The 576,716-nt window shown below is 39.8% G+C and overlaps 7 protein-coding genes and 1 long non-coding RNA gene across 24 annotated transcripts; 5 read left to right on the plus strand and 3 right to left on the minus strand.

The window, feature by feature from the left end:
• Positions 1-1,481: 1,481 nt before the first annotated feature.
• Positions 1,482-27,251, minus strand: ACAD9 (acyl-CoA dehydrogenase family member 9). Of its 5 annotated transcripts, XM_087744106.1 has the most exons (18): positions 27,079-27,251; positions 25,178-25,271; positions 22,680-22,781; positions 19,765-19,871; positions 18,244-18,344; positions 16,372-16,450; positions 15,179-15,353; positions 14,487-14,560; positions 12,925-13,000; positions 12,178-12,248; positions 11,690-11,809; positions 10,697-10,825; positions 7,956-8,035; positions 7,280-7,406; positions 5,357-5,434; positions 3,461-3,589; positions 2,305-2,377; positions 1,482-1,819 (listed from the first exon to the last, which is right to left on the minus strand). In XM_087744106.1, exons 1-18 carry the CDS (start codon positions 27,220-27,222, stop codon positions 1,719-1,721), a joined length of 1,860 nt encoding a protein of 619 aa, XP_087600232.1. In that variant the 5' UTR covers positions 27,223-27,251; the 3' UTR covers positions 1,482-1,718. The 5 variants fall into 5 exon arrangements, 4 of the variants coding, with proteins under 4 accessions (XP_087600232.1, XP_087600233.1, XP_087600234.1 ...); XM_087744107.1 differs by lacking the exon at positions 10,697-10,825; XM_087744108.1 differs by lacking the exon at positions 3,461-3,589.
• Positions 27,252-27,385: 134 nt separating this feature from the next.
• On the plus strand, positions 27,386-34,264 carry LOC148050188 (uncharacterized). 2 transcript variants are annotated; one of them, XR_015701292.1, is made up of 3 exons: positions 27,386-27,576; positions 28,555-28,676; positions 33,035-34,264. It is a non-coding gene; the product is annotated as an uncharacterized LOC148050188 (long non-coding RNA). The 2 variants fall into 2 exon arrangements; XR_015701293.1 differs by lacking the exon at positions 33,035-34,264 and adding an exon at positions 30,656-31,292.
• Positions 34,265-36,708: 2,444 nt separating this feature from the next.
• On the minus strand, positions 36,709-392,030 carry IQSEC1 (IQ motif and Sec7 domain ArfGEF 1). 11 transcript variants are annotated; one of them, XM_087743580.1, is made up of 18 exons: positions 391,449-392,030; positions 316,178-316,207; positions 232,796-232,885; positions 223,935-224,021; positions 198,622-198,666; positions 91,885-92,167; positions 87,016-88,280; positions 68,875-69,036; positions 64,477-64,599; positions 63,510-63,676; positions 60,799-60,938; positions 59,132-59,161; positions 56,668-56,793; positions 54,834-54,933; positions 51,211-51,372; positions 50,347-50,523; positions 42,794-42,843; positions 36,709-41,459 (listed from the first exon to the last, which is right to left on the minus strand). In XM_087743580.1, the coding sequence occupies exons 1-18, from the start codon at positions 391,712-391,714 to the stop codon at positions 40,854-40,856; spliced, it is 3,909 nt and encodes a 1,302-aa protein (XP_087599706.1). In that variant the 5' UTR covers positions 391,715-392,030; the 3' UTR covers positions 36,709-40,853. The 11 variants fall into 11 exon arrangements, with proteins under 11 accessions (XP_087599706.1, XP_009463168.1, XP_087599707.1 ...); XM_009464893.2 differs by lacking the exon at positions 232,796-232,885; XM_087743581.1 differs by lacking the exon at positions 223,935-224,021.
• LOC148050189 (uncharacterized) lies at positions 391,540-433,374 on the plus strand. The gene is made up of 8 exons (XM_087744289.1): positions 391,540-391,672; positions 425,850-425,921; positions 426,084-426,161; positions 426,253-426,351; positions 427,190-427,297; positions 428,202-428,376; positions 428,897-429,180; positions 433,271-433,374. The coding sequence occupies exons 2-8, from the start codon at positions 425,918-425,920 to the stop codon at positions 433,372-433,374; spliced, it is 852 nt and encodes a 283-aa protein (XP_087600415.1). The 5' UTR covers positions 391,540-391,672; positions 425,850-425,917.
• A 5,484-nt stretch (positions 433,375-438,858) lies between these two features.
• Positions 438,859-451,608, plus strand: LOC148050190 (uncharacterized). Its single transcript, XM_087744290.1, has 9 exons — positions 438,859-438,937; positions 443,306-443,377; positions 443,989-444,060; positions 444,224-444,301; positions 444,393-444,491; positions 445,329-445,436; positions 446,342-446,516; positions 447,039-447,322; positions 451,505-451,608. Exons 1-9 carry the CDS (start codon positions 438,859-438,861, stop codon positions 451,606-451,608), a joined length of 1,071 nt encoding a protein of 356 aa, XP_087600416.1.
• A 391-nt stretch (positions 451,609-451,999) lies between these two features.
• On the plus strand, positions 452,000-456,851 carry LOC148050191 (uncharacterized). Its single transcript, XM_087744291.1, has 8 exons — positions 452,000-452,096; positions 452,481-452,552; positions 453,164-453,235; positions 453,399-453,476; positions 453,568-453,666; positions 455,518-455,692; positions 456,215-456,303; positions 456,484-456,851. Exons 1-8 carry the CDS (start codon positions 452,000-452,002, stop codon positions 456,849-456,851), a joined length of 1,050 nt encoding a protein of 349 aa, XP_087600417.1.
• A 5,544-nt stretch (positions 456,852-462,395) lies between these two features.
• LOC148050192 (uncharacterized) lies at positions 462,396-465,899 on the plus strand. The gene is made up of 7 exons (XM_087744292.1): positions 462,396-462,412; positions 462,576-462,653; positions 462,745-462,843; positions 463,682-463,789; positions 464,188-464,250; positions 464,695-464,869; positions 465,392-465,899. The coding sequence occupies exons 1-7, from the start codon at positions 462,409-462,411 to the stop codon at positions 465,897-465,899; spliced, it is 1,035 nt and encodes a 344-aa protein (XP_087600418.1). The 5' UTR covers positions 462,396-462,408.
• Positions 465,900-500,701: 34,802 nt separating this feature from the next.
• Positions 500,702-572,141, minus strand: NUP210 (nucleoporin 210). Of its 2 annotated transcripts, XM_087744662.1 has the most exons (40): positions 571,942-572,141; positions 561,788-561,924; positions 560,851-560,982; positions 557,461-557,557; positions 555,440-555,590; positions 553,489-553,621; positions 552,481-552,639; positions 551,934-552,002; positions 551,517-551,623; positions 550,311-550,451; positions 548,826-548,963; positions 544,988-545,143; positions 541,638-541,836; positions 540,193-540,338; positions 537,833-538,054; positions 536,358-536,531; positions 534,908-535,100; positions 534,519-534,625; positions 532,065-532,169; positions 531,828-531,929; positions 528,809-528,937; positions 527,977-528,104; positions 526,930-527,065; positions 526,542-526,604; positions 525,747-525,926; positions 524,220-524,300; positions 523,121-523,252; positions 522,759-522,917; positions 521,770-521,861; positions 520,128-520,302; positions 514,412-514,587; positions 512,818-513,035; positions 512,145-512,281; positions 511,234-511,357; positions 509,982-510,128; positions 507,805-508,055; positions 506,997-507,216; positions 506,274-506,369; positions 506,047-506,130; positions 500,702-502,695 (listed from the first exon to the last, which is right to left on the minus strand). In XM_087744662.1, the coding sequence occupies exons 1-40, from the start codon at positions 572,100-572,102 to the stop codon at positions 502,595-502,597; spliced, it is 5,658 nt and encodes a 1,885-aa protein (XP_087600788.1). In that variant the 5' UTR covers positions 572,103-572,141; the 3' UTR covers positions 500,702-502,594. The 2 variants fall into 2 exon arrangements, with proteins under 2 accessions (XP_087600788.1, XP_087600789.1); XM_087744663.1 differs by lacking the exon at positions 506,274-506,369.
• Positions 572,142-576,716: the final 4,575 nt, after the last annotated feature.

The following is a 576,716-nucleotide window of genomic DNA, read 5'->3' on the forward strand; positions in this document are numbered from 1 at the left end:
AGACACTGACACTTGGCCATAGGCCTGGACTTATATTGGAACGTAGGCTGCAGCATTTCTAATCTAAGTTACACAAATAATAAGTTCTTGAAGAGCAATTTTTACCTTTCCAGTTTAACTGCTAGAAATTTGAAAAGTTTCATGTTATTTGAACTTTCTAAGTTAAACTATATCAGAGAGCAAGTCTTGCATTAACAGGAAACTTGTAGTTACTATCTCAATTACATATGGAGCAATGTAAAGTGGTTTAATTGGCATTTTGTTCTTTATTGTGGGAGATGAGTTCTGGCGTTTATTTTGCTGTCATGCCATCACAGAGTCTAAGGTACTGCTTTGCTTCATTTAATTATTCAGTTCTTGCAGAAATGTAATCTTTCCAAAACTCACACTAGATATAAATCATGCTTAACAAGGTCAGAGTCTAGCCTTTTGAGTGTCAACTTCTGAAATGATGATTCATCAGCTCCTGTGTTGAACCTGATGTTTCACCACGTTAAACACTAAATTTGTCATTTCATAGCTGGCCTCTATCTTCCAAAGGCAAGGTAGAGCTGCATCTGAGAAAACAGGGTGATAGCTAACAAAATTACTGTGTTAGCTGATTCAGAACTACTAAGCTGTTAGCAAATTTTGCCAGAGCCCACACCGATCTTTAAATGGCACGGCACCTGATGATCAAAACTCCTTGTTCAAATCACACTTCTAACTGAGAAATTGCAACACTTATTTACTAGGAATTTGTAGATAAAGAGATACAGCTTGATCTAGGAGTCCTTCATTCCAGGTGACTCTGCTGTAAACATTCGTTCATTCACAAGAGAGAACAATCTGCAAGAGCAGGAGGACGCACCACCATCCTCACACAACAGGAAGACCCTCTCCAGAATGATACACTTGAGCAAAGTTATTCTGGCTACAGGTAACCTGGTAAACAGAAAGCACTCAGTGAACAACAGATAATTGGTAATGTATACCTGTGACCCAAAATAATTGCCTTCCTAATGAAATCATCAAGTCTGAATAATGCTCATGAAAAATCCTCTGTTAAAAAAACCTCACAAGGCAGAAATGACACATTATATTTAATAAACCCCCCCTATTTATTGTTTTTTAAAAAACAAAACAAAGCAAAGGGGCCAGCGTAAGGCTTAAGACCAAGGCCAAGAATAGCACAGAGAAGTTCTGTTTAAATACAAGGAAAAACTTTAAAATGGGAGCTCAGAGACAGTGAAACCCCCATCCTCAAAGATACTCAAAACTCGCCTGGACAAGTCAATGATGACTGCGGCTGGCGCTGCTGCCCGCAGTGCATCAGACAAGATGACCTCCGGAGGTCCCTTCCAAACGAAATTGTTCGGATTCTGCAAGTCTTTCAGTGCTTCTTGAAAGGTATGTAAGTAAGTAAGTAAGTAGCTGATTTAAGCTTAAAGATACTTACCAAAACACCCAATCCCTTCCCTGGGAAAACACATCTCACCGTCTGAACCTCAACTGTCTTTATTTAGCTCCAAGGGAAACAGACATATATACATCTAATAAGGTAACTTGAGATTTAAATACAATTTCTTTATTTATCCTTTTTATATTGTGTTTAGAAGTTTTTACAGCTAATTACATTTGGTAAACATGAAATAGTTATTTTTAAGGTGTCAAATATTTGAACTGCAGAGAATTAGTCACTGTTTCACATTCATCACTATTTGCTGTCAGGGAAGTAATTAGAATGTCCTGTCCAGTGGATGAGAACAGATATAGGCTCTCTTTTCCAGGACCTGCTTAGCAGCTTTTTTAATACAGTCATCCAGGTTTTCATCTGCATCTGTGGAGAAACAGAAGGAAAGTTAACTGAAGTACTGTAAAGAGCTTTTCTAAATTTCTTTCAAAAAGGATTTTAGAATACAAATGCAAGTATCTAAACTTCAGTGCCTGGAAATAATTTAACATATCTTCTAAAAAAGACTGATTATTGCAGACTGAGTTTCACAGACCAAATGCCTAATTGGTCAGTACTTAACCAAATAGATCAAATACCTAATTGTTATCTAGTATTTTCTTTACAGGAGTATTTGCTGCTGACAGATTTCAAGTTCCTCCCCACAGGTGGGGGAAAAAAAGAATCACTGCAGTTTGTTTTATCTATTAAATGAAGAGACTCTTCATATTCAACTGGTACCAGTTCTGTTCCTCATCCTAATTAAAGGCAGAGCAAAACTATTCTGTTGGTCACATCAAAAACATCTACTTTTGTTTGGAGTCTGTGAAAGCCATAAGAGTATAAAAGTCCTTTTACTTTATAGAACTTACACTTTTGTAATTGAGCCATGGCATAATTATTCTTGAAATATGCTTCTGTGCAGAAGATATTTGTAAGAAGCACCTGAGAAAATAGTAAAATTCAGTTAAAAGCTAGTAAATGAACTTCATAAACAAAACAATGTAGCAAAAATACAGTAATTTAAATTTCTGAAAGTCTAGTTTTGTCTCTTGATAATGGAGCCCTTCAAGCTAGTCATGTATGTTGCAAGTTTAGTTGTTTTTTTCCCCACAGCTACCGACTGTCAGAGTTGGGATGACCCCTTCACTCAAAACTGACTAGAAGACATTTTTGGTACTAAATCCAGAAGGGGCTTACATACACAAAATCTGAAGTCTCAAGGCCAGTGAAGACAAAGGTTAATTAGTTTGGCTTTGTCTAACACTTAATTGTAGCAAATTTACTTGTCCTGTAGCATAGCCATTACCATGAAACTTTAAATGAGCTACTATACAATCACCTGTGTGTCAAATTCTCACTTTAGTGTCAATACATTTATTAACAAAATATTGTTGTTACTATATGTCACTATTTATTAATTAGTATATGGAAAGAGTTTGGGAAGCACTGCATGGTATTAGCAGGTGTAAGAGAACATGAAAACTTGTAATCCATTCATAAATGTGTACGTATGTGTAAATATTTTGATAGCATGCAACTCGTATGTTCAGAGCACCTGAGAGGCAATTGGTGTGGTTACTGCACTCTTGCACCAATCAGTTTAGAAACATTCTGGTGCACTGTCGGTTTTACAAGAGAGTTTGCTGTGATAGATACAAATTCTTAACAAACGTAGAGTGTACTTTTAAGTGTAATGAAAGCTATTTGTCATTGAGGTTTTGCAAAATCTGAGACATTAGCATGCAATGCCTGCTGGTTTAGAGCACTCATTTAGCACAGCATCACGCTCGTGCACATTTCAGCGTTGAGGGGAAAAGTCGGCTCGTCAAGGGAAAAGCATCTGGTTTGAGCCTTGTAAAACATAGACAGGCTGTAACATTTCAAGGAGAAGTCTGAGGCTAGATAGTGCCTCTTCATTACAAAACACTTAGTGAAGCAGAATGGTAATAAATACTGATTGTTAAACTACACAATCCAAGGAGTGCAGACATTAAATGGGTATGACTGATCTTAACGCGCACTTACTTCATGGTCATGGTTTCTTAGACCGATGCTGATAGACCGACTAGCTCTGGAAATAGCTGCTGTCATTGCATATAAATTAATAACTATATCTGCCACTCTCTTCAGAACCAACTGCTCATCCACTATTGTCTAAAAGAGTAAAAATGTTTATTAGCTTGTAGTTCATCAATTTAAAACTTTTACCAAACATTTTTTTTCATACTTTGTATTTAGGTTCATACTTACTTAGCATAGACAGGTAAGTTATTACATAGAATTTCTAACCTAAGTCAGAAAGTTTTGGATTAACTGTGCTCTGCCTTTTAACAGTTTTGGATTAACTATGTTCCACCTTAGAATCATGGCATCATTAAGGTTGGAAAAGACCCTTGAGAACATTGAGTCCAACTGTTAACCTATCACTGCCAAGTCCACCACTAAACCACGTCCTCAAGCACCACATCTACTCATCTTTGAAATACCTCCAGGGATGGAGACTCAACCACTTCCCTGGGCAGCCTGTTCCAATGCCTGACTACCCTTTCGGTGAAGAAATTTTTCTTAATATCCAACCTAAACTTCCCCTGGCACAGCTTGAGGCTGTTTCCTCTCGTCCTATCACTTGTTACTAGGGAGAAGAGAGCAACCCCCACCTCGCTACAACCTCCTTTCAGGTAGTTGTAGAGAGCAATAAGGTCTCCCCTCAGCCTCCTCTTCTCCAGGCTAAACAACCCCAGCTCCCTCAGCCCCTCCTCACAGGACTTGTGCTCTAGACCCTTCACCAACTTCATTGCCCTCCTCTGGACACACTCCAGCACCTTCATGTCCTTCTTGTAGTGAGGCGCCCAAAACTGAACACAGTACTCAAGGTGCGGCCCCACCAGTTCCTGATACAAGCCAGGATGCCATTGGCCCTCTTGGCCACCTGAGCACACTGCTGGCTCATGTTCAGGCGGCTGTCAACCAACACCCCCAGGTCCTTTTCCGCCAGGCAGCTCTCCAGCCACTCTTCCCCAAGCCTGTAGCGTTGCATGGGGTTGTTGTGACCCAAGTGCAGGACCCGGCACTGAGCCCTGTTGAACCTCATCCAATTGGCCTCAGCCCATCGATCCAGCCTGTCCCAGTCCCTCTGTAGGGCCTTCCTGCCCTCCAGCAGATCGACACTTCCACCCAACTTGGTGTCATCTGCAAACTTACTGAGCGTGCACTCAATCCCCTCATCCAGATCATCAATGAAGATATTGAACAGGACCAGCCCCAACACTGAGCCCTGGGGAACACCACCTTGTAACAGTCTTTCTGGCTGCAGCCAACAGTAAAATTGCTGTGTCTTGAAATCACGTTCGTAAATGCCAAAATCACTGAAATTAAGCCTGTTCAAAAGATGTATTAGTTAAGGTGGAATGTGGCAGGGCCTAGTCCAATAAGCATTCTCAGAACACACTGAATTAATTCTCACAGAATTGAAAATCCAGGGTATTCTAAGTTCAGTCTCTCCTATTTTAACTACACCATTTCGCATGACGTAATTATAGGTTTGTTTGCTGTACAATATGGATGAATAGCATAAATTTAGAAACTGCTGGTATAGCTCTTCATTTGGGAACAGGGAAATGGGTTCCAGTGACTGCTCACAGCGAAGTACTTAAAATAGTCACTGGAGCAGGCAGGATTTGTGCTTACAGAGATAGAAAAAAACAACTAATTAACCAAGATTGCTGCTTTTTTCTTTTTTTAAACAAAAGTTGTCCATTACATAGAATTTCAGTGTATTTTCTCATATTCAATGGAAAGGTGTTGTGTAAAGGAAGTCCTAGCTCTTGCCATGCACACAGTCCACTCTAGATTCTAGAGAGGCCAATTTGATTGAGGATAAACTATTCAATAACAAAGACAACAGGAAGAAAAAATAGTTACCTTGCCAAACCTACTTAGCAGGCCTCTCACTGTAGTTCCAAAATAATAGATGTTTTCTTCAAGTTTCTGTCCACTTTCCTATAAAATGAAACAGAAAATACAACAATTTGAGTAGTCTTCTAAGGGAAAAAAACAAGCACACCCCTGCCCCCTTAAAACAGGACACTTAGCTAAACAAGCATATTATAGGGAAGCACCTATGGGGAAGTATGAGCTACTCCTGTGCTGCCCAGCCAATAAACCACAATCTTGGGCGTGAGAAAGTCGTTGCTCTGCCCGCACAGTCCTGGGCCTCTGTGGTCTGGCTGCAGGAGGCTAGAATGTCTGATGGGTTTAGTAGACAAGACACAAATTAGAATTCTCAACTACAGCACAAAACTAGTTTTCCTTTTTTAATTAGCCAAGACTGAAGTTTAGCAGAACACAGTTAAAGAGGTCTAGAATCAATTCTGAGTGATCAAAATGAAGAAACAACGTACACTAAGTCAAACAACCAACAGGCAATTCTCTGAAGAAAATGACGATGTAAGCCCCAAGATGCATGCCCCACCACAAGAACGAAGTTTCCCTCTCTAAAAAAAAATATGTAAGTTCAATTGCTGCTAAAGGCAGTGTTTATCATCAACTTCTAGCCATTGACCAGAATTCCCTTTTAAGATGATCTTTCACCATTCTACATCTTTTTCTTCCCAGCGAACAAGGAGAAAAAGTTTCCCTATTTACCTAAAAGGAATAGGATTACAAAATGTTGATTCTTTTCCAAGGGGAAAATCACTGTTCAGATGTAGCCCTGGTATCCTGAAGCCCAGCTAATACTAGATTTTCTCTTGGCAAGCACTGGTTTTCTAACATTCATCCAGCTTGCTGCTGAAAGCCAGACAGGCACTGTTCTTTATAAAATATGCATTAAAATTTTCTAAATGTTGTTTTTGGAAACTTTTCAGTATAGTCTTTATGCGTATGCAAATAATAGTTTGCAAAATTCTTATGCAATGTTTAGTTCTGTACAGCAAACCTAATTCTTATTCTAAGTACTGCAAGTTATGAAAACTCTGAAAATCAAGATTATCTTCTGGTACTACTGTCTGAATTCACTGTTAGTCTCAAATTCTGGTATTAAGTAGGAAGAAAATTTCCAGTGTCATATTTGGCTTTTATTAATTCATAAACACAACTAATTAATGATGCTGATTCTAGTAATATGAATGCAAGTAAATGGGTCTGAAGCTATTTAGAAGAAATTTGAATCTAGCGTGTCAGCTAGGTCAGAATTGCTGTAGTTAAAACAATCCACCCACGTACCCTGGTGGCACTGCAGAATACAGCGCATTTACCCGAAGGAGGTGCCATATTCTTAAGCTTCCCTCTGTGAACAGAACAGTATTAGCAAATCCTCCTACCTGTGTGCCTGAAATATCTGACCTGGAGGACACGTATACCGACAGAACAGTAAAAATCATACCTTTTTTCTATTAACAGAACATTCATCTTTGGTCATAAAAATTAATCACTAAGTGACTAAGCAGGTATGTATATATAGTTCACAGAAATTCTTACCTAAAACTGTGTTACTATTAAACAGGAAAAAACACTGTGTTTTGTAACTGAGCTTATTATGAAGGGCAGCAACAGGCCATTACAAAGACTTTAATACTGTGAAGGCTCAATTTATATAAATTACTTAAATGGATATAAACCCGGATTTAGTATAAATACAGACTTAGAGCAGTCTTCATTTCACCTTGATATGTATCAATATATCATCTATAACTCCTTACCCCTGAAATGGTACAAACATCTGCTTAAATTTGTAAATCTCACTGCTCCTAAGCACATGCTTTGTTTTGCATAAACAGGATATCAAGTTGTGACAAGCAGTGAAGGGAATCAAATATGAAAGACCAGTGTTCCCTTCCCCCTCACCTGTAGGCTGGGATGCACCACTCCACGATCACCAACTAGCCCATAATCCACTCTTCTGCCCATCGTGTCCCGTAACTTGCTTAGAAACTCCCCCAGTGCCAGCCCCACGTTTCCTTTCTTGATTTCTCTAAAATGTTGGGTAAACAACAGCTGTTAACGGCCATTTCCTGGTTTGCAAAGGAAGTTTCAGGAGGTTCAGATGACCAGTTGAAATTGTAAATGCTTTACCAAAACACCTGCAGTTTGTCTATGAATCATCAAGTTTTTTGATCCATTTTACTATGAAGTCTGGAGAACGATTAAAAGTATATAACATGGTTCATATTCAGTTCCTCTCAAAAATACAATAAATTCCAGAGACCAGTATATGCACTCAGTATGTACAATACAGCTGTCTTACCAGTAAAACTTTGTTATAAAATCTTAAAGTTATAACATTTTAATTACTGGTCTTTTAAAAGAATTTTACACAAGCTGGAATTATAAGATAAGATAAAATTCTTAAATACATAAAATGTCCGATTAAAAAAAAAAGACCCCTAATAACATTGAAATGCCTTTTAGACAAGATAATACATTCAGAAATACTGCGTTTTTTTCCCTACAGTTTCCCCTCTTAACAGTTATCAGATTCTGTGTAGTTTATTAAAAACTATTAGCAATAAATAAGACGTACTTAATTTTGTCAGTTAAGATTTTGCCTGCGTGCTGCATACCCGTCAAAGCAATATACAGTCGCAGAATTTCATTTGTTCCCTGGAAAAAACATAATATAAAGTCACTATCAAGTACAAAGTATTTTTAGCATTTCAAAAAACTAGATATGCTGTGCTAATATTTTCTATATTTTTTTTTTCTAAAACTGCTTTTCATGTCTAAATAACTTATTTGCTGTGCTTTTCCTTGAAATGTTCTAAAATCCATTTGGACTTGTAAGACAAAATTCTTTTGAGAACTCTATGTAAGACAAAAGATGATCATCACTGGTACAGAAAACAGACATGCCAGAAACTGCACTCCCAGGTGAGTTTGCCTGAAGCAGTAACAGAAGCTGGGGAGGTACAGCACATGTGGCTGCAGAGGGTCAGGGATACTGGAAACAAGCAACAAAGACTAAACACTCTACTAATTAATTTTTTTAAAGTATATGTATAATTTTGAAGACAGGTTCTTTAGTTAACTATAAAGTTTACAATATTAATGAATGTTTTCCAAGCAGGTCTGGTTTGCCAGTCTTCCCTTTCTATTGTTCTAGTATTAAAAGATTACTTTTCATCCATCCATAAATGTTTGCTATCTTTTGCTTTATCTCAATTATAAATTCTGATTTCATTTAGCTGTGAAGAAGTTCAGCCGCTTGTTATTAAACATACATATGTATCACAATGAAAAAGAAACCAGACTAAATGCATTCTGAGTAGAAAATAAGTTCCACATTGTTCCAGTAAAGGAACATTTAAATAGCTGTAAAACTGCTTAATATGCCTGTTTGGAAAGCAAATACAGACCAAGAAATTAAGATGATACTGTACAATTTGATGTCTGGGAATCCATTATACGATTGATTGTTTTAATGTAGATGACTGAAGAATAAAGATCAAAACATAGAAGCCTGGTCACAAATGAAAAGCACCCCGAGTATTAGACCAGTGTCAAAACTGTAATGACCCAGTGACAGGCCGAGTGACAAAGAGGCTACAGTTCAAAGAAGAAGTATTCATCCGTTATTAAGACTAAACAGAAGTTTTGGCGGGGCACATATAGAGCACAGCCTACCTACTGTTGCTGTTGGAGAACAGAAACAGATCCTGGAAAACAAGGAGTAATCTTTAGAATTCTGTCCCTGGCTGCAGCAAACTGCATATATCAGATCTGCTTGCAGGTCCCTTACGAACAGGCTAAGATAAACAGCAATGTAAGCACAAGTGCCTTGTTTTAGCAGAAGAGTAACTTTCTGTAACTGTTGGGATCAGTGAGAAAAATGAGCTGAATTACAGGAATTCCAGTGGTGCAGTGGTTTGGTTTTTTTAAAGACTTCCTATTAGCTGTCCAATGCGAAAGGTCGTCTTCTGCTTCAACCTGTCTAGAAAGTGCTCCTTACATCTGGTTTTGATTTTACTATTCAGAAGGTCTGCCCGATTCATAAACATCAAACCACACAGGATGTAGGAGGATGAACTTACAGGTTGGCTGGTTTTGTTCTTTAATCAATATTGGAATTGACTCTTCCTACTTACATGAGATACAAACACACACGTATTTGCAAAAGCAGCTAAGTGATTGCTATGCACCGATCTGCAGTTTGAAAATTCTTGCTTGCATTAATTAGCAGTTGAGATCTTTGCTGTCCTGACACCAGGAGGTAAATGATCATTTCTAAATGGTCCATCAAGAAAAATCAAGTCTGGAAGTCTGACTCAGATGCACAGATGAATGGTCACTGATGATCCAGCTCGGAAACAGAATAAATTTCACAGCCAACATTTTTTTTTAAAATAAATGCACATCAATAAGTTAATTAAGCTTCTAAATTAATCTTTTGTGAGTTTCCCTACTTCACTTGTGAGAAGCACACAAGAGGAAAGGTTACTCAAGTCTAGGCACCAACAGAGCAGCTTGGCCACAAAAAAACCCCAGAAAATCCTATTAGAGAAATCTGTTCAAAATTTAGTTTTGCCCATACCTCTTACCAAATCTTATCACTTATACTAGTACAGATACATGAGAATAAAAGGAGCAAAAAGGTTTCAAAATATGCTTGATACAAAGCAAGATGGCCAACTTAATTCTCATAAGGCTCCTGCTTCAGCAGACATAGTACTCTGATTTCATCCTGAGTCAGCATATGCAATTACAACTATCTACTGAACATAAACTGATGAGTTACTTTTGTCAACTAAAATAGTTTTAGGCTTTTATGCTAATTTAGAATCCTTTAGTCTGTTCAAAACAACAACAAACCCAAGCCATGAACCGAGGCTGTTTTTTCTCATGACAGTGTATTTAAAACAGCTGTGTATTTTGTTAAAAACATCCAGAAAGTTTCTAAATATTTAAGAAGAAACCGTATATACAGTACCAGTATATATGTGTGTGTATATATATATATATAACAGTATATGTATTACCATGCATATGTATTACCAGTTTGTTCTTTCCATAGGCAAAGCTGGTGCTAGTTCCTACTGTAACTCACACTTTGTGGTTAGTCTATAAAAGCCATCATATCTTATTTTATTACTATCCATATCTCCAAAGAAAACAAGATTAGTTCTTCAGTCTTACGCGGACTATTACGGGCTTTGCAACTAAATGAATGAAGCCCTGTTCAACTGAATACTTGGGTTTCAGCTCAGGTTTACAGAACGTGAGAGTGTGAATTTCAGTTTACAGTAAAAACAGTATATTCATACTTGCCTCAAAAATCAGAAGTATCCTACTATCTCTGAGATAGCGTTCATAGGGGTAGTCTTTCATATAGCCAAGGCCTCCAAGAACTTGCAGTGCTTCGCTTACGCAAGCCCATGCACCTTCCGAACTGAACACCTGCCATTGAACACTATTTTAATCACCATGCTACACAGTAAATACAGAATACATTGCTCTGTTACTGTATCTATGTGACATTGCTATAGTATTTTGTACTGCTGTTACAATAACCCTGTTTAAAGCTTGCCTGAAATAGTACCCTTACAGCTCAGGGTGTACACTTCGGTCAAACTTAAATGGTTTCCTTGCAATCCACAAAAATGTCTCTATAAGGAAATATTCCTGGGAGAGTCAGAGCCACAAACTGAAAGAACAGCTGCAGCTGGTTGGTTGGAGCCCTTCACATCTGCCCAGATTCACCAGAACACGAGTTCTTTTGAACTGACCACACCATAAGGGACCACCAATGGGGGCTGAAAATCTGTGAGTTCTCCTCAAGGGTGCCTGTCAGCCTGCAGCACCCAGCCCTATGCTGCAGACATGCCTTACGTAGTGATACTCCACTATAGAGGGCCTGACTCTTTCCCAATATATGTTTTGCAACCAATTCTGAGTTAAAGCCAGGACAGAAGTGCCATAGCCAGGGCTGCAGCTGGGATTATAACTGAGTGTCTTTATTTACTCCTGCTACTGTGTGAGGCCACATAAAAACAGAATTCAAGAGGACCATGATATTCCAAACCTGCTGTATGCAGTTTTTATTTCATATGGTGACACAAACCTGAAGCTGAGGTAATCAATAGCACATGGGAAATAAAACAGTAATGTCTATTTTTTTCATCTAGCTAAGGTTTTTGTATCATATGTCTAAATGTAATACCTGAGCCTCTCAGCAATCTGCAATGTAGACTGAAAAACAGGAGAGGTGTTAGTCTTTATTAGCTTAAAGCTGTAGGCAAGTCTTTCAATAAAATGAATTACCTTGACCATGGCTGCCTCCACAGAGCAGTCTGGAAACCCTGGCCTGTCCATCATTCCTGCAGTGAGGTAAGCCATACTCTCCATTACATATGCTTTCACAGCCATAAAACAAAACTTCTCCTGTCAAAAAGTAATATGAGGAATCACACAGTAATTCAGATGCAAAATCCCACAGTCAAGCCTGAAACTTAAGACCACAACTGCATTTTCATGTGTTTAACATATTATCAAATACTAATTAATAAAAAGTACTACTGCAAAACAATAATGAAAAATCTAAAAAAAAAAAAAAAAATCTTTATTCATTACATTTATCATTCTAGACATTTAAAAGATCAGTGTACAGAAATCTACACTAAGTTTACATAAATTTAATACCTCTAGGAATTTCTTCAAACCAGTACAGTCACAAGAACATCAGCATAATCTATGTCTTTGCACTTAGTCAATACAAAGCACAGAGATTTAGGTTTTTCCTTTTTTATTACCTGAATTAATCCAAATTCGCTCAGTTTCTTATTGAATTGTTTCCTGGTACAAGCATACTCTGCTGCCATTTCTTGAAAAAAAAAAAAAAAAAAAAAAAATTCATCTCAAAACAGCAGAACTATAACTGTGACGGACTATTCCTCCTGATGGCATCTTTCTGTTGACTGATTCTGACACTGCAAAACTCCTCCCTGCTTCAGAAGCAGTACCTTGTGAAAAACACCATCAAAATGACGGTGTTGATCAAGTCTGGGAACAAGAATCTGAGGTGTGAACCTGTACTCTTAGAGAAGGTACGTTTTAGTGCTAATAATTACTTTAGAGGGATTTGTTACTATTTTGGGTAACTATTGGTAGAAACCAATTTTATTACTTCTGTGTGTAAGCCTTGAGCCAGTTATTCAAGTTGGAAGTTTTAAGGGAGATTATACCTTCTAAAAGCAACAGTATATAGGTTATTCTCTCAGTAAGAATATTTTACCTCAGAAAAATTCAATAGAGGCAGTAACTTTCCACTATATGAACTGAAAAAACTTCAGTGTTTTACAGGCTTTTAATAAAAATTTTAAATAAAAATTATTTTAGTGTTTTGAAGAAGTCAAAGTATGTTATGACTGACAATGTAGTGATGTTGTTACGATCAAGATTCATGTTACTATTTTGAATTAACTTCGTTATATATCTTATGCAGATCAAGGGGTTTTTTTGCATGGCATGCAGCAATCCAGAACACCTAATTCACCCACCTATCAGTTTTTTAATCATTCCAGCAGATGCACTGCCCATGCTAAATCTTCCACTGTTTAGAATATTCATGGCAACCTGTCAAGAAAAGGAATGATTTTTAGGTACAAATGTTGCCACAAAACTCCTCCTTAGGCCACGATGGTTACTGCTACCTTGCTTCATGTTTTAGTGCTTTCCTGGATTTCATGTGTCACTGGAAAACACCTCCTATCTTGTGACACCTGCCCTAATACTGGTCAGTACACCGTTCAGCATTCCAGCAATAATTCTTCAAAACTAGGCTTTTAAGGTGACCTACTACATTGAATTTCATATTTGATACAGTTTTCAGATACTGGTGATCCAGTGACCTGGAAGTAATCCTCTATTCAAACTACATTAAGGTAAAATGTAGATTAAAATGTATTTATCTGCAACTAGACAAACAACATTCACACTAGACAGCACTGCTGAAGTGTATCAAACAGACGAAGACAAAAAACAGAATATTGCTTAATGTGTGTACTGTGTACACAACAGCCAAATATAAATATCTTCTCTGCAGCTGACCTGTGATGGACACTTCCCTGCTTCAGATACCTTTCAGCAACATGCAAGAAAAGGGAATAAGAATGAAAGGATGAAGAAATAAAAATAAAATACAGATCAATAATGTACAAAAATAGATTTTGAAATCTAGTATTATTGTTTCTTAACAAGAGAAACATGGGTAACTCAGTTCAAAGACTGTTAAGAAATTTAGCAAGAAGTCATTGTTCGTACCTTTTAATTTGTGATAATTATCTGAAGAAGAAATCATAAAAATCATCTTTTGATATCTTTACTACATTAAAGAAAATTGTTTCATTCAGCATTTAGGTCTGGACTTGCCTGCTACAGAAGGAGTAAGAAAACTGACCAGGATCATTAAGAACAGTTTTGCAAATCCACATGTCAGACTCAGAGAAAGGTTACAACAGCAAAGTGACCAGTGTTATCTTTATTGGTGTCACACTTCTCTGATGCCATGAGGAGAAGTCAATGCCAGAGGCAGCCTTTCGATGTACTCGCCCCATTATTTTCTTGTGCTATAATCTAAACCTGGAAAACCATCTGACAACCACGGGACCTTGGATAGGATCTGGACTTTCCTTGAACCATTTCTTGTTACACTCATTTCTTTCTCTCCCTTTCTACATAGTCTGCAATTCTGGCTGTAGAAAACAGCAGAAGACATTTCCTTGATTCAGTTCAGAAGTTCTGTTGAAAAAGTTGCTCCCTTTTCTGAAGAGAACAGCATACCATGAAAAAGAATAAAAAGCCAAACAAATAGTGGAACCAGCTCTATAACTGTATTGAGAAGAAACACATACAAATCTGCCATTATGGCATGCTTGTGCACTGTGCCAGTGAAACCGACTAATACAAAGCACATACGGTAAATGGAGAAGTCCGTCCTGCAGTATTCTTCAGTTTGGCAATGTTCGTATTACCAATAAGGAAACTTTAGTACAGAAAAAAAAACCCACAAAAATCTCCTTCAGGCTTTTAAAAATCATCAGTAGTTATTTTTACTGCTTACCTTAAATCCCCCTCCTACTTCTCCAATTACATTCTCTATAGGTACTTTTGTGTTTTCAAAATGTACTTCGCAAGCTGAAACACAGAGTTAATAGCTGTTGAATTATTATGTAGAAATATTTAAAAGACAGGAACATAATTGACTCTTTTTGTAACAAGAAGTAAAGCTTTCCTAAAGCACTGTTTATGACAGAATTATATATGCTTTGCCAAAGAAATTAGAATTTGGGAAAAGACTGTAGTTGACATCAATTACTGATATAAAATATTCAAAATGTAATTACTATACATTGTATGGAGAACTACAGTTTTGTCTCTATTTTAAGGAACTGATATAGCAGTCAAGTCCAAATGATAGATGGTGAAAAACTATAATCATCAGTAAGCTTAAGAAAAGCCTATGAAAACTTATTTCTAGATTAAAGCTAATTGGTTACTGAATCTTCCGAGTAATTTCTTTCACTGCATAATTAGGGAAGCTTCACATGTGCAGAAATGAATTATACAATGTGGATTTCTTATTTCAGACCCTGCATTAGGAAGGACTCATAGGAAAAGCTAGGTAAAGAAACATGAAATTTAAACTGTTATATGGAACAGATATTGATTTGCCTCTGAATTCAGATGATCTAAACAAATTAGAACATTAAAATAATAAAACTGTTTCTGTTAATGATTTTAAGTGATTCTTACTATTGGATCCTCGAATGCCTAACTTATCTTCAGGTTTCCCATGGGTGACTCCACCAAAATCCCGCTCTACGATGAAGGCAGTAATTTTGTCTTTTAGTTGTCCATCTTTATCAATAACCTCTGTCCTAGCAAATACTGTGAAAATATCAGCAAGGCCACCGTTTGATATCCAAACCTGTTTTGAGAGAAGAAAGATGTAGAAGAAATATATTTGTTCTGATTTTGTGAGCACTGTTGTAAGTGTTTCATAACAGACCAGCAAACAGAACAGAGTGGTGAAAAATTACTTCTTCTTCCCTTAAAATTTTAATGAGTGTTCTGCTACTAGTTTTGCTTCTTGTGAACATATTTCCAAGGAAAGTTGACCACAGAATGGTAATTTTAGAGCAACTATAAAAATAGGTTGTAATATAGATTTGAATTAAATTAAAATCCATGGTGCGTTTTCACAAAAGCTTGTATATTGTGCTACTTACAGCACATGAAGGATACAAGGGCAACATAGACTGTAGACCCACTTTGCCTGAAATAACTTCAACTCTGATGAGGAATTCCTTGAATCAGGCCACATACTTACAGCCTCTTCCACAGGCTGGGTCCCTTCACATCACAGACAAATATATTGACAACTACGGATCAAGTCTGCAATGGATCAAATATTGTTGAATCCAGTACATCTCTACATTCTTCAAGATTGTATTCTGCCATTGTTTCTTTTAGCAGAAATGTTCCAAGCAGCCCTATTTCCAATTCACTGTCAAGTTTTCTTGCAAAAGTACCTACAAAATCTGGAATGAAGAATGAAGAGAGGGGAAAACATGGTTTCAGGTTTCTTTTTGCCTATGCTGTCACAGAGGGGGCCTAACTAACCCTCCCTGAAGCTGAACACCATGAGCTGGCAATACAGAGAAAGAACTGAAGAGTGGCTTTTGCTGTCTTTCTTACCAAGACTTTAGTGAAGGTTATGCCCTGAACAGTGTGCTTTTCTATGCTCTTTGGCCCCGAAACAACATGGGATGTCTTTTTGACATGGTCATTCTTCACGAGCTTGGAAACCTCAAAATTCTGATGCAGCTGCCAAGCCAGCCACTTACTTAGCAAAACTGACTGACCGCAATGCTCCAAAAGACAAATATGCTTTTCTATAAACTTGTAACAAAAACCTGTCATATGTCCAGTCTGTGAGTGGATACCTTGGAGCCATTTAATATGAAATATTTCCCATCTTCGCTGAGGGTTGCTCTTGTCTGGATGGATGCAGCATCACTTCCACTAAAAGCCAAAGAAGTTATTAATGTTTAAAGAAATAAACATGCTTTAAAAAACAAAACTACGTCTTTTTTCCTCTTGCCATCCTTTAAAAAGGAATGTTTACAGTTGTATTAAATAGTAGTACATAAATTTTAATTCTTAACTAACAAGGGAACTTAACTAGATTCAACAGCTCTAAAGAAATCTACTTAAGTTACCTGAGGGGACATTTCTGCTGATTAACATGTGTGTTATCAATCTTATGATCTGACCAGAATGTTCAGAATGCCACATAAGCAACTTTTTTAAGCTACACGTTGAGCTATGTGAACATACACAATCAAGTTTAAAATGTCTAAGCTGTTCCTCAAAAATTCATACCCTGGTTTTATATCCCAAGTGAAAAAAGGCTCAACAGAAATGAAAAATAAATATGTGACAGTCTCTTTCAATGAGCACTTGGGCACATCAAGCACTTTCTATAGGAGCAGAATCAGCAGGTGAATTACAACAAAGCCATCAAAAGCTTACGTTCTGTGATTAAAAGTTCAGGAATCACCACTTTCTTACATTATGTAAAAAGAAGCACATAATCACCCCCTTGAAAGAAGCTTCCTCTTCTGCAAATTAAAATGCCACAAGGGCTCACTTTAGGCTTTCTGCTGAAGACAGTTGTTAAGTTCTTGGAACAGCCAGATGTCTGCTGATATTTTAACAGGGTTAGATTTCTAAAATTCCATTCTAAAAATGATTGCTTCTGTGCACTAGAACCAAGGTCTCTAAAAAGACTAACGTTAAAGTTACTAAGACTACCTATCTTTTAAAATAATACTGGGCTAAATAAAGATGTTAGAAGAATTTCAGAACACGGTTAGCCCTTGTTTTTATCCTGTGTGTTACTTCCAAGTCCCTTCCATGGATCACTTTGTTAAAATATCTGTGGTAGTTTAAGTTTTACCTGCAAGTGGGATAACTTTTAGAGGGTCAAAAACTGGCTTAGGACTCTTGAATAAAAACCATCACTGATGGTTGGGAGGTATCTACATCACAGCAACATGACAATTAGCAAGTAGATCAAATGCTCATTGCAAGTCATTCTAAAAGACACGAATTCAGAAAAGACAGTTTCAAACTATAGTTTTGTATGGACAAGCAAGATTCAACTTCAAACATTCAACTGGTCTCAGGCTTTCAATCAGTTTCCTTAACAATATTGTAGTAAACCATCTGCCTATATGTTTTTAAGAAAACTGTACCTCTTCTGCATTAACAGAATTTGCAACATTAGCAATAGCCAATGAATAAACATAATAAATATAACTTTATCTTTGAAATGAAGTTGCTGCTGCAAAGATGCCTTTTCTAAACTCTAAGGAAAGACCAAAATGTCTTCCTATTATTTTTGGTAGCTCCTTCAATACAGGCTTTTATAATTTTGCAAAAGAACTGAAAGTATCCTAGAACAGTCACAGCACACTATTTCTAACATAGCACAAAGTATCCTTTCAATTAATATTCAGTAATGCCAGAAATTAAGTGGATGAATTCCTGGGATGGGAACAACAATGGTTAGTGATTTCATGGAAACGGCCATAAGCAGCACATTGGGGAAAGATGAATTACATTATTTGAAGTGTACCTTTTTAAAAAAAAAAATTAAAAAAAATTGACCTATACATTGAAGCCACAGGCACCAAATAATAAAGATTTAATATATTAACCAAACAACCACTGTAATGAAGATGAAAACAATAAAAAAAATCATTTAGCTGTTTTGGTGCTTTCTAAAGCTTTTATGATTACAAAACCAGTACCTTCCAGGTTCAGTGAGACAAAAAGCTGCAATGTGCTCCCCAGATGCCAGTCTAGGCAGGTACTTTGCTTTCTGTTCGTCACTGCCAGCAATGAGGATTCCCTAAATAAAGAATTAACAGAAAACTTTTCAGCATCAACCTGTGTAAAAAGAATGAAGCTGACAAGCTTTGCCAAGTTCAGGAAGCTTAATTTGCAAGCTTTATGGCATAACAAGACACAGTTTAATAAACAATAGATATTATTATTTATCAGACATTAAAACATGTCAGTTATCGTCACACAGTTGTTCAAATGACAATAGGAAATGCCTTATTGTTAAGACTGCCTTCTTGGGTAGGTTTCACTGTGTTTATGCTTAAGTGAAGACTTAATTGTTGCTCTGAAAGGCACAGAGATAGTCCTTCAGTTATAATTTGTCATACCTTCATTACTATCACTATAATTTTATTTTAATAACCCAAAAAGCAGCAATTTTCAAAGCTCCTCCTCAGAGAACAGAAAACATGATTTACTTAGCTTCCTAATTATTTTATTACACAGGCATTCAACAAGTTTTTGTGAGAGTGCACTTAATTATTTCTGTTGTATTTCTTTTTTTACAACAGGTTTCTTACGAAGTACAAACAAAATACAAAAATATATGATAAAGCTAAATAATCAATAGTTAAATAGCTAAAATAGTTACTCAACAAAATTAGGATTAACCCCAACTGACCCAAACTGGCTACAGCAGGAGAGCGACAGTAGTTGTCTTACACTCCCCTTCTTATCAGACTGCTTTACAGATCAGCTCAGCTCACTATCCCTGTTCTACAGATGGCAAAATTTTAAGTAAGGTGAGGAATAAATACATATTTTTAATTAGCACTATCTGCTCAATTCCATGAAGAATTTTTTCTTATTATACTGACCTTACTCCTGTTTCAAGCTTCAAACTACTACCATCCATCCACCATAAAATGCACTGAAAGGTAGATATCTAAGGCTATATTATACAGAAAACAAGTTTAAAATTCACATGCTTGCTATAGCACACTCATCTTGGATAAGTTTTCTTCTCTAAGCTCTCCCAATATGCACCCCATTCAGCCAGAAAAAGTTGCATCTGTCTGAATTCTCTGCATGGCTGTCCCACCTCCCCCGAATTTTAGCCCCCCTGATATTTTATTTATTTCAATATTTAGTCTAGCTACTTTTATCAAGTTTGCTCATTTTAAAAAACTTGTGATTGTTTCAGGCATTTTTTCTAAAAATTATTATCTCAATGTTTCCTGAACTAGTAATTTTCTTTTCTTGTGTACTTCATATTCAGTCTATATGTTGCATGAAAGTCTCACACTGAGTCACTGGCAGAGGGTGCTGGGAACACGAACAACCAGCCCAACGTCAAAATGTTCCACCCGATTGATGCTTCACCAGTAATTCTTATTTGTTACACCCACACTCCACATTTAAACAAACCACCTCACCTTTTCTATGCAAATTATGTAGAAATACTTGACATAAAAGAAAAGCATTACCTTAAGCCCAATAGCTTGATGAGCTGCCAGAGTAACTGCGATAGATCCATCTAAAGAAGTGATTTCTCCCAAACGCGCATACATGGTATTTGATAGACCAAGACCACCTGGAACAAATACTACATTTTATTCCAAGTAGGAACCTTACAATTTAACTTGCCCCTTCCCCCCAAAAAATCCTCTTCAAGTACAGAAACGTCAATAATATAACACTGTTAACTGGGGAGCATCTTAGTATAGACTGGATATAATATGTCCACAAGTAAGTATCACATTGCTGCAGTTGTGCCAGAAGAATGCATTTTGAAAACAGTAACTTTTTTCATAAGCATGAGTTGTGCTGAATTTAGTTCTATTTGGAAAACAGATGTGTTTGTGTTCAAGCATGCATGCACCACACATAGCAAATACAGCATAATCCATCAAATGGTAGAGAACAGGCTTGTTTAAAACACTCTGTATGTGGAAATGGTATAAGATTCTGTGTAAAGAGTGCTCTAGTCTGAATGAATTTCTGTGCTTATACGATAAAATGAATTTTTTTGGTGACATTTCTATGCTACCTTACAAAGCCAGCCAATTAACCCATACACAGCTTTACAGCTGACCAGCTGCAGACCAAGCTGCAGAGGGGGTGGTGCTGGACAAGTCTCAGGACCGGGCTGGACTGGTACCGACACACCAAGACAGCCAGGCTGTCCCCAGCTTCACCGCGAACCGGGCACAAAATGACCTCAACCACAAAACTGACGCAAAATAGTTCCCAAGCAGACTTCCAAACTGGTACTAAAGAAGGATAAAATATAACACTTCAAAAATGTCTTTAATAAAAAAAACACCACCATTAATATATCAAGAACCAAACTTGACACCAGCACATCCTTTTTGGAGGAATTTTGTGATCTGCTGCTGCAAATACAGCAACTATTTGTAAGGAGCTTGAAAAGAACAGAAGTAGGATAAATCAAAGCTGCACCTGTATGAGTCTAACGTTCAAGAAATTTATGTCATCAGGACTAGAAGTCCCGCTCCCCATAATTTAAGAGTATTTTATATATTACTGCTGAATAAACAACTTTCTCTAATCAAGATAATCTTTTGTTCAGGTTAATAATTTTCTACTTGGGACAGTGGTGTAAGCCAGGATAATGAACGCCTTATTTCAGCAGACGTCTCCATACTCCTACTATTTTATGTATACCAAAAAAATGCAAGAACAAGTCTCCCCGATACCATTAATTCACAGTCCTGTTGTCTTGTAAACACGTACACTGGATTCACTTGTATGATTTTCTACAAGTATGCTGAATGGATTGCAATCTTTTATAAACTGGAAGCTGAGAGAGTATTATTTCACTAACTTCAAAGCAATAGAAGATCAAAACAACAACATTTTATTAAATTCAAGTATGACTTCTAAGTCAAATACATTGCCTTTTAGACTCTTTAAAAAACTTAACAAAGTGGGAAACTTATTTCTAGTTAATCAACAGTAAGCTACACTTCCAGTGTCATGATGCTTCCTAATGCTCTGCTTTGACTTCTGTCCTTTGTCCTCTGCTTCCAACACTGCCTTTCAGTGGACACTAACCTCCTGTCTTCTTCCAATATATTTCTTAACTCCTAAATACCTCTCTCCCTGTATGGGTTAAGGTGCTCTGTCCAGATCCTTCTCCTCCCCAGACACTATCCTAAAGAGAAAAACCTGAAAGAGCTTGCAAACCTCTCTTCTATCTTACTCTCACATCACCCTGCCTAGTTCTGAATATCCATGAGAAACATTTAATACCATTGCTAATGCATGTCAAAAGCATTAATTAACTATTAATTAATCAACAAAGATCACATCACGTTACAGTACATGCAATTTGTCCAATATACTTTAATGAATTTGTATAGAAACACTTTATTTAAAGAACTGAAATCAGTGCAGCACAGCACCACTAGTTATGTTGCCTAATACAATAAACAAAAAGGTGTAACAAAAAATAGGGTATTATTTTAACACCAAGTAAATACTGAGGTACATCTCCAGCTTTATATAGTATTATTGTAAGCACTGAAAAAAAGACATTGTTTCACACTATTCTCTTCAAAAATTAGGTATCTTCCCCCCCGAAGCTATCTTCTGCAGATGGTCAAACATAGTTTTGTCTTCCTCTGAGTTGTTCTCTCTGAAGTCTCCTTCATTTATAATAGAAAATAGATGATGCAATGATCTCATTTCTTTATAAATTTCATGTAAAATATTAGTTTCAATCCCAATTTTTATTTTATGCATAAGAATAAGATTAACATTTTCTTGAAAATTCCTTTGCAAGTTTAAGGGTTAATCCACTGAGGAACTAATGTTTCTGATCTCAATTGGCACTGCAACATCCTTTAAGACATAAACTTTTTGTTCAGTGTTGCACAGGAAAGTTTTTATACAAAAGCCATACTTTTAATAAATAGACATTACGCTTTTACACTTCTGTAAGGTCAAACGCATTCCTATCTGCCAGTGACAGGTGACAGCTTTGACAGATCAGTTCCATGAGACGCTGTAGTTTGGACCCAGTATAATTTTAGGAACCATCAGCAAGAACTGCAAGTCTCACAGAATGTCAAGCTACTCTACTGCATCCAAAAAAAGAACAAAAAGGAAAACGCTATGCCAAGAGGAATTTACACCATTTAAAATTAGTTATCTAACTTAGGCGCCCAAGGTAAGAGTATGCAGAGCTCCCTACATAGCTAACAGACATTCTTGGTGCCCGCACTTCTTTATTAACTAGGGACGAAGCTTCTGCTCCTAATTTAGACATCCAAGTCAAAGGACTACACATAGGATAGTACAGACACATTTTGCAGGACCTAAAAATGCATTACTTAATATAGACCACTGGGTTATCCTGTTGTGATCATTTACTCACCATATTCCTCTGGAATCTGCATGCCAAAGAGACCCAAGTCCTTCAGTCCTTTTAAAGTTTCAGGTGGGATTTTTGCATCTTGATCTATCTTCTTAGAGTCCACTACAAATACAGGAGATTTTATAATTTAAAACTGTGTTCCTTAGTGCAGAAAAAAAAAATCTCTGAGACTGCAGCGTTCTGAAATCAGAGCCAAGGTCACTGCGTGCTATGAGTTAGCAGCAGTATGATCTCTAACCTAACTATCAGTCTGAGAGCCCAGACCTGAAGAACTGAAATAACTTACAGAAAAAGGGGCTGCTGGAGCATCACATCCATCCCTAGTCTTCTGAAGCATCTTTTGAAAAGACAGAGTGCTTATTGTACCAGATACAGACATAGTTATCCCTAACTTCACAAGAATTACTCTTTCTAGCTTCAGTCTAATCTTACTGTCCTCTGTTTGCCTTCCTCCTCTTGTGGCTGGAAAAGTCTCAAACCCTAAACTGGCTTCTGTAGGATTAATAATGCACTGGGTTGGTTGGGGGCTCTTTGCTACAGCCTGCCACCCCAACCAGTTCTCCTCCTTGCAAAGTGAAATATGATTATTTTCTAGCATTTTGATGATGATCACGCAGGTTAAGTCCTAAACTTTGCAGTGGGAAGTCCTAATTCCGTCTCTGGAGAACAATATTCCACTTAAGTAGCCCACCTTATTAGACCATCAAAGTCAAAACACAGAACCAACTGGAAGGTCCCAAGAATACTAATTACAGCTGTAAACTCACAAAATATACAGGGAAAGGGCTTGGGAAAAATATGGTTTTTATTTCATTTTCTCAAACATTTGTATGTGTACAGATTGTGCTTGTGCATGTTAGCCGATTCCATGACTGGAATAAGCTAAGTACTTCCAGGATTTTCTACCCGAATTATGTCTACATCATGATTTAAAAAAAAAAAAAAAAAAAAAGTACATAAATGAGTTAATTATAAAAATCTTGTTCTTATGAGTTATTCTTGGGGGATTACAAGAGCTGTTCTGTACTGTGACAGTGAAAACAAAAAAGAATTGTATTAAGCAGCTCAGGAAGGCTGTAAGCTATAGCAAAAGGAACACAAGCTATCTTTCCAAAAAGTACACAAAAAGAAATAACTCTGCAAAAGCAACAGCACTTTCCTAAAGAAACTTAAATGGCGCTGTAACTTCTGTGTGAAGTATAACAGTGGGAGGCAACTAAACATTCTGATACTCTTCTAAGGGAAGTTATTCAGAAAGAAAACTAATTTTAAATCAGACTTTTTGTTCCCCACACTAATTTTTTAGCTACATAGTATGAGATACGTATCTGTGGTATGCCACCAACTGTTCTGGGGAGAGAAAGGTGTTTTTTTACCTTTTCCTCCATTATGCCCGTACAGCGCTATCTGTGGTGTCTGGACACTGTCACACTTCATATTGACTCTGCTGAGATGAATTTCCTTACCCCATGCCAATCATATCAAGTTTCTAACTGTTTAAGACTGCTCTCCTAACCTATTTTTACCACACCCATAGATCACCATGAATAACTAAACAGAAATAGCTGTGAATTCAAACAAAGACGAGCAATTTCCACCTTCAGTTAAGACTCTATAATTTGACATTTTTATTCCTCCCATAAATATCAAGTTTTTTACTCAATAAATTATGTTCCCCAACAGAGCAAAGAATTTAAAAATGTAATCTGCATAAATTCTTAATTTAATGTCAGTGAGCAACGTTACAATTTTATCGTTAAAATTACCTGGATCTCATAAATTGTTATCTGTGATAATCACAGGCTTCTTCAAACTCCTGCAGTGTTTGGCAATCTAGACCCAGTATCTTTGTCAGCGGGACGTATCCGAGACGATACTGTTTAACTGTCTCAGAAACTGCTGTCTGTAAAAACCAATTTTCTACAATTGTTCTAGAATTGGCTTATCTATTGCACCAGTAATAGAAGAAACACCCTGCAACCCTATCTGGAATGCATATGGCTAACATGACTCTTCCAAAATAGAATCACTAATACTGAAAAAACGTAAATACTTTTGATTTTTCATAGCTTCTCAAAGAGTCCTCATTTATGAATATCTCTGCTGAATTTTGCTAAACCCAGTTTCAGTACAGTTGGACAGTTAAAATGTTTCAGAAAAAAATCACAATATGTGATATGAAGTGGTAAATAGCACTATCCAACCTAGCTAAACCAATTTCAAATCCTACCTCTATCCCAGAATTCTTTTACTTCCTCTTTTTTTTTCTATTTATCTTTTTATGTTTTGAAGATTTATTTCCTCTCATCAGCATCCAATACTCCATATAAAAAAACCACAAATGAACATGCCTATAGAATCAGCAGCACTATATTACTGGCAATAAATGCATAAGGTAACTTAAGTATTTGATGTATAATAATCTTATTAAACTGCTATAGTTAAATCACTTTGTATTCACTGAATCATTTACACGAATAAGAAACTAATAACTATACCTTCTTCACTGAAGAATTTTTCTACAGGTCCTACAAACTGGTTGATCTCCTCTAGTTCTTCATTACTAATTTCTGGATAAGGGAAAACTTCTTCCTAAAATAAGAGGCAATTTTTTTTTTTTTTAAAGCATGAATCATGCAATTGAAATAAAAATTCAAGAACATATGCCTTTCAAATACTAGACTCTAAAAAACTGGGAATATCAAGAAATGCAGAAAACGTACAGAAACAGCCTTATTTGATGAAATCCACAGGACTCAACTTTGCTACATACCAAAACCAAATCAGAAGGTTATTACCTGAAAAACATAAACATTAAGGAGAAATAAAGAGATTTAAAGAACTATGACAATGCAAAAATCCTTCATCAATGATGAATTTTGTCAATGTAATCCCACTTTGGGATTAAAAAAAATTAGTTAATTTTCATTTGTATCAGAATCAATAAAGTGTTGTTATGTTTTCAAACTTCAGTCCACAAACGCTGTCCCTTGGAAACACACAGCACATTCCACCTGTTCAATGTCATGAGTACAAAGGTTAGTGAGTTCCATACTGCTCTTTATCGTCACCCTGGTATTTTGGTCATAAACTGGAAGCAGTATGACCTGACAGGCTTGAATAAATTAAAAAAATCCAAGCAACTACCACAAGAAGTGAAAGACCACATGAGAAGCATGCTTCTAATTTTTATCGTCTGTCCCCTATTAAATAGAAGAGCCTACCTCTGCCCAAACAAACCTGTTCACTATAGTCTGAAGAATCACATCAGCTCCAAAAATTCAGGATCAAGTAACTGCTATAGTTTTTCAGAAAACTCTTGTATTGAAATTTGAGAGGGAAAAAAAAGGCATACATGAGTAGGGGTTTAACGTGATGGAGTCTGACTGCTAACTGTCATAACACTTTACTTGACAAGGTCTGTTTTGGGAGACTTTATTGTTCAACTCATTTCAGTGGATTTGAGTTATTCCTTCTTTCCATTTATTTAACTCTGTAATCTCTGATAAATGCATACTCCAAACCTTGGAATAACAAGTACCATTTTAATGCAGTGTTATAACTCAAATTTGTAACTTCTTTGTCCAGCAGCATCTCAAGACCCAACAAGAACATCAATCTTTCCTATAAAATATTGTAAGCTAAAGTTCGAATAAAGTCTTGTTCCCTGAAGTAAACAGAGCATAAACTGACATAAATTTTGTGGAATGCAGTTCGTCAATGCCCAGAGCCCAATATAAACAGACACCTGTGTTTCTGTGGGGAACTTGCTAGACTTGCAAGAACAGGCGACTGTGGTTTAAAGTAGTCCTTCAGATGCCGGCTGTTCTTGACCATTCAGAATTACATCACGGATTGTGTGTGCACAGGTGTAAACTGGGCCACCCAACTAAGCGAGCTTCAGCTGAGAGGCCAGCTGAAACACCGGAGAGCCAGCAGCCCTGGACTGCAATAGGGAACGGCGGCTGTGACTGGGGTTGCGTTCAGCGGACTGCGCCGCGACGCCCCGTTTTCTCCCCGCGCCACAGCCAGTAACGGGCAGCCGGTGAGGCCCAAGCAGGGCTCGGGGAGGCAGCGGGGCCAGCTCTCCCCTCCCAGCGCTCCCGCGGGCAGCGGCGGGCGCACTCCCTCCCCTGCGCTGCCCCGCGGCCGGGCAGGCCGCTGTCGAGCGGCAACTGGCGCCTGAAAATCCCCAGCACCGGGGCTCCTCCGGGACGGCACGGTGGGAGGAGCGGCCCCGCCGCAGTCCAGTGCCACCGGCAGCGCCCGCCGACCCCGCTCCGGTGCCCCCACAGCAGCGGCCCGCGCCCGCCCCTGAGGCGCCGCCGGCCGGAGGAGCGGGAGACGGTACCCCCCGCCCCGGCGGGCCCCGGCTGGAGCGGCGAGGCGGGACCCTCACCTTCCGCAGCGTCCCCAGGAAGAGCTCCTTGGCGAAGGCGGGGCGCGGCGCGGCGGTGCGCAGGCGGCGGACGGCGGGGAGGGCGCCGGGCGCCGGGCGAGCGGCGCGCAGGGCGCGCAGCAAGAGGCCGCTCATGGCCGCCATCCCGCCGCGCGCCACGCTGACGGCAGCGCGAGCGCCGGGGCACGTGACCGTGTCACACCCACCCGCCTCTTCCCGCCATCCCCCGCGGGGCCGTGCCTCCCTCCCTTCCGCCTTGGCAGCGCCTCGGCGGGAAGGGAGGAGCAGACAGCTGGCCCCGGTCGCATTCTGCGGCAGGCACGAAGGAGGCGGCCGGAGCGGGCCGTTAGTGTGTGTAACGCCATGACGTAGCCTCAGTTACACGTTAAAGGAGTCCATTTTGCTTCAGTAATGCAAACGCCCGTCCTTTAGTCCCTCCGCAGGGGCCGGTCAGGGCCACACAGACACCGTTGTGTCCACTAACAGCCTTGGCCTTCGGTAAGAATTACCACAGAAACGGGGCTGCTGCGGACTAAAGTCACTCAGGGCTTTCTTGTTGCAACCCCACGTCCCCAACAGCCCCTGATCCATGGAGGGCCCTGAGGCGCTCGTTAGCCTGACAGGGGGCACCGCAGAGCCCCGTCCCGCAGCACACCACAGGGCTGTCGCACCACCCTCGCTGCCAGAGGCCCTCTCCATCCTCCACCAACTTTGGGCCTAGCCCTCACCTACAGAAAATGAGCCAGGTAACTGGACAGCCTGACAAAACCCCTGTTTTTTGGAGCACGCAGGATGTTTTTGAATTGTCTTCCTGAACCAACTCAAAAGCATCAGTGCAGGCCTGGGAGGGGAACAGGACCACCTGCCAGAGACATGGGGGATCTCTTCACCCCCCTTTTAGATCTGGTTGATGTGAACTGCACACCGAGTTGATGGAAATCACCACAACCTCTCCATCAAAACCTAACTTGTCCTAATCTGTGTGTCTCTGGAATTGGGAGGAGGATTATGTCAGAAGCTGACAGCCCTCACCTGAACTGCCCTTTGCTTGTGTAGCCATTTCTATAGATAACTAAGTGCCAAAGACAAAACACCACTGCTGTGACCTGAGGTAAATACTGTGCTGCACTGAGGATGTATATTCCTCCTTTGCTTTCATCTGCCATGCCTCTGACAGCAGTTTTTGTTTTATTAAAAAAACAAGTGGCAAAACACCATGCCAGGTTACTGAGTTGGTTACCTAAATAGTGAAATCTGGTTAGGAAATACACAGTGCTCCATTTCTGTACAAGACGTCACTAGTCAAGTTTGTTGCATCACCCCCCAGTACCTACTGTTCTCATCTGCAGGTGGGTAAGAGTGCTCACTGACACATAAGTACTTTATGAATACAAAACTTCATTTACACAAGGGTAGAATTAATTTGTTTGAAATATTTAAGTCCTTCTAAGGCTGTCTTTACTCTCTCATTTTAAGGAATTGCTGTCCTGCTGCCCTCCATTCTTCGGCTGACCTCATTTTGCTTTGTTCTGTGAAGAGACTTTTGGAATGCTAGGGATTTAACAAAATGGCATTTAACAAAAGAACAAGTACTAAAGGTAAACACAGGCCTAATGAACTGATTTACTTTGCTTACTTATCTGCTTACTTTACTTATGAATTGCAAAATGTAAATCCTTTAATCCTGTAGTCCAAATAAATTGTATTGCAATTTGGGAATAGGAAAGAACTCTGAGGGTGAGGGGAAGGGAAAAGGTAAGAAAACTTATCTGATCTCCAGCTCAAGCAGCTTTGTTCACTGTTTTTTTTCTTTTGTGTGTGTATGTATATATGTATTCACATTGTGGGAATCCTTACATCCTAAGCATTCACAAGCAGGCGTCTGTCGGAGGCCTGTGCGCCCTGACCAGGCTGACTGAAGCCAAAGGGATCACGTAAATACGTAACGCTGTATGCCTGGGAGAAGGGGAGAAGTATTTCACTCGTTGGTTGGTGAGCTAGCCAGCCAGTGTTTAGTCCAAACACGTGCAGAACTCTGAGGACACAAACCCATCTCAACCAGAAAGGTTTTCCTTTTCATGGACGCCTTGATCCCATGAATTATAACTATTAGTTGGGGATAAGATGCAACTGCTGAGTGCTCATTTTTTGACAGTCTCTTGAAGGGCGAGTTTTTGATGAGCTGTACCAGCTACTTGTCTTTGTATGAAACATGGATTTGTGAGAGAAAAGCCAGCCCCTTTTGCTAGCCCTTTGATAAAGGCAATGGATAGGAAAGGCTACCTGCAGGACCCTGCTCTTCCGTAAGTTTACAATACTGTCACAGTTTTGTGGTTACAGGAATACAGGACTACCAAAACTGATCCTGAGCTTCTAATCTCCACATGTTCAGTTCTGGTTAAAGTTGTCCAACTTCTTTTAGTTTTGAAAGGTGGAAAAGCAAGAGGTGATGTCTAGTCCTATCAGGAAAAAAAAGGGGGGGGGGGTGGGGAACACTGAGATGGCTCCAGCACTTTGCAATCTTTGGGGTGGAGTGATAACATGTTACTGCCTCTATAGGGTGCTTATATCTATAGCTGGTTGATGGTATGGATAGCAAGAGTAAAAAGCCTGCTCTGCTGCTCAGCCTCATGACACGTGAGTTAATTGAGCAGACGGCCTTCCCATATGATGCCACTGAGAGGGAACCTGTCTGGCAGTGCAGTGAAATGGTGGAGCGTAGAAGAGAGGGTGATGCCACACCAGTGCCACATCCCAGTTCTGGACAGAGGTGGTGGCAGCTAACACACCCTCCAGGGGGTCAGGAGAAGAGGTGTGGGTGCAGTGACATCCTCCCCAGACTAAATATGCTAAGGACACAAGTGCTAAAGCCGAGGCCAACCTCTACTGAGACAAGTCAGACTGGTTCTGGTCAGTACAGAATGGGGGTGATCTGGCAACTTTAAAGAAAGGATAAACAAACAGCACAGGAAAAGACTGCTTAAAGAAAATAATCCAAACAGTGAAAACAAGGCTAGGCAGTTGGGAAACAGCAGGAAAAAGATGCCTCATCAGGAAGTTCAAAAGAAATGAAACAGCAGCCAGCACGCTCCACCCTTTGCATTCATTCACTAAGCATGAGAATGTTATTGTGAGCAAATCCTAAAGAAATACCTGATTTTTTTCCAATTGCAGAACAAATCACAGTGGATGATAGCATATCCACAGCATGAAACTACAAGCAGACTATCACTTGCACATAGAGAATCCTCTGCTTCTGCACAAATGGTATCACACCATTTATTTTGTCCCATACATGCATGTTGTATGTAACTACAGTTGAAAGCACACTCCTGGCAGCTGCAGTTCTCTGCAACTCTCCCTAACACTTAATTCCACCATTCTGACCTATAAACACCTTCAGACTGCATTGCACAGAACTGTACAACATGCTACTTAAAAAAAAAAAAAAAAAATCTTTTTTGCCTTCTGCTTCAGCAACATGCCCAAACTTTTTTTCTTTCCCCGCTTTTATTTACAACTCATCTCTGCTATCTCTGCCACTCAGCTATTCATCCACATGTTCATATCATTTCAGCTTCCTTTGAAATTTTTAGACCACCCTTCACTACCTTCCTGGACCAGCTAATCCCTCAGCTGTTAGAGAGCTCTTCATAACTCATATTTTGTCATCAACCGCGACTGCCACAGTGATGTCCATTTCAGTCTACTCCACATGGAATCGCTTTCTTGAGAAGGAATTAGTACAAAAGAGATAGAGATCAATAAATGAGTATCATGAAGTTACCCTACAGTTTTCCATTCCTTTTTACTCTACCGTATTTTTTCAGTAGTTGCTAAAAAACTGGTATTCAATAATATAAACATCTGATAATATTTAGCTTCTTGAGACATGGATATTTTACTTACTGAAAAAGTGCCACTGTAGGTCTAAATTACTTTATAAAAATATAACTCTTTGCAGCACTTCCAGGAAAATGCATACAATTCCTTTAGTAGCCTTTCCTCCCTTTATGCAGTTGTTGTTTTCTCTGTTTCAATCAGACAGATGGCAGGAAAGTTTTGCACTTGAAATTCCTAATTGCCTTCCCTGTGGGCATGTGATGATGTGCTTATTGCATCATCTCTCCTGTCTCCGAATAATTAAAAAAAAGTTGGCCTACAAATTAAATCTTGGGAAAGGTGAGAGCAGGAACTGGTATTTCCACTTTTGCTCCCGGTTACATGCTGTGCAAGTAATGTAATGTGTTTGAAACACAGATGTTAACAAGGTCACTGTACAAATACATTTGTCCAAGCTAGCATGCATCCAGAATTATTGTACTGTACCTATCATAAGAAGTACCTGAAAAAGAAACAGATACATACTGTTAGTGAAAGGGATTCCTCACAACTTAAGGTGGCACTTGTAGGCAAATCGTCAATTAGCTCTGTCATGTTAGATTAAAAGGAAGCACTAAATTATCTTATGTTTTTAAGTATTTTATTTTCTGAAGTATTTTATTTCAAATAATAAACAGTTATAAATTTTTCTTTACAGCCAATTAAGCTTTAATTTTTCAAGAGAGAGAAAATAGGCCAAACACTGTATTGAAATCAAGTATAATTCTTGCTCTGTGAAGGAGATAACCTGAACTCTCAATCTAGGAAACAAGCTGTTACTGTGGGATTCTGTATGAGCACATCTGTGGATAAACAGCAGCAAGCCAGCCTGGATAGTGTAGGGTTTATATCACACAAAAATGACAGAGATAAGTGAGAGAACAAGGGTGGCTATAAAAAGACCTTGCAGTAACTGCATAAAGCACATCTTGGCAGTATTAATGAATACAGAAAGGAGATGGGTCAAGAGCCTCTTTGCCAAAATAAACTTTATACTCTGATGTTGGAAAGCAGGAAGGAGCTCCATGATCTCAGGAACATTTTATTAATTTTTTTTTAGTCCAATAATTTGCTTCATCCCAGATGAGGCATCTGTTTCTCCCCTCTCATATATGGAAAGAGAAACATGACCCAAAATACAAGTGCTTTTTCAGCCGCTTTCTTCAAGTTATTTCAAATCCACACAGTCAGAAGAATTGTTCAGGCTGCCTCCCCTGTGATTCACTGCTAATATACAGGCACCTTTTTTGCATGAAGCTATGCTGGCAGTTTGCAAGTACATTAGCAGGGTCATTAAATATTCCAGTAGTCCAGAAATCTGAATACTGTGGTAGCAGAAAAAAATTAGAAAGAGTAGAAACAAAGTTTCTTCCACCTTTAGGTATAAAATGTACATGCAAACTATTCTGAAAATTTACAAATTGCTACAGCAGAAGAGTTAGCACATGACCAAATAAATTTTTAAAAATTGCTAAAATGCTGTGAAAATCGGGGCTATAAACACCTAGGATGCTTAAAGTCCTACTTAGAATACTCAGTACACATTTGTCACTGGGCTAGAAAATATTACTTCTTGTCACTGCTTTTCAAAACTCAAGTTTTCAAGCACAACAGAAATATCTCAAACTATGGCCATTGTAGTGTTTTTGTTGGTTTTTTTTTTTTTTTTTTTTTTTTTTAATTTAATTACAGCAAAGGCATTCTTGGAGCCTGGGGTAAGGGCTGAGGCAGAAGCAGAGACACAGGATTACCAGGACGATGGAAAAGACAGTATATAGGATGAATCATTAAATAAAAATGTTCTTCTCTGTTGTTGGAGATGGATATAAAGGAATATTAGCCAGTAAAATGAAAATAATAATCAATCAAGAGCATATGGTGAGCTTATGGAGGAGGAAAATGCTCACAGGGGTTATACCCCACCGCATGAGATCAGTCCCGCCAAGATCATGCATTCAGCATGAGACATGCTCCTTTGCTTCTTTCCTCCCTCACCCCCAGTGCAGCATTTGCTTTCCTACACTCACAAATGGCACCATGCTCTCTCTCTCCTGCTCCCTGGCCTGGCCCACAGCTCGGCTACACCTGGTGCATGGGGACCTCATGAGGGAGAAGGACCACTGGTTTGTACAGCTTCAGGAAATGATGTGTTCCTGTCCAAGAATCATGCACAAAGGAAAGGCTGCACATACTCAGTCTGCTGGATCCAAATGTGATGAAACTCCATGTCTGAAAGTCAGATTGTTTTCTCATTAAGAAAAAAAATCATAATGGTAATGATTAAATTAACTAATTTCCAGCTTTGGTTCATTGTGATACCATTGCTGAATAACAGCCTCCTAGCCCAGAACACCTGCATAGTCCTTGCTTTTTCCATTTCCCTAGACAAAAAAATAAAGCCCATTTCTTTGTTCAACAGCTGTTAATATATTATTTTGTAGCAGAAATGAGAAGTTGTAGAGAGAAAGCGTTTTTCACTATGCATGCATAACATTCCATTTGCGTTAGAATGATTTTACCCTATTCAACTTATTAAAGACAGATGATTTTTTTTCTTTCCTCATTATATATACCTGTTTAAATCCCTATGTCTAAATATGAAGAAATAAATGAAAGCTGAAGTTGTGTATGTCATTTTATAATGGAGCTGATAAATTGTATCCTTGTGTGATTTGAGCTGGCTGTGTCTTGTGAACCATGATGCTAATTTCACATCTCAGTTATTGCAAAAATGCTAAATAAAGGAGATTTTTTTCAAAACATTTTATCCCTAAAAATATGCATTTATATGTATGGTAAAAATAATAAATCTAACCAGTTGAAAGAAGGGATGGTTTCAAGTCAGCATCACCCCCACAACTTTCATTCAAGTCTTATTTAGCTTAGGAAGTACTTCAAGCAGAGATCTTAATTTAAGCATTTCCTAACATTCATCTTCAGCCTCATCCTGCAGTTGATTTAGTTTTGCCAAGTAATACATGATTTGGCTTTAATTCTTGAAATAATAGGAAACAAAAAGAAAGCCTACTAATAATAAACGTAAAATGAAGAAGCATTTCTCCGTCATTTGTGTATTTTAGATACTTCTATCAAGTTAGCTGTGCTATATATATCAACAAAATATAGCAGCAAAAATCACTAAGAGGCTAGTAAGTAGGCTAAAAATCCAGTATGCTTCCTTTTGAAAAAGGTGTATATAATGCAGCTATAATATCAGTAAAGATTTATTATGGCACGTTACTGTAAGTACACTGTTCATCTTATGCAAATACATTTGTCAGTAAATATGCATGCTGAAATATGATTTATCACACAATCCTAACAGCAGCATAATTCTGCTATCTTGTGACAGTTTAAATGACTGCAGAAAAAAAACCCTAGAAGTTGGCTTAATGTTTCAAGGTCAATCTAAAAAGCTGAGGGATAAACAACAGTGTATGGATGATGTTCTGGACTCTATGTGACCAGGGCCTGTGATACTGTGCAAGAAATTTAAAAATAATTCGGACTCCCAAATCTCACCTGTGCATATGTTGTAGCTGATGAATAAAACATCACACAACTATTATATATACTCCAAATAAATATATGGTAATGCTACTACACCAGTTTTTATGAAACTCCTGAATGAAAATCAAAAGGCCAACTGGAAAAAAAAGTGAAATATTTTAAGTCAACAAAAACCTGAAGAGAGATACAGATAAAACATATTTCAGAAGTTAAACATATTAAGTTCTTTAGTTAATTTTCCTGTCATTTCAATATTGCACTTCTTTATTTCAACCAAAAATACAGAAAATACCTGGAAAGTAACCCCCTCTTAAAAACACGTTATCTAGAAGAGCTTGAAGTAACTTGTTATTGCATGAGAATTTATTCATGCAGTTATTGTGTGTACTGATACATGCACACAAACACCTAAAATGCATAAACGTAGGACAGAGTTTAAGAAAAGTTTTCAAACATTAGACTTCTAACTTGCAAAATATGTGATTTTCGGTTACAATTTATGACAGAAAACTTTAACGTTTTTCTTAATATTAGGGTAAGGTTGCCTATCCTCAGCAAGAAGGCAATATAACTTCTTAAATGAAGGCATTTTTCACTAGATATGTACATACAAGCTTTATCAGAGACTTAAGGAATGCAACTCCATTAAGATGAGCATCTCAAACAAACAAGGATATTAAAATTAAAAAAAAACATCAACAACTGTGAGCTTTTAGACTATCACATGCTTAACCTACATAGAATTTTTTTAATTAAGTTACTTGGCATTGGTGCAACTGGTGCAAGTCAAAGCACAATTGCTGCTGAGGTTCCTTTGGCTATTTACTTTTCTTCAGCAGTGACAGGTCATAAATGTTTTCAACCTAGTCTTAGTTTAGGTAGGAAGCAGCAGCAGCATTTAGACATACTATTTAGGTCCTACTTTTATGGATCAGAAGGAAGAACAGATTTATAACAACATTTACAGGCTCTTAAGAGTTAAATTAGAGAAGACAGACTCTTTGCCTTCTTAAAATGTAGATGTATCAAAATTCTTAAAATCATAGCTTCTAAAACAGGAATAGAAGTACCAGTAAAGAGCATCACTGCAAATTCTTCTGTTTCCACTAACAGAATGTTTCTATGAGGCATTGGTTGTCTTCTAAAGGGTCGCATAGCTCAGAGGGATGGCACACTGGAAGTATCTAGTGATAAATGGGTACTTACCTATCAAAAAATATCATTGATCAAGATGTACATCCTGAAATTACAGCCATTCAGAAATAGGTCATAGTCAACTATTCCCACAAAATAATTCAAGAATCTCCTAAAATTAATAGAAAAAAAAACAAACACAGTATTTAGTTTAAATTGATAGCTAAGTATTAAACAGGCTTTACAGACACACTATAATCCCCTTGAAATCTAGGAAATGCACAAAAATAAGAACACAATTGCATAAGCTACAGGTTATTATCTAAAGTAATTGCAGGAGTGTAACATCAAATATCGTGAAGGCCATGTCTGGCAAATATGCCTGTGTAGTGATCCTTCTGTGGTATAAATTAAGACACAGAACAAATAAATACAAGTACAAGTAGTAACGGGGTAATACTTACTCAGTTACATCACTTACTGAAGTATGATGATGGTTTCCTGCCAATGGGTGCATGGAAGCAATGAATACTCTCAAAGCTTGATCCAAAGTGTGTAGGTTACACTTAGGAAATGAAGGACTGCACCACTGGGAAGGACAAACTTAGAACACTCATGAGTCAAGGGCAGACAGTCATCTGAACATGAGCTCCTAAGGCAATGTGACAGCCAGAAGATCCATGGCATCAGTTGAACATGCTGGACAGCTCATGTTTAAGAAGATTCAAAATCTGGTTACTGCTTTTCAACATTAGAATGTTTTGACAAATAGTACACCAAAAAGCCTCTTCAGTGTTACCTCTCATTGTTTGCAGATCTAGGTGTTGTATTTATTGCTCTTTATCATACTTTGTAACTAAATATATTTACAGCAGCACCAAACAAATCAAAACCTATTGAGAAGGGATCACAGTCTCCACAGTACTGACCACCATTTCCACTGACTTATCTTTAATTTAAGATGAAGGCTGAAATCTTGGCCCTTTTGAAGTAAGCAGCAGAAATCCCCTTGACTCAGCAGGGCCAGGATACCATTGGAAGGAACTTCCTTCATTTCAAGTCTGAAGAGTTGAAGGTCTTGGATTACACAAAATGAGAAACAAAGAGTTTTAAATGATTTATTTGATTTCTCCACATGATCACAGTTATAGTTTTACATCAATAGGGTCTGTTACTACTTACAAACAGAATGCATATTAAAATGAAAGCACTCCTTTCTTCCCCGTAGTTACAAAAGGGGTCTCAAGCCTCCCCAGAACAGAAGCTTCTTGTAAGCATGTTTTTTGAAGTCTTTAACAGTCTGCATTCAAGACCTAATTCTAACAATTTAATACAACTCAAAAGCTGATTTAAGTTCCTAGCAGGAGATAGGCAACCTCAAAGTGACTGCAGACTTATAGTAATACTAATTTACACACTATGTACAATTTAGAGAATTATCTATTCCCCCTACTGGTCCCATTTTCACCACCCCTTTTTCTCTTTTCCAAATTTAGTCTCGTTATTGGTTCCGCTTGTCTTTTATATATATACACAATAATCCATTTTGCAGGCAAGAAGTGCGATGGTATTTTACAACGGAACAGCAAAATGCATGCTTAACTGCAGAAAACACACAGCTTCATATGGAACAGCAAGTCAACATCTAGAGATTCATTGTTTAAATATCTGCTGACTGTCTTTCAGCTCATTTTATCAAGAAACAAGAGGCTTCTGCTGCATGCAGTACATGATGGGAAAATCATTCTACACTGTATGTTAGACTTTTTTTTTTTTTAGCAATACAAGATGCACATTATATTAGGATGAACTTTGTTTTTTGTTTTTACATTGTTTTACATTTCATTCTTAACTTAAAAAAATAAAAACCCCAAATATATATATTTGATTGTTGTCCCAGAAAAGATTTTTGTTGCCACACCTTCATTCTTTACGTTTCCCTTTCATTTTTTCAAATCAGCATTACTACGTTGCCACATCATTTATGGGAAAAGAGAAACATGGTCACTCTATGCAGTTCTGTACCAGTTTTTAATTGGCAATGGCATTTGAGAAAAAACCCTCTCAATTCTACTCCTGCCTGCAGGCTGAAAAAAGTAATTTTCTTAACCACACGCAGTGTTGAAGTACTATCATTTTCCTATTCTAGGCATGATCTACACTGCTCTAAGCAATTGTTAATCAAGGACGGAGTCAGAGAGGTTACACTACAACCCTAAACAAGCAGCAAAGTTCTTAAGACTTATGCTGACACCAAGACACATTTGTTTGTTTAAAGTACATACAAACACACAGTCTAAAAAAAAAAAAAAAAAAAAAAAAAACGAAAAAAACGAAAAAAAAATAATCAAGTCCACTGTTTCTCCTCATTGACTTGAAATAAGAGTTTACAAATACTGTGCTCTTATATGACCAGTTTTGTTTTTTAAACTAGCCTCAAAATGATCTGTGATTTTACACATGCAACTTAATGCACCTAGAGGGTAGGCACAAACTCTTCCCCCAGGTGTACATGAAATCATGTGTAAATGGTTTTTTGCATGCACATTTGCGACATCTCCTGAATATTTAATTGATCGCACATGGAAAATCAGTGGCCAAGCATTAAAATGTGGCTTACTGTGTAAGTTTAGAATATTTATATGTAACTCTAATTTAAATGAATGAAAGGGGTTTTTAAACATAAAGCAAATGCAGATCTGGGAGATTTAACATCTTCATTGTTAATTAACACAGCTAGAGTCAGATTTTCCTCTCCACTGCTACTACATATTCTGCATTTATTCCATACACAGGCAATTTTACTTACATTATAACTCTGCATCTGAAACAAGTACAGACTCTGTCACTTGGTGAAGAGGAGCATTCTTATCTCTATTTTAATTAAAAGATGCAGTTTCTGAAAGATGTTTGTACCTGAATGGTTCTTTATCTTTTCTGGAACAACCTATAAATTACAGTTAGACTCTACTATTGGTACAGATGTATGAAGAAAAGTCTACATATTGAAATATGTTGTCACTTTACTTCAACTAATATCAACAGTAACACTGATATATTTTGCAAATATACAATAAGTAGAGTGTAGCCTCACACTAATAACATTAGATGACATGCAGACAGTTCTACTTTCCCTTATCAGAACAGTATATATTTTTTTTAAACTGCAAGGAACAGAGCCTCAGGGGACCCGTATGAGCCCTCTTAAGGTAAGCCGCAGAATTTAGAATAGTATGAGTGATACTTAAAAATAATAATGTAATTACTTGTTTTCTTTTCATGAAGATAATTTAGAGGAGAAGGAGCAGAAGAGGAAAACATATTGCACATGTGTGAAACAAACGTGGACAGCTTTAAACAAAAGGCTAAACTCTAGATTGCTGTATTTGCTCTCTGTGGAGGTTAACAAAGTGCTCAGTTTGCAGTTTTGCTGGTATTGTGATATCAATGGTATGAATGGGAAAAAATTACTCAACCTCTTCCCCCTCCCCCCCAAATATCAGAGAAGCCGTGAGCAAGCCAATATGAAAAGTCACTCTCTTGTTCTCATGTCCTCATTATTCCTGACAATTTTATTACTGTTAAACAGAAAATCGACTCGTCATTATTATTACTTTTACCCATCTCACACTGGAACTTTTTGCTCATCCTCTTCAAGGTTTGCTTTTAGGCTGGTACAGTTTTGCAGTTGTGATTCCTTTGTCTCTACTGTTTAGGTGTAAAGTCCTTGCAGTGGCTCAAAATGCTGAAACTACAAAGTAGGCGCCATGTATAACTTTGTACAGGATTTTGGGATAAAAATTGTATATAAATTTGCAAATGGTTTGATTACAACACATAAGCAACAACAGCACAGCCTGTTTTTACGTGATGTCTTGCAACTAACTGGACTATGAAAGTGAGGGTTTGAGCATAAACTCAGCCTGCTGAGTGCTGGGTACTTTCAAACTAACACATGTGATGAGTAAAAATGGTGAAGCCACTTTGTTGCTAGCACATGGCTACATGGAATTACATTTTTTTTAATATATATATATATATAAAAACCTTATACTAAATTCTAAAACAAACCTTCAAGTTTTAGAGCACTTCCACCTGGAAACACTCTGACTAGAATTCAGCTTCATTGGGGGTAAAAATGAGAAATTATGGTAAACAGGAAACAAAGTAGCTGAGAAAGATGGAAGTTTGCCATTTTCATGTTTGAGATGAATGTTTTTGCAGTGTAATACATGCACCTGTCGTAACTCTGTGTGTATGTTTGTTAAACCATATGCATACAAAAGAAATGTGGATCATGTAAATTCACAGTTATCACAGCCTTTAAAGTGTCTAAGAATTTGTGTGACCAATGCTTGAAGATGACCACTGGTAAATGGTCATCCTACATTGCTATGGTATAATTACTGCATCTTAACGAGTTTGCTTACCTGAAATAGCAGAGCAGTTATAATACTGATTACGTATGATATTATTGTGTTAATAAAATAAGGATTTATACAAAGCAGTATTTGACTACAACATTTAAATGCTATGTTACTTGGCACATTTAGTAATGATTGCTTAGAAATCTTAGGAAGTCCAGAGGACTTTTAATGAAAATACTGAAATGTCTGAAATTTGTTTCTAACGTTTAATGTTTTTGGTCTACTCTTTCATATGCTATTCATCTACTATACTGTCCTATCAAGTAAGTGGAATTCCTTGTAAAGTCTATATTGCTAGTTTTGTGGACTGAAAAAATTTCTTTCCAAGCACAAATGTTAACTATACAGTATATATATATTTATATGTATATATTTATATTATATAAAGTTTACTTACGTACTTTCATCAACCATATCAGGTCTACTTATTTTTTTTGCCCATTGACAATAAAAGAGCAAGAATGCAACACTTGGTTCTGTATCACTTTTTTCCTTTTTTCATAGACTAAGTTTTTATTATGCATGTAAAATTGTCAAGGGATTTGGTGTAAAAGGTAGCTTTACTCATATTCAGCAAGCAGCATGTTTTCAAGGCGGTTTGGAAATAAGAACTAACCGGATGGTAAGTGTCTATCAAGTAGATAAGTAAAACCAGTATCGATTGCGCTAACTTGAATTATTTTATTTAGTAACAGCAAGCCTTTAAGCTCACACAACTCAATTAAGTTGTCTGGGTAAAAACTGACAATATTATTTGTTGCTTCCTGTAAGTGCCTTTGTAACTTTGTTTAAAACTATAGTTATTAGGAGGGTCAATATGTTCTAGACTATTGTGCTGATGCCACTGTGTTTGGGCTTAGTGGTGGCTGAAGTGGAGGGAGGCGGTGGTGGTCCATGGTGATGCTGAGAGTGCTGGGGATGAGAAGGGTGCCCTGGGTGTGGAGGGGGCAGTGGCGGATGAGGAGAGTGGCTATGCTGCGTGTGGGGGTGCTGCATGTAAGGAGTATGCTGGGAATGTGCCGCATGCTGGGAGTGGGGCACATGTTGGTGATACTGGTGCGGGTGCTGGATATGCTGGGGAGGGTGATAGTGGTGGTGGTGGTGGTAGGGTGGTGGGTTCTGCTGCATATGACAGTACTGCGAATGGTGAGAGTGCACTTGTGCCTGTGTCTGCCCCTCAGCTGGCCCTGCATGATGTACGGCAGAAGGATGCTGTGAGTGTTGCTGATGTGGGATTACTGGAGGGTGCAGAGGTTGCTGTGATGAGCCAGATGGTGGATGGCCTTGGGAAGGTGGCTTTCCCCTTTTACTACCAAATAAGGAACCTAGGAGTGAGGAGGAGTTAGGCATAGTCTGGTGAGGGCGAGATGGACACTCTCGGGTTGATGTAGCTCTTCGGCGCATGTGAGGACTGCTAATGATGGACCCCTAAAAAGAAATTAATAGAAATAAAAATTAAAAAAATCTTAAAATGTTTAAAAGAAAAAGTTCACACTGACCCACAAACTCCTCCTTCAGTGTTCACATGAGTGGACTATGTTAAGAGTTCTAGGAAAACTTTTATTTCCACCTTCTCTAAGTCGCCAATGAGGCATTCATGCCCTTCTTGGGATATTTTAAGCATTAAATGTTTTTCTCTCAGTACTTTAGTATCAAAAGCTATGACTTTAAATAAGGAAAATGTCACGGAAGAGTAACATGACATAAGACCTAGGAGTGTGTTTTTAAAGGAAAAATACATTTTAAAATACTGTAAAAATACCATATTTGCTTTTTTACAACAAAAAATAAAACTACATTAAATTCAACCTAAATAGTTAAACACACAAGCAGCAAATATTACAGTTACAATTCAGATTTCAAAACAATCTTTTAAATTTTTTTCTTATAGTAGTTTTCCACTACTATATGCCACAGTGCTGCTTCTCAAGCCTACCACTGAATTATGTGTTTAATGGAACCATACCATTTTTGCCACTAAGGTTTCTATGTGATCGTGTTCTTCTGACCTGTGGTCCAACATTCTCTATTATTTAGCCTGGAAGGTGTATTTCATTTCTGGAAGTTTGGGGTTTGTATTTTTAAAAAAAAGTTATGGGACACAGTACTTAGGCAAAGTATGCTAGATTTAAACTGCAATCTACCTAAAGCAAACGCAAAAAAAAAAAAAGAAAAAAGAGAGAAATAAAAGAAAAAATCTGCAAGCTGAATTCAGAGACATGAACAGTATATATATAAATGGTTTGAAGATGAATGAAATCTCATGAAATCCACATTGAATTCACCTATCTTAATAATTTTTCCTCCCATGCCCTATCTGTGCAATTCCATGGTGTCATGACTGCATACATTTAGCAATTTAACTCGAAAATAAGCAATGGGAATGGTTGAGCATGAAAGTCAATAGTTGTAGCTAAATATCAAACAGCAGGAACAGTGTACTTTGTAACACAGAGCAAGTGGGCTTTTAAGCTGGGACCAGACTGAAATGGTGGCAAAAGGACACATCATATTCATTTAACCATGCTTGCAGGAACAAAGGGAACAAGGTTAGCTCAAACCAAAAATGGCATTGGTCTAAAACAAGCTGTCAGTGCTTTTTAAGCTGGAAGAATACGGAGTGAGTAGCCTAGGCATGCATTTTATTTGAGGCAGGCAGGTTATATGTTAGAAGAAAAAAGAGCAAAAAAATATGTATATAAAAGAAAGGTTTGAAATGCACATCATCACATCCAGCTAGACATCAGTAACTTCCTACTTACTTCCATATTGCTGTCTAGCGATCCTGCACTGCTGCGTCGCCCACGCTTGCCTGCCCAGGACATGCAACACCATAGATTAGAGACTGAGACAAGACCCGGGTGAAAAACAGCTGCTTTCCCTGCATCACTAGAGGAGTCTCTAAATGCAACTAGAGGGGCTGCAGGGGGGTTAACATTGCACTGGACTGGTACAGCAGCTACTAAGGCAGCAACTTAGATTTTTAAGGCCATTAGTTATATTAAGTTTCTGTACCTGACTAATTTTTAAGAGGTATTGTTGTTGTGAATCAACTATCATTAGCGGGGTGTGATTTTTTTTGATTTGTACAACTCTTAAAATACATCTATTTTAGCATCTATATTTAGTAGTACGGTTATGATGTTGACCAGCAAAAATTTTAAATTGTTTGATTTCCTGGAATCTAATTGTCTATGCAGTTTCTTTCTTTAAAGACTGGTAGCATTGGTATATACTTGTGGGGTGGTATTAATTTAAATACAGAATTTAATATTGGCATATTCTGAACTTCAGTGTGGGGGATTGGTGAGGGGCATCAGTTTCATCATTTCATTTTCAGTTTTGAACCTCAGTGGATTTCATATAATCTTCTTTCATGAGGTTTTAAAAAAACTAAACTTAATTTTTGATCAATAAATCTGGAATCTGTCTTGACATTATGGCTAGATTTTGTTTGTTTAGCTGTGCAGTGCTTTATCTTTAAGTATGATGGATTTGTTCTCCAACATTCAAATTGCCAAAGACATTTGCCTAAAACTACACATGAAACACCAGACTGTTTGCCTGAAGAGCCAGAATACCTCAGTGGCTATATACAGGACACAGGATACCAGACTTTCTCTCTCATTTCGCAGGAGAGAAAATAGCATATGGCTGCAGTAGAAATAGATATTTTTTAAAAGATAGCTTGTTGAGAATTGCTTTGCAAAGTTTCAAACTACTTTACTGGCAGGGTGTATAAACAAAGCTAACCTTTGAAGAGTGGTCAGGTTCTCAAAGCTTCTCTAAAATCTGCATGTTTTTAGAACCTTAAGTTTTCTCCCAATGCTTTCTCCTTGCTTTCCTGCAAGGCCAAATATCAAAGACAATCTCCACCCTGCACTGGTACATTGCTGCCTTCAGAATCTTCTGCTCTAGCAGGTGGTTTTGGGGAGGAATGTGAAGATTTCAGCATCACTGAACCTATCAGCCACACCCCCTCATCTTTAGAAGCCCAAAAGCCACATGGTATCGGAGCTAAAGAGAAGAACTTCAGGACTTGTTTGTAAGTGGGACACAACAGTGATTCCTGGGAGGTTCACCCTTATGTCTTGACACACCCTTTCATAGACCAATTTAGACTACCCATAAGTCTTACAAGATCAGTACGATCTAAAAATACCACCTATTGGATCCATAAGCATACCTTTGACCTGGTTGGCTGTGGGATGCTGCCCTGCAACACAAGTTTCTCTTAAGAGCTACAGTTCTCTTTAGACTACTGTAACATTTCCCCCTCTCTTACCACCACCGAGAGTTACTCCCCAGTACAAACCGCTCTACATTGACATTGACACCAAGGGGAAGGTGTTTGTGGTCGTTTTGTTTGACTTGTTAAATTTGTTGGAATTTTGAACAGTTTCCCTAGACAGGCTCTTTGTCAAAAGCTTTGTGCTTCATCTCTTCCTGCAGTTTTAGCCTCATCAAAACTGTAACTGTACTATCTTATGATTCTCCCAAGAAAAACTGGGTTTGATAACCCGTTATTTTTACTCCTAGTCAGGCTTTGATATTGTTCTGCTCTGCTGACGGGATTAGTACTGTTTAACACTCAAATCACTCTTGCTTGCTGAAGCAAAACCACTGAGAAAGATAGCCATCTCTTAACTTAGCAGTCAATGTTGCAAATAAGACTGACAGCTGCCACAAGTCATTAAATGTGGCCAAAAGTGAAGGCAAACAGGAAAAGCTAATGCCTTTTGCATATAGCAGGAATCAAAGTCTCTAATAAAATAACCATAAACACGGTATATACAAAGTATATACGGACAGAAAGAGACAGATGGATTTTTGCTTAGAATAACTTCAGGGCAAAGTAGTACTAGCAAAGCGAAGAACAGAAAAATCCTACTTAAAATGCCTGTAATTTCCCTCAGATAGGCACTATCACTATAAAGAGCACTTTGTTTATTTTCTTAAAAACAAATCGAACCCAGTTCTGTATTGACCTACAGTGTGATATGAAAGCTATTAAGTAAATCCTCTAGAGCATTCCCCCTGACAATGTATGTTTATACAAGACTGTTCTCTGGTCTTTGAGATGGCATCCCATCTCAAAAATGCTTCCCTAGAGCTGCAGCATTCAAATGCATTTCAAGAAAATGGTGACTCTTGACTAGAATTGTATGTAAGCATAACTCTGTACTTGCATAATAATTAACAGCTGTGGTATAAAGCAAGGTGGTATTTACTAAATCTGAAGACCAGTTTTGCTTAATATACTACTGCTCTACTTGACATTTTTAAGGATGTTATTTAGAGTGGTTTTAATTTATTTTTATAAAATTAAATTTCAGTTAATTTAATCTTTCCTGATTCATTCAAACGATTAATTGATTTTAGATATGAATATTCTTTCTAAGAAATATCTTTAACTTACATAAGTATAATATGCCCTATATATGTACATGCACTAGATGGGACTAAGAATATTGCAAATTTATAGTAGAAATATTAAGTGATTGAAATATTTTTACAAACATAAACATTCCAAAAGAAAATTCAGAGTTTCGTTAATAAAAATCCATTCTACCTTGCAGAAATTGATTTCACAGATGTACAGATCATTACAGTAAATGTAAATATTTCTCACTGGTACCCTGTATTTCTTGAAACTCTGTTCTATGCCAGTGAGATACATTGATACCTAAATAATGCATTATGATCTGGCTTTGTATGTCTTGGGAAAAAAAGTTTGGAAAAAAGTTCTAAATTAAGGTTTTGGTAAAGCAAACTAATGTATCAGCTCTTATAACAATGACTTGTTATACTTGCCTCCAAAGGCTGTGAAATTGATATTCCCAGCAGCAGCAGACTCCGTAATCATCTAGCTACTCAGCTTATAGGTACTACCCAAGCTGACTTGCTCAAAATTATCTAAAAAATATGCCTAATCATTAATTTAGAGAGACTAATTTCCAGGGTGAAAAGACGCTTTGTAACCTTCATATTTTCATCTTGTTTTCTGGGTGAAACAGTTATAGTCTTAAGATCACACACCGATTGTGACAATAGTTTCTTGGCATCTTTAAACAGATTATTCTCAAAATACTGATTAAGCCCCAGGAGATGAGAAAACAGCATAACCACATCTCGCCTTGCTGAACTCCTCTTTCACTGGAAAAGCAAACAGTGTCTCTTCCATAAGTCAGAAAAGTTGTTGACACAAAGGTGTTTATATATAGTGTGAGGTGTCTTTGTAAAATATACTTGTAAAATGGTTTGATATTAACATATGCATATCACAAAAGGCTTGATTCATACAAATCTGTTTTATTTAAAAAACCCAGTAAATTCTATCATGCCCATTACTGTTGCTAGTGCATTGAAGAATAGGAAATATAACAAGTGACAAGGGAAGAGACAGGAAACATCTCTCCCTACTTGGAAAGCTCTTCTAATAAGGGAAAAAAAGACTGCTAGTATCCTCCATCTTATATAGTGCAGCAAAATCCACAGGAGAGGAAGGAGAAAATAACCTAGTAACGCTGCCTGCATCAGATGAGGGAGGAGCCAAGGGACTGCACCATCCCATCACAGATTGATTCAACAGATTAAGGGATTCTGCAATTGCATGAAGTCAGAGTCTTTTTAAGGGGATTACAATGCTGAAAAGTTCCACGGTCTTTTCCATTACATTTTGGGATACAAGAAATTCTAAAAAATACATGATGAAATTGTTAAAAAAAAAAAAAAAAGCAGCTTTTTTTGGAAGGTAGGAAGAAACATTTAAAAAGTTAAAGGTTGACGATGAAGATTATATGCAATATACAAATAGAATTATTTTAATTCTGGAACTACTTTATGCTTTTGGATTTGTTGGTTTTGTTTGGGTTGTTTTTGTTGTTGTTTTTTTGTTTTTTTTAAAGTAGTCTCTACTGGTCCGTGATTGTTTTGAGATAGCTCAGGAGATCATGAGACAAGCACAACTTACATTAATAGTAACCATTATACCATCCTGCGCTTCTGTGCAGATTCCAATATTACATGGGTATGCCAGTTGTGTATTACTGGGGCAAACCATAAAATTACAATTTTTAAACCAGTGCAGCGTGTAAGTATTATTTCCATCTTACAGGTTAGGGATGGGGGGAATAAATCTTGATTTCCACAGGTGCTCACCACTGTAAAATCAATGTGAAAGCACTGGGTCCTCCAGCAACTCAAAGTCACTGGAATTCAGGCTGACTAGCCTAAAATCAGACAAGAAACCTGTGAGAGAGACAGAATCAGAAATGCAACCAGTCTAATCCTCCATGCTCTGCTTTAGTGATCAAATAATTCTTCCCACGTTCTTCACATGATGGGACTTCACATCTTTCACACCTTTCTGTAAACCTACTTATCATATAATTGTATACGGATTAAGTGGTAAAATGTCCAAAATTCTATCGGAACCCATAAAATTCAGCTTTAACTGCATTAAAATTTGTCTATCTTCTAATTTTTTTAAAATTCAGTTATTCCCTGACTATTGCTCAAGAATGTGTAATAAAAATTATATATTTTTCTTTTGAGAAAAATAAAGCACTAAATACATTTGACATATTCACACCTTGGAACATTCTGCTTTTTATTCCATGGAAAGAACTGTCAATCCACAACGAACAGTACTATCTTTAAAATCAAAGGACCCTCATTCACACCCTTTTTGCAATTATGATTTAAGCTATCATGGCAAATGCATGGAAAAACAAACATCAGGAAATGATTCCTGACATTGTTTCCTGACAGAGAAATCTTGCTTTACCTTACAGTTTACAGCTTAGGAGTCAGAGTCATTCAGGGTATCAACACTCATTACATCTAAGCAGCTTATGAATCATCACTCTTTTCCAAGAGAGAAATTTAAAGTCACTTTCCACAGCCACCATTTACTACTGTGATACCTGGTAGAGAGTAATGGACTGTTTTCTTAAATGGTTTTGTCATATACCCATGCAACCAAAATGCTGTTCAATCAGATTTCCGCTTCATTGAATAAATGTTTAAAATTTTTCGATTTGTTCTAGCAATATTCACTGGACAATTATCTGCCTTACTGCATAAATATGCAACCAGGCAATTTTCTCACATTTATTAGATTTATTTCTGTTTAAACGTAGAAAGGAACTCTCTAAAAATCCACTTTAATCATGCCTTTTCCTACAGAAAGGACACACATCCACACACAGTCCCACTACTCTTGTTCCTCCTCCTTTCTGATCCTGTGTTTCATCCACAAACAGAAGAATTGAGGCTACCTAACTCAGTACTCTTTTACAGAGGCAATTTAGTATGGTATAATCACTGAGATGCAGTATCTTGCTAACTGAAAGAGATTTCTTTGTTTTTCTATGGATCATCTGTCCCATATTAAAACAAAATCAGCCTCACATGCAAGCTATTAACTGAGAAAAGGCAGAAAAGACATGTATAATCTCATTAAAATTACACCAAATAACAAAGCAAATAACAGATATGTAATTTCTCAAGTCAGTTGCACTGCACAAGACCAAACAGAAACTCTCCATAATTCTCAACTTGTTAAAATTAAGTTTAGTTGGGTTTAACAAACTCATTGATAAACCCTGCAGTCTGTGAGTGATTTCTACTTTTTATTATGGAAAAAAGTTATTTTCAGTAATAAGCATGCCAATTGTAGGCATGCCCTGTTGAAACATGAAATGTTTTCATGATTACAAATACTTGTTTATTGCATAAAACCCATAACATGAATTTAAATACATGACAATTTTTGAAAGACAGGGATGAAAAATTCCTATGGGATGAAAAAAATTAATCAGAAATCACATTTATGGGTCCAGATACCCACTGAACTCACATATTCAACAATATGGTAGTTCTCATTCTAATGAAATAAAAACAAAACAAAAACAGATGATGGAAGTATCCTCAAATCTGAGATATAATAGTGGTGAAGACTAGTAGCTTGATCTAAAATCCAGTGAAGCCAATCAAGCACCAATATTTAACTTCAGCCTGATTTTGGATCAAGGTCCTAGGTCTTTTTAATGAAGCAAATGGACATATGAGTATGAAAGCCTAAACAGAGAATAAAATAATTGAAAGAGCTCACTCTCTACATATTTGTATGCGCATATATATACCCACAAAACACAGGCTATAATTTAGGTTTACAACAATTTTATTTATTGCAGCATAGCTAAAATCTCTTCTTTAGTTAAAAAAAGGAAAAAGATAAGTAGCGTCTGATACCAAAGTTATACATAGTATTGAAATTATGACTATACTGTAAATCACCACTGCAATTAAAAGAACAAACCAGAGTATGTAACACAGACTATGAATTAAAGAAAAAAAAAAATTTAAAAAATGCATATATAGTAGCTACTATCCCCAGAAGCACTTTCTGAATAGCGGGCATGGTGTTCAGATCTTACTTCTTGTAAATGACAGGAATCATGTTTAACACTGAAAGACAGGGTTACTGCTAACAGTAGCCTGTATTACACGGGTATGCCGGTTGTGTATTACTGAGGCAAACCATAAAATAAAAACATACCAAACTTACCCTGGCTTTTCTTTGGCTAAAAAATCACACCACCACTCCTTTCCAGTCTTTAGCTATATTAATCAGTTAATAAATCTTAAGACACATTGGTGGTTTTGTGGGATATCAGTATTCTTGTCCACTAGGGCTTCCTTTATTATACTGGCAACAGTATTTCACAACAACCTCTTTTACAAGAATTGGGAACTATATCTTGAGTTACAAAACCATAAAAGAGCATCAGGGACACACGGTATCTGAATTACATAGCTCTAGGCAGAATTTAGTAGGGCTTCACTCAATTTCATTCATCAATGTGGTAACACAGGTACACTTGAGCACAAAATACATAGAAAGCAGTCATTACACAGAGACCAGTTTCTTTTCTTTTTCTTTCTAAGCCTATTGTATGAAGGGGAAGAAGCAAAGGGGAAGAAAAAAAAGAAAGGAAAACTAAATGGGTTACTCCTAGCACAAGTCAACCACTTTTTTATAAAACACTTACAATTTTTCCTCTGTCTTCACTCTCCTTTAAAAGTATATATAGCAATCTACAACGGTTTAAATGCTTTCAAACAGTGGTTGCTTAATAGAACAAGGGTAAAAAACAAACAGATATTAAACATGAACTATGAAAGCGGAGCCATTTAAAATGTTTGCAGTTTCAGTATTACTAGTTCCACCGTGAGCTGGCCTTTACGTGCATCATTCACACATCTTTGCATGCACTATTCAGAGCAAGGAAATAAAGGCAGTGCTTACCTGCTTCAGACAGGTCTCTAAGGGAGCTGCTCAGTGCACTTCTTTTCAGCCCCTCCCCAGTAGCATAGCTGTCATCCAGGCAAGCTCTGTTCAGCGTCCCATTGCCAGAATCTTTTTTCAGACTGGAGCATTGAGACATGCTTGGACGCACCACACCCTTCTGTTTTTCTAGCTCAGCTGAAACAAGGAAAATAATTTTGCAATTCATATCTATTGACTATAATGGAGGACATGGTAACATCACAATTTCTGTATGTGATCACGCATTACTGTGAATAATAGATAAGAGTTCATTTTGGCACTGTTAAATGCCAGAGAGAAACTTCAACCCTGTACTAACAGCTTTATATTACAACATACAGGATGAAAGACTATTCCTCTTTTGGAAAAATGGAAGATAAAATTCCATGTTTAGACACTCATGTAACTTCCAGCAAAATATATCAATTTGTACTATGGCTACCTAATTGAGAGAATACAGGAATATCAACATGGAAATGAAGAAAAATTCAGTGAAGCTAATCTGAAGGGTCATCACTGGGAATTTCAGTGATGTAAACTATCCTTAAAATTCTTACTGTAATTTATACTACAAATTACAAATCCATCTCTCCTCTGTCCATTGCTATTTGCAGTTTGTCCAGGCTAAATTTCCACTGCAGCTACACTGCAGTATATAATAGTCAATGAACTCAGCTGGGGCTTAAGATATCATTGGGTTTTTCGTCTTTCTAGAATAAATCCATGGAAAAAAACCACATTATTTTGCACTTTTAAAGAGTTCTAATGGTTTATACACACATTCAAGATTTTCTTATTTTGATTAGCTTGAAAATGCTCTATTATATGTACCTTTGTACTTACACTCTATTCTGTGCTTTTCCATTTCTTGAACCTCTGCAATTGACTCCCTCAAATCATCTGTAAACTTCTTCCTGTCCTGAGGATTTGGTGCATTGAAATTTATTAGTACTTTGATATCTGCTCCTGGAACAGCTGATGTGAGCCGAATACCATTGGGATAATCTAGAAGAAAGAGTCAAGAAAAACTAAGCTCTGATTATTCCAATTACTTTTCTTTTTATTAAAAAAAAACAAACACACCCCCCAACCGAAGTCTTTTTACTAGTATTACCGTATACAGAACAAAGTCAGAGAAGTAAAAGTCTAAAGGCACAGAATTAGAATGAAAATCCCTAAGATACATTGGAACTACTTAACTGTTAAGATACTGAATAAATATTGACAGAGTGTCTTTGTGCAGCTGTTACCCTTAAGGTACAATGTACACTACAAAAGAAAAATCTCAGAAAAAAACCAAAAAATTTAAGGCGATAATTTTTGTTTCATGGAGCAGATCCCATTACCTACCTTACTCAATTGTGACCGAAGTTTTTCTGAGTAAGGAATACTTGAATACATCTCAAGTACTAGAAACTGTCTTATACTTTTATCTTAACATTTGCAGGAAGACAAACACACTAGCCTGTACAGCTTTTAGTATTTCCTATTAAGTTGCATTCCCTGAACATCCTACTTTCATTTTTTTCCTAAAAAAAAGTTAAAATTGTTTGTGAAATTACATACTGAGGAAGTAAAATGGGTAGGGTGTTCCCCCCCCCCCCCCCCCCCTTTTGGCCCATATTATGAACATCTTCACAATTAAAGGCAGATTTTTCAGCAAACTGTCTTTGCCTCTTTTCTAGCTGCATATCCAAGAATGCAAATTTTAACAGCTGGTCAAAAATATCTCCTGGTTGAGATATGAAAGGTTCATTTACAGAAAGACAGTTTATAATGAAGATACGCTCTGCTGTAGAAAACAGAATCAGCCTTTGCTTGAAGCACAAACCTGTAGAAACAGGGTGTCAGAAAAACTCAAAATGTGCATTCTAATTCACAATGTTTTCTTTTATTCAACTGCGTGACCTTATTGGTTTGCTAAAGCTCTCCAATATTTACTTAAGTATTCAACCTGAAGTTTAAGTGCTCCCATGTACTAAAAATTCATTCCCTCAAGAACCAGCAGATGATGTAAGGTAGTCTTCCTCAAAGTCATTAGGTTTCAACAATATACAGACTTAAAATATTGAGAAACAAGTGCAAATGATAAGCTCTTATAAAAGGATACCTTGACTTCCAAATCAGATTTGCAACGAAAAGTGAAGGAAGTCCATTTACCATTCTCAGGTGAAAAAAGGTACCAACTACCGCAAGCTTCAAAGGGTACACAGGGGAAGGAGGGAGCAAGAATTTGGGGCTTCTGCCAGGGCCCGATATCAACATCTTGCACAGAAGCAAAGTATGATCAGCAAGCTGATCTGCTTCTCCTGACCACATGACAATTACATCTACCTTCAATCAAATAAGACAGCTGCCTCAAGTTGTCTGCAGCTGCTGTTGTTCAGAATACAGCAAATGGCCAAAAGTGCAGAGTCTGGTGCTAGGCAAGCTAACAGGTGGAGAGCATGGCGTAACAGCACGTACTGTTTTGAACACTGAAACTGGATATGCAGCAAACAGCTCTAGAAAGTGCAGCACTTGAAAAAAAATTTATGAAAGCAAACAAGGAAACTTGGTAACCCCAAAGTCACATGGGCTACCTTCACGTATGAACTACGAACAACAATCTCCACATACTAAACAAAGAAAAATATTTTATTACCAGAGACACTTCTCTACATCATACTGATTAAGCATCAGGAAATACTGACATAAGTATTTACTGGTTTCAGATACACTCTCTCTAAAGTGATCTGCTTGCCCTTTATATTTTCAGTGATCTTGACTGAAAATGTAAAATATACTTCCCTTATGGCCTATTTTTTTACTAGAGATACATGACATTAGTTTCCCTTTTGGAGCTCATCCATCTTTCAACGTAACTGACTTCTGTCATTAGAAGTCAATTCTTCTATCATCAATGCCAACCATTTTGTTCAACCTCACCAGTAGCCATACCAATATTTTTGTTGCTTCTGCTTTAGTGACACTAAATTTTATTCACTTGAAACCAGCTGACTCTGACAGCTGCTACACTCAGATTTACTGAATGGCATGATGGCTCTGGACAAAATACCCCAGAGCTTGCTGGAGACAGAGGAAACCAAGAATATGAATTTTACAAACCAAAGGGAAAGAATACTTCTCTTTCCCAGTTGGAAAATACTGCATTCCACCTGACAGGCACCAATATTAGAAGTATAATCAGCTCACTGATTCACCGTAGTAAATTCACCTTAGGAGCCCAACTATGTCTACTTAAGTGTCTCCGTTAAAATGCCTCCAGTTCACTGGGAGGAATCCAACGTTTTACTCCTAGTTCCACTATAGATATTTTTAAGTTTACTTGGATAAAGTGTTTCTACTTATGTTTCTGCTTATGTGATTTTTATTTTTTTAAATTTATTTATCTTGACATCAGAGGAATTATATGTTCTTCTATTTTTAGTAGAACCCAGAATAGAAATATTTGGCCTTCCTCTCTAAAAATGAATTTTACATCAGATAATGTGTGCACAAGAGAGAGAGAATGAATGTGTATGCATGTAAATAATCCGCAGGCTACATTGCTGCTGTAAGCTCTACAAAATCTCCCCTTTTGAAATATCCAGATGCTTTGACTCAATAACAGCAACTTCTTTTGCATGAGATGAGCATTGGAGCACATTCTCAAGGACAAGCAAAAACTAACAGCTTTCCACAACAGAAAAGCACAGAAAATACTGAATGTCACACTCACTGTATCCAATTTATCATGCAGGTCAAGGTTTGGTTTACAAATGATTAAGTCAGGTCAAATAGACTGTCTTCCTATGTACCACACAAACAACTATGCTCTGCTACGTTATTACTGATGCTGTCTCTGGGCTTAAAATCTACAGGAGCATTAGCAAACTATCTGCTTTTTGTTGGGCTGTTATATGCTAAGACTAAGCTTGACAAGCATTAAAGATAAAAAGAATATTGGATTGATGTAGATTACAATTGACATAAACAAAAGGTGTCAGAAAATGCAAACTTTAATCCAGACTCTCTGTTTTGTATTTATATTTCAATGAGTATACATTACCTAGGCACAAAGTTAAGATGTATATCAGGAAAATAAATTAAATAGTGGTTTGAATTACACATATCATTATAATAGTCATTATTTATTATCACACCTTCAGTTCTAGCTAATGGTACCATTGACTCAGCAACAGATATAACATATTTGTTTCTTTACAAACATTCTATTCTTTACAAGCATTCATAAACAACACATTTGGCAAGATTTGGCTTCTGACTACAACCAAAAAAATGTAACAGCAGTCTTGCCATTTCTTATGCTGACACCATCTTGTTTTAAACTTTAGGGCTAAGTTAAATTCAGAGCAATTTCATTCCTAAATTGAGAATTAAGTCCTGTCCATCCCTTTCAGTCACACAAGTTTTTATTTTATTTATAAATAAAATGGTCATCTAAAAAGAGAGAAAAGACTTACACTGGTTCTCAAAAAGAAGAACTTGCATTCCATAGAGGGAAAAGGACTGTCGAAAACTGTATGTGACTGAGTTCTTCTTCTTTTGAAAAATCTTGGTCACCTTAAAGTTATCAAATAAACAAAGTTAAATATCCCTTTTACCATGCGTGTTTGTGGAAAATTATTGTTCTGAAGAATTAGCATACAAGAAAACATTTTATGGCAAAGAAAACTACAATCTGCCAGAAAAGATGAACTTGTAATTTTTCCTTTTTTTATTTTTTTTTTTTTTAAATGCAATTGATGTATCTTATCTACTACTACTGAAGAAACAAAGCTAGTTTTGAAGCATTGGTATCTCTTAACCAGAAGGTTTAATATTTTATCCAGATACAAAGCCTTTGTGTTCTCTATTCTCCAGAACTCTACTTCTTGAAATTCAGAAAGAAAAAAGCCATGCATCATATTGTGCACTGTACATGCTAGAAAAAATTAAGTATGTTTAAATTTTCCTTTTTAAAAAAACTTTCCTTCATACTTTTTTCTTATAGTCTGACTACAGGCAGGACACGCCTATGGACCTCTCCACACGGGTTTGATTTTTAGCCCTTATTCTTATGTGCTGTGTGACCTTCCAAGCCTGCTTCACTTCTGTGCACTTTAAAATACTGTCTTATACTACTTCATCCAATGATGCCCCGTTTTCCCTATGATTTGTCCAGCACTTATCTCAATAAAAGCTCTGAGTCTGTGGAAACCTTTACTTTTTGCTCCAATAGAAGTAACATATTACTATTTACAATCAATTTTGGCGTTCTCCTAAAGTGTGAATGCAACCACTCTTTCTCTTTATAACCAATAGGTTTATTTTTACTAGGTCTTTCTAATTTTAATTTTTGGCGATGGCATTTTACTAGAACTGACAAATTCGGTCTATATTACTCCCAAAACAGTTTGATAAAACTACTGACATCTGAACAAGTAATAAAAAATGACAGAAAACGTGCAATCTGAAGACAACAATGTTCTATCATTTTATACCCAAGTTCACATTTACAGTTCCTGGTTTTAAGGTCTGAAGGTATGTAAAAATTACACACAATAAAATTGTGCATCTGAAGTGTGCCTTTTTTGTAAGAAAACATGAAATATTTAGTTTAGTTCTTAGTTCTCAGGTAAAAGCCAAATACATTCCAAATAGAGTGCAACAAATTTTCCTATTTTTAAGAGTAAATCAACCAAATAATTCCAAGCTGTCACTAGTTTTGTATGTCTGTTTTTCAAAAGACTGGGTCAAGTTAAATGCACAGTAAAAAGTAAAGTCATCTGTAAAATGTATCGTATTTCGATGAATAATATCGTATATGATAATGTATCGTATTTCGATGAATAAACATGTCTCGTTCATAGAACATCTGGGGAATATAAAGTAGTATGTAATTTTCTTTTTCCACAAGTAACTTGAATTCATTATTCATGGAATAAAGAATGTCTCCGTTTATCCATTAGGGAAATGGGTAAACTGGAGGTAATTTTTGTTCTTATAAAGAAAAAAAAAAGCTATTATAAATTTATAAAGCTATTATAAATTTATATTATAAAGAAAAAAAAAAGCTATTGCATCAAAGTACTTTCTTACAATAGAGTGCAGTAATCAATGAAAGGCTTCAGTTTAAAAGCAAATTATATATAATGAAGAAAATTTAAATCATCATCCCAAGACTGTTGCAGTACAGAGTAACAGGTAATATTTATTTATTTTTAGGAATGCTCATGCACTTAATTGCCACTGATTTCACGGACATAGGCATTTCTGAATACCTCACTAGAAGTTTATCCACCTGAAAGTACATACCACAAGAAGATCATTAAATAAAAATATTTCTCGCTGGTGCAATCCAAGCTTCTGAGGTTTATTTGGATCTGGAACTTCAAACAGCCTACAGTAGCAAACAAGCCTCCGATGGGGTAGAGAGAGGACCTACGATAACACAAAAGTTCATGGTTAATATAGCAATATTTAGCCAAGAAAGAGCATCTTTCATATCCAGAGTCTTTTTTTGGGTACTTCAAATATTTTTACGTTTAAGCCCATTAGGCGTTTTCATCAAAGGACAACAACAGAAAAGTAAAGATTTATATGCCACAAACTTGCATGGCATTCAAACTTCATCAAAATTCTTATACAAAATATTCTCTAACAGCTTGCATTCCTGTATATGGATGCCAATGAAAGTTTTATTGGGGATAGAGTTTTACTTTGTGAAACAATAAAACCTTGAAAGAACTTAAGATTAAGCAAGTGGAAGCTCAAAGCAAAGGATGTTTGCTTTCCTGAGCATTTTTACATATCTTTATTAGAAAAAAGGATGCAAAGCAACTTTAGCTTTTGTGAGATGAATACACTGATGTTGTAGATTAAGTTGTGTCAGCCATTGAGTTAATTGAATTTGTTCATTCCCCACTACCAAGGAAATGGTGACATCAGGAAAAATTAAATGCATTTTCAGTCTTTCTTATTTTCTTATGCTGGCAAGAAAACCAAGAATAATTTTCCATTTTCTTATTTGAAATGTCTGCTGAAGCTATCTCCGAAGATGCTGTTTTCAACCTAGTGAGACTCCATTTCTTTCAAATGCAAATGATGATATCTTGTCAACAATATTAAAAGAAATCCTTTAAACCTTAGAAGTTTGAAGTAGGGAATATTCTTTGGTAACTAGACATGTATTTCATTTATATATTACATTTCGTTATAATTCCTGATTCTGCATGGGAATTACAAGATTTACTAGGCAAAGAAAAGCAGTTAAAGACTGTTATTGCTTCTTCTTTTCTTCTTCCTCTATACGAGCAGGGCCGGGGGGGGGGGGAAGCAGGGAAAAAGAGTTTAGGATTCACTATCTGCCCTGGTTTCTGGTTAGTTATCAAGTCATTTGGTGAGATTCCAGTTTTTCCCCAAAATCCAATGATAACTATACTAATAACAGATAAAATGCTAATAGCATTTAATTTATCTATGGCATTAGCTTAATTACCCTTCCTGAACTTGCAAGGAGAAGGTATTTAAGAAAAAATGTGATGTTCTAAAGGAGCCAGTGTGGTGAAGAATGCTGGAGAAATCAATGGTTTCTTATTTTCAGGCTATTCTAGTAACTGAACAGCTTACATACATGGGTTCTCAGTGAAAAGTGGCAGGAATAAATGTTGCATGTTCTCATTCTCTCCTACCTCCAGACTTTGTTTCCCCAGCACATGGCAGTCTGAGATTTGCTACAGTGAGATAACAAAATCCAAGGGTAGTCACTGAGCCTATGAACTTGCAAACAACTACAGTGAACTTTGGTATTGAAATTTAACTATAGACGATGCTTTCACTCATAGCAATACATGATCCAGTAAGATTCCCTTCCACCATATTTTATAAAGGTCACATCTTTCAGTTTGTTTTTACAGTCCAGTGGTACTGCTAAACATGCATCCATGAAATAGTGGCAGGTACTTCACTTAGAAATATGAAGCTAGCTTCGCATGATTTTAATTATTTACACAGAAAAAGCAAGAAATAGAAGACTGAAAAAAACAAATGAAAGTTTATAAAGTTCCTTCTCTGGAGTGTCCTGAGTGAAGATGCTAATGCACAGTGCGGTTACAATGGAGAAAAAAAAAAATCATTAGGATCAAATTTGTGTAAGGTAATCAGATTTCAGAGCACTACGTGCACTTCTCTGCTATGAGGTGGTTTCTTTGTTCAAAACTACTAGCAATAATGTTATCATGAAATTAAAGTAAGTGGAACACTGTATTAGAAGAACAGTTTTAGGATTAATTTTGAAGATGCTTATAACTTAAATCTGGCATCAATATTTTCTATGTTCATCTACATTTCAAATGAGAACTGTTAAATTAACTGGCAATATCTTTCTAGAGCATCATTCAATACTGAAATGGACCAGAAAGACTAAACACACCAGGGCCCAGGTGGAAACGTGAAGTGCAACTGTAATTTTACTTATTTGTTTATTCTTTACTGGCTGTCTAATTTCTACAGTGATAATAGCATTTGAAATGCATAAAAAGTGTACTAAAAAAAAGTCTAGAAAACTCTTGGCAATAAATTAAGCAGTGTCTGGGAAATATATTTTTAAGAAATTCTTTATCCTTTGGAGAGTTATTACTACAAGAATAGGAAAATTTTGCTTGAAAGAAGCCCAATTTTTTAAAAAGTTCAAAGGTAACAATGCATTATTTTCAGTTTAAGAAAATGCTGCCAGTTAAAATTACTATAAATTTTGAAGGAGTATGAGAGAAATACCTACACAACCAAGTCCATGATGCAGAGATCCAATCTACAGTAGAAAGACATATACAAGTTCGTTAAACTTCAGAGAAACACAGTACTGTATCATAGCAAGTAAATACGTCACGGTCTTACTATGACTAAATGCCTATAAAGTAAAAACAAATATTTCTATCAATAAAGACTGCTGGGTTTTTCCTAATTTTCTTTCACATAGTTAAAAACTCTCTCAACAGAAGAATCCTTGAACCTAGGACGCCATTGAGGGCATTGTTTTCTTAATCCCATTTAATTTACAAGGTCAGGATTAGTTTTAGGATTTGAATTGCCATATACCTGAATAAAAAAAGAACCATTAAAAAAACCCCCATCTCCCACAGATGCCTATATATAAACCTAAATCCCCAAACAATTACGGAAAATAAGTTTCATATCAAAGCATAAGTGACTGTCAAATACTGACTTTAGAATATTTATTTCCCTTCTCCTCAAAAATATGTAAAAGCTTTTATTAAGGAAATTTTGCTTTCTCTCTCCTCTGCTTGTTCCAAGAGACCTCCTCAATATTTCCTTACTTGGAAACAGAAGTAAATTAGATTTTTTTTTTTTTTTTTTTGGTGGTCCCTCATTCCCTTTCCCACCTCCCTGTGTTGAGGCTTGTCTGAGAAGAGATTACAATTCAAAGCTTTTTAAAAGTAATAGAGAGACTCTTGAGATCCACGCTCTTTTTCTTAATAAAAAATCCCCCAACCCATCAGTCCCTGCTGCAGTAAAGTTCCCCAGAGCTGATAAGAAAATTATGTAGGACTTCAAAAACATGCAAGTCTACTCTTTTTTTGGCTTTGTTCTCGGCTGCCTTTGTGACTACTAACGAAGATTTTCAGAAGATGACTCTAGGACTTGAATTCAGGAAGGCTGAGTATCCATTGTCCCTCTCCACATTAGATACCATTGTTAGCATGTAAAATATTGGTCTTAGTATCTCTGTGTTCACTCAGCTCCTAAAACAAAGTGGGAAGTGGTGTGGCCTTCCTTTTCTCTCTCCTTTTCTAACAGATGCTTTGAAGATTAATTTATGTAGCAAAGTATTTCTGGATTTTTCCCACAACAAAGCAAGAGGTATCTTTGGATGCTCAAACCCAGCACTAGAATCCCTGGGACATGATTTCCAGATAAGTTCTGAGACAAAATGACACAATCTCCCCTTACAAATACCAGTTCATAGAGCAAGCTGCGACGCTGAGAAAGACACTGATGTGAACAGAAGTTCTCTATTACTCTTGTAAATTATGGAGCCATAACTGATAGTGTACATGTTGAAATACAATTCTCTGCAACATCACTTTAACAAAACACTTCAATTCTCTTGAAACAAACACAAGAACTGCCTAAAATGCAGATATTTCAGTATAATTTCAGAATTGTAAAGCTTCACACAGAGAAAAGAGTTTAAAGCTCATAACATCATCACTCATGAATACCAGATTGCAACAACAAAATTCATCTGCACTGTGAATACTCCAAAATTAAAACCAACCTTATAGCAAATTATTATTTTTACAGTTTCTGCCTTTTGCCATTTATCAACCAATTTATACATCTAAGCAACACACTTCTGTATTGGTCTATACTGTACATTGCCCTACATCTCCTTAGTAACTGACAGGCAGTGCAAAGTGAACTTACCGGTTTCTTTCCTACTATGAGTTTTTCAACCTTCTGGACTTGGGATACATGATCCTCATTTGTCTTCAGTTCCCGTTTGCGGATTCGCTCATAAATCCCGATCAGCATTTCTCGTGGGATATCCTCACCATCATCCACACCTGCAGAAGCCAGCAGTTTCTATTATTAGTCTGGCTCTGAATGATCTAAGAAACACTGTTATTTCTCAGCAATGTAGGCTTCTCAGCAAGGAGAGGATAAAAACATAGGCAATCTTTGTTTTCTCTGCTAACAGTAATGCCAACATTGCCTAAGACTGCTGATGTACTTGTTTATGCTGTTTTGGTTTATAGCTGGCAGAACTCTGTCCACTAATACCTCCTATGCTGTTCTTGTGCCTGCCTTACCAAAGCTGCAGAAGTTATGTTACTCATTACTGAAACACTGATTTTTGTCCAAAAGCTTGCTGCCCCCAATACGCCAAGACATTGATGGAAATTACACAGGTTTGGTTTTTTGTTTTAAAACTGCCATCTAAAACTAAGCCATAAAAAGGCTAATTTCCTACCTAATTTCTTTTTTTTTTTTTCTCTTTAAAGTTTCCTCTGTTTGGTATCAAAACTCAAATGAGTTAAATAACCCTTTAGACACTAAAATCTCCGTATGAACTCCTCCTAGGAATATACCACTGGGACGAAGCAGAACCACCATTCCATTTTGCTTCTGTCCCAGTATTACTCAACACTGTTCGTAAAATAATTTCCTACAGAAGAACCTTATGAACATCCAGTAAAAGTAATTTAACCAATATTTCCTGTATGATTTCAAAAACAATTAATTTACTCTGGAAAAACAAATCAACAAAACAGCGTAGTTACAGTATTATTGTTTAGTGCTGTGTGATTATCACTGGCACGTCAGTATTCTAACAAATGCCACAGTCTCTTGAATGCTTGATCCTGAATTTTTAATAGCAGTGGAAGGAGTCCAATTTCAATAAGTGACTTAAAGCTGGATTTCCTGAGGAAAGGGAGATGCACGTCTATTTTTTTAAACAGGTTTTAAAGCAATAAACACTTATCTCCCATTCAGAAGCCAAAACAGAATATTTTGTCACCCAGTGGAACAATTGTTCACATAAAAAATACTGTGATAAAATACAGTTTCTTTGCAACTAGAAGCAAGCAAACTGCCTCTGTTCTGTTCCACACCAGCAAGACTTCCACAGACCACTCTTTGCGCTCCAGTCATTTAAAGTTACAGGCAAGGTAGCCTGTTACAAAAATGCCTACAATAGTAAGAAATTGCTGGCATTTGGGCTGGAGCTCAGAGAGAATGTACTGTATTTAACACAACAAATATAACTGTAGCATTATGCTAAGGAATTAATATCAGGCCTTTTTTAATCTTTGTGGACTTCACGATAAAATCTCAACACTAACAGATTTTGCTAAGCTAAAACATCTGCTAAGCATAGATCCTTCATTGCTGTCTTAAATAAATCTAAGGGAATAAAATCACCAACCAAGACTTTCATTTTCAAGATCTGAAATTCCAGACCACCACAAGTATTTTGTTTTTACTAGTACTACAATGCACACATGAATACAAACTGCCATGCATCTGAGATGCGCCAATATATTTTTATATATTAAGCAACTTCTGTCTTTCTGCCATTCAGCTCCCTTTTAGATATCATTGAGAAAATGGCTGTTAAACAATACATCAGTACTTGCTGGTGCCTGCAGTAGTGGGCCTATTCTGCTACATCCATTGTTGCCATAAGAAGAGAGACTGTGCACTAGGTTGTGCTTATTCTGTGCTTAAAAGCAGGGGGAGGAGGAGGAGAGGGTTGCAATGACTGAGCAGGCAATTTTCGTGGCCTTTGCACAAACACATAGTCATGGAACTATAGTAAAAGCTGCTTTTTCCCTATGGGCACAAACTATCATAAAGGAAAAAAAGGGATGGGGACTCAGTTTATTTCTCTAACATCTGAGTGCTCTTCTGTGATAAAAGGTAAATGCTGTCTGATCCATCCTTCCTTGAGTGCCCAGGAACAACAGGAGGTATCATCTTCTCATGCACAATCTTTCTCCTCAGCTCTACAGTGACTACCTCCTGTTAGGCAGAGCTGAGCACTGCCTGAGCCGATACTTCATAAAAATCTGTTCTTTTTCACCAGAAAAAAAGAGGATAGAAAGATCTGAGATACAAATTTGAAAAAATATCCGTATTTTTTGGGCAATCTAATTGCAAGCTTAGGTGTGCCATAGCCTGGCAAATAGTTTCTTGATCAGAAAATATACCAATGAAGAAATCAAAATGAAATTTCTGTGCTATTTACCATGTACCTTTTAGGAAGGTTTTGGAGTTGGGATTTTTTTTTTTCCCACTGAGAATTTAAATCTTCAGTTTATTTCCAAAAGTTTTCATCATGGCATAGTGATTTCTGTTCCTTTATATATATACATAAATGGGAATAAAAGGACCTGACAATACATCCACTCAAGAAAGAAAAGATAAAAATGACAAAATACTATATGCTTAATTCTGTTTTCACTATTCCATAAATAACTACAGCCTGTAAAAATGACAGTAGTTTTAAGTCAGGTGAAATCAGACTCCAGCGCCCTTTAATTTGTCTTTTTCCCAGAAGACACTATTGGTGTCCCTCCAATGACAGTTACAGGGAAAAGCTTTCATGACCTTCATCATTAGAGTTTGCTTACCCCTTAGATTCTTGACAAAATCTTCTAGCTTCATTTTACGTTCTGGTTTCACATTTGGGCTGTACATATCTGTGTTTAACAGTATGATAGCAAAAGCTAGAATGAAGATGGTATCAGGATTTCTAAATTGTCTCACAACACCTGGATTGCAGATACAGTATCGTTGGCTGTAAAAAAGCAAAGAGGGGAAGCTGTCAGAGCTATGAATTGCTATTCTAACTGCACCAAAATAAACCAACTACTACATTCCAGAGGCTAAGCAAGCTATTATTCGTGTCCCATACATATATTTAGCTTTCCATCCACATATTTTCATAAGCCAATCCTATAATACGGGAGGCTTTTGTTTTCTACTACCACTGTATCTTCACTTCTTAGTACAGATTCTCAGCTAGAATAACGTCAGTATTTCATTTTTTAAAGCGAGTAATACCCATTGACACCAGGTAAGAATACAGCATTCATTTTAGCCTACTGCCACATGACGATTTACATCTCATCCTGCCCTGGATAAAGTACGCTTGTGCTAGTATAAATAAGTTAATGCTCTTTATTCCGCTATTGTTGAAATGCTTAATGAAAGGTTGAGAGCATACACACTCTAAAACGTAAATGGTGTTACAATTCCACTCATATAAACAATTACATCCAAATACGTTGTTAGAAACATTCAAAAAATCCTTTAATATCTTTTCAACTGATGCCAGAAAGAACTTTTAATTGAGAAACCTTGCTATGTTAATACAAATGGCATACACAAACAGCACCAGCGAATGAAACTTCCTATTTCATACTTAGCAAAACCACCACAAGTGACATGCTGTATTTGAAACTGTATGTAGCTCACAAGGACACTGCAAATAAGCAGGGAAGTAATTTAGATATACTCAACTTCCCCAGCTCTCTACTTTGACTGTTAGACAACAGCAGGTTTCTGGTGACTGAGTAATTGATTTCAGCATCATACCTAAAAGCTTCAATGAGCCGTTCTACTTTCTGGGCTTCTCCTTGAACACGTATATGAGCCTGAAATTTCCTGAGTGCTTCATCCAGTTCCATTGTTGAGAAGTCCATCTCATCCACAACACAGCTAGGATAAAAACATATTGCCATTGTGTCTTTTAATTTCTAACAACACAGGACCAAAGGTAAGATTTCGAGACCAAAAAAACCTTTCAATTTTCCATCTCTTGTAGAGATTCATGGAGTTTTTTGAAACATTCAGCAGCAATTGCAATGATTGTAGGTAAGCCGTGAAGGAAGGACTGCAATTAATGGATCAATGAGACTGTGTACCTGTAAGCAGGCCCTTTTTTTTTTTTTTTTTTAACAGAAGAGCTGCTGGAATGACAAATGTCTGACCAACGTAAGTGACATACCATTGCCAAGAATACTTATTGGTTTTGTGCTTCCAGGCCAATCAATTATTATAATGGCTATAATAATAATAATAAATAGTTTATACTGCTCAAGATATCATATCTCAAACAGCCTGCAGCAAGCACAATAATCCGTACAAATGGCTCTGTGTCTAGGAATGTTCTTACATAGAGAGAAAAAACCCTAATCTTGTTTGGACCCTCTCTTACTGTTACTGTAATTCTCATCTCCCCATCATTTGCCATGTCTTTCAGTTAACACTTATGGAGAAATAATTACTTTCTTGCTCTGAAAATACAGTGCTGACAAAAAATAAAAAAGGAACCAGTTTAATATAATCAACGATGTGAACTATGTCATTCTAATACTTTGTTTAAAGACTACTTTAAAATGAGAAGCTTATGAATTTCCTTTCTTTAAACTTCACTTTTAGTTTTTAAATAACCAGACATGAATCACTGCAAGTAACAGCACTAATGCAGAAGCCACAGAAAAAAAGCACAGTCCAGTTTTAAAAGCCTTTTCTTAAATGTATAGCTATACAATGATAAATTGGAGTAGCTCCCATTTTTCTTCTCGTAACATTGTAGCTAACATAGATTAATACCAAAGCAATTTATTCACTTTGCCTTGAATATTTTTCCCTTTATGCAGAAGTGCAAGGAAACAAACAGGCTTGGCATTTCTCACGCCCTTTCCAATCCACACCTAAAAACCTATTATCAGTTCTGCAATAATGTTCACAGTCTTCTCACCTATTGTAAGTTCTGTAACACTTTCAAAAGGTCTTTTCTCCTTCAAAGGTGTAAAGCACATATGCAGACAAGCCGGAGTCAAAATGAAGTAATTAGAGCAATTAAGGACCTCCAAAAACATGCTGGCCAACAACATAATGGGGAAGGGTCTTAAACAATCTTTTATATTAACTATGGAGACAGCAGATGTACCACCATGGTCAATATTCTTAACTGGAACCAGTACTTTTCTGCAAATATTTCAAAAACTAGTAAATAAAACTTTTCTAGTGGCTATGTAATTACAAAAAAGGGAACAAGTTATTTTAGCTAGGTCACTACAGCAAATGAAAACGTGAAAGAAGTCAGATCAGACACTTGTTTAGTTTTTGTTAACAACAATTAACAAATTCATGATCCTTGATAACAACATCATGATCATAATGATAAAGAGAACATGATGAAAGAGACTTTAGTCACTGCAGAACTTAAATACATACGTACTCTGGGTGAATAAGCCTGTGCTGACCGACCACATCTTCACTAGTACAGTTACATGTCCCAGGCAGGTAAAAGCAAGAAGCAGCTAGGCTCCGCCACTTCTAGGTAGGCAGATAATGAAACTTCTTCCTGGGAACTATCCCCTGCTTACCACCTCTCCACACAATTTAGGCAAGAAGAGTGGAACACACCACTCGCTGGGTCAGCGCAGCTACAACTGCCTTTGTTCTCTACTGTACCCCTTGCCTGTACTCTTGCACATAACTGTGTAGTGTAATGGACTGAAATGATGGAGTCCCGTACAGAGCAACAGAATGTCATGCTTTCCTTTCATTTTTAACAGTGTTCTTTATGATGGTTTTATTTTATTCTTTCTTTGAGTGACTGTACTTTTGCTTTCTAATGCAAAGTCATGACACAGTAGAAGGTCAGATCCTCAGCTACATCTCTATTACATCAAGCACTCCTTGGCCAGGCAGAGAGAGAAAGTTGAGGCTCACTGCAGAACAGCAGCGCTTCAGGAGGTGTGCCCCAAATGTTGACTAGGGCAACATCATCAATGCCAGCTATGCCAGCCCCACGCCACCCAAACAATGCCTCTACACTTGAGCTACCACCAGGTAGCAACTATAGTAGGCCCAGAATGCAGCTCTTGGTCAAAAATTTAGGCTACTCTCTTGAATATTTTTGAAGCTGCAGTGAAAAGAAGATTTCAAACAGTTAACACACCCTAATTTACAGGATTCTGGAAATTTGAACATAAATCACAGCAAGTCACTTGAAATTAAACTGTGTAACAGAAAAAGGATCATCTGTTAAAATATCTTTTCTATGTAACAACCGGGAGTTATCATCAGTTTGACAAAATGTACCTCCAATCTGTAAATGTGATATTTAAGATGAAATGCTATTCTGTTGTCTCTTTTTAGGAAAAAATACCTTGTTTCTATTTGCAGGCAAGTTTCAGAACTATCAAGAGAACTGCACCACTTACAGCGTGTTCCTTGCCCCAAAGCATAGCTGAAACAGCTTATTTAAAAATAGATTAACTTAAATAAAAGGATTGCTGTGGGGTTGTAGGTAGGTGATTATGACCTTACTCTGAACAATTCACCTCATCACAGATACAGCATCTGGCTTAGCAGAGACACACTTCTACTTACCCATGTTCTGCTAGTCTGTTTGAGACGGTGAGGGCAAACGATTTGTTCGAGATCACAAAATGCATCATCTAAGATTATAAATCATCTCGTCATGGACCTGTACTGTTTTCTTTTAAAAAATTAGAATACACACACTCTTTGGAAAGTCTTCACCCTAGTCTGACTCATAATTGCAAAATCCAGATGATCACTACAAGTAGCTAATAATGACTCATGCTGAATAAGGATTGTATCAAAATGAAGCCATATTCTATTACTCTGTATTGTAAGGCTGGCTGCATGCTTTGGTACAGAGGATCTTCTGTTGCTTTTTGCTGGGTATAAGAAGGCAACCTTTACCAAGGCACAGGAAAAAATTATAAAACCTCTAAAAAAAAAGGTCTATGGCATATGTACACATGCCATTAGCTGTATTAATACAATGTTCTAGTTTGCAATTTGAGACACACAAGTTCTAACAGCATAATAGTAAGATCAGGATGACTGTAGGGAACGTGACCAACATCTTTGCACTATGAAGCCAGTGAGAGCAGTCTATGAGAAATATGCAAAGAAAATACAGGGTGTTGGCAGACACTTTGTATCATGATATCATAACCATAAAAGTTTTGCAGTGTATCAATATTATGTATCAACATTCAGTCCTCAAGAAAAACTGCATCTATAGACCAATGCAAAGTTCAGTACAGCTTTCATTATACTCTGGTTAAAACCTGTGGTCAGAATTTTTCCTAGTCGTCCTTAACGGGCAAGATGTGGGGTTTTTTGCTTTCATTCTCAGCAGTTTTGTTAAACATCTAACTAAATTTTTTACACAATTCCCTGAATAAAACTCAACTAAGATATATTTGTGTTTACAGGTCAGTATATCGGATTAAAAAAAAAAAAAAAAAAAAAAAAGCAAGCCCCAAAAGAATACGTGTTTTAAATGAACACCCTCTTAAAATAAAGCAACTTCATTTCTGGTCTACTCTGTATATAAAGTTTAGAAATTTATGACCAAGCTGCTGAAAGTCTAATTTTCTGGTTTGAATTTCTTTGGGTTTTAAAACAGTTTTTGTTCATCTAATCTTTTGGAAAATAACAGTTTGTATCGATCTTGTCAGCATATGCCTGTACACGCTGAAATCCCTGTTTATCTAACATCTGAGCCATTTGGTTGTAATAATTATTTTCATGTTCTGTGACTGATGAAGCCTTATGTTGCATATAATATTATTTTGTTTTGTTCAGTAAATTATTAGAGAGCCTGAGGAAGGAAAAAGACTTCGAAATAACATACTCTAATGCCAATGAAATTAAAACATAAATTTAGAGTAAATGTACACGACCACAGGGAATATAAATCTTTTTAAGTATCTTGCTGGATCAGTAACAGAAACAGTAACTTAGCTGGAAAACAAAGAAATAAATATTTGCTCATGTGCATGTTTTCTTTCTTAACCCTTCGAGTCTAGTTTCCCCCTCCTTCAGAACAAGATCCAGAGATAAGCACAAAACAGTCAGAGTCCACTACTACCTCTAGCTTGACGAAACGTCTTACTTGAACATTAAAATATGCTTACCTCCTCCCCCCACAATACTCACTCTAATACATCCCGGTTGAACTGTTTTTGTCGATTTCCCAGAAATTCTCCAATCATCTGTCTGCTGAGACCTTTCCTTTGCAGGAGAAAGTGGGCAACACCAACGGGAGTGTCTGGCACAAAACCTCGCTCAATTAGGTACTGGACTCCTTTTTCAGGTTTTCTGAGGAGAAATGAGAATACAAAACTATTAATTTTCTTCCACTGGACCTGAAGGCATCTGATTAAAATTTTACAACAATTTTGCCAATCACTTTTGACTAACATACTATTAGTATGGGCTAGTATAGTTTCAGGATAAATTGACCATCCCGTAGAACACACTGTTCACTGTTAATAGCTTACTAGCTTTGAAACACATCTTTGCATGTTATGACACATTTCCCTGCTCCATAACCCTTCCAAAGAGAAGCTTTATATGCAAGCAGCTTCAGGCATGAAAGTCAAAACACTTGTCAATGCAAAAGACAAGCCCAATTTCAGCTACTAAATGCTCCTGTTGCTGGGAGAGCTGTACCTTCCAGAAACTGAACCAAAAAGCTGCCGATGAAAAACAGGAAACAAAACCCAGCCCTGACCTCCCACCCTGCTGCTGTCTAAAGTTAAACTTATTGAACAAAAACATCTGAAGAGATACAACTTGCAAGCTGAGAATACAAAAAATAAGGGGGAAAAAAAAAATAAAGTCAGTCATGCAAAAAGAAGCAATTAAAAATAGTGGAGCTCCCATCTAATTTAATTTTTTTTTCTTGTCCTTTAACACACCCATTGCCCCAGATTTCCCTCCCTCAGACAGGCACCTTCATAGTTTCTGCAGTATTTTACATATCTTTATACATCACCTCCAGATTTAGCTGTAACCATTTTCAGATCTCAAAACAAAGCAAGTCGAAGCTACTCATTTTAACATATTAAGAAGTGTGTGCTGGGAGGAGGGTTGGTGATGGAATAGGTTTCTGGCAATAAAATCTACTGCTTATAAAGGCAAATGCTGCTTATATTTTAAAGTGATGTAAAATTCCCCTGACAGCACATAGCGTGCACTGCATCTTCCAGCAGTGTGACACAACAGACAACCATAATTTCTTTTAAAGATATTAAAGGGATATCTTTACAGAACCAGTAATGCCATCATCGTCTTTATTTTGTAAGGAATTATAATATAATGTCCACCTGTAAGAGTCAATGATTTGCAGCATGCTGGATGACCTGAAAGATATTTCCTTTAAGGCAAGCAAAATCAATTTCAAAGGTCAAGGTGACCATACTATTTTTATACAAGGTTGATTATACAACCATAACCCTTCCTCAGGGTTTTTAATTGCAAATAACGTTACTAAATACATCACCATTCAGTTCTCCTACTCTTTTACATTACACTATTATACACTTAATACCTTATTAAGAGTTAGATAGATCAGAGGAATATATATCATTTAATCAAAAGGGAGTTCTCAAATCTCAATTTCTTGCATCAGGCTTTGTGCCTCTTTTCACCTGAAATAAGATTACACATATGGTCAACTTCTAAATACAATCTTGTAAAATGAATCTCCTTCATACTCAAAAAGTACCTTTTCGCTTGTAGGTAACATAACTGCTACGTTCATATGCTTTTGAGTTGTATTTCAGAATTCTTAATCTTTCTGAATTTAAATTCACAGCATCCAACAAAAAGAGGAATAGCTTTTTCCATCCCCCTTGTTAGTGAGCTACATTTGTCCATAAAATTCAGAGTGATACAAACCCAGGAGAGTTCCTCTCCAGCAATTGCCAAAACAGAAAACAAAAACACGATCAAAAAGCACAACTTGATCCAAAGATCACCTTTGAGATATAAAAAACGCTAGACCGTTACTTATTGTACTAAACCACTACTTGAATTCTTACCACCCCCATAAGCCTGAACATTTAAAATCATCACAAAGGTGACACATGATTTATTTTGCATCAGTTCCTATGTAGTTGTATAATTTTACATAAGTCAGGGTCTGCTTTTTCACATAAGCAGCTCTGCTTCTGGTTCACTTTATTCAAATACACTTTAAACCAGGCTAGGTAAGACTCCAAAACAGACTTAAAAATGCATGTAGCAATACACTGGAAGCCAAAAGCTCTTTTCCCATTGATACTTTCTTCATGCTGAAGTGAAGCATCAGGAAGTTTTGCAGTCTAGGATTATCTGAAAGTAGTCCAAGTTCTTACAAAAGTTGTAGCATGGAAGCAACACAAACTCTGAACTGTAATAACATGAAAATAGTACCTGAAACTCTGAACTGTAAGAATGAAGACTACTCTTTCCCTATTTGATAAATCAAACTGTAGTAGCAGTGACATAAACTTCAGAGTAACAAACCTGTAAGAGTCATTTCCACAGTGAAGAAATTTTATTTCTTCTAATTCATGGCCCTACCCGTTGAATTTGCCAACTAGAGATCAATAAAATTGTGTCATTATTCTGAAATATGTTCTCTAAAAATCATTAACTTTGTTGTTCTGTTCTAGAAAAACAACTGCAAACCTAGAGAATGTGACTGACCCTCAACTGAAGAGCTACTTATGGGTTGACCCCAACCAACAGCCAGGCACGCAGACTAAGCCAGCACAGAGCTACTGCTGAAAATAAAGAACTCAAGAATTAAAGGGCTTCTCTAGAGAAGAGATGAGAACTGTAACTTTCCATAATGTTACTTTTGTCTTTCTTTGAAGGTTCCAATAGTTATCACTACAATGGGGAAAAAGGATTTCTTAGAGCAAGCATTAGCAGGATAATTCTTAATGACAGAACCTATAGCTTCAGGTGGTCTTTTGGTACCTCACCCCAATTAATGACAGCCTACAATAGAGTATATTCTAAAGGATGGCATAAAGCGCAAGTAGCCAGAGGCAGCTGGTGCCACTCCGTAGTTGTTAGGATATCACTCGTTGAGCAAGGCAGCCTACAAAGTTTTCAGTTTTCCTATTACCAAAATTAATACTATTTGGCTCACAGGAGAACTCTGAAGGTTAAGGGATATATGGGAATGTGCACGAGTGGAGTTCTAAATAAAATAAGTTTCTGTGGCTAAATGTGGGTATTAAATATCAGAGGAAGAAAAATTTTCTTATCCAATGGGTATCTCCCTAGCTTCCCATTCAGCTCATAAATGCTAATTTTGGTTTCTGTTCTAGAAATCTAGCTTGCCAACAAAATTTTCCTCGTATTTCTATTTTTGATGATCTGAAACCTTGAATTCATTCAATACTCTTGACCAAGAAACTGAATTTAATATGAACTAAATTTTATCAAACAGCTTATTGGAAGAACAATCTCCCCCCCTCCCCTTTTTTTTTTTAATCACCTTGCAAGCTAGGGAGGTTCAGGGAGTTTTATTGCTGTTCTAGGCTCCCTCCCACCCCCAGCACCAGTTGCGAAATTATCTTATTCAACAGGAAAAGTACTTAATAGAAAACGGTCACTTTGTAAGAGCATTCTAAAGTGCTGCACTTCCAATGAAATTTTACTTAAAAAGTGAAGCTAACAACAAGTTAAGAGAAAAATGTACACAAGGGTGCCTTCCCTCTCTGTCTTTAAACACAAGCAATATTTTCCCTCTTTTCAAATTCAGCGAAATTGAAGAACTAAATAGGTTCATGGAAATTTAAGTCATCCTGAACATCACAAATTTCAAATATTACTAAGCATGAAGGAATTGCCTCTTAAATGAACCAAGAGGACATGTAGGTTGTGGTGTTGACTATCAGCAAACTACCGGATGCTCATTTACTCCTTCCCGATGAAAGGCAAAAAACACCAGGTAGCTGACAGGGTTTCTGGGAAGCCAGGTTTTAAAAGACAACACCAGCAAACACGGATTCTACTGCTGGCAAAACCAGCTGTTTTAAATTGGACAAACTTTCTTTTTCACCAAACCCTAATTTTCCTAAAGTGTATGACTGGATGCAGAAGGGAGTGGGACATGAAAGGGTCACAGATTTAACATGAGATAGGATATCTGATGTGTTATCCTCATTTCTGCCTACTCAGATTTGAGCATAGATCGTTTTATACTTACAGCTAAGAGTCTTTTGTGATTAGGAAAAATCCCAGTGATGGCTTGTTAATTACACCTACCAATAACAGGGAGGATGAGAAGTCTATAAATAGCAATCATGGAAGCTGCATAAGCAGAGTGTTTCTTTTCAGATTTGAATACATTAACTAATATCAAAATACACCCTCTAAAACTAGCACCTTACATAGCTGACGATATACATATTTACAGAACTTTCGATATTTACAGGATTGCTTCCAAAATAAAGCTAAAAATTCCTTCTACCTAAAAAAAACCCAAAACCAACCAAACAAAAACCCAACAACAACCAAAACAAATCAAAACAGATCTACCGAAAGGAAGGAAAAAAAACCCCAACTAATACAAAAAGACGTGCAAAAACATATTTACATAAGATTCTCAGATGTTGCATAAAGGGCTAAGGAATTTGCCAGAAACTGATTAATAACAAAACCTTTAGAATGATTTAAAGCAACTTTCAGGGGAAAACCATCGAGGGAGAAAGTAATGCAAATTTCAAAATAACAGATCAAAACAGTATATTTTAATAAGCACACTTCTTGGAGAATACTGGTCATATCCAGTAAAAATGTTGTCTTTGTATGTTTCTGAAGACAGGCTGGATCCTGCAGTAATTTTTGGAAATTGACATGTTTAAAAGGAAGCAAATTCCAGGAATGAAGAGTGCAAAATCATACACAGATAACAGTTAAAAAAACAAAGAGCAAAAAACCCCAACCCCCCAGGCCCCCTAAAAGTCCATTCCCTCAAAAGCCAAAACAATAGTAAATCCCTGCACATCACTGCTATTTCCTCTAGTCGGTATTATGCCTTTCCTTTCTAGGTGTAATACTAACCAGGAGATGGCTTATTTACTCAGCAAGTTCTACATGCAGTATCTACATGCAGTACTGAAAGTGTAAATTCAGTGGAGTTCATATAACTTGCTGATGTTTGCATAGATCTCATTAGAGTGGTGGTTTGTTGAGGGTTTAGAGCTTGTAAAGCTGAGGAGAAGTTGGGTTTTTTCCCTTTAACAGCTATGCAGGTTGAATGTGGAAAATTCACAAAAAGGTCTGTATGTTTAGGAGTAAGTGATGTACAAGGCTCTCCTAAGAATGAGCTCTCCTTTGGAGTATGGGGTAGAAGAGAAAAGAAGAACAATGAATAGGGTAATAATGTCAAAGTTGGCACATTCATAGAATTACAGAATCATTAAGGTTGGAAAGGACCTCTGAGATCAAGTCCAACCTGTTAACCTAACTGCCAGGTCCACCTCTAAACCATGTCCCTAAGCACCACATCCACATGTTTTTTGAACGCTTCCAGGGACTGTGATTGCAGCACTTCCCTGGGCAGTCTGTTCCAATGCCTAACCACTCACTCTGTGAAGAAATTTTTCCTAATATCCAATCTAAATCTCCCCTGGTGCAACTTGAGCCCATTTCTATCACTTGTTACTTGGGAGAAGAGACTGACCCCCACCTCGCTACAACCTCCTTTCAGGTAGTTGTAGAGAGCAATAAGGTCTCCCCTCAGCCTCCTCTTCTCCAGGCTAAACAACCCCAGCTCCCTCAGCCCCTCCTCTTAAGACTTGTCCTCATAAGACCCTTCACCAGCTTCGTTGCCCTCCTCTGGACACGCTCCAGCACCTCGATGTCTTTCTTGTAGTGAGGGGCCCAGAACTGAACACAGTACTCGAGGTGCGGCCTCACCAGTGCCGAGTACAGGGGCACTATCACCTCCCTAGTCCTGCTGGCCACACTATTCCTGATACAAGCCAGGATGCCATTGGCCCTCTTGGCCACCTGAGCACACTGCTGGCTCATGTTCAGGCGGCTGTCAACCAACACCCCCAGGTCCTTTTCCGCCAGGCAGCTCTCCAGCCACTCTTCCCCAAGCCTGTAGCGTTGCATGGGGTTGTTGTGACTCAAGTGCAGGACCCGGCACTGAGCCCTGTTGAACCTCATCCAATTGGCCTCAGCCCATTGATCCAGCCTGTCCAGATCCCTCTGTAGAGCCTTCCCACCCTCCAGCGGATCGACACTCCTGCCCAACTTGGTGTTGTCTGCAAACTTACTGAGGGTGCACTCGATCCCCTCATCCAGATCGTTGATAAAGATATTAAACAGAACTGGCCCCAATATTGAGCCCTGGGCAACACCACTTGTGACCAGCCGCCAACTGGATTTGACTCCATTCACCACCACTCTTTGGGCCCGGCCATCCAGCCAGTTTTTAACCCAGCAGAGAGTGCACCTGTCCAAGCCATGAGCAGCCAGTTTCTCCAGGAGAATGCTGTGGGAGACAGTGTCAAAAGCCTTACTGAAGTCCAGGTAGACAACATCCACAGCCTTCCCCTCATCCACCAAGTGGGTCACGCTTGTCATAGAAGGAAATCAGGTTGGTTAAGCAGAATCTTCCCTTCATGAACCCATGCTGGCTGGGCCTGATCCCCTGGTTGTCTCGCACATGCCGCGTGATGGGACTCAAGATGATCTGCTCCATGACGCTCCCCGGCACTGAGGTCAGGCTGACAGCCCTGTAGTTCCCCTGAGACAAGTGTCCCTTATCCAAGTTAAGAATATATAGAATTATATGGAATATATAGAAATATAGAAAATATTATATATTTCTATATATTCCATATATTTCTATATATTCTATATATTTCTAAAATATTCTAATATATTGTCACAAATATATCCTTATATATTTCTATATATTCTATAGAATATATAGAAATATATATAGAAAGAAAAAAATATTTTTTTTTCATTAGACTAAAACCTGCATGTATATAAGAACCACAGTATCTTTAGAAAACCACTGCATTCCTAATATGTCTATTGTCATGACCAAATTAGTAAGGAGAGCAGTGATCCAGATATCTATAATTCTGAATGTGTCATTATTTGTCTCAATTAACTTTCACTTGGTCAGAGGAACCACTGACAGACAACTTTAGGATACATGCTATTACAATAATTTACACCACATGAGAATATCATCAACCTGCAAAGATAATCACCAACTAGGTGTTGCAGAAAATCTGGACTGCCAATGATAAAAAACAGCCCTAAAGCTCCATGAATTACTAAACATACTGTAAAAATCACGTAATTCCAGTCCCTGGTTTGACATTCCCTCTGCTTGAATTCTGTTTTCAGAGGTGCTCAAGACCTGCCAGAGTTTGAGAAAGCAGGAAAGCCACAGTCAGAAACAGCTCCTCCTTTGAAGAGGGGAAGGATAACAGCATCTGGTGACCGACTTCCCAAGTCAGTTCAGGTCAAAGCTGTCAAGAACTGTGCTCACACAACCCAACAGGTAGTGTAGAGGCAGGGACAGACACACAGATCGCTGTTTAAGCCTCAAAAGGAAACACAGTTAGAAATACACCACCTTATGCTGTTGTTGGACATAAAGTAACACCAGATTCCAAAGGTTAGTGGTACTTGGGAAATAAGGCTTTGTATTACCTAGATATTCAAAATGTTATCTTTAAAATTATCGGAAATACCATTTTTGCAAAAACACTACAGGGAATTTTTAAAGTGAATTTAGTAGAGGAAAAGTATTTAGTCAGATTCTAGATGGTAAGAAAGAGATGAGCACAAACTTAGCATTTCCTGTTATCTACTAGACTTGCTGGTACAGCCAGTCTTACTGCAAAACAAACACATTAAACCTAAGTGCTGTGGCTAGGTGAGAACTTCAGTGGCAGTGCCAGCATCGGCATCAGTCTCTTCTCTCATTCCTACTGCTGGTTTAGGACGTCCTGAAAAACTGAACTAGGAGAAAAAGGGTTTTGTTGTGTTGTGTTTTTTTTTTCTTTTGTTTTGTTTTGTGGCAGTTTGTTTTGGTTTTGTTTTGGTTTCTTTTCTAAAATCCAGTCAAGCTCCCCCCATAGCTGCACAATCAGTTGTACTAACCAAGCCCCAGTGTGGATAAAGTGCCTATGTCCACGCTGGCCAACAGGAGAAGAGAATAGCAAGCACTACCCCAGAAAGAAACATTCAACAAAACCACAGTACAAACGTGTATAAAGCCTTCCCTGTTTCTGACTTGCTAAACATGTAAAGCTTACAAGCAACCAAAACCACATTAAATCTTTGTATTTCCTTTTAGATGCTCAGACAATAACAGAGCTGTAAAATGGAAGCATTAATAAACAAATGAGTACAGAAAGCAGCTTGCCCAAATCTAGATTTCCAATAACCAGCAATGCCAAAAGTACCTTTTGAGGTACACGAGGGATTTATTCACACAATGTAAATAACCACAAACGTACTGTTCTTACAGCCATCTGAGAGAAGGGGGATAAAGCTAGCCTGACTGAAAATGAGAAGCTTGGTGAAACATCTAGAAAGAACTGCAGTATTTCTGAAGGCACATCTACGCTTTTTGGTTTCATGTCTGTGTTTAGCCACACACGCATGCTACACTGAAAGGACCATACGCTGAGAGAATCTAGCAAACAAACAAACCAGAACTACAAACATTTCTTAGAGGCTGTCAAGAGTGCAAACAGAAACAGTTCACAAACATGCTGCTGCCAAAGAAATCTTTTCATGTTGGGGGTGGAGAATTTAATGCAGCTATGATGCCAGCCCTCTGTTAAAAGAAAATAATCTTCCTTGCCTTTGATACTAGAGATCCCATTTTGAAAATATTTACAGTTGTCACAAAACTAAACATTAGTTTAACATTAAAATCCAGGGATGTTTTTTTTAATAGCAAGAATCTAAGACTTTCCTTACAATCATTTAAGAAGTTAAATATTTTTAAATAGCCAAGTTGGCAATAACAAGCTAGTTGAACATTCTCCTTAGTTTGGCAGACAGCTAAATTTTGTTTCTATGGTTGTACTTCTTCCTTCACTTTAGCTGAATATCCTACTGCTGCCGTAATGAAGCTAAGAGAACCACTACGCCTGTTTTAAACCTTCTGGGAAGGAAGAAAAAACCCAATATCCTTAAAACACTACCAAAACTAGTGCTAACTTGTCAGAGTTCACTCAACTATGCAGCAATGCAAGAAAGGGACTGAAAGGAAAAAAATTAAGAGAAACTGACTGGGAAGCCTGATCTGTGTCTTCCTCACCTCACACAACTGTTTAATGAAGAGAAAGAAAAACTAGATGTAAATTGCATCTTCTGATAATTACAAGAAAGAGTCTCTGGGTCAGGAAAATAAGCCAAGAAACAGCATGTTTCTCACAGCTTCTCTGCATCTTGTGGAAACAGGGAGATAGTTATTCACATTACTTGGGCAGGAGCCCTACAGTTTCCTCACAGTGAGGAAGACTTCTCTTCACTAAATTATGATATGTTAATCTTCTCAGTTTAGAAGAGTTTAGAAGTTTAGATCTTCTCAGTTTAGAACACTGGCTGTACCAGCAAGTCTAGTAGATAACAGTAAATGCTAAGTTTGTGCTCATCTCTTTCTTACCATCTAGAATCTGACTAAATACTTTTCCTCTACTAAATTCACTTTTAAAAAGAAAAAACTACCACCACAGATGTGAAGGTCACAGTTTACTTGCAATTACAGCAAGTTACCTGGAGTAATCTCCATTCAGTGAAAGCTAATTTATACTCACTAACAAAAGAATTTACTAGGAAGTGATCTCAGTGCCCAGTTCTACTTGGTGGGGGAGCAAAATCAAGAGAGGTAACTCTGTAGACATCAGTTTTCACAAAATTGGGTAACTGACCTGAACAGTTCTACCATTACTTTCTGTCTGATCAATCAGTTTCTTTATGTCACCATTTCCTAGTAAAGCACTAGGAAATTAGACATCAAACATTATTCCTACTGAATGTTTAGACTTGTCTGAAAATTATCACCTGAATCAGACCTGATTACAAAACCGTAAAAAGTGTATAAAAGGCAGCTAAAAGGTCCAAGCAGAAAGTCTGGGTTATTTAAATAAAGGAGGAAAAATAGAGTTTAAAGCTATTTCAGAAATAGGATTTTTCCATATGAGAAGCATCAGACTTGAGGAACAAAGCAGTTAGCACAGTGAAGAGAATCATAAGGCACACCCCAAGCAGTTGCAATGCAGTAGCTGGACATGTCCCGGCTAGTAAAAACAATCCTGAGTCATCACGCCATAGCAGATTTTGTAGCTCCTCATTATTCCCTCTCTTGGCAGTAGACAGCCTGCTTCCGTGCGTGTGTCCCGTCCCCCCCCCCCCCACTCCTTCCTTCCTCGCAAGAAAGAAGGAAATATTTTAGTTAAATAAATGGACCAAAACACTCTACATGAGGATTTTCTCACCTCCTCTTGACCCCATTGCACCCCTGCATTTCTCAAAGAGTAGGGAAAAGAGTTTGTAGCTGCCACCAGAGCAAAATACACTCCACTTTGCGACAAGATACATGAAAAACCTGCTGGCTCTCTCAGAACTATTTGCCAGGGCTGAGCATTGCCTTCATGTTTATGCAGCTGTAGTCAGGAATGAGACATTAAGATGACTATGTCCTTGAAATTAAGGAACAGTCCCTGTCTTAACACTTTGTAGTGTCCCTGCCCTAAATTCTCTTTCCACACCCTCACCCCAGTTACACAGAACATAAGCACTTCAGCTTCAATTTCTGCAACTCTGCTGACCGCAAGTGGGAAACACTGACAATCAATCACATTTACTTTAAAAGGGATACCTTTTAAATTGGCAATGCAAAAATACTGTTCAAAGATCTCCAGATTTTTCATTTACACATCCACCAAACCCCAATTGAGTAGATAGATGTGAATTGTTAAACAGGAGGAAAGAGTTGGTGCCCCCTTCCCTTTTCCTTAACTCTTCTTCCAAGGGTTCCTATGCAGCCTTCCCAACTCCCTATTCAAAGAGTCCTCTGTACACCTGGCAAAGGAAGCTGGTCACATTTTTCACCCTCAAAATTTGGTCACTTGAGATGGGGGGGGTGGGGGGTGTGAAAGAAATTAAAATTCTGGCATCCAGAGTCGTATCAGATGCTTGCCTGGGAGCTGCTCACCCAGTCAAATTCCTCCATTCATAGGGTCATTTTCTAATAATCAACTCTATCGTGAGCACGCACCCAGGCATTGTTAGAGCAAACCAGTTACCGATTCCTGGCACGTAGCAGCGGGAGGGAGACGTGTGCCCAGAATGTTTAAGGGCAGGCGGAGCTGGCGGCAGAGGATGAGGTAATGGCTCTTTCACGGTTGCAGGGACACCTGCACGCAGTTACTGCTGGTCATAGTGCTGCCTTTCAAAAGCTAGATTTGCTTTCAACATTTGGTAAAGTTTATACTCCCTTTTAATGGCAATAGAGGGAATCCTTGTGCCCGTATTTGAAACTAGCACTTAAATATATTATTGCTTGAATTCTCACAGTTATACATTTCAGCTGTTTCTTATGGGTGGGACAATGTATGCTAATCAAAGCACTCATTTTGGAAAAAAAAAAAAAGGAGGAAAAATGAGTCCTCAGGGAAAAAAGATAAAACACACGGAACAAAGTAAAACAAACAGAGCTTTTTTTTTTTTTTTTTTTCCTTTGGGTGTTCTCTTAGGGCTAAACTTTTTTAGAAATAATGAGTCATACTAAGAACATTCTTCTCTTCTTACTAACTCCTCAGCATGTTAGAGGACAAGCTACATGGAGTGCTTTGATTTTAATTTTTGTTGGAGCTGTCTGTGGCTGAATAATCTGCAGTCCAGATGTTGTAACAACAGTAAAGTCCCTCTCAGCATATACAGGAGGATGGCAAATGGCTCTGTTGCAAAATCCTGAATAAGCCTCTTGTCTTCCCTTTCCTCTTTTTATTGAATCATTCCAAAAAATCACAGAAGATATATGATTTGCAAAGATACTAGAGATGGGCTGACAAAATAAAAGAATTAGTTCAAAGCTAAAGAGAACCAACTTCGTTTGACTTACACCTTCTCCCTCCTACTCAATCTGCACTTACAAAGTCTAAAATCATTAGGAATGTTTCCAATAAGCTTTCAACTTAAAATTGTAAGAGTGACAGTCTAAAAATACATGTTTTCAAACCAGATATTAGAATGCTAAATGGATGCCATGAGACCTGACTAAAAGCAGTACAGAAAGTATGTTCAGCATCTTAAGTGAAATTCATTAGGCATGTGATTGGTGTAAATGAAGGAACATCAGATTAGTACACTTATTACAATATTTAAACTAATGGCTATTTGTGAAACTTTTTAAAAAAGATTAATAACATCTGGCAACTTTTAAGGATTTCAAACAGAGAAAAAGTTTGCAGTACTCTGAATGTAACAGTACTTAGGAATCCAAATTACCTTCAATCTCTACATGTAAATGATGGAAACCATATACCCCTGTTGAACAGTTAAAGCTGCTTTCATGGAAAATGAAAAATGTGCCTGCTCACAAATGTTATTATGTGTGCCTCAGATTTCCAACAAGAATTTCTCTAGAAATTGTAATTTGCAATTTTGTATTTGGTATAATCCCACCAGCACTCAGCAAATTCCTCTCATATCTGCCTAGTAAAATAAAGAAATACTTAATATTCCAAGGAATCTAGACATGTTTAAAAAAGTCTGCTCCTGGAATTAGTATTCAATTCATATTAATAGTGATTTTAAAATTTTGAATAAAATCATCCTCATCATGCAATAAATGAAGTTGGTAGAGCTTTCAGGGCCTACAGGTCAAAAGATGATACATCACTGCATAATGCAAACAGATACTCATGCCTTTTTAGCTCCGTCAATAAGTCCTTTGAGAGAACTTTGGAATAGTGGGAACCTTGATAATAGCCCATTATAAAGGAAGCTACAGAAAACTCTTCAAAACAGTACGCTGTAATGGACTGAGGACACATGGGGAACAGTTTTATATCTGTCACTACCCTTTCCAGAAAGCAAAGGAGGACAAAAAAGGGGAGTTAGGGGTAAAAGGCATCTGGGAAACCATATTGTAAAAATATTTATAGCCTAGTCTCTGTTCTAGCAATGTAAAGTGGTGTTATGTTCATTTACATCCAAGATGTAGATGCAAGATTAGGCCTTAAAACCTTCAACAAAACACTACACAAAAAGAGCCCTCAACAAAATTATGCCACAGCATAAAAACCAGAGCAGCATGGTGCAAATGGCCCACGAGCTGTACTTCACAGTCTCTCTTCACCAGCAATGTCGGAAATTGGCACCAGCACCAGCAAGACCGGCTCCTGTGGCAAGAAATCACAATGCCACAGGAACACTGCCAGATGAGAGGACATTTAACAGCATCTTCCAATATCTGATATCCCACAGGAGATAGCAAATATGACTCTAGTCTCTGCTAGATTAACAAATGAGTCTGAGAAACAAACTTTTATCTCCCATATTTTATAATACTAGGCACAGCCACATCAAATTTTCAAAACACTCTGATGTTGTCCAAGTTTTGTTGAAAATACTTTATTAATACAGAAAGTGTTTGTACTCCCTGCCTAAGAGAATGCTGAATAATCACTACATCGTACTCTGAATAATCACTACATCGTACATTTGACATGGCCCAGTTGGGTGTGTCACTGCAGTTTGAGGAGAGAGTAACTGAGGGCAGCATTATCAACAAACATACCTGGTAGCCACAAATATTTGGCAAGGAGCCAGTTACTGCCACCATCATGGTGGCACAAGAGAAGGGCATCTGGCCATATACTTCTTCCTACGCACGCACAGCTCTGCACAGAATTACAGTCTGCTACTACCCAAAGTTGACCCAAGGGCAGGACGTGTTTCCTCAGACTACTGAGGTTAAACCATTCAGTCCTATTTAATCTGTTAGAGCCATCAGTGCACCAGTAGCAGAACAGAACCTGAAAATCCTACCAGATTGGGCTGCAGTAACTGGTAAACCTGGTATTTCCAGCCTGCAGTCAAAACAAACGTGAGAATAAAATCACAGGCTTTTTTACTCCCCCCCCCCCCCCTTTTTTTTTTAAAGCAGCAGTCAAAAGCCCTCTTGAAGCCTTGTTTATAAGCAAACCAGTCTCAAAGGCTGGATTTGCATTGGCAGGGTTTGGAGCCTGCAAAATAAACCTTTCTAGGTAGTGTTTTCCTTCTGCCTGTAAGGGAGAAATGGTTTCTAGTGTAATTTCTCCCAAACTACAACCCTTTCAAACTACACTGAAGAAAATGCCTAATTCAACACAGCTGGCCTCACCAAGCTTCCCTGGGAGCCTCTGCACTCTGGGCATGCACCTGCAATCCTTCCTTTAGGAAGGCAATGAATGGTAACACACAATCTGACAGCCTATTGACAGGGTGAAATCACTACTGCCATTCAAAAATAGGAGAACGTACAGAAGCTCTTAGTTGCAATTTCTTTGGCAGAAATCATTCCATTTGGGCGATACTTTAAGTTCTATTATAGTGGATACCACAAAACATCTTTAAAAAAGTATACTTCTTTAATCAACACTAAGGTTCCAAATTGAGTGCCGAGTTATAGTTTGAAACAAATTCTATGATCAAGTGATAAAACTCCTAGAAAAATGGTTTTCAATTACCTACAGCTTTGTCTCTACTGTCCTGTGTTCTCCATTCTCCAAGGACCTTTGTGCTACTAATGTTTTGCATATAATGGTGATTAAGTGAACTAGACCACCAGTTGTGCTCAACTTCTACTCCACCCATAACTGGCTATTCTAATAAAGGGCCTCTGGTAAGAAAACTGCACTTTGGCTTCTGAAAATTATTATTGTAATAGGAAAGCCAGAAAAATTATAAAGCATCTGTTGAAATTTCAGCTGTGAGGATAGTGACTTTCCATGCTTTTCAAAACTTCATTCTTTCAACACTCCTAGCGAACAAAGCAGAATTATTTACTCTACTACAATTCATGCACTTCTTTAAGGTTCTAAACTCTCTGCATTTCAGCCAAGCTTCATGTACCAGAAAGAAATTAAATGATTATTTGTTAATTAAGGTTTGGGATCTTAACTTGCAAGAAAGATTTCAAAGATTCAATAAAATTAACATGAACTTCTTGTAAAAGACATCCCTAAAATTTCCTCTGGTAGATGCAGACATTTGGAAAAAACTTGATTTCTTGTAATAGGTAGCTTCAAAGACACTTCTTTCAATTCTGCTCACAGTCCTTCCACATGGGTGGAGCACACATCCTCTCAGGAGCTCGCGGCCAAAACTTGTACTACTCCCTCATTTTATGATCATAAATGTGTCATGAAAGATCACATGATCAAAAGACATCTAAATGATTCTGCTGCATTGACTTGAACACTGGAGAGTGGACTAAAAAACGTATCCCATCACATTGTGGGTGTATATCTGGTCACACGATAGGAAGCACAAGCAGTTCGCAACACAGGACTGAACGCGTAGGCAGACTCTTACCCATATGAGATGCTGAGCAGTTGCATTTTTGCTGTGTCATGAAAGAGAAACTGTGAAGACAGGACTGATTTGCAGAAAGTCCATTTGACCTCCAGACCCCCTTCCTGGCCCATGTCCAACCAGGTTGAGCAATCCTTTACGCCATTCTGCATGTGAAACCGCAGCCTTCGCCAAGGCAACTGACTTCTAGAATGTGGCTTGCTTTTCAAAAAACATTTGGACACACAAGATGCTGTGACATACTTCATGTGCTGAGAACAATGAGCATAATGCTCAGAAGTTCACTGAAACTGATGTACCTGTACAGCACACATATAAAAGGAAAAAGGATTCTTCATCTTGAAGAAATCATCACCTGTAAATCCTGGCAAGTGCCTGAACACAATCTCTATCCCTTCACTTACCTCACAAAATGCAGTTTGCAATCCCACTGACACACTCTTAAGAGTCTCCTTCTGAACTTTTTAAAGAATAAAGCTTTGGAAGTTTCCCAGCTCCCTTTCAAAAGAATTTACAGATTCATGCACCATCACATTCTATGATGATTCAATACCTGACATTGCCCAGAGGGGAAACAAGGCTATTAATGAAATGTCACAATCTGAGGACTTGAACAGCCATAATCAAAACCAAGATACATGGGACACTTGGGAACTGTCTGAGCTATCAATAGAATCAGAGTGACTCAGCAGAAGGTAATGAGAATCTTCAGTTCTGTATCAATACTGGAGATAAAATGCAGTGGGGGAATGAAACAATCACACACAGTAAAAGATCATGCCCAGAAGTGCTGCCTGGAGTTCTGTGCAGTGCTCTCTTTTAGAACTCACTGCTAAGAAACTGCAAGTCATCTTACAACCAGCCAATATATAAAAAAGGTTTATCTCTGTTCAAGTCCATGCAGCAAGATCACTTAGATGTGTTTCAAATAGCAGTCTCTATTCTTTTCTATTCCTGATGTTTGTTTTTCATTTTCAGCCTCCTACTGCTATGGCATGTGACTAGAAGCATCTGACAATTTCCAGTGCTTTCATTCATCCCTGCACACTGCTTAAGTACTTTTTCCATTCACCTTTTTTCTTACACCCTCCTGCAATTGACTCAAAAGACTGTATTATCAAGCCTGAAGTTCACTGATCATTGACTGCTTAAGGCTTAATTACTGTGCAAAAAAATGAGCAAACACCAAGTCTTTTAAATGTCAGCCAAACAGTACCAGCACCTTTCTCCCCACCCCAAGGATGTTAACGTTTTCAAATCTTCTAAAAAAAGCAAATTGATATATCTTCCTACCCAGTCTACTTCAAGAGCAGTAAAAGCTGCAGAGATCCTATGACTTACATACTTCCAATTGGTTAAAATCTTCTGTAAAGGCCTATTAACTTTTTACAAAGTTAAAAAACCAAACCTAAAAGTTTTTATAGCGAAACCTGGCCAATCCATACTTAGTGTTGTAATGCACAGCCTCACGTGATGGGATAAAAAAAACTTTAATTATCTGCAATGTTACAACATATTATATGATGAACCACTGACCTATTAATCCAAACAAAACAGATCACAGCATTGCTAGCTGAAAAGGAGGGCTGAACTCATTCAAGCTGTAGGAGACTGTGAAGCAAGGTCTATGGCAGCACACTGAAATATCTATTAGCTCTTCAGAAGCTACAACATTTTCATAGAGAAATCCTGAAGTACTCTGTAGAAAATTTCAAAAACTTACACAAATACTGTGAGCTGCCAACAGCAGTTTAAAGAAAAATAGGAATAAATTCTGGCACTTAGTATCTTTCATCCAAGTGTTCTGAGGAGCTTTATAAGCACTAGTACCAAAAAAGATTTAAGTAAATAATATCCATTCTAGGGCAGGGAAACTGGCACACCAGGCATCAACTGAGCAGTGAAGAAAAGCTACGAATTTTAATGCCAACCACCTAGCTGTCCTTATCTTCCGATTATGATAGCTCTAATGAGATCTGTGTAACTCCAGTAATGTGAATAGAGAGTTTAAGCAGTATATTATTTGTTACCCTCTATTGTAATATTCACGGTTTTCTACAGCCACATGGGAGTGTCCAAAGAAGAAAGTATTTCAATAAAGAAACTTGAGAAAGTTATTTTATACAAATTTTAAACAACTCCATACATGGGAAAATTAACAGTCATAGGCAGAAATACAAATATTATTATAATTTTATGATAAATAATGAATATTTATTTAGCATAAAAATATTCAGCACATTGTTTTTTAGTATCAAAGTTTTTATGAGATCTACTGAACAAATTTCAGGCCCTGCCTGTGTTAAACAGGTAACTCATCTCACGCTGCTTGTTACTTCTAATTCACATATGACAAGTTTTACAATACCTACGATTAGGGCAGGAAGAAATTTGAATTTGTTGTAACACCAAAAATGGATCAGGATTAAGCCACCATATTTTTCAACAAGAAAGGAATCCAGTCCATTCTCTTCAATAGCTTACTACCATATATATACAAATAATTATATTTCTTCTTTTCCCCTGAAGCTGTTTAACTATGAAGACATCACCTTTTAAGTACTCCGACATGAACAGGCACCATGAGCAGCTTATTTTTTCACTGAAGAGTCAGTATCAGACACCAGTCTTACTTATCTGATACAAGAAAAATAATCCTGGTTCAGCGGCTATGTTTCTACCAAATACAGGGAGAAAAGGATGAAATGCTGTACTTACTTGTTAAAAAGGTTCAGTCCAATCCTATAATGGCGTTTCCTGATAACATCATTACTGAAGGCAGGGGAATCCCAGCTGTTGCGAGTTTCTTTGTGGTATGTTTGTTTGCTCAAGGTTTGCTCCCTTAGGCTGTCTCTAGAAGAAGACTCTGAGCTGCAATTTATTGTATCATTAGAGTTGGAAGTGCTGTTGATGCTGTCATTGTCTCCATCAGAATAATCAGACTCTGATTTGCTTTGCCTGTTTGCTGTGCCATTGATAGCTAAATGACTATCTATAGGCCTAGCCCTATGTCTTGCCTCCTGTTCCTCTCGGGATATAATCTTGGCAGGAATACTGTGAGGGATGTGCTTTGGGCTTCCTTGTTGACTAGTGATCCCTCGGTCATACGCATTTTGCCTCTTTAATGAACCTCTCTCTGAGCGATCACTCAAGTCCACTGAACTGTCACTGGGTGGCTCTATAGTTAGCAATGGTAGATGATCCATTCTCATCCTCTGTTCCTGACATTCCAGTGACGGGGTACTCCTGCAGCTCGTATCAGTGTCTATCTTATCATCTTTGTGGGTCATGGACCAGTACTCTTGAGAAGAGTTCATGGACCGGAGCCTCAAATCAGATTCTGTGCTGGATGGTCTGTCTACTGACTGGGAAAGTGGAAGCGGTGGCGATAACTCTTCCTCATCAATATATAATGTAACATCACTGTATGACGCTGTCATCTCATCAAGCTTCCTGTGATCCACGTTGTGAATTGCTGGTTTAGTTTGAGCACAACTATCCCTTTCCATTTCACGACTTCTGACTTGATCCGGAGTCTGGACTTCATCAGAATGTAGACTACGGCAATTCAGTGCATCATCAATGGACTCTGCAAGGGATTTCACTTGCCTGGAAAAAGCATCCTCCAGTTCTGTTATAGCATCAGCAAAATCAGTAGATGCTGCTGGAGACTTCATTGTAGCTGACTCTCCAAGGTCATCGCATTCAGACTGTACCAGGGATCCCAGCTTTGACCCATCATTTGTAACAGAAACTTGTTTTCCTTCAAAGTAAGAGCTGTGGACTTTCTCAGGTCCTTCAAAGGAAAACTGCATTCTCATATTGGACAGTACAATGCGTCTTGACATACGATTTTCAGACATAGAACTTCTAAGACGCTCAAAATTTTTGTTCATCTGATACTGGCGAAAAGCTGTTTGTATAGTACGAGCAGCATGTCTAGTTATGAGACGGCCTCCATATTTCCGTTCTAGCATTTCCACCTGTGAAAGGGTAAACACAATTACTTTGTAGCTTGATGCAGGTTAGAACAAGGTTAAAGTATAACAAAAAAAATCTATTTTAACAACTTTAATTTTCAGAAATTTTTCAAAGTATATACTGTTTTTGAAAGTAAAAACTCAAAGCTCCAGACTAAACTTCACAAATAGTGAACCAAATAGACATTTGCAAGTTCCACCATAAAAACACAGACAAAAATATGGCTCTGTGAATACTGTCATCATTCTTTCTCTGTAGGGACAGCTGTAGAGAAGTGAAATCCAAGTATAATGCAAATGACCATATTTTGGGAGTAAATTCTATAAGTGGCCATCACCTTTCCAGGCATGAATTGCTTTCTACATGAATAAAAACCAGGTAGCATCATTTCACCCAGGCCTGATATCAAAGCAAAACTGAGCCTCCCAGACCATATGCTTCCAGAGAGGTTTCTCTCATAGAATATCCACATACACAGTCTTCCTCAAACTAAGAATATATTTCAGATTTTCTAAATACAAATTAGAATCTATTTTCATTCCTATAATTACACTCAAGATTGCCAGTGTTTCCAATTAACAGAATGAATATGCAAAATAAACACATTATAAATGCTATCAATTTAACCTAGTGAAAATGGCATGTCAATACTTCTGGAATACTCATTAGATATTTTCAAACCTTCCCTTCCAAAACATGAAAAGCATCGCTTATTTAAAAAACACTGAACAAGATGACTAACTAGTTTTATTTCAATTTTTTCCCAATATTTAATTTCTGTTCTGACCAGTCTTTGCTGGATCCATATTATTCACAAACACAAAACATACATCACAAATCAATATGTTTAGTACTACAATTAAAACCACCATTTTTCTGGCAGCATTTTTGTGTAAGTCCATGCAATTTTCATAATACTCCAATGATTCAAAAGTAATTTCTCCTCACTTGCAAATCCAGGTACCCTTTTCATTAGAAAAAAATTTTAAAATCCATGTTTTAATTACTTACATTACATGCACGTGCACACACAACCTCTCTTCCTCATACTTTGGAGATCTTTCCAAGTAATTGTTAAGTTCAGATACTGAAGTGCAGAGGGGCTTCATCCCCCTTGTATGGAAGGAACTAAACACTACTAAAAATATTTTCTAGTCCATTATGTCTACCATTTGGGACTAGTTGACGTATTTCTTTCAGTGCTATTGCCTGGTTCAGCAGCTCCCATTCCCCTTCCACATTAAAGATGATCTCCTTTTTGCCTCGGTGTTTTTAAATATGAATCGCTAATTTTTTATTTTTTTTTTATTCTAGATGCAAAAAATATTATGCACAGTTATTGGCATAACTGAGGAGGCCAACTTCTCAGATGGGCTCAGATCAGGATTACTGCTAAGGAAGTGTTCTTTTGAGTGTATCTTGAAACTTCTTTTAACTAAGCTCAAAAAGCTGTGACTGATCTCTGAGCTGGGAATCTATAAATCTGCAAAATTTTCTATAGTTTGTCTTTAAAAAAATTGTTCAGCCTTTCACCCCCAAATAGAGGCTTATATTACCCCCATATTTGCATGTGTCAAAGAGGCTATGAGGTTACTCGTAAAGCATTCTGAAGATTAAAAAAAATTAAGAACAGTGTGCCACTGTTGCCACACATTTGCTACTATTTCTATCTGCAGTATACGTTAGGTCACATGTGTTTAAATAACTTATAAGAGATTATTTTGCTGGACTAGTCTCAAAACAAGTGATGAACTGTTAGTTTAGTTGTCCTCTCAAAATTAAATGTCAAATCTAAAGAAAACAAAACTGGCATAGCTGGTGTGAAAGAATAAAACAAAAACTAATATTCTATAAAATAAATTATCTGGACTTTATTCTTGCAAACAGGCTGTCGTTCTTAAGATTTACACAGAAAATTACATGATCATTGATTATCATAAATTACGGGGTTTTGGTGGGAATTTTAATTGAGAGTATTTTGGAATTTTCCTAGAAGATTTACTAGACTTGTGACTGGTATTTCTAATAAATTTTAGTGCATATTTAATGCACATTGTCTTTAGGTAAAGCCTTGGACGTTTTCCTAAATAGTTTTTAAGTAGCTTCTGAGATTTCAATGAGAGCTTTTCAAGACGAGTAAGCAACTCTTTGGTATCAAGCTTCCTTTATGTATCATTGTCACTTTTTATTGTGTAGGACTCCCTGAACAAATACAAAATAACATCTGCAGTCCTCATTCTCTATCAAACCGGCATAAAAGGACAGATGGAATTAGGCTCTGTGGAATATCTGCAGTGCAAGAGACCTCTTTAGTAAGCTTAACACTCTATATCAATCCCTTATGAGACATCTAGCAAAAATGACTGCCAAAGGTGGAAAAGGAAGTAACGTTTTAGATCTCACAAGGAGGTCCAATTTAATAGCACAGCTGGCATGATCTAGATCAACAATCGGGAAGTTGGTATGTCCCCACTCCAATACAGAATTTGGTGAGCATAAAGACTAAACTAAACTCATACTTGCTATCGCAAATATTGGCTTCAAGTCAGAGCTCAAGCTCTGTTCTTCCAGGTCTCTCATTATATGATTCTCCAACCTGAAATTTTAGAACAACAAACAGATGGCAAGGGAGACTTAGCCCCTATAAATTTTACCAACTATCAATGTGTGGTCCAACATCAGGAGTAGTTCGCTTCCTGTCAGCGGAATTTTGCCTGCTTCCACTTTTGCCATGTTAACATACAAGTTGGAGTGACTATGCAATATACCACAATGATTCACAGTAAGCAAAATATTCTGTGGCAAGAAAGATCTTTAACACACACGCACGCACGCACAAAAAAACAAAAGCAAAAAACAAACAAAACCAAAAACTACACCAACCAAAAAACATTGATGTATTGGCTACTGTTCATCTATCAGTGAAATGCAGTGCATCCTGCATATTTGCTTACTTTAACCTATTATAGCATCATTTTCAAGTAATAAATATGAACTTATATGGCAACAAACATCTTTCAAATAGGACTACATTCAGAATAAAGCTTAAAAGGAATGGTTGAGGCTGACTGTCTTACAGAAGTGCCTGTTTAGGGACAAAGGCTTTGAACATCTACATAGCTTCCATCCAGTTCTTTGCAAAGCATATGGGAGTTTTGCCTACTTGAGTAAACCCAATTAAGACCTTGAATTCATCCCACAGATACGAGAGAATATCAGTTGCAGTAAGTTCTTCCCTTCTTTCAGCAATAACAAAGATATCCAGGTTTCAAAATGACTCATTTTGTTAGAAAAATTTTTTGCATTATTACATTCTAGTACATGAAATCACAATTCCTAGTAGAACTGCTTTTACTTTTAACATATCTTTTATGTATTTCTTCAGGAAAGGGGGAAGGTGTATGGGACACAGGGATGAAACAATAAAAAAAAAAAATAAAAGAGCCAAAAACCGCAGAAATGCTGATGTGTGACTATTTTGAAGTAAGCTGATCGCAGGAAGAGAAGGTGTTTTCAGTGTCACAACTGAAGTGACGCTAGAAAAGATTTTTCCCAGCTTACAGACACGTTGCCAATGTCATAAATTAGGTAACAAAGCTCAAATACCTGCTTATCTTGTAGGTCTGAAGAGAGTTCATAGCTCTCAGAAAGTGATCTTGACCTTTTAATAGCTTCTTCCTCTGCTTGTTTTCGCAGTATAGATGTTGAGTGCTGAAGTTTCGGCCTCCGAGATCTTTGTTGTCCAGGCGAGACAGAATACAGACCGTAAGCAGAATGATCGTAGTGGTCTGGACTTATAGCTGAACTGTGTGTTATAGGTCCTTGATGGTAAGCAGATGGGCTATCCAAAGATGTGCCAGTTTCACTGCTTGGAGCTTCACCCTCAACACTAGACAGAATGAAAAGACAGGAAAATCCTCAGGTGAGCACTGTATACCAAAATTCTCAGCAACAAATAGCACAGTTTTGCTTAGTATCATTTTATGTAGACATCCAGCACGTTTGTTCAAATTCAGACGCGGTGAGTACAGGGTAATGTGGCTTTCATGTCAAACACCATAGTGTTCACTGTAATCTAAGTAAGTCTCTATTTCTGTTTCAGATGTCATCTTTAGAGCATGAGTCAAGCACAAGAACGGAGATTTCAAGCATTATTTAACTTCATACTTAAAGATATACAGATACTTACTTAACTTCATAGTAATTACTAATAACATCCTGAGTAAGTCACTCAGCAACTACTGTGTAAAATAAATGAAAACTTTTAATTTCTGATAAGACTGCTCATTTCCAAGTTGTTCTACTTCAAAATGACAGATGCTTATTTGTGTCTTTCCTTGCTTTGACAAATAAAAGCAGTACTTTCTTACTGTTCTATTACAGTTTGACATAAAAGGATTACTTTCATCTTAATCAAAGGAGATTTGGGATTTAATGGATCTTGTGAGCTACTGTATTTCTAGAAACTGAAGCTGGGGAAAAGTACCTACAGGAGAAATCTCATTTATTTCTCTGTTAGTGAAAGATTGCTCCCATGGGATACTTTTGGCATGCTTTGTCGTAAAGCACCCCAAGGGATTGTGTTTCTAGCTAATGAAAGCAAAATAGTTTCAGGTAGGGAAAACACAATAGGAGCTATCTGGCAAATAAAGCACTTCGTTTTCACGTTAATGCTGTTATTGCTAACGAATAAAGGAAAGAAAAAAATCTTTAATATAAAGGAGTTGTACACAATAGGAAACATTTTAAAACTGAGTCCTAGTCAAGGTTTATCCTGAAGTACTGATGACTAATAGTAATTTGTATTTGTTTTATATCTACGGTAGGGCATTCTCACATTGCAATGGCGTATGCACTTTCACTCTTCCACAGTATGTCTTTTTCATATGTTTCACATAAATATTTACTATCTGCCTCATCCTGTGTACACAGAGCATTGATAGAAAAACAAAATTTTACTTTTTTTTTAATCACTCAAAAGACTAGTAAACACTCCACACATGCATGAATACAAGCATTTGCAGTACTTCCCCTACCTTTTGCTTTAGGAACAGGTACATCCAAACTCTAAAGGAGTATAATTCCACATTCCCACCATGCCCTGTATTTCTTATTTTGCTTTCATCTACATGTATATGAACGTAAAAAATAAAGCCCTCCTGCTGTCTCTCAGAAATGAAATGCTGTGACCCTTGCTGCACACACATACCACAGCAGTCCCTTCAACAGTTCAAAGTACAGAGTGATTTCTGAAAGAATGTTCTCCACTGGACCACAGTGCCAGAAGAGATCAAGGTTAACACTGGCAAAACTCTCCTAGCTTGAACAGTGTGTACTTTTTAAAGTGAAGGAGGAAAAAGCCCCTTAGATTTCTCAAAATGTTTCTATAAACATGTAAAACTGAAAGCAAGTCCTCTTTCTTTGCCCATCAAAATATGACTCTACCCGAAAGGTATTTTCAAACATACTTTACCCAAGCTGGAAATATTTTGAGTGTGCACACATCACTTTTTCCAAAAAGGAAGCTGACAGGAAACTAATCCCTTTCCCTCTGTGATACAGCTGGCGTTCAACTTAAAAATGATAAATTATCCAGAGTTTTGCTAGTGACATTGATACTCCACCCATTAAAAACAAACAAATCATTCTCTCTGAAGTATCCATTAAAGAAATTACTACGATACTGAACTGCTTCACATTCTCTCTTTAAATACTAAAATACATTTCTCTGTTCTGCTAACTGTGAGGCCACACTATTTGGTACATCACAGGTTCCTGATCACAAGCTTATCTGTAAAGTACTTTTCATACAAGTATGGTAAATTTGTTTTTAACAGGAAGTCAGGAATTATCATTATTTCCCCCTTCTTAGGTTCTGTGACTTCTTTTGCCTTCGTCGCCCTTAAATTGTGAACTACTTAATAACCCTTCCACATTGATTATAATCTCATGTTGACATTTTAATAATGATACCTTCAATGGATCACTTAACCTCTTCATCAACAAAAAGCATACTGCCCTAATCAGAAAAAATTGGAAAGGGGTCTGCCTGAGGCTCTGATTAAAGTTAGGGGTTCGTTCTTTATTTTTAGTTTGTCTCTCGTACTTTTTCCATAAATATGATCCTTGACTGACTGTAACGCTTGATCTCATTTTGCTCATAGGCCTATTCCCTGCCATCACATCTGACCTTTGAAGCAGGGAAGTAATTACAACAGGCAGCCTCCTACACAACCCTGCAACAGCCTTTTAAAGCAAACAAGTGTGCAGTCAGTAGTGCGTATTTGAAGGCTTTCTCCCATTCAGCTCTTCCTTGTCCGTTAAGACCAGCTGAAGCTTCATATGAGTTATTTCATAAAAATGAAACTCCAATGACAAAGAAAAGCAGCTTTCTTTCTACTTCTTACTCCTTTACATGTGTTTGGAAAAGAAAAATATTTCAACAAATATCACTGGTGTGAAGCTTTAAGGATGACAAGATGTATTGCTCCACTAGGGAGGAAGTGCACATGGAGCATCATGGAACAAGAGTGTGGAATTGAGAATCATCCTGTCTGTGTCTATTTTGAAAGACTGTATGCTAAAAAGGGTACCTTTGCTTCAAAACAGACTCAGAACATGAGCCATTCACTGCAGGGTTGCAAGGGTGATTTTTATCTATCCACTTATTAAAAATGCCAACACACAAAAATGTCAGGGATTCTGCTCCAGGTTTGCAAAAAGAATTACAGTAAGTCCCCCTATGACTAGGGGAGTAGTTAGACACTCCTCTAGCATGACTTCACTTCCAGTAGCCATCCTGCACACATTGTCTTTCTCAGATGGGTGAGAAACTAAGTACATTAAGTACACTGCAAAAATGGACAATGTAACACTTGACCCAGTCCCAACTGGAATTAGAAGGAACTTATTAGTAAAGGTTTCTCTTTTGAGGCATCCACCACCTACTATACACGCCCAGTAGAATTACTGATCATTTCAGTGCTTAAAAAAAATCTAGTGGATTAATTTGGTTCATCTCCCTGCAATGTGCAATGGCATATTACTAGGGAGATCGGCAACATGTTGAGTATTCCAACTGTGTAACATTAGGAGAATGCAAAACAGTTGAAATTAACCTTTCATTTTTAGAACTCCAGTTGTTTTATCACGCTCCTGTTTCAGCAGAAAATAGACATTCATTATCTGTCAAGCCAGAAAAAGAGAAAGTTGCTTGCCAGTATTTTACAAAGAAGGAGAGAATGGAGCAGCTAAAGAGTGAAAATGGAAATTAAATATTTAAAAATAATTAGTACTATTAATATGACTTTGCATGAACAAAACTTTTAAAACAGAGCCATGGAAAAACTTTGGGGTTTTGTACATCTAAACTACTTTTTTGAAAGAGTGGCCAGCACTGACTGAATCAGTATTTTATTAGAAATTGACACTGGAAGTTTCTTCCTGCATAAACCTCAACTTGTAACACTGTTACAAACACCCCAAAACACCACTGTATCAAGTAACAATAGGGAAGAAGAAAGGCTTACAGAAAAATGGAAATAGATTGAGTACGGTATTTTTAACATATCTCAATGGACCTGTAAAACCATTGGTGAAAAGCAGATTAATTTACTTTTTCTAATGACTACAAATGAGCACTAAATACCAAACATAGATGGATTCAGGCATTTTCTTTTCTTCTGTGTATGTATGGCTCTAGACTTCCTGCAAGAGCTAAGCCACACACTCTGCAAACACTTTTAAATTAAAATACATCAGCTGAAGTGACATATGTGCATGCAAGTAGGATCTGTTGGCTTCATCAGCAGGGCAGTGAGATAAGGGTCATCCCCGCAGTGCAGCTAACACTGTATTTACCCATGATGCACACTGCGCTCTAACAGCAACAGAATCAAAGCTCGCTGCTCTGTCTGAATCAAAGACTAATGCCGATGTGCAGGCAGTAGCTGCCAAAAGCTGCTTTTCTAACTAATTTGCCTAGATGTCAAAGCTGAGTAACATGGTGCATGGCTGTATCTTTGGACTAAAGTAGCATAAAATAGATCCAAGCTGACAAAACGTGAAGTAGATGTTGTTGCTAGCTAGAAAAAGGTTGTGTTTTTTAACAGTTATTTCCCACTATTCAGGTGATAAGTTCATTTCAAGAATGACTTAATAAGAAAAAGCTCTGTCTCCTTCTTCCCTCTGTCTAATCACCATGTGTAGTTGTGTGGTTAGCCATGAGCGAAACAAAACATTTCCTCTCTGAGCATTTTAGCAGCATAAACCTGGCAGGTCTTTTCTTCCCCATCTCTCATTTTATACCTTCCGTTATTAATTCTGATCACAAAGGCTGTAATTGGTAACCAGTACACTAAAACCACTATAATATTTTAAAACAACATATTATTCAGGATGTTTGAATAGCTACTGTTGTTGTTTGATTTATTTTTCATTTTTATATTCACACCTTTCTTTTCCTTCAAACCTTGCCAAACTATTATCTCAGCAAAGCCAAAATTAAGCACACTAAAGACAAAATTTTGAAAAACATGAAAACTTCAACATTTGAGCTTAAAATGGGAACTGGAAAGAGTCCTCAAGACCTAAATTTCAGTAAAGAACAAACCCCAAGCTTTTCTGTGAGTACAGACTTACTTGTTCCACTGACAATAATGGCAAAATTACCAGAGAAGCTGCAGGTTTGGATCCATAGGCACAAGCATTTACCTCTCAGAGTGACTATACTATTAAAGAAAGAGAGATGACAGCCAGAAAAGCAGAAATTCCCTTTTTACTGAGGCCCAGTACCTTATCCTTAAAACTACGTGCATATAAAGAAGTATATAACAGTAACATCAGATGCAAGGAATTATTCAGTCCCACTCGCTCCAGAAACCTCACAGTTTACAAGCAGTGAAGTGTCCTGCTGCATTTGTAGGACTAAAATACAAAAATAATGAGAACATATGCTTACAGAAATCATCCAAATGTTCAGACCAGTATGTTGCAGATTTAGTTTGGAACTAAAAGCAACAAAGAAATTCAACATGCTTCTAAATACTGTAAATGCCAAATCAAAACTGCATGCAACATTTTAAAATAGAACCAAAAGACCCTCCCAGCAAAACAGAGTAAATACTTGAGAAATTATTTTACCAATGAACATTCTCTGAAATCACTAGTTATTTCCATCATTCATTTAGAATGGACTTTCAACAGTGTAATATACAGACATGAAATTGGAAACAGGCCCTAACAACTGGATGGTACACACATGGAAACCAATCAGCATTACATTCATCCTGTAAAAAATTTGGTCTGGAAATAGAGAAAAGTATGACAATACAGGAAGTTTGTGCTACATTTTAAAGATTTTTGCATAGCATTTTAGATCCTTAAAAGTATGAACACAAGTTCAAAGATACAGAGAATAAATTCCTTTTCTTCTAAATTCTGGAAAGTATGCACAAGTAATATGAATACAGTAAGAAAAACACAACTTAAAATTCTAGTCAGCACAAGATGATAAAACAACTCAGCTTCGCCATGACACTACAAGTGCTCCGTTCTTTAGGAAGCAGGCAGTTTTTAAAGCATGACTGTGGCAGAGTATCACTTGCCAGAGACACCAGTCAGAATTCCAGGTAGTCTGCATACCCGGAATTCAAATTTAACTTAATGAAGTATTTAAGTTTATTTTATTTGTTGCAACAGTGAAGCATCTGCATGAGAATTTTCATGGAATTCCTCAATCCTTCTCTAACTTGCCTACTTTCCCCTGAATCCATGTCATTTATTCCCCTCTTCAGGAAAAATGCATGTAAACCTGGTTCCCTTTAAGTCATATCTACTGATAGAACAACTCAGCAAGCTGATTTTCTTCCTTTGCCCCAGAAACTTTTCTGTCCATAAACACGAACATGACACCTACGGACTCTGCCATATGATTTTTGAGATGGATTTAAATGCAAACCAAAGAGTGAAGCTTTTTAAACCTCATTTCATAAACACGATTCCGAGTAAAACTTCTGCCTCACTCAAAAATAAATATCGTACATAAGCAAGCCCAAATGCCCAGGAAGGAAAAAGTGCTAATCATCTGTTTTATGCCAACTATCTCTTTTTAAAATTTGGAGATTAAAAAAGTCAACCTCTGATCGTAACTCCTAATTATAGATACCCACTTGAAACAGATCCAAATTCTCTACCTAGCTCAAAGAATGCAGACCAGAAGTCGCCCGCAGAACTAACTCTGAGTAACAGAGAGAAGCACGATAGCAGCTGCTAGAGCAGCTGGTATGGTCAGACATTTCCAACATGAAGCCTGAAAAAAAAACATTTAAATGGCAAAAATGTTTAGGTCAAATCTAGGCATTCCACACAGGAACAAACCTCTACAAAAGTTTATTTCTTGCATATTAACTTTGTCTTTACAAGTGCAACGAAGTCCTAATTTGAACATGAGATTTTAAATGACAGTTACAAACATAACACTGCTAACTAAAACTATGACTCCCTGTATACAACTTAATCTGAACATAAGCATTCATTTGACACAAGGGTACACCCCACTGCTTCAAAGTTGGCTTACATTTCAGCACCTGTGGTGCTTTCTGCTATAAACTAGGTGGTGTATTTAATTAAAGCTCTGATGTATGCATTGTACTATCTCAAATTCCTCTCCATAAGAGTTCTTAATGTAAGTTCTTAAAATGCAAAACCAGCCATATGTAGTTCATACAAGCTAGTTTTTTAGCATTCCCCCCCAATACTCCCCAAGGGAGTGCGAACATTTGAGCAGAAGTATATTATTAGTACAATTTGCAACAGATTAGAATCTAGTTTTTATTGCCATGTCTGTTTTGTACTGTCTAGTAAACAAAAGTCAATTATATTAAGAACTTATACAAATCCTCAAATTCAACAAATGCAATAACATTAAGAAATCAATCTACCTTCAAATATACACAGTCAAAAGTTCAAAGCCATTATGATGGACAACAGCATTCACACACACTGATGAAAGCTTTGATACAGGAAAGAAATATTGACCAACTTGTTTTGCTTAGAATGCACTCTCAGCTGTTTCTGTTAAAAACAAATGAAACCTTTGAATGCACATCAAAGTAATGTCCCAGGTAATTCGTCTTACTGAAGTTAAATATCATTGCAAAAAAAATCCAGACAAAATTTGCATGTGTCTCAGAAGCAAACACTAACAAAGCAACCACTTCATTCTGTAATGTTCTGTGTAATAGACTGCCAATAACAGCCAGCTTAAGTTAAAACACAGTCTGATGACCATTGACAGAGCGACCAGAGTTCCACAGACAGGTACTACTATGTGCACTGCAAACCTTCATTTGCTCTCTGGTCCAAGTCCTGGATTCAAAATTACAGAAAAAAACCCCAACATCTACTCACTTGGATGCTACCAAGTTTTAATTCTCACTAAATAACCTCATAAAAGGCAGTAACAAAAATGTTTTTTAAAAAAAGGCATTTTGACCCACACTCCTATATGCCATTAGTAGTAGCAGAAAACCGGGGAAGAAAGATGAGAGATTATTTCCTCCGCACCAAAACGAAATGTAGGAATTAATGAACTGTCTCTACCAAAATGAAGATGCATACAAGCAAGATGAAAAGAGAACCAAACAAAAATCTACCCAACTTCTCCATTTTAGGGAATAACCTTCATAATAAATATAAGAACTAAGAACATCCATTTGAAAAGGGCTTCCTTGAGATTATCTTCAGCTTCCAAGGAGGAGAAGGAAGGTTAAACATCTCACACATCACCTTTGTCTAAGTCAAACAGTGGCAGCATATTGGCTAGCAGACATAAGTATTTACTACAGAAAGGTCAAACAAGCAAACGAACCCTCACCCAGTACCCCTTTAATGCCTTACGAAGCCTATCTGCTAAAGACAAAGCTCTATTTTATTTTCATTAATTAGCAGCTGGAAAGCAACAGAGGAGACTGACAGCATCAACAGAACTTGAGTACAGCTTACAAATGTTAGCTTCTATCTCAGGTAAAGACAGAGAACGTCATTCTCTGCTAATCTGTGTTAATCACCACCCAGCATATGTTTATTCAGCAATGACTGTATTCCATACTTCAAACTCTTTAAAAAAAATCAATAAAATGTTATTAGAAGATGACTATGGTAATAATTTGAAGCTTGTGGCTGGAAGAAGAGTTCTCAAATTAATCAGACCAATTTTAGAGTTTTTAGAGGGTTTTGTATGGTCAGCTCATCCTCGTGATGTGTCAGCATAAAACATACTAACATCAGAAAAAGTCACGTATGCTTCAGAAGGATGCTTACCTTCTTATAGGGACTAAAGCTAAAAATTTTTAGGTGTAACTGTGGTATCTGACCATTTAACAAAATCTGTGAAGGTCTACCTACTGCTGCAGACTTTGTCCTGTTCTGCCTATGTAAACTCTTACACAAGAGGATAAGCTTCAGAAATCTATGGAGTTTCTCAATGCAGCTATGGGAGAATTTGACCTCAACTATTTATTATTTATTCAGATATATCACTCAGCAACTGGAATCCTCTTATTTAGCATATCTACACTACATACTACATGTATTTAAGATAGTAAGATATTAATACACATTCTACCATTTATATCATGACATGACCTTTATACAATGCTAATTTTAAAAAGGAAGATTTAGTTTCTGCAGCTGAGAAAAAACAGATTTACATGCACAGCTGAAGCAGCATTTGATATAATGCAAAAATCCTTGGCGTCCTATACCAGCCATCCTTGTATTTCACCTCTGTTGTGGCTTCAGCTGTTCCATCAAGCCCACCAGAGGAAGAGGTGATACAGAATGGCACTGCTGAGAAACCAGCTTGCTGGCAACTAGGTTCTGTAAGAGACTAAATACTAGTTTCCTCTCCCCATTCAGTCCTTGGTGGATAATACTCTTCTGTCCTCTCTTATATACTATATATCATAAACATGAATTAAAGATCCTTAATGAAATCCCGTTTATTGAGTAAACAAAATGCTTCAGGCATTGAAATTTCATACCTAGAACAAAACTATATTCTCATCTTAGATCAAGTATATTTGATAAAGCCTATCATTCGACTCATTTTAAGGTTTTGCCCCTTTACTATTAGAAATAATTAAAAATAAGATGGAGTGTAGAGAGCTGGGAATAATTTTTGAGCAGGCCAGCCTTTCCCTTCAAGGATATCTGTGTGCCTGGGCAGAGGGAAATTAAGAATCATCATAAACCAAAGAGCGTGCAGAGGGTCCACACAGCAGAAATTACAACAAAACCACCTTTTTGTATTGGACACTATATCGGGTAAAGTCACAGATCACATCACAACTGTATTCATTTAGGCCATATTTTCACTTAAGTAGCAAATGAATGTTATACAAAAAGACCTACTTAAAACAACCAAGGGATTCCATTTCAATTAGTTAATAATATATTGTTATTATCTAATGAGGTGTGCTTTAAAACAATGTCACTGATAAACATGAAATACTTTGTTCTCTCACTTGGATTTAAGAAGTAGTTGGCTAAAGTTCTCCCACTTTTAAAATCAGAAAGAAAGGGATTGTTCAACTTTTAGTGGTTGTTTGCCTTTTCTCTGAAGTTGCAGATAAACCTCATAAGATTACAAAGCAACATACTTAACAAAGCCAATCTTAAAGGAGGATGGACTGTTAAAAGGCTGATTGGAGAAAGACCTTTTACTGATCTAACTGAATCTAGAAGTATATATAATATAAAAGTATCACTCAATCTTAAACACTGCACAAACCCTGCATTTTGACTGCCAACTATGTTGTGCCAAGTCTAAAAAAAAAAAACAAAAAAAAACCAAAGACAAAGAAACCCTACTAGTTTTCTCTAAGGGAGAACAATATAATTTTGATACACATAAATGCAAACGAGCATGGGAAACTCTCACCAGGTAGGAAAGAAAATGGATGAGAACACAGAACCTTTGTTTCTGCTTTCAGTGAAGTTCAGAGTGTTGCTATTGAGTTAGTGGGAATGGGAACTGGTCTTGAGCATTCTGCATGCACTGAGAGTGGTCTGTGTTGTAACTTACTGGAACAGAATCACTGCTAACCATTCTTTAATGACAGGCATCCTCATAAAAGTGAGATTTTTATCCTCTGCAACACACCCAAGTTTTATATCAAAGTCTACAGAACAATGTTTAAGGAAACAAAAGGGTAAGAGATCTTTTGTTGGAAGTATGGAGTTTGGTGGAAAATGTTTTAGATGTTTCTTAGATTCAAGGCAATGTGTTCAAATACAAAAGATACTTGCAGACATACTCAGAAAGATATTCTGTGTCTTACTACATGTAAATCTTCACTCTTAGGACAGATGAGACCTCCGAAGATTGCTTACAACCTCTAAATCAGTTAAAGAGCTGACATTTTCTCATTCACAAACTTCCTTCCTCTTACATTTCCTCTCCATTATGCTGAGTCTCTATATTTCATAGCTCCTTCCCTGTTAGTGAGGAATTAAATGTAGGCTTTCAGTAGAACTTCTGACATACCTCACTGATCACAATAAAAAGTAACACAGGTAGCAATTCCTGTCTTGGAAACCTATAAATGTTATTTCAAAGCTTACTATAAGCCAAGAACTTTCTCCTTAGAAAGCTTATCTATTATCAAATTTTAACACCTGCTCTATGTTCTAAATAATTTTATTAGCTACTTCCAACCAGTACCTAAAAATAGAGGATTTACTGCACATACACAGAATGAGAGTAATTGTTAGGTTGTACTGAAGCATGTAGCAGCTTCATTTCGATGCAGCACACAGATGCCCAGTATGGCTCTGCAACTCCTGCTCCCAGAAGCATCGACAATCTGCACTGACTTCTGCTGATACAGCTTGCCTTAGCTGGGGGCTGCACGTGAGGCTGATCAACCACAAAAGAACATCGGGTCTAAAATATAGAACTCAGATCATTCTTCGAATTTATAGGCTCTTCACCACGACTTAATTCATAGATCTTTCCATAATGGAAAATGGTCTTTTAGGACAAGACTAGAAGTCCATTTCCTGAAAACAGGAGTCACCATTTTGTGAACTGAAAATGAAATATTGTGCAAAGACAGATTTTGAAAATGTCAACCAAAGACAGTCAGAAATGATCTTGTGTAACATGCTGCACTGTGGCAGCACAGAAAAACCTGAAATACTTCTTTTCTTCTAGGCTAACTTAATCAAAAACACCTTAATCACATTTTAATAAGAAAAAAGAATCCAAGATTGCAACAGCTTGTCACCATTTGGGACAATTTCCAATAAATGCTGGGCAATCCTCTGTTCTCTCTCAGTTTCACAAAGCATTAACTACTAGTATTACTATTAATAGTATTAGCTACTAGTATTAACATTAGCAATACTATTAGCTGTAAAGTCCCATTTTCCTGAAACTTGAAGCATTAGAATCGGCTCCTTCTTGAAAGCAGTTTCTACTCAATGCTCCACATCACTGGTATCTTCTAAACAAGGTTCACAGAATAAAATATAAGAAAAGAATATAGAAACAACAATAATGAACTGTCTGTCTTTCAAGAACCTAAAAACAGCTGAAAATATTATCTAACATTCAACACCCTGGGCAATGGTGTTAACTTCAAAGCATGAGAATCACTCCAGACACCTCTAGAATGGAAATTCAACAGCCGTTTCACAGCATATCACAATAAAGCAGAACTACATAAGAAAAAAAAAACAAAGATAAGTTTTATTTCCAATTGAAAGTGCAGATGGAAGTTAGATTGAGAGAAAAGCTATTATTAAGCTGAAACATGACCAGAAAGTCAGGGGTTGCTACAGGCCTGTTCTATGTACTATTAGACCTAGGAACTGCAGCTGGATCAGGAACACAGCTGTCCATCTCATTTGAATGATGACTTCCTCAGCACAACCTTCCCAAATGATGAGGGAAACCATGTCTTTGGTATTATCTTTAAAGGCAGGAGTGCTTCCAACTAAATCATCCATTCCTTCCCAAAGATTTTTTCCTTGGAGTTCTGTGCAAGTACTGACATGGTCTATCCTGACTTGACTCATGAAAACTGAAAGGATCACAACTATAATTGTTACGGCTGTAGGCTACACTAAAAAGAATTCACTAAAGTTAAATACAGCTGTCTGAGCTACAATGCCCAGAACTACTGCTGTATTTAACTCTCCGTGTGATCCGAGATTGAGTTTGGTCCACTCTACTGTAAAGGTGGGGAGTGAAAATGAAATTAAAGTCAAATTGTGAACTTTCCTGCAGTGCAGTTTTAGGACTTGCTGTAAACATACCCTGCAACAGAAAATCCATTAGCTTTGCATCCTTGCTTCCCTTACACTGCATAAAGAGGACCTGAAAGGTCACGTATGTATCAACAAGCAGAAGGAAGTTAGTCTTCTTTTTCTCTGTTCTCACCAAAACGTTGAAACTCATGACACATCCATTCTTGTTAATCTGGTGAATTTTAGGAGCAACTGAAATTTTGGGGACTAAACAATGCAAGTACCCCTCAAAACAAGCTTAGGGTTCTTTTTCTGTTGTCCTGCATGTAGCCACTTATGTAAAAGGAAGCCAAATCATAACCGCTGCATTTTGTTTGTGCTTGCACAACATAAGGCAACAGGGAATTGGGTCCTTTGTTTTTAAGCTCAAGTTTAACTCGGATAACACTGAACTACTGAAAGAATCTGATTAACAGATATACTACATCAATTTCCTGTATTAAAGGCTATCAAAGCCATCATTCTCATTTTCTACTCCTCACACAGGGACAAAAAGGGTTTGATTTTTTTATCATACCAAAGCTTGGATTTTTTACTTTATTTTTATTAAAGACATCTTTACAATAATTTTATGAAAATGTTTCTTGTCTTTTGTCTATTGTAAGGAAGCAAAAGAAGATTTATTTAGCTAAATTTGCAGTCCCCTTTAACGTAATACTAGGTCTTTGTGCTACAGTGGATTAAAGCAGCATCTGTTCTTCTCTGGAAACCTGGAGTCAAATCACAGCAGTGCAGTAAACTTGCTGTCTCTGCCTGTACCCTAACTAGAATTGTCCTTTTTCCAAATAAAATTCATATGAATTCCTGAAAGACACAAGAAGGGCTATAGCTATGTAACTAAAATATTTTTGGTTAATAAGTCTTGCTAAAAGCCCATGATCAGTAACTATTTTTGCAAAACAAAGATGTCTGAATTAAACGAAATCTGTATTTACATAAGTTTTGACATAAAATGACAATATACAGGATGCTAAAAATGAACTTCCAAATCCAGGTCCTGATTCTGCTTTTATAACTACACAGTCTTGTTAGACAACAGAAGTAGAGAAGCAAAATTGGGAATATGAATTAAGCTTGTGGCCCATACTCTGTTTAAATGTAAATGAAATCTAAGCAAAGCACAGTTCACAAAAACAATGCACCAGCACACTTTCTCCCCAAAACCCCAGATTCATCTCTTCATAATTCCAGTCGTTCTGTTGATCAGGCAGTGTTTGGGTTAAGGGTACATCCTCATATATTTAATGTAACAAATAGAGCAATCAGGGTTCCATCTTGATTACAGTTTCTGAGGTCTCCTGCCGTTATGTTATTAAATAAACATAAAAAGCAATAATTGATTGACAGCTACTATGATTAAAATATGCCTGGCTCTGAAATTAATGATAAAATTGCCATCGATTCTGACAGAAAAAGAACTATGTAAATGCTGAAAGAGCAAGAAAACTGCATCCTTAGCGTCCTTCATAAATTATGGTAAATCCTTGCAATGAAGAGGCACAACAGACACAGCCACCCAGCTAATCTACATCCATGTATCATAATGCTCAAAGCAACAAAGTGTTTTTTTCCTCCTCAAATTGTGGTCCTTCAGAGTTTTTTAAAAAAATAGAATATTCAAAAATACAGTAACTTGAACCATTCCTTTGCACCTGCCAGAATCAGTCAGAAACTGGAAGCTGCATGGGTTTACAACAAAGAGAGTGCATTAGTCTGGATCTTGAGATGCTATGAAGGCCTAGTGGATAATTTCCAGGACATCTTTATGGTATTAATATTTCCAAAATAAAGCTGCCCTGATAGCAGGCTAAATCCGATTTTACTCATTGAGAGTCACACAGCTGAGGCTATAAAGTTAAGGCAACGCAGTGTCTTGAATTTCAATTGGAACAGTACACAGTAGGCAAAAGGACAGGTTTTACTAGGAAAGCAGTATCTCACTTCTAGCACTCTTGTTTCCCATTGTTCTGCTAGAGATGCCTTAAGTCTAAGTGTCGGTGGTGTTAAGCATCAAGAAGCACAACTGAAATATGTGAGGAGATGTTAAATACCTACAGGTAGCAAGTGCTGCTTTTGGTTTAGGATGACATCCTGCATCCACCAACAGAGGACTGGCTACGTTTAGGCCAGCTTTTATAATTCACAGCTACTTCTTACCGGTGTTCAGGGCAAATACAGTTTGGAAGCGTAATTAGAGTAATCACGTAAGTGTGCTAATCAGCTACACAATTATGAGATCTTCCTCTTCTGAAAGTTTGATCCTTGAATTGCCATCTTTATACTTCAGAAAACACGATCAGTATAAAGGTGAACTGTTGTTACAAAGTAGTTGTTCCACCCAAAGTCCTACCACCTAGCCTCTAGATCCTCAAAGGCATGAAACAATCCCAGCCTCCAAGTGACGGAATAGTATTCTCATGAAAACTAAGTATTTGGAGGAATACTTTCTACAGCCATATGAATAGAAACACAATTCTCTTCAGAAAATTTTAGTTTTGCGAATATGAAATGGTCACAGGGCGAGAAAAACCACATAAGGCCACGGGGCTGTCTGTCCTAGGAAATCACTTCCCAATTCTCAAGAGGAACACCCTGCCAACTGCTAGTGAAGATACTGCTGGGCAAACAATCTTGTTTGCTGGAGAAGGTAACTCAGTGTCAACTCCTAGCAACCTTCCAATATAGATTTCTAACAAGAACAACAAATCAGAGTTACTGTTCAACTTGGTATTTGTACTTTTCAGGTGAAGAACTGAATCCTTTGGGTTTCCTTACCTGAAAGTTGCAAATTATTCAATGAAACTGAACTGCACCAGGATTCCCAGAGAGCTTATAAAGGGGCAAAGTAACAACTAAATGCTGTTGATGCACCGAATGCTATAATTTTCACTGGTTAGCTCCAGCTCTTGTACTACAGTCATCTTTGATGACAATGAATTATTTCAGATTAGTAGAAATAGGAAAAAAAAACGGACGATAGCTGACTTCACACATGAAACCCCAACATCGAGCACCTATTTAACTAAGAAAAAAGTCCAGCTGACTACTATATAACCATACTCTTAATACCTGGAATTTCAGGAACTAGAACAGGACATCACAACAGCAAAACAAATCTGGTACGAAAGTAGAAGTAAAATGGGAAATGGGTCATTTCATTCGGCATAGCTTAAGTTCTCCCAAAGCACTAGACAGATGTAATGAATTCTGTGTTTATATGAAGGGTATCTGCCACAAGAACAGACACAGTTAAAAACAACCATCCAAACTAAGTACTCAGCAATTCCTCTTTCAACACATCAGGCAGAATAATCAAGTTTAACTGAAAGGAAGTGCATAGCAATGTGCAAATGGAGGAAAAAAGTCTGAAACAATGACTGAATAGCAGAATGTAACTGTGTGAATACAGACAAATCTGTCACTAAAGTAACATTTACGAATTATGTTTTGTAGCAAGCCCTGCAAATGTAATATCACTTATGCAAACATTACCAACTCCACACAGGAAACTTACAAGCTCAACTTTATTATTTTCCATAAGGGTAAAAATGGCCTTATGGATCATTAAATGTGTGACTAAACTGTACTATAAAACAATTTTTCTTTATCAAAAAACATTTTTCCTTTCTTTTCCAGAAAAGACATTGTTGCATTCATATGTAGTTACACTGAATCTAGTCACTTCCTGCTTTTATATTTTTCCACACATGCACACACCCAATTTAAGATGTTGGCTATCTTTATTTAAATGGAGCATTTCTTTAACAGTCAATCAGCTCAGAATTTCATCAAATTATTTGGTGGAATAAACTTTCACAATGCATCAGAGATAATTTTATTTTGCAAGTGTGCTTGCCAGGATGACTATTTTAGTCTATCATAATCTACATGGAATATTGCACAAGAAAAATGAGTTTCTACATCTAGTTTTCAAGTGGCTCATATATACAGAGTGGTGTGTTTTTGTAATTTTGACACACGTTATTTTAGTAGTAAACAACATCATAACAATAGAGACTGTACATATTAGCATGACAAATCCCATTTTCTGTTTTTCTTGCATCAGTTATTCAGTATCCCTACTTTAAAGGCCTTTGAACTAAACTTTTTCTTTTTTTTTTTTTTTCGGCTGAGGGCATGAGTCGCAAATGCTCGCTTACCCTGAGCAGTATGACTGAACCTTCCTGCTGACAGTTACAACGGCAGGTCCCCGGGTCCCCCGGCCGGTTTGGGACACGGAACACTATGTACCAGCGCTCGCAAGTAGAACTCGCCGCTTGTTTGACACCGGTCATGTGATTCCTTGCTCCATATCAAACTCGATGAAATGAAGTGTTTTCATGCTTGTGTACACCCATGCATGTATCTCGGCGGCAACGCACACGCTAAGTCAGATAACATCCTAACAGCACCCTTCTCAAATTGCTTCTGGCGGTTTTATACTTCTAGCAACACGGGTCCACTTTTGATACCCCATTTAAACGGCCGCGACTTCAAACTTGCGTCCCTACAAGCCAGACGGCACTGTAATTCCTCCCCCCTCCCCGACCCAGGACATAAGCTCCTGAACAACGCGATCGCCACAAAGAAGCCGCCGCCGGCTGCGACCGCCGTGCGTTGGCGATCGCTGCGGACTTCGCAGCACCCCAGAGACAAAGGCGGTGACCCCAGCGGCAAGCCGGGCCCCCTCTCAGCCGGGAGCGGCTCCAGGCTGCCGCTCCGCCCGGCTTCCCCCGATTACAGCTTCCCACAACGGCGATCGGCGAGGCCGGGCAGCGACGGAGCGGAGCCCTTTGTGTGACAGGACGGGGCTCCCCGCCGAGCGGGGTCCCGGGGACCCCCCGCCTCAACCCCCCGGCAGGACTTACCAGCTGTCAAGCTCCAGCTCCAGCAACGACTGAGTCCTCTCCGAGCTGCAGTGCAGGCACCACATGGCTGGGCCGAAGTCGCAGGCGGGGAGCTCCGCTCCGCCACCATAGCCGCCCCTCAGCCCGCCCCGCCCCCACGCCCGCTCCCCTCAGCGGCCGCGCACGGCTCGGTGGAGGGAGCGCGCACGCGCGGGAGACGGTTTCCCGGGGAACGCGAGGCGCCAACGGCCGTTCTCCTCGGGGCAGTCGCCTCACGGCCCGCACCGTGCCGGGCGTCCCTTGGGCGGGCCCGGCAGCGATCAGGTATCGCCCGAGGGCCTTCCGGAGATGAAAAACCTGGAGGGCTGCGCGTGCCTAATTAAAACCAGAACCCTATTAATTACACGTGAAGTGCCTGGCTCCAGGACCCACAACACACCTCTCCCGGGGGAGCTCCTCGGCAGCAAGGGTGAAGTTTTAAAATAGGCGCTGGGGACTTTTAAAATAGACGCCTTCAGAGCAAAGGCGCTGGTCAAGATTCAGAGTTTGTTTTTCTATTGGTCAAGGAGTGTCCAACTGTTTACGGTTCTGCTTAAAGAAATAATTTCAATTATCTTTTAAATTAAGTGAAAAAGCATACATAGACACTGGAAGCATCTGAGAGAGGGTGACAAACTCCCTCTGATGAAGGGTGTGGCTGCATTTTGTGGAAGGCTTCTGGCAGACACAGTGAAACTCCCAGAGATCTCCGTGGAAAGAGCAACACGAAATAGCAAAGCTAAAAATATTTCAGATGCACTGGAATAAGAATGTCAAGAAAGAATTTAGCTCGTTAAAAAAACCCTGACTCGAGGCACCGGCAGCAGCTGTGCTGGCAGCAAATATTCCAACTCTTTCTCCCTACACTTATTCCCAGGCACACAACCAGGTGAGGAAATTCACCACTTTTGTCAACATCACACACATTCAAAACAGCATCTGAACTTCCCTGTTGTTGTTCTGAATACTAGCACAATAATCCAAATCCTATTTACCTTCCATAAAGCATTACATGTATTATGCTAGTATGAGATGGTCTGAAGTTCACGATTGCAAGGCAGAATGGTGCTGTGAAACATGCAGAAAGCAAACACACACGACATAATAACACATTAAGTGCTGTGGAGGCCTGGTGACAGGAGAACAATTTTGGAAAGAGTGGTTGATTTATTATTAAAAAAATACCTATCAGAATCAGATTTTTGGATAAAAATCAGTAATTAAAAAAAGATTTTAATTATTATCCTTTCTCGCTCCACTGAAGCCTGACCTAGAAAGCTTGTGGATTTTGCTGCATCATGTCCTTAGTGTTCTCACAGCACTTGTAAATGGGAATGAAGAAACCTCCACTTCTTCCAAACACACGGTAGCTCAATAGTAAAGCTAGTTCTGGCAAGCAAGAATTCCTCACTAGAATTCTGAAAAAACACCACCAACTGGATTTCATCATCACAGTATTTGACACATGAATAACAATCCTTCCTATTTTTTTTCAAGCAGATTCACCATGCAGTGGTTAAAGTATTGCAAGAAATCAAGTCTAAACAGAGTTAATTGTAACTTAGTAATTCATAAATGAAAACAATCTCCTGGAATACCGTAAAAGGTGCTTTAATTTATATATACGCCTCTTATGTAGAAACCACACACCTGAAAATGAGAACATTGAAATTATATAGTTTTCTCACACACAATAACATTTCACACACATATTTTAAGAAAAATGCTTATGCTTCATGATGCTTTCCTAGCCTTCCTGCCCCAAAGCCTAGAAAAGAGAAGGGTTTACAGCCTATCTGGAAGGTTAATCCGAGTGCTGAAGAACTAAGGAGCCAGCCAGTTCCAGAACTTGTCCCCAGGGAACACCACCTTATCAACTGTCTGCTCATGTTCAAAATGCAGTCTCAGTTCCTCTGCTGATCTAAACCACAAATAATTTTCAAGAGTACTTGCTAAGTCATAGTTTCTTTGGTAGACTATTCCTACAGCAATTTTAGCTTTACAGGTCAAAAGAACAGCTGAAACTGCACCATAAAACCAGTAGATAAATAGTGCTTCCTATAGGTACAAAGAAATTAGTGTTTCAGAAAGTAGTACGGCCCATATGATTAATATCTTGTAAAAACATAAGAAAGCAAGACAAGTTTTAACTTTGGGGTTTCAGGGCACCATGAAGACAACTTGCTTTCCAAATTAAGTTTCCCTTCATCAAAATAAGCACCATGTCTATATAAGCTAGGCAAACTGTCTAACCACAGACACTCCTTGGCTTCAATTAGATTCCATGGTGCTGGAGAAGGGGAAGCTAATTAAGAAAACAAGAACCATTCGGGGGGGGGGGGGGGGGCAGTTTGTAAGTTCACCACTAAAGTCTTCATTCATAATTGTTTTGCAGTTTTCTGTAGGGACAGAGCAATTTGCACTATACTTCCTAGGAATGGAAATACTCCAGCACATAAAAGAAGCACTGGCTGATCTCTAGTTTGGGGAAACTCAGAAGCTTAGTCAGAAACTAAAAAATGTTGCTCAAACAAATCAGATAAAAGAAAGAGCACAATGAAAGGCCCAGCTGTGCCCTTGTGCTGTATATACAACATACCTCTTATTTACAATACATACCATGAGAGCAGATCACATCTTTCTGGATGATAAAAAGAATCAACGCAACTTTACTTAAATCCAGTTAAATATTTGGATCGAGTGTGCATTCTGCATAGTTTCCTAAGGAAGCATTAGGCATGGATTCCAATAAGCCTAGGTTTAACTAGCTTTCAGTGAAACTCAAATGTTTTAAGGAAGGACACACCTACACTGACTGTTTTGATAGTAATGTCACTGCAAGTCTATAACCAGAGACTATTTACACTGCAATGCCTACTTTCAACATCTAATGGTTATCCAGACAGTCTCTTCCCTACAGAAGTCTGACATTCTGGGATAGACAGACACGACAACAATCCCACATTTTTCTGGTCCTGACTCAATGCCCTCCTGCGTCAAGCTCCATCTCTACTTGTAAACAGAGACAAATCCAAAGCAGACATAAGCAGCCCACAAAAGTCAACTGCTCAATGGAAACTGGCTTCCAAAGGAGAAAGCAAGTGCAGACAGTTTCGGCGTGGGCTGTGAAGGAGGATATGTACTTGAAAGGGCGGCCGAGAAGCTCTGACCTCAAAAGCAGTCACAGAATTTTCTGAAGAATGTGCTTTTCTGAACCCACTTCAAACAGAATCTTTCTTCGACAGATACGAACACACTAGATAAGCAAACAACCAGGCAATACTAACACATCCCGTTTCAAATACTACATGGATAATTGTTAAAATTTTCCCCTCTCCTCAACATGAAGAATCCCGATTTCTCAATTTTGTTTCAAACATTCTGCTACAAAGTTTTTGTTAAATCACTTCTCATTTTAGTAAGAGTCTCTAAAACCCAAAGTAGAGATTAAATGCCAAAATCATCTACATATTTAAGATCACACATGTATGCCAACATGGGAAATTAAACACAGAAAAACAAATTCTTGCTGCACTACGCAGATGGCATTGTGGTTTCCGAGTCAAGGCAGCCTGACACAATTATTTTTGGAGGGATTTTTTGTTTATGTTTCAACATTCCAAAAACCATCTTTGTTGAACCATAATCCAGAGTGTGTAATCCAGTCTCCTGCAGGTAACAGTAACCATATTCCATACTGCATAATCCATTCTCCCTCAGGCAACTGCTGATGATTTTTCATAGACATCTAGGCTTGACTTTTTAGGCCAACTTTTTGGTGGCACGTAGCTGGATATTTTTGCTATCCTGACTGCATAGGTGCAGTGCTTATGCTCTGTGCCACACATACAGAGGTGATGTTGCAGGCCTTAGAAGACAGGGGCAGGAGAGGCTCTTCTAACAATACAGAGCCAATGTGGGCTTCTGTACCACATTATTTATCTGCACTTTATATAGGGAGCTTTGGCAGAACCAAGAGGACATATAGAGGCTATATACCCTGTTGTTCACTGCTAATGTGACATCTCGCCAGCATTAGAGCTGCCACCAAGATACTGTAGAAGTATGTAGCGCAGGGTAAGGAGATAGGAAAGTAATTTTTTATATCTTAGTTTCGTTATTCCTGGCAATTTGTTGGAGCACAACTAATAGTACAACGCAAAGTTTTTTTCTTAACAGAGCAAAGATAAGACCAACTTCATTTAAGAAAAAATGAAGGAACTAGGAAATCTCTGTGCAAGAGGAAGTAAACAAAGATTTCAAACTATAAATTTATGCTGACTAGATCAGTCCAAAAGTTCAAGGTAAATAATGCTGAAGCAAGTAGGCTGGCTGACCACGGGAAGAGCTTACTGTTGATAACCGGCTCATTCACTGTAGTTTTTCATTCATTCACTTCGTACCACTGTAGTTTTCAGTCAGCGTGACCAGTAAATACTACTGACAAACTTACAAAGGCGGCTCCAATTTTGTTACCATTATTCATGTTTAACAATATCTCCATAGTGAATGTTACTCTTAGACTATTCAATCTTCCTTGCTAAAGCTAACCGTATTTTATTTCTAATACAGAAATATAATTAAACCTTAGATTAAGCACAACACTGAAAGTTTGGTTTATCCAGTAATTGACATAAATCACTGTTATTTAATGTGTTAATAGCTAAGATAAAGTTTATAAACCCCTAGAGTGCAACAAACTCAATTTGTAATTATGAGCACACAGCAATTTGTACAACATGCCATCTAAATCTACAGTAATTATGACCCTGCTTAAGGGTAATTCCCAACTTAATCACATTTAATACACCATTATTTCCAAAATCTAAAATGCTGAAACAGGCATTTATCTTGCATTTTGCTTGAATAAAAGCAAAGGATTTCCCATGAAAAAAAAAAAAAGGAAGAAACTACTAGGGAGTAGTTTGCTTCCTGCAGTGTATAAATACAGCATGCAGCACTGTACAATAAAATGCATGCCCTGGTCAAAACACATGTTATTCCTCTCACAGTGGGCTTTGGGGGGATATTAATCCAATTCATCCCTTGAAAAAAATACACTAACTTATATGGATCCTCCACCTCCTCCCTCCCACGATGAATTCTCTGCTGCTTATGCTCGCCCCTCCACCCATGCTTACCTGTACACCTAACAGAAACTAAGTGTTCTTTAAACAAATATTGGGATGTATCAGTTTGAAGGACATACACCACAATGCTCTTTCACAATATTCTCTTTCAGTGCATGATGAGAATTATCAATAAACAGTAATTGATTCTCTAACTGTATAAAACATAGTATATTGTGATAATTTTCCCACATGACCTGGAATTACATAGGAATTCTCAAATATGCCAGGTAATTCTTTAAAAATTAACACGTTACTTTACTTACCCCAGTTCTGTTTCCCCCCCAAAATGGATTTCTTATTTTTTTTCATATACATTTCTTCATTTCCTATGGCTGTATACTAGTTCACTTATTTTTTTAATGCCGATATACAAAAATTGGCACTAAAACAATAGCTACAACTTCAGTTCATTTTTTAAACTGAACTTACAAAGCCTTTAAATAAACACATCTGGGAAAAGGCTTCATGTTGTCGGTTGCTATGGAGTAGGCAAAACAATGAATCTTTGTAGTCATTTTACTCCTCTAAGAACAGATCCAAAGCCTATTTAAGGCAAAGGAAATCTTCACTGACTTCAAGGGTTTGTATACTCAAAACTACTTTTCAACTACCTATCTCAAAACCCCCCACATTCACAAAATATAAAGTAGCATTATCCCTATGTGAAGGATGGCAATGTCGAAGCACAAAGAGTATAAACCATAGCAGGAGAAAATCAGAATAACTTTTCACTGTCACCTTGCAAATCAGTGGGAGAACTAAAACTGAAATAGATCTACACATTCTGCTTCTTTACTCCCTCCCATAAAATAAGATACTTAGCTCTATAGAGGGAGAAAAGAAAAGGGTCTGTCATTAGCCCCTCAAAAGAAACGCTGCCAGTGAAATGCTGCACTCTGCAGCAAACTCTCTCCTTAGCCCTGGCTAGAAGATTTGGATAAAGGGCTCGATTTTGGAACAAAAAAGGAAATTCCACAATGGTCACAATGTTTCAAAATGCATGCAAACCAGACAACCCTGTAAACTATAGCAAGTTGTAAAACATATATACAAAATCCCAGCAAGGAGAAAAACAAGGCATAAAGAGGATTAGACCACAGTCAAACTATTAGACCAAAGCCAGGATTCCTGACTCAGAGTTGCCTGCTGTCAATACTCTGACCTCGTTTTGTCCCCCAAAGTTGATCCTACAAACCCTCACTTGTGCAGAGAGCTATTGCAAACCATATTATTAGGTGCACTACAACACTGACTGACTACTTACATCCACAGGAACAACATCAGAAAAAATATCATTAGGCAGAGTTTTTTAGTACAGTATTTAGGTATTTCTCTCAGAGAATGCTGGAACACTGGTCACGCTGCTTCTGAGCTGATGTTTTCATCCTCTCTGGTTCTGCCTCTGCTCCCCACGGTGCTGCTCACAGCAAGACACAGTTTTGGTTTTCCATAAAATGTGTCAGTTACTAGATAACTACATTTCATTATAAGACTATCAAGATATTTAAAATTTCTCTTGACAGATCCATAGGCATGTGGAACAATTTTTTTTCTGCAAATGCCATGCAACCTCCCTTTCAAAAAAAATGTAGCAGGGGGCTTTCAGCAGTCATCAGTGTTGCTGTGACTCACCCCAGCAGTGAAACTATACCTGAGAAGCAGAAGATGCAACCTAGGTCAATCAGCACCGAGCGGTGGTTCTTCAAGAGAAAACACTTTCTTCTCACAAATCCACGGACAGAAGGATAGTGGATGCTTGGAAATCCCGCAAAGAAAGTACAGAGGCTGACAAGTAGCCAGAGAGCCCCTTTAGAAAGAAATTCATCTGTAAGCTAAGAAGGCTGCTCTGTTATTGTCAGAAACTGTAGATCAATATAGACGAAAAGGGAAAGGGAAACCTTTAATCTGCATTCTTGGGGGCAATAAAGGCAGGACTCTGCACCACGAATACAAGGTGACTGCAATTACAAGTTTGCTGATACCATTATATATATATATATATATAATAGTCCTTTGTCTCTTACGAGTGAAACATGTGCAAGAGTCGCTCCTTCATTCTTCTCACTTGGAGTGCCACGTTCTCTGATGAATCCAGAGTTCCCACAGCTTAGGGCACACCTAAGCATTTACAACATCAAGTCACTGGGTTCCAGGATTTCGCTGGCTGCGTGTTCGGTGCCACTGCCGAGCAAGGTTGGTGGGCACCGAGTCCACGTGGCTCAAGATTGAGAAACTCAGGATGTAAGGAATATATCCTGATGCTCTAAAACAGCAGAGTGCACAGAGAGAAAGCTGAAGCCATGAGCTCCCCTTTCCAGACTGTTACTTAGTCAGAATAAAGGACTGAAAAAGTAAAGTAATTCTCCTTTACTAGAAAAACGCTGCAGATTTGTGGTCAGATTAAGCTAGCACTGCCACTGAAAGAAGTGGCTTTACCTTCCCCTCACCTCTGCACCTTCCCCACCCCCTCTTGCAGGTGCACATGTTCATGTTGATGTGATGGGCATGAATAGATTTAAAACAAAGTGGGTTTTGGCAGGTCAGTTTGGGACATTTCGCCTTATGTAGGGCAGAGACATTTGTCAAAGTTGCACACTGAGCAACAATAAGACCCACTGAGTGTGTACTTAAGGCACAAGAGAAAAGCAATGCAAACGTTTACTTTTGTTCTTTACCTCTAGGTATTGTCTCCAAATGGGACTAGAATGGAAAGATTATTATGATTTGGAACTTTTTAATATCACAAAGTACCACTGTTAAAAAGCCATAAGAAAAATCCACTGACACCAGATGGTGCAAAGCTCTGTATACCACCTATGCAGTAGTTAGCAAGCGTGTCACTGAATGAAATATCTTTAAATGAAGTTGCACAGAACATGAACATTGAGATGATATATATAATGTAGGTAGCTAATACACAGTGTATTAATGCTCTTGAAACACCCTGTATAAACCAACTGAAATTGAACCATCCTTTAAAAATATACTGTACCACAAGGCTCCCCACAGCCACCTCTTTTTTTCTGCTTTCAGTTTATGGCAGTAATAATGTGCTTTCTGCGAAAAGCATTTCTTTGGGATTAACGGACAACCGATATTGACAATGTTTAGTTATGCTTCATGTCATCAACATCTCAAAAGCTCTCAATCCCCAAGAAAAGCATAGTTTTGTTTGCTTGGTATTTAACAGGTTTTTTTCCCCTCTTCGAATGATTCACAAATTTAGTAGGACAAGTGAGCTTGTGTGTGCACGTTGGGCTTTGTGCACACACTAAAGTCACGCAGAAAAATACATGACTAATTTTAACATGACTTTACTAATATTTTCTAATTCTGGAAAATACAGAATTGTGTTTCTTCAAATAAAAATGTGAAAGAATTACAAACCCCAAAAATAGTGCCTGAAAGCTTACGAAAGTAATTACTAGCCAGTATTAAAGTAAATATCTGAATGTTGCTAGTTTATGTTCTATATAGAACGGTCTTTCTATCAGCATTTGTGTATCTGGCTCAGTGTAATGTGCTACATTGAGAAATCACGTGGACAGTGCACACCATACAGAAGTACATATTTTCCATGACTTGTCTTTCTGCAAGCACCATTCTAAACCCAGAAATTTTTCTACTTGAAGCTCAGATTGTGTTACAGTTGTTTATTTTGATAGTAACCACTAAGTTTAAACTGTTACTAAAATGACAAGCATCACTGAAATGTCCCATATATATGAATAAAAAAAACCTGACTGAAATCCATTTTTAAGGTAAAGAAATCACTTTTTCACTGACTGCATATTTAAACAAATGAGTAAGAAGAAGGTTATAAGGAGGGTCTTATTATTGACCTAATAAAGTTGGATTTAAAGGTATTTTATTAAAACATTTTCATGGCTTCCGCATTAGTGCATGACTGTGCAATACAACAATTTTTAATTCAGGAAGGATATTTATCTACAGTCACATTTTTTCAAATGCATCAGCATGGAGATGCACTGTATCGCTCAGATAGAAGACTTGCTTCAAATGCAGAAATATTTACAGACACGGCACTTCTTTTTGGCAGTTGCACATCCTTAGGCTGATACTGCAAGTGACTGTGCCAGCACTGCAGAGTCCCTTTCCACAAAATTCAGCGAAGGCCACATGCTTACGGTTTTATGTATAATGAAAAGGGTGATCACTAAGGAAAAACAAAACAACAAAACCACATTCCTCAGCAATGATCACATAGCAAAACAAGCTACTGTACTAAGGCCACCCTATATATATTACATAACATAGGAAACAGCTGTGGCATTGACAACACCAGTGTGTGGGGTAACAAAGCCTGAGCCTCCACTAACTAACTTAAGCCCGTGGACTAGAGTCAGTAACCATAAAACCTCAATCCTAGCATAAATTACACAAATACTGACTTTTTCCATGGTAACCTTTATAGCTAATAGATACTTTGAATGGTGTTTTGAGCCAGATATAAAGTGAACAAAAATAGGAGAGGAACCAATAAATACACACCTCAGAGAAACACTCCACGCTAACACAGAATGAAGAGTATTAAAAAAAGGAATATTTTTGTTCCGCAGTTTCCTGCACTGGAGCCTGGAGGGCAGCACAGCACGTTTTGGTGTCCTCTCTATGGAATATGATGAACTCTCAGAAAAAAGGCTGGGCAGCACTGGCCACTTTCACAGGGAGACGGGACACCTCTGCCTGTCCTCTGAGTGCAAACGTGCCAGCCCTGCCCAAGCTCTGAGCAGAGCAGAGCCAAGGCACAGCAGCTTGCACTCACTGTCCCGCTGACTGCTGCCGTGCAGCTCCCAGCCAGCTCCCAGTTCATGTACCTGAACATACATCTATGGTATACCTCTCTCTAAACTTGAAAACAAAGAGGCAATATGTGAAAGAGTAGAATAAAGTTACATTACCTTTCTAGACCTTATTAAACAAGCAGGAAGAAATGATCAGAAAATGACAAATCTAAATGCTCTACTGGATTTTACATGCAATGCATCAGGCATTTAGAGGCAGGTTATTTATTACTACAGAGCGACAAATTCAAGCATAAGGAGACTTAAATACTTGTTCCATTATGCTCATTCACAGATTTCTCCCTAATACTGTCCCTTCGCCTGTCATGCTGAGCATGCCAGTATAGAATACAGACACGTAGCTACCAGCATATGGATGAACGCATACCTTCAAATTACCTTCTTTATAACACTGGCTTATACAGGTATGTTAAGGTAAAAAAGGACCAGGAAAATTCCTTTTTGAAACTCTTCAGTGCAGAAAACTAATTACATTTGCTAATACGTTAAGTGAAAGAAGAAACCTGTGTCCCCACTGTTAGATCCACAGGGAACGCCCAGAAAGCAGCCCCTGGGACACAGGCCTCTATTTAAAAAGCTTATATGACATTTGCCTTAAATCTCTGTAAGGCACCATTAGCAAAATACCAACAGAAGAAACAATTTGCATATCACTACACACAGTACATATTTGTTCGTAGATGAACAGGATATATTTTGTTTTCTTTTGGAAATGCATAACTCCTGACATTTATGTCTTGCACAAGGGTTACATTTTGGCACAACTGCACACTGACTGAAGAAAGAGTGGGAAGATATCAGGGTGCTAAGTTTTCATCTTTTAAAATTATTACTTACTGCAGTCCTTGTTTTGAATCTAGAGTTAAAAAAAAAAAAAAAAATGCCCCCCCCCCCCCCCCCCCCAACTTTGCATGAAGTAAACCAGTAGCTGCTAAGGGGAGAACGGAATCATTTCACTGAATGGTGCACACCACTGTGTGCCCGGCAGGGCAGCCTGCTCACAACCCATCTTCCTTTTAGCAGCCCTCCACCTCTCTGAAGGAAAATTTCCACAGAACACCAACCACCACTTGCCCCACAAGGTGAGTAATAAGGGACCTATACCATAAACCAAAGCAAATTTTACATCAGTGCCTTCAAAGGCCAAAAATGGCAAAAGAAATCACATTTTTGTCACCCATAACAAAAAGGTCACTTTGCAATAAACTACATTACTGAAGGTACTTTTAACTTTTGATTGACTTCTTGCCCTGTCACACAAAACATTTAATAAATTAAGCCTCATCTAAATCTTAGACAAAAAGAAAATGAAAATCTATTATGCTAATTAATTACATGGTATAGTTAAGGGTAGGTACCCTTTCAAATGCAAACAGTTAAATTACAATAAGAACCACCCCTAGGTGTCTTAGGGGAAGCTGCCAACCAATCTAGAGATGAGAAACAGGAAGTAATTTCAAATGCAAGTTCATTTTCTTTACCACCATAAAACCTCCTTTCCACCCCCCCACCCCCCCCAAACTAGGTGCCCGTGCTACAAATTGCAGTAATTTAGCAAATAAAAATGACCCCGAGGCAATAAAAGAGATGAAGAATGCGTTTTAAATAGGTGATCTTTGGCACCCACCATAAGATTATTCAGTGAACCAGTTTATATCAATGTTACTTATCTTCGTTAATATGGAAGAAACATACTCTGGACTCAAAGGGACTCCAGTTTCTCCTCCTCCTCAGCTCAAAACACACAGGACTGCAAGAGCACTGGCAATTTAATCAATTTGTATCCTTTCATGTTAACTGACTAGAGAGATTTCTTCCTTCTCTAGGGTAGAATTTATCTTGGTGTGCTCAAAGCTTGCTGTGTTGAGAATCCAGAAAATTAAATACAAGAAACGTTTTATTTTGTTGATGGGATTGCACTCTGGTAACGGAGGGCAGAGCACGGCCAGTTACGTGCAGCTGGTATCAGCTACCATAGACATGGTGGGTAAGAGAAGATGGATGCAACACAGTTCCAGCAAGTGTTATTTTATAAACAATATTTTATGGACTGCAGATTTGAACTCCTACCCTAAATCAAATTTAAAGCTAAGCTTAAGGTGCAAAACCCACTATGCATATTTCAGGAGACCACAGCACACTGTCAGGGGAACCAAAATGGGTGAAACCAAAGAGGTGGCACAATCTAACACTTTGTTGGAAAATCTATTTTCAGATATTGCAGATACTTTGTTCCTGAACAACACGAGGATAAATTTTACTTTTGGTAGAAACCTGAGACTGAGCGAATTGTCAGATACTGTGGCCTATGTGCAAAGTAGCCTCATCCCTCCTAATTCTTCAGCAGTGTTTGAGAACATCAGCTAGCAGTGATGAACAGGGACCAAACCTCTGTAATCCATGTCTATAATCCCAAAGAGACATTTATAATACCTTATATTATCAAAACCCATTACATTTGCCGTGAACAGACTATTGCTTTGGGCCTGAAGTCTGCAACACAAAAATAACCTATTGAGCTAGCGGTCTGGCTGCTGACATACTCGCTGTATAACCTGAGGAGTACACAAGTGTACTACAATGCAAGCATGCACTTAAAACTCTGGTTATTCTCATAATCCCATGTTATTCCTGTATATGCGTAATGAAACGGTTATTCCTGTTTGCAACCCCACTAAAAAGAAGGAAAAAAGTGCAGGATAAGCACTTGTATGTTTAGTTATCAACTAAAAAAAATGGTATTTAAGTCTAGGAAGATACTTGTCTTCCTAGAGACAGAAGAAAAATTAAGATAACTAGCTCAAAAAGAAGTGTTAGAAACCTTTTAAGTTTACTTGATTGGATCACCAGCTTGGGTATTATGCCATCTTTCGTTTAAATTAAGAACTGCAAAGTAATTGAAATGTGAAGTATTGCTCAATCAGTTTAAAATTTAATCTCAAGAAATTCAGCCATACTTGATTTACAGTAATGTTATTTTTCTTCCTACAAAAAAAAAAAAACCCAGAGAAATTGAGAATTTTTAATCTTGCTACTCTGTATTGTTTTCAGAATAACTTTTAGATACTCTCAACTGACAACAAAATCCTCTAGTTTTTTATAGGTAGATGACGACAAAAAACTTTACAAAAATAGTTTAATGGGTCCAAACTGTATCAGTTTCTTGCTTTACAATCATTTCATTAATTTTTCTCCTGTATCACTTCATAGTCTTTTGTTACCCATTGCAATGAGTTCCAACAGGTAGCTATTTTCAGATGTGCAACAGATCTTTAAGTTAAAACTGGCAGCAAAGATGCACCTTATTTACGTGGTTCTCTTTCTGCATACTGTAGACAAAGTATTTACCTGGGCTAAATATAACTGAGATCATTCATTTTGCTTTGACCTTGCTTATAAAGCCAGCAGAGACTATCCTGACATTCTTTAGTTGGTGATGTTTCCTTACATTTATTTTATATTAAATGTCTACTTACAAGCATACTCTAGCTATTAAGGATGAAAGTTACTTTCGGTATTGATAGCAGGAAGGTGTTTGTTATGGTTTGGGGTTTTTATTGATCAAATTAGCTTTCAACTAATGGTGAAATACTCAAAGCATCCCTTTTTGTACTGTCCTGAAACCTCCCCAAGAGCCAGAAGGAATGAAATAATCAAACAATCCAAGATGGAGTTATTTCAAATGGATTCTTTTTGAAATCCACAGGAAAAAAAGTACATTTTGATGGATGTGGAAAGATCACCTGAGTATGACGGACAATCTAAAACTCTTTTTTTTCCCCCTAGAATGGATATTGTGTAAGTGCCCAGTGGCACCTATCAAGCCCTTCCCAAGACAGATTGAGTAATCTGAGAAGATGACAATTGCTCATTTCTGCACAAACACCTGTTTAGTACTATGTTGAGACATGGAACGAAACCACAGACAGACAAGACTCCCCAACCACATCTATAGGAAAACTGAAAGGAAACATAAATGATTCTTGGGCACCCATTTTTCAAAGCTCCTGGCATTATCTTTCAATGACACAGAGTTAAGAGGTTGGGTTTCTTTGTTTGTTTGTTAAGTCTGAAGAAAGCATTCAAATGGTGACATATACTGCTAGTATTTGCACATGTTATTCCCTGTACTTTGTAGCATCAGGATTGTTAAAAGGACGTTGCGGCTTAGAATAGTTGAAGAACCAATGTTAACATTAAAGAAAGGTGAAGCCTTCCATGCTATGACAGAATATTCAATGCTGCTGTGACGCCTTCAGGCTGGCCTTCAATCAGCTACAACTTGCCTAAAACATAACCATAGAAGCTCTGACAAAAACCTGCCCATTTCACAGACCTAGATTTACCCTCCCTACAATGCAAACAAATATATGTAAAGCAAAAAAAACCCAAACGTTTAAAAAAAAAAAAGGCGCTGAATTCTAGCTTCACAAGCACTCGCTGCAACAGTATTCCACGCAGAAACTGGAATTTAGTGCAATACTGTTTCTGTCTGGATGCTCAGAAATAAGATTTCTCTTTCAAATGGTAAAGATGCTACAACTTTCAATCCTGCTCACAGATAGGGCCACAGAACATACATGCTGATAAGAAAAACATCATTCGTTGTTTCTCCCAGATTTTCAAATGTTAGTTTACTGTGCCGTGCAATATACCATTCAAATTCATTCTCTCCTCCTTTTCCTCCACCACCCAAACACAAGTCAAACAGTCTGTCACAAATTACTATCTCCTTGTAAGTCAAAGACACACTCTTGAGCAGACATCTGCTAAAAATTTCTGCATATGCTGTGCATGGCTTTACATAATGCTACAGTGGTCCTGCAGGAAATTATAATGGCATGTACAGTCTTCAGTTAATTCATTTCTAAAAATGAAGGATTAATTATTTTAAACCTGTTAATAAAGAAGTCCAGACACCTCTGTAAAGTTTTCAAATAAAAATAACTTCTAGTCTGTTATGGATCTTAATGTACCAAGTCAATCGCCATATAAAAATTTCAGGGATTCATTCTTTACTCAAACTAATTCCAACTGAATGTCAGATTTTCTCTATCCAGAATACGGTTTTCCTTAGAATATTCAGCTCTGTATTTAGAGAGCTCTGCGTGTCCATGCCCTCACACACATGAATTCTACATAAAGCATTACATGACTGCACCTACAAGTATGTGATATCAATATAAAGAAGTAGGCAAGAAGCTTTCAAAAAAAAAATCACAGATAGTTTTACTTTGGAGAACATATTTCTGCATTTATGCTTTTCAGAACGTGCTGACTCACATGTACAGTTGCGGTCGACAGAACAGCATCTCTTTTATAGGTGGCAATTCCCTCCGTGTTTGTGAAGGAAGTAGAGGAGACCTGACTTCACATGAAAGCAAAAGCTGCAGAATTCAGATACAAATGCTAGCTAACAAGGCTTTCTGGATGTCTGGTAACCACAGTTAGTGCTTTGAATAGCTCTGCTAGCAGAGAAGAGTTTGGCAGAATCCCAGATGGGGGACAAACGCCTGAAGCAAGTTAGCTTCTGCTACAGGAAGCATCCGGAAATACACTGAATGTTTGAAGTCTGCATCGTTCAAAACATAATTTAATCAATTTACCAAAGCCATTAGAATGTTCCCCTCTGGGTGAAAGGCAAAGGCACAAAAAGGCATCTCATCTTCGCTCGTTTCTACAAAGTGTGGTCAGACATACTCTAATCAAGACGCCAGACAAAAATGAGCATCATGCTGAAATTAAGTTTTCCTTGCTGCTCTAGTAAGAGAATTTAAGATATGATTTTTATTTTATATATACACTGTTAGTTGGTGCATGTAGCCATGTTTTGACAGCTTTCTCTGCACCATTGTCCCTTTTTGGACCGCAGTGAGCTTATTAGAATTAAGTCACCCAGACTCTCTCTGTCATGCTGTCAATACAACAGTTAGATAAACCTGCTTGCATTTTATTTGTTGTGTTCAAAAACCAGGAGGCTGTTAGCTGATCTTGCTACTGCAGACAGTTTCGAAACAATATTAATATTCCATGGGCTCAACCAACAGGCACATCAGCATTGCCCTTCATAACCAGATGCAAGCTCCTCCTCAGCAGCAGCAAGAGCACCAGCTTCAGTGGCGCTGGCCCGCTCAGCAATCGCTGCGGGCTCACGCTGCCTGGCTCTGGCTGTGTACCTGCCTCTGCTGCACAGAAATTAGGACAGGACTGAGACACCCACCTAAGCAGCAAAGTCTGTACTGAGCTATTCACTGAGATAGCTACTGATAAGCAGTCCAGCTCAAATGAGTGAAGATGCTCATGTTTAACATTATGGTTATATTTATAGCTAAAGCATAACATACCAGCTATAGAGCCTGAAATTTATATACAGTTCTTGGTGACTGTTCCTAAGAAGTTGTAAATCTGAATGCTCTATAAGTAGCAAGCAATCTCATAAAAGTGAAAGTTTGCTGAGGGAAAGACCCTCTTCGCTTAGTCTTCTGATTCTATGTAAATGGTCCAAGTAATACAGATTTTCCAATTAATTATATTAAAATAGATAAAGCTTATGATTTCTGATAAATGGCTCAATATGGATGTACATTTTTGGTTTGTAGTGTGGAAAGGCTGATGTATAAATAATCCAAGCAGCCTTTCAGGTTGAACCAAGCAACACAATGTCATCATTCCTCAAGTAGGATAATACCACCACGTAGTTGACAGTAAGTAGAATAACCTTAAAGGCTTGAGACAGGTGCTGAAAAAAGCTGGAACAAAGCCTCTGCTGAAATAGCTCTGTATTTATACCCAGCTCCTATAAGAATACTTTAAGAGATAAAACTTAACTACCTTTGCTAGATGAAAGCAGAAACAAATTTTGCTTTGAGAAACATGTCTTATCTCTGCTTCTTTCTGTTCATGTAAATCTGGCATTTTAGATTAAAATTCTGCAGCCAAGTAGACTAGGTATTATTTTACCTGACACTGCTAAAGAGCATTTAGGTCAGTCTGCATAAAGAGTCAGAGCTTTCCTGATGGCAGCTTTTTGGCACTCTGTCTGCCTTTGAACAGCTTCTCCTGCTGCGCTCTGATTAAGTTGTCATTTGCCCATACGAGAGAATTTAATCAGGTGACATACTGTGCATTTTGCTTAAGTTGTATTGTTGTAGAAAAGTAAAAGCCTATCAATATTTACTTTGGAAAATGTTTTTCCTCAAATCTCTCAGATACATCTTGCTAGAACTTACTCCTGGCTGGCAAGAGATCACTGTATAATCACTGTCAGAATGATGAAGTAAGGTACCTTCTCTTTCACAGACAAATTTGCATTGAAATCATCCAGCTGCAGCGTGGGGAAACGGCACAGCAGCTTTGTATAAAGCCTTCCCTGAACAAAAGGTTTAAGCCTCTTCAGGTACTTTGCCTTATCCTAAGACGAAGAGAGTATTCTCAATATACAAATATACGTATGGATAAACAAGACAGGGATTTTTTTTTTACCAAGCAGATTATTATTAGCAGTATTATTTATCTATGTTTTTCCAATATGGTTTGTTTCAGAGTTGCTTTTGATTTATAGATGAATAATGAAAGAGCCATGCATCTTACTGAAGCAAAAGCATACAAAATGAAGGGAGAAACATTGGTGAATGAAATTAAAATACAGCAAACGTATTCAGCGATGTCCAAAACTTGCATAAAACTTTGTAGCTCCATTGAAACTGAAATGGCTGTTATCAAACACCAGCTGAGTATCCCAACTGATGAGATATAGAACCATGTTATCTTGTTCATATTTTCTTAATCACAGAAAGAAAAGAGTGAATTTAAGAACGTTAATAAACACATCACATTTTAATTATTTTATTTCTTCTATATGTAGTAAAAGCTAATATATTTTTTTTACTGCATGTGCTAACTCAGATTTTAATTTCATTACATTAAAGTACCCTGTAAGAAAATATAAAACCTACATTAATGCCTTAAATGCAAGTGCATTTTGGACAAGAATTTATAAATATTAACGAGAGAAAATTTACAAATGCAGAAGACACCATTTGCAGCTATAAATGTTTAATTCTGAGGGAATGGGGATAACATTTTCATATTCATGCAAGCCATAAGCTACATTAAAAAAATAGTTATGTACAAAGGGTAAAATAACAGGACAAACCAGTATTGATCTGAGGTGATTCAAAGTCTTTTTTGCTATCCTTTCTAGACTCAGTTCAATATAGGGCTTTTAGGTCCAAAATATCTGTTTGGTATTGGTAGGAATCTGTAAAGTGGAAGCCTAAATGATAATATTAGTTTTATTAACCCTTCCCTGGCAGAGTTCGTCAATATTACTGCTAATACTAAGTGCTAGGCTTTATAAAACACGTTTCACGAACAGACAATGAAAGACAACGTTTATCAAGGTCCTCTTTCAATAACCAATACGGATGAAGGGTGACAGTACTCATTGTTTCGTACGTGAGCAATGGACCAACATCTTCAGAAATTAGTTTAAAACCACAAATTAGGCTTCTGCCTTTTTTTTTTTTTTTTTTTTTTTTTTTAAAGTTGAGCAGTCACCTTAGAAACCACGTCAGGGTTCAGAGCTTCTGGAAAAAGACCAAAATCTAGTTCCAGGACTGAGGGTGGGGATTTCAAGGGCACATTGGTAGTGCCTGCTTCTCATGGGATACCAAAGGTTGCTGAAAGCCCAACTTCTACTTGTGATCTTGAAAATACATGCCTATAATGCTGACAATATAGGGCTTTGCTTTTGAAAATCTCAGCCATGCTGCCTAAGTTTAGATGACTTTTTTTTTTGGCAAACAGTTGCAATAGTTGAACTTTTCCCATAGACAAAACAAAACATTATCGTATTTACCGCCTTTCCACTCTAGATGCTCCCTGGCTAGAGTAGCAGGTGAAACTAAAGCATTACAGTGGCACTTGCATTTTTCCATCCCTGAACTAGAAACTTGAGCTCTCCTGTTCCTTCAAGGCCAATGAAGGCCAAGACCACAACTCTCTCTGGAGGTGGTGATCTGGAAATAACCTGACTAGTTTAATTTCTCACTTCTAGGACCACCAAAACATTTGGGAAAAAGACAAATGGAAAACAAGAAAACTCCCAAAGATCAGATTTCTAAATTGCTCACAAACTCACCTGGAGCCCTTTTCCTCCTGCACAGTTACTGTAATTATGCACTCAAATTTGAGAAATGTATACATGTTGTTCTGTTTGGTTAATTTATTTACATATACAGCAGCCAAGTCCCCAAATTACACATATATAGTACCAGGTTCATACACAAAGAAATAGGACCATAAACATTCAGCATGAGCCATGACAGTTTTGCCTTCATGCTCACTGCGGCTCAAAGAGCACTAACCATAGAAGGGCTGTCCCACACAGAATCAACCAAGAAAACTAACTCACAGGAATATATTATTAGTCTCATTTTCACTTCTAAAGATCCAACTAAAGATATTAACACAAATAAAAAATCTGACAGTTACAAACAGAATTTCCCTGTTTGTACATCGTACAAAACATAATTCTGCACTACCCTGCCACAGGCCGATGCAGAGCAGCATCAGTGAAGCAATGACGGACTGGGAGAAATATCCCTTTGATGATGAACAGGTACAGGTGAGGCAGATTGTCAGGTTAGTGGTCACTCAAAGTCAATGTTTTAAGTGGGTAAATGTAAAGGTATGCCATAAAGTACTAAAAATGTAACTCCTTAAGAAGAATACTTCCAGCGTTGCAGGGATAACTCAAGTGATTTATAATCACCATACAAGGACTATTTATTTCTTCATTCTAACTAGCATGAGGTATGTTTTTTTTTTTCCCTTGCATCTGCCACTTAACATATAAGTTAAGCAATAACAGCATGGAAAGAAGAACGCAGCATAGAAGAAAGAGTCAATATAGGCTGTGGCACAAAGCAAGCATCATAAAAAGCAAAGCATTTAAGATGAAACAGGACTAAATAAAATTCTTCCGTATAATCAAACTGTCATTCTCTGCCTAGGCTGACTCCTGCATCATCAGCAGTAAATACCTGCTGATTTGACAGATAATCATACTGTCATATCACCTTCATCAACAAATTCTCTTCATATATTTTCCAAACCAGTAAATAAACAACATAGCAACCTAATTTTCAGGTATAAACATGCAGACAAATGGAAGACGACCTGCATATTCTGTTATTAAACTCTTTAAGTACAATTTACAGTTAACTGCTAGCTTCCCCAAGCTTTAATTGCTTACTCAAACTGGGATCAGAGGTTAACAAGAATCTCAAACATTATATTCAACAACAGCAGCTCAGCAGAAGTGTTCAGTTTTTGTATTTATCTTTGCTGCAGGCCAAGAGTTACAGGGAGTGAAAGCCTTATGTCTTCTGTTTCTCACTAAATGTTGGTGTCCCGTCATAATCACAAAATAACATCAGAGAGGCCTTACAGTCCTTTTTCAACTCCAAAAGGCAGCTTAGACTCCTTATTTCCTAAACAAAAGAACTGAAATAGGTGAGAATGGTGTTTTAACAAATACATTCATTGTAGACTATTAAGACTGTATGTATGAGATGATGCATTATTCATGCCCCGGATTCCAGTTGGCTATTTTGCTCTAGTCATTTCATCACAGCACAAAATGCTGTAGTGTTTACTCTGGGGTCTAGAAACTGCTGGAGCTACGCGGAGTCTTCTCGGCCCTGAACTGCCCATGGCGTTATGCTTAAATCTTTGAAGAGTAAATAACCCTTTATTGATTAAATTCCTTTTAAAAATAGTATTTTAGTCTCTTGATTTTGTGTGTGTACATATAATTTTGCATGCATGCATAATATGGTGCTTTTTTTTTTTTTCTCTTGCTCTCAAACCCCAAGGGTGAGGCAAATGCAGTGCAGGGTGGGATGCCACAATGTTTTTAAATAGTGTTACAATTGACTTGAGAGCAGCACCTGAAGTAGTGTTCTTACAACAGCTGAAAGGTTGTCTTTAATGGATTCCAAAGGAAAAACATTTACTTTGAATTTTCACTTAAGCAGGTGCCCAAAATGCTGCTGTGCACACTGTAAACAGTTGTATCCTATGAATGACAATTGAGAAAGAGAGAAATAATTTACAAGATAACCAAGCTCCACAATTTGTGTTGTATATCTTCCTGTTTAAGGCCACACACTGCAGGGGACTGTTTGGCTATTTTTAGAAATGTACTTACACTAACATATTCTGTTTTATCCCATGCGTATATACACAAGTATCTTCCAGCTCTCAACAGCTCTTCACCTGTATCAATTGTTCTTCTGCAGGCTATAAGACTGTCATTACTCCAGGTCATGCTTATTTTCAGGTCAAGTCTCCTACGGTAATAAGTACATCCTACTTTCCACAGCAGTTTCATATTGGTAATCTGCTTCCATTACCTCCAAAACAAGCTGTAAAAATGCATTTAAAAGCCCTCACTTCAAATTTATTTACACAGTGTGGATATATAGACTGGAATAAAAACCGGGCAAGTTCTTTTCTCTCTTTTCCTTCCAGAAAGAAGGAACAATAAAACTGCCCAGTCTCCTGCATGATGCTACTTAGTTCTCTTGGTGACGTTCTGTCTAAGATGTACTCGTTTTCACAGTCCAGCACAGTAAGGACCAGAAGGTTTTGGATATGGGCGTTGCCACACATCAACCCATTCAGAAAAGAGCCAGTTCAAGTAAAACTGAAATCTCTTCTGTTCTTTACCCTTACCCTCCATCCCTTCCCCATGAAATAAACTCTGTGGGAGCCAGCTCATGATGTAGGAAAAGAAAGGTTACATCTCTGCTTCAAAAGCCTTTCTTGGGCCTCCTCTCTTCTCTATATCTGCTCTGTATTTTACTATGCCAAGAAATTGGGGAGAATTCAGCCACCTGTGATGAGCTAAGGTATCAACCTGTGAAAGACGGTGGCCATTTCACTTGCACACTGATGTAGTACTTCCCTCTCAACAGCAGCGATAGTGCCTGAGCAATGTGGGACAGCTGCTCCGTGTTTGTATAGCTGCAAGAATTCAGGCTCCTCCATGGGGAAAGCAGCTGCAGAAGTTTATCTCCACCCAACAGAGCCAGCAGTAATTTTAGGAATCGGGAACAAAAGCTCGAACCCCTTCTGCCTTGAAGTCATGACCTAAACAGTCAGATTCACATGAACTGAAAGATGTAGAGCTCTGGTGCCTGGGTGTCCAAAGCAAACCCAAACACATATTAAATCCACTGCAGCACACTCCAAGTCTAATATGTGAGTGCTTGTGAATCACTTTATTTAACCTGACGAAAGAGGCTGCCCACGACGCTGGGCTGTTAGAGCAGTTTTTCAAAGGTATTTTGAAAGGACTCCTCCAAGCCAGGCGGTCTTCTTGAACTTGTTACGCAACAGGCCTACAAATAGTTCATTCAGTGCAGTCCTGAGGATTAGTCTTGCTCAGTTGGACACTTTGTGCTTAATCCTCGCCAAGCAACAGAGTCTGGTCAAGGCATTCCTCAGATTTGCTGACAAGAGGAATCTGCTGCCAGAAGTCAACCAAATATGTAAGCTTTCAGAATACAGCATTTCCTTAGACACTAAAAATGTCTATTCTCTATTACTCCTCATAGTAATTACATCACGCAACTTCACATTCAGTTGTCATGAAACACCAGCCGCTCTATGAAAAACATGTAAGGTGGCATTTTAGACGTATTGCAAATGACAGTTCAGGGTCAGCAGCTGGCCACAGCTGAAGTAAACTGTATAGAGGAGAATTTCACAGTGCTAGCAATAAAAACAGCTCTGCCGCAAATTTTAGTAGAGGTTTTCTCTGAAGTAAAGCAATGGTTAAGCTTTCAGTGAGTAAGAACGGTATTGTCTTGGCTGCCTGACCATATGTGCACATTTAATTATTATAGACCCACAAAAAACCCAATTATATTCCAATTTAAACTCCCTCTCTTGTTTCTGCCCTTTAATGCTGAAAAATAAAAAAAACATGAAATAATTTGTATTCATCATCAGAATGGTTAGGAGAGGTTCAGAAGCTTAGAGACGCAACCAGGCCAGGACAAAATTGTTCATACTCGTGAGGGAATTTTAATTGCAGATGTTTTGCACAAGCTAATAAGGAATCTGTGTGCTGAGACTGCAAGAAAAAAAATGCTCTGAGAATTCTTTTCTAAATTTATTGAATTAAAAAATGTTGACCGTTAAATTAGGTTTACATCACCACTGAACATACAGCCAACAGGTCATATCTCTTGGTGGTGGTGATCTCAACCACAAAACTCACTACTCCACCCTGTTTTGGCAAATAAAAATAAGCAGTTGTTTGGAGCATTTTATTAATATTGAAAATATATTTCCTCATACTCTGATTAAATATTTCTCTTTTTTCTGATAAAAACGAAAAGACCTTCAGTTATTAGAAAAATGCATTCCAGGCCCTCTAAGGATGTTACAGTGTTTGGGGACAGTTTCTGGAACCTTGCTGAGAGGGATCAAACCTGCTTTTGTAAAGTCTTGCTTCAGAAGAACTCCATATTAAGATATACATATATGTACCTAACCAAAAATTCCTTCCTCTTAATTCAAAGGTGCAGAAATGTGCAGTGCTTTGGCAGCCAAACAACATGGATATTTTTACTTGAAGAAACCCTTCTTAATTGCTATAGAAAGAGTCTTGGCAAGCATCTGTAGCAAAGCATACATCGGAAGTTAAAATTTATATTATGCTTAAGAGAAACTGCTCCTCCATGCTGACAATGCAACTACGTCATTTGGAGGTGGAAGGTTTAAAATTAATTGTTTAGTGTAGGAGTCAGCTCTGCAAATGAAGTGAGATGATTCGCCCTCATGTAGAACATCACATGAAGTCTCTGCTGACAATTAGCAGTTCCATCTCCCTCGGTGAGGTCTGCGCAACTCTTGCTGACCGTGCTCTCTCTGAGATTGTCTCAGAGCTAGTATGGCTTAGCACGATAGCTGCTGTACTTCGCAAGAACATCCACTAAAGTATTTCAATTTGAAAGACAAACATGTTTGTACAATTAAATCGCCTATTCAACAGAAAGCAGCCTTTGTGTTTCTGGCCCATAAGGACATCACACAACTCTCTGGCCACACAGCCATAAAAACGTACCCTTATTCAAAAGCTGCACTGCTGTAGCTATACTGCCTCATGATGCAGTTATGCACATAGTTATCTGGGGAGAGGAAACCTGCTCTCTATTTCTCGACCAGAAAGGGCTAGTCCCAGAAGTCATTATATAAAGTATCTCAGCTGGCCAGACTTGATCTCACTCAGGGTTAGGCAAGGGTTTGTCAAGTTGGGATTGTCAGAATTTGGCAGATGGAAGGTCAAATTCAGAGAGGGGAGTTAGATACTGCACAGACATAATTTAATGTCACAGAAATGCCTTCCAGAGCCATTCTACCATTCTTCAGCTAATAGGATGGCTATTTAAAGAAAGAAGGCTCTTTGCAGTGATCCAATCATTTTGAACAGGACTGATGTGTGACCAGCTTTGGTCACAGATTTTTCTATCCTTATTTAGGGAACAGAGACCATCTACTTATTTCTGCACAACTGAATAGATCAATTAAAATATTAATTTCCATTAGTTCTGATTCTCTAGAATACTTCCAGAGTACCCGTCAGAACCAAACCAAAGGTAGCACAATGCTCAGGAAGTGCTGAATAGTTTAGTATTAAGTCTCTCAAATATTTTCATTCATGCTCACAAGCCTTTATTTCTTTTACATTACCAATAAGAGGCAGTCTCTGCTCTGTGCTGTCAGGACAGAGTCACAAATTGGTGTCTATCGTTAGGGAAATAGTGCTTTGACAAGTACAATCAGGCAAGGCAAGCCCTCTCATTAAGTGTTGCAGATGCATGAAAACAGGCAGGCATTTTTTCCTGTAGGAACTGAAGGAATTTAAACACACCAAATTTTAGCTGTGAAAGATCACACATGAACATTTAACAGATCTAGATAAGCGTGGGAAGAGATGTCCACAACATTACCTCAGAATTTCACTATTGTCGTTAATATTTAGCCTGCTTGCAAAAGATATTCAGAGGTCCAAACTACAAAATATCACACAGCAAGTCGAAATTCCGCTTCTTGCAGGAATGCTAACTTTTGCATTTCCTAATGGATTGTATCTAATAGCTTTAGGACATTAGATTAGCTTATTAGTTCATCAGTTGACCTCTGTTGATTTCTGGTTTTAATGTTATCCACTGCTCTAGATCAAACACACCCACAGTTTCTCCTCCTCTTTCTAATAGCACACTTCTGCCAATAAGGTACCATAAGTGTTCCCCAGACGTAGAGATTCTCTGTATACAGTGAACAGACAGAAACTTTTTCCAGACACCATAGTTATCTCACACACTGGCTGTACCATCCATGGTATGCAGCAAGTCTCAGTACACACCACCACTGCTAGCCTGAAGGTTGTACTCTACTGATCAGCTGTTTGTACAAAGCAATGGATCAAGGTTGCAGGCTGGCTGGCTAACAAAGATTATAAAAGAAATCCTGCTATATCTTCATATGCTTTAAGAAGTAGGAACATTTCTCCACTTTGATACACTTCCTTGTTTTCTGTACTGCTTTGATCTGTAAAGTTCATGCAGCAGCCTCATTTTTCATCTCCCGCACCTCAAATTCAATACGGGTTGTGTGAGAAACAAATGTACACTCGGCTATTGTTCTAAACAGCAGAAGCTTTTACCCACCTACGCGGGTCTGTAGCTACCTCTGGGCGTACCCAGGAACCAGGGATGCTTGCACTGAGACATGGAAGGACACACATTCAGCTACTGCTCTGCAGCTACCTTAACACAGCAGGAGAGACGAAGTTCAAACCAGTGCTAGTGATGAACTACTTACCACTCCTCTCAACTTTTTGCTTTTCCCTCGCATTGCCATCTGTGGTTGGTTAACCCTATCCTTGATACCAAAAAAAGACTGGCAACATCTTCAAGGGAAGAATCAGGCACATTGAACTCGATTCTGGAAGTCTAAGGTGAGAGAAGTCATCGATAAACTATGTATTTACAGTAAAAAAAGCTAATTCTTTCAGTATCCTAAAGCATGGAAAAAGACTAAAACCAAAACTGTGCTTCTAATGTTAGATGCACATACTTAAAACAAAAAGTGTATGGAAAGAGTTAATACTTGATTTACTGCATCTGACCTACTATTTTACATTGTACAATTTGTTGCTCCAAGTAACAAGCTCTATTAGATACAAGCCTATATTTAATATAAAGCACCCAGACAATCACTAGACAGTCCATGAATTTGAGAGACAGAATTTACTCAATTCCATTTTAATTTCTATTGTGTATAAAAGTGTTTAGAATGTGAGCCTTGCTAAGAGATGACAGAATATCATTATACAGTAATTCAAACGCTTTAAAGGCTGCTAAGAAACCGCCACTGAAATGACAGGCCTTGTGAAGCGCTTAGAAATGCTGTTTCATCCATTCTAGATGGGTTTAGGACAAGAAAATTCATATAATAAGATCATATATTTACAGCACGTAGGCTAAACTTTAAACTCTTTCTGTAATCATATTATCCAGAATGGGATAAGACTTAGAGCATTGGTATCACATGGTCTTTCTGAGCTGAGATTTTTTCCCGTTTGTTATGAGAACCAGAAAATCTGGGAGGACATTCTTGCAAGATGGCATCGTTGTTCTTATCCATAGTCCTTCTGTCAAGCTGCCTGAAATTCTTTAGCAAGACTGAACATTAGCTTCCTTTAAAAACACTGAACTCAGGAAAGGGGAAACAGCTTGCCTTAGTATTTATGCGCCAAGATAAATAAAAATGTCAGAGGAAGTGAACATTTTAAAAGATTGGGTAAACATACCCTAAGAGGGTGGCTCACTTTTCCTAGATTGTTCAAATACCCACACTTTTTTTTCTCCGTAAGAAAACCAACATAAAATAAAATCTATTCAACAGCACAATTCTACGGTGATCACAAGCAAACAAAAGAATACAGCCTTTCTCCAAGATGCAGTTTGGTCAGATCACATTTGGCTGCCAGCAGATACTGTTTCTTTTCATCAGTGTTTGGTTTTCTTTTCCTGTGCCCATGTTCTTACCATGCCATGTGTAGCACCTACTGACTGTTCTGTGTTCTCCAAAACATCAGTCAGCTGAAGGTGTGATTTAGGCCTGTTTTGATCAGAGAGCCGATCTTCTATGGTTCAGACAAGACATTAGTCAATCCAGGCAGTAAACACTATATATAGTTTTATCTATTGAAGTCTGAGCAATAGATAAGGGAGACAGAGCAGCACTGTAATGATAAATTAAGGTACACAGTTCTTCAGCTTGCATTCAGTCAATGCAACTCTCTTCATCCTAGGTTGTCCTACCCTAATACCAAAGTTGAGACCTGAAGGATCTTATGATATTTGCTAAAAGATATCCTTCAGAAACTTATATATCAGTATTGTGTTAATCTTGGTTTTGAATGCTGCTTTGCCTTTTATTGACAAATAGTTTTCAAACAGAAAACAAACAGAAGTCAACTTTCTATGTATCTCCACTGTCATACTTCCACTGTACCCTCCAGTTTATACTCTCAGGACTAATAAGACTCTTTACCCACGCTTCTAAAATAGTTAATAATGACAGAACATAGACACAAGTGCACTAGGGAGACTGGATAAAGAGACAAACTCGGTTGTTTGCAATCTGATCAATATCAAAGGTGACATAAACAAAAAAACTCTACTCATTTGCTGGTTTGGTTCACAAACTGGATTTCTTCAAGAAGCCCTGTTTGGCCTCCAGGAACCTCTTTATCTAGGCGGAAGCAGCTAGGAAATTTTACTAGGTGCTGAAATTTTTTGCAGTGGGCAAAGCTACTCAGTCTGAACAGAAGAATATGCAAAAGGATAGTTTAACAGTACCCAGAAGATTGTATGGAAGATCTAGCATTCAGACAAATAACTGGAGTCTGCAAAAGAAGAAAGCTTGCAAAGCAAACATAAGGACTAACTGCTTGCACAAGGGTTTCAAACCCTGATATTGCTCCTGACCTCAAGCACCAGCTATGCTGCGCGTCAGATGCGAGCTAGAAAACACTTCTGGTATTGATATGCAAACATGCACACCAGGCATCTTGCTTTATTTCAGGCTTCCTAGATCTGACACTGCTGTAGCAAATAGCTTGTACTAGGATGCAGAAACCTCAGTAGCAATGTGAATTGCTTGGGTTTTGCTCCTTTTGCATACTAATACTTTGTATTCTCTTACAGCTGACAGCTACTTCATTCACTTCCACTGATGTCTGAGCTCTGGACTGAAGCAGAAGTTGCACATAAATCTCCTCTGCGGGTTTCCTTATCTTTGCAAAAAAAAAAAAAAAGTGCGTGCGAAGGCTAAACCGGAAAGCTGGAGTTGGGCTTTTTTTTCAGTCCCCTGCAGAAATGAGGACAAGAACAAAATCAAAGCTCTAGCTTCTGTAAAGGCTTGAGGCTGTAGGGTGTAGGCATCTGGTCTGGGCCCACTTCTAATTAGAGCCGTAATGTAACTGCCTGGCTTGAGTGCACCCGTCTGCTGTGGGAGCTGGGAGAATACATCAGCTCCAGCCCTAATTCGGACTGCTGAATGCATAAGCAAGCATTTGTGAAGAAACAAAGTCCTCTGCATTTCTGTGCCTTTTCTGTCCTGCTGACTACCTCAGAAATGTTTGGAATGGGAGTTTTGTGCTAATAAAGGTGGCTGGACTGACAGTTGAACACGGCGTGGTCAATAGCATGAAAAGTCACCCTGGTGAGCTCCACGCTCTGTGACTTCACACTTAGCAGCTGCTGATCTGGCCTGAAAAGCCAGCTCCAGACTGGGAGCCTGCAGCACACATATACTCTAGGGCTCCTCTCCCTACTACACAAAGCCTTCCTTGTCCTTACCTGAAAGCTAAGCCATTCCTCACGTGGCATTTTTTCTGGGTCCCCTTTGCTGAGCTTGCCAGCCAGGAAGGCTGCCAGGTGGTGCAAAGGTTGTGCTAGTAACTGGATCAAGATAAGCCATTGTGCTGTTTAGGTAGGGTGAACTTGCATACTGGATTGCAGTTGTATGTTTTGCTGAGTGAAGAGAATAAGAATTTCTGAGGTGTGGTGTAGTGTGCACAGATTAACAGAGCAGCCAAGCAAGCAGTACTGGTAAGCTATAAAGTTCAGATCAGGCACTGGGGTGGGATGAAGTGACAAAACAAATGGTATTACAGAGGAGTCCCATGACAACAGGACTCAAAGTAACACACAAACAGGAAGGGGAGGAAGGAGGAAAGGATAGCAGAGTGAAATTTAACCGTGCAATTATTTTCTTTGGCTTACTTCTTTTCCACCCAGCCTTCCATACTTCTATTAGCAGGCTAATGTTACTATCATTCCGATCCCCAAGCAATGCTTTTGAAATTCATGTGTGCCACTGATTTAAGAGCATAATGGCACAGATAAGCTATTCTATGGGATACAAATGCCTTATGCTCAGCTACTTTAAACAAGGTGTCGCTCTCCCCTCCCCATTTCCCATCTCATCAGTTCTGTTACTGATAAAGCAATGGTGTTTTGTTTTTCCATTAGTCTATTCATCGTGTTAATCAAGAGATACTAAACGTCATGGTTATACTAGCATGTCCTACAGATAGTATCCAACTAGTAAGGTCTTATTACCAGGAAATATTTTCCTGTGGCCCTTCACTGGAAAGAAACACATCTGAGGCCAGCCCGCTTTGGCAGCAGTTACCAAACAAGGAAAAAGAGAGCAGTGTCTAAAAAGCAATATATTTCCCCCCCCCCCCCCCCCCCCCCCTTTGGAACTGAATCCAAGAATATTCTCTGGATGAAGCCCTGTGGAAGGGGCATGCAGCTGAACCAACACCCTTTATTGCACACTCTGAGTAACATAATAAACACATGGCAGCACAACAGGCCATTTCTCAAGCTACATTCTTTGATCACTGCATTCTCCTCTGCTGATTGCTGCCTTGCAGACCGTCTCGATTGATTCTATTCTTGGCTTATACCTTAGGAAAATACTGTTGGTGTGCACAAGATCAGTATTAAACTATCTGCCTCAAGCCTAAACAGGTCATCATAATCAACCTCTTGCCTCCCACGAAGTTGGGTTTTCTCCCCTTTGTCCTCCAATATAATTGCATTATAATTGTGCTGCTTAGCACAATTCAGCTAATGCTTTCTGTATCTCCAAAGTGGACTTCAGCATTGCACTAATGCTTGGGAAAATCAGAAAGACTGAGAAATACATTTTCATGAGTTTCCTTTTTCTGTTTGTTTGCAAATATTAGTTGTTTCTGCTATTTTAATTGCTGTGCTCATTACTGAAAGTTCAAAGCAGGCCACCTATGTTTCCCTTGCATTTTAATACCACATAGAAGTAAAAAGTGGGATGCTCTAAGTTATGCTGTAACGTATAACATGTGATTACACCCATTTAAATAATACTGTCAATTCAGCATTGCCTGAAAGACATCGAGCGTATCTTACAGAGATCTGGTTTCACTTGAAAGAGCTGAAAATGTTTGCCAAACACCATATTCTGCAGATGTCACATACATAGCATGTACACACATACACACAAATCACACTTTTTAAAAATTTATTTCTCTATCTCATTGTTCAAGCATATGAAATACATACTGTCTAATGCTCCTAGGCAGCTGTGAGAGCACAGCACTGGGAATGAAGATTTCTAGAATCTAACTCTGCCTCTAATATCAACTTTCCTCTGCAGCTGAACAAACCATTCTCTCCCTTCCTCTCCCTCAGTCTTTCCATCTGGAAAAATGAGGACATTTGCATCTGTACTGTGGGTTCCTGTGCTGTGCATATATATCAGCAAATGTTTATAAAAACTATTTGAAGATGAAAAGTTATGTATTTCTGATTTAATGCATTTATTTATACTTTTGTGGAACAAACCAAGAAACAACAAACCCCGCAAACCTAGCATCATTAAGGATCTGATCCAGAGTCCATGAAACTCAGTTTCCTTAAGGTTATGGCACAGGCACCTCATGCCTGATATTAAATATGACGGAGTTCTCACTGCAACTCAAGATGAACATCTACCAGGTACCACAACAGAAAGAATTATAACAAAAGGCAGCAGACTCAAATCTCTTCCCCCTTCTTCAAACCACATCCTAGTCATGTACCTCTTAATGCTGCTACACTGAGTAATGACTGTCAGCACCCAGATTAGCACTTCCTACTACAGAATGCTACTACACACTAGCTTCAAAAAAACCGCTCGGATAGCATCATCGTGGCACATGTTCACACTGTTCACATTAGAAAACTAAGCTTTCTAACAAAGAGGCTAAAACATTTACTAAACTCCAGGCTGCTCAGTCTTCACATGTATAAGGCCTGTGATTTTTTTTCTCAGAGACCTAAAAGAATGAGGAGCCTGGATTAAACTGAATTTCAGCAGGATTTTTCACTTTGGCAAATGTAGCTGTTCGAGGAAGTAGCCAGCTATGCTGTTTCTTGTAAGAGGCACAGACGTACAGTTTTCTCTTGCTGAAAAGCAAGTATTTTTTTAAAAAAAGTTGTGGGGTTGTTTGTTGGGTTTTTTTTATCTCCCTTCTCATGCTTCAGGAGGTGATTTAATTTTCCAATAGGCACAGCGCAGCAGCCTGATAACCTTCTACACTTCAACAAATCTAAAGTTTCTGCTTCTGAAGGAGTCCCCTCTAACAAATGCAGTGGCTTTTGCCTGGGAGAAGTCTCAAAACAAGATGAACTTGCCTGCAATTTTTTTTTTCCTTAATAAAAATTCTCTCCTGGAAAATGTGAATTTCCTTCGGAAGCTTTTAAGTACTCTGAAAACTAAGCATTGGGAAAGCAGTAATGCCAAAGTATTGGGAGATCAACATTACAATTGTGTAATTTACCTTTTAAACTTTCAGCTCCCTTCATGTACACTGAAACTCCTGGCTGTCCTCGCTTAGGATGCATTTCTTATTGTGACAGCGTTGCCATTTACAGGTAAGAGTCAAAAAAAAATATGGCTGTCCATACAATACCCCCCAGCTAACCACTGGTATACACTAGAAAATACCCTTTCCCTTGCTTCATTGCAAAAGCCTAATTCACAGTGTTGCCCCCAGCATGAGCCTCCTTTGTTCCTGAGCAGCACACGAGAACGCAGGAGAACATAAGCGATGCTGAACAGCCTAACACACCACTCAGTACTGCAGCAAACTAGCAATGCCCTGCCAGCACATTAAAGCAAAACTAATATTATTTACATTTAAAAAAAAAAGAATTCCAAATTTGTTGATAGAGTAATGAAAAAATGCTCGAACTTCATTGCAGTTGCTGATGCACTGTTTGCCCTTCATGAACACTGTTTCAAACTGGCAACTGTGTATATGTAAATTAAGGGTTTTATTGCTTCGCTGCTGTTCAGCATGGGGGCCATTCACTTTTTACTAGAGTTCCTTCAGCATAAAGAGCATGACTTGACTAGTAATGAGACGTGCCTTGTCTCTCTACCCTCCATAAAAATAATTATTTCATCAAGGACTTAAGTCCTCCAAGGTCCCCCTCTCAATTTGTGTACTGAATACGAAACTTTTACATCCAACGTGCACAATCCTTACTACCCAGATTACAGTAAAAACAAAAACATGCATGTGAAATGCTCTGGATCTTCAAACATGTAATCATGTATATAACTACAAACACAAATACTTCAATTCTAATGAAACTATGCAGTTATAAATTCAAGACCTATCTTTTTTTCTTAAGCTGCAAAACAGTATCTTTTATTCTCATTTAATTGAGGAGAAAAATGTTTTAAGTTACATATTTCAGAAAAAAGAATTAGGAAAAAACCCCTAGATTATTGTTTTTAAATGGTACCATGTTTAAAACTAAAGGACAATTTAGTGAAAGAAAAAGTAATTTCTAGTAATATTTAGTAGTATTTTTCTCTTCCTCAAGCACTTCAAAAAAGCATGAAACAGAGTTTCTTATTTGGTGACTGGACCCACAGATGTTGCACACTGAGCTGCTCTGAGTGGCACATCATTCAGGAACCCAGCACATATATTGGCAGACACTTTCCAAAGCACCGAACTGACGGGTGAAAAGAGAAGTGCCCCACATTCCCCTCTGGCTGTGCTGGGCTATACGCGAGGCATGGCAAAGCACCGGGTGGAACAGGAGAGTTTGGACGTAGGGGAAGCCAAGCTGAATTTCTCTGCCTGTGACCTTCTCAAAGTGACAAAGGCTTTCACCCCTAAATACCCTTTAATCCACTGATGCAACGCTACCAACACCTCTCAGTCTGCTTAAAGAAACTCTGTATTTAGATGTCAGCCTTATTTGACCCCCCCCCCAAATCTGTTCACCAGTGGACCTTCACGGCGTACTAAACTTGGGTCCAAATTTACTGGTTTCATATCATCTCTAGCTATTCTATAGCAGAGAAACATTGCTGACATTTATACCAATGACCATATGATAAGTCAAGGTATTTTTCATTCTGTTTATAAAGATTCCCATAAAACAGCAATCTGGCTATGAATTTTAACTTTAACTAGGCTTATGACTTCAGGGTATTTTTCATTCCTTTACTTCCAACTGTATGTTGACATTAAAAGATCCATAAGACCACCATCTCCAAATCAAACTACTTGTAAAGACTAAAAGCACTGACTTTTTGACAAGCAGCACATATGAGAGTTTTAGTTTTTAAATGGGAATCTCGCAACTTGCTGCCCTGGGTGCTGGTGGCAGCTCTCATTTCTGCTTCGCTTGTTCTCACCATTCATCAGCTTTGACAGAACAGCCAAACCAAACCCAAAGCAGTTTAAAGTAACTGGTACTTGGAAAAAATAGCAACGATTAATACCCCATTAAAATAAAAAGATAATAATCTACTATCATTAATACCTTTTAAATCCAATGACACTGACAGGAATTAACAAATTTGTTTTAAAAAATATTAAGTACAAGAAATGTTCTACATTTACTAAGAGATATAAAAAAAATAAACTAATGCCCCTAACTCTCAGCCACTTCACCTCCATGCTCTGGCTATCCATTACACAATCACAAACCACCTATAGACACAGGCCAGCCCAAGAGCTGTGCTTTGGGAACTCTGCTAAGAATCTATTTACATGTCTGTCCTATGAATCCACACATTCCTATGTGCAAGACAGACACGAGACTGTTTTTTTAAAAACCTGAAACATACTCATGGTTTGCATGAAAACCCCTCCTTTAACAACTGCATAGATTGCCTGCGATTTAACAGAAGGATTTTGCTTCCTGAAACATTCTGCTCCCTCTGCTGTAGGATTGTTTATTGTTCTGATGATTTATTTAAAAGCAGATACACAAAGAAGAACAAATACATCCAGCAACAAAATCAACAGAAATTCACCAGAAGGGATTCAGGGTGGGCACAGACTTGATTGACTAAATGCAAATAAGAAACCTGAACCTACAGTCTAGAATCAATGCTAGCGATCTACATAACACAGTACATCAGCTACGATGATTAACACGCTTATTTTTTTGCCGAGAACTTGATATGCATTTGTAAGAATGAAACACGACATTCTGTTAATTCTAGCAAGTTAAATGGATAGCTTTGCCTTGAAAAGACTGTTTTTCTATCATTTTAAGGAAAGCAAAACCTTTGTACATGACTACTTCAGGCATAACAGAAAGCTATATAATGAGAAAATGTCATCTGCTGCACCTAGAAAGCCTTGTTTTGCCTCACCCCCTGCCCAATACATGCACAAACAGAATTTATTAATCATTTCCCTCCGCCGTTAGCCCGATACATTAAATCATCATCTCTGTAGCAAAGCTACTGCTGCAGCAACTTCCTGCACTGCATCATTCACCTACCTCTGACTTCATTGTTCCACAGGCCATGAATAAATAAAATCAAACATCCAGGTGGGGCTGTCACAGTTTCCCTTTGCAGTGGATGTGCAGTAATAATATAAAAAGAGCTAGCTGGTCCTACAGGAGGATGAAGCTGGGTCAGTGCCTCGTTATGGAGCAGGCAAGTGCAGGGCTCTTAGCTGACTGATATACTGTACTGATCAGCAAATTTACCTAACGTCGCTGTGATGGGCCGGACCTTGTAGCTTCTGCTCAGCAGCTTTCATACCCGAATGTACCCTGAGACATACTACAGCTCTATGGCAATTCTGGCTAGCAAGCAATCTCACTGCAAGGTCAGTGCCCTTTTCAGCCTTACAAGACGTATTGGACAGCTTAAGCAGCACATGTTAGGCTGTATAAAAAGGATGATGTTATGTGTGCTTTCCCAGAACTAAATCACTTTCTAAATTTGATACTAATTCTCAGGTAATATTCAACTCCTATACGGCTCAGCCCAAAATGGGCTATATTACCGACTTACAGATCAAAATTTGGAACAATACCAGTGATGCATAAGCATCAAAATGCTGTAGCATAACTTTTATGCCTAAGCAGAAAGTATTTTATCTTCTAATTATAATTTCATTCATTATTCTCCCCCTGCCCCCCGATTACCCTCTTAAACATCAATGAACCAGACAGAATATGTATCAACCTCTCTGAGCTCCCATGGTATTTCTTGAACTCTGCCCATTGCCTCTGTCAGACTTTCGTATGTCACTGGAAGTGCTGAAGTGCAGCTCTTCCTGACCGTATCAACATGGGCAGGTGCTCAACACCTTTCATTGAAAAACTTATTGCTCAGGCTTCTCCAGCCTTCAGAGGAAACAATTTTCCCCCATCTCTCCTTTTCTGCAGAAGTATCTCCTTTACCACTGAAATGCATATTCTCTGTTTGCTGTTACTGCGGCATTTTCAGTACATCTTGAAATAAAACCAAAAGCATGGGGTAGACTACTGATAATTCTTTGTGCAGGGCAGCCCGAAGTAGTTTACGTTTTAAAATCATAAATTACCTTAAAAAGCAAAACTGTTTACACTGTTTCCATATAACCCATGGAACTGGAGCTAAGCTTTTACTCCAGTTCATGTGCTCTTTACAACAGTCTCAGTACAGACAAATACTGCCAAGCCAACCCCAACTAATGCTCACTAGTTGCCATGGTTCAAACAGCAGCAAATCATAGACATGTAATGAAAAAAAGTAAACCAGGATCTGTTCAACCAAATGCCAGATCTTTTCCACTATTTTGCCAGAGGCTTTGATGTCCCTTGAAAAGGTAAATTTTTGAACAAAAATTTCTCAACTACTTTTGTGGAGTTTTGCATACAGATGTAGTGGTAGATTAGGAGCTTTATATTAGCAGCATAATAAATAGAAATAATCTATGAAGTACTACATGCAGCTTTCCCTACCTGTCAGACATCTGTGTAGCACGTGTTATAATAGTATCTGACTAGATAATGCTACTGACTGTACTTAGCCTGAGAGATAAGGAAGTGTCCCTGTCCCTGTTTGGGATGGAAATACTGTGAGTTCAGCTGGACTGAACTTGAAGATCAAGGGTTTTTACAGTCCTTTTCCCAAATCTGAGAAAGAGTTACTGTGTACTGCTTCACTTCTTACTTACCAGACTCCTCTGATCATAAAATTACTTTATTTCTCTCAGGTCTGTTAGTTTTCTGGGATAGTACTACTAATGGTTACTTTCAAAGAGTCTGTCAACAGAGGAGGACTGGAAGCTGTTTCAAGAACTGGGAAGGTATGGTAGAAATTCAGCATAACTCAGGGTAGACAAACAGGGTTTTCCCCTTTGGACAAGCCATACCATACAGTAAATCGCAAGGTATCTGAAAACCAGACTGTCATATCAGGCTGTCAATCGCAAATCCGCTATATCAAACCACACACATTGCAGGCTGTTCACCCTCCTTCCCTATTTTGTGCATTCGCTCTCCGCTTGGTACCTCCTCATCGACGGGAGATCTTTATGGTTTGCTGTCACAGGCACTCGCTCCTCCCCACACGCTCCCTTGTATCATTCCAACCTTCCGGTTCACCTCTGCAGGGACGCATGAAGCGGATGCTTTTTATGAGACAGAAATAGCGCGTTCAAAGGGCACGAGTGCTGACATGCATTTTCGGACAAATTCCTTATGCAGCCAAGCGAGCTCGCTGTAGAGTGATGGCTGTGAGCAGTCAGGATGTTTCCAACATGTAAACATGGCCACACAAAAACATTAGGAAGATAATTCAACTAGGACAGGAAATACAGAGGGACTAAAAGGATATATGAGCACGCCTGCGTGTTGGGCTCCTGTCTTGCTTTCTCCATCATTCCCAAGCGTGCCTTCGGCATAAGTCCAAGATCTCTAGTGCAACCAGAATCTCTCTTTCCTGCCTCCCTACATGAGATCTTTCTTTTAGAAGACAGTGTGTCCAGAGAGACACTTCTCAGCACATTTCTGCATAAAAGTGATCTGTGACAGTTTCCCTGCCGTATGATTCCTTCATTATCTTTGTCACACAATTTGTCATCAAATAACAGAAAGCTCTCTCTGCTGGGGTTCAAGGTCAAAACATACAGAAACCAAAATCTTATGCAGAGCTTCCCAGTGAATGGAGAGTCATGCAGGCTAAGCAACCTCCTGCACCCAGGCCTTACACCACTGCCTCTGGAATTTCTTTCCAGTACAGAGGTAAAAAAAGAATAGGAAAAAAAGCCTAAATTCAAAACGCAAGTGTGCCGCCTCTCTGAAACTCACACCAGAAGTCCTTAAAAGCTTGCTTCAGCTTTCCCTGTGGAAAAACTGGAGATAATTTTCCCTCCCTTCTGTCAAGCACTTCTGAGATTTTCAATGCAAACATGCTGTGTAAGTGTAAAATAGTATTGAAATACATATTCGTAAGAATAGTTTATATTACTCCCACAATGATAAAATCACAAAGATTGTCAAGCCTGCACGCTTCAAGACCAGCCAGAGCTGGGAAGAAATCTTCTTGTATGAGGTTGTCTAATTAGCCGACTGGAGGAAGGCATTCTTCCTTCTACACTCTTAGACCCCATGGGTCGGATCAGTTTTACACTCCAGAAACAGCTTAGTTTCTTCATGTTATTTTTACCGCATTGCTGAAGTTGTTCTGGGAGATCATCATTTCATAAGAGTTTATTTACTTTTCCTGATGTTTTCTACTTGAAACCTCCTAATAGTTCAGTGACCTCAGCCTGTTTTAAAGCAAATCAGTTGTGATGTCACTACGACGATTTTGACCTTTAGAGACAGAAAACATTGTACTGTGGAGCTCAGACACCTGGCTCAGGCACAGATGCATGAGAAAAGCAGTCAGGGCATGAGGAAGCCAAAAGGACTCTGTGGTCCCAGGAAAAGAAGGAGTGTTAGCAGAAATACTGATAAAAGTTGTGTGAATGACACCGAAGTGGCCAGTTTGCTTTTATATAGCATCATTTGCCCCTCTTACATGAGCTGTAAGTCTAGCACCTTCTCAGGTAAGTCTCCCTGAAAGTCAAAGCAGAAAAAGTTCGAGATCATGTAATTCTGATCCTACTTTTATTTACCTCTGTGAAATCAGGGAAATAATCATTTGCATTTATCAGAATTATCCTTGTCCTAAACCAGACCCTTAGACAAGATAAAGTGCCAGGAAGTTTTGCCTTGAATGGATGCAGATCGCAATTTGCAGCTAAAGGGCATTAATCTTAAATGCATTATGCTTCCTTTCTCCACTTGGACTTGAACAATTCATCTGTATAGTTTACATTTTGCTTGCCTGCCACCTCCAGGATTCTGAAAGGTGCCAGATGGACAATTTTGGTTCTGTTTAGCCACTGAACAAAACCCATACACAAACCCTCTTGACACTGCCTCAGGCATGCACACGCATATACAAAACCCACAGTGTGTGTTATTTTGTATTTTAACATATGCTAAGGCAACAATTCCAAGTTCTTCCCCAATGAGAACACGTCTTATAAAAGCACTGCCTTGTCTACATGCAGTCTTGCAATCACGTGAGCCAACATACCTGCTGTGCTACCAGTAATCATTGCTGCAATCTGCCTCTGCCGGTGCTGCAATACAAAGACCAACTGATTCCAACACCCAATAAGCACACTTGTTTTCTTCAGAAAACTTAGTCTTGAATGTTGGATCATAGCCAAACATTGCCTTGGTCCTCCAGTAGAACTGATTGCACTCCAGAGCCAAAATATGCCAGCTGAGTCTATCTAATTTAGCACTACAGTATCTGGCCTAAAAGTTACTACGAACAGGATGGATTTAATAGATCTGAGATAAAGTGCGAGGCTTCCTGGTTCTAGCACTTGACAAGAACATTTCTGTAGCTCACAGATACAATTGCAAAAGGTCAAGACCGTCACCTTCATGAATTCACAAAATCTTTCCTATATATTACATGAGCATACTAATAAAAGCAGAGAAACTCTATGCAAATGTTACCTGCTGGGCACAACAATTATAGCCTCTAATAATTATAGGGGGGAAACTAATTCACTCTCGAAGGAGTAATTTGTTTTGATTACCATTTTTTCACCATAATCTTGCCAGAATCTCACATGATTTAGTTTTTAAGATAAATTCAAACCAAAATTTTTCTGTTCTGGATTACTGACTGCCAAAACAGAACTGAAGGTAACCTGTATATGCTGTCACATACAGTGTGATTTCAATTACCTTTAGAATAATGCCCAGTCAAGTGGTAAGAAATTACTACATAGAATGTTTGAAATTAGAGGACAGACAGAGCAGTTTTAGCTATATTGTTGGGAATAATTTAGCACTAGCAACGGAGATATAAAAGAACATCAAGTAAGATGATTTCATATTGTTACTGTGAAAACAGTAATGAATCCTCTACACTTCCCAAGCTAGTCTGCAAAGAGGAGGAACTGCTGCGAAATGAATCAAAACTGTACCAATGCTTTGCTACATGTAAACGAATGTCTTTGGGGAAATAAAGACAAATGTATACTGTTCCTTACATACTCCCCCCCCCCCACCCCCCGGCTATTTTAGCTGCAGAAGGAATAGTAAACGAGTTGAGACCAGACTTAAACCACATGCTGGGGGGCTGTAGCCATCAGCTCCATGGAAGCTGCAAAGGCTGCCCTGCTGCTGAAGGTACCTTTGTACCTCGCCTTTCCCTCCTGAGGTTTGAGGTTGTACTTCAGTAAAACCTGTTCTGCAGACGAGGACTCTTGTGGTGCTATTACATCTGAAACGGTATAAAACATTTTACACTTCAAAGAACAAGCTGCTGACCATTACAACAGCTGACTGAAGGAGGCAATAGCTTTTATCATTGTCTATATTTCAAAGGTGGGGAAACTGAGGCAAACTCCCCCCCCAGTTAGTGGCAAGAATTTTGGTTAAAAATGGAAAACTGCTGCACATCCCATTCTTTCATTAAAAATAAAACACCAATAAGGAGTGTGTCTTCAAATGCTACATAGCCTTAACAGTTTGACAACAGAATAATCCTGATGCCAGTTGGAGCTTGCACCCTGCTCTCCTTATGCATGTTAATAAATACATTTTTAAAGACACGTTGTTACCTGCAGTGCATGGTAAAGGTGATGTGGGCCATTTCTCATGTATGAGAATGATCCTCACCCCCATTGTTTGGAACGATATTCCCCTTCCAGAGAAAGAAATCAATTTGTCCATTTATGGGTAAAGCTGTTGGCTTCTTTTAGTTGGAGGCTGTCACAGTCACTTGTAACATTATCATTGCTGGCTTTGGAGAGACACTTTTTGTCATTTTGCTGTGGTTTATTTGATATACGTTCATTTCTTCAGTGATGCAGTCTCAGCCACATTCTCCTTATTTCCCAATTGGAAGCTTAATTGCTGGCAAGCTATACATTTAGGGGAGGATAAGAGACAATGAAGACAAGCCTGACTGCAGTCATTGCACGCCATGATCAGAGTAATCATAAATAAAACAAAATCACCCGAGATTAATAGAAAAACTGTCATAACTGTAGAAAAAAATACAATTTGAAAAATAAAGCTGATTTAGATGTAGACACAAATATATTTAAAGAAATGCATCAAATAGTTATCTGAAAACATTTTCAACACAGTATAGTTTAAATTGGGATCTAACAATTAGGTACTTATGTCTGACTTGATGCAAGTAGACCATGTTTCTAAATATCCAAGTCTTTTGCAAGGATTTAACCTCTGTTATTTGGTTGATTTGTGTACTTAGTTCTTTCTTATCGAGGTTGATCCTCCTCAGTAAACCATTCTTCCTTCCTCACTTATCCATGCTCCAGTATCTCCCCGAAGAAGGGTAGTTCCATGAATTCTCTTCCCACCTCTGGAAGCATTGTACGTTTTACAGTCCCTGATCTGATGCTTAGCTTTTGCAGATCTTCGCTCCCCATCTTTCACCTTATTGTGCTACAGAGCTCATTTACACTAAAACCCGAAGGGATTTTTCACTGTCGCTTCACACTGGTGCCTTTTCCATTCTTGCTACTTCTGTCTTCTCACAGGGCACTTCCCTGTCACGTTTCATTTGCTCCTGGTTCCTTGTCTCTTCTCCTCGGGGTTTTTGGAAGATTCTCATCAACATTTCTTACAGGTACTGCGCCTTAAGCACTCCCCAAGAATTAAAGGTATTGCTGCTGCTACTGATTTCCTTTGACTTTTCCTTTCACTCAAACTAACCATCTTTATACCTACATTTGGAACAGATTGATTATTGTTATGCTTTATTTATTAAGGGAAGAACAGGCTCTATTTTAGCTGCATTATGAGGTGCTTCCAATACAAGATAATATTAGGCTAACACCCTTGGTGTCTTGCTTACAGAAATATGCCACTTCAATATGAGTATTCACTCAAGAAAACAAGGTGAACTTGATCCTTTTCCCCCTGTTTCCACTTATCTCATCTTTTTTTTCTAATTTTTTTCTTCTACACCTATGGCAACAAAAGAGCAAAAGCTAGATTTAATTTTCGAGACGTCTGCATATATAACTATAGCTTATTAAGGTTTCCCAGCACAGATTGTTCATTTGTATCTCCTTAGAACTGATCCAAAATCCAAGTTACAGAAAATCATCTGTAGAACCTTTATCCCATGAATATACAATCATGATTGAAACAAAATTTTAATAGTCAACTGTGACTAAATGAGATAAGCATATTACAAAGAATGAGGCTCATAATAAAATTCATTATCCAAGGTCCAATTTGCAAAAAGCAGCTCATCTCTTTCACACAGGGAATATCACTGACTTGAAAAAAAGTTTTTGAATCTGAATCATTCAGATTTGCTTTTTTTGTCATTGAGATTTTCAGTATTTTTTTTTCTTTTTAAACTTAATTTGTTTAGAAAAAGGAGGCTCAGATGAAGCATAGCCCAAAGAAAAAAGAAAGTATTTTTCAAAGAAAAATACTGCCCTACAATAAAAAAAAGTAAAGTTCAACAGAAATTCTTACATTTTCTTACAAACAGCATTACCTCTGTAAACAACTAGAGCACTTATGTATTCTGCGCTTGACTTATTTCGACAGAAGTCCCAGTGGTCGAATGACTGGCAAAGTCCAATAGCTTGCAACAAAATTAGTTATACCTCATTATGATTTGGAAGACAATGGTCTAGCCACTTAGGATGAATTAAATGTTGTGTGATAATGACTTTATCTTGGGTGGTTTTTTTATTATGTGTATATTAAAAGAATGGTGTTTTCATCTACTACAGGGTAGTTTTAAAGTAACATCATTTTTATCCCACCAAGTCATTGATGGAGAAGCACAGTCCTTATGTCTACTCAAGGTCAAAACTTTGTAGACAGCTTTCACTTTGCTGGACAATTATTTGGATTGTCTGATTTGACCAGAGTCCTGCGTAGTTCAAGGAAGCCACATTATCTAAAAGATAAATATTTTGAAGAAAACGTTTTCAAATATTTTCTTCCCCCTCTTCGACATAAGGCATACAAGCTACAGTAAGGCTAACATTTTGACACGTCTCCTGCTGGCATGTTTGAGCCGTTGCACAATGACATTGATCAGGCAGCTGTTCTGGCTGAAGAAATACCCACCCTCCTTCTCCATCACCACCTTTTATTTCTATTTTTTTTTCGGGGGGGGGAGGGGGAAGGGGGAAGGGGGAGCTGGGGACGTGTGTTTTTTTTCCAGCTGGATCAGTTCCCCCATCTGGTTCATGGCCCTGCCTCACACGCTAGCACTACTGCTTGTGCAGCACAGCACAGGACCAAGAACTGCTTGTTTTAAGGAGGCAGAGCCCATTTAAATGTGCGTCACACTATGACATCGTTTGCCAAAGAGCAATTATGAGCCAGCCGCAAAGCTAGAAATAGAACTCATGTCTCTTGACTTTCAATCCTTGGTATAATAATTAATTTTTATTCACTTTAAATAACTTTAAATAACCCTTTTTCTCCTGCTACTAAGTAAAGAAGAGATGGTCTCTTTCCATCTTTACAAAAAGGAAAAGTTAGGGAAATAGAGCTAAAGAGATCCATAAAAAGCATCAATATTTGAATAGTATTTAGAGTCCTACTTCCTATCTCCCAAAATTGCACACAGACTTCTCACTGTATTCCCCCTCCTTTCAGGAACAGACCTTCATATGCCTAACAACATGTACAAGTTATGATGTATGTTATTTTTAGAAACCTATGAGTTTCAGTGCATTATAATTAAAAACTCCTAGAAAAATCACCAAAAAAGAGAGAATGTTTCCATCAATACCAAAATTGCCTAAAGGACAGATGAACCAGGTAGTTAAAGTGTTCCTTACTTCACTAGAACCCTTTGTGTTCTCTGGCTGATGGGCTTTTAACTGTAGCCTCCTCTTCCCCCTCCCTGCCAGAAGCTTAAGACAACAGCTTGTTTTATTTTTCAATAGTTACATTGCATACAACGTACAATAATACGTTAAAGGATTTATGAAATCAGAGATCACATTGCAAATGAAATCACATGGGTCTGGCAACAGAATCTATGTTTACAAATGTAGAGATGACAGTAAAGTATAAAAAGAGCCATTTCCTCCTGAAATCAGTTCAGTTGTACCTTGTAGAGAAGAGTAATCAAAAAGCACTGTATTTTGCCACAGAGACTACATGGTGGGGTGGTTAGACAAATTAAGCAATGACTTGGCATCTAGACTACAGGCCATTTGCCGTTTAGCCTTTCTGTTTTAATCTACTTGAAGTGTAAGAAAGCAAAATAGCTTGTTACACATCTACAAACACATAGCAGTTCTATGAATTCTTATAGAAACTACAGCAGCCACAAATTGTACCTAAATGCATTTCCAAGTGCAATGAAATTACTTGCATATACATGCAAGTTAAACAGGGGCTCTACAAATTAAAAAATGTGTTTCATGTTCTTATTAAACTATTCAAAATGGCATTTTATGCCATACACATTATTTACCAGCAAATCTAGTGAACAAACCTTCTGTTTCCTTTAGCTCCCTCATAGAAAGACAGCCTTGCAGTCCAGTCAGTCATATCTCTAGATAATTGACCCAACTTGGGATCATGGCTAATTTAACAGGTATGACTGGTTTGTCATTCAAACACAACCGGTGTTTGACTTCTTGGTAACTGAAGTCGCCAAAAACAGTTTTAGAATTACTCTGTCATCCGCCTATGCTATAGAAAAGTTAAGCAGCAGCCTCTGTTTTCTGACCATAGTTTTCCCTTTCACATGCTCGCTAACGGTAATGTCAGCATCTCTTTAAAGTGTCCTCTCCATTAGAAAAACCTCGCAAGGGTCGAGTACATCAGCAGAAACTCTTGAAAGAGCAGACTGCAGCAACACAGTTGAGCTATGCACCACCTCCTTAGCAACAGGAGATGTTTTGGACCAAAGATCAAATTTATTTCAAAAGTCCTTCAAGACTTCACTTCTTAAAATTTATTTAAAGTGAAGAAATCGAAAGATTGCATTTCTAAATGAGTGTGTATGCACATGTACATACATACAGTTCCTACAGTTTATTGTGTTTATTGTGCTTCCCTGGCAAACATTCCACAGCACTGAACGTCTGAGAGAAACAGGTAAGGCAGGATAATATTACTATAGGGATTTTAAGGTGTATTACTTGGTACCTTTACTAGAAGCAGCAAACTAGTAGTTGTAAAAATTACGTGCTGTAGGGAAGGGTTTGTTGCTTTTTTCAATATAACTGTCAATCCAAGATGCAGGGATATAAGGAAAAGCCTACAAGTTAGGCATTAAAACAACCTGAAGATATTCATGTCAGACTGCCAAAAGGCAGGCTGGCAAGAAAGCATTCTACTGGAAGCTACTGTGTAGGCAGTCATCTCGTTTGTCAGCTGCCTCCAGTTCTCCAGCAAGATATTTGCACCAAGTTGCTTCCCTCTGGGAATGCTGGCTGCTCTTGCTGCTTATTTAAGCTTAATTGCCACACCTGTTCTTCAGTGATATGCTTTTAAAACAAAAGTGAGATTTGCGCTAGAATAACTGCACTGGTCTTCCAAATTTAAGGAAAAGTAAATCAAACTTCGCACTGGGTGGAAGGAAGGCCTCTTTGGATGACTGAAGGAATGGAAAGCTTCTCTGGCAACTGTGGACTGCAAAAAACTGGCTCATTGAGTCTGACAGAGCCCTGAAAAAGGGTAAGAATTGCTTTTTCAATACATGCTGGGTGGGGTGAGCATATGGGCTAGAAATGAAAAAATAGTATTGGCACACGAAGAAATGTGCACAAGTTGGAACTGAATTAAGATAGAAAAAAAAGACTTCTAGCTCTGTGAGCAGCAAAACTGTGGAAAATGACTGCATTATGAGAAGAAAACATACAATATGCTTGCCTGAAGGGATTAGTGTTGATAGCCCAGAAACTCCCATTTCAGTCTTACCTTCCTATAATTACTACTGTTTTCACTGTTTATTAATCACCCAGCAGTATCTTTTGCTATAGTTTACTACTTACAAGTGTCAGGCATAGGTTTGGCCTCAGGAAGCATCATTCTTGCAGTCTCCTTCTATCAATGGTTGGGCAGGGCTGGACACCAGGCTCAGGGTCTACTAAAACTCCCAGGTCTTCATGAGTTTAGCGTACATTCATATGCATATGGGTCATATAGACATTGATGACTTTCAAGCTGTTGTACTCTTTCCAAAGGAGTAAATGCTCTTCGGAAATAAATACCAGCAAGTATGACAAATGGGACAGGAAGAACAACATCTTTTCCATTTCCCTCTGGATGAATGCGCTTTATAATCCGTCAGTCCAGCATATATAGGGCTCTTCCCAGTTGTTATACTGATTAAAAAGATCAATTCTTTAGATTGATCTGTTAGAAAAAATGTTTTATTGTTTTACCAGTCTTTTCTTCCTAAAATTGCTTTTAAGAAACTTCATGTTCTACATAAAATCAGTAAGCTACTAAAGAAAGAAGCTAACTTTCCTTTGTCTGTACTACTCATTTAGGTATATTTGGTTGTATGCATGTGCTGAGAGCTTTGCTGAATTAAGTAAAAGAGCTGGATCATGACAAACACTTGAGATACACAGCAAATGGGAATTTATTCTTTGTTTTGGAATCAGGTCAGCTTTAAAATCCCCTCCTATTAACATGCCAAATAGTCAGTTGAAGAATAGAAATACAGCAAGAATGGTGCTAATTCACAGTTCCTAAAATATATATGTATTTTAAAAAGGCTATTTATGTTAACAAGATAAAGGTAAGATTAGTTTGGTGTCATCTCATTGCGTCATCTCACTGCACTTTGCCATAGACAGATTTTCAAAATCCCACACGAGATCGCTTCAAACAGCCACCCTCCAGCCTCATGTAGCCTTCAAAGGACAGAAGTCAAAGCCATTCAAAAAGCCCAAGACTGAAACGAACATTAGGGCAGCTTTTCTATTTTTGTTTCCAAATGGTGATCTTCATGAAGCCTATGGAAATAACTCAGTTCCCAATTAACTCTGCATGACCTGTAACTTCATTTCATGAGCTTTCTTACAGAAGGTATCAAGTGTGTCAGTAGAAAACAGTATAACAGTAGCATTGCAGGATCTATAGAGAAAAGTGAAATGGCTGCACTAAAAAGATATTATTGAAAATGGTTCTGTAACGAGTTTGCAAAATCTGCAGCCTCTCCCTACCTTTAGCGAATGAATAGCATTAATCTTCCCTTCATGCTCTTCAAAAAAGCTTTTTCACTGCTGTATGAATCAGCAAAATCAGCAACTTGCCAATGTCTTCTCAATAAGAAACCTATTCTGTTGTATATATTGAGAAAGGCAATAAGCTTTAACTTCTTTGTGATGTCAGGAGAAAACCGAATTTACACAAAGGACACAGCACATGTAAGTGTGTATTTTTAACATCTGGTGCCATGACTGCCAATAGCTGTGCTTAGCACTTCCAGTGTTAACATCTTTAGAAAGGTATCAAACTTCTCAGGACCTCCAAGATTATTTTTTTTCTTTTTATGATGACATACTGATATAAACAATAAAAGTTAGCAATGCTTAAGCCTGGTGCTAAAGTAAAACAATTTGGGTTAGGGTGTTCAGAATTAATTATAAGGTATGAGAAAAATATTAATCCCCATTTTAGTGATGGAGACCTATTGCACTGAAAGCTCACATAATGACAGAGAAAGCCCATTGTAGAGCATGGCAATGAAATGGGAGGCTCTAAACCAGCACCTTGCCCATAGACCATTCTTACTTTATCAGAAAATGGGATTAGTTTGTACTTCTGCAAAGCCGGTGCAAACTGCACAAATCGCAGCTATATACATAAAGGTACCACAAAAACTACAGTGGAGACAGTGAGTCGCCAGAAACGGATATCCATAGTACAACTGGCAGTTTGCATCTCAGGTGCCTAATGGGCATAGTTTAAAATAGCAAGTTTTAAAAATTAACAAAGAGGAAATAAGGAACTTGCACATGCTGCCTGCTTGCACCAAGTCCTTTCTGTGTGCATATATTAGGCAACAGTCAAATCTGGCACTTGATGGAGCATAACATTAATTTACACAAATATCTGGAACACACTGAGGTCAAATCCTTGCAGGGTCTGTCCAGCCCATCATCGTTCCAAAGCAAAAATGTGATGTGCAGGTCTATGCTCAGATGACTAAAGCAACACAGTCCTGTTCGAATGTAAAAACTTCCATGGCACAGGGGATCATGGCCCTGGTACACTACAAGGCTCTTAACTCTACAAGAGTTAAGTTAGAATTCTTGAGGCATTTGCACATGTTCATCACAGCTAGAAATGCTTTATTCATCCTAATTAGACAGATTTATTTTAGCTTGGCAGCTAGTAAAACTTGGTCTTAAGCAGTAATAAGGGATAGTTTGATTTGTCACTAGAGGAAATTATTAGAAAAAAGAAAAATTGTCCTCAAAACCTCAACCAGGGCTTATCATACAGTTTAAGATTTCAGTTCTAAGAGTACCACAGGCCATGAAGTCATTTGTTTCAAGTAGCAATTGATGACATGGTGCTCTAAAACCATGTGTACAGTATGTCATATCTGTAATTGCCTCTAAAACATGTCACCCTATGTGCAGTGAGTTATTAATGAAACTGCCTAGAGAGAACAGAAAATAGGATTCTTGTCAGCAATTTGTCCTTATATCTGAAAACATATCCTAGACCTAGCAGTTTCCAAAGTTAGAAGCTGCCAAAATTATTTCAGCCTTCCTAAATGCTGAAAACATTCAGAGCAAATCAGTTCACATTGTCCCTACCAAAGCTTAGTTTGCCTCTTAGGAGTTTGCTGATTACTCAACATGACTCCCTGGACCTTTACAAAACCAATTTCTTGCGACACAGTCCCCATTCTTCTAAGTGTGGGCTTCAACCCTGGTTTACAGACATTCAGCTTTACATTTGAATGTGTTAAAACATGCACATCATTTGCTTGTGCTCTACTGACCAAACTATCCTATAGCTGTCCTCTTTCGTCCTGTATTTGTGTCGTCTACAGATATTACAATTATTTTCTTACTAGAATATTAAAATTTATGTAGTGTGATATCCCTGCAACTCCACTTAAACTCATCCACTCTGCAATAATTCTAATTTACAGCTATGTTTTGAGAACTACCAGAATTACATCCACCAAGAGGGTTCGTTGATTCTAGTTGCTGAGACCAGTGGTCTCCAGAGTGGGGTGCACACACCCCAGGGGGTTTGCATCACGATCCACTGGGGTGTGGGAAGATGATCTTAGAACATCAGTAGTACATGTATATAATTTACAAATATATATACATACATTGGGAGTGCGTGCACAAACATTTTTTTACCGATGGGGTGCTCAATCAAAAAAGTTTGGAGACCACTGGCTTGGACAACTCACACACTGTACAAACCCACAATAAGCAGTACTACCTTGCATACACAAACAGTGTCTGTTAGAAACAGAAGTCAAGTCTGTTTCAATTTATGTCAATAAAAGCCATATTAAAGACAAAGGATAACATAATTAAGTTGCATACCGGCTGTTCTACAATTCTGTCAAAAATCAGTAGCAGGCTCACATGCATGATAAATTCTCTAAATCATTCCTTTCTTCTCAAACATGGATATTACATTAACCTGCACTGTTATGGCTTCTGTTTTCCCCATCCCCACAAAATAATTAAATATTACATGTTGGAGAGAATTCGTTGGCCAACTCTTCTAAAAGCATTTGGATGCAATTTATCCAGATGTGCTGCTTTGACAGGTGCTCTTTATCTTCTGGAAACACAGACTAGAAAATATTACTTTGTAAGAACTAATTTTGTTTCCAAACCACAATAAATAAGTTGAATTCACTTTTTTCCGCCTCTATTGACACATTTACCAACTGTAATTAATAGCATTAGAATTCTTTTTGGTTTAATATTGAAAATGTTGCCCTAACTGCGGTGGCATAAGTTTGCACTCCTTTGCTTCACTTATCATTCAGAACAGGTTTTTACTTGTGTAATATATTCATCAGAGTCACCTTCCCCTTTTCCATTTGTGTGCACTTGGATTTTTACAGGTACTTGCACCACCCTGAGCTATTTAGATAACAAAAAGGCCCCATGAATAGCATTTACTTAATCAGAACATAGTAACTACTGTTCAGAAATGAATAATTACCATTCACAACCCCTAGTTTATATTCCTAAACAAAGCAATATAGTTTATAAACCATGTGACTATAACTTTAAGCATCTTAACACATTACTATTCAGATTAATCAAGACTACAGGACTGATTTTTAGGCATAAGCACAGCTTTTATTCATTTTTGTCAGAGGAAATGCTCCTTACCCTTGACAAATCAAAACATGTTTAGATCAAATGAAACACGAACGAAGTGTCTACTTTTAAATTTTAAGCAAATTTACAAAATAAAAATGGCAAGTCTGTTATCGTTTGATAAATGCATTCATCATAAACTTCATCACTTGGTAAGAACTGAGAAAATTATTGGGTACCCGTGCTAGCCTGGGCATTTCAGAGGGGTTTGCTGGGTAAATGGCACCACCTTCAGTCTCGCTGCGAGCACTGGAGAGCCCTGCCTGCACGGCGTGTGGCAGATCGCATGGGCACGTCTGAGGGGTTTTCACTGAAAGTAATTTCTGTTCCCATAAACATCCCTTCTGTAAGCATAATTTATTTTACTGCATTTATTTCCACTGGAATACAAATTCAGTTTTTCACTAGCAAACTAGGAACGTATGTGCTGTTTATATAATGACAAATATTTTACTGTTAGACGTTATCTTCAAATTTTTTTTGCATATATGGTCAAAAAAAGTATATTTGTCTTGCCTGTGACCTCCTGAGTGCATGATATAGCAGTACAATTTTAATTTTTCTAATTTTACATATATTCCCGCATTAAAATACAACCTACTTCAAGAATTAAAATTATTTTGTAGGACTAAGTCTTCAAGTTCTCAAGGTCTCCTGAGTGGAAATAAGCATGGAATGGAGGATTTTACATCAAGCTAGCAGAGCACTTAAATGGCAGTTTAAAAGCATGAGTAATTCCCACAGCCAGGGACACTTAGCATACTGTACTGTCAGTAGTAGTGCTGTCTCTTTAAATTATCTATTGAGCTGTGGCATTTTACACTTAATATTCCTGCTAAATAAAGAATTTTCTCTTCAGATGTGACAGCATCTTCCTTTAACAGCTGACCCACTAATTACATTTTTAACTAGCAACAGGCCTGAACCGAAACTCAGCCCTCCTCAAACCTATCAAAGTTCAGTTTTGATCCTTGAGCTAACCTAGAAAGACTTTAAAACATACTGCTTTATCTCAAGAATTTCAGCCTGAGTCATATATGAGGGTAAACATCAAGTATACCGCTTTAAGAGCAGGCATGACACACAGACTTTGCACGTCATTAGCTGTGGAGGTAATAAAAGTATTGAACAGAATGAATTTGATCTCACCTTGAAACAGTAAGACTCTCTTTTGGAGTCTTTTATATGCTGTTTTATATGTAAACACACACACACATATTGATATATACATATAAACACACAGACTGTTCTCCCTTATCTGGAGCAGTTAAATTATTACACTATAGGCTGCGCGCAATATTTAAACCACAAACATCTTTCAGATCTTCATACATTTTTTTGTATTTCCAGAATAAATTCCACTAGACAGATATGCAATTGACTAAATGCCCATAATTAATAATTTTTACCTCTGTCAAGCAGTATAATTGCTTGTGGCTTCTGTTACACAGATGCAACTATTTACATCTGAAAACATACTATTTAACTTCAAACCACCAAAATATCCATATTATGTTTCACTGCAATGTAGCATAGTGGAAAGATTACATTTGGCAAAGCAGTGTATGGCAAGGGAGGACATTTTGACTCAGTAACAAAGACTGAGGACTTTATACAATTCACTTCAATTCCTCAAGAGATTTGAGATCTCCCCAAATACCTCTTTTGTTCTGGCTCAAGCTCCCCATTTCCCATTTCTTCCTTGTTCCGAGCTTGCATTACGTCTCCCAGATGCCAGTACTTGGGTTTGTTTTCTTTTTCGCCCTTTCCATTCAGTATTAAATCATAGTGGCCTGAATCACATGGCTGAAAACACAATCTGACCACCCAAATTTATGGTTAGCCCCTTAAGTTGGTTTAGTTCCACCCAAAAATGTTGTAATTCTTTTAGATAATTTGTTTAGAGCGAAAGGAGAGACACGGAATAAAGAAGTGGCCGTATTTCCCTGTGCTCTTCAACATGTACAAGATCAGCCTAACATACCCTACCCTCAGTTCCCCTCAGGAATATGCCTGGAGGTAGGGCAAGGTTTTGGCAGAATCCCAGCTGGACCATATTACACCGAATTTTATGCCCTTTGGCATCATACAAAACTCCCACGAATCTCTCGAATGAAACTTGGCACAACACACAGCAACTCTGAGTTTACTGTACGTATTCCTATGAGGACTGACAGCACCTGTAGCTGTTCCTAAAGACTTGTGCAAAGGCAAAGGTCTACATTTTCCACCAACCTGCTCAGGTTGGAAAGCAGAGCTTTCTTTCCCTGGTACATTGGGAGTATTCAGTCCCACAACTGCCCTACCACACAACTTCTCTAGCATATTGCTCTATCAAATATTTTTGTTTCATTTCAGCCCAAAACTGTTAAAAACCCCCACAAACCCCAAAACCCAACAGAGACCAGTAGTTGGTGAGGAAGTATCAGAATCTCAAGTTTTCATTGCCAACAAAACATCTGCAAATTCATTACATGAAGATTTTGAAGGCTTGCTCACCATAATATAAATAACGTAATAGCCATAGAAATCACATATGACATACAATAATTGCTTTATGGTTAAGCTATAAACATGAATTTATAGATTCTACAGTCTCTAGAGGAAGTTTGTGCAATAAGACAATAATTTTCAATACACACTGTACTCTTATAACATCTGTAGCTGTGGGAACTAAGGAACTTATGTGCCACATGGTTACAGCATCTGACGTTTAAATATTGCCTTGATAGAATTTCCAAACAATTATTTGGACACTCAAGATGTGCTTGGGAATATTGAAGGAGGACAGAGGGATACTTTGAAGAGGGAAACAGATATAAAAGCTATGCAAGTTCATGGCAAGTGCTGGAAAAAGTAATTATCTCAATGTCTCAGTTCCAAAGTACCAGAAGTCTTTTTTCAGCATGAAAGCATATTTAGGCACTGTGTAGGTTAAAAAGTAACACTATTAAATAGCAGAAAAATTAAAACAAATGCAAGAAAGAAGCTTATCTTGCAGCGTTATCTCACGGCACTCTGAATTTACGGTCCTTCACACGGTCAATGCAGCCACGTGAGGCACTGGATGAAGGAGCCACAGTGTAAGCTTAAATCCTATGCAACACTACAGCTTAAAGGCTAGTGTTTAGCATCTTTTCTTGCTCAAAAATGATCTTGGTTTAGAACACTTTCTATTGAACGGGTGTAATTTTCAGAAAATGATTGTTCCTTTCTGAATCACAGAACACAAAATGATAGGATGCATGTCCTTTTGCCTTCCTACACTCTTTGTTCTCCACATCCTTTGCACTGTCTTATTATACAGCTAATCATATGCTAAAACTGCTTTTAATTTAGCCTGTGAAGACAGATTGCTGTATGTGGACCACTGAGTGGGAGCAGGGTTTAGCTTATATTAAAATGACGAAGTGGGCTCACCAGCTGCCCAGGCAGCTTGTCAGTCCCCTCTGGTACTACAAGCAATCAGAAAGTTAAACACATGCATGGCTTTTGTTTTTACAGCCAAGTTAAAAAACAACAAACAAAACCCCAAAAAACAGGAGGCATCATCTGTAGAACAGCCAGCTGATCACATTCAGTATGACGGCCATTGGGAAAGGATATTAACAAAGCATAAAGACCTGTTCACCTGATAATAGGGTTGATCACTGTAAAAGCAAATAAAAATGTAAAATAAATGGACATACTCCATTTTGAAAAACGGAAAACAGGATGAGGGGACAGGACGGGGGGGACAGGGAGAAATGGGGAAGGGGAGAGGAGGGAACAGCACCAAACAAAAAACCAACAAGACTTCCAAAGCTCACCCATTAAGAGTTCCCTGTAGATCAGCAGAAGCCAAAGTGCTCCTACAAGGCGTCTTATTTATGTTCCACTGCTCTATCAAGTCTTAATACACCCAGGCTTAGAGTTTGTTTTTTTGGGTTTTTTTGGTTTTGTTGGGTTTTTTTGTCTGTTTGTTTTTGTTTTTTTAAATTCTTCCTTCAAAGGCAACTTTGGGTAAATAATTTAAAAGCTTGTGAGCTGGAGGCTGTATGACTGCGGAAAGGCTCAGAAGCCGGGATGGAAAGCTCTTTGGAACTGCCTGTCAGCTTTCACATCACTTTTGAAATTAAGCATGCTAACTATAATTAAAACAGATTATCAGCCACCTGCGCTTATAGCTTTAGCAAAGTGCTTGGCCGTGGCACTAATTACATTAGAACAGATATTGAAGTTAGCCCACATCCACAGAAAGCTTGTGGATGGAGAGGAAACTTGACTGGCAGCAGTCGGAAATGCACAGCAGAGCCGATTTTACAAAGCAGACTGACATTGCGTCCGGTGTGTTCATACGCAGCAGGAAGAATGCAGCAACAGTGTTCGTTACTTATGTACATCATATGGCAAACTCAGGCTTACTGCTGAACACCTACACATAGAAAAAGAACTCCTTAAAGATATAACAAAACATCTATTTTTGTGGCCTGCCTTACATGGTATTTTGTAGCCCCAAGTTTGGATTTACTATGTCTCTAAACACATTCTTTTTATGCCATGCTAGTGTGTTTACTAAGAACTATCTTTATACTATAAGCCCAGATGATGGTTTGTTGAGAGTTCTAGAGCAGGACGGTTTCAGTGACTGACATTTTTGCTGCCTTGCCTGACACGGTCTGCTTCAAGTTCCTAAATCTACTTAAAGAAACTAAGCAATATTGCACAAACTGAGGTTTGTCTCTTCATTAAAGTGTTTAGCTTTGAGGTCTGCTGTGGCATTCAGCACATCCCAAACCCAACTGCTTAAGTAGCTTTCTGTGAGCACATATCTACTGCAATCCCTGTATTTCTACCCCTGAGCAATAAAGACACAATAAGAGGGCATGGAAGAAAAGATGAAAAGGTCTTCCCTTGTGAAGATCACTGAAAGGAATGTTTCTCTGGGTTAGAATCATGTTGTTGTACACACATTTAATTGAATCTACACCTGTAATATCTAAAGCCAGAAAAGACATGGTAAAATCAGCAGAAAAGAGACACCACAACATCAGCCAAATAAGTAGAAATTTTTAACTGTAGAGAATAAAAGAGGCTCTTCTATACATCCTGTTAATGAATCAATTCCTTCAACTTTAGACAGCAGTTTATTTCTAATGGTATCTTTCCAGTTCTGTACAGTCAGAACAGACTAGCTCACAAACTAGTTGATATACGAAATATTTTACTGCTATTGCAGCAAGAGTTCCAAAGTTTGCTTTATTTTTAAAAACAAAGGAAGGATAAAGGTAATTGAAAACTGTAAGACAGCAGAATTCTTTCAAAAGCCATCAGTTTAAGGATACTAAGATCAGGCACACTTCATATAATTTTCCAGGTTCATTGGTTCCCTTCTGAGGGCAAAAGTGAAATCCTTGTTGAAGTTAGTGGGAGTTTCCCCACTGAATTTCAATGGCACCAAATCAGTCCGTTATATATTGCATTTATCATTCATTTGAACCACATTTAAACAACAGATACATTTAGAGATGGATTCAACAGAAGAGTGATCACAGTAACTTTCAGAATGAAAATTCATCCTTACTCCTAATTCCAAGTACAGCATACAAATAGCATGGACAGACTATCACAGAGCACCTGCAAATGTACTGGCAAAACCCACCAACCTTGGGATAAACATTCAAGCTGAGTAAATTCAGGCAAATCTGCCTTCCAGATTTATGGAAGCTTAAAAGTGTGTGTGTGTGGTTGTTATTTTTTTTCCTTGGTTGTTTTTTGTTTGTTTGTTTGTTTTTTCTTCTCATGTTTTTCGAGCAACAAAAGCAAAAATACTGTAGTTTTCAAACACAAGCCCACAAAAGATCTAAACCACCATTTCTCCAGAACATTTAATTCTGTTTCTAATCTAACTTAAATTTTGAATCTGAAGTTTTGAAGGTATTTGGAATACTAACCACAGTTTGGGAATACCACCAGTTTGACTTTCGTACTTAATGCAATGTAAAATAGATTGCAGAAAAGCAATGAATGCAATACTCAGCTTCTGCTCCATTAAGGCCTTCTTGCCATATTTTCTAGAGTTCAGAATCTGTTTCTGTCTTGCTTATTGCTTATATGTAAACTCCCGAACCACTCTGGTTTTGGAATTTGAACCAAAAGAAACTGTAACCTCCTACCATGTAGTCTTCCAAAACTCAAAAAGGCTAGAAACACCAGGAATTAGAAATCTAAGTCCTCATCTCCATGAGAAAGCTCGCTCTACAATATTTACGATCTGTTTAAAAAATACACAATTAAATCAACGTGACTATTTGCACTACCTAGGCTGTTTAATAGTAGCATATAATAAAAAATAAAACTAAAGACAGACACTATATTACTGTATTTTTATATAGCTACCAGTAATGATAAGCTTTACAGTCAGCCTGTGCTTTATCACTGAGAATCATCAAAATTGTTTAAAATTTTTATTCATTATCCTATAAAAGCACATAGGCTTTATAGAAACAGTAAAAGTAAATACTAACAATGTTACCCCTCTTGCTCCTCACCCCCATGATCATGTGCCTTTTATGCCTGTCCTTTTTATAGGGCACGCTTGGAAACTCTGACCATAGAAACTGATAGGAAGGGAATGCTGAACGAAGTACCTCTCAAGCAGTAGCACATACGCTCCGGGGAAAATTTTCCTCCTAGCTAAATAATTCTTAGCAAAAGCCAATAGAAAATAAATATAAATATTTGATAGAAATATAACAAATTGCCTTAATACTGGAAGGGTGAGAGAAAAGAATAAAAAAATCCAGTGGAACATTTGAACCCATCTGGTAGATAAGTCATGTACAGATATCGACCATCTGGGATTTGAACTTTATACCTGACCCTTGACTACACAGCATTTGTTGCCATAGCTGTTTAATTAGAAGGATCTCCAGCTTGAAGAGGAGGAAACACTTGAAAAATATTTCCAAAAGAACAATATGCCTTAGTTTGAGATTTTTCCAGTGTCTTCCTTCTATTCAAGAACTAATGTAGTTATATTTATTTGCATGTGGATTGATTCTATTAAGCCTTCTGCAGCCTTTGCAAGGAATTACTTTGTGACACGTAGGTTGGGGCGGGGGTGCTGGGGGAAGTCTTCAGTAGCAGCAAATTCCCAAGACACACCGCTGATCTGTTCAACAAAAATAATTACTTTAGCAAATGTTTGTGTATTTTAATGCCAAGAGGAGGATTCCAGGTATTTTTAAAGCTGGTTAGAGCTTGTCAGTCTAGCTGATATCCAGAAACTTCTAGTCAATGTGATGCAAAATTGACACACCATTTAATCAGAAAAATAGAACGTTTCTCTGATGAAAGGATTTTATCTTTAACAAATGTTACATTTCATTCTTATTAATGTATTCAGACCTGACATCATATGGTCCCTAGATTTCCCCTGGAGGTATAGATTTTAAAAGTCCAGAGGGAAATGATAATACCATACACTGATTTGTTGACATATGAGCTCTGAAATTACCATTGGTAAAAAATTCCAGGGTCTGCAAAGATAATTTCACAACCCAAAGTGCATCCTAGCCCTGCGCTTAGGAGTTTTAAGAGCTTTTTGAAAGGAAAGTTATGAAGAATGAATGAATAGCACACATTGGGGTCAGATTCTAAAGTAATTTTTAAAGCATTGTGCAAATTTCATCTTCCTTTTTAATGAACACCAACCACTTGGACAAAATGTTTCCCTCCCTTCCCTCTCAGCATATTTAGACATAGTGAAATCCATCTTCTGTGCTTTGATAGACATGAAAAATTAGAGACAGATATGGAAAAGGCTGAGACCACCATCACAGGTCTCTCGTTTTCTTACCAGTCTCATCTGTTTTAGACACATATGGATACCAGTACCCTAAGGACACAGATACATTTTTTCTGTTTCTTTGATGTAAAATTAGGTACACAGGTCCTCTTATTAATAGCATCATTAGCCACTGCTCTGGAGGAGGCAAAGACCACGTACCTGACCTCACCACTTAGAAAATGAAAGACAGAATAGCCCCAGCAAGCTAATGGTTCTGAGCAGGCACCAACAGACAGCAGGTCATCACCTTGCAAAAAAAGTCTCTTGAAAGGTTAGACATAAGGGAGGCAAGTGTGTTAGCAGTCCTTTTTCATTCTCTAAAGGTATAAGAAAGTCATGAAAGGTTTTCTTCTCCCCTCCTGAACTTATTTTCATTTTAGAAAATTCAGCTTTATGCTACCCCAGAATTACTACTTCAGAAAACTAGATAGTCCAGGATACTATATAACTTCAGACCCTAAATTCAGATCATTTACAGTCACTAACAATCAGATGAAAATTTCTGTAAAATAATGAGTTGCGTTAAGGCTTCAAGAGTCCCTGTTCTGAGAGGTTTCTCAGTCCTCATCTCCAGGGTTTCCTAACATGACTGCCTAAACTACTCAATTAACAAAACCTACCAACAAATCAGCAACCCCTCAGTATATTTATAAATATGAATCAAGCATCTTTCCCCTCCTCAAAACAGCTTTACATTATTGACCACTCATGTAGCTTTCCCAGTGCACTCAGAGCTTTCCCATAAGGCTCCTAAGTGCCTCAACTATACTGTCTTTTCTTTAAAGTCTGAAGAAATGATCAAATATTGATACAAAACACCATGAAGCCAGTAAGCTTATTTAACAGTTGACTACATACTATGAAATACAGAGTATCAGATACAGAAATAACTTACACAAGATTTTTTTGGGGGGGGGTTGGTTTTTTTGCTTGTTTTTGTTTTTTGGTTTAAAGCAGCAGCTGAATAGCCACAGGCCTGCTAGTACTGCTGTTTATGCTCAAGTCCTCTCTTAACAGTACTGGCACTTATATTAATAAGAGATCTGTGTGTCTTTCAGTGACTGTATGATTTTCATTTTGTATATCTTTCCCTGAACAGACATCTTTGCTTTGAAATGGCACATACAGCACATACACTTTAAGGGATTCCACTCTCAATTTCTTTAAAAAGCTTCATTGTTTCACTATTTTGGAGGAAATGGCCCCGCCAGTGTGGTTATGATTTTGTTTGCTGCACATCTCCTCTAAAAGTGACAATGGTGTAAGAAGCCCTGATCATGCTAACCCACTAGCTCTGACCCATTTTTTGGCAGCCTATTTTTACCGTGGATTCTTTTCCTTACCTATCACCACGTAGCACAACAGATTGTTATACCGACAAAACCAATGTGTCAAGACAATCAGATGAGAGGAAGCAGGCTAGCACAGCATAGGCACAAAAAGTACTTATGAACTATCATTTACACCCCTTTCAGCATAATTTCTCAGTCTGCACCCCATTCTTATTGCAAGAAACACCAAGGCTATGCCTGTCTCTGCAAGACTGGCATTAAGCAGAATAGTCTCACAAGGCGTGGATACGAGCTACTGTGCAAAACTCAATAATCTGAGTAACTGATCTGCTCAAGTACTTAGAATATGCAGGTGGAATAACCAGTAAAATGCAGTGGTATCAGAGCCTGAAAGAGGATAAACAACTTGGGACAAGTTTTTCAGGATGTTGCCTTTAATGTTCACGTTCTTTTCCATGTGTTTGTTTTTAAAGAATTAACACTGGCCATTTGGAAAGAATTCAAGTATTTATCTCCATCTCACTGGCCCCTTTCCTCCACAAGTGTTTGTTACATTAACTTGAAAATATACAGACAGTGAAATTCTATCATCGGGTCTTTGTATACATGTCCAGAAAAATCACACAGCTGAGCACACTGCAGGACAGAAGTCTCGAGTATTGCTGTTTGTGGAAAAGCACTTAAATTCAGAGCTGTGTGCTTATAGCATCTCCGATTAAGCTCTCCTAAATAGTCAGATTACAAAGTATGCTTTTCATAATGCCTAGTTTTCACTTATTTTGAAATATCAAAAGATAATTTCAGCCAGATAATAGGCTATGCAAAAGATCAATCTGCCCTGATTTCACTGATTTGGTGGAATAGTTCATCCTTCCCGATTTAAACATGAAAGGGAATTAGGCCACACAAACATCTGCTGATACAAATACATCTACCTATGCAGAATTCATATTTAGCAGTGTACAGGCCTGCAGGCATTTTGTGGACATCCAACAATTCTAAGTAAATTGCAGCTGAGCTTTAAATCTAAGCTGAGTTCCTAAGATTAAAAATACACAATTTAACAAATGGTAACTGCTAATTTGGTTCTCAAACTTCTGTTAAATCAGCTTCCATTTCCCTAGGAACATAATAAATACCAACAATAACAGCATTGAAGCTGTTTTTATGGCTTTTATAAAGCTTTTTTATAACTCTATCTGCCAATAATAGCTATTATTTCTATCTGCTTCTTCCAAAGGCAAACAAGACTCACTCTTAGATAAGAGGATCCAAGGCAAAAGTACAAACCTTCCAGGAGGCATCAGAAGCTCAGCGTCTCCTTCCTGTATCTTTCTCTGAAACGGCTCAGATGCTCTGCCCACAGCTGCAGCAGCCAGGGGACTGGGTGAACTGCCCAGCTGGCCGGCCGAAAGGTGGTCAATAAACACCTTGCTGAGGAAGGACTGACCACAGGCACACACTTCCCCCCGCCAGCTACTGAGAGAGGAGAAATAGCCAAAGAGTCATTTAAAAGTCAGAGGTGGAACAAACATTCAGAAAACTTGAGCCAAAGAGATCCTCTTCCAAGGCTTGTGGGCAACAGATGAATTACTGTGTATATAAGGACAGTAATTCGTGGCTGAGATTGCAACCCCACTGACCTTTTAATAGAAAAATGTATTATCCATAAGACTTATAATATATTCTGAAGGCTCCCAAGCAACAGAAAGGTCATATTTCCCATTGCACCAGCCTGCACTGGCTTTGTATTCTGCCTTTTTCACAGAGCTATCACAACCTGCTCAGATTTTTGGAAGTATCTCTTGTTTTAACACAAAAACCATACAGGCTGCAGGTGAAATAGTACTATCAGATCTCTGCCAAAGGTCATAGCGAAACACTTCTTGTCAAGGAAGTGGCAGCGTACACAGCTCATGCTAACTGCGTAACGAAGCACAGACAGTGGCACAGTTTCTCAAACGACTGAGTTGTCACACTAGTTTTGCTTTATGTACAATATTCAGCCAACCGGCATACAACACAGAACAGATATTGCAGGTACTACACAGTCACAGTAGCTCACGTCACCTTAATTCAGCAGCATAAGTGTTCAGATGCTTTTATCAAGGATCTCCTCTGAAAGATTACATTTCTTGATACCCAAATAATGCAAAGTTATACTCAGGAAAGCAAATGGTGACACAACCGGCGCTGTGAACATAACCTACTCCTCAAGACGATATGGTAAACGATTGTGTCCAAGAAGACTTCCATACTAGAAAAACAATTTATGTGAAAATAAATAACTTTGAGGAGAGCTGAACAAGAATGCTTCATGTCAGGGTGGCAATTCTTCCTGTGTAATTTACAGTCATGGCGTTGCTCCCTGTACAAAACAGGCCCCATTAGAGCATGAAAGTGGCCCCCTGATGATATGAAAGAATACTATTCATTACCCTGATATCACAAACTAATGAGAATTCATTAAATGCAACATGCCATGCATGCTGCTGAGACTTTTCCAGAAGATCAACACAGGTGTGACTAACTCAAGAGCATATTTAATTTTTAATTGATCAGTTTGCAGCATGCAGGTTTACACCCCAGTATGCTCAGCATGGAAATGCTCCACGAACATAGCAGGTCAGGCAATTGTGCCTTGCCTACCTCAGGTTTTGCTTAAGTTTCATTAACCAGTCAGAGGGTCTGAAGTAAACATGTAGGTGATGAGCTTTGATTTTTTTTATTTTAATTTGCCTGTTACCGCAGTTGTCATGAGACCCTAAACTCTCCTAATTAAGCAGTTCTGCCATCCCCCTCACCAGTGGTGAGTACAGAAAAAATCCCAACAATCTAGTAACACTTCAAACACTTAAGTCGCTGATACCTGTCAGGCAGTTAATTATACGAATGAATTTGTTGTCTCCTGCTAAAAGATGACTGAACACAGGACACTGCTTACTGCATATATTCTTGCTGGTTTTACGATTATTGTCAAAGAAAACGCTTAATAGGCAGATACTGCATGAAGAACAGCAAAAGATTATTTACATAGTATTCAAAACACATATCAAGAATTAAAAATTACACTTGTATAGCAAAATGAATTCCTATTAGAAAAGGAAAAAAAACCTTTACCAGACATTTAAGCAGAAGTCTTTTTCATTAAAATAATTTCACATCCCATGCTTTTCATACTATGATCAATTCACAGTATTCACTGATGTTAATCACATCATTCATAAGCATTAAATTGATCAGTACTCACCAATTACTAAAACGTCATCTCACTCCTCCTGGAAAACACATGGTCTTTTAAAACCAGAGAAGCTCAGAGCTTTATTTTCTCACTACCTAATTTGCTTTACAGTCCACTAGAAGATAATCCAGTTCGAACTGAAGAGCAGGTAACACTTCCACATAATTTGTTTCTTGTCTATATGCTCAGAGCAGAAAGACACAAGCTGAAAGGCTGTTTCAGGAGTTCTTAAAATATAAAAAATACAAACCAAACAACTAGGTAATCTAAGAGCAACAACGGAAGTAGTATCCTTTCAAAACAAATCCTAAATGCCAATTTCTACGTAGATGTGAGAAGACTTTGAGCAATAGGACTAGCAGTGGAAGGACTATAAACCTCAAACAGTAGTTCTGTTCTAAAAGTTGTCGCATATATTTTTACCATATGCATCACACACAGCAAGCATTAAAATACAAAAAGCTACATTAAATATAACTGAACTCCCCCATCACTAGACAAACAATTTTACCAGCTCAATAACCTATGGTTCTGCATCAGCAAGCTCTTTTGAAAGGTCTGTGTAAATAAATAATAAAACAGTCTGTTAACTTCTTTAGACTGCCTTGGATTAGGTTTCTGACTTCTAGGGTTTCAATGCATATCATTATAACCTGCGTTATGAAAGGACAGAGCTTCGGCATAGTTTAAACCCAGGGCTGCTCTTAGCCCAAACTAAAGGTTTGAGCTAACCATTGATGCAATTATTTTAATGCAAAGACATGAAAACTCAGAAGAGAGCTAGAAGTTGATACCATTTTTAGCTAATTAGCTAAGCTGTCTTCAGGTCCTTTTATACTGGAACAGCTCAGTAGACTCAGCCTTAAAATAAAAGAACAAAACTTTTAGAATAAAACTGATGTGGGCAGTGACTAAAAACAGCCTTCAGATCTCACACTGATCCATCACTTCCACATTTTGCAATTATTTCACCCTTCTTAAAAAACACACAGTCTAAGTTAATAAGGTACCCTGACTTTTGTACAGGAAAACCCACAAACAAGCAGCACTGCTGCTGGATGGACAGTTTCTGCATACTTCCAAGGCAGCTGACTCTCACCTGAGTTTTCTATGTGAAGAATGGCTTAATTACGTGCAAATATTGCAACTCCTGTAGTAGTTTTTACCCTAACACTCAAGCAAGGATTAAACTGAAATCACCTACTGCCTCTAACAGCCCCTGCCTATACATTTTAACTTTTAGCGATAATATAGCAAGTGGTGCACAAAGACAAAAAGAACATGGTACAAGACAAAAAGAGCACATGAAAATACTAAGTGGGAGCATTTTAATGAGTGCTCATAGCAAAAAAAAAAAAAAAAAAGGCGGCAAAAGGAGCTGATGAGGTTCTGGTCCTCTGCTCTAACAGATCTGTAACCTGTTTAAGCTCACTGTGCCCTTCCTAAACTTAAATCACAAACCACTAATTTACATTAACGCGCAGATTTAAATAAACCAGCCGTGTAAACATAGATACACCCTAGTTGAACAGAAGCAACATCTAAAGACAGTTAAATGAGTTTAAAAAAATACCAGTCTAAAACAAAATCAAAGCAATGTGTAATTCACGCCTTGAACAAGTCTGGTTTAGGTAGAGCAACTGAGCTCAGACAAATCAATGCCATAATGATTTCCTCTCCAGATTCCTATGCATAGACCAGAGACAATAGGAGAAACATGGTACACTTTACCCAAATAATGTACTTTAGCATGCAAAATGCACAGGGAACATTCACACACTCCTAACACAGAATTCTAAAAGATACCAACTTCATCCTAACCTCACAATGATTTGTTATACTGGCATCAAGAGCTTATTAAAAATTCATTAAGTGCTGTGTGGCTATTGGCACTGTCATGCTGAAGAGATTTTTTTTAACCCAAAGGAAGGTTTGCACTAGAATAATTACAGTTGTATTATATTAAAATACAAGACTAATGGCTATAGAAAGCCATGCACTACATGAAGATTAAAGCATCCAGACTACTAATGCTGACTTGCATTTAGTTTTGTCTTGTAGCTTCTCAAGTGCAGCATTTAGCAGATGACAAAGAAACGCACATAGAAATTGAATACAAAAATAAACACATTCTGGAGATACAGGAGTCAACATGGAAGATTTATTTTTTTTTTTTAAATCTTGGAAGTGAATTTTTAGTAATTTTTGTTAGTGTTTAAGCCATAAAACAGCTATAGGAAAATCACTTTGTTAATGTCTGATCTTCATGAAAGGCGACGACTCTATTGGTTACTACTGTAACAATACATAACATATATTCTCCTTTTCTGAGACAAGTTTCACAAACATTAACCCTGTAGGTGTCAGGAGGAATATCTGAGGTGGGTATTCTAGTTTCCATTTCAGATGAAAACTGAAGTGCATAAATTAAATATCTGACTATATACCCCATTATTGTTGGTTACATGTGACAGTTAAATAGCAATAAGAAGAGAATGCTGCTGATATTTGTCAATGAACTACACAGCAACTTATCTCTAGCCCTGGCTGTTAGTCCTGTCTCTTCAGCCCATACTATCTCCCACCAGGTGAAGTCACACTTCAGCTGTGTGAGCACTGTCCCCTCTGGTCTCCCACCATTGCTGGTTATAATCCCTTGCCCAATGTGAACACAAGCTTTTTTGAGGGGCCTTGTGGTGAACCCCACCACTGCAACCACCTGGATGGAAACCCACCCCTTTTTCTCCCACTGAGTTTCCTGCATGGCTGTACAATACCCGTGCTGGCACTGTGCGTGGACAGTCTGGAAGCAGGAGCAAGGAGCTGCAGTAATGTATGGCAGCAATACCACCACTGAATGTCAACTGTGGACTAATACATTCATTGTATTATTCCTTTACATCGATCACTGTTCAATACATTATTATTTAGAGTTGTTTGAGGTTTCATGATGCAGTGTGGATGCTCAGAACATTTATGAATATGCCCCTACACAAGATACACCAAACTGCCTTTATGGGCTCCCAACTTCCATGACTGCCCCTCCCCTACACAGCTACAGTAGCTCATGCTGCCCAAAATGCAATTAAAGCCCAACTGAGACCCTTTCACTTGTCAGGGTGTTTTTTTTCCTTGATGAAAACGCAGCACTGTTCTGTCAGTCTTCAGAAAAAAAACCAAGGCAGACAACTAAAAATAAAGTATGACTGAATCAAGATGGAAAATGTTTGTAGCAGAAGGAAAATAAGTGAAGAAACTCCATGACAACTCATACTGAGGACTAATTCTTACTTTTTTCCAGATGTGTAGAGCACTAAGCACTAACTATTGACCGCTTCCCTCCATTACTTGCAAATGGAACTTTAAGATGCAAGCCGAAAACTATGTGTTACATTATTATAAACCCTTTAATTTATTCGCTGCGGGCTGTGGATCTGCTGATTCAGATGGCTCCAGTCTGCTCCTCTAACCACTAACCCCATCCTTACAGGCTGGCTGGCATATAGCACATTACTGAGGGAACAAGTAATTCCACATGCAGCTGATCTGCTCCCTGTCTTTATATAGCACATGTTCCTCTGTTTTAGTACTGACATGACCCTATAAATATAATGGCTAATGTGAATATGTTGACAAACAATTTCCTCATTATGCATTTGCCTATCCCCCATCTATGGTGGGTTACTAAAATGTAACTTTAACAGAAGTAAATGACTACTGATGCTTTAACCCCAGTTCTGCTTTCATGCTTTGCCAACTCTCTGATTTTGGGAGAGTTTTCCACCTGCAAATATCACACATGGAGATTCACCAGCAGAGGAAAGCACTGTTATTTAGCTCAATATTCCCTCACAGTGAACTTCAGAGGAGTGGGAAGGGCGCATTTTGCCCTGTGCACACATACTGGGACAGCAATGGGTTCAGTGAGAAGGGCAAGTGACTTAAGCAGAGGCTGCTGTGACAGCCAGCGATACTGCTCTGCCCCTCATTCAGGAACAGTGCCGTTAACAAACACCATCATTCCCCTTTTCAGAAATAGCAGAGACAACTTGCAGTGCTCTGGGCAGGAACACTTAACACCTCTTAGGCAGGTAGTGACTGCTGTCACCAAGGACAGTCAAAAATACCACGGTGTGGCATGAGTCACTGCTGGCCTTGGGGGAGACTGGCCTGGCCAAGGGAAGAGGAGAATGATCCTGTATCCCATAATGTGGAAACACAGTGCAAACTGGACAGGAATGACAACTCTCCCCCTGGATACCTGGGAGCAGCAGCTCCAGGTGGGCACCATCCCAGGGCTTGGGGATCACCCCACTACTTGTTCTGTGTTTTGGGGGTGTAGCCAGACCCTGCCTCTCCTTGGATGCCTGGGGAGATAGCCTGGCAATATCGTAGGCTTCACATGGGCGCAGAGAACTGAGGTCTTCGAAAGGACAGAAGTTTCATGTTAAGTGCCACAAGCTCAGCTTTGGTACATTAGTGAAGAAATCCCTTCACCTTTATAATTTTTGCAATTTTGCTCTAGAAATAGGCCAACACCCCACAGAAGAAAAAAAAGACATCATTTAGACAGTGCAGTATATTTCCACATTACACCATCCTGCTCCCTCCTAAGCTTATTCCAGCATTACCTAAAGCTCCCCTATGCAAAAAGCAAACCACTATTTTCTTCTAGTACTACACAGGTATTTCACCTTACTAACAGGCACGACCCTAGGATTTTAAGGTCTAGTCATGTAAACTTAAACACATATACATAGATGTAGACGATCTCTCTGTCCCCTAGCCACACAGTTTAATTAAAACAGACAAAGATTCAGTCAAATATTTTTTTTAAAGCTGTTGAAGTCCAACGGAAACAAGACCAACCCTAAAACCCAGTTAATAATAATTTTCCTTTTGGAGTGGGACTGTTTTCCCAGTGAGGCATAAAACCCCTCATTCAGGCCTTGCACATACGTAAGGAGCTGTAGTACAACTGGTCCAGTGTAGTCAATGCAATACACTGCTGTTCAGTGCAGCGGCACTAAGGGCGTGTAGAAATGCTTTTACCAGGGCAGCTTAAATGCAGAGAGAAAAAACAAACTCACTCTACTGGTACAAAACACACTGAGGCTGACTGAAATCTCCAGCAGGGGCTGCATGGGCTTCACAGTTTTCTAGAAATGGGAGGAGGCGGAGGGGGAGAAAGACTGGTATAACCTCATACTTGATGGATAAGAACATGAGAATGGTTCCTGAAACTTTCCAAAATGCAGGGAGAGTTTCAGGACTTCTGAAGGATATCAGTAAAGCAAATTAAGGTGGCAGAGATCTTTTTCCACAAAAGAAAAATTCTTTTTTTATGCTCTCAAACTCATTGGTGTCGCTGTCAAAGAAATCTGTTAAAACAACCAAAAACATTAATTGAAAATACTCATAGTGCTGTAACAAAGAGGAATGTTACTTTGCATTACGCTAGCTGCAAGAGCCAGCAAGCTGCTCTATAAATAAGCCCTGCTGTAAGCAATTAAGCTAATATTCAACCTACATATTCTGAACAGTAGTAAAGTCACTGAGGAAAAAAAAAGAAGTGGCTGTTCACAGGTGAGCACAACTTGCATGTTAAACTTCAGAAAAATAGCCACACCCAAGTGCTCCCAGCAACCTTTGAAGCTTAGCCTTAGTAGGAACACACACCTTTATAACTTCGGAGTTTTGCACAGGACTTTTCTCAGACATTTCCAGCAGTGCTGAGGTCAGGATGAACATCTGTGCTGTAAAGACTGTTTCTCTGGATTTAAGCAGTGATCCGGTTTGTTTCAGGCTTTCCCTCTGCTTCTGGTTCTAAACCCAGATCATAAATAAAATGACTTTTATCTTAATCGAATCTTCTCTCAGAGATTATTTCCAGTTTCTATTATATTGACTCACTGTCTGCTGGGAATTAAGGGACCTTCTAGCTTTATTTCAGTATTCTGATGATAAAAAGCTCTCCATAGCCTCATTCTGGTTGTAATGAAAGTTCATGCAGGAATTCGGGCTCTCTAAACTGTTTCCTCAGTACAGAATAATTATGCAGTGTGAAATGCAGTAATTACTTAGATTATGTGATTTCTCAAGGGAAGCTTGCATGACAAAATGTACCATTCAAATCATACAACCGTGTAACACGAAGAAACTACAGCAGGAAAATGGCTAGCTATTTTTAAATATATAAAATTGCTGTGAGAACGCACAATCACCAAGCGTCTCGCTTAATAGCTCCATTCCTGGAATAAACTCTACTGGAATCCACAGCAACTGCTCTTGGCAGGGAGCATGCAGCATGTCAAACACGAACCACTCAAAGAACGTGCACAGCAGCCGCCGCCTGTCATCTTAAGTCGCCTGCGTTTTCACGTAACGTACACAGGTAAGATTGTGGCACTACACTGCCTTGGAGACATTTGAAACCTCAGAGTTTTATTCTGCCACAAAAGCCACCTTCTTTTCTGCCCCCTTCCCCTTTGTCTGAAGCAAATGATGCTTGTCATATGCTAAGAACACATGCTGTATCTCTGGATTTGGGAGATATAAAAAATAGAAGAATATGATAGGCAAGTATTCATGTAAATAAGGTTTCTTTCATATTCCAACTTTTGCCTGCTTGTAAATGAGACAGAGGTATTTCCAAGACTCTGAAATCATGAAAACTCCACTTCCCTTGCAGATTTTTTGCAATAACCCTGTATTTTTCCTTTCACAGCTTTAGTATAAGGACAAGTAAGAATCTAGCCTAGTATTCGTCTCAGACTACTTAGAGTTAACTACGCAGGGTGAAAGAGTACAAGTAGTAGGACAGACTATCTTTAACGCATGCAGTTTTCAGACTTACCACAAAATAAAGTTTTATATATTCTTACCATACCTGATTGTCCTGACAGAAATGCAGTATTTCCACATCAGATTCCACATTGCACTGCCATCTCCCTTCATGACCTTCTCTGAAGTGTTTGCAAAGTGACAAAGATTCCACGTAACTCAAGGAAAAAGTAAGTTTAGCAGCACACGACAAAGTTAGTCCAAGGTTCACGCAGCAGCCAAGCACTGATTCACGATTTCCAAGTGATTCCTCCGACCTCCACTCAAATGAACTCAGAGAGAAGCCAGCTTTCTCATCAGAAGTCTCGGGTTACTTCTTTCTTGATGATTTACAAGACTTGTTGTTTACATTATTTGCAAACCAGAAGAGATTATTAGAGGCTGTTCAGAAAGCTACATACAATATTGCTCCAAGTTGTCAAGTAAGAAAAACCTACCTATGCAGCACCTACAAAAAGTTATTCTAATTTATTTCACTTCAAAAAAACAGTCCAGTAACATGGCCCTAGAAAAATCACTTACGAGAACTGTAAATGCTTACCAAATACACACTAAATCAAATGGTTTAGGCTGAATAAACTCTCAACTGTTTGAAAAATTTCTTGTGTACTGTAATAAAATTTTTAGTGCCAAAAGAAGTAATGAGTCATTTTCCAAAGCCGTATTTGAACACATGTGAAGTTATGACTTTCAGTAGTGAATATCAGCTATGACACTTAGCCTATAAATTACATCAAAAATAAAATGGCAAGATCTGATAAAAAACGAAACAAAAAACCAAACCCCAACTTATTCATCATGCATATGGAATTCTCTTACTGTGCTGAATAAGTTTAAACACACAGCATTTATTGCCAAAAGTTTGAATAGAATTTAAGCTTCAACACACACTCACATGGAATCAGCCTTAGAGGAAAGTATTATTATTGTTGTTATAATTATTGTTAATCTTTTTAACTGAAGAACAAGCCCTGTAAATTCTGCCCTGGTTTCTCCAAGACCACCCTGAAAGTTAGTGTTGTTGCTATGACAGATTAAAACTTCCTAAGCCTTTGCTCAGCCCACTAGACCACACTCTCTTCTCTACAAAGAGGTCAACAGCATGATTATCAGGGGCTCTTCTGGATCAAAGACATTAGATACATGTTTATACTATAAAACTTAATTAAGCAAGAAACTGAGTTCATGCTACTTCTTTATAGAACAGTACACTTTTATGATTAAATGTCTGTTTTCTGTTGCACAACTCCACTTTGTATAAGACTATTTTATCTAAGATCTCGTGACCGTTATTGCTCTTCTGAAATACATTCTGTTTCAGGGGTTTTCTGACAACTGTCCCTGGAGCAAGCTATTGATGGCTCACAAAAAAAGTCAGAACAGGTTCCGCAGCATGTTGTACATTTTAAATCAGCAGGCTTAATGAAGAAAAAAAATTACATTAGAAAACTTATACATCTGCTCTTAACATAATCATTGAAATACATTTCAATGATGGAAAAAGCTACGTAAGTTCCGGCAGACCAGCTGAACCCTGTCCACTACCTTAACTTGCCAATTTGAGAGATGAAGTGCCTACAAGATAGATTTTCTGATTTTTGCATGGTGTACACTTGAAATATTTCATTTAGCATAAATAAGCTTATTATATACAGAGTAGAAAACTAGTAGTTTATTTTCTGTGTAGTATAAAGGTATCAAACAGCATGCTCAGTTGTGTCAACTACATCTCTTTGAGCTTATACTTGAGGCTTCAATGTAATTGATGTATTTAGATTATACATTCCTTGACTCACTTTCAGTTACAATATTTTGATATTACCAGCATCTGCAGGAATAGTATTTTTACCTGTCTCTAAAGATAGATTAAGGTGGATAAGATCTACCAGAGAACAGTATTTTGATCACCTTTTTCATCCATGTTTCTAAAATTTGTGCACAACCAGTGATCAAATGCATTAAAATAACATGTGATAGCATCATAGGAGAGAAGTGAGATGCTGTGGGGTGGTTTGTGTGTGGGTTGCTGTTTTTTGTTTTGTTTTTTAAATCATTGCTTCAGCACTTCCCATGGTAAGGACACTATTTACAAAATAGTGTAGAGAGTATTTCAGCTCCTGTCCTGATGAGCTGAGTTTGTCCACTAATTCCCAATGAGACCTGGGAAAACCAAGGCAGCACTCCGCTAAGCAAGCATTAATTTTGCAGGGAATGGCAGGTCCAATTTTGGAATATAGAACTGACAGACAACCTGGAAAGACAAAATAATATACATCCAGAAAATGCTGAATACTATGCAAATCACATAATGAGTTAATATGACTCTAGTATTTCAGTTCTATTATTAAATCTCGGATGTAAATAAATGCTATTTATTCTGATGCAAATGTGAAGAACAGATTGCTGTGATATGCTCCTTGAAATTATATTGGAAGGGTATGCTTAAACCTAAGAGCATCCTGTAAAGCTTCAGGAGGGCAGGGAGAACAATGCTAGATTTGACCAAGCGTGGGTGCTAATCGCATCAGCTGATAGCTGATGATTTCTGGGCATACACAGATGTGAAGAACTGGTGATTAATCCAAACCTACAGCTAATTCTGTCTCTCATGATGGGCTGCCTTTTCTAAAAACGGCTCCTTTGTAATATGATTACCAAGGAGGTAACAGAACAGATATCAAAGAGGACACTGACTGATCAACTATTTCTTACTATTAAGAAAAATCTTATTCAAGAATAGAGGAACTTTTCCAGCAGCAGTAAGACAGTAAGTCCCTTTTGTCTTAGCTGTTTACTGTCTTCTCCTTTGTTCCCAGTGACATTACTATGCCTGAAACAAGGCACAGATTAGCATATCAAATGACTTCACTTTTTTGAAGCCTTGTTTGCTTTCACTGTATGACAAGTCAAGATGAGCCCCAGCACTGCAGGGGCCATTTGGCATCATGTCTGTCTTTGACACAGATTTTCCATTTTGTACATCAATCATAATCTATTGTAATGATTCCAGTGACAACCTTCTCCCACACTCACACGTTTGGCTAAGAAATCCCAGCCAATGCAGAGACTGCAGGCTGGTAACAAGGGATGTTTGGAGACAGTTGCTGCCTGGCTGGTTTATTATTCCTCTTTGGGTGTGGCAATGAAAACTTCAGTTATCTCTTCCCCTTGAAATAAAACAACAGATTCCATTTCACAGGACATCATTGCATCCACCCAGTCCCACTGTGCCTGGGACCATGCTCTGTATGAGGCAGGACTCCCCAAACACATATACTTAGTTTGCCAATTTTTTTTTCCTCCCATTATACTCCCTGGAAATCCTTATTAAACATACTCTGCTTGCAAGCATCTACAGCACAACTCTCATTCTCAGTAGGCATGTCAGCACCGCTGTGTCTGGGCCCACAACAGTGTCCTGCTAATGGTTCATGTATTACAGGCCGTCTTCGTCCTGCCAGCTTGCAACAGGAAGATGCATGGAGAAGTCCTGCCTCCTTCCAAAATTTCTTCTCACTTCAGTACACAGGCTTTTCCAAACCCAGCATCAGTATGTCTCTCTAGGACACCAAGTGACTATTTTATTTTCAGTGGATGTATTAATCAGCACAATCATGAAGTGCTGCCCTCTGCATCAGAAGGTCACACTGTTCTTAGGTTTTCCCCCACTTTATTTCCACATTTCTACATTGAGTGGACAGACCAGGTCTCATGGAGCTGCATTTCACTGTCTGTAAAGCAGCAAAAGCAACTCTCAACTTTGTAAAACATTTTGCATCTTTTTTTTAGAAAGAAATCTTTAGTTCGAACAGCCACGATCACTAATTTGAAGATGATATTATGATACCAGCACTCTCAAGTGGCTTATGAGAACTGAGCAAATAGTTGAGGCAGCTGAAGATGCATCCGCTCTGAGCTATCCCGGCCTTGCTGACAGGTTATTGCTGCCTATTGCAGAGTCAGCATAAAGGACTGTCTGCTGCTCAGCTGCTCTGATCTGCAGTCTGGAGCACTGGCTGAAACTGCTGATGCAGGTGAGTTTGCATCAAGACAACCTGAAACAGCTGAGACAGACACACTTTTTTTTTTTTGTTTTGCTGACTGTACACAGCAGCAGTGAGCTGTTGCAGGGGAGTAAAAACAATTGGAAGAATCAATATCTCAAAAATGCTGGAACAAAATTCACCAAAAGTTGTTTGTCGGAGCCCTCAACTTGTGCACTTCCATACCACACATTTTAATAACAATAATGGGATTCTCCCCATGGTTTTGATTGCTAGGAGAACCCAGAGCAACTACTAGCCCACTATGTGATGGAGAGTACTTAAGGATTCTTTAAAAAAAAAAAAAAAGAAAAAAAAATGTTGTGGGGGAGGATAGGGAGGTAATGAACAGAAAAGAACTGGAGGATTTTAATCTACTTTCTATTTTTTACACTGGAAACACAGCTGCTGCCGGCAAAGATATTACAGGGACATAAATCATTCTAAGTATTTCAAAATGCTAGAGCTAAGGTTCCTTTACAAGTTGTAGGTGGTGTATTACTTTTAAATGATATTTAAAGGCATGATAGAAAGGCAGCACTTAATTTGGAATCTCACATTCTATTATTCTCCCCGCTCCTGAGATTCATTCATATTTTGCATGAAAGCCTGTGCGATAAGCAGAGTGCTGTGCTGGTACAGCCAGGGAGAGGAGCTGAGAGTGTCAAGCCCCTGTCACAGAAGTTCCTATGAAGTGGCTCAGAGAAACTGAGCACCCAGGACACCTTATCTGATTTGCTTTTTGATAAAGTCATGTGCCCCGGATGCATGCATCACTTTACACATGACACATTTGCAGCTAAGATAATCTTACTACTTTAACTGCGCATAGGCTTATCCTAAATTAGGTTAGTATAACATTCCTATGAAGTGGGAAACAAATATACTGCAGCCCTCAAGAGTGCAGAAGGGAATTTGCTTGTTTTCCTGAAGTTTCTACCAGGACAAAATGATCACAAACTAGAATTTAACAGCATTTCTATTATTATGTAGATTATATTAATAGGCCATTTGACAAAAGGACAATGTGAATGTTAGAGCTAGCATGCTTTTGGTTGTCATGAGAGTTCCAGACCTATTTTTAACTTAGGTAGCATTCCCTTTATACAACAGCTATTACCCATTAAGGAGTGAAAGGAGTCTTACGAATAGATGGGGTTTAAATTTTTAGATTGAAAAGTATTCTGGCTTTTTAGACAATTCAGGGTACCTTTAAACCTTCAACTTGTAACAAGTGAACATTGTTAGCAGATGGGAGAAGGGGTTTAAATTAAGTATTTGCACCACACATTTTTTCCTTAGCCTTCACTGTATTTTCTTTCCTTCCCTTTTAAAACTTCCTCTTCTGATTTTTCACAAACATTCCTAAGAGTATGCAAAATACAATGTTTCCTAGGAGTTTACAGCAGTGACATCCACACACCGGTCCTACGGAACAAAGTCAGCATGATTTTAGCATTTTGATAAAGGACATCCCCTCTCATCCCCAACGAGCTGGCAAGTTAGTGTTGCTTCGAAGAGGCCCCTCCAGCACCCTTCCAGCTGCAGCTTCTGACAGACTCCTCGTATGTCTTCAGGTCTCTTCTGTGCTCCCAGACTCCCTTTTCTGTGACTTAAATCTTGGAAGACTATCAAAGGAAACTCAGAAAGCTTCCAATCCCCCTCTGCAGGGCACATAGCCAAACACACAATTAAAATGTGACTGCTCTAGGGTCTGCCCATCAGTTGCATCTAAATACAGTAGAGACCAGATAGGGAAAGAAAAGCCTGACAAACAATGTGCTCTCTAGGGGTGCAGTTAAAGGGCAGGCACCACCAGCTACGCATCTGTGAGAGCCCCAGCACAGATACCACCGTTCTGCAAAATCCTAACGTGAATCTTTGAAGCTCTGTTTGTGGAAGGTTAACATCTACACAAGTGTGAAGAACGGAGAACCTGAGGACTCACAGATGGTTCCTGGGTGAAAAGGAAGGGGGTGAAGAAAAGGAAGGTTTCAGAACGCCTAGAGACTGGACTTACTGGAGATTGCAGAGAGCAGAAAAAAGAAAGGCATATACACAAAGAGCTGTCTCCAGTCTGAAACCCAGTTTATCAGTTACAGGAGTAGTAAGGGGAGAGACATCATACAGCCCTATCTATTTGTGCAGGATTTTTGCTCAGCAACGCTTAAGTCCCACACCCCCCCTTGGAGAAATCAGGGGATGGACAGTTCAGGGATCCTGCAAGATGTTTGTCCACCAGGTAGGAAGGAAGAGCACCCTGGAAAGTTAAGACAAACCAGAAGTATGAATTTAAGGCATACGAACAATGCATTTTGAACACTTGCACAAAGACTCTCTTAGATACAAAGTAGCATTAATTACATTACAGTGAAGGCTTCAACCAGATCAACAGGTATTTTGGGTATTTTAATTTAAATTTCTCAACCTGAAATCACTTTAATTCCCTGAGTGTAGACAACTCCTCTGCTTTTAAGGCATTTTGCTACTTCGTACATTTATTTGAGGGCTTCCTCTCAATCATTTTTATGCTGAACGTGGGAATATTGCAATCTGTACTGTTTGCAGGCTGTACTTCAAGAGGATGGGGGATTTTGGGGGATAAGGAGGAGAATTTTATGCTCTCAGCTGCTCTGCAATTGCATAAACGTTGCCAACATGAACCTCCAGAGAGAGTGCTGTACTATAGGCATATGACTCAGCCCTGCTCTGGATGAAGTCACTGTCAAGTGAAAGCAAACTACTTGTTTCTAACAACATATATGGTGAACTCTAAACGCAAGTTCAAGACAAAGCTTCAGTAATTTTTCCCACCCACTTTGCTATTGTTTTGTTCAAGACATTGCAAAGGAGCTCATAATTTAAATGACTGCAAGAAGAAAAGCAAACCAACCGGCCTACTTATCGACAGTGATGTAAAAGAAGTTCCCTGCTCTCATGAACTAGAACCTAAGGATTTTTTTCCCCCTGCTCACTGTTACTGAGATTTGTAACTAGTATACAGCTATTGTTTCCAGGAATACAGGATTATAGTATTGTATATAACACGCGCTACCTATAACTTTTTTCCCTTTATTAAATCTGTTTTTAAATAATGGAATTAACAATAGCATTCCTTTAACTATATAGTAGCACATGGCCATTGAGTTCTTCACATCTTTTTTATGCTGCATTTTACTTAAAGGAAACAGCAGTACTGTTCTGTGCCTGTTGGCAAGCATGTTATCTGGCACATCTGCACCTACCTCACATACTCCTAGAAGCAGAGACCATGCTGTTAACACCAGAAATGAGGAACAAAGATCATCAAAGCACATTCTTTTTAACAAAGAGTTAACCTAGAGGACAATCTGACATAGATCATTTAAAGCACATGTGCTGTCTTTGAAACTGCATCTAAATTAAGGCTGGCAATTCTTTTAATGGCTTCAAATGCTACAAATTTGTCTTGGATAACAGAGTGGGAAAGAGGATAAGCAGAAAGCTGCAGGTGCCCCGCAGAGTGCAATATTAGAGTGGTTTTAAGTAGCTTCTGACATCCAGTTACTTTGTGATATTCTAGGATGGCAGCAATAAACTGCTCCTACCAAGCAAATTCATGAAAGCATTTTCATTTATAATCATCACTAAAACATCCTAATGGGACTGAATATACAACAAAATATAGACCTATTCTTGCCCAGAGATGGGCTTAAGCACATGATTCAATCTACCCTGAATCACAGTGTAGGAATTGCTAGTCCTAGCTGAAGAGTAGCAGAAACAATTTCAACTAATCCCTGCTTCAAAAAACCAGTTATCTCTCACTTATCTTATTCCATTGGGGTGGCTGGAAGCAGATGCTTGTTAGAAATGGCCCTAATTGTTCGGTAAGAGACTCACGCCTCCTTTAGAGAGACCAAACTGATGAAAGAAAAATGAGAAGTAAGAAGCAATAATTTTAAAACTGTTTTGTCAAGCAACTGGATTCCAGTAAAGTAGCCTTTACAAACTTGGCACTTTCTTTATGTCTTTTAAAATACTAGTATCTTAGCAAGAAGAAAGAAGACATTCTGGGAGGAAAAATCTCTCCCAAACTACAGATAAGAGTCACCTTCACTGCCAGTCACAAATTTTCCCACCTTATATTTTTATCTTTAATGTAATGCTAATGGTAACAATTTCTCGCTTGGGCTATTACACACCAGCTGGCAGAAGCACAGCACGATGCACCCACTGGCTCAAGAAAATCTTCACTTTCACATGCTAAACCTGAAGTCACATGATTTTATAATAATCCATTGAGTAAAGCATGAGACATTCATCCTCAAAATCCCACAGAAACCCTACGGTGATTTGCTCATCTTACACTTTAATCTGTTATAGAAATACATCTCTACACTTTTAGTATTTGTATTCAAAGGATACTGAAAACCAAGCACTTGCACCACGTGAGGGGTTATATAGCAGTGACCAAAATGCACTCAGTGTTAATGGCAACAGAGAGTTGACATTTGATTTTCATAGATTAATGAATCACCAAACATTTTTGGGACCTGGCTTCTACCCCAGTGCCCCCAGTTTGCTGTATACAATCTGCTGCGACTTGCATAAAAGCAGGATCTTAGTTTATATACACATTCTTGCAGACATCAGGATCATTATCTTGCAGTGACTTTGTTTTGTGCATATGCATGTGATGGGCAAAGTCCTGGCTACTGAAGGTGCTGCCAAATTTAAGAAATGGACTAAAAGTGTAGTTGGTTTATTTTGTCCTATTTCCCCCTTTCCTGTACTCTGTTGAGGAAATATACCTCACTGAATCAATTCTCACAAAGGACTGCAAACTCTACAGAAGCCCTCTACTCCAGGTCAGGTGTCCGCCTTAGCTGGGCTTTCCTTTAGGAATGTCACATGCACAGCTTTCTATGAAGAGTTTCGTAAAGTTTTTTTTTACTTTGTATACCTGAATACATGTGAAAACTAGCACCTCAGAAGGCAAAAACTGTCCTAGTTTGACTCTGTCCCATCATCCAGAATCACTATTTTCTTGCAGTGCCCCAACTGGCACTACAAGTACCAGCAGGGAGGGGGACTGGCTCATTTGCCCTGTCCTCCAATCTTGCTGCCAGCCCCACAGCTCTGGGCAGCCGGGCCAGGCCACCAGCACAGCCTACCTGAGCCTCTTAGTGTAATCTTGCTCTCAAGAGTTTGAGAAAGAAGTACGCTTCCCAAACGGCAACACAGCGTGCCAGCCCTATCCTGCCACTCAGCCCTGTATGCGCAGGGTGTCCGCGTTGGGCGTGTGCTCTATCGCACCACCAGCGCAAGCAGTGAACACATTTATTGAAATGTACAGTTCCATGCAAGTGGCTCCCAGTGCAAGACAAAATTATACCATAAATCAGAATTGTCCAGGTCAGCCAACAGACATGATCCCACAAGACTTCCCTGAGTAACAAAAGCTGAAAAACACAGCTTGATTTCTGAACGTAGAACAGCAAGCCACAGAGCTTCTGAAGCAACAAGAAACATTTACCACAGTTTTGAGCACTGACTGCAACTTAAAATAAAAGACATGCTCTGCTCAGACAATCCATGAAAGGAAAGAGAATAGTCACAGTTCTTGTCATGTACGGCTTGCTAAGCACTGCTGGGGAGGGGCAGCGCACGAGGAGCGATGAGCAGAGCTCTCGTGGCCAAGCAATGAGTCTCTGAGTCACCCCACAGAATCAGGAACACAGGGCTTAACAGGGAGGTGGGCAGCTATTCCACAGCATCCCTATGTCTGCTCTGAAAACTCATCTGCTGTCATAGCACTACCTGTACGTGGGGAAGGCTTAGGGGTTTGGTACTGCTTCCCCCACGACTTGTTACTGCACCTCTTCACCTGAAGCCATGGCTGGTCACCAGGTAATAGTGGTGGCATGAGGGAATGTCACACAGGGATGTCTGAACTGTGCTCCTGCCGACATTCTCTGACACATCTTCCCCCACGCCATCAAGGTATAAGAAGGGGCAGGCAATAACCCTAACGCTAATACTAAAAATTCATGTAGTAAGGCCTGTGTAATGGAAATGTTAGTCAAGTCCCATTTTATACATAAAAATAAGAAATATATACATCTAGGCACAGGCAAAACTCTTCCCCACAGCCCCTTGGCTCTTTTCCAAGAGCATTTTAAACAATCTACAATTACTAATAAAAAGTAATTGAAAGTAAGTCTCAAGAAAGCTTTTCTTCCTTTTTAATATGAACTTCCTTGTATTTAGGTTTGTTACTCTGGACCATTTGCTTTTCACGCTTGTTTGTCACTGTGCTTTAATCAAGAAATTATTTTGTTTAAAACGTAAGTTGCAACTTCAATTTTCTTTTTCTCAAAACGATGAGAGCAAAGTGCTTCTATCTGATATTTAAGTGCTTAAGTCCTCTTTTTACTTCTGTTCATACAAGCACACTCCAGGAGGAGGGCTCAAGTACATCTAGGTTTTGATGACAAATAAATTAACCATCTGGAAGGAAATAAATGGACAGTCCTTAGCTATTGCAGAGGTTTCCATTAGGAGATGTAGAATAACTCTACAGTCATTCATCTGCAACAAAGCTGGGATTTCGCCAGGAATCCAAGACAGAAAACTTTAGTTTAGTTGCATTTATTTGTATCAAAACAGTCTGGCTACATTTCTGTTATTTTATATGGTTTCTCAGCAAGGAAGGCATTACAATGGGCTGGGAATAGGTTGGAAATTTTTTGGCTTAGAAATGAAATCTGTGAAAAGCTGCAAGGAGAGGAGAATAAAGCTATCTTTTGAAACTTCACAAGCCAATGGTCACAGATGAGGGTCCTATATTACTCAATGCCAGAAAGTGCGGGGCACCCCTTAAACCTTGAAAAAGATTGGAACAGTTCCCTTTTCCAGCCTTCAGTCACTGCATGAAAAATTCAACTGCAATTAGCATTTAGTACAAAGCACTTTCTGTAGGCTGACAATAGGTAGTCAGACCAGGAAGTGTACATAACAAGAACAGAATCCTATTTTAAAGAATTGCATGGCTTTTGTTAACAATGAAGTGATGCCCGCTTTTCCCCCAGAAAATTCAAATACGTATAATTCCCTCTGCTTAGTAGTGTAAATCAAGAGCAAGAAAACAGAACTTTAGATTAAAAAGCATCAGGGTAAGTTCAGGGACATGTTAAATGGAATTGCTTATTTTGCTGTTCCATTAAATAGGCAAGCTCAGTGCATCTGACACCCAGTCCTATTCTTTATGATCACTGTTCACCATCAATCATTTAAGCTGTATGTCAGACCTGCTTAAGTGAAGTGCCCATTGCTCTGAATGACTGTGATGTGCACTTTGTGCTGGGAGGGAGATGAAAGATGAACTATTATATTACTAAATATCTCTGGGAAAAAAGGATCTTCTCTGCATTACATAAATTTCTGTGACATTTCAATTAATCTCCTAGTGCTATTTACAGTCTGTACACTACACAGTCTGTACACTACACAACACAAGCTACTACGCCTAAGGATAAAATATCAGGGAAGAAAAAGTACTAATTGAGTCTTAGCTGAGATGATGTGACTGAAGTAAACGTTAAAACCAAACAGCATCATCACCTTTCACATCTGCATGCACAGAGACAAAAGTAGTTGATACTCAATGCAATAAAAAAGCAGCTTTACAATCTTTGTCACAAGTTCTCATTAATTCTCTACCACTCCCTTTTCCCCTGGATTTTGCCTTTCAGCAATAGAGTAGAATAGCAAATAAAAGCACTGGTGGCATCATGTGCAGCCACCCTGTTCTGAAAAGCATTTCAGAGTTAATGTTTTCTTACCTTTTATAGAAACCGTGAAGAGGCTGGAGACATAAAAACTGCCAGTAATCCAAGCAGAAGGCCTTTAACTTCAGCATTTTCAAATACTTCTACTGCAGCAACTGTAGTCTGCAGCTAGGTTTTAACAACACAAGACTTCTTTTTGTTATGATTTGAATGACTCAAATCCAGTCCAACACACTCCGATCCTTATTGCTGCAGCATAAGTGTTTCTAATTGCTACCAATACATGCAGCTAGTCATGCACATGGCACAGCACCTGCACAGTTACAGTATCCTACTTTAATACAAAGAGGCAGTCTCACAAAGGATAGAAATTCTTTGTATCGCTCTTTGATCCTGATTGCAGTTTATCTTTCCAACAGTCCCCAATACTGCCGGGATAACTGTTATTACACAGAAATCCCACTTCTCCTTTTGGCTATTTTAGGCCATTTTAAAAGCCCTCTGGTCAAACAACGTGTATAAATTCCAGTTACAGTTTTGGAAGGACCTTTGGAAACCATCCTTAAAGCTCACAGAACTTCGGAAAATTCAAGCAATTATCTCAATCAGATCTGACAACAACTGCCCTATAATCACAGCAGTGCTATGATCCCATCACATGGGAACTGCAGGCTTTTCTCCTTTTTCTATTTTTTTTTTTTTAAATAGAGCAGCACACAACTCTGTTAATCAGCTCCTCCTGTGTAAATCACATCAGCTCCATTGTCTGCCAGCACCTATGAAAACTGTGGGCTCCTTATGACAGGGGAGGGAAAAAAAAAGAAGGGGGGCGGGGGGGGAAGGCAGGCAGCAGTGCAGACCCTCCCCGCTCACCCACCAAATTATGCTTATCGTATTCCCAACACACTTCGCCCGCTCGGTCTGCGCGCAGAAAAGCTAATCACCCGGGCCACATGGCGCGCAGCGGGGCCGCCCGGCGGCTGCCGGCGTTGCCGGGGCAGCGGGGACGCAGCGGGGCCGCCCCGGGCCCCGCCCGCCGCCGCCCGCGGGGAGGAAGGGCGCTGCGGGCCGCGCTGCGGCCGTGCCGCCTGCCCCGGCGGCGGGCCGGGGGAGCCGGGCCGGGGGAGCCGGCTCAGCCGCGCCGAGCTACAGAGCGAGCCCAAAGCCATTTGCGGTCCGCAGGGAGCGCAGCGCAATTAGCTGTGAGCCGCTTCAACGGAAATTTCGAAATTAGCAGCGCTTGCTATTTAAAACCTCTGGCTAGACATGATAAAAGCAGATTGCTCTTGTTCTGAAAAGACAGGAGTCCAAATTTAATCTCTATCTTTTATGAAAGACATTGGCCCAATTCTACCACCTCCCCTCCCCCCCTTATTCCTTCCTCTCTACACCAACAGGCACGCTTACTTCTAAGGAGCTCTCCCAGTCTCGCAGGATACTCTGAGCAAGAGATAATAGCACAGAACTGCTATTTTGTAGGAACCATTACTGGCACAACGGAAGACATCAATAGCAATTTATCCGCTTTTTTAAAAAGTTTTTGTTGTTGTCGTTAAATGACAAGTGTGCTAGTGGAGACTGACCGATACTTATGTCCAATTTGCTGCTTACTATTCCAGAAACTACGATTTGGGTATTTCTCATTCTGTTGAGGTTTTGAAAATCACTGATAATAAACATTTAGGATATAGCTTGCAATAGTATCAAAAAGGTATAGGAGCTTAAAAGTTCAACAGACATAACAGCAAAACCAAAATCAGAATCTGAAGAAATACTTAAAAGCAAAGATTCTGGCACTTGGACAGGTGGGTTTTTTTTTTTAATTAAACCAAAAACCAAAAAACAGTGTTTAAAAAATATGAAAAAACCCCCAAACCCCTAAAGCTTGAGGCTCTTTTCCGTGTAGACGTATCTAGTTCCCCAAGTGCTTGGATAATAAGCTATATTTAGGGATCCTTTTGGTTTCTGGTTTTACTCATTGTCACTGTTCAGTTACATAAGTGCCTTGCAGCTTCTTAGAAAACTGGTTTGTGTAAGTTTACTTGAGATGAAATTGTAAATATATTTGAGGAAGAACTGGCAGTTTCTTTAGTGAAGTAAAGAAATAGGCAGATTATGCCTAGACAATATTCAAAAATGTTCATGTCACGCTTTGTCCGGTATTTCCCTAAAAATACATTGCACAGTATACGGTGAGTGGTGGAAACGAACAGATCATGAGAAAAGCAGCTTGCATGAAAAAGCACAAATGTGATGTGCATTTGATTTGGGCCTTTTAAAAAATAATTTCTTTTAAGGACTGTCTTCAAAATAATCAATTGCCTGTGATGCCTGCATTTACTCACTGTGATTTCTTTCAGACCAGCATCAGAGCTGGTACTGTTGCAGTGATTCCTAAGAAAACACTATTGCTTGCTTTTGAGAAGAAAGTCCCTTTACAATATTAAATACTGTGAAAGTTCAAGCCTGTTTTTCTTCCTGACCTCATATTCCCTTGGGCTTCATTAGCTTAGCAATTTTCAAGACAGTGATGCCATCATGCTAAGGATATTTAGATTTTCATATCAAAATCTTCCATCCCAGCTTTTCATCCCTAATATCAGCCCCTGTTTTCCAGGGACAGTGTTATCTAAAGAGCAACCGAGCAAAAGGCCCTTGAGATCCCGTGCCTCCTGGCAAGCCCCAGCCTTCCTCAGTCTCCCTGGTGCTGCCTCTTGGCTTGCGCTGGGCTGGTCCATTACAAAGGCTATGGTATACTGCCCAGAGGATAACATGGAAACCTTTTTCCCTTTATTTCCAAGAACAAACAGATAGCAAAACAAATTTATGCTTTAGTTTTCCCTATTGGAACATTCTTCTGCCTGAATTTCCTGAGATTCCTTTTTTTTTTTTTTTAAAAAAAAAAAAAGAGAAAAAAGAAAAAAGAAAAAAAGAAGCACGGAATGCTTCGCCCCCTACCAAGAACAGCTATTCTCAGGATCAAGGGAGGAGAAGGGGAAAGCCATACTGAGACAATTGACAATTAAGCTCAAGAGACACCATCCAAAGATTTCATCCTGAAATGAGACTTTTCTGAAAACTTATCCTTTCACTGTTCATATTGCAAAGCAATTTCTTTCTCTCCATCATACCATTTCCAGGAAAAAAAAAAAAAAACAACAGCTATTTGTCACCTTAATTACTTACTTCTAAATACTGGACTTTCAGTGAGTAGAAGCTATGTACGCATGAATTTGACACTGACAGCAACCAATGCTGATTATACTGCACTGCATGCCGAGAAAATGCTAATTAGGACTTTTGCAAGTGAAAAGCACCATGCTCTCAACATGTTCTTCATTTTTACTTGTCTTCCAGAGGAAAACAACAAAGAAAATTAAGCTTCATCTCACGCTCACCCTGGATATAAAACTAGTTCTTTCAGAAAGGCATTTACGAAAACCTTTGACTTAGAATTCCCAGGCCTAATAAAAGTAGGAATTTTTGGTGTGCTGCAGCTTCAGCACTGGTACCGTAAGTGAGCAGTTCACTGAAAATTTCTATAGTCATTTAGAGTTTTGCTATGCAGAGGCAGCTCTGGCAGCAAGGTACTGAAGCCTCTGACAAGTCCTTCAAAAACAGCTACTAAAAGAAAGGGCAAAGTGAAAATCAAACAGTACAACGCCTCCTTTAAGGATGGTTGTCTTGTCAATCCATGGAGCTCTGAGGCTGAAGTAAAACAACCCACTGATGTGGGAGAGTGTTGTATAAAATAACCCCAGCATGAAGTCTGTGCCTGCTAGCATTACCAGTATACTGATTTCAAATGTTGGGGCTGGGGCAATCAGGAAAATTGACTTGCCTAGATACATCTTTAACCCTTCATAAAATACATACATTAAACTACTCTTATTTACGTATTTACACCCTTATAGTGTGATACGCTAGGAACATTCCTGAAAATTAATTCACTTGCCCAGAAAAACAGTGTATCCACCTACTTACATGTAGTACAGAAATTGTAAGCCTGCAGTAAGAGAATTGTATTCCATGAGTCTTCCGTGATTCCAGGGCGAAATACTTCAATCGCCACACAAACTTCATGCTAGCGATTCATACATTGTGGAGCTCAAGAATATCATGAAATCAAGACACCGTGATTCCCATACTAATTCCATGACATTCCCTGTGCACACCACATTAACAAGTAGGGATCATACAAGGAATACATATGAGGTATACAAAACAAGGTTTTGTGCAACCGAATGGATGCTGAACTAGTTCCTGGGAGGCTTAAAGGCCTCCGTGCTCGCAGAACACAACAGCACACAAAGCTCCTGTACATTACGTCCCTTTCTTGATAATGGAAATCAAACAGTCTCCACATCCAAGTCGGTGTGAAAATTTCCTAGGTTGCTCATACAAAGAACAAGGAAGACTTTCATGTTAAAGGCTCTGGCAAACCAGATCTCTCTTCCTGGCTCTCTTACGCATTTCTGGGTACCACTTCACAGCAAGTATCCCTTCCCTATCAGGGAAAATGGAAGAGCTGTGTTCATGCAGAGCTCTCAGGCTCTGCTGTGCTGTTGTGACACCCAGGAATGCTGGTGACGTGCTCCACAGAGATGCCTAGAGAATCAGGGACAAAAAAAAAATCAAGCTTTCTTTCTCCTCCCTCCCCCGCCCCCCCTTACTCAAAGTGAAGCTCTGCTGCTTAGAAACGCTCCAGCAACTCAAAACAAAGTTATTCTGCTTCAAACAGGTCTCAGATTTATGCACTCCCCCACAGAAGAATATTAATCATCATTTGATACTAGCCTTCATTTTTGGTTAAGCCTCTAAGCGGCCAAAATTTCATGCAGTAGAATAGTAACAAATTTGCTGTTCTCTTAATGCTGAATATCTTCTCTGCATGTCTGTTCTCTAATCTCATAAAAACACTAGTTGATCAATTTGTTACAGAAGACAACAAATATGCCACGAATATCTGCAAAGCTTAAATATTTAAATTTCTGGATGATTTGAAACAGGTCTGGTAATACAACACTCCAGAAGGCCCACATTAAGATTTAGGTATTAGGAAACAAAATATTTGCAGATACCAGCTGAAAGCTGACAGAGTCCAACTTAAAATATCCAGAACAAATACTGTGCAGACTATGAAAGAAATTGTGCAGAACAAAACATACATACATATATGCATGTATGTACATATAAGCATGCCAATTTGTACAGACTTTTCTCTTTATAATGGGCAAGCAAATTTTTCACATCAGCCCTTACTCTTTACAGCACTGGGCTTTTCTCTGATCTCACAACTGTGTAACTTTCAAATTGAACATACAGAATCCAAGTGCAGTCTGAATAAATCCAGGGGAAACAAATGGATCTGTCTGGTGGGGAATCTACATACAACTGAAATTTAACAGAATCAGAAGTCTGGATTACAATGTTCCAGAGCAGGTGAGAACTAGAAGAGTGGTTCTTCGAGGGCAAACTGAACTTGCTGATGGGGACGGGAACTTAGGCAAGGAAAGTAGCCTGACTAGAAAACACACTATTGCTTGACAGGACACTGGATGGGCTCATATTAATTGGTACATGCCATTTTATGGGTCATTCAAAGGCAAATTTGCTCAACAGGTTCATAAGAATACATTCAGTAACAAGAAGTCTTCTACTATCTTTCATTTTACTTAAAAAAAGTAGCCTTAATTCTGTTTAATTACAGCTCCAGAACAGGCTTATTTGACCTACTGAAGTCAACTAGCTTTTACATGCTGTTTCTTCAATAATTATTTAACCCTAGGAAAAATTCACTGGTTTAGATGATATAATCTGGAAAATTCTTTAATGTCTCCTCTATGATTGTTTTACTCTAGAGTTTAACTCATAAAATTATTTCATTTGTACTTAAAGAGCAGCAGTTCTACATTCTCATCTGGTAACTCCCAGATTCACCCCAATTCTCAAAATTCGAAAGGACTTACTGCATGCAAGTACATTTATTTCCAAGTATCTTTTTATAAAGACAGTTCTCTAAAAAAAAAAAAAAAAAGTACAAGTATTCTCAAGATTATCCGTTTGAATTAGTTTAGGAAATGTCTGAGCACAGACGTTTTGTAAAAGTGAATGGGATGAAGAAAGTCTCAAAATCTCTGATAACTTACAGCTTAAAAAAAATCTTGTAAAAGAAGGTAGAATATAAGCTATTATAAAACTATTGTTTGAAATATAAAGAAGCACAATCAAGGATTCCATACCAGCCTGCATCTCTCTGTTGCAGGCTTAAGAAAGTGTTACCCACTGAACACATACTAATGAGAGCAATGCCATAGAACTTAACACATATACTGCGTGTATTAAACTTTATGGTTCATGAGGCCATGCAGCAATGGCAGTGCCCATATTGGTGGATATTAAACCACATGGTCTCATTTTATTGAAAATAGTTTAAAACAAGGAAATATTAATAAGTTTTTATGATCCCATAGAGACTTAAAATTATTCAACCACTGCAGTTTCTAGAAAACATGTCTATTCAGTGCAACTAAACCTATTCAAATAACATTCCCTATTCCTTTTCCCACCAAATGTTACAATCCAGCCACTTCTTACATCTACCTAATTCTTCCTCTTCTTTCTCACTGATATCCTCCCATGAAAAAAAAAATCCACCAGAAGGAAAAACATTGTAATAAAACCTGCTATTTTTCACAAAGATTTATCTAGCCTGGAGTAAAGACAGCAGCAATACCTGGTTCTGGGAACTTTATCCCAGAGAGTGGTAAATCGCAAACCAGCTACATAATATTCTTGTTAAAATAAGTTTGCAGAAACACAGGGCAGGGGGAAGTTGACGTTGTTTCCTGCATTGTCCTACCACACAAAGAAATAGCGTTCCAGTCAAACCAGAAGATGGGAACAAAACTACAGTCATGACTGAACATTGCCCAGTGTTGCTATACCGAGCTGAAGACAAAGATAATATTACAACACAGGGGGTGTGTATGTGTGTATGTTTTTAGGAGATGATAACAAGGCATATGCTTTACTTTCAGAAGACCACACACTGGAAAATAATGGAAGATTAATAATAGAGAGGGCCTTTAATTTGAATAAGGTTAAACAAAACAGTTGCAACTTATGTTTTGTTCAAGCAAGGTTAAAACTACACAATGTGGGAAAAAGTCACATCCTCAATCTGTAACATCTCCAAAGGAAGACTTTTACCAAAACAACTGTCAATTTGAAAGAAAGGGCCTCTGCCCCAACTTAATCAAAGGAAGTCTGTGACTTTGATGCACTCTAATGCACAACTACAAGAATAAAAGATGCAAGGTGCCCATTTGATATGCAGTGTTAACAGTGCTACACATTTTTTTCTAAATTGAGTGATCAAAGTAAAATCTCAGTTACTGCAATGACTCATATGACAGTACTCTCTGAAGTTTATACATGTGCTTTTATCAAGATGCTGAGCAATGGAAAACATGAATGACATTTCAACACAATCAGTATTGTTCACTCAAAGCAGCATAAAACTGCCAGGGAAGGTCAAACGTTTTCAGCACGGTCTAAGGTTATAAAAATCTGAGAGAGAGATGGTTTGCCCGTGTGTGTGCACGAACACACCTTTCCTCCCTTCCCTTCATGCTTCTCTGAGAACGAATACAGTGTTTGAAGCTGGAACTGAATTTCAAGTTGGAAATCCTGGAAGAAAGCGAACTATCCCCTCTCAAACAGAAAAATCCAGCCATTTGGTCAATGTCTTTACTGGCTATGCATTGTAAAATAACGTACAGCTAATACAGAATAGAAGTAATTTCTATTATTCCAAATCTAAAATTAACATCTCTATTACTACAGTACCTGAGCTGATCAGTTGAGATGCTGCTTCGTGTTTCCAATGAGGTCCTGAGACGACAGCAAAAGAATAAAATTATAAAGTATTAAAACTATTCAAAAATACTATGTTCTTAAATGTCAAATGCTTAATGACTTTACATTTCCCCCGTTTTTATTGACATTTTATAATACTTAGCATGCCATTAAACATGGATACAAAAAAAAAAAAAAAACCAAAAAAAAACCCCAAAAAACACAGCCATTTCCTATACACTAGAGAAAGGGGAATTACAGAAACATTTTTCTGAACTAGTCAAAACGTGATCGCTTTTCAGTATTCTAAAAGCACTCTACCCTTCCGTATTTGTTATACGTGAATGACAAGACTTTGTTCTATGAATGACTGACACAAGTTCTACTGTGTGCACCATTTCATTAAGCATTTCCAGAACCTGTCTTCTACTTTCAGTCTTGCACTGTGTGCACTTAGCTGTAAAATCTCAGCTCAGTTCACCTGTATAAGTGCAGAACGTTGGAATATACTAGCACATGCAAGTATTACAGCCTGCCTTAGGAAGCGTCAGAAACCTTTACACAGTAGATGCTTGAAAACTTCAGGCAGTGCAAACATCCATCTTGGAGGTGCTAGCTTGCTCCACAGCAGACACATCTGCATCACTCTCTGATCACATTTGCTGGAATTTGTCCCTCAGCGTAAACAGCCATTCAGCAAATTGTGAAGTTAAAGCTGATGCTTGGTTTAGGTATGCATGTAATTTCAAAATGCAAAAAGCATCCTCACCAGAAGGCTTACTGGCACAGAGTAGCACCAGAATGGGGCAGTGTACATAAACCAAATCATGATCACAGAAGAATAGCATCATGCAGCTTACAAGTACATATTCCTGGCCATATTGCTTTCATCCTCAGTAAGCAAAAATAGCACAGCTGCATACAACAGAGAGCTGGGCAAAATTCTGCGAGAGCCTTGTTAAGTTCTGTTCTTATATTCTGCCCTCTTGCTGGCTTTTCTCACACTGGGCATTGGATTACTTAATTTATTCACTATCAGAACAGTCATCTTTACATTCTGTGGCTTTGCGTTCTCTACCCAAAAAGGCAACTACAGAATCTTCCTGAAGAACTATTGCAGCAGAAAGTGAAGATACTGATAGCACAGAGGTGATTACGACTACGCTTATGTTCAAATAGCAATATTCTAACACGTAGTGTGGTATTACTATTTAGACTTGCTCTCATTGTGAATGACTTCAGGTTTAATATAAACATATATATGACAGAGTTAAATTTTTAGGGTGAAAACAGTTTTTCCACAGGCTGTAATAAAACATTACCCAAAGCTTCATAATGAACAGCCCATCATCATGTTAGAAATTTTTAAATGGTTATTTGTACTTATCCATTTATATTCCTTACACAAACTGCCATAGATCAACCTTTTCTCATATAGTCACAAATGTGTATGGTCTACGGAGGTTCATAACATTAGCATTAGAATTACATTAATTATATTTACAGTGGGTACTTGTAAAGTAATTGCAAACCTTTACTTTTAATCCCAAGATTACCAGTATGTTTACAAAAATAAACAGGGTTGTGTGAAGGGAGGAGACCAATAAACGCAGCATATGCAAGAATTAGCTGTACAGGAATGGAAACAAACCATATTGTCCAAATAGCTTTTAACTAAAGCACTAAAGCTTTAAAATAGCTTTTAGAAGCTTATTCCACCCTGTAATTTGTTTGCTTTCAGAGTTCAAGACTTGTGAATAGTAACGAATATTGAGGGGCTGGCTTACATATGTTGGCTTTGTGGCTCTTGTTAGTTTAACAATTGAAAAGGGTGAACTTAATTTACTTATAATTAAGTTTACTTCTTAACAGAGTGTGCCATGGAAGGGCCAACCTGCTCACTGAGCGTGACTTTTTGCCTTGCTTTTAACACAGATATAAAAATCTTCTCTTAACAGTTTTGGCCCTTCTTACTACAAATAAATATTTAACAGACCTTGTCTTTGTGCAGTGACAATATGTTGTGCATAAAGAAGAGATGGTAATGAGACACAAGGCAGCACTGATTAGCCACCACCCCAGTGCAACCTTGATTGTGGTGCTGAATAACATCGAGCACATTGTGACCTCAGGGACTCCTTATATAATCACAAATAGCAGGATTACAGCTTCATTAAAAATACCTCGTTTTCTTTCTGCAGACAGACACCTAAGGCAGGCTTCCCAACAACCAAACGCTTCAGTCAGGAGATACATATATTTTCAAATATATAGGAAAAAGCACAGCTCCCACAGCAAAAATACCCATTTTGGGTCTGTCCTGAAACATGGCTAAAAGGTTCTGTTTTTACTGACATAGTTTTTTAGAAATTTCCCTGCTGCTGCTAATAGCAGTTCAGCATGCTATTGGTAACAGTGTTTATCTACTTGGTAACTGCAGTTAAAAAGCCCAAACCACAAAAAACCACAGATCTAATCAATTTGGTAGCTGGCAACACAGCCGCAATAGCTGGCAATGTGCTCAGCAATCACCAAGTCCCACAGGCACCATGGTGGTGGAAGGGCTTCAAAAGTTTAATTGCTTTAAAGAAGCTGCCTATGTGGTGGGCAGCCTACGCCACGGAGAGACCCCGCCGTAGCCTTGGCCCCCCGCGTTGCATCTCTGGGGAGCCCTTCTGCCAGGGGCATGGAGGCAGACGATGGAGTCTCTCATGGTAAAGTCTCTATATTAGAAACTTCCCATCCTTGTACAATTAATTTCTTCAATCAAATACAGAATCAAAGCAGCCCTATGGAGAAAGGCTTATTACTGGTTTTCTTATATGAAGATCAGATATGAAAACAGGGTCAAACACAGGAAAAGCTACGTGAACTGAAGAAATCTCCCTGGATGAGAGCCACAAACAGATCACTACTGGGGAGCAAGACTGAAACCAAGACATACACTAAGGAGGATTACGTGCCCAGAAGAAGCTAAAGCCCAACTTTTTAACCTGGTCACCCACCCTCAGATTTAGCTTGCCTTTGTGGAAAATCTCAGGAGTAGACTGACAACACAAAACCCAAAGTTTAATGGCAAAGAAAAAAAGCCAGTAGAGACAGGAGAAATCAAGTTTAAAAATCTATTGAAACATCTGGATTTGGAGTACAGAAAGTTAGTTAATTCTTATTGAATTTGCAGAATAATTTTAGTACAATCACATAATTGCTGCCCTTCTTTCTTTACATCTAAAAATCTCATTTAAATCTTTTGGTTTCTTTCCCAACACTGCTCAATGATGGAAAGTTAATTTAAAACATAAAAATAACCCAAGTCCTGAACACAGTATCATTAAGCTACAGCAAACAAAATATCTCATTCTACACAAAGTAATTTCAGGAATGTCTGTTCAAGGAAAAATAAGAATACATCTATTCCAGGTTACTTCAAAACAAGGTTTGTTTGTTTTGTTTTTTAACAAATTAACTGGACAGGAAAAAAAATACTGCACTGCTATAAAGAAAGCAAGCAGGAAGGTCTAATAATCCTATTTATTTATTCCTAATGGGCACTGACTCAGTACGTTTGTAGTCCAGAAAGAAATCCACACACTGTCTAATGATAAAGCTATTAAAAATATATTAGACTTGTCTATATATGTACAACTTCCACTTTGTACATACACAAGAAATGAAGAAAAAAAACCCCTACTGTTAACTGTAGAACTATGCCCAAGGAATTGGCTGAAAATTGAGCTAAAAGATTAAACAGAAGAAAACCAACTGCAGAACAATCCTGCATTAGCAGGGAAATGCTCTGAACAGCCCTGCAGGCTGTGTGAGTTTGTTTCCACAGAGTTTGCAAGGGCCTTCTACGTAGGGAGTTGAGTAAATCTACACCAGTTTCACTGATGAGTCAGTTGAATGACATCTCTTCTTCATGCAAATTCTTGACATTTTAGAGAAAACACAGAGGAATCATTGCATGAACTGTAACTATACCTGGCGCACTGAGCTATACGCAGTTGGATTATTTGGCACTAACGTGGTCAGCATGAAACTTGAAGAATGGGTGTAATTGTTGGTAATAACAACCACTTTCAAGGCTAAAACAATTATACAAAATACGGATACACACAACTCCTGAATTACAAACTTGCTTAGAGCTTGCATCTATTTTCATCAGCTAGCACAGAAATCATAAATAGCCTGCTTCTGCAGGAGAAAATAAAAGTATTACAAAGAAATCATTGCTCTGAAATTCAGACAGTTGCTCTTATTCTGTAGGCTTTAGGTATCCATAGACAAAAAGAGTAAATACAATTCTAGTTGAGAGTTCTGTCCTGAAGCAAAAAACAAGGTCACGGGCTATAACACTTGTTATTCGCACTGTGTATAGGTGTTGCTCATGAAAGTTGTGTAGAGAGCAAACCTGAGGGTACAGGATTTCTAGCAATCGGGTATTTAAAAGATCATATTCCAAAATGTTTTAGCAGATTTAAGTGCGACACACAATTAGCTTCTTGGTGCCTTGAGTAATGATACAAGTCCTGTTTTATTTTGCTTTTTTGTGACAAAAGAAACTTTTTCATAAATACAAAAATCAGTCTTACTGAAGATTACTTCCGAAACTGCATAAGATGGAGTTCCTTATACCATATGGACATAGAGAAGGTAGAGAATGAATACTGTGAAGAACTAACCATCTTAAATCTTGCTTTCCTCAGCTGTGACAGTAGACCTTAATTTAAACTATTCTGTCTCTCAGTATGGAACAGTGACAATGTAAATCATTAAGACATTTCCAAGATGGATGTCAATGAGATTGCAGTAAGCACCAGTGTAATAGAACCACATAGGAACTATGCTCTCGCTGACTGGATAAACAGAATATAGTCATTCGAGTAGTCCAGCACTGTGTCTGTCCTATAAGCCTTTTACAGAGTATTTGCTAACATTCTTGATGGAGTGCAAAGTTATATGGAGGTTCTTGCTACGCTGAGTGGATAATCTTGTGAGAGTCCCCACACTGTGATAGCTCAGAATGGCTGCCTCCCCTTCTCAGGGTCCCGTGGGCAACTTCCAGCCCTACAGGCTCAATTCTACTGAATAATGCTAAGTTGGGATAGAAGCCGTTCATTTCCATCAGTGCAGATGGCTGCAATTGCTTCATTATCTGTTAACTAGAGGATAAACTAGACCAGAGTACTACCTTATTGCTGACAGAGGCTACAAATAACTACATATCATAAGCAGATATTCTGCAAACAGCAAGAAAAAATTCCAATTTGAGAAAAGCCAAGATGTTCTTCTGGCACGAAAATGCACAGATTAAATAATTGTAGTTGAAGCAAATCCACAGCTTGATCCCAAATAAAGATTGTTTAAATATATCATCTTTTGGCTAAGAAGCGAAATTCACTTGGAGCATCACAGTACAAAGTTATGCTGTCTGCAAATGACAACTCAGAGTGCATGTGTGTGAGGGGAAAAGACAGTTCTGAGCTCTATCAAACCTTTGGTGCTAGAAGCAGCATGGTATTGCATCTTTTTAATGCTGAGGAAAGGAACGCAGAATAATACATTAAATATTTAAGAAACTGTGCTAGATATTGCTCAGTGAATAATTGCTGCTTGTCACAGTTTCTCCGTATGAACTGACAGCACACAGAAGAAAGGGAATCCTGTTCATCGCAGGCTGATGCTGTAATACTCCACACGTTCAGTTACAAAGACAGACCAAATTATTTCTTTATATTCCAAAGTGCAGCTTCCTTAAATGGAAATATTTACCCTTGCTTGAGGACAGTCTGAAACCTAGCGCTGCTGAACACTTTGGATCCCAATCTTAATACTCCTTTTGGTAGGTAAGGCCAAAGCATCTAACCATTACAGGCAAAAAGAAGTTAACAGAAGGGTCATACGCAGCCAGAACAAGACCCTCCCACAGAAACAAAACTGGATATGATATTCCAGCCATTACATTGGTCAAACAAAATCATCCCTTCATATTCTGTGTGAACTTGCTCTAGAGTCCCTTCTTTGAGCACTTATAGGATTCCAGGATGTTTACCTTGACACCCAACATGCTTTAGCTACAAGTGAAAGCCATAATCACCAAAGTATCAAGCACTGCACAGTATCATGCCTTCTTCATGATGCTATAGTTCAACAACATACAGAAAGCTGTATCGTCTTCAGCCTGTTCCCCTTTAATCAGTTGCTCAGTGACCAAGTCTCTAAAGCACCTATAACACAGTGAAGTTACTTAACACAGAACTAACAGAAAAAAGTAACAAGGTAACATTTACATTAATTTTAGCCTCGCACCTCCAAATTTTGCTCAGCCATCATCTCAGCTTGAGTTCCCCCTCTTTAGTGGATCCTGGCTTTGCCCAGAGATTTGCCAAGCCATCAGGAAGGACACATTCCTGAAGAAACTCAGAAGTGCCCTGAGCTAAAGGGACCCAGTGGCTAGCGGTTCAGCATTTGCTTCTGTTACACAGCCCTTCGCCTGACGTCCCAGACAAATGGCCCTGAAGGAACAAGCTGTGGGAAATTCTAATTTGAATATCATGGACCAGAAGCTAATGAAGAGATTGGGCTCCTCCCAGAAATTAGGAGGACTCTGATGGATATACGGCTAGAAGCTCTGCCGTAATGTCTTTTCTGGCTGGAGCATCATTTATCAGATATGCAGCTGTGTCCTGCATTAATTAGTGCTATACAAGTGAATCAAGGCATTTTCAAGAACCGAAGGCAGAGTAGTATAACAGCATGCTTGTCTTACTCCTATACATCTGCCTTAGCACTGCTATGGACCACTGTTGGAGATAAAGTACTGGCCCAGAAGGATGTTTGCCCTGATGCGGCATGGCTATTCTGAGCCACTGTTTCCACCAACTCATCACCATGTTGCTGTTCAGTTCTGTGCAGGACACAGTGCAATCTTAAAACAGGTATGTGCCAGAGGCAGAAGCTCTCAGGAAACCTGTAATGCTTCTGGCAGCTACATTCACATGCGGATTCAATTCAGAAAACCTGTCTCATGGTAGCCTGTCTGAACTGTAGATCTAAAAGTAGAACAGCCCAACTCCAGAGGTTTCCGCAGAATTGCGTGAGTAAGTAGGCCAGAACTAAACACGACTCAACTGATATTAGTCATTGGAACAAAAACTTACACAAACTGAAAATATAGTTCACATTAAACCTTTCTTTTGGATATACAATTTAATAGCTTTACTGACATAACTGGCACTGTTCATCTATGAAAAGGCAGCATTCAGAAGGAAGGACCAGGAACTTTAAAGAATACCACTGAAATTCTTGCTTCTAATTTTCTCTTCTCATACACTGTGCTCCACATATTTTAATGAACCCTTTAGACAAGAAAGTACTTTAAATACTTGTTTAATGCTGCTCTTAGAAATAAAAAGCTTTCCTCACTTGGGGCTTGAATGACTTGGATTCCTGAGTAGAGTTCTGCTGGGTCTACAGGTTTTGTGCAGCCCTGGGTTGGAAAGCCCATAGTGCCTGTCCACAGAGTGAAGCTCATTTTCCCAGGTCTCTAACAGTTAAAGCTGGATTACAAATCTAAGCAGGCAACTGATCATTCAGAAAACCAACTGATTGATTAGAGTTTTTTGTTGGATCTCTTCCAGACACCACATGGCTCAGTGACCAAAAGGTTTGCTTCAAAGACAGAAACACATCAGATAAAAACAAGAGCTTTAGGAAACCTCCGAACACACTTTTCTACTTGGCATACTAGAAACAACTGAATTTTGTTTGGGCTGTGTGCAAGCTATACGCACAAGCTTTCTTTCATTTTTCCTCTTTCAGAAGGCTCCCCTTTGCATCACAGGGTTCTGTCATAATTTTGGGAGTGTTCAGCACAGAAGCATGCCCAAACATGGACCACTGTCATGCCCTAAACAAGTGTTTCATTTTTATAACATGTTTTCCCAATCAAAATATAACCACAGTATCTCAAAGAGATTTTTAAATCTATAAGAAAAGCAATATCTAGGAAACAAAGCCAACCCAACACAAACCTAAAAGCCATGAGGAAATAGGCAGACTAGGAAGGTCAGTTGGCTTCATTAATTTGAGAAGATTGTGCAAAAGTAAAACTGAATTTCTGTACAGAGACAATGGAGTTATATTAAATAAAACTCAATTTGTGCTTACAAAGTTGGGGCCTGCATTTCTAGAGCAATCTGCAAGAGTAACAGGGGGACTTGGAGAAGCTTCCTTTTCAAGAGGTGCTCTAATTTCAGTTTTGCAGTAACACACTGTAGAGTAAAAGATGTTACTTGAAAAACTAATTTTAAAAAATTCCCACCAGCTAGATTAACTCCAGCAATAACATCCAAAGGTTAATGGCCCTGCCACTTAAGACTCTTCGCCACTATGTCTTACAATAAAGTTACACAGTTCACACCAATCATGTATGCCTTGTATTTAGGCACCCCAGCCTTCTACCAGGTTTTCCAAAGGAGCTGCAAGTCCCCCTGCTCTGAACCGTGGAAAAACATACAAACAAACAAAAAAACTTTATCAAGGAATCACCCTCATGACAACAAACAGAATTTATTACAATTTATATTTAGAATTTATCTGCTGAACAGCTAATCAGCATTGTTTTTCAAGGTGATATCTTGCCAGAGGAACTTATTTCATGTTAAAATATTGCAGTGATGTGGTTTTGGGTTTGTTAGAAGTAATGCCCATTATTGAAATGACACTTATTCCCAGAGTTACATGAAGATCAGATGTTTATTACCAAGCTTCACTACTATTTGCAGCTCAAATTTAGAACTATGAAAACAAAACCAACCCATACATGCAACATGGGAATTGAGGTTTTCCAAAGAAGGAAGAGAAAGTGCATTGCTGATAGCAGCAGCCAATTGTATATAATTAAATTTGAAGACATTAAAGTTTCCAAATCTACGTTTAATCCTCTGTGAGGCAAAGATCCAGCATGCTAATGTAATCTGAGAACTGAAGTGTTTGAAAACGTCTTGTTCAACAATATGGATGGACAAACTTACTCTCCATTAAAAGTTCTCATTTGTGTCTACTGTGGCCAGAGGCAGCTGCCTTTCCCTTTTCCTGTTTGTGTATCATCTGCAAAGAAAGTGCCATAAATCTGAAAACACTTAAACATTATGTGTAAGGTTTCTTGATTACTGTGAATTAATCACTTAGAGTAACCAAGTTAGGCTAACTGCTATCTTTTGTGTGACTGCTTACCCACAGTGTAAGCAAAATCATATCACTTACAGGGAAAAAGCACAGAAGCTTCAGTATAGACAGAAGGGCACTCTCTGCACAAATCCCCATACCAGTATCCACCCATGCACCACAAAGATCTAAATTCTACAATTCTATCCTTGCATGGCATTTGAGATCACTTGACTGAAAAATAACAGAAAACAAAGGCTGCTGAGTAAACCTAAAATGGATCTGTAATTTAAAACAAGTGTTTGAATATCATGTGTCCCTTTGTGAGCTACAGTGTTACTACTGTCCTCCTAAACCAGCTAGCAACACCTCTGTACAGGAGTGATGCAGTGAAGGAAAAAAGACGACATCAAATTGAATATGAAAATGAACACACCAAATTGGCCCCATTAAATTATATCCCAAGAGCAGAGACTTATGACTCTATTCTTTAAACTATGGAGACCATTTCTGTTGGGTATATCTCCTCATACTTAAAAACATTATGATTGCAGACAGTTCAAAGCCTGAAAGATCTGTTGGCATGGAGCAGTACATGGCTGCACCACAGGAGTGGTTCAATGACAGACTTTACTCCATTTTTCATTCTGGTTTATAGACTAATAATTTGTTTCTTCTCCTCACATCAGCAGATTTTAAATCCCCAGTTCAGAATGAGTGCTTTGAGAGAAGTTTGCAGCTTAAGTATTTCCCATGTATTACGATATGTTGCAGGCACCTCCCTGTAGTTTGCATACAGCAAATGCTTACATATGTAGAGAAAAACAAAAGGCTTAAAGAGCCTTATTCCCTTGCATGGATCTGCCAGCAGCATGAGCCACAGTCTATGCTGCCAGAAGCATGTCATGTACCACAACAAAGCTATCCATTCCTGTAGCTGTCCGTAAATATCAGTATTACAACTTGAGAATTCACGTGACTTTCAACCTATTTCAGTACATTCACTTGCAATCAATGATTATTTCTCTGCGTGTAAGTGATATTTTTCTGTGACTACCTAGCATTTAACAAGAAGCAGCAGATTACAAGAAAGATACTATAGATCAATGTGCATGACCCTTTTGTTTCCCAGGAAACGCAAGAGAATTACACAAGCTGTTAAGTAGATTCAAAGACCTCGATCAATGTGCTGTTTCCCTATTACTCAGTAAAGCTGCATCTATTATATTAATTTCATCATTTCTGAAAAAGAAAATTGACAGATATCCACATAAGCAGATTCAATCATTTAAACTGTAGTGCACTGTAGTGCACTCTATCAGAAGTTATGATGCTTCTTTTAAATACGGAAAACAAGCTTTTTATCACTACACACACACAGTAAATGTTTTAGTAGTTCTGCTCCTTCTGTAGGCTATGAACGTGCTGAATTGAAAATGGAGTTAGATTTTTTTAAAACCATGCTTGTTTTCTAGAAAAAAAAAAAAGGCTTACAAATGTAAGTTAAATAACATGCAACTAGCAAGCTGCTACAGAATCTGAAAGCAAGCACAACTGGAGCTACATCAGCATGTCTGTGGCAAAACAATAGAAAAAGGGGTTAGTAGTGTGCATGCTGGAAGCAGGATGGGGAAGCTACAGAGCAGCCTCATCCACAGAATGGAAACATGATTTTTCAGCTAACTGGCAGTTTACATTTATCAAGCGTGCTGAGCAAATTCACAGAGGCACATTGACTTTCGAACATGCCTGAGATGTTGAGACAAGCACTTCTCTGACAGTACCAAATGGATCCCATAGGCTACAGACACTTCTGCGCTGGTGCTGGGTTTCACCAAGTGCAGCTGCAGGACCACAGGTCAGGGGTTCTGCACAGGCCCACTTCATAGTGGCTCTTGTCCAACATTGAGAAACCCCAGCTTTAGGAAGTTATGCGAATACCAGAGTGTATAAGTACCAGATTTAAAAAAAAAAAAAAAAAAATTATATATTTGTGTGTGTGTATATATATGTACACATACATTTATATAGTATAGCATATATAAAAATTGAGTTTACCGTAATAATAATTTTCACTACCCTGACTTTTCATAATAAAAGGCGCCAGTTGAAACCACAATGACTCCATGCTTTACATAACTTCACAGTTCAAAAGTGATTGCCATATTCATTCTAAGTTCCAAACAGTATTTACAGTAGAACAGTTCAGGCCTTTGTACCCATGGGAACTAGCACAGCTTCAATGTAAACGAAGAAATCAGACTATGCAGTGCCAGATGTGTCTGAGAGGGCCAGAGGTTCTGACTGCCATCTGGATGCAGCTGTACATGTTTGGAGAACAATCATACTTGGGAAACCGCTATGTATGTGTGTATACATGTATATATACACACACACTACTGTGAAATTGTTTTGGGAAAGCCCTCAAAACACAAAGAACATGGAAGGAAAATGTCAAAGTACTTAAAGAGAGTAAGCTTTAAATTAATCTTCCCCATTCTTCCATTTCATACTAATTACCCAAAGACTATTACACCATTCAACTTTTCTGTACCAGAGAATTAGATAAAACAAACAACTGGCAGAAACTTGTACATCTGGCTAGAGCAGGCACCACTTCATCTTCAGCTCTAGCCTCCAGAGCCACATATTTTACCACTCCAAGTTTTGACAGATAAAGCATCTTATATGGAGACTAATAAAAATTGCCTCCCAAATTTTCATATTCATGGCTAAGCAAACTGTGGACTTTCTCAAGCTGGACTAAGTTTTGTTGCTGAGACGAGTGTCTAATGAAACATGAAAGCAAAGCTCAGGATTCATTTAGCTTCATCTGTAATAAAGAGACAGGCTTCCTGCTGCTCCACTTACACACCTAAACTTTTGCCTCCCTTGTTGGCTCTTGATCATCCTTAAGTCTTTGATGAAAAATGTTAAATATGAGTTGACAATGCCTATTACTCAGTTGGTTTCAGTTTTAGTTTAAAAAGGACTGGCTATTTTGTTGCCTTGAAGCACTGAAGTGATCTAACCAAGCAGCTTGTGGGAAGAACTACTACTGTTCATGTCTGTCTTGGAATCCAGATGTATCGGCAGCACTAAATTAAATATATTTTCATTGAGCTCCCCAAAATCAAAAAGAAAAAAAAAAATCTAAAAAAAGAGCCTTCAATAATGAAGTATGTTTATAAAGCAGAAGACATGTCTTTGTGGGCTTCAGAAGAGCTAAACACATGTGGAGAGCACCTCAATTTCATGCTGAATCCTACAGGCAGCAACAGCAATCTCGTGGCTTCCATGGCCAGCTGATAGCAGTGGGCACAGCTGAGAGCTCACCCACTAACAAAGAACAAAGCTGAGCGAAATTGCTTTAATCAGACACCTCGTGACCAACAAGCAAACAAACTTGTTTGTCAGAAACATCTGCTACATCTAAGAGACTGAGCAGTGGGCTAGCTGCCCATTCTCTCCAGTGTCAGAATACATGTCACCTGATTAAAAATACTGCTTGTAGGATTACAAAATAAAATTATTTAAATAACATTTCCTGACTGAGATTAATTATCTGTACTACACCAGCCTCTGGCAAAATCTTGTCATAAAATATCAATTACAACTCATTGAATTCTCCATGAAGGTGAATTTAATTGAGGAAGAGAGCAAGATAGATTTCAATACTATCTTATTTTCAGGTGTGCAATGCTCAAGTGATTGGCTAAGAAAGATCTCAGAGGTGAATGAAATGTGACATAATTTCTTTAGGGAAAAAAAGCTTACATTAACAGGTCATAAATTGGCTTGATTTTATGCATATGTTCTACAAATGCATCAGCCAAAAAAATCACTAAAGGCCAAAGAGCATACAAATAACATAAAAAAAAAACAACCAAAGAACTCTAACGGGCGTGGAAACAATAGCATTTGCTTGAAACACTAGAAATTAGAAAGGGACATATTTTTTAATGAAAAATACCTTGTGTACCAATTTGCACTTGAATATGGAAATTAAACATAACTGTAGGAAGAAATGGTGTTTAATTATTTGAAATCTCAGCTTCTCAGCTTGTTTAGTAAATACAGATAGTTATTTTCAGATTTTCTAAAAACCTCATCCCTAACTCTAAAGGGAGAGCACCACCACCCATATTTTACAGAAACAACCAAGGTAAAACATTAATTGCAGATAAAGATGTCAGCTGAGCACAAAGAAGGAAGCCATACTAATCAGGATCCTTGAAACCTCCCACCCTTATTAGCATCTTTGTTTAATAGAAGCCATCTTTAGTGAGTACCCAAATGTTTGCTATACACTTACTATGCAAACCACAACATATTAGCTGTATAGCTACTCTTTCCTTCCGACCCTGTAGCATTCTGTTCAGAAAAACAAAAAATAACTCGGAGTGAGTCCCTCCCATCCCCAAGAAGGTCTCCAAAGTCTCTTTTAAGGATCAGTAAATGAACATCTCTGTGTTACAGGGTGGAAACTGAATGGCAGCAGGACTGAGTCATAGAAGGTCAACTAGCAGGAGCAGGAGGCTGAATTTGCTCCAGACATAGCCAGGAAAAACTCTCACTGAACTCATTAGATGTTGTTTCTCCTTGTGGACTGACTCAATCAGGTTCTGTCTCCTCTTTATCTATCCATTTTTGTCAGCTCATCAGAACTAGTGATCCCCTGACCACAGCTAGGAACCAGCCCCAACAAGCACTGAGTCCACTACCCGGCACGTTCAGGGAATCCTGTCTGGTACCATGGCCTCCTTTCAGAAAGGAAGGCAAAGTGTCCTTCCCCAAACAGTAGAGGAGGGAAGGGCGGGGGGGGGGAATAAAAATCCAGCTTCTGTTCAGCTGAGTCACATTAAGCTATGACTGTAGCAGATGATTCAATCTTTCTGCGCAGCTGTGCTTGCTTACAGATTCCCCACCCAGTACCGAGCAACTGCTGTGCACATTTTGTGAAGTTAAAAGAAAATGTGAAACATACCTGCACATGAAAGAAAAAGTTCATAAAGCCAAATGCCCTGTAAATACAGGTGTGGTACTCTTAACTGAATTATTATAATTAATTCAGTAGAGGTAGAAGAGTAAAACTAGAATTTCTGCTGCTTTGCCAGCAGAAACATCTATCTAGTAGTTTTGAAATTATTTCTTGCCTTTTTTTTTTTTAAAATAGCAATTGTCAATCTCTCTATTTGAAAACCTACTAGACATCACCTATGGATTAGTTTCTTGCCAAAATCTACTGGAGCCTAGGAGAAGTATCACTGTATGTTTGTCTTGTTCTTATACTCCTTTCTACATAACCATCAGACATCTGACAGTAGGATATATAATACCCCATATAGCTATTCATACATTGTTAAACACATGCACCTTCCCCGAAATGTATTCTGCATTACAACTTGAGAAAGGTAGAGGCAGACCAAACCACACAAGCAATGTATTTGTGATAATTATAAAATATATAAACAACACTGACTGTAGGGCATGCTGGCATATATATCCATTTTGTCATTCCACATGTTCAAATACTTCTCCATCTCCAGTATTAATATCTTGCAAAAGTAAATATAGACGGCTTGCTCCTTTGTTTTCATCTACGGCTTCACATAATAAAATAGGCCAGATTTCTAATGATTGACTTAGTGCGAAAGCTTTAAAACAGATTGCATTGGAGCTCCCTCTAGCCACCATTTCAGGAACTATTCAATTACTGTAAAAAACCTGAAAAATTCTACCACTCACAATCCTGGCAACAACGTAAAGATAGTAAGTACTTCCACAGATGCTTGTGTAGGTATTTTTAGGTTTACATTTTCTGAGAGCTTCCTGCTCTGTTTCAGTATCTGAGGTGAAAAAGGACTTAGTGCCGCACTTCCAAACGGTCAGTTTGGCAAATCAGTATTATGTAACAGCAATGTCACCCTTTCAAAACTGGGAGCCAGGAGGTTTCAGCAGGGACCAAGCCTTTCCAGGTAGGCAGCATCTCCCAAACGTGCGTACCAGGCAGCTAAGCCCCCACCTCTTGACAATGACCTCTATGAGTTGCCTTAAATGCTACTGTCATGCTGCTTCATTCTGATCAGCAGATTATGTTCTGCCATCCCCAGGCCCCTGCTCAAGTAAGGAGCTTCCTTGGCCATAAATTATATACATAATTCAAATTCATTATGAATCTTGAGTTGCTTGAAATTGTGGCAACCCATATTCAATTACATAGCTGGCGGAATGGCTAACAGAAAATTTTAAAAGCCTGATTTCAGTCATGCTTGAGATCTACACCCTCCTACATTTTTCAGGGGATGATTTCTTCTCCTCATGTTATGCAATATTTTGCTTCAGCTAGTTAGAGTTATTTTAAAGTCTACTTTGGGAGATGAGTCTCTAATTTATCACAGTTGAACTGGTTTTTTTGCTCCATCTAGCGGTGCATAAAAATCCATACCATTCAAGCACAAAGTGTCTGCACACACTGCTCTGAGCTGTTTTAATGACTTGCCTCAATCAGTTACAGAGAGAAAATAATATGTGTGCAGAAAATAACAAGTCAGTAGTTGCTCTGCAAAACTAAAGTCTCACCCACCTATTTTAGGCAAAACCACCCCCCCCCAAAAAAAAAAAATGTAAGAGCTGAATATGTTTGCAAAGGAAAACTCCACACTGCAGAAGAAAAACGAAATAGCCTGATCCTAATAGGTGCAAGTGCCTAAAGGTGCCACAGGAGAAATTCCACCTGAATTCCCCCAAAGCAGTAGCTTTTTTTCAATCCTTTGAGCTCCTAAATGAAGAAATTTGGTCTACAAAAATACAAAAAATGCCATTTCTACTCCACCTTCCATACTAGAATCACAATAAGACAGTCTTCACTCTTCACAAAAACAGTACAAATTCATCTAGGAATCAGGAGATAAAGGAAATTTTTCCACCGGTACCTTTCTCTGTTTTATGAGAATGTGCAGCATTAAGGTCGTCTACTTTTAAACTCTGGTTAAATAAAAGAGAACCCCTACTAGGCTCTAGTGCTAAATCCTGAGATTCACAGCATGTTTTATTCAGCCAGCCATGATTTATTTAAATAGGAAAATGTTTACTTCTCCATTTCTGACTTTCACTGCATCAGAGAAGGTCAGCTTCTCTATTTGCTCCACAAAGAGTAAATGCCATGATTTGATGATACGATGGATACCTACTCAAATTGTTTCAAATGTCAGCAACTTATAATGACACTCTTTTCCCTTAATTGGAAAACTACCGGATAGAAAACAACCAATGATGGCATCCTGTTACAGCTAATAACACTGATCAGTCTTTGACTTCGTTTTCTCCTGAGACACATCATTAACTATAACCACATTCAGGATAATCAACTGCCATCTCTTCAAGGCAAAAGGTCTGGCACCTAGAGTTGGTGGCTTTAATTTTCATATTTAAACAGTAGTCTGTCTTTGTTTTCCTTTACACAAATATATAAAAGATACGTACTGAAAGATTGGACAAATCCTACCCTATGGAAGGGAATAATTACAGTGCTTCAGTTCAATATACTGAGTAGAGAGAGTTAATTACTGTTTACATTTGTGAGGGAGATAAGCAAGTCAAAATATCAGAAATTCCTACTGTTTCTATCTTTGGGAAGCAACTCTGAGACACTCAATTATAGCACTAAAAGACCAAAACTGTCAGCAACATTCAAACATTTCAATGTTTTACCCTGCCCAGTAAACATCAGAGCAGTTCCAGGGATATATTAAACTGCAGTAATCTACTACAAAATTTTTGCATGCATAATTTTCAAATTTTACAGTGGGAATGAAAGTACTTCATATATATTGTAAAGTCAAGTGATTAAGAAACACATAAAACTAAGGAACATTCAATACCAAATAACAGATGAAGCCATATATTGTTTACAGTCTGCAGTCAGAAAAAAGGACATAGACAAACTGTTACAAAATCACAAAGGCAGATTAGCCTTCTCCAAGCAATTTCTTCCTTAGGCCTTGGACACTTCACAATCATACCTAAGGCAAGCACAAGAAAACATTTAACAGGAAGGATAATATTGCTACAATGCTAAGAAACAGTAGATCAAATTAACTGAAAAGCAAATATAACCTGTATTCTGTTTTTTATATGGATTCCTTCAGGGTCATAAAAAAAAGCATATTATACAGGATGAGAACGAGCCTTATGCTACCTTTGCAGTTCTTCCCTTCTTGATCCTGATGGTTCTCCTTTTATCCCATCCTCAAAGCCACGTATACCTACAAATAAATATCAGCTTTTCATCCTACACCCAGCCACCTCTGCCTTTACATGAACTCCAGACAGTTTGGAGTAATATTTCAACTTACGATAGCAACAACAGACTTAAGAACCTTTTTTTACCCTCCAGTCAGTTTTTCTTTCTTGCTAGCTTCAGGCTAGTAAATGCCACTCCATAGAAATTCTGTTTCCTGGTATATCTGCTTGGGCTGTTTAAGTTTGGAAGATCCAATCAGTAGAAATACTCCAGTTATTTTAGAGCCACAAGATGTGTCTGGAAAGATGTAACCGGCAAAGCGCCTTTTGGGTAATGGTAGCTTGGACTCTATTCTTAGACACGCATGGACACATTCACATTTATCTGGTTGCAGTTACAGGGCCATTCAATTACAAGTTCATTCCTTTGACGACCATCTTGTGCACAGCTTAGAGAAAAATATTTTCATCAATTAGGTAACAGAAGTACATGAGTAACGATCTTGTACTTTTGCTAATGCTTAACAAGACTTTCACAAACACAGGCAAACAAAATTAGAAGACAGACCTCAAAGAAGCTTAGAAATGTAATCAGAGTTAGAGTATCTGCTGTAACACCATAGATGTGCCGCTTCCTTAGAAAAACCAAAAAAGCAAAGGAGGAATGGTTAATCTCTACATAGTAACATTCATAAAATGTCATGTGGTGTTTGCCCAACCTTGAAACAAATTTCTAGGACTGTTAGCAGTAAAAACAACCTAATACGGATTATAAGAAACCGCTCCCCTCCCACCCCATATCCTTAACATTTGCGGGAGAAGAAATCACATTAGTTTGTACCCTGCATACCACCTTACCATGTACATACAGTAACAAAACTCACAGTACACTTAAAGACTTATGGTACTGTTTATTTTAGTTCAAAATAAACTGTGCATTTTATGTATTTGTTTACAATTTGCAAGTGTTTTAAATACTGGACACAAGGAAGAGAGCTGTAGAAAAGCATGGAGAAGAGATTACCAAGCATCGATGGCAAAAATTTACGGCTGTGCCGTTCTGAATAACTCAAACTTGACATGAATCAGAATCCTATGGCATCCATGCAAGTGTCAGTCCCATACACACCAGTAAGAGAGGAGAGGAGAGATGGACTATACAGATGTAGCACTGACTGCACACTTAGCGACCCCGAGCTTCTCTGTTATCTTGAAGATGGACTACTAGACCCGGAAGGTGGACAGCAGAACTGGTGCAGAACATTATCTTCCCTGCCAAGGAAGAAGGGGGCAAGAAAGAGAAGAGACAGGAACAGAATCATAGGGAACAGCATTAGGAAGGTTAAGCTTGAGATTTTTTTGGTTTTGTTTTTAAATCCACAAATAGCATAACTAATTTTTAAGTACCATCCGATTAACCCATTTCCATCTCAGAGACAGGACTTTCAACACAATGAAGAACAATCAAACGAGCCTAGGCCAACATTTGGAGTTAAACTCTGAGGCAAAAGCTGTTTTGAAAGGGCAATTTCTGTTTTTCCCATATGAAAAATTACATTAAGTAGTCATATACATACCCAGCCTACTGTGGCCATGGCTCCTTTATTTTTAACATGTTTAAAAAACTTTCCACAGGTATTTTCACTGCCCATATTCCACTGAAAATGCAGAACAGATGCATTCCCCTTCTGCTGGTGATTTACATACAGAAATATTGATGATTAACGTATCTGCAGTTTACTCCTCCCCCCACCTTCTTTTAAAGTAGCAGGAAGAACTCTGTTTCCATACAGAGTTGCCAGCATCATGAATGGTGCTACAAACCAGAAGGCACGAAGGCTACTAAAGAAGCAGTTTGGAATACCTACATCTGTAATGCTATAATGTGCTTTATGGCGGGTGAAGGAAGGGATGCCGGCTTAGCAGGAAGCTTGTACGAGGTCACTTCTTTATCAGTAACACAAGCACGAGTGGTCATTTCCTTTAAACTAAATAACAAGGTAAAGGAGGAGGATGGAAAGGAACACAATGAAGGAAGAAAAACAAGAAAATCCAAAAACAAATAGTAAATTTCATGATATTCTGCCAACTCCTGATTGTTTTCAAACAGCTTGCTGTGTATGAACACAATTCACGATTTTTGCATTGCTAGATCACGTAGGCATCGAGTGGAAAATTACAAGTATTACTATAATTATGCCAGCTTTCCTTTGCCATAGGGTTTGAACACAGATGCCTTATATAATCATCTGAACCTCATACTGACTTAGCACAGAGTATATGGTTTGGTCAGAATTCGGATCTGTTTTGCTTTGTTCATCTGCATATTGCATCTTTGTTGCAATATGCTGGCTGGTCTGAGCTATGTTGTTTTCACCCTTTCCTCAATTTGAAAAAATATTATCAAGCTTTAAAATCTCTGCATATTATAAAAAGAGGCTACAGTGCTTAAACATGCTAAGTAATACAGCTAGGCAATTGCTATTCAGTTAGAATTCCTATTCAACATATTTTTTTTTTTGGTAGAAAATGTCAATAAATAGCCATATCAATAGTACAAAGGATTCTGAAGTACAGCTCCTGCAGCGACAGCTTCACCTGTGACTAATCATTGACTGGGAAACTACTACAGGACTGAGGATTTTGCTGTGTAGTGTGGGGTGTCTTTACAGATGCTTGTACAAAGGACATGCAAAGTATTTGCTATGTGTCTAAGCCTGGGAAACAGTATAGTGCTTATTAGTGGAAAAAGTAAACCGAGAATTGCGAAGAACCAAATTTATCTGTAAAGAGATATTTTTCACTTTCAGGAATCTAAGCGAAAGTTCCCAATTTTCCCTGACTGTGCCTAGTGTGCAAGAATACCCACTGTGCTCTTGACAAAATTTATGAAAAACCAAACCACTCTAATACAATACAGAAGCATCTGTCAGCTAGACATCATTGCATGTTAAGCTTCTGCGTTAACCAGTTATGGTAACAAAATAGCTACAATGCCTACCAGTGGCTCAGACAAAAAGAAACAGCACAATCAATCCTTCTATCATCTTTCATACAGTGGTTTGTTGCATGTAAGCCAACATTACCTGGTGAAACAAAGATTCCACATTAAAATTTCACGTAAGTACAGTATTTTCAGAATAATGTTTTTACCTCCCAAAGGTGCTGATTAAACATTAAGCAGGTAGAGACTGCAAGAAAATGATGGGATTTCTTTGGTACTATAACATCCTTTGCATTATCTTTTTGTTTTCACAGGTATCACTGGGGGGAAAAAAAAAAAAAAAAAAAAAAAGAAAAATCTCTAGCTTCAAGATTTTGAAAATGGTCTTTGGACATGATAAGGGCATCTCATTTAATATTAGAAGGATGGAAGGCAAAGTGGATGGAGAAAGCAATGACTGACAGCCAACAGTTCATGCAAATCAGAACAAGGAAATCATAATTATGAATAAACACATCAGATGAAAAGATGCTTAAATATTAGTGGTAAGCAAATCTGTCGACAGTTGTAGTTGCATATCAGCCTATTACATATCCATACAAAGAATACAGATATGAATAAGACTTTATATTCCAAAGCATGGGCACTCTTCTACATTATATCTTCCTGTGTGGAGCCATTGCTACAGCCATCTCTGCTCTAACACTTAGCACACGAAAGCCTGAGTGGCTGACAGCTACAGCAGCATTAGGGCTACAGGGCATTAAAAGCAAAATGAAAACAAACAAAAAAAACCCCCTAATCTCAACAGAGTAGGAAGCCTTCTCCAAGGATGGGCTTGTAAACTATCCTCAGACTGTAAATGAACCCTGTATGTTCAGGAGTGGTGTTAACAGCTGAATAACTTGAAGGTTCAAGTGATATACTGCAAGTCAACAACTATGAGGTACACAAAAGTGTGTGTACGTTATAAGGTATGTAACACCTATACAGATAGGCTGAAGTACTAACTGAAGTTTGTTTACACAGATGATGTTTAGAAAACGCCGTGAACAGACTCTTCTTCAAACAAGAAACAGAGATGATTAAATTTACTTTCTCTGAATGCCATTAGATCTCTGGGCTTTGCTTTGCACATATTCTAGCTGCAAGGCCACTGAGATAATGAAGGCCACATCAAGCAAGAGGCTCAGCAACTGAAGTACAAGACTGCATGGATTCAGGCCCCTTTGGAAGCCTCTCCAGGGCATACCACCATCTCCTTTACTTTGCCCTTCACACCAGACATAAAACTTGTATTCAGATGATCACTAACAAATACAGAGCACCTCATGGAATTTGCAGCCTCGAACTAGAGTATGTTGTTTTTAAGGCTCTACTTTGTGAGGCAGGAAGGGAAAGGGAGTCAAAGAAGCCAAGCTACAGACATCACTGCTTCTCCCCCCGCCCCAAACCAAAAAGAGCAAACACAGGAGGCATATGGGCTAACTGGAATACAAACAGACAAATAACTAGCTGGAAGTACATTATACGCTTAGGCTTCCTAAGACTTCTCTTACAATAGGAGAATGCAACATAACTTGTATTATTTCTGTCTATTTTGAACATTGTAAAATGAGCAAGCAAGGGATTACTGCAATAGCTGCAGTTATTAAAAATGCATTATTTCCCTATTAACAATTCAAAACAGATGCCAAAGATCGTCTTGACTAGAAATAAAACTGCTGGAGTGAATAAAACATCCAGCAATTAGCTAACAGCAAATCAGAGATGCTCCAGATTTCACTGTAGTGCATTCATTAATTGCTTCTTTCAGAGCAAATTTAATTTTTAATTCTGGGCTACAAAATTAATCCCTCTGTGTATTTTCTAAATAACGCCTCAAAACTGAAGTTAGAATGAAGCATCCATTTCTGTTAGTTTTGTTTCTAATGACTTCTATTTATAAATTGATAAATGGGAAGACTAAAAGCTAAATTTAATCCTAATAAATGTATGTGGAAATTTAAAGCCCAATCTTGTTAGTGTTCTAGTAGCTGATTTTCATTCACAGCAATAGGATTTCCATATACAGGTCGTTTACAAAAACAGGTGCATAATTTGTACTTGACTAAGAGATTACAGATAGAGTGATGTCAAGTTGTAACAATTGGTTTGGATACAACAGCTTCAGAAATTTAACTCATGGGTAAACTGAACAAATTCCTGACATGAGACAGAATATAACAGTATGGCTCTAACACACCCCCACGTTTGTGTGTAGGATACTACCTGGGATGGCATTAACATCACTGTATAATTTGAAACTAAATTCCACAGAACAAACTTGTAGCTCTTTTTTCCTTCCCAAGAACAGAGCGCTTCAGGATCACAGGGTAATTTGTGTTAGAAGGAACTTCTGGAGGTATCTGTAGTCCAGTCCCCTGCTCAAAGCAGGGCTAACTACATCAAGTTGCTTAGGGCTGTGTCCAGTTGAACTGAGCATTGCTGAAGACAGATACCACCTCCTCTCCTGGCCTCTGTTCCAGTGTGTAACCACACTCATGGTGAAATTCCCCTCTCTCCCTACCTTGTATCTAATTGGAATTTTCCTTACTGCAATCTGCCTTTGTTGTCTCTTGTCCTATCCTCTCCTAGAACAGGCTGGCTGCACCTTTTCCATACTCTCCTATTAAGGAGTTGAAGACAGCACCAGCCCTGAGACTTGACTCTTCCAGGCTGAAGAGCCCACGTTTTCTCAGCCTCTCCTCACTTGTCATGTGCTCTGGCCCCCAGACACCTTGGTGGCCCTTTGCTGGACTTGTTCCAGTATCCTGATACCTTTCAAAAAGCCAGACCCTCCAGAGGAGGTTCCACAGCTGGTGGCAGAAGGGAGGAAGTGCCTCCCTCAGCCTGCTGGCCACTCTTGCCATACAGCCCTGTATGTGGTTGGCCGCCTTTGCCACAGACACACTCTGCTGGCTCATTACCATCTTTTGTAACAGCTCATCTTATGCCCAGGTAACTTGTGTGTTGGGCTGGGGGAAAGAGGTAAGAGGAGAACAAGGCCATATCTAATCCCTGAACTCCCTTATCTAATCATTCATAATAAAAAAAGGAGGTTAGCACAGATCAAGTGCTGCTGGTAGACCTAGGCTGGTTAGCCAGGAAAGGGTGTGAGCGAGATGTAGAGCACATTAATTTTCCTGGCAGCCAGTGATCGACCCATTGATTGCTCCATTACCATTAGGTGAATATGGGCAGCGCTATATTATGAATTGTTGGAAGTTCCCTTATCTCCACTGATTCTAGTTGAGTTACGGCTATATATGTACACATAGTTGAAGAGTTTGAGACCTGAACTTCCTTGAGAGCAAACAAGGTCAATGATGAGTTCCTTCACACACCTCAACTCTTAAACAAAAGGTAAAGGTCTCACGGCATATGTTTGGACATTATCCAAATCTATATGTTGTTTTATGCATTAGCGCTCTAAAAATTGTACATGCTTTACAGATCCTAGCCACACTTAGGGCATTTATTTTTTTTACTGCACAAAGACAGAAAGACAAAAAAAGCTAGAGAAGTATAGGATTTTTTAAACACAAAGTTACACTGCTGTTTTAATTCCAGAAGAAATACTACCAATTAAAAAAAAAAAACAAAACTTGTGGAGCAAGATATTGAAACCTTCAAGAAACAACTGGTTTTCCCATCAACATCCCTACAGGAAGATCTCTAATGAGTTCTTAAAATTAAAGCATTATAAACTAAGGGCAAAGGAAAAATAAAAGCCTCATTAAAAAGCAAGTGGGGAATCTAATAGTGTTCAGGCCCTGCTCCTCACTGAAGGAATACTAAGTTGTCTTACAACTCGACTATGGATTCACTACCACCAAATAAAACTGAGAGCTCTGATGAGAGGAAAAAAAACCCAAACATACGAACAGATGCTGCAATGTAAAACAACAGGATGAATCCAAACATGCATGGTTAGAGATAACTAAGAGATGAAAGATTCAAATCAGAAATATGTTTATGCATTTACAGATTTAGGATTCATTGTTTGTTTTTGTCTTTCCTTATTACCAGTGCAAAGTGATTTGATTTTTCAGCACCAGACCTCCAGTATTTTGATATTAATATTATTCATGAGCTGGCAATTATCACTAAGTTAATAACTAATAGTAAAAGTAAAAATTAAAGACTATTTTTTCACGACATGCACAATTTCTTAACAGTTTTCACATTTCTAATTACTTAGATTAGCTGTCCTTTGATGCTTCTGTAAGATGACTATTAAAATAAACACTAGCACTGACAATGAATTGTATTAAGATGCGTAATTATTGCTTTCCACATTTGATCAAAGAGAACTTGGAAAACACATAGTAAAGACATCTTTGTTAAATAAAGCATTATTAGCTGGAAAGCATATATTTTTAATATATTCAGGGCAGACTCTGACATCAAGGGCCTGCATCTGTTTAAAAACCCCTTACTTCCATTCAAACCAAAAGGCAGTATTAAGCCTTTTGCGGGTCCATGCCTTTAACCTTGAGAGTGCCACAATACATGGTTTACCCCACGTACTGTCGTGAAATATTCAGGGGTTAAAAAAAAGTGTTGTTCAGCACAACACCGATATCCTACATAAATTATATAAACTTTTCAATATATTTGTTATGTGAGAACTAAACCTACAACTAGCTTCTTCCTAACTTTCAGAGTCTAGGGGGATGTGCCTCCTAAAGCACACGAAACTCATTTTACTGTATAATTCAAGAGCACCTGAGAGAAGTGAATAGAACTATCTTATGAGATGTTGAAAATGTTTGATATGTTTTTCTACTACTCTTTTTTTTTTTTTTCTTTTGAAACTCAAACTACTATACCTTTTCTTATGTCAAATTGTAACATTAGATCTCTCTTCAAAAATAAATAGTGGGTGGACCATATCTACTCTTACCTGTACTCTGAGTGTGTGGCAGGGACAGCTAGCTGGGTATGGTACAATGGAGCTGGACAGCAAAACTGGTGCAGAGTATTTAAAGACCTACGACACAAGGAAAAACACAAAGTCAAAACACCAAGTGTTTAGAAAGGGGCTTTTTAGGGAAAAGCAGGTGCTAATAGGTGTATTTGAAACTCATGATGACTTCGAATGAAATTTCATGTACAGCTGTCAATTCTGAATCCCAGTAAATAAAGAGGGAAATAGTCCCATGGTTTAAATATACACATCAAGAATGGCAGTGATGAACTGTTGCAATGAAGAATCAAAGTTTTGTTGCAAGATTAAGATAAAATGCCAATTTAAGACTTTGTTTTTGCCCTGCTATGCGGAACAGAGGCAAAAGCTAAACATTGAGGGTTAGAATTCCTATGGAAATGAAGCTTCAGACTTGCATGTTACTCTGCACCAGTCAAGCTGTTTCTGTGTTAATGGAATTACAAACACAGTGCTTAAACATGAGGAGGAATAATGCGATGAATATGGACATAAGCTTTCTTCAGGCCCAGCAATTATAAACATATTGCAATATGCCACTTATAAATTTGAAAGAATCCAAGTTTCACCCAAGTTTTAAACAATATTCTAAAATGTGCAATACTAATTTAATTGCTGTCATTTGTTCAAAGCATGGAAAAATAAAAAAAAGCTTTACAACACAAAAAGATACTCTGCACCCCGGATCATTATGTTTGTATTTTTTCATTAAAAACACAGAAGAGTTGCAAAACAAGACAAGGTATTGCATCTGAAGTAAAGCTTAAAAAATCTTCAAGCAACACACAGTACACTTCTCAGCATTTTTGATGTTTCTGCCAGGAAACATTAAACAAGGTTTAGCACAGTAAGTCCTCCATGATAAAACCACTTAATCAAATTTCTTAAGACACAGCATTCTTCTAGGAAATCATAAAAAATAATCAATATTTCCTAGCTCTTAGAGTGTGCGCACATGGAAGAAGTATCCATTAAACTGAAAATCCTCATTTAACTTGTAAGTATCCAAACTGACTACTAATAGAGAATGTATGCATGTGTACATATATGCACCTTACCCCCCCGCCCCCCCATCTTTTGCTTGGCATCTTGACAAACGTTTCAGAAGACTGATTTTGATTCTTCTCCATCCCTGAGGCTTAAAGTGAATCCTGTGAGGTCACTTTCTTATAAGATCAAACAGAGATGTTAAGCAAAAAAGGTCAGTCTTTGTTCAGAAAAGAGTCAGTCACTAATCCTTTAAAAAACAAAAAAACAAAAAACCAAAAAACCACAACCAAAAGAACCACAAGGTCAGCCTGTTCTAATTTTTGTTGCCAACAGCGTGTCAGCATCTGCACAGCCAAGATGAGTTGGATTTTCTGTTTAAAGATAGCAACTGATAGTAACTCCCATAAAGTACTCGAGCTTTTGGAAACAGAAGTGCAACACAATTCAGTCAGGAGGCAGATTGCCATCATGGGACATACCCTGCTAACACCTCATAGTGCACAGTTACTAATTGGTGGCACCTTCAAACCACTTGGAAAGATGACCAGAACGACTCTAAAGGAAGATGGACAATGTTACTGAAAACATTGATAGACCACGATAAAAGCAGTTAGAACACACAAAAGCTGTATTTTCTGACAAGAAAAACACACGATATTCACACCAGTTGCTCCACACAATTCACAGAACCAGGGTAGTACATTGTAAGTGTACATTGCACGATAGTCTCACACTGGGTAGGGAGACTGATCACACTGACGAAATCGTTGCTTCCTGCTTTGTGAATACCTAATTTTTTTCAGTAGAAGCAAAAGGAGGAAATTAGTATGAGGGTGTCCCAGATTCCCTTCCCACCACCCTTTTTTTTTCCATACAAATCTCTCTCTTCTCATCAATAGTATCTTTCTTCAGAGAATAAACCAGTAAACATAGGAAAGAATCTGTTTGGATTCAGTTCGGCTCAACAAAGCATTTTGAAGAGAGCTTGCTCCTGGCTATTCCAAAAAGAATCTGCCCACAAGGCTCCATAAATCTGTCCTACTCTGACTTTCCTAGGTTCCAAAAAAATCAAAACAATAAAGAAGAAAGTTTTCCCTATAATCTCAGCTTGCTCATCTGCACTTAAGGTTAATACTCACCTATCGCACAAGACTGGTTAGGAGCTCAACTGCTTTGAGTTTCTTTTCGAAGGTGCAGTAGAATTCAAAAGTCCAGCCACCTTGATAGCAAATAAGAAGTGCCAAAGGTTTGCCCAAGTAGTAACTACGCTGGCACTCTGTGTGTCATAGGTGCAGGCATGGAGTAGATAAAACAGATAGCAATGTTCAACTGCAGGCTTGTAATTAAGTTACCACATATCATTGCTGTGTTCCAACAAGAACATCTCAGATGTCAAAGATGTACATTCAATACATGAGGTTAGATTTCAGCCGTTTCTTAGGGTGTTCAAAGATATGCTCTTTGTCCAACTAGTTACAGAAGCAAACATGAGGTTTGGCCTCTGCTCCAAAATTTAAAATTCAGGGATATCTTGACTCAGTGTTTTGGTTCCTCTAGATCCCACTGACTGATGCCCAATCAGCCTGACAAAAGATGAGACTCAGGCTCTACAGCCTCTGTCATAGCATACTAATATTACCCAAAGCAAATACACCTTCTGCTGGTGCAATCTAAGATCCATACATGGCATTTTGTGCCTTCAATCACCTGCTAAAACAGTACTTCCATTCATTTACTCCTCTGGAACATATCAGAAGTAGTTCAAGATTCAAATGCCTTTTTTTTGTTGTTTTTTTAAAAAACATAGCTAGATTCTTCAATGAGCCTTCAGCACAAGTTTGCATTCAAAACAGAATTGATTTGCTACGCTGTAACGCCTAAAGACATCAGAAGAAATATATTTAAATAAATTCAGAGGAGAAGTAATTACTTCCCCTATTCACAGTGTCACGCTTGGCCCTATTAAGGTTAGTTTCTACATCTCTAATCTGTGGTCTTCAAAAGCTGATTTAAGCTTATGAATAGAGCATAGCTACTTTGGCACTGACACAAGACAAATGACTAAATTGATGAATGCTTTTTCCAGTAATTTCAGTTTCTGAAACATTACTGCAATATCCCAGTGGACACAGAAGCTTTGTAATTTCCCGCTTCCAGGCCGAGTTTCTTCCAGCTCTCCCCAGGTATTCGCAGACAGGTAACCACTTATTGATTTTTAAAGAAAGTTCTTTTGAGAACAGACTAGTCAAACAGCAAACACAGAACCAAATCTAATCACATCTTGAAATCACATCTCCTTCAGGATACCAACATAACGAGAAAAATCCAGCTACGAAGTAAGTATGCAGACCCAAAGTAGGTTTAACTGTTCCAGTCACTTCTGTATAAATTCCATTATGTTTGTCATTAGAAACCACTCATTTTAAGAACACTTTCATATCCATCAGAGAACAGAAATGATCATCCTTTTTATTCTTTCAGTACTAGAGTCTTGCTTAGACGTACAAATAAAAAGAAACATATTCCTGATCATCACATAAAGCTACAATTATTTTTCTTTCATTTTCTCTTACAATCACCACCAAGCCTCCCAAACTCAGCAGACAATTTTCTCAAGATTGGTTTTAAGACAACCTGGGAGAACAGAATACCAGGCTACTAACTTGGAATTACTTTTGCTTTAACAGGCTATCCTCTTCTTGTTTTCAAAATGTCCTCTTAGTAGGCTGGTAACCATCCTGCTGCTCCTGGCAACAGGGCGGTGCTGCTGTGCTACCGGCTGTAGCAAGCACCACATCCATCCAGCAAAATGTTGAGAGCCTGGAGAAAGCTTGTCCTCCTACTCCTGAATAGCACACAGTATTTAGTACAGGATATGATATCCCATCCTTTTTTTATTTTGCCACTGTTTAATTTTAAGCATGTGTAAACCTGTGAGTGGGTTGACAGCATTATTAAATCATCACTGTCTTAGAACTTCTTCCTAACAAGATTATCAGCTTTCAAACAGAAAAGACAGAGACTATTGTCACGTGGACACTTAGTAAAAGTGTACTGGTAGGGGACCACAGCTGGAAGAAATGTTGTCTTTTTATAAAGTTAATGATGTGGCTGATGAGAGGAGTCTACTAGATAAAATTGTTCATCTTAACTGCTGCATTTTTCTACAGCCATATTACTTCATACACTATTCCTCCTCTTAGTATGAAATAACAATCTGTTCACCTCCATCTGGCAGAATTCTTCCTTTTCTTCTGGTACATTCTTCCATGAGGTGCTGTGTTCCAACGAGTATGTGCAAGCACTATGAAACTTTTATACCAGCACAGCGTCCTATACTGCTCCAGGCACTCTGTATACCAGGTGCTAGTTAACACATATCCTTTTTAAAATTAGATTGTAAATAGCAGAAATGGGAGACAAGTTCATCACCTATATAAACCCATTCACTTCAATGTCATCCAAGGTACCTAACAATGATCTGTTTGACTGGATTCATGCCTACAAGCTAATAAAAAGAATACTTCTATTTCTCAATATTTTATCCTAATGAAGAATAACATTATTTTACAAGTTGAAAATTTTCTTTCTCACTTCAATCCAGAGTTATGGCTACAGCTGAGATTAGAAAACACTGTAGCTAAAAGCTAGTAAAGTCTGTCCTGTTCTCGTTTAATAAACCTAACCATTTCTGTAATGAGAAAGAAAATTTGAAAATATAATCAAACTGATCTCCAAATAGGTGATGAACAATAAAAGTCACAATACAGACTCGTATTGACTCCAGCTAAAAGTTTCCTTATTAACATGTTTATTAACACACTAGAAAGGCTTTCAGAATCAACACACTGACAGAGCCCACAAGACAACTTGCTTTTTGGAAGCTCACCCCATCAGAGAAAACAGCAGATAGTTTTATATGGCAGCTCATATAATCTCCTCATAACCCACATTTGCAAGGACAAATTCCTACTGTTCTGACATCAAAGATACTCCTTTCACTACTCAGATCTTCACCCAAAATACACAGGACAGTATGATTTTGGCTTTTGAAGTAGCACTGAAAAAACGTCTTTTTTTTTTTTTTCATTCAATTCATCCCACTTCATGTCCCACCGTCTATAGCCAAGTAAGTCAAGGAGAGGCTGTGGTGGCATATAGCAAATACTGTGTTTTTTCACAATGTTCTTATTAATTATAGTCTTTTCCCTACACACTTTTTTGAATGTCAACTATACAAAATTAAATGCTGTTATTACTTTTATGGTTGCATATGTAAAAAACCTTGCAGTTCACATGCAGTTGGCAGAGATCACACACCATAGAAGACTACAACTAATACCTTTATTCCTATTATTTCCTTTCAACGAAGTGGCTTTCTGTACACAGCTGCTTGGACACCAAGTCACAGGAAGGTAATGAGACAACTCATGGCAAGTAAGCATCAATATAATTACCTTTCAGTGTAGTCTGAGAGTAAAGAAAACCACCCAGATATCATAAAGTAGTACAATCATATGTTCTAGACCTGCTATGTTGGCATCTCCCTCCTTCCACCTCTGTCCCCCCTCCCATGCAGCAGTCATATAACCTAGTTAACAGGATTTTTTTCTTAATAAAAATTAGAGATAATTTCACCAGATATCAAGGATGCTCAACAAAATCTGCAGTTCTAAGAGATCAGCAAATGTAGGCTAGAGTACAGAGCACAATTTTGCTCAAGAGTACATAAAATTTGGTTGTCATCAAAATGAATAAGTATCAGCATTTGTACATGTTGCAATATAAATGCAAAGTGACAGTTCTTGTTTTGAATACTACTAACCTTTATGTATGTCCAACTCAAGTGTCCACAGCTGGGTTTTTCAAAAGAATTATTAGGTATGCTTTCACTGACCTCTCCTCCATCAAAAGGGCCTTAAAATAATTATCATCTCTTGGGAGAATAAAACCAGTACCATCACAGCATACTAAACCAGAAACACCAGTTATTTTTGTCCCATCCTAGAACACAATGCTTATTAACATAATAGATAATTATTTTAGAAATAATTGTTATAAACTTTTTTGGTTTCATGAAAATGAAGTACTAGCATATATAAATAGGCAAGAAGTGATTCTTTTGCATCCTAGCCAATGCACAGTTTGTAGGCAGCCTCTAGTACTGGGTTAGCTTAACTAGGGTAAATTTAATTAAGATTGTTAATATGTAGGCACTTATAATTAGGAACACTTATTTCCCTTTTAATTAAGTCTTACTACAAAGCCATCTATTCTGAAGGGTGATGTACAATAATTTACAGTGCACGTAAAATGCACTTGTATCATTTGTGCTTACTAGTCACTTTAAAAATCTGTAGAAAAACCCAGAGTCCAAAACCAGAAATAAAGAAGAGCAAAGAGACATGAAGCTGCGTATGACAGAAGGAAAAAATCTTTTAGAAAATTGATAGATTCATTGCATCTTTTCTATTTTTCCCACATCATTAAAATTAGGCCCCAGAATTTCTCAAGAAACTACAACTCACATTACAAAATACAGCCACATTTATAATTTCACAAAGCAATGACCATAGTAAAACCAAATCTAAATAGCAACATCTATACATATTGGATTTGAAGCTCATGAAAGAGGAAAAATAGTAATGCACAAAGAATGAAATGACACAGATATAGCACAAGAGATTTACAGCAAGGCAAATCCTATTACTTAAAACAATGGTACAATGACATATGTTCTATCCAGTGCAGCATCTGAAAAAATGCTTTTGCTAATCCTAGTAGTTTGACATTGTTGCTTAGCTTTTTTTAGAATAGCAAACTAGCTTTTTATATTTTAAAGATGCAAAAAAGATATATTTTATTTTTTAGAAGGCGAAAGTCCTTAGCATATATATTATTAGAACATTGACAGATTTATAGTATTTAAGTTTTCATCTCAAAACTTACTCATGCATTAAAGAGCTCGTGTATTTAACTGTTTAACATGCATTTTCAGTATTCAAAACAGATCCGTTTTAAGGAACATGAAGATTTTGTATATACATATTCTAGAGTTAGTTCTAAAAAAGCCCCCAGGCTTACATTTTCCTTCTTTTCAACTGCCAGCATCAACTTTCTTAAAAAGGAGTTAAAAACCAGAATTATAGGAGAAGTCATAGTTTGTATCTTGTTTCCTACAGCAATGTGCTGAGGTAGGTAAAAGATATCAAACATGTAAGCAGTAATAGAGGAAAATACTGTACAAGATGGTTCTATAAATAAGACTGCAACATCACAGTTAAAGAAAGTAACCTACAGAGATTAAATATTCTTTAACACCACACAATAAGCACTATAAGAAATACTGTCCCCTGCTGAGAGTTACAAAATCCCCAAATCTCAGAACTCAAATTAAAATGGAGTCCAACACAAACATTACTAGTTCTCCCTTGTATAAACATACGGCATTATATTTAAAGCTGATCCACATATACCTGGAAGGCTACAACCTGTTTTCCAAGTTCTCTTTTCTTATTTCAACTTCCTATATACAGTTCCAAGTTTATTTTGATTTTAAAACATTTCAACTTAACCATCCATACCATCACCGTAAAACAAAAGGCTAAAGAAAACTTAAGAACAGATTTCAATACTCTTTCCATATTCAAGTAGTTTATTCTTGCATGTTTGAACTTATTATGCCTGCGCATGGACAGTGCTACTGAACATGATGCAGATTTACCCAAATTAGGACCCTCATAGGCACTATTAAAATAACTGAAAAAGGCTACAGATGACAATTGCATCTGCTCGATGTATGATCCTCTGGCAAACCTAAATTTAACCCTAAAGGGAGAGAATCTTTAACCAGAGTTCAGAAATGCAAATAGCAGGTACAGCCATTTCAAAACACTGGATTAGAAGTGAACCACTGATGGCAGCGAGGGTGGGTGGTGGAGGACAACTTAGCTGCACACTTGTGTCTATTTTGTTCTGATTTTTCCTCTGAAGTGGAACAACATTGCTGAACAGTTTAAGGGAAAGCTCATAGCAAGGGTCATGTGGAACCACTAGAATTCAGCTGAATAAAACCACCCAGCATGGTTTCCATATATACCCTGAGGCTGACACTACAAACGGTATGCAAACTTTAGCGTTGTCCTTCCTCTGGCTACAAGTGGATAAGCACTTAGCTCTTCTGCCAAATGTGACAACTCATGTGAAGAGCTGCTGCATTGCATTAAATGAATGAACTATTAAACTCCTGCTGTGCTGACTATAACGTTTGAGAAACTGTTCAAGTAAATAATAAGCACTTAATGCATCTTTAGGTTTTGATCAAGCATATCTACGACAACAACAAAATCACAGTGATATTTTGCCTTATTGATATTATATTGCTTAGGACTACAGTCCATATCCTTGTATCAGTATTTATATATTTAAAAGACAGATTATACCTTAATATGACAAAGCATTCAAACAAAATGGAAGAGAGATTCTTGACTCATCATAGACAGAATTCCTAGCATCCTGCATTGCTTCTTGTATGCAAAGTGCGTGGTTTTTTTTTTTGGTTGTTTGTTTGTTTGTTTTTTTTTTCACTGCTAAACATAGGCTTATTCACTTTATTAGGTTAAATTTTTAAATACCCATATGCATAAACATAATCATCATCTATGCATTTCTAATATACAGAACATTCATCTACCAAAAAGGTAACACCCTAAAAATGGTTCATGGAAAGAAACCTACCAAACAATAAACTGATCACTACTCCCACTTCTGGAATCCTCAACACAGATATCAGAGACGTGATGACAGATGAAGAAGGAAAAGGTACTCACAAATAACACCTTCTGCAAGCCATCCTTGAATGTGTTGTGGATTTGGTATTTATATTTTCTTTCACGCAATCTGAGGTAGAAAAGCTCTTTCTTAAGGAGAAAAAAAAAAAAATCACATTCACAGCTTTTGCATGCTCATTCAAGATCAGCCACAGTGGAACATCACAGATAAGTAAGCTGGTGATGTAACCAGCATCAAACACTGCATCAGATAAACCTAAAGGCTCTACAGGGTTATATTTTGCAAAGCTAAAAGGTTTTTCCCAGAGAGGAGGTTCAGCAAGCATAAGCCAGCCACACTGTTTTCACATTCCTGGTGGGTTTGCTTTCTGCTTCCAGAAGAAGTCCCAAATCTGTATTTATTATTAAATTTCATCACCAATAAAAAACAATATGCTTTCTCATTTGATATTTAGACTGAAATATAAAAGCACCAAATGTTGCATTTTCGAATGCACCATCTCTGTATGAACACTGTAGTACAGTCCAAACCAAGAAAAGGCCATTGGTCCTTTTATCTCCATGGTAACAGCAGCATCTGTGAAGACGAACCGTATTCCCTCTTCACTGCAAAGTCAATTTATAGTCACATACTATGACATAAACTGATAAGACAGCACAGCTAAACAGCAGCTAGGAGAAACGGGAAGCAAAGCATGAGATTAGGCTCTTGCTCAAGACAATGTTCTTCTGTATATTTCTCATGTGAAAATTACAAAATAAGTAACCAAACCAAGCTGTTCCTTTGAGCTGATCCAGGTTGGGAATTTATGAACTTCCCAGTTTAGCTAGCAAGGATAATCACTGAATACTTTCTAGAATTAGCTTCTTGTTTAAATCTCCAGTTATACCCTATTAAATGTGGAGACAATTAACCAAAGTTGTTCTTTGCAAAAAAAAAAAAAAAAGTACTGAATAACTATTACTTAAATATTACCTTTTCCCTTCAAAGTTTCCTCCAAAGACTTGTCATCATTAATAGCAACAGCAGAGTGAGAAGTTTCACAACTCTACAAACTACTGCCCTCCCCTGTTTTCAGCACCGTCAGTGGTACAAATATTTCAGCAGCATCTTGCTTGTGCACTAACAGTTTCTGTCTCCAGGGAAATGACCATATGTACAGGCTTGATGAGTCACCTAAGCTTGCTTTTATTTTATTCCTGTCCACAGTGGTCCTTTGTTAAAAAACAACAAAAACCCAAAACAAACAAAAAACAACAAACCACAAACCACTCTAAATAAAACAAAAACCAACCAAACACAAAAAAACCCAAAACTCAAAAAAAAAACACACCCCAAAATTTTCCTTTTTTCCTCCCCTTCTCTGCTTCTTACCACATTCCAATGGTCAGCACTCAGGCCTTACATTATCAAGACAGCCAAGCTTCATCCCTTGCTTCATGAATCAATATAATGACCATCTGCTCTCATTAAGTTAAATATATACCAGAACACACCGACAAGGGCAGCTCATCTGCCATGGTCAAGTGATCAGTTCATCGCTGTTTCATGGCCAGTTGTAATATTTCCAGAATAAGAGTGAGCAGGTGGTCAGCCAAATGCTACTTATCACAGCATTACCTATGAAGTTCCCCAGGCTAAAGAGAAGCATGAACTGTCAAAGATGCTGATAAATTATGTAACTTTGCAAAACAAAAAAGATGGTAAGGCAGGAGTTATTCTGGTGATCTTTGGTCCAAACTGATTTGCAAATGACTATCTTTTGTGCCAAAATACCCTAAGGTCCTCCCCTTTTGATCAGTCATCTGCCTAAAGCTGAACAGTCAACTTTACCACCTCCCATTCACCCCCACTTATCTGCCACAGAAATTCCTTCTACACTGGAAACCAATATAAGAATTTTTTCTAGCAGACATGCACTTAGGTTTACCTATTCAGCTTAACCTTCCACCCTGACAAAAGTAAAATTGATGATAATTTGTGGAATTGTCAGGGTAGTCACAACCCTGCAGTCACATCACCATGTGTTAGTGCTCTAGCAGTGTAATAGAAAACCACAACTAATATGGAGAGAAAAGCCCCAAAATTCTCCATTCCCCCACATAAATGCCCTGTAGTGCTTGGATACTGCATCAACAGGTACTTAACCAGTACTCATTTTAAGAATGCGACATCTGTCTAAACGTACGCTTGACGTGGCACCGCCCCACGCAGCAGAAAGAGTGAACTGCACAGAATCTGGCCTAATGTGGCAATTCCTAAATAGTTTTGTTTATATAGTTCACAAAACCTTCACTGTGAGTTTGATCCTGTAACTCCAACTCATGTAGGCTCATGGCACGGATCAGACACCTTAGCAAAATGACCCCATTCCACAATGAATGCCTGATTTGAAGCATCCAGACCTCAAAGCACACAAAACCAACACTGCAAGACATTAACATGATTACTTGGCATCTGCTAATTTTGCAAGTTAAATATCTTTTCCACGAATTAAGATAATTTGGACAAATACAGACTTAAGACAAGTGGTTTTTCTACTGCACTGAACACAGCCTAAAGGTATCTTCCCTTGTTCCAGAGAAGCTTTTTCATGATTCAGATACTGCCTCATTTTTAGCAGATACCAAATACAAAGCACTGAAGAAACAGTACCATTTTAAAAGGTGCTTGTGTACTGTGAAATTGCACATCACAGCCAAAACCCTCTAATAGCCATCAATACATCACATAGATAAATGCCTGCTAAGAAAATAAAACTGTTCCATAAAGAGTCTCATAAACCAGCTTTCCAACCTATTGTGAAGTCAAGCAGCTCCATCACCACTGGTGTACGAGGCAGAGAATATACAGTCTTGTCAGCTTGGTCCGATTCTTCTGGTTTTAAATCCAGTTTCTGCAGATGTCTGGCAGTGCAGTGCACAGGTTGAATGAAAAGTGAAGAACAAGTTATACAGGTATTCAGAAAGGTGCTCCCCAGATGATAATCACTCCAGGCCAAGGAGGAAACACTCTGGTCAGGTAACTTAATCTATTAGACCTGTGTAACAGTTAATCATTTAAGCTATTTTTTCAAAAGCCCAGTTTTGAGGGATATAAAAACAAGACTGAAAAGTCAAATCAATAAGCAAAAGCAAATTGCACAAGATGCATTATCTGGATTCCAGCAATGCTAATGCTACAGGAAGGCTCTCAGCTGCTCCACGCATGTTGAATTCTGTAATCACACAGGATCAGAGCTGATGCCCACTTCTCATTCGCTCAGGTTTCCTACAAGAGTTCTAGTATCAAGCGTATCCAAAAGCAGTAACTCAGCCTGCAGTAGTTTCTTCATATATGAAAGATACATTAGTAATTGAAAAGCTATTCCTCCCTATTCTGTAAAGAATGCCATCGAAACTTTAATTTTAGACAGGATAATAGTCATGAAGTTTTTATAGTGCATAGCATTTTTTCATATGTTTGGCACAGGTTTTCAGTTTGGTTCTAGTTTTTGTTTTGATGTGTCCAGCTATAATAACTGAAAAAAACAACTATCTGGCTCTAAACTCATCTGAGCTCTTACTGTTTTATTCAAGGCAACAGAATAACTTGGATAGTTTATGTTAAGCATGTGCTCAAGCTGCTGAACATATCTTTAGTTCACTGTCTTCCTCAGTTCTCCCCTAAAACAATATGAAGTTGGCCTGATGAGTAAGCACAGGATAAAGTCTGCCCACGTTTGTATCTTAGCAGAATGAATTAAAATGTTTTACAATTGATTGAATACTACAAAGTGAAGTTAGTAACTGCACAGGCTATTTAGTCTTAGCTTTTAACTTAGAAGAAAGGCTTTCCTTCATATGAAAAATATAGTAAGTAGGACAGAACTAGGAACACCAGGGTTGCACTTTTTCCTAGCATTACAAAGTCTACTCAGCAAGATACTTGTACAGTACATTACTTGATGCCACTATGCGAAAAGACTTAGACATAAGATGCCCAAATCATTATCCTAATGAGTTTGCAATCTAAAAGTATTAAATACAAAGACTCTGATCCCACTGAAATGATTGGAAAGAACACCCGTGGGCTTCAGCAGGGGCAGCTTGTCATAATAAGCGTTCACTTCTACTAAGTCCTACCAACATTAGTAACCTGCCAACATCAAACCCCATTCTTCTCTGCCGAGATTTCTGTTACTTCCACTACTGCAAGGAATAAACAGATCACCTGAGCAATATCAAACAATATCATATAGGATAGCTTCTGCAGGATCACCACAACTTACGTACCACAAGTTGCAATTCATACACCAGATGACATTTACAAACCAAAAATCACTCTCTACTACTTGCTGGCTTGTTTGTTTTAAATGAAGGCCCGAATTTATCTTGAATGTTTTGGGACATAATACTAGGCGAAGCCATTTGTTACCATTTATTGTATTCTCATGTTTATTATTAACTTGTTGGTCTCCGCATGATTAAGATGCTTAGATATTTATTTGTTCTAGAAAACCAGTGCAAACCAGGCTTGTGGTTGACGTTACAAGTGAGGTCACAAGGGATAAAGCAAACGTCCTTCACGCTGCCGCCATGAGGTCTCAACCTCTGCACTCAAATACATAACCACACAAGTGTCCTGCAAATATGAAAAGAATAACTATCAGAACAAAGTATTTAAGACCTCATTTTGATCTCACTAGTGTGATTAGGAGCAGCTGTGTTTTGTGCTATTATCATGATCAGCTTTGTTTGCTTTACAATGGTATTCAATATCAAACTCTGACCCTTTGTTTCAAAGATCCCCCAATTTTCTTCCAAAAATTTTCTCTCAACAGATTAAACAGTTTGAGACATTTTCCTACTTGCCTCATTATCGCTACCCAAAAAGCAACTTCATAATTTTTAAGTCTAATTGGTATTTTTGGACATCCGGGACATACTCTAAACATCACTGTCAAGAAATATTTCTATGGCTTCAGAAGAATACCTACAGAATACGCATGGTCTGATCTGGACAAAGTTCAGTGCCCTTATTCCGTTAGAGCATCAACATCCTTGGAAATCCTAAAACAGGGGGTTGTGACGGAACTCCCCAGCAGCAGGAAGGCTCAGCAGTCGCAATTTATCTGCGTGCCAAATCACTCCGCTCCGTATGATGTGCCGAGCGTCAGCACTGTACATAATTGACCACTTTCCTCTCATGCTATTAACTACTGGAGCGAGCGCTACAGTCCACCATGCACTTGGAAATGGCTAACAGCATTACGTACCAGCTGATCGCTGACTGCGAGATACGAACCGCTCCCCTCTTCCTGTCCTACTCCTCCTTCATTGGTATTGAAAAGAAAGTTTAATCTACCTGGTCCTGACACATGCCACATACTTCGTTAAAGTTTATTACTATGAATTCAAGAAGAAAAAGTATTATTTTCTATATCTTTCTTTAAAAATTTAAGCACTAACTGGCTTGACAACAGAGTTACCCCTGCATATAGGGTTGGGGGGCAAAGCTGGCAACTGTGCTGTTTGTATCAGCTACTGGTAATCTAAGAGATCATAAAGATTATTTTTATAGAAAAAATATCCATTACTGGCTAAAAACTCCCACATATTCACTCTACCACCCGAGACTGAACTATGTCTGAAAATATGGGGCTTGGCCTGTGCCTGTCGAGCCTCCATTCAGCACCAGAGGAGCGTGGTTGAGACAGGGGCCCAAACCACACCTGGGAATACCACGGATGAGAGAGGCGCCCAGCCCCTAACCACAGCGATCACCCTAGCAGCCAGAACCAAACCCTGGACACAGAGGTCGAGGGGTCCCTACCACCAATCAGTGAGGGAGGAGGAGAGTGAGCGAAAGGCAGGTGGGTGTTTGGCTGCTGGCCTGGGTCAGCCACCGCAGCCCTTTCCGACATCCCACGTCTCTTCTGACACGTCCACAGGTGCTGGGCTCTGCGAGGGGAGCCCGGGGCTGCCCTGCCCCAGGCACGGCCCTTCCAGCCCGTTCTGGCCGCCCCTGCAGCGGCCCCACCTCAGCCCTCAAGGAGGGTCCGGCAGCTGGCCCACCACAAGAACATAATCATATATTGCTTATTTCACTATGTGCTTGTACTTTTATTATACAAAATGTGTTCTGAAACTAACAGTAGAAAAAAACCTAGCTATGATAGAGATGCTGTGGTTCTTGGGATATTAAGTCAAGGATAAAACGCTGCATTTTGTTCTCCTGCAAGCACATGCTGCCCCTCTGTGAAACACTAGCTGACTATTACTGCAGTGATAAAATATGCAAGCTCAAGGCAAAAATAAACATTTGTAAAAAGTCTGCCAAAAATTTCTCAGGTCAGAGTACAGTATTTTCATTTTCAATCGCATTTTGAAATATTTTTCATGAATGTATGTAGCCCTACTCTGAAGCCTCCGAATTCTTTTTCCTACTATTTATTTTAGTAAGACACCCCAAAGCTTTCATAGGAAGCTGCTTCTAATTTTCAGCTTGGTTGTTACTGATTAGTTGATATACATTTGCTTGTGTTGAATTTCCTTTGCAATACTCATATCCCTGTATGTTCTGAGCTTTATATACAGATGCTGATGCATTTATCTATCTCATATACTCTCCCCTTACCCTTAATATGGTTAGAAGCAGTTATTTAATCTAATATTTTTCCCTGCTAGTGTTTGCCGCTCTGCTTCAGAGGCAAGTAAAAGGTACTTTATGCCAAACAGCCAAAATGATTTCCACATTAAAGAGCAAAACCAAGCAGCCTCCTTTTCCTTGCGGCACTGGTGTGTGCCTCTGCTGCACGACATATCCTTCATTTAAATAACTCATTTACTTAACTTCTCCAAGCTTGTCAGTTTCTTATGGAAGTTAAACTTGTTTCTGTCATGTCGCTGAAACTAGCCCCTTTTGCCCCAAACCCCATCTCCCTCTCTCAGAAATTACCACGCACTAAATCCCAGCAGGTTCTCTTCTGTCATCGGCTTTTCTGGAAAGTCCTTGCTCTTCACCAAATTGAAGCCTCAGCTAAACGTCAGTTCAGTAGCTGCTGAATTAATTTACTGGCTCTCATCACAAAAAACCTGCAACTATTAACTGTTAGGGACAGAATAGAGTTGTGGAAAAATCTGTATATTATCACGCACAATACATTATTTTTCTGTTTGTACACTGATATTATTATTAAAAGGGTCCCTTGTTTTCTGCTAAGCAACTTAAGCCCTAAGTCAAGAAACTGCTTCCTTTTAAGTTATGCTTAAGAACTCTGCTAAAAAAAGGCTCTAAATAACTACTTATACCTCCTCCCACTATACAAACCAACTTCTTTTAAAAGGAAGCCTATAAAAAAAAAAAATCTATCCCACACAAATGAAAATAATTTTGCAAGCCTTCAGTACATGCTTCCACTGAAAATGCTTTGTATTAAATTGATCACCTTAAAAACCCACTTTATTAAGGCTGCCTTATTTGACTACAGACACACATACACATGGTAAGTAGCTTTCAATACCCTTATTCTCTGGCCCCTTTTAGGCATCTGTTTTGTGCCACTCTTGCCCTGTTTCTTCATGTGCAAACTATTCAAACTCCCTTGCACTGCATGTGACTCTGGAAAAAGGATCATCTCTTTAAAGTAACCTGAACTCTCAGTTAACAAATTGGCATATTTTAAGTATTAAAACATCAAGTTCTCTAGGCACTCAGTATGCCCACAAAGAATTACAAACAACATTGTATCTGCTATTTGCTGCACTTTTTTTTCCTGCTTACCTTTCCAAGAATTTTGCTTGTTTGCTTTTAAAGAAAAGCAGAGATATGTGAATATGCTCAATACCTGATTTTTCCTGCACACATACATACATTTGATACATTTTCATTTCAATTATATGATTCCATTTCTTTCACTGTAGCAAACACAATTAAGTGCAAGAGAACTAGTGTACTGTGGAAAAAGCCAGGTAATATCCTCCCCTCAGACACAACGCTGGCAGAGTAGACCTTTTCTTTGCACAAAACACAGCCGAAACACTATTTTTCTTATGACACTTGACCACGCCAAGGATAGCGGCTAAAGGCTGGCAGCAGCCCAGTTTTCAGGTTGAGAGGGTGCGTGCCCCCATGCAGATCACAGGATCACGTGTGCTTTGTCACCAGTGCACGCTAGCACACTAGCTAGTGCACACCCGCAGGCAGAGTGGGCAAAACACTTTTTAAGACCCCACTTAATGCACTTGCTTTACAATAGCCTCAGCAGTCCCTATTGGTAGGGTTGCTTTATCAATCACGATGTGTGTATGGCTTGTTACAGTAACTGTTTTCCCTGAAATATCTAGGGCAAGGCATAACCCTTAACAAGGTAAGAAAGCTTAACTTTATTCACTCCATAAGCTACGGGCTAGTACATATATTTCCAGCTCAAGGTTGTCCCTGAGATAGAATGATACCTGCTAAAGAGCAAGAGGATCTGCAAAACACTAATTAGCCAGAAACATTTCAGAAGACCTGCAGTTAACAGCATCAGTGTTGCTTCTATCCACTTGTAACAAACACAATGATGCTTGAACTACAAAGCGAAAGACGTGTTAAAAACTACAAAAGCTTAAAAAAATCTCAGTGACTACTTGCCCCACTAAAATAACGCTTTGTCTACATATTTTTCATTAGAGCATTTCATTTTTTATTTTAGAAGTGAAATCTATAGAAATGTTACTATGGTGCTGTTGACAGCAGATCAAATCAATTTGAAAATTGTCTTCCAAGTTTTCATGCAATCCAACTGCATTGGCAAAAATTTGTGATGAAGAAATTCATATATAGATATGCTGTACTCAAATCTGTTACCAGCTATTGCTTTTATACCCAAATAAGAGATGTATGTACACTCAATACAAAGTAAAAATGTCCTTACTCTTCATATGAGATCTTGAAGTCAAGTTATTCAGGGAACATTGCTATTTTAAATAATTATCAGTTATCCTCTTCTAACAGCTGAAAATATCTGTTTTCAAATATCCACATGTACCATGAAACACAAATTCACAACCAGTACTTATCATTTCAGGACAGCCCTCTAAGTGATACACATTTAAGCCACTAAGTAGCACTGTCGGTTTTGCGGTGGTGTTTTTTGTTTGGTTGGTTTTGGTATCTTAAGTTTAACACATCTTTTAACATCATTATACATTTAATTATCAGAAACCCCATAGTCTCTGGCAGAAAAATCAACACTTTCAAGTAATAATTTTTAATAGCTAAAGACTACCCCGTAGTAAATATTTATGTGACAAATTAGTGAAGAAAAATTATTCTGCAAAATTAAACCACTAAAATTCCATTAAGCAACATTTGTACCATCCCACAGACTTGATTACTCCCAAAACATAGAACATGAGATTAATGTTAGGTTTACTCAATTTTATATGCAAAAATTATTGGAACAGCTCGAAACTACTCCACAGCCTTTGGACCGCATGACCAGAACAGCGCTTAGATAACATAATAGATGGCTATCGTTTTCAGTGCTGAAAATACATTTTGAACTGTGAAGAACTATCATGGCTTCATGACATTTTTTTAAAACCTGATCACATCATCCCACAACTTCAGCCACATGTCACTAGTTCTCTTCTGCTTCCCCCATCCATCTTTTTATGTTATATATATATATAATCTTGAAACACATTGCAAGAAGTACTACATCAACTGAGGGCTTGTCTGATTTTTCAGCAAGAATAGATTCTCTTCCAAATATCAGACTTAAACTCTACTTGACTGCCCATAATTAGACGGAATTATTACTCCAAGTGAGAATTCTCAGGACAAGAAACAATTTAAAGACATACTAGACATCCCCAGTCTTTTCACAGCTGTGCATCCCAGCTAAAATTTTTGCTTTAAAAATGAAACAAAGCATTCTCAAGAAATTTTTGCAAGAATTGCAAATGTCAAGATTTTACTTGAGATTAGATTTCTGATTTTGTCTTCCTCTCTCTTTAAGAAGAAAGCTTCAGAGCCTGCAAAACACTTAGAATAGTCCTCTATAACTGTGGAAATATTTACCCCAGACACTTCACTGGACAATACCCTAACTGTCCTAAACTTAAAAGACTTCAAATATACTGTGAATGGAGAACAAATATAGAAGAAAGTCTATAAAGTTACAGGCTTGAGCATAACTGAACAGATCAAAACACATAGGATAAATCCAAGACTGAACCATTTCAGATGCACAAAACCTAAGCAGCAGCAGGAATACCTGGAACACAGCCTAGAAACAGTTGCGGACAAGGACTAAGTACAGTATTTTGGCCTGCGTCACTCTTCTGGGCTTCCTGATATCAGGTCACAGCTGCTGTCTTCTTTAATAAAATAATACACTGTTAATGAATCACACTATAATAGGTATTTGGAAAGCAATTATGTTTCTTCAAGATTGGGATACGTTTTTAATTGCTAGTTTTAATTTGACATATATTTCTTCTGTTATTAATTATATAAGTACAACATAGTTGTTCAGATTCATTCCTTCATCCTTTGGACAACAGAGCTGAAAATGCAAAAGCCAGGAAAAATTCTGCTGCATGCACCTTTTAGCATGTGGGGATGATATATATACAATAGCTAATAAGTATCAGCAGAAGAATGAATACTAACGAGCACAATGTAATTAATGTCTGCAGATCTTCTGGTCTCTAAGTAAAGCCATATCTGTCACCATAAGATGTTTTACAAACATTAGCAAACTAATGGGCAAGGTAATACATCATTTGAGAAGAGACAGAAGAAAGAAGTGCCTGTCTATAGCTCAGGATATCACAATTCACTAGATACTGCAGATGTTTTTATTCTTTAATACATATTTCTGACCTAACCCAGAATTACAAAGTCATTTACCCAACAATTAACTAATCCAGGGCATCTTCTCAGAAAAGCATTCAACTGGACTACAAATGAATAAAAAAAGTTCAGAAATATTTCCTACATCCTTTGTTCATATTAACCATGCATTTTATTCCTAAGCTTTAACCTCTGTTGACTTCAGCTGCTATTCAATGGATCTTACATAAGACACTGACATTACCATTATTTGTTTCATCTTTTTTACACAAAAATAAGCTGGTATTTCATTATTATTTCTCAGCATTCATTTACTATGAAGGCATCTTAAATATTTTTTCCCCAATTGTTTTAATAAAAATCCAGCTCAATAAATATTTTAGATGGAGGAAAAATTGCAAATTAATGGTCATTTAACTATTTTGGCAACTAGACTCATGGCAGATGTCACAATAAGGGGCTTAGACTCAATTTTAGTAACAAACTGGTTAGAATATTTGCCCCAGAATTATTAGCTAGATGTTGAGTGGATCAATTATATTAATTAAACAGACAAGACTGAAGACAACCGATGTCAGTAAATATGTCAATATGTTAATAAAGACACCAATGTCACCTCTCTCCCCAGGGCAAATATAAACAAAAATCTAGTTGGATATGTCATGGATGCATTGCTGACTAAAGTAGTAAGTTATCACAGTTACAACAAGAAGCATATAATTTACATTCACTACAAGCTTATAGGAGAACCTGAGGAGATAATAAAGAAATCACAGCTGAGTTCTGGAGTCACGCGTGTTTATGGCTGTGGTAATTCTGCTCCCTGGAAATGCTAGGGAGCACCTGGCTGCAAAACTATTGCAATCTAGCTGCATTTAGGAAATGACAGTGGTGGAATTTGCAAAGCAAGAACATACAGAGCTGTACTATGAACTTGGGGTTGGTTTTTTGGGGGGGTGAGGGGGGCAGGGGTGGGATGGTGTTTGTTTGTTTTACCCTCCCTTTTTCAATCAACTTTAATACTACTATACTACTAGTACTACATAGATCATCCTGACGTGACCAAGCAGGATAAGGCTGTATGGCACACCCACAGTGTCAAGAACAGGATGAGCTGGCTGTATTGAACCACCAGTATACCCACAAGTCACAGACCGTGTCAGCCTATTCAGGGGCAACAAAGATTGCCAACCTGCCTGCCAATCGTCTGCACCTACAGTCGGTGGGCTGCAGCAGCTCGTGGTGCTACTCCTGACAGACTGCACAAGCAGATAACAGCCCATGGCTAAAACCCCAGAAACTGCAAAGGAGCCCTGCCCTGGTATGGGGACAAGGATGAACGTCTGTCTTTTGATGCTATAAAGCAGTCTGTGTCAAGCTCTAATGCCTGAGTTCCTATGCCAGAAGTGATACATTAGCCTTGACATCTCTAAGTCATGCATTTTATTTATTAGTTTTTAAAAGTTATTTTCAGCTTAGAGGAAGGTCAAAGGTTGTTGGTTTGTTTTTTTGTTTGTTTTGTTTTGTTTGTGGTTTTTTTTTTTAAACATTCAGTAGATTTGAGAATGTGAAAGTCAACACCAGTTTGATGCTGTTTGGTGATGTAGGGTCTATCAACTCGATTTCAGATAAGAACATTTCAGTGAAGTGACTGATATTGAAGAAATGGAGAAAGGGAACGCTTCATGGCAAGCCTACACTTGAAGTTATAACTTATAGGAGAGCAATGCATTATCCAAAGGGGATTTCTTGAGAGAAAAAGCTCTGTCAATCAATATACGGGATGCATATAAAACCAATGCAACAGGCAATAAAACTTCTAGAGAAACTGCACATGAAGAAGCATCCATAATATTCTGCTATCCGCAGAAAAAAGCAAAATGTGTACAGCTTCATAACCATATCTGCAGAATTAAGGCAAATTTAGGATAGGAACTTTGTGACAGTTTTAAGACAACGGATGTTTAAAAAAAAAATCCACTTCAGGGCTTCATGTATTGCCCTAAATATTCAAAAGCACCACTATTCAGAGTATGTTATTGTTCCTTACATTCTCCTGAAGCCTAGATGATTTGAGATGAGTCAAGATTAACACAAGAATACAAATAACATGCTTCATCTTTCACAGTATGCTCTGTTTAGAGGCTTGAATAATAAACCCACAGTACTCTGGCTTGAAGTATCAATCAAAACACCTTTCACCCAAGAGGCAATCTCACATCCCAGCAACATCCAACAAACAATGCTTCCTCCTTTTCCTCCCCACTCAGCATTTGCTTTTCTGTTTAACATATGCCTAAACTTTGCATAGCAGAGAACTAATTTAGTACTTCTAAAGGGAGTAGAGAGACAACTAAAGCTAATACTTAATACAGGAGCTCAAATCAAAAGGCCATTACGTCTCAAAAGTTTTTTTCCACAAGCATTTCACTAGTACACATTGATATATATATATATATGTATATATATATATTTTTTTTTTTTTTTTTTTTAAATTCACTAATACCCTTTTGGCTGCAAGTCAGGTCAAATTACAGAGAACTGTGGACAGTGGTAACTGGTTTAATATTCTGTTTTTTTCCTTACTATAACAACACTCTGGTATAGGATTCATTTTGCTAGCCTTCTCAGTGTTCTCCAACTTCTCTTCATTTTTATAATGCAAATTATGATTTGGACAAAGTAACTAGGTAAACCACAGCACACAGCACTACCTTGAAACATGATTCATTTTTCCACCACAACTCTTCAGCTTATAACAACTTTGTTCTAAAAAGAGCATGCAGCTCTCAGAAGCACATAGTAGTGCCCAAAACACTCTCAGAGAACAAAAAATCCCAAACTGGATTTTTTTTTTTTTAATGCGTGCACTGGTTCTCTGGTGCTTCTGTTATGTCTACAGGCAGGGATTAGATACAGTATTTTCTTTGGTGAATTAAATGAAAAATCAAGTTTCCATCCTCTCAAGGTTCTTCTGCAAAAGCCTTAACAAATAAAATACTTGCACATGTGGAGTTCAGAGTATAAAAGATAACTGTATTCAAGTTTGCACACAGAAAATTCGTTTGCTCACAAGACCTACAGAATACCCACTTGTAGACACAAAGAGTCCCCCTTGAGTACCATTTGCTAGTTTTTTTTTCTGGCAGCAGACAGCGTGGACTTGGCCAGCATTCCTCAATGCAGCAGAGGCATCAGGCTGGTGAAACAGCTGCTCTCGCAGGCAGCCGGAGCAGGAGTAGCTGGCCAGCTTCTCCTCCAAGGGGCTTTTGGATGCCAGCCACCATCTAAGCAGGCCTGCTTGAGAGCAACTATATTGGATACTAATGACCTTGGGAATACATGTCATTGAAGTTGAGCTCCACTAGAAAAATCCTGAAAACTTCTACATAATTTTTTTTAAGATGTAATGTATTGCATCTCTTTTTTATTCATACTTCAATCTGCATAGCTCTCTTCAGTTATAAATATTAAAAGCAGGTATTTAAGTAATTTAAATGACCTTTCAGACCAACACAAACAAATAAGACAGCTCCTAGCAAGTGTCTGTTGTTAAATCCAGAAATGGGTGATTTTCACAGGACAGCTTCAGCAGACTTCTGCATTTCAAGTTGAAATTTGATATATTGAGCAGTTCAACAGCAGGGCAACATCTTTGAAAGTTTTGAAGGAACAGGGTCAAGTCATGGAACGTTTTTTTATTATTATTTTTATGTGCCAAAATGGTTTGAAACAACTTCAGAAATTCTGATACTACAATTCAGAATGATTAATACAGAAGAAATCTTGTATGTTTATCCTATTTCAATTCTCCTCCACATATAGCAGCTACCAACTTGTTTTGATTAATACAAATAATATAAGTACAAGAAATGAGATGCTGCACTCCTTGTAGTTACTAATTAGCTAGACCATACAGAAAATACTTAAAGAATTACTTTTTTCTCCCTATTTTTGTTTTCTGTTTCATTATAGGTAAAATAGTAGCCACACTAAGTTACATCAATAAAGCCATATTTTCCCCTCTGTATTTCGTATATTTCAAAAAAGGTGTCTTTACAGCAATGGGTTAATATTTCAACAGTAATGTTTTAGTTAGACTCTAGATACATGATGTGATGGCATTCCATACAATGAGTTTCATTTGTTGAGGATTGAGTTTCAGCCAGCTCTGGTAGGCATGTTAACTGAAAGTGTTTATTCTGATATTTTAGCCTGGGAATTAAGGTGTGCTCCCTAACTAGATAAATACACACTTAAATGTAGTCCACAAAGCAGTCTGGCAGACAGGAAAGCATCACTGTGATACAGGTTTCTTAGAAGGGACACAAATATAGCATAACCAGAGAACAGGTTTATCTTTAATGCTAACTGTATTCATTGCAGGAAGAATAAGAAAAACAAACAAACAACTCCCAACAACCGCACGCCTCAACTTGTCTTCAGTTTTTAAAGCTATTGGAAGCTATGATTATACATGCTTATAGATTGTATATTCTTTAAAGTAAAAAGGAGTGAGAGTTTAATACTCTGAAGCAGTACTTGCTTTTAATCCTTGAGCCAAAACAGTCCTACCATACAGACATACCAGCTGAACTCTGTGCATTTATAAAAAGTCTAAGTTTGTGCCGATGTTTTCAGGAGAGCTAGGCACTGAACCAGAAGTGCAGCCAGAGACATGCAGTCAGTATTTATCCCACAAGAAAATAAAGGCAATTTTTAAAAGGTTTTCTTCATCAATGCTACATTAAGTGATTTCTGAAAAGAAATATAAAGTATTTACCATATTTTGAGTTTAGTATACACACTATAACTGTATATTTTCCTGAAGTTTTTTTCACAGTTTTTAGGACATAATTAATAACTTAAGTAGAATATATTGCTATGAAGATGTTTATTCAGCTCTTCCTGAAATTCAAAATAAGAACACTTTCAAATCAATTTTTCATATATAATATGCGGTTCTATGGGAGTATGAACCACAGAAATATTATAATGAATTCTAACCATAAGCCTCTTGAACATCATTTGTCTAAAACGATTAGTCTCTTTCCTATGCAAATGTCTGAAAACAGAACAGCACATTACAAAATCAATTTGTCGTATATTCATGTAACCATTGTGGATTGCTAGTAAACACCGTTAAGAGTAACCACACCACTGAGACACGTTTCAGTTTGACATTTTGAAAATCCAAGCACAAAATATCATAACAGTGTTTAACTTTACCATCTAACATTGTTTAAAAAAAAAAAAACAAACCAAACAACTTTAAAAATGAAAAAAATGAGTAATTAAAATACAACATTCTTGAACTTTATTTCTGACATGGACTATAAGAATAAATGTCTTGACAAAGTAGCAATTCCTGAGGAGATACCAAGTGTGCTTTACCACCACTATGCGTGGAAAGGCCTGTTTTGTCCCATAGAGTACACTTATCGCAAACCACCAACAGATGCTTAGAGAAGGGTACAAAAAGAAAGGAAATTGGGTTTACTTAGTCTGGAGGTAAGAGCCCCTGGGGTAGCTAACACTGGTTTTCCAGTACCTTGAGAAGAGGTTACTGAGGATGAGGGAAGCTCTTCACTGAGCTGCATAGCTGGGGAACGAGACGGCCGTCAAACTGAAACAGGGGAGGTCCTGACTAAATAAGGCAAATTTTTTTCCCTGTGAGGATAACTAAGCACTCAAACAGACCCCCAGAGCAGTTATGAAATCTTCAGCTTGGCAGGTTTTCAAGACGTGACTGGACAAACACTGAGCAAACTGGTTTGATTTCAGTGTTGATCCTGCCTTGAGCAGGAGGCTGGAGGAGATTACCTCCAAGGCCACTTAATCTTGAACAATTCTGTGATTCAATCATATTCTGATTCTTCCCCAGTTTCCAGGAACTTACAGTTCAGTGACTCCATAACCACAGGAGCATTTCAGAGGTTAATAAGCCTGGCTAAATTTTTCCTCCATGACTGTGTCTTTTCAATCTGTATGAACTCAATATCAACTATGTTCTGTGCTAGAGCATTGCAAAGTTTTATTATGCTTTACAGAAAAAAAAAAACCCTTTCGTTTTCTTAATCAGCCTTCATTTTCTGTTCAGTAGCTATGATTACAGGAGAGGTTGAATGATTACTCTTACTCACTCTCTCTACAAAACTCTCAATCCTATTGACCTTTTGTGTTCCCTTCCCCCATCCCACCAGTCACCCCTCTGCAGGCTGAAGGGCAGTGTAGTTAATCATTCTTTGTACAGAAGCTATTCCTTGGATTGTTTCGATTCCTTTCTCCTTGTCTTTTACCACTCCACTGCAGTACAACATCTACCGATCAAGATTGCTTTTTTGTAAGAAATGCAGTAAAGAAAATTCTCAGCACATAGCAAGAGCAGCTGTCTTGCCCCATACAGTTGCTCTTCCGGAAAAAAAAAAAAAAAAAAAAAAAAAGTTTTTCACGGCAGGCTCAACTTTTTACTTCCTTACAGAAGCAGGATCATTGAAGGCCGATTAATAAAAATGATGGAAGGAACTTTACCAAGCAGATTATTAGGTTGCAACTTCCAGATGTAACCATCTTTGGAAGTTCTCATTGCTTCTCTGGCCACATAGAATAGTGATGAGGACTAGGGCAATATGCCACCTTCGGTAGTCAAAAGGAAGACAGATGGTGCTGGAGGCAGTGATCAAAGTTACAGTAGGTAAATCTGTTCTGCTTTCATAATTGTGGAGGCTGTTAAATTTGCTAGATGAATTTCAAAGAAGCGTGCCTATTAATTCAAGTTTTGCAAGCTTCAGTATTATAGTGTATTTTTGTTCTTTTCAAAAAAATATTCAAAGATGTTTCCAGTATAAATAAGTCAGAATATTCTTCTTGCTGGAAACAAAGTTAATTGGCTTCCATTTTACTTAAATGGTAAACTGGGCATTTCTTGTAACATTTGCTCCAGAAAAATACTAATTTTAGGCTAACCTAAAATGCAACCAAAAATTCAGATCTAGAACTAACTGCAAATATATCACAAAAACACTAGTTTTCTGACAATGGTTAATATTATGATGAACTATGCAGCTAGTTACTAGACCTCTGACCACTCAGCCTTATTGAACAGCTATATCTAAGCAATATTTTTTCTTTATGCTACATCTGATGCCCCCTAAAAATTAATGGGGGGGGGGAAGGAATTCCTTATATTTAGGATTATATTTCAGATAATAATGTGGAGCTGCGGCATACTATATTGCATGCTTTCTCATAGAAGCATATTCTTCTGCCTTTGTACAGGCACAAACTGAGAACTAATACAGTTCAGTATGTGAATGTTCAACTAAAAGAACTTTAATGTCTGCAAGACAGTCTCAATCTTTCAGTCTTGAAGAATATTACAAAAATATATGTGGATTGCTTATATAGGACAAAATCGACACTTGCTAAGACTGCTGAAAGAAATCCATGGAAAGAAAACCAGCAGGCTCCTGAGGTAGCTCAGCAAGCTTGAGAAATCCTACAAAAAGCCTTGTTTAGTGTGTTACAGCAGAGGGTGAGCGGAATGAAGGTCATGCCTTGAGAGGGAATGGCAAAGAATGAGAGGTGAGTTTTTTTCTTTTCAGTCAGCACTGCATGTTCTTCCTCTGAGGTGTCTGCATCAACTGTGACACAAACTTAAAATAAAAAGTAAACACAGAAAGAAAGTTTCATCACACATGGCTAATGGGGTCAGTTTAGGCATGATAAATGCTTTTAAATCTGAAAAACGCTTTTAAATCTGAAAAACTTCTCAGCCCAGTTTGAAGTTTAATAAACATGGGGAACAAGGGTATTTTTTTATTTTTTTAAGCAAACAGCTAAATATCTATACCTATATACTTAAAGCCAAGCCAATACTATTCTGTTGTAGGCAAGAAAAGCTTTCTTGAATGTTCGGAATATAGTCCAATGCCTCACTTCTCAAATCCTGTTTTAGTATAAAGATTTTCTTAATGCTCTAGCCATACTACTTTAGTACCATCTTTCATTGAAAAAGTCTCTCTGGGGTTGGGACTAAATTTTACACACACACCCCACCGCCCCCAACCCATCCATTTCTCCTCCTTAAGTCACACCAAGTTTTCCTCTGTGAGATCCAAAAGGCAAGTTGAACGTTTTAGTGAAGCACAGCCATTCTGATTTGGGAGAGGGAGCAACCTGGTTAGTTTGGGGAAGAAAGGCAAAGGGACAAATAAAGGTGGCAGCTATCAAACTTAGCATAGCTAGTGAGTATTCTACCTACTTCAGTTCAGACAAGAATGCTTTTGGCAAATGAAGAAACTTGAATGCCAAGAGTGAGTCATCCATAGTAAGAAGAATACAACATAGACAGACTTGCCAGCAGCTCTGAGTTGATCTCTACTTTCTCAATGTACGGTGAACACTTAGTTACTAATCTGTGTAGCTTCTCTAGAAGGTATAATTAGCTAGAGGCATGGATATAAGAGAGGCTTTTAAAAGTAAAAAAGAAGGATGACAAGTTATTAATGTAGGTGGTTCAGATTTTAGTCTTTAATTTAAACTGAAAGTTAGTGTATATAAAAAAAAAAAAAAAAATCTCTTAGAACTCCCAGAAGTGCTATTGTTATTCTGTGCCAATAAAGAGAAAAAAAACCAGAAGGCTGCTTTTCTTATCCAGGGCAACAGGTGTTCCAATAACTGACATATTGCAATACAATATATATTAAGGTGCATTCAATATATGTTGAGTGAGCAGGTCTGCACAAAATTGAAAAATGATTCAAAGTGAAAATAACTTAGCTTTGTACACAATCAATATACGAATTACCTTGTTGCTATAACAACGTGAATTGCCTAGGTGGAAAAACACAACTGCTGGTTGCTCCTTCATGTGAATTGGCTGTTATCATACTGTATGTCAGGCAACACATTGTGGCATTACTGGCACTGCAGTAGCCAAATGAGGCAAAAGTTTCACCTCTTATGAAGATCAATTTCAATGTTAATTTTTTCCTCAGCAAGTGAAGGGAATAAGCTAGCTGCCTCGGGGAAGGCCAGATGGCTATGAAATACCAGCTACTCACCACTGAAAAGCATTAGCTTAGACGTGATCTCTGCTATATACAAGCCAAGTATCTTTTGTTTCTCTGATCAAGTTGTCTTCCGAAACACGATTATAAGTAGATTTTATACTGTAGAGTGTAACACCAGGTCTCTCTAACATGAGATGAGTCACTAAAATGACTCAGTTCTCACTTGCTCGTTATTCAGACACTGATACAATATGGCACTAGTCTGCCTTATTGAAGGCATATTTATAGAAACTTGAGTCACTGACTAATGAAAGATGCCTTTTTGAAATGAAACATCCGTTAAGAAGTCGGCGCACAAAATTCTAGCTCAGACATACACCAGAGACACTATGAGGATTTCACTAGTCGCACACTCACAATATAAAACTTATACAGCACTTCTTATTAATAAGAAGATGCGTGTAGTTTTCCTTCCTCAAGGCCACATCCCTTGATGTATATTTAGAAGACTCTAGATATGTCACTTTAGATGAGACTTAAGAGTTTTCACTATTTTTCATTACTCTTCTACCACACAGACACCCAGCTATCGCATAGAAGCTTCATTACAGGAATATTAACTATTAACACCACACTTGTTTTAGAATCAACCTCTATCCTAACTTACTGGAGGCAGAAAAAGTGCATAGGTACAAACCAAATCAGAATTTATAAACAGAGATAAAAGAATGATAAGTGAACCTTAGACATGAGCTCATACTTTCTTCAATGCTTTCTACCCTGAAAATCACAGCCCAGACTGATTTACAAAACCGACAGGTAACAATATTTCCCTGCATAGTGTTACAAAGCATTTTGCTAAACAAAAAAAAAAAAAAAGTGGAACCTGCAATACTTGTTTAGGATCACTTTTAGATTAAAATAACACCTGTAAGTTGAAAAACAACAAATGCAGTTTAAAAAATTGCTTCTAAATAGAAATTATTCAGTTAACATGCTTGTCTGTCTACATCCTAAGTGTTGATCTAATTTATTAGATAATTTTAACAGATCAGGCTGGAGACAAGACTGAAAGTCAAAGTTTCAAAGTTTTCAGTGGCAATAACTTAACTCATAAAATGAAGGGGGCATTCATTTACAATGTGATCCTCATTAGAAGAGGTTCATGAAAGCCTATGATTGCATTTGTAGAAAGAGTTACTATAACTAAAAGAATACTGTGAAATAATGTAGAATAAGAGGCGAATTAATTGTCTAGATACAGAGAAACTTAGTATGATTAATATCGCAATTGGCTGGCCAGTTCCAAAAATACTGCCTTTAGAAAGCACAGTCCCTGCAGATGCATGTTGCAAGGACAGAGATTTTGCAATAAATAAAATACACCTAAAAGCTTTCCCACTGTATAACTTAATACTGTCTGGATGCAAAGTTAAGCATACCTTTTCCTGCCAATCTGTGGAAAGAAAACCATGTACCAACTGTTACTACTCACAGCACCAAAATGTTCTATCCAGATACTGACCCACTCAATGTATAACCCTGAAGCACAAGAAGGTGCTGGAGTTCAGTTTTGGGCTTTTTAAAATATGCTTAGAGATGCCTATTACAAAGACTGTCTCACAATATCTTCAGTGCTGCCCAAATCCAGTAGAAAAGAAGAAAAGTGGTTATTTTTGGTGGTCACGGATTTAGAAATGTGGTTACGGAGTGGTTTTTGTTTGTTGTTTCTTCCATTTGACTCCCACCCTCCTTTCTCCTTCTGCTTTGAATAGGATCAGATGTGGAAGCATTTTGTTCTAACAGAACCTATTCATGTATCAAAGTGCCTTCGGAGGTTTTTGCAAGTACTTACTTTTCACTGCTTAACAGGAAGTATGAAAATTCCAGGTATTTTCAAATCAAAATAAAGCAAACCGGTGAAAATCATATTATATCAGAAGAAACGTCTACAACTGATACCGGAGATATTGAATAAAGTAGATGCAGCTTCTCAGGAGAGTCAGGAAACTGCTGAAGTATTCTTTTTTTTTCTTTTCAGAATAAAAAGATGATGTTAAAGCAGTTATTTCTTTCAGCTGATTATTGAAAGCTATTCAATCAAGCCCATGTTCTTCAGAAGTTAAACAGCCTGGCAGGTTTCAATAATAGACGTTTCGGAGAAATATTTCTGTCATCTCTTAAGCACTACTATTAAGTAAAGCAACTATTTTTCCCCCCCCACAGAACTAGTTCTTAACATGGTCTATGTCAAATATTTCAGTCCACTAGATAAAGGTCATTATAAAAAGGAAAACTAGATATTCAGTAAAACATCCAAATATGAAGATTTAAAAACCAGTCTGATTAACTGAAGGTTATTTATAGTGTACATATGTTTCACAATCCAAAGTATCTTATTTAACTTTTTGTAAGTTGACTATTCTCTTACATGAAGCATCTGCTGAAAGGAGGCAGATGAACAGATTGTTTTATGCCAAAAACAATGTTACTTGAAGCACCACTACATTATAAATAACCCTTTTGATGAGTCACCAGATGAGTCCCTTGTTTGTAGAAGTTTTGATAAGACAACACTTTGAATGAAATGATTTTGCGACCCATAATGTTGTTCTCTTACTACACATGTTCCATTAAGTTCTTGTATTTCATCAAAGCTTAAAAGTGACTAAGTCATCTCAGGAAATGGAATTAGATTTACTAGGGCTGACACTCTCAACATGCCAGAGGGATTGCATTTTTACTTCAAGGTGGGGGCTGGAGGCTTCTGACAACGTATTATTCATGCAGTACCCAGAAGAGGGCAATGTCTTGCTTTGGAAAAGATTTCATACTCAATTCCCTTTGCTCAGATACACAGAAATACAAACTGTATGCAAGCAGGAATAAATAGTAGTGCTATTAGGAAAATTACAAGCAAATATTCTGAAAGGAAGCTAAAAGAGCATGATTCAGTTTAATTTTGCTCATTTTCAGCCAGTATTAGAGCTATCCAGAATAACGACATTTTAACTTCCTGCTACAAGAGCTAAACTGACAAAAGTCATCCAGGAAGGAAGCACTTCATTGTTTCTTCTGATCAGATGACCAGAAGACCGTCTACTGAGAGTTTCCAAACCCAGATATTAACTTGATGCAAAACTTTCTGGAAGTGCTGTTATCCCAGGTCAGGACCAGCATTATCCCACCACTTCATTGTGCCCTTCTGATAGTCTGAGGCTCTCGCTAATGCACAGAGAAACGTAAGTGTTCTTCCCTTTTCAATAGAGACTAATAGGGAATGGTCAATGGTATCTGCTTTAAGGCTCAAATCTTTTCAAAGCAGAGCAAGAATTCCTATAAGCTCCTCATGGTCAGATAGAAGGGGCCCAGAAAGTCAACACAGAAGTACCAGTTCAATTAAGCATATTCATTCATCTCTCACCATTTTTCAGGACCAGTTTGGGCCTTCTCAGGCACCCAGGAACATTCGCAGCATGGCAGAAATGGGTAAGTAAAAACACTTGTTTTAGAAGCAGTAACATCTGACCAATGCTTTTTTATTAACTTTGGTTGGGAAGCTTTTAAGTCAATTTGGAAACTTTCACTTGAAAATGCTATGAGAAAAACACCAAGGCAATTAAGGAAAACTACTCAAGTATTTTATGAAGACATTTAAGAAATGTAGTCTTTTTTCAGGTTTCAAGATTAAAATATTTTCAAAATGCATACAAGTACAGAATTCCATCTGTAAATCTAAGCTTCAGACTGAAATGAAGAATGCCAAAAAACAATGAAAAAACTCCTCCTTTAAATCAGAACCAGCAGTGTGAGATTCAAAGGAAACTGTCTAAACTTTTAGTAAAAGAAATTAGTGCAGCAGACCCAGTTTTGACCTGAAACAACTGATGGGTGACCACAGTCATAGTATTGGTCCAATTCATGATTAAGCTCCAAAAATCTTGACACTGGCTTTTTCTTATGGGCAGAACAGTCTAGACATTAATAGTACCAGATGTTGTCAGCCAGGATGGTTTGTTTGGGGGTTTTGTTTCTTTGGTTTGGGGTGGCTTTTTTTTGTTTTGTGTTTTTTTTTGTGTGTGGTGGTGGTTTTTTTAAAAGCATCAGAAACCAAAATTCTCAAATGTGTGATTGCAAGAGTGCTGAAAGCTGCCTTGAGACATCACGATTGCTATAACTGCATTATAAAAATCGATCACTTTTCACAGCACAATAAACCACCACAGTGATGCCTTTCGTGCATTTCAAACCTGAAAAAGTGTTGTAAAGACTGATGAACTTCAATTCCTTGAGGTAATAACTTCTTGAATAAAGCTACGATATCCTAAAATGCAGCAAAGCTTCATGTTTCAAATGTGTAAACTAGACATATATGAAGTATCCATCTTCATCATCACTCATTTATTTGCAATAGTACAAAATATTTCACTGTTATTCTTAAAAATTTGTTTCCAAGGACAGAGAAAAAGCTATTGTAGTTGAAAAGCATCATCAGCATTAGAAGAAATAGGTATGAATTAGCAAAGGTAAATAAGGACTGAATGGGAAAGTTTTAAGTCCTAAGATAGTCTTGGCATAGGCAAGATGCCTAGTGAGCTCTCTAGCCAGGCTTATAAAAGAGTTTATACAACAATGTCTAAGCAGAACAGGGAAATGAACTTAATGGTTACTCCTTAGGTTGACTTAATGTACATGAAACAACCTGAGTGAACAATACCTTGTTTCCTTTCTTTGGAAAAGGACCGTTAATCCATTACCAATCTCAAAACTGTGTAAAGACATGCTGCAGCTGTGGTAAGCACCAGTCTCTAACATGCCAGCAGAAAATATTTATTCACTGAAATTTATAATGAGCATTCAACTGAAGTTTCGGTCATACGACCTCGCAGGTTTCTGCCACGTTAATATGTGTATCACAATTCAGGTTTTAGGAGTATACTGTTATTTTATTGGGTTCTTACCATTTTATTCTGCCTGTACTGATCAGCATTTTTACTCATGTAAAGGAAAACAAAGTGCTGTTTTTCCTACAGTTAAAAGTCCCTATTAACCTGCGTGCTGCCTCCTAATACTGTTAGGGAGCCATAGCTCCTCTTCCATAAATATCCGCTTGTAACTGCTCTGCTGACTGCAGTGATGGAGTCTAGGGGAAATCTGATCCTATCTCAAATGCTGGCTCCTGCAAAGTGTGTAAAACTATTCTGTTAAAGAGTCAAAGTACAGACCTTGCAGATAAAGGTACTACACACAGGCAGACTGACAGAGGGCAGCTTGCACTCATTTTCTCCTACCCACTACACAAAAGGATGTTTCACAGTGTGTGAAGTGTTAGTTAACATACAGATCCAATGCTGGATCAGAACTACAACAGCAGCATGTTAGGGATGGCTTTCCTTTTATATATGTTCACATAACAAAGCTTTACAAAGCTAATATTTTCCCAACTCCCTACAACTTTTTAAAAACAAAGACAGAACAGTAACATCACAATTGGATGTGGCATTTATAAATGTAAGTGTACACACATGCCTGCATTGGTGTTTTGAGAGGCCATGAAAGATCGCAGACTTTGTGCACCCACAGGCCAGGTAAAAGCTCAGGCAGTAGTAACCCCACAGCTGTGGGCTGAGAGTCCTCCCTGCCTCTGCCACAGCAAAAGCCCTGCTGGCAGGAGAGAATTTGAGAACACCCAGGTTGTTCTATTGCAGTCAGTTATGACAACAGTACTGAAAGTGCCACTTTCATACTACCCAAACTAAGCAAGACTATTGAGATCATATCTCTGTATTTGGGGTTTGGGTTAGGTTTTTTTTTTTAGTTGACTTATGCAGATCTATGTACCTTATTGACTTGAGATATTGAGCTTCAACAGGATTATTGCATATATGCAGTGTGTTATTTCACATTACCAAACTAACGTATACTAGGATGTGAAGGTCTACAATTCAACAAGTCAAATAAGCTTCTTCATGATCGCAGACAGAAACCAATCACATTTCAAGCAAACACTCGCAGCAACTCCTCATCCCCCCCAACGCTACAACATCAGCCAGACACATCTGGATTAAGCCATAGGATTTCGAACGTGAGGCATGCGCGGGTGGAAGGAGGCTGCCCGCTAGTGGCAGCATTCATCTGTGGGGCTCACATGGGAGAAGGGCAGAGTGTGGATAGGAGTACTGACTAGAAACACCACTGGATGAAGTGCCACAGCCCTTGCAGTCAGGAAAACAGACAGCAGCACAGTTCACTTCAGCTAGTATTTGCACATCTGAAAAGATGAGCTGAGGACATGAAATCCAGCGCAAAGGGCAACCAAATATTGCTCAAGATGTCTTTATGTCTGGGTTTGAGGCTCTGAACATTGGATTGCCAAGTATCATGGAAGGCATCTCTGCCCAGCACAGAAAATCCTTCATCCCCTTTGTCCTGCTTGTGCTCAAGACCTAGACTGTCATCTAAACCACAAAGAATGCTTCTACTATATGCACAGCAACTCATGGCAATCAGGCAAAGCTGCCAGCTCATCTTAAAGATACTAGTTCCTTGTTACATCTATGTTTTGCATAAGACACAATTTCTTTAACAATAAATCGTTTCAGTTAGAGCCATTGCCTTAAACTCCAGTTCTACAAGATTTCAGTAGTTATGCTTACTGCTTCCATATAACTGAACAGATCTTCAAGTATTTCAACCAACTGAATGCAAGTAATGAAGGTAAAGTGTTTACTTAAAAGCAAAGTTAAACAATACAAACATTTTCTGTGCATGAAGATAAAAGGTTGAGAACAAACTGAACAAGAACTGACCTATGTCACATGCAAACATATCTTATGTGTTTTGGACATGTCTCGGATATGTAGAGCTTCCTGGAACGCCATTTACAATAGCAGTAAGGAAAGGTAAGGAACAAGGAATTTAATTTAATAGATATTTTCACCACTTTGTTGGGTACAGTTGTTGAAAGTTTGGACTTTTGGCCTAGCTCAACATCCATCATAACTAGGCACCAAAAACCAAAGAACATATTAACCTCAAAAAGAAACATACTTGATATCTTTTAACAAAAGCACTGATGCTGCATTACAGTGCCTCAAAAGCCACTTACAACCCTACGAGTAGTCTACTGTGTGCAGTTTTTTTATTCATCTCTAGTAACTCAGAATTTCATCTTACAGGCTGATACACAAGGGAAAAGAAATACCAGAGTGTAAGCAAGATACAACCATTGTTTCTACAGATCCTTTCAAAAGGAGCGTGAAGCCTCCAATAAGTAAGATGTGTTTCTGCCTATAAATAGATATGCTTTATACATGTGATTACAAATTGCTTGGAAAAGTGCTGACCTCCATGTTTTTCTATCACGCGCTATAAAGCACTGTGAAAAGTATGGCTGATACTGCAATGTTTTTCTCCAATTTTAAGTTTTTTCCAAACCATGCTGGATATGGCTCCCTGGGGGAAAAAAAATAAAAATCTAAATGTAGGCAAAAGCTCTTTTATTCTGCTTCTTTCCTGCCAGTTCCTTTAGAGTATGGCCACCTCTCCGTACTAAGAAACAAAAGAGCACAACTCAGTGCATTCTCAGCTCTCCAAACATGCTACTGGGACTGGTCATTGACTTGAAATTCTAACACTGCCTCTAGCATAAATTTCCATGAGTAAGAAAAGTATATACCTGAGCTTTTAATTACTCCCCTCTCGTACTCTGAATTTGTTACACTAGTTGATACAACAATGAACTCTGCATCTATTATAAAAATGCTACCATATTAGAAATAATGGTTGTACAAATATTTGGCAAGCAACCAGACAGCATTAGAAATCTAAGCCTTCTTAGAGGTTGTGACAAGCTCACCCTAACTAGACACAAAATAAAAACACATCAGGGATGTTTCATTTTATGTGATAATTATTTACATTACATCCTTTTCACATGTGCTAATTTTTGCTAGCTTCCTAAGTGTTTGCATTGGGTGCTACATTTGTTGTAGCAATCAGACTTTAAGATCAAAACATCTTTTCAATTTAACTGTTATCTTTATGAAGTCTAGATGACATCTTTTTTATATAGGCAATTGGCATAAAAATTATAGATGTGGAAAATGTGCAATCAACTGTAGCGTTTGCCATAGCACAACGTTTAAGAAACATAAAAGAAAGCATCAGGAATCAAGGAAAATCCATTTGGCTTTGACTTAAAAGTAGATGAATGAAGAAAACTGGAATAAATTCACCAAGAGCAAAACTTGGGGGGAGGGCAAGATAGGTGTATATCAGGAAATGAAGAAAACATACATACAGAGGGAAGAGAAAACGTTAGGATTTTTTCCTCCTTAAGGATATTATGAAAACAAAAATCTTTGGAAATTTGAGCACTTCATGTCTGTGTAAAATCAGACCAAGTCTGATGGTGCTAGAGCAGTGGTTTTGACTTTCAAAAGACAGCTCTTTTCATTTATTCCCTGTCTAATCGTCAAAGTAAAGATACAAATGACAGTGCCACAGAAGTCTGCAAGGTTTTAAACCCAACTAAGATTGTGATCACAGTTGCAGTTTAGCAAAGATCACTTTAAAAGTGTGTGCCCCAATCATGGTCACACCTCCAGCTGAGTACATACATATGCACACAAAGCATAAAAAACCTAGGGCACAGAGCACTGAGAAAAATAGGCAGCCTTGGTATTGTGCTATATAAGGCAGCATATAACATCAGCCATTTTTATCCATCCTGAAAGTGAACCAACAGCCTCTAAAAAATAGATGTGGAAACAGAAATAACATGACTTTTCCCCAGACAACCATCTCTACTCAGGGGAAAACAACTTGATGAGACTGACACTTTACATTTGGAAATAACCAAACCTACTAACACACCCAGGGAAGGGGGGGTGGGGAAGGGGCGGAGAGGCAAACAGAATTGCTTTAAATTGAATTCCCTTTCCTACCTCCTCTTACTTTTCTATCACCCAGGAACTATTCTTCAGATCTAGCAAGGCAGGAACTAAATTCTTATGAACAGACTTAATCTTTAGTCATACAAATATACCCATGAATCCACCAGAATTATTTTTATAAAGATAAATACAAGTGTTTTATAACTCTCATGACATTCTGACTGCCTATTACATTCTTGAATATGGAAGATAATAACTAGAAAATTGTTACTAGAAGACCAAAGCATCAAACTCTGGATGTACTAATTTCAAAAAAGGTGCCCTGATGCTGAGAACGAAGGGCAGAGCCTCAAAGTACAGCCATGGAGCCGCATTTTTTTTTTCTAATATGTGGAAGTTCCACATTCCCAGTTATCAAACACTTAGAAAATTTACATCTCAATTTCACAAACTTTAAAAACAAATAGGTCATCTCCATGAAGAGTTTGCACATGAGATCGAGAGATACTTGCAGAAATACTCTCACATATTTTATGATATGATACGAGAAACATCCATAATTAATCTGTACCTATAAACGTGTATTTTTAAACTTCAAGGAAATGTATATAATTTTGGTATGACACATTCTCTTGTGCACAATTAACGTGCTCTCTTTTAAGCTCCAGTATATATAAGAAATTTAAATAGTCTATTGCAATAAATGCAGAACTCCTATTTTGATAAAGGTATACATTGCAGGAAAGAGAGAGAAGAGGTGGCAGAACAGTGCTGCTTTGATATAGGATTGGACTTCTAGAAGAACAAAAGGAAGCAATAACTCTTTTGAGCAGCATTAGGCTGCTTAGCTACATGCAATTGCTAATCCTGCAAGTCTCCACTGGATGTTTTACAAGCACATTTGGGCTGATTTATAAACACAAACCAGGGAAAAAATTTTCAGGCATAACACAAGACTCCATCTCATACCCAAATTGTATATTAACACAATCAGCTCCCACTTTCTGCAGAGGTGCAGTAGTCATCGGGACACCACAACTATCACTACAGCATGTAAAGGGGTTAGGTAAATTAGCTTTTAGGGTTCCCTGCTGTTCACACCAGAGTGTGCAGTTCTACATGAAAAAACACACTATAATTCTCATAAATAACTGTAAACATCTATTCACATACATAGATAAACACACACATATACACAAAGTATGCTCCCTGTACAAGCCTACAAAAAAACAACAAAAACCCAAAAAGAGTTTTTTCTTATGTGGAATGAATAATCATACTATGAGTTTCCAACATTAACGAGGACTTACATCAACCATACAAAACTTTCAGTCATGGATAAATACAACCCATTGCTGAATCTCAGTAGCTGGACTGTCTAAGCTAATAGGTATGTTTAGCAGGCTTAATTCACTTTGTGTTGAGAACAGTTACCTATTGATCCTCTTCCTGACGGATACAGAGCTTTGTTATGTTTAAACAGTGAAATAAATATTGAAAAGTAATTGCCAGAGGGGAGACAGTAACAGCCGCTCACAGTACTGTATATCAGTAACTTCCAGTCCTTGGTTACCTTATCCACTTACAATTCAGCAAGAAGTTTGGAGAGTAGGAGGAGACTCTTCTGTCATCTATAGATTCTTCCATACTGGTTTACTGAAAGGTTCAGTTTTGAAGTATTAATGCAACGAACACACATGCACTGAGATAATCAGTAGTAATTTTGCTACTAGCTTTCTACATCCTCTACTGTAAGCTTCATGGATTAGAATATCAAGCCTTGGTACTCTTCTATATTGGGGTACAAAAAGATAATTAAAAGGCCAATTCCACCTAATAAATGGCCCATACCTTGTCATTATTTCGCCTCACCCATGCTTGATGGAAGCTGCCATTCTCCATTTGGATGATTATCTTTCCTTCCAGGCATCAACTTCAGTACACCTATCAAACACTACCTTTCAAAGTTTATCATTCATCGGGTACTTCTCTCCTCCTGACTGTAGCAGAAATTGTATTCTTGGCAGTAATTACCCCTCAATCTTCATTAATACTGGAGTTGTTCTTTAATCCTTGCTGACCTGCCTTCATATTTTGTTTCCAACCCTACACCTCCTGCTTGATAAATCACATTCTCTGCTCATTTTGCTCCCTAGTCCTGTTACTGCTCCACAAGTTTGTGTTTCTTCTCTCTCCGTATGGCTAGTTCCCTGAACACCCACATTTCCTTTATGCAGTAAAGGAGGAGCCACTGTTTTGTCTGGACTGGCTTCTCTTCTGACTCATCAACACAATGCAAGGACACAGTGATTCCTGTGGGAGGCCACCCCACTAGAACACACTACTGTTTTCTTAACTTAGCCAATGTTACCCATTCCTTTGATGAGAACGTTGATTGAATGTTGAATGACTCATGAAAAAGCCATGAGTTTACTGATGTGTTCCTTTATTATCTATATATTTCTTCATGGGACAGAAATCTACATTATCTGCAGATTGCTAATGCAGCACCATTTCATGGTATATGACTCACAACCCATATGTACCAAATCCAAATAGTCTGTCTTCTATAGTCTACACAAGCCTAGGTCACTATTCTCCTGACAGCTTGAAAGTGTTAAGCTACTTAATGCTTCTTTTCTTAAGCTAAGTGTTCCTGTATTGTTGAGATTTTCAATGACTGTAATTATCTCATGTAGTGTTACAAACTACACTTTTCTACAGGAACACTGCTTATGAACAGGATTTTTACTGCCTTCTCTCTGGAACTGGATGTTAATGAGCTAGTTGGATAACAATTCTCATAATACTTTGACAGCATGCGGGCCTCCTACTTTTCTTTTAGCTCGGTTTCCATAATCCAAGTATACTGGGAATCTACCAATCTTCTGGAAGAGTGGAGGACGTGCCCCCCCCTCATCTGTCTTTTGTTATAACATTGAGAAGCTTATACTTACGCTTCAAAGTTACAAGCCATTTTTCAAAATCAACTTGAGATAAACATTTTTCCATATTCATTCTTTGATCAATATTGGCATGATCAAGGTCTGGAACCATAATTTGTTGACCCATACTCCACCTGAGGTCAGTGAGACAAGGTAAGAACAAAAATATTTGCACAATCACCTTCATATCACTACTTTTTTATTTGCTTCTCTCTCCAAATGAAACAAACACCCTTGAGAGACTTGTACAAGACATGGGTGCAGTTCATTGTCATATTTCATTGGAACAGGAGCATTTGCCTGAGGGTTTTTGTCTGTTATAACAGAAGCTCCTCCCTGTTAATGCTATTAATAACATGACTCTTTCAAGTGAAACGTATCTAGTTCACTGAGACAAAAATCTGCTCTGAGCAAATTATCTGAAGGCAGATTTGTTACAGAACAGTGTTTGACTGTCGTACCCCATCTCATTAGCAGATGCTGATCCCACTAAGTAATCAGCATGTGTCTTTAGCTCTTAATCCTACCCTGATATATAGCAGAGGGAAGCATCCATGGGAAAGACACAGCAGCCGTTGGAATGGGTAGCTCTGCAGGAAATGAAACATAAAATTGACCACACATTAGCTAAGCAAACTTAACCCATGCCGAGCTTGAAGGAAATGCTTGGGCCCTTATGCTGTCAGTATTTGAGACCATTGCCTAGAAATGGACCCGAAAAGGACATTCCTTTTCATTGCTCAATTTCACATGGTATGCAAAACTAATATTTCATAAATGCCTTTGCACTAATGACTAAGGTCCTGGAAGGGCCTGGTTTGGTTTGTTAGCTTTCTCTCCAGCACTATGACGACAACAACAAGTTGCACACATCTTCCTTGCTTTGCAACTGCTCCAAATATTTGAGATTTTCAAAACCTCATAATGCTGTATCGACTTTGCACTTGCCTAGAGCCAACCAAAACGGCTCTCATTTTACACTCCGGCTGTGAATACCCTGGAAATTTACATGTCAAAACTGAAAACAAAATTGCTAGGCAAAAATCCTAGGTGCTGTACAAAATACATCATGCTATTTTAAAAGAAAAAGCAAATTATAAAAATCTGAAAGCAGCCACAACAGTTGCAGGACTGGAAGGCAGTTTTCTTTGTTCTTCAGTAGAAAGCAGTCAGGCTCTCAGAAGAAAAGGAAACTCAGAACCAATAAGAAGGTCTAGTGCATAAGGCTTGACAGGGTGGCTGGAAACCAATATGAAGAGTCCCATTGTGGCGAGACAGGAACAATTCCTTGGTGACTAGCTTAAAATGCTTAAACTACTCTAGAGTTTTCCACACTGTGACAATACAGACATGTTAAAACTGACATTAATGAGTCAGCACCCTAAGCACTGTACGCTTCTGTTCAGAAACAACTTTTGGCTAAATACCTTTGAAATTAATTAATAACATGCAAAGTCAATTGTAGCATATGGATTAAAATGCCTGTTATAAATACAAAAACAACCAAAAGCCAAGCAAAGGTAACTCAACTTCTAATAAGATTCTTAATTTCCAAATATCTCCTGTAATCAAAACAAGAAAACCCCACTCGTTGTTTGTGACTTGTTGGATGTTGATCAAGACTTCCCTATTATTATCATGTATTTACTCTAAATAGTCCTACTCCAATAATTTATAATAAAAACCTATTCCTATGCTCAGCTACAACATTCAGCTACTGATCAGCGTCAAAAAACAAGCCTTTCCATTAGTTTAAGCAACAGTACTACCCAGCCACCATTATAACCACCCCAAAACAGAAAGCACTGTTTCCAACTATTGAGCATTGGCCCTAAACTAGGTTCCTTTGTTTGCACAGATAACTATTTTTTTTTTCCTTCTCAAAGGGTGCTGGTGAGTTGATTCTTTTTAATTTTGAAAAAGTCAGCCAGTGGTACTTTAAACCAGTTTTGTTCAGACTAAAAGATTCATTGTAAATATTAATGTTGTTGATTTTATACTCCATGTAAAGCAAAGGTGTTATTTGCACTTTAAAAAACAGTTTATTCAATCAACTCTGTCGTAATCGAATAATTTAACTTTAACTGTCCCTGAAGCGGACAAAGTACCTTTTCTGAACATAAATTTCGCTGCCCCCATCACCTCTGTGAAAAGAGACCATAACTCTTTCCTACCTCCCTAACAATACCCAAGCTGTCTGCTTTTCATCAATGTTACCAGCTCTCCATTAAGGGGATCTAGAGCTTCTTCCAGTCATTTTTTTTCTTCCATAATTGATCTTCCAACAGCCTCAGAAATTCTTGGAAACAGTAAAACAATTCCTTCCATTTTCACACACACAAGTGAAACAACTATGTTAATGTTTATCTTGGAGTTATACTGAAAATTAACTGAAGAGCATGTAACAGGAAGACTTGAAATAGGAGATCATCAATGCAAAGCCACTAGTTGTTCAATCATTTGTCAGCTATGCCTTGTTAATACTGATAAATGAAGCCAGGTGAACAAGACCAAGGTGGTGTTTTCCAAAACATATCTCCCACTGCTAAACAATCTTACAACAGTTAAGGATAAAAACATCCGAACATCCCCTCTCCACCAGCAGCTATCCATTTCCAGTTTAGAACAACTTTTAATGTTGAGCACTTTTCAGAAAATGGCATGACAATCTTACAATCATCGACAAGTTTTAAATACTTTTGATTGCAGCCTTATTTATCAAATAGATGCACAATTTCTATAAACTCTTTCTTAACTGCATGTCTCAAAAAGCTGTATTCTTGAGGAAAGTAGAAAAAAAAAATACAGATAGCAATGGTCTGACATTACTTATTCGCCAATCTGCACTCAAACTTCCACATCATAAGGTCATACTGATCTCCAGAGGCAAGACAAGTTTAACTGAAGTCACCTTTGCCTAAGCTTTATGCAGAGTCAGTGAAAAAGTAAGATGTCAGTCAGGACAGAAAAGGGGAGGAAAAGCATAAAGTGATGAGCAATACTTTATGCTTATACTATCTTCAGAATAGACAAAAATGTAGCCTGGAAATAAAAGAGAAAGGAAAGCTCCGCACAGGGGAAAGCCATGGTGAGAACAACCTAGCAAGATAAAAATATTGTATGCATGTCTGTACATGTATTAGAAAGAAGAAAAAAAAGAACCATGTATTTCTAAGGAGGGGAAAAGAGTCAGGGGTCCTTGTTCCAACACCAGACAAGAAATTAAAAGCACAACATCTTAGTCAAAGAGATAAGGAAGAAAGGAGAAAGCAGGAGTTTGAGTCACTGGAAGGCTTCAGAGACTAATAGACACTTTCAGAAATCTGGAAGTAGCCAAGGGAATTTTAAAGTGATGGTACAGATCAAACTGGATTGAATTTTCCCTGTCTTTTTATAACGTTAAAACACATTATTTTTTCCAAAATATTATTTTTACAGATATAAAATATATTTTAGAGTATTCCAGGAAAATGACATTTGCTCTTATGTTCAAGCATCTGAGAGGCAAAACCAAACCAGCTCTTATAAAGTAAGTTTTTCCTCTAATTTATGTTTTCCTCCTTCACCATCAACATCTGAAACACAGTACCAAAACTGGCCTTTTACTTTTCAGGTAGCGTCCTTGGATCTTGAGGAGGATGAAGTAGTTAAGACCTGTGTCTTCTCCAAAAACCAGCATAACTCAGTGTTTGCTCTCATGAAGCGTTCCAGGAGAGTGCTGAGAGAAGGCAGAGATTTGCTTGGGATAGTTGACACATGGGATGGGTATCAGCTGTCATCGCTGTTTTGTCACACTGAGTTACATTCACAAGATTCAACTGATAAAATCCCTTTGTGGCACCAGTGAATATCTAGCTGATTTGGAACCTTTGGTTCATCCATTTTGCCAAACCTAAGGCAGGCACAGCAGGTTGGAGAGGAAAGTCAGGTCACTGCTACACTGCTGGCTTAGTGTTATGCCACTATTGAGACAAATGGGGTCTCCACGCTGCCTTCCAGTAGGGTACAAACTAAAACCCGTCTGCCTGGTAGGCAACTTTAGGACTACCTACCATTAATGCAGTTTATGATCAGTATCTTGTGTTGTTCCTCTATAGCTATAAACAGCCCATTGACTTTGGCAGCTGTACATTCACCATCACGTGAATAGGAATGCAAAAAAAAAAACATACTGCATGTTTAAAACATTAAATTGATAACACTAAAGCAAAATTCAGTTTACCAGATCCTTTCAGTTTCTAAAACTTGTATTTGTCATATTACACACAGTAGTAGAGGCTTCTAGCCTTTATATATTCTAATATGATGAATCACACTATGTTACTGAGCTACTCTCAGAAGTAATCTAAGCTTTAGAATAAAATTACTGACTACAGCAGCCTTAAGAAGAGGAAGAAAAAAAAAAATCAATAAAAATATTTCTCTGGAAAATAAGCTGGGGAAGTAATTTTGTGTCCAAAGGAAATGTTCAGTTATGTGTTATGTGGCATTGTAGCAGGTTACTTTGCCTCCTAGAAAGTAGGCCTTTCTAGGAACACATCAGTAGCAGAATACCTGAACGTCAGTAATGCCATGAAAGACTGAAACAGTCCCTGCAAGTGAGTCCCCCCGCCTCTTATGGAAGGCAGTCAGCTTCAGCAGCAAGTACTGCTCACAAGAAAAACAGCCTGATAGAACCTAAAGCTGCTGTAACAGGCAGGGATTGTACCTGGGTTGCAATCAGCAGCATTATTTTGACCAAGTATCAGTGATGCATTGGCATGGATATCTTCATCACTGAACTCCCATGGAATCAGCTGCACTGAAAACTGAGGGTGGCTCACTCCTGTGAGCCTACCGAGAGATGGCAGTGAGAGCTCATACATCCCTCCTGCAGGGACACAGTGCAGCATTCACCCACCACGCTCCGATGGACATCATCCCCATGCAATTACAAACCCTTTGGACACTCTTTTGAGAATTACGCCAAGAGGAACCCGCAGCCACAATAAGTCCAGCTTGTGCATGCTCTTCAGAGCAGAATTCCTCCCCAGAGGTATCACGATCTTTGGGGTGCTTGTTCCCAATGCTGCATTGAAACAATCTGTCCCAACACCTAAACCGATGCCAGCTCTACTACTTAATTGTTTGGCCACAATATTGATATGCATATGTGTTGTAGCACCCACAGCCGTGCAGTTAATTTGCAGATGATGCCACACCTACTGCAGACTACTGTTGATTTTTGCTTTGCTGGTAAATGGAAAGATATTTTTCAATCTTTCAATCTACAAATGATCACAATCTCACCTATGGTATAACCTTCAGGGCATCTCCAAATCCCCATGACAGCGCTTTGGGGTTTGTTTCTTAATAGCACATACCTTTTCCTCCTTGCAACATCCGACCTTTTAAACCCACTTTCACCAAGATTGCCACTATGTGAAAATCAGACTACACTAAGGCAATTCTTTGCTAGATACCAAAAAACTGAAGGAGAAAAAAAATAACAGCTTAGATCCCGTGGCTTTGCAGGGCAAAGATCTGATGTGCCTTCTGGAAAGCATCGCTGGACGTTACGCAGCAGTTCTGGCAGAAGCCTCAGAGGCAGGCAGTCTGAGGAACAGTTGGTACAGGAGACAAAAGAAGATAGGGATGATCTTTTAAGGTGAAGTACCCAATTCTCAAACAGATATTAGGGTGGGGGAGCAGTGATGATTCATCACAAAAGAGCAGAATTTGATGCAATGGTACCCTCTTGAAGCATAACCGCAAGTGAGAATAATCCATCAAAACATAACAGCAGAAAGGGCCAATCCGCAAGTCTAAAACTCAGAGAAGTGGCTCAGATCCAGAACGTGGTCAGATTTGTATTTGCTAGATTTCTGTTGTTCAAGACTGGAAAGTCATAGACACACTAACATTGCTCTGTCTGAGCAGCTTTTATATTTGGTTTCGTTTTCTTAGGATGCAGTAAGTGAAACAGCCTACTTTCTCGCTTAGAAGTGTTACTTGTGCATATGCCTGTAAAGACTGAAGCAATAATAAGGAACTACAGCAGGGACTGTCAACCTCTATAGGTAACAAGAAAGAACACAAAGATCTAAACTGAAATTTGCTCTACAGCATTTCATATTATAGTTTCAGACACAGCTCTGTTGACTGCATTGTGATTCTTGGCAGCACAAATGCAAATGTTAGGTTATTGCAATTCTTGTTATTTGTGCAGACTGCAATCTCTCTTCCCATCAGGAGAAAACTCCAAAAGCATTGGATCATCACGCTATAAAGCCTGTGAGAAAACCAATTTCTCAGATATTAATGTACGTATTTTAGCGAGTGTGTGGCAAAATTAAATATGGGTATATGTTTTTCTGAGATGCACTGATAGCACTACTACTTCGCCTGCGTACACTGTGACCACATCAATACAGGGCAATGTGCTTCATATATAGCACGGATCTTGTAGCACAGATGACTATATACACACACAGATCAGTTTGATGCTTCTGTTTGAGTATAGCTTTTATATTAGAAATATGAGATGCAACATATTCATGCCTCCTACTCCTCTAGTTTGTCTCACTACTGGAAGGTAACAGACAACAAGTAGGTTCCCAAACCAGATTTGTCTTGGACAGATCTACACCTCAGTGCTGGAATTCAAATAGGAGTACATTATTCTCTGACTGGGATAAAGCACAGGCTAACCAGAAACTGAAAATTAGTCTAATGGCAGGAAAACAGTTTTCATTAGAGAAATGTTGCTAGGAAAGAAGATGGGCTGAAATGGTCTGGATTTGAAAGCCTAAATTCAGGCTTCTTGAGATGGCTTATTTTTTTCAGGGAAGCTCTACCACATAACTAGAAGAGTGGTTTTATTTTTTTACATGCTATTTTCTTACTTATTTCCTTCCTTACTTTCATGAAATTGGTTTTGTAAATGAATGTGACAGGTCACTTTCTTCACTTGGCAATCTGTGTATGACAGGACTTTGAACATGTTTTAGAGTCGAAAGAGATATGTGTCCAGTTCACACCATCAGCACTGCTCTCCTAGTAACTTCTCCAGCGCTCTGACGTCAAACCTCAGTATTGAACAGCATCCATGTTAATTAATTCTAATTTTAGTTCCACCTCTTTTTGACCACCAATAAATCCATGTTGCTTTGTAATCCAGAACTGGGATATGTTCCAGCATTACAGAATGTGGCATTTTAAAACCATTTCTGTACCCACCCCATTTGTCAGTAGTCTCAATGTTTGGCATATGAAAAAATATATGTATCTGCTTTAGGGTCAAGTAAAGCCTATGGGATGGTAATTCTAACAGCAATATAATTCCTGGAACTGCAGACTATATAGCACAGTGATGCTATTTGGTACAGAAATGGCTTTCTTTGCAGAAAGAACATGATCTGTTTGTCATTAAAACATGCTGAAGTTCTTCCAAGGGATCAGCTACTAGAAATTTTCTCTGAAAATCCTTTACTTTCCCATTATATAGCTTTTAAACAAAGACAAAATATTAATTCTAAAAGAAAAAAAAAAAACAAACCAAAACAACAAACCACCCTTTCTTTGCATCTCCAGAGGGCCTTTTAAACATAAGTAGTTACAGAAAGATGTTTTTATTAGTCTCAAGGCTGTTGTCCAACTATTCCTCAGGTATTTTATAAACTAAATGTATTTCAAGGAGCTGCCAAATATATGAATTTTATTTAATTCAAGTAACATATCTATGTATTAAAACTATGTCTTTCTCTGAATCCTTCTGTGAGGATGGCTGTTATCTGCTGCTTTCATGGTAGGCAGTGCTTTTACTCCTGTTTATTACTGAGGAAATTAAGTGTTACAGCTGGTGTTAGACCAACATGATACAGTTTCAGCACTGCTGTTTCATATCCTCAGGCACCTTCAAATTACAGTCAAGCAAAGACGACTTCCACTAACCTGAAATACAAGACAATAAATAACTGGGGTCTACGTGAATGGGGGAACAGGGAGAACAGCCTACTTACAACACAGAGCACTTGCTACACCGAACAGGTTTAACAGCTGTACAGCTCAGTGCTCCCACCTCTCATGGATAGCGGGAGGATGCCAGTCTGAATCTATTCCTCTGGTTCATGTGGATTTCTCGAGTACAGGGGAAGGATTGTATTTAGCATCTTAGAAGTAAAGAAGCCTGATAAATCATACAGAGCACAGTAAAAGTGTAATTGTATTAAACACTTAAGACAGTGCATGATACTTGTCCCACTTACAAACATTTCCCATCTAACAGTAACTACACTGTAAACAGAGTTTTGATTAATCCCACTGAGGATTCTCTCTCTCTCTGATGTATATTCTGCAGCTTAGTATGATATCCCAAATTGGTGACAAATATTCAGAGATATTATATTTAGAAAAAAGCTTGCTTAGATGAGGCTGAACACATTTAATATCTATAATGGTAAATGAAAACCCAAAATATCTGACACTAGACAAAACTTTTTTTGAGATGCAGATTCCAGAGCAACTTTTAAACTTGCCAGCTCACACCTGACTACCCATAATGATGAATGTGCAAATCTCTCTCCATTTTGTCTCTTTGTCCCCAAAATATGAGTATGCCAGCATGTGACAATGAAGAGGAGTGAGAAATGCTGCTGATAACTGGTACAGGATTTGCAGTAAGATGTTTGGCATGAAAATATTCTAGTCCAGTTTATTACCCCATGCTGTCCTGAGAAGATGATATGAACTACTGGAACCAGGTAGTCAATGTTCACACATTCATGCATTTGGTTACAACTTTGAGTCATTAACAACATCTTCCTGGAGAGCTGAAAGAGAGACTACTCCTCACCAGTGCAAGTGGAACAAATTAATTTAACAAAGAAAAGGTACTTCTCTAGTCCCATGCTGTTAGACTTTGATTCATGGGAACACCGCAAACAACAGAAGCAGACCATGTCTTCAAGAACTGCAAAAGTCCTTCTAATGTAAAACATTAAGTAATTTAGCACTGGGGCTGCTACCAGCTCTCCTTGCAGTAGCCCGTTTTCACTACCTTTGCCCATTCAACAATTGCCACTGATTAAATTCTACTTTCAAATAGAACCAAAATGCAGAGCTGGGGATATTCCCTGTCCCTCCTTCCATCACTCCCATTTCAGTCCACATACATTGGGTTATCAGCGTACAATCAGCCATCCAATTCTGTTTACAGAAGAGCCAGTGAAATATAGACTGGGGAGTTACTTCTCAAGTAAAAATGAAAATAGTAAAAACTGTCCAACCAAGGGAGGGATACCCTCACAGCTCAGTCTTGCAAACATGCCAAGGAACCAGCTATGAAAAATAAACTGTCAAGAAAAAAAGCATGCTTATAGACTTTTTTGCAGTTTTAGATATTTTGGGTAAAATATAAACTGCTTGTAAGTTTTCATTCATCATTAAAACCAGAAGTTGATTCTCCTATAGACTAGCATAGTTAAAAAGAGCTGTAGAAAAAAAAGGCAATGAAAATCCTTTATGGCCGAGTTACCCATCCAAAGAGTAAAAGGGAAATGCGGGAGCAAAGCAGATTCTGAGGCAGCTTATGCTTTAAATTAACTTTAGTATTATAATCAACACATACACACTGTTATATTGAAACACAACAATATTCTTCTACTTCCACCCTGTGCATTGGAATATTAATGACTTATTTTTAACCAGTTTGTTCCCACCTTTTTTATCAATAGCTCTATTATTAATCTAAATTGCTAGTAAAAATTGGGGGATGGGGTTTGTTTTGGTTTTGGCTTTGCTTTTACAACCACTACTACAGAAAGCATTTACTGGCTCACTCATGAAAGATACAGTATGTATACAATTTCATGGAATATCTTCACAACTTTTCCATACAAGCAGGATTTAGGGTGGATGTTCCTGAAGTGTCATATTTTCCACTCTACCCAGAACAGATGATTTTAGATCTGACTAATCTCAGAAATATGTTATTAATAACAGAATTAATACTGGATTCCACTGGAAGTCCTAGTGTTTTGAGCATTGTTTGTGTTCCAATTTGGATTTGAACAGTCAGAAAAGTAAGATTTAGATAACTGAAAGGCAGCAACAAATTTCAACTCCAAAAAAGCATCATTTTGTGTTGATGTTAGCCTATGCAATTACCTGAGTCCTGTTGAGGTTTTAAAGGTACTGCAGTTCTGCCACGCTGCAGAAACTTCTGAGGCCGATCCATCATGCTGCAATAGGCTCTAAGTTTATCTGGCTGTAATTTTGGCTGAAACTATCTTGACATGTTTACAGGTGCCTGTAATCATTATGATTTTCTGATAGGAAACAATTAGTTTCTAAAGAAAACCCACTCTAAAGAGCAAGGTGTGTGTTTAATACATGCCAACGATGATGTATTGAGAACACTTCAGAAGCAGAAGTCAAAATATCCACATATTTTTCAGAGGCTGATTTATTTTACCCTTTTTTAAAATACTGCCACAGAAAACCTGCTGAAATGTTTACCTACATGCAATGAAACATTTCTACAGAGTCTATATTTCACTACAGAGCATGCCACCCTGCCTCTTTAAAATTATTACACAATTTTTTAAAAAGGAATGATACATAAAACTTTAATACTTAGCTCATTATCATAATACAATTTAAGCCTATATAAGAAATAAGAATATTTATAAGAATATATCCTCTAAGACCAAAGGTACTTTCTGAATATATAAACAGAAATAGCTTAAGAAAGGTATTTAACTTCTAGCATTGATACTCAAACACTAGGACTGCTACAGAAATATTCCTAAAAGGCTTTTCTGCCTTTTACAGCCTACAAAAAGGTTAAAAAAAGATTCAGTACCCATATTTTTGCTCTGTCACTTCCACTTTAAAGCTCAGATTTGTGCTGCTTTCTTCTACTTTCAATATTAGGTTGCTGTTTACATATTTCTGTTTCTCAGCCTGCTAAAAGCCACCATAATTTTCTTTGCCTCAACTGTTTGTGCTTTAATGTATGATTTGTAAGACTCAAACATGTAAACTTGCTGAATTCTACCTAGAAAAATGTGATTATCTATCTTCTTTATACAGGCGGATACAGGAGCAAATTCACACATGCTGTATTCTTGTATAAGCATAAGGAAAACATTGCCTTCAGCATTTTAAAGAAAATTCTGCCTTTTTTTTTTCAAAAGTATAATCAAAATTGAAACATCTGTAAATTAATAAATGCTTTAATTAATATGCATTTAAATCACTGTATGCTGAGATATTACAAGCTTTCCACTTAAGGGAGGTTACCCAGGCAGGCCTCATTAAAGTGGAAATTGAACCTTCATCTCCAAACTGCCACCAGGGAAACATCCTCTCTCTGATTTAGCTATTTATTGGATAAAAACCTTCCTCTCGGAACACCAGGCAAGACATTTTCTTTGAACCTGTTTGCAGCTTCTTGTAAACTGAAGAGAATTCAATCCCTCATAAGTCTTTCCTGAGAACTAAGAGCATTTCTTGCCATAAGAGAGATGGAGGTGACCAGGGTTAACAAAGACATGGATGATGTAATAAAATAAATCAGGGGCATGTTTTTGTCTCTGTCAAAAGAGATCTGATCTTTCTCAATAGGGACAACAGCTTTATTTGAAGTAGTCTGTTTCAGATAGAATTTATCCAGCAACGCTCAAATTCTCCTTCTTTCCAATCCTACTTTTGCAAGTCAAAAGGGGGAAAATAAGATGCAGGAAGACTCACAGAGCAAGAGAGTTTACAGAAGAAGAAAATGCCAAGCACATTTTTCCTAGATTGTAACTCAGGCATCCTGGACAGATACCAATCTCTGCTTTACTATATGCCTACAAAGATTGTGAAGGCAGTCCCTGAGAGATTTCTCTTCCCTATTAAGATGGGGGAAAACTCACTTGGTTGGTACAGGTAGTGTTTATAATCCCACGTACGATGCATATAAAGAGGTCCCACTGTGCTATTATCAAAGAACTTGACAGCAGAGTGATCATGGCAGGCATGCCTGTATTTTCTTAAAGAAACCATTTTTACAAATACTGTTCTCTGGATGGAAATTCTCAGACAACTTCAGTCCAGCGGATCTGGGTCTTAGTTCAACCTTCTCTAAGGCTTGGCTTATGCAGTAGAGCATGTGGACAAAGAGTATCTTATTCTACTGTACTAAATCCATCCTAGTCTTGAAAATAGCTGCAGCATTTTGGACTGTGGAGTTCCCCTGGAGCAGCATATCACCCCAGCAGCAGGACAACACAGTGGGCAGGAGGAAGCTGGAGAGAGGATCCCAGCTCCTCAAGCTATTTGAACACACACAGAAATTATGTGTTTGCAAGAAATCTTCATGCACCTAATTTTGAAGAAAATATTTATATTTTTGCCAGCATTGCTGAAAAGTAAATACGTGACCATATTGTAAGTAACACTAGAGGCTTTAGATACTTATTACAACTGTGAGCTGACCCATTTTCAGACCTTTAAAGCTACAACTAGTTGGCAAAGAGGCAAAAATGTGTGCAGACATATCCTGCAGCAAAGAAACAGAGTGACCTTATTAAAAAAACATCCAAAAGCCAGGAGAGAGCATAGGCTGAAAGATACCACTGATGGCAGAGTTACAAGTGGCCATTAGTGCAATGGCAGAGTTAAAGTAGGTACTAGGAAGACAGGCTTCAAAGGGATCACCAAGCCCAATACTCCCACTGCAGGCCACTGCAGAGCCCAGAATAGACCACAACATGGTTAACCTCACAGCATACAGCTTTAAGTTACTCAGTGTAGCAGTACAAAAGCTTCGGGAGAAACCATGGTGGTCACCACCAAACTGGGCCCTGAGAACAGTGAGCAATTTGTTAGATGAAAGCATGTAAGCGATCTGAAGTTTACTCCGCACCTTGTTGTTTACCTATTGTTTGGGTTTTGTTTTTAAACTCTGACAAAGTGCCCACTGTTGCATAGTCACATAAACCAAGACAATCTCATGCCACTACATGGCACTGATACACTTTTCTTTCCGTGTTGAGTAATGCTAGAAACTGAAAACGCAGGAGTTCAAAAATAATCATTTGTGCTGGATCACATCAAGGTCATTTGACTTGCAGAAATATGAGGTTCCTAAGCCAAGGAGTTGAAGCTGCAATGTGACAAACACACTAGGGACAGATCTGCAAAGGAATTCAGTTCCACTCCTTCGAAAGGAAGAGAAAATTTCAATTGGTTTGTATCAACTGTAGCTCTGACCCTGTAAGCTGTAAATAACGTTCACCACAAACAATACAAATACCACTACACCTTTCTACACTCCCCCTATCTTTCTGTAGTCTTTTCTGTCCTATATGGATCACCTAAGCTCACCTCAAAGAATGATTCTTTAGCTACATTCAGTACTGCACAAGTAGGAAGGTGTTTTTAGGAGTACAGACAAAATATAATACCTGGCTTCTATGATACCTATCGAAAGCAAAATGAGAATCCTCCCAGGGTCATTAGAGACCATTAGTATTTGCTTATAAGAAGCCCTCCCAAAAACTGCAAGGGGAAGAACAGTTATACACGAAAAAATAATATAGTTAAATATGCTACTAGTAATGATCAGTATATGCATGACAGGGCTGAAATGAAACAAATCTTCCAACAAAATCCTCCACTTCAGCCCCCAGATTTTTTAATTTTTTTTTTTTTTTTAAACTGAATTCAGAGAAGCCGTTACTATGTCATGCCTGATTAGCAGCAGGTACTGACACAGACAGGATGACAGTGACACCACCAACAAAAGAGGTAGAAATGGTTTTGGGCTGTTTCTTAGCTATCAGCATCTAGATGGAATTTTATCATATTAGCAAAGGAACATATTATATATATGATGTCCCTTGAAGAATTATCAACAGTGAAGAATTTGAGCAAGTGTCATTAAAACGTCCACTGTAGTCTGACATCAAGATCATACTAGGACTCAGCACATCAGAAAGACACGATCACTAGTAATAGGCTCCTGCTGACTCAGACTACCAACCAGCGCAGGCTCCCAGTGCTGCTGAGCCCGGGGGCCAGGCAGAGAACTGAGCTGACCCGAGAAGTGAGAGGCAGTGCCGGGTCCCAAGCCCCACAGCGCTATGTCTCACTTCCTTTTTCTATTCACTTTGCTGAGCTCTTCTTTCTGTACACACTTAATCCATGAAGCATCCCATAAATACGTGCTTAGAGTCTAATGACTTTTCTTGATCTTGTCTCTTTCATTACTAAAGCTGGAAATTAATGAACAGAAACTTCTGCCACCATTACAGCATACTTTGCATTAAGGAGCACATCCCAGGCACACAAACCACGAGCAGCTTATTCAGAAAACTGACAAGCAGGAGACTAACACACTTCAGTGCCTTACTTCTGCGACTGTGCTTTCCCAGCAGGTAGGAAGGAAGGAAAGAGTAGTGCAATAGGAATGCTCCTCCCACAGATGAGGAAAACCAGCCAGCACCAGTGTAAAGAGCAGTACTAATTTCTTAAGAACCAAAAAGTGCTCATTAACAGTTGAAAAAAGTTTAATGACCAAATCTGGTGATGAATTTTACTTGGCTTACTCTCTTTGTATCTTTGCATTTAGGTGTTGGCAAATTAAAACACAAGTTTATAGAATAGATTTTATTTCAATTTTAATATTTTTATAAAAGGTATATTAAAGCAAATAATTTGGGGGGCATTCTGGGTTTTTCAGAGCATCTTATAATGCTGTATGGAAGGATAAACATTCTGTAAGATTTTGTTTGACAGTCTGTTACAATATACACAAGACGGTCTTAATCATTCCTCCCTACATAAAGCATACGTTTGTCAGTGTTTCAGTTAGACAAATAACACCTAGTACTTAATATTACTTTTCAAAGCACTTATGTTTTAAAGTGAATTAATTTTTGGCGTGAGGTAGATAAGTATCTAACAGGTAAGTATTACCCTGTTTTATGGACTGAAAAACAGATTAAAGGGTTTGTGAATCAGCCTCACCTCTTAGGTACATGCTTCAGGATCTGACACGGGTGCTCTCTCAAAAGGTAGGAAGGTTTTTTAGACTATGAGTGGATACACTGATTAAAAAGTGGTAAATGCACACTATAAATTAAACACGTTCACAAAAATCCCAGACCTAGATTTTAGTCCAATCTGAAAAAATAAAATGTTCACAAACTCAGGAAAGGTATAAAATTGTACACAGCATTCTCTTCAGGTGTTTAAGACATCAGTAAAACATATACTACAGGCATTCGATCATGCTATGTGTCAGGGTTTGCATTCTTTTTTTTGCTTTCATGAAGGAAAATTATCATTTCAGTGAGAATTTGAAGTATGTGCCAACACAGAAAGAGGTGGCAAATAATTAACATTATAAAAAAACTATTTAACTTTTACTGAAGTGCAAGATGAGTATCTGAAACACCTCCTTCCTCTTCCCTTCCACATTAGAGTCCTGCTTTCTTCAGCAGGTCCAAGAATTCAACAAAGTAATTGAAACTTGACCCATACACTCATGAGGAAATGGCTATTTCACACCCCCATACAAAGTCTAAGAATAAATGCTGTTTGCTGCAAAGCTGTTCCTTAATTTTGTTGTTTCAGACCAAACCAATAGTATTTTCTGACTAGAGATTTTACGTGTATCAATAGAGACTTAATTCTAGAGCAGCTTGTGTAAAAGTTGCAGCTTGGCAAGAGTTAATGTAAATCATCTGAACAACACTTACTGATTGATATATTCTGTTTTATAAAAATGAAATTACTTGTACAGAAGCTATGGAGAAAGATGGTTAGAAGCACATCTGCACAGAAGCCTAACAAGCAATGCGGTAATGTTACACGGCAGGTTTTTCCTGCATGGCTTCTCCCACAGCTTACAGATGTCCTCCACCTCCTCTGAACTGCAGATTCCACCATCACTCCCTGCACTGACAGGCTGGTTTGGTGGGGCACTGCTTTTTTCACCTTCTCCACCTATGAATTCAGCATGCTATTTTATCTTCAGTCATTAAAAAAGCCACTCCAAAAGATGACAGTACTTCTCAGGGAACATGCAATGCATAACCAGGAAAAACTGACATTGCAGGGGCCTCCTACTACAAATATCATGGAATAACATTCACCTGCCCATCATTTTAGGAAGTCCTGGGGCCTGGAAGTTTTAAGCCCAGGTTATTTAATTGACCCTTGGTATAAAGTGCAGCAGAAATGTTTCTATAATCAAGAATTACACAAGGAGTTGGTATCACCATTTAATTTTCTTCAACTGTCTTTTTCTTTTTTCCCTTAAACCAAACAAAAAAAAAAATCAATACGCAGCAGTCTCACTGTTGCAACTGGCTCACTCATTTTTAAGGAGCAGCAGTAGAAACAGTTGTAAAGCAGAAAGCCATACCAAACTCCTATCAACTACATTCACAGCAGAAAGGGAGTGAGTGTCTCCCCTTTCCATTTGGTAACGACACGCTGATTATAAAGCTTGATCCTTGATCTCATCTCCAATCTTTAAAAGCATGTACTTGTTTACAGTACTAAAGGTAGAGAGGACTCAAAGACATTTGGCTTCAGTGAAGGAAACACAATGCTGATTTGGGGGCCGTGCATCAGTAGGAGAAACAACGCTGCTCAGCTTGCTGCCCATTTAGCCTACTGGCTACATTTTCAAGTGGCCTCTTGGGATTTAAATGCTCAGGAGTAAGAAAACAGTTAAAAATGCTTTGGTATATTTGAAGACTGAATCCAAGTTTTGCAGTTTGTGTGCATCCATCATTTTTAAGTTAAGGCTTTAAAACATCATATAGCAGGACTCTCTACTTACAGGCTGAATTAGTACTGGTGTACTGGAAGCTATTCCAGTAAGTGAATTCCAGGCACTAAATCAGACTATTTTATCTTTTATTCATAAGACACCATGAATTCCTCCTTTAAAAGCAGCAAATACAGGTTAAAGTGACTGTTGTGTCCCTTTCTCCCCAATCCTTCTTCAACCTGATAACAAGCATGCTTGCTTCTGTTGGCTGTTCCCAGAATGAATAGCTGCTAACACACAAAAACCCAACTCAATGCATTCCATGCAGTGAGCAGAGTAGGGTAATTCACTACATTATTTCAAATTTTATTCACACATATCATTCAGTAAGAAAGTAACACAAACCCATTCCTGAAATGGTGCAGAGCAAGCCCACGGGCTGTGGCTGACAGTGACAGCCATGGCTCAGGCCCACAGAAAGGTTCAAGAGGTTTCATGCATCACGCTGCCTGCATCTGTATGTAAATCAATGCTAGGAGGTGGCCAAATTTTTAACTCTTGAAATTTTTCACACCGTAAAAAAAAAAAAAAAAAAAAAGGGGTTGTAATGTAAGGCTTCTCCAAGTTTGTAGAGCCATAAAGAAAAAATATGGTAAAATTCCAAACCAAGTCATAAACCAGTTTCAGAAGTCTGATTTTGGGATAAAAATAGGTAAAATAATTTACCAAATCCTCAGAGTTTGGTTATTTAAGATTAACTAACTTTACAACCATTTGATAAATTAAAAATGTCTATCTAAATTTAGTATTTCCCCTCCCTACCCCCAAAATAACTCTTGAGGAATATTACATATATATTTATGGTTCACATTAAGCTTCTAATCAAGTCTTGAGTGAATAATAGAAATGGTACATGATGCACACCCAGCTTTTGACCAAAGAACAGGTAGAACACAAGAAATGTCTTACAGAAAAATAGAAAAAAAACCTTTGATGTAACATAGTACTTTGTTAGAAAAAAATGTATCCAGCAACAGTGTAATAATAGAGAAACTCCGTCCTGGATCTTTCAAAGCAAGAAGCGTTTAGCAATGTATTAGCTGAAAATCAAACTGTACCACAAAATAGGTTCTCTTTATTCCTTCTCTTCCTGCTCTTCACATCTTTGTCTCTGCCTGTGGTGGAAAGAGGGAAGAAAAACTTCCTCCAAGGATTTCAATGAATATTTCTTGTCTATTCAAGTGGTTCCTAGCATTTTTATAAAATCCTTTGAAAACAGCTTTACAGAAAATATTGACTTTTTAACCCCCCAAAATAATATTAAGTGAAGACTTAAATGTAGCGGACATTTGAAGATATTACCATAGAAGGCTGTGCTTTGAGGAAAAAACTGCTTAATAAAGTGTAATGATAATGGAATGAAACACAGCTATACACATGGATTTTTTTTTTTTTTTTAAATATACAACTATTTTTTTAAACACTGAAACAGGTGTAAGCACAGAATTTTGCATGTTCTAAACTAGATAATTTGGCAAGTGTTGCCAACAGAATTCCCTGAATTCCCAGTTCAACTGGTTTGAGAGTGGGGCTTGGGAAAAAACACCAAAGGCTTGAAAAAAAAGGAGGGCAGACAAGACTGTCCACCAGGCCGAACACAAGCAATGCTGCTCTGCGGTTGTTTTGAATAGCCAGCTCAGCCAAACTGGACCAAGCTTTTCAAACTCAGGAAGACTAAACATTCCTAACAAGTTTTAACAAGAAATCAGCTGTCTTTCCTCCACTAGAAGGCAAGCCATTCTCATTTTGAGAGAAGACTGGAAACAAAGCCAAGCTGCGAGGAAGACAACTCATTGAAAGGTTTACAGCTTTTATTAGAAAGCATCAACACTGAAGAGGTCTCTCAGAAAAAGGCTTTTAACAGGAAGTGGAAGAATACAGGCTTTAAAGACATGCAGATAGTTCTCTGCCAATAAAGCAAAGGCAATTAAAACTTCAATGCATTTCCAGTAGCCAACTGTTTATTCGCAAGCAGAAAGTGCTAATGAGACACAAAAAAAAAAAAATAAAAATTGGAGTCTGTGAAAGGGGGGGCAGCATCTTCTGTTTTTAATCCAGTCAAAATGTGAAAGAGGTGCATCTTGTAGAAAAACGGAGAGAGAAAAGTATAAAGTCTCTTTGAACTGAGAAGGGAGCAGGTTTTTGAGCTTCAATCAGCCAGTTCTAGCAACACTCACCCCAGTGGCCATGTCTAGCCTCATCTGATCTTGACACAGGAAAGAAAATGGCTGCAAAACCCCTAAAAGCACCAGCTACATAGCTGTCTGCCACTGCCGTGGTATTTCTACCATCCCTGGCGATATCCAGTTCACAGCGCTACAGACTGAATTCCCTTTTCATCCTATAGCAATGCTACATCTTGTATCACAATTTCACAGAGTAACACTCCCCTGGTGGGGAGCAGAACACTAGGCTTTCTTGTCTGCACATCCCCTCGGCTTGGTAGAGGCGGGCTAGCAGAGAGGAAGCATTAATTTCAAATAAGATTGCTGTTATTCATTCTGTTTCCCACGAGTGCTTCATTTATATACTAAAGTTGCAATTTTCTTGTTCCAGAAACTTCATTAAGGTGTTTCTCAGTAGCCTTTCTTAAACAGTTTAGACATAAACAGGGCTCACTTGTCCTTGAACATAAGCCCTTATCATTGCTTACAAAATCATTTTGATACAAGGAGTCAAGGCTCACCACTGATTTCATAATGTCACATGTATTTTCCTTTCAGAGCATACTAGAAAAAGCACAATTTACTCAGAATCACAGCTCTACTTCTGCTTCACACACAGGCCAGCTGAAAGAAGTTCTCAGGCTCAGGCTTTATCTGGACCATGACTAATATTAGCTATTAATACTACTTAGGGCCAAAACATATCCAGGTGAATACTCTGGCTTCCAACAGTATCAAAACAGCTGAACAAATCTCTCTCAGTTGGCAACAATTTCAAAATCAGATTTGGGCAAATGAGCATAAAACTGCTGTAATAAAACCACACAGTTGCTTTAGCATAGCTGGCCATATTCTGTTCGTAGTGGCTCAGGAATGGTTTCAAGGAAAGCAGTAGAACTACCTAATTCAGCAATGTCATTCAAGCCCAACACATACTTATTTAGATATATATGGCAATGTGCATGAAAGTTCACAGAAGCCATCCCCACCTCACTGAGTGGCAAAATTACAAATTAACATTGTCGAATTTAATACAGTCACGCTGGGGTACAGTGACTGAATGAAACAATCCCCTTTCACAAAGAAAAATATCCTGGCTTGTTACACGACCATTTCTTCATTGGAAGGCTTAAACTTCACAGCACTACAGAATGCTGAATTGAGAGGGAGGAATGTTTTTTATGTAGTGATAGACTATCTACAAAAACAGGTTCACAGTGATCAGGCGGCTGTGAGAAAAGACAGGGAGATATGACAGAGACATGATAAACACTCAGTTTTCCCCAACAACACCTAGAACATTTCCCATGAGAAAAACTTGAACTTTCCCTGTTCTTGTATTTCAAGTGTGCGTGAATATGTAACAAAAAACATGCTTGGGAAACTTTCATTGATTTTTTAATACTTTTTTTTTTTTAATCTCTATGTCACAACAGCAAGAAACTTTAAAGGATTATATTTTTTTTTTCTTTGTTTTGCCTTTGGGAAGGGATGGGAGAGCGGGGGAGTCCTCCCAGCAACATTTCAGTTTACTGCAAGCTAATCCCCATTGTAAGAAGTAGGTAGATAAGCCTACATGTTGCTGGATGAGAGCTAGACATGCCTACAGTTACCCTGCAGAAAAATCTGTATAGAAATGAAGCATGTCCAATATATTTGCATCCAGCCAACAACTGAGTCAAAAATGCTTCTCCTATCTTGCAGGAGTTTGATATCTAAATGTTTTTCTTCATCCTAAAATAACCCTATCCAATATTAAAGTTTTTTGTATAGTGTGATCTAAGAAGTCAGAGTTTAAATTGTTAGAGTTTTTTGTCTGCCCTGTTTTTCAGCTTCAAAACTAGTATTTCAGTGTATTAAGTTCAGGCAATAGTGCAGAGACAACTAAAGAAAGCTAGTAATACAAAAGGACTGCATAGCTCCAAACCCCTGTAATCTTAAAACAATGCACTCCTAGTGCCAGAGTTCCTCAAGATACTTTATAATCGCCCATCTCAACTCTTAACGACGTTGAGCACTGCAGCTCCTATTCTGTTAAGCTGGAAGATTTATGACAGCGGGATTTATAATGCTTAGCTCCTCAATATCAAGGCCATTTATTCACCATAATAAGAAATCTAGGAGCTACTTAACACCTGACAGTAGCAGCACAGAACAATTTAAGGGAATAAAAGACAATTTCTATATTTAATTGAAGAACTATCTAGGCAATTGCAATAAGACCAATAGTGAATTTCGCATCTCATCTTCTGTGAAGAACAACATGGCATTTTCAAAGACTAGGAATAGTTATATTTAATGTAGGAGACAAAGATGTTTTTTCATAATTTCTACATACAAACCCAAGTGTTAACCATTTTATATAGTTATAGGAACATTATTTTTATGCATCAACGTTCAGGTACCCAGAAATAAAAATCTACTTTTGCACAGGAGCAAAAGAACTGTATAGCTGAAGTATAACTTCCACTTCTACAGAGGTCTTTATTAGGGTCCTGTCAGAAATCATCTTACCACGGCCATGGTAATTGACTGCCCAACCCTTAGTCTTGTGTAAATCTCAGATCAGTGCTGCACTTTATGCATATCAAACTTTAATGTACTGAAGAAAGCGTGCAGAGTCTAACAAAAGCAAGAGCGATTTGTGCCTAGCTACAAACTGCAATAATAGTCTTGAAAACATTCCTTCTATCTTCACTAGGTGAAAAATCACTCATACCAACGCAGTCAGCAGACTGCTTATGCATAATTTAAGAGCCTCATCCAGTTTCCACCAAGTCAATGAAAAATCTCCTACAAACCTTAATGTCAACTGAATTGTGCCACAGGGACTGAACTGCACAATTCCTAGCTCCGACGTCAGTGCTTTGTACAAGATGAACTTTGCGAAGCAAGCTGAGCTACTTGTTTTTCCTCTATTTTTGCTCTTCGCTCAAATAAAATAAAATATGAATTTAAAGCAAAAGTAGGAAAACAAAAGTAAATCCAAGCATTCTATAGAGCAAACAGAAAAATCACTTCAAAGGACTATAGCATCAGGTTTCAAGTCACTAAGGTGCTTTGTACAACATAGCATGACTGCTGGAGGGGATAAGGAAGTTTGACAGGGCTGGGTAGAGGTGGTCAACACAAGGATGCTGCTCAGCACAGGACTGACAGATTCTCCAGGGAATCTGGCAAAGGCAAAGATGTTTATGCCACCCAGATCACATGAAATACAGACTTAGCCATCAGGTTTTTGGTTGCTTTTTCTAATTTAAAAAAAAAAAAAAATCAGCAAAAGGAAAACCAAAGTCAGAAGCTTTCTTGCCACAGTTACAGTATTGATTTCAAGGAGTAGGAAGGGAGCAGAGCCATTTTTTGGCACATATTTGAAGCGCCTGCCATACTGTGCGGTCAAGGCCATACACCATTTTGTGAGATGCCAAGAGACTGAATAGTTAGAGTCTAAACAACTGAAAACATTAGAAAATTGGGAGCAAGGCACAAACTGCCTTTATGAAGCTTAAAAAAAGCACACTATCTTGCATAGAACATTTTGTCATGGTCAGGGGCTTACTCCAGTTTGACACTTACACAGACAACATTCCCGGTAACTAGCAGCTAAGCGCAGTGTTTCACATTAAAAGATAAATTCTGACCTTGTGTAAATCAGCGTGAAGCTTCTATATCTGAAAGTTTCCAGTTTTGTGGCTATCAGCTACTAATAACACAGTGTGTGGGATATGGTATAAATCAGGAATTTTCCAAACCCCAGCAACTTAGGGCATGAAGCTTTTAGTTCAGGTAGGGCTAACAGTTTTTCTGTTCTCTGTTCCATGAATCTTAATCATTAATTCATTCATGTTTTTACCTCAGTGTGCTCTCCTGCCATTACAAACATATGTTACAAAATCAAATAATGCTTTTTAAACATTTTAGTCAGCAGTTAACTTTAAGTTTGCTCTCCCTTTTGGTTTTTAAGCTAGTGCAGGAAAACTTTAAAGTGAGTATTTTCTGCCAAGAGATACTCTGTTCTGCCACTGCACTGCCCAGGTACTCAGCACTTGACTTTTAGATCTGCAGCTTGAACTCTAACATTTGCCAGGATTCAGCCAATTTTACAGACCAGACTTCCTGCAGAGCTCACAGCTTTGATAACATATTTTTAGAGGCTCGAAAAGGAGAAAAACTTAGGCCACTTTTCCTTATTCTTGATGGGGTACACCAGCCCTGTTTCACTTGCAGAGACTCTTCAGATACTTGCTTTTAAGAACTGTCATGTTGGGACTTCTATAAAAAGGGCCATCTCAGATCTGTCTGTGGTGTAATCTCAGTGTGGATCCACACTTGTTTGAGCAAATCAGCCCCAAGACCCCTCAAATATTTCAATACGTTCTTGGACTTGGATTTCTCAGAAGTGTAAGGAAATCAAATCCTACACTAACACTTCAGCTCTGCCCTCCTTCAGCATATGTCTTGTGAAGCAGGAGGAGATGCTTGGCCTAATTTCACTTTTTATATCTTTCTATCCCATATCTCATTTGTGCAAGTTCTCAGCAGTGTGTTAAAAGTTCCATCAAAAAAAGATAGGCAGTATTTCACATATTAATTTGTGTATTAAATTGGAAGACTAAACACTTTTTGTCTCATGACATTTACAGGCCTTGACTGAAAGCATATGAAGTCCTTTGATATGCTATCAATTAACTATATGCTTGTTTCCAAAACAAGCAACAAGTCTTTCCCACCATCTCTCAGCATTTGCATAAAGTATTTCAGCCTCACAAATCCAACTACAGGCATAGACATCACATCCACGTCACTTCTATGATGATACGCTGTTTTTAAAGATGATACGTTGTTTTTAAAGATAAATGCATTTCAAATACATCAGTGTTATGATGCTCTTTCACACTGCATTAAAAAAAATTGAACCATACATCAGCCTTGTGTCTATGCACTCTCAGAAAGATTCCTCAAGTGTAGACATGACAGCTTTCTTATTGTAGGAGATACCTTAGCACAGCCAGGACTGTTAGATGCCTAATACTTTAAAACAGTTGAAGTCAGCTCTTCCAAGCCATATGACTGTCTCTGTACTGAAAAGAAACCCATACAAATGGTCTCCTACCATCTCTCTGCAAGGACTTTGGGCAATAATCTGCAGCCCAATTTGTGTGCAGCATGTCTACATGAAAATTAAACGTGAAGTACTTAATATCTTGCTGTAAATTCATAACAAGTTAACTGCACACTTTCTGAAGAGGTCTGTGAAAGGCAGGAGGTATTGTAGAGTAGCGCCTGTGCCAGAAATTCATAAGCTAAAAAGGCTATGCTTTAGTAAAGAGGTTGTTCACTGGGATCAGATATATTGGCCTCTTAATTTATATGCATTTTTATATATCATATCCCTTTCTCCTGCATTATTTAACACCAGGAAGAACCACTTTTAAGACCTGCACTCAGCCAGGATTAACCAAGACTGTCATTTCCTGCCTTGTTCCTCTCTCGTTTGAGGGTAGCAGCAAGTTCCACCAGTTTCTTTGTAAGCACTGGGTAAGTTACCCAGACAACACTTCTGTTACTCCCTACCAGCCTCCTCTTGGCTTGAGCACAGCCAGTGCAGCAGCTTTCTCATTCCTCCACCTTCATAGTGTCTCTTACACGGAAAATCAGAAGTGGCCAGTGAGGCAACTGGGGACAGACTTGAACGGGCTTCCTGGCCACCCAGCTAAGACCTATAAGTTCCAAGTCACTGCACTGCAGTTACTGGCCACTAATGATACTCATTTTAGGCGCAGTGTAAGAGACTGCAGTTCAGGTTCAGTAGTTTAATGTCAAGGTTGCAGGCATTCTGCATCAGAAGGATTCCTTCCTCTTTTTAAGACACTGCATGCACCTTTTTTTGGATGATGATGTCAAGTCAATATGTTTGTAAAGATGCTACTAATTTGTTGCTTGGCTAATTTAAGCCATACCTAGCAAATCAGCACATATAAGCATTTACCGCCCCCCCCCCCCGCCCCCCCCATCAGAATCACAGCTCAGAGCAGTCCAGAGCCAAAAAAACACGTTATGGTTTGTCTCAGAGAAACCAATCTTCCTAAAGCAAGCCATGAAAGATCAAACTCCACATATGGCTCAACAGGACTCTTATGATAAAGAGCCTGAACAAAATAATTTCTCAGTATTTGTTGTTTTGGAGCTTTGAAGGACAAGGGCCATCTTAAGTTTGCATGTAGTCAGTCACTTTCACAGCTGAGTCTAAACAAAACCAAATGTGAATATCATTACTAAAAGCTATCTTCCCTTTCCTTCTTTGTTTCTTACTCTTCCCACTACTTCTCCTGCCTCATCTCCATGGCATTTGCCACCTTCTTGATCCCCATACACCCTCCTGAAAGCTCAGCTGTCAAAGGTCCCCCATGCCTACCTTTTTCACAGTTGACATTTTGGCCTCCAAATGCATTTACTGTTCACTGTAAACACAATCATTTCCCCAAAAGTCAGGTAGCTGCCATCTAAGGACCACCTGGACTCACCTAAATAGTTAAAAAAAAAAAAAAAAAAGAAAACAAAGGACCCCCTTGCTAAGGGCAAGACTGATTTTCTTGTATTTCCTGGAAGGAAAAGAAGTTTCAACTGTTAGCAGCCTGTGACTATAGCTCCATGGAGGACAACTGGAAACTGCATTATGAAGAAAAAGACTTCTAAGGTCATTTCTTAAATATATTGAAGATTCAGGTGTTGGATGCATTTTGTACTGTTATACACTGTGGCAAGATTCATGCAAAGCACATCAAAAGTGTTTACACTGGAGATCTGTTTCTCTTGCTTAAAAATATGATTTAAACAAAAGCTAAACAGAAAACTGAAAGGTCATTGAAGACATTTGACTGTTACATATTAGTTTTCTTGCGTAATTCTGGCATACTTGCATTTTCTTAATCTAATTTATTAAAACTACAGTAAATCCATTTCAGATAGCAGCTTTTCCTATGGAATTATAGCTGTTCCTTCACTTCAAAAATAGGATCTCCAGAGATCATTTTAAACATCATTAATAGTATTAATTTATTAATAATGAAATTGATAACATTAAGATGTTAATTTTTCATTCTACTATTTGCTAGCTCTTCTGCATTACTATTAGCCTTCTATTGTATTTTCTACATAAAGCCAAGTAACTTTTGTGCATTTCATTCAAGTTACTCAGCTTCAGTATCATGAACATGATTTCTCGGAAAGAAAAATACAATAAATGTTGCTCCAAAAAAATCACCAATATTCTCATCAGTTGAATCTTAAGAAAAAAGAACTTGAGACAGACTAGGTAACTTATATGAGTTGACATAAAAACCTCATATTATACATCACACTTCTATAATCAGTACACTCAGCAGCTACCTAAAGCACCCAAACCATTTGACCATCTGATTCATGCATGACAGAACACCAGGAGCATTTCTAAATGCTGTCACCTGTGCATCAGCTACCTGACATCTTGTTACAGTGGGCATCAGGTTCAGCCCACCTCTCTTGGCTACAGGAGCAATTCACTCTACTTTTCAGAAAATAGAACAAAATAATGGGTAACACCTAGTACAGCACTGGTACAAAATGACACTAAAAATCCATGTAACATGTTTCAACTTGGTATTGGTACCTTCCACCACCTATTCAGCATTTCAAAGTAGGAAACATTCTGTTTTGATATTTTTAGAATGCATTTTTCAAAGCAATAGAACACTATTTTTACAAGCAGTAGCTTGCACACATGCTATGTTTAACTTGATATTTTATCGAGGCAGGCACAAATAATACGCTTCCCCCTCCCAAAGCCAGTTATGTAATAGGACACCAACTAGCAGCAGTTTTGCCAACTTAATACAGAGGTCTCTGTGATCTTGAGATGAGCAGAAATTATTCACAAACAAGTCCCTGTCAACTAAAACCATTGCTACATACTTACATTAGAGAACTGTGATTTAATAAGGGGCATAAACAATACAAATGGAAATTTACTCTGAGATAGCTCAACTCCTAGAGTCCACTGCCTGTAGGACCAAACAGCCCCCTGGCTCCAGTTCCTGGCAGTATACATTTATGCAGGTTTTCCAAAATGGACCCTGCAGAGGTCTGCAAAAGCCCTTCCACACCAAGGATTTATAAGTCAGTGAAAAATCAGAACAGATGAGCTCTCTTTGGTAAAAATTACTTACAAGGATCTTAAATGCAGCTTTGTGCTTCAGGAAATAGTTCATCAGCAAGCAATGTATATTTTAAGATTTCTGAACATTAAGTGGTTAATATTTGCTCTAAGTCTTCAGTATCTCATGACTGCCAGCTTCATAATTTGTTATTATTAATTAGCAACTATTACATAAAATAAAGTATGCAGAAACAGGCACAGATTCAAGTGTTTGGATAAGCCCCCTCTTTCTATAATTGTTTCATTATTCATCAGAAGGTGTTGACAGAACATGGTGCGTGTTATTTGATCAGGGTCTGCAAGCAGTAGGTTTTCTAAAAATATTTGCAGTTCTATTTATTGGGAACTTGTTTCTATTTTTTTCTTTGCATAAACCAATTGCATGGCAAGCTGCAACACAAGCAATCAGCCAGTGTCATAAATATGCCAACAAATAATAAAAAGCTTAGAGCAACCATCTTTCATTCATTTAAGTTGCAGAAATCCCACAACCTTAAATAGAAAAAAAACCCTCTCATTCATACAACATACTCCCTAGAAAAAGAATAAAGTGACATTCCCTGCCCTGCCCATCACACAACTTGCTAAAATTCTCCCTTGCCATACTTTATCATGCCCTGGAAGGGCCACCCAGAGCAAAAGGAGATAACCAATATAGGACATTAGTTCAAAATCAGAATAAACTCGTGAAGCCATGATTACCTCTTAACAGTTTAATAAACCACTTTATAACCTGGGATGAACCTCTTCAAGTAGCATTTTGAAAATGTGAAATGGCACACTGAAAGAGACTGCACTAATTTTTGCAGGCATTTTAATATAATCAGGAAAGTCGATCCGAGTTGCCGTTACATGTATTATGACAGCACTCTGAAATGATAATTAGCGATCAGGCACTGAAGACACACAAGATAAATTGCTCCCTTAACTAAGGTGACACTGAAGGCATGAGAAAGGTAGAAAAGTAGCATCTCCAGTGTTAAGAACAGAAGTAAATCAGGCAGCGGACAGGAAAGATCTTTTGTCTGTCAGTAGCACTCAACTTACAGACCTCTGAGACAGGTTTCTAAAATCCTCAAAGTAATATTAACACATTAACTTAAGCCAAGTCACAGTAGAAAGTGGGCTTACATTGTACTCCGGCTTATTTCTCCAAATAAAAAAATGCATAGAATACTCCTGGTAAATCATTCTGCCATACCTCAAAAGCATTGCTATGTTTAATAACAAACAATCCAAGGTAACTACAGTCACGTGAGCAGCCAGAAGTATTTTTAAAGTTAAGAGTCTTAAAGAGCAAAAAATAACAAAACCCAATTAACAAAGCTCTCTCCCAAGAACAAGCTGGACTTTTGACACAACTTGGGTGGTGGGGTGTTTTTCTTAATAACAAACCATCAGAAAAACCAGAGACCATTTCAAATGCAGAGAGAACCCATCAAGAAAGATTTTCAGCCTGTACACCCAGATGATATCTTGCAACTAATCACAGGAACAGCAGCCTGCTCAAACTGCAAAGGGGCAATAAGCTTCTACCTAAGAAGGGGTTGGATGAAAAGTGTTATAAAAAGCTCTTACAATTCTGTAAGACAACAACATATACATGCTAAGTATATTTAACCATTTTCCCAGCTAAAATTGTAGACTTCAGGTATTTATACAATGATCCTAGGGTTTGTTTTTTTTAGGGTCCCTACAAAAATCACTGCCATTCCCTCCATTCTGCAGGCTAATACCATGTCCCTTTTGGTTGTAATGCAAATGCAGACACCCAGCACTGCCTGCTGCTTGCGTGTGTAGCAATGGCCATCTGAGCTGGGGACTGCAGACATTTTGAAGATGCTTAATTTTTGCTTATGTTTACACCTAAAAAGCAATCAGGAAAAGGAAGAATAGAAAGAAATAAGGTACTTCAAAGAAATAAATTCTGGCTTGTTTTTTTTTACCCTCTAAATGGGTTAGACAATTTTTGAAGTTGTTTATATGCTAGTTTAAACTAAATGAAGAAATTGCAATGAATGAATTCTTGCTGCATAGCATCTTTTTAAGACTGAAGAATATCCAATATGAAACCATAAAAAGCAGCAATAGCAAACAGTGCTGTGTTTATCTTGTCACTTGACATATCAAAATACCCACTTAGTGTCAGCATAACAGAGAAAAGCATGTACGAAAGCAGAATTTTGCTCTGTGTTTGGAATATTTGCCCTTATTTCAATGACAAGTCTTACTAATAGAAAAGATTCTTAATTGTATGGTATTTTTTAGTATTTATGATACTGCAGACCAAAAGTCATGTAATGAGAAGAAAGGCTAGATATGCGAATGTGACTTAAGATGCAGTTTAGCAAATATTTGGAGACGGACTGGTTTTATTAGGTAGTGAGTTTGCTAGATGCATTAAACATTCTAAATGGACACCACACTTTCTCCAAGACTATTTGGTCAAGACTGTAGAGGGACACACTTTAGAAAGGAATTCCTAAATAGCAACCACATTTTCATCTTTCACATCATATCTGCTTTCATCAACCTTACAAAGGAGATGATTTATTCATTATAAAGCTATTAAAATGCACTAAGCCTTCTCATATCTCAAGGTATTTGTCATTATTTTGTACAGAAAATGGCACTTAGGAAGCTATTTGAAGTCACTGTCACTTCTTTTTAATTACTGTTTGCAATTGATTGGCTCCTAGTCAAGGTCTGCGGGGGGGGAAAAAAAAAAAAATCAAAGAGATTGTAGTTGAACTACTGCTTCATTAGATGACAGGTCTCCCCTAGAAGACTCATAGGTTTAGTCCCACTTTCGTTCTCCCCCTCCTTGCACTCTGTTAGCCTCCAACACCTACTCCCCTGACACAGTGTTAGGGCCATTTACTTTCCCAGAACTGGGGCACAGGACCTCGCTGTTCCTCCACACAGTCTCTGCCCAGAGTCACAGCTTCCGAGAGGTGCCAAAAGCCATCTCTGCAGGTGGACGAAAGGGAAACAGTAAGAGACTGGAGAGGGAAAGCTGCAGCAAAAAGGATGACAGGCAGGAGTGGTGGGGGTTAGCCTCTGCACAGAAGTCTACTGCATTGTAATGGGGACATGCAACTGCAGGCTCTGTTCTGAGCTATGCTGCTTCAGGAGCAGTGTCTTCCTTACCTTATTAAATAAGAAATGAAGTTTACTCATTCCCAATTCACACTTGTGGTGCATTTGGACTAGCAACTCTAAGCACAGGGAAAATTTTCAGGAATCCTAGTAAAAAATTCCTAGTTAAAATTTGGTAAGCTTAGTTAAAACTAGCTAACCAAGATTTATTCTGTGGTATTCAGCGTGAACAAGTTGATGGTGGAAGTTACTTGATGTCATCTGGTTGGCCAAGATCTATCAATGCCCAGTTTATAATTTTCTGTGAGTTCGCTTTTTTCTAAACACTTTTCTAACTTATCACCATGGACACCTTATACTATTTCATCTCTACTTATTCCTTATTTTAAGTATAGGTATCTTTCATTATTATAGATATCAAGGTAATAGAATGTTAATAGCCTGTATTATCTTCTTTCCAAATATTGGCACAGTAAAATACCTAATCTGGATACATAGTTTTAAATTTGTATTCATTTAGTGCGCACGCACGCAAAAATCAGTGTTCACCTTTTCTTCATAATTCACAGTATTTTCTGTTTTGTCCAATCAGCTTTTCTGCTTACTATGGCCTTTATTTAATCACTTAAATTAAGTGATCAATCAAATCTCAGCTGAATCAGACATTTCGCAGAACAGGATCCTAGAACAGGATAGTGCTAGTACTCCATGGCAGAACAGATCTTCAAGTAATTCATTAATAGCCTCCTGTTTGGATTCACCTACAAGTTCAGGGACAAAGACGAAATAAATTGGAAAGAGTATCGGAATTCTTGCTCCTGTTCCTGTTCTAGTGAAGGTGTGGAACAACTTGTATCCCTGTCCTTAACACTGCTTTGCCACCTCTTTTTTGTCCTAGATGTGCAACACTACACTGTTTTACCTACCAAACCCCAGAGGATATGGAAAAATGTTTTCAGATTATATGCAATTCTCTTACTTTGAAGCAATTACACGGGGCGGGAGCAGGCTACAAACACCTATTGTTTCAAAGTCACTGTCCTAAAAGTCACCTCCAACCTTCACACATAGTCAGTTCATCCCTGATTTCCAACAGCAAGTTAAGAATCTTCAAGATACTTTAGTTTTGATAGCAATAGATTCTCCCAACTGCATTGTTAGAGCTTTTTATTTATGAAAAAAAAAAAAAACCAAAAAAACAACAACCAAACAAAAAACCCAGGCAACAAACACAAAGCACACCCATGCCCTAATACATAGCCATGCAGACATTTCCAGGGAAAGAAAGAGTCTTCCTCTGATACACTGCTCTTAGCTCCAGGTAGCTGCAAGGCCAAAGGAAACGTAATAACTGGTATCTCCGGTTTTCAAACCTATTAAGCACTCACTGAGTAATATTGCTGCTTTTTAACCTTTGTCTGGAGACTTCCAGTACATGCCTGATTCTATATTCTGAACTTTAGAAGTGCACACTTCCCTGATATGCAAGACAATGCTTCTCCCCATTTTTTTTTTCTTCTCATCTTACCTCAAGTTGGTGTAAGCCATTTGTAATCAAAGGCCTAGCTACATGAATCATCCCTACAATATGTTATAACAAGCTGATAATTCCAACTCCATTACCAGTATTCCAAGTTCTTCCCTAAGCTTTTTGCAACAATACAGACACAGGATATTAATTTTTTTTCCTTTTCCATTTCTACAACTTCTATAATAAACATATTATCTCAAGGAAAACATCACTGCTAAAAGCATGCTAAGTATCCAGCTATATCTGCATATAATTTGTTTCACTGTAATAGAGTATTTTTGAATGTTTGGCTTACGGTTACTGTCAGTTCTTGTCCTTTGATGCACAATAAGCACATTTACAAGGGTTTGCATGCAAGACAAAGTGAACAAAGTCCAAGAGAAAAGCCACTGTTTATAATAGAAAGTAATGAATAAAGTGGTGCAACACCACTTTAGTCTAAACCTGAAAACCTACATATATCTTTCCCCTATAAAAAAGCTTAACCACTCAAACACTCCTGCTTTCATTTCTCAGTTTTCCGAAAAGCAAATCCACACTACACTATCTTTCAAAATACCGATTTCAGTCTGGATTTTTACCAAGAGTTCATTTAAGAATCAGTTAAGCACACATTAAGTTTTAATGTGGAAAGGCATTGTGTGTCAGCTCCATCTGCTGCAAAGCAATTGAAAGGTAATAGCTACAACTCAATTTTTTAATTTTGATAACTAATATCTTGAAGTTCCCCCCAAAATGAGCATAAATGACAAGTTTATGTTTTCTAATGAGAAATATTTACAGCTGCATGAAATCCATGCAGCTTTGACAGATGTTTGTCTGTATCCTCCATCATATAAGCAGGATAGTTCATTTGCTACTTCAACGATACAGCAAAACAGGAAGATGCTCAAGCCAGAGATCTAACATTGCTTGGAGAATTTATAGAAGGAAGAATGAGTTTACTTAGACAGCCCATGGAGATCAGTGCAGACTGTCCTTTTGCTTAGTTCTTAAATTTAAGAGGAAATTCCCTGCTCATCATATGTTACTTTTCACTACTGTTAGGAGAAAGTATGATAAAACAATAGCCTAGGTTTTAACTTGTGTAAGTCAGAACAGAAATTAAAACTTGTCTTTTGGAGTTTTACTCGTTCTACTTGCATCATTTTATTTGCTAATACTTTTCACTTGTAACAAACTGAGAACATACAAGCTTTAAGAATCACATAACCCTTTCTGAATAAAGAACTAGTAATTCATTTGTTTGCATAAAAGTCTGACTGTACTTTTCCATCCTTCTTCTACTGTTAGTTATCCATTCCCTAATAACTTCCTACATCCTTTCAGGGAGTAGATACTAATTTTGCCACTAGCTAAGCACAAAAAAAAAAAAATATTAAAAATCAGCTTTTATGATTCTCTTCTAATCCTAAACCTTTGGTATTGCCCTATTTTGGCTAACAACAGCAGAAGGAACTTCGTCCTCGAATTGATAATTAAAAGGCTCATTACTGAACCACATTAGAAGACCTCCATAAAAGCCTCGGACTGGTAATGACTTAGGTTAGGCATGAGTGGTGGAAGATGTACAATGTTAGCTGAGGAATGAAAGGCCAGCTGCTATTCATATCTGTACAGTAGGCGTGGAAACATTTTCCTATTTATTTTTATAAATGAGGAAGTTCATACCACTCAACATTACACAGTGCGGTGGGGTTTTTTTGGTTTTGGGTTTATTTTTATGCTATAGTTTCAATGGTCTAACGTAATTTAGAAATGGGGTCACTCTTAGGAAGGCGTAAGATAAAGAATACTCACTGAGCATGGTCTGAGAACAGTGTTCAAGACTCATTAGCACTTAAATGTAAACACACATATAGAAAATATATGCATTTAAAGACTGACATACAACAGGATGAAGGTTAGGAGGATAGTACTGCATCTCTTGCATTAAGTCTGTAAGTCAGTCTGTTCAATAACCTACCAGATGTCCCTGAAACATAGATACAGTGGCTTGAAGTGAGGACTTATCCTTGAAGTTTACCTCTGCCTTCTTCAGCTTTCCTTGCTTAGCATGTGTTCACACTGTTTTTACTACAAAATTAATTCAAATAAAAAGGAAAGGAAAATATGTTAAGCCCCCACTCTTTTTGCCTACAGAATTCCACCAACATAAACACGTACATATGTTAGCAACTACTATGGAGCTGAAACAGGAAATTAAAAGATTATTCTTTCCAGTGTGACTAAGATACATGGAGCAAAATGTATTTAAATGCCATAAGCACTCCCAAAGGCTTCTTGGAGTCTTTAAAATACTTAAGTCATTACATATATTTAATATAGTTATAAAATAGGACTGCTTCTCACAAGGTATTTTGAATCTGCATTTATATACATATACACACAAATTCAATTTTTTTTTTTTTTTTTCAATTCAGTTTAAATCCTGAATATTTAACACTCAGACCAACATAGTATATTATGTTGTCTCAGAACACCTACGTTATTGGAATGTAGTTCCACAAGACAAAAGAAGGATTTGGTCTTCAAGAAGTAGAAACCATATATTCTATAGAGGAAAACTTAATGTTATTGTGATTTACTTTAGGCTTAAGGAAAATTTGTAGTTATCATCAAGTGTATCCTAGGAGAGAACAAGGACATAAGCCATGTTTATGCAAACCCCTTAAAATAATGAAGCAGCACTACAGAGTGTAGATCCTGAGAACATGTAGCCTTTCTGGGTTTTGCTATCAAAATAGCACCACTTTCTTCTTATGAAAACCCGGACTTCCAAAAATTTGTCCATCATTTTTTCTCAACAAGATTGCAGTTAGAGAAACAGATTTAAATGGTACATGCATGATATTAATAATGTTTATGCATTGCAAGGATCATATCACAAGAAAGCACGTACATTCACTACCCTGAAGCATTGAGAAATGACTCATCTGCTGAAGCAAAGACTTGAAAGTCTCCCATATGTGCAGTCTTTATAGAAAGAGAATGGATTGCCATAAAATAAGGGTCTTACACAGGAAGGGCAAGAAGAGATAAAAAGTGATTCTGGTCACGTTAGGGCTGGAGCTACATCCAAGACAGAATCAGCTGTTTAAATAATGGACTGAGCAAAGAACAACTCCCTTCCTGTAGGCCATTTTGTCATCACCATATGGCACACAAAGAGCAAGCACTTCCAGGGACAGAGCTACTTCAGAGAGTCAGTCTTGCTCTGATAAAATCTTCTAGTCAGAATCTGGACATACTGGCAGACACCAGAGGTTTTAGTAGAAACACAATGGCAAATCAGAAAGCAGGTTATTACCTGTGGTCTCCCTTAAAGGATCTCTCTACTTTTTTCTTTTATAATATAATCCAGCAGAAGTTCTGTACTCTGAAATTATGGAATCAGCATAACTGCTTCAGACCTCCTCCATTTTAATCAGTTCATAAGCATGTCCAAGAAAAATTCCTCCAGCTCCATGGAGCAGAGATTATAAAGCTACGTAGCCAAGTAGTGAAGCCAGAAATTACTGAAATGTTCCAGTCTGCATGTCACTTAGCCTTGAATTTTAAAGTCAGTCCTCCTTGAATTCAGCCAAAATACTTAGGTGGTCCACTCCTTGCTTTTTCCAAACAGAATGCAAGAATAAAGAAAAAAGCTGGCAACCGGTTCATGGACTCCTCAGTCATATTTACAAAGTTCAATCAACCATGAGCATCCTTGGTTTGTTTGTTCAGCTTCCTCAGTTTTATTCTCCTTAAAAAAATTAAATAGCTACAACAAAAGACCAAGCAGCTACCAACTGTTGGTTCATTTATTAGTTCTGCTCTTGGTCTAAGTAAGTTCTTTCTTACATGAACTGCCCACTATGCCGAGCCTTAGAGGAGAACAATACTACTTCTTCCTAAGAGGGTCCAGAAAAACTACCAGAAGTCAACTGATTCTTAAGAAACCAGATTTGGAAAAGTGACTTTTGCTTTGAGTTTCAAAGAAAGATGAATGTCAAAAAGCAGGTATAGATTGGTTTAGATTTTAAAGGCAGGCCTATTTATGTTGTCATTTTTAAGTGAGTGAGTGGTGTTTGACTAGTTTCTCTTCAGCATCCCAAAGCAATACACACTGTATTTCTTTCCCCTACAGCATGCACATTACTCAATGATGACACCTTTTCCCACATATTCTTATGCATTTCTCCAAGGTCTGTAAGTAAGGCTGTTAAGCAATTCAGATGCCTAAATTGTAAAGGATGTTGTGGAAAGCATTCTCTAAGGAACCAGATTACACCTGCTGTATGCAGAGGAGCAATACCAATTAATTCACAATTACTTCACGAATTGCAGCACATTTTAGTGCCACAGGATTACAAATAACATAGTAGTTCATAGTCACAGTAGACCAGTTCTTGAAAGTCAAATACTCATTTACAATAGATAAAGTGCACAATCAAAGTAATGCTCAGATATCTTGCTAATGTTATCTTGGTAGCATTTCATCCTCTGTAGCTGTGTCTCAGAAAAGTCTATTGTCATTTTTGCAAAGACACGCATTGGTCAGATTACTTAGAGCAGTGCTTTTCAAAGCAGTTCATTTCAAAAACAAAGGCAGGAGGAAAAGATTATGAAAAAAATAAAGAGCTGTGACATCTCAGGCAAGCCAAGCTTATCTTAGTATATTCTGAGCACAAATTAAATGACAATGTGCAAGCCGAAAGCCTCATCTTCATTGCAGAGTGGAAACTTCCCTCAATTTATACAACACAGCTGAAGGGGTTATTAGTGATTTAAATGACTTCTTGCTGGATTTTTTTATATTTGCTTGAGCACAAAGGGACTTTTTTTCCCAAAACTGAAGGATGGTATGTCATCTTAATTCATACATATGATTGGTTTACAGTATCTAGAAAGGAAGGATTTGACTGATTTGAGTTCAAGGTTCATTTTAACATGAGTGATATGCTCCAGTCTTTACCACTTCTAAAGTTTTGAAGATCAAATTAAGTTTGACTGTATAATAAACAAAAGCACATGAAGAAAGACTGAACATATTCAGAAAACATTCTCTAACTGTACTCTTGTAACACTTCAAAACACAGTTCTTGAGTATATGACTCATCACTTTTGCACCATACACAATACAGGTTAGAATAAAACTTGACTAAAACGAGGAGCAAGTCAGTTAATATTTATCTTCAAAAGATTTTTTCAACTTGCCATACAGTAAGTGTATCTAGTATTTAGTGCAGCTCTATTAATTTTGGCTCCAATCTCTAGTTTTGTATACAGATACTGTTTCTTGCATTAAAATTCAGAGGAGGAATCTTATTCCCCTGATAAAGTTAACTATTATAAATAAATTACAGGGGTATCCCAAGTAATGTGCTTGATTTAATCAACAAGAAGTTAATGAGGCCAAACTGATGGCAGAAATTAGGCAAGACTAGCTGACAGGTATTTACAGATATGTTCAGCAGATAAGACCGTGGAATCAATATGGGATTTCAGCAAATGAGGGCATCTGTTATGGATACAAGTTAAAGTGCATTACTTTATCCTCAACAGAAGAGAACTAATCATAGGGCAAAGCAAAGAGGCACAAAAGGTTAAACCTTTCAGTTAGTAATTTTTACTGAAGAAGTCACAGAAACATTTATAGCCTTCACTATGTCTTAATTATAAGAAATATGCACGAAAGGCTTTCTTACTGTGTTTTGTTCATCTTTGAAACAAAGACAAAATCTACAGCTACATTTATAAAAGAAGTTAGAACAACGTAAGTATAATTTGAAATCATTTGATACAACATTTGGTTGCTACAATTATCAAATCTAGTGACATATCTTGTTCTCCTGCTCCTACCTCTATATGATATTGGTGGCCACAGCAACCTGAAGATCAACTAAGGAAACAAGTAATACATCCACAAAACTCAAAAGAACTCCTTGGCCTCTACTTCGGTGTTGTAGAATATGAGGATCTCTACACTTACACTCCACCATTCATCCAAGCTCAGCATAGTTACACTTTTCTAAAATAGTTTTTGTTCACAAGTCTGCCTTCAAGTGCACACCACATGTGCAACAGATTAAAAATGACAGAGCGGGCACATCACTGCTAAGGTCCTTTGTCCTTTTCTGCTCTTCTTTCCCACAGGAAACTCATTATTTGGAGGAAATTACAGGTAGGATATCATTTCACATGCCATCCACAGTTGCGATAGGAAAGGAATTCTCCACTGATGCATAAGAAGTTCACTACATTCTAAATTTTTAAAAAATTAGTCTACTGTTTTTAATTTGCTATTCAGCAATGTAAAGGTTTGTGTCTATTGTTTTATTACTTAGACCATAGAAACATTTGTCCTTCACTACAAGATGCCTATAGAATTTTTCTTTTTTTTTCCCCCAAGTTTGTTCACAGCTCATTTCAATTAAAAACCATAAAAAATCTCCCATCACTAACACTTGCCTAATTAGAATTCCATTGACTACATAAAAATTTCCATTCTTTGTGATCTTGATTTCAAACAGTACAAGAATATACTCCAGGAGAGATACAGACAGACTTAAAATTGAGCTGAAACATTAAAGACACAGTAGGTAAGTCAACTGGTTTCCAAGATACCTCATAGCCTGTTATTCTGGGCATAATAGGTTGATATCATCAAATATATATGTAAATTATTTTTTCCTTCTCTCCAAGTTAAAAGTCTTATGCTCCCCTGTATGAGCACATTAGTATGAGACATCTCTTCACAGCTACTGCAACTTGGACTGGGAAACCTATGGCCAGAGGCACAATTTGTTTGTATGCCCAATAGCTACATGGATTCTCTTTCTTAATACTGGAAAACATATATCTAGTAACATCTCGGAAATATCTAATGCCAACCTAAAATTCCCCTGTCCCACTGCAGAAACCTCTCCCATCCACCCCACCAAATGTGGAATACAACAACACAGTGTGAAGAAATTTGAAGATTTATCAAAGTATAAAAAAGGAAAAAGTCACAAAAAACCCCCAAAACCAACCCCCCAAACTTAGAAAAGGATGTCCTTGTCTCTTTACCCTCCTGACTCCAAAAGATTCCAATGCTGACCTTTCTTGGTCTCTCATTACATCCTTGTGCAGGTAGCCATATTGTTGTGTTTGTAGAGAAAAAAAACCCTTTAGTAAATAAAAATCAGTCCTGATCTTGCTTAAATTTTCCTTTCCCTTTTAAAGCCAAACAATATGGAAAAATTTTAAGTAGATTCTGGAAAAAAGTTTTCAGATGTTTATTAACTAAATATTAATTTATTCAAAATCAGTAAGTTTTTTCCTCTACAGGACATGCTGGAAATACCCACTCTCTATAACTTGCTTCCTATAACAACATGTAGCTGCCCAAAAGGTGGTGTTGTCAAATTCACACACAGCTTTTGTTAGGACTATATCGGCACACCACGAACTAGACACCTAATCCTTTCTCATTATTGTCCATGTCAGACAATAGACAATATCTCTTCAGATTCATCCTGTGTGTCCCATACATCAACTCTGAAAGTACTTTCCAAAGGTAGCCAGTAAGCTGACATGGTAGCTTTTAATATACACAATACACAGGTTAGAACTATTGACGTTCCTACAACAGGGAAAATTCATAATGGTAAAGGTGGTTACATTTCACTAAAAGACAAATTGAGTTACTGGTGATGTTAGCGACCAGTCATTCAAGTAGTCTGAATTGTAACTACTCCACAGATACCATGTACTTACAGACCCCAAGTCTTCTGTCCAGCGGTTCTGAGCAGTTTATACAAAACTGTAAGAAACTCTTTCCTGCTTTCAAAAGTAAGCAGGAGCCCCTGCCTGGGGGGTTTAAGGGCTTGACCATGGCTGTAAGCACTAACCCCACAAGCAGTACTTCCCAATTTTCACTGGCATCTGTTCCTCCTGTTCTCCTTCTACTCCTGCATCTACATAAAACAAGCAAAAACTTCATAGAAGTGTGTGTCCTATTTAAGTTTCATTAGCAGCGTTAGTGCAACAACATCCACATCAGACTTTTGCCACGGCACTCCGTTAGTGGTATATTTTCCATGTCTCTAAACGGGAGTGCACTGCCACCACAAGTTACGAGCCTCTGAGAATTCTCTGAATAAGGAGAAAGCTATTGAGAGCCCTGTAAAATCATGACAAAAATTGACTTTTCTCTTTCTTCAGAAAGCAGAGCAAGAATTACAGGAAAAAAAACAACGAACAATCACCACCTAGGCCATAAACACACATTGTCAACCACTTATAATAGTTCCTAAGAAGCAGTTACATCACAAATGAAGTTTTAGTCTTGATTCCAGTTATTTATAATGCATATTTTAGCATATTTGTTTTTCTTCTTTACTGTGATAACCTAAAATGTTCTTTTTGTCTTTATGTTTTTATTAACATACTATTTTGTTCTCAGTTTCTCGAATATATAGTTTGGTTACTCTACCTTCCATTTACTGACAGTTGCACTTAGTGAAGTGCTTCCAAAAGCATCATTAAAACAGCTCAGATGAAGAACCAGATATCTAAATCATGGTTAAGTCCTATTCCAAGGATCATTCTTGAATTACACTGAGACATAAAACTACCTAGAATATTTAAAAAGCAAAAAGGAGAAAAGGGCCTTTGAAGTTATCAATAGATTTTTACACAGCTATTTTTTGCTGCATGTTTTCCTGTTGGATAGAATTAATCTAACCATGACTACTTCTGTAAAGCAATGAGATCAGAAAGAAAAACTACTAAAGTTATCTCTTTTATTTGATGTTAAGTTGTCAATGTGCAGACCACTACATAAAAATTGCTGCATTGCATATGAACCAAAGGTACCTTTGGCTTAAAATCCTATCTATAAGTATCTAATATATGAATTATTTTGAAAGAAACAGATTGTGTGCAAGGAAGCAGATACTTTTTCACCCATGCATAGAGGCACATCATTAACAGAACGCATTGCCTCGCACTCAAGACCCTATCAGTTTGCACATACACGTGGATTTCCAATAGTTAGTGTAGACTATTTTCAGTGTTCCAGACAGAGAAGTATGCCAGTTAATCCTGTTCCTAAAGTCAGATTTTATTCCTGACCTTACAGGGATATCCGAATATAATCACGTCTCCATTAAAAAAAACAACCAACCAAACACAACTAGTTTAAACTCATAATATAAGCCAACTTCAGATCATACCCTGTCCTCCTCTAGAACTCCTGCAACAGCTGTGGTAGAAGTGAGGTTCTGTCGGCTTCACTGTGTCACAATTCTGTTTTCTAAAAAAAATGAGATCTCTCGGAGCTAGTTTTATGTGCAACTGAAAAAGTGCACATCTCTCTCAGCCTACAATGCAGACCAGGGAGAGCTGTGTGTCGCAAGGGTACATCACATTCTACATTCTTCTGAAAAGCAGATATAAAAAGAAGTCAGAAAGCAACTTCATTTAGAGTATAAGCTGCATATCAGGATCTTGCTAAAAGAGTAGTTCATTTAAAGGTGATTCTCATTGTCCCACCAAACAGCTAATAGATGGGCTAAATTCTACTCAAAATGCACACTGCTCCTGCTTGTCTTTACTAGAGTGAGGGCATAGAAACAAGAATTCAACCGGGTAATTATGAGCTGTTCAGTAGATGCTACAGAACCAACTTTAACCAAATCCCTTGAAGAACATTATGAAGCACACAGAAATAGAAGATATTCTATGGTTTTTTTCTTCTTTATACTCATATTCTGTCTCCTAGATTGAGCCAGCTTTTCATGTGAATTCTAATAGAAAAGAACAAAAGCAACTCAGAATGTACCATGGAATGGCAAAATCATGATGGAAATTTAAACTACTTTATCTACACAAAAGAGAAATCCTGTGGTACTACAAGCATTCAACTTACTGAATTAAGTTGTGCACACGTGTTGCTCATTAAGCAATCCTTATCTTACATAGTAACCAACGGGACTACTTGTGAACAACTCCTTCAAGAACTGGGTATGAAAATTAGCTGCATTGAATTAATGTGAAACCACTTACAAAGCTTTGTCTTCTTGAGATTGCAAATTCAACAACTGCCAGCCTGTCAAGAGAATTCTATTGAGCACAATCAGCACTTTGAAACTTACATAAATTACAGCTGTCTATTTCCAGTGGAAATAATTTTAGACAAAATGCTTGCATATGCTAGTTTATCCACCTGGATGGTATCTGATTTTTAGCAAGACTCGATTCTACTTTTCAGTAGAAAAATCAGAATCTCAGTAATTCAGAAGTCAAAATATTAGTATAATCCATTACCTGAAGCAAAAATTTCATTAAATTGCAAACACACAGCTATCTATGTTTACACAACTATTGCAAAAAAAAAAATTCAGCCTATTTCCCTTTAACTAACATATCAGTACAACGCTATTGTATTTCATTGCCAATTGAGTCTAAGAAACAGTATTAAGGGGGGGGGGGGAAACAGTTAGCTTAGTCCATGCAGAACATTTCGTCTGCAAGACATAGATGGTGTCATGGCTGCAATCCTTAGAATCATTTGCAGTACCTGAAGCTTTTGAGTCATGAAACATTATGATATACCTAAAGATTCTTCAACATGTTGAAAAGCAATCCAGAAAAATAAAAAGCCTACTATGTGAAGCACAGAATCATGGACTTCTTTTGAAGGCTACCAGGTTAATGAGGTCCTCTCAACCACCTTCCTCCTATCAGCTAGCACTATCATGCAGTTATACATACTTTGAGGCAATAATATGATTTTGGCTGTATTGCCCGAGAACTAGAACTCGGTTAACTCGCTTCTTGACTAAACTGCCTCCAAAACCCACTGTATTACTCTCTTGTTTTTCTTCTTCCAACAGAGGATGTGTAAAAATAATAGAAGGTTTATGAAATAAGCTATACGCTTCTCGCTTACATTAACCCTGTTAACTTTCTGAAATTTTACTAGGTAAAACATCCACTATTGTAGCTGCTAAATGCTAAAATGTCACTCTGATTAACTATCAATACTGGACTGGCAAGGTTTTTTTGAAACGTATTAGTAATTCTGCTTGGCAAGTCAGATATGTAATTTGAAACACTTCGACCAATTGTTGAGGTATACACTCAACCTTTTTTGAAAATCCACAAGTTTTAAAACACCCCAAATTGGATACTTAAAAAAATTAAGGCACTCTATATCACCAGGAAATTTTGAAGGTCTAGTTGCAGTTTATAATCAATTTCCATAATCCCTTTCCCAAAAATCAAGTGCCTAAAATGCCACTACTGCCACTGCCAAGTTATTTTGTTATACTGAATGCAATTACACTTGAAGAAAAAGCTTCGCTACTGTGAATTTATTCCACTTAAGAGTAAAAAGAACATGAAGTGACAAATTTGTGAAAACTATATTGCACAGCTCAAATAATAACTCCCTGACAACTAAGTGTATATATGGTCATGTTCTGCTATCTGTAACCATTCAAAATCTCCAATGAAATCAGCTTACAGTATACCAAGAGGAGCAGGGTAGAGGGTGTAGGCCACATGGTGGTTTCAGATATGTTAGTGCACTAAAAACAGTGATGCAAAACTCCAGCTAACCTGGCTGCATGAAGCAGTATCACCTTCTCCTCTTCCAACTTGACAAGTGTCTTGCAAACACCATCCAAACCTCTATTTGTCTTGTCAAAGAAACTTGTGACTTTCCTCAGAAGGCTGATGGGGAAAGACTGCCATCAACCATCAGCCCACGACACTGAAGTTAAAGTGGCTGTGCAGGGAAAGAGAAACATCTAAGAAAATTATTCTGCTTGACACACAAGTGGTTGCCTTCTTACCATGTCTTACAGGGACAAGCCTTACTGAAGCGACAGAGAAGAGAAAAAAATTCCTGTTTAATCATGAACCCTTTCACCATTAATATAATTTACATTCACTTCGTATTGTAAAGGCATTCATACCCCATACATGTCACATAGCACTCCACAATACATATTTAATTTTACTATCAATTCATTTCAATAGAACTTTCTCCAATGGTGAATGGTGTTTAGTATGCATAATTCAGAGAGTTAACCTATTTTTACTATCATCAAAATATCTACCACAGTCTTTGATAGTGGACTACATCGTTTTTACCAGCTTTTTTGAATTTTTTGTTGTTCCAGTTCCTCTCCCAATTACAAATTAAGGTCTGCGTGATCAAACAGGTAACACTACAAGACAACACTGATGTTGCTATGCATCTGAGAAAGGTCTTTCAATTACCTGCCAGATTAATAAGTAGTCAAAAAGTTAAACGATTAACAAGCCTGAAGAGCCTTTTACAGACAAGTTCTAAGCAACATTGAAGTTTAGCAGAAACAAGTTACGAGAAACCTGCTGAGCACTTTGGATTCTACCAAGTATTGATTTTAGTAAGCCTTGTTAATCCTTCATATATCATTTCATAAAACAATTTCTAAGGTATAACCCTAATACAAAGTTGGGGGGAAAAAAATAAATCCAGTCTGGTATTAATTCTTATAGATAAGCATGTATTCCTCTAGCAGTCAAAAGGGCAGAACAGACATTCTAGTCGCATATAAACAGGAATGCTGGCACAAGATTTCAGAAACAGATAATATAGGGCTGATTTGTTTTCATCAGCTCCAAGAATATCTGGGAAAAAAAATTACAGTTGTTTATTAATAGCAGCTTAATCTAATTCTAAGATGTTAGCAAAAGGTGTGTGTTACTAAAGAGAAAAGATTTACTCCGAAAATATTACTCACCTTTTAAGAATGCTCATACACTACTGCTTGCATCTCTAGCCTCCAGTACTTTTATAAATTTATTTAAAGCTAGAATGTAACATTACGTTGTTTTAAATACCATTGAGTTCCCAAAGTGCAGTTGAAGTGCACAATTCAATGCAGGGATGAAGCTTAAGTCTCACGGCAAGACACTGGGACTGAAATCAGAAAATCTGCTCACTGCTGTGTCACTGGCCCTGTGGTTCAGGTACCTCACCTCACTGTTACCCTCCTCGATCAGTTATTACAGCATGAAGCTCTTCTGTCTGTACAGCATTCCTGGGACTTGGGCCCTAATCACTGAAACGAGCCGGCAATGCTGTGTTATTCTATACATAACCATCTTTTCTTCAAGATTGCTGTGGCCGATTTCCTTCCTTAGTAGCCTTGGATTACACGGACAAGTATCTGCTGTACTTAATCTAATAACTCAGTCCAAAACTGAAGCACGAAGGGATGAATGCAAGTAATTATCCCAATGAAGTCAGTCAATTCCAAAATATTTGTTAACTGTATATACACAGTGAGCATATGGTGTGTGGTAAAAAGGACAAATTGCCCTTATTGTTCAGGTAGATGACCAAGATCTGAAACCACAAATGGAGTGCTGATTTAAGCACTCTAAGACTTTTATATCAATACCACCTCCTACTCCTGGAAAATCATGTATGTTACAGCACACTCATTTATTCTGTAAAAGTAAATGTTTTGTAATATTTTTAGGAAAAAATATGTTAGTTTTTTTTAACATCACAAGTGTAGAGTTAACTGTTAAAGATGACACAGATACATTTGGACAACTTGATGAATGTATTGCTGTCCTTTCACTCTGAAATTCAGACTAAAGTTATGTACATTTAAAGCCATTGGCAACTCCACGGTCATTTCAGCTACTAGAAGCTGTTTCCATATATTTTATTTCTGTTAGCAGTAATAAAACATTTAAATTAACATTAAGAAACTCATCATATTCCACTCTACTGTAGAGGGTCAGCCTGACATTTATGTAGAAAACTATTGGGGGAATTTTTTTATTTTTTACTTCAACTGCCTTTTTCTTTATTTTAAGTATCCTCCAAACTGTGCCTTCTTTCTTTGCATACTTCTTAAATTATGTGGATATTCGCAGAACACCACATTTTTTTGGCAATAGCCTTGGCACCTCTTAGTTCAGGAGCCAGGAGAACCCTCTGCTTTTATGCAGTATTATAGAATCATAGAATCATTAAGGTTGGAAAAGACCCTTAAGATCATCAAGTCCAACCGTTAACCTAGCACTGCCAAGTCCACCACTAAACCATGTCCTCAAGCACCACGTCTACCCGTCTTTGAAATACCTCCAGGGATGGAGACTCAACCACTTCCCTGGGCAGCCTGTTCCAATGCCTGACTACCCTTTCGGTGAAAAAGTTTTTCCTAATATCCAACGTAAACCTGCCCTGGCGCAGCTTGAGGCCATTTCCTCTCGTCCTATCACTTGTTACCTGGGAGAAGAGGCCGACCCCCACCTCGCTACAACCTCCTTTCAGGTAGTTGTAGAGAGCAATAAGGTCTCCCCTCAGCCTCCTCTTCTCCAGGCTAAACAACCCCAGCTCCCTCAGCCCCTCCTCTTAAGACTTGTGCTCTAGACCCTTCACCAACTTCATTGCCCTTCTTTGGGCACGCTCCAGCACCTTCACGTCCTTCTTGTAGTGAGGCGCCCAAAACTGAACACAGTACTCAAGGTGCGGCCTCACCAGTGCCAAGTACGGGGGCACTATCACCTCCCTGGGCCTGCTGGCCACACTATTCCTGATACAAGCCAGGATGCCATTGGCCCTCTTGGCCACCTGAGCACACTGCTGGCTCATGTTCAGGCGGCTGTCAACCAACACCCCCGGTCCTTTTCTGCCAGGCAACTTTCCAGCCACTCTTCCCCAAGCCTGTAGCGTTGCATGGGGTTGTTGTGACCCAAGTGCAGGACCCAGCACTTAGCCTTGTTGAACCTCATACAGTTGGCCTTGGCCCAATGGTCCAGCCTGTCCTGGTCCCTCTGTAGGGCCTTCCTACCCTCCAGCAGATCGACACTCCCGCCCAACTTGGTGTCATCTGCAAACTTACTGAGGGTGCACTCGATCCCCTCATCCAGATCATTGATAAAAATATAAAACAGAACTTGCCCCAACACTGAGCCCTGGGGAACACCACTTGTGACCGGCCGCCAACTGGATTTGACTCCATTCACCACCACTCTGGGCTCGGCCATCCAGCCAGTTTTTAACCCAGCACAGAGCGCACTTATCCAAGCCGTGAACAGCCAGCTTCTCCAGCAGAATGCTGTGGGAGACAGTGTCAAAGGCCTTACCAAAGTCCAAGTAGACAACATCCACAGCCTTCCCCTCATCCACTAAGCAGGTCACCTTGTCATAGAAGGAGACCGGGTTAGTGAAGCAGGACCTCCCTTTCATAAACCCATGCTGGCTGAGCCTGATCCCCCGGTTGTCCCACACGTGCCGCGTAACAGCACTCAAGATGATATTGTTACTTATAGCTTACTCCATTTTGTACTTCATTTCTTCTTTAAAAAGCACACAGCTGGGAAGGAACAGAAAACCTAAAGAGGACAGGTCAACTCCAGTGGTCTGACTGAAGACGTATTCTGCACAGGATGTCTACTGGGACAAGGTCTGAGAGGTGCTCTGTTCTGCTGACAGCTGACCAAAGGACCAGATGCAGCGAAAGCATTACACCAGGAATACCATGGAGCAGTTGTGACGAGTAGCTCAATTCAAATGTATTTTATCTCACCTATTTTACTGGCAGAAAAGCAGCAAAGGAATACCTAGGGAAATGGTTAATTAAATCTTACATCTTTAAGCTATTCATACTACTATTAATCTTTTACAAGAATAAAAACGGGAAAAGAAGGAAAGCCAGAATAGAGGTATTGTTTCTGGGCAGGTTTTAGAGGTTTGCTAGTCAGAGATGCTTACTGATCTTCCGAGTCCCTCTGCACCTCATACACTGCTTGAATCCTCTATTCTGTTGCCTTGTGTTCATTAAACACACAAGGTCCATAGTAGACGTAAGATGAGCACATTCTAGTTACTAAACCTTGAGATACACTATTCTTGCAAACTTTGATATGATAGATCATACTACATATATACATTCTTATCTCTGTCAGGTCATACTACTAAATATTAAAATTGCTTGTAAAACAAATTGCATTTTCTACTGAAAACATGTGAACAAAGAAGCTAATAAAAAGGACCATCACCGACAATTTCACAGCTCACTGTGTATGTGTTCATTACATCTGAGAATGCAAAATCTTCAAAGCAATTTATTAATTTTAATAGATTTAACAAATACCTAGGCCTGAAAATTACATGGCATTCACCAAAAGGAAACCAATGCAAGTTTATTACAATACAACAATATCATAAGCAGAGAGAATTTTAAGGGCTTGCACAAACAATGGCATAAATTTTTTTGTCACAATGAGAAAGCCAAGGAAACAAATCAAGATGATTTTTAATTGTTTCAGTGTGTTATCTGGAATCATACTGCTTTTCTGCATCAGCCTTGTCTCTGCATAGTTGGATTCAGTGTTTACTGCATTTCAGAGCACTTCCGAACACTTTTGGATAAATTTTCATCATTATGACAAGCTATATAGCTACTGAAAACAAATCCACCAAGGCAATAACTTTTGCAACTGAGCAATAGTATAGAATTCTAGGGCATCACTTGTATCGGATATTCCATTCCAGTATGAAAAAAGCCCGCTATTCCAAAACAAATCTCTCAGTCAAGAGTCTGATTACACTCACTCAATTGCAAAAGACTAAACTGGACTAAATTGGTTTCCCAAGCCCATGCACACAGGCATGTTTGGCATCAGACTTCTGTGGCCTGCCAAACCCCGCTGCATATCACAGCTTTGGGGTGGGGAGGGGTGGAGGAGAAGACAGGGACAAAACAAGCAAAAAAAAAAAAAAACAAACCCACAAGTTTTATGTATTTGCCTGCCCTTTTGCATCCTAATTCTTCTCTTTAATGCTCAGAGACATCTGCTAAAAAGACCATCCTAGAAGAATTAAAAAGTTTAATGAGGATGACAATGGTGCAGGTTTGACAGGACATAAGGAGGGAAAATAGAAGGATGAGCCTGGCTCAGAGTAGACCTGCTCTATGAGTCAATGCCCACGTCACTCCAATGTATCAGCTCTGACCCACACTGAATTCAATACACCGATCTGTTTCTCCCTCTGCATCTGCTAGAAACGCAAAGATAAAAGTTAATTACTGCACTTGTTCATCTTATACCCATGTAGCATTGAACAAGAGAGACAGATCTTGCTTCTATGCAACAAGCCACTAAACTATCATAGGATACAGGTTTCTAGTGACCGAGAAATACATGCCAAACTATCATCCATCTGATCTCAAAATAATCTTCTGGCAGAAAGGAGGTAAAAAAGAAATGGTTGCATCTCTATTTATTTAGAGTAGTCCTTTTATCTGAAGTGCCAATGCTAGTGAGAGTCAAACACTGCAATCCTAACTGATACTTTTGCTTATTAACCGCAAACATAAGCCCTTAACTAATTTCACTCAATATGGTATCTGTCCAGTTAATGCTGAGACAGTACATTTTATTCCTGGCTTCTCACCTGCTTGCAGCTCCTTCCTAGACTTTATTTCATAAGTTCAACCAAACAATTTGGCAGAAGACACTGGCATAGTATGGCCAGCGTACTGATTTGCTGGTATTTTGCTGATATTTTTGTGAGCAGGAATGATGATTTCTTCTCTTCCGAGTTTAAGCATTATCCCCTAAACTGATCTTATCTTTTCATTTGAGATGATTACATTTCATCTTCATTTGCCAGAAATAAAAGAGAACAGTATGAAGCAAATTAACCACAATGTGAAGAAGCTACCTAGACATACATAAAGAGCTAAGTCAGCTTTTGCCCAAGACAAGACAAAAGCTGACCAGGATTTTAGGCAGGCAGAAACATAAAAACACATCCTCAGTGACTTTTCACCTCTGCTCTGAAGAAACACCAGTTTAAGAGGGAGGATGGAAGAGTTGGACTGAAAGAGCATTTCAGGAGGAGTACGGCTCTGCCGTACAACTCTGCTTGAGTTGTCTGCTACTGCATTCATCTATTAGCCTAATTGTAGGCTATCATAAAAGTCTGGAACTGTCTTGGAGTAACTCAAGTTCATGCTGAATAACAGAATTAATTCAGCAAACAGCCTCAAACCAGAAGATTATATCAGCGCTCCAAGACTCATGTTGATTGCCTGCAGGTTTCTGTAGAGAACACATGGTGTTGATTTTCACTATGACAGCCCTAAAGCCTGTATACAGGAGAAACATGCCCTGTGTGGTATTGCCAGTTTCTATAGATGAACCAAGTCTGACCAGACCCTTCCTTTAAGGTGTGGAATTTATCTGGCAAGACATACTAACACTATTCCATCAGTCTTGCAGCCCAGGCCCTTAGCCGATCAGTCAAATAACATGCCCCTACCCCTGCCCTCCCCCGCAATGAAATAATCTTAGTTCATTAAGACGGATGCTAGGAGCAAGGGCTAGAGTTCTATTAACGTTCAGTTTTTAGGTAGCATCCAAACCAGATCTGAAGTAACTAGCTTTCAGCTGTGCCTACACACTACTCAAATACCTCAAAATATGGTCTCTAATAGATGAACTCGACTCTCAGAGTGCATCAGCAGCAGTGATGCCACACACCCCCATCTTGAGCAACCAAATCCCACAGGAGACTCAGCAGGTCAAAACAAGAATGACTATTATAGCTTGAAATGTGACCACAGTTATAGTTCTGTAAATTCACATGCTGGTGGACTTATTTTTAGTTTGCAATAGCTGATCAGCATTAGTCCTTCTACAGCTTGCCAGCACATTGGCAACCCTACTGGGAGTTAAAAAAAACCCAGAGAATAAAAGTACAGGCACTTTACTACAATCTTAACTACAGCAGCTTGTCATTTCGTTCAGTTCAGTTGCTGTATATTAAAATACGCTACCAACTTCCTCTGCCCAGCCTTGAATTCAGGTCAATACCATAATGATTTTGATTTCTGTTGTAAGAAAAAAAAGCATTTCAGAGGATCTTTGATCACTTCCTAGAGACTTCTGTTTTTCTGATATCAGATTGATTATTCTGCAATTCACCTGTTTTTGTGCATATTCTGCATACCTGTGGGTAAGAACTGGACTTTTAATTCTGGAAGTGAAGGTCCTGGTGCCTTTTTAAAAAAAAAAAAAAAAAAAAAGAAATAAAATACAATGCCTTTAGATGCAAAGTCCTGACAATCCCTGAAACAAGCTGCAGGGTGTTATGGTGAACCCACAGGCAATATTTTGGACCTTGTCATCATTGATCAATGGTTGCACTCGTTGAGAATCAAGGCATCTGCTTAATTGTAATGGTCTAATGAATGTGGAACACATTCAGAGCCAAGTACATAATTTTAAAGTTTCAGTCCTGTTTAGAGCACTTTTACAAGCTCTACAAGTTCGACTCACACAGCCACATTTTCAAAGAGGTGGGTTTAAAAAAATACCCTTGAGGTAACAAGTATAAAATACTAAATGAATAAGTTAAAAAGTAAAGTATTGATAATTACATTAAATTCTCTAAATTATCTGAATCTTCCACATGCATAATGAGTATTGCAATAATGAGCCAATGAAGGGTCTCACTGTCAAGTAAAGAAGAGGAGACTACTAAGCAAGCCTGAACAAGTACCTGGACTTCTCCCCAACACAGATATTGCCCCCAAAAACCAACAGGCAGCTGGCTCACAGCTTTGCCAATACAAACGACCATTTAGCATGCATTTTGATTGAAAACACTGGAAACTATCTATAAATTTTTTTTGCAATTCTCAAAACTAAGATATGAGTCTTAAACATTGGACATAGAAGCATTCAAGAAATGTCATGTTACTTATTACTGAACTTATCCAAGGTAGAAGATCCTTTATTTAAAATACAAATGGCATGCTAAGTCAAATCAATAAAAAAACACACTTTTAAAAAAATCTGTTTCTATTTAACGCTTTTAAATAAAGTATTTTCTTAGAACAGAGACATCAAGACAGAAAGAATACAATGTACACATACCTGATGCTTCTTGAACTTTCACCTTCAGACCTGTAAAGTAATACACAAATAGTTAGGATATAATTACTGTTAGCATTTATAAACCAGATAGTCTAAAAATGGTACACCTTCTCATGCATTCTCTCCATTTGTATTTCAGCTAGTTTTTCTAAGGCTTGTTGTACTTCCCCTACTAACAAGACATTTAAAAAAGAAACCAGTCTAGTTAGGTTTAGAATAAGTCTACTAGAAGTTAAAAAACAGTTAACAGTTGAAGTCAATAATTGCAACATTAAAATAAATGCTGACACTCCCTGAACCCTCAATAAAGACCTTCCATAAATATGCAATAACAAAGATTTATGCATTTGTAAGTGAAAAGCACTGGCCTCTGACATGATTCTAGAAGCAGGTTAACTTGTCCTTTTTTTTTTTTTTTTTAGCCTTTCTTTACTCTTTAGTTGAAAAGGTCATAGGCAAATACGTTTAGGAATTTCATCTCCAGGCTTATTAGGCACTACTCAGAAAGGACTAAGGTTTCCAAATAAAAGAATAAAAGTAACTTAAAATATTTAAAAACCCACACTTGTCTGAATTTCATAATTGTGAAAAATGAGGGATAAGATACAGCAGCTCTTAAAGAGTATATTTTTCTCAAGGTGAGATAATTTTGTCAATCAAAACTGGAACAAAGTCACTCCCCCCTCCCCCCAATATTTTTCAAGTACACAAATTTAATTTAACATCGTTCATGCTGACAAGGTTTTCTCCTCCAAAGAGAAACAGAAACATAATATTCCCAGCATTTCACGAACAAGCACAAAATTCAGAAGATGACATACAACCATTTGCCCAATTCTTTTCCTTCCTCACTCCAAAACAATCCAGCCTCAGTGCTACAGAAACCTTAAACACATCAGTAGGCTCTGCAAAAACAGGAATCAAGCATACAAAGCAAAGCAGGAGATTCCAGAGCAAAACAAAGCCTCAAAACACCCTTTCCATGTCATAATCTTACCAGGGACCCAAATAAAAAGGTGATCAATATGAACTTGCAAACTCTAGCACTTAAGTGACAATAAGCTAGCACCAAAGTTGCCTCATCAAAATCAATGAATCAATGACCAGGGTATTTCTTCAGGAACGAAAGAATCTTCCCTAGTTTCACTGAGGTGAGAAAGAAGAAAAAAAAAAAAAATCTATTTGTTATTAGGATGACTTCCAATGACAACTTGCATATTATGGTAGAGGCAAAGTTACGGCTAGTAAAAGTTTTATAAGTCTAATGCTAAAAAGCAAACAGTACTAATATCTGATTTTCAGAATCTATTGCAGAGATAGGTACCAAAAATTGACATATCATCCCCCCCCCCCCCCCCCCCGCTTCATTACATGCTCTAACATTATCTTTATTTTCTTCAAGCTCAAAGAAGTCTGGATGATTTTAAAAGCACAAGCTGAGATGAAAGAAGGAAAAATGAACTTAGTTTCTTGTCCCATGAGATACTTGGGCAGTGGGAAGAGTGCTGTAATTCAGCAGACTGAGTGTAGATTACAGAAAGGTGAAATATCAGTTGATGTTCCTGACAGCTATCACCACAGAATACTTTAAAACAGAAGAGAAATCAGCACAGTGGAAAACACTGTTGCCCAGAGCAAAGTGAACCAACTACTTCTGCCTGGAAAGAAGAATGCAGTAAGTAGGTGTACTGCGCAATGTCTCAATCTGGAACACCCAGCAGACGTGAGAACTCACAAGGTTTGCTGTAGAGCTTAATTGTGTTTCAAAAAAACTCTTCTGAAAAATTGTTACAATTGTCTTTTTACTTGAGGTGATGAAGAATCATCACTGCTCTTCATTTAAGGAAGAATAATGATTTTCATTTAACAGTATCTCTCACCACTATGAACGCTTACTGTAACATTTTGCATACCCAATGCAGTATCTAACCATACAAAGAAGACTCTCGACCTTTCCAAGAGCTCTAAGAATGTGGGTGTTACTGGCATCATTATCTGTTATCACAACATTTATTTTACTGCATATTAAAAAGATTTTATAAAACAACATAGAATGGAAAAACAATCCCACAAATCCACACTGAGAAGAGCTCTTAAATATTTAAGAGAACACTTTGTCAGTTCTTGTTAATGAAGACAGGATCTGATATCAAATGGCTTTACTTCCAGCTGTGTTACCTTATTTTATTCAAAACATTTTCACATATAAACACATGCAAGATTTCAGAAGTGGTCTGCACTTCCATCCTGGCACCCTGCCCTAATAACGCAAGCAGTCTGACATCCATCTTCATATGTACCTTTTAACACATACTACAAGATGGACCGGAAAAGAGGTGAGGAAAGGATTGGCACAGGGCTAAATTCTAGCGTCAGGCTGGAGCTTCATGAATTCAAAGCTGACGCAGTGTTAATTCATGAGTCTCTTATGCTTCCCTTCTCATTTTTTAAAGCCTGTCTGGTCACTTTAAGTTGTTATGTTTTTAGATATACTTACGTATTCTGATAGACAAAAAGTAACTTTAAAGCAGCTTTCTGGACACCACTACCTTATCCCTGAAAGTTACGTAAACACAGGAGAAGGAAGAGAAATGAACTACCCTATGCGTCCCCATGAGTAATGAAAAAATTAATGAATAAAGTGTTTAACTGACACCTTCCCACACTCAGTCTTCCGCAAATTACATCTTGCGGAACATTAGCCTTACAATTGAAGATGTTATATGTAATTGCTTGTACTATCAAGTTTTCAAATATAGCTGAGACAACTGGATTTTTAATGGCTTAATTTTCTGCGTTTCCTCTTGACTAGAATAACAAAACCATCTGAACCATCTAAACAGGGAAAATGCCTTTGAGTGCCCAAAGCATTCTGGGGTCACTAGAAGCAGCTACCAGCCTTTCCATCAACTCACTATTCCTCCCGCTAAAACTCAGAAGTATTTTAAATAAGGCAAGGAAAAGCTGCAAGGTAAAGGCTGGGCCTTTGCAAGGTGCTCTTTGCTGAGTTATGCCCAGCTGCACCAAGGCTGGAACCAGCTGCTCTCCCAAGCTGAATGCCTTCCAACTCAGCATAGCCAACAATGAGGGAAGATGGACCATCATCCCTTATTTTTAGGATCCCCAAAGGTACAAAAGCTGCTAAATTTTGCAACTGCAATATTTGCATTTTCAAGGCTAAGATTTACTCAAGTAAATTTCAAAGAGTTATTCAGAGATGGTCAATTTTACTCAGGGAAGGAGTAATTGGTTTGCAGGGCTGAATGAACACACTGCTGAAAAAAACCTACTACTTGTAGTTTGAAACAAAGCATTAGATTTTCTTCAAGCATTCTTTAAAAGCCAGGATTTTGAATCAATATTCAGTGCTTCTGCTTATGCTGTAACCATGTGCTGTGCTCTGTATTATTTTTTTTTTTCCTTTTGATCCAGGCAAAAGAAATTATATTGCCACTGCTGAAACAAGGACAAAGGTGAAAAAAATTCTTGCAATATACTGCATTATTTCTTTTAAGGTAGACCTTAAAGAAAGAAAAGGATACAATATATATAAGATCTTCTATGCTACAGTACTTTATTTTAAATAGAATATATTCCATTTATATATCTAAGTTATATCAGTGATGTGATAAATGTCATGCAAGATCTCCAAGATCTCTCTTCTTATCTCTGGCTGGTTTCCAATATTTCATTTTGAGTAGAACTAAATATTAACCCACACACCCCATTGAAGTACAAGTTTGTCTTCTTCCTGACCCCAGGAACTTCATTCTCAGTAGGAAATATGGCAAAACACGTCCTCTTTAAGATTGTTATAGTCAATAGAAGCAGAAACAACTTTGCTAATAGCAGTATTTACTGTGATTCCATTGCAAGCAGAGGCCAGGAGGAATAGATGACATCAGAACAAATCTTGAACCAAAAACTAAAGGCAAAGAAAAACAAAAAACCCAGTACTTAAGACTTACAGGGGACAGCAAACTAAAATGACTAAAATCCTGAATTACATTTGTTTAAGTTTAAATGAAGTACTGCCATCACCCTCCATCTGTCAGTCCACATCTGTGAAAACTGGAGATTTCAGAAAACATCTCCATTCATGTTACCAAAATGACTTATTGTCTTTTGCTTTGCATACCCAAGAGACAGTTACCACTATCCTCCTATAAATACACCAAGCAGGAAAACAGCCAACAAAGTATCTTGGCTTCCAGTTGCTGAGTTGGTTGGCAATTTTTCAACAAAACATTCTTGGTGGGATGCTGTCAGCTCATATGAATTGAAAGCCATTTACAGGAATATCACAATTTTGAAGTCATCTTTGAGAAAAGCATGACAGAAAAGCCACTCAAATTGGGAATATGAGAGGTTCCCATTCCCAACCAGCAAGTCTCTTGTTCATTTAGGTGACAGTAGGGTCTTAAATCCCAGAAACAGCACAGCTTCAGAGGCAGAGCTCATTTAATGGCTTTTCCTCACTCAAAAGATTTTAGCAAGTCTTTGGCTCACCCCAGCAGGAAATGTTCAATTCTCTCCATTATTCCCCTCTCTTAAAGTAATAATAAACAAGCTGAAAGTCTTATGTCATCTGATTTGTTGTTTACAAGTAAAGCTATACTTAGAAGTGAAACAGCACAATGTAAAGCTGCTTCCAAAAGCAGCTTCAAAATTGGCTTTCAGCCTGACTCATGAAAGTAATCATTTTCAAAACAAAATATTGTTCATAACCATTACAGCACATTATATAGACTGATGTACACAACTACCTCTGCAACAATTTCAAGCTTAGCAGATACTTTATTTGGGCAATGAGTAGAGTTATGGCAATGTTCTACAAAAACAGATTATACAGAAAGTAGAAGTAACAGTTTTAAAACACTATTTGTCTAAGATTCACGTTCAGTATGCAAAATTTTGCTTTACAGGGCAGGGTAGAAGAACAGCCAAAAGCAGAACTGAAATTTTACTGTAAAACCCTACAAGTGGACATGATTTTAATATAGTTTTGCAGCCCCACACCCATCCATGTGGCAGTAAGCCAAGTCATATCTCCTCACCTATTTAGAGTTGTTACTCCCATCAGAATAAAAAGAACTGGGTAAAAGCCAAGGTTTATAACAGCACGTCAAAATTCCATGCTAAATAATCATTCTCCATCTGAAATACATCTTCTTGAAAGTCACAGGAAGTAATTTAGGAGACCTATGACAGGTATGAGCATACAGTAACCACATATTAAAAAGCATTCAAATTTCATTTTCTAGAAAAGGAAAAGATTGAACCAAATCTTTACAGAGCAATACTAGAATGAATGCATTTGATTAAGCCTTGCTTTGAGCACAGAACTTGCCCCAGGAAAGAAAACTACACCTGTTACAGGTTGTTCTGTTGTAGCATGTGAAGTCCTTCAGCATTTGTATCGCAGACAAAGATTACCTTCCAGGAAAAAAGCTTCAGGGAGAATTCATTAATGGCTATATAAACAATACTACTTACATCACGAGTGGGCATTAGCATGTTTCAGTATAAAGTTTCTATGGGTCTATGTTCTGAGCAGCAATTCGAAACAAGCTAGATGTTGCCAGGAAACTTCCAGCCCCATCTAAAGGCTATTAGAGCTTTCTAGGATTTTTATTTTACTCTTCTGTGTCTAAATGATGTTATGTGCCCCTATGGATCACAACAGATGTGCAATACTGTGTTAAGTAAAGAAACACTCTTATTCCAGGAGTCTGAAAAGAGTACCCTTGCTTGCTGCACATATAGTCATATCGGATATCTAAAACCTCACGAAGCTCAGAGGCAAGCATGCTTGCTGTCGTGCCCTTACCCTCCTGCTAAGTAGGTCTAGATCAGCATCAGTGCATTGCCAGCAATGTACAAAACAATATGTCCAGTAACACAGACATATGGAATGGAGACTTTCTGTTCCAAAAAATGGGTTACTTCGCAAAACTTTGTATATTAGGGTCAGAAAAATTCTACTGGGCTGAAGACTCTTAAAAGAAGTGATAAAATATTAAGTATAGTAAGACCTCTCCAGTCAGTAGCATTTTAACAAGGTAAGTTTCAGGATAAGAAAAATTATTAATTTCACCACTAATTATAGCCCTTTCAGCAGGATTCTATTATTATGCATAACAGAATGAAGGCATGAGTACTCAGTGCAAAAACATGCTCTTGGGCCTGCCCATCACAGTAATAATAGAAAGAATAAATCAATTACAGAAGTACGATTACTGCATTACATTTTGATTTAATACTGAGATAAAAAACTATTTTGCACAGTAGGAAAACCACTATTTTCATGGATTATTAGAGAACAGTAATATCCTAATAGTCTTTTTGTTCTTTTCCAAATAATATGAGAAAGTCTAACAGCCACTTTGAATATAGCACTTCCGTTTGATTCAGTACCCTACTGGGCAGAACCTCTAACAACTTTCTACAGAATGAAAAGTTTCTTTCAGAAGGTTACATCTGACAAGTTACACATAATGCACATTAGGGTTAGGAACAGATAAGACGCTGCTAGTAACAAGCAATCTTTGGAAGGAGATGTGTGAAGTCAGAATAAAGGTAAGCTCAAAGACGTCAAAAGAAAAAAAAGGGTAAACTGAGCTTCCCTATTGCACTGTTCAGAGCTGTACTTATTAAATCAAGTCACCTGCGTACCGAAAACAGGAAAAAGCATACAGAATTTTTTCCTTTAAAAGAAGAATGATAACAGAAAGAGACGCACATGTCACTGATGTGATTTTTTTACTTTTTTTTTTTTTAAATTAAACTGCTAGAAGTGTTCCAATGTCACAAACCAGAAAAAGTATTTACCTAATAGAATAGAAAGACATGAAGTTTGATTTTAGTGAACATAAAGCATTTGACCTAGTGATATTCAGCAAACTTAAGGACTGGCATATAACAAACAGCCTTCAAACCTGGCACCACATCTTTGTCTGCTGTCATTACTTCACCTCCCTAATAATGACTAGACATATTGCCAGGGGAATATCTTAATATAAGATGACAGAAGTTGTTATAGCACCTCTGCATCTATCTCTTCCATCCCAAAGCCTATAGGAATTGAACAGAGGATGGATAGCAGTAATTAGCACCATCCAAAAACTGGCACTAAAAGTAGAACTGCAGTACCATTGTGAGTAGCAATGCTCTGAAACCACTAGACACACTAGGACGACTCCAGTGGCTTCTGGCGAAGTCCTTCCTCTCCACTACTTTCTCACACTGGTCTCATCCGAGCAGAAAGCCAGCACATAGCTCAAAGGCTTCATCCCAGAGAAGGTGTAGTTCAGCTTGTGGCTAGGAACTGCTCACTTTACTGGTACCTCTCTCTCTCTGTACATGCATCATCCCAGTTTCGCTTTGATCCAGCAGTTTGCTCAGAAGGAAACTATAGAGTGATCAGCTTACAAACCTCTCCTGCCTGCTACTGAAATACACACATAACACTAACCCATGGACATAAGTGAGAAAAGACAGCAAAATCCAGTACTGCAAAGGCACAGCAGCTAACTAATATCACAGCTGCTTCAATACCACCGAAACGATGGGCACCGCAATCCTTGTGATGTTTTTATTGCATACATTTGGAAATACAATACTATATCTTAATAGCAATAGATTCCTAGTCTGCAGCGTCCCTTATTTCAGAAGTCTCCGACTGTCGTTACAGTAACTCCTTGAAGAATATAGAGAGCTTATAGGTAGGGAAAGGGGAGAGTTGTACCTCTTACAAAGAGGACCATGTCCATTGCAAAGTTCAGATAGGGAAATACCTAAAGATAACTCAGCAATTCTTGCACACTCCAACTCAGAGGTCCTTTCCAACCTTAATGATTCTATGATTCTATAAACTTCCCCAAGCCCACAAACCCAAACTGGTCATGCCAAAGAAGCAGCCGAAGTCACCAATTCAAAGCTGGCTCAGACCTGTAATGACAGGAATCAGCATTTAGTCATCTCTGCCCTGTAGCCTGTGTCAAAGGAGATACTATTTTGGATGCACGTCCTGTTCACAGGAGGCTATCAGCCCCCAGCCACGCCAGCTCCTGGCCAGCTTGTGCCCTCTGGAAGTTCTAGGGAGGCTGCGTACTAACTAGCCTGGATCACACCTGGCAAGGAAACTGTTACCTCAACCAGTCTGGATGGGGTCTGTAATTACGAGACTCCCACAGCCCAGCCCACCAAGTCAGTTTGAAAAGTAGCACAGGGTCAACATTATGAGCTATTTTGCTTTTTTCAATTATAGGAGGACTGAGACCTGTAACACTTCCCCTCAAGCATTTTAGATAGTCTTTACAATTGCTGCCTGAAATACTTCAGGGTAATATTGCCACCCCATTAACATGCATGTCTGATAAATCCTGTTAAGTGAAAATAAAATGGGTGATGGAATGAAATTGCACTACCATAAAACGCAAGTCATTCACATAGTGGGTAGGTTTGAAGTCTGGCTCCCTCCACTTTTTCATAGTGGGATCACACAGCCTACAAGGCAGGAAACACTCCCTGCAATGCTGTACTAGGATGAGCCGTTACTTAGGTCCACCTCCAGTTCTTCCACTGGAAAGTTAAAAGCTGCATATGTATGTGTCTTTCCAATGCAGTTAGCAAAAAATGTCATCACGGAACTCCCCAGAAAAGGCACACCTCACAGCTAGGTTCAGGGAAAGTCTCAGGAAAAACCTTTGCCCCTAAGCCAGACAATGGTCTTACCTAAAAGATGAGTGTGAGTGTTCCAGAGATATATGTAATCCTGAAGCATTTTTTAACATACAAGTTTTGTTGTATCTAAACAGAAATAAAAATGAGTACACTTGTCACATATTCTGCAGCAACACTAAGTTAAAATCAGATTAGTTGTTTCACTTTTCTATTCTTGCTCTTAGCCAAAACTCAGTATTTGGTAGAAGCAATTTTCCAAAATGCCATCTCCAATTTCAAGAACCATAAATCTACACTTTGCACCATGTCGTCTGTATTACAATAAACAGTTTCTAGTAAGGATGAATTCTCCTCTTACTCCACATCAGATACGAATCTTGAATTCCTCTCTGCTAGCAGTGGTAGGCAAATAATGCAGAAGTGTACCTCTAACTACTAAACGTCAGTGGTACTGGTATATAGTTATACACCAGTCCAGTACTTATAGCAGGATGGTTTATTCTGTTACAGAAGAGAAAAAAAAAGGAAAAAAAAGAGTAAAAGCTGACATCCCCATATTATTTGATGGAACTGTAGCTCAGAAGTTTATAAATGCCTTTGTATTGGCACCTTCAGTAGTGTCAGTTTATATTTTACTCATGATATTCTTACTAGATGTACAGCTTTGTTTGTATTGTCTCTAGCAAGTGAGCAGCTCTTTTCCAATATAGTACATCAGTTTCTTATATTATTACAGTGCTTGTACTGTCAAAGTGAGGAGACACCTTTTTTTATCAACATAATTAAACTAAGCCCATCACAGGATGCATAGCCTTCCAAGAAATTCCACATGAATTATAATGGTACCAACCTCACGCTAAGGCCTCAGGACTCTTGGTCACTTCAAGACACAGAAAAAAAAAGTATTCTTTGATAGTATTCCATGTTTTTAAATACTAGTTTTGTGTTATGATGAATGTATAGAAAGCATTCTGTTTCATTATTCTTAATGCTTCATACACTGCAGTTCACTGTGCACCATTCCACTGCTCATACATGCTGTGTATTCATACCCTCAAAACCACCCATAAATACAATTTGACTGCAGAAAGCCAGGAAGAGTTTAGATGTGATTTTCCATTACCAAAAGTGAAAAAGGAGTTTCACTTGAAGTCCCAAACAGTATAAAGCTTAAAACTCATATTAGAACTGTATACAAACTAAGTTTGGGCTGGTACTTAGACTAATGGATCTCACTGCAGATCATGCATGAAAGCACATCATCTCCCACATGAAATGGCATCATGAAGATAAGTTATTACAAGGGTAAACACATGAATTGCTAGCTGCAAGATCCAATGTAAGCCATATAAGAAGCATTTTCAAGCACCACTCTGAAATAAAAAAAAAAAAAAAAAAGCAGGTTCCCAATTCCCATTGTATACCACAGCAACAAAGTAGGTAATTGCCAGTTATGCTGCTGGAACTGTTCCTCTATGACCAACCCAGGGTACCTACTCGTAAACAGAGAATTACGGGGTTATGGCAATTCTCCCCAAGTACACTGATGTAAAACAGTGCAATGCCTTCTACTGTGCTAGGGAGGAAGGAGGTATAAGAAGAAAGAGTTCTGTATTAAAGCACAACATACGACTGACTGCTGAAAAAGAACCTATTTGATAAGTTTACCGAATTGCCTGTGTTAACAATTAACAATGTTCACTGAAACAGCATATTATTTCACAAAGAACATACGAATCACATCCTTTCTGTCCTATATTTTCTCTAACTCCTATTAAAGAAAGTAACTTAGTTTTTAGCTATCTTTAGTAAGAGTATAATATTGCAGATGCCTTCTTTTTTTATACAAATCTACTAAGTGCAGTCTTCAAGAGTCTGCCTGCATGCCCTCATACTTGTGGAGAAGACATCCATCCTAAGAAGCATCCTTCCATTCCAGCTCTTGGAATGCATTGCTTATGTGGCAGTGACTACCAAAACCTCTTTAGTCCTTACAAAGGTGTTACACACAGACACTTCTAGTAACCATGTTAAGAAAATAACTTCTAAGTGTGAGCCTGGACAGGAACATTGAAAACAGTCACTTCCTTAAATCGTAGATGCCATTTTTGTCTTTTAAAGCTAAACTGCTAAACCCAAGCAGACATGTCTCTCAAAGCAGCAAATATTTGTCTCCCATAGATAACTTCCACAGTATTTATCACAGAATATAGTAAGTGCAGCTACTGGCATATGGTCTCCTTAAAGAGCTTGTTGTATCTATTCCTGGACTGTCTGCAGCCACTACTGTCCAAGAAACGTCTATTCCAAACTCTCAGCAATCTCTGATGAGAGATTAGTAAAAAGATCAGCTTGATTTCATTTCCCAGCCACCACTCTGTTGCATATGCTACTGAGCTTCAGGCTAGCTAGCAGTTGGGCTGAAAGTATCCTCTCTGCACTCACCTTGTTCATCTAGGATGCATTTTTTAGTAACCTAGGTTCTCTTTTCCCTTAATGTCTGAAAATAGTTTGAAGCGATGGACATGATACAAAGCCCCACATGTTTTCACAAAAAGCAGCCCCCTCCACAGTCTGTGCTGTGTGCTTTACATCAAGGTTATAGCTACCATCTGTCCGCTCAGTGAGAGGCAGAGGAACATGCTTCCTCCAGCATGCAAATAAAGACGCACACTGGGCAGATGCTACATCATACTACCACCTGGATAGCCTGGAACAGCCTTCCATACCTGAATGTTTAACAAACAGTTAAATACACAAACTCAGCATACAGATGCAACTACCTCAGGGCACTTCTAGCTAGCTGGAGAAATACTGTTATCCTCTGCACACAATTGTCCATGTTACCTGGGGGAAGGGAAGGGAGGTGCAATTTCTTCTTTTCAGGGAAAACATTAATACAGTTGTGTGCAGACTGAAGCAGCAGTGGTCTAAACACAAAACAACTGAGAAATATTTTTACATTCCTGTCCAAAGTGTTTGCTGTCCATCTCTGGAAGGGGAAGCAATTAACCTGGAGGACAAGTTAAAAAGCACCCTCTCTCACATACCCCCTGAGAAGCCTGGCATATGTCACAAAACCACCACCATTTCTAGCCAGTTACGCTCCTCACAGACAGGCTCCTTCAGAATGCAATCCCTTTATGTGTACTACAGAGTAAGAATTGTATTCGTGGAATAGAAAATACAGCCAAGCAGAAGACAGAGGAAAAGAGCTTTGTTCATAAAAGTTTTCTATTATCCTTCCCTGCAGCAGGTAGCAGTATGGGTTTCATGAAATTAATGCCTTCAGAGCAACGTATAATGTGCTAAAAAGGCTCTGCAGTTTCCACTTGCTTTACATGAAGTCCAGCACCAATACCTGTCTCATGAGATTCAGCAATTAGAATCCACAGTGATGCCAATTTATGATCTAAGTAAGAATATTGCCAAAGAGCCATATGGAAAGGAAGTAAATATTTTGCTTTGATAAGCAGGGGGTGCTCTTAAAGTTAGCATCAGAATAAAGACTTGAATCTCAAGAGATAACTGATTAAAATATCTTGGGTTTATGATCTCTCAAAACCATTTTACCTGTTTTCATTTTTCCCCCCTTACTGTTCAATTGTTTGTAATTTGTAATTGGTTATAAGAAAACAATTAATATTACAAAAGTTGAAATGGTGCATCTTCTTCAATTCTGTTTGAAAAGCACCTCTTTCTTATTACATTAATCATTTTACAAATCAGTCAATTCCTTTTTCTCCCCTGCAGCTGAAACTGTTCAAACCACTTACTATTTCACATCTGACCTGCAGACTTGTCTATCCCTACCACAGCTCAGGAACCAGTAACTTCACTAAACTCATTTAAATGTTTCTTTACAGCTCAGTTAATTGAGTGAGTTGTTTGTTTTGTTTTGTTTTAATAGCTGAGGAAGTGAGAATGCAACTTAACCCCAGAAGTAACGAAGAACCGTATAGTAAATTTTTAATATGTAACTGCACATCAGAAATCTCTAAGCAAGTTCAATAATATTGTGACCACCTTTGCTTTATAAGCAAGTGGAAGACAAACTTTTCTGCAGAAGTACGAAGTAGTATTGAGAAGCATTAGCATGTGGTGTTCCTCTGCATTGAATATATCTACAGGAGGCATTATTCTAGCTTAAATTAAGAGTGATCATAAGTGGCAAGGCACTAGACAGGATTATTTGATTGCCTTTCCATTTACAGGTAAGGCCTTACAAAAAACCACAAAAATCTCTTTAAAATTGGAGTTTAACCAAGGAGTGCATCCTTTTATCTTACATTTAAAATAACAGATAAGATACAAGTATGGCTTTTCAACAGTCATGGCTCCTATTACAATAATAGGAGCTCTAATGGCAGCTAAATGCTTTTCAGAATATGAAGGTATCTATAGCAGAACACTATCATCAGTTTAGCCTCTAAACATGCAATCATCAGCCATAAACATTTAGAAAATGACCAAATCAAGCTTCATCTTTCATTTGTATCAAGTATTCGTATTTTCCTTAATAAAATTATCTGTCTGCCAAGGGTTGTTGTCAAAATATATTTTAGATATACATGTGGATTAGTTAAGAGAGCGAGCAGCCAAGGAGCCTTCAACAAGAATGAGCAATTTTCTACAGATCAAATTTATGTCTTTAATCCTCAGGCTTTGGAGGCCATTACATCTCCACACTTACCTTTCATATAAGACAAGATCTCACTGTGTTTAGTCTCTAAGGAGAAAGAACAAACAATAAAACTTATGGAAACATAGTTGGTGTCAACCTTCCATCCCAGGAATTCATTCAGTCTTTGATCCAACAACAATTACAAATCAAAATCCAGCATCTGAAACCTCCCTATGCAATTTAAACCAAAGTACTTTATGGATAAAATTTTCAGTGTAAGCTACACTTAAGTCTTATTTCAAAAGAGGTCTCTGCACATTAAATTCCACACACAGATTATTAGAAGTCTGAGTGATTTATCATAAAAATGGCAAAGTTATCTTTTAGCAAAATAAAATGGTGCTTTTAGAGCACAAACTAGATTTCACACTAAGATGGAAGAAAAGTATTAAAGCCTTAACATACTTAACCTCTGGATTAACCTCATTAACACTGGCAGTATTTGGGATGATGCCAAATATGAAGACAACCTGAGACATCTGGAGTCATAAAACTTGCTCCCAGTGGACTTGATATGGCTTTCACTGGGAAAAGACATGTCAGCGCTCAAGACAGGAGCTGTTTGACTTTCCAGATCATTTTTGGTAGATGTTTAAGTGCCAGTCATTCTTTGCTAACTATGTTAATCTGCTGCTGAAGTCAACCTGATTTCAGTGGCCACATGATATCAGTTGCAACCTGAGTTTTGTTGCCATTGATATAACCCTTTTCTCCAATTAAGACTAAATTAGAAAACCTGAAAAGATGAAGACAAAAACAAGCGTATATTCTAGTACTACAAATCATTAGACAGAAGGCATAAAGAATGGAATTTAAGCCTTATACTTGTTTGATCTCATCTACTCAGTTAAACCTTTAGAAGCACTGTAATTTGCAACTATTAAGTCTTTGCATGCAGAAATTTAAAAAATGCCCTACTGTAAGAGAAAGCCCCATAGATGGGATTCTTGGCTTCTTTTTAGATGCCTGGAGGCCTCAGTTTCAATTATAACAGCTGTACTTACAGCTAATAGTTTTTTTGCTATTAGTCAGATTCCATCTGTCCTAAAACCTGTAGTGGTTATTGACTGAGCCATCCCCCAATATAAAATGCTCTTTCTTAGATAATCTTGAGGCTACAATTTCTTGAAATTATTTTGGCACTGGATGGAACAACATAGCCTAGTTCTTATCTTCTGAAAAATGCCTTACAAATTTTTTGTGGTTTTTTTTTTTTTTTGTGTGTGTCTGTTTGATTTTTTTTGTTGTTGTGTGGTTTGGTTTTCTTTTTTGGGGGGGGCAGTGTTTGGCATGGTTTGTGGGTTTTTTCTTTCTTTCTTAAAATCAGCCCCCCAAATGCAAGCTTCAGTATGATTACAACTTTCAGGCAGAGTTTTAACAACTAATCCATTCAGCTTTTAGAAGCATTACTTCAAATACCTTCTTTATCCTCCATAAGTGTTACTCAAACACTCCCTGAGAGACCCCTGTACTATCAGCTTTACCTGGTTTCCCCTCAGTTCACTGTTTGGTATTTTCAGTTGCCTCTTGGCATTGATACATTGTATTTTTTTTTCTTTAGATGAAAGCCCTCTCCAACAGCTCATACTGACCTAGACACAACCAATGAGCCTTTAGAGGTTTTGTTGTTGCAGATTTGGGGGTGGTTTTGGTTGTTCTTGTTTTTAAATCCTCACAGTATTACAAAACTAAATCACATTTTATGTCATTGTTCACAGTAATATAATTCAGTCCTGATTTTTGGTAGCATACTACCTTAACTGAAAGCAGATCATGTAGATATCCATTTGCCTGTAGTAAGAGTACATTCACAGTTCTGCACCTTTGAAGTTAGTTCTTCCAGCTAAAAAACACTTTGTAACCTTTGACACCTCACCCCCCCAAGAAAAAAAAAAAAAGGTCCTTTAGAGAACAGGGGGACACCAGGCCTTCATTAAGCATTATCTTATCAAGTTGATGCACACAGATATGGGTCCATCTGCCCACTACAGTTGCAACAACTTAGCTCAGAGGATCCAAGCCCTAGTTCCTACTAGGACTGTGACTTGCATTCTTGTTTGTTCCTTTGGCATAGCAAGCAGAGGGCAGGGCTAACAAGTAAATGTAGAGTCGACTGCTAGCTTGTGCAATAACTTTGAGTCTTTTCTATATATTCCTTCCATAGAGAGATACGGCAGTCCAGTTTATACGGCAAATAACACTATTCCCACAGTGACATCCTCAGTATTATATTTTACTGCCAATACATTTCATCTCAGCATTTTCACTTCTTAAAAGCAGCATTCATTCCAGAGCTCTGCAGCTCCAGAACGTTTAAACCTTAGTATCGCACAACTGAAGATAGCACAACAGACGTCATTTGTCCCTCCTCGCTATCTTTCTTCACCTCCTTTTGCCCTTGCTTGCTGTGCTGAAATAATGTGAAGATTCTGACTGCTCCCCTACTGCCAGAAAGTCCAGGTGACCTCTGGACCATTACTTAACTTTTCAAAGTTTACTGCAACAAAGCCTGACTGTGCCTGCACTCCAGCATGCTCAACCTCCTTTCTTTTGATTTATGGACATGTATTCAAGGCTTCTGCCCTGTATTTCCAGCCCCAAGTATTGTCTATAACAGCTCCTTTGTTGCCACTTTTTAGTCTCTTTTTGCTCTGCGACATGCACCATTAATGCAAAACAGGACCTGCTGTTTACTCGGCAAACTAACATACTATATTTAGGTAAGAGCACACTGGTATGAAAAAGTTTTCAAAGGAAACAAAATGGGGTGGGAAGGGAAAAAGAGCAGGTGTATAACCAATCTCAGCCATAAAGCAGCAAGTTTTAAGCCAAATTCAAAGACAGCACTTATTTGGCTTTGTGCCTTCTGTTCAAAATATGATAATGTGGTTTTATTTGGCTGTTGTCAAAGAAGTTTATAAACAAATGAATTTATTTTTAGCAGTGCTTGAGCTGCTAGCAAAATGTAGATAATGCCCAATGACTGGTACTGGTGCAAGCAAATAAAATGATGATAATATTTGTCTGGCACTCAATTCATTAATTGCTTAACCAGGCTTTGCCTTCTAGGGGGTCAACACTCAAAACGCGTAAGAAACTTAGTATCTTCAACTTCGTAAACCGATGAGTTTATATGCAATAGGTGTAGAACTGGGGGAAGAGCATCCTTTCAGATGCACATCCATCAACAGACCATTTTTATAGTACTCTGACATTACAAAAGCAATAACATTCCACTCATGGAAATAGCTAAGCTCAAAGATCAAACATTGATGATACTCCAGAGGCTTCTTTACATACATATTGAAATTTAAGATTCCTTTTCTTTTACAATAAATCAACTGTCTCCATTTGAATAGTCACTTTAGTTTATGAAATGATTTTGATGGATCACTGCTACCTGGCACAATGAGTTCCCAAACCAATCTCACCTCATAAAAGGCAGCTCTTCTGGATAATGATTCTGGAGTCCTAGCCTAGTCTCCATTTATGGTTACTGCAGATGTGGTATTCAATCACTGCTGAACAGAGGCCAAGGACAGCAGAGATAAAATAGGGTAAGCACACTTTGCTTGAAAACACATCTGTACATTTGCAAGCTGTACAAAGTTTCTGCTCCACAAACAGTTGTTTAGAGAGACCTTTACAATTCCAGATCAACTCAAGTGTCATGCACCTAAAATATTTTTAGTAAAATTCCTTTTTTAGATAATCACCAGCTTTTCAGGTTTTAGCAAAGATTAGGTGTCCATACATTTGTATGGCAGCACATCTGTCCACAGAAGCAGAGAGGTGGGGAGATGACAGGAGATAGGATATTTTTGTGTACTGCAAGTCTGTCCTGATCATTATATAGATGTACAAGTTAGGCCATTATCAAGAAGTGCAATTCCTACATAACTACAGCAATATTAATTTTAATCTAACTCATGTAAGAGGTAGCAGCAAGGACATGGTGATTCCCATGGCAACACCAGCACAAAACGGACCAGTTCTACTGCAAACTCTTGGTCTTTCCTTGGGCAACTGAAGCCTTTTCTGATGCCTCTTCATTGTTACAATTATTTGAGCTATTGTTACAATATTATTTTTATACTATAATATTATATATTATATAGATATAAAATGTATAATATTATATTATACAATATTATTGTTGAGTAATTGTTACAATTATTTGAGAAGAAAGTTAGGAGGTATGCACATTAATGGTGGATTTTTTTTTAACCTGGAACAGAAGTATGTAACTTTCTTCAAAAGAATTACAAATATCCAAATACAATTAAACTTAATGGCATAATAAATCCCATAATATAGGTTTTAGAGGACATCTGGGCCTTGTTACTTCTGTACAGAAAGGTGCACACTGCACAGATTTACACCTTATTAGGACCACCTTTCATCTTGTTAACAGTTTACTTCTGGTGAGAAGGCTGAAAATAAAGAAATTGTATTCCTAACCCCTAGTTCAAAAGCTGCAGTTTGGTGTATTTGACACAGAGTTGACTGTGTATGCTGCATCAAGTCTACAAGCCAGTATTTTCTGTGAATGCACCCTGAACTGCAGAGATAGTTTTCCCTTCCTGAAAACATCCCCTCAGCATTTGTCATAACACACTCCCTGGGAAGGCAAAAGGGATAGAGATATCTTCACTGCAATGTTTATTCTGCCGCGCAGCAATTCCTCTGTAGAAGGAGCTGTGAGCCAGCGGTCAAGTCACCCTGCCTGAGGAAAAAATAAGCAATCCATACAATTTGTCACTGGGCTATTTTTGTTTCAGTTATTTGCACCAAACTTCACAGGGCTGAATGTCCTATGCATTGTGCTCATTTGACTATTAAGTTACACTGACTTCCCCCCCCTCCCCCCCGTTAGCCGTATGGTACTTTTATCCAGCCTACAATTTTGGTTTCAATATCCTCAGGGTGAAATGCATAGTTAACGTAACAATGCACTTGCAAATTCAGCATTAAGCTTGTCCAAAGACAATATTAATGCAACATAACTACAAATCATCCTATTCCACACTGCTGTCACCAGAACTTCTTATTCTTTTAATTCTCCAAGAAAATCCCCCAAAATGAGCAGTTATTACTGGAGGAACAGAATCTTATGAATTCTATTGCTCTGAACATTAGTAAAGCATTAAGGTTTAGGAGTCTTTCTCTTAAGTAAACTTCATTATGCAAGCTTGACTACTACAGGAGCTTTGTTATTAGATTATGTGAACAACACCAATTGTTTGTTTTATAAGGAAAGTTTAGCTCAGCCACTGCGCTATAGCAAGAAATACTCATTTCTCTTCTTGTTTACAACACTACACAAGTTTTCAGAAAGCAAAATCAGTACAGCCCAGGCCCTAAAACACTGTCCTACTTATGTTAACCACATCATTCAAAGACACTCCCAGAAGAAGTCTGATCAACCCTAAAATTTTAAGTGAGAAAGTTAAATCTTTGGCAGTAATACCAAAGTTAACTCTGAAGATAAATTCCTATGAAAACCCTTATTTTAGTACCTCAAAATGCACACTACCTATTAGTCCCAACTAATTCATTTTCCATATCGCTTAACTGCAACACAATATGTGTTTCAGACTTCTGCCTTGCTGGAAAAAGATGTAAATTTACTGTGGCCTCTCAACATCAGGAAGAAAGAAGTCTTCCTACTTACATTAGTGTTCTAGTTTACTTCAGCAGGCTCAAAAGCTTTAGAGAGCAAATAAGGCTCCTGTCATTACTTAATATTTCACTGTACATAGAAAGCCCCGGGAAGAGCTGAGGGGGACTTATGTTACAAATTTCAGGCACACAAACTTCGAACATGAGGAATTTTATTTAGAAAATGTAATTAAGGTTTGACAAAATTTAGTTAGCTGATAGATACTAATTTTGACTCAAATTATTTTTTCAATTGTCAGGCATAGCTTACATCTATCTGTCTTCAATAGATCAGTTTGCTTTTTTCTGTCCACAGACCAGCTCTAACTGGTCTCTCCTTTCACAGAGAGCACTGCAGATTTAAGTTATGTCTAGGGTAGAGAGCAGTTTTCATGCATTCACTCATTTTCACTCATTTCAATAGGACAGATGTATCAGAAGCACAAAGAGCAAGGATTTTACCATTAAAAACCCAACAATTAACTGGTTCAGTTAAAACAAGTTACTATCACAAATTTTTGAAGTGGTACCACATGCTACTTGTTGTATCACTTACTAGGGATTGTTTACTGTCTGGAACATTATGCATGGAAATTTCCATGTGGAAGTCCTGAACCTGTTCACCTTATCTCTTAGTAACTAGCGGAAGGTTAAAAGGCAATTACTGGACATAATTAGTTTCAGTTCCAGGTTCTAAGAGAACACTCAATTTACAGAGAATCTTTAAACTGCAATATATTAGACATCATTACAGATAAATTCTAATTTCTCAAATCATACACAGTTTTAGATAATGCAGGCCAAGACACAAAGAGGAGACTTCAGTAAGAATTTTATCACTGAAGAATATGGTATAAAAACGTCAATAGTCCATAGACAGAGTGGGAAGATTTGTCTCCACTTTTTAACAGTCACTTGAAAACTGATACTCTGAAAGCATTCAGTATTCTCAAGTGAGGCATAATTAACATGAAGAGCACTCTAGCAGAGATCAGAGCACTTAGACCAGTTGTCTGCACCAGCAGGTATGCAACCACTTTTGCTTGTAGATGAATTGAAATAACAATACAGAAAATGTATCTTGATCTGTCCTAAATATATTTTGAAAAATTAAGTGGACATATGGGACAGTATGGCAAGTGAGATATTCAAGCCAGCCAACATAGGTAAAGAAAAGTATGTCCAGGGAAAGTTGAAGAGTCACGTGCATTTTCCTACATGGCAAATCTTTGCTTCTTAATATACTAGTTGTGTCTTACAGAAGGAGATACCTAAAGAAAAATACCTACATAATGCTGTTCACATAGTATGGTTATTCAGCAGATCACCACAGACTTTTGGGAAGTGTGACAATCTCTGTAAGCATTGCTCAGCTCTGTGGTAAGAGCCTTTGAGAAAAGGTATATATGATGCAGAAGACAATGTCAGATAATGTAAGTACGCTCACAACCAAACATTCTAAAACAAGGTTGGTTTTCTATTTTACTGAAAGTAACTATAAACTGGGAAAATTACACAAACATTACTATTAACTCCTTGAGAAAATTACACAAACACTGAAGCACTACAATATTTTGATCCTGTTTCTCAAACGATGACAGCAACTTGAAAAGCCAAGAACAATAAAACACACAAACAAGTCACTTGCCTTCTCCTGTTCTATATCACCTATGGAAGGCTACACAAGCAGCAGCTATGGCACTGAAAACAAGTAGTACCAATAACCACAATTGAAAGCGTATATTAATACTGTGTATTTTTATTTGCTTTAATTGGCTGTTCGCACATCTGAGATAAACCATCTAAGGAAGCCTTGTTCTTTTGCTTATTGCTGCTTCCACTTGAGTAAATACTAAGGTAAGATCTCATTACAGAAAAAACATTAAGATCTGCACCATCCTCCATGTCAGGTTTATCAGCCTAGCATATGCAGCTACCCAATTCACTCATCAGGAGTAGCAGCAGAAGAAACTAGCAGGCATTTTTTAGTACTTGGTTTTTTAAATGGACTGATTGAGCCTCGAGAAAGTGGTTACAGAGTCTGGGTTATGTTTACTGAAGCTACTTCAGATTTGTATGAAGAGATGAGAACATTTAAATAGATGCTTATGAAAAGATACTAATTTTCAAACACATAAATGACTTTAATGTATATATATTGCATTCTTTAATTCCCACCTCCTTTACAAAGTTTTACCATATAGCACTTTAAAAGCAATTCCAAGTCATTCCAACTCAAATTCAGGTCCAAGAAGCTACAGCGTTATTTTTTTCGTCTGCTTCCACACTTGTTACAAATATTTACAGCAAACAAAGGAAAGTATGTGGTAGATTCCTATAGGCAGATGAAAAAACATGATGTATACTTTTTGTCACTTCCACAGCATGTGAATATAGGAGTTTGAGTGCTTATTTTCTGTACCCTTTATGAAAGACAGTCTTGTGATACACACCTACAGTATTATTTAGTTTGATGATTTCATTCCTGACATTTAAACTTCCTGCTTATAAAAGACTAGAAGCACTTTTGTTTCTGGTAAGTTAATTCAGAGTTGCATGCAATGGCTAACAATATATGAAGAGATGACTGCATGGTACTGCTTTCAGATCTTATTCATAAGATTATTCATAGGCAAATAACTCAATGAAATTAACACATACAACTAGTGACAAGGCATAATTTCGTTAGTCAACCATGTCAAGGTTAGTACAGGTCATTACATTGATGTTTGCTGATCATTTCTGCTTTCAATTAAATGTGCATAAATGAATCTCAACATATACCAATGTCTTGTTAAATTCTAACATTTATAATAGTGCTTAATAGCTTTCACCTAAAGAGAAAGCAGTAAGAGCATTACATTCATCATGATTTGTCATGTAGACATAATACTATAGAATTAATTAAAAAAAAGATACAAGATATTTTATTATTTTAAGTGTTCATCTTGAATTCACAGTATTTAAAGATTCATTTTTGCATTCATGCAAGCAGTAATATGAACAAACGAATACCTAGCTAGTGGATTATATCACTCTTGCACACCTTCTTGTATTTCTGTATTTGCTGTTCAGCTGCCATATTAAAAAAAAAAAAAAAAAAACACAGACTGCTCAGAGGAAAAGAAAGCTACAAAAAGCACGTCCTAGAGACAGAGAAGCCTGCAGATTTCACTGGGACTACAAGTCCAAAACTAGGCTAGGACTGCAAGGAGTGCGTGTGGAAGGGGTTAAGTCATATTTCTGCCTTTCTGATCTCCAGCTTCTAAATAAGAAGTCACAAATTCTATTTTTATTCTAAAAACATCTGGCCGAGCTTGAATGTATTTTCTCTGTGAAAATCAGTGCAAGGTCAATGTTGTCAAGACAGAGCCAGCACAAGCTGGCTTGATCCGGATCTCAACTCAGGATCCCATCAGACAACACAGAAAGATTCAGTCATACTTTTTCAGCTAAGATACTTCCAAGAGACATCAAAAACAGGATTGTTTGAGGTGTTTCCAGAGATAACTCAGTCAACAGTGCTTTTATACAGATATATCTGCAAAAGTGAAAAGCTTGAAGAAGATAGGTTAATACTTGGAGGATAACTCAAATTATGGCATTAGGTAAAAGATGGCATTATTAAAGACATTTGCACAAAAATCCATCACATAGTAAGGGAAATACTTTCAATATCTAATTTCTGACTTTCCACTTCTGAATTTTCACCTAATTGCTACTGCAGCATATTCTAATAGAAAGATGTGAACAGTTTCTGTAAACATGGTACATTCATAATGCTAGGAATAAGAACAAAAACCATCACTTGGTTCAGTGAAAACACATCTCAAACATTTGGCCACCCCAGCTATTGCTAAAGTCCACAAGTCATATGAGATTCCCATACATGTGCCTCTATAAAGAAAACTTCCAGTTCCAGTTACACTTAGCTGATCCTTAATTCTTGTTTTGAAGACTAAGTGAAAGACCTGAAGTACTTCAGAGTTACAGCATACGCCTTCTGAGGTCAGTGCACTCAAGATTTCATATGGGAGTAAAATGAACTTGATCAAGACTGTTTTTGATGAGCAAGGTGTTATTTTTGGCGGGGAAGCTAAAATCCCAACGGTATTCCCTTTCTCATACATCTTTTGATCTAGCCAGCAAGTCTTTATTCCAAGCATTGTGTGTTCTGGATGACTCAACGAGTTCCAGAAGAAGGTATTTTCTGACCAGTGTTAGAAGTTTCAAAACATTTACTTTGACTGGCTTTGCGATACCATTATCGCAAGTGCCAATGCATAAGCTCAGAAGGACCCATACAAATCTCAGTCCTAAAATAGCTTCTCTGTACAGAGATATCCCAGCTCTAAAAGCATGATACTGTTTTCCAAAAAATTAAAAGTGAATATAGTCACAATGGAAAACTTATAGCTCTGCAAAAAAACCCCCTAACATTCAGTCTGGACACTTCTCTACCCAAACAATTTCTTAGTAGCTTGGGATAAAATTTTGTCAATCCTGTGCCCCAAAAAGACATACAAGAGCAAAAACAAAAAGCCTAATTTTACTTCTGTGGCAGATTGATTTACATTTTATCATTTGTGATATGTTAATCCATGGATTAATTTGTAATATTACATTAATACCAATTAATAATAGTTACAGACTGATTAAAAATAAGCCAAGTGTTTAAGTCCACAATTATGGGTAGCACTTTCATATTACCTCATTATGGAAGTACTCTAGACAACCACAAACTCTAGCACACATCTGCTCAGAAATATATTTTCATGATCTCAGAATTATACTGCATGAAAGCAGCACTGATTGCTGGGAGGATAAAAGCAGTGCCTTTAAAATGTGGAAACAGAAGTTCATACATCCAGTTGCCTTTTTCAAAGGGGAACTAGAAGGAAACTATAATATTCCTCAGTTCTTCAGGTTCATATTTAATTTGGCTACTCATGCATCAGTCATGACTTCCACAGGCCATGTATTTTGTAATTTGTAATTAGCATGATAAAAATCTGAACAAATCCAGAAGTAGTTTGGAACAAAATCTTTTTCCCCACAGAAAAATTAATTTTGAGAACATTTCCATGAAGCAGATGTTCTGTTACGTGTTTCTATGTCACAGCACTGCTGTGACTTCTCTATGGACAGGTAGAGGTAACTAAAAATCAAAGTATTAGTCTTTTCAACTATAAAGTGTTATTAAGAGTGACCAGAAAGTATGTGAAATGTAAGAGCATTTTTAACCTACACATATGCACAAGTAAAGCCACAACAGATTAGTTTCTAAAGCTATTGCTTATTTTTAATACTTGAATTTTTGCCATGCAGAAATCTTAGTATAACTATTTTTCCCTACACGAACTACTTCATTCAATCATGCAAACTACTCACCTACCCAGGAACTAACCAGTCACTTTCATGTTGTTTGGCTCCACTATATTTACTGTGCTTTTTCATTTTTGTATATAGGCTATTTATTTGCAGACATTAGAATAAATGGGCTTTTGAACTTTTCATGCTATAGCAGTGATTTTATATGAGTTACATAAGTCACACTGAAGCACCACTTTTTCATTCACCAATGCAAAAAGCTTACTCTCATGCAATCCATTATAACTTATAAAGCCAATGAACTATGTGTATGAGCAATGTGGGTCAAAGGACAGCAAAAATCTGTTCAGTCTCATTATCCTATATGTTACAGAAATGACACCCTCAAACACTATAGCAAATACTACCTTGTAAACTCATTTCTACTCCTTTCTCACTGGGTTTACTTTTTCCAGTCACAGGAACTGCAGATATATGATCTACTGTGCAATTTTCAGACACATTTGGAAGCCAGCCAGTTAAATCTCATTCTTTAAATGCTGGTTTGAGACTAATCTTTGCACTGTTGACAAACCATCGCAACCATTTCATTATATGTATTTTTGCTCCCGCACCTGTTCAAATGGCAGCAGACCAGGGCAGTAAACCAGAGAAAAATTCTACAAACTGTTCACTAGAAATCTGACATAAAAAGGCCTGAAAAATACTGCAAAAGATTTCCTGCTCAACATATGCCCCAAGCCAATTGCCTAAAGGATAACATGGCAAGAGTCACGTCTATAAACTCATGAAAGCTTTTTGTGTATTTTGTGAATAACTATGTTCTGAAAACAGTTAACAGAAAAAAGTACATCTTATGCCACCTGGATATTTTGTACACCATCATGGTATACGTATGCTTCAGATGTGTTCTGTGAGACACTACATACTGCTCATCTCTGCCAAAAATGCATGTTTAAATTGGATTGACGTTGTTCTTTTTATGGAAAGAATTATTTACTCAAATGATCTAGCTCAGTAAAATAAATCGGGCAGTAAAATAATTTTAGATTTTAATCAAGTATTATTCTACAGAGCAAAACACATCCAGCTGAAATAAAACAAAAGTTAAGGAATTTCTGTGTAACAGGACAATCACTTTTGCCAGCACAGAGTTAATGAAAGCCTCTTCCTTCAGGAGGAAAGGAAATCTGTTCTTCTGGGCACTTATAGCTAAAATCACCACTTGAAAAAGAACTCTGCATATATTTGAATATATTACCATTACCTTCCTCAAGGAAGCTTATTTTAGAGAGGACATCTCAGATCATAACCTTATTTTTGATCGTTTCAGACAAGTTTCCTAATATTCTTTATCATAACTACACTGAAAGGAATCAGTATTTGCATTCAACTGTCAGTCTTGTATACGAGCTAAGAGCACACCAAAAATAAGCATTCAAACTCAAATTTTCAAGTTCAGGAAAGGTCAGACCCTGGGTTTGTTCCAAGTCTACCTCTAGCTCAAATTTTAGTTAAAAGGTTTTAGAACAACCCTCATAAAAATGCCACTTAAGTCACTCTGGAACTGCTTTCACTGAAATAGCATACTCAACTCTTCTGCAGTAATGCCAAAGAAAGATTTAGAGTAAGGTTTTCAGAAACACTGTTGAATGCCTGCACTTTCAGAAGTGTATTTAAATCTGACTTCACATATGCAAGACAACCTAAATTATAAAGGGGTCAGCAGCTGCTTGGGGCTCAGTACCTCTGACAAAGTTGACTCAGAACAGTACCAAATATACAAAACACTTCTCACTCCACTTTTGTACTGACCCAGAATACATTGCTATAATTAAGCAGCACCAGGTTTGAAATAACAAAAGGTCTTTTGCTATGTTACCACCGCCACTATGGAAGCATAGACAGGTACAATCAGAATTAACAGTTGCAGCTCTGCGTAAGAGCTATTAGGAGTTCAAAGGTCTTCCCTTCATACAGCACTTCTGTAGCATGCTTTCCTACTACAGTTCATTCTGTGCTCATAAGCTTGTAGAACACTCACTGAGCATCATTCCAGCAACGGCAGTGTGCTACTATGCCTAGCTGGTTATGGGTGATAACATTAGCTATCAACTGATCACTTCCAACCATCAACCTCATAGTTGGGTTAACTGATAATTTCCAATTCAGGGATTTGAAGTTGTCAGTCCCTGAGTCACACAGGAGTCGTTTTCCTTGAGTACTGACATTAGTTTTCCTTTTTCAATTCACCAGCATATGGGGAGTTTATATAAAGGTTTTATATTTCAGTGTGATAGTCTTGTCACTTTGTGACAAGAAGTGCTCTCTGTTCTGCAGCTCATTTCCTAAGCAAGTGCCAAGAGCAGCAGAGACAGATAAAGGCTAGTAAGCAGCAGCAGCAAAACAATGAAAATATAGTCTAAATCCTTGTTTACTCTACCAGCTCTTAATATTCAAATATACTTATTTTAAAATATTTAATTTTAAATTGAAGGGACTTGGAACTAAAAGACAAAAGTGATCTTGGTAACAGAAGTGAATATACTGAAACACCATTAAAGATCCAGTGCACTATACTGATGTCAAGTTAAGGAAAATATTAATATCTCATTTCCCAAATGTTAATGACGTTTTACTTAACACCTAAGCCCAGCGAATCCACAGGCTCCCTGGGCAAAGTTGGCCAAATGCAACTGAAATTAAGAACTTAAGACAACTTAATAAACCTGAATACCTACACAGTGGTGATACTAGCAGACAGGAAGAACAACTTTCATTTGCCTAAATATACATTTATTAAGGTTACATTTATACCTGTACAACATACAGTATTAAGGACAGCCAACAGGAAAGTTGCTAATAAAATTATCATTACTGAAACAGTGAATTATGAACAGAGGCAGCAAGCATAAGATTTAATTTCTGTGTTTCTTTGCATTCGTAGTATTTCAACAAATATTAATCTGTCATTAAAAGCCATTCATACACTAGCACTAACTGCAAAACAGCTTCTTATGCTATAGAGAACTTTTTCAGATTACTGGATTTTCAGATTCCATACCCTAAAACTTGTTAACAAAATAATCTTTAGTTCAGTTCCCTGGTAAATATAAGTAGAAACTTCCCCAGATCTTCAGACTAACCAAGGTTTAAACAAAGTTTGCTTTGAGAACATTTTTGGAACATTACCAACATATAAGGTTCATCTTCACATGCAAACTGGCTTTTGTACATCTGGGATACTTGGTGGCAGGTAGCCGTGGTTCCTATGCAGCCCTGCTAAAGACAGGTGCGCCAGCTGCCAGCCCTGGCTCGGCATCACATTTTGTTGTGAAATGGCCTCCTTTGCAGCTGCTACTGCCTTAAACATTTAAGTTGCTGATTTTAGACAATTGTACATTGCCTAAAGAATGCACAACTAGAGCTAATCATGATAAACAACATATGGAGAAATTCTAGACTGGTGCGTCTAATTAGCAGAAACTCAGTTCATAGTTAAAGAATTGTTGTAATGAAAAAGCCAATCCAGACAGTCAAAATCCTTCTCGTGCGAGTTATAAATTCTCTCTACTGAAATTAAACTGAGAAATATGTTTGCACCAGCCAGGGGCTGGCACTACTGATACGAAGAACACAGACCTAAGGCAGGTGCATCAGCATGTGAAAGCGAGTGCTCGGAGGATCCTGTAGCTGAACACCAAACACATTAATGGCAAAATACTGTAATTGAAGAGGCAAAAAAGCTCATAAGCAAGTGCCACTGTGCAGTACAGCAACTTCATAATACAGCTGGCTGAAGCAGCTCACTACTTGCAGGTTTCCTGAAAGAGCTAGAAGTTTTCAAATGATTAGTTTTGCACTCCAATTAGTACCATGTTTAAAACGAGCTTTGCTGGACTCCAACCTAAACCTAGAGTGAACAGACTGGCTGCTTAGATTGCTCATCTACTGGGTTTGTATCCTACCACCACAGCTTTGCTTTATGGCCAAGAAAGTACATTCCCTATCAGGAATACAATTTAATAAAAGTTGTTAGAAGTATTTCAGAGAATCCAGAAGAATTTTTAACAGCGAGCTTTGCAAGCAGTCACAAGCTATCCTTGAATTTATTTTCTAAAGCAATCCATTGTTTTCCCCCTCATTGCCTACTACTTCTTAAATTAAATAGAAATCAAGAGGAAACTGTTCTATTTCTTGCCCTCAAGTAACTCCTTAAAATATTTCTTTTTATTTGCACACTCCCAAGAGCCTTCTGAGAGCTGTCACCTGAGAGGTATGCAAATAAAATTGTCTATATTTTGTGCCAACATTCAGTAGATTGTATTGGTCCCCGCATTTCTACAAGGAAAATCAACTCTTGGGACATCTCAATACTGTCAAAATACTGTGTATATATAAGTTTATTGGATTTTTTCACACAGTACTTAATTTTTAAGAGTCAGGAGATGCATAGATAGTTCTTCATAACCTGGAGCTGTACAATGCAGGTATGAGTCAAAATATATTCTCTATTAAGAAGGGAGTTGCTTTAAGATAATTAACTTGCAGAAAGTTACGTATGTAAAGAAGATTACCCTATCTAGAACAAATTCTTATGTAGCAAATCTTCAGGCAGTTTGAACTGCAAGACAAATTTTTCTTTAGTGCACTTTTCCTAAAGAATTCTCACTGTACTGGAAAAAAGTACTTCCCACACACTGTAAATTTTTAATACATATCCAAACCTATATCTTTTAACAACCATGCTGGGATATATAATCTTAATGTTGTCTGTGACAAGAGAGCTTTTGTATACTTTGCTCAAACAGTTTAATGCATCACTTATAAAGCAAATGCTCCCACCAATGAGACATTCTACAGCGTCTAACATTTGGCAAGAGTCTATGCTACAACTAGAGCAATACTTGTGGCCATTGGGGTGCAAAAGGCAGAGTTTATTGTGTTTTTCAGGAGCATTCACATCAAATTCATATGTAAAGCCTCATCTTCTGTTATCTACTGATGTCAAGTAATGACTAGTTCTAAAAATCAGAAAAATTGAGCCATGTAGTTTACAAACCTGTCACTGCAATAGTTAATACCTCAAATACATATAATGCTCCCTACCTGGTCAGTGTCTAATTAATGGAAGAGATATAACAGAAGTAGAATAAGGAACAGAACAGAATAAGAAACTGATGAGGAAAGGAGACTTAAAGACACTTCCACATGTCCAGCACAGGAAAGGGTGTATTAGAAAAATCTTGCAATTATTTTAATAGGCATCTGTTTCAAAGGGGCCTCTCACTGGCCTATTTACTCTTCATAGTGAAGGAAGAAGACTGGATCTATAGAAATTGAGAAGTACCAGAGACTCCTAGCTGAAAACTGTCTTATATAACACATTCATTGGATTGCATCATTAATTAATCATAGTTTGATTACACAGGATTAAAAAAAGAACATTAATACTCGATGCTTCTGCAGACATTCCAACTAGACTAACTGTCTTTTTTTGGGTGCCAATCAATGAGAACATTGAATTGAAGCCTTGAGAGGATGAAGCCTTTAAAGATTAGCAAAATTAATACATCAGCTGAGTAATGTACAGTATATACACTTCATCTTGACTTAGCTGCCAATTTGAATACTATACAATTTACAGGCAAAGCAATTTGAATAGGCTGCATACTGCAGAAGTAAAATTTAGTATTTGTGTTTAGAATATTCTATTACTCTATTAGACAATTTAGTTCAGGACTGGAGTAGGAGGTAGGATAGATAAACACACTTCCAAAATTGGGGTGCTAATTTTATATTTTATTTGGTTAGGTTAAAAAAAAAAAAACAACAAAACAAACCACTATGCACTACTGAAACAGGTCTCTAAGAAGGGAGTAACACTGCTCCAGGGCTTAAACACTGGTCTCCAAGAGTTGTTTAAACTAAGTTCCTCTGCTTCAGCCTAAACCTAATACTTCTACTGTGGTTTCCACAGTATAAAGAAAGCATCTTCTGTTTGCAGCAGCTCACCTTGGAAAACTATGAGCCCCTCTACTCAGTGTTAGATCAATCTTCAATTTCTTTAGCCTATTCTAATGGTTCATTTTTCCCCCATATCTTAGTCTGTGTTCCTCTGTAGCTTAAAATAATTGCAACACTCATCACTTTGCATAGACTCAGAATTCAGACGGAAGAAAGAAAGAGAAAAAAAAAAAAAAGAACAATAGCCCTCTTCTGCGTACAGGTTTGTGGTCAGAAAAAGCAGTATCTCTCCAAAGATTATATTAAATTTTTTTGGAACTTGTTTCTAGAACCCCAAATTGAGTATTAAAAGCAAGGAAATAATGGCCAGCAGCATGCACCTCAGGTTGTTTCTGACCGACTTACAGACACTCAATTTTATAACACTCACAATTATGTAAGGGTGAATACATCTCTAACTGGAAGATGGACTGCTCGAGCTGCTAAATCCTAAAACATACTATTCATCAAAAATACCAAAACAAAAAAACCAAACACAGCACAGAAGCTTCAACAGAGCTGCCAAACGAGATCTTTACAAGAAAAAGGCTACTTCTCCCAGGAAAGGCCCTCCAGGCCTTTAACTTAATAGCTACTGTCCAAAATATTAAGACATTTAAGAATACCTTCTTGGGCTTTGACCTTCAGCTAACACAAATGGAATACACACTGAGTACTACAGTGTGTTTTGGTTTTCCACATTAAGAAATTTAAGAAAGTCAATCGAACCCGCTAATATGCAAGCCTGACAAGAATGTTCCACATGAACAGGCTTCCTAAAGCAGCCAGCCACAGTCCTTGCCAGAAAGTTATTAAAAATTCCCCTGCTAAAAGAGAAATTAACACTATAGAAATTTCCCATCAAGCAACTTTATCTTTTCCTTCTTTATGCTCCTATCATTATGTTTCCCCCAAAAGTGCAGACATCAGCCCTTGACAGCTTTCCTCCTCAGATTCCTTCTCATTCAAGCTGCCAGAAACATTTTTGTCTCAGCAGGAACTGGATCAATTTATGACAGTTGCTAGCATGGGGTGCCTGTATCTTCTATGATAAGTCTTTGCTTATCAATAATGCAAAGCTAGCAAAATATGTTGCAAGGCCAGTTGCTTAGCCAAGGTATCACTTTCATCACCAGCAGTGTGTCCTCACCTCGGTGCCTAATCTACAGCGTTAAGTGATTTGAAAGCCATGGAGACAAGCACACTGCCTGGGCTCAGCTTTTTTTTTTTTTTTACCTAATGAAACATGTTCAAGTGCGCTTCCTTAACTACAGTCATATTAAGCAGAGGACCTATGTCAAAGTAGTGTGTTGATGGAGAAAGATAACCATTATAACCAAAAACATTTCTATTACAGTAATGGTGAGCACAGGATCCAGCATTTCTTCAGCTGGTTGCTAACAGCAAGTACCAGACTGTAGATTTTCTGTTACAGTAATTGGTGGCTGAGTTGAAAATGCATGGTTCAGGTGACTAACTACTGCTGTAATCAGCCAAGAGCACAGAAGAACAGGAAAGTAAGAAGCAATTATCTCTGGATATATTAAAGAGTGACACTAGGTAACACTGCTATACACCGCATTCCACATTGAAGCCATTACAGAAGGCCAATGCTGCTGCTGAATACAGGGATTTTAAACGCAATCAAGATCACCTAGAATCACAGGTGATTTTCTGTGGAGTATTTGTATAAATACTTGTCATGCTTCATTTCAAGTTAGAGAAGGATTCTTACCAAAAGTTAGTACAGCTCAGCTCACTAGCTATTCAGTTTTACTATTGTGGTAGGAAAAGCAGAGAGGTGAAGTTGAAGAACTGAAGTTTGTTACAAGCTGTCTCCCCTACAAAAAGGGGTTCTGAACATCAGAAACTTCCTTCCCCCCACACTTGCAGGGCCAGAGACCTTTGTTTACGTCTATGGGATGAAAAATGGTAAGCAAAAGTTTAAGCAAAAATTTAAGTGACAGCACTACCAGAACTTCCATCAGTTTTTGTCAAATACACAAGCATTTCTCTATTTCATCATAAACTTCCACTTAAGTGGAAGAATTGAGGCATGATTTTGCAAACTTGCAGAGAAGAAAACAAAACCAAAACTCACTGCCCACAGTAATGTTATCTTAATCATTGATTTGATATTCAAATGCAGCAGAGCACAGTATTATTCCCCCCTACAGTCTTTCTTGTTTGAAGAGCAATTTACCCTCTGGGCCACTGCATGGAGCTGAGATGCAGTGCTGCACAGATCTGACTAGAGTGGTGTTCCTTCCAGCTGAATATCTTACATGACTGAAGTTGAAGACAGATGCTTAAGTACCTCACTGAATCAGATCCTACACATTTTCCTCCCATCAGCAAAGGAAATTTACCTACTAGCGAAGACTAAGGAAATTCTGACACAGAGAAAGCTAATGAGAACAATTAACTGCAGTAGGATTTATTACAGGTCTTAACATTTCCCAAGATGAGTCACAGACTGTAACACAATAGCCAAATTTTCCATTTGCATTGTCCAAGTTATACATCAGGAAAATTGCCTTATTTTTGGACATTTATGACAGGTTTCACACAAAATACCATTGCATTGGTGTTTTCAGAACTAACTAGTCTTCATGATGGGCTAAAACCTTGTGATATTTGAAAACAAAGTGTATGTATTTGTATTTGAAAATAGCTCTTCAGCAGGTGTAGTACCTGTTCCACCAGCACTATGCCCACAACTGCCTTCTATACTAAATGAAAATTGCATTGCAGCTGCTCAACAGCAGAAAGGTACAGTCTTGAAGTAAGTAACTGACATAGCACAACAGATAAACTGAAAGGAAAAGAGACTTTCAGCCTCGCGATAAAGGTTCAGGGAAGGGTGTGAGGGCTGCATGTTGCATGCTGCCCGGCTCCTCCAGTATTGCAGCTTTGGTGGACAGCCTGTTTCTAAGTTCTTTGCTCAAATACAAAACAGAACTAACAAGAAGTTCCAGTAGACAGTAGTGAAACAGGCAGTCTGAACAGGGGCCTTATATAAGGAATGCACCTTTGTAGGCTTCACTTCCTACAACAGTGTTATGTATCACTTTGGGTAAGTTATTGCAATTGGTCTATCAAATTAGTTCTAAGACACTAACCAGTACTTTATAAATCTGATAACCAAATTACATACAACATATCCTTCCACAATAGTTTATGCTTGGTGATTTCATTTATGTGACAAAAATAATTCAATTTAAAATAGAGTAGGTAGGGACACCTAGGAAAGATTAATAAGAGCTAAGTTGGGCAGCTCATAGTAATGGACATTAAGCGTTCAGTACATTTGTTAATAATTTGACAATCAATGGAAGACCTAGGGTTCATAGCCCACATATATGCCAATGGCATTAAATGAGAAGTAGCCTGTGTCTTACATTTCAGTGCTGACCATACTATATTCTGTGCAGCATAAAACCCTTCTTCACCTCACATTAATACTTAAACCAGTCAGTAGCGATATTGTTGAGGGAGATCATTAGTCAGTTATGTGATCAAGAATTCATCATCTATAAATCAAAGTGCTTCCCACCCCCTACAGCAAGTAAAGTTATTGTCCCTTTTGCATCTGAGTTTCTTGGAGAAAGGAGGTGCAGGAAGTTGTCCAAAGCCAGCAGACGGATTGTATGGCAGCACCAAGAAAAGAGACATCCCTTTCATCACATCCCTTTAGCCAAGATGTCAACTGAAGCAATAGGAAGATGTCAAGTCTGGAAAAGTTTCATGAATCTTTCCTATTCTTACTCTGTGCACAGAAAAGGTTTGGGGTTGGTTTTTTTTTTAATTATTATTTGTATTAAAAAACATGTTTTAATATAAAATACATCAAGGATGCTTGCTTAGATGGACAGAAAAGAAAGACAAGTCAACCCACACAGTTAATCTTGATGTCTTACAAGTTGAACCAAGCCAGGTGTTCTGTTTAGTCTTATTCTCCAAAACTATCGTAAAACATTCCCTGCTGGGAGCTTTACATAGGAATGAAGCGTTTCTCTCCAAAACAGTGTGAAAGAACCATGCACAACATGTGCTGGGTAGCATAAAATTCAAGGAGCTCTCTCTGAACATAAAATATTCCAGGCCTGTTCCATTTTACCGACCTAGAAGGTGAAGCGGTAGGAACACAGCACTACCATGCCCCCAACTGGTTCACCAGCCAAAAGTAACTGATAAAATGTTAAGTTACAATAGCTTCCTCTTCACACCCACAAAAAGGTCAGTTTCAGTCAAAGTAAAGTCTTAGTCTGACTGGCAAAACACAGGAGAAACCCTTCCAATTAGGTCACAGGAGCAAAACTAACATGGTTAAAAATAAACTCTTTCCAAACAACCACATGCATCTGCCACTATAAGACTTTTGTATTTTCAAAGCATGAACAGGAACAGTTATTTTTATTGATACTGGAGTTCAGTCAAGATACTAAATGCAAACAAGAAGCATTCCTACTTTCATGCAAACTTAAAAAATGGAAGTATTGTTTCCCCCTCCAAATAGGAAGCAAGAGTAGTGTTCTACATATGCTACAAAAATATTTTTACTCCTTCATGATCTCTTTCATTAGAAATGATTGACATTAATGTTCCAAATATCTTATGAGCTCCTAGCATCCATCTGACCCAGTAATAGACCTCACATGCACAAACAGAAAAGCTTTCCACTCTGCACAGTTTAGCACAGCCATTTGGTGTATTACAGTTGAATTGGCCCAGACTGAAGCATATCAGGCCATTTTGCTTTTAATCTCAAGTCAATAGCATCAACTAACACAAGCCAGAGATACTGTTATAGAAATACTGGTTTGTTTTGTTGGTTTTTTTTCCTCTCCAGTTCTGGTCACGTAGCTGATGACAGACCAGAGGCAGCTCTAGAAAGGAAATACAGAGGGGATGCACATACTGCCTTCTGTGGAGGAGCTGAACAAAAGATAACTTTCAATTTTCTCAAGGTTGGGCTTTATCAGTCAACTGAAAGATGACTCAAACTGGTACAAATGCTAAGTTGCCCCTTTCAAATAAAGTTATTGATAAGAACAGGTTAACTTCTCACCTGACCCACAAATAGCAAGAAGTTATTAGAAAGCTCAGCTTGAAAGTCAGATTTAGTTAAGCTACAGAAATTCATATCTGAAGTGGAAACTCCTAGATTTACTTGCTGGTGTCATCTGATGCAACCTTCAAGTATGTTTGATTCATGGAAAGAATACCAGATGCACTGGATAACACCGAAGTTTATCCTAAGAGTTCATTTAAGTTCTAGGCTAGTGTGTCTAGAACTGGAGAGTTACACTCTGATGAGGTGAACCTTCTTGCTAACTTTTCTCCATTTCTGTTTTACATTCTATTTCTTTCTATTCTACATTTCAAAAGTGCATTTCACAGAGCAAGTCTGTTACCAAATCTTTAGGCAAATTGTTCTGTTCATAGTAGGGTCTTATCAGCTATCAGTTTCCATTAACCTGTAACAGGGATACTCTCTTGTTCCTGCTCAAAGGGCTAAAATGCTTCTGTATCCATTTAGTATGAGGTCCAGATGCATTTAATCACGAATTTGACCACTTGCACCCAAAACTTTCAATAGGTGACTGTTACCTTAAAACATACAATCTGAGAATGTGTGTGTGCTATTACTCCACACAAAGATGATCAATTATATAATATCATACATGGTGTGTATATGCATATACACACAGAGAGCAATTTCTCCTATCTAGACACAAAATCATACAAAAAAGTCAAACAGCAAGCTTCTACCTGAAGTTGCAAGCAAAATGTTTCCACATCTGACTGCTCAAACCTCTAATTTAATCATCCACATATATTAACTGCAAAAAAAGGCCTTAGAATAAAGTCACTATGTAGCATAGTAAGTAAACCAAATCTAACTGTCAGAGAGAAGAAAGAAAAAAAAAAAAAAAAAAGTCTTTCACTGGCGATTTTGTCTTTTAATCCTCTATCATTTTATGTGATTAAGAAATAAAATACAACATGTTCAGACTGATTCATTTCTTACTGAAACAGACTGTGCACAGAGTCATTATTTCCAAGGCATTAGCATCTCTGCATATGATTTTTCACCTGTAACCTCTGTGTCCTGTCTACATAATTCACTCAACATTTCCAGTGGTCTAGATTGGGAACAATTCGAGGCTGGTGGCTACTGCACGTAAGTACTTAGGAGAGTTTTGCTACAACTATGAGTAATGTTCTCTCAGCTTCTACAGCAGACCAATTTTCTGTTTTGTTTTATCTCAATATCAGAACTAATCCCAGCAATAAAGAAGTAGTACAGAAATTATTTATCACAGCATAGAACACTTCAAATAAAACATCAGTTTAGATTTATGCTCAAAGTTTAAACAATTTTCATTTTAAATGCCAAAAGGGATTTTTTTTTTGAGAGAGAGATAATTCAGTTTTATTATTTTTTTCATGTTTCTCCAGCAGCAGAGAACTGTAAAACAAGTTTTCTCACCAGAGTATACCATAGAAAGGAGGAATCTTTAGATGGTGAGTAACAGAAGAGATTGACCTATAGCCAAAACATGCTGTGCATTCTACTCACCTGACAGAGGATCTGTACCGGACCACGATATCAAAGCAAGCTGCAAGAGCATTTCATTATCTTTTGCCAAGGTATTTCTCAGCACTGCATCCGCAGTGTCTGGCTACCTTTTTACATCTTCCCCTCCCCATGTTCTTTCAAGCATTTGATGGCAAGACAGTAGTTGTGTATCTGTAGTGAAAGGGGAAGCTGGTAAGTGCAATATATGTATACAAACACCACTTGCTAGTATTGAAATGGACATTTTAAAATGAGTATGTAAATCATCTTACATTTCTAAAAACACCTATATAGTTCTAAGTACAAACTGAGTGCATAAAATTAAAGACTGATTTATCCAATGGTATTATCTCAGTCAGCACATCTACTCAATTAAAAATTCAGCTCATACATACATCACTGTCAATAACATGAATGCCCTCCATAACTTAAACAGTTCATTAATTACTATCACAGAAAATGATCATTACATAAGGCACAGGCTTATAGTAACCATTGACCTCATCGAGACTTCTCATTTTGTTTTTCAAACACTTCAGATTACAAAAGCAGCACTTGTCCTATGATCAAGTATTAATCATTCTGATCCGTTAAAAAGAGATTAGCTTTCTATCAAGCCAATATACCACAATATGGGCAGTAAATTGGCCTTGTGTTACTTATCTACATAATTAGTACTTATTACTATAAAGGTATATTCTGATTTGCATCCCAGTTATGCAGTCTGATTAGGCTATCACTAAACATTGTTTCTACACAATGTTTTCTATGAAACACTAAAACTTATATCTTTGTACAGCAACAGTAAAGACATCCAAGTTCTCATACTCTTATTACCCATCTTTCTAATATATTCCTAGGGCAAAAAGGAAAGACTAAGCCTTTCTTCGAGGGATGCACTGGCTACAGCACACCTACAAATTAACGCTAACTTAGACAAAGACCAAGCAGATAAGCACAGGGCATGTAGAATAGCATGCTGACTGTGTAATAAATTTTCAGGATGAATAAATAAATAAATAAATATTGCAATCTCCCCATTTAGCATTCAAGTTACTTCTCAGCTAAACACAGGTCTGAACTGGATACAAGAGCATCAAAGCCCAATCAGCTCCAGAAGGCCAACAAGCCTGGCTCTGTGGGAGCACCACCTATTCAAAGGGGTCACCTTGCTCTGCATGGCTTTTCAAATGGAGGCTTCTGGGGCAGCTCTCCCTGCTTATCAGCATTATGCATTTATTTCATGCAAGGAAGCAACTGGGAATTCAAATTTTTTCCTCCTCAGCCAGGGTACTTTCTGGTATACTGTCAATGAGATGCAAAACCGGCACCCCACAAGAGCTTATCTCAGTCATTTGCTAAAGCGATTCTGCTCGTAAGTCTCAAGAGTCCATATGGTTTATTATACTGTATTGGGTTACCAGAAAATCCATTAGCTCCGATATCCCTCAGAAACAGAATAAACAATCCCAAAACTGTAGGCAAAAAGACAGCAGTTTTCTTCTGAAAATTGTCAAATTGAATCAACATATTTTTTCCTAAATAGTTTTTAGTACTTGAAGCTAAGTATTTCTGGTAAGTATTGCAGAGACACTAAGTTGCTAAGCCTTTAGGTAGTAGCACTAGAAGGAAAAATATGAACATGTACGCAATCCAGATGGATATCCACAGCTGGCAGGGACTCTCAAAAAGCAGAGAATGAGATGGCAAAGTCAATGAGGAGCAATATCCATCACAACACAAGCAGAAAACCAGGAGTCACTACCCTGTGTATTGTGTAACCACTGGATTAAACAAGAACAGCTATAAATAGTATGCAACTTCCCACACCTTAGTCATCGCAGCAATGATTTATCAGTGGGAAGGCAACAACAACTGATGTGACAAAGATGGAAGCTAAATTGAAGCTTTTAGAAATATGCATAACAGGGCCTGATCCAGCCCCTGGATAATGCTAGACTGCTTGGCACATCATTAAGGGGACAAACCTGTATTTCAGAGGTGAAAGAAAGTTGCAGTACCATTTTAGGTTTTGAGTTTCTGTATGTAATGTGTGTTTTGCTTTCCCAGCAAAACAAAACAAACAAAAAAAAAAATCAAAAAAATTCTCTTTTGAATTCCCAGATTTTTTCAAAATATATTTTAATTACTCCAAGTCTCTGTTGTCCATTTTAAAACAGAACCAAGTAAAAAAGCCAAATATTCCTCTACAGTCCAAAGAAGAGTTTCAAAGAGTTATTCTATTTTTTCATCAGGAACCTGTTTTGCTTGGAAAATTGTACAACAAAGCTGCCTTTCTTGCTGCTCGAGAAAGGTAGAAAAAAAACATTCCCTTATTATTTCCCCATCAATACAGTAAATTAACTGATAAATAGATATTATTTTAAATGAGCAGTAAATTAATTCCTAGCAGACAATGAATACTATGATATTTAATTTCAAAATCTGTTATCTGTACTTTCTTCTACTTTTTAAAACCCAGAGAAAAAAGTATACCTGTGAGGAAACAGATCAAGGCGTAAGAGCTAAATCAGTATTTCTAGAGAAAACAGTCTCTGATCTGGTGGGGAAGAACGATCACCATATCCTCTAGTCCTTTGCCAAGGACACAGCCCTATGAATGACAGTAATTTGTAGAGGCAATGAGGTAACTTACCATCAAGAACAAGAACTAAAACTGTTCTCCTGTCACATCAGAGGTGCCACTGAATGGCCTTTTTGTGATTTAGTTAGCCATTCAGTATGTGTGCTCATAAATTGTTCCATCCAAGACAGACATGCAACAAATAGTCATGTATGAGATATAAAAATAAGCATATTGAATTAACAGCTGTCTATTCCAAAAGTGCCATCTCCTTCTAGCAAAAACTCAAGAGAAATGTATTTCAGGAATGATTTAACAGAAATCTGTTCCAGTTACAAAATTACTTTTGGAGAATATGCCACATGGATCAAAAGCACCTATTGCTAAAAAGTTATAGAACAGATTAAAAGTTCTCCACCCAATATTGCACATGACAGATTTCAACCATGGGGCCAGGAAGCCTATTTCTTTCCCAGATAATACCACCTTCATGTTTCCAAGTGACACTAATTATTAACAGGTTGACCAAGCGTAATTCAAGCTATAGAAGACTATCAGCACTGAGGTTCCTCAGACCCTACACATGCAGCATACAAGATGCTGCATTGAAAGAAAGAGATTAATATTTACCCAGAAGTGACAGACCAATGCCACAGGCACTGAGTATCTGAAAAAAAGGTTTCTGAGAGAAAAAAAAGGCAACTTTCCAGTGTCCTCATCTCTTGCACTGCTAAGACCATTTTCTCTTCCCTTCTTTTCATCTTTATTGCAATAGTTACATTATATTCATACATGAAAGTATCAGAAGTTCTGTAACACCCAGTGCATATTTTTAGCTAGAATTTTCAACAAAAAAATCCTGACCACAACCAGCACAATCACTGTCAACACTCAGGTATCTGTTGTATGGGAGAACTCCTACCAGATCATAGCTAAATAGATATTTAGCTAGCCATAAGGCATCAGTGAAGCCCATCACAGAGCCCAAATAGTCTACTTTTAAGTACTAAAATACCCTAAAACCCCAAAACCACATCCTTTACTTCTAGCAACAATCAGCATTAGGTAAATTCCTTTAAGGACCACCAGCTAGCTACAAAAAGCCCCAACACTCTCATTTTCGTATTACGAAAACCTGGAGTTTGGGTCTCTAAAGCATATTCTAGATGTGGTTTGGCAGAATTTTATGAGTGGCTGACACCACTAAAGGCTCAACTGCTTTCACAGATTACAGTCTAAAGAGAGGAATTTTCCTGTTACCTGTAACGCACTATGCTCCCTAAAAGCCTAAAAAGGAACAGACTTTAAGTCAGACTTTTGATATCTCATCTACTTCACATACAGAAAGTATGTATGTGAGAACTCCTGTTATATAGCAAGATACTGGTCAACTCAACGTTGACTCAAAGGAAACACTCAAAAAGCCATTCCAGTGCACTCACTTGCCAAGGGAACTCACCTCTGTACCAGTATGGCATAGTCCCATTAAAGGCCACAAATCTTTGAAAGCATCAGGTAGAAGGACTAACTGCAAACTGGAGAAGGCACAGGACAGAACAAAACATATTCCCTGATCTACCACTGGTATACTGCTCTCTTGGACAAGCTGCTGCAGTTTGCTACGCCCCACTTCATGATTGTAATCAAAGCTTACAGCAGCTGATTGAGGCTTAATGGAGTTAAGAACACTCTTTCAGATTCTCTGAAGGAAGAATATTTTTTATGAAATATTTTCACTTACTGGAAATCCAGAAGGCTACTTTGCTTGCTGGAACACTCTTCTGTAGGACTTCATTACCTTGGGGCAGGGGGGAATCCTAGCATTTCTACAGAAACAACCCCACATTTAAAAGGGATACTGCTATTCATGTTTATGCATGGGAATTGGACTTTATGTGCTAGTTCTGAGACTCAAAACAGTTCAAGGCTAAAATGTAGTTCTGCTAATGAATATCATAATACATAGGATTTTTCAAAGACTTCATTTCCCAGTCCATTCGTTTGACCCTTCCCCTCTCAGTTTATTTAGGATTCATGGAACATCATGGCCTTCCTTACTGGTGAGAACTCTTACTTCAGCATTTTATTGAAGTATCTTGAAGAGGTACAAACAAATAAGATATCCTGGGTTCATTCATTAACTTAATTTTTACTGTGCCACCTAAGAGTTACATGTAGCATTCAACTAAGTCTTATTTTTGAAGTCCTTCTTGGGAAGACTGTTATTTCATTATTTCCTTCACAATTTGTCTAACAGTAACTTGAATTTCCATTAAGTTATTCATATTCTTGACTCTGCCTATCTGTGAATCTGAACTGCAATTATGTCAAAAAACATTTCATTCAGTGCTCTCAATGTTTACAGAACAGTTTAATAGTGAATTCGTGTGTCATTGTTCAATTCACTTTTCAAAAATTCTTCAGACTATTAAAGCATCGAGCTCACATAGCAGATTAAAGAGTATATACAGTATTAACAGTTTGATACTGCAATCAAACATCTAAAACTGTTGCTGAGTTTGAGATATTTTATAGATACTTGCTAAATTACTACAGAGATCCTGTTATTACTTCGTAATGGAACATGCATGCATTAATTTAATAGCACTCCAAAGTGTAGGGGGTTTTGTTTGATTAGTTTTTAATTCGACACATCTTTATTCATCATGATTATAACAAGTACAAATAATTCATTCAAGAGAGTTCCAATACAAATACCTCAAACCGCTGACGTTTAGGTAGGTAAACAAGTAAGACTAACGGAACAAGACTTTCCAAAAAAAAGCCAGAAATCCCAAGTTCTCTCATGTCTGTGGTGTGTTTACATAGTCAGACTTCAAACATCTTCTACCAAATCCTACAGGATAATTCTGTGGAATTATATTTACAGTGTTTATTATCAGTGTGTTATTAAGCATCTAATTTTTACCCTCTGAATTTCATATTAACATTTATATTAATTACATAAATTGTTACTAATTATATAAATTATTATATTAATTATATAAAATCATTTACTACTATAGTATAAATTAGTATCAATTATATAAAGTAGTATTTATCTCCCTACGTCATTGACATCAGATTGCTGCCCCCAGATGGATGATTCAGGAAGTAATTGTCTGAGACTTGCTATTTCAGTTTTACCAATGGTTAAAGTCTTACAAGCTAGCAATTATGGTTAAGAGACAGACATATTCTCCTCCTACCTCTAGCAGTTTTTACATGCTCTTCAACAGTCCCATTAATGGTTCTGCACTTAGGCTCCCTTCCTATTCCCCTTCCTCCAAAGTTACTGTTGTTGCATCAATAAAGATCGATGAACAAAAGTTGCTTTCTTATTAACTGAATACATACACACAGGGAACACACACCATCAGAAGCAAAGGTGCTCCACAGAAGCGTACTCTGGGAACATTTACCAGCAGCTCAGCAGACACTTCAAAAATATGAAGTGCAAGCTTATCCAGCCAAACTAAGATGGCAAGTCTCCAATTACACACCCTCCACTTACTTAGTATATGACATCTATCCTCCTCATGAGGACAGAGCAGCTCCACACGTCGTGCCAAACCTGGAAGTGCCTGCAGTTGCTCTATTTCAACTGACTGATGAACCATGCAGATACCTTAAGAATGCCTCCAATAAGACCTTCCCTAATTTAGGAAGAAAAGGGTAGGTTAAGAACCAGGAACAACCGCTCAGTTGAGAATCCAAAGGTTGAAGATGTGCGTAGGATCCACATAAACTGCAGAACTTGTTTACTTTTCCCTAGCCTTATACATCCAAACCAGCTAAAACTTATGTTTGCAATATCTGAGAGCTCAGCCTCAAGTGAACAAATTTCTCATGTTCTCTGTTTAAGATAACAGTAGAATTGCCATAAAGGTGTAATTGAATAAACCATTTCAAAGACTACAAGTTCTCACTGTAACTTGTATACAACGTGTACATTGAGAAGCTACAACAGGCCAGCAGCTAACTGTTAGTTCAATATTAACAATGGATTGACTTTATCTTGCTTCTCACATGACAGTGTCACTGAGTTTCAGTTACCAATGTCAGTTCTGTTGACACATTTCTCAAAGATGGACAAGGTCAGACAAAGGGTTAGGGAAGTCGTGTCAATGGATAAGTGGGATGAGAATAGCTATAAGGGAGTTAAGTTCCCCCTACAGAAACTAACTGCTCTTACACTGACAAACAGCAGCATTTGCTAAAAAAATAGCTATTTGGAATATAAAGCTTGGAATTGAAAGAGTGAACAACATCTGCTGCTCTTTAGCAAAAGACTAGTACATAAAACAGTTTTATCTGAGAACCAATTTCTTCATGGCTTTTAAAAAAATGGACTTTTAAATGAAGCTCTAAGAAGTTGAAATTTTGAAAGTCAAAGGAGAGAAATCTACCTATTTTTAAATAGTCAACAGTCAAGCTTTGGAAGCTTATAGGAGGAAGACTGCAAAACATAGGAAGTCGATCAACATCCTCCAAAAGGAGACATAGCACTAAGTGGTCCTTATCAAACTCTCAATGGAAGGTTTAAAAGTCACACCTGCACAAATGTTGTACATTTAGTTTTACAATTGTCTGCATTTTACTCAAGACCAACAGTCCATCTCTCCACATGCTATATACACAACATTTCCCTGCATGCCTTTATTCATGCAACCACCTACAGTGCTTAACCACTTGCTACAAGTTAAATACCCTCTTTAAAAGGATGGGAAGAACAGTAAGTTTCTTCACAGTAATGTCAATGCATGACGTGTATTCTTTTATTAAAAAAAGATCCAATGAATTTCAACCACCAAGTAGGGTTGAAAAATTTAAGTATCCTCTAACCTTGCTTTGTTTCAAGTCATGAAGCTTTCCAACTTCAGACAGGTAGAAAATTTAGTAGCAATCACTTCTGTTTGCAATGTCTCTCAAGTAAGAAAAAGAAAGCTTCATGGAAACAGAGAACAATGCATAATGAAGACAGAAATACAAATCCTTTGAAAAAACTAACCAGAAAAACTCCATGACTATAAAAGAAGGTTTTATTGGATTAAATCCAACATGAAAATAAGATTGCTGGCTTGACATATCTATCCATTTATGTTAAGATAGAAGAGAATTCCTCTTCCATTCCCATCACTCTTGACAGCACAGAGGAGAGGTTCAATTCATCTGGTGCTGACAACCAAACTTGGTGCTAAGGATGAGACATGCAAGTACTTGAAGTGCTTTAAGCTAAAATTTAGGTGGTACTGCATATAGTAGTTCTGACCAATGCTTAAAGAAGTTGTAGTAACAATTCTTTAAAATTTATTATTAGAGTTTTTGCTTCCTCGTAGATATAAAAAGTCAAAAATAAGCATGGCAAAACACTTTCCATGTCCAAAAGATGTTTCAGAACAGACATATAATAGAAGCCTTTTATATTTTTCCATAGTCACTCCATCCACCAAATATGTAATTGAAACAGCAGCTCAAGTTTGCAGTGACTTACAGCAACTATTTCTTCCTGCAGACATCAGGGTGTTTTAATAGCACTTGCCTCAACAAGTCACTAGCCACTCCAAGCTCCATTAACTGAAAATACATGTTTAGGAGTAGTTCGTTCTTCATTCTGCTATTCCTATTTGCTCACTGCTAGCTGCTGTAAAAGGATCTGCTCTAGAGTAATTAGGTTCTTAACCAGCACAGAAAGAACAAGGACTTTCCAACCCACTAACAGTAACATTTGTTTTATTTTTAAATGTGTAGCCAATGCATACTTTCACACCATTGCTGAGAAGGATAGTGGCTGAACTGTTACAAACTGCATTTCTACAGATCAGGACATTGTAAATTACTTATAGGTGGGAATACCCAGTTTAATTCTGCCCATAAGATTAACTGTACTTCCTGTAAATACTAAATGTGCTTTACATGTTCTTAAACACCTCTGCTGTTTGTCATGTTACTAAAAGCAGGCTTAGATAGCAATTCCACTTGTTCTAGTCTGACAAGTAAGAATCGGTCCTTCAAGGCAGCAAAGCAGCAGTATTCAGACTGCAGTTACACCTTTGTATTTTTGATAGCACAGTTAACTCTCAATTTGTTTCTCTAGCTTATTTCTCTATAGCTTTTGTAAGTAAAAGGCAGAACTCTAAAGTGTCAGTTGCTAGTCAATCACATGCATAGATTATAGTATAACCTAAGAAACTGTAAACAACATTTGGATAAGAAAAAGTGACTACCTGTGCAAACCACTTATACACCATTACCACTCTTCTGGAAAAAGCACAAAGTGTAACACTGCTTAAGAAGAGCTCAAATTTGTATTTCCACAGATAATCATCAACAGAAGTACTGCTGAAAAGCTGTCATAGTGTCAAAAAAGCCAAGTTAGTCTTGCTTTATTCACTTTGGAATAAAAGGAGAAAGAGTCAACCAAGCTAAATTTGAGAAAGTTAATAGCCCTTCCTACTACATGTCAGTAAGACCAGACCTGGAACAGTCCGCTATTGAACTTCTCCTAATCAATACCAGGGATCACTAATGAACAGAAGCTATTGAACTTCTCCTAATCAATACCAGGGATCACTAATGACCAGCTATACAAAAGGCATTATTACAAATGCTGAACTGTAATAGAAAGATTGCAGAAAAAAGATTAATTCAAGCTATTCATAATCATCCAAATGATGAAATATTAAGACATAACTGTCTCTCAAATGCAACCTTAGAAGCCTGGGGGAAAAAAGTATCTAAAAGCAGAAGAATTTCTTGTAGTATTTCATTTTAATATCATCAGATTTAAAACCTCATTTGCTGTGCATTATGCTGTGATACTGCTGCAGAAATTCCACCTATTCAAAGTGTACAGTAGCATTGTGCTCTATTGTTTAGCCAATTCTCTGCAAGACTCCACAGAGAAGGCAGTACAGATTAATTTTCATATGCCCTCCCTTCGGAATACATGATTCAGTAGAGGAAAAAGCGTTTTTGCTTTTATGACTTGCAAGCTATTTTTAGAGGTTTGAAGTTAATCCAGCTCTGAGCTGCTCTAGCAGTGATATATCCTCTCAGCCCCAGCACAGGCATTCTGGCCAGTCTCCTGTAGCAAAAATTGTTAGTAAAGAATTTTTCCTGTAGCAAAAAACTAGGTATTAAGAAAATCAAACTGGCATTTTTAACAAGTGGGACTGCTTAATTGCTTACGTTCTTACATAATTTGTCTTAAGGTGGACAAGTGCCTGCTCACCAGGAGTATACTACTCTCCCCAGGAAAGTGTTTTCAATTCACGGTGGATATCTTATGCACTACAAGTCTTGCAATTTTTCTCACCTAAATTCCACCCTCAATAAAGAGCACTGTTTTAGAGCCACGTATCCTTCAGTTTGACACCAATATTTATGCACCAAACAAAACTATCTGGACAAGTAGTATAAAGGGGTTAGCTAAAGGCACAAAGACCGTGTATAATGCTAAAGATATAGGCAAGCCTTGCAAAAAAAGAATATGGTAAAGGGAATGGATTGTTTCATGCCTCATCTACAGAGAATTTGCAAAGTGACCTGGCATAGCAGTAAGCTGGCACCAGCTGGCAAATGAAGATTCCTCAAAGAAGGGATGAATCAAGTTAAATATTCCTCTGGTTTTAAGGAGAATGAAGATAAAAAGTATTAACAGATAGCCTCAAGTACCACATAAAAAGGCAGGATTTTTAGAATTGGATTTTTAAGTAAAAGCCTATTGTAAGCCACTTAATTCACTGGCATATTATGCTCTGTTCATCCCATAAGCACAAGAGGAAAGGCACAAGGGAGAGGGAAAGTGAACCTTGAGTCAAATGTCTAAAGTTAAAAGAGGATGCTAATATACTCTTTTTAGTGCCAAACAAGTATACACATATGATTTTCCATTAGTTTCATAACCATAATCCTACATGCATTTCACTTCCTACTTCAGAGGAAAACATAGAACTTTTGGAAATACTGCTGAAGGAGAATGGATCTAACTTTGCACATCATTCAAGACACATATCATTAGATACAGTTGCCCTTGCCTATCTAGGACATCCAAACTGAAAGCTCTCGGGCATGCAAAATTCATCCATGTGTCAGGGCCCTTGCCTGTAAATCCAACAGATTAGTCAAAATTGACATGAAGCTGCAGTTTTAGATCTATACACTGAAGAGGTAGTGACGCCACCCACCTCTTCCCACAGCTCAGTTAGAAGCAGCACCTGAATGAAGAACTTGTAGGGACTGTTCCAAATAGCTTGTACTCTTAAAAGCACTGCACAAGCACTAAATTCATTTTGGAGACTGGTGTTTCCTCAGCCACTCAGTACCAGCAAATGGGTGAGAGGGGGCACGCTTGCTTTTATTAATAAAAGTGAAGAAAATACTCAATTTCACCCAAAACACACAGGTTGATTTGTGCAGGTATGCTCATTCCTCTCAGACAAGTTCAGGAGTTTTGCAGTGTAACTTCTGTTCGTTTATAGTAATCTAAAGTCAGAGCTAGGGAAGGATCCCAACATCATGACAGGCACATTAAACCCCACCCTGTTCTGCAGGAAACGCGCTCACACGCAGTAGCCGCGTCACAGCCACTGAGCTGTCATCCAAAGAACTGCGCCCAGTGAACACAACAGACAGTTTTCAAACCAACTGAACTGAGACACAAAATTCCCTTGAGAGGAATAAAAATGAGCCACAGAACCAGCAGTTTTTAGAAATTAACACTAAACTCCCATCTTCAGCTGTCTTCCGAATTATTCTTTACACGCCTCCTGCCACACAGACATTCATTCACCTACAATGAAACACAAACAAGTCAAGGTATTTCTCCCACACACTAAGGTAAAAAAGAAATTGCTGTAAAATTTCTCTTCCTTTCAGAAAAATATTCTGAAAGCACTCTGTTCCTATGGTGATGGGGTCCTACCTAGGTGAGGAAAACCACTGCCTAAGAGAATAACACACAGGATCAAGACTGAAAGGGATATAAGCACATTCTGGATCCAGAGCTTTTCCATTTGTTCATATACGATGCCTCAGTGAGGATATTTTTGCCTACTATGAAGGTCTAAAGGAGTTACAGCACCTACTGTTATTTCAAGTGCCATTTTGCCTCCACTAGCCATTTAAACTATACCTGTATGAATATAATTGGACTACATTAAGAAAATTTATATTGCTTCCAAATCCATCCAATTTTAAGTTTAAAAATCAAATCCTAGTTTATACAGTAAGTTAGGCTATAATTATACAAGGAACAGAAAATATAATAGAAATAGAAAAATAGCAGTAATTTAATGCACAAAAATAATTTCTTTTTCCCTCCCCCACATCAGCTTAAGAATCCATATTGTGAAGTTAATTTTGCTTGGTTTAACAAGAAGCTTGCATCTGTTGGAAATACCAATATTTACTATGAAACAGTTGAATAAACTATGCAGGAAGACAGAACTGCTAATTTGGTATTAACAAGGATTGCTTACAAATAAAAACAATTTATGTGTGGATTTAAAGATTAAACAGAACTTTACATCAAGAATGTTCTGGGTTATGTGTGGTTTTTTTGTTTTTGTTTAATTTTAGTAAGCCGGGGGCGGGGTGGGGTGGAGAACAGAATGTAGCACACAACTGAAACATAGCCCCGCTCCAGAGGCAAGGCCCAGTGTCCCACAGTACTACAAGAGTCCCAGGGCCATGGTTCATGTAATCTTTAACTCAGGAGGCTCTTCCTAATGTTTCCCAGACCTTGGACAGGTTAAGATTACAAACACACCCAAAGTCCCTGTTTTCATGAGTACAACTGAAAAGCTGACACAGCTCATCTGCAAGCTTAGAAATGAGAATCAAGTTTAATGCAGAAAAGCAATTGCTTCTGAAAGTTTGTCAATATTGCTTTTAGTTCTCCCTCTCTTCAGTTCCTCTATTCTCCCACTCCCACAAAAACAAAACAAAAAATACCCCTTAAGTTCTTGGAAAAAGAGGGTAAATATGGCATCCAATAGATCAGCTACTGGGCGGGCTCTTAACTGTCCCATGCTTTCAAGGCTCCATTAGTGTTCATCTATCAAAAACTTAAGCATGTGTGAGGTGCTTTACTGGCTTAACCCTCACATTGTACACACCTGAATGTACAGATACAGGTGAGCTGTTTGGTGAAGCAAAGGAAGCAGCCTTCAGACATGGAGCCTGAGCCTGAACAAATGAGATCAGTCACACTTAATTTAGACATAAATCTGTGACAAAGTAAGTAACATGCATATATGTAGACACACACACGTCTGCACACACACTTCAAGGTGTAATTACAATATTAATGCCCAAAGCGTCACATTAAGTTCATTATTAACAACAATTTAAATTGCCCTGGTTTTACTTGAATCAAAGTTATATTAATTTAATTATTCTCACCTGATGTGAAGCATTTACTCAGAGTTTTGCACAAGTTTAAATAAAATAGTTTTAAATAACTTTACACTTGGTGCCCTGAGTCTTACTGGTAAGCTAAATGGAGAACATTAGAAATGGGTCACACTGGTGACATAACAGAAGTAGCTCATTGCTACATTGCATCTGGGAGTGCTGAGAAACACTGGTTGATGTAACCTGGATAATGCTTAGTTTATAAACTGCTTGGAGATCCTTGAACACCAGGGCACTCCAGGTCTGCTCCAAAGCTTACTGAGTTTTAATGGGTGCTTTATATCCCAGGGGGAGTGAGGTGGGGAGGAAGAGGTGTTGAGGGAAGAGACAGAAAGAAGAGAGGCTACAATCTAAACATTTGCATCTGATAAAGAACACTAGCCGATTATTTAATAAAATTCCATCACAGCAAATAAAAATGAAAATTCAATGCTGTAACACTAAGGACTTATTTGTATTTTAGTTGTAAATGCTGTTGTTACTTGTGCTGCCAGTAAAGATTTACTGATTTTTAAAAACTGCACTAACCACAAGGCTTCTGCAGAACTTATCCATTGTGCCTAAATTTAAAAAGCACTATCTGTTTAAACCTGAAGTTTGCAGTGAGGAAATCAGTAGCTTCTCCACAAATTGATTATACTGAGTCCCCTTTCTCACACTCCTGCCCTTAAAGTGTCAGGTTTTTGGAAAAGGCTTTGGCAAAATATTCTCCTTTGCAAATAAAAATATGGGCCACTATCACTTCTAGTACTTTACTGCAAGCCAAACATTTTCCCCATAGAGCATTAGAAGTTAGTATGTGGCATAGTGAAATATATCAAAAAAGACAGCTTAAAAATATCACCTCTTTAAATAAAAACTGGAATTCCAAAACACGACTGTAGCAGGTGGGAGTTCAAATACCAAATATTGTGAGATTTGGCAAAGATTACCCCCTCTACAAAACAGCACTTTACCCTCTTTGTACACTGTACTCAGCCTCAGCCCTTAACCTGTACTTTGGAAGGTGACTGAATTCCCCAACTTCCTATATGACTATATTGCAGATTTCCCCCCCCCCCCCTCTTTTCTTTAAATCAACAATGTACTGAAATGACAAGTATGGCTAGGAAAATCTGTGAGAGCTTTTACTGAATGCTCCCCACACAATTATTTTCGAACACTCACTCAGCTGCCAGCTTCTCCTCTTGACAGCTGGCTTTGGCTTCCCTCCTGGCCACAGACTGGCTTCTCTCCACAGCTATGAAGTTACAGCCAAAGGCTGGAAAGAGATTCATTTGGAACAGAACTGAGATATTTGAAGCTTTTTACAATTGTTTTATTTTTTTTTCCCTTCAGTCCTAGAGTGCATGCTTTTGGGTGACACCAGCATGCTCCATGTATGCTGAGTACTCTACATTGGAAGGAAAATAATGGTGCAGAGGAGTCTTCATGCACACAGATGAACAGTGACAAGACTAACATTTCTTGGTTATCCCCAGAAAATACACATTCTAACTCAGCAGAATCCTTAAATGCATTGCTACCAGTAGTCCCACTGACTTAGCTATTTGCGTGCTTCAGGTTAACACATTTTTGAAGGATCAGCAATGCTTAGTCCTGCTTGATGCTAAGCTTCAACTGAATTTGATGAGAGAAACCGAACACCATTAAGAATCAAACTGTTAAAGTGACTGCACAGAAGCATTTATTTCTAACAACCCACATTTGAGCTTACAGCCTGTCATTCATAAGTCTCAGCTCCTTTAAAGCCAAAAGAAGTTTTACTCAGTTTTAAAATAAATACAGAAGAGTTGTAAGGTCAACCCAACCTTTTGAGCATCTTACTCCACGTAAAACCATCTCCAGTAGAGTAGAACAGCCCTCAATTATCCATATTAGTGTGTATTAAATTATGCAAACACCACCCCCATTTCAAAGACAAAGCGGGTTCCTAAATACATTTCATATGCAAGTGTTAATACTGGATTATTCTTAAACGTTTATCTATTGTGAGATTCTAGCACAGCTACACGTACTTCTACATCAAAGATAAATGCCTGCTGTATTATTAACAAACAGCTCTCCCGTTCCCCATCTGCAGTTCTTACTGTAAGTGACAAAGAAGTAAATCATGATGCTACTCCTGAAATTCCCCTGCAAGCAAAAATATGCATTGCTGGTTTGTAGTAAGAGCATATTACTGCCGAGCTCCAAGACGTCCTTATGCCTCTGAACCCCCAAGTAACTACTTTTATGCTGCTAACACTCAGCCTGTTGATCTATCCAGAAAATTCAAATAATGCACTACCCTACAGTATACACTAATTACCTCAAACATCAATTACAAGTCTAATAAAACCATTTGCAAGGGGTGATGGTTAGAAGCTTGCCAGGACTTTACGTCATTTTGTATTATTAAATTTGAAATCTATTATCATTCTGTGTTGTGCAAGCTAGGCTACAGTTAAGCTGATTTACCAAGACAGGCTACACTGCATGGCCCTGAAACACAACCTAGAAACAGGAAGCTTATGTATAAAAAGGCACAAAAGCATGAGTTCATAATCTACTGGAAATCACAGAAGATGACAAAACAATCATTAGTTCAATATCCAAACCGTATTTCAAGTTTACTGGGGTAAACTAACTGTAATCTCTTCCAAATAAAACTCAAGCAACATCTACACAAACATAAGGTACTATATTTATTCTACAATTACAGATAGAGGTGTTACAGATGTATCATTTTTATTAGTAATTGTGCAAGTCCAGCAAAATTATGCTAACACATGCATCAAAACAACTGCAAAACATCAGACTAAGTCACCCATATAATGGATCATTAAAGGGATGAGTAAAAACATTAACAAGGACACTACAGCTATTCCACTATATCCAATTTCTACACAGTGATAACCCACTACACCTAGGTTTTATAACGCGGCACACCTTTAAGAGCACAACCAAACCTGACAGAATGCATCAACATATGATAATCTCAAAAAGATTAAGGAAAAATTATACAAAGAATGTGATAGTAACCTTTTAAAACAAAGTCATCAGTTCACATCCAATATTGTCAGAAGAAATGAAAAATGGGACCAAATTGTCCACACTATTTGGTTTGATACACAGCTGTTATTTGGCCCAGTACTTGTATTAGAGTAACTGAGAATCTATAAAAGAAGCCCAAAATTTCAACAGAAAGGTGATTACTTCATAACAGCTAGAAATAACAGTACCTGCTTGCATGCCCTAAGGTTTTGAGTGAAGGCGTATCAAAGAAGACAGAAGTGGAAGAACATTGGTTAATTATTGACATTTAAAGCCATCAGTTAGCTGAAGACAGAGTTGCCTAATATCTTTACAGCTTCATCCCTTGTTATATCAAAAGCATTTAGACAGGTAGCTTATTTTATTTGCTCTTAATGCAAAATGAAACCAAATACATATATTATTCTAAGAGTGGTAAGGGGCAGGAAGCTGGAACTTGTGCTTGCTCTATCCACTTAAGCAAAGAAGTTTAAAATTCACGCTTGCCAGCTTGTCTCTGTTAATAACCATTTAATTCTTCTATACGTGTGTGTATGTACCTAATTTCCTTTTTGCCCAAAATTGTACTTGCCTAAATCCTGTTAATTTGATTGCAATCAGTAGAAGTAACAAATGAACAGAGATAGTTCAGAGACAGGTAAACTGGAAGCGTTGGGAAAAGGATTACCACTTAGAGAAGAAAAATCACAATAAACGTGTGTTAAAAGGATGAAGCAATGTGCTTGGGAGGCAGACACTTACACATGACCTATCCTCAGAAATCAAACAGAGCTCTGGAAGTTGTAAAGCATGGATTAACGCACCAGATGACTGCTCTAGTACTCACACTGCTCGTTTTAAAGTATGTTCAATTTGCCAGCCCTCATATGAGCAGGAAGAAAAAAAAAATATATATATATACACTTAGGGATTCTGAAAAGCTTCAGGTAACAACCATCTAGCTCCAAACTCAGCATAAAATTATCAAAATAACATAATTGCATTTGGAAAGCCATTAAAGGTGACTAAAGTTATTCTTTTATCTTTCAGCTAGAATTTCACCTTATACTTCCACCAAGAAAAGGTCATGCTACATCAACAGGTGAATTCACCCTACTGTTAAAGAATCTTCTAGTTGAGAAGCTATGTCATCTGCAGCAGGTTTAAATTATCTCACTCACTTCTTGGGAGACTGGAGTTCCAGGCATTCTACAGAACAAACTGAGCACCCAAAACTGACTCCGAAATAACAACCTAGGCAAAGGGACATCAGTAAGGGACAAGAACTACACATACTTCAAAGTTTTGAGACACAGCGTTTGTGTGTGTTCAATTCTGCTGTACCCATTTTCCATCACTGAAGGTTTCCAGAATAATGGATATACAAACAAATTCTAATGCAGGCTGCTCCTTGCTCTTCAAGGCTTACTGTCTCTTGTTATTTTATCATGATCTCTGGCCTGAACTTCCCTCCCAATACTTAAGTATGTGATCTTTTAATTAATTTGGGAAAGAAGTCTTGAATTCTCTTACTCACCAAGCCTATCCTGTCAATTTAAAAGTACTTGTTTTTTTTTTTTTTCCTCATTTTAAGTATTTATCTTGAGACCTTTCAGTTACACATTATACTGACATAAGATTACCACTGAGGGTAAGCTTGCTATACCAGCTGGCCAAAAATAAAAGCATTTTTAGACAAGCTGACCCCATCTCTCCTGAAATTCAGGAAGTTTTTCAACACCCTCAGCATCTGCTGAGGTGGATACGAAACAAGAAAGATCGGCAGCCCTCAGAATCTGTAAAGGCTGGGAGTCTACTCTTTAAATAACTGTAGACAGACTATCTGATCTTCAGATCCTCTTCCTGAAATACACTTTTCAGTATTTGCAACAGGAACACAGGAGTAATGTCTGACTTTGGATTAAAAATATCAGTGAATGTTTTTTAAGCAAGATAAGACATTTAGTCACGGACACCTTTTAATTGCATTTCATGTAGTAGGTTCTCCGAATTCCTTTTCTGGAGGGAGGAGAGGAAAGAGGGGGAAGTCTTATATTTTCTAGGTTGACTGTTCTGGAAGGATTTTCTTTCCTTTCTTACATAAAGAACAAGTTTTTCATTAATGCCAAAGATCCAACACCAGGTGGTTTCAGTAAAATGCACTAGCACTATAACTAGGTTTTCTACACCTACTTTTATGAAACTTGGATTTTGCCAACACTTCTGACATGTGAATGGCAAATCTCCATCTGAAACCATGTCAAAGGCCCTACTAGCTATATTTACATGCATTCAGGATTTAATCCCTTATCACCAGATGCTTGGATCTCTAACACACACACACACTTAAAAATGGTGGTAATGAGTGTACAGCATAGAAAGCAGTAAGTCAAATAAGCCTTTGTCGAATGCCATTCTTGGCTACTCAGTAATCCACGTCTGTTGGCAGCCCAAGCAATAAACAAAATATACACTCAACAATTTTAATAAATATACTGTTGCTTTGTCAGCAGTACAAGCTACTCAGAGTCCTAAGGTAAAACTGCCACACTTATTAGCACTTCTGGTCAACCCATTTACTTAATTATAAACAAAAGATCAGACAGCAATTAATTTTGCTTTAGAAGTAGGGCTTTGTTTAGGTTGGGGGTGTGTGTGTGATGATTTTTATCTTTAATGATTAAGTCCAAGTAACAGCAAACTTCTTCCTATGCCCTTTTCTACTACGATGCCGTGATTTCTTCTGTCCTTTTCTACTGCAGTGCTAGGATCTCTTTTTTAGCATAATCTAGTTGTGAATTTTCATTAAGTTCATCATGTGCTTAAAGTATTGTATAGTAGGAAAACAATTCTGACCTAGGATATTGTTTCATGGCTACCCACAACTGCAAATAGCTTGAACTCAAGAAAGTCTGCCCACTTGTTATTTCTTACTCAATTAAAAAAAAAATCAAAACATATCAAGAAAACCTGATTCTAAGAACACATACTAGAATGCCAGTAACCTGAAATCATTATAATATCAGTTGTAGAAAAGTGTTCTTCAAGAAAGCAGTGAAAAAATCTGCCTTCAACTTTAAATACTTTAAAGTCCAAAACCAGATAAAAATCCAATTTATAAAGAGGATCTGGCTACTATACAAGAGGACCATTTAAGGGCTTTCTCAGGTGAAACTGTATTTGGATGTTTCATGCATTAGTAACATAACCACTGAAAAAAACAAGGTATTATGGATTGCTTAGTCAAATACGCTGTAGGTATTACATTAAAAGATATTTTTTTTTAATAAAAATACAGATCTCAGCATAAAAATCTCACTATGCCTCATTTTCACTGCCTCCAGTTATAAGTTATGCCGTATCACTCTTACTTGTAAAGCTATAAAAATGTTTTTTCAAGGAGGGAAAATTACTGCCACTTCAAACAGTACACAGCAAAGTCACTCTCCACCCCCTAAGGTTGCTACACTTAGCAACAGCTACACAATCACTGCCTATCAAGTCAGGCGACATTTCATAGCACATGAAGGCAAGATAGAAATGACATCTTTTTCTTCTGCAAAGTAAAAAAAAATAATTAGAATAATGATGCATTCTAGGCTCATTCTAAGTTGCATTAAAAAGACTAACACTCATTTCTGAACATCATCTTAGCCACCCAGCAGTTTCCTTGAATGAGCAATCTTCCTCAGCAAGCAGATAGGTTATACTAGCAATAAGTGCACAGAGTGATAAGATGGGAAAAAGTAATGCTATCTGAAAATAGGGAGGAGGGAGAGGTGTTTAACACAGAGATACCTTATTTTTGCCTTCAGTACTATCTGTGCTATATTTAGTACTCACTCCAGCTGTGCAACAACCACAGAATATTTTGTTGGATGAGGAAGGACAAAAGAATATCAGTGGCTGTTTTGCTGTTTGCCTGACTAAGGCAAAATAAAGCACATGATGTGAAATCCACTGGAATTAGAAAGAGGTTTTGGTTTTTTGGTGTGGTTTTTTTGTTGTTGTTTTTTTTTTTTAAAGAAAAACTGGCAGGTAGATGGAAAGGAAGTTTTCTAAAGTATAAGTTATTGTTCACCTTATTTTTATGGAGGGGAATGTGATTTTTTTTTCTTGCTATCAAAGCAAGTTAGTGAGCAGGGCTAGGTTTTTCAGTCTTCCTTCTTACTGCAGTGATGTATTAATTCAGCTCAGTCTCCATTATGAAGAATCACATTGTCAATAGTGCAGAAGATAACCCAGCCACCTCAGTAACAGCCCTTTTCCCAGAGCTACTAAAGGAGCAAATCCAAAAGTAACTACTGCACACAGAAATAACATAATTAATAGTTAATAAGTTTGTGCTGTGTAGCTACCTTTTGATGTTTATAATCCTGTTTTACCAACAGGAAGTCTTCAACACTGACTTTGATGCTTAACAGTGGATTACTGGTCACATCCAAATAAAAATATCTGCAGCTCTGTGGGTAGTACAACATCAAAGAATTAGATATTGGTGTTAAGTTTGAAGATAAATCCAAACAACTGACATCCACATGAAAGAAGTGAGAAGAAACAAGCCCATGTAAAATTGTCAAGTGAGGCCAAGACAACAGATGGACCCCAAATATAAACTCCTGGGAGTTTAGGAAAGCTAAGCAAATGCAGAAAGTTAAATTTGAGAGGGGATATCTGTAGTGCTTTTAGAAGCGCTAGGCAGAGTAAACAGAAGCAAGCTTCCTAGAAGCACTGTTTTCCAACTACAACAGAACATGAGAAATAAGCTCTCCTCTTGATTGAGGAAACATGCCTCAGAAAAGCACCAGGATTTACAGAAAACATTCTCCTTTCAAACAGAGGAAGAGATTGGCTAGTAGAAAGAAAAATGCAAAACAATAATAAAGTCACTCGCTGTCTAAATATAGCAGTCACAAGAGAGATCATAAACTATGCCAATAAATAATTTAGTCTAAGGAAGAAAATTAACTCTGTCTCAGCTGAACCCAGGATATACCTACACTGTTTGGGGACATGATATTTTAAGACAGGGTTTTGGTTTTTTGTGGTTTGGGTTGGGGGGGTGTGTGTGTTTGTTTTTCTGTTTTTTGGTGGTTTTTTTTTTTCTTCATACTGTGGAACATCAGAACAATGTACTTTTGCTACATATACATATGCCAAGGACATTCAATTGCTACATAAGCAAGTACCTAACCCCTCCCTCTTGTCAAAATACAGATACACACGTGGCAAGGGATCAGCACCACAAAAGCCAGCTTGCTTGCCCACTCCATCCCATCCTTACAAGATTATTATAAACAAAATCATAGGACTTGATTAGCAGTCAAGTGTTTACTAGAATTGCATCGAACAGAGAATATCCTCCTCACTAATATACTAAAGAATCGTCTCAGTAGAAGACCTAGGAAAGATCTAGCAGCAAACTCCAAAACTGAGCACATGCTGACCTGGAAAGGGGGACATTTTTCTTCTTGCGTTCACCAGGACAACAAGCTAGCGCCCACTAAGTCCTCAAGTATAAGACATCTTACCTGATGTGCAAGGGTATTCACATGCTTCGTATGGACTGAATCCATACCTGGGATGTCAGGTAAAGACAGTGCCAGATCATGCGATAAAACATAACTATCTCCAGTAGAAGCCCTGACCTCTATTTAGCTTCCCTTTGCTGGCATGCAAGTAGTATAAGAACAGAGCAGACATGCATTTAGAGTGACCTTGGATTTGCTATCCCTTAGTTCGCACGCTCAAGTAAATCAACAAGAGCTATTTATTTTAGTAGAGCCAGTGAAACTCATCAATGCCACACCTACTTTGATACTCCTGTACTGGGAACAGAATTTCTATCAACGGTACAAGAGTGATTCTTCAAGTTTTAATCCTCTTGTATTTCACCTCCCTCTCTTTTGTTGGTTTCAGACCCACTCCGTGACATCCCCTTGCCCACTTGCTGTACACTAACCAGGATTTCAGCCCACACTGACAAGAAGTCATCCTGCTGCCCTGTTTCCCAGTTTGAGAAAAGGATACTGTTTTTCACATGCGCTTAGTCTGGACTAGGAGCCAGGACATCAGACATTAAACATGTCCTTGCAAAGATACTTAAGCTCAATTCACCCATCTGCGTCTGGAAAATAGCAATGGAATTTATCAACTTTAAAAGAAGATTTTTCAATTCAAAGAACAGTTATCATATAGGATGTCTCAAACTGCAAAGGTGCAGCTAATGTGGTCAACCATTTTTCATTCACTGCATTTTCTCAAGTGTATTGGGGAGAGCGATAGTCCCTCTGAACATTATATTAAACACAAAATTAGCCAAGAGAGAAAAGAGAAACTTATCTGCTTTGACAGCATCACAAGCTTCACAATTCCCAAGGCACTGCAGTTTATTTTGACTTATCACCACACCCCAGGCATTACTACTTATTACAACTTAGCTTTCTATTTCAACTAAGTCAGACTTCTAATTAGAGATTTAAGTTTTTTCATCTCCCAGGAATCTACCTAATACATGGAAATCAAGCTACCCTACATTGTCATTACTCTTCAGAAACACCTGCTCAAGTAAAACAAAAAGCTTTGTTGCTGACAAAGAATTCATATTCAACTAAAATCACTACCTGATAAGTTGGCAGAAAGCCACAGGCAGCACACTTGAGTCTTTTCTGTTACTTTCTTTATTTTAAGGATTTTAATTGGTGACGATAACATAATATATTGGACATCAATTATTAAGACAGACTCTTGAAAGAATCCCATTATTTGGAAAAGGAGCAGATCTATAATAGTTAAGAGATCACTACTAGCAATCATTTCTGCCTGAATGAGAATTTTGCCCAGTTAACTCTCCACCAATAGAAACATCTACTCAGCTGAGCAGAAGGAGTAAAGTGAAAATCCTGTGCTTAGTTGAGCAGGTGACAGATTTGAGATATTTTGTTGGCATTTCAACTACCAATGAGCATGATGACTTACAAACTGGCTATTTGTCTCTAAACGGTCTTTTTAGTTCCTTTCATAAAACAGTTTTAAAAGGAAAGCCACTAACTCCCACATTTTGCACTCAGCATGGCAACCACATCTATAAAAACAGGAGTGAACATTTCATAAAGTTTTCTGGATTCTAAATTAAATGATAAACCCAACAATCTAGAGTTATATTTTTAGGGCTTGGTTCAAAAAGTATTCATTATTAAGCTGGTTACAGTTCATAACTGTTCCTCAGAGGAAACGGGCAAGAGAACCTGCCCTTCAGTTGTGATTACTGGCCAGTCTCCTATGGACCCTAGATTTACCCCAAAAATTACAAAGCCTATCAGACCAGTTTTAGTTAAGGTTTATTATTACAATAGCAGGCTGCCAAACAGTCATTTCTACACAACGTATTCATTTAGTCAGAATACAAGAGCACACATGAGCATAATGTATGAAGATTGACAAAATTACAAACCTGGACAAGCTATAATATTAAACAAGGCTCCGGTGACTTTTGTCAAGTCAGTTACCTTTGTTAAGTTAGTTAAATGTGTTGGTAATACCAAGGTTCATTGCATAACTTATCATATGCAAAGTATATTCTCAATTAAATAACATTATCTAAAAGGGACTCTTCATCTATTTAAAGAGGTTTAATAACTTCCCTCACTCACAGCAAGATGACTCATGAAACAACTTAAGAGGGTCATACCATGCCACATTTACAAAAATAACTTCTGATCATTCCTTTAAAATCTGGGAAGCACCTGTTTTTTAAAGATGTCCACATAGCAAAGAGTTACTTAAAACAATGACAGTCTCTCAGCAGTACAGATAGGAGACTCAGACTATGCACTACTCACTCAGCAGACAAACCAGATTGGTACCTGATTTACTAGCAGTTTTCCTTACTCTAGAGTAAAATACTCAAACAAGTTTCTAACACTGCACATAGCCCTTAGAGGTAAGTAAGGTCAAGGAAATATGTTTTTCCTGAGCAACTAGAGGTGAAGATCATGGCTTATGCCAGCAAGTTCTGGGGGTATATCACATTATGTAGTAAGTAAAGATCAGTGCCAGAATGCACTTTCCTGAAGAAAAGTTACCTAACTCTCCAATGTGTTTTAAAAAAATTATACTTTCTTGCTTTCAGAGGGAGCAGGCAAGAGGACAGACAACCCTCAGTCTCCTGGTGAAGAATTATTCTTATTAGATACATTTGGATAAAGGTAAGTTTGCTGTAGGAAGTCATAAGATGGCTGAAAATATGCAGGTGGGGAAAGTCACTACCCAGCACATAAAACCCTATGAGATGAATCCCTGATATCTATTTTTGAGCACCAATATCAGCACCAGTTTCTCACTGATAAGTTCTGAGACAGGCAAATTTATACCATCTTGAAGTTGTCACTATAGTGAGAAAGAGAGCAGAGAGGGTGTGGGGTGGGGGGGAAGACATGACATTTTTTCTGCTTTTATAAGGATTTTTAGCTTCCTTTAACATGTGAGCTCCAACTGAAACCCTGAAGACACTTACCTGTCATTTAGCCTCCTAGTCTACTACCTAGATCAGATTTCAACACCAGAAATTCAACTAAGAAAATTACATGTTCACACACACTTGGACTGCTATCTGACTTCACATATACAATCAAAGTCTCAGCTCTCAGATGACAACATTTCTGCCCCAGGTGTGTGTATGGGTCAAAGGGGAAAATGCAGGGTACTGTGGGACTTCACTGTAGAGTACAGCTTATAATTATGAATTGTTTCATGTTGGCATGAGATTTCATCTATTACCCAATACTAGACAGAAGACTATACTGCTTTAACACTTGTGCACAACCAAAACCCCCTTAATCACATTGCTATGAAGAGACACCAGCATGGAAATCACTTTTTTAGGATTAAAAGCAGCCTGTGCTGCTTCACAGAGAATCCAGATTCAAGTCCAACTATTCGTTTTTTTAAGCAGCAAAGACCAGGAAACTTACAGGACATAACATCCACAACTGGGCAAAGCAGAAGCAGCAATTATTTCCCTGCTTCCCCTTCTTCATGCATCAGAGTTCACAGTTGCCTGTGCATAACCCTCTGATTAAACACTGAGCAAGCACACTGAGGTGTACTCCATCTAAAGCTACAGTGGATGAGATTTTCGCAGGAGCCTAGCACTGGCCCATCAAGTTTCACACCACTAGAATTAAATCAAAAGTCACAAATTATTGCTTATATTTAAGAACTTTCACATACCTAATGTGAGGTAGTTTTTATTACCCTTTCAGAATTTTTTTTTCGAAATGCAAGCCGGGAGTAGCTACTGAATTACCCCTGCAGTCTCAGAAGAGTCTTGGATCACTGCCTTGAAAGTTTTCTTCCCAAGCCATCTGGGAAAAAGTTCACAGATAACAAGTTCTTGCATTCGGATTACCATCCTGTGGTACTAACTCTCCTCCCTTTCCCCATTGGTAAGTAAGTACATCTCCAAATACTTGATTAGCACAGCCACTAATCCCACAAATACAAGCACACAAGGCAGCGTGAGCACTCCATGTCAGTGTTAATATTGTACCAGCACCAGTGTTACAACCTTAGTCAAACTAGAAAAAAGGTAGTTTTCTCCTCTTCTGCAAGACAAAGTCGTTCTCTCAACACATGAAAACCTCAAGCACTCAAGAGGTGGACTCAATTAAAAGCTCAAAATAGAATCAAGCCTGAAAGCTGAATATAGATTTTACCTTATTCAAATCTAGCTGGTTCATTTGCATTAGATCACAGCCCTACCCCCTGCATATAAATACATCACTCTTCATATCTCTAAATAGGGGAGATCAACACAAGAAAAGACTACTAGGAAATCCTCCCAAATATAGGAAGGGTCAGACATAACCATTTTACTTTTCTGTAACTAGAGCCTGATAACTTCTATGGCACTATACAGCTAAGTTATGTGCATGAATTAAGACACAAGATGATATAGGCCATTTTTGTCTTTTTAAACATCAAGAAAAACATAAAAAAAAATTTTCATTTTAGCAAATGATTTATTACTAACAAAGTTACACTTACAGTTTAAGAATCGCCATCCACAGTCCTGCCTAGGTCAAGCAGAAAGCTAAGTAGAAAGAACAACAGATTAAAGCAGATGTTCTTTGAAGTATACACACTTTCCCCAACTTGAAAACAAGATTAATCAAGCGCTTCTGCTATAGGTCTATATATAAAGTTGGAATACAAGAAAAAAGGTCAAAATACACCTGTTCTCCACAAGGAACCATTAATCACAACTCCTAGCAGCAAGTATTAAAAAAAAAAAAATCAAAGGGGTATTCCTACTACTATGAATTCTTGCTTTACTGAGGACCTTTAACATAAATAGCCCTATCTACTCATGAGCAAAGGACACCACTGCATAATCTAAAGAAAGCCAGTCTAAAATGCAGTGCATACATACAGCACACCACACACACGCACCTTGGGGTCCATGGTGCCAGCGGATCCTGACACTCAGGCCAAAAATTTAAAATGACGATATATCAAGATGTTTTGAATAACTGCTTAAATTTCATTTCTGTAGGAATACACGTCTGCCTCACTAAGGAAACTATTAAGGGAACAAAAGACTATCAAGCAGAATGTAGTCTGAACCAGTTTCTACTTTGAAATCATTGGTGAAAGGAAGATGAAGCGAATGTGGCAAGGTAAGCAGCAAGAATGAAGAAGAATGATAGCTCAGCTCTCTGCAAACCCTCCACTGCAGCCATCGTGACCAGAATTACTAAGTCGTCCCTCTGAATTTAGCACAATTACAATATCCCAGCTGCATTGCAGGGTGGGAGATTAACGCCTGTTTGCAACCTTCCCTGGACACACGATGCATGAGCAGAGAACCATTACATCTGTAGAAAGACAATTAAAAACAAGATGTTGCTGCAGTGAACCTCTGAAATAGAGGCAACTTAGACTAGTCAAGTGAGCAGAGGTCATGCTCACCTCATCTTATTAAAATATCCCATTTCGTATCTGTAACCAGCCCCAACTAGATATTGAGGTCTACTGATCCAAGAGTGTGCAAGCCACTGTTAAAAACTGTCACACTCCAGTATTTCTCCTCAGCAGGAGGGAGGCATTCAGGCTGATACTCTCCCTTTACACCTTCGTAAAGAAGTTACCATTCCAGTATGCCTTGTCTTATTATTTCAATAACAATCAATCACTGCTCTCCTAATTTAAAAGCAGTCAGAACTTCAAAGAGATTCTTTTTTTGGTTACAATAGTGTTTCCTAGGCATGACAAGTAATTATCTCTGAGTAACTCTAACCTGGAGACACTCCATTTTCACTGTAGCAGAAGCCAAGCTCCAAAACAACTCAATGTTCTTATACAGGGATCCTTATAGTATTCACTGAAGGTTGATGAAAGTTGCTTGCTGTCAGTTTTAAAGACTATTTCAACAGTAAGTTGACTGAGGCAATAATCTTAAGGACTAAAACAAAAAAAGTCTTCTATACTGTGTAGGAGACAAGATGGATTCCTCATGCTGCTTTCCCAACTTTTAGAGAGCACACAAGAGCCGTTGAAGCCTTTAAGGAAAGGCAGCATGTTAGGCCCCTCAAGTCACCAGCTGATTAGGCAAAAGCAGTAGACACTGTCGAATTCTCTAATTCAACTTTGAACCCATCAAGCAACTGCCAAACTAAACGTCATCTGTAATTAACTTCATGAAACAGCTTTCACACACCCTGGACCATGCAATAATCTCCATGGCACTCTAACACACCCAACTACACACAGAGCACTTCAGTTGTGCCTCTCAGGCTCCTCTTTGGGCAGGCATTCCCTTCAGAGCCATGCTGCAGAATGGTACAGGCAAAATACTCCCTCTCTGTTCAGATCTATCCGTTCACTACTCCACAGTGGAAAAATACAGGAGAAAACTAAAGTCCTCCCAGGAGCTGGAATTTGATCATAAGGTAGCAGAGGTCTGAATGCAGCAAAATGAAACATCTATTTCACAGAACTCAAACTGCTTGAAAATTAGCGGTGGGAGAAATTAACAGAGGGTGGCATAAATAGTACTTTTAGCATCATTCTCAATAAACAGAAAGGATATTAAAAACAACTCAGTTTGCCAGTAATTCAAACTTCTTCAAATATACAGCTTGGTGCATACTGGTTCAACACTGGCAGCCTGGAAATTTGGTAGGGATTTGCTTACTATGGCAGAATTACTTTAGGAGAACTGGTTCATGATTGTTAGAAGTGCTACACAACTCCATCCACTCAGCAAAAATAGTACAGCAAATTCCAAACAGGCTGCCAACATCAAAATATGATATTTTAGAGACTCCAAATATGATCCTGAAAGGATTGTTTTAAGTGCTAGTATAAATGCACATTAGTACAAAGTTCAGAAAGTGGGCCATTATCTCACCTTGATCAATAGTCATTTCAACACACATAGACCTTATGCTACTCAAATTTACACCTAAATTTTAGATATACCCAATAAAAAGAATGCAAAAAGAGGCACAGTTGTAGAAACTAAGCTGCAGAACTAATAAGCTGTCTTCACAGTAAACTATTGTTCAACTGGGCAGAGAATTGGTAGAGGTGGCTAGAAAAAAAACCAAAAAACCCCACATTAAATGGTCGAGGTCTTCTCTTTCTTGAAAGCACACTTGTGAAACTATGTCCACAAGACAATGGTTCACATTCTGTAGGGAAGCAGAGGGCTTTCATTAGCCTAAAGTTTTTTCATAGGTCTTTCAGGCCAAGACCCTCCACAACTCAGAACCTATCCCTTCTAGCATGATTACCAAGTACCATTTGACAGTCCAACTTGTCAGTTAAACTCTTAGGGCAGAAATCAGTTTGCAGACATGGGCACAAGCAGTTGCCACAGCCTGGGAAAAGTGCTTGCTTAGGCAAGCTTGGCTTGTTAACAGAACTTCAGTCTGTTCGCCCTATAGCTACATGTTCCAATGCCCAAAAAGAGTAAAAGCTCCTAACTATGAGTGGTCCACACCACCTGCAGTTACTTTCAGCTAGTAGAAATCCAGCAAAGATAGAGAAACCCTGACGAACATCACCTCCTAGCTGCATCTTAAATTTTGAAAAAGGACAGGAGGATTGTTTCCCCATCTTCCTTCCTCTGCTCTATTTGTCTAATTATTCAGAATAAAGGGCTATTTACCCTTAGTAAATCTGAATTACTGTCGTGCAGTAAAAGATGTATTACAGGTATGTCTTTGTCTCTACTCATGTTTGTCAGGAAAGTCTGACTAGAAACCTTATTAACATACAAATAATGTATATTATGTTTCAATCAATTGCTAGAGAGCTACTCAGTAGCAGTATTTTTCTTATCTAGAACAGCCATAAGACTCATTCGGTCTACACAGATGCCTTACAGAGTAATTTCTTTTCTGTGTATATTTTAAAATGGTACTATTTGAAGGAAAATTTCCCTCTGCACTTTAAGACACTAGAAGAAAAAACTTAACTCATGAGAAATCTTCAGCCACATTCATAGTAGTCTTTCTAATGCTTTGAAGAGATGCAAAAGTAGTACAGATGCTACCATTCAAAAGCAGATTCTACACTGTATGTACGTATAGGAATATATACACACACTCTCTGGAGGAAACTGGTAAGCAGTTTAAAAAACAAGCCAGCAGAGGGAGCAAACGTCACTGAGACTGAACAGCTGCTATTTTGGGATCCGGAGGGGTCAGACTCCATCCAGAATTATATAGTTTGACAAACAAAAAGATACATTTATATACCTAGCTGTTTGAAGAACATAAGACTCAGGTTTTCAGATTCTGTTATGAAAGCTGTTCTGTTTTACAGCGTTCACCCTGTTGAGATATTTTGGCCACTTTGCAGCAACATTTATTAGTTTTTCCTTACACTAGCCATACAAATAATATCATTAAAAACAAACAAGTTGGTATATAGCCATGAAGGAACCCAGGATTTAAAAAAGCTTGTTTGTCTCAAGGGTGGTATTTAACGCAATCATTTTTCAACTAAATCTCTGAACAACCTATTAATAGGTTATTGTTAACTTTAACATTGACTTGCCCATCTGTAAAATAGCAATCATTGTTAGCGCTTAGTTTTGCCAAGGGCAAACAACAGGTCACCAGATGGGACTAAAGAAACACCTCTTACTCCTACTTCTGTCCTTAACTGTAATACCATGGTAATGACCATAAAAGGGTAACATTTCTTGGCCACATTTCTAGCTAGCACAAACCAGCATTTCTTCCACTGTAACACAGTAAGCTACAGCCACTAAGAATTCTAGTATTTCAAAGCAATACCATGAAGAATCTGCAGAGGAGCCCCCTAGCAAAGAGGGTAGGAAAGAAACAGCCCACATCAGGGACAGCTACCAAAGACTTAAAATCCAGCAGAATGCACAAGCATATACTATCTCGTCAAATCACACTGCTCTACTGTACCAAAGCCTGCTCATATTATCCAGATTTCTAATTCAACAATTATGCTGGGAGAATAGTACAATTAGGCAAGGACACAGGCAGAATGAAATTATGACCACCTCATTCACAGGCTCACTGAGCTAAGATGAAAGACAGGAGCACTGACAAGAATAGCCTAAAAGTATCTGCAGGCTGCAAAACACAAAAAAGGTGGAATTAACATAATAGAGAGGGTATGAGTAGAAATGATAGGATCAAATTAGAATAATGCAAGTGTAGGCTGCACATCAGGAAGTACTTCTGGCCTGCAAAATCCACTTACCTAAGAAGCTTCCCACATACCCTCTCAGTGAATAGCATGAAATGACCTCCTCGCCACCTGCATCCAGCAGGCAGGAGCCCTCAGAAAGAAAAAGGGCTCTAAATAACAAACACTTAACTCATCTGGGTATAGGCTGCCTACTTTATAGGCAACTCTTCCCATGTAATCCCAAATGAGCCATAAACTCAGGGGGAAATTCAGTGTACTGCGATGCTCTGCAGGTCTGCACAGCTGTACCATACAGGGGCCCACAAAATTAAAGAGTGTCAAAACTGGAAGTGCAGAGGGAGCAACTGTGGCTGTTCCTAACCAGCCTCATACCCTTAAGAAAGTCCTGGAGGAACCCATGTACTTCTGCAACTGCTCTATGCAGAAACCGGCATCTAAAGGCCATGGTCCGGCATGCAACATCGAATCCAGCACAGCAGTTCCAGTTTAGCATCACTGACCAGCACAAGAATAAAAGCCACCCAGCTTTACTGGGTGTAAAAAATGAAATTAAGCTTTTTGAAATGCTACTTGCAAGAAACATTTAATAATTCACTATTTTAATTTTAATAATTTACTCCCCCTATCAGTATGCTGTAAGAAAACAACTTGAAATACCTTCTTTTTTCCTCATAGCTTCTGTGATCTGCCATTGAATAAGCTCTTCCTACAGATACTGCTTTGAATGTGATGTATTTTGCTTCAGGTTTTCAAAAAAGCCGCAACTTATTTTTGGCCAGAAGACACCTTCCCTAAGGATTGATGGAGATTTGTCTTCCTATGCAAATAACCAGGCCAACAAAACTGCAACTCAGATTCAGAAATGCGTATGTCTATACTTCACGCTCTCCCAAAAGTTTGTTACTTTAAGTGGATAAGGACAAAGTTTAGCATCCGTCACTCATCAGGAAGCTAAGTTCTTCAAAAGCACTGTGCTTGGCACCTTGTAAAAAACAGGTCTGCTCCTGCTCCCCCTAACCCCATGTTTCTACGTACTTGTTCAGTGCGATCCCTCTAATATAATTTAAAAATGTAAAAATGCACTTTGTTGACAAGTGGGAATTACTACATCAGAGATTACACTAATTTTTAGGATTGACACAAGAGCCATTGCCTTATTATGACAACAGTACACTGTTCCAAACTAGCAACTTTTCATGAGAAGTTAAGGACACAGTTGCTCGAGTTTGAGTGCCTCTGCTCCACACAGGCCATCATACTGAACTCACGGCTATGTTTTCTGGCAATAACTAGCAGACTAAGACTCAGGTCTTCCATTACATGCCTCACATGAGAAATGGAGAGTAACCAGTATGCTGGTGAACTACACGCATATATGCATATAGAGCATCATATACAGGCTTGTTTTGGAATGAGGTTTTTTGGAGGAGACGGAAGGGCATCTTCAGACATACACTTGACTCATGGTAATTACAGCAGCTCTCATTTGCTCACTGAGGACCTGGGATCCATGAATGCTGCCAAATATTTTCCACAAGCAGATCTTTGGAAGTGCATTTCCATTTCCTTGACAGTGAATTCATAAGGAAGAACATCAAAGCACTAACTAGCATGGAAACATATATCGTTTTTAAAGTTCAGAACACAAGAACTCCAAAGTCAGGAAGTCCAAAAGTTGTGCCTTGTGTCAACAGAATAAAAGGCTTCATTAGAGAATGATTTCAGATCCACTGAGTACTCACAATTCTTTATGTCTGGTCTGCTTTAAGTGGGACAGGTTTACTTCATTTCAAGTTTTGAAACCATCTTTAAACTCATTATGTTATAGGATGGGCTACTTTCTGCTGCATTTGTTTTCCTCTCCCAAAATAGCATGTGTTTTTGCCTTTTTCTCTACAGACCATATTTTCTCTCCCTCTTGTGATTTCCAGGAACTTTCTTGATACCAGCATACTATTTTGTCATCACTGTGCTTTTACACCACCACCCCTTCTTCTTTAAATACTTGTTTTATTAGTTATACAGTACACATCATTTTTCAAATTAATTTGCCTTTACCTGTTATAATTTAGCAGATGTTAAGTACAAGAATTTGCCAATATTTCAACAGAGATCCAAAATAATTTAGTTGAGTTTAGTTAGCAAGTTCAGGTCTTATTATACATCTTCCCACTATTGATTTCCTGCAGCCTGCCAGAACAACAAATGCCTGTTCGAAGAGATGCTCACTCATCTGCTGATGTACAAATACACTAATGATGCTGAAATGAATGCTTCAAAAGCAAAAGCACTCCCTTCAGTGTCAAATCCTTATTCTCATAGCTCAGTAGTCATACTGTTCCAGTTATGTATTGAAAATAAAACGAGCAGAATTGTTTTAGGTTATTTGAAGATGCAAGTTTACATTCTAACCAACCCCAGAACTACACCATCCCTATATGCTACAGGACTGACAGAATATATATACACTGTGGTAGTAAAGTGTTCATTTTGGACACAAACTATGCTTTCCACCTAAATATGTTCTTCATAAGCAAAATAAGCTATATAGGTAGAGGTGCATCTTTTAGCAATAACTGCACTTCTACAGCAGACTTCTTCCAGCAAGACTATCAGTCACAAATCACACTTTCCTACACAGCTGACTGAGAAAGAAGACCTAACAAAAGCACTTCATCTACATCCTTGTTGACAAGAAAGCAGAGAAAGCAAAATCTTGCCCAAACATGAGCATACTTTAACAGATGTTGGATACCTCTACTTCACCAAAGCAAACAAAAGTAAGCTGCAGCACAGGCAATGAAATAGGATTTACGTCATATGAACAGTCTGTCTCAGTAAAGTACATCTCTGGAGGGGAAAAAAAAAAAAGTCAGGCTGGTCTCTACACTAATGCAATCTTTGGCTTCCTGCTGAGACTGTGTGCACGGGTAGCATTCAGTGCCAATAGCGACATGCAAAGCCACAAGCTCATTTTATGTAGGCCATCAAGCAGCCTTCACATGTGACTATCACCAGAGCAACAACTTCCACTTAGTAGATTGCACTAAGTACACCTCAGCAGAGACAGAGTATCTTCTAAACACAGTGAGGATTTTTAAAGCTCTGAATTGTGACTATTTTTCCCCAGAGAACAAAGCCAGTCCTAGATGCATTTAAAAATAAAGCAGTCAGGCCAGGTCCAGAATTTAGACTAAGTTGCAAATAACAGCCCTCTAAGACCATTCTATCTTAGCAGACAATTATTCTCTACCTCCTACTCAAACTCTTACTGGGCACTTTCCCAGTGGAAAAGCAGCAGAGTTTTTAACTTGATTAGGTTAAGTACAAATATCACTCCCTAAGTTGATAACATGCCAGTGTTGAATTTTCAACACTGGAAAAATTGCACTTTTATAGATTTCAGAAGATCCAGTATGTTTGTTTTTACATATTTACACTAAAAAGTGCATTACCAAAAGGGATGTATTGAACATGTCTTCCTTACACTGAGTAGCTGAGTTTTAGAAGTTCTTGCTATTTTCTCAAATGTTAAATGAACTGGATTAACTGAAAATTAGTCTTGTGCAATGTAATGAGTTAAATACCTATTGTTATCTTTAACATGCTGATTCATTACATCTAACAAAGCCTTGTAATCAACCAATTATCCTCAATTCCACTTGCAGATTTTAAGTTTGATTTACACTCAGCAATTTACTACAAAATTAAGTGAAACAGCACCCAAACCTTTTTTGGTATATCCTCCTTGCAAGATAACGAGCACATCTGCACCTGCTAATCCATCCCTCTGTTCCTCCCTCCCTCAGATAGCAATCTACACAAAAGGAACTAACTTTCTACTCTGGTCCTTTTTTAGAAGGACACAAACCAGAATATTTTTACCTTACTGGACTGTTTGGTTTGGTTTTTTTTTTTTTTATTTCCAGGAGTTTATTACAGGACTCATTAACAGCTCCCCACCCCACAAGAGATCAAGCTAAAGAATTTTGACAAATATGCCACCTTTTCCGAATTATTTAAGCAGTCTTCAGCTGTATATTCTTCCCATTGTAAGAACTGAAAAGTTTCAAGACTTGTGGGTTTTTTCTTGTTTGGGTTTTTTTAAAATATCTTTTATTAAGTGTAAGAACTAATCATAAGCATATTGTCTTGTATAACATTTCCATGCTTCCTTTTGTATCACACAAGTTAACCACCATCTGGCAACGTGAAACAGCTTCCTTGACACTACAGTGGCAGTGATCCACATCCACTTTACACAGGTTGAACTGCTGCAGAGACAGGAGTTTAAGCAATTTAGAAAAAAAAAAAACTATGCAAGTCTCAATGCACAAGTGCTATAGATGACCTCCTAGAGGTACTGATTTCTCGATTTATTTGACTAAGAGAAGCCCAGGTTTCTTTAAAAAGCATTCCAGTCACTTTATCTTTGAAGTACTGAAGGGTAAAGGAAGAGCAATGATCACCGCTGGTACTTGGGCACAAAGCGGTTCTGCTGCCACTGGAAGGAAGAAGACAGGGGGAGGTCTGTGCACTGGGGGCAGGAGGGAACAAGCTGGATGTGCCATCTCACACACTGCCTCTCTCCTAACACCAGAGATCCCCAAAGCAAACATCACTGACATCTGATACTGAACTTCAGCAAACAAGGGATCCTTATTCCCCACCCAAACATATGCAAGCTGCACATCACATTTAATTCTGGGGAAACCGAGACTGAGCTTCTGAATGGGAAGCTACAGACACCCAGAATCTGCAGGTTAGGTTTTCAGAAAGCCAAGATAACGTGGCTGGGACTGGGAAGAGACTTTAAAACAATAGTATTTTCTACTTTTCAGGTTGGAGACTTCCTCCATCTTTTGTAACCAGCCAGAGAGTAAACTGATCCTGTGGCTGGCTTGTTGCCCCAGCTCCCAGGCAGCTGGAGCCTCAGCAGGCACTGCCACAGCCCCCAGCCCACGCAGCTGGGGAGCCCACAAGCGAGATCCACCCACCCAGTGAGGCAGGGTCTCCTGAAGAGAACAGGCTCGCTCCCTACAAAGGGAGGGGGATACTACAAACAGATATGGGATGATTCGGGGTGGCTGTATTCCTCAGATGAAGGTGGCCCTGAAAAATCTGACTTGCCACAGAGATGCACGTGGGCAAAGGGCCCAGCCCAGGATGAGACTCACAGAGAGGGCTGTCTCCCAGCTTCCCCACTAAACCCTGCAGGCTATGCCTCAAAGCAATACAACTCTGCCATAAATATCCCAGATTAATTCTGATCCCAGCGTCAAATCCACTTAAGAGACTTAAAAGCCTCTGAGTCCCCAGAGCTGCCCGCCCAAAGAGGGCTCTGCAAATGAGTCTTGGGCTGGAGAAGAGAAATATTATCAAACAAGGCAAGCCATTTGTACAATTTTTAGTAATGTCATTTGCAAGAGACAAATGGGACAAGATAGCTGAGTTGACATCTTGTACTAGAAGCACAACCACAAAAAATTCTCGGGTACTGGACATGGGTGCATGGGGTAGGATTTGTGTAAATATTACTTTCCAGAAATAGCTCTTTCTCCTATGGGATTGATTGTTAAATGACAGCATATGCTCTCTAGTCTGTTTAAGGAGCTATTTGTTTTTTTTTTTTCTCATAGAGACATCTCTGTTTATAAAAAAAGCCCAAAATGATTACTCCAGCATCACACACACAGAGACACAAAAAAACCCAAACAACCAAAACCAAACAAAAAACCAAAACCCTCAGTGTTAACCCCCTCTGTCAGCAAGAAAGGAGCTGGGGAGGAAGAGTTGCTTCCCTTTCCACTCTGCTACACTGGACAGGTACAAGGCATTTGGAAACAGGAGCAGGCAAAGGGGGCATTGAGTGACCAATGACCCCTTCCACATCTCCTTCAACCTCCACAACAGTACGCTAAGAAAACGCTATTTCAGAGCACCACAATTTCAGGACTCCGTCAGCAGCAGTACTTCCTACCCTACCATAATCGTCCCGCTGGGGGCACACACGTAGTCAGCAAGAGACCCGAGGATCTAAGGCAGTTCCCCCGGGTTCCCTCGGAGGCATCCCTCCCCGCAGGTCCTCACCCCCGCTACCATCAGGGCCTTGACAGGCGAGATGCGACCAAAACGGCAGGCAAACAGCCGAGCCAGGAGGGAGCCCGGCACGGGCCGCCAAGGGCAGCGCCCACGCTGTCCCACGGGAGAGAGACCCCAGCGGCTGCACCCTGCGCCCCAAGGGACGGGGCAGGCGGCCCCGGGCGCGCCGCTCGGCAGGGCGAGGGTCCCGGCTCCGCGGAGGGCCGTCCCGGCAGCCGGCAGCACCCGCAGCCCTCGCCTCAGGCTGGCGAGGAGCTTTCACTCCCTGCTCGCCCGGAGCGGCGAGAGGCGTTTCTGAGGGCTCTCCCGCGGGGCTGGTGGCAGCGGAGAGCTGCGCTGGCTCGGTGGCTGAAGAAAACTGCCGTCTGGAGCCAGGTGCTTATTTATAAACATAAGGAATCCGAGCGCACCGGATTACAAATAGCCCATTGTGTTGTATCAGAGCAGCGAAGTGGGCTCTTAATATGATGCATGCTTTTCCCACTCCACTCAAGTAAAACTAAGTCTTAAATTCTTTTCCAGAAGTAGAAACACGTCGGGTAAGCGCCACGACTTTAGTTATTGCTATTCCTGAATTCCTGTTACTTAAGAATCGCGCACAGTTAAGCAGCTTTCCGTACGCTGCAAAGAAGCGCACGATTAATTACAGATTATAGAGGCTGGAAATAGATGCAAAGGCTTGGAGCGAACGCGTCTTCGAAATGGGCGAGCTCCCACGGGCACAAGTCAGCCCGCGCGGTGGCGAGCTGCCAATGTTTACTGACCCCTCCTCTGGTCACTTTCGTTAGCGGCGAGAGCCCGGGCTCTCCGCGCTGCCAAGAGCCCTCCGAAGCGCCGCGGCCCTCCGGGCACGGACGGCGGGGAGCACACGCCGGGCACCTCCCGTGGGGCCTCACGCCCGAGTCCCCCGAGGGGTGAGCGGCTTCCCAGGGTACCCCCAGGACTCAAACCGGCAAAGAAGAGGCCACGGGGAGAAGGGCAGCGGTCGCCCCGCTCCTCCCAGCGCCCCGTTATTGCTGCTCTGCCAGGAAGGCGGCGTGCCCGGGGCATTCCCCGAGCGCGGAGGGCTGCCAGGGCCCCGGCGGCGGCGAGCAGAGGTGGCCGCAGAGAAAGCCGTAGGTAGGGAGGGCAGAGAAGTCTGCCCCGGCGGGGGCCCGGCCGTGCTGCCGCGGCTCGGACCCCCAGGGCCCGCTCTCCGCAGGATCCCGGCTAGAGAACCGGTAAGGCACCAGCACCCAGCCGGGCGAGGGGTGTAGAGGCTGAGGCCACCCCCTCCGCCTTCCACCGCTGCTCAGCGAGGGCCCCTCCTTGGCGGCGAGCTGCCCACCCAGAGCGGAGCTCGCTCCCGGGCACACGCCGCAGAGAGTTCCGCCGCTTCCCAGGGCTCGTACGCCGGGCAGCTTTAGGAAACCGAAGGCAGGAGACGAAAGGGAAGGAAAGCCCCACTATAGAAACACCCTCCTCGAGAAAGAGGCAAACAAACCCGGACAGCGCTTACTTTTCGTGCTTTGCGTTTTCCTGGATGGCGCTCAGCACCCCCGGGTACGCGGGGGGGACGCCCTGCTGGAGCCTGCATGTGGCCAGGTGCCGGTGATGCTCGTCCTGGAGGCAGGCATTTTCGTGGTACAACTTGGCCACTTGCTGCTCTAGCTCATCTATCCTCCGCTTCTGCTTCTCCAACAGCTCCTGCTGCGTCTCAATAATCTTGTTCAGCTCCTTCAGGTACTCCGCCGCCTTGCTGGGGTTCTCCGCTGGGCTCTCCATGGCCTCCCCACACCTTTCACCCTCCGAGAAGCAGGTGGGGGGCGCAGGTGCCGGCCAGCCCGCTCCGCTGGGAACTTAAGCGAGAGGGAAGAAATAAATAACCCGCCGGAAACCAGCCCCCCTGCGAGCTCTGCTCTTCCCCTCCTAGAGCCGCGGCTGCTCAGGCGAGCGTAGGAGCGGCGCGCAGCGGCTCCTAGTCCGAGCCGCCATTGCTGGCGCTCGGCTTTCCGCTGCCGAGCGAGGGCAGAGGCGGTGGGGACTGCGGGCGCCAAGCCGCCGGCCGGAGCCGCCGCCGGTGCTGCTCGGAGCCCCGCCGCGCCGCCGCTGGCGCACGGGCGCTGTCCCGCCCTGCCAGAGCCGCAGCCGGGTCAGCCCCTCGCCTAGCAGCGCCCGCGCCCCCGCGGAGCTCGCAGCCGGGCATGGGAGCCCGCAGCCCGCCCGGCGCTGCGGCTGCCCGCTGGCCCTGGCCGCTCCTGCGCCGGAGCCAGCTGCTCCGCCGCTCTCCTGCCTCGGCCACGGTGGGCTGCTGCCGCCGAGGATGCGCTTTAAGTAGCCGCGGCTGCCTCCTCCGGGGGGCTGGCGGCTGAGGGGGCTCGGCGGAGCGGTGGGGAGCGGCGCATCCCCGCGCGGGTCCCTGGCCCCTTCCGCGGGCGCGGTGGGCGCCGCCAGTCCGTCCCCGCACCGCGGCCAGTGGGGAGCGCCCCCGGAGAAGTGCGGGGTGCGGTCCTGGGGACCGGGGGAGGCCTCGGCGCCGGAGCGCTTCTGGCCGGCGGTACGGGGCGGCCCCGGTCTCGGCCCCCCGGGCGTGCCGGAGAGGGCCCGGGGAGAAGCGCGGGGGCAGGCGGGGTAGGGGAGCCATGCAGGGAACCCGCTCTGCCAGACCTGATAGAGGAGAAAGGCTTTTCCCTGGCACATGTGGGGAACGGTTATGTATTGTTTAAATAGCACCGGGGTGTTGGCTCCCTCGGAGGTGGGAGCTCTAGCAGCGTGCCCGAAGCCAGACCCGTGCTGACTGCTGGTAGCAGAGACCTCTGCCTTTCCCATCAGCAGCCTTGACATTTAAAACCTCTGTTGGTGAAACACTGCTTTACCGTTAAGGTTGTATCAAGCCAAGAAAAGTTGCTGGGATTTGGGTCCTGTATCATCTCAAGGGAACGCATGTTGGGAATGCTTGTGAAAACCGGGAATAGGAAAGGGAAACAGAAGGAGATAATGCAGTAAGAAGATATGAAGGTGAAGGCATGCTTTTCTCCTCCCTTCCTCTCAATGTCTCCTTAATTTTTTCTCCTTTTTCTACCCCTTCTCTCCACCTTTAAACTTTGCAAGTTTTCAAGTAGTAAAATTTTCTTAGAGCAGTTGTTTCTGCTGTCACTAAAGCACAAACCTTTTCTTGTGGAGTCAGCTCTTATTAATTGCCTTTGGAGTACGGCTGATTCAGCAGAGTGAGGAAGTGGGGGACTGACAGCAGCCACGGCTACTAGAGAGGCTGGAGTCCCTGGGCTCTCCCCATCTGTCCTTGGCGTGACGGCTGAAGCTTTTGGAATGGCGCGCCAAAGCGGAGGGCGTATGTCCCAGCTTCTCCCCCTCTGCCTCTTCCTGTTTACTTGTCAATGTGGAGAAAAGGGGCATGAGGGGAGGATAAAGCCTAGAAATGCAGAGATTCATCTGGCAATTTTCATATGAATTCTGATTGTAGGTAGAGATAAGTTATTGATAAAAACTGTTACTTTTGCTCTGGACGTACGTGCAACGAAGGGCTGTTGTGACTATCCAAGTGACTGAAGCATGAAAGACTAATTTTCAGTCCTAGTGGGGATCATGAATTCACAGAAAAATCTTTAGCTGCTCTTTGAAGAGGCCAAGCTTCTTTTCCAATAACTTGATCAGTATTTTTCATTAGAATTGTTGAAAATATTTTTTTTCAAAATACTATTTGTTCAGAATGTATTTGCTGAAGAGCAGTTTACTCTGCTCTTTGTGGAAAGAAATGCTTATCACAATATCTCACTGAGGCAACCTGCATAGTAGTATTTGAGGCAGCCAGAATATTTGTCAGGGGTTAAATCAATAAATAAAGCAAGTGAACTTGCTTCTTGTATGCAAAATAAAATGCAAAGTAAGACACTCAAAACTCATTAATGTATCTGCAGACAATAAAAGCTTATTAAGCACTTTACGGAAAGGACAGCTGAAGTGGGGCAGCAGCAGTTTGTACAACTAGTATCTGTTTGCAAGACATCTTTTTAGGTAGAAATTACTGAGTTCATGGGATCCATGCGACACTGCTGAAGAGGCATGCACTGTTTTAAGTGTGATTACTTTCCTTCATTCTTTTACAGATTACAAGAAAATGCCTCAGTTCCCAAATGGCAAAGTTGTATCTTGTTCAGTGGCTTGCAGTCTTGTTAGATAAGCTAACTAAGGAATAATAGCTTGTGAAGGGGCTAGCTTCTCTTTTGTCTGCGTGATTTTGAAAGGTGTTTTTGAGAGGATACCAGTAACAAGATAATGAACTTGACCTGCTAGTCAGAAGCTCGGCTGCTTGTGCTTTCCCATAGATGACATGGAGAAAATTAAAGCTACTGGAAACGCTCTTCCCAGGAATCCATAAATTAGACTGAAAAATGCAGTAAACCCTCAGAAACGCCCTTGGGTTGGCAGCTGGCTTCCTGGACCGTGTTACTGGTGTGTTTTGTATGTTGCTGGCACTTTGCATTTAGAAACAGAAGGGAGTATTCTGTGTCTGAGGGGATTGTTTCTATGAGTCTTAAAAGGCCTGTATGCTTCATCATGCTCCATAAATTAATAAGAAGAGGTAAACTTAGAAGATAAGCATATTCATGAAATCAATAATATATTCAATCTCTGTCTGTGTATAAGACATTGTAAAAGCAGATCCAGCTTGTTCAGATTTGCTCAGTTAGAAAATTAAGTGACATCAAGCCTAACCTTTTAAAATATGAAAATTACCAAAATAGCATTCCTATTACTTGCTAACATCTTGCCTCAGACTGTCCATTTTTATAAGCTAAGCAGCACATGGTTAATTCTTGCCTGGCAAAGTGCCAAGGAAGATTTAAATATGAAAGGAAATGTTGCTCATTCAGTAAGTAGGATTCTCTTATTTATTATTAGCAATACATGAATATCCCATCACACTTTGGAAAAACCTTAGGATGGTCTTAATTTTAGACTGTCTCAAGTCTTGGTATTTTCTGGCAAATCGATGCCCTGCAGAGTACCATTTGTGAGGGGAGGGGTATTAGTTCTGACGTCTGGTCCAAATTCTGATCGGGGTGCAAAGAGACATCTCTTGCTTGTGGGACTGTGTATACTGTTAGATGCCCAATAGCGATCAGTCATGTTTACCTGTCCAGTTCTGAAAACCTGGCTCTTGTACTTGCTACATGCCTGTCTAACTTGGATGTTTTGTCAGTTTTGAGTTTATTGTACTGCATAAAAAGTAAGCATATAATGTTACTATTTCAAAAGTGGTTTGGTGTGGCTAATAATGCCACGAGTGAGCAAACAGCTGAAGTAATTTTTTCAAAGTAAGATAAGTCCAGGGAAAAGCCTCTAATACATATTTTCCATGTAAAATTAATTAGGTCAGTGTAATATAAAGAACAAGGACCCAGAAATCATGCAGTGATTTGTGCTCAATCTTAACTCTGTCCTCCATCTCTCTCTTAAAAAAATTCTATTGAAAACCACTTCTTCCTTGCTTGCACTTTTCTCCTTTACTCTCCCTGCCCCGTCCCCCCCCTTTAGTTCTCTCCCTGTCTCCTTGGTTTTGCTGCATTGTGTTTAGACATTAAGTAATTTAATCCTGCTATTAGAGTTTATCCTGTTAAAGTTTATATGTAGGTACCAACGTCTTCCACACATATGCCTAACATATGTACCCTCTTTCATGTGTCCTAATACATGACATACATGTTCCTTACTACATAACCATGTACATACCATACACCCAGGAGCACTTGTTCACCTCCAGTGGGCTGATGGTGGGGAATCAGCTGAGTAATACCAGAAAAATCAACATTCTTTGTAGCCTGTTTGCTGCACACTTTTGAGATTCCCTGGAGAAAGAAGGCAATCGAAATCACACTGCTGTCCTGGACCATTGCCCCAGTAGGCCATATGCTGCCCATGAGACTGATACCTGACTGAGGTATTAAAAAAAAAAAAAGGTGGCACAACCTTAAAGAACTGTGGTGTTTCTGGCTTGTTCTTTCCCCTCTCTTGGTTACATATAACCCACTTTTAAAACCTGACATCTTATTTCTCTTACCAGTATATCTGATTTCTGCTTACAAGCATGAAAATTCCTTATGCCTTTTCCTACCACAAATCTTTTTTGCAATAACCTCTTGTAAAATATGATTATAATACCATTTAACAAAAAGTTAAAGAACAACGTAGATAAATGGAATGTATTGAGACTTGCTCTATGCACCTCAACCCCTCTTCTAAAAAGGGAGAATACTTGACCAGCTATAAGGTCAACCCTGGAGTTTTCTGCACTTTATTCTAGAGTACTGCTTGCATCACCATATGGTACCTGTATAGCTTTTAAGGCACTTGAACAATTAGGCTGTGTTTTTACCCTGACCAGTTTATAAACTATTTGAAATATCACAAGCTAAGCATGACAAAATTACAGACCATATTTTAAGGCATATACACAAGGCAGTATAAAGTTCAATTTTAATTTTATGAGTTCTGATTCTGAGTGTACCAGTCATTACTGTTTGTATGAATTGCCTTTTGATTTATGAAAGAAATGATAAATTGGCTCTTCCAGGGTATGTAGTTTAATCTGGAAGTTTGCCTGCAGAGTTTGGTCCAGAGCTAATCCCTCTGAGTACCTAACTTTAACCAAGTCTTTAAGTCTACTGAGCCTTCCATGAAAGTATTTATTTCCTTTGTATTTTTGTTAGTTTCTTTGCATTCTCTCTATATATCTTGTTTTGGTGAGCAATATCAGGGAATGTTAGTGCACAAAAAAAATTGTGTCCTCTTGTGCAAACTCCTTGGGAAAGGACTATGTCTGTCTTTGTGCCCTGTAAAACAAAAAGCACTGTTAATGTAAGGTATCAAGCAACTCTAATATTAAAGTGTGGGATAAATTAGCAAGGAATATTTTGCTTCTTTGGGGAAAGAGGAAAAATGAGCGATGGGCTGATAAAGGAAAGAGTATGCTGTTTAAAGAGATGGTTCACAGTTTTTCTTCGGGAGTATGATGTGGCACTGTGGCAGTGGCACTGACTGCAAGGCTTACTGTGTGCTGGGGGACGTGTGCTGATACTCTGGGTTGTGGGACAGATGCTGCATTCTAGCACAGTGGGAGGAAGGGGAATAAAATCATGTGGAGCACTTGCAAATGCAGCACCCGGTGTGATCTGTAGAGGAGCTGCAAACCACTTCATAAGCCCTTGGGTATCAGCAGTGCAAGGGCCTTGGGAAGTGTGGTAGCAGAGGATCACGACAAGAAAAAAAGCATGCATGCTTCTGCTAAACATCTATGAAAGTACATGTCATTATCTTCTACTGCACTGTGCACTGTGGTAATAGATGAGTGCTTATCAGTTAAGCCAGGGAGAGGTAGGAACTTACACATACAGATTTACTTCTGATATGTGGTCAGACAAACATGATTTCTAATTGTGTTAAATTTCCTGAGAGTATATGGACTATAAATTTACCTTGAGCTACTTAAGCTTCCTGGTTACGGTGATTGCAGGGATTTTCATGACCAGTTATAAGAACAAACAAGCTCAGAAGAAGATTGTTTAAAATTCAATTTATGATAGTTCATATTGAGAATGGGGCTTAAGAACAGCTTTGGAATAGTTGTGCGACTCTTTTCTACTCAAATTAATCTTTCAGAGTGAAACGAAACAAGACACTTTCAATCCAGAAAGATTTTTTCCTGTGCAAGTGGTAAGTAATTTTAAAAAGGGGACTACATTGAATTTAAACTCTAATTTAGCAATAAATATAATGAAATTTTGAGGACAGGTGTAATTGTTCCTCTGTTAATTAAACAAGTTATTTTCTAAATGGTGCAGAAAATCCTTTCTTGGTACTTAAGCTGAGATTCAAGCCAAATCAGAGTTGGAATGAAAGACACCTTTCATTAAAACATAATATTTTAAGTTGTAGGATAAACTGTGACTGAAGGAGAAAAATATATGCTACGATATCAAATACCTAGTCTCAAGTGTAGATAAGTGCCAGAAGACAAGACTTCACATTAGATAAAGATGAACAGCACAGGCTTATTGGCAGGGACAAAAAACCTTAGGCATTAGATTAGGAAGCTGAATACTAAGAGAGGAAAGTAAACAGATAAAACCCTCCCAAAATTACAACTTCACTGTAAGCAAGGAGAAATATCAAATGCTAAAATATCCATTTCAATGTTTCATCACCATTTCTTGTGATTACATGATTTCATTGCAACAGGCTTCTTTTTCAAGCTTATAAAGCAATAAAATATCATATACAATATAAAATGCCAGCATTTCAATATAAAAAACTCCAAACCAGAGTTTTCTTGAAGTCTTTTCTGGATAAAAACTTAAGCAAACTTGCTCATACAAAAATGCTGGAGGTTTTTCTGTGTGTTTTTGTTTTTGTTTTTGTTTTTTTTTTAAAGCATTACTTAAAGGAATAATTACCCATGCTGTCAGAGTTAAATTCACCCACTGTCTTCCATTTTAAAATGTTGTATTCCATTTTGATTCCACACATTTCCATTCTAATATTTTTCTATACTTTGATTGGTTGGAGTAATTTGTTTTGTGCTTACCATATTCTTCATACTGAATTATCTTGGCAAATTTCAGCAAACACTGCTTTTCAGAATAAGATTATGAAAAAACATAAAAATCAGATAATATTATTTTCTTTTTTAAACATCCATGGAAACAGAAATTAAGGAAAAGTCAGAAGAAGCAACTGTGATAAAATATGAAGTCCTCAGAAATACATCTTTCTTTTGCCACAGGCATTTTAAATTGGACACCTGAAGTGATGAAAACTAATGATTTTTATCATTAATTTCTTGTTCTCATTTCACATCTGTAATTGGCATGTTGGTTACTAGGATGCTATGAACAGAAACTCAGATAGCATAGTAGTATTTTTTACATTAGGAAAATAATTCTGCCTTCAAAGAGAAATTGAAATAGTAAAAAAAAAAAAATCTAAAAATGGGGAAACATCCTGAAAAATCGGTATCAAATGGTATTTCCAATATGTATTCTGTCCATTCCATCTGAATCCAATGGATAAAATTGCAAATAATTTGAAAGCAGGGCATACCATAATGTTTATGTATATGATCAAAGAGAAGAATTTGTTGCATGGGTAATCCCAATTACATCATTTAATAACATCTGAATGCTTGAAAATTCAGCCTTGCCTGTCCTTTTAGGTAGTATACATCTTCATGCCTCCTAGCCATTATATGTTCAAACTCATTTGAAATCTTATATCCCTATAAATGGTTTAAAACAGCTAGTATTCAAAGTAAGATCAGGAAGCACTTATGTGACAGAAAATGAAGATTATGACAGAGGCTTAATCTGTTCTTGCCATCTATGAGGTTTTTTGTGTGTTTGGATGGTTTAGTGAATCCTTGTCATCAACAGAACTTCGAGGAAAAAAACCTATTTACTCATTTCATATGAATTGCAACAACATGTAAATCATGAAGATTTGGGTTCCCAATCCTTTCATACAGTCCAGACCACCTTTTAATTGAGTATACTGTTATGTACATCTGACCAGTTTTAAGAGTGATGTAGACCATTTCACCTGCTTTTTCCAATTGTACATCATTCCTAGGACAGCTGCACTATCTGCTGTCAAGATCAACATACAGAAATATAACATTTTACTCTTTAATGTATGTTAGCAGCTAGAAATGGGCAATGTTAATTCAGGCAGTCATTAACTAAAACAGGTCACTAGCAAATAATGATAGGTTGCTACTGAGAACCACTAATCTCAAGTCCATCTCCAAACTTTGTCGTAACAGACAACAACTTTGCATCTTCATATCTGCAAAATGGATGCTGTAGTTCATATGTCTCTGAAGCATATCTTGAGGTTACAAATGCTTTTCCACTAACAAAGTGGCACAAGACAAAGATCCCAAAGGATGCCATTATGTTTACACAGTGAAATGTTCCATGGAGAACTGGCTCCAGTCCCAGCAGGGAAGGATCAGCATCAGTGTACTTTGCTCAAGCTAGAGCCCAGTGGTCAGTACTGCTAACTAGCTCAGGTACAGCACTGTGCTGGCAACTGCAGTACTTGCACCTCTGGAGCAACCTGAGGCACAGCCAGTTCACTGATCACGACGTTGTCCTGTATAGTGAGATTTAACATGAGCTTCCATGATGAAAATTAGCTGTGTACATGCTAAGGAAAAAAGGGTCTCTTTAAAACCTGGACCTATAGCAAACATAGGATAGCTTTTCATCATTAAAATATTAATGGGGCAAGAGGAGTAGCAATTTTAGCTGAAGGGTGGAGGTATATTACTTATTTTGACTACAGTATGTTTATTTACAGTGTAATTACTCTTTGTCCCCACCCTGAATGAAAAGGTGACCTAGAGATTGGTGAAGAAACATGTAAAAAGGTGAAAATGAGAAACTCTATATCTGCCTGTCAGGTTTTTTTATGCTATGAGAAAATTAGTAAATTTTTGATCCTGTGGTCATTAAGATATATTTGTACTAATGCAATTAGAAGAGTCTATGTTTGTTCTCACTCACATTTTCACTCTTATTGGCCTGTAGTCGTTCAGATTTTTGTACCATTTACTTTTTTCCAGTGAGAAACTAGACAGTGTTTGTATATATATATGTGAAGGAAAGGAGAAATAACCTTGCATTTGTAAACAAGGAGTAAAAATCATACCCCAGCTTTATCACTGACAACAGTTGAGGGAAATTTAACTTCTTTCATTTTATTTGCAGCAATACTTAAAAATAGATTTGCAAATTCAGACTGGAAACTCTTCTATCCTTTTCCAAAAAAGAAAATAAGCAATATGGACACATCAATTTCAATTGCTTCTTGTCCAAATAAGCAGTGCTAAACCTCAAGATGTCTTAGGTAAAGATTCAAAATCAGGAAATGAAAAACTGAACAATAAAATGCTAAGGTCAGACAGGATCAACCTTTTCTTATCCCTTCTCTTTCATACTGTTGAGAAGTATATAGAACGGAATGAAATGTGTTGATGCTGGACAGTATCATTAGTAACAGTCTGTTATTTACAATTTCAGCCTAGAAACCTTGGAAAGTACTTTATCACTTGATCTTCAAACTAGTATTTGTAGCTCGTCAGCCTCTCTCCATTTTATGAGCATTTGTACTGCAACTGCATTGAGAAGCCCTAGAGCAATGTAGTTAAGCTCTATTGAACTCTATGGAGGTTTAAAGATAAGGGAGTTATTTCTGTCAAAGCTAACATGAAAAAATATATTTGCTGCCTCATAATTGAGGCACTATTGCCAAATAGTGGCAAAAAAGCATTTTTATTTATTATTTCCTTTTTTCTACTCTTGCAATCAGAACCTAGTCTTGCATAAGCAAGGGCTACGAAACATTGTGAATACTTGGGGCACTCTAGTCTCACATACTTACGGAGTATGTGGCTTTTGTTGCACGTTTCCTGTTACTGTTAAAAATTCACGATTAAAATGCTTCACATGAACATAGTGCATCCCCAGTCTCTTAGTAGTTGGTCATACAAACAGGGCTCTTTATGTGCTGGTGAATATGAACGATCAGAGTAAAGGCTTCACTTGGATCGGTACTCCTAAAAAGCATTGATCCTGCTCTCTTTTTAGAGATCTGAGGAAAATGCAGTAATTTCTGGAAGCTTTTCCAGCTAGGTTCTTTTCAGTTGTAATTTTAAAAAAAAAGAGATGTACTTGCTTTTGGAAGGGATTTTTTTTTTTAATTTCCATAACTGAATCATGTCTCAAGAGGAGGCTCTATCACAGACTGAAAATCTGTCATATGGAATGACAAAATATTGTGGCAGCAGAATGTTCAGTGTGCGCTTATGTGGGGGATTACAGACTGGCAGAGGGAACAGTTTTTCTAAGACAAGGGAACTTCCAGAACTGACCCTGTCAATGACTATCTGAAGGCAAAAGTAACTTGATTCACTCTAAAGATGAACTGGAATTCTACTCGAAAGAAAAAGTAAAAAAGGAATGTGCTGCTTCTACAAAGAAGAGATAGAGATGTCAATTCTGGAAATGCAATACAAAAAGAACTAGCTACGTTTTTTTCATAAGTCTGCTTTGTGTGTCTTTCTTTGTCAAATTAAACCAGGTCATTTATCCAGAGGAGAATAATGATCCAAATCATCGTTGAGATCTCCAACAAAGTGTCAATCAGACGTTTAGAGGTTTCCCCTTGGCTAGGCTCTTAGAACGTGAGGAAAAACACCATATCAAAAGAAGTTCCTAGTACAAATGACAAATTTAGTTTATTCCCAGTCCCTCAACAGGAATTGAGATCTTAGACTTTTAAAAATGTGGAACGGACTAATTGGGAGCTGGTGACAAACTGCTGTGGGTTCTTCTGAACTCAGGAACTCTCTGAAGTAACTTGCTTCATGGGATTTCCTAAAGAATAGCAAACACACAAAGATAAATTGCTGTGCTCGTGCTCCTCAGCTACCAGGTTCTGTGAGGCTTGTGTGGACAGTGCACATGCCCTCTTTTTACTCTTCAGCAGCCTTTGAGATATTTACTGACATGCTACACATAGTGAGAAGAATACATAGAAATGCAATGCATGGGTGTTAGTGACTCTCCTTGAAATTGTCCTTCATTCAAGTCAGGCAAAAGTTATGAACAAATGAAAATGCTTGTTTACAAAATCCAAGACAGCTAACATAGTTGCAAAGGTTTATAAAGACCCAAATAACAGGAAAGAGGAAAATGGTATCTAATCTATGCACCTAGCCATGTCCAAAACCCAGCAAAATCTGTAGGATCTGACACGTGGTAGATTCTTCCCTTCATCTTTGGGGGCCTCAGTGTTTGTGCACACTTCAGGGTTCAATCACAAAGGAAGAACTTGGTCTGAAGAAGTGTGTTAGCTTTTTAAACCTCTTCCCCCGCTCTTCTGGAATGGGCATAGGAATGAATTCAATTTCTTCATAAGCGATTTGATCCTCAACCCGTTCGGGAGACTTTTTCTCTGTATTGACAACTAAGTGAATTCCTACCTTTGGAAATGCTGCTACCTTCTTAGCAGAGAAGGTGCAGTTTAAATTATGTGATAAATCTGATCCATTTCCCACATGGAAAAGCTAATCCTGATCTCCATATAAAGCTTTTTATTGTACTGAGCTTTATATTTCATAGCCCCATGTAATCAAGAACTACTCTCTGTATCTTGAATTAATTCATGTGAGTAGCTCTTTACTGAAGTGAAGAAGTGGCACTAATCAAATACTTTGGAGTAAGTGATCTTGAAACCTGTCTTTGAGGAATACTATGACAGGACAGTTAACGGTGAGCTTTGTTTTGCCTGTCAGTGATCCAGGCACTTAAAAGTCTCTTACTGCATTTAGTTGCTGAATTACTACTGGAAAAAGATGCATTATACATGTTTGGGTCTACCTTTCACCTGAAAAAGATATTTTCCAAAAAGCGATGTAAAGAAAATATAGTTGTATTTGTGTTACTCAGATCTGTTGAGGAACATAGTTCTTCCATTACTTTAATGTATGGCCTGGGAAGACTCTGCCTTTCTCATTTTGCAAAACATTCAAAAAATTCTCACACTGCAAAAAATTCAATTGCTAGCTAAGTTTTTTCAAAAACTGGTTGTCAAAAAGTCATTGTTGTGTCATTTCTTTGTTTGATGCTAGCTATACATTGACATTTAAAATAGATCTCCAGGAATTTCTGAGGTAGAATGAAATAAATTCAGTCTGTGGGAACAAAAAGGGCTTTCAAAAAGGTGTAGCTACAACTGCGAGCAGGTTTCAACCCATTCCTTTTTTGCTTCTGTTCTGTTATTGTATGTTAGGTTTTTTTCCCCTTTAAACTCCCAGAATCTCTGCCACTACATCTGCCATATATGCTAGAAGGGCATGTGTGGAGCATTTACCTAATGTAAACATTCTTCTTGAAGCTAGGTGCCACCGAAAGCAAAAGCACAGCTTATGAAATCGTGCAGGCCTTTGCTTTGTTATTTGTTATAATTTCAGTGAATGCCTGGCAAAAAGGGATTTATCTCTATAATATTCAAACTCAAAAAGTGAAGCAGACAAAGCCCTTGTTCTGCTTGCTGCAACCACAGCTGTAATCTGACAAGGGACTTTTTTCTTCCCCCTTTTTTTTTTCCTTCCTTTTTTCCCCTCTTCCCCTCCTTCTGCTTCCCCCTCCCCTTCCCCTTCCCTTTCCCCTTCCCCTTCCTCTTCCCCTTTTTCATTTCTCATTTTTCTTTTTATTTTTCATCAGAAAGGTGCTGATGACATTATTCGTCAAGCAGATTCCACTTCAGAGCAGCTACAGCATCACAAGGTCAGCAAAACTGTAATTCAGACACTACTCTTCATCTTACACTGTTTCAGTGCAAAATTATGAAGAATTCTTGACAAGGTCTGCACATACATATCATTCATTCTAAAAAAAAGAAAGTAAACATGCTGCTTGATGAAACACTGCATATCAGTTTTTACAGAATCCAACTGGCAAAGAAAGCCATCCCTTGTTATGCAAAATCCTTGTTTGTAGACAGTGTTCTGCCTTTAAATTGATTTTAATGCTTTGCCTTAGCTTATACACTTATTTTCTCAACATAAACCCACTACAAGTGCCATCTGGTGGCAGAAGTAAATTAAATCCACACGAAATGTTTTATGGAATTATTAGGGGGTAAATTTCCAGCAGAATGCAAAGGGATTTAACCATGCAGTTCTCATGAGAAGATAATGTGCTACTGAGTCTGTGTTAAAACACATGGGTCACTCTAGGTTTGAAAAATTCCCACAAGGACAGGACAACTTGGAGTGAAAATATATCTTGGTCCATGACTGATTGTCATACCAAGATAAATGTCATCTTAGTACAGATATTAGAGTGTAACAATTTCCTCTCAAGAAAAAAACAAAACAAAAACACAAAAAACCCCCATGTTTCATTTCCTGTCCATGTACCTAAGCTGCCCCCATTCAGGAATTTTTGCTAATGCCTCAATGCTGTCTTTTAGGGAGAAACATTTTTTCCTTACTAAAGGGAAAATACACACTACTGCATTGCAACTGTTCACTTCTGTATACAGTCTATTTTGGTATACGTAACTTATTACAGATACCCAAAACCTTTAGGTTTGGTAGCCAAGACTTTAATAGATTTCATGCTTGAACTATTATTACTGTGACATTTCTGAAAAGGTGAAAAATCCTTTGGCAGAACTGTGGGATTCATCCTCTCAAGGTAAATTTAGGGACTTCTTTTTGTGGGAAGGTTTTCTTGCGGTATTCTGTCCTCTGTCATAAGTATATGCATATCTGGAAATACAGTTTTCTACGGCAATGTATGTTTTGGCCAGTATCACTCATATGGATCTTAAACACAGGTTCCATGTTCTTTTCTTAGTATGCAAGGAAATAGTCAGACTTGAGAAGACATATGCTGTGTGGCAGTGTTACATCTGTTACGAAATCCTTTTGAGAAGAGAGAACTGAATATAAGGTGGATTTGGTTTCTGTCCTTGTCTTTAGATGTCAGTTCTGGAAGCAGAGTTGCTGACTAAGAAACAGTGTTTGGTGTTGGGTTACAGTTCTCAAAAGGAGCTGCTTGAATTTCTATGAAAAACCCTGCTGATACATGAACGTGCAAACCGCATCCTGGCATGCATTAAACACAGTATAACCAGCCGGTCGAGAGAGGTGATTGTCCCACTGTATTCAGTGTTGGTGCAGCCTCACTTTGAGTACTGTGTGCAGTTCTGGGCCCCACAATTTAAGAAGGAAGTGAAGGTCCTTGAATTCATCCAGAGGAGGGCAACACAACTGGTGAAAGGGCTGGAAGGCATGTCCTATGAGAAGCGGCTGAGGACTCTGGTTTGTCTAGTTTGGAGAAAAGGAGGCTGAAGGGCAACCTCATTGCTCTCTACAGTTTCCTGAGGAGGAGACATGGAGAGGGAGATGCTGATCTCTTCTCCCTGCTATCCAGTGACAGGACACATGGGAACAGCTCAAAGCTGCACCAGGGGAGGTTTAGACTGGACATGAGGAAGCATTTCTTTACCGAGAGGGTGGTCAAACACTGGAACAGGCTTCCTAGAGAGGTGGTCGATGCCCCATGCCTGTCAGTGTTTAAGAGGCATTTGGACAATGCCTGTAATATCATGCTTTAAATTTTGGTCAGCCCTGAAGTGGTCAGGCAGCTGGACTAAGTGATCATTGTAGGTCCCTTCCAACTGAAATTATTCTATTCTATTCTATTCTATTCTATTCTATTCTATTCTATTCTATTCTATTCTATTCTATTCTATTCTATTCTATTCCATTCCATTCCATTCCATTCCATTCCATTCCATTCCATCCCATTCCATTCCATTCCATCCCATTCCATTCCATCCCATTCCATTCCATCCCATTCCATTCCATTCCAAACACCCATACAAATAATCCCTGCAAAGTATGTAAGTTCAGGTCACTAATTAATGCCCCACTAAGAAGATAGATAACCTGATTTTGAATTTAAAAACTCCTATTCTAGCTGGAAACATTTCAGTCTTAAGAATCACCATTAAGCATATTTTGTTGAGCAGATTTTTTCAGGAAAAGTGGCTGCTGATGGTCACACCTAGCTGTGTGTATCTATCCCTGCATTGAATATGGGTGAAAGCCAAGTCGTTGGTCCTCTTAAACCATCTGTGTTTCCAGTGCTGACTAAACATGTGCAACTTTTTCTGCTATTGTGCCACAACAGAGAGAATCATCCCACCCCATCGATTTGTCAATGCCATTCATCTCTCTCTGTTTGCTGACTACTTAAGACAACGTGCAGCTTGTATACACTGGTTTTCAGCTGTGTGGCTGACCCCATTCCTAGGAGATATTATCTCCTGACTTTCCTGGCGTGATACAAAGCTGTCTGCAAAAGTGGCTCAGTACACTGATGTCTGACCCAAGGACATCAAAGGAACTAAGAGAAAAGTGACCTCCAGGATTTGGTGCAAAACTGAGGGTGCAAACTATTTCTTACTCTCATGCTTTTAAGGATTCAAAACAACCAAAAAAGGATTGATCATGGACAAGTATGAAGTAAAGGATAAAAAAAATTATCTATGTGAAGGGTCAGAAACCCATCCTAGATAATGCTCCTTTCTGTTGCTGAAACAAGAGCAAGAGATGAAGTCATCACTAGATGCCAGCAACAATTGCCTGTTGTGCTGTTCTGTGAATCACCCTTCTGAACACAGCTCACAGTAACCTGTAATTTTCATATGCAGAATGTCCAATTTCAATGAAGTGATAAGTGAGAGGGAAGAGAGCACATTTAGTAGTTGAATCATTCACATACGTAAATGTCAACAGGTACTGTCAAGCAAAAAGAACATGAGTCAACCACATAGCAGCATTGGTTTTGAGGAGGGTCTTCTTGTAGAATACCCAATGCAGAAAGCATCCAGCAGTCGTCTTGGCTCAACTCACCATCACTTGGCACCACTGACTTAGTCAAACAGGGCAAACCGTTAGAGGGCAGTCAGGCTGGCAAACAATCTGCTCAGAGGCTACCATCTAACTGCTAAAAATGCAGTGTGAGTCAGGGAGGGCATGGAGAGGTGACATGTGGCACTGTAATCCATCACACTCCAACTACTGCACCTATGAAGCTTTAACAGTCTTGGCACCTGGCTACAGCTTCACTGACTCAAATCCTAATGCCGTCATTTCTATAGCCATGTAACTTTACCATGTGTAATCACTCATGTCGGGGTTGAGGCTGAGGAGAATGGCATGGAAACAGTTTGGGGCATGGTAAAATTGGCTGCGTGCAACCATGATTCTGAAATGTGATCCAGGAGCCACCAGTGGCACACAGAGCCTTTTCATAGAATCATAGGATATCTCAAGTTAGAAGGGATCCATAAGGATTATCGAGTCCAACTCCCTGCTCCTCACAGGACTACCTAAAACTAAACCATATGACTAAGAGCATCATCCAGACGCTCCTTGAACTTTGACAGGTTTGGTGCCTTGACCACTTCCCTGGGGAGCCTGTTCCAGTGACCGACCACCCTCTCAGCGAAGACAGTCCAGAGAATGTCCAATCTGCACTTCCCCTGATGCAGCTTCATTCAATTTCCTCATGTCCCATCGCTGGTCACCAGACAGAGGACATCAGCACCTCCCCCTCTGCTGCCCCCCTGGAGGAAGGTGTAGACTGTGATGATGTTACCCCTCAGCCTTCTCTTCTCCAAGCTGAACAAGCCAAGTGACCTCCGACGCTCCTAAGTCTTGCCCTCGAGGCCTTTCACCATCTTGGTCTCCCTCCTCTGGACCCACTCTAATAGTTTGATGTCCTTCTTATATTGAGGTGCCCAAAACTGCACACAGTAGTCGAGGTGGGGCTGCACCAGTGCAGTACAGAGTGGGACAATCACCTCCCTCAAACGGCTAGCGATGCTAGCTTTTCTGCTTGGCCACTAAAGAAAATGATTCAAGAGAAAAGTGGCAAGGATTTGAAAGGTAAGCATTAAAAAGGTGGAAAAGCACTGTCGCACTAATTACTTTGGTAGGATGGGAAAACATCCACAAAGACTCCCATCACTGTCTGTATTTCTGTGATACGGGCCTGAGTAGAAAAGTCTGTTGTGCTGTGAGAGGAAAACAATATTATGGAACAGGAAGCTGACAGAGAGCTTTTAATGGCATAGCAGCAAAAACGTCTCCCTGGCAGTCAAAGTAACAAACATGTTTTCCATGCAGGATACCAATAAAATAAAACTACAGTCAGTAGCATTTAGCAAAATACTTTACAAAATTAACTCAAGTTTAAATTCAAAAATTAAATGAAGAATAAAAGACAAAAAGGGAAAAAAAAAATGGAGGGAACAATTAATTCATCTAGCTCTCCCACTTCTCCAACATTTTGGTTTTCCAGTTTAGTAATAATAAGGTAAACCTCTTATCAAAACTTAAGATCAGTTTATTTGCAATATTGTACTGATTTTCTAAGCATTACAGCTAAGAAAGTAAAAAAGCTGCAGTGCAAACAGGAAATACAGTATTTGCACGGTATGAATGAGAACACCTACAAACAATAAGCAAGAGCAATAATACTGAGGGACAGAGAGCAGGAAGGGGTGAAATCCCCATGCCAGAGAAAAGAATAAGATACAAGTATTAGGACAACACAAGGAAATTCCAGCACAGTCCATTGAGATTTTCTCCAGAAACTTGAAAGCTTTGAAACTTTTGCCCAGATAAGGATCGTGAGCTTCAGATCTGAAATCCTACCAGATCACTGAGGCACGAACCTATCCTTCTGGAAAGAGAGTTCACTGGCTGCACCATCTTTGTTCATTTCCCATTCAGACACAAGCACAAAATTAGGATTCTCGTGTCTATACTCTCTCCTCTGGAGCTTCTTATAGACAAATAATTGCCACTGTGTTTCTTTAGCTGTAACCACTGAAGCACTTGGGAAGGTCTTTGGTGAGCACACCAAGAGCCCAAGGCTACATGTGCCACAGAGCCTGGGTTAGAACTTGAGCAAACCTGGTGTGGAGACAGGGACAGCCTAAACCCATTCCTGAAGCCTGAGAGCAGGGAACTAAGGAGCTGTCTCCTTCCAGCACCTGAATAAAGAACTCGCATTTGCTATTGTTTTCCAGCTCTCATCTACTATTAGGAGGGACACCACATCAATTAACTCTGAGTAGTTCCCTGGGAGTATTTTAACTACTGAGCAGAACTGTTGATACAGAAAGCTTAACAACCACATCTGTTTAGGTACCTCCAGAGCACATTTAAGACTGATTAAAGTCTAAGGATCTAAGTTACTTTCCCGTCTGCTGCCTCTGTTTATCTTCAGTATCTTAAAATCTTCAAACCCTCACAAAACAACACTGATCTTTACTGTAATGAAACAGAGCTTGTTTTTAATATGATGTTGTGGTCTTGTAACTTCAGACCCTGAAGCTGTTGATCCCAAAAAGAGTCAATGATCTTGTCATGTGGTAGTTGCTTCAAGACATATATACACTTATATCAGTAGTAAAATAATATACTATCAGTCTTTTCGCTTGACTTTGGGCTGCAATTGTTGCTTTGTAAGCAGCAACTGCCTTTATAAACTGCCTTTCAACTAATAAGCTAAGTATAATTTCTCAGTTCTGCTATAAATAGTTTAAAAGCTGACCTTACCCTCCACCCTCAATAAGTGCTGTATGGATGAATTGCTATGTCCATAGCAATTGCAAGTGTATTTTAAATTAGCTCTTGATACTTATTTTAAAATAATCCATACAAGAGCTCTTACACCTTTTTAAAAGCATGAAACCATGACTTTCTGCAGAATAGTTTCTCGACCTTCTGTAAGCAGTAAATGTCTTAGGGTGGGAATATGTACTGTTTATGTGTGTTAGTAGGGAAAAAATACAAGATTCTGAAAGTCATTACGTTTTGTATGTATGATATGTATGAGTAATTGGATCTGTATCACCACTGGCATGTACAATCACAGCAAAAGAATTTGTTGCATTGTGCAGTTTGATACAGTAAGGTAAAAAATATTTTCACCTAAACAGCCTTTCTTAGAATTTCAACAAAGCAGTAAATCTTAGACAATCTATGTTTTTCAGTTGATGTTTTCAAGGGCTCCATTGTGACAGGAAATGCTAATTTTATTAATCGATACACACTAACATTACTCATGTAATATGCTTTTTAAAACACAATTTAACATAATGGAAATTTCCTAGAAAGGTAGATATTAATTTTCAAAAAATTCTGATCATCCATGTAAATTAAATGCACACAAGTTCATTCATCAATGCGTAATGCAAACTTCTATTTACAAGACAGATGCCATAATTTATACTTCGCAAAGATACTCAGCTAACATAACACCTCTGTTTCAGGCAGCAGTAATACAGTCTTAGTTAAGGAAATGCCAACAGATTAAAATGTTCTAATGGTTCATAAAACAGTTTAGAAGGTGGTTTGACAGTATTACTACAAATGTTGTGAAGTCCAGTGCGTTTGAAGCTTATGCTCTGCATTTAAATTAAAAAAAGATGCTGTGAACCATGGAAAAGGATGGCAATGTCATAGTCATCTGTTGATACATGTAGTTATATTGATTATTTAGTAGTTGTATAGTGGTTTCCTATATGGCCATATTTCAGTGTAATCATTGAAGTTTCTACTATGCTTATGCTATCTACAGGGATGGTGTAAGTTCCATCCACTGAAAGAGTGGCGGCAAGAATTTATCTACAGGTAAGTATGGCAATAAGAAGACACTTAAAAGAAGCTGAGAGAGGGCTGTGTGAAAGAAAGAAAAACTTAGCCTCTCTTTTGTTTCAGAAGTGAAAACAGTGCAAAGGTTATTAATGGTTTACAGAAGATGAGTGCACAGTACAGCACCTGACCTGATTATAAATAACATGTATTAGTATGTCTCAAACTAATTTCATTTATGGCCACAGCTGGTAGCAAAAAATCTACGTAACTGTGGGCTGTTCAAATCAGCACTTAAGTTTTGAGTCAGTAAATCAATTAATTATACATTGATTTTACCATGCATGTTTGCTCAAATGGTGCACAACTGTGAATTTGGCCCCCAAGTTCTAAAGCATCTGTTGAATATTTACATCCAAGCTCATTTATTTCTTTTTGCCTTGAAGCATGGGCAGAGAAGTTAACATCTGTTTGCAAAAGGCCATGCAATCATATTGTACCCTGCAAAATACATTTGGTTACAGAGTGGCCTAAGGGAGAGAAGATGCCATTCCTGGGTGCAATTAGACAAGAATCATAATAGATGCATGAATTAATTTTGTAGAAGAAAACAAAGAGAAGGGAAATACGTGTCTTTTCATAAACGAATACTGTATTTTGCTGACTGAAGCAAAAAATAAGTGGAGATGATAAGTTTTCCTTCCTATTTCTGATTTTTACAGGAAACCTGATGGTTTTTACAGGAAAACCATCAGGAAACCCATACATAAACTCATACACAGAGAGAGGAGTTGTTATACGCATATAAGCCTGTAAGAAACAGTGCCCCCTTTTGCACTGAATATGTCAAGTCTCATTGATCTTAAGTTATTGAGGAAGTACAGCTCCTTGCTAGGCATAGAATAATTTCTGTAAAAATCTGTACAAAGCATGTGATTTGACTGTGAGTGTGGAGTTGCTGAAATGAGTACCTTAGAAGTTGCTGAAGCTAAGGGAAGCGAATAAAAATATTAAATTCATGGGAACATATTTTGGGAAGTGATAATCAAATAGGAATAAAATAGAGAATGTAAAACTGATGTGATGTTTTAAAATGAGATTTTCTAGTCAGCATTCAAATATCTATTACATGGAGCTTTAATAAAGTTTATGCCCTCACAGTGCTATATAAATCTAAAGCAGAAGACAGATTTAATCCCATTAAATATTTGTCAGGGATTTAATGCAGTAGATAATATAACAAGTGCTATTGGACCTGGCATTACAATTATCCATTTTTACCAAACACCAGTGCCCATGACTTCAAAAAGAATTTTGCTTCAGGTTAGGACTCAGTGATTGGACTTTATATTTCTTTTAATTTATCACAGTCAGATGTTAGAGCTGCTATTGTTTTCTCAGCTCTTTTTATCTATTAACTGTAAAGCTAGCTTTGTTTCCTTATTACAGAGGTGTCCAGTGGAAATGCTGTAACAGGAATATTTCTATAACCTTCCTTTTAACAGAAATGTGGCAATTTGACCTACTGATTCTGTATGTTTTTTCCTATTCAAGAGCAGAATATCATCGTCAGCCTCCACATAGTTAAAAGGCTGCTGCCAAAACCAACTTCCTTTGCTAAGATAGTGACATATACTGGTTCTGCAGTCCATTTCAGTCAAAATGTCAAAACTGTTAGCCTAGAGAATGCTTGCTTCCAGGTTGCTTGTACACTTTATTTTCTTGTGTCATCCCAACTTTTATGCTTGGCTGAAAAAAAGTAAGATAAATAAAAAAAGTTTTGAGCGCTGCAAATGTGGGAAAAGTTTTGTTATACCCAAGAACTCAGGATGAATGAGGCATTACTTAATTTCTTTTCATTAGAAAGCCATTTATACATATTCATTTATACTTGTTTGTTTGTTTGTTTGTTTGTTTTCTGAGGACTTTTTTCTGCCATTCTGAAGCTACTACCACCACACAGCAAATGGGAAGTGTTTTTTAAGAATACCCTACTGCTCTGTCTTCAGAAGTTTAAAGCTTCTGGTTATCAGACTGGGTTTTTTTAAATATAGCAGTGTTCTCTTAATTAATTAAAACTGAATTAATTAATTCTTCAACTTTTATTATTGTCTTGTTTAAAACTCTTCAGCTATCAAAGCAAGAAACTGAAAGAACACTTGGTGATTTCTGATCCTAAACACCACTAATAAATGTACACTTCATGGCTGAAGTGAACAATGCATAGTTTGTGGTTTCACTGCAATTTATTTGATGAATATGAACATATGTAAAATGAATATTTCCAACATGTGGCAACTCATAAAACTTTTTTTTTTCACTTGCACATAGTAAAAGTTCTTTTTGAGGACTTTTAATGCTGTTTTTTGTAGCCACTGATCAGGTGATGTTTTCTATATAACAATGGAAGGAAGTAAAATAAAAAATGTGTTATCATAAACTAAAAGTGTTTTGGAAATTCATGCCAGGTTTCATATGAAGATAAATCATATCCAGACTGTCAAAGCATACATTTTCCACTGACAGGCTATCAGCATCCCATGAAATAGTGAAACTACTCATATCTGTTAAAAGTAAAACCACCTGTTTATCAGTTCTTTCTTTGTAGATTTAGGTCAGCCTTTCCAGGATTTCCAGTTGTAATACGAAGAAGCAAAGTAAAACCAACACAGAAAAGCTATTTCACCCTCCATCAAGACAAGAAACACAGTATGACATAGGGAAGCCCACTTTTTCTGTTTTTTAAAGAACAAGATGGAATTTGCTTTCTTCCCTGTCTTTGGCACCACATTTGAACTACAGTATCTGGAGAGGAAGGATGTTCTGAGACTCAGGGTGCCTGGGATCAAGTCCCCACAGCTTCCTGAATGATGAGTAAATGAATAAAATTGTTCTTCCCTTTCTGGAGTGGAGCACTTGGAGACATGGAAGTTATACCTAAATAGAGATCATCTGGTAGGGTCAAGTCTTCATGATGTCTCAGTGTCTGCTTTAATGCTAAACTGTCATGCTCCCTCATCCACAAGAATGAAGTTCCTGGATAGCTGTCTTGGGGGGGCTCCACATAAAAGTTTTTTCATAAAAACTATTTGGACAAAGACATGTTTAGAAATTCTGAAAACATATCAGATCTATGGTACTATACTTGCTGCCCTGTTCACTGATTGCTGGTCTTGGCTTTCCCCAAAGGTCACTTAAACTTTTTACTTAAGCAAATCCTATCTGAATTTCACATAGAGCTGATGGCAAATGTCCCCCTCTACCCTGGCTCCAAATCCATTACTTTTCCCCTGATCCTAAACATTTTCCTTCTTCACAACAGGATGAAGCTGAAACTTCAATATTTTTCATGGTGAACAGGGTGGGAGGGAAAGGGGGCCTTTCCAAGGAATGTCATAGAATTTGCGTTGTTCTTTTTAAAGGAAAAAGATTCAACTTTAATTTACGCTATGAGTTGAATCAGGATCTTGCACATGGCCATAAGTATAGCATATTTATGCCTAAATGGAGTCCCTCTGCTCCAGTGAAAATTGTGGATATTTCATTACAGAATGAACATTTATCTAAATTCTCTTAATGAAAGATAGATAATCACTTGAGAACTGCATGTATGATATTAGAGTGCTTATATGGGATGTGAGCACATTGTGTTTACGTCTCTGGTGTGAATTCACAGATATAGGTTGGGTCTTTTCTATCACAAGTCATTGCAGATAAAAGTCTCCATATTCTGATTCTCAATGACATCTCACTTTTCTTTCTCTTCACATTGGCCAGGAATTTAGCTGATGACTTCTTATAAGATACCAACTTTTTCTAAACACCTGCTTCTCCCAAGAAGTATAAATGAAGGTGCTAGTGCTCAGCCCTCCTGAATTCAGGACAGAATATTTTCAAAGCCTGTAAGAACCAAAATCAAATGCCTCAAACAGTATCCACCACCATTTTTCAGCTATAACTCAAAGACAAAGTAAGCAGTGAGAGATACAAGAATTGAAGAAGGACAAGGAACACAAAGGGTGAAAAAACGAATAATTACAGTAACTCTATTTTAAAGTCTGACTTCTCTTTAGCTGTGAATATAAATACATGCTGCACAACACTGCTCTTGTCAGATTAATATTAGTGCTATAGGTAGTATTCTTTCCTACTACCAGGAGTGTCGTGGTTTAGTCCCAGTCAGCAACCCAGCACCACACAGCCGCTTGCTCACCCTCCCTCCACCCCCCGTGGGATGGGGGAATCTGAAGAGCAAAAGTAAGAAAACTCATGGGTTGAGATAAAGACAGTTTAATTTAAAAAATTATTATTGTTGTTGTTGTTGTTGTTATTATATAATTTTATTATATTATTATTTATATAGAATATATATTATCATAATAATTTGTAATGAATTTTAATAATAATAATATTAGTAATAATAATAATAGTAATAATAATAATAATTTGTAATGAAAAGGAAAACTGAGAGAGAGAGAGGAACAAAACCCAGGAAAAACAAGTGATGCAACTGCTCACCACAGGCTGACTGATGCCCAGCCCGTCCCCGAGCAGCAATCACTGTCCCCCCAGCCAACTCCTCCCAGTTTATATACTGAGCATGACATCATATGGTATGGAATAGCCCTTTGGCCAGTCTGGGTCAGCTGTCCTGGCTGTGCCCCCTCCCAGCTTCTTGTGCACCTGCCAGAGCATGGGAAGCTGAAGAAGTCCTTCATTCAGTGTAAGCACTACTTAGCAACAACTAACACATCAGTGTGTTATCAATCATCAGCATTATTCTCATCCTAAATCCAAAACACAGCACTATACCAGCTACTAGGAAGAAAATTAACTCTATCCCAGTCCAAACCAGGACAAGGAGTTTCTGAGATATTGAATTTAAAGCTCTAACTGGTTGTTCACAATCCAGCAGATTTCATGTGACATACTTAGTTTTGGAACAAACACATCCAAAACTTCCTGCTAGTGATATTTTCACTCTCTTGCTATCATTTATTTTCAATAAAAATTAATTTGCTACTTTATCATGTAGAACACCCAAATAACAGCAGGATCTTTGAAATCATGCTACTAGTGTGAAAAAATAATAAGAAAATATTGTAACAGGTATAACACACTGTTCTCAGATCAGCATTGGTACATGCCACAAGATATTTGATTTGGTCCTTTAGGTCCATTCAAGAGCACAGAAAAGATGACAAGCAGGCATACTGCCTTGAAAAATGTATTTCTTTCATACAGCAGTATGAAAAGTTGTGTTCATCCATAAAAAGCTTTTTAATTAGAAGTACTTTTGTTCATTTTCATGGATCTAAAACTAGCATAATATTGAGGGTAGGAAGTATTAGATATTCAGACATTCCCGCCATATAAATATTATTTGTTTCCAGATGCATAAACTTACATTTGCCAGGAATTGCATAGGAAACTTGAATATTCACAAGACCAACACTTGCAACAAAAGAAGCAGCCAATATCTACATATATTGCTTAAGTCAAGGTGCCTTATTATGCACACAATATGTGTGCAATAAATAAATGTACATATCACCAAAACCCTACCTCATTGTTCAACAATTAGATATATGATTCTAAAATTGTTTAATTCAGAATCAGAAACTTTAATAAGATCTTCGATTCTTCCCCTTCTGTATTGTTTTTAGTGATCCATATTTTGATATGTCATTTTTCCTGATTTTTGTTTTTACTTCCTTTCTGGGTGACATTTGAGAATATCCCTGCTTTACTGAAGACTGAGTTAGATAATTGTATTCTGAATGAACTATTTACTAGCACAACTCTTCACAGAAATGAAAGCCCAGAAAGCAAGAGAATTTCGCTGTTGAGACCAAAATGTTTGTGCATTCTTTCAGTTGGAAAACGTGAGATTTACCAGAAGAAACAATTTCTACTTGGAATAAATACAGTCAGTTTGTAGAACAATGTTGAATACACTCAAACCACAGTCTGCAAGAAGAAAATGTTACTAGTGTGATTGTAGAAGTTGAACTTGGAAAGTATTTGCTCAGCTGTAACACACTTCTCTAAAAGTAATATGTAAATAATAATCGTCTTGATTCTATCAGAGAGCATGCTGGCTGCCATGGAAATGGAGATATATCATAGCATTCTGACTACATAGCTTCACTCATGTAGAGAAACAGGCTGGAATGAGAGGAATTTTTAATGGATACAAGCATGGTTTATAGTAATCAGTTTAAAAGAAAGGGCATTGGGATTACTGTGTGACAGTGTCTCCTGGTACCCAAAGGGTAGCCAGCCCCTATGGGAGAACAGGCAAATGAGAGGCGTGATCTATAATTCCCATGAGACATGGTGACAGCATTTCAGAATGGAAATGTCTAAGTGTAGTGTTTTCCATCAAAAATTAATGTTTTTAATGTCTTCAATAAAAATTAAATTCCTATGAACAAAGACACTTTTCAATCTCTCAACAAACTCTATGGCATAAACAAGACATACTTTTTGAAATACCTATTTCCTAATTTATGAAATGCCTAGGTACTGAAAAAGGCAATTAAGAAACATAATTAATACTTACAGGGGCTATATAAGGCATTGAAGCATTTATTTTGAATTTCAATCTCACATTTCAGCAAATGCTCTCAAAAAGCTTGGATAGCTACAAAGGAAAAACTCTTGGACAAAAGGTGACAAGTTCATGATAAGTATCATCATTAAACCCAAACATGTCACAAATTGGCAAGACAAGAAAATCCATGAAAACTCAAGTGAAAGGGAAATAGCTTTTTGTAGATAGTTTAATAGTTTAATAATAGTTTAATAACAAGCTGTCTGTCATAACAGTTCCTTTATTAAAAAAAAAATCTCAAAAATATGAAGATACCAAGAAAGCTTGGAATGGATTATAGGAAAACCACTGCTTGCTTATATGCCTGAAGTGGACTGTGGGGAGCACTGTGTAATGCACTGTGATATTTTGCAGCTAGAACAGCCTCACTCCTGCTAGCAAAGAGCAGTGGGAGGTTCAGGACAGGACAGACTCGCATTGTTAGTTAGAATTGTAAGTTGCCATTGTTGCTAAAAAACAGTGAAACAATTTAAGCCTAGAGAAAAAAACGCCATTTTGCTTACCAAGAAAGACATTATGTCTAAGAAGTCAGGAAGAATCAAAGGAAAGACAAAACCATTTATATTATCATAAAAAGTCCTGAAAGCACAAATTATACCAGATGCATATAAATTAATAATATTAGATGAGACATTCTTTAATAATGGAGATAACACTATTAGTGTAATTACTGACCGTCTGGTCAGGTACTGGGAAAGAATGAAATACATTACATTTCCAGATAAAGCCAAAGTAAGTATTAATTTCAAGTTCTTTCCAACTTAAAGAGCTGTCTAGTGATAAATGGGTCTAATGCAGCATCTACATTCTGATATCAATGCTATGTTTTAAACACCAATAATCACACAACTCTTCTACTGGCTGCAAGGCAGAGTCAAGAAATTCACAGTGGTACCCTTGCCAATGCTGGACTTTAGGTTTAAGAAATTTCTTCCTAGGATTGTAAATAACGTTACTGACGAAAGCACCAAAAAGTGATGCTGCTGCAGCTTTTCATCCCAGTACACACTATATTTCCCTTCCTCTGTATCAGGGGCTACTTCTTCTACAGCAAGCAATTAGAGGCACCCCCTTACTGAAATTTTATTAAAATGCAGTATAATCATATTCAGTAGCAACAACAGATAAGTAGCATAATATCTGCAAATATGTGTACATTGAAACAACAGTTATAGGCTTCAGGCTGGTTGGATACATGGCAATGGGTAAAGGCAACTTAGGCTCCTACCACCTATAGGGAGGATCAGCAAGGACAAATGGAAATAGGGATCAATGTTGCCAACGCGTTCTAAAATTCCTTCATTGTGACACCTTTACTACTTTCCTCCCAATCCCTCTAAGCTTGGGTCCTCTCTTTCATGTTTGATGAGATATCCCTTATGGTCATGACCTACATGTTGCAGTATTCTCTGTTCCAGTCATAACTGTTATGTAACAGTTACAACTAAAAAAGAATTTGCACCTGAGAACAACAAATAGCATTCAGTACATGTTGTCTGTGAAGCACAACTCATATTCAACATATTTATACATTTACACTTTTGTTATTGATGCTATGGGTCAAGATTTTGGGATGTTCTACCTTAATCCTGGTGCGGGTTTCCTAGCAATCTTACAGAAGCTGTACTTCACTTTCATGAGCAAGTGTTTTGTTAAATAAAGGTTTTTGTCTAAACAGCACACTATCAACAGAGCTCTTTCCCCACATTTAGCCATTTCCATCCCCTGAGTTAAGTACGCTCTTTAGGAATGGAATTCTTAATGAAAAATGTCTTTTGCTCTTCTCATTTCATAAGCTTCCTTCCCACAAACATGTCATCTAGTATCCATTACTCTTCATTATATGCAAAGAAAGCATAGCTCTAATGACATATAATGGTGTATTGACAAGCACTGTGAAATATTTATACAAAATACAGAAGCGATACCTCTGAGTTGTTTGCACCTGATCCGTTCTGGTTCATCCTCTCTTGCGCCCTGCATTAGAATAAGGCCTGGAATTAATAATTTTTCATTGTTGCTGTTTTTAATACATCGCTTTCAATCTTTATGAATTAGGTGGGGTTTAGATGTCTATCAAGTTTTGAGTTCGTATGTGGTGGGCCACAGTAGTTGTATTTAATTTCTCTTCATAACTTGTCACTGATAAACTGCCCACGTTAGTAATAACTTACAGTCCCTGCCATGGTTGGCAGATTTTCTGTTCCTCTATGTATTATTTGTTATCAAAGAAAACTGCAAATTTTTCCAGGTGACAAAGCTTGTAGAACAAATCTGTCTTTTCCATTCCGGAGCAAAGGTACTTCTCTCTCCTGACTTGTTCTGACTTAGATGCAGTAATATGTTGCGTGAAAGAACAGAGCAGTATAAGGATGGTGAAGTGATACAGAGGTATAGTAGGAAATGATTTATGCTGGTGGAGCTTTCTTACACATGTTCCATGCTGCCCCAGTTTGTATTTGCAACAAGCATCTGTTACACCTGTCATCTCAGTACATCATCTTCTTATTCTGAAAGCCTTGAAATAACCTTTCAAAGATCTGTTTGCAATTATGAGCAGCATTTCATAGATGTTTTCCTAGTTGTATGTGTTACTGATTTCATGCCTTTGTGAACTAATGCCTGCTGCCTTGTATCACTTGTTCGCTGAGCATGAGTCCTTAGGTCTTATCCCAGGATAGTGGCAAAGATACCAGCAAGTGGGCAGTGGTGGCTACCTTTATTCAATTCAGACAGCATTACTCCCAGTTATTCTTCCTAATTCATATTACCATGTGCCTAGGAATCCTTGCAGACCAGATGCCACCATGCAACATGCTGTACAAACAGTACAAAATGAAGACTTTCTGTCATGGGGAACTGCAATAAGCTCAAATAAAGCTAAAGAGACGGAGTGATGCCCTCTAGAAAGAAATCTGGCAGAGAACATTATTGCAAGATCAAAAAAACACAGCTAAAGAGTATGCAAACCTTAGAGGGGAGGGTGGGTAGGAAAGTAATCTCAAATCCTTTCTTTTGGGTCAGGTAGCTGCAGACACTGAGGATGCTTTGATCCAAATAAGAAAAGTAACCTTCTTTCTATTTCTGTCACTGTCATCTTGTGGAAACACTTAATACTGTGTGTTTTGTACCTGTCTCTATATGCTTCATATATAAGATCAAGAAAAACTGACAACTGATTTTTTTTAATGCAGAAAAACACTGAGAATGTGTTCATTCATCACTGCATCAGAAACTAATTTGGAAAGGCTTTCAAAAGTACAAACACAGAACCCTTTATTTCGAGCTGTCTCCCAATACATGTGGCTCTCTAGCACATGAACACTTATCAGCATTCAGATTCTCTCAGGCAAATGAAAAGATTACCAGTAGCAGTGAAAGGCACTTCAGAAATCCAGGGATACTTTAAAGAACTGGGGTACCTTGAAGAAGTAGTAAAGAAGGATCCATTTCATTCCTGGTTTATAAAGGATTAATAAAATATGCCTGAATAGTCAAGTGTAATAGTTAAAAGATCATTTTAACACACTTATCAATGTATTTATAATCATCTGCAGTCCTACTCTATTACATGCTAATAGATACTTTGAATTTGTCATTCAATGATTAAGAATTCTGACATGCTTCGTTTCCCTGACTCAATTTATTCTGGGAAATTGTAAATTCTTCGACAGGAAGTGCTCTACAAAAGCTGTTACTTCATAGAAGTACCCTTAGTTTCCACCACTTTCTGAATAGAGTTTGGAAACTTTTCATTTTTAAAACATAAAGCAGATGCCTTCAGATTTTTACATTTATTTATTACATTATTTAATGAATTACAGCAGAAAAGCAAGAAGAAGCTGGCTCAGGATACATTTTTACCACCAGTTACTTATGTTATCCAGTCTTCCTTCATGTAAGAATGCCAATAAAGAAATTCATGTAGTCAAAAAAGTGTTTCTGTTACCACATAGGCTAATCTCCCTGCTTTTGCAGTCAAGCAGAACCTCCTCAAAACCATGCTGATTTAAAAAAAAAAGTTTTGAATAATCCAGTGTGCTTAGCCTGATGTTACCAATTCTATTATGTTTTTTTATTCATGTTTCCTGACCACTTGAGGTACGAGTCCACTATAGTTTGCTTCAGATATTTTGGATTTTAATTCCTCTCTGAAAGAATACAGTGAACAACTAAATTAGGACTTGAAAATAAGCAATAGTGGAAGAAGAAGGAGCTCATACTATCCACTATGCTATTATTATACACTGGTTACAGTTTGTCATCAAACTGGATGCAGAGCAAAAAAATCATCCCACTCAAACTGGGATCAGGAAGCACAGAGCACATCTTCATATTTTGAGATTTACAGTGGTAAAATGATTCAACACACCTCTCTTTGTAAAGATTAACATGCATAATCCATACTAAAGGTAACAGTAGCATATCAGCCAATTTCCTTTAGTAAAAATGCCAGGTGTCACTATCTGCAACTTTTAGGACTGAAACCTTAATTCTCCATTCCTTGTGCACCAAACAATCACAGAGCATTTCTCAGAAGCTTTGCACATGCAAGAATAGCGTAATATTTTTATCACAAAGGGTAATAAAGAACAAAGAAAGTAACCTTGGCAGATCACAGTAAAAGTGATGATGCCCCATGGAGAACAGGAAACAGACTGGGAGAGGATTTGGTTTAATCAGGATGTGAAGACCTTTGTTTCTCATGCCATTAACCTTTGCACTTTTTATGGCCTCTGGTGGCAAAAGCCTGTTAAATTAATTTATCATTTAAATTTTAAATTCCTTTATATACCTGAAGTTATTAAATGCAATTCAGTTTAACATAAAGCACTTTGCTAGAAAGTCTGTGTAAAAACAAATCTGTATTTACACTGTTAACCACCCACCTCATAAAATAAAAATTCCAAAGAGAGGAGGGAACTTTCCTTTTCCTCTATTTAACAACATCCTGAATTTTAAAATAGTTAAGCTATCCTCCATTTCCTATATAATCATTGATACTAAATGAATTTATGCTTATACGTCCTGAACGCAAACTGATTCCTATACTCTTATTAAAATAAAGATTTTGAAGGTATTTTGCTATGGAATTGCAACAACAATGGCTTGTTGTTATGTATAAGTTGATTAATTGCTGATATGACTTACAAGGGTTCTCTATTCTCTGTTTCATAACTGCATATTTAAGAACTGTGAAGTAGTTACCAGAAAAAAAAATAGCAGAGCGCTTTACACATTAGTGTGAAGGTTGTATTAAAGCTAGGTAAAAATCAGAAATTCACTAATTAGAATTTAACATTAACAAGCAGCCATAAGGCCACATGACAAGGTAGCTTGTTTTTCATTTGTAATATATTGTGTTAAATAATGCAAGCAGAGCTGCTATCCAATCAAAACTCAGTGTGAAAAAAGAGAACAGGTATCAGTGCTCAAAGGTGTGCTTAAGGTCAACACTGGAAATTGTTGGAAATCCAACATGAGTGTCAGGCAAGGTTTTTTGGTCTCTCACTTCCATCCTGCCATCTTTCTTTTTCCATAATGAGTCAAAACACAAGACAGGAGAGTTTCTGCCTATATTCTCTTTATACAGCTTAACCTTCTGTAGGCTCCACAAGGCAATACACAATTACACAGCTCCTGTAGATCACTGCAACAGTCGATAAGGGAGGACCGATCGATATCATCTACCTAGACTTTTGTAAAGCCTTTGACACAGTCCCACACGACATCCTTATTACTAAATTAGAGAGATAAGGATTTGAAGGGTGGACTATTCCATGGATAAGAAATTGGCTGGCTGGATGCATCCAGAGAGTTGCGGTCAATGGCTCTATGTCCAGGTGGAGACTGGCGATGAGCAGTGTCCCTCAGGGCTCTGTCTTTGGACCAGTGCTTTTCAATATCTTTATCAATGACATAGATAGCGGGACTGAGTGCACCCTAGGCAAGTTTGCGGATGACACAAAGCTGAGTGGTGCAGCTGACACACCTGAAGGACAGGGTGCCAGCCAGGGGGACCTGGACAAGCTTGAGAAGTGGGCCCATGTGACCCTCATGAGGTTCAACAAAGCCAAGTGTAAGGTCCTGCACCTGGGTCGAGGCAATCCAAGACATGAGTACAGACTGGGAGAAGAACTCATTGAGAGCAGCCACACACAGAAGGACTTGGGGTGTGGTGGTGCTTAGGGACATGGTTTAGTGGTGGACTTGGCAGTGCTAGGCCAACAGTTGGTCTCGATGATCTTAAAGGTCTTTTCCCACCTAAACGATTCTATGATTCTATGACTTAGCTCTTTGAGGACCTGACAGAAAGTATTCCCTTAGATTTCGCATGAAGAAGAAATGGAGAAGTAACGGCTTCCTCTTTCCCGTAAGGTGAAAGTGACTCGTTAGCCCTGGGGTCCCCCAAGGCACCAAATGGGGCTCCAGCCTGGAAGCTGCCTACAGGAGGGGATCTTGCACTTGAGTCTCGAGACTGAAACCACTCACTCTTCAGCCTCATGAGCTGTTGCTAACAGCACCCGAGGAGGTCCGAAATCCCTTGGCTCTGGTTTCCTGTTGTTTTGGGGGACTGTGAGCTCCTCGCTGCCCCTGTGACAGCGCCCGGAAAACAGGGCAGAGCTGTGGGCTCAGCCCCGGCTGGGACTGCGCTCCAGCGGCTCTCCACGAGCGCCCCGAGAGCCCTCTCCACGCTGCCTCAGCACAGCCGTGAGGTCACAGCAGGGCTGTGAGGTCACAGAGCCCCACGGTGCCGCGCTGGCCATAAGCACCAACCGCTCAGCCCCCGGCCCCAACTGCAGCAGCAGCGGCAGCAGCGGCAACAGCGGCAGCCGCAGCAGCAGCAGCAACATGGTGCGAGCGCAGGGGGCCATGGCCCCCGCCCGCCGCCTCCTCCTCATCCTCCTCCTCCTGGTGGCCCTACATGTCAGGGCTGCCTGGGCTGCTCCGTGGCGAGCGCAGGGAGCAGGTAAGCGGGGGACACTGGTGCAGCCTTTCATGGGCCAGCGGGCTCTTCTCCCCGGGAAGTGTGGATGATGGTTTTTTCCCTCCAGTGCTTTAGCGAGGGTTTCCTCCGCGTGCGTGAGAGCTCTCCCAGTAAGAAAGCCCCGAGGGGCCGTACGTTGGTCCATCCGCTCCTCGAGGGGTGTTGCACATGGCCTGGAAAGAGTGTTTGGAGAGCTGCCAGGAGACAGACAGGAGGTCACTGGGCCCCTCTGCAGCTTTGGCAAACTCCACCTACGTCTGGCTCCCCCGCTGTCACCTGACCCCCCCCTTCCAGTGCCTGCAGTTCACTAAGGCAGCAGTGGATCCCAGCATGCAATGGAAACATTTCTCATTTGTGCTTGCGTCTAGGTGAGGGTGGCGGCAATGGTTATCCAGCTTCTCGGCTGGATGTTGGTTTGGAGCCCTTGGGGCACCCCGGAGGTAAGTTCTCAATGTCCCTTCCCTTGAAAGCATAAACACTGACAGAGTGGCAAGAGCTTGTTCACGTGCAATTTTCCTTAAGTTCCTCTCAAGGTCGACGGCTTCCCGACTTCTTGGCCTATGCCTGTCCTCGAGCCTGAGAGCAATCCCACAGGGAAGTCAGTGGGAGGAAGGAGCAGTTACCTTTTAATCTTCTTTCCCTGTGAGATGCCAGTTGCTCCTTCCGTGGCCGATGCTCAGACGTGGAGAGGAGCAGGGGGGGAACGGGTCGGGCTGAGTGATTTTGCCTTGCAAAGCTCTCTTTGCCAGCCCCGCGGAGCCTGAGCTGCTGCCGGTGCCAGCCAAGCCAGCGGGCTTGTTGGGGTTGAGTTTAGAGCTGGCGTGAGCTCCAGGGAGTCCTTCCTCCCGGCAGCTCCGCGCGCGATTCGTTTCGTCCCAGCGCGGTGCCACTGCAGGCACGCGGTAACTCTTTGCACCGTGCTCCTGAGTGGAAGGGAGAGATGAGTGCCATGGAGTAATCCCGTCTTTGAATTGCGCTCACTGCCGCTCCCGTCTGAAGAAGTATCTTGAACTGTGTCACGGGAGCTGTTCTGTCCTGCGCTTCTTTGCAGCCGTGCCTGTAGGCGAAGGTGATCCAGCTTCCCGCTTGGGTTCCAGGACGGAGCCTCTGGCAGATGGCATGGGTACGTCACGGCTTTTTCCCTCTTTGAGAGCTGCCAGCTGAAAGCCCAAGGGTCAGCCAGCCAGGCGCCTCTACGCGTGCGCCCTCTCCTCGCGTGATCCCCTTACGGCTTCTGCGACTCAGTAGATCACAATAGATGGCGGAAGCTTCTCTGGGTGTTTAGTTACAGATGAGCCCGCAGGGAGGACTTTTCCAGCTCCTCAGCTGGATGCTGCGCTAGAGCCAAGCTGGCATCGCAGGGGTGAGTAGTCGGTCTCTGCTGACCTTGCAGGCTGTGCACTGCTTTTCTGTAATTTAATCGTGTGAAGTTGAACCAAATGCTTTCTGTTAAGGTCCTCCAAGAGCAAAGTACCAAGCTGAAGGAGGAAGAAAGTCCCCGGAGCCATCTGAGGTCCTAAGGCAAATCCTGGAGGAACTGAAGAGAGGACACGGTGGGTATATTTCACTCTGCCTTAGCCGTGAGGCTCGGCAACCGGAGGATTTAGATACACGTCTGCACACGTTGTAGCCGGCACAGCAGGAAGGGCTCGATCGGAGCCTCGCAGCAGCAACGCTGGCTTTCACGCCTTGCAGGTGCTGGCGAGCCACAGAGATGGTGCAGAGCCTCTGCTGCCAGTCGTGGTTCAGGCCGAGTGCCAGGGGCTGCTGCTGCCCCAGTTTGACCAGTAGGGCTCGGAGATGGCTTGTGCACATGTCGGTAGGCAGATTTGAGGGCCTGGCATGTGCTGAACTTGTGTTGGGCTCACGCGCAGCACTGCTTGACACTGGGCCAGTTCCAGGCGGGAGCGAGGTCCCAGGCAATGCTGCTTGCCCTTTCCTAGTGCTGGAAGTCAGGTGGAGATGCTGACTGGGCAGGCTTTTTGGGTTGTGCTCCATTTCCCGTCTGCAGAGCGATAGCTGGGATGGGACCAACGTGACCGTTGCTGGTGCTTACAGGGAAGGGCATGAGGGCCTTGCGGAGGAGCCCTTCTCAGAAGGGCTGTTTCCCCGCCTGGCCTGGCTGCAGCTTCTTCCCGTCCTCTTTGAAGGAAGGCCTTTAGCATCGCCTTACACTTTGCGGAGAATGCACTACGTGCAATTGCCTGGTCTCCCAGCAGGTCAGGCGTGGCTGGTGTTTGGAGCAGTGACTAGGCGCAGCCCCAAAAGCCCAGGCGTTTTTTCAAAACCTTATCAATGTCTTTCTCAAAGAAAGTCTTGCCTCCTGAAGATGCCATCTCCCTGATGGGGAACAGTTCCATCTGATCCAACTGTCCCGCTTGCTTTTTCAAGAGATGGACCGAGAGGCTGTGCAGAAGGAGGCGCTGCCGGAAGGAAGCGGTGGCTCACTGCCAGTCTCTGCTGAAGAAAGAGAGGCGATGCAAGCCGCCGGCACGCCGGGTAATTGCTGTCCCGTGGTCAGCCAGTGTCACCCATCAGGATGGCTGTGTGTCAGCAGGCTCTTCCCCCAGTGCCCGCTCTTGCATGTCACGTCAGCAGCCAAAGCTGGGAGTGTTTTGGGTTCGAGGCATCTGGACCATGTTCCGCGGATGATGGGAAACGTGACTCTTGCACGAACGTACCTCCCGCTCTAGCTGCATCCCAGAGCTTGCCCTGAGTCCCTAGAGGCCCAGGGCACAAGAGCAGCACAGAGCGGGATCCCTCCCGTCAGCTGAGGTCCAGAGCGATGCCCTGACTCCCAGACTGGGCTTGGTCTTAGAGGGAACCTCCCCATCCTCCTGCATCCTCTGTGCCTGAGCCATGCTGAGGCTTTCCCTGTCGTCTCTGCTTTTTGGCAGTGCTGCCAAGGCCCAGAGAAGACCAGCGCAGCAGGGTATATGGATTTCCTCAAACGGACTCAGGTACTGAGCAGTCTTGCTGAGCTCCCTAAGTGGGAGACAAGTCCCGAAACCTGGGAGCGGCTGCAAGCGGTGCCGTGCTGGGGAAAAGGCAGAAGGGGGAGAGCAAGGCTCAAGCATCTCTTGGGAAGGCCTGACTCTGTCCCCTCGGGCTGTGGGAGCTGGCCCGGGGCGAGGGAGAGTTGGGGGTGGCACTGCCTGCTGCAGGAATGGTTTTTGCCCGTGTCCCTCGAAGGAGCGACTGGGCAAGCAGCTGTGCTCCCCTCCCCCTGCTCTCCTTCTGGCCTTCCGAGTTTTGGTCGGTGGGACAACCTGTGCCAAAGGGTGGGAGCGTGCCTCCAGGCACCAGCACTGGGGGAAACAGAGAACTTCACGGCCATATCAAACGTGCTGCAAGCTTACCAGTGGTGCACAGGATGGCCTAACGTCGCAAATTGCTCCTCCAGATGTGCTCGGCAAGACAACCGCAAGGGTTTACGATCCCCAGAACATCACAAGTGGTTTGTGTCCCCAAGACATACGAAGGCGCTGTATGATAGGCACAGGAGCAGCCGTGGTTTCCGTGCCACTTGCGATAGCGTTGTGCTGTGTTTGGATCCATCGGCGGAGGAAGAGAAAACAGTGAGTCGTTGCTTTCCCCCTTCAATGGCTGCTTGTAGCCACAAAGCATTTCTAGTCAGGCTGCTGTCGAGCGGCGAGTTAGTGGTTGGCCAAAAAACTCTGCCAAGGCTTCTGCTGCTGGCAGAGGCTTTAAGTGGTGTCTTAACTCCCGGGTGTTCTTCTCGGGAGCCCGCTCTGGCTGGAGCCAGTGTTAGCTCAAGCTGACCCTGCCTGGACAAGAGCAGCCCCCAGGAGCAACAGGCATAGGCAAAGCAAGGTCAGGAAGAGAAAGAGAGGGGCATGAGATTACCGTAGAAAGCGAGACGTGCGCTAGCTCCCGCTCCTGACCAGTGAACCTGCCGGGAGGAATGCCCCTGCTGGGGCTCGGTGGTGCCACGAGGTGCAGGTGTCCACCTCGGCCAAGCTGTGCCAGCAGCTCAGCCCCCGGTGGTGAACCTTGCCAGCTCTGCGCCGTGCTGTGGAGGAGAGTCCCTGTGGCCCATCTGCAGCTGAGGGCCTCAGCAGCCTCCTCCCTCCACAGGCAGCTCTCTGCAGCTTCAGGAGCCCAGCGGGAAACTGGCAGCCGCCCCTCGCGCCCGGACAGCCGGACCGGCCGCCCTGGCATCCCTGAGAGCCGGACCAGCTGCCCCAGCATCCCAGAGAGCTGGACCAGCCGCCCCAGCATCCCAGAGAGCTGGACGAACCGCCCCAGCGTCCCTGAGAGCCAGACCAGCCGCCCCAGCATCCCTGAGAGCCGGACCAACCGCCCCAGCGTCCCTGAGAGCCGAACCAGCCGCCCCAGCGTCCCTCAGAGCCAGACCCAACGCCAGCAGCCGCCACACCGGCCTCAAACACCGGCGCGCCCGTCCTCCCCACGGCCCCGCGCCCCCCCAGCCCGTCCTCCCCACGGCCCCCGCGCCCCCCCAGCCCGTCCTCCCCAAGGCCCCCGCGCCCCCCCAGCCCGTCCTCCCCAAGGCCCCTGCGCCCCGCCAGCCCGTCCCCAGAAGCCCTGCTGTGGCGGAACCAGCCCAGCGCCCTCCAGCCCCAGCCCCAGCAGAAACAGGCCCCCCGCCCCCGAGCCCGCTGCTCCGGCCCTCCGGCAAGCGCTGAAGGCAGCCCCGCCAGGGCAAGGGTTGGGGGTGCGCTGACAGAAACCCCCCAACAGCTTTGGGATCAGCCATTTCCCTCCAAATAAAGAGGGACAGAGCTGTCGCACAAGTGTCCGGGTGGTACCAACAGCAAACACCGCGAGGCACCAGCGCTAGCTGAGCTCCGCGCCCGCGCGCAGCTGTGGATGCCCACGCTCGGTGGATTCGGAATTGGCGGGATGGTCGCGCTCAAAGAGTTGCGGTCAACGGCTCGATGTCCAAGTGGAGATCAGTGACGAGTGGCGTTCCTCAGGGGTCGGTCTTGGGACCGGCACTGTTTAACATCTTTGTCGGCGACATGGCCAGTGGGACTGTGCGCGCCCTCAGCAAGTTTCCCGATGACACCAAGCTGCGTGGTGCGGTCGACACGCTGGAGGGTAGGGATGCCATCCAGAGGGACCTTGACAGGCCGGAGAGGTGGGCCCGTGCGAACCTCATGAGGTTCAACAAGGCCAAGTGCAAGGTCCCGCACATGGGTTGGGGCAATCCCAAGCACAAATACAGGCTGGGCAGAGAACGGGTAGAGAGCAGCTCTGAGAAGGCCTTGGGCGTGTTGGTTGATGAGAAACTCAACAGGACCTGGCCATGTGCGCTTGCAGCCCAGAAAGCCAACTGGATCCTGGGCCGCATCAAAAGAAGCGTGACCAGCAGGTCGAGGGAGGCGATTCTCCCCCTCTGCTCCGCTCTCGTGAGACACCACCTGGAATGCTGCGTTCAGCTCTGGGGCTGCCAGCCTCAGAAGGACGTGGACCTGCTGGAGCGAGTCCAGAGGAGGGCCACGGAGACAACCAGTGGGCCGGAGCACCTCTCCTATGAGGACAGGCTGAGCGAGTTGGGGTTGTTCAGCCTGGAGAAGAGAAGGCTCCGGCGAGACCTTATAGGAGCCTTCCAGTACCTGAAGGGGGCCTGCAAGAAAGCTGGAGAGGGACTTTTTACAAGGGCATATCGTGATAGGCCAAGGGGTAATGGCTTTAAACTGAAAGAGGATAGATTTAGATTAGATATAAGGAAGAACTTCTTTACTCAGAGGGTGGTGAGGCACTGGAACAGGTTGCCCAGAGAAGTTGTGGATGCCCCATCCCTGGAAGTGTTCAAGGCCAGGTTGGACGGGGCCTTTGAGCAACCTGCTCTAGTGGAAGGTGTTTCTGCCCATGGCAGAGGGGTTGGAACTAGATGATCTTTAAGGTTCCTTCCAACCCAAACCATTCTGTGACTTTATGAGTCTATGAGTCTACATAACAGGAAAGACCCAGCCTGTCTCTGTGCAAAAGATGAAAGCAGAAAGGGGAAACTGGGGAGCACCCTCAGTCACCACTGAGCATGACCCGTGATGGAAGATGTGGTTCGACAAAGGGCTCTCCACGAGACCGTTAAATGGGCTGCCAACTCCCGTTGTATGGCAATTGGTCCCGGTTTCCCTCATGAATTCCTCACGATTGTCCTCCGGGGTCTGTGTCAGGCGATGGAGTGACACCGTACGACACGGGAGCCAGCGGATGTGAGGGGTGTGAGCCCGGGGAGGTGCCCGAACCCATCAGCGCTGAACCTCCACTGCCAATATGTAGGAAACTGGGGTCAGAGCTTGATCCCTGGGGCCGCTGCCCCCACTGCTCAGGCTCCCAGTCCTGAGCTGATGGCGGCCATTAGTGACTGCTACTTTACAACATTCCTCATTGACACAGGAGCCCAAATATGGATGGTAGGTAAGGACACTTAACAAAGGACAGCCTCCACTTAGCAAGCCAAGAGTTTCTCTTGTAGGTGGTAATGGCAAATCACCACCCACCCACTGGTCAAGGCTAAATTAATTCTATCTAATGGACGGACAGTCCGGCCCTACTTCTAGGTCCCCGTAACAGGTTAGGTGTGGATGCCTTGAAGGGTCAGTCGTGGGTGGACTCGTGGGAGATAGGGGCACCACGCGCTCTGCCCCACAGTTTACCTCACATCAGCACATCCCTGACTGTGAACCTGTTGCAAACAGGTCAGTAGCATGAGGTCCAGCTCCTGCCCCTTTTTCTCACAATACAAGTCACCTTCTGATGCCATCCGGGCTGCTCCTGAAAAGAGCTGGAAGGACGGGGAAGCGTGGTCAAGTCTCCTTCCCGCTACAATTCTCCTGCATGGCCGGTAGAGAGACCTCATGGCAAGTGGTGACTAGCGCTAGATGACAGAGCCCTGAACACCGCCGCTGAACTGCTCGCTGCGGCTGCTCTTGGTCTGATTGCGACAGCCCGTTGTGTCAACGAACAAGCCTTGCCGTGAATGGCAATAGTAGGTGGGAAGGATATGTTCTTTTTAGGCTCCCCATATCGGGGACAGATAGGGAGAGATTTGCTTTCACCTGGCAGGGACTGCCATTAACATTGACTGGACCATCCAACCAATTCCTTACCCACAAACAGTCCATCCAACAGATCCGTATCTCTCCAATTTAGAGAGAAGGATGCTGTGGAGGACCGTGTCAAAGGCCTTACACAAGTGCAGAGAGATGACGTCCGTAGCGCTTCCTTTCTCCACTGATGTAGTCACATCATGATGTAGCAGAAGGCCGCTAGGACGGTCAGGCAGCATATACCCGCCGTGTGCTCTCTCGAGGTTTCCTTTTGCATGTCAAATAATTTAAGAGAATATTTGTTCTGTTTGAGTGATTGACCAGTTGTTTTCTTGATTGACCAGTTGTTCCTGGGGTACCCAGCCCTCTGAGCTGGAAGACAGGGACAGGGAGCAGAACGAAGCCCCCATAATCCAAGGGGAAATGGTTAGTGACCTGCTACACCACTTTGACACACACAAGTCTATGGGGCCGGACGGGATCCACGCAAGGGTACTGAGGGAGCTGGCAGAAGAGCTCGCCAAGCCACTTTCCATCATCTCTCAGCAGTCCTGGCTAACCGGGGAGGTCCCAGTTGACTGGAAGTTAGCCAACGTCATGCCCATCTACAAGAAGGGCCGGGAGGAGGATCCGGGGAACTACAGGGCTGTCAGCCTGACCTCGGTGCCGCGCAAGGTTATGGAGCAGATCATCCTGAGTGCCATCACGCGGCACATACAAGACAAGCAGGTGATCGGGCGCACTCAGCATGGGTTTATGAAAGGCAGGTCCTGCCTGACTAACCTGACCTCTTTCTGTGACAAGGTGACCTGCTTAATGGACGAGGGAGAGGCTGTGGATGTTGTCTACGTGGCCTTTAGTAAAGCCTTTGGCACCGTTGCCCACAGCATTCTCCTGGAGAAACTGGCTGCTCATGGCTTGGACAGGTGTACTCTTCGCTGGGTAAAAAACTGGCTGAATGGCCGGGCCCAAAGAGTGGTGGTGAACGGAGTTAAATCCAGTTGGCGGCCGGTCACAAGTGGTGTTGCCCAGGGCTCAGTATTGGAGCCGGTTCTGTTTTATATCTCTGTCAATGATCTGGACGAGGGGATCGAGTGAAATAGCAGACGACACCAAGCTGGGCGAGAGTGTTGATCTGCTGGAGGGTGGGAGGGCTCTACAGAGGGATGTGGAGAGGCCAGCACCTTGTGCTTGAGTCCCCATTCCTGGAGGTATTTCAAAGACGGGTAGATGTGGTGCTTAGGGACATGGTTTAGTGGTGGACTTGGCAGTGCTAGGCCAACAGTTGGTCTCAATGATCTTAAAGGTCTTTTCCCACCTAAACGATTCTATGATTCTATGACTTAGCTCTTTGAGGACCTGACAGAAAGTATTCCCTTAGATTTCGCATGAAGAAGAAATGGAGAAGTAACGGCTTCCTCTTTCCCGTAAGGTGAAAGTGACTCGTTAGCCCTGGGGTCCCCCAAGGCACCAAATGGGGCTCCAGCCTGGAAGCTGCCTACAGGAGGGGATCTTGCACTTGAGTCTCGAGACTGAAACCACTCACTCTTCAGCCTCATGAGCTGTTGCTAACAGCACCCGAGGAGGTCCGAAATCCCTTGGCTCTGGTTTCCTGTTGTTTTGGGGGACTGTGAGCTCCTCGCTGCCCCTGTGACAGCGCCCGGAAAACAGGGCAGAGCTGTGGGCTCAGCCCCGGCTGGGACTGCGCTCCAGCGGCTCTCCACGAGCGCCCCGAGAGCCCTCTCCACGCTGCCTCAGCACAGCCGTGAGGTCACAGCAGGGCTGTGAGGTCACAGAGCCCCACGGTGCCGCGCTGGCCATAAGCACCAACCGCTCAGCCCCCGGCCCCAACTGCAGCAGCAGCGGCAGCAGCGGCAACAGCGGCAGCCGCAGCAGCAGCAGCAACATGGTGCGAGCGCAGGGGGCCATGGCCCCCGCCCGCCGCCTCCTCCTCATCCTCCTCCTCCTGGTGGCCCTACATGTCAGGGCTGCCTGGGCTGCTCCGTGGCGAGCGCAGGGAGCAGGTAAGCGGGGGACACTGGTGCAGCCTTTCACGGGCCAGCGGGCTCTTCTCCCCGGGAAGTGTGGATGATGGTTTTTTCCCTCCAGTGCTTTAGCGAGGGTTTCCTCCGCGTGCGTGAGAGCTCTCCCAGTAAGAAAGCCCCGAGGGGCCGTACGTTGGTCCATCCGCTCCTCGAGGGGTGTTGCACATGGCCTGGAAAGAGTGTTTGGAGAGCTGCCAGGAGACAGACAGGAGGTCACTGGGCCCCTCTGCAGCTTTGGCAAACTCCACCTACGTCTGGCTCCCCCGCTGTCACCTGACCCCCCCCTTCCAGTGCCTGCAGTTCACTAAGGCAGCAGTGGATCCCAGCATGCAATGGAAACATTTCTCATTTGTGCTTGCGTCTAGGTGAGGGTGGCGGCAATGGTTATCCAGCTTCTCGGCTGGATGTTGGTTTGGAGCCCTTGGGGCACCCCGGAGGTAAGTTCTCAATGTCCCTTCCCTTGAAAGCATAAACACTGACAGAGTGGCAAGAGCTTGTTCACGTGCAATTTTCCTTAAGTTCCTCTCAAGGTCGACGGCTTCCCGACTTCTTGGCCTATGCCTGTCCTCGAGCCTGAGAGCAATCCCACAGGGAAGTCAGTGGGAGGAAGGAGCAGTTACCTTTTAATCTTCTTTCCCTGTGAGATGCCAGTTGCTCCTTCCGTGGCCGATGCTCAGACGTGGAGAGGAGCAGGGGGGGAACGGGTCGGGCTGAGTGATTTTGCCTTGCAAAGCTCTCTTTGCCAGCCCCGCGGAGCCTGAGCTGCTGCCGGTGCCAGCCAAGCCAGCGGGCTTGTTGGGGTTGAGTTTAGAGCTGGCGTGAGCTCCAGGGAGTCCTTCCTCCCGGCAGCTCCGCGCGCGATTCGTTTCGTCCCAGCGCGGTGCCACTGCAGGCACGCGGTAACTCTTTGCACCGTGCTCCTGAGTGGAAGGGAGAGATGAGTGCCATGGAGTAATCCCGTCTTTGAATTGCGCTCACTGCCGCTCCCGTCTGAAGAAGTATCTTGAACTGTGTCACGGGAGCTGTTCTGTCCTGCGCTTCTTTGCAGCCGTGCCTGTAGGCGAAGGTGATCCAGCTTCCCGCTTGGGTTCCAGGACGGAGCCTCTGGCAGATGGCATGGGTACGTCATGGCTTTTTCCCCCCTTTGAGAGCTGCCAGCTGAAAGCCCAAGGGTCAGCCAGCCAGGCGCCTCTACGCGTGCGCCCTCTCCTCGCGTGATCCCCTTACGGCTTCTGCGACTCAGTAGATCACAATAGATGGCGGAAGCTTCTCTGGGTGTTTAGTTACAGATGAGCCCGCAGGGAGGACTTTTCCAGCTCCTCAGCTGGATGCTGCGCTAGAGCCAAGCTGGCATCGCAGGGGTGAGTAGTCGGTCTCTGCTGACCTTGCAGGCTGTGCACTGCTTTTCTGTAATTTAATCGTGTGAAGTTGAACCAAATGCTTTCTGTTAAGGTCCTCCAAGAGCAAAGTACCAAGCTGAAGGAGGAAGAAAGTCCCCGGAGCCATCTGAGGTCCTAAGGCAAATCCTGGAGGAACTGAAGAGAGGACACGGTGGGTATATTTCACTCTGCCTTAGCCGTGAGGCTCGGCAACCGGAGGATTTAGATACACGTCTGCACACGTTGTAGCCGGCACAGCAGGAAGGGCTCGATCGGAGCCTCGCAGCAGCAACGCTGGCTTTCACGCCTTGCAGGTGCTGGCGAGCCACAGAGATGGTGCAGAGCCTCTGCTGCCAGTCGTGGTTCAGGCCGAGTGCCAGGGGCTGCTGCTGCCCCAGTTTGACCAGTAGGGCTCGGAGATGGCTTGTGCACATGTCGGTAGGCAGATTTGAGGGCCTGGCATGTGCTGAACTTGTGTTGGGCTCACGCGCAGCACTGCTTGACACTGGGCCAGTTCCAGGCGGGAGCGAGGTCCCAGGCAATGCTGCTTGCCCTTTCCTAGTGCTGGAAGTCAGGTGGAGATGCTGACTGGGCAGGCTTTTTGGGTTGTGCTCCATTTCCCGTCTGCAGAGCGATAGCTGGGATGGGACCAACGTGACCGTTGCTGGTGCTTACAGGGAAGGGCATGAGGGCCTTGCGGAGGAGCCCTTCTCAGAAGGGCTGTTTCCCCGCCTGGCCTGGCTGCAGCTTCTTCCCGTCCTCTTTGAAGGAAGGCCTTTAGCATCGCCTTACACTTTGCGGAGAATGCACTACGTGCAATTGCCTGGTCTCCCAGCAGGTCAGGCGTGGCTGGTGTTTGGAGCAGTGACTAGGCGCAGCCCCAAAAGCCCAGGCGTTTTTTCAAAACCTTATCAATGTCTTTCTCAAAGAAAGTCTTGCCTCCTGAAGATGCCATCTCCCTGATGGGGAACAGTTCCATCTGATCCAACTGTCCCGCTTGCTTTTTCAAGAGATGGACCGAGAGGCTGTGCAGAAGGAGGCGCTGCCGGAAGGAAGCGGTGGCTCACTGCCAGTCTCTGCTGAAGAAAGAGAGGCGATGCAAGCCGCCGGCACGCCGGGTAATTGCTGTCCCGTGGTCAGCCAGTGTCACCCATCAGGATGGCTGTGTGTCAGCAGGCTCTTCCCCCAGTGCCCGCTCTTGCATGTCACGTCAGCAGCCAAAGCTGGGAGTGTTTTGGGTTCGAGGCATCTGGACCATGTTCCGCGGATGATGGGAAACGTGACTCTTGCACGAACGTACCTCCCGCTCTAGCTGCATCCCAGAGCTTGCCCTGAGTCCCTAGAGGCCCAGGGCACAAGAGCAGCACAGAGCGGGATCCCTCCGATCAGCTGAGGTCCAGAGCGATGCCCTGACTCCCAGACTGGGCTTGGTCTTAGAGGGAACCTCCCCATCCTCCTGCATCCTCTGTGCCTGAGCCATGCTGAGGCTTTCCCTGTCGTCTCTGCTTTTTGGCAGTGCTGCCAAGGCCCAGAGAAGACCAGCGCAGCAGGGTATATGGATTTCCTCAAACGGACTCAGGTACTGAGCAGTCTTGCTGAGCTCCCTAAGTGGGAGACAAGTCCCGAAACCTGGGAGCGGCTGCAAGCGGTGCCGTGCTGGGGAAAAGGCAGAAGGGGGAGAGCAAGGCTCAAGCATCTCTTGGGAAGGCCTGACTCTGTCCCCTCGGGCTGTGGGAGCTGGCCTGGGGCGAGGGAGAGTTGGGGGTGGCACTGCCTGCTGCAGGAATGGTTTTTGCCCGTGTCCCTCGAAGGAGCGACTGGGCAAGCAGCTGTGCTCCCCTCCCCCTGCTCTCCTTCTGGCCTTCCGAGTTTTGGTCGGTGGGACAACCTGTGCCAAAGGGTGGGAGCGTGCCTCCAGGCACCAGCACTGGGGGGAAACAGAGAACTTCACGGCCATATCAAACGTGCTGCAAGCTTACCAGTGGTGCACAGGATGGCCTAACGTCGCAAATTGCTCCTCCAGATGTGCTCGGCAAGACAACCGCAAGGGTTTACGATCCCCAGAACATCACAAGTGGTTTGTGTCCCCAAGACATACGAAGGCGCTGTATGATAGGCACAGGAGCAGCCGTGGTTTCCGTGCCACTTGCGATAGCGTTGTGCTGTGTTTGGATCCATCGGCGGAGGAAGAGAAAACAGTGAGTCGTTGCTTTCCCCCCCTTCAATGGCTGCTTGTAGCCACAAAGCATTTCTAGTCAGGCTGCTGTCGAGCGGCGAGTTAGTGGTTGGCCAAAAAACTCTGCCAAGGCTTCTGCTGCTGGCAGAGGCTTTAAGTGGTGTCTTAACTCCCGGGTGTTCTTCTCGGGAGCCCGCTCTGGCTGGAGCCAGTGTTAGCTCAAGCTGACCCTGCCTGGACAAGAGCAGCCCCCAGGAGCAACAGGCATAGGCAAAGCAAGGTCAGGAAGAGAAAGAGAGGGGCATGAGATTACCGTAGAAAGCGAGACGTGCGCTAGCTCCCGCTCCTGACCAGTGAACCTGCCGGGAGGAATGCCCCTGCTGGGGCTCGGTGGTGCCACGAGGTGCAGGTGTCCACCTCGGCCAAGCTGTGCCAGCAGCTCAGCCCCCGGTGGTGAACCTTGCCAGCTCTGCGCCGTGCTGTGGAGGAGAGTCCCTGTGGCCCATCTGCAGCTGAGGGCCTCAGCAGCCTCCTCCCTCCACAGGCAGCTCTCTGCAGCTTCAGGAGCCCAGCGGGAAACTGGCAGCCGCCCCTCGCGCCCGGACAGCCGGACCGGCTGCCCTGGCATCCCTGAGAGCCGGACCAGCTGCCCCAGCATCCCAGAGAGCTGGACCAGCCGCCCCAGCATCCCAGAGAGCTGGACGAACCGCCCCAGCGTCCCTGAGAGCCAGACCAGCCGCCCCAGCATCCCTGAGAGCCGGACCAACCGCCCCAGCGTCCCTGAGAGCCGAACCAGCCGCCCCAGCGTCCCTCAGAGCCAGACCCAACGCCAGCAGCCGCCACACCGGCCTCAAACACCGGCGCGCCCGTCCTCCCCACGGCCCCCGCACACCCCCAGCCCGTCCTCCCCACGGCCCCCGCGCCCCCCCAGCCCGTCCTCCCCAAGGCCCCTGCGCCCCGCCAGCCCGTCCCCAGAAGCCCTGCTGTGGCGGAACCAGCCCAGCGCCCTCCAGCCCCAGCCCCAGCAGAAACAGGCCCCCCGCCCCCCGAGCCCGCTGCTCCGGCCCTCCGGCAAGCGCTGAAGGCAGCCCCGCCAGGGCAAGGGTTGGGGGTGCGCTGACAGAAACCCCCCCCAACAGCTTTGGGATCAGCCATTTCCCTCCAAATAAAGAGGGACAGAGCTGTCGCACAAGTGTCCGGGTGGTACCAACAGCAAACACCGCGAGGCACCAGCGCTAGCTGAGCTCCGCGCCCGCGCGCAGCTGTGGATGCCCACGCTCGGTGGATTCGGAATTGGCGGGATGGTCGCGCTCAAAGAGTTGCGGTCAACGGCTCGATGTCCAAGTGGAGATCAGTGACGAGTGGCGTTCCTCAGGGGTCGGTCTTGGGACCGGCACTGTTTAACATCTTTGTCGGCGACATGGCCAGTGGGACTGTGCGCGCCCTCAGCAAGTTTCCCGATGACACCAAGCTGCGTGGTGCGGTCGACACGCTGGAGGGTAGGGATGCCATCCAGAGGGACCTTGACAGGCCGGAGAGGTGGGCCCGTGCGAACCTCATGAGGTTCAACAAGGCCAAGTGCAAGGTCCCGCACATGGGTTGGGGCAATCCCAAGCACAAATACAGGCTGGGCAGAGAACGGGTAGAGAGCAGCTCTGAGAAGGCCTTGGGCGTGTTGGTTGATGAGAAACTCAACAGGACCTGGCCATGTGCGCTTGCAGCCCAGAAAGCCAACTGGATCCTGGGCCGCATCAAAAGAAGCGTGACCAGCAGGTCGAGGGAGGCGATTCTCCCCCTCTGCTCCGCTCTCGTGAGACACCACCTGGAATGCTGCGTTCAGCTCTGGGGCTGCCAGCCTCAGAAGGACGTGGACCTGCTGGAGCGAGTCCAGAGGAGGGCCACGGAGACAACCAGTGGGCCGGAGCACCTCTCCTATGAGGACAGGCTGAGCGAGTTGGGGTTGTTCAGCCTGGAGAAGAGAAGGCTCCGGCGAGACCTTATAGGAGCCTTCCAGTACCTGAAGGGGGCCTGCAAGAAAGCTGGAGAGGGACTTTTTACAAGGGCATATCGTGATAGGCCAAGGGGTAATGGCTTTAAACTGAAAGAGGATAGATTTAGATTAGATATAAGGAAGAACTTCTTTACTCAGAGGGTGGTGAGGCACTGGAACAGGTTGCCCAGAGAAGTTGTGGATGCCCCATCCCTGGAAGTGTTCAAGGCCAGGTTGGACGGGGCCTTTGAGCAACCTGCTCTAGTGGAAGGTGTTTCTGCCCATGGCAGAGGGGTTGGAACTAGATGATCTTTAAGGTTCCTTCCAACCCAAACCATTCTGTGACTTTATGAGTCTATGAGTCTACATAACAGGAAAGACCCAGCCTGTCTCTGTGCAAAAGATGAAAGCAGAAAGGGGAAACTGGGGAGCACCCTCAGTCACCACTGAGCATGACCCGTGATGGAAGATGTGGTTCGACAAAGGGCTCTCCACGAGACCGTTAAATGGGCTGCCAACTCCCGTTGTATGGCAATTGGTCCCGGTTTCCCTCATGAATTCCTCACGATTGTCCTCCGGGGTCTGTGTCAGGCGATGGAGTGACACCGTACGACACGGGAGCCAGCGGATGTGAGGGGTGTGAGCCCGGGGAGGTGCCCGAACCCATCAGCGCTGAACCTCCACTGCCAATATGTAGGAAACTGGGGTCAGAGCTTGATCCCTGGGGCCGCTGCCCCCACTGCTCAGGCTCCCAGTCCTGAGCTGATGGCGGCCATTAGTGACTGCTACTTTACAACATTCCTCATTGACACAGGAGCCCAAATATGGATGGTAGGTAAGGACACTTAACAAAGGACAGCCTCCACTTAGCAAGCCAAGAGTTTCTCTTGTAGGTGGTAATGGCAAATCACCACCCACCCACTGGTCAAGGCTAAATTAATTCTATCTAATGGACGGACAGTCCGGCCCTACTTCTAGGTCCCCGTAACAGGTTAGGTGTGGATGCCTTGAAGGGTCAGTCGTGGGTGGACTCGTGGGAGATAGGGGCACCACGCGCTCTGCCCCACAGTTTACCTCACATCAGCACATCCCTGACTGTGAACCTGTTGCAAACAGGTCAGTAGCATGAGGTCCAGCTCCTGCCCCTTTTTCTCACAATACAAGTCACCTTCTGATGCCATCCGGGCTGCTCCTGAAAAGAGCTGGAAGGACGGGGAAGCGTGGTCAAGTCTCCTTCCCGCTACAATTCTCCTGCATGGCCGGTAGAGAGACCTCATGGCAAGTGGTGACTAGCGCTAGATGACAGAGCCCTGAACACCGCCGCTGAACTGCTCGCTGCGGCTGCTCTTGGTCTGATTGCGACAGCCCGTTGTGTCAACGAACAAGCCTTGCCGTGAATGGCAATAGTAGGTGGGAAGGATATGTTCTTTTTAGGCTCCCCATATCGGGGACAGATAGGGAGAGATTTGCTTTCACCTGGCAGGGACTGCCATTAACATTGACTGGACCATCCAACCAATTCCTTACCCACAAACAGTCCATCCAACAGATCCGTATCTCTCCAATTTAGAGAGAAGGATGCTGTGGAGGACCGTGTCAAAGGCCTTACACAAGTGCAGAGAGATGACGTCCGTAGCGCTTCCTTTCTCCACTGATGTAGTCACATCATGATGTAGCAGAAGGCCGCTAGGACGGTCAGGCAGCATATACCCGCCGTGTGCTCTCTCGAGGTTTCCTTTTGCATGTCAAATAATTTAAGAGAATATTTGTTCTGTTTGAGTGATTGACCAGTTGTTTTCTTGATTGACCAGTTGTTCCTGGGGTACCCAGCCCTCTGAGCTGGAAGACAGGGACAGGGAGCAGAACGAAGCCCCCATAATCCAAGGGGAAATGGTTAGTGACCTGCTACACCACTTTGACACACACAAGTCTATGGGGCCGGACGGGATCCACGCAAGGGTACTGAGGGAGCTGGCAGAAGAGCTCGCCAAGCCACTTTCCATCATCTCTCAGCAGTCCTGGCTAACCGGGGAGGTCCCAGTTGACTGGAAGTTAGCCAACGTCATGCCCATCTACAAGAAGGGCCGGGAGGAGGATCCGGGGAACTACAGGGCTGTCAGCCTGACCTCGGTGCCGCGCAAGGTTATGGAGCAGATCATCCTGAGTGCCATCACGCGGCACATACAAGACAAGCAGGTGATCGGGCGCACTCAGCATGGGTTTATGAAAGGCAGGTCCTGCCTGACTAACCTGACCTCTTTCTGTGACAAGGTGACCTGCTTAATGGACGAGGGAGAGGCTGTGGTTGTTGTCTACGTGGCCTTTAGTAAAGCCTTTGGCACCGTTGCCCACAGCATTCTCCTGGAGAAACTGGCTGCTCATGGCTTGGACAGGTGTACTCTTCGCTGGGTAAAAAACTGGCTGAATGGCCGGGCCCAAAGAGTGGTGGTGAACGGAGTTAAATCCAGTTGGCGGCCGGTCACAAGTGGTGTTGCCCAGGGCTCAGTATTGGAGCCGGTTCTGTTTTATATCTCTGTCAATGATCTGGACGAGGGGATCGAGTGAAATAGCAGACGACACCAAGCTGGGCGAGAGTGTTGATCTGCTGGAGGGTGGGAGGGCTCTACAGAGGGATGTGGAGAGGCCAGCACCTTGTGCTTGAGTCCCCATTCCTGGAGGTATTTCAAAGACGGGTAGATGTGGTGCTTAGGGACATGGTTTAGTGGTGGACTTGGCAGTGCTAGGCCAACAGTTGGTCTCAATGATCTTAAAGGTCTTTTCCCACCTAAACGATTCTATGATTCTATGACTTAGCTCTTTGAGGACCTGACAGAAAGTATTCCCTTAGATTTCGCATGAAGAAGAAATGGAGAAGTAACGGCTTCCTCTTTCCCGTAAGGTGAAAGTGACTCGTTAGCCCTGGGGTCCCCCAAGGCACCAAATGGGGCTCCAGCCTGGAAGCTGCCTACAGGAGGGGATCTTGCACTTGAGTCTCGAGACTGAAACCACTCACTCTTCAGCCTCATGAGCTGTTGCTAACAGCACCCGAGGAGGTCCGAAATCCCTTGGCTCTGGTTTCCTGTTGTTTTGGGGGACTGTGAGCTCCTCGCTGCCCCTGTGACAGCGCCCGGAAAACAGGGCAGAGCTGTGGGCTCAGCCCCGGCTGGGACTGCGCTCCAGCGGCTCTCCACGAGCGCCCCGAGAGCCCTCTCCACGCTGCCTCAGCACAGCCGTGAGGTCACAGCAGGGCTGTGAGGTCACAGAGCCCCACGGTGCCGCGCTGGCCATAAGCACCAACCGCTCAGCCCCCGGCCCCAACTGCAGCAGCAGCGGCAGCAGCGGCAACAGCGGCAGCCGCAGCAGCAGCAGCAACATGGTGCGAGCGCAGGGGGCCATGGCCCCCGCCCGCCGCCTCCTCCTCATCCTCCTCCTCCTGGTGGCCCTACATGTCAGGGCTGCCTGGGCTGCTCCGTGGCGAGCGCAGGGAGCAGGTAAGCGGGGGACACTGGTGCAGCCTTTCACGGGCCAGCGGGCTCTTCTCCCCGGGAAGTGTGGATGATGGTTTTTTCCCTCCAGTGCTTTAGCGAGGGTTTCCTCCGCGTGCGTGAGAGCTCTCCCAGTAAGAAAGCCCCGAGGGGCCGTACGTTGGTCCATCCGCTCCTCGAGGGGTGTTGCACATGGCCTGGAAAGAGTGTTTGGAGAGCTGCCAGGAGACAGACAGGAGGTCACTGGGCCCCTCTGCAGCTTTGGCAAACTCCACCTACGTCTGGCTCCCCCGCTGTCACCTGACCCCCCCCTTCCAGTGCCTGCAGTTCACTAAGGCAGCAGTGGATCCCAGCATGCAATGGAAACATTTCTCATTTGTGCTTGCGTCTAGGTGAGGGTGGCGGCAATGGTTATCCAGCTTCTCGGCTGGATGTTGGTTTGGAGCCCTTGGGGCACCCCGGAGGTAAGTTCTCAATGTCCCTTCCCTTGAAAGCATAAACACTGACAGAGTGGCAAGAGCTTGTTCACGTGCAATTTTCCTTAAGTTCCTCTCAAGGTCGACGGCTTCCCGACTTCTTGGCCTATGCCTGTCCTCGAGCCTGAGAGCAATCCCACAGGGAAGTCAGTGGGAGGAAGGAGCAGTTACCTTTTAATCTTCTTTCCCTGTGAGATGCCAGTTGCTCCTTCCGTGGCCGATGCTCAGACGTGGAGAGGAGCAGGGGGGGAACGGGTCGGGCTGAGTGATTTTGCCTTGCAAAGCTCTCTTTGCCAGCCCCGCGGAGCCTGAGCTGCTGCCGGTGCCAGCCAAGCCAGCGGGCTTGTTGGGGTTGAGTTTAGAGCTGGCGTGAGCTCCAGGGAGTCCTTCCTCCCGGCAGCTCCGCGCGCGATTTGTTTCGTCCCAGCGCGGTGCCACTGCAGGCACGCGGTAACTCTTTGCACCGTGCTCCTGAGTGGAAGGGAGAGATGAGTGCCATGGAGTAATCCCGTCTTTGAATTGCGCTCACTGCCGCTCCCGTCTGAAGAAGTATCTTGAACTGTGTCACGGGAGCTGTTCTGTCCTGCGCTTCTTTGCAGCCGTGCCTGTAGGCGAAGGTGATCCAGCTTCCCGCTTGGGTTCCAGGACGGAGCCTCTGGCAGATGGCATGGGTACGTCACGGCTTTTTCCCCCCTTTGAGAGCTGCCAGCTGAAAGCCCAAGGGTCAGCCAGCCAGGCGCCTCTACGCGTGCGCCCTCTCCTCGCGTGATCCCCTTACGGCTTCTGCGACTCAGTAGATCACAATAGATGGCGGAAGCTTCTCTGGGTGTTTAGTTACAGATGAGCCCGCAGGGAGGACTTTTCCAGCTCCTCAGCTGGATGCTGCGCTAGAGCCAAGCTGGCATCGCAGGGGTGAGTAGTCGGTCTCTGCTGACCTTGCAGGCTGTGCACTGCTTTTCTGTAATTTAATCGTGTGAAGTTGAACCAAATGCTTTCTGTTAAGGTCCTCCAAGAGCAAAGTACCAAGCTGAAGGAGGAAGAAAGTCCCCGGAGCCATCTGAGGTCCTAAGGCAAATCCTGGAGGAACTGAAGAGAGGACACGGTGGGTATATTTCACTCTGCCTTAGCCGTGAGGCTCGGCAACCGGAGGATTTAGATACACGTCTGCACACGTTGTAGCCGGCACAGCAGGAAGGGCTCGATCGGAGCCTCGCAGCAGCAACGCTGGCTTTCACGCCTTGCAGGTGCTGGCGAGCCACAGAGATGGTGCAGAGCCTCTGCTGCCAGTCGTGGTTCAGGCCGAGTGCCAGGGGCTGCTGCTGCCCCAGTTTGACCAGTAGGGCTCGGAGATGGCTTGTGCACATGTCGGTAGGCAGATTTGAGGGCCTGGCATGTGCTGAACTTGTGTTGGGCTCACGCGCAGCACTGCTTGACACTGGGCCAGTTCCAGGCGGGAGCGAGGTCCCAGGCAATGCTGCTTGCCCTTTCCTAGTGCTGGAAGTCAGGTGGAGATGCTGACTGGGCAGGCTTTTGGGTTGTGCTCCATTTCCCGTCTGCAGAGCGATAGCTGGGATGGGACCAACGTGACCGTTGCTGGTGCTTACAGGGAAGGGCATGAGGGCCTTGCGGAGGAGCCCTTCTCAGAAGGGCTGTTTCCCCACCTGGCCTGGCTGCAGCTTCTTCCCGTCCTCTTTGAAGGAAGGCCTTTAGCATCGCCTTACACTTTGCGGAGAATGCACTACGTGCAATTGCCTGGTCTCCCAGCAGGTCAGGCGTGGCTGGTGTTTGGAGCAGTGACTAGGCGCAGCCCCAAAAGCCCAGGCGTTTTTTCAAAACCTTATCAATGTCTTTCTCAAAGAAAGTCTTGCCTCCTGAAGATGCCATCTCCCTGATGGGGAACAGTTCCATCTGATCCAACTGTCCCGCTTGCTTTTTCAAGAGATGGACCGAGAGGCTGTGCAGAAGGAGGCGCTGCCGGAAGGAAGCGGTGGCTCACTGCCAGTCTCTGCTGAAGAAAGAGAGGCGATGCAAGCCGCCGGCACGCCGGGTAATTGCTGTCCCGTGGTCAGCCAGTGTCACCCATCAGGATGGCTGTGTGTCAGCAGGCTCTTCCCCCAGTGCCCGCTCTTGCACGTCACGTCAGCAGCCAAAGCTGGGAGTGTTTTGGGTTCGAGGCATCTGGACCATGTTCCGCGGATGATGGGAAACGTGACTCTTGCACGAACGTACCTCCCGCTCTAGCTGCATCCCAGAGCTTGCCCTGAGTCCCTAGAGGCCCAGGGCACAAGAGCAGCACAGAGCGGGATCCCTCCCGTCAGCTGAGGTCCAGAGCGATGCCCTGACTCCCAGACTGGGCTTGGTCTTAGAGGGAACCTCCCCATCCTCCTGCATCCTCTGTGCCTGAGCCATGCTGAGGCTTTCCCTGTCGTCTCTGCTTTTTGGCAGTGCTGCCAAGGCCCAGAGAAGACCAGCGCAGCAGGGTATATGGATTTCCTCAAACGGACTCAGGTACTGAGCAGTCTTGCTGAGCTCCCTAAGTGGGAGACAAGTCCCGAAACCTGGGAGCGGCTGCAAGCGGTGCCGTGCTGGGGAAAAGGCAGAAGGGGGAGAGCAAGGCTCAAGCATCTCTTGGGAAGGCCTGACTCTGTCCCCTCGGGCTGTGGGAGCTGGCCTGGGGCGAGGGAGAGTTGGGGGTGGCACTGCCTGCTGCAGGAATGGTTTTTGCCCGTGTCCCTCGAAGGAGCGACTGGGCAAGCAGCTGTGCTCCCCTCCCCCTGCTCTCCTTCTGGCCTTCCGAGTTTTGGTCGGTGGGACAACCTGTGCCAAAGGGTGGGAGCGTGCCTCCAGGCACCAGCACTGGGGGGAAACAGAGAACTTCACGGCCATATCAAATGTGCTGCAAGCTTACCAGTGGTGCACAGGATGGCCTAACGTCGCAAATTGCTCCTCCAGATGTGCTCGGCAAGACAACCGCAAGGGTTTACGATCCCCAGAACATCACAAGTGGTTTGTGTCCCCAAGACATACGAAGGCGCTGTATGATAGGCACAGGAGCAGCCGTGGTTTCCGTGCCACTTGCGATAGCGTTGTGCTGTGTTTGGATCCATCGGCGGAGGAAGAGAAAACAGTGAGTCGTTGCTTTCCCCCCCTTCAATGGCTGCTTGTAGCCACAAAGCATTTCTAGTCAGGCTGCTGTCGAGCGGCGAGTTAGTGGTTGGCCAAAAAACTCTGCCAAGGCTTCTGCTGCTGGCAGAGGCTTTAAGTGGTGTCTTAACTCCCGGGTGTTCTTCTCGGGAGCCCGCTCTGGCTGGAGCCAGTGTTAGCTCAAGCTGACCCTGCCTGGACAAGAGCAGCCCCCAGGAGCAACAGGCATAGGCAAAGCAAGGTCAGGAAGAGAAAGAGAGGGGCATGAGATTACCGTAGAAAGCGAGACGTGCGCTAGCTCCCGCTCCTGACCAGTGAACCTGCCGGGAGGAATGCCCCTGCTGGGGCTCGGTGGTGCCACGAGGTGCAGGTGTCCACCTCGGCCAAGCTGTGCCAGCAGCTCAGCCCCCGGTGGTGAACCTTGCCAGCTCTGCGCCGTGCTGTGGAGGAGAGTCCCTGTGGCCCATCTGCAGCTGAGGGCCTCAGCAGCCTCCTCCCTCCACAGGCAGCTCTCTGCAGCTTCAGGAGCCCAGCGGGAAACTGGCAGCCGCCCCTCGCGCCCGGACAGCCGGACCGGCCGCCCTGGCATCCCTGAGAGCCGGACCAGCTGCCCCAGCATCCCAGAGAGCTGGACCAGCCGCCCCAGCATCCCAGAGAGCTGGACGAACCGCCCCAGCGTCCCTGAGAGCCAGACCAGCCGCCCCAGCATCCCTGAGAGCCGGACCAACCGCCCCAGCGTCCCTGAGAGCCGAACCAGCCGCCCCAGCGTCCCTCAGAGCCAGACCCAACGCCAGCAGCCGCCACACCGGCCTCAAACACCGGCGCGCCCGTCCTCCCCACGGCCCCCGCGCCCCCCCAGCCCGTCCTCCCCATGGTCCCCGCGCCCCCCCAGCCCGTCCTCCCCACGGCCCCCGCGCCCCCCCAGCCCGTCCTCCCCACGGCCCCCGCACACCCCCAGCCCGTCCTCCCCAAGGCCCCCGCCCCCCCAGCCCGTCCTCCCCAAGGCCCCTGCGCCCCGCCAGCCCGTCCCCAGAAGCCCTGCTGTGGCGGAACCAGCCCAGCGCCCTCCAGCCCCAGCCCCAGCAGAAACAGGCCCCCCGCCCCCCGAGCCCGCTGCTCCGGCCCTCCGGCAAGCGCTGAAGGCAGCCCCGCCAGGGCAAGGGTTGGGGGTGCGCTGACAGAAACCCCCCCCCAACAGCTTTGGGATCAGCCATTTCCCTCCAAATAAAGAGGGACAGAGCTGTCGCACAAGTGTCCGGGTGGTACCAACAGCAAACACCGCGAGGCACCAGCGCTAGCTGAGCTCCGCGCCCGCGCGCAGCTGTGGATGCCCACGCTCGGTGGATTCGGAATTGGCGGGATGGTCGCGCTCAAAGAGTTGCGGTCAACGGCTCGATGTCCAAGTGGAGATCGGCCAACGGCAAGATGTCCAAGTGACGAGTGGCGTTCCTCAGGGGTCGGTCTTGGGACCGGCACTGTTTAACATCTTTGTCGGCGACGTGGCCAGTGGGACTGTGCGCGCCCTCAGCAAGTTTCCCGATGACACCAAGCTGTGTGGTGCGGTCGACACGCTGGAGGGTAGGGATGCCATCCAGAGGGACCTTGACAGGCCGGAGAGGTGGGCCCGTGCGAACCTCATGAGGTTCAACAAGGCCAAGTGCAAGGTCCCGCACATGGGTTGGGGCAATCCCAAGCACAAATACAGGCTGGGCAGAGAATGGGTAGAGAGCAGCTCTGAGGAGAAGGCCTTGGGCGTGTTGGTTGATGAGAAACTCAACAGGACCTGGCCATGTGCGCTTGCAGCCCAGAAAGCCAACTGGATCCTGGGCCGCATCAAAAGAAGCGTGACCAGCAGGTCGAGGGAGGCGATTCTCCCCCTCTGCTCCGCTCTCGTGAGACACCACCTGGAATGCTGCGTTCAGCTCTGGGGCCGCCAGCCTCAGAAGGACGTGGACCTGCTGGAGCGAGTCCAGAGGAGGGCCACGGAGACAACCAGTGGGCCGGAGCACCTCTCCTATGAGGACAGGCTGAGCGAGTTGGGGTTGTTCAGCCTGGAGAAGAGAAGGCTCCGGCGAGACCTTATAGGAGCCTTCCAGTACCTGAAGAGGGCCTGCAAGAAAGCTGGAGAGGGACTTTTTACAAGGGCATATCGTGATAGGCCAAGGGGTAATGGCTTTAAACTGAAAGAGGATAGATTTAGATTAGATATAAGGAAGAACTTCTTTACTCAGAGGGTGGTGAGGCACTGGAACAGGTTGCCCAGAGAAGTTGTGGATGCCCCATCCCTGGAAGTGTTCAAGGCCAGGTTGGACGGGGCCTTTGAGCAACCTGCTCTAGTGGAAGGTGTTTCTGCCCATGGCAGAGGGGTTGGAACTAGATGATCTTTAAGGTTCCTTCCAACCCAAACCATTCTGTGACTTTATGAGTCTATGAGTCTACATAACAGGAAAGACCCAGCCTGTCTCTGTGCAAAAGATGAAAGCAGAAAGGGGAAACTGGGGAGCACCCTCAGTCACCACTGAGCATGACCCGTGATGGAAGATGTGGTTCGACAAAGGGCTCTCCACGAGACCGTTAAATGGGCTGCCAACTCCCGTTGTATGGCAATTGGTCCCGGTTTCCCTCATGAATTCCTCACGATTGTCCTCCGGGGTCTGTGTCAGGCGATGGAGTGACACCGTACGACACGGGAGCCAGCGGATGTGAGGGGTGTGAGCCCGGGGAGGTGCCCGAACCCATCAGCGCTGAACCTCCACTGCCAATATGTAGGAAACTGGGGTCAGAGCTTGATCCCTGGGGCCGCTGCCCCCACTGCTCAGGCTCCCAGTCCTGAGCTGATGGCGGCCATTAGTGACTGCTACTTTACAACATTCCTCATTGACACAGGAGCCCAAATATGGATGGTAGGTAAGGACACTTAACAAAGGACAGCCTCCACTTAGCAAGCCAAGAGTTTCTCTTGTAGGTGGTAATGGCAAATCACCACCCACCCACTGGTCAAGGCTAAATTAATTCTATCTAATGGACGGACAGTCCGGCCCTACTTCTAGGTCCCCGTAACAGGTTAGGTGTGGATGCCTTGAAGGGTCAGTCGTGGGTGGACTCGTGGGAGATAGGGGCACCACGCGCTCTGCCCCACAGTTTACCTCACATCAGCACATCCCTGACTGTGAACCTGTTGCAAACAGGTCAGTAGCATGAGGTCCAGCTCCTGCCCCTTTTTCTCACAATACAAGTCACCTTCTGATGCCATCCGGGCTGCTCCTGAAAAGAGCTGGAAGGACGGGGAAGCGTGGTCAAGTCTCCTTCCCGCTACAATTCTCCTGCATGGCCGGTAGAGAGACCTCATGGCAAGTGGTGACTAGCGCTAGATGACAGAGCCCTGAACACCGCCGCTGAACTGCTCGCTGCGGCTGCTCTTGGTCTGATTGCGACAGCCCGTTGTGTCAACGAACAAGCCTTGCCGTGAATGGCAATAGTAGGTGGGAAGGATATGTTCTTTTTAGGCTCCCCATATCGGGGACAGATAGGGAGAGATTTGCTTTCACCTGGCAGGGACTGCCATTAACATTGACTGGACCATCCAACCAATTCCTTACCCACAAACAGTCCATCCAACAGATCCGTATCTCTCCAATTTAGAGAGAAGGATGCTGTGGAGGACCGTGTCAAAGGCCTTACACAAGTGCAGAGAGATGACGTCCGTAGCGCTTCCTTTCTCCACTGATGTAGTCACATCATGATGTAGCAGAAGGCCGCTAGGACGGTCAGGCAGCATATACCCGCCGTGTGCTCTCTCGAGGTTTCCTTTTGCATGTCAAATAATTTAAGAGAATATTTGTTCTGTTTGAGTGATTGACCAGTTGTTTTCTTGATTGACCAGTTGTTCCTGGGGTACCCAGCCCTCTGAGCTGGAAGACAGGGACAGGGAGCAGAACGAAGCCCCCATAATCCAAGGGGAAATGGTTAGTGACCTGCTACACCACTTTGACACACACAAGTCTATGGGGCCGGACGGGATCCACGCAAGGGTACTGAGGGAGCTGGCAGAAGAGCTCGCCAAGCCACTTTCCATCATCTCTCAGCAGTCCTGGCTAACCGGGGAGGTCCCAGTTGACTGGAAGTTAGCCAACGTCATGCCCATCTACAAGAAGGGCCGGGAGGAGGATCCGGGGAACTACAGGGCTGTCAGCCTGACCTCGGTGCCGCGCAAGGTTATGGAGCAGATCATCCTGAGTGCCATCACGCGGCACATACAAGACAAGCAGGTGATCGGGCGCACTCAGCATGGGTTTATGAAAGGCAGGTCCTGCCTGACTAACCTGACCTCTTTCTGTGACAAGGTGACCTGCTTAATGGACGAGGGAGAGGCTGTGGATGTTGTCTACGTGGCCTTTAGTAAAGCCTTTGGCACCGTTGCCCACAGCATTCTCCTGGAGAAACTGGCTGCTCATGGCTTGGACAGGTGTACTCTTCGCTGGGTAAAAAACTGGCTGAATGGCCGGGCCCAAAGAGTGGTGGTGAACGGAGTTAAATCCAGTTGGCGGCCGGTCACAAGTGGTGTTGCCCAGGGCTCAGTATTGGAGCCGGTTCTGTTTTATATCTCTGTCAATGATCTGGACGAGGGGATCGAGTGAAATAGCAGACGACACCAAGCTGGGCGAGAGTGTTGATCTGCTGGAGGGTGGGAGGGCTCTACAGAGGGATGTGGAGAGGCCAGCACCTTGTGCTTGAGTCCCCATTCCTGGAGGTATTTCAAAGACGGGTAGATGTGGTGCTTAGGGACATGGTTTAGTGGTGGACTTGGCAGTGCTAGGCCAACAGTTGGTCTCAATGATCTTAAAGGTCTTTTCCCACCTAAACGATTCTATGATTCTATGACTTAGCTCTTTGAGGACCTGACAGAAAGTATTCCCTTAGATTTCGCATGAAGAAGAAATGGAGAAGTAACGGCTTCCTCTTTCCCGTAAGGTGAAAGTGACTCGTTAGCCCTGGGGTCCCCCAAGGCACCAAATGGGGCTCCAGCCTGGAAGCTGCCTACAGGAGGGGATCTTGCACTTGAGTCTCGAGACTGAAACCACTCACTCTTCAGCCTCATGAGCTGTTGCTAACAGCACCCGAGGAGGTCCGAAATCCCTTGGCTCTGGTTTCCTGTTGTTTTGGGGGACTGTGAGCTCCTCGCTGCCCCTGTGACAGCGCCCGGAAAACAGGGCAGAGCTGTGGGCTCAGCCCCGGCTGGGACTGCGCTCCAGCGGCTCTCCACGAGCGCCCCGAGAGCCCTCTCCACGCTGCCTCAGCACAGCCGTGAGGTCACAGCAGGGCTGTGAGGTCACAGAGCCCCACGGTGCCGCGCTGGCCATAAGCACCAACCGCTCAGCCCCCGGCCCCAACTGCAGCAGCAGCGGCAGCAGCGGCAACAGCGGCAGCCGCAGCAGCAGCAGCAACATGGTGCGAGCGCAGGGGGCCATGGCCCCCGCCCGCCGCCTCCTCCTCATCCTCCTCCTCCTGGTGGCCCTACATGTCAGGGCTGCCTGGGCTGCTCCGTGGCGAGCGCAGGGAGCAGGTAAGCGGGGGACACTGGTGCAGCCTTTCACGGGCCAGCGGGCTCTTCTCCCCGGGAAGTGTGGATGATGGTTTTTTCCCTCCAGTGCTTTAGCGAGGGTTTCCTCCGCGTGCGTGAGAGCTCTCCCAGTAAGAAAGCCCCGAGGGGCCGTACGTTGGTCCATCCGCTCCTCGAGGGGTGTTGCACATGGCCTGGAAAGAGTGTTTGGAGAGCTGCCAGGAGACAGACAGGAGGTCACTGGGCCCCTCTGCAGCTTTGGCAAACTCCACCTACGTCTGGCTCCCCCGCTGTCACCTGACCCCCCTTCCAGTGCCTGCAGTTCACTAAGGCAGCAGTGGATCCCAGCATGCAATGGAAACATTTCTCATTTGTGCTTGCGTCTAGGTGAGGGTGGCGGCAATGGTTATCCAGCTTCTCGGCTGGATGTTGGTTTGGAGCCCTTGGGGCACCCCGGAGGTAAGTTCTCAATGTCCCTTCCCTTGAAAGCATAAACACTGACAGAGTGGCAAGAGCTTGTTCACGTGCAATTTTCCTTAAGTTCCTCTCAAGGTCGACGGCTTCCCGACTTCTTGGCCTATGCCTGTCCTCGAGCCTGAGAGCAATCCCACAGGGAAGTCAGTGGGAGGAAGGAGCAGTTACCTTTTAATCTTCTTTCCCTGTGAGATGCCAGTTGCTCCTTCCGTGGCCGATGCTCAGACGTGGAGAGGAGCAGGGGGGGAACGGGTCGGGCTGAGTGATTTTGCCTTGCAAAGCTCTCTTTGCCAGCCCCGCGGAGCCTGAGCTGCTGCCGGTGCCAGCCAAGCCAGCGGGCTTGTTGGGGTTGAGTTTAGAGCTGGCGTGAGCTCCAGGGAGTCCTTCCTCCCGGCAGCTCCGCGCGCGATTCGTTTCGTCCCAGCGCGGTGCCACTGCAGGCACGCGGTAACTCTTTGCACCGTGCTCCTGAGTGGAAGGGAGAGATGAGTGCCATGGAGTAATCCCGTCTTTGAATTGCGCTCACTGCCGCTCCCGTCTGAAGAAGTATCTTGAACTGTGTCACGGGAGCTGTTCTGTCCTGCGCTTCTTTGCAGCCGTGCCTGTAGGCGAAGGTGATCCAGCTTCCCGCTTGGGTTCCAGGACGGAGCCTCTGGCAGATGGCATGGGTACGTCACGGCTTTTTCCGCCCTTTGAGAGCTGCCAGCTGAAAGCCCAAGGGTCAGCCAGCCAGGCGCCTCTACGCGTGCGCCCTCTCCTCGCGTGATCCCCTTACGGCTTCTGCGACTCAGTAGATCACAATAGATGGCGGAAGCTTCTCTGGGTGTTTAGTTACAGATGAGCCCGCAGGGAGGACTTTTCCAGCTCCTCAGCTGGATGCTGCGCTAGAGCCAAGCTGGCATCGCAGGGGTGAGTAGTCGGTCTCTGCTGACCTTGCAGGCTGTGCACTGCTTTTCTGTAATTTAATCGTGTGAAGTTGAACCAAATGCTTTCTGTTAAGGTCCTCCAAGAGCAAAGTACCAAGCTGAAGGAGGAAGAAAGTCCCCGGAGCCATCTGAGGTCCTAAGGCAAATCCTGGAGGAACTGAAGAGAGGACACGGTGGGTATATTTCACTCTGCCTTAGCCGTGAGGCTCGGCAACCGGAGGATTTAGATACACGTCTGCACACGTTGTAGCCGGCACAGCAGGAAGGGCTCGATCGGAGCCTCGCAGCAGCAACGCTGGCTTTCACGCCTTGCAGGTGCTGGCGAGCCACAGAGATGGTGCAGAGCCTCTGCTGCCAGTCGTGGTTCAGGCCGAGTGCCAGGGGCTGCTGCTGCCCCAGTTTGACCAGTAGGGCTCGGAGATGGCTTGTGCACATGTCGGTAGGCAGATTTGAGGGCCTGGCACGTGCTGAACTTGTGTTGGGCTCACGCGCAGCACTGCTTGACACTGGGCCAGTTCCAGGCGGGAGCGAGGTCCCAGGCAATGCTGCTTGCCCTTTCCTAGTGCTGGAAGTCAGGTGGAGATGCTGACTGGGCAGGCTTTTTGGGTTGTGCTCCATTTCCCGTCTGCAGAGCGATAGCTGGGATGGGACCAACGTGACCGTTGCTGGTGCTTACAGGGAAGGGCATGAGGGCCTTGCGGAGGAGCCCTTCTCAGAAGGGCTGTTTCCCCACCTGGCCTGGCTGCAGCTTCTTCCCGTCCTCTTTGAAGGAAGGCCTTTAGCATCGCCTTACACTTTGCGGAGAATGCACTACGTGCAATTGCCTGGTCTCCCAGCAGGTCAGGCGTGGCTGGTGTTTGGAGCAGTGACTAGGCGCAGCCCCAAAAGCCCAGGCGTTTTTTCAAAACCTTATCAATGTCTTTCTCAAAGAAAGTCTTGCCTCCTGAAGATGCCATCTCCCTGATGGGGAACAGTTCCATCTGATCCAACTGTCCCGCTTGCTTTTTCAAGAGATGGACCGAGAGGCTGTGCAGAAGGAGGCGCTGCCGGAAGGAAGCGGTGGCTCACTGACAGTCTCTGCTGAAGAAAGAGAGGCGATGCAAGCCGCCGGCACGCCGGGTAATTGCTGTCCCGTGGTCAGCCAGTGTCACCCATCAGGATGGCTGTGTGTCAGCAGGCTCTTCCCCCAGTGCCCGCTCTTGCACGTCACGTCAGCAGCCAAAGCTGGGAGTGTTTTGGGTTCGAGGCATCTGGACCATGTTCCGCGGATGATGGGAAACGTGACTCTTGCACGAACGTACCTCCCGCTCTAGCTGCATCCCAGAGCTTGCCCTGAGTCCCTAGAGGCCCAGGGCACAAGAGCAGCACAGAGCGGGATCCCTCCCGTCAGCTGAGGTCCAGAGCGATGCCCTGACTCCCAGACTGGGCTTGGTCTTAGAGGGAACCTCCCCATCCTCCTGCATCCTCTGTGCCTGAGCCATGCTGAGGCTTTCCCTGTCGTCTCTGCTTTTTGGCAGTGCTGCCAAGGCCCAGAGAAGACCAGCGCAGCAGGGTATATGGATTTCCTCAAACGGACTCAGGTACTGAGCAGTCTTGCTGAGCTCCCTAAGTGGGAGACAAGTCCCGAAACCTGGGAGCGGCTGCAAGCGGTGCCGTGCTGGGGAAAAGGCAGAAGGGGGAGAGCAAGGCTCAAGCATCTCTTGGGAAGGCCTGACTCTGTCCCCTCGGGCTGTGGGAGCTGGCCTGGGGCGAGGGAGAGTTGGGGGTGGCACTGCCTGCTGCAGGAATGGTTTTTGCCCGTGTCCCTCGAAGGAGCGACTGGGCAAGCAGCTGTGCTCCCCTCCCCCTGCTCTCCTTCTGGCCTTCCGAGTTTTGGTCGGTGGGACAACCTGTGCCAAAGGGTGGGAGCGTGCCTCCAGGCACCAGCACTGGGGGGAAACAGAGAACTTCACGGCCATATCAAACGTGCTGCAAGCTTACCAGTGGTGCACAGGATGGCCTAACGTCGCAAATTGCTCCTCCAGATGTGCTCGGCAAGACAACCGCAAGGGTTTACGATCCCCAGAACATCACAAGTGGTTTGTGTCCCCAAGACATACGAAGGCGCTGTATGATAGGCACAGGAGCAGCCGTGGTTTCCGTGCCACTTGCGATAGCGTTGTGCTGTGTTTGGATCCATCGGCGGAGGAAGAGAAAACAGTGAGTCGTTGCTTTCCCCCCCTTCAATGGCTGCTTGTAGCCACAAAGCATTTCTAGTCAGGCTGCTGTCGAGCGGCGAGTTAGTGGTTGGCCAAAAAACTCTGCCAAGGCTTCTGCTGCTGGCAGAGGCTTTAAGTGGTGTCTTAACTCCCGGGTGTTCTTCTCGGGAGCCCGCTCTGGCTGGAGCCAGTGTTAGCTCAAGCTGACCCTGCCTGGACAAGAGCAGCCCCCAGGAGCAACAGGCATAGGCAAAGCAAGGTCAGGAAGAGAAAGAGAGGGGCATGAGATTACCGTAGAAAGCGAGACGTGCGCTAGCTCCCGCTCCTGACCAGTGAACCTGCCGGGAGGAATGCCCCTGCTGGGGCTCGGTGGTGCCACGAGGTGCAGGTGTCCACCTCGGCCAAGCTGTGCCAGCAGCTCAGCCCCCGGTGGTGAACCTTGCCAGCTCTGCGCCGTGCTGTGGAGGAGAGTCCCTGTGGCCCATCTGCAGCTGAGGGCCTCAGCAGCCTCCTCCCTCCACAGGCAGCTCTCTGCAGCTTCAGGAGCCCAGCGGGAAACTGGCAGCCGCCCCTCGCGCCCGGACAGCCGGACCGGCCGCCCTGGCATCCCTGAGAGCCGGACCAGCTGCCCCAGCATCCCAGAGAGCTGGACCAGCCGCCCCAGCATCCCAGAGAGCTGGACGAACCGCCCCAGCGTCCCCGAGAGCCAGACCAGCCGCCCCAGCATCCCTGAGAGCCGGACCAACCGCCCCAGCGTCCCTGAGAGCCGAACCAGCCGCCCCAGCGTCCCTCAGAGCCAGACCCAACGCCAGCAGCCGCCACACCGGCCTCAAACACCGGCGCGCCCGTCCTCCCCACGGCCCCCGCGCCCCCCCAGCCCGTCCTCCCCATGGTCCCCGCGCCCCCCCAGCCCGTCCTCCCCACGGCCCCCGCGCCCCCCCAGCCCGTCCTCCCCACGGCCCCCGCACACCCCCAGCCCGTCCTCCCCAAGGCCCCCGCGCCCCCCCAGCCCGTCCTCCCCAAGGCCCCTGCGCCCCGCCAGCCCGTCCCCAGAAGCCCTGCTGTGGCGGAACCAGCCCAGCGCCCTCCAGCCCCAGCCCCAGCAGAAACAGGCCCCCCGCCCCCCGAGCCCGCTGCTCCGGCCCTCCGGCAAGCGCTGAGGGCAGCCCCGCCAGGGCAAGGGTTGGGGGTGCGCTGACAGAAACCCCCCCCCAACAGCTTTGGGATCAGCCATTTCCCTCCAAATAAAGAGGGACAGAGCTGTCGCACAAGTGTCCGGGTGGTACCAACAGCAAACACCGCGAGGCACCAGCGCTAGCTGAGCTCCGCGCCCGCGCGCAGCTGTGGATGCCCACGCTCGGTGGATTCGGAATTGGCGGGATGGTCGCGCTCAAAGAGTTGCGGTCAACGGCTCGATGTCCAAGTGGAGATCGGCCAACGGCAAGATGTCCAAGTGACGAGTGGCGTTCCTCAGGGGTCGGTCTTGGGACCGGCACTGTTTAACATCTTTGTCGGCGACGTGGCCAGTGGGACTGTGCGCGCCCTCAGCAAGTTTCCCGATGACACCAAGCTGTGTGGTGCGGTCGACACGCTGGAGGGTAGGGATGCCATCCAGAGGGACCTTGACAGGCCGGAGAGGTGGGCCCGTGCGAACCTCATGAGGTTCAACAAGGCCAAGTGCAAGGTCCCGCACATGGGTTGGGGCAATCCCAAGCACAAATACAGGCTGGGCAGAGAATGGGTAGAGAGCAGCTCTGAGGAGAAGGCCTTGGGCGTGTTGGTTGATGAGAAACTCAACAGGACCTGGCCATGTGCGCTTGCAGCCCAGAAAGCCAACTGGATCCTGGGCCGCATCAAAAGAAGCGTGACCAGCAGGTCGAGGGAGGCGATTCTCCCCCTCTGCTCCGCTCTCGTGAGACACCACCTGGAATGCTGCGTTCAGCTCTGGGGCCGCCAGCCTCAGAAGGACGTGGACCTGCTGGAGCGAGTCCAGAGGAGGGCCACGGAGACAACCAGTGGGCCGGAGCACCTCTCCTATGAGGACAGGCTGAGCGAGTTGGGGTTGTTCAGCCTGGAGAAGAGAAGGCTCCGGCGAGACCTTATAGGAGCCTTCCAGTACCTGAAGAGGGCCTGCAAGAAAGCTGGAGAGGGACTTTTACAAGGGCATATCGTGATAGGCCAAGGGGTAATGGCTTTAAACTGAAAGAGGATAGATTTAGATTAGATATAAGGAAGAACTTCTTTACTCAGAGGGTGGTGAGGCACTGGAACAGGTTGCCCAGAGAAGTTGTGGATGCCCCATCCCTGGAAGTGTTCAAGGCCAGGTTGGACGGGGCCTTTGAGCAACCTGCTCTAGTGGAAGGTGTTTCTGCCCATGGCAGAGGGGTTGGAACTAGATGATCTTTAAGGTTCCTTCCAACCCAAACCATTCTGTGACTTTATGAGTCTATGAGTCTACATAACAGGAAAGACCCAGCCTGTCTCTGTGCAAAAGATGAAAGCAGAAAGGGGAAACTGGGGAGCACCCTCAGTCACCACTGAGCATGACCCGTGATGGAAGATGTGGTTCGACAAAGGGCTCTCCACGAGACCGTTAAATGGGCTGCCAACTCCCGTTGTATGGCAATTGGTCCCGGTTTCCCTCATGAATTCCTCACGATTGTCCTCCGGGGTCTGTGTCAGGCGATGGAGTGACACCGTACGACACGGGAGCCAGCGGATGTGAGGGGTGTGAGCCCGGGGAGGTGCCCGAACCCATCAGCGCTGAACCTCCACTGCCAATATGTAGGAAACTGGGGTCAGAGCTTGATCCCTGGGGCCGCTGCCCCCACTGCTCAGGCTCCCAGTCCTGAGCTGATGGCGGCCATTAGTGACTGCTACTTTACAACATTCCTCATTGACACAGGAGCCCAAATATGGATGGTAGGTAAGGACACTTAACAAAGGACAGCCTCCACTTAGCAAGCCAAGAGTTTCTCTTGTAGGTGGTAATGGCAAATCACCACCCACCCACTGGTCAAGGCTAAATTAATTCTATCTAATGGACGGACAGTCCGGCCCTACTTCTAGGTCCCCGTAACAGGTTAGGTGTGGATGCCTTGAAGGGTCAGTCGTGGGTGGACTCGTGGGAGATAGGGGCACCACGCGCTCTGCCCCACAGTTTACCTCACATCAGCACATCCCTGACTGTGAACCTGTTGCAAACAGGTCAGTAGCATGAGGTCCAGCTCCTGCCCCTTTTTCTCACAATACAAGTCACCTTCTGATGCCATCCGGGCTGCTCCTGAAAAGAGCTGGAAGGACGGGGAAGCGTGGTCAAGTCTCCTTCCCGCTACAATTCTCCTGCATGGCCGGTAGAGAGACCTCATGGCAAGTGGTGACTAGCGCTAGATGACAGAGCCCTGAACACCGCCGCTGAACTGCTCGCTGCGGCTGCTCTTGGTCTGATTGCGACAGCCCGTTGTGTCAACGAACAAGCCTTGCCGTGAATGGCAATAGTAGGTGGGAAGGATATGTTCTTTTTAGGCTCCCCATATCGGGGACAGATAGGGAGAGATTTGCTTTCACCTGGCAGGGACTGCCATTAACATTGACTGGACCATCCAACCAATTCCTTACCCACAAACAGTCCATCCAACAGATCCGTATCTCTCCAATTTAGAGAGAAGGATGCTGTGGAGGACCGTGTCAAAGGCCTTACACAAGTGCAGAGAGATGACGTCCGTAGCGCTTCCTTTCTCCACTGATGTAGTCACATCATGATGTAGCAGAAGGCCGCTAGGACGGTCAGGCAGCATATACCCGCCGTGTGCTCTCTCGAGGTTTCCTTTTGCATGTCAAATAATTTAAGAGAATATTTGTTCTGTTTGAGTGATTGACCAGTTGTTTTCTTGATTGACCAGTTGTTCCTGGGGTACCCAGCCCTCTGAGCTGGAAGACAGGGACAGGGAGCAGAACGAAGCCCCCATAATCCAAGGGGAAATGGTTAGTGACCTGCTACACCACTTTGACACACACAAGTCTATGGGGCCGGACGGGATCCACGCAAGGGTACTGAGGGAGCTGGCAGAAGAGCTCGCCAAGCCACTTTCCATCATCTCTCAGCAGTCCTGGCTAACCGGGGAGGTCCCAGTTGACTGGAAGTTAGCCAACGTCATGCCCATCTACAAGAAGGGCCGGGAGGAGGATCCGGGGAACTACAGGGCTGTCAGCCTGACCTCGGTGCCGCGCAAGGTTATGGAGCAGATCATCCTGAGTGCCATCACGCGGCACATACAAGACAAGCAGGTGATCGGGCGCACTCAGCATGGGTTTATGAAAGGCAGGTCCTGCCTGACTAACCTGACCTCTTTCTGTGACAAGGTGACCTGCTTAATGGACGAGGGAGAGGCTGTGGATGTTGTCTACGTGGCCTTTAGTAAAGCCTTTGGCACCGTTGCCCACAGCATTCTCCTGGAGAAACTGGCTGCTCATGGCTTGGACAGGTGTACTCTTCGCTGGGTAAAAAACTGGCTGAATGGCCGGGCCCAAAGAGTGGTGGTGAACGGAGTTAAATCCAGTTGGCGGCCGGTCACAAGTGGTGTTGCCCAGGGCTCAGTATTGGAGCCGGTTCTGTTTTATATCTCTGTCAATGATCTGGACGAGGGGATCGAGTGAAATAGCAGACGACACCAAGCTGGGCGAGAGTGTTGATCTGCTGGAGGGTGGGAGGGCTCTACAGAGGGATGTGGAGAGGCCAGCACCTTGTGCTTGAGTCCCCATTCCTGGAGGTATTTCAAAGACGGGTAGATGTGGTGCTTAGGGACATGGTTTAGTGGTGGACTTGGCAGTGCTAGGCCAACAGTTGGTCTCGATGATCTTAAAGGTCTTTTCCCACCTAAACGATTCTATGATTCTATGACTTAGCTCTTTGAGGACCTGACAGAAAGTATTCCCTTAGATTTCGCATGAAGAAGAAATGGAGAAGTAACGGCTTCCTCTTTCCCGTAAGGTGAAAGTGACTCGTTAGCCCTGGGGTCCCCCAAGGCACCAAACGGGGCTCCAGCCTGGAAGCTGCCTACAGGAGGGGATCTTGCACTTGAGTCTCGAGACTGAAACCACTCACTCTTCAGCCTCATGAGCTGTTGCTAACAGCACCCGAGGAGGTCCGAAATCCCTTGGCTCTGGTTTCCTGTTGTTTTGGGGGACTGTGAGCTCCTCGCTGCCCCTGTGACAGCGCCCGGAAAACAGGGCAGAGCTGTGGGCTCAGCCCCGGCTGGGACTGCGCTCCAGCGGCTCTCCACGAGCGCCCCGAGAGCCCTCTCCACGCTGCCTCAGCACAGCCGTGAGGTCACAGCAGGGCTGTGAGGTCACAGAGCCCCACGGTGCCGCGCTGGCCATAAGCACCAACCGCTCAGCCCCCGGCCCCAACTGCAGCAGCAGCGGCAGCAGCGGCAACAGCGGCAGCCGCAGCAGCAGCAGCAACATGGTGCGAGCGCAGGGGGCCATGGCCCCCGCCCGCCGCCTCCTCCTCATCCTCCTCCTCCTGGTGGCCCTACATGTCAGGGCTGCCTGGGCTGCTCCGTGGCGAGCGCAGGGAGCAGGTAAGCGGGGGACACTGGTGCAGCCTTTCACGGGCCAGCGGGCTCTTCTCCCCGGGAAGTGTGGATGATGGTTTTTTCCCTCCAGTGCTTTAGCGAGGGTTTCCTCCGCGTGCGTGAGAGCTCTCCCAGTAAGAAAGCCCCGAGGGGCCGTACGTTGGTCCATCCGCTCCTCGAGGGGTGTTGCACATGGCCTGGAAAGAGTGTTTGGAGAGCTGCCAGGAGACAGACAGGAGGTCACTGGGCCCCTCTGCAGCTTTGGCAAACTCCACCTACGTCTGGCTCCCCCGCTGTCACCTGACCCCCCTTCCAGTGCCTGCAGTTCACTAAGGCAGCAGTGGATCCCAGCATGCAATGGAAACATTTCTCATTTGTGCTTGCGTCTAGGTGAGGGTGGCGGCAATGGTTATCCAGCTTCTCGGCTGGATGTTGGTTTGGAGCCCTTGGGGCACCCCGGAGGTAAGTTCTCAATGTCCCTTCCCTTGAAAGCATAAACACTGACAGAGTGGCAAGAGCTTGTTCACGTGCAATTTTCCTTAAGTTCCTCTCAAGGTCGACGGCTTCCCGACTTCTTGGCCTATGCCTGTCCTCGAGCCTGAGAGCAATCCCACAGGGAAGTCAGTGGGAGGAAGGAGCAGTTACCTTTTAATCTTCTTTCCCTGTGAGATGCCAGTTGCTCCTTCCGTGGCCGATGCTCAGACGTGGAGAGGAGCAGGGGGGGAACGGGTCGGGCTGAGTGATTTTGCCTTGCAAAGCTCTCTTTGCCAGCCCCGCGGAGCCTGAGCTGCTGCCGGTGCCAGCCAAGCCAGCGGGCTTGTTGGGGTTGAGTTTAGAGCTGGCGTGAGCTCCAGGGAGTCCTTCCTCCCGGCAGCTCCGCGCGCGATTCGTTTCGTCCCAGCGCGGTGCCACTGCAGGCACGCGGTAACTCTTTGCACCGTGCTCCTGAGTGGAAGGGAGAGATGAGTGCCATGGAGTAATCCCGTCTTTGAATTGCGCTCACTGCCGCTCCCGTCTGAAGAAGTATCTTGAACTGTGTCACGGGAGCTGTTCTGTCCTGCGCTTCTTTGCAGCCGTGCCTGTAGGCGAAGGTGATCCAGCTTCCCGCTTGGGTTCCAGGACGGAGCCTCTGGCAGATGGCATGGGTACGTCACGGCTTTTTCCCCGCTTTGAGAGCTGCCAGCTGAAAGCCCAAGGGTCAGCCAGCCAGGCGCCTCTACGCGTGCGCCCTCTCCTCGCGTGATCCCCTTACGGCTTCTGCGACTCAGTAGATCACAATAGATGGCGGAAGCTTCTCTGGGTGTTTAGTTACAGATGAGCCCGCAGGGAGGACTTTTCCAGCTCCTCAGCTGGATGCTGCGCTAGAGCCAAGCTGGCATCGCAGGGGTGAGTAGTCGGTCTCTGCTGACCTTGCAGGCTGTGCACTGCTTTTCTGTAATTTAATCGTGTGAAGTTGAACCAAATGCTTTCTGTTAAGGTCCTCCAAGAGCAAAGTACCAAGCTGAAGGAGGAAGAAAGTCCCCGGAGCCATCTGAGGTCCTAAGGCAAATCCTGGAGGAACTGAAGAGAGGACACGGTGGGTATATTTCACTCTGCCTTAGCCGTGAGGCTCGGCAACCGGAGGATTTAGATACACGTCTGCACACGTTGTAGCCGGCACAGCAGGAAGGGCTCGATCGGAGCCTCGCAGCAGCAACGCTGGCTTTCACGCCTTGCAGGTGCTGGCGAGCCACAGAGATGGTGCAGAGCCTCTGCTGCCAGTCGTGGTTCAGGCCGAGTGCCAGGGGCTGCTGCTGCCCCAGTTTGACCAGTAGGGCTCGGAGATGGCTTGTGCACATGTCGGTAGGCAGATTTGAGGGCCTGGCATGTGCTGAACTTGTGTTGGGCTCACGCGCAGCACTGCTTGACACTGGGCCAGTTCCAGGCGGGAGCGAGGTCCCAGGCAATGCTGCTTGCCCTTTCCTAGTGCTGGAAGTCAGGTGGAGATGCTGACTGGGCAGGCTTTTTGGGTTGTGCTCCATTTCCCGTCTGCAGAGCGATAGCTGGGATGGGACCAACGTGACCGTTGCTGGTGCTTACAGGGAAGGGCATGAGGGCCTTGCGGAGGAGCCCTTCTCAGAAGGGCTGTTTCCCCGCCTGGCCTGGCTGCAGCTTCTTCCCGTCCTCTTTGAAGGAAGGCCTTTAGCATCGCCTTACACTTTGCGGAGAATGCACTACGTGCAATTGCCTGGTCTCCCAGCAGGTCAGGCGTGGCTGGTGTTTGGAGCAGTGACTAGGCGCAGCCCCAAAAGCCCAGGCGTTTTTTCAAAACCTTATCAATGTCTTTCTCAAAGAAAGTCTTGCCTCCTGAAGATGCCATCTCCCTGATGGGGAACAGTTCCATCTGATCCAACTGTCCCGCTTGCTTTTTCAAGAGATGGACCGAGAGGCTGTGCAGAAGGAGGCGCTGCCGGAAGGAAGCGGTGGCTCACTGCCAGTCTCTGCTGAAGAAAGAGAGGCGATGCAAGCCGCCGGCACGCCGGGTAATTGCTGTCCCGTGGTCAGCCAGTGTCACCCATCAGGATGGCTGTGTGTCAGCAGGCTCTTCCCCCAGTGCCCGCTCTTGCACGTCACGTCAGCAGCCAAAGCTGGGAGTGTTTTGGGTTCGAGGCATCTGGACCATGTTCCGCGGATGATGGGAAACGTGACTCTTGCACGAACGTACCTCCCGCTCTAGCTGCATCCCAGAGCTTGCCCTGAGTCCCTAGAGGCCCAGGGCACAAGAGCAGCACAGAGCGGGATCCCTCCCGTCAGCTGAGGTCCAGAGCGATGCCCTGACTCCCAGACTGGGCTTGGTCTTAGAGGGAACCTCCCCATCCTCCTGCATCCTCTGTGCCTGAGCCATGCTGAGGCTTTCCCTGTCGTCTCTGCTTTTTGGCAGTGCTGCCAAGGCCCAGAGAAGACCACCACAGCAGGGTATATGGATTTCCTCAAACGGACTCAGGTACTGAGCAGTCTTGCTGAGCTCCCTAAGTGGGAGACAAGTCCCGAAACCTGGGAGCGGCTGCAAGCGGTGCCGTGCTGGGGAAAAGGCAGAAGGGGGAGAGCAAGGCTCAAGCATCTCTTGGGAAGGCCTGACTCTGTCCCCTCGGGCTGTGGGAGCTGGCCTGGGGCGAGGGAGAGTTGGGGGTGGCACTGCCTGCTGCAGGAATGGTTTTTGCCCGTGTCCCTCGAAGGAGCGACTGGGCAAGCAGCTGTGCTCCCCTCCCCCTGCTCTCCTTCTGGCCTTCCGAGTTTTGGTCGGTGGGACAACCTGTGCCAAAGGGTGGGAGCGTGCCTCCAGGCACCAGCACTGGGGGGAAACAGAGAACTTCACGGCCATATCAAACGTGCTGCAAGCTTACCAGTGGTGCACAGGATGGCCTAACGTCGCAAATTGCTCCTCCAGATGTGCTCGGCAAGACAACCGCAAGGGTTTACGATCCCCAGAACATCACAAGTGGTTTGTGTCCCCAAGACATACGAAGGCGCTGTATGATAGGCACAGGAGCAGCCGTGGTTTCCGTGCCACTTGCGATAGCGTTGTGCTGTGTTTGGATCCATCGGCGGAGGAAGAGAAAACAGTGAGTCGTTGCTTTCCCCCCCTTCAATGGCTGCTTGTAGCCACAAAGCATTTCTAGTCAGGCTGCTGTCGAGCGGCGAGTTAGTGGTTGGCCAAAAAACTCTGCCAAGGCTTCTGCTGCTGGCAGAGGCTTTAAGTGGTGTCTTAACTCCCGGGTGTTCTTCTCGGGAGCCCGCTCTGGCTGGAGCCAGTGTTAGCTCAAGCTGACCCTGCCTGGACAAGAGCAGCCCCCAGGAGCAACAGGCATAGGCAAAGCAAGGTCAGGAAGAGAAAGAGAGGGGCATGAGATTACCGTAGAAAGCGAGACGCGCGCTAGCTCCCGCTCCTGACCAGTGAACCTGCCGGGAGGAATGCCCCTGCTGGGGCTCGGTGGTGCCACGAGGTGCAGGTGTCCACCTCGGCCAAGCTGTGCCAGCAGCTCAGCCCCCGGTGGTGAACCTTGCCAGCTCTGCGCCGTGCTGTGGAGGAGAGTCCCTGTGGCCCATCTGCAGCTGAGGGCCTCAGCAGCCTCCTCCCTCCACAGGCAGCTCTCTGCAGCTTCAGGAGCCCAGCGGGAAACTGGCAGCCGCCCCTCGCGCCCGGACAGCCGGACCGGCCGCCCTGGCATCCCTGAGAGCCGGACCAGCCGCCCCAGCATCCCAGAGAGCTGGACGAACCGCCCCAGCGTCCCTGAGAGCCAGACCAGCCGCCCCAGCATCCCTGAGAGCCGGACCAACCGCCCCAGCGTCCCTGAGAGCCGAACCAGCCGCCCCAGCGTCCCTCAGAGCCAGACCCAACGCCAGCAGCCGCCACACCGGCCTCAAACACCGGCGCGCCCGTCCTCCCCACGGCCCCCGCACACCCCCAGCCCGTCCTCCCCACGGCCCCCGCGCCCCCCCAGCCCGTCCTCCCCAAGGCCCCTGCGCCCCGCCAGCCCGTCCCCAGAAGCCCTGCTGTGGCGGAACCAGCCCAGCGCCCTCCAGCCCCAGCCCCAGCAGAAACAGGCCCCCCGCCCCCCGAGCCCGCTGCTCCGGCCCTCCGGCAAGCGCTGAAGGCAGCCCCGCCAGGGCAAGGGTTGGGGGTGCGCTGACAGAAACCCCCCCAACAGCTTTGGGATCAGCCATTTCCCTCCAAATAAAGAGGGACAGAGCTGTCGCACAAGTGTCCGGGTGGTACCAACAGCAAACACCGCGAGGCACCAGCGCTAGCTGAGCTCCGCGCCCGCGCGCAGCTGTGGATGCCCACGCTCGGTGGATTCGGAATTGGCGGGATGGTCGCGCTCAAAGAGTTGCGGTCAACGGCTCGATGTCCAAGTGGAGATCAGTGACGAGTGGCGTTCCTCAGGGGTCGGTCTTGGGACCGGCACTGTTTAACATCTTTGTCGGCGACATGGCCAGTGGGACTGTGCGCGCCCTCAGCAAGTTTCCCGATGACACCAAGCTGCGTGGTGCGGTCGACACGCTGGAGGGTAGGGATGCCATCCAGAGGGACCTTGACAGGCCGGAGAGGTGGGCCCGTGCGAACCTCATGAGGTTCAACAAGGCCAAGTGCAAGGTCCCGCACATGGGTTGGGGCAATCCCAAGCACAAATACAGGCTGGGCAGAGAACGGGTAGAGAGCAGCTCTGAGAAGGCCTTGGGCGTGTTGGTTGATGAGAAACTCAACAGGACCTGGCCATGTGCGCTTGCAGCCCAGAAAGCCAACTGGATCCTGGGCCGCATCAAAAGAAGCGTGACCAGCAGGTCGAGGGAGGCGATTCTCCCCTCTGCTCCGCTCTCGTGAGACACCACCTGGAATGCTGCGTTCAGCTCTGGGGCTGCCAGCCTCAGAAGGACGTGGACCTGCTGGAGCGAGTCCAGAGGAGGGCCACGGAGACAACCAGTGGGCCGGAGCACCTCTCCTATGAGGACAGGCTGAGCGAGTTGGGGTTGTTCAGCCTGGAGAAGAGAAGGCTCCGGCGAGACCTTATAGGAGCCTTCCAGTACCTGAAGGGGGCCTGCAAGAAAGCTGGAGAGGGACTTTTTACAAGGGCATATCGTGATAGGCCAAGGGGTAATGGCTTTAAACTGAAAGAGGATAGATTTAGATTAGATATAAGGAAGAACTTCTTTACTCAGAGGGTGGTGAGGCACTGGAACAGGTTGCCCAGAGAAGTTGTGGATGCCCCATCCCTGGAAGTGTTCAAGGCCAGGTTGGACGGGGCCTTTGAGCAACCTGCTCTAGTGGAAGGTGTTTCTGCCCATGGCAGAGGGGTTGGAACTAGAAGATCTTTAATGTCCCTTCCAGCCCAAGCTATTCCATGATTCTGTGATGATTCTATGATTCAGATTCCTCATCATAATTTCCTGTCAAGGTTCTCTTTGTTCCCATCCCTGGGAAAAGTCTAAGGGGATGACATCTTCAGGAATTAACTTTGGCTCTAGACCAAATAAAAAGAGTTTAGGTTTAATTTAAATGCATAATTCCAAGAATATGATCCTCAAACTTTGCCTCACCCAGGCAACTATTCTTTTGCTTTTTGACAGTAACATTCTGTCAAAATTCTGCCTCCACTGCAGACCCAGAAATATCCTAATTTGACAGTACTGTACAACTCAAATGTCTATTGGACAACTCGCAAAACTGAGTTTTGCATTATATTCAACAGCTGTTTAAATCAGTCCATGAAGCAGGGACCAGAATCCATGTCACTGGCCTGATCCTTACACCAATGATTCAACACCATCCTCCTCTTCAGCTCATTGAACTTCAATTCCTTTATGGAAGAGTGGCATTTCTATGAACAGATGATAGAGCAAAAAACTAAGTTTGCCTCAAAATAGACCTTCCTGCCTCTTACACTCTCTCGAAACAAGTCTTAAACGTGAGCTTTGTGCCAGTGTTACTCATGCTATGGTTCGTAATATTCTAAATGGTCATCTATGAAATGACTGCCTTTTTTATTTTTATTGACCACTTTCTCCCTTTTTTTGGTTAGTGCCCACTGACAAGAGTAGCCAGAACCTGCCTGTCAGGAGTTGTCAGTGATTCATTAAAATATTTGTAATTGCAAACAATAAAATTGTAATTCTGTAAAATCATTACAATTTTTTTGTAATTAAGAAGTACGGACAAGAGAAGAACAGTAGATGTCATTTACCATTACTTTAGCAAGTCTTTCAACACTGTCACCCACAATACTCTTGTTTCCAAGTTGCGACAGTAAGTCTGGATGGGCAGACAACTAGATGAATAAAAAACTGTTCAGATGATCAGGCTAAGATAGTGGTTAACAGGTCATATTCTACTTGGAGACCTATCACAAGTGGAGTTCCTCAGGGGTTTGTGTTAACATCTGTCCCATTTAACATTTTTATCAAGATATGAGAGAGGTAATGGGGTGCTCTCTCATCAGGTTTGGAGATGACACCAAATAGGGGAAAACCTGCTGATATGCTCAAGGGTGGGATTATCATTCATAGGAATCTAGACAGGCTGAAAGAATGAGCTTTAGGAACTTTACAAAATTCATTAATTAAAAATGTGAAGTCCTGCATCAGGGAAGGAAGAACCCCATGAAACATACAGGCTGGGGAGCAGCTTTGCAGAAAAGGCCCTGGATGTTCAGTTGAATGGCACACTGAACTGGGGCCAGCAGCATGCTCTGCCAGCAGAGAAGGACAGAATCCTGGGCTGTACTAACAGAAGCAAAGCCAGTAGATGGAAGGAAGTGATTTTTCACCTCTACTCACCATTCATTAGACCACATCTAGAATAATGCCTCCAGTCTGGGGCTTCACAATACAGGAAAGACATTCAAAATGGGAGTGAGTTAAGCAGGGGGCCAACTAAGACGGTCGTGAGCTGAAGCACTCTCCCCTGTAATGAGAGGCTGAGGGAATTGGACTTGGTCAACCTGAAGGAGATAGGATTCGGGGAACTTAAGAGCAGCTTTCCAATACCTGTGAGGAGGTTATCAAGAAGATGGACCCAGACTCTTCACAGCAGTGCTCAGTCGGAAGACAAGAGGTGATGGGCATAAGCTAAAGCAAGAGAGGCTCAGGCTGGACATAAGAACAAACTTTCTCACCACGAGGACAGTCAAGGATTGGATGAGGTTGTCCAGAAAGGTTATATTTTCTCTTTCTTCAACTAGATGGCCTGCTGAGGCCCCTTTCAGCCTGAATTTTCCTATCTATTTCCTAGCTGTCTACTGCCTGTTGTGTTATAATCAGGTCTCTTTCTTTTTGAGAGGAGAAGGCCTGTGAAACCTGGATGGACACAGAAAATTTTGACACTAAATCCAGTGATAGGCAGGATTTGACATCATTGCTATGCCCTGTTGTTTAGCTAAGACATCTCTGACTCACCATACTATTTACTGTGAGGCACAGCTGTCCCCATAACAGAAACAGGACTGCTCACATTTTGATTTGTGGAGCCAAATACGAATTTGACAGTGCAACACTGAGTATCACAATGCCTGGATCCATTTGTAGCTCCAGTTGTTATTTACAGTATTTTTTAAAAAAACCAGTTCTCCCCTGACACCACTCTATCAAAGCTAGCAATCACATCAGTGCAATGCAGCCTGGTTATAGGCATTGTAACCTCTGCAAAAACTAGAAAGATGAAGTGACATTGTTTGAAATCTCTATTTCATACCTTCCACTTCTAAAATCCCTTGATAGAGCACTATATCAAAAGTATGAAAACTTCTAAAAAATTCTTAAGGCAGTAGCAGTTGGAGAAGTAATTCTCAATAAAGCTCTGAAAAACTATTCCTGCAATTTGACCCCCAAAATACGAAGTCTCTGTCTACCTTGCCACAACTTCCACAAAGGGCCAATATATAGCATATATACAGAATATATATTTTCCTCTACAGTACTTCAATATTTACCTCAAATCTGAACTAGTACCAGCATATGCAGCTGTTTGAAAGCAGAGCAGTGTTATTTTCAGAGAAGCAGCATAAAAAACCAGGGGCAAACCCTCTGAAACTGAGAGTTTTCTACTTGGCCCACAATAATAGGAAGGTACTGAATCATTCCGTGGTTGAAAATCTCACTCTGAAGCAAGCCAAGAAGCATAAAGATGGCACCTTTTAAATACAATTACGTTTTTCTCATAGGCTACAAGCGCATCCTATGTGAACATATGTTTCTTCTCATTCCAAAACAAACAGAAACCTCAGCCGAAGTTAATCTCCTTTCTCTGTCATATCTACAGTCTCATGAATTAGCCTGCAGTGCAGCTGGCTCTTCTCTGCACTGTAGGTAGTTTTTGTTAGGCATGAGTGAAGGGATTCCTTTGAAGGAAGACTTGCCCTAGCAAGCGTGCAACACAGAGCAAGTCTAAGGGAATGGAGAAGAGCAGGTTCCACACTGAATGCTCATGTGATTGAGGATTTGGGGCCAGCTTCCCAGTTTGTAAAATGCTTTGGATCTTTTCTACATAAAACGTGACTATACTGAAATCTGGTGCTCGGACACAGGTGTTCAGAATGATCTCCATAACTCCAGCGTATTTTTAATAAAATACAAAAGATAGCTTAAAATGAGCTTAGTACAGCACTTGCAGGGGGTGGGGTGGGGAAAACAACACAAAACAAAAACAGGAACTGGCATAATTTCAGCTTTCTGTCTTGGCTCTTTACAGTAAGAGAGCAGTGTGGCCAGCTGCCAGTTCTGTCAGCAGAGAACAACATATGAAAAACGCTGAACTCTTCCTCATTACGGGCAGACTGTTGTCATCACAGCAAAGTTCCCAAACTGCAAATCAGGTGTCATAGTCACAGACACAAAAACCCAGAGACAATGGTTGTTAAAATTTAGGTCCCTGTTTTGTCCTCATTTTTACAATTTGTTCCTACCCCATTCAATATGTTTTTTGGCAAGTGACTGGTGTTTGCTACTGACTCGTCTTTTCTGAAGCAATTAGCAAATGACCAGCCCAAGACAGCAACTATAGTTTTAGAATAGTGAAGCAGGTAGAATATTTATAGCTTATACCATCATTTTCCGGTATCCTTGGATCTTCTGATGTTAGCAGGACTGCAGAGCAGGTCAGAAAGGCTATATGCTCTATTTCTCTCTAGTAGAGCTTTCTCTGGATATTCTTCTTTTTGTAACAGGAATCTTTTCTTCAATTTGCTCTTGAAGACTCAGTGCCTAAAGAACTTGAGTGTCTCATGGTAAACTTGTTTTATTAAAACTTTTACCAAAACTCCCATTTGAAGGCAGAACAATTTAACACCTTTCTTAGTTATTCTATTTCTGCTTACAGTAGTTTGAAAGAATCCTGCTTGCCACCTTGTAGGGTGACATGACCCTACACTCACTGATGCTTGATCTTTGGGATTGGATATTACTGATGCAATTAAATCATTTGAAAAAACTGACCTTTGCCTCAAGATCCTGTTTGGTGCTTTTGGAAAGTGTATCTTCTATTCTTCTACACTACAGAGCTATATTAAAAGCCTCAATGGATTTAGGAAGCATGCAAAACAAATATTATGGGCATTTCCTAGTACAGTTTGTTAAGTAGCACGAACATTAAGCTCACTCTGTAAGCGAAGTCAGTCTGCTGTGAAAGGAAACAGATTACCAGCTAGCAAGAGGCAGTTTCATTGAAAGAGTTTGAATGAACTACAAGTTTTCAACAGCTGTGGATTTTGGCCCTTGCTTTTGAAATACTACTTGACCATCTTGTTACCTTCTCTTCAGTGTAGCTCATTTGAGCTCCAATACTCAACATGACCCTTTTTTGGGGGGCACGGGGGTGCCCTAGCTCTCTACTTCTGCTTCTAAAGAAAACTAAGAATTATGGAATCAAATAAAAAAGTAGTAAGTAGAAGTCTCCATTGAGTGTTTGCGTTGAATTTTAAGCCCAAAATAAATTAAATAGCCAAAGAACACAGAAGTTCCCTTCTGGCATCCAGCATTGATTTTCAATCCATTTATAGCAAAGGTGGAAGTGAAAAATAATATGTACTTGAGTGGCATCCCCAACACTGGAGTGGGGATGGCAGGAGAACACTGCCAGTCTTGGGATTGCAGCCCAGGCTCCCCAGTTTAGATGCAGTCACTTTCATTTAGAAAAAAGCCAATCCAGAAATTAGTTTTAACTGATGTTGCTGCAGCACTTTAAGATAATACTGAGCCCTCCTTATCTGCCCTGCTCTTTTGCTAGTGCTGATTTCTCCCAACAGATTCGAAGGTATATTCATCTATGTCCTGAATATTCATTCAAACCACTGACAATGGTGGATTCGCTTGAAAAAGTCAGCCTGTGAGTCTCTGAAGCCTAGGCATATACTACATTTTGCCAGCTTTATCTACTCCACAGGCAATGAGTGCCAGCTGAAAAGTGATTAACAGCTGGTGAGATTTAATGTCTTAAATCTTTGCAGCTGTCTGCTCACTGAATGTGAATCAGCAACTTTCATTAAGGAGGATTCTACCAGTCAGAATGGATTTCCCTTCCTCTCAATTCTTTCTGTCTTAACTGCTGCATTGAAGAATTTTATTTAAATTCCTTTTGGCTATTTATTTCATAGTAAGTTGTTTGACGAGCAAAAGAACAGTGTTGTAAATTTTTTATGTTCTTGACATTCTCTGATATGCTGCTATCAAGGCAAGCCATACATTTCAAAAGATACAATGCTGGTTTGATCTCCTTCCAATGTTTATCCTTAGGAAGGTGAGATTAGTAAGAAACTTCCACAATTCTGACACACACAAAAAAATTAATCAAAACCAAAGAACACAACATTTACACCCAAAATCAAAACATAGGAAATATAAGACTCCACAAAACTATGTTAAGGAAATGTCTGAGTAAACATCTGCAAACGAGCATGGACAGGATTATACTTTCATTTAAAATAACTAAATGTGAATCAATGAAAACATTTCCATTGATTTCAGTGAGAATTGAATTAGAACTCCAGCAGCTTTGGACAGGACTACAGATAATTCAGGCCAATTGGTTAATGTTCTTTACCGAAACATACAGAATTATGTATTACAAAAATATTATTATCGTATGTGTACGCAGTATATACTATTATAATTATATATCCAATATCAGACTGCCTATCAGGACATGAAACCCACTTCCAGCTCAGAAAAACTTTTATTTTATTTCTAGAGGGCATAGTGAGCAAGAAAGTGTGGCTCTTTCATTTTCTAAATCTCAACTGTAAAAACAAATTCCAGGCCCTTGGTTCCAAAGCTCATAAACACTATGCTCTAAAAACAGAAAGGTAAAAGAGCCATGAAAGTTTAATAATTTATATGCAATGTCTCAGTGTATGACCAGTGTTTATGCTTATTGTACCTGAAAGAAGGAGGCATCCAGGATTTTCAGAGTCACTGGGGTTTTTTTATGTGACAAGTCAAGACATTGCTGTTAAGGAAATGTCAGGGATGTGCTGTTATTAACTACAATAAAATTATAATGCGAAGGGAGATTTCTGAAGGATGGAAGTTAGAACCATGATCAAAACGCTTCAGTGGCAACTGAAAACAGTAAGGATGCACAGCAAGAGAGAGAAAAAAAAAAAAGAAATACAACACAATGGAAATTCTGAGAAGGCAACAACATCAATAACTGGACATTAAAAGAAGCAATTCAGGATTTGGCTCTCTTTGGTTTTCTTACTGTTAAGAAGGCTCCTTTTACCTTTACCAAATTTCAGAAACAAGGAAGAAAAGGGAAGGGAAAAGAGAAAAAGGAGTATGCAACTGGAAACTTTATTTCCTATTCTAAATACTGGCAAAAGTCTTAACCATATTGCAGCTGTCCACATATCATTCTGGAAGTCCATGGAAAAAAGGAGCAGAACTAGGATTTGACTCTTAGCTCTATACTTAATATGTAAACATGTCTTCTTCTAGATCCCCCCATAAATTTCATTTTCCTCTTCAAATAAGAGAAGAAAAATCAGATGGCATTGCTACCTTAGAGATTATATATTATAAAACATGTTGTTCTTTAAGCTTGTGGAAACAAAAGTTATCCAATAGACTGTGGATGACCTTAAGCGCCTAAGCAATGTCACTTAGCTATTGTTATTTTTTATATTAAAAGAAACAGATAATAGAGGGTTACAGATACTGTCTTCTAGAGTTTTTCTATCCTAAAAAGATTCCTCAGCATGAACACTTTTATTTCTAGACTTGCTATGACTTCATGACTTACATTATTAGAGAAATTTAAAGGAAGAAAAATATGTATATACCTGCAGTAAGAATTATTACTCGTATCTATGACTTTTGATTGTCTTGATATAAAGAAATACTCAAATTCTAAGAAGTAACATTTTATAGTTAACCAAGTTACTGGAATAATACCTATTTGTTATGACAACTGGCAATTCCTTTCTTACAGTCATTACATTTGCTTTATCTTCCCTTCTGAAAAGGGATTATATGAAATATTGTTGGTACGGTGACCCCAGAGGTACTTTCTAGCCCTAGACAACAAAAGATGTGACAAACATATATATGTTTTACATATAAATATAAATGTGTATATATACACACTCAGATCCTACAAATACATTGTCTATTAATATTGCAAAACAGACATGGAAAACTTGTGTGTCACAGTTTTGGGCCAGGTTTGCAGTTGTTCTTCCCTTTGTCCCCCATCTTCCTGCAGCTTTTCTAAAGACGCCTTTAGCTCTTTCTGTGTGCTATTAACGTGTTGGTTGGTTGGTTGGTTTTTGCTTAATTTTATTTTGACTATGTTTCCAAATACAAAGCAGAAAAGAATTCCTGGGTTGGGGTCTTGTATCTCAGAGCTGTAACTTCAGAGTTATACTGTTATAAAGGAAGCAAATTGTGCTCTGTGCTTCCAGGTCACACTGGAGAAATAGACTGCTGAAACAACAGCGGAGTGTTATAAAGTAAGCCTCTCCATCTCCACTCATTAGTTTTATTTTCAACCCGTGGCTGTTTTAAATGGTTAGAACAAAAGGGAAACTACAGGGACAGATAAGAGTAAATTGTTAGTAAGACTGGGTCTCAGCGAAATACATTTATTTTCTTCACTCTTTTCACTAAGATGGCGGGGGACACATTCTGCAAGAATTAGAATGTGTGGAAGGTGTATCATCATTGTAGCACTTTGAACTGCACTCTGTGGGGAAGGAAGAAATTCACTGAAACAAAACCATAGTTCTGTTTTCTAATCAAAGCAGGTACTAGTTCCACGTTAATAAATATACTGCCATTTAATTAAGAAATTTAGAGCAAAGAATGAAGGTGCTACACAGAAAGAAAAACCAGCTCTTTTAAGCCTCTGTCTGAGCTGTGTGAGCATAGTAGTAGGACAGAGCACAGGAACAGAGCTCGGGGACTGACAGTTCCACATTGCTAAGGAATTCCCTCACTGATGTCTGAAATAAATTTGCTCTTCCTGTCAGAGAAACCCGATGATTTCTAGTCAACTACTCTCATCGCTTTCCTTTCTAGCCCTTTACTGAGATATTAATGAGATAGATAACGACATTTTATTTAATCTATTATAAATGTTTTAATATTAATAAAATAAAACTCTCCACAGAAGAACGAAAAATATTGCAAATGGGAAATACCAAATTATGAGTAAATGTTCACAGAATACTGCGGGGAAAAATATATCTGGAGTTTCTGGCAACTCAGAGTAAAGCATCTGATGGTAGACTGTGTTAAGAGAAGATCCATATACAAGAAATAGGAAGTAATTGTTCCATGCTTACTTTGTGGAGGTAAGACGTCATTTGGAGTGCTATGTATATTTTTTGGCTGCATGCTTTGAAAGTGAAGATTAGAGAGGGAGTGATAAACATGGTAGAAAACATGCACTGCGTAGAATCTTAACCAAAGGAAATAGGTTTGTTTATGCTAGAAGAGAGAAGAACAAGAAAGTCAGTCTTCCAAGCATTGTAGTAAAGACAATATTGATTGTTCTACATGACAGCTGAGAAGAATACAAGAAGTCAGCTTTAAATTGTAGAAGAGAAAATGCTAGTTGATTAGTAGGTAAAAAAACCCCCTCCAAAATCAGAAAACCTCACCACTCTTCCCCACCTGTCTAACCATGATATAAGCAGAGCTAGGGATACTTTAAGATTCAAGGAAATCTGGGACATTATATGTGCTGCTGCCTACTTGCGCTCATAGCATGCCCAGTGAATTCTGACTCACTGCATGCGTTACACAGTGTCCTCTATGTGAGCAAGCAAGCACACCACTTGTGAAGCAACATCTAGGAGTCACCCTTCAAACTAAAGGCTATGATTTAAGATGTTAGTAACTGCAGCATTCAGATAGGCTGCCTTCAGAGTTTTCCAGCAAACGGGTAAGCAAAGGAGACTGTAGACATTCCTTCTCTGGAGATTTTAAAAATGAGTTTAAATAAAACATCTATCAAGAACAGTCTAGGTTTTCCTTATCCTCATTTCCATGGCAAGGTGGACTAAATGATCATTCATGGTCCATATAGTCCTAGTATTTATAAATAGTCTAACCTAGATTATCTAAAATTATGATTCTGGAACCTCTAGCAGAAATTCATGGTTCATGAAAAGGAAGATAATGCAAATCAACAAGGAAAAATAATGAAGGTTATATTACCTTAATCCTAAGTAAGTAGAAGAAAGGTCATTCAAAGTAAGAACTTGATGTAGCAGCACTGGGACTCCTGACACATACTTTGGCTTTAACGTTCTGAAGAGGACACAAATCTTTCCTCAAATGTAATGAAAAGATATCATATAAATAGAGCCCTCATGCAATAAATACCACCTGGTTCTTTTATAGTGCTCTTCACCAGGTTTCAAAGTATTTAGTAGAGTACCTCAAGTCTCACTAAGAGTGCTGGCACTATGCAGGCTAGGTATTGCACTCCAGATGCATCTGCGGAGTCTCAACTTTCTCTAACCTTAAAAAATACACAATATACTGATTATCAGAATAATTCTAAAGTTCAAAGAACAACAAATACCAATCTATCTTACTAGCTTTCTAAAGACCTTGTAATTAGGATGATTTGTTTCTTGCATGTTTATACAGCTGATCTGAACGCTAATCAGGAAGAGGCAGGGGATACTTTCTGCATAATATGTGAGGCTGATGATTAACACAAGCACCAGATTTTATTGGCATGGGCCATACCACAGCAACAATGAATGCTTCCTTACACTGGTGATTGTCATTGTGTGTTTGAATGGCATGCAGGGAAACGTCCTCATTACAAATAACTTACCAAAAAGCTAAAGTAAGTTATCCCCAGCAGGCTTGTAAATTTGCCAGCAGAGCAAAAAAGCACAAAGTTAAATTGCAGTTCAACAACTCTGCAGGTAATATTATTTACAAACTATTAATCTGTTTGCTTTTCTGCTAACCCAACTGAAGAGAGGGAGGAAATATCTTCTTATAGATTACCAAAAGGTTGTGCCACCTGAAGAAAAGTTCTCTCTAGCCATTATTCAAATGATGCCTGTGAATAAAGCTGGTTAACACCAGTTCTTCCCTCCTTCCAATGAGGACCCCAGCTACCTTACCACCATATGGGGGAACAGGGTAGACTCATCAGACATCTCTGTATTACTGCCTAAGATTGTGTTGCAATATCTACATTGACATGTACATAGATTAAATTCTTTACTTGCTATGATGTAGTCTTACATCTCACCAATTTGCCAAATCCAATATACAATAATGCTGTGCCTTCTAGAATAGGGGACACGGCCAATATTCCTACAGTCTAAGATTTACTTCTAAAAACACTTCTAGAAATGGGATATTTAACTATTTCATCTCTCAAGCTCACAGAATTTATTTTGCAACACTTTTCATCAACTGCTCCAGAACTTTAAAAATATTTTTTTAACATTTTCTTCATATTATCATTTTTATACAATGCTCTAAAGGCTTATTTTATGATATTCCAACCTGAAAGTTTTATCACTGCCTTACAATGAGCCAGAATTTTACCCTTCATTTAAGGTTACTTTATCCGTGCATGTATATTTACAATGTCCATGTGGGAAGCAAATAATTTCTGTCAGGGTCTTTTTCAGCAGCACTCCCCACTGTCAAAATTATTTTCAAGGTTAACATTGATAACAATTCCAGGTTAGAACTGTTCCCAGTGTCTGCAGGGTAAAGTCCTGCTTTAAAGCTCATAGTTTTGCTCATGTGTTTCCACAGTGTCCTCTGCTGCCTGCAAATTACTTCACATGACACAGATTTATAAGTGAGGAGGATAATAAGAAGTCTAATGTGTCACACTTGATGCATGTGTGCTGCACAATCAGACATCCAGATTTCTCTTAGGGATTTGTCAGCAAGAGTTACAAGAGTTCCAAGGATATAATTTTAAGTCACATTGGGTCAGATCCAGGTGTCTCACAGACACATATGTACTAGTCATTGGGACATAATGCTGTCATCCAAGTTGATAAATTCCCATGGGCCAGTGTAGCACAATACAGATACACCTTTCCACAACATCACATCCACGAAAGTAGGATGTGGAGTGGACACTGCTCTTTGTAAGAAGGACATCTAATCAAGCAGCTCTTACTTATCTTTTGGCAGATAGTTCAGGTGGAATGTCAATAACCAATCTTGAATAATGCTACACGTGTTTGCCCTATTCTGGGAAGAATTCTGCATTTCCATTCAGATTAACCCCCACACAAATTTTACTGAAGGATAGCTAGCATGGGATTGTTATCTGATGGTAAACACTGTCTTTCTCAGCAGTAAATTCAGAGCAAAACTTCTGTAACCCTTCCTCCTACTCCTTCCCACTGTCACCTTCATTCCGATGGGAAAGCTGTGCACTTCCAGCATCAGCCTGTGCACTTAACTTGTGAAACAGGCTGTACATACAGTCATCCTGACTACTAAAATTTTAAATACCTGTAAACAGTTTACCTAGATCTCTTTTTTTTAATAAACCGAATTGGGGAAAACACTCCAATTACATCCTCATTGGATTTATTAATAGCACTAAACCTAACCCACCAGACGCCTTGGATTCATTTTAATTCTTTTTCTCCCTTCTAGGCAGACACTTTATTCTGCAGACAATTCTGCTGAAATCTTTATGTTGTTACCATTCCTAGATTTTTCTATGTTTTTTTACTGCTCTAGTGTTGTCCTTTCATCCAAAAGGGAAAAAAAAAAATCCACAGACAAAACACAAAAATCCACAACCTCATTCTTTCCAGATCACTGCAACAATGAAATAATGTTAGGTCAAAGAACTGTTATGTAACTGTAGCGCTTGTTTTGATTTTCTGGGCCATACAGTGGCCTGAAGTAATCTCCATCTGGAAGGCTTCCTCGCTCTCCCGATGCACGTGTATACACAGACACACACACACACACAGCTTGAACGCATTATGGTACAAAAAATAATATTAAGTTGGGAGGAATACTCTTGTAGAGTCTGCACTAGAATCTTTACCGTTGAGATGACATCTTCCAGGGCCATTAGAGAGACAGCACTGGCAGCGAACTCTTGCCATACACTGTGCAAGTCCAGGAGACTGCTACAGACCCACTTTGCAGATCACTGCCAACTTTAGGAACTTGCCCACCAGCTCATAACCAAGCAATGCCACTTCATTGACTACTTACAGTAAGAATACAGTAAGAATAAAATGATAAAAAGACTACCATTTAAATAAATTATTTTACTGCCTGAATCTAACAGGAGAAATACTATGTTTTCAATAATGACATTAGTACTAGCTACACGCTAAGCTTTGAGTAGCTCTGTTCCTCTCATTACTTAACTACATTGCTTTAGTCTTGTCTAGTTTTAATAGCCTACATTTTAAAAAATAATAATAGTAAAATTTTGTCATGCTTTTTCCCTGTTGTCCACCAGATAGCAATTTTCTGCTGGATTAAACATCTCAAAATCCTTCAGGAATATGTACATACCAACTAATTATTTGAAAAAAAGCTTTGTTGCTTGGGCTTTGAACATAGCAGGAGGCTTTTGAATTACAGACTGAAATTTTATGTAGTTAAATAATTTCCATATGGATCTCTTTCCCTTCTCAAAGCCCTGATCTAGTATTTAACAGCAGTATGCTAAAAAGTTTATGCATTTGAGTAGGAAAACTTTAAATGGAACTAATTAACTAGGCATAATTTTAGACACATATTTAAGTTCTTTGATGAATCAGATTTTTGGTTTCTTTTTTTTTTTTCCAGTGGAAAAATTTAAATAAATGGGGAAGAAGAAAGCAGAAAGTAAACACATGTACAAGGAGTTTATCCCAAACATGTTTTGATACTTAAATAGCTCAATACTTAAATATCATTGGGCAAGTCTGTCATACATCAGATTAAGAAACATTTTCGTTTGAAATACACAGTGCTGCTGATGCAGCCTATACAGTGGAATCAGATTCCACTGTGGGTATTGAACAAGATTGTATTAACAGTAAAATACTTCTAAATGCAGTGCATATAAGAACAGCTCTTTTGTATGAAACACCAACCTCCACATTCAACTCCAAAAAGTCAGTTTCAGAAACACCAGCACTGGACTTATAGCATTGCCCTACTAAGTGTGCCTGGCTGAGCTGCAGTAAATCTGCAAGATTCTTAGGAGTGATATGCTCACATGCTTGTCAGTGCAGATTGTCAAAAAACAGCATGTTTCTTCTCTTTCTGAGCCCTACATTGCTGTTCTCATGCACAACTAAGCATTAGGAAAGGGGAATTTTGACTGATTCTTGGAAGTGTAGTCAAATGTTCAGATGTTCTAGAAAATAGTAGTCTTATTACTTCAAAGTTTAAAACAGATGCTGGCTTATTGACCATTGACTTGCAACAAGTTTCCTCAATAGCTTTAGTCTTTTAACATTGCAGGCAAATTATTTTCTATGGAAAGCTAGCAATGTATCTCCGGGAGTTGAAGAGAGCAGTGTATCACAGACTACATCACTATACAACTACTAACTCTATGTTAGTATTTTCCATTTACACTCTTTCTCTCAGTGATAGTGTCATAGACTGAGCAATGAACTCAGCTCAAACACAAGTTTTATTTTCAGCTCTGCCACTGATCTGAGAGGGTCACTGGGCAAATCATTTCTCTGTGTACTTCAGCCTTCCCAATGACGAGATGAAGTTAACAATTCTGATTTACACCAGACATGGATTCTCAACAATAGAGTTCAAAATACTTTACAGTTCTATATCAAGCACTAAAATAGTGCTCTGGGTTCCAGAAACAACCACTCTTTCCCTGCTTTCTTCTACTTTCTTCTCCACACAAAAATCCAAACAAACAGTCCTCAGTTGAAAAGTTTTATAGGTTTTAATCATAGAATCATAGAATCGTTAAGGTTGGAAAAGACCCTTAAGATCATTGAGTCCAACCGTTAACCTATCACTGCCAAGTCCACCACTAAACCATGTCCTCAAGCACCACGGCTACCCGTCTTTAAAATACCTCCACGTTTCATACAATGTAATTTACAGAATATAAAAATGTTAAAGTTTACATTATGGGGAGGGCGAATAATAGTATAAAACAGTAGCGAAATGATGATCTGTAAAGTGTAACATAGTGATAAAGGAGGGAGAAGGAACCAGTTCCATAATGTATCATGAGTTAAATCTAGTTCTTCTCCTTGGGGACACCTTTCTGCAAACTTAAAATTCAAAGGGGGTACTACAACACAGACCGTTTTACAAGCTTGGTAAGCCAAGCGAAGGGATGTCAAGAGCCATGTTGTAACAGAGGCCAACAAAACATGCTTTAATGCCTAAGACATGGGTCTTAGCTCGCTTTGGACACTTGTTCCTCATGGCTTCATGTTCAAATCATTTTCTATTAAATGGAAAATTACAAGCTATTTATGAACTTTGAATAAATGCTTCTGCATTTTTACAAGTGACCACGATCCAAGGCACATGCAAATTCAGCAGCTGCAGGCAATCAAGGCACCACTATGCCAGGAATGAACTCGTCTTTTTGCACATGTAAATCCATATAATGAAACTGAGTCACCAAATGTATCCACAGATTTGCATAGTCATACTAATCCAGACATGCTGATAAAAAAGACTAAAACTGTTATTCAGAAGCATTTGTATACGAGCAGTTGTAGAGTCACAAAATGACAAGATCCAGACTCTGTGGGAAGGGTATACTTCTTCTGTTGGAGCCACAAGTTTATCAGCTGCTAGATATGGTACTTCCCATAATTCTGTCACTTACAAAGAAAGTACACATTTCTAGATGTGCTTTGTTAATTCTGCACTGTAACATTTGAATTCCAAAATGCAAAAGAAACCACCACCCCAAAACACTGGAAAATTGCTGCTAAAAGTTTCAAAGAGCAAGTAGGGACCAAGCAACAGATGCTAAGAGTTTATCTGAAAGTACAGACATTAAGGCAACTGAAAGGTATGCTGAATTAGAAGCCCGAGCAACAGACTAATCAAGACAACAAACTAATTCATATAAACAGATGATTATTTAGCCACTCATAAGAGGTACAAGTACACCTTTACAATATATACACAGAAGCTGAAGTATTCAAAGAACAGTGACTTAGAAATTACCTGTTCTCAGAGAACAACAAAATTCCTAAAGCTCATTGGCACTAAAAACATTTTAAGTTAGCAGTTCTTCTTACTGCTTGAATTCAGCTGCATATACTGTGTTCCTGAGTAGCTGCAGGTGCTGGAAAAAATATTCACTTTAAATATTTTATTTATCTGGAATGAAACAACCTAAAAAATTAATAGCAGACTTAGTACAGTTCTATCTATTCATGCAGATGCAATGAGAGAAATTCATAATGATAACTTAAGAGAACTCCTGAAGCACAACTGAACAGTGCAATACATGAGACATGGTGTCAAAGAAACTTTACGGTCAAATTCCAGCAGCAAAACAAATGTTCTTGGCTCACACAAAGGTATACCATATAAACCTGAAAGGAAGATGACGCAGAATTTAAGACAACTTCCAATTTTTATGTTAAACTACTTAGAGGAAACCTTCCTCCTCCTCCTTGCTGTCTCCTCCCAGAGTTTTATTGCACACATCCAGGCTCTCATAAAAATGGGAGATGAAGACTGCTAACATTATTTCCTTTGCTATGTTATGTAAACCTGCTTATGAAGTAAAAGGTGTCTTCTACTTCTCTGTATTTCATTTTAATGCATTGCTCAACACCTTCTCTACCGTGCTTATGAGGCTACTTCTGAGAAGCTGTGAATTTATTTTACTTTCAAAGGTTTTTGCTTTCTTATATACTACTTTTACCTAAGAAACAATTCTTTAAGAACTCTCTTTAAGAGAATGTTTCTTCCCCCTCTCATCAAAGATTAATTCCAACTATTTCTAAATTTTGGCTTGTTAGTCTTTACCTGGAACTATTCCAATCCTCCAGAAGCCTAGAAGTCTTCATATGGTAAGCCTACGAGGCAAAAACCTTTGCTTTCTCTTGCTGAATTTCATTTGTAAAAATGTGAACTGTAAAACTAGACATTCATGTTTTATATAATGGCTTACCAAATCCTACAAAGAAACTGTTTTTTGTGAGTGGTCTACCAATACCAAAACTTCAAAGTCAAGACTGCTGTTTTCAAAAATGCCAAGACGGAAACGTATATGAAAACACAGCAGGTGGTACATTTATAACACATGAAGTCAAGCTACTTACTGTGGGGTTTCATAGAATCATAGAATCATCATTCAGGTTGGAAAGGACCTCTGAGATCATTGAGTCCAACCTGTTAACCTAACTGCCTGGTCCACCTCTAAACCATGTCCCTAAGCACGGGGAGGTTTTTTTGAATACTTCCAGGGACTGTGATTGTACTACTACTTTCCAAGTAGCCTGAAACAGTGGTTGATGCTGATCGCCACTGGGATCACCACAAAGCTCATCATAGTAAGACACATTTACATAATTTCAAGCTCAGAGAATTTCAATGACATTTTATTTATATGAGTAACATTAATAGCTTGCTTTCTGCTGCTGACTTTTGTTTCTAAAACCACGACTGCCTGAAGACCTGGCTTTTACTGCTGGAATTATTTCATTAGAAGAAAGGCTTCACCTTGAAGATTATTTGGCAAGAAGAGTGGGAAATAAATATTTAAGCTCCTATTCAACAGTGGGTTCTATATATAAACTAGTTTATTTTACTGCTGAAACCAAAGAGATTTTATTCACAATAGCAATTGCTAATCATAACAGCAGGATGCTATTCAAAGATAAGCCTACATGCAAAAGCCAGAATGAATTCTGACACATTTACAACAGTGTTCTCAAAGGCATACTGCTCTATAATTCTGCCTGTTTTGTTGCAGAGCACATTTAATGACTTTAAAATGACATTTGACAGATTTCATGAAAATATGTGTAAATCACAGTACACAGTCCAACTATATCAAAATAGCTACACTTACACGTACTGGGTGAATCAGCAGAAAAACAACAGCCGCATCATACAGAAAGTTCCCTTTGGCAAAATGTTAAGCTTATTTATTGGTGTCTAAATGACAAGATGTAGTTGTTGAACAAGGTTGCAGAGATACTTGAATAAGCCTGAAGAATGTGAAGCCATCATTCTTGGTCTCTAAGAGTATTATTAAGCAAATGAAATGCTATTTGCCAGGAAGCCCTGAACTTACAGGGTAGGGAATCAAGTACTCCTATATCATTAGATCAGCTCACAGGCCAAAAGTCAGAGGGAAGAGTGCTGCTGACAGACATATTAAGAGCAATGCACAAAAGGATGCGTATTTGCATATACAAAGATGTTGACTTCAGGTAGGAAGCCAGACACAGATATAACAGATAGAAAAAACCTGCACAGTTTAGTTTTGAAGGAGAATAGTTCACTTGAAATAGCACAATTTTTATCTAAAATTTATGTACCTCAAGTTCACAGATTCCAAATATCTGATATTCCAAAGAAACATTCAAAACTATGGCTTAGTGTATTTTCCAAATACCCAAACACACTGCCTCTCCCTGCCCCTCCACCTCCCACCCCCCTCCGTTTAGGAGGAAAATCTATCTGCCCAGCACTTTCTACACATACCTACTTCTGTGACTCACTGCTGGAACTAGGATTCTTCTACTTCTAATGCCTCTTGGGAAATACTAATTGTAAAACACCTTATGTATCTTCACCCTACTTTTAATGTGTCTTGAGGAACAATAGTTTCTCTTACGTCAAGCCTATTACTGGGTAATAGGCCGTTGCATTGCAGGTATATTTATATTTTCTTCCAGCTCAGGAAAAAGGATCGCTCTAAGTACTGCTCTAAGGACAGCTGTTACCAGCACATACCCAACTGTATATGCTGGGTAATTCACTGATTCAAGGACACAAATAAGTTAAGTAAGACCTGTTCCTAAACAGCAACTGAAAAGAGTCAGGCTAAAAGGGAAGAATATTATGAACCAGAGGGAGTGATTTACGCCATCATTACCTAGAAAACAAAACCACAATTTGCTTAAAAAAAAAAAAAAAAAAAAAAAAAGGAACAGCTACACAATATTTGCACCATGATTCACAGTGACCATCACCTGGAGTGGGTAAGGTCTGGAATAGTGATGACAGCAGTACTGGCTGAGTGAGGGTAGAGACCTCAGAGTGACAGGGGACTAACCAGCTTCATGCCAGGGAGATAAAGACCGATTTGTACAGATGTTACAGTATTAACATTAATTGGAAGAACTGAAGACAACATACAGGATTTTATTCTACATAGCTGGCAGGTATAAGTAGTAAGTATGTTGAAATAACATTTTAGATAACAGCAATATAATAGGCAGGATGTATTTAACAATGTAAAGGAGAATACAGACATTTTAACTGGTTTCAAAATTAAGGTGTAAACTTATTTTAATAACAGGAAGTAGCTTGTTTAATCTCATCTGACCTTATTAGGGAAGAATGTATTCCTTCTTGGCATATGGTCTTTCCCTTGAACCCAGGACATAAATATTACCACAGACTCCACCGCATAGTAATAATCACCTCAAAATTATGACAAGCTTGGATAATTTTATGACAAAGTAAAATAGGTTTATGGCAATGTTATGGTAGGGTCTTCTCTTGCCTGATGCATGAAATAAGATTAGATGACACAGAACATGAAATTCATCTTATTGTCTAGGATTGTTATTTTAACAATGTTGTAAATCAAATTTAAGAAATTAAGTAAATGTACTTCAAATTCTGTGCTATAACCTCATCTCATCTATTAGGTACCTAATTATAGCTCATATGAGCTATAATTACATATGAGCCATGAGCCTCAGCATTGATTTCAAGTATGTATATTACTAACAATTGTTCCAAGAAACATTCAGGATTATATGGCCTTAAAAAAAAAAACAACAAAGAAAAAAAAAAGCTTTGTGTTTTACAATACACAACTTTCACACTAAAACTGAAGGACTGATTTGCAGGAAAGGATGAAACTTCTATTACTAATGCCATATAATACTAATTATTTTATATTAAAAAATAAAAACCCAGCAGCAAAGCTCACTGCCCGTCACTGTTAGCATGAGAGAGAACAGTTCTTTCAGAGAGGGTAAGTTGAATGGCAAGAGGAAAGGCAAATGGTAGTGAAACACTTCTAATTCCAAGCAAGGGCCAGAAAAAAAATCTTACTTGTCTAATGTTATGTTTCAAAATAGACTGACTGGCACAGAATTCCATGGGAAACAGGACCTGCAATAAGAACAGTCAGAAGATATGCCAAGTTACTTCAGAGTAGATTGCTACTCTGAAGGAGTACTCCATGTGTTTTCACATGTATTTTTCACTGTTGTTTCCTTCGCTGTTTTAATTACAACGATCCAACTGTGAAGTACCTTCCTATGTTTTCATCACGCACATCAACCATATAAACATTATACAACATATGTGCCTTCGGTGGTAAATCTCTAAGCCTTCCATTTCCCCTCCTCATCTCAAAATGGCTCTTATTCTTAACAGGATTTAGTTGTGCTTAATTACCTCAGCAGGCATAAGAAATGAAATGCCTGTCTGTTTATTAGAACTTCTTCCCAAGTGTTAAGGAGGACTGAAAGTGCTGTGTGCTTTTCACAGGAATATTACTTGCAAACATATGCTTGACTAAAAAAATAAAGTACTGAAAAGATTTCCAGACAGGCAATATTGGAAGCAAAAATCTTAAGATGGAGATAATTTTCCTAAAATTACAAAATGTTCTGAATTAAAAAAAAGGAAAACACACAATTCCAAGCAGATAAGATACATGTACTGACTATTAAAAAAATAAGGCAATCATTTCCATACTGAACTGGCATTTCTATTCATTTTCATATAGACGATATTGTAATTTAATACCTATTATTATTATTACCACCACCACTAACTTCTGGAGCCTAAATAGATGCACTAAAGTATTAGATTCCACTTCCTGCATATCAACAGAATTGTTAACTATATTTGAATTACACAATACTTAAACATGATTTTTAAGCATCAAGTAACCACAGTTCCTTTAAAAATAGATGGACTATGAAATAAGCACATTAAAAATGTGGTTATTCATTAAAGTTGGGAAGAAGAACCCACCAGCTGAAAGAGCATGTTTTGACTTTCAGATTCCAGGTCAAGTCTACAATATATATTTTCTTATGTAAGCTTAACACATTTGCTATAGTGTTGATGGCATATGAGGATTTAAGATTATGAGCAGTGCTACTTTCTAAAAAAGCAAATTCAACCTTTTAAGTGGAAACCTCACTAATCTTTCAGCTTTACTTCCTTCCCCCCCCCTTTTTTTTTTTTTAAACAGACATGGAACTTATTATATACATGGAACAGAAAACATAAGAAGCAACAGAAGCCTCATTTACACACATTTTGGTACATTTGGCACATTAGGCTTAAGCAAAACAGAAAGGCTGAATTACCCTCTTCTGATGTTATATCATTCTCTAGTCTTTGTCCTTAAAGAATACACACACAGTCTGTAAGGAACCCAACTGGGGAACAGTTGGGGGAAGCTGCTTTTGTTTTCTTCTTTTGACAAACATTTGATTTATAGTTCCATCCACACATTACAAAAAAGCCCCAAGAAGATCAAGCAAGTTGCACAGGCCAGTTTTCCTATTTTTGTTGCATTGCTAAGTGTTACTCCTATGAAAAGTATTCAGAAAACACCATGCAGAATATCAACTTCTTTTGGTGAGAAATCATGGAATTTGATTACGGCAACACCAACACCATGCTACATACTGATCTGGCTACAACCAAATGAAATAATATTTCTATTGCAGAATATGCTGTACGCCTGTAATGAACGGCACTTCGGAATAGGAAGCAATCAAAAGTTCTTTGTACACTGTCAGTAAGTTGATGACAATCAATCCATTCTGTACAAATTGCTTAATCAGGTTGAATGAGACACGTTGGTAACAGGGAAGGGCTGATGCTATACCAAAATCTACTTAAAATACTTGCCTCGTATTAATTTAACAAAAGCTAGAGGTAAAAATGTCAGTAAACTGTCATTTCTCTGCCCAAGAGACAACGTAGTACTCTCAACAGAATCAGCACTAGGAGAACATAAGCTCTTTTATGGACTCAGAACTTTAAGATGTGTAGCACATATTTATCACCATTCTCCTAACCAAAATGGAAAGGCAGAGGACGAACTTGACTTTTATATAGTTTTGCACTTACTGAGATGTGCAGATGCAAATGTGAGCAGCATTATCCCACAGGCTAAGTGTAGTCCCTTTGCCAGTGCTCCCAGGAATGGATACTAGATTGATCCCTTTAGGTATATTACTAATTTGCTACTGAAAGGATTCTCTCCACATTAAGCTGTCCAGAAATAGACCTGCTATTAAACAAATAAATCAATAAATGCAAGTTCAGATTTTGCAAAATTTCTTTTTGAAAATGGAAATAAATCTTAACACTTTTCAATTGTCAACATTTTAAAAAAACCCACCAATTCTGCACATAGTTGGCAAAGCCAAATGCTGCAACATTTGCAGAGGCACAAGCAAACCAGTGGCTTAGGTGATGGGGTTCCTGCACTTAGTAGTGGAACCATTACTATGACAAAAAAATGTGAGCTTTATGTCCACGGAACTATAGTACATTCTTGGAGAAAAAAAAAAAAATCTGCATTCACATATAGATCGTTGTGGTTTGTGATACAGAGGGAATATATGAGCCTAGCAAAAAAAATGCTAGGTTTTGCATTACTATCTTCCCCTTTGAATAGTATCTGTAACTGCCACATTTTCAATTGAAGAATGTGAGGAAAAAGTTTTGATAGCCAAGGCATTGTTTTGCACAGTGGAGGTCACAAAGACTATTTGGTTTAATCTGGAGTATGCGTTACAGTGTTCTGCGACCTTAAAACTCAGCACCATGCATGATACTACCTTTACCTTGTTCTTAATGCTGGCATTTTGTACTACGTTACTGCAATCCTAAATTCAAAAATTAAACAAAAGCGTGATCTATACCTGGCTGCTTTTAAAAGCATAATCAGCAAAGCTGAAAGAAAAATGAAATTGCTGTATCATATTTTATGCCTAAATTACATTCCCCCCCCCAAGATACCTCTGGGCGAATTATTAATAATTTAATTAAATTATTTTAGCATGGTAGCAACCACTATCTACTTCTTCAATATCTCAATTCATCGATCCCTTCCTGCTGAAGAAGGAGGTGGAATCTCATATCAGAGAGGCAAAGAAAAATCACACATATTCACATTTTTGTAGTAGGGGAAGAATATGGAAACTATAGCAATGGTAATAACCGGTGTAACATACAGATTATGACAGTCCCAGCATATTATAATGGATGCTCTATGAAGGCAGCATGCCCAGAACTAAGTAGTCAGCCACCAAAAAAACCCACAACCCAAACCAAAACCAACAAAAAACCCACAAAACATTCTAGTTCACCTTTAAACATCTCCAGTAGACCAATATTTCTACAATGCTATCAAAATAATCCTTCAATTCAGCTGCTTATTTGGAATCAAATCCTGGTATTCCAAGGAGGATATTTAGCCTTAAATGTTTGGGTACTTGCTGAAAATATTTCTTTGTTTGGTAATTTTATTTATTTTCCTCTCATGCAAGAAATGGTTGGCAGTGAGAATGAATCAGCTGGGGTCAGATGCTCAGGACAACAGTTTTCTTTTTGCTCCCTAAGAGATACTTACTGTGCTAGAACTGAAGGCTATTTATTTCTATTGGCCAATCTTAAACCAGCATAAAATAAAATATTAATCTAGCAAATCAATGAAACCCCAAATTACAACCAGGACCTGGCCATGAACTTCAAATCCAAAGATGACCAGTGAGTCACAATGAAAGACAGAATTGTGAAGAGAAAATTATGTGCAGAGAATAACATACATTCAGTACCTCACATTACATTTTGAATTCTAGTACTACATACAGACTGCAGTCTTTTTTGCAGCTGAAAGGTAAGGAGGTTTGTATACATACTCACCTACAATTACAATAGTCAGTATTTGTTAGGGAACTTAGCTAGTCAGACACAGCTTAAACTGTTAGACTTTTACCTCACTGTGGTCAGATTCACACCCCAGCTCCTTTGTTTATGGGTGCTGATAGCAGTTTCCAAGTTTTCTGCTGTCTTCCAGAATGCAAAGAATAGAAAAATCACACCTTGCCTGTGATAACTCCCCTGGTCCAGCCAAAAGAGCTAGATCTAAATTAGAACTCATCTGTAGTCATGTAGGTGGTAGATAAGTATTTTACACATTAAGGTCAAACTGCTGTTGCTGCACAGCGTATAACAACAAATGGAAACTAATAGAACTGTACCATTGCCTGGATGTCTTTGACAAATAATTTTTCTACATACATGCAATATAAAGAGCCACTGAATAAAGAACCAAAATATAATCCAACTTAATTATTTCAAAATTCTTCAGAAGAGAATACAAAACCAGTGTTTACAATCAAATGGAAGTTAGATGAGCCTGGGTGTGAACTTTGAAGGACACTGAGAACATCAGAAGCAACCAATGAAATTATAAGGCTATCAGTATCATGAGAGCAAACAGACCTTGTCAGCGACCAGCCCATTCCTTCTCCTTCCTTCCGCACTGCTAGGTAGTGTGCAAACGCAGAAGCGGGAAACACATCAGGCAAGTGGTGGACAAAATAAACAACAGCAAGCAACTGAGCGGTGCCACTTGCTTCAGCCTGGAAATCTGTAATAAAGGTTGATATAGTACTCCAGTCTCTTGGTTCCTTAACAAGTTCATCAATTACAGCCATGCTGCTTCTACCATGCCAGATCCTTGGGAAAGAGGAGTTCACAAATGACTGTTCTCCAAGTGCAGCACAAGGGGAAAGTAATGGTTTACTGTTTTAGTCATAGAAAACCAAGGAAATTTCATTTAATAAATGTGTATGTCTGTGAGAATATAGAAAAATCTATGGAGCTCAAAGCTCACAAGTTCAGAAATGCAGGATAAGCGCTATCTTGCATTATTCATTGCTAAGTAGCAAGACAAATTAAAATTATTTTTTTTCTGCGTAACTTCATGGTTGCTTCCACAAAGAATTGCTCTTTTTTCCTCTAGCTCAAATTTGCTTTCAATTTACTTCATTCCCTTTTGTTCTCCTATTTCTTTTGTTCAAGTTCATTCTTTTCCACTTGATATTGGTTTTGTGCCTGCCATTGTTGCAGATTTTATTGCTAATAATAAGCAAACACTTCAAGTAACAATGAAATCCATTCAGTGATGCAGAACAGTTGTAAGATGTAAATTACTGACTTTATTCTTTACTGGTTTAACTTGTGCCATTCATGAAGCGTTGTCTCAGATCTCCAGTTTTCCACAACTGATTCTATTTATATGTTGCATGATAGCTATTGCACTGCATATTGCTACTTTACTCCACTGTCGTCTTCTGTTCACAGACTACATTATAATCAAATCCTATCATCTTCTCTGTTTGGGATGAAGGGAAACCATTGGTACCTGCTTTCCTACAGATTTGATCCTCATGGAGGACTGCAAACTCTCACTAAAGATTTTCATACAAATGGGGCATTTGTAAAGGCCTGTGTCTTTGTGGGTTATCTAGAAGCTAACAAAGGATGAGCTTACACAACAGTAAAAATAGAATTATAAAGTTATAAAGAGAACTGGGCTAGAAATATGACTATTACTATTCTGAAGTTCCCCCCAGATTCAATTTATCCCCACATCAGGGTAAAGATCAAATATGCATAGGAACAATCACAAAGCAATGAGATCGAATTATCTTTAATAGCTATGTTTGTGCTCATGGTGACTTGAATCAAACTACGTGGCAGAAGAGTTCAAGTGTGGATCTCTGTTGGTAGGAGCTGGATTGTAATACTGAAACTCAAGGTTTCTTAGTATTTTTCTAATTATAGGTTTGATCCAACGTCCATTAAAGGCAGGCTAATTGGCTATTACAGAAAAAATAATAGAAAACAGTCTTTACCACCTATTTTTAAAATAGTAAAAGTTCATGAAAATAGCACTTATAATGAATAAATTTGTTAAATATTTCAAATAAGCTTTGCCTCAGACTGTCCAATGGATTGTTACCTTATTAGCAACATTTTGTGAGAGGTAGTTGCTTTGTTACCTTAATACATTTTGAAAAATAACTCTTTTAGTGCCTCTTCTATTTATGACTCACTTGTAACAACACAAGTGACTCATGCTGTCAAATTACACGTTATTACTTTAGAAAATGAGTTTTTTCCCTTCCTTTTGGGTAAAATATGACAAATTTCATTATTTTGTTACTATGGGCAGTTTCTTACTCTTAATAGGTTCTCAGAATTCTATTTTCTAAGTAAAACATATGCCACAAAAGACAAAAGCATCTCCCACCTCTTGTCTCTTTCAAAGATGAATACATTTGATACAGAACAATTATTTAAAACTAGTTCCAGAACTTCACAGGTTGTTTATCAGTAAATTGTATTTCAGTCATGAGATTTTATCTAGACAATACTGCTTTTTATTTTTTTAAAGGTGGTCACTGTAGACTAATAGTTGGCCTAAAATTAATTACTAGGGATACTGTTGTTACAGCCAAAGACTCAAGTCCTCTGTATGCAGTGATTTCTGGTCTGCCTCACCAGTAAGGTTATGTGGTGCTTTCACATACAAAATATGAACGGATGTCCCTAGGTGGGAATTAGCCTGCACAACTGGGAATGGAATATTTCCTGGGTCAGAGAACACTGTGAAGCTTTTTGTTTCCTGATAGTTTAGACAGCTCCTCTGGCCTTCTCTCTTCCCCCACCATTTTTTTCCACGGTGAAAGCAGAACATTCCATACACAAAAGGATCTAAATAATTTCTGTACTACTGTACATATTGTAGGGTTTCATTGTTTCGTTATTGCAGATATGCCTAGTGATTCTAGAAGTTCTGAAAGTCCAGGTCCTGAAAGTCCAGCTGACTTGCTTTCATGTGTGAAAGCTGTTGCATCCTGATGAGTTCCTCTCATTACTATCCCAGATGAGGCCTATTTAGTGCCCATTTAACTTCAGTGTTGAGATCATCACTGGAGCATCCTTTCATTAAATGGTATTTCCCTCTGCTCAAAAATTCTATTCTATTCTATCTCCCTTTTCCCTCCTCCCCTCCCCCTTAGTGGATCACTCTGGAGGACATCCTCACTAATTATCTGCTGTTAAGAGTCGTTAACGTTGGAAAAAAAAAACCCAAACAACAAAAAAACCTCCCTCTGGAAGCTCTTTCTTGTCCTTATCTACAAGAATATCCATTATTACAAGATCCAGAAGATGCCTACACATGGGCTCCCTAATACTAGAGAAGAGTGTTTGCAACTCAGGTTAATATTTCCTGTTTCTAGAAGATTCTGACTCTGTACATATCCTACAAATGAACAGGCACTGTTCCCTAGGAGAGGCACATCTCTTCTGAGGGAGGAAAAGATGCAAGTCAGCATTATCTTTATTCTCTGATCTTCAGAAGTGCAGTGATGAGTGATCCTCATCTTTCCTGGGTAAAGGGGAAAGATAGATCCTAGCAGGGCTCCTTGCCACGTATTTTCTAGGCTCTGTCAGTTGACCCTACATTGCCATCCAGACATTGTTCAGGGGCTTTAGAAAGCAAACGAACTGCTCCTTTGCTCAAACATCTTCCACATTGGGACATTCCATTTGAAATTGCTGCAGTTCAGACCTCATCACTGAACTCTAGGTCTAGGCCACATGCTGTCTTTTCTCACATGGATTCTCTGCCAAAAGCAACATTCAGAGAATATTATTCTTCCTGCCGTACCCATCATAATCCTTGCTTTAAAGTCTTTTTTCTTTTAAATCCATCAAACTTATTGCCTCTGATCCATTCTTATGTTCATAGAGAAGAGAGTCAATTCCTTTGATTGTTCATTACATTTCCTCTTAATGTGTTTCAATGTTTCTTAGCTCCCCCCTCCTCCCCTTCATAGGTCAAAATTCAGCCTTGGTGGAAATAATTTAAAATTCAAGCTGCTATACTATTTTTTCTTTACAGATTTCTTGTCTATATTCTGTTTCTGCTACTTTCAACCCATTTGATATTTCCTTATCCCTTCTGCCGCGTATCCCTAGAAAATCCGAAGTACTCTACAGTATCAGTGACATTAAAAGTCATAGTGCTGTCAATAATCCCATTCCACCTTTGGATATTCCAGGTCAGGTTTCAAAACAGACTCAGTCTGATGACACTGTAGCAGAGGCTGAACACCAGCTGAACTACAAGGGTTAGGTGAGCTGCGCAGTAAAAATGAAAGAAATTTACACTGACTCTGTTGAGGTCTCTCTCTTTTCCTTTGTGAAGGATGGTGCAAAAGAAATGCCTCTTAAAATCCTAAGCCTTTCTTTGGAATGATATTAAGATATCTGGTGTGCGCAAAGCAGCCACTTACTAGGAGGCTTGCCAGGAAAAGACAACCAGCAAAAGTAAATCAGCCTCTCATTTGATATCGAGGTTTGCCATTAAAGTGTTCTGAATGCCAAGATATGTACAGGTCGCGTGCAATAACTGTACCCACTGGAACATCTGGATTGGTGCAGTCTATATTTAGAAATAAAGCTATGTAAGATTAAGATGCTTAACATTTTTTTTCACTGTCTGCACTGGAAGATGGTTGTCAGCGATGAGAATAACTCCTGGAAGTAACAGTGTTCTAACACAAAAGGTGAATGTTTGGGACTACAGCTTCACGTTGCCTCATATTCACTCAGTGAGAAACCACTCCCTTATGAAAAATGGAATTAAAAAAAAAAAAAAAAAAAAAAAGAAAAGGTCACAATAGTGACACTGACATATCCATAAGCACAACAGCTTGAAAAGAAATTTATGGTAAGTGCAAAAGTAAGAGGCATAAGGTAGTCCTCTGGACTACATAGAATGGAAACAGCACTTTAAAACATAACATGGCAACTAAGAAGAGAGAACTCAGGAAAAAATGAATGATTGGGTGAATTATAAACATGTACACAACGTCTGCCAAATGGAAAATAGCAACTGCATCTTGCAATCTGTTTAGTAGTTATGGCAAAACAGACCTCAAAGCATTGAAATGGAGACAGCACACTAAAGAGAGAAACAAGATGCTGTGCTGAATTGTGAAGACATTATAAATGGCAGGAAATAGTTTATTAATACAAACTGCTCTGGAGCAGGCCACCTGCAGCGGTAAATACAGTACCTGTGATAAAAATAGCTCTGAAGATAGAAAGGACAAGTGGTATGAGGGAAAATACGGAAAATGGCTTACTGTTGGTAAATTCACAGCTCAAATACAATGATGATAAATATGAATCAAGGAGAAAAATTAGTTTCCCATTCCTGTTTTAATTTTGCAAGCTTCAAGAGAAGAACCTGAGAAACCATATCACCAAATCTTGTACCTAATTTACACAGAGAAGTTGCCTCACTGAAGTTAACAGCTGAAAAGTGAACCCAGATTCATTCAAACTAAAAATAAAGCATAAGTTTTTTAATTTTGCCAATAAAACAAATAACATATGGAAGATTTAATGTCGCCTGAAGACCTTAAGTCAGATAACCATTACTTACTAAATACCCTTTTTTCCAGCTTAAAAGTTGATGCATTTCTTATGAGAGGGAAGTAGAGGGCCTGTGTGGTGGTGAAGATCGGACTGAATTTTAAGGCCAGCTATGACCTTAAACTTTTAACTGAGACAACAAAGAAAGAGCTGAAAAGGAATGGTTTTAATCATATCACTAATATTATACAGACTAACATAGGTATATAAAGCTAAATACTTGAATAAAATTTCTAGTTGCCTACCCAGGAAAAACATTTAAAAGAAGAGGAATTCATTTGAGAGCACATACCTTGCCTGTCAACCAAACACTATCTCCCGGGCTTCGGCAAGTAGAGTTCCTACATCAGGGTGTTTCATTGCAATTACAAGGAAACGATGAGACAGAGCATAATGTAGGTGCAAGCGGCACGTCACAGAAACGGCCAAGAAAGATGCTGTTGAACAACAAAGTTTCAAAGTCTCTCTTGAATAGGTAGCTATACACAGAAGGTATACTGCTGGCAGAGGCTCTCTGGAGACGTCCTGCAAGGAAAGGCCAAAATGTTTAGGAGAAACAGAGGTACACATGCTCTGCTACACTCCCCTTCCTGCTTCTGTAGAAGTGAACTGCCTGGTGCCCTCTGGCAGCGCCAGCTGCAGACGGTATGTATGTACTAGTGTCACACAGATCTACGGCAGCATGACCAGGGGCAGTCGTTTACAAGCAAGCGCATACCAACAACTTACTCAAGGACATAATTCTCCATACACTATATCAATGTTTATTTGTGCAACCTGCGCACTTAATGTTACAGCTAACAATTAAGCTTCTAGGGGTTTTAAGTACCTATGGGAAGCTACTAACACCTGGCTGTTGCACTGGTATAGTAGAAGGCACCCTGTGCTGCTACTGCTTCCTCAAAACAACACAAAGCAAGACTTCACCTTCAAGATTTACTTTTTCCCAAAGACTCTTCCCCTGGCATTCATTCATGAACCCCATTTGTGCCTGGCTTGTTACAAATACAATGGTAGGCCAGAATTTTCTGATAGCACATGTATTAACAAAACCGGCTAAGGAAATTGCCAAAACTTATCTGTACGCCCTGATTCTGCCTACAGCACTAAAGACGATTTCAATGGACGCCACCTGTCTGCTTTCTCTTAGGAGACCCCCTGCCTGAGACGAGAGCTAGAACAACATGCCTTGACTGGACCTTGCTCTCCTCCAGCTATGTCTCTAACTGGGGAAACTGGAAGGAGGAGGCCCCATGGTTCTTGGAGAGTCCTGTACTAAAATCCTCAGAGGATGTTTATGACTGACTGACACGTAGGTACCTTATGAACGCATATATCAAGAACCAAATGGGGAAAAGAATAATGCCTTTATCTTAAAGTAAATGCAGTGATTAGCAAAGAGGCTAGGTTAACACCTGTAAAACTTAAATTCTTCATATAAAGAACAAAAGTCAGCAAACATGCTGCTAGGAGAACCTTCTCCTTAAGCACCATGTAATAATCCTGGCTCCTAATCAGAAAGAACTCTTAACTGAAAAGGTTGGCTCAATGTTTTATTCATTATCTGCCTTGCTTTTTAAGGGGGGAGATGGGTAGATAATGATTACGCTGCGTTGGGAATGTTCTATTAGAGAGTAGATTGGCTTGAAGACTAATATTAACCTAGTCTGGCTAATCTAATTAAATAATTCCTTGCACCACGGCTGTTAAACAACTGTTGACAGGCAGGAACTTTCTGGATGCAGCAAGACAACCTAGAAGAGAAAACAGGCTCTTCATCCCTTGCCCAGCGGAGGTACCATTTGTGCCTTGTGTCGCTGCAGCACTCAGCCGTTGCATGTGGATGCAGGCATGCACACCCTGCTGTTTCCAGAGACTGTTTCAACAAAACTTCTCATGGAACTCATGGAAGACACCACTTTTCCCCTTGCCCCCCCATCAGTCACAGGAACCACACAAGAGAACCATGCAGGTTATAAAGTCCTCATGAATTGGGATTGGTTATGTCCACTGCCACAAGTAGGCATCCTCCCATTAATTGTGATCTGGTGACAGTAACCAGGAGAGCAATCTAAGCCACTTCACTAAAAAGCATGAGATTGACATAAATTTTCATTCAATAGTTCCACCTCAGAGAGACACAGGAGACCTGGGGCTAACTTTAATTAGTAGAGAAAGCTATTTCAGAAATGGTAATAGTACTCTGTAATTCTAATGAGCACTTATTTTGTCTGTTACATTTCAGTATGATAATATTATTTATTCAGTATTTAGTATAATTCAGTATAATAATAATAATAATAATAATAATAATAATAAATGTTTCCCTAATGCTTTCCTCCTTCCAAGTACCTGAACATCTGCCAACCACAATTCAGCCAACACTGCCTGTTTTGTTAGCGTGACATCTCCTTTCCCTTGAGGAATTAATTCCCTCCCTCCATGCAGATGCCACAACTTGACTGGGATATCACAATAATTCCTTTTAAAGAGAAAATTTGCTCTTTTTTGCTAATCCTTGTGGATGCTAATTACTGAACACAACTGTACCTTTTAGATGAGGTTCAAGTTTCCGACATTCCAACTTTGCGTGGATTAAAAAAAAGTACATGGTAAGATTCAGCCGCCCCCGAACTTTTTTAAAAAAGAAGAAAAAAAAAAAAAGTTAAAATGAGGCGGGCGAAGGTTCTGTACAACTAATATTTTTTTCCCCTGGCAGCGCTGTTGCCACCCCAGGCTCTGCAGCCGCCTCTCCTCAGCGCGGCCCACGCCCCCACAGGCTGTGACCGGTTGTGACAGGTGCAGCGGGCCCAGAGCCGCGCTTTGGCGGGAAGGCGCTGCTGGGCGCCGCTGGGGGCAGGCCCAAGCGCGGACCCGCCTGCGAAAAGGCTCTCGGCGGCTTTTAAACCGCTTCACCAAATACAGATAATTTGCAGCGCCCTCATGAGCTGCTCAGGGGACGCGGGGCCGAGCAGCTGGAGCCGGGCGGGCTGGGGGCATGCCACGGAGGGCAGCCTGGGCTGCCACACTGTGCCCCGGCCCAGCCCTCCTCTTGCCACAGCAGTGGCCCAGTGTGAGCAACATACCAACTACTATATTACAGAAACCACATTTATACATAAGTACATAAAATATGAAGGAGTCTAAACTTCGTTATAAATTGCAGCAGTGATCATTTGATAAACTAAAGCAAAGCAATGCAGTTCTATTTGGGAGCAAAGCTCTCATCCCCACAGCCATGCCAGGGGCCCGCTGAGCTCCCACGCTCTCTGAGGCAGGAGCAGCTGTGCCAAGTGACCACCTCATTTTTGGTATTTGCTTCCATTTTCTGAGGGAAAACAGTCTTGGAACTGCGTTTTCAACATAAGTCTTTACAATTGTGAAAGAGAAGCCTGTTCCCTGAGCAGATCCCACGGCACCGACCTGACACGGGCACTTTCAGTAACACCCAGTTTCTGCCACGGAACCACCCTGGTCAGGTACTCAGAGTCAGGAAACCCAAGGCTGCAGGGACAGCCCGAGTCATTTGCTCAGCAATTTCACTACTCACAGACTGGGTTTGCTTTTTTCCATAGTTTATGAAGCTCCAGTCAGCCCATTAAAAAGAAAAACTTTTTGTTGAAGAACCAACGTGATGGGATGAACTTGCCATTGCTGGCATGCACTAAATCCTGCTTCTACTAAGGAGCAAAGCCAAAGCTCCTGCTGAATGTGAAGGGACCAAGGTTTGGGTCCAAGTGCAGCACTGATTGTTTGCTTACCTGATACACTTAAAGAGACAATTCAACTCACATAAGACATGTAACTTATGATATACACATTCCCAGCAGCCCTTCTACTACTCAGCGGTGCAAACACTCAGGAACAACCAGTAAGTGAACAGAGGAAAAACTCGGCATTAAATGCAAAAAAATCAAACCTCATTTTAGTAAATTTTTAAATAAATAAAAAATTGATCTTTACGTTGGCAGCAACATGCTCAGAGAAATTTATGTCCCCCAATCCAACCCACACAGCAGTCACCCGACAGACCACTCAAGCTCCTAAAGGCAAAAGCCTCCCTACTGCTTGCAGCAGGTTAGTTCCTGAACCATACCAGCTCCCTATTTCATACTTCTTTTTTTTTTCTTTAACTCCCCTCTGGCTCTAGCTTGTGGCAAATCACAGTTCATGAAGATGCATGCCAGGAGACCGCAACTACTTGCCTGAAGAGGTGAAATATACAGTGGGCATTTGCCAAAGTACTCTCACCACCGGGAGCAGTTCATTTTTCAGGATCAGTGCCAGACTGATACGCCGAATGGGAAAGAGAAGGAATAGGAGAGTAAAACCTTTCCTGTAAGCTTTTCTGAAATGTTTATCACAGTAGCACTGAGATATTCATAGCCCTTTCATTTCTCTCTGAAAGCAAGTGGAAAAAGATGATGTCTTTCATTAAAAACCCAAATGAACAATGTGGGAAGTTTGAAGAAACCTGGAAAATTAAGAGCTGCTTCTTCAGTCACCACTGACTTCAGCAGGAATTGAAGATGCTTAGTGAAAATTGAGACAAGCCCTGACAAAAAATACTAGACGAAAAATTGTCAAAACATTTAAACACATTACATTGTCAACAAAAGTGAAAATTATGAATGTAAAATCATGATTGCAAATACTGAGGGGCTGTAGGAGGTGAAATACAAATAATATAGTCTAGTGCTAAATTCTGAATAACCAAAACACAAGAAAGTTCATCAACAGCATACTAAAGGAATCTTACAAAGCTTTATTAAATAATACGGATACAAATCATTATTATTTACATCCAAATTGTCAATTTTAAGTAGTACTAGCATGTAAGGCACAACTTCTCCAAAACTAGTCAATAAGTTAAACAAGACAATATAATACCATGTAACAAGTTGCTTTTTTGTAATACTGTGTGAAACCAAAACTGTATGCCATAAACTGTGTCCGCATTGCATTCCATTTCTCTGGCTATTTGCCCACATAGTTCTGCACACAATATATTTTGCATGAAATATTTTGTTCTTTGAAATGGAACAATTGCAATCACTTTCATTACGGTCCTTAAGAGAGTTCAGACAGCCAGAGTATTATTCACAACTAAAACTCTGATACTTGTTATATGTAAACAAAGCCCTTATCTGATAGCTGCAAAATATTGCTTATGGATTAAAAGTTACTGTGATTATGATTATAATCCTCAAAATAAAGGATTCTAACTGAGATACTTTTTCTCCTGTTCTCAGGGAAATACTTTAGGACTAAGAATTGGAACCAAGTTTTTCTTCTCATCTGTTTAAAATTAATTTGGAAAAAAAGTTCAAGTCCGCATACCTCACTGCCATCATGTTTAGAAAGCAAAATACATCTGAGCACACAGCGATCAACTGCCTGGTTTAGCAGAGTACTTTCTGATGTACCCAGAATTGTGCATTTTATATCTGTGTGTCTTAGCCAGTCAAGAAAACCAAAAAGTCAACCAAAAAACCCCCACATTAATACTTATGCAATTAAACGCTATATTGTATTTTACAGACTTATAAATGAGGGATTATCAGTAGGATATTATGGTACAAATATTCCAAAGTCTGATCATACCAGTAATATCTTTCTGTATAGTTTAAATGAAGATTCTGGGTGTGGCTGTATCAGTTCGTACACGAATACACCAGAGACAAACAGATTGAACCAACTGAAGAGGTCACTCATTTTAAGTGTGAAATAAGCCACTTACTTTCCAGTGCACCAGGTGACTAGTGGTAATAAAAAGAGGCTCAGTTTCTATTGAGGTACTTCTATGTGTGAAATGACCTATATATATGTATTATATTTATATCAGAACACAGTTAAGATAATTGCCTTCAATTCAAAATATTTACTACCAGAAGAAAGGTCCTCTTAGAAGGCACATACTTTCAGATTCCCAGTCCAAAAAAAGTGCTTACAGTAACAAGAAAGGAATACTGCAGCTGTACCCAAAGGAAGCCACACTAAGATAGTTTTGTTTTTCTTTTTTTGTTGTTGTTGTTGTAAAAAAACCTCCAAATTATTCACAGTTGTTACAGCATTCCTAATGTTAAAACAGCAAATTATGGTGATGAATCACATGGTAAGGCTAAACATAAGAACACTTATCAGTGCAGTACATTCCTGAGTCTTTGGAACTCAAAATAAAAAACTAGTTCTTTGAAATATACAATCCTTCATATTTTTGGCTCATATTTGACCTGTTTTTCTATTTCCCTTTTTAAAAAAGTTCTTTAAAAAGAAAGTTAATTTTTACAAAAAGTAAATAAAAATTTTTTATCACTATGACTTAGACATAACTTCTGGTTGCTTGAAGAGTGCAAGAAAGCTAGCTTAGCATAAACTGCTTTTTGTGCAGTCATCCTTGTCAACTGAGCATAAAACAGCAAATAAAACAAGTTTTAGAGAACTGAAGCACTAACAAAAAAAATTCAAACAGCTCTAAATAAAAAAAAATTATGAAGCTAGTTACATTCAAGAGATGACTTGAATTATATTGAAACTGTAGAAGTTCTTAAATTTGCTATTGTTAAAGGCACTGATTTTTTTTTTTTTTTAATATTTTATTTTCCAGCCCTAGTGCATGAAGTTGAGTCCTGCTGCCTCTAACGTGAACCATAATCAGTGCTCCAGAGCATGGATGATGGGCTTGTTCTCCTGCTTGAGGACTGAGGACTGAAGGAAAGCACAGGTGATACAGAGAAACCTGAAACACAAGGGAAAAGGAGAAAAAAAAAAAAACAACTTAGTCATACTCAGGAGTGGTGGAAGAAGTAAGAAACAAATAACTGCTGTTGATCATCTGCTGGAACACCTGGCAAGCAAGTCTAATGATCCATTCAAAGTGAAATAACCCCTTTAGCTTATCGCTTGTTGAAAAGACATAGGTATCAAAATTTTGCAGGTCTTCCTATCAAGGACTTTACTTAAAGAATTAAGTCTTCTGAGGGGGGCACAACACATTTCACCCCAGCAAATAACTTCCAGTTTGAATTTGCCTTCTTCTATCTGAAGCATCAGACACATGTTTTTTCAAACAGGACTGCAGCTCACCATAACTTAAATACATGTATAATAACGTGAATTTTGTTTTAATAGCCACTGTTGATTACACAGCTTCCAAGTGAATGGGTATTTTTTGCATATTTCTGAAAGAGTTTGATTCTGCAACACTACAAATAGGTAAAATAGGGAATAAATCTGATGTCAAAAACTACAGATAAAACATGACTGCAAGATCAAAAGCAGTGAAGGAACAAACTGTTCCCTGTGCAACACAACTTAAGTCTTCCATAGACTTGTGTCCTTTGTCCCCGAACCGTTGCCCTTCCCTATCTCTTACAATGGCCTCAGCTCCAAGTACCTCACAGCACGCAGACAGCACAAGAGATGCAGCACATGCCACAGCTAATCTGATTGCATGAACTGACTAACCAGCCAGCTGCTGCTAAGTGCATTGTATCAGCAGCTGAGCTCTGCTTCACTTTCCCTCATCAGGAGCAAAGTCATGGATTTCTCTCCTCTACCCATCTGGTGATTTGCGTGAATTCTTACACTTTTAACCCATTTCCTGTTTCCAATGTGGCTGAAGCTGACCAAGAGTTTCAAAAGAATTAGCAATGAGTAAAAGGGAGGTTGGGGGGTAGAGCAGAAGGGTGGGCAATAAATTTCCTAGGAACTGGCACAGTACTTGTAATATAATTCAGTATACAGGCTTTCTCATAGTCATACCCCCCTACATTCAATTCAAACACAAGAAAACCTGCTTTGTAATATCTCCGTTAGCTATAGCCTTGGCTGCAGTGATGACAATATTGTGGAGTTTAGGATCCTGCTGAGCACGCTGAAGGTTAGCACTACGACAAAGGTTTTAGATTTTAGAAGAGCAAACTTCAGCTCACTTAGAACTCAGTTGGGAGGGATCCCGTGGGAAGCTTCCATGGAGGATAAAGGAGCTAGTGAGTGCTGGGAGTTTTTCAAGAACGCTCTCCTGGAAGCACAAAAACAATTCATCCCCTTTAAAGGTAAGGGAAGCAGGCAGAGCAAGAAACCCCCTTGGCTTAACTGCAAGCTTCTGAGTCTGCTCAAAACAGAAAGAGAAGCATACCAGAGATGGAAAAGCAGATGAATACCTGTTGAGAACTACAAGGGCATTGCCAGGGTGTGCAGAGATGCAGTTAGAAAAGCAAAAGCTCAGCTCAAATAGAAATTGGCCAGAGATGTCAAAAACTACAAGGGTTCTTCAGATACGTAAACAAAAAGCAGAAACAGAAAGAAAATATTGGCCCACTGTTAAACAGTAGAGGTGAATCAGTCACCAACAATGCTGAAAAGGCAGAGGTTCTCAACACCTTCTTCACCTCTGTCTTTACCAACACTGTTGGATCCCAGGCCTTGGAAACAAAAATCCAGGTTGATGCAAACATAGACCCACCGTCAGTGAAGGAAGAGTTGGTATGTGAACCACTACAGGAGCTTGACCCCTACAAATTGATGGGCCCTGACGTTATCTACCCACGGGTGTTAAGAGAGCTGGCTGACGATGTTGCGAGGCTGCTCTTCATAATCTTTGGGAAGTTGTGGAGATCGGGGGATTTCCCAGAAGACTGGAAGAAGGCTAATGTAACCCCCATCTACAAGAAGGGCTTAAAGGAGGATCCAGGAAATTACAGGCCCATCAGTCTTACCTGAGTCCCTGGGAAAGTTATGGAACAAATCCTCCTAGGGGCTATCACAACTCAAATGGAGCATGTGACTGGGAAAAGCCAGCACAGATTCATAAAGGGCAAATCATGCTTGACAAACCCAATTGCCTTCTACAACAAAGTAACCTGCTCAGTTGATATGGGGTGAGTGGTGGACATTGTCTACCTGGATTTCTCCAAAGCTTTTGATACTGTTTCCCACATCCTCCTCCTAGAGAAACTGATGTGTTAGGGTCTAGACAAGTGGTCTGTACAGTGGGTGGGGAACTGGCTGACAGGCTGCACCCAGAGGGTGGTGGTAAATAGCTCCTTGTCAAACTGGTAAACTGTCACAAATGGGGTCCCCCAGGGATCAGTATTGGCCCAAGCGCTGTTTAATAACTTCGTAAGTGATCTGGATGATGGGATCAAGTGTACTCTGATGAAGTTTGCCAATGACACCAAACTGAGTGGGGAAGTGGACACTTCAGAAGTGAGAGCCACCCTGCAGGAAGACCTGGATAGGTGGCAAGAGTGGGCTAACAAGAACCTTATGAAGTTTAACCAAGACAAATGTAAGGTCTTGTACCTGGAAAAACATAATCCAGGAGTGTAGCACAGGCTGTGATCTACCCAGCTGGGGAGCAGCTCTGTGGAAAGGGACCTGGGGGTCTTGGTGGACAACAAGCTCAATATGAGTGAACAGTGTGCTGCTGCGGCCAAGAAGGCCAATAGGATGCTGGGTTGCATCAACAAGGGCATCAGCAGCAGAGATAAAGAAGTCGTTATCCCACTCTGTTTGGCACTTGTCAGGCCACACCTGGAATACTGTGTTCAGTTTTGGCCCCTGCTGTGCAAAAAGGATGTAGACAGGCTGGAGAGGGTCCAGACAAGGGCCACAAAGACGATCAAAGGACTGGGGAGCCTGCCATGTGAGGAAAGGCGGAGACAACTGGGTTTGTTCAGCCTTGAGAGAAGAAGGCTTAGAGGAGACCTTATCACTATGTTCCAGTATTTGAAGGGTGGCTACAAAGAAGATGGAGACTCCCCTTTTACAAGGGGTCACATGGAAAAAATGAGGGGTAATGGATACAACTTATTCCTGGGGAGATTTCGATTGGACACAGAGGAAAATTTTTCACAATAAGAACAATCAGCCATTGGAATAATCTCCCCAGGGAAGCAGTGGATTCCCCAACATTGGACAGTTTTAAGTTTCGGCTGGACAGGGTGCTGGGCTATCTTGTCTAGACCGCGCTTTTGCCAAGAAAGGTTGGACCAGATGATCCTTGAGGTCCCTTCCAACCTGGTATTCTATGATTCTAGCTAGACTAATCAATTAATTCATTTATAACTGGGTAACAGCTGCTTACTGTTATGGCTGTGTTGAGGAGTTGTCCTTGGCGTAAATGCTGGATGACTGTGCTGTTCTTTTGGTGAGAAGACTGCATGATAGGCTGCAAGACATTTACAAGACATTGTGAAAACCACCACCAACAACAAAATTATTTCACATAGAAATTATTCCTTTATATCTAACAGCTAATGCATTGTAAGAAGTTATGGAAAAAAATACTTCTGCAATTTTTCATTCTCTTACCTATAATCATAACAGCTGTCCCTGCTAATAGTGCAAAAAGTGTGAAGAACATTACTTGATAAGAATCAAGAAAGTGCTGGAATAAACTGGCTCCATCTGTAGAATCGATTAAGAAGAGACAACACTGAGTTAAAAAAGCATCTTCTCCAATCTGCCTTAAGAGTTAACAGTTCTTAATGCAAACTAAAATAGCCAAAATAAGGTTTTTATTTATAGCAAGTAAGTGCAATCAACTTAGATAATACAACTTCGATTCTTGTGACTATTCCCAATGCAGTCTTCAAAATGTGCCAATAACAGCTTAAGATATTGATATACAATTGTATATCATTGATATACATTGTATACATGGATATACAATGTCTTAAGCATGTTCTTTACACTCTCAGCCCCAAAATGCTAATCTGTTTTCAAAATAACAAGGCATGCTTGGAAGTAAATAAAAGCAGAGCAAAAAAAAAAATTACTTTCAGACACTTTAGCACTGGGATATTTATGCCAACTTCAACAGAGTATTTTGGGCTGACACAAAAGGAAAACATGTTCAGCTTCAGTCATAATGAGCAATTGTATTCAAGTCTTCTGGTCACAGTGAGCAGCTTACATGTCAATGGTAGCACTAGCTGCCAGCTCAGATTTTAATGCACCAAATTTTATAACCTCATGAACATTAATGGAAGTTAGAGGTTTATTCTGGCATATGAAGTCTAGAGATAAACTTACGTCTCACTGGTGCAGTGGTTCTGTCAGTCAAGTAAATCACTGTCACTGGGATAGTAATAGACTGGTCAGTCATAGGACTAGAGACAGTTAGAGTGGTTGATAAGGATCCCTGGCTTGAAACTCTTGGATCAGACAGACTAACGGTGTAGACTACATAACTAGGCAGCCCATAGGACTTCTCTTTCTCAAACGCCTTCACTGTTGGTGACCCACATTTCACCTGCCGAGGAAAAAAAACAACCTGAAATAGACAGTTTGAGAAAGCACAGCACACATCCATCTTCCAGGCCACACATCAGAAATACGTTATTCCACACAAACAGAGAGCAACTCACCCCTCAGCAGGAGTCGGACTTGGTTGTAACTTTACAGTGACACCTGCAGCACTTCACCCTTGTTTATTGTTAAGGTTGCCCTATTAACTGCTGTTTCTGTGGGTCTGGACTAACTCCATACAGGCAAAAATCAAAGCATCGTTTACTGGGCTACGTGAACCACAGGCAGCCAAATAAGTAAGTGGGCAAGAACCTACCCCTGCCACTAGAGATCAGGCAGATTTTCTGCTTCCCCACCTGTGAGCTGGTTAACACACTCCAGCTAGCACGCAGGTGAGCCTGACACATTTCTACTACCCCAAAACAAAAGTGAAAACTGAAGAGGAATACATTCCGAGAAGAGTATTTCCAAATCATCTCAGGAACAATCTTGACATGGTAAAGGTGGCACAGGGTGCCTTTGTTAGAATGTTGCACGTAACAGTTCAAAATGCTTTCAACTGTGTTGTGATACCTTCCAGCAATAGACTCACCTCCAGGGTATCAAGAATTTCAGTGGCACCAAAAATTTTCACATCAGAGCTTGTGTAATGGTTACTTAAAAGCATTTCCGTTTGGTCAGCATAAAAGCCAGGATTGAATGGCACCTCAGTGCTGATCTGCTCCCCAGAGAAGTGGCTGCCTTGGATTGATGCTGTAACTCTGAGTGCAGTTTTACTCATGCTGAGATGCTTCAGCTGCTTGTCAGTAAGCCTGTGCATTGTGATGGAACAGGTGTAATGCCCTATAGAAACAAAAGCAGTTTGACTGTTAATTGCTCATCTTTGTTTTTTTTTCTCCACACAGACTGAGACTTCCATGACGTCTTTAGAGAAGAGCTAAAAAAGGTGGTAAAATTCAACAAACAGCAAGATCAGGAGTGTGTAGGTGAATGGGACAGTGTGTCTGCTGGTCCAAGTGTCACAATCCCAGTACTAAAACAACAGAAGATATTTCTTGTCCCAAACTAAACATCATGGTAAAAACACTAAAATGGCAGTTTCCAGTCAGATTTTATTTTAATATGCAAGTGAGACTCAATTCCACTTGGAATGTAACATTTATGCTAATATTGATAGAAAGGCTTTACTGAAAACAAAATTTAACATTTCGTATTCTCTTCACCTAATGTTAAAATTTTAGTCAGTTACCATCACCATCATCAATTCTGTGGAGGCATGGTTTATTATTTTAAAAGCTTCTTTAAAGGTTAGATATTCACCATGTGTCTAGTCTCTTATGGGACCCATTTGTCTATTATTAGTGATAAAGATAGTAAAAAATTCCCACAGTGTGGAAGACACACAGCATAAGTAACAAGCAGAACTCGCTAGGTACACGTTTTCCTCTTATATTCTTTCCATAACAAAGTAACAGAGGCAGCCACTATTATGCAAGGTATAAGTGTTTTACACAATGGGTACAGGGACTGATCTAACAGACAATTAATGTTATTTCCATACAGCCCATGATGGTTCTTTTTAAAATCATGTTATAGTTATAAAACACTAACATATGTTGTAGACTTCCACAATTTTATTTCCATTTGCACAGTATCTAGTAATTTCTCTTCCTTTTAAGTCCCACTTCATGTTGTTTTGGGGATACATAAGAATTCTACCTTTCATAAGAAATTACAGCACTCAGGTTGCAGAAGTAAGTTTGAAAGCATGATCAATTCCAGAAATGTTTAAATTGCAGAATACAAAGAATACAAAATGTATTACTTTCACCAGATTTTCACATTTACGCTGTTTCCCTCATTTTAATCACTGAGGTTAGTTATACTGGAACAACTACAGTGGCAGGGCTTTTAAAAGGCCAACATCAAACACATAGAATATCTGACTCTGTAGAGCATAATTTGGTGAAATCTAAAGATCCTTAGTACACAGACATTAAAATTCATGATTGCTTCTCTTATCCCTAGTCTTAACTTCCACTGCACTTAAGTATACGGTAAAGGCACTGATATATGGCAAGTAAACACCTAAAAGAGCCACTGGATGTTCACAGCTGCAGAGATACCCTATTTTAGAATATTTGTCACCTGAGTGCTCATTTGTAGTGGCTGCAAAACAAAGTGTTTTGCTTCCATAGCTAAACAAACACAGGGCCTGATATTCTTTTCTAAATTAAGTTGTACACAGGCAATCTATTTTTTGTACAGTTCAGCTGGAGTAAAAGATGGCAGCTGCTAGCTCTATAAAGTGTGTGACCCCAGTGTATTATGTCTACATTCTGCAATACCATCACTTCTGTCTCAAGGTACCATTGGACTGTCTACATACCTACAAAGATATGAGTAGTAATTTGCAAAATTAGGACCTGAATTTGTGGTCAAAAAATGTATCAAAGTTTGTTTCCTCCCCCCTCAAGTAAAATAATGCTTCTGAGTTTCATCCTGACTTACTACTACAACTTTGAAAAACATATGAAATGGGCTGCCACTGATTTCTGGCTTTCTCCGAAAACAAATGTCTTTGTCACATGCAGAAAACCCTAGTTAAAACAAGGAGAGTACATGTTAACAATTCACTGAAGCCTCAAATCCTACATAGCAAAGCTCAGAGGCTTCAGAAAGAAATCTGCTGGGTCAAAGGGCATTTGGACTAAACCACAGCAGAATTCAAAATGTCTGCTTGGAGTGTGGCATCTTGTCTCATCTTACCTGAAACTGCATCAAATCCAGGTTCTGTTATAAAAATATCACGTGCTGGGAAGTCAAACGCATTATTGTTAAAATCTAGGTGGCAATTGATAATGGACTGTGGTTGTAATTCAGCAATGGCTTCAATCTGAGCAGGCAAGCACTCCCCTAAGGGGAAGAAAAAAAAAAATAATCTCTAATTAATTAGAAAAGAAAATTCTAACTAAGTAATTTTTAATTAATTAAAAGCAAAACCATGGCTTGAAATATCAGGTTATTCTGCCACCTTCTGAAATAGTTTGACAAGGTTATGACGATCTTAAAATACCTGGAAATCATAGACAGCTGTCCTCTCTCAGGTCTAATCCCAAAGAGGCAGCAAATGAAAATGTTACATATTGTGGGTTTTTTTTTACAGGAATAATTTATTTACAGGAAAGAATGAACTAGAAAGAATTTTCAGCTCGGATGTGTCTGTTGAATAACTTATATGATCCTGGGAGTCTCGATTTCTGGAACAGGCTGCCCAGGGAAGTGGTTGAGTCCCCATCCCTGGAGGTATTTCAAAGACAGGTAGATGTGGTGCTTAGGGACATGGTTCAGTGGGGGACTTGGCATTGGTGGGTTAATGGTTGGACTTGATGATCTTAAGGGTCTTTTCCAGCCTAAATGATTCTATGATTTATATTTTTAGTATCTGGCAAGATGGTTTTTTGGTAGGCTAATAATTTACATAAGGCACAATAAAATACTATTTGAACAAGTGCTAAGTGTTAAGCTAAAACCTAGAAGGGACCATAATCAAACAAAATACAGCTTATTAAATAGAGGACACAATATGATGCTTAATCTTTGTATTGATTCTAATTGCTGATAATTTCTGTAAACTATTTAAGGATGGTTACTTTAAATATGTTCAGTAAGAAAAAACAGTAACTTCAAGAAGGCAATAAGCACACAATCAGCTGATTGCCTATTAACTGTTTTTGATATGATCAAAAATTACACTTCTATTATCTACTGATTTTATTAGTTGTGAAATCTTAATACTGCCCCAGAACACTCTCCAAATTCTGTAATGTAGCCCTAGATTCTTCTAGAGCTTCTGGGATTCCAGAAAGTCACTAGAGGTTCATAGAGATCTTGCTACATCAGCTTCACAGACCCTTAAAAACAAACAAAAAAAACCCAAAACACAAACCAAAAACACCTATCATGAATATACAAACATACAATAAACAATTAGCATAAAGATTTTTTTTTTCCATCATACCTTTCAAATTTTTACTTCTTTCCCCAACTGAAACTATAACTTTTGAGGCTGCAACTCCTTGTAAGCTTGTTTTCACTCCACTTACATGCATTGCTGTAGTCCTCTGAGGTATATTAATCAATATCTGAAAAAAGGATGAAGTACATTGTTACCAAAACCTGTTTTATCAAATAAAAATTAAAGGCAAAACCAGACTGGACTGATTGTGAAATGCACACATCCTTGTATGTATAACAGAAGAGAAGACTCCAAGAGGTGTTTCTCTTTTTAAGAACTCCTACATTTCTTTAATTTTAGAAACTGCCTTTCGAGGCAATTTAAGCTAGTAAAAACATTTTTTTCTTTCTACCCAACCCCCAGAAGTTAATAGGCATAAAGCTCTATGTCTAAATTTAATTTACAAAGAATATCTACTGCTTATGTTAGCTGACAGAGTGAATTGTGTCAACAGCACGATTACACTGTAGATAAACAAAATAATTTGAGTAGTTCTGATCAGTGATGCATAGTAATATGGTACAACACTTTAGAAAGTTCTCGTTGGCATCTCGTCCTGCAGTGAAACTTCATTCATAAAAGCAGCCATACTCAAAAATTGTTTAGCATCTGGAAACAACTTAGCCAAGCAAAGAAATCAAAATGTACAATATAAGAACAGTAGAGGCTAAAAACAGAAATACAAACTATTATGGTAAATTATCCTCCTTAACATAGATGATTAAAAAACTCAAACGTGTTCGGACACATACCAAATACTTTCCAACCATTTGCATTTCTAATACTTTTTCCTTTAAAAAGAATGTTTCTAAATATTTCTAACAAAAAAAAAAATCATAGAACACATTTTTGGTGAAAAAGCACTTGAAGCAAGCAAACTTCAGCAGTTCTGGTAGGATTTACCAGTGCCTCACCTCTCTGTATGTTTTAAGTAATCCAGGAATCTCGTAATAGACAGTGACAACACCAGAATCCCTTGCCACTGCTACGCCAGTCTTGGAGTCAACTTGAAGAACGCTACTTATTGAGGAGCTCCACACACCTGGCAGGCCTGAGAAGACACACCATTTGGACACTGTTCAACAAATTATGCTAACTGAAGCATTTCATTATCACATTGGTGTTTATATGTATGTACCCACTGCACGGGCAGCATAGGTACACACACTTTCCCATTCACAGAAACTAGATTCTAGGGTCTTATGCAGTGGAAGGCTGGCAGCCCAACACCAAACTGACTTGCAGTTACTCTGACAAAAGCCTGTTAATATTAAGAACCAAATACAGTAAGTGAAGTTAGACAGTCGTGACTCTGCATGATTCCCATAAAAACCAAGCCTTTCAAGCTAACAGAATGGAAATATCTGAAGTCTGATACTCATTAATTCAATACAAGTGACATATTGCATGGTACAATTAAAATTAGAGGAGCTGATCAAACCTATTTTTATCATTAACTAGAACAGTGACATTTGATTCTGAACAAACATCATAAATTATGCATTTAGTTTTCCTGAGAATGAGAAAGAGTCACACCGATGTCAAATTATATAGCTGCAAAAACACAGCAACTGAAGTGCCGCTTACCTTCCTGGTTTATCAGTGACGTACTCAAACAGAGGACATCACCTACCACCACATCTGTAAGTTCGGGAAAAATGGCATGTTGCACAGGAAGCGGGACATAGTCTGCAATTCCACTGTGTTCTGCATCCCAGACTTTAAGCAAGGTCAAACCTACATTTACAGTCCGGATTACAAATGTGTTGTTTGTGGCTCCTTTCCCAATCTGTACAAAGTCATCCCTACAGATAAAAAGAAATGCTTTTATGTTAAGGCAAGTGTGCTAATGTCAGTATCTCTACAATAAATAGTAGGTATTGAACTCTTCAGATGGTTGACTTCTTGTTTCAGCAATGATTATCATCTAATGAAGTCTAACAAAATAAGGAAAATACAAAAATGATTTAGGTGCTACTGAGGCAAATTTCAGTTCTCGCATCGTTATGCTGAGGGAATACTGAGGTCATAATCATGTATGAGAACTACTTCCTAATTTTAAGAATTGTAGAACTTTAGAATGAGGTAATCTGTCTCTTTTCCCTTCCCTCAGGGAGTTAAAAAACAAAAAAATTTAAACACCAATATGCAGCTTTCCAGCCGTAACTTTATAAAGCTAAATCACATTCGAATCAGAGTTCTGATATTTACCTAAACTCAGCATTCCCAAATGCACTGACACACTGAGCACTTACAAGTGCACCCAGCACAAAGACTGCCACCCTGGCAGCACCACGCAGAGACGGTGAAGGTCTTGACAGCAGTAGAGCTGGGTCACTACAGTGCTGCACCTGAGGTTAATAAGCAGTGCTTCTCTCTCTAGAGCTAATAATTAGCCCTATGCTGAAGCAGCTCTGTGTCATCTATTTTGGAAGCTAAGGCAGTGTTATCTCAGGGACGTCTGTATGCTATAGAAATTTCTGCAGATGATTTATGTAGGAGAAGGAGAAAATCTTGCATTAAACTTTTTTTTTATTTTTTTTTTTTTGTTTTAATCATGATCACTGTGTTACAACTGCAAGGTGTTCTGCAGAAAACAAGCTATGTTATAGCAATGGAATTAGTGATTGTTTACTTATTACCAAAAAAGGCTGTTTTATAATATTTATTATTCTTTGAGGCAGAGACTGAAAGGCCTTTTGAGGCCTGGCTTTGCTGTGCAAAGGCTGTACAAGCATATCTGAAGAGACAGCCCCTGATCCAGAACATTCACCATCTTACATAAGACTTAAGTGAGTCAGTGTAACAAAGCACTAGGAGAAAAGAGGCAAGATGAGGCAAACGCTAATAAGATCAATTGTTTATATAGGCCACTGATGTATGCAATCTGATGATTCAGAGTCACTTAAAGCAGAAATGTACTGCAGCAGGCCCCACCAGGGATCATCCTTATCTGGGCAACTTTCCATTTGCTAAAGAATATCTACTGCTAACTGGAACTCTTCTTTCTGCTAAGGTGCCTCTAAAGACCGCACAGACGAAAACCTTTCTTTGCTAATCTCAGTTCAAGCTATATCTCCACTTGATATCTTTGGAACAATCTTCGTTCCTTGCTGTGGATGGGCTATGTGTATTTGGCCTTTTTTGTTCTCTGTAATTAACACCCATGATAGATACCTACCTGTTCGTTGCAAAGTTGAGCACAGAATTATGTGAATGAAAAGTATCTCCAGAGTTATCATGAAAATGGACTGTAAATGTCAGTGTCACACCCAGGGGAAGAGCCAATAATGCCTCTTTGTTTTGCGTGTGCAGAATAGGACTCATGGAGATTCTTAAGTATGAGATGGGGTAGACCTGTAAAAACATCAGCAGTGAAAAGCAAAATCAAATTGCTTTTTTTGGTGCCTCTATAAAAACCATAATCTAAAATGGTTCTTATGCAAATATACAAAGCTTCCTTTATGAACCACTTGCTATATGTTTAGCCATATGACAGTACTGAGACATGGCGCTCTTATTATCAGTTCATGTATTTCACACAATCACAGAATAACTGAGGTTAAAGAGGGCCTCTGGAGACTGTCTAGTCCAGCCCACCCTGCTCAAGCTGGGCTAGAGCCAGGTGCCCAGGATCACGTGCAGTCAGGTCTTGAGCATCTCCTAGGATGCAGACTCCACAATCTCTCTGGGCAATCTATGCCAGTGTTCAACAGCCACCACAGTAAAAAAAAGTGCTGCCCTATGTTCAGACGGAATATCACATGTTTCAATTCGTGTGCGTTCCCTCTTGCCCTGTCATTGAGCACTGCCAAGAATGGTTTCTGTCGTCTTTACACCTTCCCATCAGATTTCTTAGTATTTTTCTCTAATAGCACTGGGAATTCAAGCAAGCAATAATGATGTAGAAATACACACCACAGACTTAAGAGACTACATTATTATCCTATGAATTAAAACTGTTAAGACTTCCTGGATATGCAAGAGAACAAGTTGCCCCTAGACTTCTCTCCCAGTAATTCTTGAAATAAAAAGTGTAAATCATTCCCAAGTTACTAGAAGAGGAGTAACTTGCAATGTATGTGAGAGTACGGGGATGAAATGGTCACTGTTTCCCCAGTTCCCTTAGATTCACAGAATCATAGAATCGTTAAGGTTGGAAAAGACCCTTAAGATCATCAAGTCCAACCGTTTACCTAGCACTGCCAAGTCCACCACTAAACCACGTCCTCAAGCACCACATCTACTCATCTTTGAAATACCTCCAGGGATGGAGACTCAACCACTTCCCTGGGCAGCCTGTTCCAATGCCTGACTACCCTTTCGGTGAAAAAGTTTTTCCTAATATCCAACCTAAACCTCCCCTGGCGCAGCTTAAGGCCATTTCCTCTCGTCCTGTCACTTGCTACTTAGGAGAAGAGACCGACCCCCACCTCGCTACAACCTCCTTTCAGGTAGTTGTAGAGAGCAATAAGGTCTCCCCTCAGCCTCCTCTTCTCCAGGCTAAACAACCCCAGCTCCCTCAGCCCCTCCTCTTAAGACTTGTGCTCTAGACCCTTCACCAACTTCATTGCCCTTCTTTGGGCACGCTCCAGCACCTTCACGTCCTTCTTGTAGTGAGGCGCCCAAAACTGAACACAGTACTCAAGGTGCGGCCTCACCAGTGCCAAGTACGGGGGCACTATCACCTCCCTGGGCCTGCTGGCCACACTATTCCTGATACAAGCCAGGATGCCATTGGCCCTCTTGGCCACCTGAGCACACTGCTGGCTCATGTTCAGGCGGCTGTCAACCAACACCCCCGGTCCTTTTCTGCCAGGCAACTTTCCAGCCACTCTTCCCCAAGCCTGTAGCGTTGCATGGGGTTGTTGTGACCCAAGTGCAGGACCCAGCACTTAGCCTTGTTGAACCTCATACAGTTGGCCTTGGCCCAATGGTCCAGCCTGTCCTGGTCCCTCTGTAGGGCCTTCCTACCCTCCAGCAGATCGACACTCCCGCCCAACTTGGTGTCATCTGCAAACTTACTGAGGGTGCACTCGATCCCCTCATCCAGATCATTGATAAAAATATAAAACAGAACTTGCCCCAACACTGAGCCCTGGGGAACACCACTCGTGACCAGCCGCCACCTGGGTTTGACTCAATTCACCACCACTCTCTGGGCTCAGCCATCCAGCCAGTTTTTAACCCAGCGCAGAGTGCACTTATCCAAGCCATGAGCAGCCAGCTTCTCCAGGAGAATGCTGTGGGAGACAGTGTCAAAGGCCTTGCTGAGGTCCAAGCAGACAACAGCCACAGCCTTCCCCTCATCCACTAAGCGGGTCACCTTGTCATAGAAGGAGACCAGGTTAGTGAAGCAGGATCTCCCTTGCATAAACCCATGCTGGCTGAGCCTGATACCCTGGCTGTCCTGCATGTGCCGCGTAACGGCACTCAGGATGATCTGCTCCACGACCTTTCCCGGCACCAAGGTCAGTCCGACAGCCCTGTAGTTCCCCGGATCCTCCTTCCGACACTTCTTGTAGAGGGGCGTCACATTTGCTAACTTCCAGTCATCTGGGACCTCCCTGGTTGACGAGGACTGCTGATAAATGATGGAGAGTGGCTTGGCAAGCTCCTCTACCAGCTCCCTCAGTATCCTTGGGTGGATCCCATCTGGGCCCATAGACTTGTGGGCATCCAGGTGGAGGAGCAGGTCAGTGACTGCCACCTCTTTGACAACTGGGACTTATTCTGCATCCTATCTCCATCTGCCAGCTCAGGGACCTGAAAACCCCTGAGGATGACCAGTCTGACTATTAAAGACTGAGGCAAAGATGGCATTAAGGTGCACCAGGTGGGAAAGCGAAGATGACACAGGTGGTTTCTAACAGCCTTGGCTCTGTTTGAGCAAAGGTTGGCCCAGCAGAGGAAACATGAGCAATAGCTGCAAAGCTGTTCCCTAGTTATCCTTGTCAAATTACATCATAGATGCTACAAACTGCTGCCCCTCAGACAGGCCCACAGTGGTCTGACAACAGGGCTCCCAGAGGTGGGAAGGAACAACACCCACTATCTTTCCTCTGGAGTTGTGTGCTGGGGTGGTTTTTCTGACCCATCACCAGGCACACTTGCCTTGTTACTGCGGGCTGTATGCTGCAGTCAGGCTGTCCTCTGAGGCATGGGCTGATAGAAGTGTAACAGACAAAAGCAGTCAGAACTGGCATCTGACAAATCCTAACTGGTCAGCAGGCTGCTTTTTGTTGCCTCAGTGCCTCTCCTCAACCAAGACAGAAGTTTGGGACTTCTGCTCCAAATTCTTTAGAAAAGCCTGCTAGATTATCCATATGTGCACACTTCCACATTTTTGCAGTAACACTCCAATGAAGGAAGTTAGTCTGAAGACAAAGACTTCACAACCTTTTTTTTTTTTTTTTTGCTTTTTAAAATAACATATTACTATTCTTGATTAACTTATCTAGGTTAACTAGGAGAATTACCCAACAAAAAGAACTATATCTGTTCTTTCTGTTACAGTTGTTGGAAAATAAATAATGGAAGGATAGAGAAAGCAAAAACCCTCAAAAATATAGAGAAAACTATTTTAAAAGAAGCCCTCAAGCTTATCTTGTAGGAAAATCCCTTTTTTCTGACCTAAGAGGCTCAGCTAAAATGTAAAACTTAGCAATCTGAAAATGTACATGTCAAAACTTAGAAAGGACAAATTTGGCCTCAAGCAAATAGCATCTTTGGTGAGTCTAAAAAAAAAAAAGTGGCTAGAATATCAGTATATACAACTGTCTACTCCACGGGCTGATATAATCAGTCAAAATATCAGTGAATACAGTCATCTGCCCAACTAGCTGAGGATATAAGCTAACAAAAATGCCATTTCCGTGACAGATTTTCCAGCTTGCTTTACTTTAAAATCTCAGAAACTGTCCCACAAGGGACAACTGCTAAATTTAATATTGATGAAAACAGCTATTTACTGTTAAAGCATCTCAGTTTTTAAAGTATTTTTAATTTTAAAGAAATATTCTGTTGAGTACAGCTGGTACAGGCAAGTGCTTAGCTTGCTTTCATGCTAAGCATACTGTCACTCCTTACTTCCACTGTCCTCCTTGGCTTATATAATATAGTATTTTTTTTAACAAAGTTGAAGGTCTAAGTGTTAAGTGATGCTGCTTCAGCAGTTTGGTTCTTAATTGTGTACAGTTGTAAACAGACAAAACAAGAACTTATGAAAGGAAGGACAGCTTAAAGGAGAAAACTCTGCCTTAGAACGACACAACAGATTGTAGCTCATCTTCTGCTCTGTCACAAGTTTTTCTACATGACCTTCAACAAAACCACTCAAACTCTCAGTTCTTCATCCATAAAATGAAGGCAGCAGCACTGTATTACCTCACGGGGTTACTGTGAGGTTAAAAATATTATTTCCATAAAAGTAGTATAGTCCTAATAAGTACAGGAAAACAAATCAGTTGTACAAGATGCTGAACTGAGATGGTTGCTACTACAAAGAGCTCACAAGCTTAATATCATAGTGCACTGACTCCACAGTTCTGTGATATCCTAACTGTGTACGGAAAGAATGCACAAAGGGAGAATTTAACTTCAGTACCACTATATGCTGACTAAATGTCATTTGAGCCAACCCCAAACTCATCAGATGTCTTTCATCCGCTGGATACAGCAGTGAAGGGAAGAAACAAGGTCATTTATAACAGAGCTGTAGAAATTCACTGCCACCACAGCAGCAGGAGTGGCATTAGTGAAACTAAGCCACCATTTCTTTTTTCATTCTCTACCCAGGAGGACAGATCTACACGCTGTCCTACAGAAAAAGCCGAACATTATGGTAAGAAACAAAATTCATATTAAAAAAAAAAACGATCAAGCCACTTCACAGTGATTAAATTATTTGTAAGTTTTATTATTATAAAGTCAGCACTCAATTATATGTCTTTCTCCTTTAAGCTGGGACATAGGAAAGATGCTGACAGAGTAAAAAGAGATAAGAGGAAGTGGAGCAGTGGGTAACTCAAGGCTCCTGTTGCCAGATGTAGAAAGTTCTTGGCACAAGGACTTTTGAACAGAAATGAAGGACATACGTTCCCTTATGTCCTAAGTGCTCAACCAGTAAGATAGTTAGACTTCATATAACAGCATTCAATCAACAGATGAAGTTTTGAGAAAGAAACATGTTTCATTAGCCTGGAAACAAACTGCTGAGTTTTGCTACAGATCTGTCCTTCCCTGAAGCATCCACATTTCTGTATAGCTTAGGTACATAGGGCAGCCTTGGACATGCTCCTTGCCAGCTCACCAAATACAGGCAACAGCAGCTAAATTATTTCATTTGATAAGATAGGCTTTCTCATGCAGAGATTCTCATTATATGTAAAAGCTGAGCTGCTGGGAAACAGCAGAGAAAATAAAATTTTTTGGGCACCGTACAGTTACATCTCTAATATCTTGAAAATCTAGATATCACTTAGGTACCTCACAACAGATGCTGCATTTATTTCATTACTCCAGATGATATTTACCTTTTTCACACACTGCAAAATGCATGTTTATGACGTTAACATCTTTTTTTAATTTGAACTTCTGTAATTATCAGCCTTCTAAGAGACTTTTAGGACAAACTTTTTTTTTTTCTCAAGTTTTTAAGGCACATGCACACAAAGGCCTTTTTGCAAAATGTACCAAATTTAAGAATTTGCTGGGATTTAATGTTTATCCATCTAGTTTAGTACACTAAACCTTTTTCAAAGCTCAGAACTGACTATTAAGTCCTATACTTCACATTTTTCGGAAGTGAAGTTCAAAACGTGCAGTTAGCCATCCCTGTTGCAGTAGTAAAGATATAATTCTAACAAAATACTGCAAAGAAAGAGAGATGATACTACCTTAACAGCAGCTACAATGGTCTGGTTGATCCCAAATGATTCTTGTGAAATCACTTCAATTGTTGATGATCCTATCAGAGACCCAGAGTTAAGGAAACCTCTCTCATCAATTTTTACAACAGGAACTTTATCTGGTCCATCCAGGACACGGTAACTCAGTGAAGCCACTCGGTCCCTTAAGAAAACAAACAAAACAGAAAACTAACAAAAAAAAAAAACAGGGGACCCCCTTAAATGAGTAAAACCATATTTATACCAATATATTATGCAAATCTAAAAGATTGCTATTTGGTATGTGTTTTTGCGACATGTCTGCAATAAAAGCAGAGAAGCCCGTGTTCTAGTCTAAGAAAGAAAAATTTAAGTTCTGATTCAAGCTCACTTGGAAGAAATCTTATCTGGGCTTAGGCATGTATTGAAATCTAGTTTCCATCCACTGCCCTGCAGTGTCATCATTCACTGATGTAAACTTGATTCTGAATAATAATGGCTAATGCTACAACACGCAGCTTCTGCTATCATTTTCTGTAATCAATATTTAGAGGGAGATTATTCTGCCAGGGCCAATGCTGGTATTAGAGATAAAGTCAGAGACTTGATTAAGTGGATCTCAGTTTCCTTTAAATGGTTTCGTAGGACAAGGTTAATTTTTGGAATAACTCACCATGGTATTTGCATATTAATAAAGTGAGCAAATACATAAACTGTAATTAGTGGGCATTCCGGGACATTAGTTACTTTTAAGTATCACTTTTTTTTTTTTTTTTTGCTTCCCAAGCTCCTCCACTGAGCTAGAAATACTCTACATTATCCTGGGAAAAAAGCATTGAAGCTGGATTTTAGTTGCCCTTTTCTTGGCAATAGTGTAATTGGCTTTGGTGGTTGAGTTCAGACATAGGGGCTCCAACATTGGATAGTGGAGGTAATGGGACAAAGAAATGTACAAACTGATATCTAGCAACTTAATGACTAATTAATCAGAAAAACTGCTCAGAAGAGATAGCAAAACAATGTTAGTAAGTGACCACAAAGGCAGATGCTGAATGACCATGGTCACCGGAGCTCCAGTGAAACTAACAGTTCCCTCCTCTTAAAAAGTAAACGCATCTAAAGCCTTGCCCTCAGCATATGTCCTGTTGTCTATATCTGCACATTCTTATGCTAGGAAAACCAAATTTCAAGCTTGAAATGAGTCTGAAACATCAGTCTTTGAAAACAGATTATGTAAAAAGGACTTCTCATTTGGAAAGGAGAGTTTAATCTCAAAATCTAGTCATAGCCTCTGTGTAAGAAATACAGAGAAATATTTTAAAATAAATAATAAATAATAAAGCCTTGATCACCCGTAAAAAAATTCTAGTGGAAGCAGGCTACTGCTTTAACTGGCTCAGCATCTTTTAAAATAAGGATCTAAAAGTTCCAAATAGTGAATGAATTTTCTAGCTACAATCCAACTAATACAAGATTTGACAGAGCCCAAGAGTGCAGGTAAGATACTATTAATCGCCAGATAAGTTGTGTATTATAGGGATGTACTGTGATATTCTTTTAAAAAGATTGAAACAGCTTACTTCAAACAGAATTGCTTTACAGTTTTGATAAACTGTTGACACAAATCGATGTATGAAAACTGATCACTAACCTGTTTGTCTGAAGTTTAATAAAGGAATTTGGTGACATTAAGATCTGCTCTGTTTCTACTTCTGGAGTGACTAGATGAAGCTTTTCAAACACCTGTAAAATAAAAGGCATTTTAGCCTACTGTTGTGCGCAGCAAGTAATTTATTTCCATTTACCTCACCTTCAAAACAAAAAAAACCCAAATAAAACTATAGCACACTTTTTTTTTTTACCTTCTATAATATATATGGTAAAAAAAAAAAGAAAATTAAACATGAATATTTGAGAATGGGGTAAGCAGTATCTTCTACAAATTATTCTGAAGAGCATTCATTTCTATGGCTAGAGCTGTACTATGAAGCAGTATGAAAAAAGAAGCAGATTTGTCAAGTGAAATGGTGTTGGGAGACCCCGCATTCACCCAAGTTACTTTAGACTACTCCAAGTCTGAGCCCGTGAACTGAATGCCCATGAAGCGCACTCCTCAAGCACATTTTCCAGGTTTGTTCCATCTAAAGGAATCCAGTTCGCATATTTTGAAACTGCTCCCCAAAGCATGGTAAGTGGGAACAACCAGGACATTCATTTCAGAAGCTAATTCCTGACCCAAATTAACATGCTTGCATAGACATGCATGATAAGCACTATAAACAAGAAGTATGTTCTCGTGCAGAGGGGAACTACAGCAGCAAAGTTCTTTTACAGCTCTAACACTGCTTATCCACAAGACACAAGTCACCTCGCTTTCAGGTGGTCTACAACAAAAACTAACTCCTGAATTTCATTCAGGCATCACACCAGTATGTGACTGTTCAGTGTAAACCTTACCAACACTTGGGGAACTTGGAGTTTTCCAAACAGCGGAACATTATACAAAGAAGAATAAGGGCTCAAAGATAAACCAAAGCTGGAACCACTCCTTTGCATTTCAAATTCCTGACTTCAAATACAGACTTTAATTCATCTCTGAAATAGATATTAAAACATTAACTGTGAGGAACATCATCATACCTGAATTTGGATTTCATCAGACAGTTCTCTTGCCATGTTGTAAAACTGGTTGGCTGCAGGATCAAGGACCTTCACAACAACTTTCAGGCCTGTTCTTCCCTTTACTCTGCCATAAACATCCATTGCAAAGTTATATTTTGCAGGAAGCTGAAAAGAAGCCTTGGACAGGAGAAAGCGATTAGAATTTTACTCATGGAATGAATCGACATTGATACAGAGGGAAGACCACACCCAATGCTGACAATCGCTCTTTGATTTTGAGTAAGTGGAAGCAACAATATTTTCTCAATTCCCATTATGTGGCAGTTTCCTTTTCCCAAGATACACATACATGCAAGTACACATACACACACACTATTTACCTCACTGTGTCTTGTCTTGATATCCAGCGTATCTCTCTTTGTGACAGACCAGTGGAACGTTAACCCCGGTACTGCATTGCCAAATGAAAAAGGAGTCTGACTACTGGTGATGCCCATTACATAAACTGGCATCTAGAAAGAGAGAAATCAGCTTTCTTAGGTAATTCTAGGATGCTAACCAAACCTGCACAGAGCAAATATAATTAAACTTAAAATTCATTTATCAAGAGATGGTATTTCTTATGAAGAAAATGGTTTGGCTGCTGTACATGTTGCAATGCTGTATCACGCAGAAGACCCAACCACCAACTTGTAAAAAGTAGGTTTTGATTTATTCTCATTTGCTACATGCTCTACAAAAAACAAGTACCAGTTTTCCATCAGAAAAGATGAGTTCAATAATTCATTTGTCCCATTTGTAGCATCAAATCACTTCATCTTAGTTAAGTCAAGTTAAGTCATACACTCTTAAGTTGTCTACATCTTTGTCTAGATGATCTCCCTGATTAACTCTGCTCTGGACATCAACCTTCCCCTTCCAACTCTCCAAATTAAGACAACATAACATACAAACATAAACCAGGGATTTTCAAGTTTTTATTTTTAATCTTCAAAACAATTCATTCACCTGGGACCAACAAGCTAGAATCACTAGTCATTTTGGAATGAGTAACTAATAGGGGAAACAGACTCTTAAAAAATACATTTATTAAAAGATAATTTGAACAACATCGGTTGTTCTGGATATAGCAGACATACTGCAGATTTTTAACATACAAAGGAATAAAGTCTCCACCGCAAATAATATGGAGAAGGGTTCTCTCATCTTCATTCTAAGTGATGCTTGTTCAGCACGGCATGAATTTCTGAAAATCAGTCTAGTGTACAAGGTAAACTTGTCCTGATTTCTGTTTTAATATGTTCAGCTCTCGAGCTTCTCCACTGACAGTACATTCATCCCTGCAGCAGCAGTGCTACCCCTCAGAGCAGCTGGCCACTCTGAGAGCTGGAGTGGTATTATCAGACTACCTAATCAGAATGGTCACAGTTTGCAGGTCAAAATATTAAGGCAATGAAAGCTAATCACAAATCAACTAACCTGTGTACCAGTTTTCATTCGTGTAATTGGTGCACGAATTCTAACAGCTGTCAGCTGTACTACTTCAATTTCCACTTTGTCCTAAAAAGGAGGAAGGGAAGAGATTGTAAGCACTTGACAAATGTGAACTAGATTTCACTTTCAGGATCTATCTGCTATTTTGCCATTTTCTAATCACTATTGCCGTGTGATTTGCATGTGACTTATCACAGAAAATACCAATGGACATAATTCAGCAGGACTGTAAAAAAAAAAAAAACATACAAAAACATTAACTTTGTAAATTGTCAGGCATTTAAAAATGTCACCTAAATTAAAAGGAAAAAAAAAAAAAAGCTCTGCTCAAAATTACTGACGACATAAACGACGGAGCTGAGAGGTGACTGACAGCAAGGGACTAGATTGTTGGGATCCCTAAAAGAGGGATGAATAATCCCAGAAGGTATAGGAAGACATTGAGAGAATTAGAAGGAAATGAGAATGGTAAGCAGCAAACAGAACAATCAGGAATAAAAGGATATGTGTGATACTCCGATGTCTCCTTTTCACACATCCTGACATTCCTGATAGATTTTATTCCTACTGTATACTGGGAAGGAAAGGTCAGACCTGGACATCATTGGGCAGGAGATTTAGCTTTCAAATTCATTCTGCTTTCCGCCACAGCATCAGGGCAGACTGCTGCCCCCGCATTACAAAGCACAGATTTTTTTTTTTTTTTTTTTTTAAGTTACTTTGTCTCCTCTTGGCCTGTGGTGACATCTTTCAAGTAGCAGAGCTTTGTGGTGTCCAGCAGCTGTCCTGCCTTGACCTTAAATGAAGAGTCATAAGATTTGGCCCAAGTTCTGTTGTTCTGAGTCTCATGCAAATCCCAGGAACTTATGCTCCCTTATAGGCCTGCTCAACAGCTCACTCACACTCAGCTAGTAGAAAATTACATGGACATAAATTCTGATGGAATATCAGGGGTTCATTGCTTGAATTTCATAGATGGGATTCAGACTACAGCACAGGATGATAGCTTTCTATACAGCCTGCCTATAGCTTAAGAGGCAATGGGTTTCTTAGACAACAGTTACTTTCTGACTTCTACTGACACAAGACGCTGCTAAACTGTAAGGTGATGCAGGCAAGGACAACCTTCTGCTGTTTTAGAAAGGCTTCTTTAGATGGACTTAGATTTACTTTTACTAATTTAGCTAGATTTACTTTTACTAAATTAAATCAGATTTACTAATCAATTCTAAAGATATTAGACTGCTCATAAAGTCTCCCTGGGTTATCAGTAGAACTTTGTTTTAAGGTACAGCAAGATTTAGCTATCTGTTGAAAGTATCACCTCTGTCAGCAAAGGCGTAAGTTCACAAGTCAGGCAGTAAGAAACACTGATTTTTTTCATCTCCTTAAGGAAACCAGGAAAGTGCACAAGATAACATTACTAATGCAAACAGACTATTTGCCCCTTTTGAGCCAAACCCATGAGTTAGAGAGTCTCTTTCAGCCCCAAACAGTATCATAAAACATTACCTGAGACACCACGACAAGCTTTCCTGTCTCTGCATCAACAGCTTGCACCACTCCTGTTACCGTTCCATTCCCAATCGCCACTCCTCTGACAAGTCCAGTGCTGTTCACTGATGCAATCTTCTCATCGCTGATGGAGAAAATGATGTTGGACTGAGGTTGAGGGCCTCCTTCTGAAGTGATCTATAATTAGTAGCACACAGAACTAAAATTAACCCATCAGATATTTGTTCTGGTTAATGTTACAGGGTACACCCCTACCCTGCTCAGCAACACAATGTCTTCAGTAGGAAAAGGCTGTCTGAACCTTCCCAGGGCATCTCAGAGCATATTTCTCCTGCACACTGCATGATGTCGGACTGGGAAATACGTGAACTAAGCATGAAAGTGTGCTTTGTAGAATGTGACAGGCTGATGCTACATCCAGCCCAGAAAGTTTCAGAAAAATATACTTCACTTTCTCTTCATCACATACGGTACAGCTCTGCTCTGTGTTTCAGCTTGCTGAACTTGCCCACTATGCTTAATTTCATGGAGGTGACAGATTTATTAATGCTGTGCTGGTATTTAACACTGGAAAAACTGACACTCCCTTGACACAAACACAAAACCTTTGATCCAGCAGTACAGTAAAATGGAAGGTGGCTCAAGAATGAAACTATTCTTGTGAGGAGGAGTATTCAGTGTGAATGCAGCTAAATTGCCAAGTTGAATATCGACTCCTGAAAAGTAAGTTATATATATTTATTTTAAAATAGAAATTACAAAAGAAAGAAAATATGTGAGAAGATGCCTTACCTGAATCATGGCTCCAATAATTAGGGTCACTTTCCTTGGCAGTAGTCTAAATGGGGGAAAGACCTAAAAATAGAAATACGAATAATTGTGTTCACACTATTACAATCAGATAACTTATATCACAAACAGTACATACAAGTGTAAAACTGGGTCTTCACTTGCTTAATTACAGTCAATTAAGCATGCAGAAACTTAACTCATCACTTGCAGTTAAAAAACACTATGAAATCTGAAACAGACTAGCATTTGGGTAACTTCTGGACAGAAAAAGTAAACAGATCATTCTGGCAAATTAATTACTATACTATAAATTAACTATAATATACTGTTCCTGTGCTATGATAACATAGATTTTGTTTACATATATATTTTATCTGAAATTATTTACTTCAATCTGTTGTGGAGCAGAGTTGATTCTTTGTCCTCTTTTGTCAGCAACAGTGGCCATAAGACTAGTCTGACCAATGGCCATCCCATGTACTAGAAAAGCAGCAGTATGGTCATCAAGAGCTTCACTGAGTGGGCTGTAGCAAATGAACACATTAAAATAGAGAAGTTCATTGAATAAATTACATGAATAACAAACACAAAGGACTTATATACTGCATAGCAGTTTTATCATAAGGATGACTAAGTGACTATATCTTAAGCAAAATTAAGGTAACTATCACATTTCTACATGTAACATCATGAAATGGCTTTTTGTAGCCTGTGTTTTATCTTAAAATTAAATACCTGAAATGAAAATGATACCAGAGTGTTAGCTGGTACAGACCAAAACTCTGCTAGGGAACCCACTAGCAATTTGACCAGTACGGACAATAGTGGCACAAGCCTTGATTACATATCTTGACACTATTTAATGGAGCGGGATAGATACAGCCAAGCAGTACTGCATGGTGTATGCAAGTGCACACATGCAGTTCCCCACACAAAGCCAAATGATTTTTATTGATTATCTCAACACTAAAAATAAACAGTCCAAAAATTTTTTTCTGTGATTTTTAATCATTGTGTTTAGAGCTTAGAAAATAAGGAGCTTCGAGGCAATAAGGTGATTTAGCCTACCTGTTTCTAAAAGGTTAAGTAACAGACAGAATGAGTTCGATAACATCAGATATTTCACAGAGTTCTTCACCTGACATTAATTGCCAAGTCACTGCTTCCAAGATGCATAAGGCTCCATGAAATATTAGTGTATGAATACAGTCTCAATCATCAGTCAACAAGATTTAGACAGTTAGCTTAGGCAATTTTCCTGACAAATACCTATTTTAAAAGACATCTAACAGGTAATTAAAACTTTATAAAAGTAAAATAAATAAAAACTCAGTCATTGTATACTACCATGCCTCCAAGCCAATATCTTTACTCATTTTTGTTTATTCTGCCCATAAACATATGCGCAGATTAATAAAAAAGTCCATTAACTTACACAAGCGAAACAATCTGAGATGCTGCCCTTAGTTTTAGATCCATGACAGCAAAGTATTGAGCCAGAAAAGGTTTCTTAGAGTCATCCAGAACTCTGACATAAGCTTTAACTGTTTTTCCAATCTCCACCTGAAACACAGTCACATGCATTTCATTTAAACTATCCTTATTTATTAGCATAAGTGTTTTCATTTTATTTTGTATTACACTTTTAGTAGGGTACTAGAGATAAAGCCCTAGGGTTAGATTAGCACTGATTTTAAAGAATAATCCTTGCCAGCTATGGTTAGCATCGAATTAAATAAATGAATTCAGGTCTTTCAGCTGGCAAGGGCATAATTAAAACATCCAGAAATATCAACACTTATTTTGTATCAGATGCACCCAATCTGGCAAGTAAAATGAGTTGGACCTTTTTTTTTTTTTTTTTTGTTCAACACGACATATGGAAAATGACCTTGGGGCAAAACGTACTCCTAAAAGAATTGCTCTCATGCACTTTAAACAACAGGAAATGTAAATTAGTGTGTTCATATAAATTATGAATTAACATGGCTGTGTAAATGCAGAAGTTGAGATTACTGCCACACAGAACATGAAGTAACAGACACTTGATACTCTGCAAGACTTATAACCTAAAAGGATAAATTTGAGAGAGAGAAACAGGAACACAGGGAGATCAAACTGTTTCTCTAAGGTCCTACAGCTGCAGCAGAGGGCCCTAACCACTACACTGCATCATCTTGTACCTGTCTCATCTTTATGGTCATGATCAGCACAAGGAATCAGGGCAATCTGGATCAGCTAATAACACTGGTTTGAAAGCCACTAACCTTGTCAACAACTCGGACATACAGTTCCTGTATATCAGATACATAAATTTCAGCTTTAGCTGGTGCAGGGAAAGCCAAACACAAGTCATGAATCATTACAGTCACTGATCCTGGAAGCAGGGGGTGCACCTGCAATGCCAAAAGAAAATTCTGTTATAGCACTTCTTATTTTCATTTGTCTGTCATTCATAGGATAAAATTTATATCACTGTCAGGGCAGATGTAGTTGGATGCAGAAGTCTCCAAGCCTTAGACACAGATAATTCTTCTACCAAAGTGAAAGTAAAGCTGTAAAATGTGTGTAAAATGTATCATACTATTAAGCTAGTGCAAATGGCCTCTGGGCAGCAATTGAATTAACGTATCGTAATCTAGAAGCAGTCTGGCATCCTGTTATTCCCCTTCTGCCATCAGAAGGACAAAAAACCCACAACAAATCATTCAGAGCAATGAAACTTTTCTTAGTGGAGCAAAAAACAAAATGATAAGGAAGAAAAAAAAACAAGGACAGAGACTCTGCTTATAAAGCATTGGTATAGCTTCCTACAAGATTTATACTTTACAGTTATTGCTTTTAATCTGAATGAATAGTCAAAATCTGGTGGTAGATCTTTCCAAGTAAGAGGACAATTGCCAAATCAGGTATTTCTTTGATACAACTATTATTATTTTATTAATTTTTTATACAAAGAATGCACGTTATACTTCTCAGAATACAGCAAGAATCAAACAATGAAGAAAAAAAGAGACCTCTGCTCACAAATACAAGCCCTCAGAACTAGGCACCAATCCCAAAGTTGTCTCCACACACTTTCTCAAGGCCATGCCTCCACATGTTGCTCACATCATCTTTGCACTTCTCTTGCAATTTGCCTGACCTTGTCACACACCTTAGGGATGATCCCAACTATTCTCTTCACCTTTGCAGGTACCTTCACTTTGGCCAGAGACAGCACAGACTTTTGGTGTCCTATTCTATGCACTCATCTGGCTTATGAAGATGAACTCTTTGAAACAAGGGGCGATGGACAGCGAGGCCCCCCCAGTTCAAAGGAATTTAATATAATTCATAGCATTACGTGGCAGCACTACAGGAGTTTGCAGTAAGAGCAGTGGAAAGAACTGACATTTTGTTCTTTGAGGGCACCACTCTTACTTTTGCTTCAAAATAGAATGGAATATAAAGTTTTAATAAATGTCAGCTTTCAGAACAGCAGCAGTTCCCAAAGTGGGTAGGTAATATAGGCACTGGAGGCAGTTATTAACACACAGCCATGGAAAGCAGAGAAGGGGATGTGGCCAGAAGGAGATAGCCAGCACAGCCAGGCTGGGAGACCAGAGAAAAGAAGCTATAAGAGCAGAGGGCCAAAAGGGAAAGCAGTGCTACCACAACTTACAAAAACTGTTCCTGTCCCAGCTACCTCTTCTGTTCTCATCTGCTATTAGGTGTCCGGTAGCTCCCTAGTATACAGTGTATTTCACTGTTTACCACTATTCATTCTTCTCCCATGCTACCACTCACATCCAGAAAAGCTGCCGTGTCAAAAAGACTGTAAGAGGTACAGAATTTATCCTTGGCAGTCCCAGTAAAAAGTCTGAGAATCACTACTTTAAGTAACTTGAATTTAGTTTCTCAGAATAGTTTACTATCAAACCATCCTATATCAACTTGGCTCCACTGATACCTGCCACAGCATCATCCTGGCACAGACTGGAATTGGCTGATTTTCTACACAAACGATTCTGCTAGCTTCCATAGAAAGATAAATCCATAGACAATACTGGGATTTAACTCAAGCATAGCATGCAGGACTAGCAAACTTTTAAAATGTGGAGTTTTGAGGGGTTTTTTGTTTGGTTGGTTTTTTTAAATGTTTTTTTAATGTGTTAAAAAGTGGAGTTTTCTCTCCTTTAGTCTGACAGGTAGTTAAAATAAATCTGTTTTTGTACTTCACACAACTTATCTTGCTGGCACTCTTCCACTACTTATGTTCACTGCTCTCTTCCGAAATTATCTTGTGTACATCAGTTAAAGCACTGCTAAACCCATGAGGGAGATCTGACTGAAAAACTATTAAGAGTTGAAACAGTGTACAATGTACAAAAATAAGCTCATCTCTTCTATTTTTTCCTCCACCTCTGTGTCTAGCTGACTCGATTGGAAAAATATTCCCACCTTACACTTTCAACAGTTAAGAGATAATCAAAATATTTCAGCAATACTTTCCATATTGTTAACAATGAAAAAAAAATATCCACCTTTATCATCATTACTTCACAACTTTATCAACGTTATTTATTACAAGATAGATCTGTAAATTATAAAATTTAAAACAACTTGTGTCACTTCCAGTTCTTGTCTAATGAAAGCTACAATGCAAATATATACTTTTATTTTTGTTCATAGAATGCATCTGATATCCTGGGCCTGGATGAAGTCAAGCATACCTGTAGCTTAGTTGTATCTTCTAGTGGAAAAGGGCATTATAAACTTAGGGAGATCAGAAATCAACTATTTAATAGATATTTATTCACAAAATCAGGATGAAATACTGCGATAGCAAAATATCCTGAAATAGCACGGGAAGAATTTGAAGGCTTCAGAAGTACTGGGCTACAACAAATATTCCAATATTATTCTAGAAATCGATTAATCTTTTGTATAACACTTCTGAATAATTCTGTCACATTACTTTTCATTTTGTGTTTATGAAATCAGGAACATTTTACTGCAATATTGTAATGGGTAAAGAACAACTTGGTACTGGCTTTTATCTTGCACAGATTATACATATGCATCACAACTGTAGTGAAACAATTTCCTATACCTAAAACTATACCTGAAATTGCTAGTGCAAAGATCCCCGGTCTGAAGTTTGACTGTGACAGGCAGACATATCCAAAATTCAGTTATTGCCTCTCTATCCACATGTACTGGAAAATGACCAATAGTGAAGAAACTGCAGAATGATATTCATATTGCCAAAAAAGCTATAAAATAACAAAATACTTTACTCACCAAAGCAATACCTTGAGTTTCCTCGTGAGCCACTCTTACAACATTTGCAACACTGGTATTAATGAAAAAATATCCAGAACCTTCTTTGATGAAAAGTTCTGCCTGCAAAACCAGAAAAGCATCCAAAATTAGATTGTAACTTTCTAGTACACTGCTAAAACTGATATCCATACACATATCATACAATTTTTTACGTTTTCCTCCCAGCAGTTAGAAAGTAGCAGAATAATTGCTTACCTGTACGTCAGGGTGATTGTAAATGGAGACATCAGTAGGGTTCACTTTTACATCTTCCACTAGTATCAGTTCAACAGTGGCAGACACTGGTAGAAGAGGTTCATACTGAAAGAAACAATTCTAACTGTTACAGCAAACACTAAGAATCAGAAAAGAGTGCAAATCTCTTGTATATGCAGGGAAGGATGCTTAAAGCAGATGAACAAAGAGCCAGAGCTGGAGAAGTTTAGGTTAATAGAATGTCCACAAGAGCTAGTAATTGGCTCAGCTGCTAGCTCTTTTCTACAGGTAAGGTCATATACAGGACATGCTATTGTATTCTGCATCTCTGACCAAGACAAAGAACAAAGGCCTACGCATTAAAGATGTAGCAGGATCAGTTAACCAAGTCTGACATACACAGACAGGATATTAACTCAGAGACGTGTTATAAGTTCATGCAAAATGATAAAGCATAGAGACAGAATGTTTCCTTCTACTTCAAGATCATCTTTTTAGGATTCTTCCTAGCAGGCCACCAAAAGAAATTCTTCCTTAAACGTAAGTACGTAAACACTGGACCAGATGAAAGTTTAATCATTCACTCATAATAACATTAGCTTAGACAGGGAAAATGTTTTTTAGAGGAAGTTAGTATTATGTACCCATTTCACCTAATTAGTAGAATTATTTCCTTGATGTAGAAAGGATGTCATCTTTCCCTAATGACATAATAGGATGCTCCACTTAAACACAGAACAGTGATCAAGACATATTAATATACCATCTATTAAATTTTTCTTTGTTTTTTTTTTTGTCTGTAAGAAAGAAGTATAAGTACAGACATGTTTGAAAGCAGAATACAGCAATCTATTTCTAATGTATTTGAAAAAAGCAGACAAATTACCTAATTTAAAGGAACAATACACGAGCCTATGTAACTAGCAGAGGTGGTATCTACAACCACTCTTCAGCTATCAAAAAGATTCCTCCCAAACTTAAACACAGAGACATAAGAGAACTCCAGTGCCATTTTACACATATGTATCCCATACTGAAATAAAATAAAACTTCCCTGAACTCCAGGAAAAGTTTAGAGAATTCACTTTTCTAGTTATCTCTAAATGTAAGAAAGAATATTGAATATTGGTTTAATAAAACAGAGCACAGTGAATTACAAAATGATTGCAGAACACCAAGTGTTCTTATTACAACTCAAGTTTCTTAAGAGAAAAAATGATACAAAACCAAATATCTTAGGTGGCAAAGTAACTGCATCTCTAATCAAGTAATTTTGACTAAGTTACAGTCAAATTCTTCAGTGGAAATGCATCTACGCCATGCTTCCCAACAAGAGCAGACTGGAAACCTCACTGAAAAGACAAGAACCAGCTGGCAATACACATCATCTTCCAAAGAAATTTACTATCCAGATGTGAAACCTCGGACATACTGACAGAAATCTGGGCCATAAGATATTTCACATTACTAGTGCCCATCTGTTACCTGCTTTGAATTAAAAATATTCCCCATTTTACTCTTTGTCTCAACTCTATATTCATGGTACATGATTCAGAACTGCATAGAGTCAAAACCCACTTAAATCTTAACAAAATTAAACAGAATTTCAATTTAGTGAAGCAGGATATTTTAAGAGTTAGTTACTAGACACGTCAGGTTGTTCCACAGGCTGAAACCTGCCTTTATATTCAGGGCAGAGAAGAAAAAAAAAAAAAAAAGTGTGACACAAACAGAAAATTGCCATCTGTTTACATCTGCCTTCTTTGTTCATCATCACTACTTTTTGCTGTTGTTCTTCCCTATGTTGAGTATCTACAAACTAAAGTATTTCAGGGAGTTGCTAATGACTTGTAAAATTAGAGCCTAGGCTTATGGCTGGCACTGTACAAATGAGTAGTCTCTCCCTTCTGTACGATCAATGTGAGACCAAAGGGGGTGGGGGGGAAGAGTATTAGTCAGAGCCCAGATTTTACATATGGTCCATATGAGGATAAGAGCCAGGTTCTGTTTTGCTCATGCAGAACTTTTCTACCCAGTTCTGCAGTGGAAATAACACATTTGCTTTCCCCAGTGACAGCTGTACTAAGCACATGGTTGCTTTAGTGAAGGACAAGCAGCAGAGATTCACCAATTCATTAAAAAACCTAAACTGAAACAAAACCAATTGAAACAATTCTTTGTAAAACCCTTGCCCAGATGTTTTTTTTTTTAAAAAAAAAAAAAGAAAAAAAAAGGAACGGGATATATTTGATATGGATAGCAGCACATAGTGCAGTGGAAAGCAGGAAAAGCCATGAACATTCTAAAAACATTGTGGTATGAATCTGTCTTCAGAATCAGCTATGGAGCTGCCTTATTTTTACATTACTATGCACTGAGGAAATAAATACATAGGAACGCTATACATTAAGCATCACAGGAAAATGGCAACAAAAAAAACAAAGTTCTGAGTACCGGTACTTTCACTTTAGCTGCTTTAAGATGGGATTGCTGGTATCCTGCTGCAGTTGCAGAGATGGCAGTTGTTCCAGACACATGATGAACTAGAACAGTTTGTAAGCCTGGAATCAAACAAAAAGTCAAATATATCTGATTATGGGGAAGAAAAAGATGAAATGTACACTGCTAATCTCTATCACTCTAAACAGACAAGGATTTTCTCTCTCAAAACAGTTTCTAGGCATTGGGTTTGGGTTTTTTGAACACTTAAAATGCATGTTGAGGATAAGCTGAAGTATGACTGCAGATTACAGTAATTTCTTTAACCAAGCTCAGACATTACCAAATAGATTTAACCCTTACCTTCTTGAAATAATGAAATGCTCATTTAACCTAATTCATACCTTGCATTTTCTTTTGACCGCTTCCATCTTCTTTCAGAGTCAGCTCCATTGGCATATCAGGCTCAATATTAGCTAAGGACATCTTTGTTGATTCCCAGATAATACTAAGAGAACTGAAGTTATCAAATTTACTGCCCTGTTGGTCATATGCAGCCAAATCCAATACTGGATTGCGATAATTTGAAACAGGAACCTGAAAAAGAATGAATATTTTGAACTGAACAGATACAAGAGGATTTTTTAATCATTAGAAGAAAAAAAAAAAAAATCTCATGGAACTTGGCATACTATAATACTCATTACATGAGTAATGTTCATTAAAATGAGCCATCAATGCAAAGTCGTTAAGCTGTACTTCAACTGCAAGGGATTTTTTTGCAGGGGGGTGGGGGTTTAGCCAATGAATTACCTTAAATCAAAAATCAAACCACATAGCTCAACTACGTCGTCTTTGGAATTCAAACAAATAATGAAAAATACTGCTATTTGTCAGAAAGCATAGCTCAAAATCCTAGTGTTCATCTTGTGAAATGCATTAGCGATAGCAATGTACTGATGTAGTCTGACTGACACATAACGGAGCTAGAAAAACAGGTTAACTCTGAAGTGACTTATAATACGCAAAAATCTCCTCACCTTTTTATTACATAGAAGTTACTTAAAATGACTCATCAACTCAATACACATTCCAGTTTTATGAAAGCAAGATGACTTTTGTATCTGCCTGGTAATACTATCACGACAAAACAGAGTTTACTCAGAAGAATACATGTAACGGCATGCATTAGGATATAGAAAAAAGAGTTCTTTATGCTTGATGATCTACAAATATGCATTGTTCATTTATTGTGACTTAGATTTGCAAAGCTGAATACGTCTGATGTCACTGAACAACACTGTATATGCTTACATAGGTATCTTCACATCAGCAGTGTTTGTGCCTTTACTAATAAGACACACACAAATGTAAACACATGTAATAATATGTATATGGTAAAATATGTCTCTATATACTCAATGGAATAGTTAGGTTAGAATGAAGTGGTATAGGGAAAAAGTATTTTCCTTAGAAACAGCTGCTGGAAACATTTATTCCCCTTTCCCCCGCCTTTTTTTTTTTTTTTAATAAAAAAGAAGTTTATCTCAAGACAAGTCAGAAAGGCTTCCTTACAGTGACACTTCTGTGAGAAGCCACAATCCAAATGCTTTTACATATACTCCTATTTTCTGGTAGGTCCCTTTACAAACCTGTTCAAATGATCACTGCAGGAAACTCACATTCAGACTGCTCTCTGCAGAAGTAGACAATGATACCAGTGTGTCCCCACAACACTAGTGTTACTGTGACTCTTGCAGCAAGTCAAATGCTTTATTTCATATGTGGAGGTCCAAACACTGATTTTTAAGTTATAAGAACACATTATTTTCCTGTCACTTTTCTCGGACTTACCACTTGCTTGTTTTGTTGCAGCAAAGGGCAGGAGAGATCAAGCTGAGGACTTCCATAAACAGGAGTCAAAGTGAGTCGTGAAGGGACAGCACAGATGAACTTCACAATAGCAGGCTCAACTGCTGGAAAAGGGTTGGTGATTGTGGGGTTGTTTCCAACTGTTAATGCAATAACCTGTACAATTATGAAAACAGGCAAGTGAGGAAAGATAAAAAGACTACTGAGTTCAGGCATATTCGATTTCACAGATCTCAGTAATACTCTGATGTCAGAATGAACAAGCAAAAATATGATTCTTGGGGATTTACAGCGCCATTAAGTCACAAAAAGATGTAAAAGGAGGTGCATATTTCAAGAACAGTTCTATACCATTATCAAAGTACTATTCTTGGGAACTTTTCCTAGGTATTCATGTTTATTACTATCAAACTTGATTCAAACAACAAATCTTTTGTAACTTAAAAACTAAGGGGCGGGTGTTTTTCTTGCAGAGTGAGAACAGAACAGCCCAAAGACAATATTTATGGTCACTTCAGTGTGTTTAAAAACATCTTATGTTTTATTTTACATTCCTTTTTTAGCCCTCAACAAAACAAAGTGGATGTAAACACAGAGAAGGCTATCCCAGCAGGCTGAGGTAGCTTTGGGTACCTGCCTTATCCATCCACGCACTGATGCTAGCCAGAGCCATGCAGATGCAATCTGTTCTGGATAACACTGAGGACAGCCAGCCAATGCATGCACAGACATAGACAACAACAACAACAAAAAGTTTTTCCTGCCTGAATTTGCACTTACAGAAATAGCTACACTTTGTACAGTGTCCACTGAGGAAATCAGTTAAACAGTTTGGCAGCCACACCGAAATGCTTAGGCCTTGCAGAATTACAGGAGAAAAACATCAAATCAAAGCTAAATGCTTTAGACTGGCCACAGCGAGTGTAGTAGGATAAATCACTTCTGCACGTTGGAGAAAAGACCAGGTGGAAAATTACTACAGCCACTATCACAAAGACTGCAAAAATATCAGAGCAGTAAATTCACATGGCTGTTATTTGTTTGAATAAACAGAATTACACTGGAAGGTAACTTGGTTAAGAGGAGCAGGTCAGACAGAAGAGTCAGTTTACTGCAGTAACCTTCTGCTATGATCGTATTTACGCAAACTGAAGCTGCACTTATTAGGATCTGTTTAACGCATTCTACAACATAAGGTTTCTGTGACTTGGCTTTATGCTGCAATAAACCCATTATAAATCACTTTATAACATAACGTTATGAAATGATCACTCCAAAACCTGTACCAGCATCACAATGCATAAACAATATACTTACCCAAGTTCTTTACTGGCTTATTATAAAAACTACTTGTTATATAAAAGGTATATGGTATCATAAATCTGTCTGAAGCTTGTTCTCAGTTGCCTTAGCTCAGTGTTTGATGGAGGGCAATACAAATACCTTCTGGCACTTACTTGCTCTCCCAGGCTTTTGCAAGACACTCTAACCCAATGCTGGATGTTATTTCGAGATGTAGGAGGTCCAAATAAAGACAGCCCAATACTTTCTGCGTCCTCAGCAGTGATGTTCCTGAAGAACTTTGAAGGTTCTTGTACCCATGGTCTAGGTCCTCCTTCAAATAACATATCTTTAGAGGAACCCAAAGTCACTAAAGCAACAGATGGAGGATCAATAGTCTGTAATGAATGAATTAATTACAAATTAATGATTCTATTTATACATAGTTTGGTTGTACTTTGCAAAAGAAACTTCCTTCTTAATGGAAAAGCTATCTTTGTTACTTTGATTAGGCTATGATTTTTCCCAAACAGTGGTTTGTAAGCATGGTTACCTAAGAACAGATCACCCTACAAGAATTCTGTCCAGTCGGATTATATTCAATGGAACCTACAGATCCAAAGAAAAGTTTTAACTACATTCTACTACATTTTTTAAATAGACTGTACTTTAAATGAATGAAGTAATGTCAAATTTTACTTTCACTTGACAGTGCTCTCTCCAGCACAGTTCTGTGCATGTAATTATTCTCCTACACAAGTTTTACTTCAAACCTCTACAACAAATTCTACATTGATGTGCATCACTGGGACAGCCTGTGCTATTTATCATCACAGAAATTAACTTGACATTTTAATACACAATAACCATTTGTAGCTTGTGTCCCACATCATATTACTTATGTGTTTAGTCAGAAAGAAATAGCAGCTAACATAAAGGATGGTTCAATTCCTTCCATAGGTGCATTTTGGTAGGAAGAGAAAGAAGGCAAGGGCTAGCATAAATGTTCCTCTTTCCTCCCATTTACTCCCTGGTTATATTTGTAATATAAAGGTAAAAACCCATTGGAAAACTATGAGATTTAGTCTCAAATGTCTGCCTGCCCTCTGACTCCTGTTTATCTTTCTCCCACTTCTTATGTTATAATTATTATTTTTATTAAATAGATATCTGACAGAAAAATGCTGCCTTCCATTTCTGGGCATCATAAATATTTAATTCTACAGAAACGAGGGAAAAGAATGTGGAAATCACTGTTCTATACTTCAAGTTTTTCACTGAGATATCTAAGAACAGATTATTTTTTTTTTAAAGGGCACTTAATCCACCCTCCTTGTCACCACGTATTGGCTTTGTTAAGTACCCTAGAATCATTTAACTTTATAGATGAAAAGCAGTGTTACATCATCTCAAGGGGCTTTCCTAATATAAGTGTGAATGATACCATGCATATGAAAAAATCCTAATTAAAGGGACTATGCCTTTCTCTCACATTGCTGCCAATAATAGAAAGTTTACACACTCTGCTTAGGATGTCTCAGCATCTTCAAATAATTATACTCAGCTATTTAAGATATTTGACAGAAAAGCATATTTAAAAAGTAAAATCATCATTACAGTCACAAATTTCTACGATTTGCACAAACTTTTGTTCCAGATTTGGGGGGAAAAAAGCTCTGGTCAAATGTATTAGACTTCAGCTTTGCAGATTCAGTGGCAGGTCTCTCAAGATGAGGGTAGCATAAGCATACTGTTTCATATTTCCATATATGGACCCTGTACTTAGGTTTGTTCTTCCTGTTTTCTTCAGTGAACTGTCCAACAGTGAAATATGTTTCTCCCATTTGTAGGGAAAAAGCATGTACTTTCACTGCCATATAGGCAAGCCAGCTTTGCCTTCTTGCAAAAATCAATTTATATACTATGAAAGCAGAAATCATAAGCTAGGTCTATTTCCATTTGCCATTATGGACACAGAATTGTGACTGCCCCCTTATTACCTTAATAGGCCAACTGTTAGTCAGTTAAAATGGACAGTCAAGAAACAAACGATTTGAGTGTCACATAATTTTCCACTCATCTAGAGTCTGCTGAAAAGTAATTTACTAATTCAGGTGTGCTGTGCAAAACAAGATATACATCCTCACTCGGATGAGGTTGACCCCTATTACTACCCTGCATGTTTCTTCAGATGATAGCAATTGTGAATCTTTTGCCAAAAGTCTGAAAAATGGGCAAGGATATCAAATACACTTTCCACTTCAGAAGTTGTAACAATCTGTTAGTTCACTGTCGCACTACTCACTCCTCTATAGTTGGCTTGCAATGTCCATGTAGGCAAATTCTACTATATATATGCTCCACAGAGAAAGGGTTAAAACACAATTCCCCAAAACAGTCCATAAAATTCTTCCTGTCATTCAACCACCCACCTCATTTTTTTAAACATACTCATTACATAATATCAACTTCCTATTTGTCATTTAAAGGCATTTTAAGTGATGGATTGCTTTAGGAACAGCAAAACCAGACTTACTTTTAATGGCAGATAAGCAGCAATGGTGATGCTAGCACTGAGGTGCACATGACCATGGGTGTAACTAACAACAAGTGTTGTGTATCCTTGAGTTTCAGCTTTCACTCTGACTCCACTACAAAAATCAGCAGTTGGCTTAAGCCTTCCTGTCAGATAAATTAAAAATACATAAATACATATTTGGAAAGAAATGCCCAGCATTTTAAAGCAAGTTCAACACAGCTTTTCTCGACAAAAGCATTTCCACCATAAGTACAGAGAGATGTGTTCTCCAACCAAATAGGTAAAAAAGTTAACTACTGTCTTTCATCTCAAACCCAACACTTACCGAGTATCCATGTCTCGCAAACTTCTTTATTTTCACACTGTCGTAAACAGGACACGAGTCTTTACTCTGGTACAAGCTAATATAAATTCTATCTCTTACTGAATATTTTCATCTTGCTGTTCTAAAATGAAACTGGCTTGTAATTAAGCACAAATAAGTCACACTGCTTAGACAAGCTTTCCTGCACAGAACAACTTCAACTGTAGGCAATGTATCATTTCTCTAGTGGAAGGTAAGGTATTTTCAGTAAATTTCTCGGCTTACTTAGAGGACATTTTGGGGTTTGGGAGGGGTCTATTTTTTCTTTTTTTTTTTTTTTGAAACAAACAGTACAACAGCATACTACATAGCAACATTTAAAATAGCCGCCTCTCAGGCAAACAGATGGCACAATGGTTTTACTGGCTCAGTAGCAGAGCTTCCATACAAGACACACGTGGAAAAAATTAATGGTACATCTGAATAACTTACTGAATTCAGTAAACACAGGAACAAGCGCATTGCTCAGTGTCCACTTAGCCCAGCAACATTAATGGCAATCTTTAAAAACAACATGCATACTCCATACTCTTAATATACCTGACAAGAGGCGTTTCTTAAAGCAATGAGCTTAACAATGACAGAGCTTTGGCAAAATTTAAGCAGCTGATTGTCTTAGTTCCTTGCAAACAATGAACAGTGTCTTTATAGAACTGAGAGTACTGCTGGACAATTTGGGCAAAGCAGTTATTAATCTTAGTGTGCTTGTAAGTCTTCCAACGCTACCTCAAAACACAATACATGTGGACCCTTCTTATGAGAAAACCCATCAGCTTTGTTACAGAAGCATGTTAAAAATACTAAATCAGTAGAAAGACATATGGGAGACTACACATTATCTAATAAAATAATTGCCAAAATGCTTTCAGAGTCCCTCAAAACATCAAAAATATCAAAGGGAAGTTCTGCCTAAAGAAGTAAACACATCCTCAAAATAAAACTACTCTGATCACCACCTCTGAGGTTAAGCACCTCTGTGGGAATACTGTGCACAGCAATTGAAACAGTGATTTAAAGGAGATGTGTGACTTAGTAACATCTTAATTTAACTTTCAAAACAGGGAGGGGGCCAAATCACCTTGAAGTGGCCTGAACACACCACGGTTTTCTACTTCCACAACTAGATCAAAGTGTGAGCAGTCGCTCAGCGGGACCGTCTCGCCCCTTTCAACATTGGTTAGGCCATTAATCCTCAGAGGCAGCTCCAATATTTGGCCAACACGTGCTTCAACTTGACATGGTGTGAACTCCATCCCACTAGGTTCAGTTACGTACACCTGAAGGAGGAAAGAAACACAGGACATAGGTGTAGGAACACAACCCCACAAAAAGGTATCGGGGGGGGGAAAGAAGAATAGACTTCACTACGCTCTCCTTATTTTCATTAGCCCTCTCATATATTTCTCCCAGCTGCTGAGTTCCCTCTGATGGCTGGAAAAAATTCTCAGATTCAACACTGCTTTTGTGTTTACCTGCAGCAGAAAGGTGTCAGAAAGGGCCAGAAAAAGCTTGCTGCTATTTCAGTACTCTTTTCCCATAACAGTCCAAGTTCACATTAGTTTGGTGATCCTTTTACTGGTACTTCTATAATTCTCTCTTCTGCTTTGTTGATTTTAAAGTGTGGACTGTTGCACGAGACCTCCAGAAAGTACTATAACCAGCTGGGACAGATTTAGTATCCAACCTTGACTTTCACAGCGTAAATATTTGAGCTAGACCTGACATAGTTAGCAAGACTCCCCAGCCTCCATCACTCACAGCAGCAGGATTGCTGCTGTAGAAGTTAAGGGAACTAATGACCCAAACATTAAGGGAACTAATGACCCAAACATTTCCTCAATGTTGGGTTTTTGGGGGTTTTTTTGTTTGTTTGTTTGTTTGTTTTGGGGTTTTTTGGGTTTTTTTTTTGTTTTTTTCCTCTTTCTTGCATGTCTGTTGGCAAAACATTTTTAAAGGTGTCCAAGGCTCAACGTTTCCCCGCAGTAATATGTCAGAAATCTAAAATAAGTGAACAAATATCTACTGCCTAATCTAACAACCTTCTGCTTCAACAAATAATCTTTATGTGCGAGATACTTTTGAAATCAAAAGGATTACTTTCAGAAATAAGACTGGCAGAAATAGATCTTCCATGCTATTATGGCTGGTATGTTGATGAACAAGCCTTAACGGTATTATTCGTTATTCTTATTTGCTACTTTTTCCATTTATGTTAAAGAATCCACCACAGACAGACTGCATATTTTGTAATAATCACTATGATCAAAGCTTTTCATTTGCCATATCTTAACTTCCTAACCATCTGCAAATAGCTTCAGAATAGAATATTGAACCATATGGTACGGAGTTAAAACTGTAATCCTTGTGGAACATCGTTAACTATTCCTACAACTTGCTCACTGAGGTCAGTAAATAGAACTCTTCAGAGTTATTTTACAAAGAATGCAATTCCTAACACAGGAACAAAGGCATTCAAAAATAACCTATTCAGATTGTGCAATACACCACTCTGAAAGCTCACATGAAGAGAAGTAATTTTTCTGTCTTCAGGCTTTGACTTATGTTTGAGGATAAGAAATTTTAACTGAAAAATCTTTATTCCTGTATCTCCTGCTGATAGCTGTTGCACTGCTAAAAAGCAGCATCCTCGGTTGTCCAGAGAATAATTTCAGAGCAAGTCTGTAAATTAAATTCCACACAAATTTTAATTTGTGTCATTATTTTAAGCATTTAAGTCATTATTTTAAGCATGAATTTTAGTACCTCTCAAATCCATTCTGTAGAATTGACATAAATAATCTGAGCACAAAACCCAAGCTAATTTGCCCCTCAGAAAACCCAGCATTAGTAGATGCAGCTGTTCCAAGTAAAACTTGGTTAGAAATATCTTTCCCAAAACACACGTACTGAGAGGGAGAGGGAGAGGAGATATGTGCTCTCTCTTCATTATGGGACAGACTTGGCAGTCTTGACCAAACACATTTTTTAACACTTTTGTCAAAAGGGACTTTGGTGCAACAGAAGTGCAGTATAACAATTACAGCAGTGCCGCACATGGGAATACTTAAAAATTATGACATATTTTGTATAGCTAATGTATATATTTGATGCAATCAGCTTGTTCCCCACCAGTTGCTATATTACAGGCATGTAACCTGGAAGTAAGGTGCACTGCCCCAGGGCTTGCAAGATGTGCTTCCTAAATCAACTTCTATGCTCCCTCAGAAACAAAGACCATCACCTTTATAGAGCCTTAGCCAGATGGAGGTTGTTTGCCAGTCTCAATAGCATCCGCTTGGCATAAACAAACCTATTTCATTTATGACCATGCAGTTAGACAAACACAGCCTCTGGATCCCAGATTAGTCATACGTGCTCAGCACACTATCTCGTAGTTTTTCTGAGGTCAGGAGCAAGTTTCCTCTTCTCTGTCAGGTTTCCATTCCAATGCTTGGCTCTTTGCAAAAGGCACAGAGTTAAAGCATAGATTAAACCGCCCGAATTTGTGAAGGTAGCAGGGTAGTACTACTTCACAGTAGCGAATATACACCACAGTAGTACTTACTTTCAGTTTCTATTCTATGATGTTACAGGTCTGGCAGTTCTTAACAGCTTGACAGAGAGAGTAAGCATTGACAGTTTCATTAAGGAACATTATTTGTGTCCAAAGGACACAAGGAAATATTTCCAAATCAGTAACATTCTAGAGAAAGATATTTAAGATTGTAGATTTACAGTGTTAACCAGTGTTAACCAGAGCAGCTTCTTTACCTGTCTTTGCACACTCCTTCCTGTGGGGCCATTACATATACTGTTCCTGTATTTGCTTCACTCTATACCACCCACTGATCACCCTGACCAAATCCTAAGAACAGGGTATGATTTACACAGAGACCGCCAAATCCCTCTTGGCAGGTATATTTTTCTTTCTCATTTTCTCCTAATTTTTCTAAAAGATTATTTTTCTTGGCCAGCTTTGGTATCTAGATTCATTATGTGACACTGTATTCATTTCAGCCACTCCTCCAGCTAGGAATTTCCTTGTGCATTTTAATGGTATCTGTCATCCTTTTACATTGAGGGAAAACACCCACCTCTTACCCTGCAGAATGCATTTTTAGATTGGCTTGTCTGCTTAGATGGCTAGGCCAGTAGTAAATTACTATTTCCTTCTTGCACTCAAAACTTTCAACAAGGAAAAAGACTTACCAAGGAAATCAGGAAGGAACAAAAATGGGAGTAAAGTTAATGCAGAGGAAAGAGCTTGAATCCCCAGAAGCACAAACTGTGTAACTGATCACTTAACTTGCTACAGGGCAGGCATGGAAACCTCTCGGGAACATTTTGGAAAGGGGAACGCCATTCTCAACTTCTTCACTGTTTTCAAAAGCCATATTTAAGGAGTGACCAGGGAAAATAGAGTTTTACCTTCATTTCTCCATAATGCAACGGATTCTGAACATCAGTTGCCTGAATAACACTGACACCAATATCACTTCCAGTTGTCATTACTCCTTTGACTGTCACTGTAGCAACTGCCTGGTTAGAATAGGACCAGCTGAAATTTCCACTTCCACCATGAGCCTAGAATACAGAGAGAAAATCTTTCCAATATTTTATGAAGTATATAATTCTCACATTTCTTAGCTGTCAAGCCTTTGAATATATTGCATGAAAACCAGGGACACACTGAGCAACAACAATACTATTATTGAGGAAATACAAATAAAATAACACCTCAGAACTTTCAAATAAGCAAAGTGAAGCAGGAGATGAGACGATTACTACCCTTCGTTCATTTTAATTTCAGCTTTCTTCATGCACGTATCCTATGTACTCACCAGTGCTGCTAACCCAAATATCTCCCTCTCAGCTGCAGAAGTCTGATGCTCACAACTCCCAGTGACTGATAGTGCTTAGAGTCAGCAGAGCATTTCACAAATCAGCAAACCAGAGGCCTGGCACGTGGGATCATCATACTTCTGAAAATTCCCACTGTTTTTCTGTTGCTGACAGCCAAAGTGCTGATTTTGGCTCTCAGAGCTGCTAACCTGACACTCTGTACCTACTAGCTTCTTTCAATGGGAATTGTTAAGGGATCTAAAGGGAAGAGAAAAGAAGGTGGGAGGCAGGGAAGGAATGAGGCAAGAAGGGAAAAAAAGAAAAAGAAAAAAAAAGTCACTCTCTTCTTGGCATTACTTCTTTATTTTTATGCTGAAAATCAGCACGCCTACCTGCAGCCATTCAACAAACATGCTGCTCCAGCAACTGATCAGTCATGGAATGAGCAATAGGCACATATGGAAACTGTCCACTCTTGCCACAAGCACTGAGAGGGTCTGCAAAATGTACAGGCTACACTCCCACAATGGCTTTTCAAGGAAGGAGTCAGTAACCGCCAAACTTACAAGCTCAGGTTTATCATGCAGATTCCCATAAAAAACCCCAGACCAACAAAAAACAAAACCCCACCCTTTTCCTAGAGCTCCCAGCTCTTCAAGGGTTGTTTCACGATTAGAAGAGGTTAAGTGAGTGGAATTATTCTACAGAAGGGTAAGAACTAGTTACTTGATATTATGGTCCACATCAATAGAGACAAATTATTATACTCACTGTATGAGCACCTGGCAGCCAGGACAGGGTAATATCTGCTGCAGGTTCATATTTTATAAAGTGAAGGGCCAAAAAAACATTTTGCCAACACAAGCAGAGTATTGTCCTCCTAGATGTGTAATACTAGTTACTGAAGAAACATAAATCATTACAATGCTGTAAAACGTATAGGTTTTAAACATCATTATTGTGAGCTACAGGAAGTGTCTGTTGAGACAAATACTATGCAGAAGGTTATACTAAGAATAATGCATTTTTAAAGCAAGTTTAAAAAAACCCACAAAACTTTCACACCCCAAAATAAATTTCAAAGTTCCATCAGAATAAAATAAGGGTGAACATCAGAGCAATTTTTTGTTTACATGTATTGTTTTAATTTCTTTAACTTCCTCAGCATTTGCTCTAACTTGTTCCATAATTGAAGCAAAAATGAACAAGATGATAAATCTTGACTAGAAGGACAGCATGGAAAACAAACAAATCTAAATTATGCAGGAACTTAGCTAATAACTTTTACCAGGAGTAGGGGAGAGGGAGTGGAGGATCAAAAGGACAGTCATTTCCCTTTTTCCTTCCCATGCGCATGTACACAACCTGATTACAGAAAGAGCACCGGACAAAAACAAATGGATAAATAAGTAACGGTGTGTGACAGAAGGAGATGCATGGGATGTGCTGAGAAATTTCTAAAGAATGTAAAAGTTCAGAGTGTTTTGTAAAGATATTTTCAATTTAAACAGAGAAATGAGCAGAAAACATAAAACAGAAATACACAATTCTTAATAATTCTATGGAGTCGCATCTCATTGCCATACAATTCGTTACTACATTTTTCTCTCTAGCAGTCAGTTTGCACTGAGGAGCTTCTATTTCAGTCTAATCATTATCCACAACTTATTAGCTGAACTCCACTCCACAAACTGTTACCAGTGACGGTGATGCCCTCACTAGGGAAAAATAACCTCCACATACTTAACTTCACAAAGATTGCACTTCACTTCTCTAATGCATGGAAGAAAACATCCTTCCCCCCCGCCCCCCTTTTTTACTTGCAACAGAAGCCATCTTATTAGCACAAATACAAACAAAGCAACCAACAAAAAACCAGACAGCTGACAAAGTAAAACTTAAAAGTCATTCTGATACCATCTGGAAGAAGTTACTTTAGCTATAAACAGTATTTGGCTAGATCCAAAAATCCCTGTCAATGTATTTTCAGAAAAAGTGTATTCACCAATTTAAAATAGCCTGACTCAAAAACTATCGAGTAGGAGGCAAACACTAATCTACAGCAGGGAACAACAGTCAAGCTGTGTGCTACTGTAAACAACCACTAGTATTGTTGAATGGGCAGATTGGGAAAATATTCTCAGTTTCCGTAAACGCAAACCAATTCCAGTGTTGGGAGAAAAAAAGTTTTTATGTTCTTAATGAAAAAAAAAAATCACAGTAAAGTAAGAATACTGATGCAGATTATTCGAGTACACAAAGGAATGCTCTTTAGTGAGGTATTTGATGATATACACAAGATAAGGCGAGACAAGAATAGAACTGTAAAAGAGGTGGGAAACAGAAAACCACATTTAGTTTCCCTTACTGGGAAAACTAGCAGAATTTATGATGAAGTACTGAAAATGCGTATTTGTACTAAGAATTTTTACCACACTCTGCTGGTGTGGTTGGGTATAGCATGAATTAAACCAAAATCTAATTCCACAGAAATTAAGTAGTACAAATGACAGCGCTAAACTCAATGGCGTTAACTTCAGATTTACACTAGAGAATGCAGTTTTACCCCTATGAGTTTGATTTGTTTACTTCAGACATCATGTGTCCCACTGCCTCTTTTTGTGTACTATTTACCTGAAGACAGACCCAAAACTCAGCACTACTTCATGCTAAGAGGGAGAGGTGGGAACTGTGCATGAAACACTTGAGGGCAGGATCTGGGTATCATTGTACTGGGGTGAGACTCCGGGCTGGGGAAGCAGTGTTCTTTTCTCCAGTTAGACTACACTCTGGATACTAGAAGACAAGCCATTTGGTTCATGAAGTATATGGAAGGACTGGCAGCATGGGAGCAAAGACACACAAAAGAAATCTAAGAAAAAAGTCTCTTTAGAAGGGCATACTGTAAACGAACCGTGGCCTTTGCCTCCCTATGACTTTTTATTAGAAGCATGAGATGCGTGGGGAGTGAAGGATACTGATGTCAAAGGTTGATAGGGTGCTGCTCATTGATCTTGTCATGCCCTTTTTGCAGGCACCACACTGATTCATACTCCCATACTTCCATCCCTTTAAAGTAAATCGCAGCCTCAAATTATTACTACTAAGCTTTGTACCTAGGATGTTTTCTGTAATTTCAAACCACTCTGTGTGTATGTGTGCAGTGCATACATGAGGGAGAGAGGAAGTGAATGAAAGACGAGGTGAAAGTCAGTGGGGTTTTTATGTTTGTTGGTTTTTTGTATGCTTTTTTAACTAACTATATATTAATTCCTGCAACTAACATCCAAGGAAATTCCTTCAAATAAAGTTTTGGATGTCACTGTGCCTGCAGTATCCAAAGTCAACTCTATATAAGCGGTTACAGTCCTTACTGTGCCTGCTTGAGCAATATGTCCTGCATTTAGATACTTCTTTGGCATACCTGTATGGTGTACTGGTAGACCCCGGCTTTTGGCTGCCAAGGAAACGTCAAGATGCTGGGTGAAAGAACTATGGGACCATATATTTCAACATCTTGCTGGTTTCGCACTGGAACTGGTAATGTATGAACACCTCCATCCTACAGAAAGCAACAGCACAGTATTATAAATGACACCATAGTACTTCCTAGGAATAATGTTTCGTCCTTATATATAGACAAGTTGTTGAAAACATCTGAGAGAGAGAGGAAAGCAACTATTTAGAGTCACTTACAAACAGTGTTACTTGTGAGCAAATAGGCAGCTCACCGCAGCAAAGTGTGCTATTGTATTAAATGAGTAATATTACTATGGAGATACAGGGGCCCATATTAATTTAAAAGGCAAACAGCAATAAGAAATACACTCTTTCACTACTCCTAGTTTTTGAGACCTCATCTGGAGAACTAATTCAGTAACTCCACACCTGCATTTATGCTTTGCTCATTCTACTCTGCAGCAGGTGAAGACGAAAGTCAGCCTAAAGGACCCATTCCTCAACCCACCCCGAAATACTGGCCTTTATTTTGCTGCAATTCATAGAATCATAGAATCATCAAGGTTGGGCTCGATCTTAAGGGTCTTTTCCAACCGTTAACCTAACACTGCCAAGTCCATCTATACCATGTCCATTGTAATGCCACAGCCTTCTGGCACAACATACAATTTCTTACTGGAGTTCTGAAGGAAAACTTTAACAGCTCTCAGTTGACATTTCATTCAAGAATACCTCTCTGACACAGAGAATGAGCATGGCTTATTATATACAAGGATCTACTAAATCAGTCTCAAGGAATCACTAAAACAATTTCACAGCAAATGGGTTGAAGTGTTGAATTTTTCCAGTTTCAAGCAAAAGCAGATCACTTTCACACCACGTGCCCTAGTTAGCCATACATTCAGCAGCCTGCCCAACTAGCAGAAAGTTAATGAATATTAATTTGAAGAAATTTGCAGGCTGATACATTTGGCAGATTTTCATTCCAGCATTTAACATCACTTACCAAATGACAGAAAACTTTCCAAATGTAACTGAATGCAGAACAAGGCCAGGGTATGACACTGATGATCCTACCACAATAAATTGTAAAATTCACTCAGAGAATGTGAGAGGACCTTTGCACCAGCACAACGATACGATATGTGCCCACATAAGTATCTGCCATGAAAAAAAAAATCAGTGCTGTGCACCACTAGTTTAACAGGCGTTTGCCACACAATTGGTAGCAAAATCCCACAGTTTTTATTTAAGCAAATCCTCCGTTGACTTAATTGACAGTTTTCCTGAAGTAAGGATTTTAGAATTTGGTTCTTAATCTGGTTAAACAAAGATGGCTTAGACCCATGTAATTCTTAGGTTTTCCTTTTACTATGTCACCATTAAGACACTACTGCACAAGTTAATAATTTTTAGGCCTACCAGTAGAAGAGTTATTATAAAAACATACCTGATCTACTATTGATGTCAGTGCAGCATCAATAATGGTCTGACCCTTCTTTATTGCTTTCACATAATGATATGATCCATTTAGAGATGACTTCAGCACCTCAAAATATTCTTTGGACAGCTCTGTATGAATTCTGATATTCTAAAATCACAACATGAAATAGATATTGCCACAGGTAACTGACATTAATGCTGTACAGACAGCCATAAACATATTAGCAACAAATCAATGAGAAAACAATTGTTTAATAACAGTTCAAAGAAAATGATCTGAAGTTGAATAAGAACTTTTCCCTATGAAAGTTTCAGTCTTTCAACAAGATTATATCTTTTAGACACAGCATTAACTCCACAGAAAATATTTACTTTTTTAAATTATCAGCGACATGTAATTTAACATGAAAAGTACCAATATTTATACCACTAAATAATTCATATTTTACAATAATTTCTTAATTCTGTCATTCTTAAACACAAAAGGGGAAGAACATGCAAATATACTGCCCCAATAGCACATTTCTTCTGAGATTTAGCTGAAACTCAGATCTGTATCTCAGGAAGCAAATATGTGCAAATAAAGTGACACTCACAGAAACTCAGTATTCTGAAAAGCAATAATTTAATAAAATTTTTCTGCTTGCAAATGAACTATTTAAATCTTATTTTCTTTATTTTTTTAAGAGCAATGTATACTTTGTACCTAGTACCTAGAATTCATCTTATTTAACTACCAAACAGTGAAGTGTTTTAATGCTAGCTAATCATCTAAGCTTTTCCTATAATCAACTGAAAGGAAACAGGTAGCTCGCCAAGAGTGTTATAAGCCTAACTTACACCTCATTCTTTAATAGGAAAGATTGCCTCTAGACATGATGATATTATATTCAGGAGCGATTGATGAGATGAAGTACCATATTAGTACTGCCCTCCAGCAGTTTACACTGGTTTGCAATTTCCAGTGCATTGTCCAAATTCTTCCATTTTTTTCTACGGCGCTTAGACTCCAATGGGCACTTTCACATGAGTCACCCGGAGTACTTCATTTAAAAAAAAAAAAGGGGGGGGGGGGGGGGGGAGAGAAAAAGGCAAGAAACAACATGCTTTGAAGTGTCCTAACTCAATGTAAATAAGAAACTGCCTAACTAATTTCAAAGAAAGCCAGGATGTAGGAGACAGACACTCAGAAGTATATCAACATTTCACTTACATCAGATAAATACACCTTATTGCTCGATTTATCATACACTTCAATTGTAATTTCATAAAGTCTGCCTGTTTCTAGGACCCATCTGTCACCTGGATGAATTGTAAATCCTACAAAACAGGAAATAATGAACAACACAAATCAATGGCCTCTTTACATAATGGATATAAGCATTTTGCTTCTGGTGCCCACAATCTGAAGATGCACCTTCGTTGTTGCCGAATACAGAGATGAAAGAAAATAAATAAATACTTGCTACTAAACCTATTTCACATTGAGCTACTTTTATGAACAAAATTACTTTTCTATGAAAAGTAATATGAGAAATGGAAGCATGTATATACACACAGAAAAACACCAACACAAAAACAAGGCAAGAAATTATATTAAGCAATCAGGAAAACTGCAGCCAATACCAACCTAAATACCCAGGATTTACAACATAGATAGTGCTGTTTGGTAGTCTGGAAACGCCTTGCATGCGAATACCTGAAGTCTCAGTAAAGGAACAGAAAAGTTTTGACAAAAGTCAAGTAAAGTTCAGCTTGTTCCTGGGGCTCCTTGTGCCTCCTTGGATATTTAAAGCTAATTGTACGCTGAAAATAAATGTTATCCCCACTATCCTGAAAGACAGTGAGCACCTTAGAGAGATCCCACTAGAGAATATAATGCTCTAAATATAAAAGTTAAATAAAGCCCCATCACATTTCCACATTGACTGAGGGGAACAGACATGATTTAATTGATCTTTTGCCAACCTAATTTCTTAGAATGTTTCAAGGCATAAGGCAGCTCTGCTGAGACTGAATTCACAGCACTGCTGCTTTCTATGGCTCCATCAGGTGCTCCTGATTTTCAAGACTACTGGTACAAATATGGATAATTTTATCTTTTTGTGCTGCGAAGGGGGGAAGTTTGTCTCCTGGCACGAAGATCTTGATGGAAAAGCATCACCTAGGAAGGATACTCTTGTGCCCAAGTATGAGGTTAGTCTGTCCCTGCTGCAATGCAGTTACAACTGATGTTGCCTGGTCCAACTTGGCAACCGGCCGAGACAGATCTCCCTCAGGACCCAGTATGTTGTTCTGTAGCTGCAGTTCATATTGATCAGATGGCATCATTAATTCTGTACATAAAACAAGACAACACATGAAACAATAAAAACAAATGTCAATGTTTGAATGCTGCTAATTATTGCTGATTAATTTTTATTGATGCCTAGTGCACACATTAAATCAATATTTTTAATGCCTTACAGAAATAGCATTTCTATGATTATATCAAGACACACAAAATGAGCTTCTCACCTAACTTTAATTTCTTTGAAGCTGCAATTTTCAACTAATATCATCCCGCTGTTTAGGCCTAGCATCCAATTCGTTAATTCGTTCCCAGCTTCAAAAGTGGTCAAATTACTTTCTACAAGTTACTGACAATTTCTGCCACTCCATTCTGCACTATTAGCTGATGTCATAAGCCTAGTTTACTAGCCCAGTAAGACATTTCTTATTAAAAAAAAAAAGAAAAAAGTCATTACCAGCACAGGCTCCTTGTAAGTAACAGATGCAGTTACAAATTTCCACACCTTTAAATGGACATAAACCCAGTAACCCACACTTGTAGAAGTGAAGCAAATCCATTTGTCAAGAAAACATTTTCTGTTAGAAAAACTGCTAATCTAAATTTGCTTTAACTAAGGAAGTCATACAGTTTCTTAGTCAATGTGAAATAAATGAGTACTTCTAAAATGACAGTGTTAGCTCCTATTCTAAGTTACACTTACTTTCATATCCTTGACAAATCTGCAAGAGTATATCCTTTTTAGACACAGTTTTTTGGAGAGAAAAAACTAAACAGCTGTATCATCATGTAGTTTAGGAAAACAGTATTAAATATTAACAACGCAGTTTAAACACAATTAAAAATTTCTCAGCAGTTTTTAAAAAAAGAAAAAAAAAAAGAGAATAGGACAAACCTGTAATCTTCCCTTGCCTTATTTTCTGAACTCTGTACTGAATTGATGTTCCTACCAGAAGATAAATGTCATATGCTGGATTTAAAAGGATGTTTTCCAAAATAAGCAATCTGACTTCTGCAGGACGTACATGCTATTGATTGAGGGAAAAAAAAAAAAAAAAGAAAAAGCAACCACATTTAAAGCAGTTCATTTGTTTGAAATAGACCATGCAGCAATAACTTATAATCCATAAGTGAAAAACATTACTTGTTGTAATTGGCTCTTTATTATCACCTCAAATTTTGTCACAACAGAAAAATGCAAAGGACGATTAATGGTATAGAGATCTGCCCTGCACACACTGTGCAAGGCTGAAGAAAAAAAAAATCAAGTCTGTATGGACACCATTTTGGTTCAGTTTTCTGGAGAATACAGAAAAACTTGAGACAGATGCACAGTGACTGTTCAGACATGTAGAAATTTATTTTCCCTACTGTAAAACATGGTACCTCCATACAACGTATCCTTTATAACTTCACTGAGGAATCTGTATCAAACTCATAGGTCTATTAAATTAGGAATACAACAGATAATTGTATAAATTCTATTACAGTTGTTTAAGGGATGCACTGAAAATGTGCAGTCTGGCAGCAGCGAAAGATTTAAAGGAACTACTAACCAGAAAGCCACAAAAAATTGCAAACGGAACAATATTATTTCAATTTCACTTACACTGTCAGCTCAAAACTAATTCAGGAAAAAGAAAAAAAATTAAACCAGAAAACTAAACAAGCTACAAGCATTCAAGGAAAAAAAAAAAAAAAGTCAGACTGATATCATGTGGAGTAACTATATTCAGCACAATTATCAAAGGTAGAATTGTAACAAAAATAGAATTCTTAACACGCACTATTATTTGTGCCACGTTACTAGTATTACATACATTTTTATAATATTTTCATAGAACACTTTTTACAGGTATGGGTTAGATAGTCCAAGGCAATTCTGCTTTAAGCAAAAGCATTAAGTACAACATGTAGTAACACAAATCTGCAAAAACAGACTGCAGATATGAGATGAACTTCAGAAAAATCCCATCATTTTATACAAGGATTTTTTAAGGTGCAGTATTAAGTTGATACTAGCAGAATGCCAAGTAATCCTGTAAGCGATAACCCATAAAAACTCTCTCAGGTGCTTGTAAATTCTATTAAGAGAAAAAAACAACTCTGTTACCAGAGTTAAATGAAAAACTCAGTCACCACAAGTTACAAAGAAAGAAACAGCATGGATCTACCTAACAGCTGGGAAGATTGCCAATACTGCAGTTTAACACCCTTGTAGCGTTGACATTTTGATCCCAAAGCCATTCCTTGGAGACTAGAATCTAATGAGGTAGGATTAAATACTAACAAAGTATTCATATGACACTCATTTCAAGCACAACAGGAAATAAAGGTAGAGCCAATATAGTAATCTTTGTTCTAGCTATTTATTTATTGAAAAAAAGACCCAAAGTGTTCTAGCTAGCTACTTTATAAAAGAGCTAAAGGGCCAATGCCCTATCCAGTATAATATTTTTTTTATATCTATCTATATCTGTATCTCTCTCTAATATGAATGAATATCAGGAATAATAAAATCGCACAGAAGTATTTGAAGTGTATTCCTCTGCCGCAGGGCCTTTTGTCAGACAGTTAGGCTTAGAAATTATCTCTGGCACATGCACCGTCCTGGGTTAGGTAACTGCACCAAGGTAACTGCATCAAACTCCAACCCTTTGAGTGTGATCAAGACTAGCACGGTCATCTTTTGTGATATGGGCTACAGAGTCAATCCAGTAAGACAGAGATGCAGCACTATTATCCACAATGGGAACAATATGGCAGGGCAAACTTACAGTACTCCTGTAACATTGGACTACAAGACTAAATAATAATTGAAAAAAAAAAGAATGCAAGTTTCTTACCTTATAGACACTTTCCTGTATTCTTGCTTTTAATTTAGAACTCCCTGTTTTCATTCCAGACACCAAAATTGTATCTCCTTGCTTGGCAACTTTTTCCATCTCCGATATATAGGAAGGTGGAATATAAGTGGATTCTAAGAACTTGAGTATACTGAAAGGTGAACCGAGAAGTGAATAGAAAATTGTTAACCAATCTTTGTAAAACCACAGAGAAACACCACCACCATCTATTTCCATGTTTTAAGCAAATTTAAGATGTCTGCCTGGGACCAGATATCCAAATTTTACTCATTCTTGAAGATATCCGCAGCTAATTTCTGTGACTGATAAAAGTTTGTTTGAAGCTTGTTTGTGGGCTTTAAAGAGATATCACAAGACTGCACATGTTGTCTATAATGATCCCTCCAGTTTTTACTGCAAAAACTCTCTAGATTATTGTGGAACAACTGATGTCAAAGACCCTAAGCTTATGTTTATAAAAGCAACAGCTTAACAAAGTAACAGCTTAACAAACCAGAACGTAACTTTGACCTGTAAGAAGCAGCTAGCATGCATTTAATAAATGGCTATGAAAAAAAAAAACCTATAAGCAGAATACTTGTAGTAACTGTTAGAAATTTCAATGAGATATGACAACAGAGAGGAAAGGAATTTGCCATGAATGGGTTAACAACAAGACAGAAATTGAAGAGGACAATGTTTTAAAGTTTGCCAGCTTCTGTATGCACATGATCTGTTTGGCTTTATGTGCACTTTCACAGTAACATCAGTAAAGCCATATTGAGAACAGTTATGAATATTAACATATTTATGACAGTTTATCATTTATTTTGCAAAGCTGTAACACCATTAGAACATTTTTATGCTATCATAGCTGTGCTAGCAACATAGGATATATCAATATAGTTTGGTTAAAATTACATCTCCAGCAAATACTTATACTGAAAGAAAAAACTCCGTATGGAACTCGTTTCCCCACATTCTAGTCATAGAATCATCATCTGAATAAAGCCAGGTTTTTTTAAAGGACGATATAGCTTCCTACATTATTTTATGTCCACCTACATTTTGCTGGAACCTGTTTTCTGAAGTAACTGAAGCTTCTGGTGCACGAGTTTGAATCTATTTCATCTTACAAGCTTACTATATGTTAGGGAAGTTTTGATTAAAGTTGTACTCAAGAAGTGTCTGTAAACTGTTCTGTGAGAAAAAAAAACATGTTTCATGTGTTTGCAGTCTGGTCAAATTCACGTACCTCAGGGAGGCATTTTTTCTACAAATATTCATGTTTAGCAAAGTCAAGATTCACCATGGTGTATCATATGATGAATACTAGCATAAAACTGCTAGATAACAGGATCCTGGTGTGTTGACACCAGTTGGAGTCAGTGCAAAGATAAAACTCTTGGAGTTCAACTTGAAAAATATCCCACACAAGGTATTGCTAAGTAGCCTTCAATTCTAGTTAGTTTAATAAGGATGGAAACTCACATTTCTGTTTAAAGCCACTGAAGAACAGAACAATAAAGTCACCACTGTAAAACGACATAGTGTACATGCTTAATAAAACTTAAAAACAAAAACAAAAAAACCCCAAAACCAAAAAACCCCCCAAAAAATCAACCCCAAACCACCACCAAAAAGAGGCCAAAGATGGTCTGACGACAAATGGGGGGTTGGGGGGGAGAGGGCAGAATCTCTGCTGAAATCCCAAAATAACAGTCTTACTGATAAATCTTTCCTTTGCACAAGATGTTTCAGGAAGATCAACAATTGCATCTATTTATTCCTAGTTGTTGGAATAGAATTACCTGGGCTGCTCATTAACACTGTCAGTTGTTAAATTAAACTGGGATGAGAGCGCCTAGGCTGTTGAGTAGGCACTTAAAACAACCCCTGAAACGATTGACCCATAAGCATGATTTTAGGCATCAGTTCAGTTAACTGCCTAGATGCGGCGAAATATTTGCACACAAACTTAATGGACACAAGACTTTTGAGAACAAAGTAAATGAACTTACCGTAATGCATTGTGGGAATCTGAGAAGCCATCAGCCTCTGTGTCTTTTACTATTGTCCAGTCAAAGACTAACCCTGCCAATGTGCTGAAAGTGTTTCCTATAAATCAAAAAAATCAGATTAAAACGAAAACAAGTAACAAGCATACAGTCGTCCTGGAACACAAACTATGACTTTTCCCCTAGGAAATTTCTTTGTCTTACCCCTAAAAGAGGGGTTTTTAAATAAACAGTCTGAAGATTTATCTTTATTAAAGATTTATCATGATTACATTTAAGTCTAATGGTCTGCTAATCTGAAGCATCTTAAAATCTTCAAGATGAGTCTTGCTCTGAATTGCAGTGTCCACTGGGACATAAATATGGAACTGAAATCCCAGTATGTACCATATTTAAAAATAAATTTTCATTTGTGTTCTTCCTTTTGACATTCATATCTATATTAATAAAGTAAGAATCAAAGCAAACTTATTCTGAAATTCTTATCCTTAAAAGTTTATGACATTTTTAAGCCACAAAAATATTCTAAGACAAGATAATGCAACTCACAGCCTACGTTGTTTCTCCCATTTTTATAAAACTTACTGCAGTTAGTTCAAAATCCCAAATCAACAGAATTTTAAACACAAAACTCTAAACACACAAGGCAATATAATTAAAATTGATTGAGACTGGGCTATTTAACATGCATTCAAGTCTAACTTTCTTTAATGATGCATGCTTTAGCTTTGCAAAGCTGTATTACACTCTTCTGTTTTGCTTCATTTGAAAATAACAGGGCCAGTGGAGAAACACACATCATGGCACTATGGAGAGGCTATGCCTGGACACAGCCAGCGCCACAGTGAACAGGTAGCAAAAGCACAAAACCATCCTTACAGCCTCTGAACCACCATCGGGCCTGGATGTCCTGGCTCCTGCTGGGATCCCTTACTATGAAGGCAAGGTCAGGTTATCAAAGCCAAACTATCATGGGCATTCCCCAGACGATGCAGGGTCTCACTCATTCAAGACGTGATCAGCTATCTCCACAGCACAGAGGGCAGCAGCTGTCTCCAGGTTAAGCCTATCAGAGGCAGCACCTAGGGAGGCAGACAGGTAATACAGCGCTTGTCACGAACTGTATTACGTCTCTGTCCTTCCCTGCAGGATCACACAGCCGTCACAGGAGCTGCAGACCAGCTGCCCTGGCCAGCTGTAACATTACCCTCCCGGGCTCCTCGGATGTCAACGCAGGCAGTGACTTGTGCTCCTGTTCCACAGCCATAACCCGGCCCAGAGCTGCTCCTCTGTGATGCTTCAGGAGAAAACTGGCTCTCACTGGCAAGGCTGGAGCAAACCCCAGTAAACAAGGAGTGCTGTCTTGATGTGCTCTGCTCCACCGCTGGGGCAGGAAGCCAGTGTTCCTTGCACGCTCATAGCCAAAGAAATGTAAACTCACGTCTTTAAGTCTTTCTCTTATTTAACCCACTTTTGGTTAAGTCATAATAAAATAATGTGAGCAAGTTCAACAGAAAAAAGAAAACAATATGTAGTATGACTTTTTTTTCCTCCTCTATATTCTATAACTAATTTGGCCAAAGATCTCCATGATCATCTTCCTCTCTTGCATTAGTAATCTTTGAAAAGTAGTATTTGGGGATCGCATTTATATTTGGAGTAGCTTATTAAAAATATATACAAAAAGGAATCTGCATTAATGTAACTGATTAAAAAATACAGCTTATGAAAAAAATAACTGGATAATATATATAGAAGAGAAAAAGGAAAAAGCTACGTCACTGCAACGTGGTATACATCCAACTGATGATATAAAGTATCTACTCTCCCTCTCATACAGGCTGCAATAACAGGCTTGACACACGTTCTTTGTGCAAGTTTTCAGCAAACCTAAGCAGATTTTTTCCAATATTCATTGAACTGGATAATTTTTTTATATTTATTTTTTCACCTTCTGAAAAGTAAAAAGTGGTCAGAAGTCCCTTATTCAATTCTCTGACTTTTCCTGAACAATTATGTCCTTCAATAAACTTGCCACTGCTCTCAAAAATTTTTTTTTTTGAAGTGTGCCAAGAAAGACCACTGAGAGTCCAACATGTCCAAAGGTCTCCCGAGGATGGATCCCAAGGTTATTTGGGTCAAAAAGAACTGATTTTCAAAGCTTTTGAGTGTACCTGATCCCCTAAACTTAGACTTGGAAGTTTAGTCCTATGGCTTCTAACCAACACCTTGTTTCAGTTGTGCAGATTAAACATTCTTTGTGGGTTTTGAACCACTGCTCCTGTTCAGACTCTAACCTGGGTGGCTTCCAAGGCAAATTTGTCCACTGAACATGCTTGAGAGTTTGCAGAAACACCAAGCCAAGAATCCCGTACTATGCATAGTATAAGAAAACAAAATTACTTTTCATTATTAACATATTGCCACACATAAACTGGCATTCATGGTTTACAAACAAACAAATGTACAATGGGGTCATTAACTACCCAAAACAAACAATTCAGCCTTTTATAGCTGCTTTACATGTAATTTCCTTTCAGCCCAGTAGCTGTCCTAAAAATCACGTGGTTTGTGAATGTTGTTGATGTGTGCATAAAAATCAATTGTTGAAACCAAAGCATGAAGTTTTTACCAGCATCATGGTTCTTTTTCTGATGCTACAGACAGTATGAAAAGCAGAAGTTTTCTGCTCATATTAAATAATAATGCATTCAGTCCAAATGCACTGACTTTTATGACCCTAAATAGTACCTCCCAAAAGTGAGCATTTCTATAATAATTAAGGGATATTAATCCAAGCAATAGGTGGTTGGTCTTCAACATAGTCTCTCAACATCCTGTTGGATGCTTGATTGGACTCACATAGAATGTCCTTTTGTAAAACTCTTTAGACTACCTCAGCTCAAAAGAAAAGAAAAAAACAAACAAACAAACAAAAAAACCCAGACCACTTCACATTCCCGTGCAGCCTTGTTCAGCTTAGTTAAATCCTTATGGGACATTTCAACAGGACAAGTGTTGGGACTTTTTCCTGTTACATTCTTACTCCTGACCTGGAAGTAGAATTGCTAAGAGCTGATGCCTTTATTATTTTAAATTCTGATTTTTAAAAATACCCTTAGCACTAGAGTTAAGTTTCCTGGGAAAATAAGGAAAAAAGACAAGCAAAAGTTGCTGGAAATCAAGCAGTGTTTGATTTTCCTATTCAGGTGGTATGTAGATTTTACACTTAAATAAAAACAACAGGTTACTGAATGTATTATCCAGACAACTCCCTTTAAATTACTCAGCTTGGCTTCTAACATTCAATTGTGCTGCAAATAAAACCAGTGCACATCTCAGACAATTAAGAGTTTCAATACATATTTTATCTCCTACTAGTAAATCGCTTACCTTCAGAATCCAAAGCCTGAATTTTTAGCTCCAGTGGTGAATCTTCAAGATAGAGTTCTCTTGTTGTGGACACAATTTGGATGCCATGAATTATATCAACTATAGCATCACAACGAAGCACTTGTCCAGTCACTTGAAGAGACATCAGAAAGAACACATGAAATCAGCAACACAGGACATGCTCATCAAGAGCACCAACAAGACAAAATGTACCTCAAATTTAGCCAATGACACAAGACACTGGCACTGAAGGAACTGAAACTAGGTTATGACCTTGACTAAGAAACTGTGGGTCAAATGGCGATTGTGGCTAAGCAAGCAAGAAAAGCAGTTCCCTTCCTCACTGAACTTTAGAATAAATCTTAAAAAACTCTGATTTCCTTCTACACTAACAGCTACAGACTTTTTCTCTGAGTACATATTAAGAGTTTCTACAGTGCAACTGTCAGACATGGCTCATGTCCTAGAGAACTTAATGACTTTTACCTACAGATGATAAACCCCTATATACTTCTTAATTTAGTGACTGCAAGACATTTAATTGACCATCTGTTTTTGCCCATCTGTCATCATAAAAACTAACCAGGTGTACTGTATGACAGACACAAAGGCAATTTCCAGCTTTCTAAATGCAAAACATCTGAATTTGCATTATATAAAAAGTATGTACTGAAAATTATTTTCAGCCACACCTCCTCCCCCCCCTTTTTTTTAAAGAATTACCCATTTTCCTGGATGTATCATTAATATCATTAACACTTATTTGAGGCTTTTAACAAACAGAACTTAAAAACTATGCCCATGGAAAGTCTAAAATGACTATGCATACGAATAGAAATGTCTTGTTTTGTGCACTTCTAAATCTCTACTTTGTTCCTGGAGGACGCCAGGAACCCCATAAACAAGTAGTTGTGTGCTTGCAAAAGTTAAAACTTACTTATATCTTCAGCAAAGATGATACTTGTCAGACGCGTGGGCTGTGAGGACCGTGCCTGGACAACAGCTTTTTGTGAACACTGGCGCTCATCCTGATCTGCCAGCTCTATACTCGCAACCTCCGGCCTGGTGGAGGACCTACAAGATTATTTGGTTGTGTTAGCAGGATTTAAGTTACTGCTGGACAGAAATCAAAGGTCTGGTTTAAAAGCCACCAAAATAATTTACATGAGACATGCTACATAGTCAGGACCCAACTTTCATAAGAGCTGGATTGCAACAGCTCCTCGAGGACTTCAGCAAAAGCAAGTGTGGGCTGAGGAAGGGGGAAAGCACAGACCAGAAGCCCACCAGAGCCCAAGCAAACAAACACAGCATTCTCTCTACCATGGCACATTCACTGCTGAATGCAATTCAGTCAGTTTACAGCTATACCCAGCTACTTAACAAAGTTACAAAGCCTTTGGTCTGACTATTTATTAGCTTACAGGCGTGGAACAAGCAAAAACACATACAGAATACTGAAGTAGAAAATAAAATAATTTTAGGTAACGCTCCCTTTGCCACTTGCGATTGCATTTTTGAAACAAGTTTGAAACAAAGTTCTGAAAAAATTGGAAGTTTTCCCTGATGACAGAACATCACAGTTATGTATGTTCGCTACAGCAGAGGCTCTAAACAAGTAAGAAACAACATTTTTTAATCATTAAAAAAAAAATGGATTTAGTCTGTTTAGCTGATGTAACACTGCATAAAACATGCAAAGTTGTATAATCACCTTTGGTAAAATGTAAGCCTACATGGGATTTTGACCTAAAGTTGATGCATCTGTTACTTCCTGCTCTGACTTGTATGGCTTTTCTAAAGACAACTGCTCCAGGAATGAGCTTGTGGGAAGCCTACCATGGACGTGGAGCCCAGATCTCATTCCTGTGTGCCAAAAATGTCAAGATGGGGGGGGAAGTTTAAAAGTTATTAAAAACAAAGCCTCTTGAAATTAAATTAGACAGTATCAATATGCATCTGAGGCCTGAATGTAGACTGCTCAAAGCAATTACAATATTCAAGCAGGCCACACCTCTTGCAAACAGTTAAAGAACATCACCTGTCTGAACTGGGATGAGCTGCTGACTGACCATTTTGGAGAACTGGGTCAGTTCTGCTCTACACAACTCCTCGCTCATGCTACACCTGCAGGAGTTACTGCAGAGTAAGCAGGAAGGCAGCCTGCTTGGAGTCCAGCTCAGAGCCCAGCACCCTGCTTAAGCCGCTAATGAATTAAGTGCCTGAAATAGCCATAACTCTTTGCTCAGGGATCCTGAGTCAAAGCTTTCACAACGGTCCTTTGAAGCATTAAAACAATGAAAGAAAGCATTGACAACAAAGCTCTTCAGGAATTGCTTCTCCCAGATGATGACAGCAGGTCTGATGAAAACATTGCATTACCTGGTAAATGCAATCTAAACTGGGCACTAGATCCCCACCTGGTAAAGATGGTGAAGCTGAATTGACTTTTCTTCTGGAGGATATTCACAAATGCCTACCTGTGACCTATGGGAAAAATCTTTAACTCAGCAAGAAGCTGGAGGGGAGTTTCAAACAAACAGCAATATCATACATGCCCTTCTCCCCAGACTTGGGTTTTACCTACTGTTATTACTGGCACAACCAACCAATCCAAAACAGTGAAGAACAAAGTTTCTTGTTAACTAAAATTGTATCCATTTCAAAAAAATAACATATCACAATATATTCAGTTATCTTAGAGTTAACAGTTGCAGTCCAGGTGAACATGGACCAATCTGGTTGTAGTCACTAGAATAAAACTGCAAATCCCGTTTTCAACCTTAAGCAATGAAAAGCACAATTCCGAAGACAAATCCAATCATGCAAGACACCGAGATCCCTTTGGTTTGAAGCAGTCGGTAAGACAGCGAACACTGCATTTCTCACAGAAACTTCACATGAAACAAAAACACATTTGTGTCAGCTCTCTGTTTCCCTACACATGGGTCTGGATTTTATCATACTATACTGCCAAACAACGAGGCCCCAAAAGCTTTCAATGCAAGGGCACAAAACCCCAGTCAGAACATTTTTAATTGTGCATGCTAATGGCAGTGCACAGGTTCATTAGACACTGCATAGCAGTATGATATTTTTGTCTTGGGCAAAATTCATTAATTTAATGAATTATTAATTCATAATATTGGTGTGCTCCCAACAATGTTTTGCTTACACAAAGACTAGTTTTAAAGGATTTTGAAACAACAGTAGCAACTGCTAACCCAGAAATTTCAAAGTATTTTATCTGATCAAGGGGAAAAACAACCCACAGCAGTATGCAATGGACAAATTAAACACCAATTAGAAGCTTAAACCTGAAAATTGTTTGTTATATTCTAGATACCTAAGCAATGTACACAAATATGAGCATATTTTTTTATACTAGGGCTTACGATGTTTATGATTTATTTTCTATATTAGTAATACATTTAACTTTGCTATACAGTGACTAAGAGTGAACAATTAGTTATTTTCCTGTTATTCTGTAGCTTCTTAGACAGCCATGAAACAGTTTCCCAACATTTAGCAAGTTTCTTTAAACAATGTTAGTATTCACAACCAGTAAGGCTTTTTCTGTACTTGGCCAGTAGGCTTTTCAAGCTGAGCATGCGGATCTAACTTAATATGCATGCAGGCATTTTTAAATAAGCATTATATGTATGGAATTGACTTTTATTATTTAGTTCTTTACATTACTTAATATTCTCTGCCATTAGATTTTTTTTTATTAATTTGAGGTTTTTGTGTTCTTACAGTCTGAAATTGTGTTTACAACACAACAGGGGTTTCACTGTGTTTTGTATTTGTTCTTTTAATATATGGCTAGGTATTGCAATACATAACCACTACAGTTTGCACTAACAGCAGTGTTGTAAAACTAGATCTAATTACAGGATATTTTTAAGACTCGAAAAAGGAAGGAACAAAGATAAACTGAAAGTTTACATTAAATTTTAGCTGTAAACTTACATACACTCCACAATTATAAAGGAACCTTTAAGCTTTTACAGCTGAATGTCGGTTAACTCTTAGGTGTCACTGGAGTAGGGAACCTGAGATTAGATACTATTTGGCCTCTAACAGTAATTTAAAATAGGAGGTAGAATATCAGCTCAATTTCTTACTTTTTTTACTACAAATACATTTTTAGTTTTATTACCAATAGGATGTCTGCTATTTAAGCAATTACCTGAACTGGGCAGGTGAAGTAGGGCCTTTCTGAGGCTTGGTTTACTACTGATTTACATTAAAAAACAATCTGTATGACTATTGTTTTTTACACCATAACATTTGGAATATTTGATGACCCCTCAATGTCATTCGGCAATATCAAAAGCACGTTCTGTTTACAGCTACATCCGATTCAGGGTCAAGTACAGAAAGGATAAGGCACTAATCAAATAGGCAGTATATTACAGTGGCATTACTCTGCTGTAATACTCATAGGGATCACTACTGCATCCTAGATGGACAAGAAACTTTTGCTTTAAAATGACATCAAAGACTGCAATTTATATCATCTTCCAAATACAGCAGATCTTCAGCAGCACGTCAGTGTGCGATATTGAGAGCTAGGCCTGTCAGAGGTCAAAATTAGATCCTGAGAAGCAAGCAATGGGAAGCATTTCTGGCAGTAGCTCTCGATCCCATACCAGCATCTATAAGAAAGAGCAAGGCAGGGGAGGAAGCACTGGGGGGGGGGGGAGCTAACCAAAGTCCCAATATTTACTTCCCTCAGAATAAAATCCTACTTGCTGAAGAATTAATGACACTTGCAATAAAGACCACCAGTCCTCTTGCTGATTTCCATTTCATTCATGATTTTTCTCCACTCCCTAGACACAGAACCGTGTGCCAAGACTGTATCTACAGATCCACCCAAAACTATGCCTGCATTTTTCTCGACTGTTCTGTAATATCACATGTGAACACTTCAAGGATTATACTTAATTTATTTATCAGCTGGTTTAAAGATCAGGCAAATATTGCTCTTTCCCTCACTCTAGCAATACTCTGTCAATTCTTACTGCTTCACCAGTTTATATTGTTTTGTCAGCTCTTCAGACTAAACCCAACTGACTAAATGAGCAAAAATCCACCTTTGTGGAGATGCTGATGTTGGTAAAGATTAACCTTGCTCATTTTACCCTAATGATACTATGGCATCGTGAAACAGGATATCTGTCTCAGAACAAAGAACCCCAAAGTGAATGATAGTCTGCTTCATAAACTGCCCATGAACTTAGGGGAAAGGTAATTCTGGCAGGGGGAGATCACAACCACCGACTCAAGAAACCCACCAACCTAAAAGATGAAGGAATTAAAGGTCTCAAAAAATCATAGCGAGCATGCGTAGTAATTTACATGGCAGGTGAAGAATTTTAGCCCATTGTTTAACAAAGTAACAATGAATATGTATTAGATGTTAAAATCTCGTGTATAAATAACTGTTTACACCAATGGTGTGCTGGTTTGTACCACCCACCCATATCTGCGCATTTACATAATAAAGGAAAATACCTCAACTCTGTGTGTAAATTGGGTGACGCAGACCGGTAACAGACCCAAATTTTTGGGACAACAATGCACTATGACTGTCAGTTGATCTAACCTTTTAGAATTTGTATCAGGCATGTGGGCAGATACGTAGCCAGAGGGAAACTGGATAGTAAAGGTTTTCAAGAGTTTGGTAAGACTGGATTGACCAGAACATTAGGTACCTTATGTCTAGTCCCTCGTGGGACTAACACTGTTGACATGGGAAAATGAAGAGAGACAAGAGCCAGAACAGTGTCCAGGTAACTGTATTTGTATGATAAAAAAAATAGATTCCCAGAGAACCAAGGATATGGGAACTAAACCCATTCCAAAGAATACACGTAGGGAGCCTGGCAGAGTTCCCTCAACTCTTAAGGATTTTTACCAACACAGTGGCAGATTACGTCTCTATTGTTCACTTAATCCTCTCCTAGGATGTTTCTTATTGTACTGGGAAAACAAAAAGCCACCAAAAAAATCTTCCATCCAGTTCTGCTTTAAAAGCAAATGGAAACATCACACACCATAGAATGAGCCAAGGATGAAGCTTTTGCTCATGGGATTTTATAATGGTGATCAGCTGGCATGCCCATTAACTTCAAAGGAAGCAGAATTAAGCCAGTGAATGATTGTTCTCAAAATCCAACCCAGATGCCCAACCGTAACTTGGAGATTTTGTCAAATCAACTGGTGACCAAAGGCATTTTACCATAAATGCTCATCTTTGTACCTTTTCTAGCTGCATGAAGGAAAATGGCATGCCACACTGGTGATAGTCACCTTCCAACTAAGAGAATGCAATAAATAAAGGTTGGTCTACACAAGCTGTTCTGAAATTAGCTTAGCCTGATTTCAAATTAGAAAATAAAACTAAAAAATGGTAGTTTACTTCCAAAACACAAATGTCACATTTTGCATTGCTTCAAATTAGCCACTCTGTTATTCTCACATGTAGACACCCTTAAAGCTTCAATTACTAAGGTGAGACCCACAACCAAAGAGAGCAAAAGTCTTAAAACATTTCATGGGTGTTCACCAACAAAAGCTGCCCAAAATCAACAACAGTCCCTACCCTTTCCGTCCTCCTTCCCAGGCAGGTTATGCTCAGATTCAGAAAAAGTTTTTTCAACAGTAAAACTGCATTGCAGGTTGACACATCAGCTAAGAGAAAAAACACTACTATTTCTTCTGCCTCTTCAACTCTGGCAGAACAGCTATGCCACAGACTCATGCTACCCACTCTGGTTTTGAGCCAACAGACTCCGGTAACACAGACCTGAGCCACAGCAGCACAGCCCATCTCACTTTACCAACCTTATATCTTAATCCAATTCTAAGCTCGTTCTGGCATCTACAAGAGGTTGAAGCCATGCTGGGAAAGCACACACTGCAGTGCAGCCAGCCTATCCGGCAGTCAGCAGCACAGGCACCTCCCAGAGAGAGGGAGAACATTTTGCTGCCTGCTACAATGCCCTCATAAGTAGGAAATGCAGAGCAGGTGAGAACCAAAGAAGGGGTAAGGATAGCAGGGGATAACAATCATTATTTAAGATGTCATTTCATAATATGGAAATTAACAGTCAGTATCTCAACTAAAACATTTTTCAGTGAGAGTCAAAGACAGGATTGTTTAGACCCATGGTAAAACAGGTAATCCATGAAACAACAACAACAAAATGCCCAGATTATCAGAGATGAGATTGTCAGTCTTACAGCAAAGTAACGAATCTTGATCAGCAACATTCTATTTAAGATGCATTTTTAAAACACATAAGCCACCACATACATCCCATGGAGTAATAAGACCAATTTACAACCCAGTATCAGAAACATGACAAGATAAGGAGCTAGAAAATGAGTTTTGCCGGCCAACTACTGCAACAGCAGTGCTGTATATAGGTTTTGGGTTCTCTGGAAGTACCTGTAGCATTATGCAGCTCAGACACCACTCAGCCATTGGATCTCTCACTCCAGCACTCTGCCACCTGCTCCTCTCGCAATGGCAATTAGCTTTATGTAACCTCATCAGTGAGGGCTTCAGTAGCACACACAAACCCTTTTATTTAAGTGGCAGTAAACTATCCATTATATTTGCAACAAACAACATTGTACAGGGCCATTATCACCTTTGAACAGTTTCCTATAGCTGTAACCTCTCCACAGCAAAACCTCTGGTTTCAATGGTTCAAATTCAATCAGTTGTATTTCTCAAAGCTAACTCCTGAAGCTTAAACTTTCCACCAGCTCTCACCATGTTATCTCAATTCTACAAGACATGAAATAATGTTACAGACATGTAAGCATATTTATACACTACAGATAATTTCTTCTGTAAATACCGTATGCCATGCTGTGTATCTTGGGGGAAAATGTTTTTTTTTGTTTTGTGTGTTCCCCTCTCCACCCCTAATGTTATTATGGTAAGGCAGATTTCAAGGAGAGAATTCTGCTTCTGAATGCTTTCATTCTTCCAGGTGTAATTTCTGGATTAAGGTAATTAAAAGATAAATACAGATGTAATTTAAATGCTAAATATATACGAACAGACTGTGTTTTATCCCTGAAGACAGTACCATGTACAATATTTACAGATGGGAACACCCTATGCTTTGAAAACAAAGCTTTTACCAAAAAGTAATTTTAACATAAAGGCAACCCAAACTCCAGAAGGCAAGAGCATCTTGAAAATCAGAAAATACTTTAAAGCCATGCTTGTAACTTTACCATTGCTCCCAATCTGCTGGGATGATGATAAAACTTGACCTTTTCCCTTTGAATCACTGGAATTCTCAGACACCACTACAATCACTTTGAAAATCTCCTGCTTTCAGAGATAAACTTGAAGCCCCAAAGAAAAACTGGAAAGAAATAGACTGATTTTTCATGAAATTGGACACTCAGATATGAATTCTGAATGTTTGAGATCAGTAATGCAGTCCTTCAAATACTCAGAGGATGTCTTCTGAAGACAGATGCTGCTGTAAGACGACAGCAGCTTTTCATATACTACCTCTAACCTCACAATCACCTGTATAACACAACCTCAGTCCCCTCTCCAGACACAAAGGGCCTGAATCTTATAATTTCCATTCCAAATCCCTGCTTCCATGCATGCAAACCCACCCATCATTTTACAAATCCTGGGTGAGAAATAGTCACTATTTCTGAAGTCATTACATTTGGTACTTCCTAACTTCTCCAGTTTAACAGCCTCCTTCCAGTAACGGCTGTTACTGATGGCTTTAACAATAAATAAAGTACAGGAAACTTGTCAGCAAGTAGCTGTGGAGTTGCCTGCCCCTCCAAAGCACACTTTCTAATCCCCTACAGCTCAAGGCCTGCGGAGGCAAGGATGTAGAGAGAAAGGGAGCCCCAGATGCAATCCAGCAAACATGCTCTGAGCACCACAACGAACATTACTGCTTCTGCTCAGTCACACACACACACTGCTACTGCTTCCTTTGGATGGTTTTGTAAGCACACGTTGAGTTTTACCACCCACATCCTGCCAGTCCCTGCAAAGCAGAAGTGAATAAATACACATTTACAACCCCAGTACAGAAAGTGATGACACACTCTGTATGAAGTTGGTATAGTTTCCTTAATTCTCAATCAAAATTAATCTCTGAAGGGCAGACAGAGGGAGAGGATGGAGAAGCATGTTGAAGCCTATCTGCATGAGGGATACCACCCATTGCTGGCAGCTGGTGCCAATACAACATGCTCTGAAGTCCCTACAAATCACGCTCATTAGAGAGACATATGTGGACCAAATACGGTATTTCCCTAGAGTACAATCTTAATCTCTTTTCATCTGTAGACTGCAGTGAGATTTGCAAAGGTATGCATACTCTGACAGTTGGATAGCGCCTGCACACGCAGGAATGGCCGTAGCCAGCCCGGCATCACCTAGCAGTTCACTGACAAAATAGTAAAGACAGCCTATACCTCCTAGATTTTACTAGTGCTTTGATGAGTTTGGTTTTTAGTTTTGTACAATGTACCTTACCACATAAACCAAATCCTTTTAAAGACTCAGTTGCCTTTAAAGATTAGAGTAAGGAAAAAGAAAAAAAACATACTTGCAAGATTTTCACTAAAACAGTCCACACAAAAATTGAATTACATCACCACAAGCAGCTCATCTAGTAACTTCCTTTCAGTCAACTTTTGGAGAAACTCTGATTACTGCTCCTGTGTGCAAACACCCTCAAATGTGTAAGTTGTCACAGATCAAAGGCTAGTAACCAGCCCAGGGATGAGAAGTGTAGGACCACCAGCCAAATAAACTGATATGGAGTGAAAACATAGCCCTACAAGATGTATTTCAGTAACTGTCAGCCACAAAACAACAACTGAAAACTGCTACACACATCCATCTGGCAAATGTGGAAGTATCATCCTAAACATATCTTGACTGCCACTTTTGTTTCAGGTGGGTACTTCCTGCCCATTACTGATCCAAATTACAATTCTAATTGCTAAAGGAAGGACAAGGAGTCGGTAGCGCTCATTTAACATGAAGACTGTGACACAGTTTCTAAATCTGCACACGCTGTGGTATCTGCCTTTAGCTCCCGGTGCTCAACACAACCCAGGCCTGCCTCCCACGAGCCCAGCTCACAGGCCTCCCCCTTATGTGAGGCGGGATGGGGGCTCCCAGCCTGAAGTCCCTTGCGTATATTCCACGTGCTTGGCACCAAGGCCTCCAAAAGAAAACTGGGAAAGCTTTAATGTTTTAAAACTTGACTTCGTTGGCCCGAGGTGATGGGCTCAGGGCATTGCCTACACTTACAGCATCATGGAGAGTCTCTCAACTTAGCTACGTGCTACAACTCCTTTATGTCCACACCCCGAACTCAAAGCTGGCGGACCTTCGTTACTGACCACAGCAAGGGAAGGGGTATCTCTACACCCACAGCATAAGCATGAGTCCTGCCCCACACACCCAGAGCTGCGGGGCAAGCACGTGTGGGGTGGCACTGTGGGTACTCGGGGCAGCAGGGTGAGCACATAGGGGGTGTGTGGAGGAAGGGTGGGCACACGTGGGGTACGTGTAGAAGCAGGGTGGGCATGCGTGGGGTAGATGGGGTGGGTGCATGTGGGGTGTGAGGCGCACGCGGGGCACGCAGACATGGCGGGAAGCTCCCCCACAGCAGGGGCCTTCCCCTTAGGGCCTTCTCAGCCCTGGCCTCCAGGCAGAGCCCCTTCTCAGCGGGTTTAAACCCCACTGCAGAAAAAAAAAAAAAACAAACAAAAACAAACAGCGATGGTTTGTAAAGCCCAGCCTTTCCCCTCAGGGATTATCTCAATTTCTGCCCCCACACTGCTGGGCCACCGCAACAAACGCCCTAAGTAACGTGAAATCGGCGAGGGGAGGCCTGGCGCTGCTGGCTCCCCCAGGGGAACGGCTCCGGAGGGGGAGCGATCAGGCCCCACTGGATCGCGTTTTCCCGCCGCGGGCTGAGGAAACGCTGCAGGTGCATCCGGGAGGCGATGGCGGGGAGGGGGGAGAAGCGGCGGACAAAGGGCGGCGGCACCTGCACTCACCATCGGTAGCAACCCTCGCTGGCCTCCAGCGTGAAGTTGACGCGGGTGCCGCGGGTGAAGGGTAGCAGCACCTTGGGAATGTTGAGCTTGGAGGAGGCGGTGAGGTGAAGAGAAAGGAGGAGGAGGAGAAAAGACAGCGCCTGAGGCGCGGGGGGAGCCATGCTCCGCCACGGGCAACCGCCGCCGGTGGGGGCGGGAAAGGGCGCTTGTGCGCCGCGGGCGGAGGGACGTCAGCGGCGGGGCAGGGCGCCCCGGGGGGCGGAGGGGGCGAGGAGAGGGGCCGGGCCTGCCCGTTCGGGCAGGCCCGGCCCCTCTCCTCGCCCCCTCCGCCCCCCGGGGCCGCGCTGCCCCGGCGCCGCCTTCCCTGAGGTAATTTCTAGGGGCGCCAACAGCGGGGAGCGACCGCAGCGGTCGAGGCGAGGGCCGTCCGCCAAGTCAACCTACCGCAGATTTTTGGCGGCTAAAAAAAGGCTCCTGTCGGGGTGGGTTTTCTTCAGGCGGCGTGGCCGGCGCCAGCTGAAGGGATAAACCTGATGGTTGCGGCCTAGATGGTGCTTTTCACAGACCGGAGCTGCCTCAGCAGCTCACCTCGAGTGGTTTACAAGCGGAGCATGTGCCGTTTTCACCCCGCTGGGGACGTGGGGTGAAGACGGTGGTGTGTCAGGCTGCCTTCACCTTGCCCCGCACAGCACCTTCCACAAGCCCTGCTAAAGGCAGAGTGGGGTGAGGTGGTGTTTTTTAAAAATAGGACCTATGGATTAAAAAAACCCAAACAAACCCTAAATAGATTAAATCCTATGGGTTAGAAAACCATAAAAAAATCCACCGAGGATATGGGTATTCCATTACATACTCTTTCAGTGTTGTACTTTTAGTGATGCTAACAGCTAAGCAAACAACAGTTATAAAAATACCAATTTTCTGTATCCTTATATCCTTCAAGTAAGAAGACTTATTTTCCTGTACTTTGTGTCCTAGAGAAAAAAAATGGTAGGCAGACCAAAATGCAGAAAAAGGTGAAGTTGAGACAAGGAACTTGGTGGTACATGAACTCTGCAAATCAGGTGAATACCACAAGCAGTCTTGGTCTGAGCCACTCGGAGCTCCTCCAGGGAGCACAGTAAGTAGCTAGATGTTGTCAGCCAGCCTAACAAGAGCTTGACCTTTTCCTGTGTATTGCTTAAAAGCATGGTGGAACAGCATGGGAAGTAGGCCAATGCAGGAAGAAGAAAAAGGAGGGAAGTTTTAACCAGCACTGAGGTATCTGTAATCATTTAAGTGTGTTCAGAGCCTGGAATGGAATTCAGATTTTTTTTAACCCTATATTTTGTAAATATATTGCAAAATTAATATTTTACCTCCTGGTGGTGATTTGTAGTGGATGACATCATACTACTTGGTTCACTTTGTTACAGATGTTTTTGCTGAAGACTGAAATGAAGTGGTGATTTATGTAGGGATAAACATGATTCTGTACAATGGAATTTCTGTGTATTTAATAATTTGGTTTTTTAGAAACTTTGAACACACTTGAAAGTACTCTGAAAGACCATTATATTTTGTAAGTCAAAAGTCACACTGGTATTGCAATCTTAATTTGTCCTTGTCAGTATGCTTTCATATATATCATCATTTCAACATATGTTTAATGGTAGGATCTCTTCACCATTCACGGTGCATGGGAAAGGTCATTCTCATGGAATTAATCAAAGCTATTTAGTAAATGAAGTTATCGTGTGGAGGATCTGTCTGTCTTTACCTATGACAGAGGTATGGTATCTATTCAGTGAGAAGGGATTTGAAGAAGGGGAGAATCATCTTTGAATTAAGCTATTTGAATTCTGCCCAGGAAGATCAAACACTGTCCAGGGACACCACTGAAGAGTTTAACCAGTTCTAATTTAGGTAGTATAGAAGTTAACCGATTCTCATCTATTCTAAGTGAGTAAGCTTATACAGGACTTATTTACCTAGGAGTACTTTTTTTTTCAATATTTATTCACCTAGTGTTTTATTTATCAGTACCTCAGCAAGGCTATTCCATTTTCTATCGCAGAGGACTGCGTGCTGCTGGACAGTTCACTTCTCACTGCAGCTTCTGTTTGTATATTACTCATATTCTGCATGCACATCTTGAAATTGTGTGGTCTGATTTAGAGAAGAGCTGAACTTTACAGCTGCAATTTAAGTCACTGGGAGCTGGGCCCAGAAGGATATATGGTATTAAAAGCTCTGGCAAATCAAGCCACTACACCTTAAATTGCTCCCCAAAATACGGAGTTATTTTTTTTCCTTTACTCTTTCTGTCAATCAATCCATAACCTTCCTTCATAGGCATGTTATGAAGATAAGTTCATGTTATGAAGATAAGTTCTCAGATATTAGGGAGGGATGTGATAAAATAGCCCATGATTAAATCAATACAATGTGTTTACGGTTAGTATAATTACAACTGAGTAGATAAGAAGTAGATAGTGAGTACCTTGAATCCTGTGCTGTGAATGAGGTGAGAAAACATCTGTATCTCAGTATTTCCTAGCTTTTAAAAAGTAGGTTTTGCAATCTCAATATGTCTCTACTTTCTTTCATCAACAGTGTATGGTGATGAGTATTCAGTGTGCTACTCAAAAGTTATTGTTGTTTCAAATACTTATTAGACATGAGTGATTTTCATAAGAAACAGCAAAGTGCACTTAGGACCTTAAAGCTTTTTGATGAAACGTGACAGTTAAGTACAGCAATTAAATGTCTGACATACCTTTCAGTGCATACTCAAAAGCATGCTAAGAGATTGTAGGAGTAGAATAAGGCAGGAGACATTGATGAGCAACTCTGCAGTTTCCGTTACACAGTAAAATTATGAAGTGAATTTTCTGCTTACTTAAATTGAAAGTCATGCATTGCAGTACTGCGTTAGCATTAGGGACTATTTTGGATAGAGAAGAGTAGGCTAGGAGGCAGACAGTGTAGCTGCATGCTCTGTGAGAAGTTACTAAAATCATGGGTTGACTTAGCATAGTTGCTGCAGTGCTCTACTTTCTTTTTCCATACTGCAGTGATAAGAGCAGTATGGAATCAGCACTATCTTCTCAGACTAAAATGACAGTGCAAAGAACGTAAAAATACCTCCAATCGGCAGGGTGGTTGGCTGGCATGGTGGAGAACTGTAACAAGATAGACTTATTAGGAATATGAGATAATTTTACGTGCATATCAATGTACACCTGAGTAAGTCTGTTAAAGAACAAAAATGGAAATTTCTTAGTCGCAAAGAATGCAATTATAGAATGATAGAGGGAGTACTTTAATGAGCTGCTTAATTGTGAGACGGATAAAGGCAAACAATAAATGGTTATTCTCCAAGCAGCTGAGCCATTTGTGGAAGAATTACATTTTTAAGAGGCAATCAAAATACACACAGTAAATAACAAAACACCAGGTGCTGATAATGTTTCTACTGAAATATGAAAATAAAAGGGGGATAATTACTGAAAGATTTTACAAACTCATTTGGTTGGTCTGAAGATCTGAAAACACTCCAAAGGAAGCAAGGAGACATATTCTTGGATTAAATCTTTTAAATTAATCAATTTATTGTGGAAAGATATTTTTTATAAAGCTAGAAAAAAACTGTATCAGTATATCATGAGGTGATCTCCTGTTCGCAGTGAAAAAATTTTAAATTCTTGTTCAAAAAATGAAAGTATTCGAATGGCACAATGATGATCGTGCACGATTGCCTGTCTTCCTTTGAATTGCCTCAGCGCTTCCCCAGCCCTCAGATCTTGAGGGTATGCAATATGTGTGTCTCCTGTTTTTCAGCAGTACTTGCAGGGCTCATCATGTTCAGGAAGGCTAAACCAACTTGATATGAGTGCTAAGCATGTATCTGATACTAGGGTTATGCATACGTGCTTTCCTAGATTGAGGCCTGAGCCTCCAACAAATTTTGAATGAAGAAAACCTCAGGTTCTAGAGTTCATTCAGGAAAAAAAAAAGGTTACCAAAAAACCATCTGGCCAAGGAACACCTGACTTTATTTTCAGGCATTTCATATTTTAAAATGTCTGAATAATTTAAAATCTTTAAAAACGCTCCTCTACAAAAAAAAAAAAAAAAAGCCAACGAAACAACAAAAAAACCCACCCAACAGAACACAAACCAAACCAAACCCCCCAAAAAATTCAACTCTGAATAATTGCAACTCAGAAGGTGAAATTCCAGCAAAATGATAAGGCAATGAGGTGTGCAAGAGTATTTTAAAGTGTACTGGGTCAAGCTAACTCAAAACAATTCCAACCATAACCCTTGCAGGTACATCTGTACTCATGTGTTAACAGTACAGGGCTGGCTCTGTGTAGTATGAGCAGCTAAATGCATTGTGTACAATTTAATTGTAAGCACAGTTTCATTAAACTAGAAGAATCAGGGCTCACACAGTAGAACAATGAAAAATATTCTGTGCTAGCACATTCATCAACCTCTCAAATAAAATAATATTTGATTTAAAGGCTAAAGAGGCTGATGAATAATAGTAACATGTTTAATGAAAAGACTGTTCTTCTAGAGATGAAGCTGTGGTTGAGAAGAGATGGGGAGTTGCCGACACCAGGCTGAGTAGGAGATAAAAAGGGCAGGTTAATAGACTCAAAAGAAAGAAAAGAAAGTGGTCTGGGAGTAGTAACTTAAGGCGAGAACAACAGTGATAGGCCTTTTTTTGTCTGATGCTGTCTGTGTTTAAGCTGAAGAATAAAACAGTATCCTGCAAAAATCAC

This window comes from Nipponia nippon, unplaced genomic scaffold (genome assembly GCF_047370975.1).
Source record: "Nipponia nippon isolate SJK-2023a ecotype South Korea unplaced genomic scaffold, ASM4737097v1 scaffold_9, whole genome shotgun sequence".
In the NCBI taxonomy this organism is placed as follows: Eukaryota; Metazoa; Chordata; class Aves; order Pelecaniformes; family Threskiornithidae; genus Nipponia; species Nipponia nippon.

Coding starts and splice junctions, on each gene's coding strand:
- ACAD9 (XM_087744106.1), bottom strand. CDS start 27,222: ATGGCGGCCATGAGCGGCCTCTTGCTGCGCGCCCTGCGCGCCGCTCGC. Junction 18,345..19,764: donor ATCAAGCTATTGGGCTTAAG/GTAATGCTTTTC, acceptor TTCTTTATTTAG/GGAATCCTCATTGCTGGCAG. Junction 12,249..12,924: donor AATGATTAAAAAACTGATAG/GTGGGTGAATTA, acceptor TTTTTTTTCAAG/AAATGGCAGCAGAGTATGCT.
- IQSEC1 (XM_087743580.1), bottom strand. CDS start 391,714: ATGGAGAGCCCAGCGGAGAACCCCAGCAAGGCGGCGGAGTACCTGAAG. Junction 69,037..87,015: donor GGACTGAACCTTTTTAACAA/GTAAGTACAGCA, acceptor ATTTCTCCTCAG/AAAACCTGAAAAAGGAGTCC. Junction 56,794..59,131: donor TGCATCATGGACTTGGTTGT/GTAGGTATTTCT, acceptor GTGTTATCGTAG/GTCCTCTCTCTACCCCATCG.
- LOC148050189 (XM_087744289.1), top strand. Junction 426,162..426,252: donor GCCAAGCTGGCATCGCAGGG/GTGAGTAGTCGG, acceptor CTTTCTGTTAAG/GTCCTCCAAGAGCAAAGTAC. Junction 429,181..433,270: donor CCCTCAGAGCCAGACCCAAC/GCCAGCAGCCGC, acceptor CTTTCCCGTAAG/GTGAAAGTGACTCGTTAGCC.
- LOC148050190 (XM_087744290.1), top strand. CDS start 438,859: ATGGCCAGTGGGACTGTGCGCGCCCTCAGCAAGTTTCCCGATGACACC. Junction 444,302..444,392: donor GCCAAGCTGGCATCGCAGGG/GTGAGTAGTCGG, acceptor CTTTCTGTTAAG/GTCCTCCAAGAGCAAAGTAC. Junction 445,437..446,341: donor GCAAGCCGCCGGCACGCCGG/GTAATTGCTGTC, acceptor TTGCTCCTCCAG/ATGTGCTCGGCAAGACAACC.
- LOC148050191 (XM_087744291.1), top strand. CDS start 452,000: ATGGCCCCCGCCCGCCGCCTCCTCCTCATCCTCCTCCTCCTGGTGGCC. Junction 452,553..453,163: donor GCCCTTGGGGCACCCCGGAG/GTAAGTTCTCAA, acceptor GCTTCTTTGCAG/CCGTGCCTGTAGGCGAAGGT. Junction 453,667..455,517: donor GGAACTGAAGAGAGGACACG/GTGGGTATATTT, acceptor TTGCTCCTCCAG/ATGTGCTCGGCAAGACAACC.
- LOC148050192 (XM_087744292.1), top strand. Junction 462,844..463,681: donor GGAACTGAAGAGAGGACACG/GTGGGTATATTT, acceptor TGCTTTTTCAAG/AGATGGACCGAGAGGCTGTG. Junction 463,790..464,187: donor GCAAGCCGCCGGCACGCCGG/GTAATTGCTGTC, acceptor GCTTTTTGGCAG/TGCTGCCAAGGCCCAGAGAA.
- NUP210 (XM_087744662.1), bottom strand. CDS start 572,102: ATGGCTCCCCCCGCGCCTCAGGCGCTGTCTTTTCTCCTCCTCCTCCTT. Junction 555,591..557,460: donor GATTCCCACAATGCATTACG/GTAAGTTCATTT, acceptor TTCACCTTTCAG/TATACTCAAGTTCTTAGAAT. Junction 507,217..507,804: donor AAATTCTTGATACCCTGGAG/GTGAGTCTATTG, acceptor TTTCCTCGGCAG/GTGAAATGTGGGTCACCAAC.